Consider the following 405595-nt stretch of genomic DNA (forward strand, 5'->3'; position numbering starts at 1 on the left):
TCTTCGAACCCCCGCGCCTTTTGCCTAGGGTTATGCTCACCTGCTACGCGGGATAAGGGCATTCTGCGGGGCGGGGGAGCGGGGACCTGCGGTGAAATCCGTTTTCCCGCAGCCTTCTCTGACCTGTTCCTTTGGCAATGGTGTGACAGCTTTGGAATTGAGATTCTGAGTGCGAGGGCTTGGACCAAAGTGTGGTGTTATGTTACATCCGCTTGAAAATGTAGCCTAAGATGCCGGCCAACTTCAGAAGCCTTCTTCCTTGCTTGCTATGTAATACACGATATGTCGAGCCGCTGACTTCAGCCAAGAGATATTTGGAAACTCTGTAGGATCCAGTGTTGGGGGCTAACGTGTGTTTAGATCCGAAAGCGAATCAGAGGAGGCAGCGGAGGGCGCGTCACGAGAAGCGGGCCTATAAATCCATCTCCATTGCGGCTTCGCCCTGGCAAATCGATTGCTTCGCGCTTTGGACTGCGCGCTCACCTCAGCCCTCGTGGGAGACCCCCTCCGGTGGCAGGTCCCCCCAAGGCGGCTCGCTCCCACCCGGCGCGCTGCGGCCAGCGGAGTGAAGAGGGCCCCGCGCATGTTGCTGTCGGGAGGCGCTGGATGCTCTCAAGTCTGGATTGCAGGAGTGGTCGCTCTTACTCTCCACGTCCCTCTTGGATCTAATCTTGCAGCGTGACGCGATCCCTGCCAGCCGGAGCAAGACTTGCTGCTGCTGCTCGGTTACAAACCCCGGCTCCAGCCACAGCCTCTCCCGCGGGCGGCTCCTTTCCTGTGCGCGCTGCATGCGGCGCTGCCCCTTTGCCCCAGGCCCCGCTGGCGTCCCAGGCGCCCCGATGCCTGCCTGTGTCTTCCCGCAGCTGTTGATGGGGTGTCTCGCTCAGGTTTCCAGGCAGGAGCGCAGCAGCAGCCTCCACCGCCAGTTCCCGCTGCCAGGCGGCGCGGGCAGCTGCCTTTGCTGAGCCGGGACTCGGCTGCAGGGCAAGGACCAGCGAGAGCCGGGCGCGGCCTCTGCTCTCCGCGGGGACCGCGCACCTGCGGCGGCGGGGCAGGGCGCACGGGGCGGCCCCTTCCCCTGTCCCGGAATCGTGAACTTTCCCCGAGCTGAGCCACATGCAGCCCTTGGCGGCCAGCCGGGCTTCCTGGAGTTAATGTCCGTGCGGGGTCCGACGAGACCGTCTCAAAGGTGAGGGGACGTTTCGGCCCGTGGCGCGGCGCTGGGGGTGGCGCAGGGCAGGCGGGGAAAGGTTGCCGGCCAGGGCCCTGGATCGCTGCTCCTGTGGGACACGGGAGGAGCCAGAGCACTCGTGGTAAATGCACAGGGCCAAGGGGCTCCCCCGGATTTGGGAAGTAGCTGGAGAGTCTGCTTAGATCACTTGGGTCCGTGCAAACCTCTGCGCCTAGGGCGCCCTGCCCAGCCCGGAGCGAGGGGCCGGGAATGAATTTCCAATCAGAAGCGCGGGCCCCTGAGCCCCCGAGGTAGGGCTAAGACTTGGGGGTGGAGACGCGGTGTCTCCCCAGAGCCTCTAGCCAGCTGCACCCTGTGCGGCAGCGCCGAGCACCGCGGGGCTCGCTCCCCGCCTGGCGATGGGGGAGGGCTCCTTTCGCCGCCACAGACGCGGCCTGACCCGGCAGTTGCTGCTGGCTGCGCGATGCAGAAGCCGCAACGGGAAACTGAGTCACAAGCCCCCCCCCCACCCCCCCGCAAGGCAGGCGCCTGCGGCGGGGGAGCCGCTTGCTGCCCTCACCAGCCTGCAGCGTCTCCCACGCAGAGCTCCGCAGCCCGCCGGTGTAGCGAGCAAAACACTAACTTCTCAGAATTTGCTACTTTGGGTGCACTGAGCATGAACAGAGCGCTGGGGACGCCAGGAAGAGTTTATTGGCTCTGATTCGGCCCGCACTGAGGGATGTTTCCAAAGGGCTGACAGATGCCACCTCCGCGTATAAAGTTATTGACCAGACTGCTCTTCAGAACTTCCTCGAGGCGTAGCTCTGCAGGTCAGTTTCTGCCAAGCTATTAAGTAGGGATCAGAGCTTTTAAGAGCAAAGCAAAACTTTTGAAATCGAGGTCTAAGTTAGGAGGGATGCTGAAGAGGCCACAGCGCCAGTCTCTAAAGGTGCCGCATATGCTGGCTGGGAGCCCCGCATGCCAAGTTCTCAGTTACAAATTATTTTTGCTACCAGGTGGGTCGGACTGAAACTTGGTGGCGGAATTTTCCACCAGCCGTCCACGCGGGATCCCATTCACTCCTGTTGCTTCCCAAAGAGTAGCATCAACATACAAATGTCTCTCTGCACGCACCATGCTGGGCTACACAAACATAGTAAAGTCTCCGTACTGCGATGGGTGGGTACACACTGTCGCAGATCAAGCGGCCGGTTTACACTGCCCTCTAGCGCTCCAACCCCATTTGTGTCTTCCCATTTGGGGAAAACTCATCAAGAATTCCCCATCCCTTTAACTCCCCGCTTAAGGAAACCGGAATCGCTTTCCTTGCTGCAAGTTCTTCTCCACGGTTGGATTATTTCAGGAGAGTTCACGGTGCCGAATTCCTGGTTTCTTCTCTCTTTTGAAAACAAATTCCAAAAAAGGGGGAGGGGGAGGGCTTGTTTTGAGCAAAGCCGCAAGAAAGAGACCCAGATTTTGCCAATGGTAGAGAAAACGTGAGTTGAACGTGGACCTTCAGGAATGGCTCTGTCGTGAAAGGCAAGCTGCACAGGAGATGTGGCTTGGCCAGTCTTCGCTGGCAGCAATAACTGAAATCAAGGATGAGATTCTAGACCCACATGAAACTCAACTGAAAATTTACCACAAATTTCAGAGCGGCCGTGATCTGCAAATCTCTCCCTAAAACTCCCGCATAATAAAGACTCCGCTAAGAACTGCCCAGGACAGACAGGCATGAAGGGCCTTGTTCATGCTCTAAGGATACTTCAGGGCAGAGGAAGGCTTCCGATAAGGTAGCCCCGTTCTGAACGCGAGATTGGGGCTAATGTCCCTAATGCCTCATACCACCCGAGATGACATCTCTGGGCTCAGAAGGGATTCTGTCTAATGGGGGAAGAACGAACTGGACCTTTCTTGGTTAAATATCCCCCATTCCAAACCCCGCTGTACAAAACATGAGTGCAGAATGTACATCCAGTTAACACCCATCCCACCCCGCTCCCCCTCCTCCAACGTGCAGAAAAGAAAACTCTTAACTGGGACATTCTTCTCGAGCCAGAAGGGAAATCAGTTGCAGTTACATGGAGGTAGTGGGGCGGGGAGAAGATTCAGGGACGCTGGGTGTTTTCGGTGGTACTTGGCTTTCAAACGTACCGCGACCTTGGAGTTGATAGATTTACACAGCTCGTGTCGTTCTTTATTCCGGACAGTTTGATCCTCCCACGAGGAGCTGTCTGGATCCCACTCCTCTCGATTAGTCCCACATATTCAGGGAAGGGAAAGGCCTCCTTTAGTTCTTTTTCTGTGTGTGCTTAAATACATTTTCAGGACCGCGGAAGGTGCCACATTCATTTCTTGCTTATATTACAGTCAACCTCCCTGGCTAGCAAGGGCTAAATCCAACTGTCTTTACTGAAGCAAAGTCTGTCCGCAGAGAGGTCAAAGTAAAATCCGGCCCCGCGTTCACCAGATCCGAATAAACCAGTTTCAGCGAGTTTCGTCTCAAAGCCAAAATTACAAACAAGCGAACGCTGACGTCTGCTAGCCCAGGAAAATGCACGAATCTGCCCAGGCCTAGGTGTCTGCGAAAAGCGGAGAGCAGGGTGGAGCGGGGAGGATGTAAATAAAGCAGGAACAGATTTCTCGCTCCTCTCAGGACGAAGCCCCCTAACGCCCTCCAGGTGCCCATAACATTTTACTAGCAAAACCCTGAAAGTGGCCAAGTCCTGTCTTTGATCGAGCAGTGCGATGGGCTTCAGTTACAGCGCGACTGGTTTGAGGAAAACCCGCCTGACCCCGGTTGCCCCTGAGGAGCCACAACGAGCCGTGTCAACAGGGTTCGCCTTTCGAGCGCCCCACCTCGCCGCCTCCCCGTGCCGCGCGCGGAGCCGGGGCAACATTTCAGCGCCTGTTTGACTTCATCGCGCGCTTCTGGCTCCCAGTCGCCTGCCCCCAGCCCGGCAGGGTGTGGCGGGGACCGCCGCGGGGGAGGAGCGAGTGGGGGGGGGGTTGCCCTGCCCGATCCATTGCAAGGAGGCCGCGTGGCAGATGTTCCCCCTTTGCCTGCTGCCCGATCCGCGGGACTAAGAAGCGCCCCTCCTGGACCTTGTGCGTTTCGCAACAACCCCCGCCGCTCCCCAGCCCTCTGCGATTTATTAAAAGGCCCCACGAGACGCAGGCCCTCGGCGGGAGAGCAGGGATTGAGCTGGTGGGAGCCTCCTGGTGACAATGAGCGGCTGGCACAGCGGGGGGTGTAGAGGAGAGTGCCCCACACAGGAGGCTGGAGCGATCCCTCCTCCTCCGCTCCCCGCGGGAGCTTTCACGCCAGCACCTGCCCTGCTGGAAGGTTTCTGAGCCATCCCTTCCCCAGGCGGCGCAGGCACCGTGGGGAACCCGGCGCGCAGCTAGCGCGCAGCCTGCGCGGCCCTAACCTCGTGTCTCCTCTCCGCCAGGGGCCTGCGTCGGAAGGGACTCTAAGATGAAGTTATGGGATGTTGTGGCTGTCTGCGTGGTGCTGCTCAGCACAGTCTCCACCTCCCCGCTGCCCGCCGGTAAGACGCCTCCCGAGGGGCCCCGTTCAGTGGTAGAGGGGCCTGAAGACGATCACTCCCCCATCAGCCTGCCGCCTCCCTATGCTGTGCGAATTGCCTGTAAGAAACGTTCCCCTTCGTAGTCACCGCTGTCTGTCTCACTACACCGCTCCCGGGCCTGACCCCGGCGCGCCTCTGCGGGGTGGGCGCCCACACGCTGTCCCGCGGGGTGGGGCAGGGTAGGTGGGGGGCTCCAGTCAGGGTCAGACAAATTGAGGTGAAGGTCCTACACCCGCTTCGTTTGTGTTAATGTGCCCCGGGAGTCCTGTTTAAAACCTGATTTCCCAATCTTTGCTCCCCTATGAAAAGGAGAATGGAAAACGCTGGACTGATCCTAAGGGTTTTCCCCTCATAGACTCATAGACTTTAAGGTCAGAAGGGACCATTATGATCATCTAGTCTGACCCCCTGCACAGTGCAGGCCACAGAATCTCAACCACCCCTCTTAGAATAAACCTCTCACCCTCTTTTCCTCTCCCCTACTTTCAGCTCTAAAAAACCCCATTGGTATTTATTATTTGTGTGACAGCAGCACTCACACCCTTCAGCCAAGAATGGGAGCGCCTCCCAACAGAGCAGTGGGTAAACACACAGGGCTACTACTGACCATCAACAAAGCCACATGTATTTTAAAATAAGATTGTCCTCACTCAAACATATGCTTGGTCTACACTATGGGACAAAGTTAAACTAAGATATGCAACTCCAGCTATGGGAATAGCATAGCTGGAGTCTCTGTACCTTAGTTTGAATTTCCGGGCATCCCCACTGTGGGGGGTTGATGGAATTAACTCTTTCTGGTCATGTCTATGCAGCTGGGCAAAAGTCAAATTAAGATACACAACTTCAGCTATGTCAATTGCATAGCTGAAGTCAAAATAGCTTATTTCAGCTTTTGTCGCTGTCTCCACAGCAGGAAGAGCACTCTTCCTCTGACTTTCCTTACTCCTCATGAAATTGGGGTTAAAGGAGTCAATAAGAAGTCCTTCATCTTGACATTTTTTCAAAATAATGCTGCTGTGTAGACATGCACTTTATTTCGAAATAACATCAATTATTCTGAAATAACACTGCCGTGTAGACATACCCCCATTGACTTCCCTTACTCCTTGCAACCCAGTAGTAAATTACTGAAGTCAATAGGGACACAATCAACAGTCAGTTTAGTGGGTCCTTACTAAACTTGCTAAATAGACCCCCTAGCAGAACAATTTCTGCAATGTTGATCTCCCAGGAAGTGGAGACAAGACCTTACACTGAAATAACAAATGTTTTAGGAAATTGATGTAGTTAAATCAGTGCGAGCCTGTCTGTAGACCAGTTCACAATATGAGACAGTTTACCATCTAATTTCTAGGTGGTAATAATAAAATAATAATATCTAAATAACAAAATCTGAAAGAAAAGCATTTTCAGAGAGCAGTATGATTTTTAAATTCACAGTAATGCTCTTTAACGTTGGTGTTAACATGCCTCAATAAACAGCAGCAACACACACAAGTTAATCTTAGAAACATTCACTTAATACGAAGGGCCTTGTCCTAAACCCATAAAAATGAAGATCCAGAATTGAGACTGCCCACTTTGTCTTTAACCAACTATCTTCGCCGCTTAGATACTGTAGTTTATAGGGTACAAGGGTGTAGCTAACACTCTGAGTACTTATTGATCTGGAGTATACTTTTACCTTCTGTCCTCATTATATTTACAAACATGTTGGGAAACACCGATATAACACATCTTGAGATTGCCTGTGTAGCTGGGATCGAATTGTGCTGCAGCACTGCTCCTGGGTGAAAAGTTGCCCTCATTGCAGTTATTCTTTAGAACCAACACTCTGTTCTCTGTCTCCACTACTTTGGCTTCAAGCCTCCTCTTTCTTGTTCCTCGTCATATATAGCTGTAGCCTGCCTTCCTTAGTCCTCTCTCTTCTCACAATTTCCTCCCATTGGAATCTCTCCCAAGCATCACTCTCCTCTTTTGAGCTGAACCTCTCACTGTTCCATGAATGACAGCATCCTATCTCAGTCCCACATCAGATGCAAGTTGACCAAAATAACTTTTTTTCCCTTGTACAGATTGCTGATGCTTTATAATGCAGTGATCTTCCTCTGCATTGTGGGACATAGAAAAGAGGGTGTGAGTGGAGGGGGAGATTCCACAAAATCTCAAAATGTGCTTTGCTGGCATTAGTGCCAGTCTCCCCTACTTTGACTAGCAGCCATTGTCGATCTGTGGAAATAAAAAGGGTTTAAAAAGTACTTGTGCTTTCACAACAATGACAAGTTGTCAGTGCAGAGTGATGAGATGTCAGGGTTCCATTGTTCTGGGTCCTACAAACGAAGCCTAGAACTATTTTTTATAACTACCCCTCTAACAAAACATGTTTTAAAAATATTTTTCCACATAAACCATTCTCTCCACAGCAAGCCGATGAGCTAGACAGATAGCATTAATCATGTACTCACTAAATTTAGTCTATTTCCAGTATGAGGCTAACCAAACTTCTCATCTTCTCATCTGGTTATTTTGTAGACTTAAGGGTGAGATGTCCATCATACGTGGGCCTTGTGTTTCAGGTGAATCGTGGCAGGGTGAATGGGCAGTCTCTTCTAGCGGTAGGTTTAGAGCCAAGCGGAGATGGATCATGGGTCTGATCCAGTACATCAGTTCCTATGTTCCTGGTAGGGAAACTATGGGCAGAAATCTGAGGAATGTGCTTTTGCTATGTTCAATCTATAATGGCAATTACAGAAAGTTGGGCCAGGTTGAAAAGGAAAGATGAGCATTGCAATTCATCTGGGCCTAAAGCTAGAGAAATGAGTCTCAGACATTTTTGTGTTCCTCCAGACAGGTGAAATATTAATGCTCAGAGAAACTCCTGTCTTGGCTACATCAGGGAGCCGGATAAATTGCAGGGGGTTCCTGAGCTAGCTGGTTATATACTGACATCCCAGCCAAATTAATTAAATGCCTTGATTCATGTTATTACTGTCTCTGTTTAAAAATGTGTGACATCTGGACGCCATTCTGAAAACACCAGGCCTAAGAAGCTAACAATAGCCAAGATGTGTCATTGCATTTCCAGCTGCTGTGGTTCCACCATAGGAAGAAAGGGAGTAGGCAGAACTCAAAGTACTGTAACTGGCATTTAACTCGCGGACTGTATTTTGACAGCAGGGCCTGAGGGTGTCTGGGGCACCATATGTGTGTGATTATGAGATGAATGCCATTAGTGTGTAGAATAGTGATAGAAATGTAGCTGTGTTAGTCTGGGGTAGCTGAAGCAAAATGCAGGACAATGTAGCACTTTAAAGACTAATAAGATGGTTTATTAGATGATGAGCTTTCGTGGGCCAGACCCACTTTTTGATCTGAGGAAGTGGGTCTGGCCCACGAAAGCTCATCATCTAATAAACCATCTTGTTAGTCTTTAAAGTGCTACATTGTCCTGCATTAGTGTGTAGACAGAGGGCATGTTGGGGATTTCCAGTTCACTGAGATCTGTTTCACCAATACAGGCAGTCCCCAGGTTACGTACAAGATAGGGACTGTAGGTTTGTTCTTAAGTTGAATTTGTATGTAAGTCAGAACTGGTACATATTGTAGGGGAAACTCTAGCCAAACATTTCTCCAGAGCTCAGTTTTATTCTCCCACACCTCACTTCCCTCAGTCCTTTATTCTCAAGCTGAGGTGTCTGCTGAGAAAAGCCGCTCTGTGTCTCCCTGGTCTGCTGGGGCGGGGGCGCTAGCTTCGCGTCTCCCTGGTCTGCGGGGGGGGGGGGAGCGCTAGCTTCGCGTCTCCCTGGTCTGCTGGGGGGAAGCAGCTAGTGCGGGGTTGCCTCACCCCATTTGTAAGTAGGGATCCGATGTAAGTCGGATCCATGTAACCCGGGGACTGCCTGTACAGTAAGAAAAGAAAGGCCACTGCACTCCTTGTTGCTTTTCCCGAAAAAAGACCAACACAACTACCTCTCTGAAACTTGTCCACTAGAGGTTTCACCATTGCTATTGATTTTATGTATGCAAATACAAAGCAGAAAGAGAGAGAGTATCAAATAGGCACTTTTAACTGGTTCCCCTTCCACAGTTGGATTCTTCTAGCTACTCTCATCATACTCTGGTCATTCTTTTCCACAAATCAGTTAGTCTCTCTCTCAGGCACACTAGGGATGTCAGCATGTAATTGACTACACAATTAACTGAAAAGATGGGCTTATCGGTTAATCAGGTCAACTACACACACTCTCCCCACCCTTGCTGCCTCTGTATCAGAGGTAGCAGCATGGGCGGGTAGGAGCTGCTGTGGAGCAGCCTGTGTCAGCAGCAGGCTCAGGCTCGCTGCGAACAGAGGATGCTCTGTAGGATGCCATCGCAGCTTCTATCCATGGGAACCTCAGGCTCCCTGCAGACAAGGGCTGCTGCCTCTGTATCAGAGGGAGTAACATGGAGTAGTAGGGGGCTCTCCACGACTGGGGCCAGGGAATTCATTGGCTACTGCCCCTGCTCCTGGAGACTATCAAATAATTATATATGGCCTGGTAGCACTTTATAGACTAACAAAACATGTAGATGGTATCATGAGCTTTCATGGGCACAGCCCACTTCTTCAGATGACCAGAATTATGAGTATGGGATGTGTACACCCAAAATAAATAGGAGAGGGGAAGAGGAAGGGAAGAAAAAGGATGGGGATTGGGGACAGAGCATCAGTAAGTATCTGAAGGCTGAATTGTTAAACTGAAGCAGATGAAAATCAAAGTCAATAGATGTATCCTTCCTGACATGGGAGTCTATCTATTGACTTTGACTTTCATCTGCTTCGGTTTAACTATCCAGTCTTCAGATACTTACCGATGCTTTGTCTCCCACCCCCTTCTCTGTTTCTTCCCTACCCCTTTCCCTTCCCCTCTCCTATTTATTTTGGGTTTACACAGCCCAAACTCATAACTCCGGTCATCTGAAGAAGTGGGCTGTGCTCACAAAAGCTCATGATACCATCTACATGTTTTGTTAGTCTATAAAGTACTACTAGACCATTTGTTGTTTTTTTTTTCCTGTAACAGACTAACTCGGCTACCCCCTGAAGCTTCTAAATTATTATATAACTGTTAAAATTTGATGTGGTTACACAATTATTCAATTAATCAACATCTAACATTCCTAATACACACACAAACATGCATTCCAACACAATAGGTTGAACATCACCTGTAATGGGATTCAATGGCTTTTCTTCTTCTTTGATTCTGCATCCTTCCTCTCCTCTTTGAGGGTATGTCTACACTACCCTCCTAATTCGAACTAGGAGGGTAATGTAGGCATACCGCACTTGCAAATGAAGCCCGGGATTTGAATTTCCCGGGCTTCATTTGCATAAAGCCGGCCGGCGCCATTTTTAAATGCCGGCAGTTCAAACCCCGTGCCGCGCGGCTACACGCGGCACGGAGTAGCTACACGCGGCACGGAAGCCTAATCCGAACTAGCTACTCCGTGCCGCGTGTAGCCGCGCGGCATGGGGTTCGAACTGCTGGCATTTAAAAATGGCGCCGGCCGGCTTCATGCAAGTGAAGCCCGGGATTTGAAATTCCCGGGCTTCATTTGCAAGTGCGGTATGCCTACATTACCCTCCTACTTCGAATTAGGAGGGTAGTGTAGACATACCCTGATATCTGTATAGCTCTCCAGTATGCTACCTGGAGCAGTGGTTAGCCTGATTGTGAAATTCTGGTCCAGTTTCCTTATCCAACATACTTGTGTTGTCAGCTCAATTGTACCAGACCTTTCACACTTAGATCTTTTAAATTTCACTGCGTTATGTTCTCCACAGGATGCTCTGAGAAGTGCTGATAGTGCTCTGGTGGTCACATGATTATGTAGCACCAAATTCAGATTGGCCTGAAAGTTTCCTTTGCTCCAGATTAAGACCAGGTGGATTGGGATGACCTCCATTTCAGATCAGTGGTCAGAGAGTAATGTGCAGCCTCTAACTATACAATTAAAAAAGTAGATACCAGCAAGCTCAATCTCCACACTAATAGCTGAACATTTTAAATGAGTCTCCTGTTTCTTGATCATGTAACCAGCAGAGCAATATGGGATAGCTTGTAATGGAGGATAGAGTTGCCTAATGGCTCATGCACTACATAACACAATGCAGTGTGGAATATTATGTTATAGAAACTGAGAGGAAGCCATCCTAATTACATGGACAAAGGGTCCTGTATACGCATGGGTGGCACTCAGTTCGCTACTGTAGATACTGTACACTATGGGAACACAAAACATATTATAAACAGAACTATATAATTGGATACAAATTGTGATCAAATGGTTATTATTATGTAGTTTGGCCCTACCTATGAAAGCAAACCTTACTTTAGGCCTGTAAATGTTGTAACTGGGAACCCCAACATAGCTATAAGTGTAATGTAAATGGGAATATAGTATCCCATGTCAGAAAGGCCTACAGTGGCAATGGGGGAACTCAAGCAAAATTGCAAAAAAGTTTCAGAGGGTAGCCGTGTTAGTCTGTAACTAAAAGAACGATGGTCCAGTAGCACCTTAGAGGCTAACAAAAATATATAAATAGCATCATGAGATTTCATGGGCACAACTCACTTCTTCAGATGACAAATTAGTCATCTGAAGAAGTGTGTTGTGCTCATGAAAGCTCGTGATGCTATTTATATATTTTTGTTAATCTGTAAGATGTTACTGGACCATTGTTGTTTTTTTAAGTTTTTTATAAATTGCAGTTTCTGAGGCACAGCAAGATGATTTATTGTTTAATGGTAAACTGATGCCAGGGGCTTGTTATGTTTGTTTCATTTTAAAAGAGAATAAGTTTAGGTCATTTAACATCTTTAGCTGGGGCATAGGCGTTGTCATAGGTACTCCAAGGTTCAAGCATCTACCAAACATTTAAAGGGGGGGGGGGTGACTCAGCACCTGTAAGACTGGGTTAATCATGTGAGCCCTGGCACCCAGATCATGGCCCCAGTCCCACTTGGTCTCTCCACCCAAAGGACCTGCTCATCACTTGCATGAGGGATTGTGGGTGGAGAGTATCCACCCACAAAAACAAAAGTCAGTGCCTGTGAGCTGAAGCATTCTTATTTACTATATTATAAATACAGAGGAAAGATGGAATAGCCAGGATATAGTGTTGGAATGCAAGGTCTTCAAGATAAGGCCTGTCTTTATATTTTGATGCTATATGGAGATGAGCACATTATCAGTGCTAAACAAATGGTAGATGTTATTCTATATACCACTTGTTAGATGCATGCAATACCTAATACTCCATCATCTGTCAACTATAGCGCCTAATAAATACATTCCCATGGAGGGTGCTCAAAGAGTTAACATTAAAATGATTGAGTCTTTCAAAAGGAAATACATGTAAGAATATGTATTTTTCTCTTTACTGATATTTTAAAGGTATGTATTTAATTAAAACATACCCAGGGAGAATTCTTGGAGTTCAGCTGTTCAGATGACCATGGACTAAAAACATAGGAAAGAAGCTATTTAACTACTACAGTGTAATCCTCAAAAGGAAGCAGGTTAAAATATTGTATAAACTGTTCCAATCCTCATTAGGACTGCAGAAACTAGAATTCAGAAATAATCATCTCTGCTTGACCTGCTCACCAAAGATGTAGAGTTGTACAGGAATCTCATAATTCTGAGATAGTACCCTCCTAGGAATCAGTAAGGTTGAAATATTAAATAATGCAGTTATATGAATCCTCAGACATTAAAATACAGTGGGCTTCAAAATGTTTAGTGGTGGCAAAAGCAGTTAATCCTTGACACTAGAAAGATATATCAGGTCTTTGGACTTTCTTAGATGTAAATGATTCAAAGTGAGTATGGCAAGCAGAATAAAAGAGAAGGTTTCAATGAAACATGGACACCATTTCCTACGTATACAGATGGAAAACAAGGGTAAACAGGCTGCTATACTTGAGATAGTTCATTTTCATTTAAAACACACCAAGTCTTCTGTAATATTGTGCACAACTGAATATTCTTTATGAACCTCAGTAATGATAGATTTTATTACAAATTTCAGTAAGGATTTTTAAAAGAATCTGAGGTCCCAGCCAATGTTCCCGCTAATATTTTCTATCCATGTACAGAATAAATTTTGTTGTGTGCATCCAGAATGTGCAGATGTGCACCACCAGTAGAAACACATGCTTCCAACTGTGGGCACTCTGCCAATCAACTAGGCCAGACCTGAATTTCTCCTGGGCAGCCGCCCAAGCGCTCAGCTTACAGGGAACATCTCAACCCAATTGCTTAAATAGCTCTCTTTACAACATAACACAAATCCATGTGCTTAACTGAAGACTGTAACTTAAGTTTCTTTGAAGTCAATGGAATTTAAGAATATGCATAATGCTTTACTGAATAGGGATGGATTTAAGTACATGTTTAAAAATGAACATTTGATAACTGCTTTGCTGAATCTGGGCATGGCTGCAGAATAGCAGGGATTCCCAAACATTTTTATAATGCACATCTTAGATTTGTGTACATATCTGCTTTGATTCCCTCCCACTGAAAAATGTGAGGACCACCTCCCATTCACAATCACATAACTGTTTGGTAATAACAGCAGTTGACTGCCTGGAACAGTTATATTAGATACGCATGTTTGGCCATATTTTAATGCCATTTGGCATCTGGGAAAGGAGAAGAGCCATCCTCTGCAGATCACTATCAAGTGCTCCATGGGCTACCAGTGGCCCATGGATCACAGTTTGGGATACCTTGCAATAGAATATGTGGCACCTGTTTTAGTGCAATGTACCAATAACTGTAATAGTATAAAAACTTTATCAGCTTGTATGCTAACAGTTTTCATACTGAGAAACATTCATGTTAACAGACATATTCATTTTTTAGATACATACTCTAAAATGCTGAAATTTGGGAAGTAAAAGAGCATCATTGAAAAACATGTATTATTCATAATGCAAAACCACATTTCAGGAGTGAGTCAAGGCTTTACCACAGGCCTTGTGGCTGGTGAAATATGGTGCCATATTGCTCCTAAAGCAGCTTGAGAGTAGTTTATGAAATCTGTCTACAGGTTCTTTGTACCTGTTTGTTACAAATATGTCTTAAAAAGCCAGAGCATCCACCCGTGGGACAGAGGCATTTAATTGGATTTGGATTTTTTTTTTTTTTTTTTGGCCAATACATTTTTCACCTTGCTTATGTTACCAGTAGTAGATTGGCAGTCAGGTTGCTCTAGTTTGGGGCTTTGGTAACATTACTCGAGAGCTGAACTGCTGGAGGACTTTGGTACCAGAAATCCCAGATAAAATTCTTTGTATAGCTATCACAGACTACTCTCCCATAAACCTCAGTACTGTATCTGTTAGCTGGCTTCATGGCTCGTTGCTATGAGTGCTTGCTAATAGGTTTCAGGTACTGTTAGAGTAATAAAAACCTACTGAAGGTTCTCAAATACAACAGTGATACTGATACAAGAACTATGATAGAACAGAATATTCAACTCACAGACATGTGATCCTGCATGACAGTAGACATATACTTCACAGGTACAGATTCCCATACCTGTTTTAGAATAGTACAAAGGTTTAGAGATTAGGTATGGTCCAGTGATTAGGGCAATGAATTGGGGATCTGTTCCCAGCTCTATCAATAACCTGCTGTGTGACGTAAAACAAGTCACCTCACTGCTGTTTTGTCTCTCTCCCTTCATTTATCTTGCCTAGTCACATTGTAGGCTCTGAAGGGAAAAAACTGTCTTAGTATATGGGACCTTGATTTCAGATGTGGCTTCTAGGTGCTACTACAATAGATCTATAAAATACATAATAATGATTTCTCTGAACCAAAACCCTGCCACATTATAAATTAGTTGAAAGTAACACTTTTTGATTCAATAAGCCTTAATAAAAATCTATACGTATTTCTACTTGTTTGGACTGGCAGGATGTACTTTCCTCAAGATTGGTACAACTGTTGCCTTTAGACAGTCATCTGGTAATGCCTGTTGCTCCCATGCCGCCTTATGTATATTTCCTAATGCTTTGATAGCACTTCCCCTTTTGACTTTTAGGAGCTTGGCTGTTATATCATGTATTCCTGCAGCTTTCCCTTTTTTAACTGCTTTCCTGTTCTATATCTTCTTCTGACATTGGTTCAGTGGTGCTATCCATATGACCTTGTATTCTGCCCTGTTTATCTAGATGTCCAAAGTGCATGCACCTGGATGAATATAAGGTTCAGCACTTTGTCAGAAATATCTTTCTATACTTCCAGATCCACTTCAGGACTAGTCATCAGTTGAACAAATTAGCCTCTCTTCCCATAGCATTATTTCTCCATATAACTTAACCTTACTGTATGTTATTTTTATAGCTTCTTCTCTTGATGGTCCCTTTAGTTGCTGAGTGTCTTCCTCCCAAAACTTTTGCTTATCCAATCTTTGTGATTTCTTCATCACATTATGTAATGCTGTAAGATTATGCTCAGTATTGAGAAAAATTATAATGAAAGTAATTGTCACCAGATTATGGCCAGTTTTAAGACAGCAGTAGCCTAAGCACTGTTTGGTTTCCGATCAGGCTGAAGTAGCATTGAGCTGATATTCATAGTCTGACAGATAATGGAAAAACAGTGAGAATGGGTTTAAAGAAGTTTGTTGTTTTCATTGACTTCACAAAAGCATTTGATTCAGTTCAGAGGGAAACATTGTGGAGAGTAGTAAAATCATATAGTATTCCAGATTGGATAACTAGAATTATAAAAGTTATGTACAAAGATTCCTATCTAGTGCCATAAAAGCTAGTGGAAAATTAAGCAATTGTTTCAAATCAAAGATGTGTGTAAAGCAAGGGCACCAAGATTAACCTTTCTTTTCATCATGTTCTTAAATTAGACAGCAAGAATGATAGCGGATTTGGAGGGTATAACGTTGGATGATCTAGAGTTAAGCTCTTTTGTTTATGTAGCTAATACTGTGCAATTGGCAAACATTTGAATTAATGATGATAATCTACTTTGGAAAATTGGTATCATTGACTTGGATTTACAATATATGCCAAGATGACAAAGTGCTTGTATTTTGAATAAGGGGCAACAGAAGAATTGTTGAAATGCAGCAGCCAGTGAAGTCTTAGAACAAGTAAAATGTTATGTATATTTAGGAAGCTTGATTACTGCCGATGGTGCTACCAAGAATGAAGTTTAGATTCAAGTACTACAGAGAAGTGGATGCCCACAAGATGATGATTTAATTAGGGTTGGTCCTGCTTTGCACAAGGGAGCTGGACTTGATGACCTCCTGAGATCTCTTCCAGCCTTATGATTCTATGATGAAATTATGACCAATAAAAATATGTTTAGTACCAAAAGTGACAATGTATAAAACCAGCATACTAACAGTATTACTTTATCATGGAGGCAGCTGCATTAAAAGGCAAAAGACATGAGAAGGCTCAAGGTAGTAGAAATGAGAATTATTTGGAAGATGGCAAATGTAAGATGAAATAATGTTAGACAAATAGAGAGGTTAGAAGAGTAGGATGTGAAATCAGAATATGGCTGTCAGGTACTCAGCTGCCTCTGGAGTTGGTTGCTTAGCATCCACGTGAGCGCTGCTGGGCCCAATAAACCCTAACTATGTGACTGTGCTTCCCGGTTGGGCAGAACCACCAACAGATCACATTTAAGCCTTGCAGGAACAGCAGCCTAGTGACTATTCTGTGGTGTCCATACTTGCAGCTGTGCCAGACCTGCTTTCAGTCCTAGACCCTGCCTACCTCTGAACTTCTAACTCCTCTCTCTGATCATTAGATTGTCTCCTGACCCGGGGTCTGGTTCTGTTTTTGGTTCCTAACTCCTGGCTCTGACCATTGGTTTGTATTCATACCACAATTCCAGTTATTCTCTCAGATTCTGTTCTGACCACTAAAATCCACACTTAATTGTGTGACAATGTGATTAGTGGCAATTGAGAGAGATTATGATGGGAACACTGCAGAAGACAAACAGATGATAGGATGTCAAAGAAGATAATGCAAATGCAATCTGACCCAGAGGCTGATCACTGACCTTTACTCAGGAATATGAACGGGCTGGGCTTAATGGAGAAACAAGTCCCTGGACAAAAATAAATGATGACATTGTACTGTGGCCTGCATCTGCAAAGATGTCCTGGGATGCGATGAAGAAGAAGTATTTTTTCCACTTGAACTAACCATTATCACATACCAATATCAATCTTAGGCTCTGCAGCTGTCAAAACGGGGTCCCCTTCCCCAGTGCTGTTTTGCTTTTACTGAAGTCAATGGTGATTTTGTGAATGGTTTGAGTACTATTAGTCACTTAGATTGGTCAACTAATTGTCAACTGGTAAGTTAATTCCCAAAGATTAGAGCCCTGCAACCTGTTCTGATCCCGACGCTGAGTCACAGGGATGGTAAAACAACTGGATTTTCTCAGGCTCAGGTTCGGGGAGGGATGGCTCTCCACCTCTTGCCTGGAGGGGGGCAAGCTCTGTGCCTCATTTTTGCCACCTTCTGTTACCTCAGTGTGCTGTGTGTATTGCAGAGTGACTCTGCCAGAGAAATCTCAGTGCCATTCTACAGTTCACGTGCAGCCCAGTGAACACCATGCTCAAGAGGAACAGGGCATGCAGCCACCAACATATGCAGTTGCTGCAGCACCAACCCCATGGGCAGCGGGTGACATCAAATCTGATTCAGGTTCATGGTTGGGTTGAAGCATAATCCTAGGCTTGGGCTGGGTAGGAATTAATCTAGTTTGTTTCCACATTGGGCCTCAAACTTATTCCCAAGAAGACCTGTACTGTAGATCTCTCACCTAAAACAAATTTGTATCTACTTCACCCAACTCTTCTGAGCACGTTTTTCCCTAGTAAAGCCACAGATGACAGCAAATGAAGTTTAGCAAATGGGATTTTTCTGTCACTTCTCTTTGTTTCCTTCTTTATTGGAAACAGATGGAGTCTGATTTTCTTTCAACTACTGTGAACTAAGAAGCACAGTTGAGGAGATAGAAAGATAGCAGGAAATAAATGCAAACCCTGTGAAAGGCTGGACACAAATTTAAAAATATGAATTACAACGCAGATTAGCCATAATTATCAAATGATTTATGGCTCATAGGCTGGCATACGATGGGCTTCAAGTTAATGAGCTATTAACAGAAAATCTTTGTAACCACAAAAGGAAAAATTATAAAAGCTATTTTCATTCAGTGTTTTTTTCTAGCACTGGCTCATTGTATCTGACATTAAAAAGTCAGATGCATCAGGATACTTAACACTTCACCTTGACAAGACACCAACAACAATGTCAGTTTCTATGGGAATTCTAAGTTCCAGGAAAGAATGTCTTGTCTCTTTGTGAGCTAGCAAGTCAGTGAATAAGGTAATGAACCAGAACAGTATTAATCGTTTAAAGACAAGTTAATCTTGGTGTCTTTGTTATATTTTTTTAATGAATACAACTGACACATTTCTGTTTCACCTCTCACCCCACACATGTCCATGCAAAGCATGAAAGCAGAGTCAGTCTGCAGGCACATATTAATTAATTGTTTAAATCATGATTAATTTTTCAGTACCGCTAGTTTACAGCATATGTGATAAGAGAGATTATTTCTAGGGATTCAATTCTAATTTCTGCTTGATAGTCTTATTACAGAAAAATATTTCCCCCTCTCACAACCCATTTTCTTCACACTTACATATGTATACAACAGAATCATCAAAATGCTAGAAATGCTAATGGCAGAACTATCAAACCCTCTTGGGTTCACCATGGTCAAAATGGAAGTAGAGTTTAAGGCCAGATCTACACTGTGTGAGCAATTTGATTTAAGAAACACAGCTCCATCTATGAGAATAGCCTAGCTGGAGTCAACGTACCTTAAATCAAATTTCTCCAATGGTACCACAGTGGGGAGTTGATGGGAGAAACTTTCATGTTGACTTCCCTTAGTCTTTGCAACCCTGTAGAGTACCAGGATCAATGGGGCTGCCATCAGCATTCAATTTAGCGGGTCCTTATTAGATCTGATAAATCAAACCCTGGAAGATTGATCCCCAAAGCATTGATCTCCATGTAGGTATAGACAAGGCCTTAATTGAAATGGGTCTCAACTAAAACATAGGACCTTATTTTAGAATAAAGGAGCCTTTCAGCCAAACCCCCCAGGTATGGAACTGAAATTTGTATATAACCTCTATCATTATAATGGGCAGAATCAAGCTCCCCCCTCTGGACTTTGGGTGTCATAGTATGAATGGTGTTTTCATGTTTAGACATGATAACATAATCTGTACATCATTTAAGATACATTAAAATGTTGGGCACCGTGCCAGTTACATAGAAAATAAAAAAATATATATAGTAGATCCTCAGAGTTACAAACACCAGAGTTACGAACTGACCAGTCAATGACACAGTTCATTCGGAACTAGAAGTATGCAAAAAGACAGCAACAGAGACAAGACCAAAAAAAAAGCAAATACAGTACAGCATGGTGTTAAACTACTAAAGAAATAAAGAGAAAGCAGCATTTTTCTTCTGCATAGTAAAATTTCAAAGCTGCATTAAACTAATGTTCAGCTGTAAACTTTTGGACTAGAATTAGATATTTCAGAGCTATGAACAACCTCCATTCAGGAAGTTTTCATAACTCTGGGGTTCTATTGCAGATAAGTATGCAAAATTACTCCTTGCCTAGAATAATTATATGGAACAGAAATAATTGTTTCACCATATTGCAATTTTAGTGAAAAGGCATCTTTTACAAATAACTATTATGCAATTAGTTGGATTTAAGCCTTTTCTCTAAAACCTGATGGCCAAGATTTTCAGAAGTGAGCACCTAAGTTATGTTTCTACACCAGTAATTACACACAGTGCTGAAAATCTAGCTTGTCCTAATGATATCAATTTCTGGTCAGTTTTGCTTTGAGGGTTGCGTGTACTAACACTCTTGTCTGGGTTGTCACCACTGCAGGGGAATTTTTAAAAAAAATCTGTTGACAGTGGAATTAAAAGATTAGCTTTATAAAACGTAAGTTGTGTGCCAGAATTGCTGATAGTTTCCCGCTAAAGACAGATGGGACAATTTAGTTTCTGTCTTCTTTGGAACATGGCCGTGTTGGAGTCTGCTGTTCCAAAATGACATTTGGACCTGCTTTATTTATAAATTCTTCTTATATGCAGTATAAATTGTTTCTTAAACAGGGCTCTGGGCCAAATCCAATCCTCTCTGGCACTTGATGCCTCTAATCAACTGGAAATGCAGACTTGGGGAATGTAGTGAAGAACTTGCCCAGAGAACACGATGACCCTCTGAGAGCCATGGAGCAGAACTCTTTGGTGGCTCTCTACATAGGAAAGTGAGTGGGGTCGTTGTTTGGCTGAGGGACTGTGTGGCTATCATTGTTGCCAACTCTCACAACTTTATCATGAGTGCTTTGATATCTGATGCATATGTCAAAACCCCAGCTCCTGGTGACAGTTGATTAGATGAAAATCTCAGGTTTCATATCTTTTTTAAATGTACATTTCTAAACCATGGATACATGTTCTCTTGACTATCTCCCCTCTATTGCTTCTCTCTGCTGGCTGGTGCAGCATTTTGTAGGGGTAAAAGAATTATCCGGGTGTGCCTTAAAGTCTCAAAAAACAAAAGGCACCAAAAAAAACCCCAAAATGAACTTTATTATGCCACAGAGCGGCGTTTTCAACTATGGTCTTTATCCCAGCTCTTTAGGAAGTCTGTTCGATATCCTGGGCCCATATCCATGAGGATAAAGACTGAGAACTTGAACTTGATACAGTATTCTGTAGGGAGCCAGTGTGGAGGATAGGTCTGGTATGTTTGTGGTAGCCTGTGTTGAGGAGGAGCTGTGCTGCAACGTTCTTATTAGTTGGAATTTCCTAAGTGCTGAAGTATTTGTGCCCAGATGTATTGCACTGCTGTAGTTCAGCCAAGAGATGGATAACTGAGGCCAAGGCTTTATTTGCTAGGACAGGACTGAATCTCCTGGCCAAACAAAGAGAGTAGAAAGAATTAATCACAGATATTGCTATGTGAGAACTTGGGTCAGTGAGGCATCTAGGAGCATGTTTAAACTATGGGCTGAATTGACCAATTGTGGGTGTGTAGCTTCAACCAAAGGAAACTGCACTGTGGCTACAAACGCTTCAAAATGCTTTTCCCTGCCCACCAGCAACACCTCTGTCATGCTCACCTTTAGCCAGATGTATTTCATCCATAAACTGATTCCATCCAAACACTGGGTCACCTTCATGGTGATGATGTGGTCCTGTGTTGGAAAAGGGAAGTTTACAGCTGTGTATGTGTTTAAGGATCTGACCCTCTGAAACTTCACAGGTCTGCTCCTCTGGCATCTGTGAACATTTTGTCAACACAGTCCCCTACCATATACTGCATATCATCCAGCTACTGAGGAGCAAATACACAAATATCTTCCCTCTGATACTTGCAAAGAATGAATGCCTTCAATGACCAAAGTTCTGGCACTGTGCACAAGGCACAAACATTCTCAATCCTGTGGTATATTTGTGTATTTAGATTAAATAATAAAATGATTCCCGTTCAATGGCTCCACTTATTTCACTTATTTAAGCTTACAGCATAATAACTTGAGCTTGTTTTAAGTCAGTATTTCTATCCCACAAGAAATGCCAGAATTTTAAATTTGGTTTTGTTTCCAATTGTAATGAAAAGTTGAAATCTCAGAATTTGTCATGAAATCAAATATTCTAAAAATATTTTGTTTCAGCCTATCAAAATGTTTCATTTTGATATCCTGTATTATAGCATATGAGAACATAAAAGTAAAAATGAAATTTTTCAATAATTTGCCATGAAAATTTTAACAAAATTGGTACATTCCTGTGAAATGTTTCAATTTTGGCTAATTAGTATTCTCTGATAGAAAACTGTTCAATGTGACAATTTTAACCCGCTTTAACGGCATCCTCAGCTGCATCAAAAACAAGCATTTTGCCATGGACATAACTCAGCTTGGTCAATCAGTTATTCCAGTGGTTTCCAACCTTTTTAAGCATGAGATCACTTTTTAAATTTAAGCACAATCCAAGATCTACCTCAAACCCAAATACCCTTGCCCCGCCTCCTTTGTGCCCCTCCTCTGAGGCCCCACCCCCTGCTCTCTCCATCTGCCCTCCCTCCCCCATCCTTCCTCACTTTCACCAGGAGGGGCAGCAGGTTGGGGTGCAGGCTCTGGTTTTGGATTAAGGGATCTGGAGTGTGAGAGGGGCAGGAGCTTGCAGCAGGCAGTTGGGATGCCAGAGGGGGTTCTAGGTGCAGGCTCTGCGAGGGTGTTTGGATGCAGAGGTGCTCAAGGCTAGGGCAGGGACTTGGGCTGCAGGAGCGGGTTCATGACCGGGATTGGGCTGTAGGATGTGGGCTCTGACTGGGCACTGCTTACCTCAGGTGGCTTCTGGGTTGTGGTTTAGTGGGGCTAAGGCTGGCTCACCCCTGCCGTGGCCCTGCACTGCTCCCAAAGGCAGCCAGCAAACTCCCTCCCAAGTCCTGTTGTGCCCCTCATTCTGTTCTGTAGAGATAGAATACAGAGTGGAAGGGGGCACCTTGACATCAGCAACCCCTCTTCTCCTTCCCCTGCCCTGCACAGCAAGCAGGAGATTCCCATGGGTGGGGTGAGACAGCTCAAAGGCAAAGGGCAGGAGATGTGCGGCGGTAAGGGGGAAGGGCAGCTGAAGTGGTGGCAATTGATAGCCTCTTGGCCAAACCAGTCAGGATCACCTGTCAGAGGCTCCAAGATCTACCAGTAGATCCCGAGCTACTGGTTGGTGATCACTGAGTTAGCTACAGACAGCTCCTTTCCAGCATTCCCATCATTCAGGGAATATTTACTCATTGTTAGTCTTTCTAATCAGAATGATAATCAGAAGGACCACTTAACAGTAGATCAGGAAAGTCTGCATGACATTTATACCTTGTCACATGTTTCTTTCCCAGTTTTTGGACATGCTATGTATATTTTCTGAAATACACAACTGATAGACTAACTTGCATAGACCTGAAATTTTTTTGAGTTCTAGTATTGGTCAAGTTCTAGTGGCCTTTGATTAAAACTCCCAGGAGAAATAAAAATGACCATTCATATCTAATAAAACTTTTTCTCTCTTTCTCTTTCAAATAGCTAACATGCCAGAGGATTATCCAGATCAGTTTGACAGTGTAGTGGACTTTATTCAAGCCACTATAAAAAGACTGAGAAGGTCACCAGATAAACAAACTCCAATTTTTTCTAAGCGGGAGAGAAGTCGGCAAAATGCAGCAGTTAATACAGAGAATTCCAGTAAAAAGGGCCGGAGAGGTCAAAAGGGCAAAAATCGTGGTTGTGTCTTAACAGAAATTCATTTAAATGTGACTGACTTGGATTTGGGATATGAAACCAAAGAAGAGCTGATTTTTCGTTACTGCAGTGGATCTTGTGATGCGGCTGAGACCACATATGACAAAATTTTAAAAAATTTAACCAGAAAGAAAAAGCTGGTCAATGACAAAGTAAGGCAAGCTTGCTGCAGACCCACTGCCTACGACGATGACCTTTCCTTTTTGGATGATAACTTGGTTTACCATATATTGAAAAAACATTCCGCTAAAAGATGTGGATGTGTCTAATTTTTTTATTGAGATGATCACAATATTGCATTCCTGCTACAATGCAAAGAACAGGACCACGGTTCCCAAGGAAATGTCTGTTCAGAACTGAGAGAGAGGACCAAGGATATTGGAAAACGTATGTCATGGGAGCCCGGTAGGACAAGTTCTGGCAGAGGAAAGCGGACAGGATGGAAAAGTTGAAATTTTTAATTTCTACATAAAAGCAAATAAAAGGCATCAAAGCTCAGGGGTGGAGTTTTGCAATGGATGGGTGGAGGTTGCTATCACCATTTCATTTGACATGGTCCACCATGAATGAGAGTTGTATCAGCAAGGAATGTGCTTAAAAACACAGCCTATTAAATATCACGCTTTGTTCTTACTTTTAAATTTAGGTATAAAATCTGGGGTAGCATTAATAATTGCAAGCTCAAGTGTTGTTAACTTGACTCCAAGATACACTGTAATATTGCTTGTTACAAGGTTATTCCAAAACACTGGATTTAAATTTTTTATTACATAGTCATTGTGTAATGTTAAATCAGGCAAGTGTCAAAATGAACCAGCCAAAGTTCATCTGGGGAAAATCAACACAAAAAAGTTTCAGTTACTGTTTGATTTAGGTTATATCCAACTCACATTTCTTCAAAATAGTTAAGTATCAGATTTAATTCTTCTATTACCTCTGAAAACAAGGTGTGTTTTTAAGCACTCACTCCTAATAGAATAATAGAAACAGTGAGCCTGGCCTATACAAATGCAAAATGTGTTTCTTTTGGTTTACAAAGGACTAATGTCACTTACATAACTCCTCTTATATTTGGTCATTGTGAGTGAACAAACTACTTGATGCAATGCATCCATTCAAAGACATACATTTACAGAAAATATTTATTGAGATTTAAGTTATTGTTATTTATTAACGTTCAATAATGAGTTTCCGTTCCTTATTTATTAAAGTTTTTTTCAAAGGTGCCAAAGCGGAAAGATACAAAAACAGTTAAGCTGGGAACAAGGGGCCATGCTTTTAAAAGTATTAACAGTTAACTTGAAAGCAAAAAATCACTTACTTTACCTTTTTTAACAAAACCCTGTTTAAAATTTCAAAATAGAGGGTCAAAGTCTGCAACCCATATTCATGTTGATAACATACATGTGAGTATCTCCATTACTACCCACATGAACGAGTGACACTCCACATGAGTGCAGATTGCAGAATGGGGGTCATTATTATCTTTTTATTTTTAGAAAAAAATTATATTCGTATTATAATGTTGATGCAGTTGCTCTCACAAACTCTTCTTCTACCAACTGACCTCATAACTATGATTGACAAATGAAGATTAATCACACTTTTATCATTTTAATTTCATGTTATATTTATTTGTTTTTTCTTTCCATATTTCCATATAAAAAGATTAAATCCCTTTTTGTAGTTAGTCCTGGATTTAATGTAGACTGAAAGTAAGCAAACTATTTTGTTAAATAACCAAAGTTTTTTGTACAATTTGCTGAAACATTACAGGATTCAACTATTTTAAGTTTTCATCTAAGACACTGCTTTAAAGTGAAGGAGGTTCTGTATCTAGAGGATTAGCACAAGTTATGAACTTAGAGGTTTGTTTATTAAAGATCAGCAGGAGTGTACATATATTAGAAGTAACAGACAATTGACTCATAAAAATATCTAACAAAGAATCTACTTAACAACAACTGTTAGAACCACCACTTATCCAATCAATGCAATGGCTTCATACTTATTCTGTCCCTTTAAAGTGCACAGAAACTGACTGCACTTATACCAATGGGGAAGGTCCAATGGCAGGGGGAGGGAGACGAAGAGAAAGGAAAACACAAAGATTCACCATCATGTGTCATGTGTCAAGTTTCTTCACTAAAATCCCAACCACGTAATTGTTGGTAAGTGAACACAGTCATGGGCTCTGAATTCTCCTTAATCCACCACATGAAATCAATTGAAGGATTAGAGTCTACGCGCCTACTCCAGCAAAGCTCTCAAAATCATGAATAGTCCCATTGAAGCCATTAAGCACGTGTTTAAATGCTGTGCTTGATTTGGGGATTACCCACTGTGTTGGGCAGCAAACAGCAGAGAAAGCATCATCTGCATTATTTGCATAGTAAACTCCTGACTGTGTGATGAGTCAAAACTCAGCAACAGTGTGTTAGCTTAGGCTAGTTTTGAGCACAGAAGTTGTAAGTACTTTATCACTTACTATGGGTACTTCATTGGTGGTTGACAGCTTGCCTCAAGCAACAGCCTAATAGGCTTAGCAGGTCATTATGTTCAAACTACAAAAGGGTAAAGTTTGTGATTTTTTAAAAAACTTATCAAAAACAGGAGTCTGCTTCTCTGAAGGTTTTTACTTCACCTACAACTTACGTCTCAATCATTTGTGTTAATCAACCAAAGTTCTCTACAGACTTTATTTTTGTACAATATTCATTTTATAACTTTTTACAAAATAAAACTCATTTCTACTGTACATGTTTAAGTGATGTGCTTTATACTTCTTGCACAACTTGCCTTCTCAGAGAGCTATAATCTTCTCCTTGTTACAATCCAAAGGGGAAATCCCAAATGTTTTGTGGAGATCTCATTCATTGTACTCATTCTGCACCGCAGATTAGACATTGAAGGGGATGCCAAATACACATTAGTCAAACACACTGAGATAAACTAATCTCACTCTAGCTTCAATAAAGCAAGCACAGAAGCTTGAGCATTTGTGACTTATGGCACACACAGCAGGAAACGGAAATGTATCACATCTCTTTTGCTACATGTTACTCAAACTGTTTCTTGCCAAACCAGTCTATGTGGCATAGCCCATCTATGCAACCTGCTACAGATCAGTACTAATATGTGACTTGCCTTTTGCTTTACTGATATGCTATTAAATCAGCCTTGCAAGATTCCATTCACCATAAACAAGTAATTTTTCTTGTTCTTGTTGGGAAAATACGATGATTTTTTCATTGTCTTCAACCATCAAAGGAAAAATAAAGGACAGGAATAGATTTGGTGACTGGGCTGGTAAATGTTCACAGCACTTTGCCTAGTTCACATTAAACGCTAAACTTCTCCCCAATATCTGTGAACTGAAGCAGCCAAAGCAGGGACTGCTGCATTGGGAGGAAAGAGTAAAAAGGGGCCAACCTCAGAACAACTTTTCCCCCTGCCCAATTCTATCTGGATACAGAATTGTATAGAGGAAATCACCTTACACTTGGGGGTCTAGTCTCTAAATCAGGGGTGGGGAGACTTTTTTGGATTAGGGGTAGCTGGCCCACAGAAAAATCATTTGGGAACCTCAGGAGCTGGATCCAGATAAGCTGACCTGAGGTTCCCCATTCTTGATGTAAATGGTGCATCCCTCTCCAACCCCACCAACATGTGTCCTTGAGAGAAAACCACAGAGAACAGGTTGCCATATTAATGGTAAATAAGTGACTTTAGACTTGGGATTTGTTTTGCAGATGGGTGGGATTTTTCATACTGTTGTGGCCTGTGGAGGGTTTTTTTTTCTGCTTTTCTTTGTAGCCCCACTTTTTTTCTTTGACCATGTCTTGCACAGCACAATGCTGTTTTGACTCAAACTCCAGCCAGCATCATGATGCACAAAGGCAAGTCCCTTCCCTCTGCCTTTTTGGAGCTGTTTGGGCAGGGTTGTTACTTTGTTTGTTTGTTTGTTTGTTTTGTTTTTTAAAAATCCTTCTTACCTTTGAATAGAGAACTTTCTACAGTTTTAACTGGACTTGCTATCCCTGTGCTCACTGGCTGTTGGCACAATTCCTCCTCCCTCAGTCTCTTTATCTCAGCTTCACTTTCTACATGCCCTTTTTATCTTCCTCTTCACCTGCCCTGTTTCCCTCACTCCCCAGCCCTTCAGTGTCCTCTTTTCCTTCCCTTTTCTTTCTATTTAGTTTATCTCCTACTAAATAAATACCCTCCCCCCAAACTGTGGCATAAACATGACATTAGCTGCCATTAAATTGTTCACTCTGCTTGCGTTAGACTTTTTTTCCCACCCTGTACCTATCTTGTCAATTTAAATTATAAACTTTTTTGTGGCAGGAATCATCTACTGTTCTATGTTTGGACAGTTCCTAGCACAAAAGGGTTGCATGTTTGATTGGTCTTAGCCACTACCACAATGAATAATATTTGGACAATTAAAGTATTTTATATAAAGCACTGGTGAAAACCATCAGATGAAGGGGGGTCCTACTACTTGAAAAGTGCACAGATCATTTTAAAAGATCAAATCAAAACAACACACACACACACACATTCTCTTCATATCCAATATTCCAGTCTCATTTCACAAACAGCAGTGGCCTTTGTGTGTCTCTGGTGGTGTATATATATCAGTACAGTCTCTAGGACACAAGTGATATTAGTTGTAAGTAGGATTGTAGCAAGCAGAGATCTCCATTTTAAATGCATAGTATTCAAAGATATTGTATATCTGAAATTAAATGCTTGTAAGCCTTGCCACTTCCCAGTGTTTTGTCATTAGCCAGGCAGAAAGGGAGATTAACTGCTTGGCACAGAGACTGCTGGCAGATCTACATTCAACAGAGATCATGCACTTTCCCAAGATCTGGAGTGCAGTTGTCAGGGTACAATGTAGCCCTTAGATATTACAAAAATGAATCATTGACTGTTATCAGTCTAGGACATCTTCCCATGGATGTGGAAGCATGATTAGGGCAATGCTGAAGTCCTATGTTTGACTTTAGCAGGGGTTGACAGCTGATCATTAAGTGACTGGAATTAGTTGATTTGTAATTGCAAAATGTACAGGGCAGTTCAGTAGACTTTTCCCACTCTTACCAGTGAAGAGATCAGTCATCCTGCTGGAGGTATTGGAGCCAGTGTTGCTCCAGCATAGCTGGTCTCAGTGGCCTGAGCCAGACAGAATTCATTCTGGGAAACTATAAAAAGCATGACAGAACTACATAAAAAATGAATTGTACTGCCATTTAGAACAAAGAACTGGAAGCCAAGACTCCTCTAAGTTCTATTCTTGGCCTTGCCACTGATTTGATGTCACTTAACATCTCATTTGTTAAAATGAGAATACAAATGTTTACTTACATCTCTGTAAGTTAGGTGGGAAAAAGCCCTTTGAAATCTTTGAACGAAAGACTGTGTAAAAGTACATGGGATTTTAAATAATAATGACTAAACATGCAACCATTACTACTTATTACCAACACCAGAAGGGCAAATAGATTTTTAGGTAGGAGCAAAAAAGTAGCAATGGTGATTTTTGGAAATAGATATAAAGGATAGAAAATAGGTATTTAGCTAAGTTAACTCACTTGTGGGGAAATAAACACCATAAAGTAACTATTTTAGCTTGCTCTGGCCATAAAAATCAAGAGAATGCAAGTCTTTTTATCCCATCTTTTACTACAGGGATTATCTAAGAGAGGTTGGATTTCAGGGCTCATTTAGTTTATAGGAACCTTAGCTGTTTGCATTAGTTAATATTGGGCTGATTGACACAGTGTTAATAGTTTTGGCACTTTGAGGTGATAAGTCATCCCTGAACGACAGCCTGATTAAGTCGCATACATTGATAAGTCAATTCTTATGTTAGATTCCAGCCAATCCACAAACCAGGAACTGGGCATATAATAAGCCTCCCAGGAGAGGTTGCTCATTGTTAGTTCATGGCTTGGGACTCTCCTTTGTCTGATCATGGTAACAGAGGCTATGTCTAGACTATCCCAGAAAAACTCTGCTGTGTCCAGGGAACGCGTCCACTTTTTCGGAATAGTTTTCGAAAAAGCGGGCGCATTCTTTCAGCATCCCCATATTCCTCATTTTATGAGAAATAAGGGATGTTCCGAAAAAGGAGGTTTTTCTGTCATTTTGCCCCATGTAGGGTGTGTCTAAACTACATGCCTCCGTCGATGGAGCCATGTAGATTAGGCTACCCGGCAGAGGGAAATGAAGCCACGATTTAAATAATCGCGGCTTCATTTAAATTTAAATGGCTGCTGCGCTCTGCCGACCAGCTGATGATCAGCTGTTTGTCGGCAGATCAGGGCAGTCTGGACGCGCCGCTGTTGACAAGGAAGCCTTTTTCGACCGACGCAGGTAAACCTCGTTTCACAAGGCATATCTGCACCGGTCAACAAAGGCTTCCTTGTCGACAGCGGCGCGTCCAGACTGCCCCGATCTGCCGACAAACAGCTGATCATCAGCTGTCGGCAGAGCGCGGCAGCCATTTAAATTTAAATGAAGCCGCGATTATTTAAATCGTGGCTTCATTTCTCTCTGCCGATCAGCCTAATCTACATGGCTTCATCGACAGAGACATGTAGTTTAGACACACCCGTAGTGAGGCCAAATGTCGCAAAAGCCTCTTTGAAAGAACAAGCGGAAAAAGGTACGTAAATTTCGCTTTGCAATTTGCATATCTTTTTCCGAAACTTCTTCCTTTCCCTTCCCCTCCCCCCCCCGCCCACAGTTTAGACATAGCCAGAGAGTCACAAGCCTTAGTCTGCTCTTACTCGTGTCTTGTTCGAACATGCTGTACACTCCTGATTCCAGCTGTGAACCTGACTCTGAGCACTAGTCTGACAATTCCCATCATGATTTCTGACATGTACTTAACGGAAATGTGACCAGGGGTTAGCCAGAAGTTTTATAAGCAGGAACAAATAACTGAAACCAAAATGTGCTTGAAGAGACTGCTTTGGAGATTTAGTACCTGGATGGCCTGTCAATGGCAGCTTCTTCCCTGGGAAACAGGGCTATGTCTACACTGGTGGGTTCTTGCACAAGAACACCTTGTGCAAGGGTTCTTGTGGAAGAACACATCCACACTGCCATGTGCTTTTGCGCAAGAGCATCCATGGCAGTGTGGACACTCTCTTGTGCAAGAAACCCCTGCCGTGCATCCACACTGCCTTTTTGCACAAGAGCTCCCATGCAAGAGGGCTTACACCTGTTAGAAAAGAGCGTAGCTCTTGCACAAGAAGCCCTCTCTTCCCACACTGTACTGTAAATCATCTTGTGCAAGAGCGGGCGGGCAGCGTGGACACTCTGCAGGTTCTTGTGCAAGAATGACCATTCTTGCACAAGAACCTGTCAGTGTAGACACAGCCCAGGAGTACTTCTACAAGGCTACACAGACAGGGCTACTCAAGCAAGCCTATGGCAGACTGAGAGAAAAGCTCAGATTCAAAAGGGGCAATAAGAAGCTTTCTTCTTTTCTTTTTTCATTAAAAAAGCAATAGAGAATAAGACAGAAAATATCTTATTGCCTCTATATAAAACCATGGTATGCCCACATCTTGAATACTGCATACAGATATGGTTGCCTCATCACAAAAAAGATAAATTGGCATTGGAAAAGGTTAAGAAAAGGGCAACAAAAATGATTAGCGGTTTGGAACGGGTCCCTTATAAAGACAAATTAAAAGGACTTGGACTTTTCAGCTTAGAAAAGAGGACACTAAGGGGAGGACTATAAAATCATGACTGGTCTGGAAAAAGTGAATAAGGAAAAGTTATTTACTTAGGCTACATCTAAACAACACCCCTTTGTCAGGAGAGGGATGTAAATTAGACATATTGAAAGAGCAAATGAAGCCAGGATTTAACTATCCTGTGCTTCATTTGCATAATGGCATCCTCCACTTTTTTTTCAAAAAAAACCTGGCAGTTTAGAAAGATCCAAGCTCGAGGAGTACAGGATCTTTCGAAATGGAGCATTTCTATCAAAAATGCCCTGTCTAAAATGACGGGGTTTTTTCGAAAAGCCCTGTTTTGAAAAAAAAGCAGCAGCTGCCATTATGCAAATGAGGCACCGGATATTTAAATCCCAGCTTTATTTGCACTTTCGATACATCTAATTTACATCCCTCTGCCGACAGAGGGGTGTAGTTTAAATGTAGCCTCATTCCCACAATATAAGAACTGAAGGTCACCAAATGAAATGAATAGGCAGTAGGTTTAAAACAAAAGTAAGTTTTTCTTCACTCAGTACACAGTCAGCCTGTGGAATTCCTTGCTAGAGGATGCAGTGAATACTAGAACTTTAACGGGGTTCAAAAAGAGCTAGGGAGATTCATGGAGGTTAGGTCAGTCCATCAATGGCTATTAGCCAGGGTGGATAGGAATGATATCCCTACCCTCTGTTTCTCTGGAAGTGGGAGACGGATCATGTGAGGATTATCTGTTGTGATCCCTCCCTCTGGGGCATCTGGTATTGGCTACAGTCGGCAGAGAGTTTACTGGGCTAGATGGACCTTTGGTCTGACTCAGCATGGCCGTTCTTATGTTCTTTCTACTTTGTTCTCCTGAATGGAAATCTAGAATAAAATCTACATTAAACATTTTTCTCTGGAATTTGGTATACTATACCTGCATTCTACAGTGTAATTATTCAGTAGCCCATATCTTTTAGAGATGATAATAAAGATGATTTTAAACACTGGCCCTTCCACATTTGTTCACCAAACCAACCAACCAAAAACCATCAAAACCAAAAATCCCTAACCCCAAACAAGGCAAAGTTCTATAAGAGACTGGGAAACCAGTTATTATTGCTACTGATGTAGAATTAAAATATAGAAGAAAATATCAGGATGAAAAATAAATGAAACTGACATATTATAGGAATAGATCTTCAGATGACATGTATAGCTGGACAAAGGGGTTTAGTTCCAAATTGAGATAGACTGAAATAGCTCCATAATACATATTGATAAGTTTGTTTATATGGAAATATATCATCATAATGAAACATTTAATGTTATGCAGTGGAAGGAAATACTAAATTGGGACCCAGTCCCACACTTCTCAAAATTGCCACTGGCTTCCATTGCAGACTTTCCATAAGATAATATACAATCTATGTTGGTATATTTATAGGACAGTAAATCAATTTTAAACAATATATTTCAGTAACTTTTGTTCATACCTTTATTGACCCACTGTAATCTATGATTCTATGAAAGTGCCACAAGCCCTGAGTAAGTGCATGTGTATAGTTGCACTATCTCAGGAGCAGGACATGACTGGTTCTTCTTCTGTAGCAGAGGAAAGCAATTTATATCACTCCTATACCTGGCACGGATTGCTTTCCTCAGTGTGCCACCTCAACTATGCTGGATAGTACTTTGTAAGGCTGAAGCCAAGGTTCAGTCAGTTGCCTCCATGTGTGTGGAGGGACAGTAGCAGCACGAGGACCCTTGTTCTGGTCTTGCTGGTCCTTCCCTTCTGTGCCTCTCATGCCGCTATTTGTGATACAGGTAGTCACCTCAAGAGACTAAGAGAGTGCCTTGCAGCACCCGGTCATGGTGCACTTTATCTGTCCCTCTGTGAGGGTGGCAACGGGCCCTCGGTGACCCCTCAGACTCTCTCTTGAGGTTGTGTGACCTAACAACCAGAGTCCAATAATGTGACTCCCTCTCAGGGCAACAAGGCCTACTGGCCCAAAAGTCAATACAATCTCTCTGTAGTGAGAGTAGTATGCCTAGCAGCCATAGTCAGTACAATTCCCAGGTTGTCAAAGTAGTATGGTGTGACGTAGTGGGGGTACTTGCTGGGCTGTGGTGACCCCTGCTGTCTGGAGCAAGACCCAGCAGGGAAAACCTCGCTAGGCAGAGGTAATGCCAAACTTGTTGAACCAGTGGCCAGACACCCCCCATGGAGAGGAACAAAGGAAGGTGGAATGCTGCCCTGACTGGGGGGCAGGGCTGCAAGGGAATTTAGTTAGTTACTGTGGGAGAGCATGGAGGAGAGCCTAGGAGAAGGGCTGGAGTTTAGGGGCCCAGTCTCCCCCATCTCAAGGGGGCCTGAGGCATCCTAGCCCAGCTCTGTGACCAGACTACATCTGTGCTGTGCTGTATCCTGGAGAGGCAATAAACTTCCTCTATTCCACCGGCTGGTGAAGTCTGTTTGTGCCATTTCGGGGTGCAGGAGACGGGGAACCCCCAACGCGCCGTCACATATGGCCTAGTGGCCACAGACTAAAGATACAGTATGGCCCAGTGGCCAAGTCAGTACAACTCCCCTGTGGTTAGGGCAGCACGGCCTAGCAGCCAAAGGATCAATACAATTCCCCTCTGGTTGAGGTAGTTCTGCCTAATAGCCAGAGGCAGAACAATAGGCAAAGCTCCCTGCGTGGGGTTGGTAAGGAAGGGATTGGGGACCGGGGCCCTCCCTCTCCACCGAGTCCCAGCCCAGGGCCCTGTCAGCAGTGGAGTGGTTCACTGCTAGCTCAGCAAGGAATCCCACCACAACACGCCAAGTTCCTGGGGCCCAATTCCCCACCCTGGGCTACATCCTAGCAGTCTCTAGTAGATAGTCCTGTCCATCCCTTTGCTCCAGTCTGGAGGCTTCCTCTCAGCCTAGCCACTATGGCTTGGCCAGTGCTTTCTCCCCTTGAGCTCCAGCGGCACCTCCTTCCTCTGCAGCAGTCAGCCCTGACTAAACAGCTTTCTAGAAAGCCTCCAGATGGAGCATGCCCTGCAGGGCTGTGAGGGCGGGGCCTCCTCAGCCAGGTTAACCCTTTCAGAACCAGTGTGGGATTGATAGACCTGTCACACACCCTCTTAATTAGGTGGATATCGGTACACAATTGTTAAGAGGGATGGGTGAAATGTCAGCTTTATAAGGAGCTTTATGGGTAAAACCCACTTATAGAATCATAGAATAATAGGACTGGAAGGGACCTCGAGAGGTCATCGAGTCCAGCTCCCCGCCCTCAAGGCAGGATCAAGCTCCGTCTACACCATCCCTGACAGATGTCTATCTAACCTGTTCTTAAATATCTCCAGAGAGGGAGATTCCACCACCTCCCTTGGCAATTTATTCCAATATTTGACGACTCTGACAGTTAGGAATTTTTTCCTAATGTCCAATCTAAACCTCCCCTGCTGCACTTTAAGCCCATTACTCCTTGTCCTGTCCTCAGAAACCAAGAGGAACAAATTTTCGCCTTCCTCCTTGTGACACCCTTTTAGATATTTGAAAACCGCTATCATGTCCCCACTTAATCTTCTTTTTTCCAAACTAAACAAGCCCAGTTCATGAAGCCTGGCTTCATAGGTCATGTTCTCTAAACCTTTAATCATTCTTGTTGCTCTTCTCTGTACCCTTTCCAATTTCTCCACATCTTTCTTGAAATGTGGTGCCCAGAACTGGACACAGTACACCAGCTGAGGCCTAACTAGTGCAGAGTAGAGCGGCAGAATGACTTCACGAGTTTTGCTTACAACACACCTGTTGATACAACCTAGAATCATATTTGCTTTTTTTGCAACAGCTTCACACTGTTGACTCATATTCAACTTGTGGTCCACTATGACCCCTAGATCCCTTTCCGCCATGCTCCTTCCTAGACAGTCGCTTCCCATCTTGTATGTATGGAACTGATTGTTCCTTCCTAAGTGGAGCACTTTGCATTTCTCTTTATTAAACCTCATCCTGTTTACCTCTGACCATTTCTCTAACTTGCTAAGGTCATTTTGAATTATGTCCCTATCCTCCAAAGAAGTTGCAACCCCACCCAGTGTGGTATCATCTGCAAACTTAATAAGCGTACTCTATCCCAATATCTACATCATTGATGAAGATATTGAACAGTACGGATCCCAAAACAGACCCTTGAGGAACTCCACTTGTTATCCCTTTCCAGCAGGATTTAGAACCGTTAACAACAACTCTCTGGCTACGGTTATCCAGCCAATTATGCACCCACCTTATCGTGGCCCTATCTAAGTTATATTTGCCTAGTTTATCAATAAGAATATCATGCGAGACCGTATCAAATGCCTTACTAAAGTCTAGGTATATGACATCCACCACTTCTCCCTTAGCCACAAGGCTCGTTATCCTATCAAAGAAAGCTATCAGATTAGTTTGGCATGACTTGTTCTTCACAAACCCATGCTGGCTATTCCCTATCACTTTATTACCTTCCAAGTGTTTGCATACGATTTCCTTAATTACCTGCTCCATTATCTTCCCTGGGACAGACGTTAAACTGACCGGTCTGTAGTTTCCTGGGTTGTTCTTATTCCCCTTTTTATAGATGGGCACAATATTTGCCCTTTTCCAGTCTTCTGGAATCTCCCCTGTCTGCCATGATTTTTCAAAGATCATAGCTAAAGGCTCAGATACCTCCTCTATCAGCTCCTTGAGTATCCTGGGATGCATTTCATCAGGACCTGGTGACTTGCTGACATCTAACTTTCCTAAGTGATTTTTAACTTGTTCTTTGTGTATCCTATCTTCTAAACTTACCCTCTCTCTGCTTGTATTCACTAAATGAACAGGACTGAATCAGATACCTGGCTACATCATCAGTTTCTCCTCCTAGTCTAAACAACTCACAGGATCCCACATTTTGGTTAACCGCTTGAGTTTAAAAAAAAAAGGCTAAAATTACTTTTCTTCTGTTAAGTGATACTTTTCCACAGCTAGATCACTCTGGCTATGTATAGGAGCCCCTTGTAGCTCTAATTTTATTTAGGCTTCACCAGGGAAGCTGATAGCCTCTCTGGGACCCTGGGCAAGGTGGAAGAGAGGCCGGCTCTGTGCTCTTGGAAGGGGCAGGGTCTTGGGTGGAAGGGGCTGGATGGAGGCAGCCAGCCTTTAGCACTACCCAGACTGTGCCGCGCCCCTCCCCCAGCCCTCAGGCCATGCAGAGGGCACTGCCCGGGGCTCTGGTGCACTGTGTGCAGTGCTCCAGCAGCAATTTAAAGGGCCCAGGGCTCTGGGCACTGCTGCCGCCACAGTAGCAACAGCTACAGAAGGGAGCACCAGGCCCCTTGAACAGCTGGGCCTGGGGGGAAGTTGTCCCCTTAATCCTCCCATTGGCGGATCTGGATTTCACTATTCATTGTTATCTCTCACCTACCAAATACAAATTTAATAAAATATATATAATATATTTGCAGAAAACACCTGATTCTGAACATTGGCTAAAACAAAATTTGGGCTGTTCCTAGAACTGAATAATTAAGAACGCAAGTTTGCATAAAGAAAAGACACACACATTTCAGGGAAATAGGAATCTATTGTGTCAATATATTAAGAATTTCTTGGGAATACGTTAGTCTCTTTTCAGTAATACTGGTAATACATACACAAAATACAAATTGGTTCCTACATCCACTACAGCAATAAGGCCTTGTTTTATATTTAGCAGCAACTGGGGTGTTATCTGTTACAGGGAGATAATGTTATCATAGTCTCACTCCTACTTTGTTGCATTGTTATTCATTTAATTGGAAGAGAAATCACACTTGTTACATTTTATATAAACAGCTTAGATTTTTCCTTGGCTTCATGATTAGGTAATAATGCACAGCCCATAATACATAATGCACAGCCCATAAAACATTTAGGATATAAGCATCCTTAACCACATGAAGGACAAAACACAATGCAGTACTGAATTCCAGCAGTAATTAGGGCAATTAAGTTAATTAAAAATAATCATATGGGTTTCATTTACTCTCTTGCCCCATGCTAAATGTTTCATATTGTCTTCAGTCACTGTTTAACTTAGAAATTTATACTTTAAAATTACTGAGTGTGAAGATTTTTGAGGAAATATGATAAAGTTTATCTTAAAAACAAAGGTCATTAATCCCTTGAGCCCACTTGGTCTCAGTCATGCTTATTTGTCTCTTCCGATGTTACAACTCAATAAATATTACCACCAATTAAATAGAATAACCACTTTCTGGCACTCATTTAATCATGTGTTTTATTGACAATTCTTTAAACTGTCAAATGTTGTTCATTAGGAACTGAAGACCTGTTTTTTGTAACAGAGGGTTTCCCCTGTATTCTTGATTTGGGATCATTGATTTTTTTTTTCCTGCAGGCTGCTGATGACATTTTATTGATGCTTTCCCAAGAAATCACAGATTTAAAATGGGGCCTCTTTCCCACTTTTAATACTTTAACTGAAACATTTCCAACATACTGAAAAAAGTCCAGATGACGTGTTGCTCTTTAAATCCACGCATATCTAAGGGATACAGCCATGGAATCTTCCCCTAAACACAGAATTTCCACTTATTTAATGGGGCTCCACAGAAAACTGTTTGGGTATGTCTAAACTGCAGAGTTTTTCCGGAAAAATGCCTGTTTTTCTGAAAAAACTACACTTATGTCCACACTGTAATTGCGTTCTTTTGACAGAAAGTCAAAAGAATGCAGGGGATTTTCCAACAGCTTAAACCTCTTTCTACAAGGAAGAAGCCTTTTTCCAAAAGAGCTCTTTCAGAAAAAGGCATGTATGGATAGGGAAGAGGGTATTTTTTCAAAAGAAGAGGCCTCCAGGAAAAAGCACAGGTGCCCCGGTGGCCACTCCATCCACAGCAATCAGAACTTAAATGTGAGATAGGGTCCAATGAATGTGAACGCTCTATTTCAAAAAAGCACATCGTTTTTTTGTTGTGCTTTTGCTGTGTAGATGCTCTCTCTCTAAAGAAATTTTTCTGGAAGATCTCTTCTGGAAAAGCTTCTTCTGAAAGAAGCCTGCAGTCTAGATGTAGCCTCTCTCTTCTGCCCAGTTGTAGAGAGGTGCAAGACAAGCATACACACTGGTGTGCTGCTGACTCTTCTTCAGATCAGCCAAGACCAATCGAGGTCCTTTCATAGCAAGTACCTGTGTCTGTATCTGACTCAGCAGGCAGTTGGCATCCCACTATCAGCATGAATACCATAAGTGTAAATAATACCACACTATGGTGCATATAGTAGTATGTACATGTGTAAATACCCATTCATTGAAGATCTTAACCTCCAATAGTAAATTTATCAGGATGCCAGTAATGGACTAATACTATAAATTTGCTGCTCAATTATTTAATGTTTCATGGTTTCCATTGTGCATGCACATGTAGTAGACATGCGCGCGCACACACAGACACACACGCACTCACATTATTTATACAGATGTGTAGTCTTCTTTCAAGCTTCAACCACAAAGAATGCCGAGGCAAGAAGAAGAAGAATCTATTTAGGGGAGAAACATTTAGGATTCTGTGCTGAATAAAAATGGGAGGAAGAGTCTGTCAGAAGGCAAGGGAAACGATTTAACAGTTACAGGCCTTGATTAGTCTTAATGAACAGCATGTCATGACACTAATTCCCAAGATGCTTACAAGCAGGAACCAGACAGACATTCTACTTTTCCTGTCCATTTCCATATACAAAACTTTCAACAAGAATAGTGCACGTTAATTTGTGTTGCAGACAATTTTATGTTCCTGAACTTTTCAGTAGTTTCCAAGCTGGTTTTTGCCTGTATTAATCACTGGAGCAGATGAAAATTTTCAAACAGTTTTCCAGCAAAAGATTGTGATTTGATGAAAATCAAAATATCTAGTGAGATTATATACATTTTGTAAAAATTTTCAATGACAAATTATCAAAACATTTTGTTTCAATAAGATCAAATATCTTGCTTCCAGTGAATATAATATAACATAAAACACTAAAGTAAAAATAAGTACCTAATCAAACAAAATATTCTGATGAGTTCAAAATATTTTTGGAATATTTTATTTCTTGAAACATTCCAAGATCTCAACTTTTCATACCAATTCAGGACAAGACAAAATTCTCAGAATTTCACGTGGGTTAGAAACTCCATTTTTTGACCACCTATATTAATCATTTGCCTTCATCATTTGTTTTCCTATAGGATATTAACACTTCCAGGTACTAGCCGTGTTAAATATAGGAAATGCCATGAACACAAGTTACAGTCATGTATGGTCTGTAATGGCAAGATAAGGTTACTTACACCTATAACTGGAGGTTCTTTGAGGTGTGTGATCCCTATCTGAATTCCAGTTAGGGTTATGTGCATATGCCATGCGCCTGAAGCTGAAGCTTTTCAAAGCAGTATTGCTCAGCAGTCTGCATGTCTGCTCTTGTATTGCCTAAGGCGATAAAGGTTGGAACAGACTGACTCCGGTCTCCAGTTCCTGGCACCTTTGGAATAACTCAGTAACCTGGGAGCTGAGATGGTGGTGGGGTAAAGGGATTGCTACAAGCCCTTAGGTAGCCAACTGCAAAGTGAGATTGCTCCTTGCCTAGGTTGGCCCCTTACTACTCCCTTTCCAAAGGGCCTCACCAATCTAGTGTTCAAATCAGCCAATTTCAATCAGCAGGCAGAGTCCTGCATCCTGAGCACACAAATGGACCAGGCCACTAGACTGCCCATACAATGAGAACAGCATGCCAAAATTCCAGCAGGGAGACCAGCAAATGTGGGTGTTTGAGAAAGATTTTTTTTTGGAATTTCTCCACGTTTTTGCCACTTGTTTTTTTCCCATGTGTTTTGATATTGCTCTATCTGTTATATCACTTATTTTGTTACGTCTCTCAGGTCTTTTTATAGAGCCCAGCCACAGTGCTAGTGCAAAAGTGCTGGCTGATATCTTCCGGAACTTGCCTTTTTGAAACTATACTATCAGTCTCTGATTTTTAAATGAGTATATAGAAATTGACTGTCCAACTCCTGCAGGGAGTTAGGTGCCTAATTCCCTTAGGCTCATCTGACGATCCCAGGCTTAATTTGCTCCTGAGGTTAGAGCTAATTTTTTCACCTTCTTCACAATTACATAATATTCTGCTCTTTCTTCTGTGTAAGAAATCCCTTATAAAACATGCTTGTTTGCCTCACGGAACAGCTGTTCAGTTCAAATTATGATTAATCTTTTCATTTAGTTAAAAAACCACACACATTTCATTATATGTCCCTAAAACATTGTGTATAACTAAAATTAGGTGTCTGATTTTATTATTTATATTTTATTCCAGTTAAATCATTTTAAATTCTACTAGTGTTTAATATCTGGCATTTATCTAAAAGTAAGCAATGCATAAATGCTAGGTATTGTGTTGCAAACAATGACATACTTTATATGCTTATACCTTACAATGAAGGTCTTTTTAGGTAGCGATATCTGCTCTCTGGCATATTTCCTAGCTCTTAAAAGCAAGTAGGGAGCATATGACAGATGTAACAAAAACAGAATCTGATTTTTTTGGAGGAATCCTCCAATAATAAATAATAATAAAGTGTAATAATAAAGTGTGAAGCAATTTTAATTACTGAAAATGTACAAATTCCAGAAGCCTTGTTGCCAACTTTCTTTCTGCAGACTGTCCCACATATCTATGCAACTGAACACATTTTGATTCTGATAAAAATGACAAATGTTACTTTTCACAGGAAACATGTGGATGGAGAGCAACACTGCATCCTCTTTCTTACATTAAGCAGCCTTCAGGAGAGAAACAAGTGTGCAGCCCTGGGAAGCTTTTGACAGAAAACACACAGGGATTGCCATTTCAAAGACATACCACGGCATGCTAGAGAAATGGCAGATTGTATTTACATAGTGCTCTGATATAATAGGGATAAAATAATAGAACTACTCAGGGACTAATATGCATGCTTAACATGCTGCATATGCAATGGATTTCTGCACCAGCTATGCTCATAGAATCATAGCCTACCAGAACTGGAAGGGATCTTGAGAGATCATCAAGTCCAGTCCCCTGCCCTCACAGCAGGACCAAGCACTGTCTAGATCATCCCTGATAGATGTCTGCCTATCTTACTCTTAAATATCTCCAGTAATGGAGATTCCACAACCTCCCTAAGCAATTTATTCCAGTGTTTAACCACCCTGACAGTTAGGAAGTTTTTCCTAATGTCCAACCTAAACCTCCCCTTGCTTCTTGTCCTATCATCAGAGGCCAAGGAGAACAATTTCCCCTCCCCCCATCCTCCCTGTGACACCCTTTTAGATACCTGAAAACCACTAACATGTCCCCTCTCAGTCTTCTCTTTTCCAAACTAAACAAACCCAATTCCTTAAGCCTTGCCTCATAGCTCAAGTTCTCTAGACCTTTAACCATTTCTGTTGCTCTTCTCTGGATTTTTTCCAATTTCTCTACATCTTTCTTGAAATGTGGTGCCCAGAACTGGACACAATACTCCAATTGAGGCCTAATCAGTGCAGAGTAGAGCAGAAGAATGACTTCTTGTGTCTTGCTCACAACACTCCTGTTAATACATCCCAGAATCATGTTTGTTTGTTTTTTGCCACAGTGCCACACTGTAGACTCATATTTAGCTGTGGTCCACTATGACCCCTAGATAGCTTTCTGCAGCACTCCTTCCTAGACAGCTGATTCCTATTCTGTATGTGTGAAACTGATTATTCCTCCGTAAGTGCAGTTCTTTGCATTTGTCCTTATTAAGCTTCATCCTACTTATCTCAGACCTTTTATCCAGATTATTTGGAATTATGACCCTATTCTGCAAAGCAGTTGCAACCACTCCTAGCTTGGTATCATCTACAAATTTAATAAGCATACCCTCTATGCCATCATCTAAATCATTGATGAAGATATTGAACAGAACCAGTCCCAAAACAGACCCCTCCAGAACTCCACTTGTTATGCCCTACCAGCGTGACATACCATAGTTAAAACCTGAATGCCCTCAGACAGAAGCTGGCTGTCTATTTCAGAACTACTACTTCTGGTTCTCAGGGCTTGTCTGCATGGGGACACTCATGAAAGGTGAATGAGCAAAAGGTATGAAGTCATAAACATAAGGCCTGTCTACATCTAAAATTTAGGTTGACCTAGTTACATTGCTTAGAGCCATGAAAAATTTCACATCGTATGTGATCTAATTAGTTCAACCTAACCCCCACTGTACACCTAGGTAAGTCAATGGAAGAATTCTTTTGTTGACCTAACTACTGCCACTTGAGGGCATGGATTTACTACTGTGACATAATCACCCTTTCCGCACTGTGAAGTCTGCACTAGAGTGCTACAGAAGCATAGCTGCAGCGTTACCACTGTAGCACTTCTAAAAGTAGACATACTGTCAGTTAATGCATATTAAACCTTGTGTGGATGCTCTCATTCAGAAGTAACGTGCCATTAGTTCTCTGTAACTTAATCCTTAAATTAATGTTTAACTTCACATTTCAACATTTAATGTTCAACTTCACATTTGCCTTAACTTTTCCAAGTGCTCCTACATAGATATGGGCTCAATTGAACAGCATACCAACAAGGTTTATGGCTGATACCTAGCTGATTCAGGAGGCTGTGTGCAGGCAGAACTCCAGTTACCCCACATTTAGATGCATGCTAGAAAAGAGACAGACTCTCTTCTGCTTTTGTGCCAAAGATTTTAATATCTTGCTACTGACATCATCCCACTGGAACCTAGGCAGAGACTATAGGCATGTCTACACTTAATAAAATACCAAATGCTTGAGATCTGGGAGGAGCTTGGGCTTCAGTCCAAGCCTGAATACCTACACTGCAATTTTATCCCCCATAACTTGAGTTCCACGAATCTCAGTCAGCTGATCCAGGACAACCACAATTTTTTATTGCAGCATATACATACCCTGATATTCTAAGTCTTAGGTCATTTGAGGAGTTAACCAGGAAATAAGTTTGAACCAAAACAGTATCCCTGTGGTTGCCCCTGCTACATGAGTCCTGAAAGCTCATCTAAACAATGATGTTTCAATTCAAGGAAGCAGAATCATGAATTCAAAAGAATTGAACAGCTTGGAGTGATTTAACTATGTAGATTTTGAGCAAATGTATATGGTTGCCTGCGTGCCTATCCCTGCTCTGAGATTCACAAAAGTTAATTCTGAGACAAAATTTAGTGCCACCCAGAAATTTAATAGGCAGAGGAATGTAGTACACATAGCTACATATTGCTAGCTATGAAAAGCATATGTGATATAGTGTAATTTAGAAATTCCTGGATCAAATACAACCATTTCAAGGACATGTGGTGTATCTTATTGTTTGGGTTTGTACTATTGCAGGTGTGAAAATCAAGGTTTATTTTGTGCATGTCTTCATGTACATGAACTCTCATTTTCTCTTTCATATGTGTACAGAAATGGTGAGGCTGGAAGGGAGGTCATCTACAGAAATGGTGAGGCTTGAGCGGTCATTTAGTCCAGCCCTCTGTGCTGAGACAGGATCAAGTATATCTACATGATTCCTAACAGATGTTTATCTAACCTGTTTTTAAAAATCTCCTATAATATAGATTAGACAACATCCCACAGAATTCGATTCCAGAGTTTAAACTAGCTTTATAGTTGAAAAGCTTTTCCTAATATCCAATCCTAAATCTTCCTTGCAGTAAATGGAGACAAATATGTCACTGGATATGGAGAAGTGATCATCATCTTCTTTATAACAACCTACAGCATATCTGAAGACTGTCACTAGTTCTCAGATCAGTTTTCTTTTCTCAAGATTCAACAGGCTGTATTTTCTTAACCTATCCTCATAGATCAGGTTTTCTAAACTTTTTATCATATTTGTTGTCATTTATATTGAAATGAAGTTAATAAATACCCTCACTATAGTTTTAGAATGTTAAATATGACTGATTTATATAAAAATATGCAAAAGGTAAAAGCCAACAGCAGATCTGATAACTTCCACTGAATTATAGTACTGGTAAAATTAACTACTGAATTCCTATGAATAGTGGTTTCAAAAATATAATCACAGTTTTCTGCAACATTACGTAGCTATAGAATGACAACTACCAGCTATTCCATATGGGATCAGTCAAGTTGGGAGACCTTTGATTCAAAGGGATAGTGTCATTGCTTACCCTTGTAATAGCTCTGTCTTCTGTTTACCTCACTAAAGTTTTATTTGGCTATGATTTCATACCTATTAAATTCACACTGCCCCTCTAGTTAAGCCATAATAATTTAGGGCTCAGTAAATTTGAGTGACATCATTAACCCAATACAGTAGCTATTCAAATGTACACTGTGGTCTCCTTACATAATCACCTAATTATAGGTGCTGAGTGAATATTATACAACAATTCTCTGTATTACACGCTCTGCCAACTGCCAGTAATTGTCCTCTATTTAACTTTACTTTCCTAATTTCAAATAACTCATTTAAAGTGCAGTTATTATTTTCGTTTGAATTACAGAGGGAGGGATAGCTCAGTGGTTTGCACATTGGCTTGTTAATTGGAGGGTTGTGAGCTCAATCCTTGAGTGGGCCACTTAGGGATCTAGGGCAAATCTGTCAGGGATGGTACTTGGTCCTGCCATGAGGGCAGGGGACTGGACTCAATGACCTCTCTAGGTCCCTTCCAGTTCTGGTAGATAGGTAAACCATGTCACAAATCTTTACTACAGTGCATGCAATGCACATAGTCACTACCCCTTCCCATCTGCTTCTTATCATTTTTGCACATAATTAGTCATTTTGGAAATCCTGGATTATCCCAATCATGTGTTGCTCACACTATTCACACACACTACATGACCTCATGGCCTTGTTATGTCTGACAACAAAAACAAAGCTAAAAGGACAGTAATTTAGGGCACATATATACAGCAGGGCAAAAGTCAAGCAGTGTCAATTGCATAGCTTAAATCAAAATGGCTTAATTCGGCTTTTGGCACTGTGTACACAGCAGAAAGTGGAAAGAAGAACACTCTTCTTTCGACTTCTCTTTCTCCTTGTAAAATGAGGGTTACAGGAGTCAGAGGAAGACGTCCTCCAGCTCAGCATTATTTCGGAATAATGGCTTACAGTGTAGACGTGCTCTTTGTTATTTCAGAATAATGTCAATAACACTGCTGTGTAAACATAGCCAAAGAGTCATGTAAATCTATCTAAAACATAAACCAGTAAAAAGAACCTGTTCACTAACTGTAGCCTCCTTGTGCACATGCATAAATATCTGCCAAGTGTTCTTTTCAATGAGAAGTTCTTTGTGGCAAAGGCTTCCTTTTATTTTGTATTTGTCCACTGCCTAGACAATAAGAACATAAGTAACAATAAATAGTCTGGTAGCACTTTAAAGGCTAACAAAACATGTAGATGGTATCATGAGCTTCACAAAAGCTCATGATACCATCTACATGTTTTGTTAGTCTTTAATGTTCTACCAGACTATTTGTTGTCTATTAAGTTTATCCTTTACAGACTAACTTGGCTATCCCCTGAAGCATAAGAACTGCCGTACTTGATGAGACCAAAGGTCCATCTAGCCCAGTATCCTGTCTGCTGACAGTGGCTAATACCTGATGCCCCAGAGGGAGGGACCACAACAGGAAATCCTCACGTGATCCCTCCCATCACCTACCTCCAAAGGAAACAGAGGCTAGGGGCACCATTCCTACCCATCCTGGCTAATAGCCATTGATGGCCCTAACCTCCATGAATCTCTCTAGCTCTTTTTTTAACCCTGTTAAAGTTCTAGCCTTCACTGCATCCTCTGGCAAGGAATTCCAGAGGTTGACTCTGCGCTGAATAAAGAAAAACTTCCTTTCATTTGTTTTAAACCTGCTGCCTATTAATTTCATTTGGTGACCCCTAGTTCTTATATTGTGGGAATAAGTAAATAACTTTTCCTTATTCACTTTTCCCACACCAGTCATGATTTTATAGACCTCCCCTTAGTGTCCTCTTTTCTAAGCTGAAAAGTCCCAGTTTTTTTAATCTCTCTTTATATGGGACCTGGTCCACACCCCTAATCATTTTTGTTGCCTTTTTCAATGCCACTATGTCTTTTTTGAGATGAGGTGACCATATCTGTATGCAGTATCCAAGATGTGGGCATACCATGGTTTTAAATACAGGCAAAAATATATTTTCTGTCTTATTCGCTATCCCTTTTTTAATGACTCCTAACATTCTATTTGCTTTTTTTGATTGCTGCACACTGAGTGGATGTTTTCAGAGAACTATCCACTATGACTCCCATTATATTGTATATATAGTTGGGATTATTTCTTGCAATGTGCATTACATTTATCAACATTAAATTTCATTTGCCATTTTGTTGCCCAGTCACTTAGTTTGGTGAAATCTTTTTGAAGCTCTTCACAGTCTACTTTGGTCTTAACTATCTTGAGCAGTTTGGTATCAGCAGCAAATTTTGCCACCTCACTGTTTTCCCTCTTCTCTAGATCATTTATAAATACATTGAATAGGATGGGTCCCAGGCAGACCCTTGGGGACCCCACTAGTTACCTCTTCTCCACTCAGAAAACTTACCATTTATTCCTACCCTTTGTTTCCTGTCTTTCAACCAGTTATCAATCTACGAAAGAACCTTCTCTTATCTCAATGGAGTTGGAACTTCTAGGCAGTATTGCAATACAAATAATAAACCAGCATGAAAAGGATCAGGAATGTACATGAAAAATGTGCATGTGTAAATTCTATCTTCAGTGTGTGCAGGTATTAAGAAAAGTGTGCATATGGGCATTTATTAATTTTAAAAAGAGGATAAATTGTGGCCCTTTTGAAAATTAGGCTCTTAACTTTGAGCATTTTATGTGTGTTTTTATACAGTGTTATATAAAATACTACACATGCCCTGTGTATTTGTATTATATAATACACTCACACACACAAACACACTTTATATAGTGTACCACATGCACAAAATTCTTAAAATTATCCTATTTTATATCATTCATATGAATCTTAGTGCATGATTTTTACATCAGTGCAATTTGAAAACTGTACATTCTGGTTATAAATATAATTTGGCATTTGTATAGTACTTTTCATGTAAATAACTTAAAATGCTTTACCAAAGGTATATGTTAAAAAACCTAAATGATAATTTAAACTGCCTGAGCCCACAAAGACATGTTGAACAAAAGCTAGTGGATTTCTGCAGTAACAAGAAAGACAAACTCAAGCCTATACACATTGTCTGTCAGGAATTTTAAAAAAATAGCATTTAAAAGGTTTAATTGCACTTAAGAACAACAGTGTAACTAAATTTTATTATCTCAAACTACTTAGTTTTATCTATCCTTACCCTATATATAATTAATTTGATTTTCCCCCCTTCTGCCTCTCTTACTTGCTGCCACCCAGAACTATTCTCCAGATGAGAGAACTAGTGATCAGTTCCATTCCCTTGTGTAATCAACTATCTCACCTCAGAGATATGCTCACATTCTGTTGGCCCACACACAATTCTTCCAGTTTATAGCACTGCAAACCTGCAGACAGAACACTGGCCCAAATTCCCATCAGTTTCTAGTTTAAACAAAACTAGTGTCTGTCTAACACAATAAGTTCATGAAAAATAAACTATAAATCCAAGGCCACAACCTCAAGTGGTGTAAATCAGCTTAGCTTGATAGAATTAATTTACCCTCACTGAGGATTTGAAACTATTTCATTCTATCCTGCTTAGGAGGCAAAAAGTCAGTCCAGGTCAGAACTGCAAACATGCCGCTTCTAGGAACAGCTGCATGGGATTTGGAGGGGGAACCCAACCAGGGTTCCAAAGCTGTCCCTGGATACCTCCAAAGTGACTCTTTAGGCAGCCTTGGGCAACAATGAGGAGGACATTGTAGAGGAGGAGGAGAATGCTCAGCCAGCAAGCGGAGAATCTGATCTCACCAACAGCCAGGAGCTTTTTCTTTTAAAACTTTGGAGCCAATCCCAGGATTTATTTCTGCTGGATCCTAATGGCAGGGAGGGCACTTCTGGTGAGTTTACATTTGTAATCATGCTACAAGATAGTTAACATAGCTGGGTTTTATCTGTGGTGGGCACTCTGCCTACACAGCCGGGGCTCCCTGGAAAAGTTTGCTAACATGTCTGAAGATGAAGCGGCAATTCTCCCTGCACTTCTTTGGCTTTGTACATAACACATGCCTCATGTGGAGCATTTCATTCAGGGTAAAAGATTAGCCTCTGTTCTACAATGTATCTTCTCTAAAGTCTACTCTTCTTTGTTTTCCTCAATGCAGCTGCAACAGCAAGTCTGCTACCCAGTCCAACTGGTCATCCAGCACTTAGTCTACCATAGACCAAAAGTACATGTTTAATGAGCAAATGCAATCTGCCCACATCAAGAGGATGCAATGAAATGCATGGAAGACAACAATATTACCGATCATAAGAATGAAGCATGAGGAGAGGAGAGTGTGCAGGGAACACAAATGCAAGACCCAGGATAAGACCTTCAGGCTCATGGGGAAGTAAACAGAGCTGCTGTGGCACCTGATAGAGGAGCAGGAAAATCATCTGGAGCACAGAGTCCCCCTGCACCCTATGCTGAACCACTTGCCCTTCTTACCAAGTTCAATAGCCTCCTCTCCTTGGTGCCCCAGAATGCAGCACAGCCATCTACTATGTTCTGCACATTCCCAGAGTCACTATCTTTCCTAGCAGATGGGTATTGATTGTCCTAGCTACTTGGATCATGGCAGCTCCCACTGTAGATTTACCTACTCTGAATTGATACCCGACTGAACAGTAGCAGTCTGGCATTGCAAACTTCTACAGGGCTATTGTTACTCGCTTCTCAACTGTCAGAACAGATCTCATTCTGGTACTACTGTGCTTAAGACCAGAGAAAAGCAATTCGCAAAGTTTAATGAAAGTGGCCTTACGCATGTGAGTCGTTTGCAGCGACTGGTGATTGTCCCATAACTGCATAACTATGCAGTCCCACCAGTCTACGCTTGTGTCTCAGTACCAGAATCGGTGTTCCACCATGTCAGCAGGATTGATTGCTGCAGGTATATACCAAATGCTCCACTCAATGGTTTCATGCATGTTTGTTAGTGGCCTCCTCGCATTCTTCTTTGCTCTTGCGTCTCCTGGCTAGGCATTGGACAAACCACAGCATAATGCATGAGATCTTTGCAATGCTTGCCATAGAAGTTTGAAGCTGAATGAGGTCCATGCTTGCTATGCTCTCTCGGCACAGATAACCGAAGTTGTGTAGAGGTGCTGCACAGATAACCAAGGAAAAAAGGGCAAAAAAATTGTTTGCCATTTCTTTCAAGAAGGGAGGAGGGAGAACATAAGTGCATAATGGCAAGCGGATGACATACCCAGAACTACCCACTGCAACATTTTTGTCCCACTAGGCACTGGGAGCCTAACCCAGAATGCAAAGAGGTGGCAGGAACTGTGTGATGGCTACCCACAGTGCTTGCTGACAAACACTAAAGTAGGCAAGCTACTGATGATGTATTCCGTTGACTTGATGGCTCAGTGAGAATATGCACCTTGGACTTTGTAGAAGTGGGTGCTAAAAATCGACCTTAATGAATTTGACCTAATTTAGTAGTGTAGACATACCCTTGCTTGAGGGTAGAACAGTCTATCAAGTCTCTTGGGGAAGCAGCCATCCATAGGGTTAGTGAATACTTACTGGCTGGCAGAATCGGTGTGGAAAGCTGAGATGGAAGCCAGGTTCACCTTTACTGACACCACAACCAAGTCTTGCTGTTTCAGGGTACAGTAAATAGTGTAGGATGAAGAGAATCGATGACTGTAATGACTGATGTCCTTTAGCAGTGTCCAAATTGAGAATCTCTTTCATTTAACCAAATAAGTGGCTCAAGCAAACAGTTTTCTGCTGCCTGAATACTAAGGCAAGCCAAACTTGAAGCCAGCTTCAACCTGATGGCCATATGACCAAGAAGCTTCAGGCAATTTTGCACTATAGTAGCGGAGTATTGCCTGAGTTGCTCTATGACAGTGCCCATGATAAGAAAGCATGTTTCCAAAAGGATTGCCCTGGCTTGATTGGGGACTAGGAGAGCACTAAAGAACTTTATCCTCTGAGTAGAGGTTAGAGTTCATTTCACCACGTTCAGTATCAGGCTAAGCTTGTCAAATGTTGTCTGAAGCAGATTCACATGCTCCTCCCCCTGGGCCCAAGAGCAGCCCTTGATTAGCCAGTTGTGTAGGTATGGAAATATTTGCACCTGCCACATCTGCAGGAAGGCATCAAGAGGCCAAAGGGGAGAATTATGGTACTATTTGCACCTCCTGCATTAGAATCATAGAATACTAGAAATGGAAGGGACCTTGAGAGGTCATCAAATCCAGTCCCCTGCCCTCACCGCAGGACCAAGCACCGTCTAGAAGACCATCCCTGATAGATGTCTATCTAACCTGCTCTTAAATATCTCCAGAGATGGAGCTTCCACAACCTCCCTAGACAACTTATTCCAGTGTTTAACCACCCTGACAGTTAGGAAGTTTTTCCTAAAGTCCAACCTAAACCTCCCTTGCTGCAGTTTAAGCCCATTGCTTCTTGTCCTATCATCAGAGGCGAAGGAGAACAATTTTTCACTCGCTTGCTTATGACACCCTTTTAGATACTTGAAAATTGCTATCATGTCCCCTCTCAATCTTCTTTTTTCCAAACTAAACAAGCCTAATTCTTTCAGTCTTCCCTCACAGCTCATGTTCTCTAGACCTTTAATCATTCTTGCTTCTCTTCTCTGGACCTTCTCCAATTTCTCCACATCTTTCTTGAAAATGTAGTGCCCAGAACTGGACACAATACTCTAACTGAGGCCTAATCAGCACAGAGTAGAGTGGAAGAATGACTTATTGTGTCTTGCTCACAACACTCCATTAGAAGTTGCTTGTGAGAAGTGTCCCTGAAGAGGGACAGGGAAAGGGTGGGGGAAGGCAGGAGGGAATTCTGCCTTCTATCATTCTCAAGTCTGAGGTGATTTGTGCCTGGGCATAGTAGAAACAGGACAGACAATTCACAAAAGGAGGGGAAGGATCCAGAAAAAGATGCAAAAGTGAGAAAGAAATACATAATTAGTCCAAAAAGAAAAGCTTAAAGATATAACTGAAGGACTGTGTTATGATCATGCTCAGTAAACAAGTAAAGCATGGAACATGAAATCAGTGATTCAATATTGGTGTACCTATATTCCCCTGCCCATCCTTGGTCTGTCTTGTTAATTTAGATCGTAAGGATGTATGTATTGTACAGAGCCTAGCACAATGAAGGCTTGATCTCAGTTGGGGTCTTCAGCTACTTCAATAAGATTTTGTATGTATGTAAAAATGGGCTCTGCTCTCCAGTACTGGATTAGACTTTTTTTTTTTTTTCAAAGAAAAGGAGGACTGTTTAGTCTCTCTCTCCCTCTCTCTCATTCTACAACTGATTACCACAAAGCTGCGTGTTTGAGACTGAGGGATTTTTACACAAGATTAGATTGAGCGGTTAAGGCACAAAGAAAGAACCATTTTTATGCTTATCTCACTACGACTTAAATTTCATGTTTATATTCTTTAGTGTAAACAATAGTTAAAAGCTAGTAAAATTAATAAAACAACCTCACAAATGGACATTTTATAGTCTTATAAAAAAGATAAAGCTTGTAATTGGCAAAATCTCAAACCACATTTGAGAGAAAATGTGGAAGCCTATTTGACAATTGTATTCATTAAAAGATCTGTGGTCCAAGATCTTTCTTGCATTGTGTGATGATTTTCTCTGTATTACGTTTAGAAATTGTTATGGTTCTCATAACTTAAGATCCGGCTATTAAACTTTCTCTGTCATCAGAAAGGTTTGACACACAGGCATGTTGATAAAATACTTATTTTTATTGTCTGGTCTCTGTTGGGTGACGTCTCAAAAGTTATTATCCACTAACTTCAAAGGCTACTGAAATCTATGTTGCAGTCTTCAATAAAAGTGAAATTCAACACAGCTATGGCTCTTAAACTGCAGCTTTAGAGTTGAGGCCAACCTAATGTTAGCCATCTGCATTAAGCAGAAAAGAGAAGAGAAACTTTGACACCATCTCTTTAGCTACCTCTCTAGTGCTGTATTTATACAAATGAGAAAAAGGTTCTAACAACTGATTGGCATCTCATTCTTCTGTGGGCCAGATTATGCAAGATGCTGAGCTCAGTCTTGTGCAGAACTGGACTTTAAGTCAATAGACACATAATACTTAGCCTAATCAACTACAGACAGATATTTGAAGCAGATTGAGATTTTATAATTAATTACTTCTTGGACACAGCAGAATTTGTAAACATTTGTCTCACATATTCAAGAATAATTAGATCATGGTAAATTTAACATGTAAAAGTTTGATCTGAAGGAAAAATGTGGTTGTCAGTTGCTGTGTACATCATGATTTTTATCATTGGTCTGCAGAATGTCCCTTTTGAAAAATACCACATCTTTACACCACTCATTCACTGAAATAGGGTTTATAATATTATGTACTTAAAATGCTATATAAAAATAAAATGCCTTTTAGATCACAGAGTCAACAAGTTAAGTGAGGCTGGCTTGTTTAAGAAATGTGGGCACGCAGCACAGGAGCGGTGTCAGCCCCGGGGGCATGGCATACTGGCGGCTCCACCCCTGGGCGTGCGGCACAGGAGTGGTGCCGGCCCCGGGAGTGCAGCGCATGGGTGGCGCCGGCACTGGGCATGCGGTGCGTGTACGGCCTCGTGCCTGGTGCGTGAAAGGCCCCACCCCCGGGCGCCCGACAACCCCAAAAGGTTGAGGACCACTAGACTAAATCACCTCCTGAGGTCTCTTCCAACCTTAATCTTCTATGAAATAACCTGGCTTGACTTTCAGAGCCCAGCTAAATTTGCAGATGGTTAATAGAAAGGAATACTTTCTGCTTAAAAATGGAATACTTTTGATATCAACATTAGGTACTAATAAAAATAATCCCCTCTGGAACATTTTTTACTATCACTTTTTCAGATTAGACCCATAATTATTACTTTTGGCACTCTTCTGGGGCTGAGGTGGAGACTATGCAACATTCCAGGGCATGTGTCACTTAAGCCATCAAGTCAGGAACAGTGGTTTTGCAAAGGCAGCCCAAAATTGCATTTGTTTTTTATTCTACTTTTTATCAGAATGCAAATTCATATCTCAGTTGCCATCAACAAGCTCTAGTATACAGATATTATCACATGCCTCCCTCCCATGAAGAAAAAAAATCTGCATTTTGAATCATTCTTCTCTAGCTGTATTATTTTGCATGTCAAGAATCACTCCCTTTGTTATTTCCTGTCTCTCTCATTTCAATGGTGTTTGCAGCAGTCTTCTACTCAGTATCATCTGTTAATTTCATTAACATGATGTTTAATGATCTGGAAGGGGGGGGGGAGTTTAAGATCATGTTATATAAGACCGGACATAACTCCTATTCCGGCAGCATCCCACTCGTCACCTCCCACTCACCTCAACACATTGCTATTTTTCATTACCCATTTCTTAACATCCTCAGCTGGTTTTCGATCCAGGCTCATATTCACTTAATCATTCGACTACACTTTCCTGATTCACTGCACCTAAGTGCTTTACCAATGGCATTTCTTTATAAATCTGTCTCTCTTATTACTTCCAATTTTATGACTGTAATGTTTATAGTTTTCTTTTAGCTGTACTATTATTTTGTCAGATTGAGGTTAGATTTACCCTACTATAATTGTCAAGTTCGTTACATTATTTCTGAAGAACAATTTCTCCCCCTGTCCTTTATTACAGTAATCTGAAGGTACAATTAGTAGAAATTTGCTGTTAGAGAGCTGCTGGATATTGTAGCCAGAAGTCCCAGCCTGTAGGTGAACTCTTAGTGTAAGTGTCTGACTGGGTCGACTGGACCAAGTCTTGATCAACCCCCCAAAAAAGAAATGGAATCTTCCATTATTTTAAATGAAATTCCCTCTATTACTATCTGTGTATGAGGGTATGTCTAGACTACATGCCTCTGCTGGCAGAAGCATGAAAATTAGACTATCCGACATAGTCAATGAAGCGGGGATTTAAATATCCCCCGTGTCATTAAAATAAAATGGCCGCCGCATTGTGCCGGCTCAGCTGATTGTGTGCCGGCAGAGGCATGTAGTCTAGACATACACTGAGAGTGTAGCAAACTACACAGAACTCAGAGGAGCACAAGGTACAGGAGGGAAGAGTTTGGAGGATGCACCAGGAAGTCAGTCTGTGCACATGGCTGGAATGCTAGCTGCACTTATAGCACATCTGTATATAGTTCTCTTAATAAAGAACGAGTTTAGTTTCAAAAACATTACATTGTCATGGGATAAGAGGAAAGGTCCTTTCTTGGATAGAGAACTGGTTAAAAGACAGGAAACAAAGGGTAGGAATAAATGGTAAATTTTCAGAATAGAGAGGGGTAACTAGTTGTGTCACCTAAAGGTCAGTCCTGGGACCAATCCTGTTCAACTTATTCATAAATGATCTGGAGAAAGTGATAAGCAGCAAGGTGGTAAAGTTTGTGGATAATACTAAACTGTTTAAGATAGTCAAGACAGAAGCAGATTGTGAAGAACTTCAAAAAGATCTCACCAAACTGAGTGATTGGGCAACAACATGGCAAATGAAATTGAATGTGGATAAGTGTAAAGTAATGCATGTTGGAAAAAATAGCCCCAACTATACATACAATATGATGGGGGCTAATTTGGCTACCACAAATCAGGAAAGAGATCTTGGAGTTATCGTGGACAGTTCTCTGAAAACTTCCACACAATGTGCAGCGGCGGTCAAAAAGATAAATAGGATGTTAGGAATTATTAAGAAAGGGATAGAAAATAAGACCCAGAATATCTTACTGCCTCTGTATGAAACTATGGTTTGCCTACATCTTGAATACCATGTACAGATGTGGTCTACTCACCTCAAAAAAGATATTTTGGCCTTAGAAAGGGTTCAGAAAAGGGCAACTAAAATGATTAGGGGTTTGGAACAGGTCCCATATGAAGAGAGGTTAAAGGAACTGGGACTTTTCAGTTTAGAAAAGAGGAGACTAAGGGGGGATATGATAGAAGTATATAAAACCATGAGTGGTGTGGAGAGGGTGAATAAAGAAAAGTTATTTATAAGTTCCCATAATAAAAGAATTAGAGGACACCAAATGAAGTTAATGGGTAGCAGGTTTAAAACTAATAAAAGAAAGTTCTTCTTCACACAGCACATAGTCAACCTGTGGAACTCCTTGCCAGAGAAGGCTATGCAGGCTAGGACTATAACAGAGTTTAAAGAGAAGCTAGATATTTCATGGAGGTTAGGTCCATAAAAGGCTATTAGTCAGGGGATAGAAATGGTGTCCCTGGCCTCTGTTTTCAGAGGCTGGAGAAGGATAGCAGGAGACAAATCGCTTGATCATTGTCTTCGGTCCACCCCCTCTGGGGCACCTGGTGGGCTAGATGGAACTTTGGTCTGAGCCAGTACATCCATTCTTATGTTCTTATGTTCTTAACATGGAATCCTCCAATATTATTACCCAGCATAAGCTTTATGTAATGTGGTGACAGCAATCAATCTAGGGAAAGACACAGTACTTAGAAATAAAGAAAAAAGGAGGCAGGAAGGAGCTCAAACCACCAGCAATGCTGGATTTCCTCACACAAAACTTTGGCACAATCATGTAAACAGTGGATGCATGAACTGAATATGTATACTTAATTGATCATGGGGATAAAAAGATGAAAAAATGAAAATAGCCAGGAAAAATGTCCAAAACACTGGAATAGCTAGCTAATAATGTCTGACGAGTTTTGTGACCCCAGAAAAAATGAGACTGTATAGAGATACTGGATTTTCTGCCCAAAACCAAAAAGCAAAGAGGAAATAGAGCATTACAGAGCATTCACACACAACTTGAGAGATATTAAAGATTTCCTAATTAAAGACAGGATCATTTATGCAATGTGTTATTCAGCTCAGAGTAAAGATTGTTGAAACAGATCTAACTCTAGAAAAATACCTCCAAATAGCAAGGCCTGCAGAATTGTGTTGGGAAAAGACACACACACACACACACACACACACAGCAAAACAAATGACAAGAAAGAAAAATATATAACCTAAAGGCAATGGTGCCAGGGGTGTGAGAAAGAGGACTCATTTATGTCCTAATGCTACAGCAACCCAGGAAGAAAAAAAATAGCAGCAGTAAATGCTATGGCTCAAGATGCAGAAACTTTCAATGAAGATGAGGATATCTGCAGTGTTATCTGCCCTGTGACTTTAGCAGATCCAAAGACATTCAACATAGGCACTCTGCAAAAGAAGTTTTACCACATTTGCAGCTATGCCATTAGATCAAAGGTCAATTCAATTCTAGCTGTATTGTGAAGCCAGCTGCAATGATAAGTAGCAACATTAGAGAAAAGTTACCAAGTATAGGTGATATAAAATAAAACCACTGGGCAAATATAGGCTGTTGATAAGAACCTCACAAAACAAGTAACGTTATTGCTCAGAGTTTGTAATAGTTTTATCACCACTCCGGGCAGCAGAGAAGGCCAAGCCATGCATGTGACTGCAGTACACCACCAAAATATCCTCAACTTGAGAGAGAAGGGAGATGTAGCTAATGAAGTTTTTATTGTAGCAGGAGATGTTAAGGAAGAAATAGTTTATCCCCATGATCAATTTAGGCAACTCCTAAACTGGTGTCAGGAGCAGAATGTTAGACTTAATGCAATATCTTCCCCTGAGAACCCATGCACAGCAACAAAAAGGCAGAGTCAGCAGTAAAGTTGTAGACAGACAGATAGAAAACGCATGTAGACAGGAATGGATCCAATGCTGAACCCTTGCAAACTCAAAAATACCCTCCTAGGGACAATATAGTATTCCAGTACAGGGGCTGAAGAACCAAAACTCAGTTTTCCATAGGGATGATAGATGAGACACAGAATTGGTTAACAGAATGCCCAGCAAATCAGGCAGCCTGGAAGGAGCCAAGAACTGAGGCCAATATCTAGAGGTGAGCAGGTCTGGTCAACAAATAGCAAGGGCAAGTGCAACTGGCTAAGCTGCTGTGGATCACAGAAAACACGAGTAAGTTACACGAGTAAATCAGGACAGTAGTAAAGATAACACCGTCACAGATATATAACAGCAGCAGAGGGCTAGAACATCTGGAGAGCCAACAGTGAGCTATGTATGAGTAAATTCTGGCCCCAGAAGATCAACAATGCTTGCACAAGACACATAATAACAAGAACTGTTAAAAGGATTCTCTAGGCTGTAGTCAGAAAGAGACGAGGGGAGAGGACAAACAAGGGGCCAGAGCAGTCAAACAACCACATACAAAGGAATCTAATGCGTAAGGAAAAGGCAGACATATAAACAGTAGCAAATTTTTAAAGTGCTTCTACATAAATGCTAAGATGGGTGAACTAGTATTAAAGGAGGAGATTGACATAATAGGCATCACAGAAACCTGGTAGAATGAGGAAAATCTGTGGGACACAATCATACCGGGATATAAAATATATCGGAAGGACAGAACAGGCCGTGTGGGTGGCAGAGTGGCACTATATGTAAAAGATAACGTCAAATGAATCCAATGAAATAAAAATCTTAAATGAATCAATATGTTCAATAGAATCATTATGGATAGTAATTCCATGCTCCAACAATAAAAATATAGCATTAGGGATATATTATCGACCACCTGACCAGGACAGTGATAGTGATATTGAAATGCTAAGCGAGATTAGAGAGGCTACCAAAACAAAAGACTCCATAATAATGGGGGATTTCAATTATCCCCATATTGACTGGGTACATGTCACCTCAGGAAGAGATACAGAAATAAAATTTCTCAATGGCTTAAATGACTGCTTCTTGGAGCAGCTGGTACACAAAAATGAGAAGGTTAGTTAAACAGAAATTAAAAGGCACAGTGACGAAAGCCAAATCCCTGCAAGCTGCATGGAAACTTTTTAAAGACACCATAATAGAGGCCCAATTTAAATGTATGCCCCAAATTAAAAAAACATAGTAAGAGATCTAAAAAAGAGTCACTGTGGCTTAGCCACCATGTAAATAAATAGAAAGGAACATAAACACTGTCAAATTATTAAGTATAAAACTGTAATAAGAAAAGAAAAACAAGATTTTGAGGACCAGCTAGCCAAGGATGAAGGAGGAAAGATTTTAGAGGAGGTACCATGAAGCCACTCGGCAAGCACATAGTTGGAATGCTAGCTGGAGATGCAGCAGCTCTGTAAACAGTTATCTTCAGAAAGAGCCAGTTTAGGTTTAAAAGCATGGAGTCATCTCATGTGTGATGTGACTTGTGAGCATATGTGATAGCAGCTTTGGCAGAGATTAAAACCAAATGAGAATCAGATTTAAGATTAAATGTAAATAAAATAATAATTAAAAATCTTAATATCAAGCAACACCTGAAAAAATAAACATAATTTTAATTAAGATACTATTATATGGGCTACTAACCTGATGAAATAACATAAAAGCAGGATACTTTGCTTGAATTATGCCATACGTCTGCACGATGAGAGAATGTCAGCACTAGCATTTTTTAATCATATCTTTCCTTTCTAGCTCTTTACATTCTAGGAATCCACACGGGCACGGTGAAGAACTTCCAGTGTTTTAAAGCAAGAGGTTGTCATATGTTCAATGTTATAAAATTAGGAGGACTAACTGAATCTTAAATGGTCTGTTCATAGGAATGGCAATCATATTAATAAAATGTTTTAATTTTTAATGTTTAACTTTTAAAAACTGATATTACTGTATTAGCAAACTTGGACACTGTGGGGAGCACTTTGATGGATCCTGTTAAGCGTGAGGTTTACTTTGAGTTCATCTCTCTATTCTCTGCTTCTCTCCTTTCTCTGTCCTCTCCTCTTTTCCATAGCTATACTTTTGGCAAGAAGTCACTATTGCACCACCTGCTTAGGGCCTTTGATACTGACATTATCTCTTGGCAGCAGAAATATGGGAAACCGGTAATTTATTTTAAACAAGTTATGCTTCCCTTTTTTAGTACAATGGTTTATCCTCACTAATGCCATAGTATAATCACGTCACTATCAAAGGGCGAAGTTGTGACAGCATAAGTGGAGATGATCTGGTGTTAGCATCTAAGGCCATATATTCAGGAAACAGTTTTGAGAACTGTCCTGCTTGTCCCAAAAGTGCAGGTGATAGAAAGGGGAAAGACAGGACATGGAAGGATAACAGCAAAGAGCGGAGGGGAAAACACATTTAAATTAGGTCCTAATTGAGCAAAACCCTTAAGCAAGTGTTTAAATGCCATTGATTTCAATTGGACATAACTATATTCTGAAACACGTGCTTAAGTTCTTTGCTGAATTTTGGCTTCAACTCAGTAAATTAAAGTCCCCTTTACCTCCAATTCTAGTAAACTTTTAAGAGCTCAGTCCTAACAGGAGCGGACTACCCTCCATTCCTAATGATATCACTGGGGATGGAAGGTACTTCGCACATGTCAGGGTCATCACAGTGGTATCTGAATGCCCAGCAAATATTGTAACCAAAATATACAAGCCCACAAGAGATCTTGCTTTCTCTTTATTTGCCTTGTTTTTGTTGTTTAATGTTTTTGTTTTGTTTTTTTAATCTTTCCCTTTCATTTCACTTAATGACATTTACCATAGCAACTTGGTGGTAAATACCACCATTTTATAAAGGACAGTATCACACTTTAGAAAGTAACTTTTGTTAGCTGATATATTTAACAGTTCAGCTATACACCTTAGCAAGCCCAAATATATGTGTATATTGATTAACAAACACACATTGTCAAGTGTTATTGCTTTCCAATACACAACCATAGAGTTAGGAGGCTTGAACAAAATCTGTTTAACCAAATAAGACATACAAAATTAGAAAATTAAAACGTAACAAGTAAACAATATTTTAATTCAGACAATTGTACAGAATTGTATATTCTTACTCCACATGGCTTATAAAATAAAAACTTTACCAGTAATGTGAGATATTGTACAATTCAAAAGAAACAGATTCAGATAAACCATAAATACTAGACAATATTTGATGGTTTACTAGCTAAACAAATCCAATGCCTAACAATTATCCTAAAAAACATGAAATCATGACTTTTTTCAACAGCATGACAGATATTATGGGTAAAAGAAGCCTGAAAAACTAGTTTTTATATTCTTACTTAAAATCCTCAGATGGAATATTACAGTTAAATGCGACTTTCTCTTCAAACACTGATGTGTTCTGGTTAAAAATTACAAACAAAAATACTTTTTCAAAATCAAAAGTTAAGAAAATTACACAGGAGTTTTAACTCCTTTTTACAAAAGACAGATTAACAATTCTAGTCCACTTTTGTGTAACAATCATCTTTGGATTGTTGTAAATTGTGCATTGCATTCATAGAATTTTTCTTTGTGAAGATTTCAGCCTTTTATTGCATAATGAAAAAACTCTCTACTTTGTTTTGAATGCCACCACTCTCTCCCAAATAAAATTCTTCATATTTTACGTTTTTTCCACTCTGGCTTGTCGTCTGTTTCATCTTCCTCTAATTCCACTTCTGCAAAAACAGCTTTTGGTTGGGTCCTAGAAAATATTAAGAAAAAGCAGAATAATGATTAAACTTTAGCACTTCTATGCAGAAATGTACACTTTCTTCTGTTATTCCCACAAAAGAAAAAAAATGTCCTGGGCTTAATTATTATATTTTGATTGTGAGCAAATCAGAAAAACTTGCCATTGTAAGATAAAAATATTAATGAAAGAGCAGACTAATGAAAAATACGCATTCCTGGCAAGTACAGTTTGTTCTTCAGCTGGTACTGTAATGTGTGTGTGATTTCAATTAATAAAAATTAAGATATCAGAAGGGAATAAAGAGAGTTTAAAATAAAGATACAAAAACTGAGTTATACATTTTCACATTTCATGGATTTTTTAAAAATAAATCTTTCAAACACTGTAGTTTGACAGCTGTCATCAAACGAAAACAAGAATAGCACAGTTTCTAAGCCTAAACAGCTCTTCTCCACAGAGACCATATAGCACTACATAATGCAACTAATGATACTCGTATCTCAACATACTATATCCTGCAAGTAATCTTGAGCCTATCTATCCTGACATTATGTGCTAATTTAAAGAACAGCCTTAAAATCTTTGCAAACTATTCATGGACTACTTTTTAATCTAAAACGGTATCAAATAGTTTTTCAGCAAACTGCTTGTATGTTCAATTCTGCAGTTTGGCACGTTAATGTCAGTTTAGTCTACTTTTTCACGATCTAATGTTTAAAAATAACCACAGAATCATCAAGCACTGCTAGTGAAACCATCAACTTTTTAGAATTGGCTACAACAAAGACTCATTATTTCCAAGCTACAACAAAGTGTAAAGTGCAAAATGCAGCCAACAGAGCTTTTGGCTTATTAGCATATTAACTAATGTTTTAGAGCACTTTGAAGATTAAAAGTGCTACATAACTGCTATGTATTGTTATTATTACAACTGTTACTTCTCAAAGTCTGCAAAATGCATAAACCCTAACAAAACTCTGCTTAACTTACTTAAATAACAGGCATAATAAAGTTGCCATTGACTTCACTGGGAGCCAGAGCTAATGTGTATAACATACCTATTAATATTGATAGGTTAGACTGACCAGTCTCTTAAGTATGTGGCACAACATGGATTTAAAAAAGCAAGAGATATTCCCTTAAAAAAGCAAGGGTGAAGAATTCCCTTTTGCAGGGGCTCTCCACCAGGGACAGCTGCCCCCTATGCCAGCCATTCCTTTCACTAACAACATAGGGATGAGGAGCTGGGGGTGTTTCAGTTGGAATGAACATGTCAAATGGAGCATCCACCACTGGTGTACCTAGTGAATGCAGGGTAAAGCATTGTACATTCCTGCCCTGGCCTGTTGCAGACTAAAGTTTCATCATAGATAAGGCCAAACTAACTATCCCGCTACCTCACTGCATTTACGCAGTTTGGGATCTGTCCCAATAAGACAGCATAAGGCATAAAGAGAATACACTTCATAGTGTGTGAAATTAATTCGATATCAAATTAAACACTTCAAAAAAATGAAAATACACTAGAACCTTCATGTTCTGGGTATCCCTAATCCGGAAACACCCATGGCACAGGCGCTGGCCGGAGAGGAGGAAATGGCTCTGACTGCTGCCACTCCTCCTCCCCGTCAACTGGCAGAATAGCTGTCCTGGAGGTGGTTGGCATGTCCCTGAAGTCCCTGGGAGGGTCAGCACAGGGGGCATCCATGTGCTGTCCTTGCCTGCAGACACTGCTCCTGCAACTCCCATTGATCAGTAATATGATTCTCCTGAGCTTTTCCCTGCCACTCCTGTAGCAACGAGGGTGGGCTCTGTCTAGTAGTGACATGGGGCGCAGAGCCACATGTGTCCCCAGGAGTGGGGTGCCAGATAAGTTAAACCCTTATACCCTCATGGCCCAGTCCCTGCAGTGCCCTTCCTAGCCCAGAAAATTCTTTAATCCTGCATCCTCTCTTTTTCTAGGGTTGCCAGATTAAAGCAGTTCAAGAGTAGTTAGAGATATTAATTAATTTGAAGACAGTTTTGTAAATTCCACTTCTTCAGGAGGGAAAAAAGCAGCATTAGCAGCAATATTTCAGTTAACACGGTCACCTGGGATGAAGGCTTCGCTGGCTAAAACAAATTATTAGATGTTGAAGAAATAGAATTTATGGACTCTCCTTTGTCTCTCCAAATCTTGTTGATGGAAATGTATTTAGCTAGCTTTCCAAGTTTATGTATCTGTGTACCTAGGCATTTGAGTGTCATACGGTATCAAGTCCTTTGTCTCTCCAAATCTTGTTGATGGAAATGTATTTAGCTAGCTTTCCAAGTTTATGTATCTGTGTACCTAGGCATTTGAGTGTCATACGGTATCAAGTTAGGTCAATATCAGGTTGTTTTCAATTATTCCCTTCTGCTATCTTAATTTTATTGGTTGAAAACAGTGCCAGTGCAACACAGTTGGCCTGTGATAACTAATATTTCTCATATCAAAGTCTGTGAAGATAATAATTTGAGTTGGAGATAGTCATCAAGAACATAAGAAGAACGCACAACCAGAGCATGGGGTTGCATCACTGACCATCTTGGCGAACAGCCATTGATGGATGTATCCTCCACAAACTTATCTTATTATTTCTCTAATTGAATTGTACTTTTGGCCTCACAACATCCTTCGGCAATGAACTCATCAGACTGACTACGTCGTGTGAAAAAATATTTCCTTATGATTGTTTCAACCCTGCTGCCTATTAATGTAGTTAGATAATCCCCAAATTGAGTGTTATGTGAAGATTAAATGACACTTACCTATTCATTTTCTCCATACCATTCATTGTTTTATAGACCTCTATTATATTCCTCCCCATTAGTTGTCTCTTTTCTAAACTAAGTGGTTCCAGTCTTTTTAATCTTTCCTCATATGGAAGCCATTCTATGCCCCTAATCATTTCTGTTGCCCTTCTCTGAAGCTTTTCTAATTCCAATACAACTTTTTTTGATCTGAGGCCACCAGAATGGCATACAATATTAAAGGCATGAGTATTACATGTATTTATATAGCAACACTATATTTTCTTTTATTATACATCCCTTTCCTTACTGGCCTTGATTCAGCTTGTGTATAAACTCTCTCACCCCCACAGAATATATAACTGATTTGGAATACCTAGAGTGACTCATTCATCTGATCATTGTAAAGACATAAGCAAAGGATAAAAACATTTTTGTTAAGTCATTACTAGCAGAAATAATTTAGCTTAAACAAAAAAAAAAAAAAATCTTTCCACTAGCTAGAAATTGCCAGTGGCAGTAGGAGTTTGCTGCATGACTAACATTTGTAGAATTTTTTTTTATCAGAACAGGCTTATTACTTTAACATGTTTTGATTTCCGAGAGCTCCATGCTATATGAAGTTATGATACACTTTCTTCAGCCTTCTTGTCAATTTTCATTTACTGACTGTCATAAAATCAAGCATCACGAGCTTGATGCCAAAGAAGTGCCACCATGATCCTGATGCACATCTAGACTGCTTGAAGATATATATATATAAATAAAAACACAACAGGGAAAAAAAAGTTGTGTGTATTACCACAGTGGCTCATGTAAAAGCTCCACATCTCCCACATCTAGCAGAGAGGCTGGAGGATGACGATTTTATTCACCACTTAACACAGGAGTGGGGAGCCTTTCTTGGGCCAGGGCCACTGGACCCACAGAAAAAAATCAATTGGAAACCCCCTCCCCACAAAACCCTAAACAACCAACCAAACCCCTCATTGACCTAGCTCCCAACTAAAGAAACAAAAAAAAACCCTCACAGATGTAGCCCCCCCCAACTAAGAAGTAGAAGACATTCACTTCAGTATCCTCAAGTTCCACCCCAGAGCCTAGGGAGCCTGTAGCCCTGGGGTGGGGCAGAAAATGAGGGATTCTGTGTACAGGACGGGGCTGTGAGGGAGAGCACTGGGGATGTGGTGTCTGGGCAGGAGGCAGGGAGCAGGAGTGAGCTGGAAGTGTGGGATCTGGGGGGAGGGAGGGTGCAGGAGCAGTGAGGGGGCGTGGGGTCTAGGCAGGAGGGAGGGTGCAGAAGCGTGCTGGGTATGAGGAGCCTGGGTAGGAGGAACAGTGTAGGAGCAGGTTTGGCGTGGGGGGATCTGGGCGAGAAGGGCAGGGGATTTGGGCACCTAACTGGGTGCAGTTCCCAGGTGATGCAACTGGCTGTGTGTGATTCAGGAAAGCCTTATAAAAAGGACTTCGTCCACTTCTGACTGCAGAAAACAAGTTAAAGCACTCGTACTTAAAACCAGAGTAGAGCATCCCAAATGTTTTCATTGTAATTTGAAGTTAATAAGCCAATTCTTTTAAACTATTGCTACTTATCAGATATGATTCATTCACTAAAGAATAAAGCTGGCTTCAGGCAAAAGCCTATGAGGAGACATCACTTGTATTATTTCTGACTAAGACTATAAGGGTAAACCACAACGTTCTTGGCTCTTTGCCCATTGTTTATTATAAAGGAAAACCTCAGAAGTGCGGTGTCTATTATAGCCATAACTTGATAATCTGACACACTTCTTAACCCTACTACAAGTGAGGACCAGTTGAACTCTAACCCAGTCATCACAGTTACAGAAATAAGAAATTTAAAGAAAGGAATCAGCAAAAAGACTTGGACCTAGTAGTCTTCTCTGTTTAAAATTATTTAAAAAACCAGGAATGGGGAAAGGATTAAATATGTAGTGAGGGATATTTTAGCTAATGCAAAGAATTTTCTATTTTTCTCATTAAGTGCATCATCACCACTAGGCAAATATATATTTCTAAAAAGTCTGGACAACAGCTTTTTGAAGATGTTCAAACAACAGCTAGCCAAAGACTCAAAAAGTAATAGAAATTTTAAAAAAAAGTATATCAGAAGTAGGAAGCCTGCTAAACAACCAGTGGAGCCACTGGATGATCAAGATGCTAAAGAAGCACTCAAAGATGAGAAGAACACTGTGGAGAAACCACATGAATTATTTGAATTGGTTTTCACAGCTAAGCATGAGAGGGAGATTTCCAAACCTGAGCCATTCTCTTTACGTGAGAAATCCGAGGAACTGTCCCAGATTGAGGTGTCATTAGAAGAAGGTTTTGGAACAGAGTTCTTGAGATTGACATAAATGAGCAAATGTTGAAAAAACTGAACCAAGATGAGCCAGAAACAGAGGATGAACCTGGAATAGGATTGCTCTCAATAAACCTTACAGAAAAGACATTTGGAATACCTGTAGTGCTCTGTTTTGGCACAGCTAAAGCAATGCTTAAGGTTTGAAAATGAGAAGAAAATGTTACTGGAAACCAAACAGACTATAGTCCTTTTTTGTTAAAGCATAGAAAATGTAATAGTTTATACACTTGACAAAATTCCCATTTAAAAAATTTACTAAAAAAAATTAAACAGAAAAATGTCAACAATCTTTTTTTAAACAAATCCAAAATAAAAATTAACTTAATAACAGTAACACTGTGTTTTTGAAAAATACAATCATTTAAATAAAGCACGTACATTTTCCTTTTATTTAAAAAAATATTGAGTTAATGACCTGAGGAATGCCAGGAAAGTCTGCTAGTATATTATAAAGTGTGCTAAAAAGTTAGATAATTTATGACAAACATATATTACATTTTATTAAACATATTCTGGGAAACAGTTGTAAAATGTTCTATAAATAAGAAATATATATATGTTTGATCTTGCTATGTACATACATAATTATCACAACTGTTGCATTGGCTATTTGTGTGCTCAACTGATTAGCAATACACCTGTCTAGAAAAGTTATGCATGCTAATTAGGCAAAGGGTCATCAGAAATAGAATATGATAGAAAGAAAGGTCCACAATTTTGTCTGTGTACAAATAAATAAAAAATACTTTAAAATGTATTCACCATAACATACCTCTAAAAATTACGTTTTTAAAGCAGGGATAATGGCACTTTCTTTGAAATGAAATTTATCATTGACTAAGCATTCAAGCCAGCATACCACTGGTTATCGTCCAAGCTCTTCCCTTTTCCCCCACATCACCGTCTGCTGTACAAGCTAATTGCATTCTGGCTTTGCATCCTTCCTACTTCTCACCTCTTTTCTTCTCCTGCAGCTACATTTTTAAATAATAAACTGTAAAAGGAACAGGATCTGCCCACCTGACATAGTGAGCTATAGTACTACATTTTCAAACTTTCATTTCTATTACATTACAGGTGTTAGGAATGAAACCTAATGTCTCATCAATGAAGTTACTTAGCCAAATATACACTGGAGTACCTACCTATCTGATGGTCTGAGTAGTCACATCTACTTAACCATGAAGGGATATTTATCCATGAAGAGATATTTATACATTTTAAGTAAAACTATCTGAATTTAAACTGAGAATATGTGAATCTCCAAATAGAGGGTGGGGGAAACAACGAACAACCACATACTTAGCATGTCCATTACAATAACCTTTAACAGAATTATTCTTTTAAACAGTAGTTCTTTTGGACTGGTAAATATAGGTAGCATTGCATTATTCATTTATTTTAAGTATTTTGTAACACTGTCTAAGGTGCTATAAAAGTTAATATTTTCCAGTTCAAAGCCATCCTAAGCCAGTGGTGACCAAGAACTATTGTCTGGTGAAAGCTGTTGAATGGACTGAGTGAAGAAGCGGTACTGAATTCAGAGGACCACAAAAAAGCCTATCACTACTAACATACCTTGGGTAACATTCAAACTCTGTTTTTCTTAATTATTTTCTCATTACAGAAATAAAACAATACATAGTGACAGTGTATAAAAGTTAGAGCGTTGAACTGGGAGTCAAAAAACATAGCTTCTGCCTTTGGCTCTGCGGGTTATGTAATCTTGAGCAAGTAATTTCATTTTTCTCTACCTCACTTTCTCTAGTTGTAAAACTGGATTATTGATACTTACCTTCTTTTGTGTCACTTGCATACACTTACAGAAAAAAGTGAGAGTTAAGAGTTAAATAATAATAATACATAATAATTATTTGAAAAATTCCCCTTTTACTGTGCCATTTTTTATAATAAAAAAAGGCAGCTGTGAAAAAATTAGAAAATGTGGGATACTGTTTTAGAATCGTACAAGGAAGCAAAGGATTGAGAGAATTTAGTCCAAAGTTAAAATACCCTTATATATAATGTATATGCACCAGACACATATATTATACATTGAATAATATGGGTATAAAAGTTTATGAGCAAGAATTAGATATGGCAATTTAATTCATAAATGGCAAAATTATACAGGAAACCCCCAACATGCACTTCTAACCATTTTTGTAAGTGTGGAAGGGACCAAAAACCCCAGACTTATATCCTCAGCCTGCATTTACAATGGCACACGAAGCCTACCATAAATGAGGATTTGAGTTACGATGCCCCCGATTTGCGATGCTTCCCCGAGAACCAATCGTGTCACAAGTCCAGGGCCACCTGTATTTTATAAGTCAATCCAGACTCCTGTCAGTTAAATCATTATACAACTAAACATACTCATGTTTTTGTTTGTGCCCCATTTTGGAGCAGCCTTATTTGAGGGGGGAGGAGGGAAAAGCTTTATTAGTACTAGTTTTAGTATCCTGCCAACTATAAAGCCAAGTTGACTTAAATAGATGCACAGATCCTTTAACATGGGTCTGATTTTTAGCATGTATAAATACTTGTATGACGCTGTAGTGTGAATCTTTAAAAATCTTGAAAATGTTAATACATCCACATCATACCATGCTATTTATGTCAGAACATCTATTTTAGAAAGTGCTAGAGATTTTAAAAATATGTATTGATGCTTCTGTAATCCTCCATCTATAAAGCTATGATTACATAGTACCTTGAAGTTTAACTGTAACAGATTTTACACCATGAGAAACAGTAAGAACGATACATTTTAGAAAGCTTTAAAAATAGTATTCTAGCACTGAAAAGTTAGTTTTTAAAAATGGAAATTTTAGAAATTTATACTTTTAAGAATTTGATGCGTTTTACACACTGCCATCAAAGCTCTGACACATACTTAGTTAACATATTAATGACAGTAACTCAAAAAGGGCAGAGAATGCTGTTAAAAATGTGTATTTACAGTTAAAACCAAACTCCTAAAGTCTTTAACAAATATTGCTTTTATTATTAAAAAGTTTCCTTACTTAGAATAGGCTGGAGCAACCCAGTAGGGATTATCCTCAGCTTCCCTTGCATGTCGTAAAATGGCCTCTCGGGGGTTGCTATCATCAGTCTTATCCAGTGCAATATTCTTGACTATGTATGATGACAATGTACCTCCATGAGTTCCAACACGGCCTCCCCGACCTATAATAGAAAAGAGAAAATATTTTAGAAAGTAAAGAAATGAACACATAGGCAAAATGTGAAGTACTGTGCATCTAATATTTATCTAGAAGTGTAATGAAGTTAAATGTTACTAGTAAGAAAAGAGACATGGGGAGGAAAAGAAAATAGCATTTAGAGTTGTATTAACAGTAGTGTTGTACTGAATATTTTATGGACCTAAGTAAAAAGATACTCATTATTTATTTGTATGGCAGTAGCACTCCAGATATCGTACACGCACATAATGAAGAGAGCAGTCCCTGCCCCAAACAAATTACAATGCAAATATAACTTCATGAGCAAAACTACTTACAGAACTCTGAAGTAGGTTTCTAATTTACTTATAACAATATGAAAAGACTAAATCTGCATTACCTGGTCCTGCTACTGGAGGTTCTGGTTTGTGAGATTTCAAGGGATCCAGCCTATCCTTTTCCAGCTGTTTCCTGGTACTTCGTTGCCGTGGTTCACGAAACATTGGAAGGGCATGAGCTAAAGAGAAGATTCACAGTTTGGGAAAACAATTCTAAATCTTAACAACCATATTTACGTTTACTTCTCTAACCTAATGGGGCCAGATTGATTGTGTATGATACCAGGGCTGTCATATTTGCATACCTTCATATTGGTTTATCATATAGGGCTCTGTTCTATTTTTTTTTTTAAAGTCCAAAGCAACCTGTTCTCCATAACTTCTCCAGAAATTATTCCCTAGTCTAATAAATTACCTGGGCAATTTAGACTTATTTAGCTCATTCCTTACCAACCAGTTGCTCTTTTTTGAGCTTCCATTTTTTCTACATCATTCTAATACTGAGGTGCTGAAACATCAAAAATCCAGACATAGTTTTACAGCAAAGTGACAGATGGGGGATTATCTCCTCCCTGATCCAAGATTTGATATACTTCTGCATATGCTGCCAGAATCAATTCGCCTCCAGCAATGAGGCAAATTTAGGTTGGCAGGACCTAAGTCTGCAGTCAGAATTTGGCTAGGACACTGGGATTTAACACCTCTTGAGAAAGTTGCCCTGGTATTTTTAATGGCTACAAACTGCCAATGTGTTGCTGTTAACCTTTAACAAAAAGACAGTATCTTCAGCAGTACAGTGGACTCTAATATGGAGCAACTGGCTCTATATTGACTCAGAACTATCCAATGAATCATCATTATCACATTCCGAGTTATTCTAGCAGGTCTTCTTAATTTATTAGATTTAATGAAATCACAACCCAGATGATATGGCTGTGGATCTTTAAGAATAAATGTTTAGAGTTTATTTTTGCAGACTTCATGAAGTATGAAAAGTCTGAACAGTCTGTTGGCAAGTGGCAAGCTTGATCAGTTTGCACTGGGTATTTGAGCTGACTAATATACAGATCCAAGATTTTGCCACATGTGGAGTTTTAGGAAAGTTCAGCTGAGTAATAATATGCTGTATTTTAAAAGTAACGCCTAATCCCTCAAGTGACGATTTTGTATTTTAAGCAATCAGTATATGCAATTCTGACATTCAAATATGGTTTGTTATGCTTTCTTGGTAAAAAGATGCTTTATGTTCCCTATAATGAAAGGAGCTTCTGAAAAGTTTTCAAACAAGCAACAAACCTACTAAAAACTGTTAAGTGAAACTCCTAAATGTATCAATTTAGAAACAATTACAGCGCATTGCTCTGTATAGAGCTATTCTTCTAATGTTTCCATAATTATGTGCAAGAAAGAACCAGACATATCCTCATGATAAAGTTAATGTTTTAAAAAATTAGAGATATCCATATTTATGTATCTAATGATGAGATTTCTAAAAGGCCATAAGTGACTCAGACAGACTGATCCCACTGAATTTTAGGCTCCATTTTTTTAAAACTTGCATAAACAAATCATTTTACAATACAAACATTAATTAATGAAATTATGCACACTATTTCTGTTTATATTATAAGCTGTTCAATTTTATAATTAAGGTTGCCTAAAATTACCTGTTATAAAGCTTGTCTATTCATGTGCTTTGCAACTAGGTGCTTCTGAGAGTGAAGTTCAGGAACAAGTAATTTTGTCAATGTTAAAATTTTTTGACCACTTCTTTGAACAGCCCCTAGCATCAACACAGTTTTTAGTAGAAACTTGAAATTTTGCAGGTAGGTAGTTCTGAGTGTTATTTTATCTGTTCATATAAAAATTCCATGTATCTTTGGCTGAGTTCTAAGATTTGGAAAATCACCACTTGCACTTGTCCCTTAAGTCTGGGAACATCTCATAGGCATAGTGTATGCTCCCAAATGTCAGGGATCTGCATCAAATTGAACAGACCAACCTAAACCTGTCTTTTCCTGGTGTCTAAGTTTTTAATCTTTGCAATCTTAAGGAATTTTTGATGGAGGTTTTTTTTTTGTATGAAATATATTACACACACTTTAAAAGGCCATCTTAACTCTTTGAAGGGAAACTTTAGACCATGCAGAATGTCATCAGCTCAAGTTTGTATTTGCACCTTGTACATAACAAAATATTAATAATTATACAGGGTACATGCAATAATATTTTCATTTGATGGGTAGTAACCTGGACTAGCTTCTGGGTTATACCCAGTCTCCTATGAAGTGTTAACATTTGAAACCAATGTGCAAATATGGTAGATAGTTTGACTTTTTGAGATGGGGAAATATAAAGGTAAAAGTCCCAAGAAACGAATCAAGATCCCCATATACATATATGCTTAAATTACTTACGTGTTATAATGTAATCCTGTGTAAGAGTCTCAGCCTGTCTGGCCTTTCTTTTTGTTTTCACCACACATAATTTTGCTCCCCTAAGAGAAAAAATAAAGTGGCTCAATTTATTTCTTTATAACAAAAGTACAAAGTGTTTGTTCAAGATAAAATTTATACACAGGTTGATTAGTACTTTTACAAATTTGAGTATATGCATCTGTGTATAAGGGGTTGGTGCATTTGTTATAATGTGACATCAGAGGTGGAAATGAATTTGGTAGTTTCTTTCTTATACTTTGCTTGTCTGCATCCCAAAAAACACCACACAGTTTTCAACTATTCAGGGAACCCAAGCTCTGATGTCAAATCACAACAAAATTTAAACTTGGTCCCAGAAATCTTGAAAACCTGAGCTTGTCCCCATAATCAAGCATTAAAGTTACAATCAGCATCCAACATCAAACACAGCTTGAAATTTAAGAGTCTAATATTCCTTTGGCTGCTAGAGAGAGAAGCATCTGAGCATGCAAATGAACAAGTGTTTTTACATACAGGAGGGAACAGTGCCACGCAAAAAAAATCACACAAGTGTTTTTGTCTGTGTGTTCTCTGTCCGCAAGCAGGGAGAAAGTATATATGGAGTAGCAGAAAAACCATTACAAGAGGACATTAATTACCAACCAAGTCTTTAAATTCACCTTGCCACTCTCAACTGCTAGCTTCCCTTTCCATTAATTGCTTCTGCCTTTCCAACCTTTAAGTAGGCAGTCAAAGTGAAACAGATCAGAAATTCTCTCATTCGATTTCTTAACCCCTTCGCAAATGTGGGTTTTCAACAAAATTACACAGACCACTGCAATTCAAAGTAAGAGCTGGACTCCTAAACAAAATTCTACTTCAGAAAAAACAAATATAACTATATTAACAGTCTTTGCAAACACCACTTTTGGAACTGGAAGGGAGATGCTAGTCAGATATTCCTAATGCAGTTTCTACATTGTACACTGATGGAACCTCATGAGAAATATTCAGAGCCTCAGATAAAGTTCAAAATTTTAATATCCAAGTACACTGTGGAACTGAGGGCTCAAAGGAAAATGAATTACTTCTGAAAATTATAAGTTACTATATTTTAACTCATTGCAACATAAATTATTAGAAACTAAGTTCCTCACTTTTTAATATGAGCAGTCTCAGTTTGAGAAAAAACACGTTTTAATCACAATAATGTAATTATTAAATACCTCTGGCTTTTGATGGGATCATAGTATACTTTAGCCAATCCATTTCCTGTTCCAACCATGATCTGGTTTAGCTTGGGATGCCAAAGACAACGCACAACACTCTGAAATAAAATTACATATCAGTGTTTTTGTCTTTCAAACCATTTAGCTCTTGAAATCAGGTAATTTTGTGAGTTTTTTTATGTAATAAATGAAGCTCTTGCCCTCTGATTCTTACTTCATAGGGTGCGTCTACACAGCACCTGAAACTCGAAATAAGATACGTAATTTGCACTATGCAAATTGCGTAGCTTATTTCGAGTCTATTTAGAAATAGCTTATTTAATCATTTGGAGCTGTCTACTCAGCACCCAATTTCAAAATACAGCGCTATTTCGAGCCATCCCTTACTCCCTGTACAATGAGGTTTACAGGGATGGCCAAATAGTGGGCCTGCTGTATTTCAAAATAGCAGATGCATTCAAAAGATGAGGGGTAGCTATTTTGGGATACCAGAGGTATGTATAGACATACCCATATAATCTTTCTTCCCTATTGAACTAAAATTTTCATACATAATGCTATACACTCACTCACTGACAACTTAAACAGTCAGTTTTCATTCTGATTTCTTTTTTCCCCAGGATGTCCTAAAGAGCTAATCCGATTTCACTCTGTCTGAAGTCAGTGTGCCTCAGCCTGTACTCCTGGGATGATACTTCTGCCCTTCTTTTGATCAGTACACAAACTGATTTTAGACTGTCAGAGCCTTCGTAGCTTGTACACACGCACAATATGTTCCTCCATATGACATATCACCAGACATGCTCCGAGTTCAAACAGAAATTAATTCAGTTAAGTCATATGGCCAGTATTATATAGGAGGTCAGACTACATAATCACAATAGGATCTTTGGTTTAATAATCTATGAAACTATGAAAACTAGGTTCAATTTGAATTACAAAACCAAAATGAAAAATCTCTTTGAATGGTCAAGATGATTGATGCTCTCTAGCCATGAAACCCGCCGGGGCTGTGTATATGTGTATGTGTTTGGCAAGCATAGCGAGCAGCGGGCGCAGTCCCCTAGTAATGATTTAAATTATAATAGCGTGTGAATGAAAATATAATACTATGAATTTGGAGACAGGATATATTTTAGGGAATTAGGATATTTACTTTGGTGACCTAGAAGTGAATGGCTACTTGTCCCCCATTGACAATTTTCAAGCCTTCCATTCCTTCCCAATCCCAGCTTTCTTTCCTATTCCTGGCCTAGCATTATTATAGTTTTGTTTGTACGTTAAACATGAGCAACATGCTAATATGCTAGTGGAATGCCTGATTCAGAAAAACTATAAATCTGTTAAGATCTAATCAGTTGGACCTTCTTTTGGCTATAAAATAAATACAGGCTTTTTTTCTAATTATTTATTGATAAATAGCTTTCACAGAGCTAAGCCTGAACTAAAACGTGACAGGTCATATAAGTCTCATCCCACACATCACACAGACACAATAGTTAAAAAAAAGTCACCTCGCTATGCTCTCTCAGGTATGCAATGTTAAGTATGCAACCATATTAAAGGTCAAAGCTTATTTTACAGGTAGCGATGTAATGTTAATTTTCTTGAAGTCCAGCAACTCTATGATCCATTTTATCTACTATGACTAGTTACCAACACAGTTAATGTAGGCCTATTAATGAGCTGTTTATTTTAAAGAAACAATTCTTATTTGTTGGAAAGCAGTTATTACTTAAGTGCTACAAAAAAATCTAAAACACACATAGCTAACAGCAGAATTCAAGGTTAAAGGCATGTGGCCTTTTCATTTATTAATATTTATTGCATGTGTTTAACCAGCCTTTAAAAACTTTGTAGTTAATGCAGTTCACCACTTTCTTCTGTCAAGTAAATGTATTTTATAGCATGGTACTGGATACCAGCCAACAAAAACAAATCTTGAGACATTGTGGCTCATGTACTGATGGGAATTGCTACAATTCTAACTTGTTAAACATACACAGCAGACTTAAAAACACTGTGGCACGTGCTTCAGAGCAGGCAGAAGAAAATGCCATAGAACACAGCATTATAAATCTTCTGAAACAGCAAAATGTTCCCAGAATGTAATTTATTCAAAACTGAGTAGTTACAAGATCTGAAGAGTCAAGTAACTTTACTATATCGATGGTGTATACATTTACAACAGGTGATAAAAATACTCAGATTTTTAGGATCATATCAGAAATATACTCCATCCTGAAAGACTAAAATATTGATAAATCTTCATACAAGTAGTCCCATGGAACTCAAATTGTGCAAATATGGACAACTCAGGGTTTTTAGTGAGCAACCTAAACTATGAATGGATTTAGGCATCATGTGACTTCAGTTTTAATACTGAAGTCACATGATGAAGTCAGTACTTCAGCTTTCATTTTAAAAAATCCCAACATCCTAATTTTCTAGCACTCATGCCTCTAAAGAAAAGCTTGAAAACGTAACTTGAGCCTGAGTCCACAGTAGGGTTGCCAGATGGTTGAAACAAAAATACTGAACATCTGCCCTGCCACGCCGCAAAAAAACAAACACACACACACACACCCCCCTACCCCACCGGGGGAAAATTCTGTTGAAGGAAAAAAAGAGGGGGGGACACCCAAAATTGTTGAGGGGGGGAAAAAAAGGACCCCAAGACTTATTGAGCAAAAAAACAAAACAGCATGTCCCCTTTAAGAGTGAGTGCAGTGATAGGAACAGGGGAACGGTTGAGCACTAAGACCCAGGGGAGTCATTGCTTCCCCTTGGTCTTTATGCTGGCAACCAATTTGTGCCAGAAGTCTTGCAAAACCAGGTAAGCATGGGGTCTGGGAGCGTTGGGGACCGTGAGGTGCTCGGGGGGGGGGGAGGGAAGGAAGGGAGGGAGGCCGGGTGCTGAGTGTTTGTAGCATTGCCGGGTGCCTGGCATTTTCGCCTCCTGGCTGGGGAAAATAATCAGAAAATACCAGACATCTTAGGTGTCCAGTATTTTCTGAATTTTTTTTTTTACCAGACAGGAGGCGAAAATATTGGACTGTCCACGTGAATACCGGACACCTGGTGAGGCCATACCTGGAGTACTGTGTCCAGTTCTGGGCCCCCCACTATAGAAAGGATGTAGATGCATTGGAGAGGGTCCAGCGAAGGGTGACCAAAATGATTAGGGGGCTGGAGCACATGTCTTTTGAGGAGGGACTGAGGGATTTGGGTTTGTTTAGTCTGCAGAAGAGTGTGTGTGTGGGGGGGGGTTTGATAGCAGCCTTCAACTTCCTGAAGGGAGGTTCCAAAGAGGATGGAGAGAGGCTGTTCTCAGTAGTGACAGATGGCAGAACAAGGAGCAATGGTCTCAAGTTACAGTGGGAGTGGGCTACGTTGGATATTAGGAAAAACTATTTCACTGGGAGGGTGGTGAAGTACTGGAATGGGTTACTTAAGGAGGTGGTGGAATCTCCATCCCTAGAGGTTTTTAAGTCTCAGTTTGACAAAGCCCTAGCTACATTGATTTAGTTGGGATTGGTCCTCCCTTGAGCAGAGGACTGGACTTGATGACCTCCTGAGGTCTCTTCCAGCTGTATGATTGTACACTGCAGGGCTTAACTTGAAATGAGCTATGCAAACTCAGCTATGTCAATTGTGTAGCTTATTTTGAAATAGCTTATTTCAAAATAGGGAGAATCTACACAGCACTTATTTCAAAATAGAGCATTCTTTCTCCAACTTCCCTTATTCCTCATACAATGAGAGTTACAGGAGTCGGAGTAAGAAGTCCTCCAGAGTGACAGTATTTTGACACTTTTTCTGCCGGCTGTGTAGTCACGGACTAAGTTATTTCGGAATAGTGTTGGTTATTTTGAAATAGGGTTGCAGTGTAGACGTACCCACAGAGTTCACGTGAGGTTTCCTATCAGGTACTGTCATCCTAATTTTTTAGGGAACAGCTTTATTCCACTATATTCCTTAAACTTGACAATCATCTTAAAATCTTAATTTAATAAAAAAAAAAACAGTACAAAATCAGCTTACTCTTTCCCACTTTGCTTTCAGCTAGATGTAAAGCAAAACAGGTGAAATCTTCTGGTTCAGCAACCAGAAAAAGTCAATCTCACTGGAACTTATTATCTACAATGGCATGCGTTTTACAAGTAGTCAGTGAAAACAGCAGAAAAGCTAGAGGAATAACAATTACAAAACAAACTCTGAGCAGGACCAATCAGATAGTACATGATGTTTGTAATTCATAGATAAGGTCACCAAGGCTGAACACAGAATTTCTGATTTAGAAGACTGAATTAAACTATAACAGTATGCAACAAGTAAAGAAGATAAAAAAACCCAACAACTTCACATTTATTAAAGCGTCCTGCTAATCTGTGTGGCCTCAATTTGAAAGGTCAAATAGTCAGCTCAAGAGGTACTTGAAACTGACTGAAGATAAAAAAAAACCCTCTATAATACGGTTTCAGGTTCTGTTTTCAGCCTATAAAACAGTGACAGCAGGAGTTGCTGATAAAAATATTTTTGTTAAAAAAGCAAAAACTTCTCTTTCAAAAGTGCCAATTATTTTCTGCCTCAGTGGCCATGACAATGTGTGCTGGGATCTGTTTGAATTGTGTCATTTTGATTTGCTGCACTTGGCCACCCATACAGCAAGATAAACAGCCTGTCAGCAAAAGAGATACTGAAATGCATAAAAAGACATTTTGACAGTGGTAGTCAGGCTCCATATTTACAGGCCACCATAACAGCAGACAAGTAGGCTCTCCTGGCAGAGTGTTTGTCTAAATGGTAATTTTTATGTCAGCATTGTTGATGGACCCCCAGCTTCCTTCAAAGTAGGAATAAGAGATCCTCCAGAAAAGGGCTTTTTTCCGGAGGATCAGGGCCAGTGTAGACGCTTTTTTCCGGCTTTTCTAAAAGCCGGAAAAAAGCGGTGGACATTTTTATTTAAATCCCCCGCGGATTTCTCTATTACGACCTGGAAAATTAGCATGCCCCTTTCGGAAAAGGGGCCAGTGTAGACGTAGCCTTTGAAGTTTGGTGCTTGAGATGAAATTTCAATAATCAAATGTAAAAATTAAAAAAATACCTAATTCACAGTACTTGGCTGCTTAATTTTTCACAATATAATGAATTAAAGATGAGGAAATGCCTCAAAATCATATCATCTGAAGAAGCAGGTTTTGCCCAAGAAAGCTCATGAGATTATTTATTTTTTGTTAGTGCCCAAACCATAGGACTACTCATTGTTTTTAAAAGTTACAGACTAACATAGCTACCCCTCTGAGACATATTTAATGTGGTTTACTGGAATTTCATGGAAAATTTTCTTCAATGTAAAATTTGAAACAAACTGACAAAAGCAGGAAACTAAAAGCAAAGCCCTATTCTTCAAGTTAAAAATATTCAGTAAGGGCCCAGTCCTGAAAAGATTTATATGGGTTTAGTTTTACAGAGAGTTCAACTGACTCAGATGACAGGAGTACATCTTTTCAGAATTGGGCCTTTAGTTTGTATTAATAAGAGTTCACTTTGAAGGTATGTTTTAGTGGAGTCTTTCCTCTCACTCGCCCACCTCCAAAATATTACACTTTCTTGAAAACAATTTTATACCCTTAAATAATACATTTAAAACTTTGGAAATTAATGCTTAAGGCATTCAGTCAAGTCCCTCGATAGCACAAAATCTTTTAATCCTGACTCTCCAGCCATCTGATTTACACTACTCACAACACTTACATTTAACTCCTACAGTTTGCATGCGTGTACACACACACACACACACACACACACACACACACACACAAAAGCCCAACGATTTTAGGACATATAAAATCCCACTATGTGCCAACATATACCACAAGATTACTCATTACAAAACATCAACAGGAAGGATTGTGTCTGAGTGTACTAAACTGGATGCTCTGGGTTGCTGCAATGGTTGGGACTGTTCTAATTTTCACAGAGGAGCAAAATGATTTCTGACTACCTCCAGGGTGAAAAGGTGATGTAAATACACCTTTGCACCCCATACCTCCTGTATTGCACCAAGCTCAGAATCAGAGACTATAATGTTAAAAACCTTTTTCTGATTTTCCCAACCATCCTAGAATAAATGTTTCCTTGGATGAGATGTGGCTATGAAATTTCAGAAGGCATTCACATATTTCTTGGGGCACTGAGGGTGGCTAGAAAGTCAAACATCTAATTGGAGCTAGTTTTAATTTTGGATTAACTGTTGACACTATAAATTAAAATGCAAGGTTGTAAGATGTTATTAGGGAACAATAATTAAGGTCTGTATGCACAGAGGGGAACAAAACTACAAAGAAATCATGGTCTAGTTAGATAAGAAAGGGTATGTCTACACAGTAAAGTTATTTCGAAATAACAGCCGTTATTTCAAAATAACTTTACTAGCGTCTACACGGCCAAACTGCTATTTCGAAATTAATTCGAAATAGCGGAGCGCTTATTTCAAATTTGGTATACCTCATTCCATGAGGAATAATGCCAAATTCGAAATAGCTATTTCAAAATAAGTCCTGTATAGATACTTATTTTGAAATAGGAGGCCTCCAGCCTTCCCAGGATGCCCTGGTGGCCATTCTAGCCTCAACCAAGAACACTGATCATTCTCAATGCCCACAAAACGGATATTAGACAGGATCAGAAAGAAAAAACAGTTTCTTGCCATTTCAACCATAAAGGACACTGTCTCAATGACTTAATTACCTGCATCCTGCTTCAGAAGCCTTTTTAAATCAGCACTTGAAAGGGAATCCTCTGAACTGTCATTCATGCTAAAATTCGACACTCTACGCGTGGGTCTCAACAAAGACCCCATTACAAAGATAGCTTCCCCAATTATCACCTCTAATACCATTAGCTCACAGACATTTACCTTTCCCTACCTCTAATACCATTCGCTCTCAGACATTTACCTTCCCCCCCCCCTTCGCATACCCCTTCTGTTCTGAAATTTGATTTGTCTTTTTCATATGTGCTCTTTTTTTTAATTGTATCCTTTGGTATATATGGTAGTGACTATTTTCTTCCACTATTTGATCTGATGAAGTGGGTCTGGCCCATGAAAGCTCATCATCTAATAAACCATCTTGTTAGTCTTTAAAGTGCTACATAGTCCTGTATTTTGTTTCAGCTACACCAGACTAACACGGCTACATTTCTATTACTATTCTATTTTGAAATAACGCTGTAGTGTAGACGTACCCTAAGAGAAAAAGCAGATACAGGCAGTGAGCCCCTTTCATCCCCTCCCTTAGCCACTTTCCTCCCTCTGCAAAATATCTGCATGCCCAACAGCTGCATTTATTAGTATGCTCCCATCCAAGAACAGCAGAAGACCAGCATTAAGAAATCACAGAAAGTTAATGCTGCTTGTGACGATATTAATTTCCACTACACATTGTGTAATCTCTCTTTATTGGTGTTTTAGAGTAGAGTGTTGAGATAGACGCCAATGGCAGATCTACCATGCTGCTATGGCTAGGAAGGGGTGGTCTGTCCCCCACTTTTCCTACAGACCAGAGGAGGGAGAGAATGCAGATTCCATGGCTCTTAGAGAACAGCTGTATTTTTAATTAGCTTTCTTCCCTCCTTCCACGACAGGGGCTTATGAGCTGATGACAGTTACAGAGCGTCCCCACTATAAGTCACCCCGTTACACATCCATTCCGCACTAAAGTCGTTGATTCTTGTAGGAGCTGATGCATTATAAGTCCTCCTAGTCCCCTTCCTTAAGTTGCGGAAAAAAACCCAAACCCACAATTTGTGCAAATGGAAGTCAGCCGTGGGAAAAAAATCCCCACTTTAAATTGTTTCACTCTAAGTCCAAGTCTTTTGGAACGTATCTTGGATTTATAGCGAAGACGGCTTGTATTCCAAAATATATTGTATGCAAAACTGAAAAAGTTCAAAATTTCTTTTAAAACTAATCTGGTAGTAACAGCATTACTACATCTCAAATTTTTATACTAGACATTTTTCATTATAATCAGCACATACCTTATTAATTCTTATTTAAATTGTTGCTCACTGTCTACTTTGCATTCCATTCACTAGTTAAAATGGTTGTACCATCTACTGTCAAACTTTCCTATTAATTCCAGATTGTTAGTTACTTGTCCTTTCATGTTTAAATAACAATTTGTCTAAAACGGAACACTGTTTTTTGTATAAAGTCTTTCGCTGCTCCGAGACTAATGGAATCAAAGTTTACTAAAGTACAAGAAGCTCTTTTCCCCTTTCTCTAGCCTTGCAGAGAGGACAAGCCTTGAGAATGTCTTTCAGCTCCTTAGTTATGTGACATCAGCATCATAAAGCTCCTACCCCATTTAAAGAGTATAATTGCTTTACTTTTGGAGATTTGAAATTAGGGCAAAAAAGAGGAAAACTGTTTTTAGTATTATTGTGTCACGATAGAAATGGGAGACAACTGAGGAACATCTGTATCAGCTAGGTAAGACCAGACTTATTTTTCTACAGCTGAGATAGTAGTTGTTGCCACTAGAGGTAGAATCTAATCTAGAACATCTGAAGAACATTATTCTTTGGCTGACCATCCTTTTTAAGCTGTATACAAATTGGAGGCTTAACATGATTAAGAGTCACAAGATAAAGCCCTAATCATTTCCTACAGAAGGGGCAGAGTGTACAGGTTGAACGTCTCTAGTCCAGCACACTCTGGTCCTGAAATATCCATGGTCTGGCATAATTTTAGTTAGCTGAATGTCTACTTATCATGGGTGTGACTAAATTTCCAGCAGTCCCATATAGCTGGTATACAACCATCAGTCCAGGGACTTAGTGTTCTGTGTTATTATTTTCCTCTAATTTACCCCTAAATATCTTTTAAGAGCCCAGTAAACAATGGCAGTGTTGGTAATACTGCTAGACAATTTTGACCTCCCATGGTTTGGCAAATTCTCTTGTTTTCCACTAGTCAGGTCCCAAAGGTGCTAGACTAGTGAAGTTCAACCAATACAAGGGCCCAATTTTGCAGATGCTGGACCAGAGTAGGACTATAGGTCACTTTATCTATTTGTGAGTAGAGGAACTAAGGGTTCTGATCGGGAGCAAGTAGACGTCCTGCCATGATTTTAAAATGCCTGCATATATACCTTACATATTTACAAATTCTTAGTTCTAATTCAGCAAGAATTTATTGTTGAATAAGCTTTATTCTTAGTCCCAGTTTCTTCATGGTGGCATGATGTTCAGAAATATGAACAACAGCATTTAGTCTTAGAAAGTATCTTAGGATTTTTACACACTACAGGTTGAACTTCTCTGATCTGGTATTCTCTGGTCCGGCAACACCCATGGTCCAGCATTATTTTAGTTAGCCGGATGTCCGCTTATCATGGACGTGGCCAAGAAGTTTGTTTGTCTGTGATCCCATGAAGTTTGTTTAAAGCACCAGTCCTGGCTCTCAGTGTTCTGTTCTGTAATTTAGCTCTAATTTATCCCTAAATCAGAGCTGCTTCTAAGAGCCCAGTGCAGGGGAAATGTTGGTAATGTTCCTAGACAATATTAACCTACCATAGTCCAGCAAATTCTCTGATTTGGCATTGGTAAGAACCAGAGGGTACCAGTCTAGAGAGGTTCAACCTCTACTGCTTATATTGGCATAACTTATGATGCTCAGGAGTTTGAATAAACCATAGAATCATAGAATCATAGAATAATAGGACTGGAAGGGACCTCAAGAGGTCATCGAGTCCAGCCCCCCGCCCTCAAGGCAGGACCAAGCTCCGTCTACACCATCCCTGACAGATGTCTATCTAACCTGTTCTTAAATATCTCCAGAGAGGGAGATTCCACCACCTCCCTTGGCCACCTCCCTTCCAATATTTGACTACCCTGACAGTTAGGAATTTTTTCCTAATGTCCAATCTAAACCTCCCCTGCTGCACTTTAAGCCCATTACTCCTTGTCCTGTCCTCAGAAACCAAGAGGAACAAATTTTCTCCTTCCTCCTTGTGACACCCTTTTAGATATTTGAAAACCGCTATCATGTCCCCCCTTAATCTTCTTTTTTCCAAACTAAACAAGCCCAGTTCATGAAGCCTGGCTTCATAGGTCATGTTCTCTAAACCTTTGCCCCATAGCAATGTAAATTACCTTAACCCAAGTGCCAGTGTGGACAGTGCTATGTCAGCAAGAGCGTTTCTCTCGCTAATACAACTATCATCTCTCAAAGAAGTGGTTTTATTATGCGCATGGGATAGCTCTCCCACTGGCACAGAGCATCTTCTCCAGATGCACTACAATGCATCTGCACCACTATAGTGCTTGTAGTGCAGAGTAGCTCTTAAAAGAAATTGTAGATGCATTAAAATGCATATGTCAAAACAAAGAGGCAAACACACTGCTGACCCATTAGTAAAACCAAATAGTTTCATTCTAGCAGCTTTGAAGCAATAATGCACTTTCCCATGAAAACTTAAAAGAAGAGGTGAAAAAAAGGTTTGGTTGGTATGATGGAAAGGAATGTCAGGCACTACTTTAATCAGACATTCCCATTCAATTTATTCCCATTACCCACATGGTTCATTTACAGGCCAAATGCACTGGCTATTTACCAAGCAGGTTTAAGATTAAGTTTACTGCCCATTAGCATTTCTGAATTATCTATGTATATTGTTGGAATGCAATAAAAACATGGAAGCAAAACAAAACAGCTATAAAAACTGTACTATCTGCATAGTTTAAACTTTCTACACAGTAGTGTTATTATATTTTTCTTCCCAATACATACACTTTACCACCAGAGCTGGTTTATAATTGTGCTTAATAAATCACTTTATTTTCTTTTCATTATTGAAATAAATGGCTAGTGATGCATGTTTTCCTTAAGAATTTGGATTAACTCCTGCTTCAAGCCACCAAGACTACGTGCATGAGCCTGTTGAACAGATGTGGTCCTTCTTCACCAACTAATATATATTTGTGTACTGACACTCTCTCTTTTACCACATTTTTTCTATATAACTACCTACCTGTACAGAGAAAGAGAGAGAACGAGACAAACTGCTTCAAGCAACAGTAAAAATGGTTACTAACTTTTCTGTAACTTGTTTTTCTAAGATGTGTTAAATGTGTCCATTCTACTACAGGGTAACAGAGTGCCCTCTGCTGTTTCATGCATTACACACAGGCTTGCAGGGCCACGCTGCCCCAATTACCCTCAGTTCATTCCTAGCATACAGAGTTTAATAGAGAGGAAAAGGTGGGTGGATCATGGAATGAACATGTGCAACACATCTTGAAGAACAGCAGTTACAAAAAAGTTAGTAACCATTTTTTTCTTTTTCAAATGATTACACATGTCCATTCTACCATTGATGACTCACAAGTAGTTCCAACTAAAAGTGGGTTCAGACACTATTCGAACTTCACCAGTTTTCCAAAGGGTGGAGACTTCAGTGTCTGGTCAGTTATGGATGTCAGATCCAAAGTTATGGATGTGGATCCAAAGATGGCCTCAGAGGCAGAGGCCCCGTGATTGCATAGTGTTCTTAAAAGTGTGGGAGATTCTTACCAACAACCACAGGACATACCACATTAATACCAACCCTGGAACTTTCCCTTGCAACAAACCCCATTGCTAACTTTGTCCACATATTTACTCTGGTGACACCATCACTAGACCTAACCATGTCAGTTATATGATCAAGAACACATATTCCTGTTGATCCAGAAATATAATTTATGCCATCATGTGCCAACAGTGTCCTTCTGCTATGTATATTGGACAGACTTCTCAGACACTTCGCCAAAGAATTAATGCCCACAAATCAGACATCAGACATCTTCATAAGGAAAAACCAGTTGCTTTTCATTTCAACCTACCTTGACATACTCTTAATGACCTTACTACACGCAGCTTACTTCAAAGAGACTTTAACACCAGATTACAGAGGGAAACTTCAGAACTTTCATTCATGCTTAAATTTGACACTTTACGAATGGGTCTTAACAAAGATGCTAATTACCTTAACCATTACAAAGATAGCTTCCCCACTTATCACCCTTGATTAGCCATTCATTGACTCAAATAGCTATTCCCTCCCATCCTCCCTCTCCCTCACCCCACCTTTTGTACTAAATCTGATTTGTTAGTTTAATAATGTCTTCACTTTTTTCATTGTATTCCTTTGGTATATATGTTCATGCCAATTCTCTTCCAGAATATGATCTGAGGTCTGGCCCACGAAAGCTCATCACCTATTAAACCATCTTGTTAGTCTTTAAAATGATACATAATTTTTCCTTTTGTTTTAGCAAGATCAGACTAACACGGCTACATCTCTATTACTATTCAATTGATTCATGTGAAACAGGAAGGTTATTTTTGGATGTAACCTAAGCATAACTTTGTCTGAAAGGAATACTGTGTAAGAGGGATGCACCACATCGAGGGCTGGAACCACACAAAACAACACATTTTTAAAACATATTTATGAACTAACAAAGGCTACTATTTGCAGGATTTGCTTAAAGACTTGCAGAAACAAAGACATGGAGTTCCACCAACCACTATAGATGGGAGGAAGGAATTGAGGAAGGTTGGGGCAGCTCAGCCATTTATGCCTGAGTATGGTGTGTGTGGAAGCAGAGGGCACCTGTGTGGCCCCTGATGGAAACCGCTAAGGGAAATCTCTATGACAACTGTGCCTAAAGTGAAATGGACATGTTTAATCACTCTAAGAACATGTCCATCTTCAATTACAATAAGTGTTCTATTTACATTTTAAGTGACCATAGAGAAAAAAAACCCCATGAAATCTTTTAGAAGCAAGCACATAAATAATTTGTACCAAACTGCTGAAAGAATCTTTTTGTAAACCACATACAAGATATTAATCTCTTTGTAAGTCAGTGATCTTTCCAGCAAACAGTATGAACAATTTGTAAACTGCAAAAACTCTGTTTGCCCTTAAAATCCATTCATTTTTCAACTTTCCTCGATTTGTTTACACTTTACCTTACATTGCAATTTGAGAAAAACAAGAAAAAGAAAATACTAATGAAAAAGCTGAATTGTGCAAGAAACTGAAATGCACTGAGAAAACAGGTTAATTTTATTTTATTACAGCTTTTTAAATAAATTATCCTTTTCTTTTTAGATGAATGCTAATATGTTGAACAGTGTTTTTCTTAGATGTGCAATGAAGTTGGATTCTAGACAGACCAATTTCAGAAGTATTATTAGTACTGGCCAATAGAAAATTATGTCATGAGACTAGTTTTTGTAAATCTTAATTCTTCATTTAGTAATTCCATTGCTGCTCCATTTCATCCACTGATTATCAATCTTAAATTTTAAAGGTACAAATTAGGAAAAGTAGAAGTACTAAAGGTTATGGACAAAAGTCTCTTATTACGGTTTTTAAAAAGGACTTTTTAGATACTCTCGGGTCTCAGCTCCTTAGAAGAGATGGGCTAAAATCCTCTCGACACTTCTCACGTATTTGGTCCTCTGAGGCAACAGTAGTTCACCCCCCTCTCAATTCTGAAAACAGCTGTCAGTGCCCCAGTACCGTCTAGAAAGACATCTTGCTTCAGCGCCTCGACAAGTGAGAAGTAGATCATTCCCCAAATTGCAAGCATTTGGACATTTCCAGTAATTCTAAAGAACTGTTATGTTAGGACAAGACTATCAACCAAAACAAAAGTCAGTAATTAAAAAAGCTATTTCCCTTCCTAACTCAGAGAACTTGGATGGGTGAGTAGAAATACAATTAAACGACATTTTCAGAGAAACAGATTAATAGATGAGGAATTACTCTACTATAAAAGACATCATACTGACTGGATTACCACTCAAGATGAGTCTCTACAAATCTCTTCTGACTGCAATTATAAAATGAGCCTCTCTCCACCTGCCAGGAGGAGATGCAGCCATTATGACCAGTTCCCAGCTCTCACTCCTGTGTAGGGATGTTAAATAATGGTTAATTTAATAGTTGATTAACCTCATGAATTCTTATTGGTTACTAGTCTATTCTATAGTCTAGTGGGGCTGGCAGCCAGTGCACTCCGACGCCTCTCCCAAGGAGCCCCCATTACTTCATGCTGCTGCCTCAAGGTATGTCTACACTACCATCCTAGTTCGAACTAGGGTGGTATGTAGGCAACCGGAGTTGCAAATGAAGCCTGGGATTTGAATTTCCCGGGCTTCATTTGCATAAAGCCTGGCGCCGCCATTTTTAAATGTCCGTTAGTGCGGACTCCGTGCCGCGCGGCTACACGCGGCACGGACTAGGTAGTTCGGACTAGGCTTCCTAGGGTGGTAGTGTAGACATACCCTCAGTGAAGACTGATACGTTTCAACAGGTGGGTCAATAGGAGGTTCTCATGTCATAAAAGGGGAATCAATGAGCTGACTTAGTAAGCCCAGTAAGACATTTAATTGGCCACCTGATATTCTGCCTCATCAGCTATAGTGGATGCTTCATATTTGATGCACAGACATCCACATCTCTGCTCCTCTCCCTGACTTCTACAATCTACATGTGGCAGTTTTATCCCCCGCCCCACCATGCTTTATGAAATTGACTTATGGACACAACTATGTACATCTCAAAGATTCTTTGGACAAAATACCTCATGTAACCTATTAATTTTAATATCTCAGTCTGCTGGATCTGTAGATCTTATTTTGGTGCCTGTATTGTTCTTGTGCATAAAGTTAGATATATGGAGTACGGAATGGTTTATGGTTTTCAATGTGCAAATCAAAGCCATCAAGGATGTTTCCTTCAATGTCTGAGTGATCACCTATAAACAGCCCTGTTTGTCCTTTAAGTCTTAGCAGTGGTTGGTCTTAGGAAGTCATGTGACTGCCAGAGGCTGACCAGGTAATTTTCCATGAAAGCAGAGAATGTAACACTGAGAATTCCCACCTGAAAGGGAGGCTATTTAAGATGCAAAGTTTTTCAGTTCTTTGTCTTTGGCTGGCATGGCACTCCCAAGGGCATGAACCAGAGATGCCAGGGAACTTAGCTGGAGGCTTAGCTGGAATAAGAACAGTTTTAGGGTGAGTTTGTAATAAACTTTAGTATGTCTAAAAATTAGGTTTGCGTTCGTTATTTAAAATTTGTAATTCACTTTGCTCTGCCTGTTTTCGCTTTCAACCTCTTAAATCCTACTTCTTGTACTTAATAAAATCACTTGTATTTACCATCAAGCCTGGTTAAATAATTGTTTCCTGGGGGGAGTAATAAGTGTGTACATCCACTTTTCATTGTTAAAGGGGGCTTATCTAATAATTCATTTGGGGTTCTGATCCCATTTGGGGAGTTGTTTCCCTGGAAGCTGGCTCCAAATCTGCATTTTCCTCAGACCTGAAGTGTTTCAGTGCCCATATTGCTCCTCAGAGGGACGGTAAGCTCAGCTCTGTGCCTTGGCTGGGGGAGACCAGGTGAGCTAGCCCAGCAGGACAGGGTGGTGAGAAGCCCCAGAAAGCAAAGAGGTGAGTGTCAGTGGCTTTGTCAACAGTCCGGGACACACTCCCAAAGGGTTTTCTATGACTGCACTCCATCACACTACCTTCTTGCCGGCAATTGCTTTATATGACATAGTCTCCACTATTGTATTAAGAAATAGTTGGGCTGTTCAAGTCATACCGTCTTGTATTACAGGTTCAAGCATCTTAGGACTGCATATTTCCGCTAACAAAGGGTATTACTTGTTCAAGGGTGTCAGATTGGTGACTTACATTTTAACAGAAGAGTGTGAGGGGTTCTACAGTTACTCATAGCACTGATACCTCCAACTATTGGGGTCAAATACGAGTTCCCCTCCCCAAAAGAGCTAAATCTTTTAACATGAAAACTGGTAGATTCAATGGCACAGACACGTGTCAGAATTTTAGAACTTCTTCATGGTTTCAAATCTGGAGAGTGTATGAAATAAGTTCCTTCGGAAGCACATTTAGTAGAGGCGTGGCTATCAAAGTAGACACTTTCCTTCCGTTTCAAAGACATCCAACATTTAAATGAATAAATAAAGGATGGTTTTTTCCAGAGAATTTTACATCATCTTCATTCAGGAATGCCTTCAAAAATGGGATTAAGGTTATGTGAATGTTAATGGGAATTATAGGCACATAAAAGGGAGATGTGCTACATTATTTTTCATGCATGAAATGCAAAAAATAAGATCACTTGATATAATTTACATTTTGAATTTATCATATAAGAAAAATAAAATACATACAGCATCTGTGACTTCTATTTCATACATCTTCTGGAATGTCTCCCGTTCAAAAAAAATAAGCTTTCCATTGCCACCGCCTTTCTTAACAGAGGTCCCCGTGACAACTAGCTTATCATCTGGACTGAAACAGCAATCTGTCCTATTGATCAAATAAATCATCATCACAATGAGCATATCTGTATGATGTTTATGGGAACATCATTTCAAATACAGTTAAACAAATCTTCAAAGCAATCCCTTTTATCTGTTAAAGTTAATACAGAAGGTTTTTAAAACCTATTGCCAAAGGCTTTACTACATCTGACAACTAAAATCATACATACAAGTAAATCTGTGTACAAAACATCCAAATTTGGCATTTCTAACAGAAGTCTTGTCAAAATTTCAGCACAGAAAGCAAACCATCAGCAGTTTCCAAATTAATGAATAAATAAAGGAGTCAGAAATCTGTTTGGAAATATCTACCACATGAATTCCAAATGCAATTAGGGATGCAAATGGGTAAGGGTGATGCTTACAAAACTGGTTCCCTGAGAGTAGCTCCCCGTCTGTTGCTGCCATAGGCAGAGTGCTGCTCCAGCCCCACTAGGCCCCCATGCAGGGCCAGGAGCCAGGGTCTGGGAGCCAGTGGCCAGCCACTTGCAGTTAACTGATTAATAGAGATTTTGCATCCCTAACAGCAATTGAAAAACCTAGGAACTAAAATCCAGCTCAGCAGAGCCTGGAACAGTTGACATTCACACACTACCACCAGAAGGCCATACAGAGGCACAATCAGGGAGCCCTGTAGAGATTAGGCACCACATGAAGCTCCATCTAAGAGATGTAGAGTGAAAGTTCCATGCAGCCCTCTGATGGGTCAAGCCAGTGACCCTACTTAACTCAGAGATTACCTCAGGAAGTTGTCTGGGCAGCCACATAGACTTTGGTTTGCAGCAAAGCCAGACTTTGTCTCATCCTCTGTTCTCCAGTCTCTGACTCCAGCTTGACTTCGACCTTGATTCCTACTTTTTGATTCTAGCTTGGTATTCCCTTCAACTTCATCGACTTCAGTGCGACACTGACCCTGCTTCTTGATTCTAATTTGATACTACTTCCAATTTCCGGTGTCCAAACCTGGCCTGACTTTGACCCTGACTTTTGTTAATGGTCTCTGGCCATGCATTTATTCCAAACCCTGTCAGGTGACTCCCATCCCTGATGGGTAGGCCTCCACTCAGTCATACCTTCCAGGCCAGATGACCTACACCCTGGTCACTTACAATAGATGTACAAAACTGTTTTATATCATACTCCTTCCTTTTGTTCAATGCTAGAAACAAGGAAAGAAGTCCAAGTCCAAAACTGAGCCTGTTTTTGGCTTATTTCCTAGCTTTCATTTGAAAATTATAAAACTCTTCCTTGAGAGTTGTAACTGACTGAGCCTACAGGCCTCCCTTCCCCAGGGACCCTGGGCTGCAGCTACGCATGCTGCCATTCCCTCTCTGCCCCCACGGCCTGGAACTGTGTGCATCATTGCTTGAGGCATTTGCATGTAGGGAATCACAGCCAATGGGAGTGATGGCAGCAGTGTCTGCAGGTGAAAGGTAGTGCAGAGCTACCAGCTCCCCATCGGGAGCTACACCAGGTAAGTACCCCAATTCCCTACCCCCTCCACACTCCCCTAGATGCTGCATCCCCACCCCACTACTGTACCTTACCTCCCTTCCAGACCCTACTCCCCCAGTCTGCTCCTAAACCCTACCTCCCAAACAGACCTCCACCCCACCCCTTGGCAGACTCCTCCTACATAATGAATCCCTCATTTTTCGTTCCATCCCAGAGTCTAGGGGGCTCTACAAAATCTACTGGTCCCAGGCCCCCAGAAGAGTTAATCCAGCCCTTTTTGGGGAAGGAAGCAAAACACTCATACAGAGTGAACTATGTGATGACAGCAATCACATTACCTGCACAATTCCCATAGTTTTGGAGGTGGCTGGATTTAGTTAGGAGGCAATAAAACACATGAAAAGAAAACTGAAAGGTGGGGGGACACAAAGGAGCAGCGACCCATTTTTCCCTCCTACCTTCCACTACAGCAGTCCCTCCTTGGCTGTTTCTGCAGCCCCTTCTATTTGCTGGAATAAATGAATAAAGTACTTACATTGGGAAGAAGCTGGACAGACCTTCAACTGAGTTTAGAGGTTTCTTAAATTGTCTGATATCCCATGTTTTTAATGTATCATCTCCTATGAAACAAACAAAAGTTAGCACATAAGAGTAAAGAATTACGTATTTGTAGGAACTTTATTTTTGTCCAGCATCCAAAAGCTAAATAAATCAATAAAAGAAAAGCAGAAAAAAATCCCAGCATGGTTAAAGGGGAGGGAATGCTACATGAAAAAATGGTTGTGGGCTTAAAGTTCAATGATGAGAAATATCACATGTAGCGTTCCTTATTGTATGCTTCAATGAGACTCTCATGGACATTTCGTCAGTGACAGAATCCTCCCAACATCCACTTTATGACTTTTAGCAGTTTCTAGAAAAACAGAAACACCTTAAACACTAATCCTTCCTGTACTTATGGGGTTTTGGGGCTACAGGGATTTCTGTGGGGGGAGGAGGGTGGGTTATAAACTTAATTTTTACTGAATTTTCAGAAGCTAAATCACAAAGGTTAAAATGAAAGGAACGGTTCAAAAGTTACCTAAGATATATAGAGCCAGATTACAACTCATTCTATATGAGTTCAAAGGAGGAAGAGAGAGCACTAGGCCCTCTTCCCTTTTCTTTCACAGACATATAAGGCTCATCTAGACTACGCTAGTGTCAAAAGAGTATATGCAAATTCCAAGGAATTCCAATCTCACTTTCGAAAGCAGAAACAAAATACAGGACTATGTAGCACTTTAAAGACTAACAAGATGGTTTATTAGATGATGAGCTTTCATGGGCCAGACCCACTTCCTTAGATCAAATAGTGGAAGAAAATAGTCACAGCCATATATACCAAAGGATACAATTAAAAAAAATTAACACCTATGAAAAGGACAAATCAAATTTCAGAACAGAAGGGGGATGCCTGTGAGTTAATGATATTAGAGGTGGGGAAGGGTAGATGTCTGTGAGTTAATAGTATTAGAGGTGATAATTGGGGAAGCTATCTTTGTAATGGGTAAGATAGCTGGGGTCTTTGTTCAACCCCCCGCGGAGAGTGTCAAATTTTAGCATGAATGCCAGTTCAGAGGATTCCCTTTCAAGTGCAGATTTGAATGTCTTCTGAAGTAGGATGCAGGTGAGTAGGTCATTGAGACAGTGTCCTTTCTGGTTGAAATGGCAAGCATCTGTTTTTTCTTTGTGATACTGTCTAATGTCTGTTTTGTGGACATTGATTCTTTGGCAAAGTGTCTGAGATGTTTGTCCCATGTACATAGCAGACGGACACTCCCTTCTGTTCTGAAATGTGATTTGTCCTTTTCATATGTGTTCATTTTTTTAAATTGTATCCTTTGGTATATATGGCTGTGACTATTTTCTTCCACTATTTGATCTGAGGAAGTGGGTCTGGCCCACGAAAGCTCATCATCTAATAAACCATCTTGTTAGTCTTTAAAGTGCTACATAGTCCTGTATTTTGTTTCAGCTACACCAGACTAACACGGCTACATTTCTATCACTTTTCGAAAGCAGAGCTTTCGAAAGTGAAAGTAGTTTAGGTGCGAGTTTTTCAGCGAATCCCCCCTCCCTTTGTTGAAATGCCACATACACCTCATTTTTTGAGGAAGAGCAGCTTTTTGACAAGGGGAGGGGGGGCGGAAGTTTCACCAAACAAAGCCTAAACTTTCTGCTTTCAAAAGTGAGATTAGAAGATGATTTGCAAATTTCCACAGAATTTACTCATTCGACACTCTAGCGTAGTCTAGACGAGCCCATAGTTGCCAAGCATAGAGTGCAGGCATCAGTTACTCGACAGGGAGCAAAGAAAGGTAGACAAAGTAGGCACAACATCCAGCCCATTTTCTACACCAGTGAACTGACCAATTTCGGATGGTCACATTTCATAAGAATGTAAGAACATAAGAATGGCCGTACTGGGTCAGACCAAAGGTCCATCTAGCCCAGTATGATATCTAGCTTCTCTTTAAACTGTATTATAGTCCTAGCCTTCACAGCCTCCTCTGGCAAGGAGTTCTACAGGTTGACTACACGCTGTGTGAAGAAGAACTTTCTTGTATTAGTTTTAAACCTGCTACCCATTAATTTCATTTGGTGTTCTCTAGTTCTTCTATTTAGGGAACTAATAAATAACTTTTCTTTATCGGCCCTCTCCACACCACTCATGATTTTATATACCTCTATCATATCCCCCCTCAGTATCCTCTTTTCTAAACTGAAAAGTCCCAGTCGCTTTAACCTCTCCTCATATGGGACCAATTCCAAACCCCTAATCATTTTAGTTGCCCTTTTCTGAACCCTTTCCAAGGCCAAAATATCTTTTTTGAGGTGAGGAGACCACATCTGTACACAGTATTCAAGATGTGGGCGTACCATAGTTTCATACAAGGGCAGTAAGATATTCTGGGTCTTATTTTCTATCCCTTTCTTAATAATTCCTAGCATCCTATTTGCCTTTTTGACTGCCGCTGCACGCTGTGTGGAAGTTTTCAGAGAACTGTCCATGGTAACTCCAAGATCTCTTTCCTAATTTGTTGTAGCCAAATTAGCCCCCATCATACTGCACGTATAGTTGAGGTTATTTTTCCCGATGTGCATTACTTTACACTTATCCACATTTTGTTGCCCAATCACTCATTTTGGTGAGATCTTCTTGGAGTCCCTCACAGTCTGCTTCAGTCTTGACTATCCTAAACAGTTTGGTTTCATCTGCAATCTTTACCACCTCACTGCTTACCCCTTTCTCCAGATCATTTATGAATAAGTTGAACAGAATTGGTTCCAGAACTGACCCTTAGGGGACACCACTAGATACCGCTCTGCATTCTGAAAATTTACCATTTATTTCTACCCTTTGTTTCCTGTCTTTTAACCAGTTCTCAACCCATGAAAGGACCTTCCCTCTTATCCCATGACAATGTAATTTACACAAGAGCCTTTGGTGAGGACCTTGTCAAAGGCTTTCTGAAAATCTAAGTATACTGTATCTACTGGATCCCCCTTGTCTGCATGTTTGTTAACCCCTTCAAAGAACTCTAATAGATTAGTAAGACATGATTTCCCTTTAGAGAAACCATGTTGACTTTTGTCCAACAAATTATGTTCTTCTACATGCCTGACAATTTTATTCTTTACTATTGTTTCGACTAATTTGCCCGCTACTTAAGTTAGACTTACTGGTCTGTAATTGCCAGGATCACCTCTAGAGCCCTTTTTAAATATTGGTGTCACGTTAGCTATCTTCCAGTCATTAGGTACAGAAGCTGATTTAAAGAATAGGTTACAAACTACAGATAATAGTTCAGAAATTTCCCATTTGAGTTCTTTTAGAACCCTTGGACGAATGCCATCCGGTCCCGGTGATTTGTTAACAAAGTTTTTCTATTTGTTCCAAAACCTCCTCTAATGGCACTTCAATCCAGGACAGCTCCTCAGATTCATCACCCACAAAGGACAGTGCAGATTTGGGAATCTCCCTAACATCCTCAGCCATGAAGACTGAAGCAAAGAAATCATTTAGTTTCTCTGAAATGGTTTTATCATCCTTGATTGCTCCTTTTATATCTTGATCATCTAGGGGCCCCACTGGTTTTTTAGCAGGCTTCCTGCTTCTAATGTACTTAAAAACATTTTGTTATTTCTTTTTGAGCTTTTGGCTAGCCGGTCCTCAAAATCTTGTTTTACTTTTCTTATGACGTTTTTACACTTGATTTGACAGTGTTTATATTCCTTTCTATTTATCTCACTAAGATTTGACTTCCACTTCTTGAAAGATGCCCTTTTGCCCCTCACTACATCTTTTATATGGTGGTTAAGCCACGATGACTCTTTTTTAGGTCTCTTACTATGTTTTTTAATTTGGGGTATACATTTAAGTTGGGCCTCTATTATGGTGTCTTTAAAAAATGTCCATGCAGCTTGCAGGGATTTGGCTCTAGTCACTGTGCCTTTTAATTTCTGTTTAACTAACCTCCTCATTTTTGTGTAATTCCCCTTTTTGAAATTAAATGCCAGAGTGCTGGACTGCGGAGGTGTTCTTCCCACCACAGGAATGTTAAATGTTATTATATTATGGTCACTATTACAAAGTGGTCCTGTAATTGTTATCTCTTGGACCTGATCCTGAACTCCACTCAGGACTAAATCGAGAATTGCCTCTCCCCTTGTGGGTTCCTGTACCAGCTGCTCCAAGAAGCAATCATTTAAGCCATTGAGAAATTTTCTCTCTGCTTCTCTTCCTGAGGTGACATGTACCCAGTCAATATGGGGATAATTAAAATCCCCCATTATTATAGATTTTTTAATTTTGGTAGCCTCTCTAATCTCCCTCAGCATTTCAATGTCAATATCTCTGTCCTGGTCAGGTGGTTGATAATATATCCCCATTGCTAAATTCTTATTATTGGAACATGGAATTACTATCCATAATGATTCTATTGAACATGTTGATTCATTTAAGATTTTTATTTCATTTGATTCTACATTATCTTTCACATACAGTGCCACTCCGCCACATCATTTATAGTAGCTGCCACGTGTCTTTGATAAATGTGGTATGAATCAGTAGGTCAATCAAAATGATGCTATTTATTCCCTTTTAGTAGTTGTTACACCATATAAACTACATGTTAAAAGAGATTAGTTACCTGTAATTCTTGTGTGTAGAGACATGTGCATACCTATGGATGAATACTCTGGGGGCCATATTTCCAGCATGAGATGAGGAAGAAATTCACTCAGTCTACAATTTTTAGTCTCTGAGGCACCAACAGATGCCTCCATATTACACAAGTTTCACTCAGGCAACTAGCTGACCTCTCTGCATTCCAGGTCAGTGCCTTACAAAGGTGAGAAGAGGAACTTGCAAATAAAAGTCAATTTTAAAGTACAAGACTAAGTCTAGATAACAAATGATAGAATTTCATTGAATTCTGATGGGGGGCAGGTTAGGTGAATGAAGACAGCAGTGTGTGTGTGTAAATGTGTAAATAAAATATGGGAAGTACTAAGATACCTCTTTAACATGAACGCTTGTTGAAAGGATATAAATATTTTGACGAAGAATAAATCTGTTGGTTGGGAAGGCAGAGTGGGAGGGGGAACAGAAGGGAGAAGCAAGGATTTTGAATCCCTTATCTTGGGAATGTCTGTTTATTTGAGTTTTCTAATAGTAAACATTCCAGCACTACCAAAGTGTTTACTTCTGTAACATGAAACACAATAATTATTGTCTAAAATATTCTAAAACTAAAGCACTGGTGCTCTGTTAATGTGTTCAAAGAATAATGTTTGGTTGTTTTGCAAATTTCTTGAATAGGAATAGATATGAGGTTAGTATCCAAGGCTGCACTGTCCCTAATGGAATGAGCTTTGACATGATCTTTAAGCTCCACACCCGCCAGGCTGTAACATATGCAATCAGACAGTCTAGACATAGTTCTCTTGCCAACAGCAAAATCTGTACTGGTGTGAAAAGAAAGACAAGACTAGAAAGATTTTTGCAGGGCCTTGATCAGCTCCAGATAAATGTCCAATGCAATTTTCATATTCAATTTGTGGCGAGATCCCTGTTGGGATGGGCATTAAGAAATGAGGGAGAAATGTTATTAGAATGACTTGGTCATTAAGACAGAATTCTTTTGAGTAAATTTAGGATGCATCCATAACCTTATCAATGAAAATGTATTATTAATGTAGCTCAAACAGTGAGATGCCCCAAACTCACAGTTGAAGCTGTAGTCGCTGCCACCTAAAAAAATACTGTATTATTATCCCCCCATACCAGGGTTTATTTAATAACGCTTTTTAAATACATCAGTTCCTATTAGGCTGGAGCAACACTGGTCTATATTTAACTAATTCATGACAGTCTAAAATAACAGAGATGAAACCGTACAGAATAAGTTTTTAAATTTAACCTCAAACAAATAAAGAAGGCAGTCAAGTTTTTAAATGGACATTCAGTAGAGTTCACATTAGGCCTGAGCATACCATAGCACAGTTTTTTTCCCCTCCACTTAAAGTTGTTAGTCCTTATGGCACATTTCTCCTGAGAAGCAGGGATGATTTTATATACCAGTACTTGCTGAAAAACACAAAGCCTCCAATTCTATCTTCTTTCATGACAATAAGCAGCACAAGGATCCCAGTATGGGAGTTCAAACAAGTGCCCGGATCCTTGTAATTATTTGTGGCCAGACTTTTAGCAGCATGATGGGATCAGCCCCTGCCTCTCCTACTAGGGTTTGGACCCAAAGTTGTCAGAGTTAACAGAGCTACCAATATAATGTCTTTATTTCTGTTGAGCCAAGATTTGCAAACAGCATTTAGTCAAGGCATAACCAACATGCTGACTGGACAGGAGAAAATGCTGATTAGGAAGACGTTAGAAAGTATAGGTATATGATGGAGATACCGTGAAGCAAGAGTTCCACCATAAATTGGAAAGTGAACCATGTAATAATCTCCAGAGAGCTCCACTACTGACAAGAGCTAGGAGATCAACTGACCTAAAAATGTGCGCCCCAGTCTAAATCACAACATGAGTGTGACATATGGCTCCCCTAAAAAGTTCAACAATTTTGAGCTGTGACCACTTCCCACAAGTTTCATGCTGAATGCACAGAAGCAAGAATGATCACTGAATCATCACAAAGATCACTGGAAAAGACTGGTTTTTCTGTACTAACAGCAAAGTTTACAGAATGAGAGAAAATTATTTAACATACCCAGGAAAGCTATTTACATAATAAGGTTAACATAAAAGAACATCATAATATTGAATGTATGAAAACAAAAACATATCTTTAACACTGCCTAGATATTTTCTAACTCTTACATGTGTGACAAATGGAAGGAAAGTGCTGTGAGTATCCAGGCACAGCGCGCATCATAATCACTCAGTGAAGGTCCATTTTCTCTTTAGCTATTCAAGGGCTTTGATGCTGTTGCATCCTTATCATGTACATCACTTCAAAGAGGGCAAGGTCACAGCCATATACTTCTGCAGTAATAATTTATTTAAAACACAACAGAGTCTAATAGATCTAATAGAGCTAATAGATCTCCCCTTCTCCCAGAAACAGCTCAAAGGCTGGGGGAATCAGGGGTAATGGAGGAGCTGAGGGAGAGGAAAATAATTGCTGGAAAGGAGCCTGGGTGTGAACTTAGAGGGTTGATGAGTGTGGCTAGGAAAAGTATGGAACAGGTTTTTTTAGAAGTTGGGGAGGGACTGTGAAGAAGCTTCTTCCATGCAGACTTTGGCTGACCCCTTGCCTCTTCCATTCAGTCAGATACATCTCCCCTGTCCCCATGTGCACTATCACATGTCCTTGAACACCCTTTACATGTGTCCCTCCACCTCCACTCAGGCGCCTACTCCCCCATATCACAGTGGCACTGTACCCCTCCATACATTTCTGTGCCCCGGCAACCACCACCTTACCCCTGAAGCTCTGCATCCTGTCCCTTGCCCCTGCCCATGTGGCCCTGCATCTTCACTCCCATTCAACCCCTAGTCTGTCTTCTTCCACTAGACCTTAAGTGCCGCTGTCTAATCCTCCAGCACCACATGCTGTCTGTCTCCTCTATAGCCCCTGTTTCCTGACTTGGCCTGACAGACACTGTGAAGAAGGCAAGCTCTTTTTCCTCCCTAGCTGTCTGGGAGTCACTACTATGTTCTGCCACAACACACTCTCAATGGGCAAAAAGAGGAACTGCAGAGGCTATTTTCTGCTGGAGGCGGCTGTTGTGTTCTAGCATCACTGTAGCCTCTGGTGGGTAAAATGCAGAACTGCAGCAACTTTTCAACAGCAGCTTTGTTCTGTGCAAAACATTTAAAATATGCATGGCTCAATTATGCCTGTGAGCAGTAGCACAGAATTCACCCAGGAAGAAGTGGCTTATGCACACCAAGCTGGAACTACCTACAGATAAGAGCTGCTCATCACTACCCCTACGGACCAAAAACTAAATGACAGAACCTGGAACTGGGAGATAAATTATTATTCTGCATTCTGTACTTACATCATATTGTATGTCTCTCAGGATGACATGGTTCTCCAGATTTTAACTTCTACCAGACCTTCCCACTTGACATTGTGTTTAATTATATTAGTTTCTCTATTCATGAATAAACTATGGCTGTTATAATGCAATCCTTCCAGGAAGCCACATGACCTCCATAAATTCACAGATTATAAGGCAAGAAGGAAACCATGATCATCTAGTTTGACCTCCTGTGTAACACACTGTAAAACTTCCCTAAGTTAATATCTGTTTGAACTAGAGGCCATTTTTAGAAAAACATCCAATCTTGATTTTAAATGGGATTTTAAAAACAGGTCACATAGCTATTTAACATCCATTAATGCCAATAAATATTGGCAAGTTTATTTACTTAAGCACATACCGACAGAAGAAAATCCAAAGTTAATATTTACCTTAAGGAACAACTCATCTTGCTGTTCCTTAAAAAAAAGAGTCCATATAGAGCAATATTTTAAAAAATCATGGCCAATATGTGTTGTTACACACGCTATATGTATTAATCAGAAATAGTGTACCTGGAAACTGTTTCATTATGAAATCTTATATTAAACAGTTTTTCCTTCTAAATATTTTAAATCGGAGATGGAGTTAGTTTTCAGAAGAAAATAAAAGCTATATTCATCTCTGAGACATATAGGTAGCACATATTTGCAAATGCTATCTCTGAGAGCTCAAAGTTTTAATTTAATTTAGCCACATGGTGTCATGATGCATGGATTTTCACTTGTAAGTTGACTATTTAGAAAGAAGCATATTGAACCAACACATGACTTTTCAGAGATTTTTATCTTATAAACAACAGGAGAAGTTCATTGTAAACTCTATATAACACCAGAATATAAACTTAGTTGTCTAAGTTTTATTTTTGTAATAGATTGGTAGCTACACTACTGAATCACTCTTTCTTGTTAAGAAACATTCCCAAATATGTCTTTTTAAAATAATGTTCATGATCACAAATGTATGTAAATCTCACTTTCTTAAATTTCTGTCAGGTTCTTAGCTAATAGCTGACAAGAATGAAACCAGGAACTCCCATAAGCAACTCCTTTGCTGTTACTTTTCCCTTGTGCCTGCAGCTGAGCTCTGCCTCACCTCCCTCATCTCCAACTCAGAATCTACATCAGATGCAAGGGAGGCAATCAGGCTTTTCAGTGAAAGTCCCCATTCCCCCAAACAATGATCCTCTCTTTGATCCTCAGCACTTGGCAGGTGTGCTAATCTATGACTGCTGGATCCACATCTGCTTTCATTGGTACAGATCCAAAACAATACTTGCATTAAAACATTAACCAAGGAAGTTAAAATAAAGCATTAATCCTTCTTGGTGTTTAATATAGCATATATAGTGAGTTTAAAAATAATCTTACCACTCAAATAACATATATTTAGGTAACAGTTTTAAACATACTATGGACCCATTTCTTGTGCTTAAATCCTGCATTCTATACATCACGTTTTTATACAATTTAGAATGAAATCTCATAGACTGATAATTAAGTAAGTTAGACAGAGTCTGACCAGTCATCTGGATGTCTGATCATCTGGATACACATTCTGGGGACATATAAGTGTGGGAAAAACACTAGGAAAGGAAGTGCAACACAATACTAAAAAGATGCAAAAGTCTACTGAACACGTTCTATAAATTCACAAATACAGAACTTCAAGTGTTCTCAGAAGGAAGGTAATTAAGTGGAAGGTGGTCTTACAATGACTAATGGGTGGACTTCAAATGAACTAGAACAGTGGTCACCAACCAGTAGATCGGCATCTACTGGTAGATCTTGGCACCTCTGACATGTGATCTTGACTGGTTTGGCCAAGAGGCTATCAACTACCACCACTTCAGCTGCCCCTCCCCCCACTGCTCTGTACCTCCTGCCCTTTTGCCTTGAAGCTGTCTCCTCAGGAACCTCCCGCTTTCTGTGCAGGGCAGAGGAGGGAGAAGAGGGGGGCCGATGTCAAGGTGCCCCCTCTCCCAACCTGAATCCTACCTCCACTGAACAGAGAGGGGGCACAACAGGATTTGGAATGGTGTTTGCTGGCTGCTTTTGGGAGTGGTGCCAAATGAGAACGGGGTGAGCCTGCCTTAGCCCCACTGCACCACCAACCAGGAGCCACCTGAGGTAACCAATGCCCAACTGGAGCCCACATCCCAAACCCCTACCCCAGTCATGAACCTCCTGCTGCACCCCAAGTCCCTGCCCTAGCCCTGAGTACCCCTGCATCCAAACACCCTCCCAGAGCCTGCACCTAGGATCCCCTCCGGCACCCAAACTGCCTTCCCCAAGCTAAACAGAGCCCCTCTTACACTCCACATCCCTTAATCCAAGACCGGAGCCTGCACCCCAACCCTCTGCCCCAGCCTGGTGACAGGGAGGGAGGGAAGGGAAGAAAGGGAGGATGGAGTGAGCAGGGGTGGGGCCTCAGAGAAGGGGCACAAAGGAGGCAGGGCAAAGGTATTTGGGTTTGAGGTAGATCTTGGATTGCACTTAAATTAAAAAAGCAGTCTTGTGCTTAAAAAGGTTGGAGATCATTGAAAAAAAAGGCTGGAAAACTAAGTTGAACAGGGTTGATCATGAGGATTCAAGTATCAGTTGAACAGTCCCTCATATTGTGTTTCAGCATCTTTATCTGCTGGCTCTGGCCAGAATAAGGTAGCTCTGAGCCACATGTAAATGAAAGATTTAATTGAAAACAACAAAAAGTTTAGTTGAGCTCTTAGAACTTCAGATTTTAGTACAAGGTAGAGTTTCATACTTTGTTTTCCTAAGCCAAGAAGATTAAGGGGGGACATGATAGCGGTTTTCAAATATCTAAAAGGGTGTCACAAGGAGGAAGGAGAAAATTTGTTCCTCTTGGTTTCTGAGGACAGGACAAGGAGTAATGGGCTTAAAGTGCAGCGGGGGAGGTTTAGATTGGACATTAGGAAAAAATTCCTAACTGTCAGGGTGGTCAAATATTGGAATAAATTGCCAAGGGAGGTGGTGGAATCTCCCTCTCTGGAGATATTTAAGAACAGGTTAGATAGACATCTGTCCGGGATGGTGTAGACAGAGCTTGGTCCTGCCTTGAGGGCGGGGGACTAGACTCGATGACCTCTTGAGGTCCCTTCCAGTCCTATTATTCTAGGATTCTATCTCTTCATACAAAACACTTGATAATTGTACTATGATTTCAAAGAGCTATCTGAGCAATATAGCTTTCTACTAGACATACATAGCTACAAAGCATTCTTTTCCCCAACTGTGTGATCAATGCGTTTTAGGAAAGTTTTCCTTAAGCACGTTAGACTGCAAGCTCTCTGGGACATGAAGTAAGAGCATAGATCACTACCACAATACAACTAATACGTTAAAATAGCAAACAAACATTTGCTCAGCCAGAAAACTTGGTTAAGCTAAAGTTAAGGTTCAGACTACCCATCAATACTTATAAGAAATCATAATTGTAAAACAATAGCCATTAAAATGCAGGAAACAGAGTTCTGATTAAACTTAAAGTAAATGCAAACACTTTTAAAGAATGGAAATGCATAGCTAAAGCATTTTTAAGCTAGGTCAACAAGCTATTCTGACATTCCTAATACACTAATCATATAGGGTATGTCTACACTACCCCGCTAGTTCGAACTAGCGGGGTAATGTATGCATACCGCACTTGCTAATGAAGCCCGGGATTTGAATTTCCCGGACTTCATTAGCATAAGTGGGGAGCCGCCATTTTTAAATCCCCATTGCTTCGAACCCCGTGCAGCGCGGCTACACGGGGCTCGAACTAGGTAGTTCGGACTAGGGTGCCTATTCCGAACTACCGGTACACCTCATTTCACGAGGAGTAACGGTAGTTCGGAATAGGAACCTAGTCCGAACTACCTAGTTCGAGCCCCGTGTAGCCGCGCTGCACGGGGTTCGAAGCAGCGGGGATTTAAAAATGGCGGCTCCCCGCTTATGCTAATGAAGCCCGGGAAATTCAAATCCCGGGCTTCATTAGCAAGTGCGGTATGCATACATTACCCCGCTAGTTCGAACTAGCGGGGTAGTGTAGACATACCCATAGATAGTAGCCCAATGTCTGAGAGTCTGTAATGCTGAAATGCTGGCTGTTCCCTCTGGGAGGTGCTGTTGCCTGAAATGCTGGCTGTTCCCTCTGGGCGGCCTGTGCTGCATGGAGAGTGCGGGGCCCAAACGGCCGCTTGTGCAGCTTGATCCCCCGTGGTGGCCCAGCTGAGCGGCGCAGCAGTCAGCCGAGCACCATGGCGGTAGACGAAGGAGGGCAGGGTGGTAACATGTGGCGTGACAGCGGCTGCAGGCCCTGCCCTCTGGCCGTGAACATCACCGCCCAGCCCCCCTTCGCCTCCCGCCGTGGCACTCAGCTGATTTCTGCGCTGCTCAGCCAGGCCACTGCATGGGAGCAAGTGGCACAAGCGACCGTTTGGGTTCTACACCCCTCATGCAGCACGGGGAGTGTGGTGCCCAAATGGCCATTTGGGCTCCACGGTCCCCCGAATATGAGGCAGGAGGGGGAGGAGAAGAGAAAGAGAGAGAGAGGCAGGAGGTGGAAGAGAGTTGAAAGAGAGAGGGGGAAGGCAGTAGGAGAAGGAGAGAGAGAGAGAGAGAGAGACTGGAGGCTCAGGAGAGAAAACTAACGTGGAGGAGAGACCTGAAAATCCCGTCTTATGACGGGCTAATTGGCTAGTGAATAAATAATAATGTAGCAGACATGGAAATCAATATTTTCCATGTCTGCTACATCTTTTTGGAGGTAGAGTGACCAAAAGAGAACACAGCTAGCACTGCAGGTGAGGGCAAACTTGGCTCTCCCACATCCAACTCTTTTCTCACAGATCCTACAGAAACAACTATCATATTTCCCCCCCCCCCCCCCCCGGGTACTCTAATTTATTTCACCTACATGAAAAGGCTCAGAGAGAGAAGGAGAAATGAGGAAAAAATCTGATTAGAGCACTATAGGCATCTTTGAAAACCTCACCCTATAACATCAGGAGGGATCTCAGAACTTTTATAAATATTTCATTACCTATAATATTTATTTGAAGTGAATACTGCTCAAGAGATGGAGGCTTTTCCACAAAGGACAAATTAAAAAAAGTTTTGAATATTTTATTTAATTTTGAACATTTCTTATTAGATAATTTTGTTTGTTATTTTAGTCAAATTTAAATTTTTTTATCTTGGTGGATTATTGCTAGTCAGGGTTAAAAAGATTGGAATTTGTATAGTAAGACATAGTAAAATAAATAATTTTCTTTGACAATTTCCCTGAATTATTTTTTAAATATTTCCCCATAAATGTACCACAAGTGTTCTCAACATGTTTTGACTTATGCCCTTCCTTCACCTTACAAAACAGGTCATCCCAAAGTAATCTATATGAACCTGAAGCCATTAATACATTGATTCTAATAAAAGAGCTTCTACTTTAAATAAACCAGTTCTTTGATTCTGCTGTGCATAGACCAGGAAACATTTTAAAGCACATATCTTAACATTCACTAAGTTTTCAGGGCAGTCCTCTTTAGGGCTCTTCAGTGCTGAAATTAAGTCAGGTCTACTTAATACGTGGCCCGCAGCTGTCACATAGGTGGAAATCAGGTAAATATTGCATTTTATTAATATCAGCAGAACCGTCATAAATGGTGCCTATGTGTTGTGTAGTCTTGCTTTAATCTTTGTATTCATGCCCATCAGTGTGAAAGAAGCTATTTGCATGTATATTTCCATGTATATGCAACCACATTTAAGTTGCAGCCCTCGTCATGTGCGGTGACTATCATTTTGGCCCCCAGGGGCTTCCAAAGTTGAGTAGCCCTGCACCAAGTGATCATTGTGTCACAGTGTAGAGGCTACAATACCACTCCATCATGATGTAAGGGTGCCTGGAACAAATTTGAGTGCCATCACATCCACATGGAACAGGCCACAAAGTCACTCACTCAAATTTATTCATGACAGGGATAGCAGTGATGATGTGACCTGGTGAGCAAGATGACTTGCTGTTCTCCCTGTTCAGAACTACTGATGAAGCACAATTTCAGAGTAAAGTATGGCAATGAAAGATACGATTTGTGAAGCATTTCAGACTTATAAAAAAGTCCAGAGAAACTTCTGATTTCAATGTATTATTTGCCAAGTATGAAGAATTACCTGTAGGTGATATGATTTAAAAGGGTCAGAATTTTTTTCCACATTAGTTAGCAGCTAGCATAATCCTAATGTTTCATTAACCAACATACATCAAAGAGCTTTTTTACTCACATACCTCCTCGACTAGCAAGGACAGTACCATCATAGGAAAACGTCAAGCATGAAGTATCAGTACCAGGAGCATGTGCTTGCCTGCAGTGGAACTTGGTATGAACCTGTATGACAAGAAAATAACACATTTAAATGCTTTATTACATGAGGACTGAATATACTTCTTTCCTTACAACACTGAAGCATTCTCTCTTATGTTTCCTGCTTTTTTTAGAAAAATATTTGTGTGTCAGGAGGGAAAGAGATAATGTTTCTACAATCTATTAAAAATGTTTATTTTGCCATTATAATAGCTTGTTATTCTAAAGTGGTTTAAAGGCAATTTTTAACTTTTCCCTAAATTTCATTTTATAGTACAGAAAAAGATGTACACAACCACATATACTCAATACTCATGTATAACTCTCATTAATGAGAAATAAAAGGTTGAGAGAAAATATTTTTATTACGAGACACTCAGTTCTCATCATTCCTATAGCAAGTTTATAGTTTTAAAATGTCAAAGTACATTATAAATATTTTGTATAAGACTTAAAAGTAGGTCTGAGAGAATTTCTTTTGCTAAATGTAGAATCTGCCAAAGTTCTTGGGTAACAGATTTAGAATAGAATTCAAATATTCTGAAGTTTCAGTTCCTTTTGGCTCTAAGAAAATTCAAGTTTAGAAATTATATATATTTGTTTTGTTAGCAATATTCCCCTGACAGTCCTAGAAAAAGGGCAGGAACTACTTTCATACATTAATCTTTTGCTTGCACAAAACTGACTTCTATTTAACCTAGACAATCTGTTTTAGTCTTGAAATTCTCTTATAATAAAAAAAGAAAAAAGCTTTTGTGAAACTACAAAAATGTTCTGTGAATCCTTAAACTACAAAAGTTTTACAGGTTTCATAAAACCAAATTCTCCATTCCTTGCTCAAAACAAAAGTCCTAGTTATTAAAGACACCAAAGCACTTTTCACAAACTTACATTCCACTTAAAATTTTTCATGTTGGATGTCTGCCTCCAGCTGAATTCATTTTTTTTTAAATTCTAATCAGACTAGTTCAGTTGTCTTCAACAACAAGGCTAGTGAAAAACAGTGTTTTGACCATAACAGATTCCTGACACTTTTTTCCTCAAATACTGCAGTATGTTTAATGTGCCTACACATTGGAGTAGGGGGTTGAAATTTGATGGAGGGTGTCCTATGAATCAAATCCATACCTTTTGCCAACTTAGTGAAAAATCCATCCAAATTTGCCAAGTTTTAAGACTTTGAAATACTACACTTTTGCACATGCTCAGTAGAGACTTAAATTAAGCAACTAGTCGACTATCTGATAATCACATGTGGGTCTCTTTCTACATTTCAAAAGCAGAAGTGCCGTGGGAGCAGGGGGCAAGAGGGAGAAATCAGATAGTCCCCTTCGAGCTCTTGTATTTTTCAAAAGCAAAGCTCACACGGGGAACATGGGGTCAGTGGGGGACTCAAGCAGTCCCCTGCTGGCCCTGTACTCCCTGCGCGCTTCTGCCTATGAAATGTAGCAAGAGCCAGCAGGCTCCCTGGGGCTCTTGTACATTTCAAAAGTAGGGAGTGCAGGGGTAGCCGGGGACTGCTTGAGTCCTGGGAAGTTTTGAATTTCATTTCCAGTTTGGTCAGCATGCCCAAGGTTGCAAACAAGCTCCAGCATGGAGTGTGAAGGAGATCCTGGATCTGATTGCTGTGTGGGGAGAGGAATCTGTGAAGGCAGAACTCTGAACAAATGAAAGAAACACTGACATCTATGCTAAAGTTGCAGAGGGCGTGGTGGGGAAAAGCTACTTCAGGAACCACCAGCAGCACCAGGTGAAAATAAAGGAGCTTAGACAAGCAAACCAGAAGACAAAGGAGACAAACAATCACTCCTGGTCAGAGCCTCCACATGCACACATGTCACTTCTATGAGCTGCAGTATGGGATTTTAGGGGAGTATCTAAAAATTATCCCTCTAATTCTTCAGGCAGTCTCAGGCAACAATGAGGATGATAGTGCAGATAAAGAAGAAGAAAAGAATACATAGCAGGCAACTGGAGATCCATTCTTACCAAGAGCCAGGATCTTTTCCTAACTCTAGAGCTTCTCAGCACCGTCCCAGGACCTAGTGTTGCTAGACCTTGATGGCAGAGAAGGCACCTCTGGTGAGTGCACATTTGTAATCAGGCTACCGTGGTAAAAGGTAATTGGTTTTAATACATGATCTGCCCTGAACATCTGGGACACAGTGGGGGCCAGTCCAGAAGCCCAGCAGGTGTTCCTTAGAAGAGTTTGTTTACGTGCCTAGAGATGGAGCACTCTGCAATTCTTCTCAGAAGGTTACCTGGGATGGCTGCCTTATTCCATCCTCCGTGGTAGGACACCTTACCGCACCAAAGCAGCAGTAAGTGATTTGACATTGTTGCAGCACAAAGCAGTGTAACATAAGATCCAGGTCTTCGGGCACATTCATGCAGTATCTGTTCCCTATCATGCTTTCTGATTCAGAGAAGACTGATATCATGCATGATCACCTGAGTGAAATGAAGCAAGTTTTGTAATGGACAGCACTGATTGATCCACCTCTGTTTGCTGATCCCCAACACATTATGTCCCTAGATGTGCTGCCCTGTTTGTGATCGTCTTGAAGGGATCATCACAGAGAACAGACATGCTGTGTGGGAGGAAGGTAATCTCATGCTGACTCTGCACATCTGAGCTCCTTCACTCCAAACCCTCAGCCCCCTCCCTCTTCCTCCAGATTGATGTGGCAAATGAAGGTTGCAGTTTGCAAGAATTCTATGCTGGAGGGTGGTGATCCCAGGGTGACTGTGCACATCTGTGAACCTCTGCACCAACCTGCAGCTCCCCCTTTCCAAATGCAATCCATCCAAATTGATGTGGGAAGTGCGGACTATTAGTTTGCAAGTACCCTTTCTCACCTGTTTTCAAAGCAGAGAAAAAGACTCCTCCTAACATGTTGCTTACCATGCTTGGCTGCAAACTGAGTTTTGGCTGCCCAGCGCTCTGCTGTGTGGTAGGCGCTTAGTTTAAAATGAAAAACTTGGCCTTGTACCTTGTACTTTGTGCAATGAAGTACTTCATTTGCTGTAAACAAGTTAACCTTCTCTTTTAAACAATGTATTTGTAAATCTACTCTTGTTCTTCCCCAGATATTAGGCAGTACACAGCAAGCAGCAACAACAATGGAAATACTACTAACCTAGTCAGTAAACTGCTACAGTGAGTGGCCTTTTAAATGTACAAAGACACATTCTACCACCATTCTGCACTTGCTCAACCTGTAGTTGAACTGTTCTTTACTGCTCTCTAGGCCATTTGTTTGTGGCTTCATGAGCCATGGGAGCAAGGGGGAGCTATATCCAAGGATAACTATTGACATTTCAATATCACCAATGGTAATTTTCCAGATTGGGAAGAAAGTTTCATCTTGCAGATTTCTGAAGAGACCAGAGTTTCTAAAGATACACAGGCACCTTTCCCAACCATCCCACATTGATATCAGTGAAGTGGCCCTTGTGATCCACCAGCACTTGTGGATTATGTACTCTGTGGCAAGTTGGTCTGGTGCCAAGATAGGAATATACATTCCATCTATCAACCTACCACAGGTATTGGGAATCCTATTGCAGCAAACCCATCCACTATGTCTAGAACATTCCCCAGAATCACTATCCTTCCTAGAAGAAGGTTATTGATTACCTTCCTAGAAGAAGGATATTGATTGCCTGGGCTACTTGGATCACAACAGCCTCCACTGTAGATTTACCCCCTCCACATTGATTGCCAACTGACCAGTAGCAGACTAGTGTTGCAAGCTTCTACAGAGGTCTCACCCCTCGCTTCTCAATTACAACAGCAGGTCTCATTTTGGTATAACTGCCCTTCAGGGTGGGGGAAAGCAATTCAAAGTTTCATGAAAGTTCCCTTATGCATGCGAAAGCTTTACAGCTACCAGCCCAAAAGTGCATAACTATATGGTCCCACCAATCGGACCTTGTTTCCTGGGACTAGAATTGATGTTCCATTGTATCAACATGCCTGACTGCCAATAGCGTATGCCATTTTTTTCCATTCAATGAGTTCCTGCACATCTGTGTGCATGGCTTCCTCACATTCTTTGAAGTTTCTCATTCCAGTCTCCTGACCAACTAACCCACATTTCCCCTTCCTGTAGAACTCCTTGCTGGATAAGATACTGAACAGGAGTCTAAGTTCCTTACCAGTGGCAATCTCTCCAGTGTGGCTCTGCCTTTTCCAACTGACTCCTATATTTTATAAAGTCGAAGGTGCATGTCCTCATTACACACATTCAGTTGATGGAGTGTATCCCCACTACCGTGGCTACAATCAGCTCACAATTCCTGCAGCCCATTTGAATTCTGGGTTAGCCTCCCAATGCCTAATGGGACAAAAGCATTGTTGAAGGTGGTATGGGTACATGTTGTTAGCCTCCCATGATGCACTTACCTCCTCTTTCCTTCCTTCCCTGAAAACAATGGAAAATAATAATTTTGTCTTTTTCCTCAGCACAGCAAGCACAGACCCCTGCTCAGAGGGGTTTGCCATTATTGCCATAGCAGTGTGCAGCTGAGTGGGGTCCATGCTTCTTATGCTATGTCATCTGCACAGCTAGGATGCTGGACAAAAGAAGTTCTACAGGAAAAGGAAACAAGGGCTGGCTGGGCAGGAAACTGGGATGAGAAGACTCAGGAGCAGAGGCAGACTGATTGGAAAGGAAATTGGAACTGAGAAAAGAAGCCAGGGTTGAGGAAAAAACTTGCCTGGGACAAACAGATTGCAGGGGATAGGGTAGAAGGGTCTCTGCCAACTACAGCTCACTCCCCAGCTTGTAGCAGTACCCTATATTCCTCAGTGTCTCAATTTCTCTGATATCAGCAAATATCCATGGAACTCACTAGCACAATCTCTGTCTAATGCTAGTTCACATAGACAATGACAATCTACTGTTGCTATCAGTTACTCTTTTACTTGAGCTACTCACGTGGCAAAGGTCTGTGCAGTGGATCTAAGCTTTCAACATTTCTGAGACCCATGTGGGTGACAATATGCCACATGATGAAATTTATGTTTTAGCATTTCCTTTAAAAGCAAAGTTATTTGACACAAAAAAACTACATTAATAAAAGAATTACTGAAGTTTCCAAGTCAAGCACTTAAAGTTAGGTCATGTCAACAGTAAGGCTGCCTATATAATGGTCACAATGTCTCAGCTTCCCACCTATAAAATGGAGATAATACTATCCTTATTTCCTCCCAGGCCTGGAGAGAATACAGTTAACATTTCTGAAGCATTCAAACACTTCAGTGATGAACATCTTCCTCATTTGAGCAGCATGCATTAAATAAGGCCCAGGGCCACACATCAAAAAAAAAAAAAAAAATCGAACAGTTGACTAAATGAGCACCATCCATCCTACACACAGGAGGTAGGTTAGAATATAAGAGTTTTTCCTATCCCAGAAAAGCTCTTCCGCATCCAGGGACGTGTTTGCTCTTCTGGTTTTTTTTTTCTGAAAGAGCAAATGAGCACTTTCAAAAGCCCCTGTATTTCTCGTTCTACGAGGAATAAGGGGGCTTCTGAAAGAGGGGTTTTTTTCTGACATTTGGCCCAGTCTAGATGGACCAAATGTCGGAAAAGTCTCTTCAGATAAAAGGATCGAAAAAAAAAGTGGCAGTGTAGCTGTACCCTGAATGAGGTAGCTTTTCTACCGGTGGGGTGCACTCCAGTCCAGCCAGCATCTCACCTCCACCCATTTAAGAGCCTAACTGATTAAACATAATGTTTAACCAGTTAGCTGGTTAAAGAGGATTTTACATCCCTAGTAAAAACTATACTAGGGTTCTGCATTTGTCTTTCAAAATTAATTTGCTCAATTTCTCAATAAAAAGATTGTTTTTTGGCTGCAATGTCACCCTCAATATATTACTGTTCTGAGGAATATAACCCTGAATTGTGATAATAAATCAAGTACTCTAAAAGTGATTGAAGGTTGAACAAAAAGTTTCGCAGACACTGAGAACAGCTGATGTAGTTCTCAAGGAAAATAACTTGTTTGGCCTCTGGCCTCTTAACATATTTAACTGTAGACTAATCTTGTTTACTAAGCATTGACAAAACTTTTAAAATTAACATTACTGCTTGCAACTACATCTTAAATTCTAGTTCTCTCACTCTATCATTTTCTGAGCATTGTGCACTAACTCTTATTTTATGTTCAAAAGCTTCAGGGGGTAGCTGAGTTAGTCTGTAACAGGAAAAACTTAAACAACAAATAGTCTAGTAGCATCTTAAAGACTAACAAAATATGTAGATCATGGGTTCCCAACCTGGGGGGGGGCATGCACCCTGGGGGGAGGGAGGGCATGAAGAAATTCCAGCAGGGGCAAGAGGCAACCTACTCCCCGCCCCATCTTCTCCCCTAAGTTTTGCTGCTGGGGGGGGGGGTTCTCAAAAATCAAAAAGGGGGCGTGATGCCGAAAAGTTTGGGAACCACTGATGTAGATGGTATCATGAGCTTTCGTGGGCACAACCCACTTCTTCAGATGACCAGAGTGCTGGAAGTCCAGATCCAAGAATAAATAAGGAAAGGGGGCAGGAGAGAAGAAAAAAAATGGAGGGGAGGGGAAAAAAAGACTGAGTAAGCTTCATAGAGATAGCTGAGTTAGTCTGTAACAGGAAAGACTAAAAAACATCAAATAGTCTAGTAGCTCTTTAAAGACTAAATATTTACAAGAGGCTGATAAGAACCATTAGTTTGCACTTGGAAAGGAAGATGACCAACACCACATTCTACACAGACATCAAAAACCATTAGCACCTTCATTGTTGGGTTGGCTGATAATGTGTGAGCCGTCAGATATCATGATTCATACAATTAGCATGAGAATTCTAATGGTATGAATTCTCATGATAATGGTATGAACTCGGATATTGGATGGCTTGCACATTATTAATCTTGAGAAGTGAGAAAAAGAATCCAGGTGCAGAGTTCTAAGAGGACAATGAAAACTAAAAGGAAGCCAAAGGAGGATTAAAAAAGGGAAGCAACATGGTCAAAGCAGCAAGTAAGGAATATATTCTGTCCAGAAAGTTTAGATGGATTAAAGGGGAACGACATTAGAAGTACCAAAGTTGAGATGATAGTGGAGTATAATGGGGACAGGAGATAACCAAGCACAGACAAAGCTATTTCCAATACATAAGAGGTCTCATCCAGAACCAAGAGAACAGAGATTCGCATTAAAAAAATACTATCCAAAATCAAACATGTTCATCAATCCTAGCACGAAGAATCACAGAACTGGAAGGAACCTCGAGAAATCATCAAGTGCAATCCCATACCCTCATGGCAGGACCAAGCATGGTCCATATCACCCATGACAGGTGTCTGTCTAATCTGCTCTGAAATATCTCCAGTGATGGTGATTCCACATCCTCCCTTGGCAATTTATTCCAGTGTTTAACCACCCTGACAACTAGCAAGTTTTTCTGAACATCCAAGCTAAACCTCCCTTATTGCAGTTTAAGCCCATTGCATCTTTTCCTATCATCAGAGACCAAGGAGAACAATTTCCCCCCTCTTCTCTGTGACACCCTTTTAGATACTGAAAACCACTAATATGTCCCCTCTGAGTCTTCTCTTTACTAAACTAAACAAGCCCAATTCCTTCAGCCTTGCTTTATAGCTCATGTTTTCTAGACCTTTAATCATTTTCGTTGCTCTCCTTTGGACCTTCTCCAATTTCTCCACATGGTTCTTGAAATGTGATGCCCAGAATTGGACACAATACTCCAATTGAGGCCTAATCAGTGCAGAGGACATGGGAAGTATGACTTCTTGTGTCGTGCTCTCAACATTCCCGTTAATGCTTCCCAGAATCACGTTTGACTTTTTTGCCACAGTGTCACACTTTTGACTCATATTTAGCTTGTGGTCCACTATGACTCCAAGATCCCTTTCTGCAGTACTCCTTCCTAGACAGTCACTTCCCATTCTGTATGTGTGAAGCTGATTGTTCCTTCCTAAGTGAAGTTCTTTGCATTTGTCCTTATTAAGCTCCATCCAATTTATCTCAAACCATTTCTCCAGTTTGTCCAGATCATTTGAAATTATGACCCTATCTTCCAAAGCAATGATCCCCAACCTTTTGGGGCTGCTGGGTGCCCGAGGGCAGGGCTGCTCTCACGCCACACTTCCAGGAGCGGGGCCGCTCATGCGCCGTGTGCCTGGGAATGGGACCGCGTATTCACCACGCGCCCGGGGGTGGCGCCGACCATGCGCCATGGACCAGCAGCGGCATGTGCCACGCACCCGGGGGCGGGGCCGGTCCAGATTGTTCGGCGGGTGCACATAAATGCCCCAACGGGCGCCATGGCACCCACGAGCACCGCATTGGGAACCACAGCTCCAAAGCATTTTCAACCCCTCCAAGCATGGCATGATCTGAAAACTTAATAAACATACTCTCTATCCTAATATCGAAATCATTGAAGAAGATATTGAACAGAACGGTCCCAAAACAGACCCTTGTGGACCCCATTTGTTACGCCCTTCCAAGCAAGATTATGAACTGTTAATAACGACTCTCTGAAAATGGTTTATTTGCCTAGTTTATTGATAAGAAGATAATGCAAAACAGTATCAAACACTTTACTAAAGTCTAGGTATACCATGTCAACCACTTCTCCCTTACCCACAAGATTTGTTATCCTATCAAAGAAAGCTATCAGATTGATTTGACATAATTTGTTCTTTACAAATCCACACTGGCTGTTATCTGTCACCTTATTTTCTTCTAGATGTTTGCAGATAAATTCATTAATTACACTGGTCTACAATTTTTTAGAAGTCGTCTGTTTCAGAGATAAAATGTGCCATTTATTATGTATTTTGATGTGCTGAATTCAAATATGACAATTAAAACAACTGATTGGCTACTGTTTCCAAGATATTTAAGTTTTTACATTTTACGTCTATGTATATTGTGTAGATAGTAGAGTTTTAATCATAAATTGTAAACCTAGGTCTTTTCATATGTTTATGGTTGCTTTACATGATAATATTTCACCTGTCCTGTTTATGTAACACTTTAAAAATCAGCAAAAGGGTTATATAAATAAAATTTATTATGAAACAAAAGGCAAAAAACTATTATGTACATAGTTTATAGTCCTATTCAGTGTCTACTCGGCGCTTCTTGGCTTGTCTCTTGTATTCATTAAATGGAGCATCTCGTCACTGTCCAGCAATAGTCTGCAAGCATTGATGGGCACCATTTGCCCTGATAGCGTTTCTCCATTGTTGCAATGTCCTGGTGAAATCGCTCGCCGTGCTCGTCGCTCACTGCTCCACAGTTCAGTGGAAAAAAATCTAGATGAGAGCGCAAAAAATGTATCTTTAGTGACATGTTGCAACCAAGGCTTTTGTATGCCTTGAGGAGATTTTCCACCAACAACCTGTAGTTGTCTGCCTTGTTGTTTCCGAGAAAATTTATTGCCACTAACTGGAAGGCTTTCCATGCCGTCTTTTCCTTGCCACGCAGTGCATGGTCAAATGCATCATCTCGAAGAAGTTCACGAATCTGAGGACCAACAAAGACACCTTCTTTTATCTTAGCTTCACTTAACCTTGGAAATTTTCCACGGAGGTACTTGAAAGCTGCTTGTGTTTTGTCCATGGTCTTGACAAAGTTCTTTATCAGACCCAGCTTGATGTGTAAGGGTGGTAACAAAATCGTCCTTGATTCAACAAGTGGTGGATGCTGAACACTTTTCCTCCCAGGCTCCAATGACTGTCAGAGTGGACAATCTATCTTGATGTAGTGGGAATCTCTTGCACGACTATCCCATTCGCAGAGAAAACAGCAGTACTTTGTGTATCCAATCTGCAGACCAAGAAAGAGAGCAACAACCTTCAAATCGCCACAAAGCTGCCACTGATGTTGGTCATAGTTTATGCACCTCAAAAGTTGTTTCATGTTGTCATAGATTTCCTTCATATGGACTGCATGACCAACTGGAATTGATGGCAAAACATTGCCATTATGCAGAAAAACAGCTTTAAGACTCGTCTTCAATGAATCAACGAACAGTCTCCACTCATCTGGATCGTGAACGATGTTGAGGGCTGCCAGATCACCTTCCATGAAGAAGAATGGGACAAGATCCTTTTGACGGTCACGGAACATGGAAACCCTAACATCACCTGCCAGGAGATTCCACTGCTGTAGTCTGGAGCCCAAATCCCTGACAAGATCATTCAGTTCACCTTGTGTTATGAGATGTGGTTCAGAGGAGGAGGATGGGAGAAAATGTGGGTCCTGTGACATTGATGGTTCAGGACCAGAAGTTTCATCCTCTTCCTTGTCTGACTCAAGTGAGAATGATTCTGGTGCATCGGGAACCGGCAATCCTTCTCCGTGGGGTACTGGGCGTATAGCTGATGGAATGTTTGGATAATGCACAGTCCACTTTTTCTTCTTTGATGCACCTTTCCCAACTGGAGGCACCATGCAGAAGTAACAATTGCTGGTATCATCTGTTGGCTCTCTCCAAATCATTGGCACTGCGAAAGGCATAGAATTTCTTTTCCTGTTCAACCACTGGCAAAGATTTGTTGCACAAGTGTTGCAGCATATGTGTGGGGCCTACCTCTTGTCCTGATCTCCAATTTTGCAGCTAAAATAAAGATGATAGGCTTTCTTAACCATAGTGGTTATACTGCGCTTTTGTGATGCAAAAGTCACTTCACCACAAACATAGCAGAAGTTATCTGCACTGTTCACACAAGTACGAGGCATCTCTGCTCACTTTGGCTAAACAGAAATGTGTCCCTTTGCAAAATCAAACACTGACAAATAAGAGAGCACAACACTGTATGATTTCTAGAGCTGATATAGGGCAATTTGTTCAGCAGAGTGATGTAAGCTTCGTTATGATTGCATCATCCATGACTTCTAGGAATAACGCAATTCTAGGAATATATGCAATTCATATAACGTATGATGCAATACCAGCTTCAGATTGCATCATTCATTGTTTTGCCTAAAAAGCAATGTCCAAACCCAGTCATAGATGTATTCATAGATCCAGTCAAAGATGTATTTTAGTCATTTCTGGTTTAAATTGAGATCCCTTCCCTTTATAACTCACTTACCCTCCGCCATTCGCAAATCAAGGGTCATATATATTGACCCAATAGCGTATCTTGAAAAACAGAGCCAATCAACAATTTTAAGCAGCATTTTCGTTCTCAGTGATCCAGAATTAGTAAAGTTTGACTACATTTATTTCAGAAGCATTTTAGCTGTAGAGCAGTGTTACCTGTTCAATTATCTTTCCTGGCATAGAAGTTAAAACGATTGGTCTAGAGTTTCCTGGGTTGTTCTTATTTCCCTTTTTTATAGATGGGTACTATATTTGCCCTTTTCCAGTCTTCTGGAATCTCTCCCAACTTACATGGTTTTTCAGAGCTGTTACCTAAAGGCTGAGATACCTCTTCTATCAGCTCTTTGAGTATGCTAGGATGTATTTAATCAGGTTGTGGTGACTTGAAGACATCCAACTTTTCATAGTAATTTTTAACTTGGTCTTTTTTTTAAATTTTAACTTCTAAACCTACCCCTTTTCCACAAACATTCACTGTTAGGAATTCTTTCATCATCTATCTTCTTAGTGAAGACTGAAATAACTCATTAAGCACCTCTGCCATTTCCAAGTTGCCTGTTATTGTTTCTCCTTTCTCACTGAGGAATGGACCTACCCTATGCTTGGTCTTCCTCTTGCTTCTAATATATTTATAGAATGTCTGCTTGTTACCCTTTATGTTTCTAGCTAGACTGAGCTCATTTTGTGCCTTCACCTTTCTAATCTTGTTCCTGTATACGTGGTGTTTGCTTATATTTATCCTTTGTAATTTGACCTATTTTCCACATTTTATATTACTCCTTTTTGATTTTTGATCATGCAAGATCTCCTGCTTATGCCCAGGTGGTCTCTTGCCACACTTTCTCTCTTTCCTATGCTGTGGAACAATTTGCTTTGGGGCCCTTAATAATGTCTCTCTGAAAAACTGCCAACTGTCTTCAGTTGTTTTTCCACTTAGTCTTGCTTCCCATGGGACCTTACCTATCAGCTCTCTGAATTTACTAAAATCTGTCTTTCTGAAGTCCATTGTCTCTATTTTGTTATTCTCCCTTCTACCATTCCTTAGAATAATGAACTCTATGATTTCACCCAAGCTGCCTTCCCACCTTCAAATTTTCAACCAGCTCCTCCCTATTCATTAAAATCAAATCTAGAAGCTAGACATGGTGGTGCATGTGCAGTTACATTATTCCTCAGATAGTCAAGGCACCTTCAGAAGTAATACAGTGATATATATATAACAAAAGAACCTCAAGCCCATCTCATCTGAAAAAGTGGATTTTGCCCACGAAACTCATGATACCTAAGTTGCCACAGGACTAATTGTTTTAAAAATAAACTTTTGACCTTTTTCATATTGTAACAATACAGTGTTTCATAGGGTATTTCTACACTACAGCACTAATTCGAACTAACTTAATTCGAATTAGTTAATTCAAACTAAGCTAATTCGAACTAGTGCATCTAGACCTAAAAACTAGTTTGAATTAGCATTTTGCTAATTCAAACTAGAATGTCCACATTGAGTGGACCCTGAACCAAAGTTAAGGCTGGCCGGAAGCAGTGCCGGCAGGGCATCAGGTTAGAACTTAAGAGCGTGGAGCTGCTGTCTCAGGCTAGCCAAGGGCTGTGCTTAAAGGGACCCAACTCCCACCCCGGACAGACAGTTCTCAGGGTTCCCCGCTTGCTTGTCTACCTCAATAAGGGACAGCAAAGCAGTCCTGTCTTGGAGTGCCCTGAGTGCCCACACTCGGCACCTCACAGGCACTGGCCATCAGCCTGGCTGCACTTGCCTCAGGCTGTCATCCGGGAGGGTCAATTGGGGGGCTGCAGGAGAGTTTTCACCCCGAGGAGCCCGCAGAGCCACCCCAGTCCTCCCCATCAGGGGCTCGTACCTCATTCCTCCCTCACCTCCTTCCACTTACCCCTCCCTAGCCCCCCTTCCTGATGCACAAAATAAGGGACACGTGTGTTCAAAAATAGAAACTCTCTTTATTTATCAAAACTGGGGGAGGAGGGGATTAACCTCGGGGGGGGGGACTGGGAAAAGGAGGTGGGAAAGGGGAAGAGAGAGGGTGGGACAGGGGAGGGGGAAACCTGGGAGAAGGGAGCTGGAAGGGGGAAGCCAGGGGAAGAAGGAGGAGGGGAAGTATCAAACTGTGGTATGCCATATCTTCAGTACTATGTACAGTTGTGATCTCCTAATCCCAGAAAAGATATTTTGGCCTTGGAAAGGGTTCAGAAAAGGGCAACTAAAATGATCAGGGGTTTGGAACAGGTCCCATATGAAGAGAGGCTAAAGAGACTGGGACTTTTCAGCTTAGAAAAGAGGAGACTGAGAGGGCATATGATAGAGGTCTAATAAAAGCATGAGTGGTGTGGAGAGGGTGCATAAAGAAAAGTTCTTCATTAGTTCCCATAATATAAGAACTAGAGGACACCAAATGAAATGAATGGGTAGCAGGCTTCAAACTAATAACAGAAAGTTCTTCTTCACAAAGCAAATAGTCAACCTGTAGAACTCCTTGCCAGAGGAGGCTGTGAAGGCTAGAACTATAACAGAGTTTAAAGAGAAGTTAGATAAAGTCATGGATGTTGGGTCCATGGAGTGCTATTAGCCAGGGGGGTAGAAATGGTGTCCCTGGCCTCTGTTTGTGGAAGACAGGAGATGGATGGCACGAGACAAATGGCTTGGTCACTGTCTTTGGTGCATCGCTGCCAGGGTACCTAGTGTGGGCCGCTGTCGGCAGACAGGCTACTGGGCTAGATGGACCTTTGGTCTGACCCAGGACGGCCATTCTTATGTTCTAAGCTCAGGGTCGGGGGAGGGGTCTCACTGGACAACCTTGATTTTCATGCAAACCTGCTCCTGAGTTTGCATGTGGCCTTTGGTGGCCAGGCTAGCAGCTATCCTGCCCTAGACAGCCACTTTCCTTTGCCTAGTGCGGAGGTCGTGGACGTTGGAGACCTCCCCCCAAACCTGGATGAGGTCCATGATCTCCACACTAGACCAGGTGGGCACCCACCTCTTGCAGCCCTGGGCAGGCTCCTGGGAGCCGCCAGCCTGGTCCCAGGAAGAGGCAGAGGGCTGGGTGGCAGCAGGTGGCTGGCTCGTGCCGTGCCAGGTGCAGGGTCTGCTGGCTGGGTGCTGGCAGGCTTGCACCTGGCATGGGCACCGTAGCCAGACTGTGCCCCTTTAAGGGATCTGGGGCAGGAGGGGGGCAGACGAGTTTCCCTGGTGGTGCCCAGAGTGGCCACCAGGGCAAGCTGGGAAGGGCTAGCCTCCCACTAGTTCGAATTAAGTGGCTACACAGCCCTTAATTCGAACTACTTAATTCGAACTAGGTGTTAGTCCTCATAGAATGAGGTTTACCTAGTTCGAATTAAGCTCTCCGCTAGTTCGAATTAAGTTCGAACTAGCGGTTTGCCTGTGTAGTGCCTATGAAAGTTAATTCGAACTAACAGCTGTTAGTTCGAATTAACTTTGTAGTGTAGACATACCCTTATTTAGTTGATGATTTTCCAAGTTTCTAATGCTTTTTATACAAAATGGATTTTTTCCAGCCACAATTCCATTTTTCTTTTTTTTCTTTTTGTCACTAATATTTTGTAGCTATTTTAAAAACAGAGGCACTAATTTGAGATGGAAGGTGGGGAAAATGGGGCCTGTAAGATATTGAGGAAGTTTCTACTGTGCTAATCTCTTACTGCATTATAGAACCACAGCAAGAAGAGATAACTTAATATTTTGTTATAGCTGCAGTGTCCAACAAGCTAGCCACTAGCCACATGTGGCTGTTGGGCCAGTTGAGTTTGACTAGTTCATTATAGCCATAGCCACCATAGCACTGCTTCAGAACTGGTTGGACACCATAATCTATTACTATATTCTAACTGCAAACACACAGCCATACACAGTTATTCTCCTGTCTAGACCTCTGACCTCCTCTTCTCCTATACAGCCTTTCACCCCCTATGTTCCATCCAAGCTGACATTTTCCTTCATTGTTCAATCATTTCCAACTTTATGTCCTCTTTGAGTATGTATATACAGTAAAGTTAAGCCAGGCCTTAGCCCAGGCTCAAGCCTCCTTACTTCCACATATCAATATCATAGCATATCAGTGCTTGGACTTAGGGTCCCAAGAGGGTCCAAGCTTGTGTTACACTGGGATCTGAACCCTATTGCTTATCCTGTGCACACCCTATTGCTTATCTTGACTCGGGTCCTAGAAATCCTCTGGATGTATCCCAGAGTTCCCAGTGGTGGAGGAGCAGTGCTGCAAGTAGCCGATGCAGCAGCTAGAAGATACATTATGGCCTGACCAACCATGCTCCCTGTTCTGCTCCTTTTAGGGTGGCAGCAGTCCTGTTCTTTCCCCTCTTTGCTGCATAGAGCTTGTTGAAAGCAGAGAGGAAAGAGACAGCTCATGGCTGCCAGGATTTTGCTCTCCCCCCACAGTCATGTTGAGCTGGGAGATCTGATAGTCCCTGTCCCTGAGGGGCACCAAGTGGGAGCCAACCCCAAAGCTGTCCCCCATCTCCAAGGGATTACTTATCCCTAGCTCCCTGGATAAGGTTTCCTAGGGGTGGGTGGGTGCTGGAGCAGATGGCACTCCAAGTCATGGGAATGCACCTCACCACTCCACAGCTGGTAGCTTTCAGGCTGGTGTGTGTTTGTGGTTTTTTTAGAAACCTACATTTTATGTCAAACTTCTAAACAAACAAAAATAAACAAATCAACCAAAAACACCTTCACTGAACATCACATTTAAAATAATAGGAATTAGAAAGTTTCCATGCTAATAGTTCTGACAGTTCTGTGGTCTGATGTCCTAATTATCCTCAGAGTAGGTGCACGTGGGCATTTTCCTGCCAGTACAGCGCAACCTAGATATGGAGCCCAGTTCTTAGACTAGACAGTAGTTCAGTATAAAGCCTTCTCAAACTGCAGTCATTCTACTGTGGTAGACATCAAAGGAGCTAATTAGGCAGCTTATGTATGCATGGGCTATGCTCCATAGCAGCGCCTGTGTCCCATTAATAGCACCATTACAGCTAGGAAAGTCACACAGTGCAACACATTTGTAGGGCCAGCGTCAACATTGGGTTGGGGAACTATGCAGTCTGGGACAGGATTACATTGACTTGGGCCTGTGCACCTGAGTGTGGATGCCAGAGCCTTAGCTTTGAGCATAGGACAGAAAATCCTTAATCTAGGGTTAAAATGCAGCGTAGACAGTCAATCCCAGAATTCCCTGACACAGATCAGCCAATTCAGGTACCACTACCTTAAGCTTACATTGCTGTGTAAAGATACTCTTTATGTTCCCCCTATAGCTTGTAAATACCTGCCACCATTCTTTCAAACCCTTCTAGAGACCCAAACTGTGATAAACTACGTACACAAAAGATCACACACTGCACAATATTTGTCCTTTACAATATGGACAAGAGTGAAAGCTCTTTCGAATTTTTGTACATTCATTTTGTTGCAGAAGTGGTGTAGCAACATAAATGCTTCTAGTGCTCTATAAATAGTAATTAGTTAACCCATACCCAAATTTGGGAGACAAGTTTCAAATGTCCACATAGCATAGAGTATGATTCAATGAATGACTATATACACCCTTACCTTATACCAGAGTCCATCTCCATGCTTGATTATCAGTTGCCATGTGGCCTAAGACCTCCAATTTCAAATTAAATTTTTCTATATTGTTGATAATCATACACTTCCAAGTCATACTAGGCCTACCCCTCTTTCTCGTGAGATTTTCTGGCTTCTAAAAGCCATAATCGGTAATCGGTTATAATCTATTCATAATACATGCCCTACCCATTGAGGTCTTCTCTTACAAATTTATTTATGGCGGAGACCTTGCTTTAGTCATTTTTCTGACCATATCATTCATTCCCCCCCCCCATAGCTTACTCCTAATATTCTCAGCAAGCACGTATGATGAAATGCATCTAACTTCTGTTTTCTTAATGTGCAAGGTTTCACTGTCATAGGTTGCTATGGCAACAACAACAGCTGAGTAGACAGTTAAAGTTTCCAAATATTCTTAAGTTTACCGAAGACTGCATTTGCTTTGCCGGTCTTTATTCTTATTTCCTCAGAGCATGTCCCATCTTGCTTTATTGTGCTTCTAAGTTATTTGAATCAATCTACCGTCTCTCAACGTTCATCATTGATTTGGATGTTTAAATCCATATCTCCAATTACCATGGTTTTACATTTTTTTTACATTGAATCACAGTCCTACCTTCTCCATTGTTTCTTTGAATTTATTTGTGTATGCGTGAAGTCCTTCAATATTTTTATTTAGAAGAGTGATGTCAGCAGTGAAATCTAGAATGAATAATCTCTTATGATTCCACTTTAAGCCATATTGATTATTCTTACATCACTTGAGGCTATAATCAATGACAAGCAAGAACAAATATTGAGACACGACACATCCTTGCTTTACCTCTGCCCTAATTTAATATGACTTACTTAATACTCTATCCATTTTAATACATTTGGAATTAGTGTAAAATGCCATCATTACATTGATCAGTTTAATCAGAACTCCATGCTGCCTAACAATTTACCATAATTTCCTTAAGTAGACTATTGAATGCTTTTTTTGAAGGTCTATGAAATTAATACTGATGGTTCTGTGAAATTAATTTGCATTTTCAATAACCTTTCTTATAGTGAAAATTGCATTTGTGCATGAACAACCTTGCCTAAAACCAGACTGTTCCTCACGAAGAATGGTATCCACTTTTGCTTTAACCTGTTTAACACAATAATAGCTAAAACCTCTCCTGTAATGGAAAGAAGCACCACTCCTTTCCAATTTGAGTGGTTACTTAAGTCTCCCATTTTTGGAAGCTTGATGATAGTAGCAAGTGTCCATTCTTCTGGAATTTTTTCTTCTCTCAATATTTTATTGCATAATGAACATACAGGCAGTCCCCGGGTTACGTACAAGATAGGGACTGTAGGTTTGTTCTTAAGTTGAATCTGTATGTAAGTCGGAACTGGCATCCAGATTCAGACACTGCTGAAACTGACCGCCAGTTCTGACTTACATACAGAATCAACTTAAGAACCCCAGGCGTCCCCAAGTCAGCTGCTGCTGAAACTGATCAGCAGCTGATTCCAGGAAGCCCGGGGCAGAGCAACTCTGCCCGGGGCTTCCTGTAGTCAGCGCTGGTCAGTTTCAGCAGAAGCTGACTTGGGGACGCCTGGGGCAGAGCAGCTGGGGTGCTGCTGGGTTGCTCCAGTAGCGCCGCTCCTGGGTGCTACTGGACCAACCTAGCAGCACCCCATCTGCTCTGCCCCAGGGTCCTGATTCAGCCGCTGCTGAAACTGACCAGCAGCGGCTGAATCAGGACCTGGGGCAGAGCAGCTGGGGTGCTGCCGGGTTGGTCCAGTAGTGCCCAGAGCGGGCGCTGCAGGACCAATCGGCAGCGCCCCAGCTGCTCTGCCCCAGAGTCCAAAACAAAAGCCTGGTCTGCTGGGGGGGGGGAGCACACTAGCTGCGCCCCCCCTCCCCAGCAGACCAGGGACACGGGGAGCAGAGCCTCTGAGGCTTTGCTCTGGCAAAGCCTCAGAGGGAGGGACCCTGCCGCTGCTGCCGCTTCAATCTGGGTGCCTGTGGTCTGCTGGGGACCGTCCCCAGCAGACCACAGGCTCCCGGACTGAAGCCGCAGCCGCGGGGGGGTCCCGCACCTCTGAGGCTTTGCTCTGGCAAAGCCTCAGAAGCGCGGGAACCCGCCCGGTGCCCCTGGTCTGCTGGAGACGGTCTCCAGCAGACCAGGGGCACCGGAGCAGCTTACGAATGGGGCTTTCTCGCCCCGACTTCCGGGGCGAGAAAGCCCCGTTCGTAAGTGCGGATCCGACATAAGTCGGATCCGCGTAAGTCGGGGACTGCCTGTACTTCTGTTGCCAACTCTTCATCTGCATATTTGAGCATTTTGGGGTGAATGCCATTTAGTCCTGGTCCTTATTTTTTAGCTTCCAAAATTTCATCAACTTTGATTTGACATGCAGCAATGTCTAATTATGGCAGTTCCTCTTCACTGATCTGAAGCTGTGATGCTGGATCAGGCTAGGTAAGCACTTCTTTGAAGCATTCCAGCCACCTGTTCTCTTGTTCTTCTTTACATTATGTCTACATAGGGAAGGTTTGGTGACAAAAGTGTTGTCGACATGCTAAAGTTACCAAAAGTGATATTGGGAAAACTGGTTTTTCTGCCTTTCACTGTCAACATTTAATGGCCACATTGCTAGCCCCGTCAACAGACAGCACAAAGCCTTGTGGGTAAGCATCCCACAGTGCAGTATTGTGGGAAGACAGAACTGATCCCTGTGCTTCTTGGGATTCCCTCATAGTTTTGTGAGCGCTCCGAGATGAGGAACGTCACTGCAGCACAACAGTCTCTTCAACCCTTGCCCTGCAGCAGCAATGTGCCTGCTGTTATGCCTCTGATGCAGGGAAGAACAAGATCATTCCAATTATTTGTTCTTTGTTCTCCAAAAGGAGATGATCACTCATCTGTCAGAAAAGAACTAGACAAATTCATGGAGGGTAGGTCCATCAATACTTATTAGTCAGGATGGGTAGGAATGGTGTCCCTAGCCTCTGTTTGTGAGAGGCTGGAAATGGATGACAGGAGAGGGATCACTTAATGATTGCCTGTTCTGTTCACTCTCTCCACAGCATCTGGCATTGGCTACTGTCAGAAGACAGGATATGGGGCTATATGGATCTTTGGTCTGACCCAGTATGGTCATTCTTATGTTTTTATACTTCCTGGAGCTTTGACAGGGGAGGGGAATGCATGCCTGCAGGGGAGCGGAGATCACAAAATACTGAGCACAGCCGTTAGGGCAGACATCGTGAGAAACGGACGGAAGATAGTTCTCTCAACAAAACAAACAGAAGAATCCACACTGGCTCTTTAACAACAATAAAGGGTGGGGAAAGGCAAAAGTCTCTCGTGCAGGTGGAAGTTTATTGTCTCTAAAACTAGGTGTTTTTCCCCAACAAAAGTATCATTGAAATGTAAATGCCCTCAATAGTCTGTCACCAAAAGGCTGGTTTTGGCAACAAAACATGCAAGTGTAGACAAGGCCCGAGTCTTAAGAGTTTCAGATAGTTGGTACCTGTTTTAAGATAATATAGACAGTTGTAGTGCCATTTCTTTGTATTGCATCTTCAGCTTCCTTGGCCTTCTTTTCTATCCAATTTTGTTTATCCTTGTTTACAGCAATTCTTTACTTATTTGTCAAGATTTCTATAGATTCACTTTATTTCCTCATCTTGATTTTGAAGCACTTTAGTTTTCTGTTTTCTCCTCCGATCCATGAGTTCCCATGTTTGTGCTGAGATCCATTGTTCTTTGACAGTCCCTCTTTTTCTACCAATTGTCATTTCTGCTGCTTCAATGACAGCTGTTTTAAAAATGGTCCACACATTTCTCTACATCTTTTTCTTCATAGTCTCTGAGAGCCTTAACTCTGTTTTAAGCTCAATGCAGTATGCGTTCTGTAGTTTGGAATCTTGCAGCTTTTTTATGTCAAAGGGATTGGGTCTGTCAACTTTCTTTTCCAGCTTATTGAGTTTTAAAATAATGCTTGCTTTCAATAAATAGTGATCACCATTCCTTATTAATGACCTGGATGAGGGCACCCTCAGCAAGTTCACAGGTGATACCAAGCTAGGGGGAGAGGTAGCTATCGGAGGGTAGGGATAGGATCCAGAGTGACCTAGACAAATTGGAGGATTGGGCCAAAAGAAATCTGATAAAGTTCAACAAAGACAAGTACAGGGTTCTGCACTTGAAACGGAGGAATCCCAAGCACTGGTACAGGCTCTGGACCAACTGGCTAAGCAGCAGTTCCAAAAAGGAGCTGGGGATTACAGCAGATGCAAAACTAGATATGAGTTAATAGTGTGCCCTTGTATTCAAGAAGGCTAAGGGCACATTGGGGTGCATTAGTTGGAGCACTGCCAGCAGATCTAGGGAAGTGATTATTTCCCTTAATTTGGCACTGGTGAAACTACTTCTGGAGTATTGCGTCCAGTTCTGTCCTCGCACCCGATTACAGAATAGATATGGACACACTGGAGAGAATCCAGCAGAGGGCATAAAAATTATGGGGCTGCAGCACATGATTTAGGAGAAGCAGAGGGATTTGGAATTATTTAGTTTACAGAAGAGAAGAGTGAGGGGGGATTTGATAGCAGCCTCTAAATATCTGAAGTGGGGTTCCAAAGAGGATGGAGAGAGGCTGTTCTCAGTGGTGACAGCTGACAGAATGAGTAGAAATGATCTCAAATTAGAGTGGGGGAGGTGTAGGTTTGAAAAACTATTTCACTAGGATGATAGTGAAGCACTGGAATGGGTCCCCTAGGGAGGTGGTGGAATCTCCATCCCTAGAGGTTTTTAAGTCCTGGCTTGACAAATCCATGGCTGGTATGATTTAGTTGGGATTCATCCTGCTTTTAGCAGAGGTTGGACTCGATGACTTCTGAGGTCTCTTCCAACCCTATGGCTACGTCTACACTGGCCCCATAAAACGGAATAGTCATGCAAAGCAGGAAAAGGGCTTTATTCCGGAGGATCGTGCCAGTCTAGACGCTTTTTTCCAGCTTTTCCCCAAGCCGGAAAAAAAGCGGCAGACATGTTTATTTAAATCCGCGGGGGATATTTAAATCCCCCGCAGAGTTCCCTATTCTGACTTACCTGCTTTGCATGACTATTCCGTTTTATGGGGCCAGTGTAGACGTAGCCTATGAGTCTATGTCTGCTTCTCTAAAAACTCTAGCACCTATCACAGATGTTTCCATCTTTGACTGATACATATATAATCTATTTTGTTCTGTATTTGACCATCTGGTGATAAACAGATGAATGTTTTTGTGCTGAAAATATGAATTGCAAATACTAAGATTGATTTCCACACAAAATTCTAAGATTCTAATACCTTTACTTGACAATGTTTCAGTTGTGTGAGGGCTTATAATAGTTTTCTTGCCTCTCCTATTCTTCCCAATCTTAGCATTGAAGTCCCCCATTACGAGCACCAAGTTATAGCTCGGTATTCCTTTCACTACATTTCCTAGTTATGTATAGAAGATGTCTTTATCCTCTTCATCAGAATCATTCTAACATTCTGATTTATAGTAAACCAGATATTTTTGCGTATATGGATGCAGATACAAATTTTGTATCTAGAACCCTGCAAATTTGTGGACATCTGTGGATATGGATATCTGCAGCTCATTTCCATGACTACAGGTGAAGGTGCAATAATCAGGGCTCTATAGTTCATACATACCCATATATACTCGAGTATAAGTCGACCCGAATATAAGCTGAGGCACCTAATTTTACCACAAAGAACTGGGAAAAAGTATTGACTCGAGTATAAGCCTAGGGTAGGAAATGAGGCAGCTACTGGTAAATGTAAAAAATGAAGATAGATACCAATAAAATTACATGAATATTTATTTCAAAGAAAAACAATAACCTAGCTCTGTAAGGGGAAAATGGGGTCAACAAAAACAATATGGTTCTGCAGGCACAGCCACAACTCAGCCCCCTCGCCTGCCAACGAGCCCCCTCTAAACGAGCCAGCGGGGGGGGGGGCTGTGAGAGACCAGAGCCGGGCATCGATGGGCCAATGAGCCAGCAGGGGGGGAGGCTCCACGCGGGGGTGGGGGCGGATCCAGGCTCCCTGCCCGCCCGCCCTCGGTTCGGGACCCACCGGAGCCTCCCGGGCAGTGGCGCTGGCCCTGGGCACAGCAGAGCTCCCGCCGCCTGGCGGCGCCGCGGGCCGGTTACCGCCGCTCCCTGGGCCCGGCAGCTGCATTGATGCGCACCTGGCATGGGGCCTCCCTGTAGCCGGGAGGCCGGGGCCGCCGCTGCCGCCGGGGGGTTTGCGGTTGTTCCCGGCGCCCTGGGCCGTCTGTTGCTGCTGCTGCTTGAGGGACATGGCGAAGGGGCCGGGGCCTGCTGCACTCGCTCGCTGCGCAGGAGCCGCCGCCTCGGCCGGTTGCTCCCAAACAGTGTGAGCCGAGCCGGGCCGGGTAGGGGAGGGAGGGGGAACGCGTGGGCAGCGGAGGGATCCGGCAGGGGGAGGGGAGGGGCGCTGCGTACCTGCCCGCCCAGCCCTGCCCGCTGCCTGACAGCGCCGCGCCCCGCCCCACGGCCCCGTCAGCCCGCCCGGGAGCGCTCGGGGGCCCGGCTCCGCTCCGCGGCCGGGAGCGCCTCCGCGGCCGGACTCTTTACGGGAAGTCGGAAGGGTCTGAGCGGGGAAGCGGTAGGTGAAGGGGCGGCCGGGGAGCGAGGGGACAGGGGGGCTGAGAGGGCCAGGAGGGCAGGGGCTGGGGAGCCGGAGCTCCGGGCTCACGCATCTAGACCCGGCCGGCGGCAGAGACGCGCTGAGCCCGCCCGCGAGCAGGAGGCTGACTCGAGTATAAGCCGAGGGGGGCATTTTTCAGCACAAAAACTGTGCTGAAAAACTCGGCTTATACTCGAGTATATACGGTAAGTTTATTTTGTCAAAATGATTTTTTTTAAGTTTGCATTCATATAAAAATATATAAAACAGATTTTATAACTGAAGGATGTGACAAAACTTACACTGCTACTCTATCATTTAGCCCTATAAAAAGCCTAAACCAGATCACTAGATGGTTACTTAAATTGGCATTACTTTGGTTAAGTGAATTTACCACCTTTCATAAAAGATGCCAGACTGACAGCAATAGCCTTTAATGATCCATAAAACTGATACACCACAGGAAACGGTCATGCAACCTATTCAAACTAGGAGGGAAGAGTGGAGTGCATTCCAAACCAAAGGGGTCCTCATGAAGACCATCCTGCTAGCAGCGCTAACTTTTTCATGTTGAGAGAAGCTACAGTTCAAGTACTCTCCATGATTTCAAGTGTAGTTGTATGTCATGGAGAAAAGGGCAAAATCTCAAACAGACAAATCCCAATCCATGTAGGTGTTTATACATCAATATCAACATTTTTTACCAGGAAACAGACATTCAATGTAGAAATTATGAATCATCAAAGCAAGACACTCAATAATATGTTAATAAGTGTGCTGCTGTATTCTGCAGTAATTGTAGTTTTTGAGTAGATACATGTCAGCCCAAGTACAGCACATTGCAATAGTCTAGTTCTGCGGTGACAAAGGTATCAATTATGGGGGCAAAGAAAGAAAATGTGGCAACTGAAAAAAACTGTCACAGTTCACACTGAAGGATGATCACATCTAAGAACTTGGCAATGTAATCAGAACTATGATCACAACTGACACAAAGCCAAGACATATCCTCGTCAGAGAGGGACAATAGCTTTTGGCATTATCTTCCAGTTTATTTTGCAAACCTACTAATACCACCTGTGTTTTATTTTGCTGAAGATACATTTAACTTGCGCTCATCAATATCCTAATCTCTGCCAAACACTGGGTAAGATAACTGCATTATCTACCTCTAACTTCAACTCCCATTACTAAATTTGGTTATGTCTATTAGATTAAAGAACCATAGGCTACGTCTATACTACGTCTACATTCTGTGTCTTTTGAGGTGCCCGTTATCTCGAAACATTAGGGGGTTGGTATTCCAACATCCTTGTAAACCTCATTCCATGAGGAATAAGGGACATTTTGCAATAGTGATTTATTTCAAAATAAGTGCAATGTAGACAGCACCAAATTTTGAAATAAGCTATTTTGAAATTAACTCAAAATAAGCTATGCATTTTGTGTAGCTCAAATTGAATAGCTTATTTCAAGCTCTGGGTGCAATCCATACAATATATTTTTCTTGGGTAAGTAGGTATAGACCATAACACATTGCTTCCTGTCAGTAAACTAAATATACTGGGCTCTCCTTAAGTCTCTGTAATGTATATTTTCCTCATCTCAAATTATTCTTGTAGCCCTTTTCTGAACAATTAAATTTTTCAATATCCTTTTTAAATGGAAGTGGACACATTATTCCAGAAGTGGTCTTATGACTGCTAAACAAGATTCATGAGACATAGGTCTCAGAGTTTATCTATGTTTCACCAATCTCTGTAATCTTATTTTCCCCCTCAAACATATTTTAAAGCATTGTTAGGACATGTTTAAGATTCCTTTATACAACTTTTCCTACTTTGATAATGACAGATTATGAACCATTCTTTAACCACTATGCATAGATTTTGTTTTTTCAACTGTTCTGTCTGTCCATTTTTCTAATTTCTTTGCCAAGACTATATATTCATTTGTTCTCTGATAATCAGTAACAGTCTTTTATGCTTGCTACTAAAAGACTTACCCAGTGTTGCCCAGATCCAGAGTGGTGGGGCCTGCTACAGGCTTCTCCCAGGGGCCAGCCTGGGGGTGGGAGGAAGCAGGGCAGAGGAGCAGGGTATGTGTGTGTAGTACACTGGCCCGGGATGGGGCATGAAATGGCCAGCAGCTGCTCATTGGGGCAGACTGGGATGATAGGGGCCGTGCTACTATGTCCCTGTGGTAATTTGGAAATATAAGTATCCCCCCCATGCTTGCTGTCCCTCTATAGTCATTCATGAGTATAACTATACCTCCTATTACACCCCTGACTTTCAGTTTGATGTGAAGCAATCACATTCCACGCACACACCCTTGCTTTGAGTTGCAATAAGTGGAAGCTGCACATCAAATTTGGTGTTCCTAGCTCTTACTATTTAGGAAGAGTTCTTGAACAAACGGACTCCTGGATGGACTGACTGACACAGATAGACACACACAGTCTCTCAAATATATAGTACATATAGACATTCCAGTAGTGATTTTCCACACTGCAACGGCATAGTAGTCTTTCTGAACAGTATTAAATACAGACATTTTTTAGCTACAGCTTTTTCAAAGCAGCAGCAATGAAATAGAATGTGGGAAACAATCCTGTACTAGCAAAAAATACATGATGTAACAGATCTTTTACCATCCTTAATTTCAATAACTGCATCTTTCAACTGCCCTGGGGTAAGGAAACTTCCTGTTCTATTATGAAACTCAGGAAGGCCAACAGAATAGGCAATGTATGTGGGGAAGGAGCTTTGCGCCCCCCCAGAAGAGGTGGAGTCTTGGGAGGAAGGAATCTGGGAGCGATGTATAGGGCTCAATATTCCAGCTGCTGCTGCAACAGTGGCTAGGAGACCCAGACACTTTTGAACTGTCAGATGCTGGGGCAATTGACCCCTTTTTCTCCCCTGTTGGAGAGCCTGATGAAGCTAAAAAAATCTTAAAACAAACATTTAAAAAAATTAAGAATCAAATGTGAAAAGCTCGGTCTAATGAATTCTCAATTTTGAGGGGAGAGGAAGTTAATACTTTTTTAAAACAGAGACCAACTGTAACATATTTCACAGGCTGATAAAACGAAGCAGGACATGGAAGACCTCTTGCTCTCTCTCATAGACTCATAGACTCATAGACTTTAAGGTCAGAAGGGACCATTATGATCATCTAGTCTGACCCCCTGCACCGTGCAGGCCACAGAATCTCGCCCACCCCTCTTAGAATAATCCTCTCACCTATGTCTCAGATATTGAAGCCTTCCAATACTTTGAAGGCCCCAACATGCAGAGAGTCCTTCAGCTGTGATCTGTGCCCAATGCTACAGAGGAAGGCGAAAAACCTCCAGGGCCTCTGCCAATCTACCCTGGAGGAAAATTCCTTCCTGACCCCAAATATGGCGATCAGCTAAACCCTGAGCATGTGGGCAAGACTCACCAGCCAGACACCCAGAAAGTTCCCTATAGCAACTCCTATCATCCCTCCATTGACCTATTTCCAACTGGAAATGAATGGTCAATTAGTTACCAAGATCATGTTATTTCATCCAACCATCCCCTTATCATAGAATCAGTACTGGAAGAGACCTCAGAAGGTCGTCAAGTCCAGCCCTCCGCTCTAGGCAGGACCAATCCCATCTAAATCAACCCGGCCAGGGCTTTGTCAAGCCGAGACTTAAACACCTCTAGGGATGGAGACTCCACTACTTCCCTAGGTAACCCATTCCAATGCTTCACTACCCTCCTAGTAAAATAGTTTTTCCTAATATCCAATCTGGACCTCTCCCACCACAACTTGAGACCATTGCTCCTTGTTCTGCCATCTGTCACTACTGAGAACAGCCTCTCTCCATCCTCTTTGGAACCTCCCTTCAGGAAGTTGAAGGCTGCTATCAAGTCCCCCCTCACTCTTCGCTTCTGCAGACTAAACAGACCCAAGTCCCTCAGCCTCTCCTCGTAGGTCATATGCTCCAGACCCCTAATCATTTTGGTTGCCCTCCGCTGGACCCTCTCCAATGCGTCCGCATCCTTTTTGTAGTGGGGGGCCCAGAACTGGACACAGTACTCCAGATGTGGCCTCACCAAAGCCGAATAAAGGGGAATAATGACATCTCTGGATCTGCTGGCAATGCTCCTCTTAATGCATCCTAATATGCCATTAGCCTTCTTGGCTACAAGGGCACACTGTTGACTCATATCCAGCTTCTCATCCACTGTAACCCCCAGGTCCTTTTCTGCAGAACTACTACTTAACTGGTTGGTCCCCAGCCTGTAACTATGCTTGGGATTCTTCCGTCCCAAGTGCAGGACTCTACACTTGTCTTTGTTGAATCTCATGAGATTTCTAGTGGCCCAATCTTCCAATTTGTCCAAGTCACTCTGGACCCTATCTCTGCCCTTAAGCGTATCTACCTCTCCCCCTAGCTTAGTGTCATCTGCAAACTTGCTGAGGGTGCAATCTATCCCCTCATCCAGGTCATTAATAAAGATATTGAACAAAACCGGTCCTAGAACCGAACCTTGGGGCACTCCACTAGAAACCGACCTCCATCCTGACATCGAACCGTTGATCACTACCCGCTGGGCCCGGCCTTCTAGCCATCTTTCTATCCATCTTACCGTCCATTTATCCAATCCGCATTCCCTTAACTTGCTGGCAAGAATATTGTGGGAGACCGTATCAAAAGCCTTGCTAAAGTCAAGGTATATAACATCCACTGACTTTCCCATGTCCACTGAGCCAGTTACCTCATCATAGAAGCTAATCAGATTGGTCAAGCACGACTTGCCCTTTGTGAATCCATGCTGACTATTCCTGATCACTTTCCTCTCATTCAAGTGTCTCAAAATGGACTCCTTTATGATCCCTTCCATGATTTTTCCAGGAACCGAGGTAAGACTGACCGGCCTATAGTTCCCTGGATCGTCCTTCTTCCCTTTTTTGAAGATGGGCACTACATTTGCCTTTTTCCAATCATCCGGGATTTCGCCCGATCTCCACGACTTTTCAAAGATAATGGCCAAAGGCTCCTCAATGACATTTGCCAACTCCTTCAGTACCCTTGGGTGCATTAAGTCTGGACCCATGGATTTGTGTACGTTTAGTTTTTCTAAATAGTTCCTAACCTGTTCTTTACCCACCAAGGGCTGTCCATCTTCTTCCCATCTTGCGTCGCTTAGCACAGAAGTCCAGGAGCCGACCTTGTCCGTGAATACAGAGGCAAAGAAAGCATTGAGTACTTCAGCTTTCCCCACATCCTCTGTCACTAGGTTACCTCCTTCATCCATTAGGGACTGCACACCCTCTCTGATCACCTTCTTCTTGTTGACATGCCTGTAGAAACCTTTCTTGTTATCCTTCACATCCTTAGCCAGTCGCAACTCCATTTGCGCTTTCGCCTTCCTGATAACCCCCCGGCATTCTCGAACTATACATTTAAGCTCCTCCCTAGTCATTTGTCCAAGTTTCCACTTTCTGTAAGCTTCCTTTTTGTGCTTAAGTACACCAAGGATTTCCCCTGTAAGCCAATCCGGTCTCCTACCAGGTTTGCCTCTCTTGCTACGTGTCGGGATGGTTTCTTTCTGTGCCTTCAATAAGGCTTCTTTAAAATACTGCCAGCTGTCCTGGACTCCTTTCCCCTTCATGTTAACATCCCAGGGGATTCTTTCCATCAGATCTCTGAGGGAGTCAAAATCTGCTTTTTTGAAGTCCAAGGTGTGTATTTTACTACTCTCTTTCCTTCCTTTGGTCAGGATCCTGAAATCTACCATCTCATGATCACTGCTTCCCAGGTTGTCACCCACCTCTACGTCCCCTATTAGTTCCTCCCTGTTTGTGAGGAGAAGGTCAAGCTGTGCACGGCCCCTGGTCGGATCCTTCAGCACTTGTACCAAGAAGTTATCCCCAACATTCTCCAAAAACATCCTGGATTGCCTGTGTACTGCCGTATTGGTTTCCCAACAGATGTCAGGGTGATTAAAGTCCCCCATGAGAACCAGGGCCTGCGATCTGGAAGCTTCGCTCAGTTGTTCGAAGAAAGCCTCATCTACCTCATCCACCTGGTTCGGTGGCCTGTAGCAGACACCAACCACAACATCACTGCTGTTTGCTCCTTTAAACCTGACCCATAGACTTTCAACAAGTTTTTCTCCCTCTTTATACTGGAGTTCAGAGCAATCATAGTGCTCTCTTACATATAGTGCAACTCCTCCTCCTTTTCTCCCCTGCCTATTCTTCCTGAACAATCTATACCCTTCCATGACAGCGCTCCAGTCATGCGAGTCATCCCACCAAGTCTCTGTTATCCCAATTAAATCATATTTCTTGGCCTGGGCCAGGGCCTCCAGTTCTTCCTGCTTGTTGCCCAGGCTTCTCGCATTAGTGTACAAACACTTCAGGTAACCAGTTGATTGCACTATCTTCTCCATTCGAAACTGGGGTCCTCCTTTCTCGCTCCTTGCTCTATGCATTTCTTCCCGGTATCTGACTTTCCCACTCCCCTCAGGGTTTTGGTCACCGTCCCCCGACGAACCTAGTTTAAAGCCCTCCTCACTAGGTTCGCAAGCCTGCCCGCGAAGATGCTCCTTCCTCTCTTCGTTAGGTGGATTCCATCTCTTCCTAACAATCCTTCCGCCCGGAACAGAGTCCCATGGTCGAAGAAACCGAAGCCCTCTCTGCGACACCACCTGCGCAACCACGCATTTACGTCCTCAATTCGACGATCCCTGCCCAGTCCTTTCCCTTCAACAGGGAGGATGGACGAGAACACCACCTGCGCTCCAAAGTCTTGGATCCTTCTTCCCAGTGCTACATAATCCGCAGCAACCCGCTCTAGGTCATTCTTGGCCGTATCATTCGTTCCCACATGGAGAAGCAGGAAGGGGTAGCGATCTGAAGGTTTGATCAGCTTGCTAAGCCTCTCAGTGACATCCCGAATGCGAGCTCCCGGTAAGCAGCACACCTCTCGAGATTCCAGGTCCGGACGGCAGAGGGATGGCTCAGTCCCTCTTAGGAGGGAGTCCCCGACCACCACCACCCGTCGTTTCCTTTTGGGGGTGGTGGCCGTGGAACCCCCATCCCTAGGACTACGCATCCCATGCCTTTCAGTAGATGGTGCTCCCTTCTGGTTTCTACCTTGTGAGGTCCCTTCCAGAGCATTCAGCACTGCAGAGCCTGTGGAGAGAGCTTGAAAGCGATTGCTTACCTCTATAGCATTGGGGGAATCCCGTGCTGGCCTTTTTCCCCTTCTAGAAGTTACATGCTGCCAGTTCTCCTCTTGGTCGCGTACTGCCCTCTCTGGCTCTTCTGCCTGCTGTGCTTGAAGGATCAATTGCTGCCTTCTATTCAATTGCTGCCTTCTATGTAAGATGCTGATTCACATAAATTCAATTATTTTATCTAAAGGTCTCAGGAAAGATAACTGGGCTAATATACCCGAAACACTTGATTAAATGGAATTGTATACAAAGAGCAAGTCAACTGGATGGCCAGCACTATAAAAGGCTATGATCCAGGACAGACTGACAAGAATGCCTTTTGCCTTTGCTTTCTCATCTATCTACTCATTTCTCAAAGACAGTATTAACGACACCAAATAGTTTCAAACTATTTTAAATGAATAAATCAAGAGAAACTACAAGAATCCTATTTTGGGAACATAGTTTCTCAAGAGTGTTGCAAAATAATCTCCTAACAGTTTTAAAAATTAAGCCCCTTTGAACCTTTGGCTGAACTGTCAAACTTTTTATTTGAGACAAAATCTTTGTTGACCAGCAAACAATTATAATAATAAAAGAAAAGTTGCTGGACAGTTTTCAGGAGGTCACACTTTGGGTTTTTACATTGCATGTGGAAAATGTTCAAGCATACAAAAGCAACATCTCTGTGCATTTTTTTCATAATCTAGTATCTAACCCATACCATTAAAACAACATGCTGCTTTGCTAGCATGTTACTGTCGACTTTTATTATATTTCCCCTATCTAAATACCTGTTATAAACATATATTTTACTCTAAGCTGGAAAACATGCTTTTGCCTCACCCATTAAAAGTATGGAATGCTTCCAAATAGACTGGCCCAGCTACCGTCAAAGGGTTATGGGGTTTATTTGTCTTTTCTTCAAAAAAGAACTGATTGAACTATGATGAGTCTCTTATGAAATCTCATCAAAACTTTTTCTGACAAAATATTAACATTACTATAACACCGCTCTTTCAGTCTGTAGTTCTCACTAAATTTGTCCATGCAAACATAGCACTTACCAAATCCCTGAACAGCATCATATAAATTAGAAATATTCTTTTGAGTATTTTCAGCAAGCAGCAGTGATGGGAAAATTTTCAGATGTATAGAGAAGTAACTATAGTGTAGCTGCTACAAAATTACTTCAACCATTATTCAAATGCTATTTCTCACAATCTTTGCAAGTCTTGAAGCCCACACACAAAAGCTGACAACCCATTTTAATAAGTTTAAAAGATACTGTAGAATCTAAGTGATAATAAGCAGATATCTATATTAAACTACAGTGTCTGTGGTTAAATAAAAGATCTTAATCATAACCACATTTGCAGCTTTTAATTGATCTATCAGATAGCCAAGAGAAATTAATTTGATTTCTTTTTAGATAAATGTTCAAAAACTTACATGAATTCCACAGAGAGAAACACACATTTCTTTAGGAAAGGAAAAGATATGTTTGCTTTAATAACAAGTCTTCTGTGATTATACATACTATGTCCTACTGATTGACATTATGATCTATTAACTTCCATGTATTTGATTTTTCCATGACATGTTTGCTTTAAGCAAGTCTTACTTATCAGCATTAAATCAACTAAAACAGCAAAAGTATGAGTGTGAATTTGTGTGTATAGTACGGGTTGAATTTTTCAACACACTTTGAAATATATAAATAAGTTGAGAGAGTGTCCTATTTATGAGGTAATCATGGTACACTCAGATAAAACTCAAAGAACAAGTGGTTTATCATAATTATTGCACAAGCAACATAAGAATAACCATGCTGGGTTAGACCAAATGTCCCTCTCAGCCAGTATCATGTCTTCTAACAGTGGCCACTGTCAGGTGCCCCAGAGGGAATGAACAGACCAGGTAATCATCAGGTGATCATCCCCTGTCATCTGTAGCCATTTTCTTGCTTTTATTGGTCCAGTTTATAGGTGTACAATTATTGTCTAAAGCAAGCTCAATTTTTAAATAAATAAACAAACAACAACAAAAATCCTAGAAAACAAAACTGGGCTATTAAAGTGCTAAAAGTAAATTATTAGGGAAGGTAAGTATTGTTTTAATTATTTAAAAATTGGGTGAGATTTAGACCCATCTCTTTCTCCCACTTCCTTAACTACACGTCAACCAAGCTCTTCCATCCAGAGTGTAGAACTGTAATATACTAGAACTGGAAGGGAACTTGAGAGGTCATCAAGTCCTGTCTCCCGCCCTCATGGCAGGACCAAGGACCAGCTAGATCAGAGATCAGCAACCTAAGGCTCCTGAGTCAAATATGGCTCGGTAGGGAAGCCAATTATGGCTCTTTTGCAACTCAAACTCAGTTGCTTGCACTTCAGACTTGCGACCCCCCACAAGATTGGAGTGCCAGCGCTGGCTACCCGTGGGAAGGGGTGGGAGAGGGAGAAAAAGTCCTAAGCCTCCCCAATGAATCTCGCTTGCGGGGAAGAAGCGGAGCCAGAAGAAGCTCCGCACACTCCTGCTTTCCCTCCCCCTTCTGGGGGAACAGTAGTATGGACATGCATTTCCTGGAGGTGTTTCCCGCAGCTCCCAATGGCTGGAATCCAGCCAATGGGAGCAGTGGAAGCCCATTCCTAGGACACTGCGTTGGCAGTGGGGCAGGAAAGCAAGTAAGTGCTCCCCTCTTCCCACTAATCTACTCATAAATATCTCCAGTGATAGAGATTCTACAACCTCCTTAGGCAATTTATTCCAGTGTTTAACCACCAGTGAGGAAGATTTTCCTAATGTCCAACTTAGCCTCCCTTGCTGAAATTTAAAACCATTGCTTCTTGTCCTATCATCAGAGGCCAAGTAGAACAATTTTTCTCCCCACTCCTTGTAACACCCTTTCAGATACTTGAAAATGGCTATCATGTCCCCTCTCAGTCTTCTCTTGTCTAAACTAAATAACCTCAGTTCTTTCAGTCTTCCTTCACAGATCATGTTTTCTATGCCTTTAATCATTATTTAGCTTGTTATCCACTATGACCCCTATATCCCTTTCCTCTGAATTCCTTCCTAGAAAGTCACTTTCCATTCTGTATGTGTGAAACTGATTGTTCCTTCCTAAGAGGAGTACTTTGCATTTGTCCTTATTAAACTTCATTCTATTTACTTCAGACCATGTCTCCAGTTTGTCCAGATCATTTTGAATTATAACCCTATCATCCAAAGTACTTGCAACCTTTCCCAGCTTAGTATCATCTGCAAACTTAATAAGTGTTCTCTTCGTCTAAATTGTTGATGAAGATATTGAATAGAACCAGCCCCAAAATAGACCCCTGCAAAACTCCACTTGTTATGCCCTTCCAGCAGGATTATGAACGATTAATAACTACTCTCTGAGAACGATTATCCAGCCAGTTATGCAACCACCTTAAAGTAGCCCCATCTAGGTTGTATTTCCCTAGTTTATTGATAAGGTGGTCATGTGAGACCATATCAAATGCTTGACTAAAGTCTAGGTATACAACATATACCACTTCCCCCTTATTCACAAGAATTGTTATCCTATGAAAGAAAGCTATCAGATTGGTTTCACATGATTTGTTCTTTACAAATCCATGCTGGCTGTTATCTATCACCTAATTATCTTCCTGATATTTGCAGATGAATTACTTAATTATTTGCTCCATTATCTTTCCTTGCATTAAGTTGATTGGTCTGTAGTTTCTTAGTTCTGTTCCTATTTTCCTTTTTTATAGATGGGTACTATGTCTGCCCTTTTCCAGTGTTCCGGAATCTCTCCCAACTTCCATGATTTTTCAAAGATGACAGCTAAGGGCCGAGATACCTCTTCTATCAACTTCTTAAGTATTCTATGATGCATGTCATCTTGCAGACACCTAACTTCTCTAAGAAATTTCAAACTAAGAAGTTAAGCACCTCTGCCATTTCCAATTTTCCAGTTATTGTTGCTCCCTTTTCATTGAGGAATGGGCCTACCCTAACTCTGGTCTTCTTCTTGCTTCTAATATATGTACAGAATGTTTTCTTATTACCTTTTATGACTCTGGCTAGATTTGAGCTCATTTTGATCCTTCACCTTTCTAATCCTGCCCCTATAGACTTGTGTTTGCTTATATTCATCTTTTGCAATTTGACCTAGTTTCTTTTTCTTTTTAGAAGACTCCTTTTTTATTTTTAGATCATGTAAGATCTCCTGGTTAAGCCAAGGTGGTCACTTGTCATACTTCCTATATTTCCTACACAGTGGAATATTTTGCTCTTGGGTTCTTAATGTCACTTTGAAAAACTGCCAATTGTCTTCAATTATTTTTCCTCTTAGTCTGGTTTCCCATGGATCCTTACCTACCAGCTCTTTAAGTTTACTAAAGTCTGCCTTCCTTAAATCCATATGTTGGGTCTAGTCCTACAATGTGCAAAGCTGCTAACTGCATTCAACTTTCATATCTTTAAATAGGCCTCAATGGTGCTAAGAATCTCATATCAAAAGCTCAACACCCTACAGGATCACAACTTTTTTTTTTTTTTTTTTTTTTTTGTAAATTGTGTTCTAATACTGATTAGAGAGGAAAGCAGCTGGGATTTTTGTGAAGTACACAAACAGTGGAAACACAAATAGAAGAGTAAAAATCCTATTGACTCATAAGGTATGAGGGAGGAAGACGGGAAATAAGTCAAGAGCGTTTAGCATTTTACTTAAACACCCTTTTTTGGAAGTCAATCACATTTATTTGTATGTTGGCAATTTCTCCCTCCTTCTCTTTCGTATTAATTTTAATGATTCACCAGTTACTGTTAACACACACAAACTTGAAAGCTATACATACACATTAGTAGAAACTGCAAAAATGACAAATCTAAACATTATCCATTGCAAATAATTTGTATTAATTATTATGAAGTTTACATATGAAATAGCAGTGAATATTCACTTTACTATTGCTAGTTGTGAATTTGCAGTGACAAGTTGCAAATTGTGGACCTCATTTTTTGCAAAATATAAATATTGCATATTAATAATTCATATCAGAGTTAATGTTTCTGCACATTGTTAAGCAATGGAAAATATTCTGTCAGAACATATGGTTTCATTCGGGAAGTAAACACTACATTTGGCTTACTCTGGCACTTACTTTAGAAACAGTCACAGTCCTAAATACACTTGACAATTTACATTTTATGAGTATATCAACTTCTACCCAGCAGATCTTTCAGGGTACAAGATATTTTGTAAAACATCCTCCAATAACATTAATTTGCATGGTGCTATTCTGTGAGCATCCACCATAGTTTGGGCTGTGCTTGACCCTTGGCTCTTCTCTCTCTGTGCGCTATTTGTATATGTGCATGACTTCAAATATTGCCTTAATCTCAACAATTCACACACCTACCTCCCCACTAAAAATGTCACTCTCCATCCAATCCTGCATCTTGTCTTTCTGACATTTCCTTGTGGACATCCAGCTGGCAATATAAGCTCACCATGGCCAAAACTGAACTTCTTTTCCTAGCATTTATAACCTTCCTCAATTTCACTATCACTATGAACAACCCATTCTTTCAGTCACTAAACCTGAAATCTGGGCATCATTCTTGACTCAGCCCTCATTCATGACCCATATGATCAAACCATATCCAAATCCTGTGCCTACATCATAGTTGAAAAATTAGACATTTTCTGACCATCCAGTCTTTTTTAGGCTCTCATCAATAAGTACCTCAGCTACTGTAATCTCTTCTCTAGCTTTGATACCAATCACACCACTCCTCAGAAGTCCATTATATGCTCTGTAACCAGGCTCACCTTCTTGGTTTGCTGCACCCACTTTGCTTCCTTCCATTGTATCAAACACAAGATTTTATTTTAGGGCCCTCCATTGCTTATCCCTGTCCTATTTAACACATTCAATCAAACTTGTGCTCTACCAATAATGGAAATATCAATTACCAACTTATGTGCTTCTCCTCATGCACAAAAAATCTTCAGTCAAAATCCACAAAGCTACCTTGTTCTTTTCTATAATGCATATAGAAAATGTCAGCCTTATAATGGCTGTGGAGAAGGGATGAGCAATAAATGGCCAACTGGCCAGGCAGTTTCCCGGGGTTAGCTCCCTACAGGCTGCCAAATTCTTTATTTACCTTTGCTCCCACAGGTAAGGCCACTTGCAGCTCCCGTTGGCCGTGGTTTGCTGTTCCCTGCCAGTGGGAGCAGCAGAAAGCGGCATGAGATGGGCCACCACTTCCCACAGTTCCCATTGTTCGGACAGGAGAAATCTGTGGCTGATGGAAGCTACGAGTGGCTGTATGTGTAGACGCACATGTGAATGGTGTGTATGGCAGTCGACGGGCTGCTTATTTCTCACCCCTGCTATAGAGACACTGAGTTAGGATTATTGCAGTTCTAATCAGTCAGAATCAAACATCCTTTATTACTTCACTTGCCACCCTGACTCAAATGTTTGTCTCATGCACTGTCCTCTCTTTTAAGATTATAAACTTATAATCCCTTAGACACAGACTGTCATTTACTATATGTATATAGCACAATGCATACCTATCTTGATCGGCCATTAAATGTTACCACAATATAAAATTTAAACAATATGAATGAGTTCTGCAGGGAAAGCATTGTGTATTCATATCTCTCAGTACAGATTCTAGATCATTTTGGCTACACCAACATAAACTGCATTATTATAATAAACGGTTCCTTAAAAGTCAGGATGTGGAAAAATAAGAAAATGCTCGTGCCAGATTTTTTTTTAAGGGCTGAGTCTTTTAGCTTTCACTCACTTCAGTAGGAGTTCCTGGGTGCACTCAGATTTTGAAAAATCAAATCTAATTTTAAGGCTCCTATTTTTGAAAATCTTGACTATTCAAAGTCAGTATAGTTGACAGGAAAGAAAAGTAAATATGATTACTTAATACTATGATTACCTTGACCCAAAAATTGGAAAACCAAGTTCAGAGAGACATGCATGATAAAAGTGAAATGGAAATCAAATACATTACAAGAAAATTTCTTAATTTTAAAATGACATGTTACATAATTTAGCCAGAACAAAAAATTGTATAATGTCATCTTTCTTACTCTTTCAATAGCTATAGATTATAAAGATTGAGAGAAATCAGTATCTGATCAAATAAATTAGAATCTGGTTATAACGTATATTTATTATATACTCAGGACTTGTCTTCTCTCTGGGAAAGATGGACACTGCCATGATCGATCTTCCGGAGTTCGATTTAGGGAGACTAGTTAAGACTCAATAATCAAACTCAGAGGGCACCTGTAGCATAGTATTAGTACCTTGTTGGTTACTATGCTTGGACTGTGGGGGATCCCCACTGGCATCTGTCTGTAAGCACGGCCCAGCAGAGGGTGCTTTACCGCCCCAGGGCAGTGGCTAAAACCAGTTCTACAAGTTAAGGAAGAGACTGAACAAAGGAAGTGTGTGCAAGGGAAAGGGGAGTTTTTTGGGCTGAAGCCATGAAAGAGAGAGACTGAGGAGGAAGCTGGAGTTGTAGGGGCCTAGTCACCCCCATCTCAAGGGGGCCTGAGGCATCCTGGCCCTAATTCCTGTAACCAGATTACATTATTGCACCCTGGAGAAGCAATAAACTCCCTCTACTCTACTGGCTGGTGGAGTCTGTGCCTGCGGCTACAGGGGTGCAGGATTGGGCGGAACCCCGACTGCGCCATCACAGCACCTCCACCAGCATCCATTACTCCTGCCATCCCCATCCCAGTGGGGATGTCACCAAACAACTTAACATAAGCCGACTCCAACTACATATTCTACGTATCTACGTAGCTGGAGTTTGCGTACCTTAAGCCGAGCCGCTGGGTCTAGTACAGACCTGGCCTTATACATTCATTCCCTCCCTCCAACACACACACACATATATAAAACATGTTAAATATAAATATTCATAACCAACAATAAACGGAATTCTCTCTCTCATGAGAAAATTAACGTGGTTCAAGGAAGGCAGCTGTTTCATGGATATATCTGGTTTCAGTCTGTGTAGTATCACAATAGTCGTACATTAAATAAAACACAGCTGGAAAATGCTCCACCTATTTCACCACCCTTTCTGCTAACTGTTTTGTATCAACATCTGCTGAAAACAAGCCTTATGTAATACAGACATGAAAAATAATTGTTATTTTTCTGAAAAAGCTAATGTATGATTATCTGAAAAGTAGCTCTTAGATATAATATTGTAATTATTATGAGTGTTCTAACTAGAATCTAAAGAAACTCAAAGAAAATTACCAAATTAGACAGATTTTTTTTTTTTACAATACATAATTTCATTTTGTATACATATATGGGCTTTCTCTGACAGTTCTCTGTTGATGAGAGGTGTCAATGTCTGGTCTAAGCATAAATTTAAAAGCTTGAAACTCCTAAATTCCAGTCTCAACTATGATAGTAGCTATGATCACAGCCATGAAGACAAGTCAGATAATTTTTCTGGCTGTGTATCACCTCTGTAATGGGGAGAGCAATATTTGTAGAGCCCCATGTGGATACAAAATTGGTATCCACATCTGCAAAAATGATCCACGGATATCCGCATCCACATCTGCAGATGCATATACTCACTGATATAAAACAGGGCTCTCAGAATATTTGCCTAACTAATTATAGGGGTGTTGTGCGTTTTAATAAACTGATGTCTGCAAAGCGCTTTGAAGAAAAAAACTACTAGCTGATATTATCAGTACATAAAGCTGTATTTTAATTACCATAGTTATTGCAATTATGGGTTAAAAACAAATTCACCCCTGCTGTAAACATCACTGATTGTAATAAAGTTCGGTTTCCAGTTTCCTACAGTAGGTAGTACCAGTGGTCTCTGAAGAAGATAGAAGAACCCTACAGTTGACAGATCTGGAATAATCTGCCCCTTTTCCAACATTAGATCTCAAAAGTCTAAAATAATTTATGACAGTTTTGTTAGGACTTGTACAAATTTACATCATTGTCAGCAAAATAATATCGTACGTATTGCAAGAGGTATGAATTTCAGGATTCTTTATCTTCTTCTTACTATATATATTGTAGAAATGTGGGTCTGTCTGTCAGTCTGTGAGTCCATTTGTTCAAGAACTCATCCTAAATGGTAAGAGTTAGGGCCACGAAATCTGGTATGTAGCTTCCCCTCATCATAACTCAAAGTAAAGTATGGGTTTGGTAATGCCCGGAGAACGGACTATGCCTGAAATTAAATGGTTTCTCATAAAATGGAAAGGGAGGGATCTGGTAGGAAGGACAGTTATACTACAGAATGACCACAGGGGGCAGCAAGGGGCCAGAGACAGGGACCAGTACAACTATGATTTCATTGGGCCAGGAGGAAGCAGGGGAAAAGGAAAGGACAGCTATATACTATATATTTCATAGCATTAGTTTGTGTGTGTGTCTGTCCTCCAGCAGAGGGACATACACATCTGGCCCAGGTGCGCCCACTACAGTAGCCATAAACAAGCGCTTCCCACCTGGCCTCAAGTTGCTGCGGTGAGAGAAAGTTGGGTTGTCCTCTTTCCCTAAGGCTTCCTGAATACTGAACACCTCATACCTGGTCCCACCCCAGAACAATGATTTAAATCAGGACTATTCAACACGTGGTGTTTGTGGCCCGCAGTGCAGTTTGGGTTTACACAGGGCTCAACATGCAGCCCAGGGGTGGGCTCTTATGAACATGGCCTCTACTGGGAACATGCTCCACCATGCCGAGGGATCTCCCAGGAGGGAGAAAGATGCAAGCAAATGGCTAGAACAGACAGGGATAGGGTGTCGGCATTTCTAGTGTCCAGGGAGGAGGTGCTGGGAGCACCGGTGCATTGTGGGAAGTGTTTTGTATTCATGTCTGTCACTGTGAAAGAAGCTATTTGCATATATATTTGCCTGTATATGCAATCACACTTAAGTTGTGGCCCTCGGCATGTGCTGTGAGTATCATTGTGGCCCCTGGGGCTTCCAAAGTTGAGTAGCCCTGATATAAATGAAGAAAAAAACCTTATTTGAGTTAAGGACCCAAGCAACGCTGGGTAAATATTCTAGAGATAATATAAATTTAAAGAGTAGGCGCTGCACGCAAATATGCTTATCTTTATGTGAAATATACAGTACCAAACTGCTGTCCTCTGTCTTATCTCAAAGAGCAACATATTATAAAATTGCAATGAAAACACCAATGCTAACTTCCCATTACCAAGGTTACGTATAAAATTCTTTCCCTAAATTGCAAATTCTACCTATCTCTAAACCAATAATGTGCCTAGCTTGTATCAGTGGTATATATAGCATCTAGAAATCTTCACTCTGGAAACTCAGTCCACCTCTCTGGCCCATCTTCTTGTTAGAACTAAACTGAGTAGTATTTGTTTTCTGAATCTATTCATAAAGATCATTCTTCATTATTTTCTAGACTATGAAAAAAAAAAGAACGAAAAGTTAACATTGTTAATAGGCCAAGTTTTTAAATGAACAGGCATGTGCCCTAGTAAGGATCACAATACGTGACCAGTTGAATTTAAATGCCATTATATTAATATGTATATTAATATGTTCTTAATATGTATTTATGTAACTATAGTTTTCCCAATATTCCAAAAAATGTTTTCCATTAGATAGTTTCTGAGCACTTTTGAAGTATACTCTCTCTCTCTCTCTCTCTCATAAAAAAATATATATTTCATTCTTGACTATACAACAATTCAAGGAAGGATACTTTTGGTATTTCCATCAGAGGTGAAAGACAGATTTAGAATTGCCTATCAGCACAATATTAGCTAGTAGAAACAGCCAGATAGGTCCCTTCTATATTCTCTTCATGCCAGCTAGACTGTACTCAGTAGTTCAGCTACATGATATGCATTTCTGTCTTTTTTTTCTTTATGTAGAATCTTAATAACATTATGTCTTAAAATGCATTTTTTTTACAGTAAAACAAACTCATTTACTGGTGATTAAGTTTCTAAGAGGATATACCAAGCTAGCAACACTGGAAAGTTTTAAATGATCATAAATGAAAACTTATAATATTGCACAAGTGTATGATGTTCTGGTGCTGAATAATGCATCTGAGTGAATATGAGCCAAAAAAACCTCCTTTTAAAGTGGCTACATTTAGACACAAATATTTATTTAGCACTGAGAGCTAGGTCTTTGCAAATGAAATGGAAAGAACAAACACCAACCGCAAAAAATCTTTTAACATACATATAAAATGGAGAAAATATTAACAGCTAGTCTCAGATTGTCCTATTTGCTTTCATTGCACTGTCTGGCAACATCAACTGTGAAGTCCATTAATAAGGACAGCAAGATAAAAGTTTACAAAAAGCTTTCCAAGTAAGTTCTGGGCTTGGATTCCTAATCTAAAACAAAAAGGTCACCCCTCTCTGGCCAAAAAATTAATCTTACAGTCTGTGTGCATTATCTAATCTAGAGTCATGTTGTTGGTTGTGCAGTATATCTTCAAAATAGATCCATTATTTGTAAAACTTTTCAGATCTGAAAAGGCAGTCCGTTACAAGCTTTTTTTTTTTTGTCACATTTTATAATTCAAACTTAAAGCTTACAAAAACCCTTTAAAAGCAAACAATTGCTAAATACAGAAACATATTTCTTTTAGTTCTAGAATCATACAATTATTTGGAAAATGCATTTAAGACGAGTATTAGTAAATAAAGTACTGAACTCAGATGTGTTAATTTTTAGGGAACAGTAAAAGGCCATCTCTTTTCTTGTGCCATTCGGTTTTTACGGGTAGGGTAGCCTTGAGAGCTATTGGCAAATAGTTATAAGGGTTATAGTTTGTCAACTTTGGTGACGTTAATGTGAGCATTGTAATTTGGATAGCATGTGGTATTCATTATTATGGTATTTTAAATATATAAAGGTATGTCTACACTACCCTCTTAATTCGAAATAGGAGGGTAATGTAGTCATACCGCAATTGCAAATGAAGCCCGGGATTTGAATTTCCCGGGCTTCATTTGCATAAAGCCGGCCGGCGCCATTTTTAAATGCCGGCAGTTCGAAGCCCGTGCCGCGCGGCTACACGCGGCACGGAGTAGCTAGTTCGGATTAGGCTTCCTAATCCGAACTAGCTGTACTCCTCGTGGAATGAGGAGTACAGCTAGTTCGGATTAGGAAGCCTAATCCGAACTACTCCGTGCCGCATGTAGCCGCGCGGCACGGGCTTCGAACTGCCGGCATTTAAAAATGGCGCCGGCCGGCTTTATGCAAATGAAGCCCGGGAAATTCAAATCCCGGGCTTCATTTGCAATTGCGGTATGACTACATTACCCTCCTATTTCGAATTAGGAGGGTAGTGTAGACATACCCTAACAGAGGTTGGTTGGGCTCTTTGAAGGACGTTAAAATAAAATATTACATTTTAACATCTAAGCAGACTTTTAAAATTAATAAAAACTTAATATATATACAAGCAGTAGCAGAGTAATATTATGGACACTGTGTAAATAATATCTGAAAAAAATATTGAGCAATAATCACTTAGTCTTTCTCAAACTATTACATTAAACATACAAATTCACTGTTAAGTATATCACCTCCTGATCAGCAAATAACCAGCTTAAAAGCAAATAAAAATTATGTTGAGATTTGCAAAATGTTTTACATTTTTCTTCCATATTTTACTGTATACAAAAAATAGATCCCTGTAGTAGTGCTATCTGCTGTAAATTAAATATTTACTATTTTGTTCACAATAGTTTAAATGATAGTGATGCATCCCACACAAGGGGAGGCAAACAGAATTCTGCCCTCCTGGGCAAAGGGGCAAGGGTGCTCCATGTTTCCAGAAAGGGCAGGTCTGGGGGCAGCTAGCCCTCAGTGCTGCCCAAAGTGTGCTGTGCCATGCTTTCTCTCCCTCACCTTTCCTAAGGGCCCCTTGCTGCAATTTAGCCCACTGCTTCTTGTCCTATCCTCAGAAGTTAAGAAGTTTTCTTCCTCCTCTTTGTAACAACCTTTTAGGTACTTGAAAATGGATACGACGTCTCCTCTGAGTCTTCTTTTCTCCAGACTAAACAAACCTAGTGCTTTCTATCTTCTCTCATAGATCACTAGACCTTTAAATCATTTTTGTTGCCTTTCTCTGGACTTTTTTCAATTTGTCGACATCTTTCCTGAAATGTGGTGCCTAGAACTGGATACAGTACTCCAGTTGAGGCCTACTCAGTGCCGAGTAGAACAGAAGAATTACTTCTTGTGTCTTGTTCACAACACTCCTATTAATACATCTCAGAATTATGTTTGCTCCCCCCCCCCCCAAGTGTTACACAGTTGACTTATCTAGCTGGAGATCTACTATGGTCAACAGATCCTTCTTCCCCAGACTCCTCCTTAGACAGCCATTTCCCAGTTTCAAATGTGTGCAACTACAGTAATTTGCCTGTGTCCTTATTGATTTCATCCTATTTACTTCACACCATTTTTCCAATTTGTCCAGATCATTGTGAATTATAATCCTATACCTCAAGGCACTTATAACCTCTCCCACCTTCATACTATTTGCAAACTTGATAAGTGTTCTCTCTCTGCCACTATCCAAAATCATTGATGAAGATAATGAACAGAACCAGACCCAGAACTGATCCCTATGGGATCCCATTCATTATGCCCTCCCAGCATGACTGTGAAACATTGATAACTACTCCCTGGGAGCAGTTTTCCTACCTGATATGCACCCATTTTATAGTAGCTCCATCTAGGTTGAATTTCCCTCAAATTTAACTCCATGAACATTTCAGGTAGATCTAACATTTTGGTAACTTTCAACTGCAAATTAAGGTTGTCCAGGTCCTTCAAACTTTAATCTGAACTACATCTTTTCTCCTTTGCCTTCACTTGCCAGTCTCAGCTCTTCTTCCACCCTCTGAATACACAAAATTGCATTGTTTCAGTGTGCCATTCTGTGGTTAAATATTTCAAACTATTATTTTCACTCTTTATTATATATATGAGTAAAGTTTGAAGCTGTAGTTGTCAGACAAACTGTCAGGGGTTCAAAATACTTCTAAGAAGTTGACATTCTCCTAATATGTACTGTCTGTGGACATGCACATAAACCTTAAGGAATAACCATGTAAAGCCAACATACTGCATGTGAGAAAAATGTACAGATTTATGAGACTATGAAAAAACTCTCTGAGGCAGGTGATTACAATAGATCACAATCATGTTGGGAGTTTGGAAAAAGGCAAAACAAAGCTTGAGTGCATTTGGCTAACTTCACAATTAGCTTGGGAAGCAAGACACCAATGTCTGTTTCATGTAGACAAAAAGTGTTCCTCCAAAGCATTTTTACGGTCATGATATACAGCTGGGAGATTTGGAATTTCATCAAAACACAGCAGAAGAAAACTGAATGAAACATCCAAAGATTATATTATAAGTAGAATGTGAAAAAGGGAATCTGATTGTAAAACCAAACTCATGTCCTAAACACTACAATGCAATATGGAAAAGAATAAATGTCTAAAGTGTCATGTGGCTTGGACTAACATCTGATGAATTTAGCTAATGACTAGGGACTAGGAATGAGAAATAGACAAAGAAGAGATGTGTGTGTGTGTGGGGGGGGGGGGTTGAATTTTGTGAAATAAGTCTTAGAAAAACTTTATACCATTCTTTTGAGCAATGCATAGAAATCTATAAATATATATTTTATCATGTATATTAACTATAGTGCTTATTTGTACATGGATGATAAACAGTGATTAAAATAAAAAACCTGCTTAATACTGAATTTCAATGTGCCATGTAAACATTTGCTGTACATAACTTTTATTTATCCTAACGATGTTGCATTTGTACTAAATAGTTTAATGGCACTATTAGCACAGTTTCTCCTTCACGAGACAAACCGACATGATTTCTGTTGTTGGTTACATTGGGAGAGAATGTTAAATGGTTAACTGATAAGTATTCTGGTAAGCATGAGACTTATTTGTATGTTTACTGGTTAATTGGCACTTGCCGCTGAACTCTGGTGGTGGCCTGCCACTTTGGGCTAGAGTAGCTCCAGTCTCAGTGGCGCCGGCAGGCTGGGTGGTTAGATCTCACAGCCACGGCGAGGCCATGAGGTGGTAAGTTGTACTGGTTAACCTTTTTAACATCCCTAATTGGGAGCAAAATGGTAACGCTCCCGCAGCCAGCAGTGGAGGAGCCCTAGATGTTACGGCAAGGAAAAGACAAAGCCCTAGCAGGTAGACTACCCTACCTTCCTCAGTGGGAAACTGGGGGAAGGTTTACATGAGGGGTGTGCTTTCTGCCAGCATTACAGCTGACTAGCTGGTTCAAAAAGTGACATAAGAGCTGACTGTGTCTTACCCACTCCAGGAAGAGCTTTATTAGACATCTTTCATATCCTAGAACTATTCAATTCAGGATTACTGATCTCACTTCTCCCAACCTTAGGGCAGGTCTACATTGCATTCCTCTTTCGAGAGAGGAATGCAAATGCAGACAAATGAAATTGCAAATAAAGCGCAGATTTCAATTTCCCGTGCTTCATTTGCATAATCATTTGCAGCATTCTGGCGCTATTTCAAAATACCCTATTTCAAAAAAAAAAAAATGCTGTCTAGACGTGGTTATTTCGAAAGAAACCCCTTCTTTCAAAAGCGACGAGGAGTCCTGTGGCACCTTACAGACTAACTTTCAGACTGAAAGTTAGTCTGTAAGGTGCCACAGGACTCCTCGTCGCTTTTGCAGATTCAGACTAACACAGCTACCCCTCTGATCCTTCTTTCAAAATAATCCTTAAACCTCATTTTATAAGGAGTAAGAGTTATTTCGGAAGAAGGGTTTTCTTTTGAAATAACCGCATCTAGACAGCGTTTCTTTTTTCGAAATAGGGCATTTTGAAATAGCGCCCGAACGTGATTATGTAAATGAAGCATGGGAAATTCAAATCGGCGCTTCATTTGCAATTTCATTCATCTGCATTCCTCTGTCAAAAGAGGAATGCAATGTAGACATACCCTTACTGTCAGCTCAAGACCAAGTTTATAGGCATGCAGTGGGCATTAAGCTTTCATGGGACAGAGGAAAATAGTATTTGCTGAAGTGTTGTGGAGTAGCTGCTGTTTTGGGAGGGAGTGTGGGGGGCAGAAAGAGTAAGACTGCCAGGTGTGTGGCCTCTGTCCAGTAAAACAACCCAGAAAATACCGGACATGTAAAATGTCCAGTATTTTCTGTTTTTCTCGGATGGAAGGCCACTTGGGACATTCTTCCACTGCCATGTCTGGCAGGAGTGGGAAGATTTAAAGGCTCAACAACTTTGCTTCCCCCCCTTTTTTTCTTTGGTTCAGAAACTTTCCTTCCACCCCACCCCTTATTTTTTTTTATTTTTTTTAACTCAACCAATTTTTTTCCTGCAATGTTTGGTATTTTTTTGTGAAAGTATCTGGCAACTGTAAGAAAGAGGGTTGGTCTTCTCTTGTCACTCTGGAGGGCTCAGTAGGTAGGGTGCTTTGGGCTAATGATCTTGTTCATTAAAATTATGTTTGGGTCCAATATGAGGACCCAGTTAAAGGGATTCATAGATCCTGGGAACATGGGACCAACTATACAGGATGATATTACCCATAGTTCAAGCTAGAAATATGCGGCCCAGAGGCTGGATCTGGCCATTATCTATTTATATCCTGCTGCCCATACCACCAAATTTTCAGGAGGTGGAGCAAGCAGCAGGATCCCATGTGAATGGCTCACCACTTCTGGCCGTAGTGCTACCCTGACAAGGGCCAGAGCTGCAAGCCTTTCAAAGAGCCACAGCAACCCCATGCAGCTGCCAGTCAATGTGGTAAGGGTGGGGCTGGACACCACGACTCCTTTGCTGTGTTTTGATTTCAGAGCCTCCAGCCCCAGACAACTCTGGGGGAAGGCCCCACACCCCTTCCATCACAGGCCCCACCCCTTCTGGGAGTGAAGCCAGTTCATGACCACATATCAAATTCATTAAGTGGCCCTCCCTGCAAAAATTATTGCTCACCCTTGTTATAGCTGGTGGGGAGAGTCCTAAAATCCAGTATGGAGAATTCCTTGCTAAACATTCCTCTCTTCTGTATGTGGCAATCCTGATATGCAGGCAGAGTTGTGAGAGTTTTTAGCAATGGTGTTGAAACTCCCCCTAATTCTTTGGGGGAGGGAAAATTAGGACAGCTCCCCCCTCACATTCTCTCTCCCTCCATATTATTGTGTTTTGTCTTTCTGCTCTGTAAGGGCCAAATCACAGTCCCCAACAATGGCACAGGAATGGGTACCAATTGATCTAATATAAACAGTTATTTAGAATGCTTGTCCCTTCATACAACAGTGATATGTTTTTACAGAGCAGTAAGGTTTTTTTCAGGTTACATCTGTATGACTTAATTTCCATTCTGAAAGAGTTTTATAGTGAAGTACAGCATATGCTTCAACAAAGTCAAATGACAGTTTGATGAATGGACATACTAAAAAAAACCACCTTGCTCAAACAAAAGAAAAGCATCACTATATATTTCTGCATCAAATTCAAACTCCTTATCCCCAACTCTTGGTTCTTCATACCTTTGCTTCTGTCTACTTCTGTCTCATCTCCTACTGCTTACACTCAATGTTTTGTGTCTATTTGACATTTCTTGACATTTCCCTGCTTTTCTTCTTCCACAAACACCTCTGTGCCTTTTCTCATGCTTGAAATGCTCTCCTAGATCATATGCACTATTCAGTCTTATTCGCTTCCTAATTCCTCTTCAGAACTCTTTATAGTATTTATATAGCTATAATGGAAGAAGTATACATTGAGATTTGCAAAATAAAATAATTTCCAAATTTAAATTTGAAGACACCATTTCCCACAGGAGTTGCATTTTAGCTTTTATTTATTTATTGTTCATGTGGTAATTTATTAATTATTTATGCTGGTTTAGATATTGGTTGTCTCGTTTTAAAATGCCTGGTTTTAAGCATACCCAAGTGGGTTTTTTTTCCTGTTAAGCCACTGGAGATATTCAGATATGAGTGCCTTGAAACAAAATTTTGATTGTTTTCATAAATAGATGTGTATGTTAAAATGAACCTCAACAACAATGAATAGTGAAAGCATCTTCATCTATTTTTTAAAACAAAATCCAAATTCAAAAGAAAAATGATAAGATTAATTTATCTCTGACAACCAGTTTAATCTCCTTAGTTACCTAGAGGTCACTGGTTGGAAAAAAAGAGATAAAGATACATGGAATATATCTTTAAATTTTTTATAATCACCTTAAAGTACATTCTATCAGCAGCGTAATGTGTCATGTTATAAAGACACACAAATATTCATAAAGAAAAGCACATGAATAAGTAGATGACCAGGAGCACTATTGTTAAAGTTACACCAGAAAGTTTAATATTTCAGTACTGTGTATGTTTAAATCATCAACATACACAGGTGATGAAAGCCAGTCTCTGAAAAATTTATTATTCTGTTAGAACAAGTTTACACTTAGAATGAGTTCTAAAAACTCCATGCCATTAGGAAGTTTTACTAGGTTTACAGTGGAAATAAAAACAGAAATAAAAATAGAAGACAAAATGAAAAGTACAGAGTATACTTTAAAAATGATCAGAGTGGGCTTTTTCTCCCTTTTTATTTCCATACTTTCCTCTTCCCAACTGCAATCAAACTTTGCTTAATCTTTGTGAAGTCCCTAAATTGTTTGTTCCCTTTTCCAAATTAAGAAATTTGATAGCATAATATAGACTGGGTTACTATTATAATGATTATTTATTTTAATTTAAAATTGTTCATCAAAAGCTTTCTGTTTAATAAAACCATCATGTTGTATTAGAGTTGTCATGTTTTCAAGAATTTACATCAGCTTAATTCTAATAATTTTTTTTCCTACTAGTGTGTCATGTTTAAATGGCCATGGCTTCATATTCTAGGTAATCATCACCCCATACAAATACAACATGGGTCTTTATAGTCCAGACAAAATCAGGTTCATAGCTGCCATTATTTGTTTGAGTGGGGCAGTAGCTAGCACTGAGATGGCAGAGGTAATATTAAAACTCATTTACCAAATAATGTATTAACAGTTTGCCTTGCTAAAGTTAAAAAATATATTTCACTTACATTCATATTTCTGTCCCAGATCTGGATGGAGCCATCTTGACAGCCAGCTGCAATCAGTTTACCATCTCTGCTATATGTGCATGTAGTAGGAATCACCCGTTTACCTTGAACTGATCGTGGTTTAAACACTCCTTTGTGCTTTTTGTCATTGTTAACATCCCATGTCCTCACAGTTCTGGCAAGAGATTCAAAGAATTAATTGTTTTACAAACAATTAACACATATTAAATAATTCCTCTAACGATAGGAGGCAATCACTTTTTTAAATGTAACTGAACTAAAAAATACATGGTATGTAATTTTATTTAGATAACAACAGTAACTCAAAAATAGTTACTGCTGGTCAGGTCAGTAACATATAAACATCACTTTACAAAAATGGGCCATATATTTCATTTTCTCAAAGTTCAGAGGTGTAAATTGCCATTCATCTCATGTTCCAATATGAAGATAGACGTTTATTAAAAATCAAATACCTCTACAAAACAAAGGGCAGATATTATAAATGCTAAAAACTCAACCGTAAAGATAAGACAGTGTTTAGCTTTTTTCAGGAGTCAGTAAATAGAGTCCTGCAAATCCAAATATCCACTGTATCTGCATCCACGAATTTGGTTTCTGTGGCTTATTTTTGTGGCTATGGATGCAAATACAACTTTTTTATCTAGAACCCTGCAAATTTGTGGATATCTTCTTTATATCCACGGATGTGGATGTAGATTAGATATCCATGGCTTATTTTTGCAGATGTAGATACAAAATTTTGTATCCACACAGGGCTCTACCAGTAAGGTTCTTCCAGGATAATGTGCTGAGAGCATGCGTGATTGTGATTGTGACACTGTGGCCTATTGGTACAAGCTACTCCTGTCTGAGACCTGACAAACTCAGTACACTTAATACACTATTTTCATGGTATTTATTCTTGAAAGGTAGTATGCAAGATTTCTATTGAAAGTTTGTAATTTACAAGCATTGTGAGATGTGTGTACAAGTAACACGTAAGGAATAACATAACTATATGGAAAACTATGTTTTATGGTCTAGAAATAAACATTCATCCCCAAGATGTCATATATTTTGGTGATGGCCCTTTCAAGTGTAAAGGAGTTTTCACCCATCCCTGGAAATCTGGAGATTCTAATGCAAAGTTCATATGTCTCACATTGCCCTATCAATGGAAAACCATCAAAAGACAACTGCAAACAAGAATAATCACTTGCCGGTAAAAAGGAACATTATAAAATAAAGGTATTGTCCTGTCTATGAATAAAGAAATGACTGAGGCTTTGTCTACACTTAAAAGTTTAAAGCACTGCTGCTGCAGCACTTTAAACTGAAAGAGGAGCTACAGCATGAGCACTGAGAAAGACATCTTCCAGCTCTCTATGGGCATGTCTACACTGCAACACTGTTTCAAAATAACTAATGCTATTCTGAAATAACTTACTCTGTGTCTACACAGCAGGCAGTTATTTCAAAATAGTGTCAAAAATACTGGAGGACTTCTTACTCCGACTCCTATAACCCTCATTGTACAAGGAATAAGGGAAGTCGGAAGAAGAGAACTCTATTTTGAAATAAATGCTGTGTAGACACTCCCTATTTCGATATAAGCTATTTCGAAATAAGGTACGCAACTGACACAGCTCAATTTGCATAGCTTATTTCGAGGTAAGCCCGGGGCTGTGTCTACACTGGGGCACTTATTCTGGAAAATCAGCCGCTTTTCCGGAATAAGCTGCGAGCTGTCTACACTGGCCCTTGAATTTCCGGAAAAGCAACGACGCTCTACTGTACAAAATCAGTCGCTATTCCGGAAAAGCTACACTGCTCCTGCTCGGGCATAAGTCCTTATTCTGGAACACTGTTCCGGAAAAGGGCCAGTGTAGACATCCCAGTAGTCTTTTCCGGAAAAAAGCCCCAATCGCGAAAATGACGATCGGGGCTCTTTTCCGGAAAAGTGCATCTACATTGGCCACAGATGCTTTTCCGGACAAAGGGCTTTTCCGGAAAAGCAGCCTGCCAATGTAGACGCTCTTTTTCCGGAAATACTTATAACGAAAACTATTCTGTTTTAAGCATTTCTGGAAATTCATGCGAGTGTAGACACAGCCCTATAGTATAGACACACCCTATGTAAACTACCTTCACAAAGCGAGTACCTAACTGTGTTGGGACCATTGCTCTCAATGCTGTAGCCTGGTTCACTGGCACTTTACAGTGCGGTAACTTTCTGTGAGTGTATATTGTGTCAGTGCTGTAACTTTGTGTGTGCGCACGTGTGTTTCCATACCCGAGTCAGAAAATTACAGTGTAAAGTGCCACTGAAGACCAATGTTTCTAGAAGTGGTCCATGGACCCAGTTTGTTTACTTACCGGCTCTGCAGCCACAGAGCCTTGTGGTTCCCATTGGCTGCAAACCGGAGCATACCAGTATTACCTTGCTCAGAGTAGGTCTGCGGACCCACTAAGAGAAACACTGAAGTAGACTGATTCAATATATCACAGGGGGAGAAAGAACTCAGGGAGTATCACTAACAGAGGAGATACTAACTCTCTCAACATGAGGGTTTATCATGCAAAAGTGGATCCTGGTTCCTATGAAAACAGCCAGCTTTGGAACAGACTGAACTTTTGAGGGGGAAGCCTAATTGATTATACAGAAAAGCTAGAAATTAATGAACATAGGTCCTATGCTAATAATTTTTATTATTTTGTTTTGTACTGTACCACTTACTTCAGGTCTCACATTTCGAGTATATCTTGTATTCTTTCTTAAATAAACCTTTTGCTTCACTATAAGTGCTCAGATATGCTGTGTATTATACAGGAGCAGTGAATTAAGGTAAATTAGTTAAGGGGAAAGAGAATGTTGTTCCTTCAGGAGCAGAGCATGTGGGAGTTCTGTGTGTAACTAATGTCAGGGGATCGATATCACAGAACACTTCACTTGGAGTCTGGGGTACACTTTTTGTTAACTTGTAAGGAGAAGACAGGACTTGTAACCCACAGGACAGTGCTAGATTGGTTGACAGGCTGGTGGTGTTCGGGAGCTAACATTCAGGTATCACAGGCAAGACTACTTCTGTCTGGAGACAGCATGTAACAAGGGGACTCAATCATGGGTACCCTGAGAACTGTCACAGTGATTTGAGATTTTTATCCCTCAACTGTTTTACAGCAGTGGTTACCAGCCACTGGGAGACTCTCTGATCGATCACAATCTCTAGTGGTGCTCTAAGGGTTGCTTCTGAGACTGGCTACCTGCCCTTGCCCTGTCTCCATGCTGCTCCCAAACTCCTGGGAAGGGGGACAGAGGTTTCCACAAACTGCTTTTGCCTGCAAGCACTGCCCCTGCAGCTCTCGTTGGCTGGAAACAGGGAACCGTGGCTAATGGGAGCTACAGGAGCAGTGTACGCAAAGAGGACAGCACACAGAGCCATGTGCCTCCCCAGGAGGCACAGAGGAGATATGACCCCTTCTGGGAGTTTTATGGGTATGAAGTCGCTCAAGGTAAGTGTTGCCCCCTTCAATAGGCAGGTTCTGAATGGCTCTACAGCATTAAGACCAAGAGTAGCATGAGTATAGCAGGCCCAGTTATGCAGGACCAGCATTTCTCTTCCACTGCCCAATTTGCAGCCTCCTTGAGCCAGCTTCCCCCATCTCCGCCCATCCTCCATGTTGCCGCCTGCATCCCAAGCCCCTGCTCCAGCACTGAGCAGCCCTGCAAGAGCCAGCACTCCATACCCCTCCCGCACCCCAACACTCCTCAGCCTGGAGCTGCTCCTGCAGCCAAACTCCCTCCCAGAGCCTGCATCCCACACCCCGACCCCTGCCCCGACCTGGTGAAAGTGAGTGAGGATGTGGGAGAGTAAGCAAGGTATAGAGTGGGAAGAAGGAAGCGGGTTGAGATTTCAGGGGAAGGGGTGAGATCTTGGAGAAGGGGCAGGGTAGATCCTGGGCTGCCTTTAAAATAAAAAAAAAGTGACATTGGGCTTAAAGGTTGGAGATCACTGTTTTACAGTGATGCATTTATGAAAGACCATTCTTTTTCAATGTTGAGTTTTTTGCATATAATCTATTTCATAAATATGCACTTTTTTAAAGAAAGAAGATTTTGGTTTTTAGATAAGTTTATATGTGTTTTAGATACATAGAAACACCCAAAGGACAGAGGACTTTGATACAGGTGGACTCTTTAAGCTGTCTTAGACACAAATGTGTTCTGTCCTTTTAAAATGTTGAGTTCTTTCCAGATAAAAATTCTAAACTCTTCTGGCATCTAATGCATAAAAGTGTTTCAGGATTTGGCAAGAGAAGGGAGATCATTAATTAAAAAAAAGACAGAAATTGCTAAGTTCTCAGGACAAACAATGACTAGGGTCCAAGAGTATGCAATTTACTGGTTTTCCTGGAAAAAATAAATGCTACTGTATCAAAGCAGCCATTTTCCCCAGACATAATGCTGAAGCACATAAAACTGAATTAGAAAGCAAAGGTATGTATTTTACATATACTGTATAAATCTAAGTTAAACCCACATAGCAACTTATATGAATGGTAAGGCCTCTGCAGTGTCATATTTGCACAGCAAACAACAATGGCTCCTGGGTGTTGTGCATTTAGGGCAGGCAGAATTTACTCAAACTAATTACAGTAGATGCAATCTCAATAATCATAATGCGGACAACCTAGTTCAATTATAAGCATGCTTCACATAACATACATGTATAGTGTAAAGCTATTGTTCTATTCAGTGCAAATGGTATCCTGTGAAGCAAAGTTAGTAGTTCAAGATATACAGAAAGGAATATTTGATTGTAGAAACAGTAAAATGTTGAAATATATTAGAACAGGATAAATTATATAATTTGATATTTTCTTTCAGTTCATCAATAAAGAAATAAACTAAAGATGGTCAGGCACTGCAAAAACATCCTCACTGGCCCTTTTCAAGGCCTTTCACATCACAGTGTTTATCTGTGCTTCAGCATGCTCCTCTTCCCTGTGCTCTGCCAATGGCCATCCCCATACTCTATTTCCACCATTCATGGCTATGTTGAAGCTTTCTCCCATGCGTCTGCTTACACTTGGAATGATCTCTCCCTGAATTTGTTCATTAACAATCCACTTCCCTTGTCAAATTCAAATTTCTCTCATATTTTCTCTCTGTCACACATGACTTCAATGACACGGGTTACACCCACGAAAGCTCATGATACCATCTACAAGTTTTGTTAGTCTTTAAGGTGCTACTAGTCTATTTGTTGTTTTTTAAGTTTTTCCTGTTACTGACTAAATTGGCTACCGCTCTGAAGCATATTATTCTGGTCATACACCAAGTATTATTGTCATTTTTGTCTTCTGACCCCTTCCTCTCTCATCTACTTTTGATCAACACTTGTGTGCATACAGAGATGTTGAGAATCTCAAAGGTAGCCGTGTTAGTTATTTCTACTCCAATTCATCTGATGATGTGGGTTTTGCTCATGAAAGCTCATGATTCTCTATATTTTGGTTAGTCTCTAAGGTGCCACAGGACTACTTATTTTGAGTACACACTTCTGTTGCAACTAACCTAAATTAGCTGGATTTCCATAAAAACTACATAACAGTATTTTAAATACTGTACCTTATAAGTTCAAAATCGTCTTTCCATCACAATTAATTTTTATAGTGTCATGGAAATCTACATAAATATGTCTAGCTACTAAATTATAACTTTCTTCTAAAAGAAAAGGTATGTGAAAACACCATAGATACAGATTTTAAAAATTAACTTTTTTAAAATGTCAGATTCAACATCTGCAAAACAGATTTGTTACGTTTTTATAACTGCCAAGAGTAATTCAGAACAATTTGAGGAGGATAGGAATGTTCTTTTGGAAAGGTAATGAGGATATTTTCATGATCATTGAGAAGTTGAACTAAACAGCTGATTTAATTATCAAGGTCAATGTTAAATTTCATGAACATTTTTTTCGTCCCTTTCAATTATGCTTTAATATCACTTCTATATTAGGACTTACAAGTGAGAGATAATAAAATTAATTATCCATAATACACTATATTACATAATACACATTATAACATAGCAAAGCAATTTAAGTAGATGCCAATTCTGCTCTCTAGACACAGAATATTTATCCCAATTCTGATTCACTAAGCCACCACCGCTTCCAAGCCTCTAGTGACAGGTTTCCCCCCAGGAAGTCAACTGGACTTCAGGTACCACAGAGCTCTCTGACCACCAGCCTGGGATCTCTCTCACACTGTGCCACCATAACAAGCTGCAGACATGCTCCTGGTCTTAGATTTCCACAAGCATACATATAGGTAGGGACCCAATTGCAGTTACATGAAGGCTCTCTGACCAGCCACTTCTTCGTGAACCAAAACTAGAGAGATTACAGCCGAAATAAGCCCCAGCTTTCCAGCCTGGGCCCTGGAGTGGTAACATCCTGTCCTGGTCTAAACCCCAACCAGAAGGAATGTATAACCTAGTTTGCCTCCCCCTCAATGTGGTGAGGAATATGAAGCAGCCTCTTTGAGCTAAGATTCCCACACATTTCACTCCAAGCTCACTGGTTTAGATAAAGCAAAAAAAAAAGCTTATTCAATCTCAGAGGGATAGCCGTATTAGTCACCCTGACTTATTAGCTTCATTTACACTAGTCCTACGATTGACAGGTACTTCTTTTGATGTTATATATACCCTGGATTCTGTAATTTCTACTTCAATTCATCTGATGAAGTGGCTTTTACCGATAAAAGTGTATGACCTAATACATTTGTTAGTTTTTAAGGTGCCACAGGACTTCTCATTGTTTCTTCAAGATTATGGTCTACAAAATCTAGACTTCTCAATGACTGTGAAAATATCCTCAAATCAGATTGCCTAAAATATATAAAAAAACCCTCAAAGTAAGCTTAATATACTAGATAGATAAGGTGAGAATCTACTAATTTATATCAAAATTGATGGCACAGTCAGGCTACAGAGTCATACACACAAACTACACTTGTTTTGCAGCCTTGAATCTTGGGTCTTTCATAGAGAGGCTAGAAATCCCTTTTGTGACAGTTCTCTCCACCTCCACTTTATGCAGCCTGCCCACCCCATGGTTTATGAAAATGGACTTGTGAATGTAGATGTGCATAACTCAGAGATGCTTTGGACAAAATATCTCCTGTAACTTATCAATTTTAATGACTCTGGCGGTCATGCCATACACATCTGAGTAAAGGAGAACTGAGACTTGGACTCTGGCCATTGGGCCATACGGACGCTGATAAGCAAGCTGTGGGGGGAGACTTTGATCACAGGATCCCGCTCAAGGGAAGCACCAGTCCTATAAGTCGTGAAAGTGGTTGGTCTAGAGAGAGATGTGAGCATACCACCTGGTACTGGTATCCATTTTGAATCTTGATTTTTCCCCACAGATTTTTCCCCCTATAGGTCACACCTGCTTGCTTACCTAAGGCACTCTCTATCTCTATAAAAAATTTCCCTGCAGGATGAAAGAGTGACATCATCATGTCACTCTGCATCCTGCCTGCCTTTTTCCTCCCGCCTCTCTCCCCTTTGCTGCACTGCAGCCTCTGCCCCCCTGTTGTCTGAGGGGAGAGTGCGGGGCCCGGCACAGCCTCGGCCCAGCACCCCTTCCCATAGCGGCTGGGGGGAGAGCACAGGGCTTAGTGAGACCTTGGCTTGGCAACCCCTCTGGCAGCCAGCCGGAGAATGTGGGACCTGGTGAGACTTAGCCCAGCCCGGCCCCACCCCAGTTTCCTGGTAGCTGTAGGAAGAGCACTGGGGCTGGCGAGGCCTCAACCTGACCCCACCCCCAACAGCAGCTGGGGGTAAGAGAGCTGGGGCTGGCCTGGCTTCAGGTCGGCCGGGGCATGGAGGGAGATCTGGGGCCGGCTTGGCCTTGGCCCTGCCCAACTGCTAAAGAGAGGATGGGGGAGAGCCGGAGCTGGTACAGCTGGTGCAGCCTCATCCTCCCCCAGTTGCTGGGGGGAGAAAGCCAGGGCTGGACTGATCTGGAGCGGGGAGGGAGCAGACCAGGTCTGCCATGCCTTGGCCTTGCCCTCCCTAGCAGCCAGGGAGAGAACTGGAGCTGCCTACCCCCAGAGAATGGAGGGTTGGTGAGTATAGCGAGCAGATTTATTATTTCCTCAGGGGTTTGATGATATGTTTATTATAATATGTTGCATTAGGTTTATATTGGCAATTCGATTGTAACACAAGGAACTTACTGGCCAAACATCCTGTATGTTGAGCTAAGGCAAAACTAGCATACACATGCCTGGGACCTTTCATCCAGATAGCAAAGTGAATGTGCATGTATTCAGGGTCCCTTCACCTAGATAACGTAACCTTCAATGGCATAAGGGCTTCCAAGAATACCTTCAAACTTAGTAGGTACCTCATTACCTGGAAAAACCTGAAATAACTGATTAAGACCAGACTGAATAACCAGATAGAACAGAAATACCAAATGTGATACATAACCACAAAAGGTCCATGTTAACAAATAGACATATATGATAGTAAGTTGATCAATGATGTACTGACCTATTAAAAAAAAAGACACTTCACCATTAGTAAGGTGAGAAAATATAAGGAGGGTGAAAAAGAAACATTGTTTATTGTATGTGTGTCAGATATAACATCAGTGTAACATTATAAAAGTGGCATCCCAGTCTAGGGGTTGCAGAACATGATGTAGTTCTTGGGAGGTGCCAGAACAATGGTCACACTGGTGATGATAGGGAAGGTGAAGGTGATGAGGAAGATGATGGCCAACACTTCAAGTTGTTATATAAGGAATAATGTGAGTTTATGGAATGGAAATATATACATGTACATTCCATATCCATCTTATGAATTTGGGGTTTGTGACTGTGCTAAATGTATTAATAAACTATATTTGTTACTATTTAAGAGTGTCTATAGTGTATATTTTGCAACTGTGCATATCAGCTTTACCATCACGGAATAAATTAAATATTGGGCCTGATTCTGGGGCAAAAGACCTTTCAACCCTGAAGGCAGCAATTGGAAATTCGTAAGTAAACTAAGATCAGGCAACAATGTAAATCAAAAGATTCCCACCATGGGGGAGAACCTATTTAAGCAATGGGAAGCCATCAGCCCTTTGTCTTCAGCTGGCTTGGGAAACTTCCTGGCACACCCTAAAACGATACAAAGAATTTTAAAGGGGGTTAGGGACCCAAGTCAGAGCAAAAGAGTTTGTCTCTGACATAAAGGTTATATATGAAATGAGAACAGCTATTTAGGGTAAGAATCTGCATGCAGTAGTAAATTAGAATTAGCTCTGTATTTTCTTTTCATTTTAATCTAACAACCCGAAGCGGACAGGGGACTGCAGACAGGGGAGTTGAAGAGGGAGTTGAGCAGAGGGAGTGACTGATGGTGATGAAGACCCGAAGCGCTTTTGCCCGTACTTCTCCTGTCTCCTCCACCTGTGCCTGTATCCAGACAGAGAACCTGAGCATGGATGCTTCTACCCAGGTCCTGGTGTGGTCTTGCAGTATTTGTGGCTTGCAATTCCCACTGAGTGATCTCCAGGCTGGGGGAGACAAACGTTGTGAAAGGTGCCTGCTGGTGGAATCTCTCAGGCAGCAGGTGGGAGAGCTACAGGAGGAGGTGGCCAGGCTGAGGAGCATTCAAGGCCATAAATAAATAATTCCTGGACAATATTCCTGTGGAGTCCACTGAGGTCACTGTCCTAGGATGTGGGACTGTTGACCAGCCACTTATGGAGGAGGCGGTGGTGCAGGGTGAGCACTGGCAGCTGGTTACTTCCGGCAGCAGGCAGTGTTCCACCCCTGCTCCTAACCCTCCCACTGTGTTGTTACATAACTGTTACACTTTACTTTCTGCAGGAGACAAGGAGTCACCCCCAACAGTGGAGGAGACCAGGCCTTGAACCACCAAAGTTGAGCAGTCTCCTGCCACCACTGCGAGGAAGAAACGTAGGGTAGTGGTGGTTGGAGACTCTCTTCTGATGGGAACGGAGGCACCCATCTGTCGCCCTGACAGTTCATCTCGAGAGGTATGCTGTCTGCCAGGGGCCCGTATCCGAGATGTTACGGAGGCATTGTCGAGGATTATCCGGCCCTCTGACTACTACCCCATGCTACTCATCCACGTGGGCACAAATGATACTGCCAGGTGTGACACTGAGCGGATCAAGTGTGACTACAGGGCTTTGGGAGTACGGGTGAAGGAGTTTGGAGCGCAGGTGGTATTCTCTTCGATCCTTCCTGTCAAAGGCAGGGGCCCGGGAAGAGAGAGGTGCATCCTGGAGGTGAATGCCTGGCTGCGAAGATGGTGTTGCCAGGGGGGATTTGGCTTCCTTGATCACGGGGTGCTCTTCCAGGAAGGACTGCTTGGCGGAGATGAAGTTCACCTTTCCAGGAGCGGGAAGGCCTTGTTTGGACACAGACTGGCTAACCTTGTGAGGAGGGCTTTAAATGAGGTTCGACGGGGACAGGTGAGCAAAGCCCACAGGTAAGTGCTGAATGTGCGGGACTGGGAGATGGGTTGGAAATGGGGGGACTATGGCCTATAATGGCAAGGAGAAAGGAGGGTCAGGGCACAACAGGGAGGCAAGATCAAATCAGTATCTTAGATGCCTATATACAAATGCAAGAAGTATGGGTAATAAGCAGGAAGAACTGGAATTGCTAACCAATAAATACAACTATGATATTATTGGTATTACTGAAACCTGGTGGGATGGGACGCATGATTGGAATGTTGGTATGGAAGGGTACGGCTTGCTCAGGAAGGACAGACAGGGGAAAAAGGGAGGAGGGGTTGCCTTGTATATTAAAAAAAATACACACTTGGACTGAAGTGGAGATGAACATAGGAGATAGCTGTGTAGAGAGTCTCTGGGTTAAGCTAAAAGGGGTAAAAAACGAGGGTGATATCATGCTAGGAGTCTACTACAGGCCACCTAGCCAGGTGGAAGAGGTGGATGAGGCCTTTTTTAAACAATTAACAAAATTATCCAAAGCCCAAGATTTGGTGGTGATGGGGGACTTCAACTATCCAGACATATGTTGGGAAACTAACACAGCGGGGCACAGGCTATCCAATAAGTTTCTGGTCTGCATTGGAGACAACTTTCTGTTTCAGAAGGTTGAAAAAGCTACCAGAGGAGAAGCTGTTCTGGATTTGGTTTTAACAAATAGGGAGGAACTAGTTGAGAACTTGAAAGTGGAAGACAGTATAAGGGACAGTGATCACGAAATAATAGAGTTCATGATCTTAAGGAAAGGTAGAAGGGAGACCAGCACAATTGAGGTAATGGATTTCAGGAAGGCAGATTTTGATAAGCTCAGAGAACTTGTAGGTAAGATCCCATGGGAAGCAAGACTGAAGGGAAAAACAACTGAGGAGAGTTGGAAGTATTTCAAAGGGACGTTGTTAAGGGCCCAAAAGCAAACAATTCCACTGTGTAGGAAAGATAGAAAATATGGCAAAAGACCAGCTTGGCTTAACAAGGAGATCTTGCATGATCTCAAAATAAAAAAGGAGTCATATAAAAAATGGAAACTAGGACAAATAACAAAGGATGAATATAGGCAAGCAACACGGGAATGCAGGGGCAAGATTAAAAAGGCAAAGGCACAAAATGAGATCAAACTAGCTACAGGCATAAAGGGAAACAAGAAGACCTTTTATAAATACATTAGAAGCAAGAGGAAGACCAAGGACAGGGTAAGACCCCACTGCTCAGTGAGGAGGGAGAAGCAGTAACAGGAAACTTGGAAATGGAGGAGATGCTCAATGACTTCTTTGTTTCGGTCTTCACCGAGAAGTCTGGAGGTGTGCCTAACATAGTGAATACAAGCAGAGAGAGGGTAAGTTTAGGAGATAGGATACACAAAGAACAAGTTAAAAATCACTTAGGAAAGTTAGATGTCAGCAAGTCACCAGGTCCTGATGAAATGCATCCCAGGATACTCAAGAAGCTGATAGAGGAGGTATCTGAGCCTTTAGCTATGATTTTTGAAAAATCATGGCAGACAGGGGAGATTCCAGAAGACTGGAAAAGAGCAAATATTATGCCCATCTATCAAAAGGGGAATAAGAACAACCCAGGAAACTACAGACCGGTCAGTTTAACGTCTGTCCCAGGGAAGATAATGGAGCAGGTAATTAAGGAAATCATATGCAAACACTTGGAAGGTAATAAAGTGATAGGGAATAGCCAGCATGGGTTTGTGAAGAACAAGTCATGCCAAACTAATCTGATAGCTTTCTTAGATAAGATAACGAGCCTTGTGGATAATGGAGAAGCGGTGGATGTCATATACCTAGACTTTAGTAAGGCATTTGATACGGTCTCGCATGATATTCTTATTGATAAACTAGGCAAATATAACTTAGATAGGGCCACGATAAGGTGGGTGCATAATTGGCTGGATAACCGTAGTCAGAGAGTTGTTGTTAATGGTGCTAAATCCTGCTGGAAAGGGATAACAAGTGGAGTTCCGCAAGGGTCTCTTTTGGGACCCGTACTGTTCAATATCTTCATCAATGATGTAGATATTGGGATAGAGAGTACGCTTATTAAGTTTGCAGATGATACCAAACTGGGTGGGGTTGCAACTTCTTTGGAGGATAGGGACATAATTCAAAATGACCTTAGCAAGTTAGAGAAATGGTCAGAGGTAAACAGGATGAGGTTTAATAAAGAGAAATGCAAAGTGCTCCACTTAGGAAGGAACAATCAGTTCCATACATACAAGATGGGAAGCGACTGTCTAGGAAGGAGCATGGCGGAAAGGGATCTAGGGGTCATAGTGGACCACAAGTTGAATATGAGTCAACAGTGTGATGCTGCTGCAAAAAAAGCAAATATGATTCTAGGTTGTATCAACAGGTGTGTTGTAAGCAAAACTCGTGAAGTCATTCTGCCGCTCTACTCTGCACTAGTTAGGCCTCAGCTGAAGTACTGTGTCCAGTTCTGGGCGCCACATTTCAAGAAAGATGTGGAGAAATTGGAAAGGGTACAGAGAAGAGTGACAAGAATGATTAAAGGTTTAGAGAACATGACCTATGAAGCCAGGCTTCATGAACTGGGCTTGTTTAGTTTGGAAAAAAGAAGATTAAGGGGGGACATGATAGCGGTTTTCAAATATCTAAAAGGGTGTCACAAGGAGGAAGGAGAAAATTTGTTCCTCTTGGTTATTGAGGACAGGACAAGGAGTAATGGGCTTAAAGTGCAGCAGGGGAGGTTTAGATTGGACATTAGGAAAAAATTCCTAACTGTCAGGGTGGTCAAATATTGGAATAAATTGCCAAGGGAGGTGGTGGAATCTCCCTCTCTGGAGATATTTAGGAACAGGTTAGATAGAAATCTGTCAGGGATGGTGTAGACGGAGTTTGGTCCTGCTTTGAGGGCGGGGGGCTGGACTCGATGACCTCTCGAGGTCCCTTTCAGTCCTATTATTCTATGATTCTATGATAACCCACTTTAATTGTTGTGCATGGTCCCACAATATGCCAACATTTTTATGACTGACCTAGAGCTCCCAGCCTCTGGCACTTCTCCTCTACTTATACTACATTGATAACATCTTCATCATATGGACCCAAGGTAAGGAGGTCCTTGAATTCCACAAGGATTTCAACAATTTCCATCCCACTATGAAACTCAGCCTCTACCAGTCCACAGTAAGGATGTTAAAGACTAGTCAACTATTGGATAAGCATTTGCTTATCAGATAGTCTGTCAACTAGTTGATCCCCTCCCCTCCCCCCAGCCGCTGCCTCTGAGATAGAGGCAGCAAACGAAGGCGGTGGTAAGGGGTACTTCAAAGCAGCAGTGCCACATAGCTGAGCCAGGGATCAGCTGTGCGGCGCTGCTGTTTTGAAACCCCGAGGTGGTGTTTTAAAGGGGCAGCGCCGCAGAGCTGAGCCAGCTGTCCCTTTGAAATGTTGCCTCAGCCTTTCAAAGGGACAGTGCAATGGAGCCTGGGGTCAGCTGGGAATTCCCCAGCTGATCCCGGGCTCCTCACAGCATTTCCCCAGCTGACCCCAGGCTCCATAGCTTTGAAATGCACAAGCGCTCCTGCTGGGACTTGCTGCTGGCCCTGGGTTGTATGTGGAATTCTGAATTCCTCCTTTGGAATGTACAAGAGCCCCAGTGGGGGCTCTTGTACATTCCAAAGGAGGAATGCGGAAGTGCTTATCAACTAGTGGATGGAAATTCCATCAATTACTCGACTAGTCAATTAACTGCAATTTAACATCCTTAGCCCACACAAGAGATTCACTTCCTTGACACTGCAGTATAAATAAATGATGGTCACATAAATACCACCCCATACCAAAAATCTACTAACCCCATTTGTTTCTTACTTACATGCCTCTAGCTTCCATCCAGGACACATCACATGATCCGCAGTCTACAGAGAAGCCTTAAGATACTATCAGATCTGCTCCAATCCCAGAGACAAACACAGACATCTAGAAGATCTTTACCAAGCATTCTTAAAACTTAAATATATATACTCGAGTATAAGCCGACCCGAATATAAGCCGAGGCACCTAATTTTACCACAAAGAACTGGGAAAAAATATTGACTCGAGTATAAGCCTAGGGTAGGAAATGAGGCAGCTTCTGGTAAATGTAAAAAATGAAGATAGATACCAATAAAATTACATGAATATTTATTTCAAAGAAAAACAATAACCTAGCTCTGTAAGTGGAAAAGGGGGTCAACAAAAACAATATGTAACTCCCGCTCAAAGTCCTCCCGCCAATCCAATGAGCCCCTGAAGGGCCACCTGCAAGAAAGCGCCCAGTGCCAGCACCAGTCACACACGGGAACAGACGCTCGGACACTCGGTCCAACCAGCTCAGCCCCCGCCGCCCCCGCCCGGACCTTTCCCAGGCCAGAGCCCCTCTCGGCTGCTCCCCGAGCCTCCCTGCCGGCGGCCCCGGGGCAAGGCCGCTGGCTCCGAGCAGCACCTGCGGGCGCACCCGCAACCCAAGCGGCCGGCAGAGACTCCGAGCGCCCCGCGCAGCGACGGCCCCCAACACACGGAGCCCAGCCCGCTCCCGGCAGCGCCCCCTGTCCCGAGCGCCTCGGTTACCGGGGCCGGAGCTCCGGGCTCACGCGGCTAGACCCGGCCAGCGGCAGAGACGCGCTGAGCCCGCCCACGAGCAGGAGGCTGACTCGAGTATAAGCCGAGGGGGGCATTTTTCAGCACAAAAAATGTGCTGAAAAACTCGGCTTATACTCGAGCATATACGGTACCCAACAGAGGAAGTAAGGAAACAGATTGACAGAGCCAAACAAGTATCCAAAAGTCACCTACATCAAGAGAGGCCCAACAAGGAGAAGAGAACAGAACACCACTGGTCATCACCTACAGTCCCCAGCTTTAGCCCCTCCAGTGCACCAATGACAGACAACCTACAACCTCTCCTGGAAAATGACCCCTCACTCTCACAGACCTTGGGAAACAGGCCAATCCTCACCTACAGACAGCCCCCCGACCTGAAATAAACACTTACCAGCAGCCACACACCACAGATACACTCATCCAGGAACCTATTCCTGCAACAAACCCTTTGCCAATTGTCCGCATATCTAGTCAAGCGACACCATCACAGGACCTAACCACCTAAGTCACAATATCAGGCATTCATACAACTGAACATACTCTAATATGATATATGCCATCAAGTGCCTTTAATGCTCCTCTGCCATATATATATTGGCCAAACCAGACAGTCTCTGTGACAAAACATTAATGGACACAAATCAGACATCAGGAATGGTAATACACAAACCTATATGGGAACATTTTAACCTCCCTGGATGTTCAATAATGGATTTAAAATTAGCCATTCTTCTAAAAGGAATTTTATCACCCAATTACAGAGACTGCTGAACTGGAATTCATTTACAAATTCAACACTATCAACTTGGGATTTAATAAAGATATTAACTGGTTAACTCACTACAAAGGCAAATTCCCCCAAGCTATGAATGAGACACATCCATCCAGTCTAAATTAGCATAGCAACACTGGTCCTAGAACTGACAAGTAACTGCTTCTACTGCTATATATATTCTGGATTTTGTAATTTCCACTTCAACTCATCTGGAAGATTGAGTTTTACTCACCAAAGCTCATGATATATTTGTTAATCTCTAATGTGCCACAGGACTGCTCAATGCATTTAAAGTTACAAACAAAGCTACACCTTCGAGAGTTTTTAATTGGTCTCTTTTCACTTGCATTGGCTCCTGCTGCCTCTCTCTGATAGAGGCAGCAAGGCGGGGAAGGGAGCGATGAACAGAGTTGCTACTCGACTATCCAGAAAGCATTTGCTTATCGGATAGTCAATTAGTCGCTAACATTGCTATTATAGTTATGCAATAACGTCACTAAAATTCACAATCAGAACTTCACAGCCTGACATCTTCAGTTATGAATGAGGGAAGACAGAGAATGTAATAATCAATTACTCACACTTATCTGAAGTAAAAAGCACAACAGATTCTCCTAATTAGTTTATAAAAAGGAACTTATTTATTCAAAGCCTACAGGATTTATAGACTGAAAACCATTTGCATGTTTTCCTTGAACAAATCAAACTTAAGTGGGGTTGTGAAAAATATACAATAGTCAATCTGACATCAAGAGACCGCCTAGAAATAAACTACTAATTAACAAAATACAAATCTCACTGAAGCTGTAGACACAAATCTAATGTTTCACAGAACTCAGAAATAGAAATCTACTAGGGACAATCAATCCACCCCCTTTTCTAATGCAAAACTGCTGCTAGGTAGAAAGGGCATACAGAATTAGACCCCAGTTACTGCAATGCGCTGGAGACAGGAAGACCCTGGTGCATGTGTGGGACCCGCTGATTTCAAAAGGCTCTGCATGCATACAGGGATCCACTTATGTATAACATATTGCAGACAGCTGTTGCAATAAATAATAATGCTTATATATGTGTGTGGTGAGAACTAACATGAAAAGATGCTATTTTCACATGAACTCATAAGTGTTCATATATTCCCTAACTGCTTCATTACTGATATTGTATTTCAATATAGGTCACATATATGGCCTTCAAATACTCAAAATTTCACTTTCCATAAAAATTCCCTGATATAGAGAGGAACCACTTTAAACACGAGTCTCAGTTAGCCTCATGAAGCTAAAAGAAGTGACTGCTGTCCTTTTACCCTGCTCAGAGTGTTTCTGGGGTACTTTAAAAGCGATTCAGCCTCCAATCAGTATGGATGCACTATTTCACTATAATTCTGTGCTCTTTCAATAGGGATGTAGTGTGAACATGCTATTTCAAAATAGTTATTTCAGGGGTTATTATTTTGAAATAACATTTTGCAATTATCACATAGTGTAGACATAGCCTTGGAGTCTTATGGCATGTTAAAGACTAACAAATTTATTTGGACATAAGCTTGCATAAGCTGGAACCGACTTTTTCAGATGCAAAATTAATCTGACCAAGTGGGCTATAGCCCACAAAAGTTTATGCCTAAATAAATGTGTTAGTATTTAAGGTGTCAGAGGACTCCTCGTTATTTCTGCTGAAATAGAATAAAACAGCCACCTCTCTGAAAATTGACACTCTCAGGGTATGTCTACACTACCCCGCTAGTTCGAACTAGCGGAGGTAATGTAGTCATCCGCAGTTGCAAATGAAGCCCGGGATTCGAATTTCCCGGGCTTCATTTGCATGAAGCCAGCCGGTGCCATTTTTAAATGCCGGCTAGTTCGAACCCCGTGCCGCGCGGCTACACGCGGCACGGAGTAGCTAGTTCGGATTAGGCTTCCTAATCCGAATTAGCTGTACTCCTCGTTCCATGGAGTGGAAGCCTAATACGAACTAGCTACTCCGTGCCGCGTGTAGCTGCGCGGCACGGGGTTCGAACTAGCCGGCATTTAAAAATGGCGCCGGCCGGCTTCATGCAAATGAAGCCCGGGAAATTCAAATCCTGGGCTTCATTTGCAACTGCAGATGACTACATTACCCCCGCTAGTTCGAACTAGCGGGGTAGTGTAGACATACCCTCATAGTTCCAGCTCAAGGTCAGTTCTCTCTGCTTGTGCTATTCCCAGAGAATAAATATAAGGTATCTTCTGAAAAGGTAACTGCCACCTTTATAAGTGAAAAGAAGTCTAATGCACACACAATTCAGAATAATTGCACTGAAATTCTGGATGTATACTAGTTAAACAGCATATATAAGGAGAATTAGACCACTGTGACTCAGTGCTTCAAGCTGTATCCGTAGTTATATCCTTCTCTCTCTTTTAAAATAAAAATGTGGTGTGTTTTCTTCTATATGTTATTGGACTATCCCTGTTGCTTCTATTTAACCATGTTCTTTGGTGAAATATTCTAAGTAAAAAGATTAACAGAACTGGTGCCAGTTGATCCACGAAATTCTTTTAACCAAACTGGAATTTTATTCTAATAATTATATGCCAAGAACATTAAATTCATTAAAAGCAAAAATTCCATTTATATTTTAGAAGAGAGTGTTGGTAGGTAGTCTGCTGGACATTTTTTTCATGTTAGTTTGTTGTTTTAATTCAAATATTTGCCCGTCTCCAGTACAACATTGCTAATATATATAAAAATGTGATAAAAGATTAATAAAATTATTCTTTAAAATAAGGCATAAATTCCTTCACTGGTTCTAAATTGTTTTCTCCCTGCCTCTCCCCCCCCCAACTAAAATTCTCAGTCTCAGAATCATTTATAACTATTTGAATTGAATTACTACTGTCTATTTCAGTTATTACACCCATTCCAAAATGATAAAGTATATATTCTGATTCAAGCCCTGCATGCAGCATTAGAACATTTTTAACACAGAGGCACTTGACAATAGAATCAGCTTCATAATGAGGTAAGCCTAACTGGACAATTTTCAGAAAATAGTACAGGACCAAAGCCAATCTATCAAAATCTTTACTATTTCAGAAGATAAAGGGTCACTAATATAGTACGGATACGAAAACCAAACACACCAGGAAACCACACATCCTACAACCTGTGAAAAGAGATCAACATAAATTTATATGAAAGCTACTTTGGTATTTGTCGACTGTAATTTTAGTTCAGAGTATAAATACTAGAGTAATGGACACTATAGAAAACTAAGATACACATGCTAATATTTACATTGCAAGTTTTATTTTTGGAAACATAAAATCAATGAAGATGAAAGGGCCTTTCACAAACCTGTTCCATATGAGGAACTCCAGTCCCTGGCCTGATATTACTCTTACCATTATGATCACTGTTCAGGGATAAGGAAGGAAGCTCAATAGGTCTACGTTATTCCTGACTATGATCCTTACCAGATTCTTGAGACAAGGAGGCAAGAGTTGGATTACACCATCCATGTATGAAAAGTAAACCCTCTGTGAGTTATATACTATTTCGGCAACATCTAAAGACTTCAGGTATATTGTATTATTATTAGCACCAAGAAATATTAGATCTGTTACAGACAATTAAAACACTGTAAGAGTAAATTTACATTTTATGTCATATTCCACATCAGGAAAACGGGTGATATGTTTAGATTTAATCTAACTCATCCTTGATAAAGAGTAGGATATAATCAATCTTTGTATAGGATATATTCAGATAAGATCAAAGGGAAAGATTACTGGGAAAGAACATCACCACAGTTCAAGTTACTATCACTAATAGGAACTGAAATGACTCAAAAGCAGTCTTGCATGATGTAGCAAAAGCAGAAGAGTTAATCTGGGAAAACAGGATGGTTCTTAAAAGATTTTGATTAGTCAAGGCTGTAAATAGTTGTGGTTCATTTGGTTTTAGAGTTATCTCCACCCAGATAAATAACTGTGATTGCAGCTAGCTTTAAACAGCTCCCTCCATTAAAACTTCCACCATAATTGAAAGCTCTCTAAAGGAGATGCTAAGATGACTCTACAGACATCTCAGTAATTTGTCTTCTCAGCCTCATTAGCTTCCATCTTAGATCTCACCATAACAGGCAATTTTCTGCAACTACGTTAACAATAAACAGAGTGACCAAAAGCTTTAAGAAAACAGAAGCTATATATATATATATATATGTAACTATGACTTTAAAACTAAACCATCTGTCTTATTGTGTAAAAGAGACAACGCTGTATTAATACAATCAGAAAAAGTAGTTTTACTTTATAATTATAGTCTTCTTGTAATACTTGTTTCTCCTAGCAGGCTGAACTGGGCTGCCCAGAGTATAAATAAGGACAGAATGACACACATATTCATATTCTTTATTTTAACAAATATAAGAAAACAACTGACTAATGGCACAAGGATTTTTTAAAATGCCCAATGTACATCTAGGATTTGAAAAAGGTACAGTACAGAAGTTTGTTTCTATGTAACTATGGCAATATAACTAACAAGACTTGAAACAATTACAATCTCTTTAAAATGCATTTCCTGAAGAGTCAGTGAAATGTTGTTATGGGACTCCATGTTGATTCTATATGGAATGTATCCAGTTTCCTGGTAATAATATGGCTTTTTCTCGCTGCCTTCCCCCCTTACCGCATGTGTAAGTCAAGTCAACATTTCCTGGTTTTGACCTCAACTGTAATAGTCATAAAAAGGAACACAATTAATAATTCTGATTTCATTCCAGAAAAGAATCCAGCTCCCTTTTTCCTTAGCTGTGTTGAATCTGAATAGCTACCAGAAATAAAAAGCAGTAAAAAATTGTTTTTGTCAACACATGACTCTGAACACATCCCACAACTAGCAGACATGTCAAGTAATTCCCTTTTCTGGGCCTTTTCTCCTAAAGGTCAAGCAGCCAAAAAAACTGGTCAACAAAAGTTGTGGCTGAAAGCAAAATGTTCTGCATAGTCCTAAATGTTTCAGACTACATCTCGAAAAGGTAAATCACCTTAAGGAGACAATGGTTTCACAGTCAACAATAACAAAAAAATATTAAAGATACTGTTTTGTAATTTGCAAATTTTAAGAAAGCCAACTCCTTACATTCAGTCATGCAAAGATTAATGTACAAACATTTTTTTTTATTCCTACTTACATTTCGTAGGACCAAATAACTTGGACCAATTTCTGTTACTATGGCAATATAATCATCACTAGCCAAGAATTGTTATTGTTAGGAAAAGATATTTTTGGCATAATAACTGAAATGAAAGCAAAATGAATTGAGAAATAAAGTGCAGTAGTAGGCTTTAAAATAAAATGCCTGTTTCAGATATTAGACTGCTTAACAGAGGCAAGATGCTTCATGTTTCATAACACAAAATATTAGGACAGTCTATGATCCAGATAGCTTATCTACTCTAAATGACAGATACCTGGGAAATTCAGAAGTTGGAATGAGAGTTGCTGGAGCTGGTGTGTTGTTGCCAAGTGACAAAACTAATTGAACAATAAGGAAGGGAAGAGACGTTTTTTAAACTGTGTTCCGTGGCATACCGGTGTGTCGCAAGGCAGTCAGAGGTGTGCCGTGGAGAACAATAGAGTTCAAAATGGCCGACCCCACCCTTTTTTTTGGTCAATAACTTTTCCCCAGCCTCTTCCCCCCCAACCCACTTTTTTTTTTTTTTTTGGCTCAACAACAATTTTTTGATGTTCCTCATAAAAAAAAAATTGGTGTTCTTTGGTCTTAAAAAGTTTAAGAAACACTGGCTTAAAAGATGAGCAGGTGGCATAGGGGATCTGGATAAAACCATCAGAAATGTATTCCAGTTTTTGGCCACGGTCCTGCATGTGGGGACTAAATTCTCCTGTTCCTTTATTTTTCTCCCCTCTCCTTTATTGTTTCTAAATTTTCCCCTTCCTTTTTATTTTTCAGATATGTACACACATGCACTGATAGTCTACCATAGTAAAAGTTCAGTTATAACATTCAATTACAGGGGGGAAGAGGAAGGAGGGCGGGAAGCAGAGCCGGTGGGGGGGGAGGGTACAGCCACTGGCCGCAGCCGGAGTCCAACAGGCCGTGCCCCCGGCAGGCACTCCCTCTAGTTGCTAGTAGAAGCTGGGCGAGGGCAGAGCGAGTGACTGGGAGACACTCCCCCCCGCCCAGCTTCTGAACACAACCAGAAGCTCCCAGCTGGGAGGCGGGGCCACGATTGGCACTGGGAGCCTCTGGTTGTGTGCAGAAGCTGGGCAGGGGGAGTGGCAACTACTCCGGCCCCGCCCCGCTTTTGCACGTGACCACAGGGCTCCCAGTGCCAATCGCGCCCCGCCTCCCAGTTGCTCCCCTGCCCCCACCAGGCTTCCATCCGGCACCCAGCCAGAAATTCAGAAAAAAACCGACATTGCACATGTCGGGTATTTTCTGAATTTTTCTACCGGACAGAGGGCACAAATACTGGACTGTCTGGTAGAAAACCGGACACCTGGCAACCCTAGGGACATCACAAAGATCTGCCCTGAAAAGGGAGATCAGGACTCCAGAAGCAAGTTTACCCCACACTTATGAACTGCCTGTAATGAGTGTGGTTCAGTAGGCTGTGGCTCCTGCCTCTAGTAAAGAGAAAGAAGTCAAGAGGGCCACAGCAAGCCTCTGAGGTTAACACTATCCACCAGTAGTGTGAGACCCATGGGGAACGGGCCGGACCTTTGCCACAGTATTAAACTCCTCTATCTTGTAGGTTGCATAAATGGACTTATTGTATAGTCATGCACTTTAATTACTAGGTTATCCATAGTGAAAATATTTATGCAGTGTTTAGCACGTAATTTAATTTAGCAAGTGTTTACTGCTTTCCAAAATCAGAAACTCAATTTTCTGCTTTAATAGTTTAGAAGTAAAATAGCTACTAACTAGAAATAGTGAAAGAGTTATAAACTCTTCATTTATGATTCACCATGACTCAATAGATTCCATAGCTTTTCCAATGAGTTTCTGTAGTGTATGCAGATAAACATCAGGAGCTCCCCTAACTACATAAGCTATAAAATTGAATCTTATGGACTTTAAATTTCATGTTTACAGTTTCAGCAGAACAAAATTATCTAGTCACATATGATACCAAGGTCAGAGTCTCTCTAAAAAGTTAAGATTAAAATGTGAACCCTTAATGCGTAGCAGAAAACATAATATCCAGCAAAAAGTTAATTTATAAATGCTGGAATGTCAAACATTTGACTAAATCTATTTCACTTTAAACATGCTTTGGAAAATATAACTTCTTTTACAATGGATTTTAATAAAAAACATACTGTAGAGGTATAGAGCCAAACTTTACTCAATTTAATAGTGCTATGGCCTAATAAGACCACGTGTGACTAATGGGAGCAAGCTATGGCAAAAATTAATAGAAATAGCACACTTTGGAATTGTCCATCTTACCGTCATATAGCATTTGGTATGAATAGTTCATAGACAGAAGTAGCAGACAAGATTTAAAAAAAACATTTAGTCTTTCAAATAAATTTTAGTTTAACCCACTTTTTTAATAGTCTGAAAAAAATGCAGAAAATTCTGAAGTAAAAGTGTATGTCAGTTGAAAAAAATCTTTAAATGCAAATTGTTTCTAAACTGATTTTTTTCAAACCAGCAGCTAACATTTTCATCAAGAAAAACCGTAGAAAATATTAATATAAACATACATCACTTACAAAGACAAAAATAGCTTTACTCACCCTTTTATAAACATACAGCATTCAGCAAGGGCCAGGACAGAAAAAGATTCATTATTCACACTTCTCTGTGCCAGGCCTGCTCACTTGCTATGTTTTCTTAATCATCTCTATATCATATATATTTACAAATAGACAAGTTCAGCTAGGAAAGCCATCCTCAAATAACTAGAATGAATTTAACACCTTCATGGCATAACAATGCCGTGGGCACACCTATTATTACAATACAGGATGCTACAAAAGGTGAATTTTTGGATGAAAAAAAAATCAGTATTACATAAAGAATTTACTCCCTAGTGTAGACCAGGGATCAGATATGCTGTACTTACTGTTGACCGATGAAAAATTACACAAACACAAAATAAATGCTGTGTGAAAAGAAACAAATCTCTCTCCCTTCTCTTGCCCCCTGGGGACTATGGACCATAGGGGACCACAGTTAAAATTCAGGGACAGTCCTGCTCAGTCCTCTAAAACCACAGACTGAAGCATACTTACTACGGACAGAATCTTACGGTATTTTAAACTACTGAATTCTAGCAAGTCTTTTCTGGGCATGTGCCAACTGTGATTTTTCAAAGGTTTATATCTTGAACAAAAATTAAACAGATTTTCAAGGGGATGGCAAAAGGCATGTTCTTGGCACAAAAGCCAACAACATGCCAAATTTCAAGTCCTTGCTCCAAATCATGAAGGGCTCTGAGCGGTTCAAAGAAAAGACTTTAATATGGGCAAAATACCGTATTTTCCCCAGCCTCTTTCTTGTTCTAACTGAAATTTTCCAAAAACTTTCAGCCGGAGACAGAGATATGGTCCAAATGTGTCAAAGCAATATGCAGGGGAAGACAGAGTCACATTATGGGAAATGCCAGGGAATCATAATAGCAGCTTTGCTAACACCACTTTCAATATCAGAGATGTTTCAATCCCATTTAAATAGTTAACTGGTTAAACAATAAGTTTGACTGGTTAACTGATTAAATGGGGATAGGCAGGCGGGCATGCGGCAGCCCACTGCCCACAGTGTGCGGGGCCCTCTCCAGCCCTCACCAGTTAACTGTAACCATTAGGCATCACCCAGTTAATCATTCACATCCCTATACAATACTAGAAAATAATTAACCCTTGTTTACCATTGAAATATTTGCTGCTTTAAATAGAACTATGCCAGCAAAATGGAAAAAAAGCCCTAGTAGTTATACCAGTATATATAATATGTGGGCAATAAACAGGAAGAACTTGCTAATAAATAAACACAGCTATGACAGAGTTGGTATCACAGAGACCTGGTGGTAAAATACACATAACTGGAATATTGGTATAGAAGGGTACAGCTTGCTCAGGAAGTATAGGCAGGGAAAAAAGGGAGGCGGTATTGCTTTATATACTAAAAATGTATACACTTGGACTGAGGTTGAGATGGACATATGAGACAGACTTGTTGAGACTCTCTGGGTTAGGTTAAAAGGAGTAAAACACAAGAGTGATATCATGTCAGGGGTCTACTAAAGACCACCTACCTAAACAGATGATGTGAGGCTTTTTAAAAAAAACAAAACAAACAAAAAAAAAACACTCACAAAATCATCCAAAGCGCAGGATTTGGTGGTGATGGGGGACTTCAACTATCTAAACATATGTTAGGAAATTAACACATCAGGGCACATATTATCCCATATGTTTTTGGACTTCATGGGAGACAATTTTTTATTGAAACAAAAAGAAAAACTATTTAGCACTTTAAAGACTAACAAGATGGTTTAATAGGTGGGCCAGACCCACTTCCAGGGGGGAGCGGGAGAGGAAGGTTTAATTCGTGGGCCAGACCCACTTCCGGGGGGAGAGGGAGAGGAGGAAAGGGACAGCTAGTCTAGATTTGATTTGATTTTAACAAACAGAGAGGAACTGGTTGAAAATATGAAATGGAAGGCAGCTTGGGTGAAAGTGATCATAAAATCAAAGTTCATGATTCTAATGAATGGTAGAAGGGAAAACAGAAAAACAGAGACAATGGATTTCAGGAAGGCAGATTTTAGTAAACTCAGAGAGCTGGTAGGTAAGGTCCAATGGGAAGCAAGACTAAGGGTATGTCTAGACTACAGAGTTTTGTCGACAAAAGTGAACTTTTGTCGACAAAACTATACCTGCGTCTACACTACCGCTGAGTTCTGTCAACATAACGTCGACAGAACTCAGCAGTTTTGTCGACGCTGGTAAACCTCATTTTACGAGGCATAACGCCTTCTGTCGACAGAGTTTCTGTCGACAGAAGGTGTTATTGCATGTAAACTGTCCTTTGCGTCTACACTACCATGTTGACAAAGCAGCTTGCTTTGTCGACAGAACTGAATGTAGTGTAGACGCTCTTTGTCGACAGAAATTTTGTCGACAGTATCTGTCAACAAAAGCCTGTAGTCTAGACGTACCGTAAGAGGAAAAATAACTGAAGACAGTTGACAGTTTTTCAAAGGGACATTATTAAGGGCCCAAAAGCAAACTGTTCCATGGCATAGAAAAAATAGAAAGTACGGCAAGAGACCACCTATCAAAAAGGAGTCATATAAAAAGCGGAAATTAAGTCAATTACAGAGGATGAATATGAACAAATAATGCAAGTATGCAGGAGCAAGATTAGAAAAGTGAAGGCACAGAGTGAGCTCAATCTAGCTAGAGATATAAGGGAAACAAGAAGACATTCAAATATATTAGAAGCAAGAGGAAGACTAAAGGCAGGGTAGGCCCATTGCTCAAAGAAGAGGGAGAAACGATAACAGGAAACTTGCAAATGGCAGAAGTGCTAAATGATGTGGTATTCATCAAGAAGATTGATGGTGACAGGATGATCACCTTAGTGAATGCTAGTGGAAATGGGGTAGGTTTAGAAGTTAAAATACAAAAACAACAAGTTAAAAATTACTTCAAAAAACTAGATGTCTGCAAGTCACCAGGGCCTGATGAAATGCTGATAAAGGAGCTGTATCTGAACCTTCAGCTATCATCTTTGAAAAATCATGGAAGTTGGAAGAGATTCCAGAAGATTGGAAAAGGGCAAATATAGTGCCAGTCTATAAAAAAGGAAAATAAGAACAACCCAGGAAACTATAGACCAGTCAATTTAACATCTGTGCCAGGGAAGATAATGGAGCAAGTAATGAAGGAATTTATTTGCAAACACCTGGAAGATAATAAGGTGATAAGTAACAGCCACCATGGATTTGTAAAGAACAAATCAAGTCAGACCAATCTGATAGCTTTCTTTGATAGGATAACAAGTCTGGTGGATAAGGAAGAAGTAGTGGATGTGATATAACTAGACTTTAGTAAAGCATTTGATATGGTGTTGCATGACCACTTTATGAATAAAATACAACCTAGATTTATACTACTATAAGGTGGGTGCACAAATAGCTGGATAACCATTCTCAGAGAGTAGTTATTCATGGTTCACAGTCATGTTAGAAGGGCATAACAAATGAGGTTCTGCAGGGGTCTTTTTTGGGACCAGTTCTGTTCAATATCTTCATCAATGAGTTAGATACTGGCATAGAGAGTACACTTATTAAGTCTGTGGATAATACCAAGCTGGGAGGGGTTGCAACTGCTTTGGAGGATTGGGTCATAATTCAAAATGATCTGGAAAAACTGGAGCAACAGTCTGAGGTTAAAAGGATGAAGTTTAATAAAGAAAAATGCAAAGTGCTCCATTTATGAAGGAACAATCAGTTTCACACATACAGAATCGGAAGCAACTGTCTAGGAAGGAGTACTGCAGAAAGGGATCTAGGGGTCATAGTGGACCATAAACTAAATATGAGCCAACGGTGTGGCACTGTTGGGAAAAAAAAGCAAACATGATTCTGGGATGCATTAACAGGAGTGTTGTGAGTAAGACACAAGAATTCATTCTTCCACTCTATGCTGATTAGGTGTCCGTTGGAGTATTGTGTCCAGTTCAGCAGACCACATTTCAAGAATGATGTGGAGAAATCGGAGAAGGTCTAAAGAGCAAGAAAAATGCATGTTTATTCAAATAATTACCTGGGGCTTGCACCAGCCCACTCTTCATTTCCTTCCAGGTCCCACAGCCAACCTATGGCTTGGATCTTACCATCCACTACTCTCATAGGAGGGTTACAGTGGGCCCGCTCGCCAGTCGTTCTGCGCATGTGCAGATTGCCCGAACCTGGCTCTTCCGGGTTGCAGTCTACTCGCCACACGCGAGTAGATTGCATTATTTGTCGAGCCCTGGCTATGAGAATAGGAAGAGAGTCTGGAAGTAGATTTGGCTCCCTACTGTAGCGATAATAGAACTCCACAGACCTCCTCCCCAGTTCTGTTCCTTTATCCAGTATCTCCTTTTAAATCCTTTACCAGGACATTCTTTTGTTACAGGAGGCTTTCCATATAGATACCTGCCACAAACAAGCACCAGCAGATTGCTTGGTGGCTGCCTCCTGCCTAACCAAGCAGGTTCCCAAACATCTCCCAATGACTTCTTGCTTAGCAGCCATAATCAATGAAGGGAAAGAACCTATTGTCCTGGGGTGGAAGCCACTGCGTTGCCCTTGACCAGGTACCACAACAACCACCCTCCACGGTAGGCAATATAGGTGACCTTGAATTGACAGAACTCATTAACAGAAAAAAGAAAAAACTTGTGTGCCTGGAGCCAAGAATCTCAGTTCCACTGACCATATCATATTTCAAGGTTCCAGAGAACTAGGAACATCAGCTTGATTTTGTTGCTAGCCCCTGGAAAAATCTGTCAAACTGAAAAACAAGATAAGATGTCTGCTATGCCATTATTCATGGCCAACATGTGCTTAGAAAAAAACATAAATGATGAGGATTAAATGTTGTAGAACAAATTCCCTCACCATCTTCATAACCTTGTGTAATTTGGGAGACTGAGAACTTGAACTACTGCCATGATGTTGCACCAGAAGATAACCAAATAACCACCGCAACAACAATGGGAAAAAATTCCAAGAAAATCATGTCATGCACAATCCTGTCTTGTGTCCAAATGGCAGCTCTTTTATGTGCACACCATTTTGCTTAATGAACACCCCAAACACTGTATTCTTGAAACATCTGAATGGATTTTTAGTCCCCCTTATGATAGCCATGTTTCCATCCACAATTATATGCCATTAAATGTACTCAAAAATAATTCCCACACCCTCAAGTCTTCTTTCATCTCTCCAGCAACTCTTACGTAATGGTGTTGCCTGGCTATGCTGGCTGTTGCCACTATCATCTGGGCACAAAAGTGACAACCCTGAAGGCAAAGTTCAGGGGCCCCAGAAAAGATTGCAGGTCCTGTAGCATAAGTTTTTTAGTTTCTCCTGTTCTCCTAAGCAATCCCAACAGTTCTTGAAGCTTATTCTGAGGGAGCTGTGATATGCCCTTCCTGGCATCCAGCTCAGTACCCAGGTACGTCAACAAAGTAGAAGGATCCTCTGTTTTTCCTTCCAGTAGGGGAAGCCCCAAATGCTTAGCCAAGACCTAAAATGTGTCCAACAGGTGAACACACTCATCTGACCTAGCTCATCCTGCAATCAAAAAAGCATCCAAAGAATGCACTATTTGGCACAGTTCTGCTGCCTGCACCATTGCTGAATGTAGCATTTTACAAATGCTGCACAAGGTACTGAACAGCTCCTGGCATAGCCTTGTCAAAATTAAATTGTGCATCAAAAAAGAAACCCAAAAGATCAAAGTCCAATGGGTTCCCCAGCAGAAATCAAAAAGCTGACTTGATATCGCACTTAGCCTTTAGTGCTTCTGGGCCATAAGCCCATACCATACAAATTAGTTTATCAATGGAGGACTAGCGTATGGAATATAGTGCTGGGTGTATCACATCAGTAACAGAGCCATCTCACAGGTATGACAGATGATTAGCTAATCAGTATGTTCCTGGAGTCTTCTTAGTGATCAAACCTGGGCAGGGGGAGGACTCAAGTTTTCTATAGATAACTGATCCAATGGTCCAGTTATCATGTCCTCCTTTAATTCCCATGTAATTTTTTTGAACAAGTCTTATCTATGTTACTAACTTTACATTATTTGTCATCAAATGAGTCCTATTCCCTGCAAAAAAAAGATCTGAAATGCTACTGTAAATTCCTCCTACAAACATACTGCATCTGTGTTAGGTTAATCCCGTAGAGAATCCTTAACATATCTGGCCTAGCTGGCATTGGTGCCCCTGTGCCCATTGCACCATCCCTAATTCATCCTCCTTCTCAGGTTGTGCACTATGTCTCAGGCCCTGTTCCAAAAGAGCCAAACCTGCGATTGGTGACTGAAACACCACCAATCCTGTGTCCTCCTTGCTCTGGCAAAAATGGGCTGAATGGGTCCCAAAACATGCCTTGTAAATGTGCTTGACTTTACAAGTGCTGTGAAAACACCCACCATCATTAAACGCTCAGCAAATATTATCACTTGCTGAAGGCCCCTCCAAGTGTAAAGTAATGCCCATTGGAAAAAAATAACCCCAATTATACATACAGTATGATGGGGGCTAATTTGGCTACAACAAATCAGGAAAGAGATCTTGGAGTTACCGTGGATAGTTCTCTGAAAACTTCCACACAGTGTGCAGTGGTGGTCAAAAAGGCAAATAGGATATTAGGAATTATTAAGAAAAAGATAGAAAATAAGACCCAGAATATCTTACTGCCCCTGTATGAAACTATGGTACGTTCACATCTTGAATACTGTGTACAGATATGGTCTCCTCACCTCAAAAAAGATATTTTGGCCTTAGAAACGGTTCAGAAAAGGGCAACTAAAATGATTAGGGGTTTGGAACGGTCCCATATAAAGAGAGGCTAAAATGACCGGGACTTTTCAGTTTAGAAGAGAGGAGACCGAGGGGGGATATGATAGAGGTATATAAAATCATGAGTGGTGTGGAGAGGGTGAATAAAGAAAAGTTATTTATTAGTTCCCATAATAGAAGAACAAGAGGACACCAAATGAAATTAATGGGTAGCGGGTTTAAAACGAATAAAAGAAAGTTCTTCTTCACACAGCGTGTAGTCAACCTTGTGGAACTCCTTACCAGAGGAGGCTGTGACGGCTAGGACTATAACAGAGTTTAAAGAGAAGCTAGATAATTTCATGGAGGGTAGGTCCATAAAAGGCTATTAGCCAGGGGATAGAAATAGTGTCCCTGGCCTTTGTTTGTCAGAGGCTGGAGAAGGATGGCAGGAGACAAATCGCTTGATCATTGTCTTCGGTCCACTGTCTCTGGGGCACCTGGTGCTGGCCACGGTCGGCAGACAGGCTACTGGGCTAGATGGACCTTCTCCACTGAAGACAAGGGAGTGGGGTAATGCTGTCATTCTTATGTTCTTATGTTGTATGTTCATGGGGTGGCACGAGGGGAGGCACTGAGTAACTGGGTAATCGGTAAGAATCTTAGCAGTGACATGATTATTAAAACAATCAATTTCTAACATCCTTAACTATACCATCTGAATAGATGAGAAAGCCCTCCCAATTTTCCCATATTCTTGGCACCCTTGGTAGCTGTTTTGGCTACTCTGCTCATGTTTATTGTCAACCTCTCCCTGTGCAATGAGACAATATATCCATGTATTTACCTCTTAGGATTTTATGCTTAGCTGTAGTGATTAGGTGAACTTGCATTGGGTCAGCCACCTAGCATAAATATACTCAGGACTGCATGGAGGGGGATCTGCAGAGCCCTGCTCTCCCACAGGCCTCCCAGAAGTGTCTACTCTATCCTATGAGGTTACATTTCCTGACAGTCGGTGAGTATAAATGTGCTTCATTCCTGACATAGGCTTCCACACCCATGGAAGGAGCCTTCCCTACCTATCTCCTGCTATCAAAACTTAAGCTCTTCCTGTGCTTACCTGTGATCCTTCCAGGCACCCTCCACCTAGAAGCCTGAAGCTGCTATAATAACTGCAAATTAGCTAGCAGCCACTACATAAAGCCATCAGTGCCCCCGACTAGGAGTGCAACCCCGAGGTGGGTCTGCCCTTACTTTTGGTACTCCTGTTCCTGAGGCCAGAGTATTTACTGCACCCCTAGGCCTACTCCAGTTCCCCTTAAGTAAACTCACGAAAGGGACTGGTTGTGCAAAGACCCTGCACCTCACTTGAGGCTCCTGCAACTGCCACCCATTGTCATAATGGAAGGCTGTATATCATCTTTGCCAACCATCTCCCCCAACCTCAGTCTGGTGCAGATCTCACTCACACCTTGAACCAGCATTAGCCCTCTCCCTTGTCTTCAGTGGAGAACATCATCCTGGTTTTGGGTGATCTTATGCACTTTGGACATCCAGTATTGTTGACCACATGCTGCACATTACCACTGACTATCCCATTAAGCCACTCCACCTGCTCACCTGCATGCATGGATGCTTCTCCTCAAGCAACCACCCCTCAGTCCATGAACAAGAAGACACAAGTTCACATAACAGAGGGTCACACTGGGCGTAAAATATTTTTTTTTAGTAACAGCATAAAATCAATCTGAAACCACAACCACAACTTCTAACTTTGGTTTCCCCACCCTTGTAATTTGAATATAAAAACTATTTCATTTTCAAAAATTGCTCCCTCAATACACTTTTCATGCCTAGTTTCACCACAAAACAAATGCTTATGGCTCAGTTATGATGTTTTTATAATGGAAATATTGACAGAATAGTTATATAGTTGTGTCACTGAAATAAACAATTTCTAAATTACCAAATTAAATAGTTTTAAAAATGTATTTAACAAAACTCTTTTTTGGCACTCCTATACTATGCCTTTATATGCCTTGGAGTATCCATTTAATGCATTATAATTCAGATAACAGAAGGAACATACATATGGGTACAAGTAAGATATTTATTTTGGGAGGGGGGAATGTACATGGTCTAGTAGGTTTATGATGACAAAAAAAGATCTGCAACTTATCTCACTGAAAGTTCAGTCACTGGAGAGTGAAAAGTTTGCCAACAGATTTTAATCATACTGACACCAATGAATGTACATCTCAATAGAACAGATTATTTGACAGTAAGTTTCCTCTATCAGTAAATGAACTAACATACAGAATAGTGATCGTATTTTTTTCTTTTTGACATTTCCCAAATCACAGGTTTGGAAACATTTCCAGAAGGTGCAAGAAGGTTGCCAAAACTGAACTAATCCCTGTCAAAAGAAACCTGTGCAGTGTAAAGTTTTATTAGAAAATATTTGAAAGATACAATCAGGATAAAAATAAAAAAAAATTTACCTCTACAACAGAAAAATTACTGGAAAGCAATCCATTGAAGAACTATTTGCAGCTACCAAAGTAGGTACATGAGGTGGGGAAGGGGAATAGTGATGAAATGGCTAGTTATATTAATGTATGCTTGCAGTGAACACACTTCAGAAATAAGGTTTAGACTCATATCTTGCCAGAAACTGCACATGGATGAGCCCTTCCATCCACATAGAACCCCGTCAACTTCTCTGGGACTTCCAGCCTTAAGAGAGGCAGGATTACAGCCTTCAAGAATCATATAACAAGCTCAACAGACACTTAAGACCCAATCCTGTACGTGTGTACACACATAGGTAACTTCAGTCCTATTGAAATGAAGCTACTTTTGTGTGTAATCATAAACTTTATGGCCAGAAGGGAGCACTACAAGTATTCACTCTGATATCCATCATAACAGGAGCCACAGAACTTCAGTCACTGATTCCTGTATCTAGTCCATGAGTTTATGGTTGAACTATAGCACAGCTTCACCAAGATTTCCAATTCAGATTTAAGGACTCCAAGGGATAAAAACGTACTACACTCCTTGACAATCCATTCCAATGATCAATTAATCTCACTATTAAAACTGTACATCTTATTTTCAACTTAAACATGCTGACTTTAAAAGTTCTAGCCATGACATTTTTCGTGCCTTTGTCTAACAGATTATGGCCAGGTCTACACTAAAGCGGAAGATCAAATTAAGATATGCAACTCCAGCTATGTTAATTACCGCAGTTGGAGGCTGCTCCAGCCAGCCTCCAACTGCAGTAATTAACATAGCTGGAGTTGACATACCTTAATTCGCGTTTGTCTGCCATCCCCAAGGTAGGAGGTTGATAGGAACAAACATTCCCACTGGCTTCCCTTACTCCTTGCAGGAGTCACTGGCTGGAGAACCCTCTGAGTTCGATTTAGTGGGTTTTTATTTAGTAGACACACTAAATCGAACTCCATAAGATAGATGGTGACAGTGTCAATGTTCCTCATAGCAAAGACATATTCTAAGAGACACCTCAAGGATCTTTTTCTTGTGTAAGTGCTTCTTGGATAAGACTAAGTCATCTCTAAACTTTCATAAGTTGAGTTAATCCAATAGGCAGGGCTCAACAAACCACTGATTCTCCTTGCCCATGGTGAATAGATTTCAGACGGTCGCTCTGTGCGCCTCATTCACCAGTGCTGCGCGCATGCACAGTGTCGGTCTGGCGCATGTGCGGTGTGGGGCTGGCGAGTAGCTCTCACCGCGGTTTGTCAAGCCCTGCCAATAGGGATATTAATGGTTCATCAGGGAAGGCTGGAACAGCCCTCCGCCACCGTAGGCAAGGGTCTGCTCCAGCTCTGTGGGGCCTGCTGTGGGCAGAGGGCATTCCAGCCTGGCTGGAGCAGCCTCCAACTGCCGTGGGGTACCGCTCTAACCTGGTCACGGTGGGGCCACTTCAGCCCAGAAAGACAGGAGTGGTCCCTCCATGCACCCTGTTTAATCAATTAAACTTAACATTTAATTGGTTAGCTAATTAAATGGGATTTTACGTCCCTAATATTGAGCTCCTTTAGTCTCACTGAAGGTGTATTTTCATGCTTCAAAATCATGCCTGTAGCTCTTATCTGAACTCTTTCCAACCTGGACACAGTATAACATTAATGGCCTCACCAATACCACATTGTTACTCAGCCCTCCAACAGAGTCCCTGGGAGTCCACGCTTTCTGAAAGGAAAACTAAACACAAATAAACTAATACAAAGGTGTATTAAGACTTTCTTCCTTCAGAGAGCCTCAGAGTATGCCATAGCCTGGTTTAGGGCCCACAGGTGAGCCTACAGTAATAGCCTCCATGTAATGGTTCAACACTGGGCTCTTGTTTCCATCAAAGGCGATCTCAACAGGCAGTGGTCTCCTGAATAGATCCTGCCTTCAGCAAGAACCAGACCAGGATCTGAGGACTGATGCTCTGCTCTTGTCCCAGATCTGTCAGCAACTGAGCTGGGTTTCTCCCTTTTACATCTTTCCTCTAGGCTAGACTCACCTTGAAGATGTGGTGGGACGGAGTTACTTGAGACTATCACAACCCTCAACTGGAAGGTGTGGAGTTTAATACAGTTCATCACACACACACACAATTCTCATATCACTTCCCCACCCCTGCACAATATTCCTCGGTTTATACATTCAAAGATAAGGTTAGCCCTTTTTATCACAGCATTGAATTGGGAACTCAAACTGAGATGCTAATCTACAATGGCCTCCAAATCATACCCATAAAATAATCCCCCCTTCCATTATAGTTTACATTCTTTTTCCTAGATATCTGATCTTGCATAAGGCAGTTCTTTAATAGCATCTAGCATCAAGCGATCATGATTATGCTTTTGAGTGATTGGATTGTCATTAATGACTTTGCCAATTTGTAAAATGTTCAAATTTTAGCAGCAACAATTCTATATCATCTTGGAAATCACTGATAAGTACATTGAACAGTTTTGTGCTGAGAACCAATCCTTATGGTATTCTACTATCCAATAATTCCAGATTAATGTTAGCAAACACACACTATGTTACCCCTACATTAATATGCACTATGAGCTCAATATTAATACTCATATTAAATAAGGTAATTGACCTGTTTGTTGATTATATATGTACACATATATATCCCATAATACACTGCAAAGCTAAATGTAGCTTTTGGCATTACCGAATATAAAAATTTGTCCAAGACAATATATGTGAATAGTGTGTCCTAGTACAGATGGGGTTTTATCTTCATGGCTTCTAGTACTTGGAATGTGATATCCAAAACTAAATATAAGAAAGGAACAGGTTGATACAGGAAAATAAATAAGAAGCTCACTGATAGATTTTAGCCTTGAGAGATGTGTAAAATGTTTTTAGTTTGTAAACAATCATAGGTATGGTGAATTCTGAATGCATACTTTGGAGCACATCTTCTATGTAAAATACACTGTGCAATTCAAGAGAACTGTTTCCAGGAAGAGTGGTATGTATGTACATAAGTCTTGTTTTCATATTGTACTTCTTTGTCTTTAAATTATCAATTTGCTAAGCCTAGGCTTTGGGTCTCAAATTCTTTTATATTGAAAACAAATATACTAAGGTAATTGACTGTTCTTTAGAAATGTTAACAATTTTATTTTTATTGCTAATACAGTAAGGTAACTACTTTTAAAACATATTAATGTGCGCCACATGGTTCACATGTGTTTGCATGGTTAATCCTTGAGTACAGATCTAAACCAATGCCCTCTGAAATGAATAGAAAAACTCCCACCAACTTCCATTGGCTTTGGATCAGACTCTTACTGTGCTTAAATACTACAGTGAGGGTGACTATCCTAGAACTAGAAAGATTAGATTTATACCAGGTATTTATCTCATTAGAAAATACACTGTAAAATTAGTTTTAATTTAAAATTAATAAAAAATTGTGATAAAGAATATATCAACTTCAAATACATCCCCCTCCCCCAAACAATTAAAGAAATATTTCTAGACTAACCATCAGACAGAACACTCCAGAAATCTGAAAAGAACACTAATTAAAGAATGCAATCTCACTCTACTATTTAATGACAAACATTAAAGCAACTTCATATCTTTCTTCTGGCAGAAAATGAAGAAAGTGACAGAAATTAGTCAGACATTTATTTTAAAATATCAGGAGGAACAAAGATATAGCTGAAGGGAACAAGTGATAATAAATTGTAGATTTAAATTGCAAAATTATCTGCACTTTCTACTGTCTCATAACTGCAAAAATTTAAAAAGAGAATTCATTTTAGCTTTAGTAATGTTAGGTGTAGTATAGTAGCACTGTATATAAGTAATATGTAACATGGTTCTGTATAGTAATGTTAATATTACTAATAACTAAAGTAAAAATTTGAGAGAGAAAACTTACTTTCAAGCTGATGCAGCCAATTTAATCCACCACTTTCAGTTTTTTAAATAGAACAGATTCATCATCTTTATAAGAAAACATGCCAAGAGAAATATTCTGTTCCACCCCACATATATTTTCCACTATCAAACATAAAAATCTGAGTTTGGTTTATTACGTCTACTGAACTTCCTACTCTTACCAAATTAAATGGAGAATTTTGGTCATTAAAACAAGATGTGTATCTCATGAGAAAACAACACTATAAATTAAGTGCTAATTTAAAATTCACCAGAGAGTTTATTTATGAAGACAGAGGTCCACATTTAGATGGAAATGGGCCTGTAGGTGTGTAACATGCAGAAATGAAAAGACTTCACTCAACAACCTCAAAAGAGGACTCAAATAGAGACATAGATGTGCAATGCTCCAGTTACATACCAGTCCCATTGCTTCTCCATAGGAACTTTGCTATTTCCAATTCAAGTATAACTTGGTACTAGCTAGAGTAATAGCATACAGGATGCAGGTTCCTGTGATGCAGACAGGACATAGGGCTATGGGACTATAAAACTGCAGTGCAGACATTTGGGCTCAAACTGGGGCCCAACCTCTGGGATCCAAGCTAGCTGTGGGAGTCTTTTAATGCAATATAGATACAATGAATGGCACTAAATCAACTGTGTGTTGTGGGGGGGGGGGGGCAGGGGGGGAAGGGGGAGAGAGGAGATCATTTGGAGGAGGAAATTAAAGCAGAAATGTAAAATTTCATCTGATGGTAAAATGCTTCCTGACTTGCACTTTTCAAATGTTTCCTGAGGAGGAATCACAGCTCTGACCATTACCTCTAGATTTTAGAATTCAGATCCCTGCCAAATTTAGCTGCTTCACCTCAGTACCTCTTGCATCCTTCTCCCTCTCAATCCATTTAAATTCAGAATCAAGTGAAGGGTTAGGGCTACCTTACAGCTCCATTTGTAGGTTTTATTTTTGAACTGAACCCACAGAAGACCCTAAGTATCTTCCAAATCTCAGTTACCTGAGCTCCTGCCTCTTTTTTTTTTTTTTTTTTTTTTTTTTTTTAAAAGACTGTGATATAGTAATAATCCATGGAAGACATGTTAAAACAAAGATTTTCAAATGAGAGTTTGGGAGAAGAAAGAAAGACGGAGGATTAGTTTCAAGTGCACTTTGACAACTAGATTTCAAATTTGCAAAGATAAATATTGTATCTAATCTAACTCATAATATGTGGTGTTTATACAAATGTCTGGTGTTGGCCTTGGCATGGCTGTCTTACTACTCCTAGAAGTTCTGAAAACTGCAGCATAGCTACCATTAACTGTGTGTCTTAAGCACAAATTGTTTGTATAAGATTGTGATGACGCAAAAGGTGTTTGGACTACTAATATTTATCCAAAGAATTTCCTTCACACAAGTAACGTTATCCAAAAAGCTCTGCTGGGTGGTATGTCTAAATAAGAGTTTTAATTTTCACATTTCTCCAACCCATTATTATATACAAAAATTCATACCATTCACTACATACAAAATAAAAATTAAAGCAACATCATACAGCAGGTATGCTTATAAAGAGTTATTTTGGACAAATTCTGCTCTTCTCTAGATTAGTATAACCTCATCTATATCAGTGCTTATCTTACAAAGTTCTATGAACATTTGGACCGTAACTCCAGCAACCCAGCTGGGTAGTTAGAACATGTCAAGCTTTAACACAATTGAGAGAGTTAATTAAAATGCAGTTATCATGTCAGTATTACAATATGTAAATATGCTTTAACCAGGATGGGGAACTATCATGTGGTAGTGGAAGTGGGGTGACCAGGTATCTGGTTTTTGGCTGGAACATCCAGTCAAAAAGGAACCCTGGTGGCTCTTGTCAACACTGTCAACCATGCCATTGAGAGAGAGGGTTACTCACTTTGTGCAATAACAGAGGTTCTTCGAGATGGTTGTCCCTGTGGGTGCTCCACCTTAGATGTCTGGGATACCGCTGTGTGCCTAGTTGGAGATTTTTTATAGCAGTGTCCTCTGGTAGGCTGCACACGCAAAGCAGACAGCATGTGTGGTGCTGCTTCTATGCATGCACAGCCAGTCTTTCCCTCCATTCCTTCTCTGCCCCAGAAGAAACAACTATCTCTGAAGCAGAGGAGAGGACGGGTGGATCGTGGAGCACCCACAGGGGCAACCACCTCGAAGAACCAGCATGAGGTGAGTAACCCTCTTGTTGTCTTCTTTGAGGAGTGTCCTTGTGGGTGCTCCAAGTTAGGTTACTATAGAGTAGTACACATGATCAGAGGAGGGTGCTTTGGCTAGTCAATATCTTGCACAGTGGCAAGAATGGTGTGCCCAAACCGAGTACCCTGGGAGTGATAAGTATCAAGGGCATAATGTTTAGCAAACTTATGAACAGAGGACCATGTGGCGGATCTTCAGATGTCCATAAGAGGTGTTATTAAGGTAGGCTGTAGAAGCCGCTATGGCCCTTGTAGCATGCACACATAGTTGCAATGGAGGGTCTCAACTGAAGATAGAGTAGGCCAATCTGATGAAGTCCACTAACCATCTGGACTGCCTGCGAGTGGAAACTGGCATGCCCAGGGATCTCGCTGTAGCAGGGATGTAAGAGTATAATAAATTAATCGATTAACCAATAAACAAAAGCTTATAGGCTAATGCTATAGACTACACACATTTCCCCCCCTCCAGTACATTTTCTTAGCAAGCTGGCCAGCAGCCTGGCTCAATCCCGGCTTGCACTGGGTCCAGGACCTACCCCCGCTGTGGTTCTGCATTTAAAGTGTATTAGGAGCCAGGCCGACAGGCAGCCCAGCTCAGTTCTGGCTCACACCGGCCCCACTCTCAATGAGCCCCATGCCTCCCCGCGCTGCTGCGTCTCTATCGGAAGCAGCAACGTGGTGTGGCAGGGTGGCAGTCAGCTGGTTTTTAAACTGGCTCCCCTTACAGATCAGCTCCCGCCTAGCACCTCATGCTGCTGCTTCTGATTGCTACCCCATGCTTCTGTGTCTCTAGGGGCTCTCAGAGTGGGACTGGAGCACACTGGCTGCCGGCCCCACCTCTGGGAACCACAGAATAGTGAACTAACCAATAAGAACTCATGAGGTTAATCAACTCTTCAATTAACCAATATTTAACATCCCTACTCTGTATAATAGATACATACAGTCTGGGTGATCTGTGGATCTTCCTCATTCTGTCCAGATAGCAATTGTCCTACGTACATTGAGCATATCCCTCAAAGCCTCTTCAGCATCAGTATGTGGCTTTGGAAAGAAAACAGGTAGGATTATGGGTTCATTACAGTGAAATGAGGTGATTACCTTTGGTAAAAACTTTGGATGGGGATGAAGAACCACTTTATCCTTATGGAATATCGTGAAGGGGGACTGTGTCTGCCATAAGTGCGCCAATCTCACTCACTCTCCTGGCTGATGTGACAACCACCTTCATAGAAAAGTGGAACATATCACCATGGGATCTCTCTGTAGCAGGGATATAATAGTTGAGAGACCAAATGGCAACACTGTGTATTGGAAGTAGGCATTGCCTACTGCAAATCTTAGTTATTTCCAATGTGCTTGAAGAATGGATACATGAAAATACGCTTCTTGGAAGTTGAGAGTCAATAACCAGTCCCCTCTGTTTAAGGCAGGGATTATAGTGGACAGGGTGACCATCTTGATTCATTGAGGTTTTATGATAGCTGAGATTGAGAATCAGTCTCCATCCCCCTGACTTTTTTGTTGTGAGGAAGTAATGGAAGTAGAACCCTTTGCCCCTGTAGTGATGAGGTATGGGTTCTATAGCCCCTAGTTGGAGCAAACGATCTATCTCTTGGAGAAGAATGCTCTGGTGACATGGGTCCCTGAGGAGGGATGAGGAAGGTGAGTGGGAGAAGAGAACTGAAGAAAAGGGAATACGGTACACACCCTGAGTACCCAATCGTCGGTGGTGATTAAAGACCATTGATGGTAAAAGGGTAGTAGATGCTGACGAAATAACTGATGGGGCTGGGGTTGCTTTAAGTAAAGAGGCGTTATCAGACTCTTGACCTGACCTTCAAAAAAAAGTTTGCCTTGAAGTTTAGGGCTGGTAGGTAGCGGGTCAGTCAGAAGGTCTTCCTCCTCCTGTACCTCCTGGAGAAAGCCAGAGAGATGAAGCCATGAAGACCGCCTCATCATGACAGCCATTGCAATGAACCGAGATGTGGCCAGAGGCATCTAGGGCTGCTTGCAAGGCTGTGTGAGAAAGCAGAGTGCCCTAATTTATATTGGCCCTGAATTATTCCTTTTTGTCATCAAGAAAGCGGTCAATAAAATGTGATAGTTGCTCCAAATATGATTTGTATATTTTATGAGCACTGAGGTGTAATTAGATATATGCAGCTGTAAAGATGCAGAGAAGTATGCCTTCCTGCCCAGTAAGTCTAGATGCTTCCACTCGTCATAAGGTGTGATTCTAGCTGCACTCTGTTCTCCCCTTTAATTAACTGCATCCACAACTAAAGAATTGGGGGATGAGTGGGAAAACAGGAAATCAGCACTTGGTGGTACAATATAATATTTATGGTCAGATCTTTTGCAGACGAGTGGCACTGTGGTTGGTGTCTGCCAGATCACCTTCACAGGGTCCATAAGGGCTGGGTCCATTGGTTGGGCCAGCTTAGTGGACAGGGAGGCATGTAATATGCGGTTAGTTTATGCTGAGTTTCGGGGGAGACTCACTAGAGATATCTTCAAGACATTGGCCACTCTCTTGTACAGTTCCTGGAATGATCGGAAATAATCTCCCACTATGGGAGGAGGAGGCATCGAAGTATCATTGGGGAAGGATAATGAGATGTGTGTCAGATGGCAAGAAGAGACAAAAGAGTCTTCGTCCCTTGAGGGTGGCTCATCTTCCTCCGGGTAGACTGATCTGTCCAGGGAGGGTAAGGAAGTGGCCCTTGATGGTGCAGATGAGGTTGGCTGAGGCTGCACCTGTTGCAGTTGCTTGGCTCTGTGAGGTGCCCAGGAGTCCCAATAGGACTAATTGGCTGGTAGTGGCATGAGAAGAGGCAGCCATTGAGGTGGCTGCCATTGCAGCGGTGGTTGTTGCTGTTTCTGTGGCTGTTTTGGAGAGGAGTGCCTTGGGGTGGGGTACCGACCAAGGTCTTGTTGTCCTCATCACTCGACGGTGGCGGTGCAGATCCTGCAGGAGTGGAATTCATGAACCTGCTAGACATGGGTGTGCCATCGGAGCTGAACAGCAAAGTCATGGGCACCGAAGTTATTCTGACCTCCTCCATAGTAGTAAAAGGCTGCAGTGCCAGGGTTGCTGGAGCAGGCGGCAGCATCGAAAGCGGTACAGCCACAATCGATGGTGCCTTATGAGAGGCCATTGATACCGTGTGTTGATGCCTCTTCGGTGTTGGAGGTACCGCTGGTGCTGAGTCTTGGATTTCTTTGGTGCCCAGGGTGCCTCAGCAATGCTGATTTGGTCTTTTCCTTCATTGGCACTGAGGCGGGCTCAGACAGTGCCAGTGGCACCAATTTCTATGTAGGCTTGTCTGCAGCCTTGATGCCTGTCTTAGTGAGGCCCTTGGATCCTCAGGAGCCATAGGTGCCTGACATTCCTGGTATCTCCCTGTCCGTTGCCCTGGTTGAGGTTGGTACAAGGGATATCTTGGGAGCTTGCCCCATTTTTTTCAGGGGGAGAAGAATGGGGTCTCTTCCTCGGTTGTTCTGAAGAAGAGTCCCTGATGTCAGAGCCTGTATGACCTGCCTTCTCGGACATGGCCAGCGGCGAGGACTGCTGAGATGGAGTTGAGTGCTCTGGATCTGAGTCCAGCCTCACTGTGTTTTCCAGGGAGAGGAGTTTAAGCTGGAGATCCCTTGCCTTGCACATGTGGACTGTTAACCGTTTGCAGTGTTGGAACTGGGTGGTGGTATGTGCCTGCCCCAAGCATCAGACACACTGCGAATGTCTGCTGGAGACAGGAATGGAAAGCCTGCAGGACAGACAACGTTTGAATCCTGAGGAGCCTGGTATCCTAGGAAAAGTCTTGCTAAGGCAAATGGCCTCAACAACAATAAGAAAAAGGGTTTTTTGGGCGTGGGGGGAGTTGAACAATAACTAACACTAACCAGAAAAGCTACTAACAGTGAATACTATTACTAAACTACACTAATGATAGCAAGAAGAAATAGTAGGACTCTGAGGAAAAAGCTGAAGAGAAACTGCCGTTCTGACCGACGCCAGCAGGAACTAAGGGGACAGTTGGCTGTGCATGTGTAGTAGCAGCACAGCATATGCTGGCTACTTTGCATGCGCAGTCTACTGGAGGGCATGGTTACCAAAAATCTTTGATTAGGCGGGCAGCAGTGCACTCCAGACACCTAACATGGAGCACCGACAGAGACACTCCTCGAAGAAGTTCAGTCAGCAGTGCTCCTGAGGCAGGCTATTCTCCTCCTGCCCTGGAGTACCACATTGCACCCAAGAAGTGGCCAGCTTGTCCAGCTCCTACACAGGGGAGGTCTCAGGACTCCACGTACTGCCCCCACCACCTTGAGAACTGGCTCCACACTCCCACGGACTAGGTAGTGTTACTTCCAGACAAGAGCAGCATGCACAGCACACCATGGAACCTTCAGTGCTGCTGACGAGGCAGGCAGCTTGCTTTAGCACCAGCGATTCCCAGTCAAAGCCCCAATCCTCTGCCTAACTCCTGAGCTCCCTCAAACATGGAGCCCTGTCCTGTATCCCAAACCCTCATCCCCCATCCCTCTGCAAATCACTCACTCCTATTCCAGAGCCTATACCCCCCTCCTGCATCTCAACCCCAAGGCCTTATCTCCTCCGCAATCCTGCAGCTTGCTATTGCATCCCAAACCCCTCGCCCCCAGCCCCAGTCCAGAGCCCACATCATCAGGTCTTGGAGGCTAGGACACCATTTTAGATATTAGGATCCAGATTATAACTTGGGGTAGACTAATGTAGCTCTATTGAAGTCAACAGAACCACCATGATTTACATCACCTGAGAAGTCGTACCTTTATGGGTACAATCAGAATCCTATTTATTGTCATACACTTTGACTGATATAATCACAGGTACAAATTCATAGAAAAACTGTACTGTTATATTATAACTTGTACCTTTCACTCCAACCAAACTTCCTATTTTAAAAAAATTAAGCAATTTTTGACTTCTCTAATACTGATGAACTATTTATCTAGTTTACAGTGAGACTGTTACCATATAACTCATACACGGTATAAGTACTTTAGACTTACCACATATTTGTTTACTGAGGAAGACAAGTACCTTTGATGAGTTTGAGCACAATAGGTTCATAATTAAAAGCTACAATTTAAAATAGCATATTTAGCATGATCAATAAAGACTAGATATTTCCCCCATCAAAATACTCAAAGATCTAGAAACTGAGAACTGCCAAAGCTGTGCAACTCTCCTCCATGACAACTATCTAATTTTCTCTGAATCACTGTGGATTACCTGTCAAAAAATGAAGATGATCTAGTTGCATAGTAATAAGTTAACTTTACCTACCCTGAACATATACAATCAGAATTTTTAACAAGACAAGCATAGAAATGCTTCAGAATTTCAGAAGCATGCTATGCCTTGATTTAAAATAAATATATTTAGCTACCACTTAGAGATGTGAAAGAAAATGAACACAAATAAAGGCTGAACCTCTCTCAACCAGACTCCCTGGTCTGGTGACATCCGTGGTCCAGCAGGACCATGGATGTTGCTGGACCAAAGAGACCCAGTGAAGGGCCAAAGGCACAAGTCCTGTGGGAGCTGGGACCCCTGCCAGGCTGGCTGCAGGGAAGCTAGTGGCTGGGAGCCTTGCTGCAGGAATCCGACTGGGCACGTGGCAGGGTGGCCGGAACGCCAGCGAGCTACAGTGGGGCCAAAAGCCCTAACAAAGTGGGACCACAGGCCCAGTGCTGCCCTGCCAGAGCTGGCTGGTTCGGGAACCCCAGCAGCTGAGCAGTAGTTTGTCACGCGGGGTGGGGGAGGAGGGATCGCAGCAGCAGGAATGTGGGCTGGCGGGGCTAGTGCTGGTGTTGCTGCAGCAGGGCTGGCAGCACCAGCAGCAGAGAAATTATTTACCACAGTGAAGAGGACAGCCCCAGCAGCAGGACTGTGGGCTGCCGTGGCAGGACAACAAGGCTAGTTGCACATGGGGAGCCCACGGGGGGGACAGGCAAGGAACAGAGTGCTGCTGGGAGACTAGTGGGAGAGGAGCAGAAATGAACTCCCCAAGTCTGGCAAAATCCCTCCTTCGGGACCACTCAGATGCTGAGGGTGCCGGAACAGGGAGCCAACCTGTAGAAATTTTTTTTCCCAAAATTTCAAATTTCAAATCAAAATCTTTGGGAAGAAAAATGCACAACCCATATTTTCCTAATTTAAGACACTTAAGGTGGGATTTTCACAAGTCACGCTAAGTCTACGTAGCAGTTAGACACCCACACCGTTGGCAGTAAGTTGCTTTGTAGACATATTCTTAGGTACTTGTGAAAAACACATTCTTAAGAGGTTTTTTTTTTTTTAAATGATTAATGTACGTCTTTAATTTTTTAACATTTTTAGTGAACAGTCAGTGCAAATACCTGAGCTGTAATACTGAGACCTCAGTAGTTCAAGAACAAATTAGGATCAACATTAATAAAAAAGTCTTAGTGGTATAAATTCATATTTTCAATATGACAAGGAAATGTAGTTTATGTACATTATTCTCACATCAAAATGATTAATCAAGTATTATTTTATCACTTACAATTGGTTAATAAAACAATTTGGTTTATAATTCAATCACACAGTGCTTTAATATTATATGCTGCAAAGAGCAGCAGGAGACACATTAAAGAGCCACCTGCTGCTCACAAGCCTGTCTCAGTATCACCACTTGAGAGGGTAAATCTTGAAAATGGTATTTTATGGATAACTCAAAGACAAAACAACCACCTTCTCAATGGCAAAAACTGTCACTATTACATATACAGAAGCCATCAATTTAAGAAGCTCCATGATTCCTCCCTATAGTGTAGCATCTGCATATCTGAAGCAACAAATCATATTTGTAAATTTAATTGAGCCTATTGGTAATTGATCTATTATGGCAGCAAAGCTGCAAAGTTAGTTAAATGATTGTTATATTTGTTTTTCACACAAATAAAAAATTTAAAGAGAAAACAAATTTTAACAATGAATTTAATTACATTCTCCACTTCATCGATTTCAACAAAGTAAATGCAGGTATTCCAGATTTACACTGATGTCACTAAGCAGAATTAAGCCATAAATGTTTTATTAAGCAGGTCCCTTGAGGTTGATGATTATCAGTCTCTAAGATACATTTTAAAAGCATATAAGTATGAACTTAGGTTTTAAGAAGGTGGGGGAGGTAATAAGTTGGAAAAGATGTTTTTAAAACAGTAAACCAGCTGTAAAGTAACCACAGTCCTGGTCTGTATCAATAAATCATAAAGCTCAGGACTGCTAAATTTCAAGGTTGGCTGTGATTCTATTTCTGAAAGGGAAAAAGGAAGTAAGACTAAGGACGCAGAACACCTGCTGCTGTAGAATTTAATATCACCCAACTCTCTTGCTTATTCATGCAGAAATGCCCTTCACACGTGTGATAAGAAAGTATCCAGACGGGAAAAACAAAATGGTCCATTTCCTCTTCCTTCTCTATTTTAACATAAAAATCAACTGATTTTTGGAATGACATAAATGAACAAAGTTATGTCTTGCAATGGCACTTTAATAAAAAAAAACAAATGCTGTTCAAATATTTTCCATTAATAAAATACTCCCACCACCAATTTATCTTTTAGCGCACACATTCTGGGCCTCATGCTGAGTTGTGATGTATACCTGCAACTCCCATTAACTTTAAGGTGAGTGGGGTACTCAGAAACTTTGAGAATAGGGAGTTTAATGAGTACAGGCAGTCCCCGGGTTACATGGATCCGACTTACATCGGACCCCTACTTACAAACGGGGTGAGGCAACCCCGCACTAGCTGCTTCCCCCCAGCAGACCTGGGAGACACGAAGCTAGCGCCCCCCACAGCAGACCAGGGAGACGCGGAGTGGCTTTTCTCAGCAGACACCTCAGCTTGAGAATAAAGGACTGAGGGAAGTGAGGTGTGGGAGAATAAAACTGAGCTCTGGAGAAATGTTTGATTAGAGTTTCCCCTACAATATGTACCAGTTCCGACTTACATACAAATTCAACTTAAGAACAAACCTACAGTCCCTATCTTGTACGTAACCCGGGGACTGCCTGTAGTTACATTCCTTTTCTAAAGATTTTCTTTCACATTGGAAATATAACAGGCTACATAAGAGTAACATTTCCAAGTATAAATGCATATTAGCGTTAAAATAAGATAGGCATATATTGATGTTAAAATGCTAAAAATGCTGTTTGGGTTAAAAATGGCCAAACAAATTGAAGCTGAGTTACCAAGGGCATACATCCTCAGTATCAGAGAGAGGGAAGTCATACCCTGAAGGGAGACTTGCTGTTTCACATAATCATCAATTTGGATAGGGGTCATATATATTTAGGGGGTAGATAGATAGACAGACAGACAGACAGACAGATAACCAACGTATACCCAATAAAAGTGTTTATGGAAGTTTCTCTACACTATTGAAATGTTAGCTAACTATCTGAAAAGCACAACAATGAAATGCTGTTTATCCTTAATTCAAGGATAAAGAAACATTTAAATCACATTTATCTGCTCATTTTGCCTTAAAATGTTATGCCCTATATTAATCTAAGCCTAAAATATAAACTTGGTATTATAAGGCCTAGTTTTTCACATGAAAGTCATCATTTGAAATGTACTGAATGAAAACAAATGGTTGTAGTCAGGTGAACTGCAGTGAATTATTTTTATTGCTAACAGTTGTGTAAAGCAGCCATGAACTAAAGCTGATTAATAAGAGTATATTTCAGATTAACTCTATAATTCCTAGGTCAAGGGCATTTGTAATGTGTCATCTGACCAACTTTGTTTATCTAATACAGGAGCCAGAAAGAATGGAGTCTTACAGTTTTGGTCTCAGTAGAAACAAGTGGGTCCCCGAATAGCCAAAGATGACACACTGAGACTCTCTGCTGGTAACCTAGATAAATGCAATCTAAATCATGTAAGAAGTACATGGACAGCTAAGGAAGGAGAAGTTACTTATCTCTAGAGAAACTGGAGTGCTTTCCCTACACATGGCCAGAAATTCACGTGAGTACTGCTCATGGGCCAGCACCTGAACCTGACAGCCCATGATGTTCCCGTAAAAGGGCATATATGAAGGGCTGGACCTGCCACCACTCCAATTCTGTCTCAAACTCAAAGCCTAGAAGGACTCTGAAGCAAAGGAAAAAGAGAGCATACAGTATAGCTGCCAGAGCAGTGAAGCATCTACAAGAACTCCAGTTACTATACAGACAAGTAACCTCTCCTCCTTGTCCCTACCAGTGCTCCAGGCAAAGACATTCCTGAGTAGTTACAGAGGAGGGTGCTGAGGAGGCTGGCTAGAGTAATGAGGAGGGGTTAAATTAACAGCAAAAGAGGATAAAAAGAGGAAAGACATGAACACTTACCACAGAAATCGAGATGTTGAGAACAAAAATTGTCAATAAATCAAAGCACATAAAGAGAAGAAATTTCTGAATTGCCTCTATACCAGGGCTGGGCAAGATGCAGCCCGGAAGCTGGATCCAACCAGCCTAGCACTTTGATCTGGCACACGGACTGCACCTGGCCACTTCCTATTTATATCCTGCTGCCCATGCCACTGCATTTCCAGTCAGTGGCACAGGCAGCAGGACATTATTTACATGGCTGACGGCTCCCAGTCGCGGCAGTGCCTGGCAGGGGCCGGAACCGCAAGCCTTTTAAATCACCACAGCAACCCCCGGAGGCTGCCAGGCAATGTGGTAGCAGTGGGGCCAGGAGCCCTTTGCTCTATTTCAAAGCCTTCAGCCCCAGACAACCTTGGAGGAAGGCTAGTCTCCAGCCCTGCCCCTCCCACTCCAGGCCTGAGAGCTGGCCTCTGACCAGTACCAAAATTCATTAAATGGCCCTCCTGAAAATTATTGCCCACCCCTGCTCTACACCAATGCTAGGAACCTGAATGGCAAATAAGAAAGCTTGGAATTGTTCATTTATGAGCATAAATTCAATCTAGTTAGTATTGTTGAAACCTGATGGGATGATTTGCATAAGTGGAATGTTAAAATCAATAGCTATAAGCAGTGATTTTTTTGTGATGGTACGCACCGGTATGGTGTATTGGCACCTTTTTTTGGGAGCACACATGCTGCGCCACTTTCCTCCAGCACAGTCCCCTGCTGGCCCTGGCAGTGCTCACGCCGCGCCACTTCCCCCCAGCACAGCCCCCAGCTGACCCTGGGAGCACTCACGCCTCGCCACTTTCCCCCAGCACAGCCACCTGCCGGCACTGGGAGCACTTGTGCCTCGCCACTTTCTCCCAGCACAGCCCGCAGCCTGATTGACTCCTGCGGGAACAGCAAAGATCCATTTTTTAGCAGATCCCACCACCATCATCCAGTAGAGGACTTGGCATGTGGCAAAAGGAAAGAAGAGCATCTGACCTTGCCCCTGAACCAAGTAGAAGAATGGCAGTTACTTGGCTAAATACTAAAGGGACCCAGTGCTTCCTCCCTGTCTGCCATGGTTACTACCCTACTGGTGCCATGCCCTCAGCCACGGCGGAGTTGGGGGTGGAGGTGCTCCAGCCCTGCTTCAGCGGGCCTGCTCACCCCCGTTTAATCAGGATTTTATATCCCTAATTAATGCAGTCCAAGACAGACTGCAACCCACAAACCTAAGTATACACTCATAGTGCCTTTAGCTTCCCACACACCACACTGCCACCAATGCTACAGATAAAGTGACCCTGGTTAACAGGCAGACTTTCAAAGGAATCTGGCTAAGAAATTAGTATGCAAGAAGTGCAATAAAAAGAAACATTTTGCTGAAGTCTGTAAGTCCACCACCAATTTTGTATCTGAAGTTCTCACAGATGAGGATGATGGCAAAGTGAACACCTCTTGGTGTTATCTTGAATGAGCTAGAAAATGGACAAGTAGTAACTATTGCATTTACTTCCAGAGCCCTGATTGATCCATATGAATCCTATTATATGACTGAGAAAGAAGTTCTGGCAAGTTTTTGGCCAGGGAGACACTTCAGTATCTACCCATAAGGTAGAAAATTTATCTTAACCAACTTACTGTGCAAGATTTTGGACAAGCACTCCAATTGCCCAATGGGACACCAAACTAATGAACTTTTGATCACACATCACATAAGCTGTCCCTTGCATATAGAATGATTTCAAGAACTGACCATTTTGTTGTGCTTATGCTTCTGAGAGAATGATTGATACACTTGAAATGTGAAGGATATCTGATGACTGCAATAAGACTCTTGGGAGCTAGGCATGGACCAATAATTTGAGGAAATAATCAAGAATTACAGGGCTTCTGTTAGCACTCCTAAGTCACAGAAAACCTTTAACATCCCCTACACCAGTTGATCATCCCAATTATCCAAGGGAGAAATTGACTCTTGATATGCAGAGAACCTTTGAAAAATCATCCTCTTATGCAAAGGTTTGCCATAATAATGGTAGACTATTACTCAAAGTGCTGGAAGTTACACTCACTGAAAGGTTACCATCAAAATAGTGATTAAATTCGTGTCACCAGTCTTTGCCTGAACACGATTTCCCAAGGAACTGATAACTAACAATGGAATGCAACTGACCTCTGATGAAATGTCTCAAGAGCAATGATACTGAATACAAAATAATTTCTTTATGCCATCCAAAAGCTAATGGCCTACTGAAGAATGAACAGATTGGTTGAAGAACGTTTGCAGCTTATCACTTTGCAGGTGAGATCACAGAAAAAAAGCTTTATATGAAATTCTGTTTCTATAACCACTTCACCAGTCAACAAGAGAAAATACTGCTCTTTGAACTATTAAAGAGGCAAAGCCAATAAACATCTTATTATCTGTCAAGGGCATATATGTTCTTTTTTCAACCAGCCCTTCAAATAAAATGATTTGTGAACATGTTAGGAACAAACAAGAAAAAGGCAGACATTAGACAGACTGTAAGAAAAGGGCTAAACATCCCTAGTTTCAAACAGAAAATTTTGCTGACAGTAAGCTGCCATATAGTCAAAGAATGATGTTATGACTATTTATGTCCTTTGCAGGTAACAAATGTGATAAGATTCTGCTGTATTAATAAGTGGAAAGAAAGTGAATATTTCAAAACCTTTCACAGCTGAAAAGGAGAGTGCTTTATTTCTGTCTTGGACTGCAGAACATAAGTGATGCTGATAGTGATGAGGGACAATCTATAGTAGCAGAAACTGAATCACTGCCTGAATCATTCTGGTCTCTACAGCTATTAGGAGACTGCCTAAAAGATTGGAAGACTAACGTGATGGCTTGAAAGTGACTGTTTAAAGTTTTACAATGGCTACTCTAAAACAGTGGTGGGGAACCTGTGGGGCAGCATGAGGATTGTCCTGAAACCCAGTGGGGAACCAGAGAATGAGCCAGTGTCTTTGCACGCCGGCTCCTCTCTGTCCCTTTAAGAGTGCAGAGCGGCACTGGGGAGTTGTGCTCAGACACAGTCCGAGCCAGAAGTGAGCGCTTTAAGCACGCTTCCTTAATGACTAGTCGAGTAGTCGATGGAAATTCCATTGACTACTTGACTAGTAAATTAATTCCTACTTAACATCCTTAACTCTCATTGCTGGCCCGAGCTGCACTCCTGGATGCCAGCCCCACTGCCTCTGCAAGGCTACGCTTTGCACTATGTCCACCCAGCTAGGACTGTGCTGCCCGCCAGTGTTCCCTCTAAAATTTTCCATTCTTGGGTGGGTTGAATTTTCTTTTGGGTGAGCTGAAATTTCTTATTTGCAACACCAATTTCTTACAACCAATAAGTTGAAATTTCTTATTCACAACTGTATCCACCAGTACAAACAAAAACCATAGATATAAATATATATATTTTACATAGTCCATAGGTGAGGAAGAAAATATATTAAACCAAGGGATAATTAAAAAGGAGCAAAGCTTATGATTATTTAATATGAAATCAAATAAAAAGAAAATTAACACTACCCTTGGCCTAAAGAGTGGGTTGTGCCCACAAAAGCTTATTATACTTTTTTGTTAGTCTAAGGTGCTTCAGGACCATTGTTGTTGTTAAGATTTTTTTAAGTTACAGATTAACATAGCTACCCTTCTGAGACCGTGGGAGTACACATATCATCATCTGTTCTAAGGGTATGTCTAGACTACATGCCTCTGTCGCCAGAGGCATGTAGGTTAGGCTACCAGACATAGGAAAATGAAGCGGCGATTTAAATAATATAATCGCCGCTTCATTTAAATTTACATGGCTGCCGCGCTGAGCCGACAAACAGCTGATCAGCTGTTTGTCGGCTCAGCGCGATAGTCTGGACGCACGGGTGTCGACATCAAAGGTATTTGTCGACCACCCAGGTATACCTCCTGGGATGAGGCAAAAGTGCAGTTGGAATTGCAGCTAGCAAGGGATGTGAAAGGTAACAAGCAAGTTTTCTACAGGCATGTTAACAATAAGAGGGTGAGCAGAGAGGGTGTGGGGCCCTTACTGGATGAGGGAAGTAACCTAGTGTGACAGATGATGTGGGGAAAGCTGAAGAACTCAATGTTTTTTTTTGCCTCTGTCTTCACAGACAAGGTCAGCTCTCACACTACTGCACTAGGCAACACAGTGTGGGAAGGAGGAGCACAGCCCTCAGTGGAGAAAGAACAGATTAAGAACTATTTAGAAAAGCTAGTCAAATTCAGACCCATGGATTTGTGTAAGGCATCTGAGGATGCTGAGGGAGTTGGCAAATGTCATTGCAGAGCCTTTGGCCATTATCTTTGAAAACTGATGAAGATCGGGAGAGTTCCCAGATGATTAGGAAAAGGCAAATGTAGAGCCCATCTTTAAAAAAGGGAAGAAGGACAATCCAGGAAACTATATAGACCTGTCAGCCTCACCTCAGTTCCTGGAAAAATCATGGGAGGGGATCCTCCAGGAATCCATTTTGAAGCACTTGGAAGAGGGGACATAGTCAACATGGATTCACCAAGGGCAAGTCATGCCTGACCAATCTGATTAGCTTCCATGATGAGGTAACTGGCTCTGTGGACGTGATATACCTTGACTTTAGCAAAGCTTTTGATACAGTCTCCTACAATATTCTTGCCAGCAAGTTAAGGAACAATGGATTGGATAAAGGAACTGTAAAATGGATAGAAAACTGGCTAGATTGTCGGGCTCAATAGGTAGTGATCCATGGCTTGATGTGTGGCTGGCAGTTGGTATCAAGCAGAGTGGCCCAAAGGATCGGTTCTATGGCTGGTTCTTTTCAACATCTTTATTAATGATCTGGATATGGGGATAGATTGCACCCTCAGCAAGTCTGTGGATGATACGAAGCTAGGGAGAGAGATATATACATTGGAGGGTAGCGATAGGGTCTGAAGTGACCTAGACAAATTGGAGAATCAGGCCAAAAGAAATCTGATGAGATTCAACAAGGACAAGTGCAGAGTCCTGCACTTGGGACTGAAGAATCCCAAGCACTGTTATAGGTTGGGGACTGACTGGCTAAGTAGCAGTTCAGCAGAAAAGGCCCTGGGGATTACAGTGGATAGGAAGCTGGATGTATGTCAAGAGTGTGTCCTTGTAGCCAAGAAGGCTAATGGCATATTAGAGTGCATTAGAAGGAACATTTCCAGCAGATAAGTGATTATTTTCCGTTTTTCGGCATTGGTGAGTCTACATCTGGAATAGTGTGTCAAGTTCTGGGCACCCCACTACAGAACAGATGTGTATGCATTGGAGAGGGTCCAATGGAGGGCAACCAAAATGATTAGGGGGCTGGAGTACATGATGTACGAGGAGAGTCTGAGGGATCTGAGCTTATTTAGTTTGCAGAAGAGAAGAGTAAGGGGGGATTTGACAGCAGACCACCATGTTCCTGAAGACTACCTGAAGGGAGGTTCCAGAGGGGATGGACAGAGGCTGTTCTCAGTGGTGACAGAAAGCAGAACAAGGAGCAATGGTCTTAAGTTACAGTGGGGGAGGTGTAGGTTGGATATTAGGGAAAATTATTTCATGAGGAGAGTGACGAAGTACTGGAATGGGTTATCTAGGGAAGTCTAGGGAATCTCCATCCCTACAGGTTTTTAAGTATCAGCTTGACAAAGCCCTAGCTAGGATGCTTTAGTTGGGGTTGGTTCTGCTTTGGACAGGGAGTTGGACTCGATGAAAAAGTTCCTAACTGTCAGGATAGTCAAACACTGGAATAAATTGCCCAAGGAGGTTGTGGAATCTCCATCTCTGGAGATATTTAAGAGTAGGTTAGATAAATGTCTATCCAGGATGGTCTAGACAGTATTTGGTCCCGCCATGAGGGCAGGAGACTGGACTTGATGACCTCTCAAGGTCCCTTCCAGTCCTTGTATTCTATGATTCTATGACCTTCTGAAGTCTCACCCAGCCTGAGGATTCTAGGATTCTAATTAATAATATGGGATTTAAAAAATCATTAAGATGAGAGTTTTAGATATCCGCAACACTCAAAAAAATTCTTTTTTACTTTAAGTCATTAACACAGAGTGGGCAATCATTTTTCATTGAGGGCCAATCCAAGAATTCGGTTGAGGACCGCACTCTTCCATTATATTAATGGAGAGGGTGTGAGAGTCTGGGATGGAGGTTGGGTGCAGAAGGGAGCTTGGGGTAAGGCCGTGTTTCTCAAACTATGGGTCCTGACTTCCTAGAGGGTCATGAGCAACTTAGAGGGGGGTTGCAGTATCACAAAGTTTTAGAACCCCTGGGGTAAGGGATTGGGGGGTGGGATCTGGGAGGGAGTTTGGGTAATGTAGGGAATCCTGAACTGGGACAATGGACTGGGGTGAGGAGGGCATGCATGGCCTGGGAGGGGTTATGACCATAGTTCCTGCTAAGGTGTGCGCCTGCACGGCCACACGTAAAAATTCTTCCCCCACCCACGGCCTCTGGAGAGCCGCGCAACAGGAAGCAGCTCTGGTGGATGGAGCCGGCTGAGATGGCATGGTTGGGAGGAGAGAGGGAGGGGCTGAAGTGCCAGATATAGGCTCTGACTGGGAGATCTTACTTGGCTCCCAGCCAGCAGCCCAGCAGGTTGCTTAGCTAGAGTCCCTGCCTTTCATCCCCTGTACATACTCAGGGGAGCTGCAAGGGTCATATTTATGGCTCTGAACAGAATGCTGTGAGCCCGGGGGATGAGGGACACTTCACATGCTGCCTGTCCTGAAAAAAGGCAGCTGCTTTTGGTTGAAATTGCCTGATTCTAGGGGTGGGGCAGCATGAGCCTTCCAGGCTCTCAGCGTTCAGAGTGCAAGTTGCCTTCCTGAATGCTGAGCAGGTGCGGGGCAGGCAGGGAGCCAGGTAAGGCTCTCGCAGCTAGATCCAGCCTGCAGATCATCTTTTGCCCAGCCCTGGAGTAGAGACTAGAACCAGTTTCTCCATTTACAGCAGGCAGCAGCTGCTGCTGCATTTGCTCATCTCAGAGAGTGAGTGCCCCACTTTTCCCCTTGCTCAGCCAATCAGCTGAGCTCCCTGCCTGTGCAGAGAGCTCTGAATCTCTGTGTGGAGCTCAGAAAAGGGGCACAGCTCTCCGCGAACCTTGCTCTGCTAGCTCTTGCTGGCCCTGCTGCCTCTGGTTGGGCGTGGCTGTACTCCCCGCTGTGCCGGCTCTGCTGGTGACTTTTTTCCCGTGTGGGACTGTGCTCCCTGCTGCCAGCCCCACTGGGGGCTGTTCTCCCCCACCACCCCGACCCTGCTACCACTGGGGCTGCACTTCCCACCACCATTCCAGCATCTGATCCTGGACAGCCAGGGATCTATGGTCCAGAAATATCTGCGGTCCTTGCAGACCACAGATGTTGCTGGACTGAAGAGTGCCGGATTTTAGAGGTGCAACCTGTATATATTCAGGCCAATTCACTTATAAATTGATTTACGTTGATAATATAAACCAATTGGTGAAATCCTGTTATAAGTAATTGGGCCAAGGATTTCATAAATTTGTGGAGTTATTCAGAAGTGAGCATTCCCTCTCTCTATCTACAGTTCCCAATACAACGTAAAGCAAAAAGGGACTATTGCTTATCCAGTGAGAACAGAAGCAACAGATATTTTAAGGTAAGTTTTCAGTGAAATTTCAAGCTCTCTTGCATCTTTTATTTATATTTGTTTTACATACATCAGAAAGCCAGTTTTTACGCAGTATTTTTCAATATCAATTTCTCTACACATTGAAGCTTTCTAAATGTTTCCTGAAGCACATGTCTGTTCATTCAAACTACAAAGATAGCTTTAGAGATCAAATAAAATGTATTCCTCTGCTAGTCAGGTGATAAGCATAAAACATTAATTTTTTTCAAGTTACTATTTTGTATACTGGAGTATGAATACATAATAATAAAAGAAAATATAAATATTGTCACTTTCTGGATTAATTAGAATAATTTTCCCATAATGGTTTTATTTAAAATTCAGAAAAATAGTTTCTCACAGTCAGAAAGCAATAACAGTTTTTAACTGCTTCTGCCTGCTTCCTCTACTTAGCTCTAAGTGGCTTTGCTCCATAATCTTTTCAACAATCCTGAAGTTATTTTGCCAAATAAAAGAAACCTCTTGAAGTTACTATACAAAACCCTTGCAGCAATTTTTTTTTAAGTTCTGGAGAAGACTGCAGTCTTTTACACCATTCTTCCTCTTATCCATTCTGTGACACTAACCTATAATTGTCCGGAAGCTGTACCACCTGAACAGAATGGGTGAAATCCTGGCCCTCCTGAAGTCAATAGCAGAACTCCCATTAACTACAATCAAGTCAGAAATTCACCTAATAAATATGAGAATAATACATTGCATAACACCATAGTGAAATATTTACTTTAATCAAAATCCTATTTACTTAAGAAATCTTCAAAACAGTGAAACTAATAAACAAAGTCTAAAAGAATTAGTCTCTTTAAATTAGTAAATGTCTCACCTAAATATTCAGTTCTTTCAAGTAATAATAATATTGCAGAAACAGATGACCTCCTCATGTACTTTACCCAAATTATCACAGACTTTTCTTTCCTACTGTAGGGATAATTTCTGAGAATAATAAGGTTCTGAATACCTAGTTGTCCTTTTTAACAGGATAAGGAATTGTCCCAACAAAATGTGTTGTTTAGTCTACAAAAGCTTTGTTGCATATTTTACATTAAGTCTCAATTGTTACTTTTACAGTGTCACACCCAAGCATTAGAGAAAACTGCTGCTAGCCTAATAGGAAATGGGAAGTACACTGGATAGTTTCAAATACTTTTCTTATAAAGTCAGCCATTTGGTGTCCCTGAGAATATAATTACACATCCATTTATAGCATTGTTTATCTTCATTTTACTCATTTGACAAGAGCCTTTTAATTCACAGCAATTTAAGCACGAGAAACCCACTAAATCCATATTTGGTATAATTGCTAGGCATATGTTTAGGCAGACAAAATTAGACAGTGTTGGTCTATATAATTTCCTAATTTATTTTTCACTATCTACAAACTGTCCACCTAAGCAAAAATACTGAATTTTTATATTGGTAAAGCTTTAAAGCTGTCTATCCTTTGTGTTTATATGAGAAAAAATATTTTAAAATCCTACCACTTCATAAATAAAACTGAATATAGCAGTGAAATTTTTGCTTTACCTTTTTGTCTACGATCTGAAAAATCTGATTTCATTTTTTTTTAACATTAAACAAAACACAAGTAATTTAAAATGCTATTTTTTGGTACACACATCTTCCTTCCTCTCCATGAAAACTTTCCAACAAGGAGCATTAGCTTAACTGGTAGTGTGGCACTGGGAGGTGTGTATGAGGTGTGCAATGTTTTTGTCATTTTGAAAATTGCAATATTGAAAGCATGGATAACTGGAATCTTCTATTTAATTACAAAAGAGATTATAAACAAACCAAGAAAGAAGCAATGCAAACCGTCTTCCCTTCCCTCAGTATTCAGCACAGGGGAGACCAGTGGTACTAATATATTTCAGTCTCCATGCCCATTTAATACTTGCCCTCACTGCTTAAAGTTGCAAGTATAATTTAGTGCCAAATATCACAGTGATTTTTTGTGATTTAGATATCTGTCCACCAGGATGAACATTGAAACCATAAATTCATTGACAGCTATCTAATAGATAACTGGAAAATGGTAACACTAATGAGTACCAACCTGGGCCATATGCATACCTATGACTTTGAAGTGAAAGACTGCCATCCAATGATGGCAATGATACATCCAATGATACATCCAGTCATTCTGGAAAAATTGCTAAATTTGGGGTCTCATTTTTACATTTTTCTAATTTGAAATATATTCCAATATATTCAATATTCCAATATATTCATATACTACACTGGATTCCAGATCTCAACAATTTCACAATCGACTGTTTCCAACCAAATTATAAAGGGGAAGTCCTAACATGCAAAAGCTGACAAACCCCAAAAGCATTCTGGTATGGACATGAACCTATACTCACCCATCATTGGAGCACGTCAAAAATTCTTCTTTTATTTTGGGGTGCCAACAGCCTGTATTAAGCATTGCTGTATGACCCTGGAAAAATTGGGGAAAAAAAACATGAGGATCAAATTTTGTGGAAAACTATTTTTTCAAGTAGGCAGTTATTCCCCCTCATTTCTCAGGATCTCCAACTAGACATAAACTTGTACTATTAATTATATTTCTTTCAATCAATTATTTTATAAGTAAAATGGGTAGTCTTTTAGTAACAGTCCTTCAAATTGATCCCACTTTCCAAACAGGAGCAGCTAATAGGGAGTTTTGTGAGAAAGTTCTCCAGGTAAAGGAGGAGTGATTACGGAACTGGGGTAAGTGGCTGTCTGTAATATGTGCGTTTGTGTTTGGGGGTTACTTGCAGGTTGCCTGAATGATACTATGTGCTGAGATTGTGATAACCTGTCTGTTTGGCGATTCATGTGCTGAGCTGTTTGTTTGAAGGACCATATGCTGAGACCTGCAGTTGGAAGGTGTGAGCTTCTTAACAAGGACTTGAAATCTAGAACCCTCTGTACACTGGTCAACCCTTAACCAAGAGGGGGGAGCTATCAGGAAGGCCAGGGCCTTATAAAGCCTGCTAGTAAGCAACCAGGGAGCTTTGCAACCAGGGGCAGCTCACAGGGAGTTTCGTGAAGGAGTTTGGAGGGGGTGAAGTACACTTGACAGTCTTTAAAAAACTTTTTAACTAATCTAAAACCAAAAGTACCTGAATTAAATAAAAACATCTCAATAATCTAAACACTGGTCTACAATTTTTTAGAAGTCATCTGCTTCAGAGATAAAATGTGCTATTTATTATGTGTTTTGATGTGCTGAATTCAAATATGACAATTAAAAGTTTTTACATTTTCACGTCTATGTACATTGTGTAGATAGTAGAGTTTTAATCATAAATTGTAAATCTAGGTCTTTTCATGTGTTTATGGTTGCTTTACATGATAATATTTCACCTGTCCTGTTTATATAACACTTTAAAAATCAGCAAAAGGGTTATATAAATAAAATGTATTATGAAACAAAAGGCAAAAAACTATTATGTACATAGTTTAGTCCTATTCAGTGTCTACTCGGCACTTCTTGGCTTGTCTCTTGTACTTATTAAATGGAGCATCTCTTGTGTCTGTCCAGCAATAGTCTGCAAGCATTGATGGGCTCCATTTGCCCTGATAGCGTTTCTCCATTGTTGAAATGTCCTGGTGAAATCGCTCGCCATGCATGGTCAAATGCATCATCTCGAAGAAGTTCACGAATCTGAGGACCAACAAAGACACCTTCCTTTATCTTAGCTTCACTTAACCTTGGAAATTTTCCACGGAGGTACTTGAAAGCTGCTTGTGTTTTGTCCATGGCCTTGACAAAGTTCTTCATCAGACCCAGCTTGACGTGTAAGGGTGGTAACAAAATCGTCCTTGATTCAACAAGTGGTGGATGCTGAACACTTTTCCTCCCAGGCTCCAATGACTGTCGGAGTGGACAATCTATCTTGATGTAGTGGGAATCTCTTGCACAACTATCCCATTCGCAGAGAAAACAGCGGTACTTTGTGTATCCAGTCTGCAGATCAAGCAAGAGAGCAACAACCTTCAAATCGCCACAAAGCTGCCACTGATGGTGGTCATAGTTTATGCACCTCAAAAGTTGTTTCATGTTGTCATAGGTTTCCTTCATATGGACTGCATGACCAACTGGAACTGATGGCAAAACATCGCCATTATGCAGCAAAACAGCTTTAAGATTCGTCTTTGATGAATCAATGAACAGTCTCCACTCATCTGGATCGTGAACGATATTGAGGGCTGCCATCACACCATCGGTGTTGTTGTAGGCTAGAAGATCACCTTCCATGAAGAAGAATGGGACAAGATCCTTTTGACGGTCACAGAACATGGAAACCCTAACATCACCTGTCAGGAGATTCCACTGCTGTAGTCTGGAGCCCAACAGCTCTGCCTTACTCATGGGTAGTTCCAAATCCCTGACAAGGTCATTCAGTTCACCTTGTGTTATGAGGTGTGGTTCAGAGGAGGAGGATGGGAGAAAATGTGGGTCCTGTGACATTGATGGTTCAGGACCAGAAGTTTCATCCTCTTCCTTGTCTGACTCAAGTGAGAATGATTCTGGTGCATCGGGAACCGGCAGTCCTTCTCCGTGGGGTACTGGGCGTATAGCTGATGGAATGTTTGGATAATGCACAGTCCACTTTTTCTTCTTTGACGCACCTTTCCCAACTGGAGGCACCATGCAGAAGTAACAATTGCTGGTATGATCTGTTGGCTCTCTCCAAATCATTGGCACTGCGAAAGGCATAGATTTCCTTTTCCTGTTCAACCACTGGCAAAGATTTGTTGCACAAGTGTTGCAGCATATGTGTGGAGCCCTCCTCTTGTCCTGATCTCCAATTTTGCAGCCAAAATAAAGGTGACAGGCTTCCTTAACCATAGTGGTTATACTGTGCTTTTGTGATGCAAAAGTCACTTCATCACAAACATAGCAGAAGTTATCTGCACTGTTCACACAAGTATGAGGAATCTCTGCTCACTTTGGCTAAACAGAAATGTGTCCCTTTGCAAAATCAAACACTGACAAATAAGAGACGACACTGTATGATTTCTAGAGCTGAGATAGGGCAATTTGTTCAGCAGTGATGTAAGCTTCGTTATGATTGCATCATCCATGACTTCTAGGAATAACATGATGCAATTCATATCATGTATGATGCAATACCAGCTTCAGATTGCATCATTCATTGTTTTGCCTAAAAAGCAAGTACTGTTCAAACCCAGTCAGATTTATTCATAGATCCAGTCAAAGATGTATTTTAGTCATTTCTTGTTTAAATTGAGATCCCTTCCCTTTATAACTCACTTATCCTCCACCGTTCGCAAGTCAAGGGTCGTATATACTGACCCAATAGCATATCTTGAAAACTAGAGCCAATCAACAATTTTAAGCAGCATTTTCATTCTCAATGACCCAGAATTAGTAAAGTTTGACTACATTTATTTCAGAAGCATTTTGGCTGTAGAGCAGTGTTATCTGTAGGCGAGAATGGAGGCAAAAGCCCAGCAGCAGATTAGGGCTAGCCTGTTAATTGCACCCAACGTAGCATGTATGATTATCTGCCCAAGGGATTCATGGCGTATGTGTACATTCGATGCAAGGAATTGAGCTCCTGGTCCTCAGAGACCGCACAAAGGCTTTGGAGGCCAGGGTGGCTGAATTGTAGGAGCTAAAGAAGGCAGAAAGGTACATAGATGTGGCTTTCCAGCACACCGCAGAACTGTCCCAACTCCAGTCATTCAGCCCCTGTACTGTTAAGGAGGATGGAAGGCTCAGGGAAGGAGAAGAGTCAACTGGAGCAGAGGGAAAGCATTCCATAGTTGGGACCCTCTTTCCAGATGATGTTGTGATATCCTCTTGCACTGAGGATACCTCTCCCGGGAGGGAACTCCAGTTATTAGGAAAAGGCAGGTGTTAGTAATGGGGGATTTGATCATTAGAAACATAGACAGCTGGATTTGTGATGACCAGGAGAACCGTATGGGGACTTGACTGCCTGGTGCATAGGTTGCAAATCTCTTGAGATATCTAGCCTGACTTATTTTTAGTGGTGGGGAGCAGCCAGTGGTCATGGTTCATGTAGGTACCAATGACATAGGGAAGAATAAGAAAGAGGATCTGGAGGCCAAATTTAGACTGCTAGGAAAGAGACCGAAATCCAGTACCTCACTGGTAGCATTATCTGAAATGCTTCCAGTTCTACACACAGAGCCAGGTAGGCAGGCAGAACTTCAGAGTCTCAATGTGTGGATGAGACGATGGTGTAGAGAGACGGGGTTTAAGATTTATTATGAACTGGGGAAATTTTGGGGATGGGGGAGCCTATATAGAGGAAAGATGGGCTCCACCTAAACCAAAATGGAATCAGGCTGCTGGCACTTAGCATTAAAAGGTCATAGAGCAGTTTTTAAACCAAGTGCTGAAGGAAAGCTGACGTGTGAGGAGTAGCACGGGGATCAGACACATCTCTTAGGTAAGGGTCTATTAATTGAGATTCTCTACGTTCTAGTCAGGAGGAGAGAATGGAAGATGATAAAGTATGGGTCAGATCAGATGAGAAACAATCAAATGAAAAGGAGTCTAACATCAGGAAATGGCAGACAGATAAATAGTGACTAATTTTTCAACTGTTTATACACAAATACTAGAAGTCTAAGTAATAAGATGGGTGACCTAGAGTGTTTCATATTAAAGAAGGATATTAATATAATAGGCATCAGAGAAACGTGGTGGAAAGACGGCAATCAATGGGACACAGCCATACCAGGGTACAAAACATATTGGAAGGACAGAACAGGTCATGATGGTGGGTGAGTAGCACTATACATGAAAGAAAATGTGGAATCAAATGAAGAAAAAAAAATCTTAAATAAGCCAAAATGTTCCCTACAATTTCTATGGATACTAATTCCATGGTCTAATAATAAGAATATAGCAGTAGGGATATATTATCGAACAGGGCAGCGATAGTGACTATGAAATGATAGGGGAGATTAGAGAGGCTATCAACATAAAAACTCAATAATAGCGATGGATTTCAACCATCCCTATATTGACTGGTTACACGTCACCTCAGGATGGGAGGCAGAGATAAAATTTCTTGATCCCTTAAATGACTGCTTCTTGGAGCAGCTGGTTCTAGAACCCACAAGGGGAGAGGCAATTCTTGATTTAGCTTTAAGTGAAATCTATACTCCTAGAGGTAAATATAACTAGACCACTTGGAAATAGTGACCATAATGTAATAAAATTTAACATCCTGTGGTGGGAAAGATGCCTCAGCAGCCCAACACTGTGGCATTTAATTTCAGAAAGGGGAACTATACAAAAATTAGAGTAGTTAAACAGAAATTAAAAGATACAGTGACTAAAGTAAAATCACTGCAAGTCACATGGATACTTGTCAAAGACATTATAGAGGCCCAACATAAATATATTCCACAAATAAAAAAACACAGTAAGAAAACCAAAAGTGGAAAGAGGATGGCTTAACAGCCAAGTAAAAATAATCAGAGAGAGATAAAAAGGCATTGTTTAAAAAGTGGAAGTCAAATCCTAGAGAGGAAAATAGAAAGGAGCATAAACTCTGTCAAATTAACTGTAAAAATATAATAAGAAAAGCCAAGAAGGAGTTTGAAGAACAGCTAGCCAAAAAATAAAAAAGTAATAGCAAAATCCCATAATAAAAAAGTAATAGCAAAATAGTAAAAATACATCTGACGAAGTGGGTCTTTGCCCACGAAAGCTTATGCTCCAGTACGTCTGTTAGTCTATAAGGTGCCTTGTCCCTTTTGCAGATCCAGACTAACATGGTTACCTCTCTGATACTTAATAGCAAAATATTTTTTAAGTATATCAGAACCAGGAAGCCTGCTAAATAACCAGTGGCACCACTGGATGACTGAGATGCTAAAATGAGCACTCAAAGATGATAGAGTCATTGTGAAGAAACTAAGTGAATTCTTTGCTTCCGTCTTCATGGCTGAGGATGTTAGGGAGATTCCCAAACCTAAGCCATTCTTTTTAAGTGACAAATCTGAGGAACAGTCCCAGATTGAGGTGTCATTAGAAGCGGTTTTTGAACAAATTGATAAACTTAACAGTAACAAGTCACTAGGACCAGATGGCATTCACCCAAGAGTTCTGAAAGAACTCAAATGTGAAATTGTGGAACTATTAACTGTGATTTGTAACCTATCCTTTAAATCAGCCTTGGTAGCTAATGACTGGAAGATAGCTAACGTGATGCCAATATTTTAAAAGGGCTCTAGAGGTGATCCTAGCAATTACAGACAGGCAGGCTCTTAATACATTTAAAAAGCAGAGGTGCAGCATCTCAGACTGGGCATGAACCGGAAATCAGCTGATTCCCAGCTCGTGCTCAGTCCCCACTCCTCCCCTGCCCCTGGGGAGACGGTGCTGGGGGGACCTAACTTTTCAGACAGCTCCCCCCAGCACCAGCTCCTGTCTCCCCCCCCGATTTTGCTGCCTCAGAGAGGCACCTAGTTGATAGCAGCGACTAGTTAATAGCGACTAGTTGCTGCCTCTGATAAAGACAACTAGTTGATAGTGACTAGTCGATAGACTAGTCAACTATCCGATAAGCTTTTGCTTATTAGATAGTTGATTAGTCGCTTACATCCCTAATTTGTACACAGTATTCAAGATGTGGGCATACCATGGTTTTATACAGTGGCATAGTATGTTCTCTGTCTTATTTTGTATCCCTTTTTTAATTATTCCTAACATTTTGTTTCCTTTTTTTAACTGCCACTGCACACTGAGTGGATGTTTTCAGAGAACTATCCGTAATGACTCCAATATTTCTCTCTTGAGTAGTTGTAGCCAAATTAGTCCCCATCATATTGTATGTATATAGTTGAGATTATTTTTTCCAATGTGCATTACTTTACATTTATCAACATTAAATTTCATTTGCCATTTTGTTGCCCAATCACTTAGTTGGGTGAGATCTTTTTGAAGCACTTCACAGTCTGCTTTGGTCGTAACTATCTTGAGCAGTTTGGTAACATCTGCAAGTTTTGCCATCTCACTGTTTACTCCTTTCTCCAGATCATTTATAAATAAGTTGAATAGGATGGGTCCCAGGACAGACCCTTTGGGGACCCCACTAGTTACCTTTTCTCCACTCAGAAAACTTTCCATTTATTCCTACCCTTTGTTTTCTGTCTTTTAACCAGGTATCAATCCATAAGAAGACCTTTCCTCTTATCCCATGACAACTTACTTTACCTAAGTGCCTTTGGTGAGGGACTTTGTCAAATGCTTTCTGGAAATCTAAGTATACTATATATCCACTGGATCCTGCTTGTCCACATGTTCGTTGACCTCCCCAAAGAACGCTAGTAAATTAGTATGGCATGATTTCCCTTTACAGACACCATGTTGACTTTCCTCTAACAAATTACATTCATCTATGTGTCTGACAATTTTATTCTTTACTATAATTTCAACTAATTTGCCTGGTACTGATGTTAGACTTACTGATTTGTAATTGCCAGGATCACCTCTAGAGCCCTTTTTAAATACTGACGTCATGTTAGCTATCTTCCAGTCATTAGATACAGAAGCTAATTTAAAGGATAGGTTACAAACCACAGTTAATAGTTCCGCAATTTCACATTTGAGTTCTTTCAGAAATCTTGGATGAATGCCATCTGGTCCCAATGACTTGTTATTGTTAAGTTTATCAGTCCATCAGATGACAGTCTCAAGAGGATCTCTGTGACCAAACCAGTCACATATTCCAGCTACCTGCTTCTGGAAATTCCAGATCAAACAACCCATATGTGTGTAAAAGGCTGGACTAAATTTGATATGCCTTTGCTTTTTCTGAGCAGAAGCTGTGAAGATTTGGGAACCACAAAGACTCCCTTACATGAGAATCCATGTAAAGGTTGGCGGGGGAGGGGGACTTTGATAAGATTATTAGTTTGCATGTGGATTCTTTTATTATTTTTAATACATTTTTCTCTGTATTGCTTTTGACCTTAAGAATAAAAGCTACTTTAGAAAGAACTGTGTGATAACTTACATCTGTAGCAATCACACATTCCTCAGTCTCTAAGGAGAAAGCAAGCAAGTTTAGTTTGCAGACTGTTTTTGCTGTGAGAACACAGTGAACTCTGGGAACTATTCAGCCTTGTCATACCCTGAAGAGAACGGTATGCAGATCTCCACTAAAGAAAGGTAACAGCTGGGGAGCTGGAAGACTAAGATTGGGTGCCCTTGCTGAACAAGTGAATGGTAATAGAGTTAACCTGAACTATGGCAGCTGTAACCCAGTATTTCAAAATGAAAAATAAAATAACATGGTCTGATGTTATGTGATGTTCTTAAAAAAGAATAAGAGAATATAAAATTGAGGGTGAAAAATAATACCCAGCACTTATATAATGCATTTATTTTAAGAGTATTAAAATGTTCTATAACCATTTATTAATCCAAAAAGTATATAATACAAGCAGCATTCCCAATTTACAGATAGTAAAATCTCAACACAGAGAGGTTGAGTGACTTCACATAGCCACAAAGAATCAGATGCAAAGCTGAAAATACAACTCAACCTTGTTCCATATAGAGGACATTGAACAACTTGACACTTCCATTAAGGAGAAATCTTTCTAGTCACTTTTGTAGAACTGAAAATAATGTTATAATACCAAGTAGTTTTACACCAGATTCAGTTTAAGTTTAGTTGCTTATAATAAGAAATGAGGATATACTTCCTTTAATGCATGTGTAGATCTTGCATTAAAAATTACTGAGAGTGCTAAGAAAATTTCAAAATGCACCCTTCAGTTTACTCCTTCACCATTTCCACCCCACTCCCCCCAAAACACTATTATTAATTCCGGTTTTTTTACTTGTGCCTTTGAATTCAATTATTCTGGTCATTTGTCTTCTGTTTGTCTTTCTTCTCTCATATGATGGCAAAAGACTTAATAGTTTTTTGACTGTATGATCACTTAACTCATGGAAGTATGGTACCATTTACACAGACAAGAAGATAAGACTCTAATGCATTCTGATATCTAATACTTGGGATTTCCATTGCTAAGTGTTCTTCATCAAAAATGCCATGGTCTATAAGGTCCACCCTGAGCTGTATCTGCTACTCCTTATTGGAGTGAAGTGTGGGAATAGTGTCTCTTGAAACACCTTTGGACCTAATCCATTGAGAGTTTTAAATGGCATAATTAGATCTCTGAAGCATATCTGAAACCAGATCAAAATGTATTTTCATAAAAGATCATTTGTAAGATCAGAGTGGAAAAATCCATTTCTTCAAAATGGAAAAAAATCGTTGGTGGACATTTTACCAGAATTTAAGCCACAGATATTGTAAAACAACTCATGAGATTTTTGGGAAAGCTGCAGGAAAATAAGCCAACTATTTTAGGGAAAACACCTTTATTTAGTTATTTTGTATATTTAAGTTAATTTCATACATTTGACGAATTAGCAAAAGCTAATTATGCAAGTTTGAAAAGAACAACTGACTCCTGTTATATTTCACAAAATTTTTGAAGTCACATATGCAAAATTCAAATTGTTTCAAATAGGTTTAAAGAGTTATTATGGAGACAGTTTGGTAGCACCAATTTAAAATTTTTACCAAGGAATGTATACCTAAAGTCAATATGACAGCATAACTACTACAGCACTTTGATTGCTGGACCACCATATGCTGATATTTCAAAAGCTTACCAGATAAAAAGTCTGCATCATTTTTAATTAAACAAGAACTAAAACAGCTGTTAATGTTACATGGCTTTATACACATTCTGCTAGCCAAAAGAAATAGTATTCCGAGATGAACATCATCAAATAATCTAGTATTTAGGCTAGTTACTTGGCAGTTAGCCCTATAAGCACTAAATAGACAACTTTATCAGATATCTGAGTGGTAGATTTTATCATTATACTTAGATTATTAATTTTTAATGATTTACAAAATTGACCTGTATTTAAATCAACTATATAAACAAAATAGTTATCCCATGTAACATACACAGAAAGAAGATAGAATACAGGCAGTCCCCGGGTTACGTACAAGATAGGGACTGTAGGTTTGTTCTTAAGTTGAATCTGTATGTAAGTCGGAACTGGCATCCAGATTCAGCCGCTGAATCTGGACACCAGTTCTGACTTACATACAGATTCAACTTTAGAACCCCAGGCGTCCCCAAGTCAGCTGCTGCTGAAACTGATCAGCAGCTGATTCCAGGAAGCCTGGGGCAGAGCAACTCTGCCTCTGGCTTCCTGTAGTCAGCCGCTGGTCAGTTTCAGCAGCGGCTAACTTGGGGACACCTGGGGTAGAGCAGCTCGGGTGCTGCTGGGTTGGTCCAGTAGCGCGGCCGCTCCTCGGCGCTACTGGACCAACCCAGCAGCACCCTAGCTGCTCTGCCCCAGGTGTCCTGATTCAGCCACTGCTGAAACTGATCAGCAGCGGCTGAATCAGGACTCCTGGGGCTGAGCAGCTGCGGTGCTGCCGGGTTGGTCCAGTAGCGCCAAGGAGCGGTGCTGCGGGACCAACCGGCAGCACCCCACCTGCTCTACCACAGGCCCCGGGCTTTGCTCCACATCTCCCTGGTCTGCTGGGGGGGAGCACTAGCTGCGTCCCCCCCAGCAGACCAGGGAGACGCGGAGCAAAGCCGCGGAGGACCCGGGCTGGACCGCGGCGCTTCCAGATCAGCTGATCTGGAAGCGGCTGCGCAGGACCCGGCCCGACCCGCGGCGCTTCCAGCTGATCTGGAAGCGGCCATGGTCCGGCCCCAGGTCCTGCGCCGCTTTGCTCCCCGTCTCCCTGGTCTGCTGGCTCCCGCAGCAGACCAGGGAGATGGGGAGCAGCTTTTCTCGCCCCGGAGGAGGCGGGCGGTGGGATCAGGCGTCCCGCCGCTCGAGTCCTCCGGGGACATAAGTCGGATCCGCGTAACTCGGGGACTACCTGTAGTCAAAACTCATTGAATTCTTGTTAAAATACTTTAAAATATAATTTAGTACATTTGTGATTATAACAAACAGGTTTTTATTCTCTCCCAATTATATATGATGAGATTATGAGTCAGCCCTTTTTTCCATGTACACTTTTAACCACTAACAATAATGCACTTTATTATTACTACTATCTACTATTAATTGATGTTCTTGGCACTCAGCAAGCCAAACAAGACAGCTGTCCCTCCCCTCTCTTAGGACAAATGGTCATCTCCCGGAGGAGAAGGGGAGACCTGAAGTCTTTGCAGACCGATGTCCCGGTTGGGTAACAGAATTCAGAAGTGAGTGGAGTTGAAGCAGGTTGAAGAGGATCTAATGATATACAGTGGGGGCTCTATAACCTTGAACTGGACAACATTAAATGGTCAGTTCATGACATGAAAATGATGCACAGTATCTCTCCTCCAGTATTAAGCTAATCAAGCTGTAGTCTAATGCTTAAATGTTTTCCTGTCAGGCTTTCATTCACCTGCCTGTTCTGATTATATTCATCTTGATATCTTACAATCTAAGACAGACACAGGAAGACAGGGTGCACTGTGAATTCTTTCTGTGGAACTCCCATTACATTTAAGTATCTTTGACTCTTAATTTATCCGTTTTTTCCTCATTTTTTCCTCTATTTGCTCATCCTTCAAATGCAAAGAAAATGCATATGCTTTGTGGTTCATTAATGGGAAAGGTAAAGGAGAGTGTGCAAATATTAAAAGTACAGGATAAAATCTTGCAAATTTTTTTTGTATTATAAAGCAGGGGTTGCCAAACTGTGGCTTGAGATCCATATTTAGCATTTTTACAATTAAAGTGCAGCTCATGATATGCCCTCCATTCTCAATCTACCAGCCTGGGGTGGGTAGGGGGAGAGGAGAAGGGGCAGAGAACTCAGGACTTCTGTTCTGTAGTGTGGTGTGATGGGCTAAGGATTTCTGCCAGAGACAACTGGTGCCTGGTGGGGAGGGCTGCAATTTAAAGGTTCATCCTCCACAACAGCTTGAGTCACACTTCCCCAGACATGCCTCCCGCCTTACTGTCAGTGGCCCTTCCCTGTAGCTCCCAGGTTTTACCTCTGGGGGGAGCCTGGCAGCACCACGAGATAGAGCAAACCCTAGCAAAACCCCACTTGTCCCACAATTCATTGCCTCAGGCTTGAGCCCTGTGGATGGTTTCAACCCTGTGGGACATGCCTGCCAAGGCGCCATGCTTCAGCAGAAGAGGAGCAGTAGCCCTTAGCCCTGACTCTTAAAGCGAAGATTGTTTTACGTGGTTTGGAAGGTCAGTAAGTTTGGCCATCCCTATTGTATGGAAAGCTTGGAAGGGAACAAAATGTTATTGTATCAAGGACCATCACCAGAATAATAAATAAGCTAAATGAAAGTACAAGACACGTATACAAGTACAGAACAATAAAATTTAAAGCCCAGTGTTTCTTAACTTACCTTGGTGTTTGCCATGTCCACAATGTACTGGTCTCCTTTGACACACTCCATTACTGGAAAACCATCTCTGTCAAGAACTTTAGCTTGAGAATTACCAGACACAACAAGAATGACATCCCCTGTACTGCTATACTGTAAAGATCTGATTTGGTGACTGAAAAAAATAAAAAAATGTTTCCATTAAATATAATTCTCTTAAGATTGAGTTTTAAAATGAAGATGTACCAGCAGTGAGAAAATACTTAAAAATACAAGTGCTCTGAAAATAAGCATATAGTACATTTACAGTATTTCTATAAGACAACTAAATGCAGAGATTAGAGGCTACACCTGCAGTGTGAGAAGTTTTTTTGCATGAATTGTAACTACCTGATCACCTATGTAGTACCTTTTACGGAGCATTATACATTTTACTTTTGGATAAACATATTTATCATAACAGTAATTTGTAATTCCAAAACCATAGAATAGGTGGCACCAAAGATACATCTCCTCAGGGCAGAGATAATCACTGGATCAAGGGAGGCAAGCTGGCCCAGCCAGAGAAGCTTGACAGTTATCTTTTGGCATCTCTATACTGACAGCAGTGTCTTTCAAAGGAGAACCCAGTGTTCCGAGAGGAAGGATTCCGTTGTCCCATCTCATTTAGAACACAGTTAATATACATTTATATATATTAACAAGCCTTTTTCTTTTAGTTTTAATTCCTTTTTCTCCGTGTTTTCAATGACAATTTCAAAGAGCATTAGCAGCAGATTAATAGGAGATATTAATTTTAGAACAAAGTAGTAATAACAACTCCATAATTGCAACTCCATAATAGGGAGCAAAAAATAAAAACAAAAAAATCATCAAAAGAGCAACAAAGTTTCACAAAGAACTGAAAGACTCTTCTCCCAAAACAAGCCTTCTGGCAGATTAATAAAAGAGCTGGAACTCATGCCAGATGAACACAGCTGCTCAGCATTGTCACTTCAAACTGCTAGAAATTCACTAGATGGGAATCACAATTCTCAAACTAACTTGTGATCACCATTTTGGAACTGTTTCATCTAAGGCAGTGATTCTCAGCCAGAGATACACATATCTCTGGGGGCAAACAGATGTCTTCCAAGGGTATATCAACTCATTTGGGCTACGTCTAGACTGCAAGCCTCTTTCAAAAGAGTATCTTTCGAAAAAGCCTCTTTCGATAAAGAGCGTCTAGACTGCAAGCAGTACTTTCAAAAAAGCAAGCCGCTTTTTCAAAAGATAGCACCCCAGCAGTCTGGATGCTCTCTTTCGAAAAAGCCCTGTTTGCATTCAAGAATGCCTTTTATCGAAAGAACACTTTCAAAAAAAGACGTTCTTCCTCGTGAAATGAGGAGTACCGCCGTCGAAAGAAAAGCCGCATTCTTTCAATTTAATTTCGAAAGAATGTGGCTGTAGTCTAGACGCAGGTGAAATTTTTTCGAAAAAAGGCTACTTTTTTCTAAAAAACCCTGCAGTCTAGACACAGCCTTAGATATTTGCCTAGTTTTATAAAAAGCTACATTAAAAGCACTAGAAATGAAATATAAACTAAAATTTCGTACAAACAAAATGAAAAAGTTAGAAACTTTGCTAAGACACTTGTAACCCCCAAGGAGATTGCTTGGATTCCCAGGGCCTTGTCTGCTGGCAGCTCAGGGAGAGGCACTCTGAGTTTGCCTTGGCTCCCCCTCCCTATCAGGGCCAGAGTCTGCCCGGCAACCCATAGGGAGTGAGATGCCCCTCCCAGGGGGAAGGCGAGACCATTGTTAAGGGGAGTCTGGAGCCAGCCAGGGAAAGGGGAGGACTGGCTGTGTGGGAGCTAGTAATCCCCAGGCCTGCATGCAGGGTTCCCCCTGAGAACTAGCCTCTAGGGACCTGAAGGCAGGATTCCTCAGCTGGGTTTATGTCTCCCCTGTTGATTCCCAGTTGTGGAGTTTGCTGGGAGGTTTCCCCAGCCAGGCTGAGTAGGCTCTCCAGCTCCCTGGGTGAGAGAGTCACTGCATGGTCAGCTGGGCTCTAGCAGCAAGTTCAGGGCTGCTGCCTGCTGTGTGGGTCTGAATGCTGGGCTGGGAGGCTATAGTTTTGAATTTTGGTGCAGTTGTGTGGTCTGCATCTTGAGCCCTGCACCCCTTCGCGGTGAGGGGAAATTCTGGGACCGAAGCAGCCTGGTTCCTGCTTGAAGAGGACCCCTGTGAGAAGAGAGCAGCCCTTTGCTGAGACTGAGTCATCTCTCAACCTGAGGTCATTCATGGAGTGTGTGAGTGCACCAATTTTTAGTTAGTAAGTCAGGGAATTTGTTTGGGGATTTTATTACCTGCAGCATATTAAACTGTGGAGGGATTTACTGCCTTCTCCCATTTGTGAGTCCTTTGGGCTGTACTGGACCTAGTCAGCTCCACTGCTAAACCACTGCAGAGAAGGATTGTGTGGTCAACAGTCATCAAGGGCCCCAACAAAGTACGCGTACCAATGGGACACTAACCTCACAGTTGCTGGGCACCGGTGACCCTAAAAATAGTGTTTTACCCTATTCTGTTATAATTGTCTCCTGTTTAATATAATTGTGTTTATTATAGTGTATGTGTTTGTGTTATTTTCTGGGAGTCTCCAACTATCTGGCAAATATGTGGGGATTATCCTGGGCTAGAATTTTCCTCCCAAGCTGCCCTGGCAACCCTGCTAGGAAGGAGTGAGGGGGGTGGAGGCACCGCCAAGTACATCAATCAGAAAGAATAAAATTGAGTGGGTGGCGGGATCCAGAAGAACCCAGGCCTATCCATCCAAACCTGAAAGGAGATTGGCTTTAAAAGAAGGTAACCAGGTGGAGAGGGGACGCTACACACTTTTGTATTCTTAAGTCCGATTTTGTAAAAGTTGGTACGTTTCTCTTCAGCTTACACATCCAAAGCTAAATCCTGTCCTCACATGCAAAATTTGTGTGTATACAAAGAGTATGTTTTAATAAATAGTAAGTAATTGAACGTGGAAATACTACTGAGCACTGACTAAGTTTTCCTACTGCACAGTACCACAATAATAACAGGAAAGTGATTAGAGGATGAAAGTAAAGAATTATCTAATTATAGTAATAATGAGAAGAAAAACAGAAATGCTCTGTACTGCTATATTAATGTACTGCTGACAAGAATGCAAGGTTAATGATACGTGACTTAAGAAATAAGCTCCAAATTGCTTGAAGTTTTATATTTAGTTTTGTGATATACTAAGATTATTTTTTCCCTTAAGTACATAGATTTCTACAGTGCCCAACAGAATATCTTGGATCAAATTTACATGACAGAAAAATCTGCTTAATCTGTAAAATGACTCATGAATACTTGTTATATAGAAAGAGCAGTTTCAAGAATGTGGCTGGGATAAATTGCAAGTTTGGAAAAATTCCATTAATGAGATAAAAATTTGTTGCCAATGTGGAGGCACCTATATCGAGAGAACCTTCAAGTCTGCAAGTATCTGCTTTACATCTGTGGGTATTCACATAAGAAGATGCAAATATCTACGTAGGGAGGAACTGTGGCTTGGACCCTACACCTGCCCTTGGTGAGAGACCGGGGTGGCATGAGGGAGAAGCAGGGACTCTGAGCAGGGGCTGTTTGGAGGCAGGAACACCAGAGTGTAGGGGAGGGATCTGTGGACTAAGCATTGCTGGTTTATGGGATGTTTCTCAATGGAAAGAAGTGTCTTGTGATTAAGCACAGGACTGGGGCCATAAAAATCAGAGTTTAATTCCCAGATACTCCACAGACTTTCTGCATTGCCTTTGTCAAGTCATTTAGGCACTTTTGAAAATCTTACTTTAAGTTACTGATGGAATATACAAACTCCACCATGGGCAAAAAGGGGTCAAGGGATTATTTGGGGCTCAGCTAGACCCCGCTCTGCTGCACCCGCAGCAAATACTCCAACTGATGGAAGAATTAAAAGACAGGAAACTAGCTTGTTTGGGTGGCAGAGCTGGAGGTGAGCAAACCTGCAACCCTCAGCTACAGCAGAGCAGAGGGAAGCCTCAAGATTTTGACACAGCTTCCCAAAGGGACTGACCCATCGCAGAGGCAACCAGAGAATGAAGTCTACTATGGCCATAGATATACCTCTTACTTCTTTTGGTTTGGATTTCCCTGGAAGGGAAGGCCTTGTACTAAGCTGATGGGGAGGGAGGGAGAAAATGAGAGAAAGTCACCTTGGGGGGACAGCCTTAAGCAGCCTTGATTGCCAGATTACTAGTAACCCAAAGGGCCCATGGTCAGAGCTAGTGGAATGGGAGGGCCCTGTCTCCCTTCCCCATAACTCCCTTGGCAATCATGACCATTAGGCCATGCTCTCCAACCAAATCTCCGGGGAAGACATTACAGAGATTTAAACATTTAGACTCCTTACACACTTTTGAAAATGGGACAGACACAAAGATTAAGGGCAACCATTTCAAAAGCATGTATTTGTGAAATGTCAATAAATCCCTTCCATGATCCTTTACCTTCAATACGTAACCTGTAAAATTATTCATGATTCATACTATCATACTATATATTCATACACAGTGCTTAGAATAATAGGTCCCCAATTTCAGAGCCTCTAAATGATATTTTAACACTGACAATAATAAGCATAATAATCTATAACCAAACCAGAGCAAAAATCTAAAAAGTTCTGAATGTCCATACTACTTAAGGAAATAAATCTTGACCTTATTTCTGAGATAAGAGCTGAGGAGAGACACTCTTCACTTTTATCACTAGTATCTGAGGGTATGTCTACGCTGCCACCCTAGTTCGAACTAGGGTGGCTAATGTAGACATTCGGAGTTGCAAATGAAGCCCGGGATTTAAATATCCCGGGCTTCATTTGCATCTTGCTGGGCACCGCCATTTTTAAATCCCCCTTAATGCGGATTCCGTGCCCTCAGCTACACGCGGCATGGAGTAGGTAGTTCGAATTAGATTCTCTAATTCCACGAGGTGTACCTAGAGAGCCTAATTTGAACTACCTACTCCGTGCCGTGTGTAACTGCGGACATGGAGTCCACACTAAGAGGGATTTAAAAATGGCGGCGCCCAGCAAGATGCAAATGAAGCCCGGGATATTTAAATCACGGGCTTCATTTGCAACTTCGAATGCCTACATTAGCCACCCTAGCTCGAACTAGGGTGGCAGCGTAGACATACCCTGACTGCTTAACAGAAAAGCAGCCTGAAGCATATTTTTCCTTAGGTCACAAAAACATATTCTCCTTGAAAAGAATGATTTCAGGAATCTCCCTTTTCATTTTCTGTTTAGTTTCTAGATACTTAGCCAAAGAGCATAAGAAACAAAAGCAAATCTTCAAGGACAAGGGAAATCTAAATACGACGACTTGGTAAAGCTAAGGGACCTACAACACAAGAGCTCATCATCCAAAACATGGTGTGAGAACCCCCAGCATCTTGGCCAAATTCTAGTCCACATTAATTATATCCTGCTTTAAAAAAGTCATCCTTACTATGGACATGAGAGTCAAATCTTAGAAGTTAAAAGTATAAGATCTCAACTCATTTTTATAGATTCTAGTTGGAGTAGGGCTGTTAAATGGCATATAAACAGCTAATTGACTAGTGGATTAGGTGATAAGGGGGAGATTTCATCGACTAGTGGATTAGTTGATAAGGGGGAGGCAACTGCAGAGCTGCAGCAGGGTTAGCTCCCAGCCCCAGGAGCTAACCTCACTGCAGCTCTGCCTTTTAAATGTATTAAAAATCTCCAGGCTTTTAATACATTAAAAAGCTAAAGCACGGTGTATGTGTGTGTGTTTGGGGGGAGGGAGGCAGGGGCAAGCCAGGAGAGCAGATTCCCAGCTAGCGCCTGGTCCCCCATGACACCTGCGCCTCCCCGCCCCCCCCCCCCCCCGAGATACCATTGTGGGGAATGGTATGTGTGTGTGGTGGGGGGGGGGGGGGAGAACAGCTTTTAAGCAGGCTCCTGCTTCTCCCCCTTCTGCCTCTCTTTGATAGAGGCAGCAGGAGGTGGGGGAGGGGGAGGGACGGGACGGACGACTAATCAAATTACTTGCGTACAGACAACCCCCGAACCTGAAACGTATTCTTTTTGATAACCATGCCACACAATCACATCATAAACCTGCAGGAACCCAGCCCTGCAACCAAAAAAGATACCAATTCCGCTCGCATATCTGCACTGGCGAATTCATCACTGGAGCAAACAACATAAGCCACAAAATCAAAGGGTCATGTGACTGTACATCCAGTAATTTGATCTATGCCCTCAAATGCCAGCAGTGCTATATATATATTGGACAAACTAGATAGTCTCTGTGGGGGAAAAAAATCAATGGACACAAATCGGATATATGTAAAGGGAATATACAGACGCCTGTTGATGAGCATTTCAGCTTGCCTAACCACAGTCTGACAGACCTGCAAGTAGCTGTCTTGTCACAAACCAGCGCTAAAAGCCAAATACACAGAGAAGCCCTGGAATCCCAGTTCATCCACAAATTCAAATCACATGCTAATGGACCCAATCGTGATATACGCTGGTGGGGACTCTACCTACTTAATAAGCACTGAAAGTGCTAACAGCTCCCTGAGTGGTATCCTTCCTGTTTTAGGAATCTATCTATTGACTTTGATTTTTATCTGCTTATGTTTAAGTAGCTATTCTCCAGATACTTAATGATGCTCTGTCTCCCACCCGTCTCTTTTTCTTTTTCTCCCCCCTCCCCTTCTCCTCTCCTATTTATTTCGAGTTTTCATATCCCCTACTCATAACTCCGGTCATCTGAAGAAGTGGGCTGTGCCCACGAAAGCTCATGATACCATCTATATGTTTCGCTAGTCTATAGAGTGCTACCAGACGATTTGTTGTTTTTTTCTGTAACAGACTAACTCGGCTACTCCCTGAAGCTCCTTATTGTATAATCAACTAGTCGCTTACATCCCTAGGTTGGACCTACAAGTCAAATCATGGAACTTCCAGAGTTGAGTAGAAGGCATATGAGAAAGATCTGACCCTCAAGAGTAGAAATGGATGCTTGCCTCAAACAAGAAAAGGGAGACTCCGTTCTATTAGGTTCAGGGAAAGCACTGGAAAAATTCCCATTGCCTTGATAAGGCAGGAAGAAAGAGTTACTCACCTTGTGCAGTAACGGTTGTTCTTCGAGATGTGTCCCCGTAGGTGCTCCACTCTGGGTGCTGGTGTGTCCTCGTGCCGGCGACCAGAGACTTTTTCTAGCTGTTTCTGCCACAGTGCGCAGGCAGGTAGTGTCGTTGGGACTGAAGGGGCGCCTGCACACGCGCGGCTCCTCCGTTTCTTCTCTACCTGCCAGAGTATCAGGCTCCAAGCAGGGGAAGGAGGGAGGGTAGTGGAGCACCCACGGGGACACATCTCGAAGAACAACCGTTACTGCACAAGATGAGTAACTCTTTCTTCTCCTTCGAGTGGTCCCCGTGGGTGATCCACTCTGGGTGACTACACAGCAGTTGTTGGCTCACGGAGGTGGGTTTGGAGCCGTGTGGTAGTAACTGTGGATAGCACGGCTTGTCCAACCGCCATAGAAGATGCTATCGAGGTGGAGAGAGCATAGTGTTACACAAACGAGTGGTCAGATGACCACGTAGCAGCGTTGCAAATGTCCTGCAATGGAACGTTACGAAGAAAGGCGGTCGTGGAAGCTACCGCTCTAGTGGAATGAGCTGTGATAGATCCAGGTAAGTCTTTGTTATATAGGGTATAAGAGGTTTTAATGCAGGATGTAATCCATTTAGAGATTCTCTGAGATGAGACTGCTTGTCCCTTAGATCTTTCAGCATAGGAGATGAAAAGTCTAGGCGAGGCTCGCCAGGGTCTCGTGCGATCTCTGTAAAACACCAATGCTCGTCGGACGTCGAGAGTCTGCCACACGGTCTGGATCGGTTCCGTGTGTGGTTTCGGAAAGAAGGCAGGTAAGCGTATGGGTTCATTCACATGGAAGGGGGAGGGTACTTTAGGTAGGAACTTAGGGTGGGGTCGGAGTATCACCCTGTCCTGTAAAAATACGGTGTATGGAGGGTCAGCCATTAAGGCTGCAAGCTCACTCACCCTCCTACTGGAGGTAATGGCGACGAGAAAAGCCACTTTCATGGACAAGTGAGACAAAGAGCAGGTCGCTATTGGTTCAAACGGGGGTTTTGTGAGGCTCTTAAGGACATGGTTCTGGTCCCAAATGGGGACTGGTGGCCGGACCGGAGGGAAGGTGTTCTGCAGGCCTTTGAAGAAACGCTTGGTCAGTGGGTCAGCGAGAAAGGAAGTGCCTTGTTGAGAACGGTGAAAAGCCGCTATGGCCGCAGCATGGACCTTGATAGTACTGAGTGCTAGGCCGGAGTGTTTCAGAGAGAGTAAGTAGTCCAATAAGGTATGTACAGGAGCAAGATATGGTGGGCTTGCATGGGTCTGAGCGTACTACTGGGAGAAATGCATCCACTTGTACCGGTAGGTTTTCCTGGTGGACCATCTCCTACTATTAATTAGTATGTGTCTCACTTGTTCTGAACAGGCAATTTCGGCATCTTGGAGCCATGAAGGAGCCAAGCATGGAGCTTCAGCTTGGGGATGTCCGGGTGAAGGGTTCGACCGTGGTTTTGTGAGAGGAGGTCGTGATGTGGAGGGAAGGGATATGGGTCCGTTACCATCATCTTGAGGAGGTAAGGGTACCATGTTCGTCTGGGCCACGCAGGTGCCACTAGAATAACCCATGCCTGGTTCAATCTGCTCTTGTCCAGGACTCTGTGTAGGAGTGGGAGAGGGGGAAAGCGTACAGGAGGGAGGTGTCCCATGTGATGGAAAAGGCGTCTCCGAGGGAACTTCTCCCCAGGACTCCCCTGGAGCAGTAGAGGTGGCACTTTCGATTGCTCTTTGTGGCGAAGAGGTCCACTTCTGGTTGGCCCCAGTGACGGAAGATCAGAGTGAGGGCGTATCTGTCCATCTCCCACTCGTGCTGGTCCATGAACATGCGACTTAGGGCGTCTGCTGTAACGTTGAGTATTCTGGGAAGATAGACAGCGGAAGGGGTGACCCCATGTGAGAGGCACCAGGTCCAGAATTTGGTGGCTTCCGAGCATAGGGAAGGGGAACGGGCGCCACCCTGCCAGTTGATGTAGTACATGCAGGTGGTATTGTCCGTCATAATGGTGATGGTCTTGTGGGCTATATGCTGAATGAAGTATTGACATGCATATCTGACTGCCCGTAATTCGAGGAGGTTGATGTGGAGTGTTTGCTCCACAAATGACCATTTGCCTTGGGCTGTGATGCTTCCCAAATGGGCTCCCCATCCCATGAGTGAGGCATCTGTTATAAGCATGAGAGTAGAAGTTGGACGTTGAAAGGGAACGCTGTGTAGCATATTTTGAGGAATTGTCCACCAGAGCATGGAATTGATAACGCGTGGTGGGATAGCGACATACTTGGAGATTTGGTCCCTGAAGGGTCTGTACACCGTAGCGAGCCAGGACTGAAGAGGTCTCATGTGGAGTCTTGCCAAACTGACGACGTAAGTCGTGGAGGCCATGTGTCCGAGGATTTTGAGGCAGTGGCGGACCGTGACAGTAGGTACCACTTGTGTTGCTCGGACAAGGTTGCAGAATATCGCAAACCTGTGTTCGGGAAGAGTGGCCCTTGCTGCGATTGTATCGAGGAGGGCGCCTATGAACTCCAGTCTCTGTGTTGGGCGTAGAGTGGATTTTGCATAATTTACGTGAAACCCGAGACTGAGTAAAAGGGCTACTGTGGTATCTGTCATGGCCTTCGTTTCGTCGAAAGACGCAGCTTTTATGAGGCAATCGTCCAGGTATGGGAATATTATGATGCCTTGGCATCGCAGAAAGGCCATTACTACCGATAGGGTTTTGGAAAATACCCTGGAGGCTGTGGAGAGACCAAATGGGAGCACCCTGTATTGGTAGTGTTGGGTACCCACTGTAAATCGGAGCAAGCGTCTGTGAGCAGGATGAATTGTAATATGGAAATATGCGTCCTGAAGGTCGAGAGCCGAAAGCCAATCGTGTTGGTCGAGTGCAGGAATGATAGTTGAGAGGGTAACCATCTTGAAATGGTGGTATGCAATGTATTTGCTGAGGCGCCTAAGGTCTAATATGGGGCACCAACCTCCTGTCTTCTTCTGGGTTAGGAAGTACGTTGAGTAGAATCCCCGGCCTCGGAATTGTGTTGGTAAGTGTTCTACTGCGCCCAGTTGAATGAGGTGTGAAACCTCTTGCAGGAGTACAGCTTCGTGAGAGGGGTCCCTGAAAAGGGATGGGGTAGGAGGGTGGTTGGGCGGGGTAGAGGTAAAGGGGATGACATAGCCAGATTGGACTAAGTTCAAAACCCACTTGTCCGAGGTAATGAGGGACCATTGGTGGAAAAACGCTCGGAGGGGGTGGTGGAACTGAAGGGTAGCAGTTGGGAGGGTCAGCGGATTGGCTTCCGAACTACCTGTACTCCTCGTGGAACAGGAAGCCTAGTCCGAACTACCTAGTTCGTGCCGCGTGTAGCCGTGGGCACGGAGTCCGAACTAGCGGACATTTAAAAATGGCGGCGCCTGGCAATATGCAAATGAAGCCCGGGAAATTAAAATCCCCGGCTTCATTTGCAACTCCGGTTGACTACATTACCACCCTAGTTCGAACTAGGGTGGTAGTGTAGACATACCCCAAGTCTTTTTAATCTTTCTTCATATGGGACCTGTTCCCAACTCCTAATCATCTTTGTTGCTCTTTTCTGAACCTTTTCTAATGCCAACGTTTCTTTTTTGAGATGAGGCGACAACATCTGTAAACGGTATTCAAGATGTGGGCATACCATGAATTTATATAGAGGCAATAAGATACTCTGTCTTATTCTCTATTCCTTTTTTTTAAAGTGATTCCTAACATTGTTTGCTTTTTTGACCGCCACTGCACATTGAATGGATATTTTCAGAGAACTATCTACAAAAATTCCAAAATCTCGCTCTTGAGCTAAATTAGTTCTCATCATTTTGTATGTATAGATAGGATTATTTTTTCAAATGTGCATTACTTTACATTTATCAGCATTAAATTTTATTTTCCATTTCGTTGCCCAATCACTTAGCTTTAATGAGATCATTTTGAAGGTCTTCACAGTCTGCTTCATTCTTAACCATCTTGAGCAGTTTAGTATGATCTGCAAGTTTTGCCACCTCACTGTTTACTCCTTTCTCTAGATTATTTATAAATAAGTTGAATAGGATGGGTCCCAGGACAGACCCTTGGGGGACCCCTACTAGTTACCTCTTCTCCACTCACTTATCATTTATTCCTACCCTTTGCTTACTGTCTTTTAACCAGTCCACGAGAAGACCTTCCCTCTTATCCCGTAACTTATTTTACTTATAGATCCAGGGGAAAGAATCTTCAGAGGCTACATTAAAACAAGATGATTTTTCTATCAACATTCTTGTTTGATACACACTTCAGGTATGAAGAGAACACACAAGGAACAATAACCTGAGAAATTTCAAGTAGAGCACATGTATTGACCTCAGACAAAACTCTGGTTTGTGACAGAATGCACAATGCTAGAATGCATTTTTCCCCTACCAAAGCCATTTCCCAAACTGTTAACAAAATAAGGAAACTAAAACTGTACAGTAACATAGTGAAGAAAGTACTTAAGGAATTAAAGCAATTTCTGAACCATTAGCAATTAACTTCAAGAACTCATGGAAAAAATGGGCAAGGTCCCACATGATTAGTGAAGGGTGAAGACAATACCTCTCCCCCAAAACCAGGAAAAAGGAAAGTCCAGGAATGTACAGACCAGTCAAACTAACTCTGATACCCAGAAAGATTTATTCTTTTAATCTCAGAGTACCTTTATGGACACAGGGGGCAGTACAGAACTACCATTTCTGTCTTTCATTAGACAGTTTCACAATTAAGTCCAGACTTGTCATATCTCTTCATATGATGTTCCACTGTGTTGTTGATGGCTGGCTTATAAGCCTGACTGACCTTCATTGTGCTTGCATTATTTTCTTCGGCACCCTATCACCTGTTTGTCATCTTTGATGTCCCCATCATAATCTTTTTGATTGCTACCCCTCAATCCCACACCCTGATAGGCTTCTCAACCTATCTTCTTCTAACTTCATTTTTCTTAAAATTAGTTGACTTTACTCTTTCCATCCTTTCATCTTTACTTCCCCAGACATCTGATATCAATTTCATTTACCACAGCTTCTTACTGACCATAAGATATAACTGATGTGTACTAACTTGATAAATTTTTACTTTGATACAAGTGTTTTTTCAGTCCATGACTTCATCAGTTTATATGCAGCACTTGAAATTTAACAACACTGTCTTTTAACCTCATCTCTCATGGAACAGTTCAGATTCTGCTTATTCTATAATTCACCATTGCTACATTTCAAAACTACCTATTGTTCATTTTCCAAGATGCAACCATTTCATCTTCTTGGCATTTATTGTAAGTCCTAATTGACCATACATTTTCCAAGGTAATGTGTGTTACCTGCTTTTGGAATGAGCCAGGGAATAAACCCAGACAAAGGGTGTACTAGAGCAGCACCAAGGCATTTTATTTGTACAATCTTAATGGCACGGCAATATACACACACACACACACATTCATGCTGGCAGTTTGGAGGCAGGCTGCAAGTGCAGCAATAGTTAGTTTCAATTTTGCAGGTTGCTGAGGCTGGCCATACTATAGCTTCCTGGAGATTGGATGCAAGGTGATGAGAGTTTCCGGAGTCCTTTGGGCTCTGCAGGAGGGCTCTACTGCTCCCAGTCAAGTTCAGAGCATGGCATGCTGTTATATCTTTCCGTGGAAAAGACCCCACCTGGCCACCAGTCACATCAATTTATGCACTTTTCAGGACCCTTCCTCATGGCCATAAAAGGTAACACATGTTTTACTTCTTTATGATTGGTGGTTTCTCATTCATATTTCTTCATGCACTCCATACATTGACAGATTACATATTCCTATGAATTAATACAATTGACTCAATTAAGGCAACGTGGTTTTAACAAGTATCTAACATTATGGGGATTTTCCATTACTCAGCATAACAGGAAGCTGTTCAGACTGCAGCTAATGAACATAAACTATTCAAACCCCAGCTGAAAGAGCAAATGGGGGAAGGGAGCCACATATAGCTACATTGAAGGTACATCTAGATTACATCCCTCTTTTGACAGAGGGATGTAAATTAGGCACTTCAAAATTGCAAATGAAGCCGGGATTTGAATTTCCCGTGCTTCGTTTGCATAATCACATTATGGCACTCTTTCGAAAAAGCGCTATTTCGAAAGTAAAACTGCAAACTAGACGCGGTTCAAGGTCTACAAAAGCCAAGGATCATGAGAAAGCACTATTTACAGATATGCTGGAAATTTTAAATTTTTTTAATTAATAAATTTCTGCTGTTTGGAAAGCAAAGATTTATTTAAAATAGACAGCTCCTCGTTATCACTGTCCCATTTGACTGGTGCTTTTATTAGTCTATAATTTGCTTGTTGGCAAATTATAATTTGCTTGTTGGCAAAGAACTAGGGATCACCAAATGAAATTCATAGGCAGCAGATTTAAAACCAACAAAAGGAAGTTTTTCTTCATTCAGCGCACGGTCAACCTGTGAAATTCCTTGCCAGAGGATGCGGTGAAAGCTAGAACTTTAAAACAGGGTTCAAAAAAGAGCTAGATAACTTCCATGAATCTAGGTCCATCAATGACTATTAGCCAGGATGGGTAGGAATAGTATCCCTAGCCTCTGTTTCTGGGTGACGGGAGTGATCACGTGAGGATTACCTGCTGTGTTCCCTCCCTCTGGTGCATCTAGTATTGGCCACTGTCGGCAGACAGGACACTAGGCCAGATGGACCTTTGGTCTTACCCACTATGGTCGTTCTTATGTTCAAGATCTTGGCTTTCTGTATGCCAGATCTCCGGCCATTAACAAATCTTGATAGATCACTAGGGCAATGTTTTTTCTTAGTTTCATAGCAGAATACGTCCTGATATTGTCAGTGTTCATGTTCTTGACAGGGCTGTTTTTCAGGAACTCAGCCCATCTCAAGACACAACTTGCAGCAGTAAGATCTCTTCTAAAGAGATCTCTAAACAAATGACTGATGGGGTATCTGCTCCACACTGGCCTTTAAGGGTTAAAACCCAGCCCTGGGAGAGAGCAGAGTCCGCAGCTGAAGCAGATATAGCCAATTAGAGCCCAGCTGGGGCTGTATAAATAAAGTCTCAGGAGGGAGGGGGAAGGGGGGACGACAGACACTCTTGCTCTAGCTGGGGAGCAGGAGGGACCTAGCCACCAGGGACAGAGCAGTGCTGGGAAAAGGCAGGCAGAGCTGGGGAGCTTTGGCCTGACCTCACTCCCAAGTTGCAGGGCCTGAGGCAAGGCTTGAGTGCATTAAGGCTGCAGGGAAACAGCCAGGACAGAAAAGGCAGCAGGTCCACACCTCCTTGCCAATGATGAGTGGCCAATTCAGACTGCAGTTTGCCTCTGAGATAAGAGGCCAGATGACGAGTGGCAGTGGGTCACTGAGGCAAGGTAGGTATAAGGGAACTGGGAGTTCCCTGGGAGGGAAGGACCCCAGAGTACAGGGGCACTGGCCTAGGCCAGTCTGAGGAGGAAAGGACACCACGAGCAGGAAGGGCATAGAGCTGAACCAGCAGAAGACCTGCGCCCGAGGCTGGGTCACTGATCAGCAGAAGACACTCTAAGGCAGGAGTGCTGATTCCTTGAGTGACCGGCATAGGGTGCTGTGGGGATGAGTGCTCGCCCCTGACAATGACTTTAGGCCTTTCTTTTGTTCTGTTGTCTGCTATGCTGTCATCCAGTATCAGTGCAGTCCAACTGGTCAGATCTTCTTCAAAAATAATTAAAAGGTTCTGATGATGCTCTCCTCTCAAATTCATGTAACTGTAGAAGCCCTAATCCTACTTTAGTCCCTATGTGAGTCTACCATCAATGTTTTTCTTTCTTAGCATGTGTCCTCTTCCCTATCCCTCCTCCTCATTTAAAGCTAGCTATCTACCTACTTTATTAACTTAAGAAACTAAATCTGTATTTATCTTGAGAGGGGTATCCTATAATTAACTTAGCAGATACATGTGTATACTATTTTAAATATTTGCATAGTACAGTATGCAGAGCAAGTTCAGGAGAAAATATGCGTGTCTTTCAGAAAAGTGTGAAAGACGGGCCACATGCTTCTATCTCTATCCTCATTTTGTCTAATGCAAAAATATTAGGGGATAATAATTCTAACAGACTTATCTTGCAAATTACAGTGTATGACAGCTAGAAGCTAGAATACAACAACTGTTAAGTCAAAAAGGTAGTCTCAATACATACCATTCGCAAGGCTGAAGCGATCGAAAAGCTTGAAGAGATGCATCCATTCCAGCAAAGTCCCAAAGCCGAACATCATAATCATAGCCTCCAGTTACCAGACGAGCACCTGAGGGATCCAAACCCAAAGCAGATACCTACACAGACAGATCAAAAATAATTCAATGAAAATAATTCTGAGGTAGTCTGATCTTCCTCTTTGTATAAACTATAACCAGTGCACAGAAATACTAGTCTCACACAGCCATATATCACAATCATTGCCTTAGTTTGTTCCTTCCATGTCAGCCATGCAGTGTTCCATTTTTTTGGGAGAGCTTCTATTATCTCTTCAGAGAAGTCTGAATTACGTACATCCCTTAAAACATTTTTGCTATTACTTATTGAGTCAATTACTCATTGAGGTTCAAATAGATGACCAAGTTTGGACAGGACTAAGTTAAGGTCCCAGGGAGGAACTGGTTTATGGACTTGACGGTTAAGTCTATCTAGACCCTTTAAGAAGTAGCTAGCCATTGTGTTCGTTACCACTGAGGAACCACAGATGAAAAACAGATATGATGGCTAAGTGCACTCTGACGAAAAAGATTGAGAGCCCCTGTTTTTTAAGATGGCAAATGCAGTCCAAAATTAATGGTATATGGGCATTGTGAAAGTAGAAAGAATTATACTGTAAGAGAAAGATGAATTATGCTGTAATAATTGAATAATTTGAAGGAATACTGTTTGTCTCTGAACAGGAAGAAGAAAAGTATGTTAATGTTGTTTGTAGGTATGCAGATTCCAGAGTGCTAGCCAGAGTTAATAGGAAAAGGAACATTAGGTGTTAGGGAGAAAGCAATTGAGATAACCAAGGAGATATGGACAGGAGATTGCTATGTGCTTGATGTGGAAATGAAGATACTTAACTAGCCTCACACTAATTATGTGAAGTTTTGCCCCTCTTTTAATCCTGTTAATTTTGACTTTCTTTTGACTGTATAAATCAAGGGGTTTGAACCTTGTATGGCACTCACATTTTCTGGGTTAAATTAGCAGAGCAGCTTTGCTAATAAACAGAGCGGTGTGACAAATCTGTGAGTCCTGTCTGACTTTGACAGCATGCATCGGGAAGAAACCATGCTGACTGGTCCAAACTGAAAATCTGTTTCACTTTGCAGCCTAGGTAACTCTAGTGAAAGGTTTCCTGCTGCTAAGGAGGACTTGTCTAACCTGCTCCAAACAGAAAAGATTCAGGGGATTTAACCATGGAGTTTACACACTGTGTGGTGGAGGGACTTGAGGTTCACATGCAATAGATATTTATAGCCCCGTGTGAAAAGGTCGAGGAATAATGGAAGAAGGATCAGAGCTGCTACTGACATGTCAAATAGAGCAGTGAACCAGTGAGGATGGGCCCAAGCCAGGGCTATGAGGAGGACCTGTACTTGGTCCTGACTGATTTTTAGCAATACTCTGTGAATCACTGGAATAGGTGGGAAAACATACAGGAGCTGCTGTCCCTAGTAAAGATGAATGCTTTCCCACAAGAGCCTGAACTGAGATTCTGGAACGAACAGAACTGGGGACACCTTCTGTTGTGACAGATTGCAAAGAAGTCTATATGTGCAAGTCTCCACCTCTGGAATATTTAATTTAATTTAATGTAATTTAATTAGACACTTCCAGATGAAGGGACCACTCATGAGACTAGTAGGAACAGCTGAGATTGTCTGCTAAATCATTCTGAGCACCCAGTAGATACACGGCCTGCAGATGTACTAAGTACTCTATACACAAGTCTTTGTGACCGAGGAGAAAGAGTGCACAACTCGGTTTGTTGATATAAAACGTTGTTGTGTTGTATATCAACACCAGTATACAGTGAGTCTGGTCACTGTGTATGCCTAAGGAACTTTAAAAGGACCAACAGTCTGAGGGGTGGGGCTCCTCCTGAACAACCTGGCTGCTTGATCCTTTGTTCCTCGGTCTGCTGCTGCTTCTTGCCTGTCCTGCTGTCAGTCTGTGGCGAAGGCTCAATTGAGGCCTACCATCCAGCTGTAGGATAGAAGCTTCCTGAGGGAGAAGAATCGCCATGCTACTGTGGGTGCCTCCCTTCACAGCCTCCACCGAAGAGTGTGGGGATTTGTGTTTAGGGGACATCCAGCAAAGCTCCTACATTCCTTTGCCCACTCTGGAGTCCTGGCCTGCTCCCTGTGGTGAAGCCCTCTGTAAGCCAGACCTGAATCCGTGATTGACCTGAGCCTGAATAACATCGAAGGATCACCTACTGTTCCTCCCCGGACAGCAGGTTCCCCTGCTGAACAGTAGAAGGTCCAAAGGTTGCTTCTTCCCTCCACATCCATTGAATACCATCTGTCATCTAAGCCAGACCTGTAAAGTATTTGAATACTTACCTTGTTGTGTTTGGGGAATCCTTTTCTATCTTCTTCTCTCTTCTGGTTCTAGGATGTGGGGTTGGTTTACTGTTTACTGGTTGTACTGGGGTCATTGGCTTGTATCATCATATTCTGGGTACTATTTTAATTCTTTAATAGATTGCTTAAATTTATATTTGAGTTGTGTTTTTAATGGGGCCATTAAAATCCACTGGTGATAGATACAGTGTCGGGGGACCTGTGCTTCTGGTGTCAGGAACAAAATTAAGATCTGATCGTAGTCTAAATTTTAAATTCTATTGTCATTACTGAGTTCCTGGGTAACAATGGCCTGAAACTCTTTTATGGGGAAGTAGGCCCTTGCATGGGACTAATTCAGAATTGCCCCGGTAAACCCTACCTTCTGAAATGTGAGGAGAGTGGATTTGGATTTGCTGAGGAGTCAGATTGTCTAAAGTGGTTCTGATGAATGTTACATAGGCCTCTACCTGAGATCTGGACTGACTTTTGAGCTGGTCATTTAGGTACAGAAAGACCTGCACCCTGTGTCTGCGAAGAAAGGCGGCAGCCACTGCCACGCATTTCATAAATACCCGAGGGGCTTAGGAGAGGCTGGTAGGGAGCACTGTGAATTGGTAATGTTTGTTATCTGTTGTCTCAGGCACTTCCTGTGAGGTTGATTAATCAAAGTACATGTCCTTCAAGTTGAGGGTGGAGTACTAGCCATTTGGTTCCAAGAAAGGCAATACGGATTCCAGGGAGACCATGTGGAATTTGAGCTTCTTTATGAATTTGAGTTCTAGCAGGTCCAAAAGTAGCAAAAGCCCACTTTTGGCTTTTTAGAATTAGGAAGGAGCAGGAGTAAAATCCTGCCTCTTGTTTTCTGCAGGAGCCTCCTCTATTGCCTCCATAAATAGGAGATGTGCACCTCTTAAATTAGGAGCTGCTCATGAGAAGGGTCCCTGAAGAGGGTTGGGGAGTAGAGAGAGAGGAGGGCAGAGGGGAGGAAAACTGGATGGAATATTCCCTCTCAGACCATTGGGTAATGCTCATGGTAGAATGTGCTTTCAAGTGCATCTGCTTGCTTTAAAGGCTAAAAGCAGCCCTCAATTTTAGGCACCATGCCTAAGCCATTTGTTTTCTGTTTGTTGAGCTCTTTTCATCATTGGCCAGCATATGGTAAAGGGGAGAATAAACTCCACAATCCCTTTTCTCCCCAAGTATAAATGGGGAAGTGGGCTGGGTGGAGGGAATCCAGGCCCACTCCAGATTGCAGCCTGGGGCCCTATTACAGCGGCTGCCAATGTGAATGCCCTATTACAGCGGTGGGCAATGTGCTACAAGACCCCATGGCTTCCCCACAACTTCCCAGCATCCTCCTTTCCTCCGCTTCATCCTCCCAGTTTCCTTTTGTAGTTTGTCTTCCTCCTATTCCCAGCAGCGCTTTCCTCCATCCTCTCAGCAACATGCACCCCCCCACCAACTGCAAGCAAATTCCTTTTATAGCCAGTCTCAGTTGGTTTCCCTAATTAACCCCAGGTGTTCTAATCAGCCTAGGCTGGCCTGATTCTGCAGGCCTGGTCAAGTAGCCCCAAGTATTTGACTGCCCCTGACTGCCTCTGCTGGTTCTAGACCAGTTCCTCCTTGTTACCCTGGGAGCAGAGATCTCCTCAGTCTGAGGCTCATACTTTCCCTCCACTACTTTTGTGTAACTTTCTGCTATAACTCTGTCACAGAAGTAATTTGGGACCAAGCACTGTAGGAAGGAAATATTTGGGAAGAGAAGGCAAGATGGAGTAAAAAAACCCAACAGTATTCTTTCCTGGATTGTACCCTCAAAACTGCTGCTTATGGCTTGATGAGGGTTTATTAGACTGGCGAAAGCCTTGGCCTGATGACAGCTGCTGGTATCTCCTGCTGTTTCTATTTCTTCTTCTAGGCCCCTCTTGGGTGGCCCTGAGGTGGGTACACCTGTGACATGAAGTGCCTGCACTGAGTGGCAGAGATATGGAGACCTATTGTTCTAAGGGTACTTTATGTTGCCCGTTTTCTTGTAAGAAAGATATGTATCCTCTAAGGAAAGGTCCTGGTTAATGTGCTAGACCACATAAGGCAGACCTAAGACTCATAGTCAGTGATGCCATGCATGGCCCTTGTAACTGATTCTGCCGTATCTAAAATAGTCTGCAAGGATGGTGGGCAATGGAGACCAGGGTGTTCCCAGTGGTTGGCTGCATCCATCACTAAGGAGTCTAGGAGAACATGAGAACAGAGATGTTTATATCCTTTTGATGGAATAAAGCAGCTCATCTCGTTACACTTGGCAGCAGGAGATAAGGAAGCTGATGTCTGCCATAATGTCTTAGTAGTGTCTGAAATGGACCTAATGAGAGGCAAGACAAAACAATGCAGCCAGGGGTAAAGGAAGACAGGATGTTTACTACAGGGTCAACATCCTCTACTACTTCCTCTGCTTGTATGCTGAGACCCCAGGCCATCCTTCTAAGAAGTTACTGAAGGGCTTTAACCCTCCAAATCAGACACTGGAGTCAAGGCTACAAGTGCCTCTTCAGGAGAGGAGGAGGTGGTGGTGGTGCCTGTCAGTGGCTGGAGCTCGTGCTGCATAGGTCCCAACAGGATAGATGGTTGAATTCCTGTGCCTGCACATATGGCACCGAAGGTGGTACCAATAGTGCTGATACTGGCAGCGGTGCTGTGGCTTGTATTGGTGCCTGTACCAGTAGTGGAATTGTAGTCAGTATTGGTGCCAATGTCATTGAAGGTACCAGTGCCAAAACTATCTGCGACACCTGGCCTGGCAATGGCTTAAGGCTGAGGTAGTGATGTGCATTCTGAAGAAGTTTGCAGGTTCTACCCACTGTGCTGTTGCTGAGGTGGATGGTGCTTGTAGTGGGACAAAGCTGTCCGATGTTACCAATGACACCTTTGAATACTGGTGGAAAGCCCAGAGAGTCCAAAAGGTCCACTGGGTAGAGGGTTGCCATTGAGCAGGCCCTGGTGCCATGTACTGTTGCAAATCCCAGATGGAAGTTGATCTCCTACTGTTGCTCTGACGAGATCTGCCGGAGTCAGGCTCTGACTCCAAGGTGTCTGTACAGGACAAACAAGGAAGAGCTGAACTAAGCACTGAGCCCCGACGTGAAGATTCACTTCTTGGATCCAGCTGTGGTGTCTGGGATTGGTGTGTCAGCAATGGCAAGAATAAGCATCAAGCCATCATGGCACCATCATGGCTGGCTTGCCTCTCAATGGCACCCTCAGTGGAGCTTATGCTGGAGAGGAGAAGGAGGCCATGCTGTGCATCAAATCCTGGGCTGCTTGAAAGTCCTCCAGCATGGAAGCACAACAATGTCTCTCAGTGGTTCTGGAGATCTGGCTGGGAGTGGGATGTTCAGCCCTTGGGCTCTTTCCCCCTAGTGAAGATATCTGGTGGCCCAACTCTGCCATGTCCTTGAATTTGGGCATGGACGTGGGAGATCTCCCTCTGTCTGGACTCTTTTCTTTCTGTGACACTGGTAACTGTGGACAGTGTTACCAATGTGAGCTCTGAGACAAGGCCATCAGGTGCCACAATTCTTTAGACAGAGTCTTAGGCACTAAGGCACTATGCTCTGGGAAGACATGCTCACTGCCAAGTCTGCCAGTACGCAATCAGGTGGAGGTCAATGTGCTGCCTTTATGAGCAGAACCTTCAGGTTTCGATCTCTATCCTGGAGTGTCAACGGTCTGAAGGTTTTTCAAATCGCACAAGTCTTTCTAAACCGGGTTGTCTGCTGCTATTACTATCTGTACTTCCCAGTTGTAATTTTAAAAATTAAAAAGCAAGACGTTCAGAATATCTTTTATGTTTTCTTTCCCATACTCACCTATATGTCAAAGCTGTTAGGAGAAAATTTCTCTCTGCAGTTATGCTGTGAGAAAGTAACTTCTGTTACGCTGTACAAGCAAGACAACTGGAAAATCAATCAGGTTTCTGGAAAGACTCTTCAGCTTGGGAAATCTTTCCTTATTCATTTCAGTTCCACAGGAATACAGTAATCATCAGCCTAAAATCATTAGACGCAAGAGGTACAGATGGGATATTTAAATGTAGATTAAATGTATATAATACTATGGAAACTCTGTATGTACTATTGACTGTGTCCTGAAAAAAGATATTGACTTCCACTCATTTATATAGGATTGTCATTTTACTGTATCAATTTGTAGATGAGTAATTTATTATGTTTTAGAGATTGTCTGCTTGATGGTAAGAGACAGGGCCACCAAATTGAGTATACAGCTTTCCCTTATCACACCCTAAAGCAGTGTAAGGGTTTGGTTGTGCCTGGAATGGGATTGCTTCTCATAAAGCCAAACAGAGAAGAGAGAGAATCACCAAAGCAAGTACAGTACTCAAAATTGGCATAACTATTTTGAATATTGAAAGAGACTAAACCAAGATGAGCCAGAAAAACAGGATGAACCTGGAGTAGGATTGCTTCTCAATAAACCTTATAGAAAACAGAAAACAGAGAAATGTGGAGCAGTGTTCTGTTTTGGCACACCTAAATTAATGCTTAAGATTTGAAAACTAGAAGACAATGTAAAACTTGTAAAACTGGAAGACGAATTGACTGTAGCCCTTTTTTTTGTTAAAACCTAACAAATGATCTGAGTTTATAGGGATGAAGAAAAAATACACTTGTTGGAATTCCCATTAAAAAAAAAACTACTAAAAAATTACATGGAAAAATATTAACAATCCCTTTTATAAAGAAATCTATTCCAAGACACTTGAGGACTTTTTTTTTTTTTTAAAGGAACTACTTTGCACCCATCAATCTCAGTGACCACCACCTTCCCCTCCAAATATCAGGCCTTTTGTTATCATCTTCATACCTACAGAGTCATGAAAGAACCTTGTCTTGGCAATGCTGGCTGCCCACCTGGACAGAGGCTACTCATCTTTTTTTCCCTACTGTATTTCATTTTAAAATGTATTACGGTTTCAACCACATATATGTTTATCTATTCTAGCTTGTCATAAGTGGTCCAAAAATTCTGGAGAAATCCATTAGGATATAGAAAGTCTAGGAGTTATCACTTACTGTTTTGGTCCCATGTTGAAGTGTAATTTCATGAGAGTCTGGAATTTTCTTGACAGGGTTCTGAAAGAAACAAACAAACAATTGTATGGACACAGCCTAATGCCATTATATTGAAAAAATGTCTGCAATATTAACATTAATATGAGCTGTTTACCTTGCACAGGATATTAAAAAACCAATTTCTACTTTTTCCTGATAATATTCTGAGAGCAAAATCATTTCAGCATAAAACACTATAAAATATTCATATGCTAATAATGAGGTAGCAATACTATAAACAGAATAATAGATAGGCTTTAAGTATTTAGGAGAAAATTCCATGTAAGATTCTTATAGCTTCAATGAGAAGAAATCTTACAATTTGGGATTTTTTTTAAAAGTCAGCATAATTCTAAAGAGTGGGACGCAATTAAAAACAAGTGATAATCTAAAAATATTCTTCTTCTTCCATATTGTCCCTTATTCAAAAAATACAACTTCTCCTCCTGGATATTTGATTCCAAAGATATTAAAATCTTGAGTTACAAATTTTAATAAGTCATACTAAATCTCAAATCATTGGAATCTGTCAAGTATTATTTATTACACATGTAATCTAACAATCTGAAAAACTCCATCATAACAATTCAAGTTATTTACAATATACATAGAATTTAATGATTTATCTCAACCTGGACTGTGATCATATGTATACTTCTACGACAGTTTCTGTGTCAGACTATGGGCTGTAGTCCATCTGATTAAATTTAAAGCAGTTTGTTCATTCCCAACAGATAGACCTAAAGTCATTTACAACCCCAGAACATTAAGAACTCTAAAATGTCAATTTAACTGGCATTTCTTAATGCTCTAAAATAGCGACAATCCATCACTCTTACATCAGATCTGATGCTATTACTTGCTTACTAGAATTCAATTTAAAAGAATTTGTTAAAGTACAGTTTAGTGTAATTAATACAACTATCCATAGGAGAGAGCCCCAACAACGGCTATATAACGCACGAACTTCCACCACAGTTCAGGCCTCATCTTTATAAAAGTACCAGAAAAAGTGATTTCTATATTATTAATTAAATCTGCCATGGCTTATCCACTTTAATATTCTAAAGCAGTGGTCCCAAATGCTGGTCTGCGGACCAGTTCTGGGCCATAGCACACTGCCAGGCCACGCCCATAGGGCTGGGGTACAGCCTAGATGAGTGGCAAGTGGCTGACGGAGCTGAAGTCAGCTGTTTGTAGCGGCTCGGGGTTGAAGCTGGCTGTTCACAGCGTCTCTGGGGCTGATGTGCAGCAGTTCAGGGGGCAAGGGTGTACTCCAGTCCTGGCCCTACGAGCCACCACACAGCAGCCACTAAGTGACTTCCCCAAGGTCATGTTGCATGTCTGTGGCAGAGCAGGGAACTGACCATGGGTCTCCAGTGTGACAGCTAGTGCCCTAATTACTGGACTAGGCATCCGGTGATCAGAGTTCAACTCCTCCATGTAGCCTTAGGAAGCCATTGGATCTCAGAGCCACAGGCACTCAGCACTACAGTGCTGGAGCCGTACAAATACCTGGAAGGAGAGGGAACAGGGAAAGGTGGGATGGAAGGTGAATCCATGTGTGGTTTGATGAGGGGGATGACAGAAGAGTGGTGTGATGGCTCAGGGGAAAGGAGATTTCCTGGGGAGTTAAGTTCTATCAGTAAATGATTTTTAGCTCTTTAATTGAGCATAACATGAATAAGTATGAACATAGCTGGATCGGGAGCTGGCTGTTACTTCATTCTGGAAACAGGAGAGAAACCTAGACACGTGGGTATATTTTCACTCATGAAAATGGGCATTCTTATATGGCTCTTTGTTGACCACTTGTTCTGCATGTTGATGTAGTTTGGCTCTGTGGTTTGAAAAGGTTGCTGACCACTGCTGTATGCGGTGGTGCCAAAATTTCAGATGGGTTAAAAGCTTTTAGGCCGCTTTTGAATACTGAAACAAAAGACCTAGCTCATAACATTTGCATGATTACATTTAAAAAAAAAATTACATAAGTTTTAATGGCTTAAAAGAAGAAAGGAAAGGATTCTTTTAACAGAATTTTTTTTAGCTTTGTAGATATTAGCAAACTCTGATCTTAATGATTTTATGCAAATGAATTTGCATATTAAATATGCAAATAAAATGTTACCAGTCTGCAAAAAGTTTGTGAATGGGTTTCCCGCTACATAGTATAAAAAAGGTTGGGAACTACTGTTCTGAAGTGTTTTTAAATTACTCTCTGAATAATAGCAAGAACTGTTCATCTGCAATTTATGGGACTATGTAGCACTTTAAAGACTAACAAGATGGTTTATTAGATGATGAGCTTTCGTGGGCCAGACCCACTTCCTCAGATCAAATAGTAGAAGAAAATAGTCACAACCATATATACTAAAGGATACAATTAAAAAAAAGTGAACACATATGAAAAGGACACATCACCAGACTAACATGGCTACATTTCTATCACTATTCTGCAATTTATGGTATTTGATATCATAGGAGTTTTAGAGGCAGGCAAGGAAAACTGCATATGTAGATAATGATAAATTTCAGAGATTTATGCATCTGCCACAGTGGATGAAGCACTAACTTTGAAGAACAACTTCCCTTACCAAAGAAAGGTCGCCACAGAATCTACATTGGTTAGCAGCAGCAAAAACAGAACACATTTTGGACACTATTAATATAGTATTCCAACGTGGTTAGGAAAAATGTTATATGCCTGGTCACAAAAAAAGTGTGTCTATATTTCAGTACTTAATGTAGTTTCATGGGGTAGGCTGCCTATTTTATGAGTTCTTCCAATGCATCACACAGCAACTGAGCAGCCAAGGAAGCCCTTACATGTATGAAAAAGGAGGTTTGTCTCCATCATATTTAGTAATAATAAACTGGACTATTTTCAATTAACTATAATTATTCATCTTTTAGGTGAGTTACAACACTTCTTTAAAAAAAACATTAAGATGACTTTATTTACCTCTCTCAAGGCTACCAAGAAACATCAGTAAAGAGTTTTCCATAAAATTCCCTCAGATTATTATGAAATGTGCAAGACACAGACCAACATTTATTTCATTTTAATCTCAAGCACTCCAAGTGGCAATAATTAGGTCTCATTCTCTTTGAGATGAGTACAAAGTTCAAATAAAGAGGTTTCTTATTGTAAAGCACTTATGTTGCACACATTTCTGGCTGCTTAACAAAAAGGTGGAGCAAAAGACATATGTAAAAGTACCAGCTGATAAATCTTAGAATTCTATCAGCTTGTTCCTGAAAATCAGACACAGTCAGAGGATACAGTGTACTATACTTTGTGCTGTCCAAGGAATTCCTGACATTTAAACTAACTGTTTAGATTATTCAAAACAAAAACTAAGATAACAACCTCCAGGGACATACCTTGGCAAAGCATTTCTTAAAAATAGCCAAATATTTACGAAAAAATCAATGCGACTCATTCTATTTTAGTAACACTAAACTTCCTACATTACAGAGGATACTATAAATATCTCAAACCTGGATAAACAAATGCCTATATATGCACACAAGTACAGATGTAACTAGTGACTTTCCATTAATAACGTTCTAAAGAACATGGAACACCAGAGAAGGATTTTTCAAGCTCTAAAGGAAATCAGTTAGATAGTATGTTCTGACAAGTGCTGACTTTGTGCTTGGAAGAACCCCACACATCTTTGGAGTTTAGCTGTAAGCTTGACTAACCACTAATTCAAATTATTCAGTATAAAACTTCACATTAACCTTGGGCTACTAATTTGGAATCCCAATGAAACATGGGGTGCACTTATTGTAAAGTGGTTGAAAGAACATAAGGAAAGAGTAGCTACAATGGATCTTGGTCAAATTAGGAGGATTCTGCAAGGGCCAGTCCTGGGCCCAGTACCCATCAATGTTTTCATAAGGACTTGTAATAATGAAGTGCAGAGTATGCTTAAAAACATTTGTAGACAATACCAAGCTGAGAAGGGCTGCAAGGACTTTGGAGGACAAGGTTAGAATTCAAAGTGATTATAACAAATCTGAGGCGAATTCATCCAATATCAACAAGCTGAAATTCTATAAATAAAAAAGTATTGCTGTTAAGGAGAAAAATAAAATGTATAAATTACAAATGGAAAATTACCACCTACATGGTAGTACTGTTGAAAAGCAGGTTTGGGTATCACAAACTGATATGATGCATTCACAAAAAATACGAAATATTTTAGGATGCATTCACAGGAGTATCGTATGTAATTGTTCCATCTGTCCAGTTCTAGTCTCCACATTTAAAAAAATGTGGAAAAACTGGAAAACAATAAAATTGTTCCAGAGGAAAGCAGTAAAATTGGTAAAAGATTTAAATAATATCTAGTCCTAAGAAAATAAGATACGGGGAACGGAGATCACCTGATGACAGTCTTCAAATATTCTAAAGGGTATTATAAAGACAGTGATCAATTGTTCTCTGTATCCATTGAAGATAGGATGAGAAATAATCAGTTTAACCTGCAGCAAGTGAGATTTAGGTTAGATATTAAGATGAGCTTTTAAATTATAAGAATGCCAGATTTAGCTTGAGTTATTTGAGTCCTTAATTCAAGTTTTGTTTTTCTTCATTTAAATAATTGTTTGTGGGTGGGGTTGGGGATGAGGGATTCAGAATGCAGGCTGCCCTTGGGGGAGAAGACAATCCCAGGCCTCTCCCACTGAGGTAGACTGGGGCCAGGTGAGAAGCACCTGTCCTTGGCCACTGCAGCAGGCACATATGGGGGAGAGGTATGTGTCTCCTGCCTAAGGGACAGACAGACACACAAACAGACAAACTCTCTCAAATATAGAAGCCCTTAACTCCACCTCTGCCCTCTTCTGGCTCAATGCGATTATAGCTATTCCAGTCCCTATCTCTGGCCCATTACTGTCCCCTGTGGTCATTCTACAGTATAACTGTCCCTTCTACCAGAAATCTCCCTTTCCATTTTATGATAAACTATCTAATTCCAAGCACATATCATTGTCTTGGCACAACCAAACCCTTACTTGGTTTTAAGTTACAATAAGAGGAAGCTGCATATCAAATTTGGTGGTTCCAGGTCTTACCATTTAGGAGGAGTTCTTGAACAGACTCACAGATGGACGATTTGAGACACAAAATTTCTAAAATATATAATATATGTAAATGCTGGAATAGGTTTCCAAGGGACATTATAGAATCTTGGTCATTGGAAGGCTTTAAGAACATGTTCGACAAACACCTCCCAGGGATCATAAAAGGAAGAAGGAGAAGTGCTTGGAACTTCTCTCAGTTCCTCCACACTGGAGGTCCCAGGCAAGACTGATGCAGAAGGAATGGAGGATGGGTTTTGGAATACATTTGAATTACATCTTGAAGAACCATAATTACAGTGAGTAACCATTTCTTCTTCTTTCAAGTAGAAGCACATATGTATTCCAGATATGTGACTTACAAGCAGTATACTCATCCAGAGGGGGCTTGGCCAGGAGGGAAAATGCAGGAGCGAAGGAGGGTGTAGGAGCAAACTAGGGGTGCAGGGTCTTGGCAAGGGGTCAAGAGGTAAGTGGGGGGGGGATTGAGGTGTGAGGGTCTGGGCATGAGGAGGAGCATTTACTTGGCTTTACACCCCATTGCTCCCAAGCATTGCCCCTGATGCTCCCATTGCCGTTCCCCCAGCAGGGTGAGGCAAAGGGGAGTTTAGCCCTCCTACTCGCCCACACATCAGGGAATTCACGCTGCTGCTCGAGCCTTGTGATTGCTGTGCAGCCCAGCTTTTCTCCTACAGCCACTTCTCTAGCAGGTTGCCCAGCACTATGTTGATCCAGGGGCTGGTGGAACTGGACATGTTGGTGGCAACGTGTTAGGACCGATGGTAGTGACCACAGTTGCTGGGTGCAGTGAAGCGGTGGCAGTGAGTGTGGCCACAGTGCAGGGGACAGCCAAGCAGAGGTCACTCAGTGCCTTGCCCAGTCCCTCAGGGCTGCCGGTGGGCCAGGGAGGCAGGACCAGCACCTTCTCACGAATGCTGAACACCAGGCTCTCCGCTGTACTGTAGGCCTCCAGGGACTCAGCTATGTGGCTGGGGCAGGCCAGGGCATCCCTCCAGCCCCAGGCTCAGGCTGTGGCAGCTTGGCCAGCTGCAAGCCATTCGGCCCCATGCCACCTGCTCCGCTCGCCGGCAACTCCAAGGCAAGGAGGTCGTCCTGGCAGCAGCAACAGCAGCTTGAAAGAGGCGGTGGCACGTCAAAACCAGGGACTCTGAGCAGCAAAGTAGTCCTACAGAGGGAAGGAGGAAGCTGCATGGAGCGTCACGTGGTCATGGGGCAGTGTGTGCTGGACTGGCCAGAACTGTATGCTACCAGAAGCTAGTTGGGGGCGGGGATGAACTGCTGCGCCATGTGAGGAACAATGGCATGGAGCCATTTCTCAGTTCTTCTTCCCATGAAGTGAAAGGTCTGGCGGCGCTTTCTGGGAAGTATGGTTGGTGCATATCCAGAAGGCAGGTTCACGTGCCAATGAAAATTGGCTAGCATGCCACTTATGGCATGAGGGCTGTAGGTTGCTGACTTCTGAGTTACACAACTACTTGACAGTCCCTGGGGATGGGTCCAGCAGCCAGTGCACTTCCACACCCACTCCCAGGGAGGCCTTTGCCACCCCACTCTGCTGTATCTGTGTCAGAGGCAGCAGCGTGGCGGAGAGGGGGGAGCTGGGAGCTGGTGCAGGAGGAGAGCTGGTTTAAAAACCAGTTCCCCGTGCAGACCGGCTCCCTCCTGCCATCCATGCTGCTGCCTCTGATACAGAGGCAGGAGTGGGGTGTGGCAGCAGCCCCTGTCCATGAGAGCCTGGGCCTGCCAGGCACAGAGGTTGCTCCACGACAGTGTCCCCTACCTTCCCCTTTCCCCCACCGCTGCTTCTGATGAAGACAGCAGCACTAGGCACGGTGGGGAGGTGGCTCACATGAGCAGATATGCACAGGGAGCTGGCTGCCGTGAACAGAGGCTGGCTGCCACGAACAGGGGCCATTGGACTCAGCTCGAGCTGGGACTAAGCATTCCTGGCTAGTGCTGATCACTACACTTGTGCTCCGAAGCCAGCATGAGCCAGTACTACTCATTACTGGCTGGGGTTAGCTGCGATGTTATTGCAAGAAGGAAAATCACCTTCATGGACATAATGTGTAGAGGACGAGTAGTTAGGGGCTCAAATGGAGGTCTCATTAACATGTCGAGGATCAGCTCTAAGCTCCGTGGGAGGGTGGAGGTGTGCATGGTGGAGAAATGTTCTGCAGACCTTTTAAAAAGTGCCTAGTGACAAAATGAGCAAAGACAGAGTGACCCTATACAGGTAGGTGAAATGCATTGATCGCCGCAAAGTGGACCCAAAGAGATGAGACAGACAAATTATCTTGTTTCAAATCCATTATGTAGTCCAGTATCTCATGAAGTGGACCCATATATGGGCCTAAGCCCGTTTGTTCACACCATTTGGAGAATTTCATTCATTTATGGAGATAGGTGGTGAGGTAGTAGCATGTCTGCTAAGAAGAACAATGTTCTTCACTCAGAGCAGAGTGTTTCAGCATTTTGAAACCAGCCAGGAACCATGCTGTCAAATGGAGGCTCTGAGGATTGGGTGCAACAGGGCGCCCCTCTCTTGAGTTAGGAGGTCTGGATGACATGGTAGGAGACAGGGGAGTTGAAGAGACATTTGAAAGAGATAAAGAAACCATGTCTGCCTGGGCCAGACAGGGACTATTAAGATTACCCGGTTCCTGATCCCTCCTGATCTTCTCGAGGGTTCTTGGGATACATGGAATAAGAGGAAACGCATACAGAAGATGCATTTTCGAAGTTAGAAAGGTGTCATCTAACAGCCCCCATCCCAGGCCTGCCTTGGAGTAATAGTCTGGATATAGAGGGTTCGTGTGGGAGACAAATAGGTCAATCTGAGGGAATCCCCACATTTGAAAAACCCATTCGACAACCCAATGACTGATCTCCCATTCGTGGTCTGTATGGTTGTCTGCATCCATGTTGTGAATTCCAGGTAAATATGCTGCAGTCAACATGATATTGTTGGCTATGCATCAGCTCCAGAGTCGGACTGTTTCCATACACAATGAGCGGGACCAGACTCCACCTTGAAGCTTTATATAATACATGGTTGCTATACTGTCTGTCAAAATCTTGATAGTGCGATTGACGATGTGTGGCTGAAAGTGTTTGCAGGCACTCGAGACCACTTGGAGCTCCAAGATGTTTATATGCAATAGTTTCTCTTGATCGGACCACCGACCCTGAGTAACAAGACCTTGGAAATGTGCTCTCCATCCTATTATGGAAGCGTCGTCTGTGATTTGTGCTGATGGTTGGCTGTGTTGGAAGGGTACCCCAGCCAGTAGTTTGGTTGAGCTGGACCACCATCTGAGGAAGACGAGAACGTTGCGGGGGAGGAGGGCATTTTTGGGTGCAATGTTTTGACAGGGTGTAAACCGAGGCCAGCCAATGTTGAACGCATTGTAGGAGGAGGCGAACATTCTGAACCACATATGTAGTGGCTGCCCTATGGCCGATTAGCAGAAAGCACATAAGAACCATTACAGATGGACTGTTGGTAATTATGGCGATGAGATCCTATATTATGTGGAATCTCTGAATTGGGAGGTAGGCACTTGCCTGGGTAGAGTCGAAAGGGGCACCTATGAACTTCAGCGATTGTATAGGGCAGGGTTTCCCAACCTATGGGTTGGGACCCAAATATGGGTTGCCATTACATTTCAAAAGGGTCACCAAGTGTCTTCCAGGTGGCTCTCTTCCCTCCTCCCCGTTTTTGAATTGCCTTGAGTCACCAAGTCTTCCTGAATTGTCAAAATGGGTCCCCATCTGGAAAAGGTTGGGAACCGCTATTGTAGGGTGAAAGTTGGACTTTTGGCCATTGATGATAAGACCTAGAGATTGAAAAGGGTCTCCTGCCATCGATATCCTATGAAGAGTTTCATCTAGCAATGCACCCTTTATGAGGCAGTCATCAAGTTATGGGAAGATAATCACACCTACATGCCAAAGGGCCACTGTGACTACAGCTAGAGTTTTGGAAAAAACTCAGGGGGCCAATGACAGACCAAACAGTAGGACTTGATACTGGAAGTGATCAGATCCTATAGTAAAGTGGAGGAATCATCTGTGAGATGGGTGAATCGTGACATGGAAATAAGCATCCTACAGGTCGAGGGCTGCAAACCAATCTCCCTTGTCCAGAACTAGAATAATGGATGCTAGTGTAACATTCTTGAATCACTGTTTTCTGAGGTATATGTTGAGTCTTCGTAAATCTAGGGTGGATCTCCAGCCTACAGTGCGCTTCTCTGTAAGGAAGTAATAGGAGTAGAATCCTCTGCCACTGAACTGCTCAGGCACTCTCTTGACAGCTCTCATATTGAGGAGCCAATGGACTTCTTGTCTCAGAAGATTTTAGTGAGAGGGGTCCCTGAAGAGGGACGGGATGGGTGGGGAAAACAAAATGAATAGGATAGAGTAACCAGAAATGATTTTTCTGAAACCCAGTGTGCAGAGAGATTTATGGGTGATTAGAACATAAGAATGGCCATACTGGGTCAGACCAAAGGTCCATCCAGCCCAGTACCCTGTCTGCCGACAGTGGCCAATGCCAGGTGTCCCAGAAGGAGTGAATCGAACAGTTAATGATCAAGCAATCTCTCTCTTGCCATCAATCTCCAACCTCTGACAAACAGAGGCTAGGAACACCATTCCTTACCCATTCTGGCTAATAACCAGGGCTCGACAAATTAGTCAATCTACTCGCCTAGGGTGAGTAGATTTTAAGCCGGCATGGCGCTGCAGCGCGGTCTGCACATGCGCAGCGTGCCAAACCACGCGGCTGGCAAGCGGGGCTGGCGAGCGGGGTTCACCTCCGCTTGTCAAGCCCCGCTAATAACCATTTATGGATTTAACCTCCATGAATTTATCTATTTCTCTTTTAAGCCCTGTTATAGTCCTAGCCTTCACAACCTCCTCAGGCAAGGAGTTCCACAGATTGACAATGCGCTGTGTGAAGAAGAACTTCCTTGTATTTGTTTTAAACCTGCTGCCCATTAGTTTCCCTAGTTCTTATATTATGGGAACAAGTAAATAACTTTTCCTTATTTTCTCCACGCCACTCATGATTTTATAGACCTGTCATATCCCCCCTTAGCCTCCTCTTTTCCAAGCTGAAAAGTCCCCGTCTCTTTAATCGCTCCTCATATGGGACCCATTCCAAACCCGTAATCATTTTAGTTGCCCTTCTCTGAACGTTTTCTAATGCCAGTATATCTTTTTTGAGATGAGGAGACCACATCTATATGCAGTATTCCAGATATGGGCATACCATGGATATATATAAGGGCAATAAGATATTCTCCATCTTATTCTCTAGTCCTTTTTTAATGATTCCTATCATCCTGTTTGCTTTTTTGACTGCTGCTGCACACGGTGTGGACGTCTTCAGAGAACTATCCACGATGACTCCAAGATCTCTTTCCTGATTAGCTGTAGCTAAATTAGCCCCCATCATATTATATGTATACTTGGGGTTATTTTTTCCAAAGTGCATTACTTTACATTTATCCACATTAAATTTCATTTGCCATTTTGTGGCACCTCCTGATATCACCAGGCTTAAGTGCTACCCTCTCTGGATACTGCTAGGCAAAAAAGTCTTTAGCTTCAACACATGAGGTGTACTCTCAATGAATTTGTATACATATCTGCATCTCCTCAGAAGCCAGGGTCTCATGTGTACGATCACTTACTGATTTCTATTTAAAATGTGCTCAGTTTACACATAAAAGGATCTCTTTTTTAAGTGCCAACTACACATTCAACCTGAGATCTTTCCTTCTCAGAAGTCTCCTGTAATAAAAGTTCTATAATAAAAATTCATCTCAGGAGGAAGTTGTGCAACTTCATTATCTTTAAATTATGTCCTCAATGATACCTGTGCAACCGCCACTGCTTTAAATGGGTTTCTACTGGTGTAACTGAATGGAATTTAGCAAACGATTTTGGTGATGATTCACAGTTCTATTTGTATGGAGTTTAATGTGATCTGGATAATTAAAAACAGGGAAAAAAATCTTACTCTACAAATTTGTGATAAAGTATGCCATTCGTACATAGTCACTTTTCAATACAGAATGGTCTTTTAAGCCCTTTACCAACAGTACATTGACAACAAAGGAGAAAACTTCAGAGTTGAAAACTTCCTTTAGTAGTAGATGTATTTCATTAGTAAATGCTAAATTATTGTGAAAGCACAAGTTATAGAAAATAAACTGAGTAATATTTTTCATTCTGGTTTGGCAAAAACTGGGTGGATTCACGGACAAACAGCTTCAAAAATTCTCTCTCCACACACTTTTGCAAGATTTTTAAAATGAATTTTAGTACTTCTTTGGACATATTTTGCAAGAAATCTTACACTTTGGGGTCTTTGGCTACATGTTTCTCCTCATACACTGATTAACATAGTATTAGTAATAAATATGTAGAATACATAGAATCTTTGCTTCCATCATTTGCCACTTATTGCTCAGTTTCTCTTGCTTACAAAAACATCCTTTGATTCAACTGCTAACAGGTAATGCAATTAGACATGCAGCATAGTTTGTAAATGTCTCTTCATGAATAAATAGTACACTGCTGATGTACACAGACCCCATCTCTTCTTTCTCCTGGGAATTGGCTTTAAGAGTTGGAAGGTGAAGGGTGACTATTTTTTATCAGATATTCTGGAATTTCACTCAGATTTCTAAATTAATAATGAGCCTTCAATCTATGAAGACATCGTTTCCATTAATATTTATGAGTGGGGAATTGTTCTCACATGTGAACAAAATAGATTCACTTGAGCCCCTTCCAAAACCAATTATAATCTCTGATAAAACGGCTTTAAATTTAAAGCTGTATGCAGTCATTAAAAATCTCACTGCATTTTCCATAAGAGAATCTCTCTCAACTCTCACGTCCTGGACATTCTCCAGATACATTACATTCTGCTTGCCTAACCCCCTTCCCGACAGTTTCAAATGGATACACTACTTTTCATTTGCTAGAGATTATTGTGCCCCGTTCAATATGCATTATAAGAAAGTACCTAAGTTTTAGCCAAGATATGGCTTAATTTTGGTAGCAAGATACACACAGTTCTATTTCAGTGCTTGGCTAAATAGTTCTAGACATATTTAAGAATGCAAAAATATAACTTGTTTCCAATCACTCTTCTCAGCTGAAATTTTGCATGCTTGGTTTCTACCCAATGGAGAATATTTTTATTTGATGGGGAGAAAGTGAAGAAACCAGCATTATTCCTTATTATTTTCACTTTTTCTTCTTCTTCAAATATGTGCTAAACTTTCCCTGATGGAGGAGGAAGGACAGAGGAGGGAAGCCCATTAGAAGGGAATAAATGAAAGACAACCGACCTTTGAATGACAAGTGAAAATAAACGTCAGTGAAGAGAAAGCCCATCAACTAAGGGCCGAATGCTTCTTTCCAACATCTCTCCCTTTGAAGGCCATTAACATTTCATATCAACTTTGAAGGAAACATCTGTATTTCTATACTATAAAAATCTTAAAGTGAGGATATGACTTCGGTACAGATCACAGTAAACTGGAGGATAAAGAACATGGCACTGGCTCTAGGTCTAAAGGCCATTCCCATCCCTGGCCCCTAACACAAGCTGTGCCCACCCACCACTCACTGGCCTGAAGGGGAAACTGCCAACCGTCTCTGGCTGACTGCATGGCCACCCTCCTGTTCTGCTCCCTGCCTGGCATCTCCCATCTGCTCCCCTGCCAGCACCCCTACTCTGCTCCTATCCACAGAAGTCCTTGGCCTCCCCCCACAACTCCTACCCCTATAGCCCCAGAGCCCCCCTGCAGAAAGGAGTCACCCTCCACCTCTGCAGGACAAGCAGGTATGTGGGCTACATAGGATGGCCCTGCTTAAGCTTCCTCTTTGCTGCCTCTATCTGACAGACGCAGCAAGGGAGCAGTGGGGGGAACGACTAGTCAACTTGACTATCTGATAAACAGGGAATCCCCTGTATTTGCCAAACACTCTAGGTGCACCCTATGTATGTATACACACACACACACACACACACACACACACACACACACGATCTTCCAACTATTTCTTTACAAAGTTCATCACAGTTTTAAAAACGTCTTTGCTCCTTCAAATACTGTATGGAGTCTCCAGCTGATCCCACGCTCTGCAGAAATGCCACGTGGAGCCTGGACCCCGGCTCTGTGAGGCATTTCAAAGCAGCAGCACTGCATGGAGCTGGATTAGTGGGGACTCTGAGTCCCCCACTGACCCCAGGGTCCATTCAGGCGCTTCCACTTTGAAATGCACAAGAGCCCCCCACTGGGGACCTTTGTATATTTTAAAGCTGTATGCCGCATGCCCTGTATACCTGCCTTCCACCAAAGTGTGGCAGGCTGAGGCTTAGGTCTGATTTCATAATCAGCGCAAAAAAGTTGAGGTCATGTACCAGAACAAGAAGAAGTTGTGTGTGAGCTGAGAGCTGGTTAACAGGTACCAGAGGGAGATGTTTTGGAGGGGTTGTTTGGGGAAGTGGCACAGGGAAAAAGCTGCCAAGTCAGAAGGAAAAACTTGACTGCTGCTGCTACTTTAGGGACCTTGGGCCAGAACCCGGAATAGTGGATGAGCTTTGGTTCCGCCCGAATCTTCCCCCACACCAACACTGAGCCTGTCCCAAGAAGGGAGACCAGGACTATCGGGATTTCACCCCAAAACCAGGGACTAGCCTGTGATGAGTATGACTCAATAAGCTGTGGACCCCACCTTCTGTAAAGAAATAGGGGTTGTGTATAGGAGCACAGTGAGCCTCTGAGGCTAATATTATCCGTCAGTATTGTTAGACCCATGGGGCTCAGCCAGAACTTTGCTACAGAAACTAAAGCATTTTGTGGCATAGGAAAAGCAGACAACAATAAACTGAATGTTCTTGACCAAGAGTGCAATAACGGCATAGTCAACAAGAAAGGGCTCTCTTCATAGCTGCTCAGTTATATTAACATGAGTTCTGAATTGTTGAAGATTAACTAGACCCCCACCCAATCTAAGCCGAATGTTGAGCCTGGCTAAAAAGACAATGGCAAAGAGGACTAGAGCCATTACATATCCTTATTTGATGATGACAGTGAAAGCTTCTGATGAGCCACCACATTATATTAACATGACCATCATGCCACTGTGAAATGAGTAGATGACAACATTGATATTCTCTGGGCAACTAAATTTATGAAGGTTTTCAATAGACCCTTGCGATTAACTGTGTTGAAAGCCTTGGCCAGTTAAACATTATGTACAGATTCTTGTTCTGTTTACCAAACTTCTCTTGTATTTTAAAAATCATGTCTATGGTGCCATGGTTAGCACAAAAGCCAAACTCTGATTCTGAATGAAGACTCTACTAGGTAAGGGTATGTCTACACTACCCTGCTAGTTCGAACTAGGAGGGTAATGTAGGCATACCGCACTTGCAAATGAAGTCCGGGATTTGAATTTCCCGGGCTTCATTTGCATAAGCGGGGAGCCGCCATTTTTAAAACCCCGCTGGTTCGAACCCCGTGCAGCGCGGCTACACGGGGCACGAACTAGGTAGTTTGAACTAGGCTTCCTAGTTCGAACTACCGTTACTCCTCATTTCACGACTGCTCATTTCACGAGGAGTAACGGTAGTTCGAACTAGGAAGCCTAGTTCGAACTACCTAGTTCGTGCCCCATGTAGCCGCGCTGCACGGGGTTCGAACCAGCGGGGTTTTAAAAATGGTGGCTCCCCGCTTATGCAAATGAAGCCCGGGAAATTCAAATCCCGGGCTTCATTTGCAAGTGCGGTATGCCTACATTACCCCGCTAGTTCGAACTAGCGGGGTAGTGTAGACATACCCTAAGAGACAAGCCTGTTGAGGACAATCCATGCAAGGATGTTTCCAACCATAGACACCAGTGAGATTCCAAAGTGGTTGTTGCAGTTATATATCTATGCTTCCTTTCCTTTTTGTGTAGATGGACTATGAAAGCATCCTTTTACTCGTGGGGCACAATATCCTATTTCCATATAGACTTGAAAAGGCTGGTGAGTTCCCTGACAAGGTGGGCACCTCCAAACGCATACACATCAGGTGGAATACTATTAAGGTATGAAGACTTGTCCGTAGACAGCTACATGATAGCCTTAATAACTTGCCTAAAGAAGGGTCCACAGATGCCTCCTCAAGGACAGGATACTAAGGGAATGAGTTAATAGCTTTGCTGGACATAGCAGATTGACAAATCAGGAGACTGAAGTGCTATGCACAGAGAAAGAATATTGCTTTTGTCTCTGAGCTGCTAATTACAATCTGCTGTAAGGACAGGAGCTGTACCACTGAATGGCAGTCACACTGATTTTTTTTTATGGCTTGAGGTGTCTTCTGGGACACTTTGAGAACTGTAGTGACATGATTCACGAAAGCCAATGGTCTGACTCACTTTCAATGCCTCTCAAAGAATAGATGATTTACACAACTTTAATATCTTTTGACCATACAATTACAGAATAAAATCATTGAATCTATTCAATCTGATTAATAATCTTATTTTAAAAAGACATTAAAAGATATTAAAACAGAAAAAGTTTACTTCAACTACAGTCTCTCAGACAAATATTGCCTATGTCCTAGAAACACACATAAAAGATAAAGGTATATAGCAGTAGGATGCTGGTCTTCTAATCAAGACAGAGACTGATGCACATTTTAGCAGTTTCAGTGATTCACTATACCATAACATATTACAAATATAAAATTCACAGAAATAAACTATGCTGATGTTTTTTTAATGACGATGCAAGTGCAGCCACAATAAAGGATTTATCAGTTTCTAAACTGATATTGTTGAAGCACTACAAAATGTGTAAATTAACCCTTGTACTTTGTGCGGGTTATTTCATTTTTCTAGGCATCAGTTTCTCCATTTACAAAATTGGGATAATATTTACTTATTACACTGAGTTACTACAAGGTTCCATTCAATAAGGTTTGAATGTTTAGTAGGATCTCTGAGATCTCAATATTGTTAGCATGATACATTAAAATTCACCTTAACTTTACACAGTTTAACCTCCTGTGGCAGAGATGTATCTACAGATCCTTTTGTTGAATATTTCTTTTGATTTTAAAGTAGTTTTACCCACCGACTTATTGTAAAAGCATAAAAAAGACATTTATATACATAACTATTGCTAACGAAGAAACCTTCAGTCCAGAAACATATTCAATAATTAAGATATGAAACTCAACTGAAAATTACAGCTAGCAAATAAACTAACCATTCATGGAAGAACTGCAAGCATTTTTTTTTAAAGTAAAAATTACAACATGCCTAACTTAGTGCAGGAAGGAAGGACAATTTCCTATCTAGCTCACACAGCTGGTTCCAATCCCATTACTGTTTCAAATAGTAATTCTCCCACGCCACCCATAAATTACTTACAAAACATTACCATTTAAACTATGTTACGAGCTGTGATATAGCAGCACAATTTTGAACAATGAGACATAACAATAAATTGCCAAGTGTCTTTAACAATGCATTTGGAAATAGGAAAAAATAATTTTGTATGCACGTGAAGTTTAACGCTTGCGCTCTCTCTCACACACACACACACACACACACACACTCTTACTTAATACAATAAATCTCAAAACAGTAATTATCTCCAAAGGAAGCCAGTGTTGTATGATCAGCTTGTATTTTAAATGCTGTTAAACTTATTATATCACCAATAAAGCAAATACTCTGCAACCAAATAATTAGTACTAGTTAAAGACCCAGCCATCTTGAATTATTTGGCTTCTCCCTTAAACAGAAGAGCCTGAAATTTTACCATACCAAGTAACTTTTCAAAGATGTGCACAAAAGGTGTAGGATGTGTGCTAATCTACATAAACATTTATGCCACGTTTCTCCTCGATATTTAGGCAATTGGAGATTTCTCCTTCACACTACTAAAACTGTTCCACCAAACACTATTTTTAGTTACTATAAAACCAAATACAGTAAAACTCCAATTGGCCGGCATCCAGTGGTCCGGCGCTCCTGATAGTCCGGCACCAACTGGAACCCAGAAGTTCTCCGGCCAGCTGGACAATTGGAGCTGCTCTGCCCCCAAGTCCGCCGCTGGCCATTTTCAGCAGTGGTGGACTTGGGGAAGCCCTGGGGCAGAGCACCCCAGTTCCCCAAGTCCGCTGCTGCTGAAACTAACCAGCGGCTGACTTGAGGAAGCCGGGGGCAGAGCAACTGGAGTGCTGACGGGTTGGTCCCGCACCACCGCCCTCTCCCACACTGCGCAGTTCCCTGCCGACCCCCACCCTCCTCCAGACCCCTCATAGCCCCCCTTCCGGTACTCTGGCATATCTGATAATCTGGCACCCCCTGGGTCCTAAAGGTGCCAGATTATCGGAAGTTTACTGTATAGTAATTTGACAACTCAATACTGCAACTAAACTTTGGACTAAAAATATTAAGAAGACTGGTTAATAGGATACAGCTTCACATTTCCATTTAACTGCTAATAAACCATATTCATTACAGTCCAACAACGGCCTTTAGGATAGTGATCTCAGTCTATTAGCTAGTGGGCACACATCTACATCAAGTTAATACAACTGTAGCTGTTCCGAAAAGATCCAAGGATTGAAAGGATATAGAAACAAACAAACCTTCTCAACCTTATAAGCTGTCCCTTCACATAAAAGTTATGACACCTTGTCTAGAAAGCAAGTAAACTTGCAGTTGCATATAAAAAAAAGTCAAATAAAAACGAACATGGCATCCAACCTTTTCCCAGATATTTCAGAGAATGTGTTTATGTTATGCCAAAAACAATCATACATACTTCTCACTCTGACAATGTATGACCCATGATGCATAGCTGTAAACACTGCCTAATCATCCTAAATGTTACACATACTGACCCGCTCTATTGTGCTCCACATGCAACTGCTTCAGGTAGTCTAATGAAGTCCCGTTCCATGTATTTGTATTTCACTTCTACTTCACTTTTTTGGGGGACATGTAACTTGATTCAAAACTCAAATTACGTAACCTCTGCATCTTATCTTTCATGTACTCTAAGAAGCTTTTCAGATGAATATAGCTAAGAGAAGATTCCACCGCCTGTGCTACACCAGCCAGTGCATCCCATGAGTGAGAATATGCAGAGTACATGCAAAGAAAAATAATACTTCCCTATTTAACAGGTCTGTTGTAACAATGATTCATTAATGTTAGAGCTGCTTAAATGCTACAGAGAGTAGAGCCACAGAAAAACCTATTAATCTGGCATTTATAGCACACTGCTCTGAGATATCCAAGTTATCACAGCTCTAGCTGGGTGTTCCCTTGGAGCCATGCACCAGACTGCCATGAGGGGAATCCAAGTCTCTGGCTCTCTGGGCACCTGGAAGTTTTTATATTTTAGAGACTAAATGGGGCCCACTCGTTGCTCCAATCTTGGGGTTCCCAGACACACTCCTGAAGAGCACTCAAACTCCTTCCTCAGGGGTAGAACCCATTTTCCAGCTTCCAACCTTCTCTGGATTGAGAAAGGCTGACTCTTTAGACTCCCTCAGAGTTAAACACACCCTCTCACAGAACTCCACTCCAAAAGCGTGAAGCTTTGGAGTTAAGTGTTATTCTCTCTGAAGACACATTGTAGTTTAGAAGCATTCAACACACGCAGAGTCTGCCCAGAGTCTAACATTTGTTCTTTTATGTAATCAGATAAAGCACCGTAGAGTACAGATAAAGCAGTAAGTACTACAACACTTCTCTTGCCTCAGTTGCCTGTTGCGCTCTTTGGGCTATGGGTGGTGTCCCTTGGGTTATCAGGAATTCTTCTACTTCAGTGCATATTTTGTGGGCAGCCAAAACACTGTGTGCTCTCCCCACCCCAAGCACTGTCCCCATAGCTCCCATTCACTGGGAACCACTGTTTCCAAGGAGCTAAGAACATGCCGGAGCTTGCACCTGAGCACCAGTCCCCCTACCTCTGCATTGAGCCCCTCCAATCTTCCAAATTGCTCCATCCCACCCCAAAAATACATTCCTGCACCCCAAATTCCTCGTACTTAGGCCCCACACCAGAACTCTCACTCCCAGCCAGAGCCCTCACCCGGCCTGGGAAACAAGGTGGAGAAGGGAGCCTGGCACCCACATTCACAGGCAGCACTGGGGGAAGTACAGAGACACAGTCACTCCCCCTGCTCTAGGGATGTCAACATGTAGACAACTACATGATTAACTGATAAGCCTGGGTTCATCCATTAATCCTATCGACTACATGCATCCCTCCATGCTGCCTCTGAATTAGGGAGGGGGAGGGTTAATGCACATAAGGAGCCAGCTTTTAAGCCAGCTCCTCACGAGCACCAGATCAGTCGGCTACCTCTCCCGCATAGATAGACAGCAGAACAGAGGGTGAGCGGGACAGAAGGGAGCTTTTTCGCATGGGATACTGGCTTTTAAGCTGGCTCTCCATGCATGCTAACTCCGCAGACCTGCCTCCCCCATCCTCCCTTTTTTCACAGGCAGCAGCAGGGGAGGCTGCCACAAAGCAGTCTCTATCCATTGCAGGCCCTCTTTTTGGTATTCACACCTGCTCTTCAACTTGGGAGCACTGATGCGCTGCATAATATGAGTTTTCCATGTCATGCATCTGACAAAGCAGGTTCCAGCTCATAAAAGCTTATGTCAAAATAAATTGGTTAGTCTTCATGGTGCCACAATACTCCTTGTTTTTGCTGTAACCAACCAACATAGCTACCTCTCTGGAAAAAAAAAATCTTGAACAGTTTTACAACTTGTTAACTGCTTATGCTAAAGAACCAGTTTTACTTTCTGTTTAGGTACAACTCCCTGAGGTCTCACACTGAAAAATAAACTCAACTCCGCTACATCACTCAGAGGATGCAGATTTTCCACATCGTGTAGCTTTGCAGTTCTTCTCTCAACCTAGCCATCACCTTCCAGAGGGGTGGATTAACTATTGATGAGAGAACCTCCTTGTATGTTAGAGTGGTGCAGCTGCAGAACTGTAGAGTTTCCAGTGAGGACAAGCCTTGAGTATTTTTCCTAACCTAAAGAAGAGCTCTGTGTAAGCTTAAAAGACAGAAGTTGGTCTAATAAAAGATAGCATCTCACTCATGTTCCCTCTCCAGTTAAAGCCCATCTACTGACAGCTTTTGAGGCTCTATCACTAGGGCCTATCACCTAGACTACATCCCTCTATCACCAGAGGGATGTAAATTAGACATACCGACATTGCAAATGAAGAGGGGATTTAAATCTCCCGCGCTTCATTTGAATAAAAATGGCTGTCGTGTTTTGCCAAGTCAGCAGTTTGTCGGCAAAAAGCAGCTGTCAAGACGGGCATCGGGCGACAAAGAAAGCCTTTGTCTGCCAATCCCTTATGCCTCGTAAAATGAGGCCTCCAGCCTCCGGGGCCGCCCCCAAACTGCATGGCTGCAGCAATGGCGCCTCCAGTCCCAACTGAAGCACTGTTGAAGAGCCTCAGCCCCAGTGCTGTCTCCTGCAGCAGGTTAGGCTGCGGTGGGAGGAAGGAGAGAGCACTCTCCAATGGCTGCACAGGGGAAGAGGAGCGGGGCTGAGCTCCCTCCTGCTTGCTGCTGAAGATCAGCTTGCATGCATTCTGGCATGCATTCTGTAGGTTGCTGACCCCTACCTTAGAACTTTGTTCCAGCATGGAGGCAACAGAACAAAAAAAAAGACAAGACAATTAACCCCACATTAAATACTGAATTTGAAGCCTGACATACATAGGTACAAAGAGCAACCCATCAAACAGAAATAACAAGTTCATACAGATTCCCATATCACACATGCAGCTTGTTTTTTTTTTTCCTTTTGTGAACATAAGAACAGTCATGCTGAGTCAGATCAAAGATCCATCTATCACAGTATCCTGTCATCTGACAGTGGCTAATGCCAGATACCACTGAGGGAGTGAACAGAACAGGCAATCATCAAAGTGAGAGGATTATTCTAGGAGGGGGTGGGTGAGATTCTGTGGCCTGCATTGTGCAGGGGGTCAGACTAGATGATCATAATGGTCCCTTCTGACCTTAAAGTCTATGAGTCTATAAGTGATCCCTCTCCTGTCATCCATTTCCAGCCTCTCACAATCAGAGGATAGGGATACTATTCCTACCCATCCTGGCTAATAACTGTTGATGGAGCTATCCTCCATGTATTTATCTAGTTGTTTTTTGAACCCTGCTGAAGTCCCGGTCTTCACAACATCCTCTGGAAAGGAATTCCACAGGCTGACTGTGTGTTGCATGAAGAAATATTTCCTTTTGTTTGTTTTAAACCTGATACCTATTAGCTTAATTTGGTGACCTCTAGTCTTAGGTTATGGGAACAAGTAAATAACTTTTCCTTATTCACTTTCTCCATACTGGTTATGATTTTATAGAGCTCTATCATCTCCCCCTGAGTCTCCTCTTTCTAAACTGAAAAGTTCCAATATTTTTACTCTCTCTTTGTATGGCACTCATTCCAAACCCCGAATAATTATTGATGCCCTTTTCTGAACATTTTCCAATGCCAATGTGGAAGAGGGAGCAACTAACAGGAGGATCTCTGTGAATGATGAGATTGTCTTTATACTCCATATCAGACCAAGCAAAATACAGTAAACTTCGGATAATCCGGCACCTTTGGGACCCAGGGGGTGCCGGATTATCAGATATGCCGGACAATCAGAAGGGGGAACTATGAGGGGTCTGGGTGGGGGGGGGGGGTGCCACCCCAGACCCCTCATAGCCCCCCCTTCCGATAGTCCGGCTGTGCCCCAAGCGTCCCTGATTCAGCCACTGCTGAAACTGACCAGCAGCGGCTGAATCGGAGACACCTGGGGCAGAGCAGATGGAGTGCTGCCGGGTTGGTCGGAGTAACGCCAACCCTTGTCGCAGCAAGACCAACCAGGCAGCACCCCAGATGCTCTTGGGGTCGCCTGGGGCAGAGCAGCTGGGGTGCTGCTGGGTTGGTCCCGCAGCGCCGCTCCTTGGCGCTACTGGATCAACCCGGCAGCACCCCAGCTGCTCTGCCTCAGGCGTCCCCAAGTCAGACATTGCTGATACTGATCAGCAGCTGACTCCAGGAAGCCCAAAGCAGAGCTGCTCTGCCCCGGGCTTCCTAGAGTCAGCTCTTGGTCAATTTCAGCAGCGGCTGACTTGGGGACGCCTGGGGCAGAGCAGCTGGGGTGCTGCTGGGTTGATCCAGTAGCGCCGAGGAGCGGCGGTGAGGGACCAACCCAGCAGCACCCCAGCTGCTCTGCCCCAAGCGACCCCGATTCAGCCGCTGCTGAAATTGACCAAGAGCTGACTCCAGAAAGCCTGAGGCAGAGCAGCTCTGCCCCGGGCTTCCCGGAATCAGCCGCTGGTCAATTTCAGCAGCGGCTGAATCGGGGACGCCTGGGGTGCTGCCGGGTTGGTCCCGCAGCCCCCAGGGGCAGCGCTAGGGGACCTACCCTGCAGCGCCCCAGCTGCTCTGCCTCCAGCTTCCCCAATTCAGCCGCTGGTCAGTTTTAGCAGCGGCTGAATAGGGGAAGCTGGAGGCAGAGCAGCTCCAATGGTCCGGCTGCATCAGGAGTGCCGGACCGTCAGATGCCGGACCAATGGAGTTTTACTGTAAATGGTTATTGATAGAGGCAGAAAGAAATAAGGAACTTATGTTAAATACCTGTGGCTGCTCACGATATAAAAGCTGCAGTATAGAACAGGAAAACTGTGTCTATAGGCATTCTTAATTAATGCAGTCTCACAAACAAGGTTATAGTACTCCATCTAACACTGGCTAGTGGTGTGGGGCACAGGTGAAAAAAACGTAGCAACAGTGCACAAATGAATACAGAGTTTTTCAGCTGGTTGTGTGCATCCCAAACAATAGTTCAGAAATCTGTTAAGATTGACAGACACGTGTATATGTACATTACCCAGTCTGCAGCCAGAGTGCAGCACAACAGGACAAGTCGGGAATTTTGGCCAGCACATTGGGACAAATATCTAACCTTGTGAAGATTCCAGTATGATCTTTGATGTTCACACAGAGCAGACAGGACCTCTGTTTTTAGTCTCATGTAAAAGACTCCCACACAGTGAATTGAATTCATGCAATTTATTCCCCTCTGATGAATGAAGGGCTGAATTGACCGTGATGGGATTTGAAACTGTTTCCAGGTTGTCTAGGTATGTCAAGCCTAATGCTTAGATGGTAAGCTATCCTCATGTAAAGGTGCCAAGTTGACAGTGTATGGTCTGTGGACCTCAGCCGTTTCCCTTATGCGAATGCCATTTCAATGAGAATAATGGCATAGGCTAAATTAAGTCATTTGGCAGTGTATCATCTAGTATTGTCATGATTTCAAAGTTTTCAGGAAGCTTTGAACTCTAAAACTGGGTTGTTTCCTTTGATGAGAGATGAGTGGTCACAGATGCAAGATTAACAAATGTATTTATATTCTATATACACACCTTTCTTCAATTCTAGGCACACTGTATACACCACAAAACAACAACAACAACAACAAAACTTACAAAGGACATTAATGTAAAAGACAGTCTCCCTAATAAACATCCCACCCTGAAACTAACAGACTCTTCCTCTGTATACCCTGTTCACTCCCAAGTTCTTTTCTAATCACTAACTGCTAAAAAGACAAATACAGTTTTGAACAGAAATTGATGTCAGGAAGCAAAAAACCCTAAGTGCTCATGAACTATGGTAATGGTAAAATGGATATTACTGAAAAATGTAACTTCAAATACCAGAACTGCACAAGTATAAACTGTGGGCATAATTTGCCCATGGAATTATCATCACTCGTAATGATGCTCAAGAAAGAAAGAATCCAGTGAAGACCACACGGATTGCAGTTAAGAAAAGAAATATTTTTACTGTACGTGTAAACGAATCACAGCTGAAACAGGTGTGATTGACATAATAAACATGTGTCCTAACTGTGCCATGCTTGTTTATCTGCTTCCCCGCAAAATTTCTTTTCAGAATAGGACTGTACTTTGAATCTCCTCCTCTGCTACTTGCTCTCCTTCATGAACAGCACTGTCCTTTTCACCCCAGGCACGCACTGTTCATTTGTTTCTAGTACTTCCTACTATTGTTCTAAAATACTTCCTCATGCTGCTAATTCTTATTTGAAGGGGTAGGGAACCTTTTCTGGGTAAAGGGCCACTGACCTAAAGTGGAGAAAAAAAATCAGTCAGAGGCTGCACACAAGTGAAAAGCAAAAACAAAAAACACCCAAACCAAACCAAGCCCACCCTGCTTAAGAAGAAGACAGAGACTCTCCACATTCCCCTTGCACACCAGAGCCTGGGGGGCCCAGACTAGTAGATTTTGTGTGCTTCGGCCCCACAGGGGAACAGTAGGGAGGCTGGAGCACCAGCACAAGTTCCCCAATGTTGGGCGGGAGCCCAAAGCCTTAGGGTCCTCATCAAGGCAAACCAAGGGCCTCATGCAGGCCGTAGGCTCCCCACCCCGGCCTATTTGCCCACAATAATCATTCAACATTCCACCAGGAATAATTGCCAAGTCTGTTTTGTCCTGCTGAAGCCTTTTCTTGACGGGTAGCATACGATGACATCGAAATGCACCCAAAACTATTAGAGACCGCTTTCCCATAAGTCCACCTGGCCACTTCGCCCAAACCATCTGTAGCCAATCAAGCATTAAAGCTTCATCAATCCAGCCTTTAGGGTGAATACGCACGTGAACTGTGTTCAGGAATATAACATTCTTTGGCATTGTCTTGCGCTTGAACACAATATAAGGAGGCAGCTTCGTTCCATTGGCCATGCAAGCAAGCATTACGGTAAACCTAGACTTTTCATGGCCTGTGGTAGCAATGGAGACAGCCTTAGCACCTTTCACTTCAAGCATTCTGTTGTAGGGATTATTGAAATGTAATGGTGTCTGATCTGCATTACCAATTAATGAAAGGTCATAGCAGTGCTGCTTGCGTAGTTTTATGATAAACTTTTGCAACTGTAGCACCTTGGTGTCTGAGTCCATGGGTAGCTTCTGAGTCCATGGGATTGTTGTTTGGCATCGGACAGAAAGGCCATGGCGATTCATGAACCGATTGCCCCAGCCATTTAAACCCGGCTGTGTTAGCGCATGTTTTGGCAATGGTCAAAGCCTTCATTCTAACCTCTGCAATGCTACCACCACCACCTTGCTGTCTATGCTCAGCAATCCATTCAATCAGCTTGGCCTCCAACTCAGGATATACAGCACTTTTACCTCGCTCAGCCATCTTCATCCGAGGCAGTGCTTGCAAGCGCTCTTTCTGCCGTCTCCAAAGGCAAATGTTAGACTCTGTTATGCCATCAAATTCACACCTGGCAGCTCTGCTGCCATGAGCCTCAGCATAGCTAACAACTTTAAGTTTTTCAGCGGTCGTGTAAGATCGCCGACAACTGATGGCATCCCAAAGAGAGCATGGAAACGCCGCGCACTGTATACTCGTGCGCTCACGTGTGATTACCCAGCAATATAAAAAGGCAAGACAAAATACGGCAAAGCCGGGGTGCGTATTATAGATAGGAGTTCAGTTTATGCTGGAATTCTCACGTTTAAAAGGTAGGTGTGCATTATGCATAGGTGCACATTATAGTCGGGATTTTATGGTAAGTTAGGTTTCCAGTCTTTCACGGAAGGCACAGCTTCTATGGCTTTCCAAGACCTCCATGACTTTTGCAGAAGCTGGTGCATCTGACCCAGGGCTGCCCAAGCAGCTGGAGAAACCTCAAAGTCAGTTGCACTGGTGGCTGTTTTGGCAGCCATGGGGCCAGCTATAAAGGCCACCTGAGCATTGCCCAAGGGCAGCAGTCTCAGAGCAACAGTGGCAGTGTCAGGCAGTCTACATGAATGTCAGCAGTAGCGGGGTCCAAAGGCCACTCCTCCACCACCCCAGAGCAGGAAACCCAATAGAGGATTTCCTATAGTGATGAATGTTCAGGGATAGGTGGACTAAATATACATGAACTTTTCAGATAAAACAATCTACTTCAAGTATTACCATCACTGGGAAAATATATTTATGTTACTTGAGAAAGCAGACAATAGGTCTGCTTCTGAATCCGGCAATAAGGCAGGAAACAAAACATGATATTTATACATAAAATGATATCACTGACTAAAAACTGAAATTAGGATCACTACAATGACAATGTTCTTAGCTTGACATTTCTTCATAGGGATTAATCTTCTCTTAATTCCCTTGTTACTTCTGCTCTACACGAGGCCTCTCACATATATCGTAATAAATCCAAATCATATATGGAAGCCTGAGGAGGTAATTAACCGAGAAAGAAACAATTCATTACATCAGTTTTTACTTATCTTATCCCTGAAATTTAAACGTCCAGGATATCTTTCAAGTTAAGGCTGGACAGTTCTTGAAAAAGAGTAAATCTACAGTGAAACCTTTGTTATCCGGCACTCTGTTAACCAGAAAACTGTGTTAACCTGCATTGCCCCCAGCCACAATACTGTCACACCTTCAGGAGCACAGGCCTGGTTTGGTTTACCATGATTGGCTTAATTTTTTTTTTATTTAAGAAGTACTAATCATCTTTAACTCAAAATAGAAATGTGAAACCAACTGCCTCTCACTACAAAATTACCAATATTAAAAACTTGAGTTTTACTATTATTGTCCATTGGTTTTTCCTAGGTTGATGGGACCCTCAGATAACTGGAATTTTTATATAATCAGAACGTCTTAATCCCTGAGCATACCGGATAAACACAGGTTTTACTGTACCTTGCTGCCAAGTGTGAAAGATCAGCATTCATTTTCCATAAACATAAAAGAATTAATTACTTTAAATATCTTATTGGTACCATTCAGTTATAGCTTAAAAAGTAAAGAGATATATTATCTTCTTCTTAGGATGATAAAAAAAATCAGTAGGATATTGAAGAATTGAACAGTGCAGTTCATTATTCATGTTAGTCAAACCTAGAATTTGAAATGTAGTGTGAATCATAGATGTGATTAGCCTTTTAAATTGATCTGTTTCTGCCAACACAATTACAAATATTATTTACTTCTGAGAGAAGTCTGAACTTGCACTGTTTTTACAGTCTTCAAGTGATATCAGCCTAGCACGTTTCACAAATAAAGTTTACTTTTGTTCAGCAGTATACAAGAGTAGCGGCTCTTTGGTCTTCACTTTATCATGGGCATCCTACAACTGAACGGCATGCTAAGGCACATTTCAATGCTGAGGAAGTCTCAGATGAGGAGCTCAGGATAAGCCTGATGACTTTCAGAGGATGCAGACACCAAGATTTTGTTAGCAAGCTGAACTAGTGACTTCGTCTTACACAAGGGAATGAAGTTGCTTAAAGGTGGTCTGCAATACAGGAAAGAATATATGCATCTATTTTTTTTTTTCTTTTTCAGCTTCGTTATGGAGAATGAAGACTTCTAGAAAGATTGAGTGTTTGTCTGAATTATTATTTAGAATGGAGGAGACTCAGGCTGTCCACTCCATGCCCACATTATAAATGTTGGGGGACTGCATTTAAATGCTTGCTGTCTAAAAACTGTCATAAAAAAAGAAAAAAAGTGTCAGAATTACTGATCTGACTACACTAATGTAGAAGAATGTTAAATAGAAGAATTATTCCATCACAATTCCTTATACACTTATGTTTTCTTACTATAAGCTTTCTTTTGTCAATTATATCACTAAAAGAGCAAATTTCCCTGCATATTATGTATAATTATGAACATTTTTCCTTTCTAAAGACTGAGAACCAAGTGTTCAATAGTTTTATTACTGTAACTCAACAATTTTGCAATGTGATGGTTCTACTCCCCCCCCCCCACACACACTCAATTACATATCAATTGAGAATTTGTTTTTGATAATTTGCAAATCAAAGCTCTTTAAGATATGAATGTCAGATTTTCGCAAATTTATTTTTCTTCTTGTTTCTCCAAATCAAAATCTTCTATTTGTGGGGAGAAAACATAGTTTCCATTTTTCAACTGATTAGTTTTCCAGGGCATATTTCATTCATACACATTCTTGACCATCACATGAGCAGCAGTGGGGCAGGGACTGTGTCTTCCAGTATATTTGTACAAGCCTAATGCAACAGAGCCCAATTGTGCACCACCAAATTACAAGCAACAAAAGTAATAGCTGCAATGGTTGCATAATTTTCAATTATATTCATATATGGAAAATATTTGATGATAAACATTGTACATGACTATTTGCTACCAAAACCATTTTCAAACTGATCATTTCAGGTTCCTGCATATTCTCTCATAATTGGATTGTAGAAGCTATGGCAAGACAGTTCAGCAGTTACAGAGATGCTTTTACTGCCCCCTAGTGTCTCCTCTTAAAAGAGACTCTTCATAGAGCAGAATGCTGACACTATTTGTAAGCAGTCATTTGAACCTAGAATATGTCTGTAACACAATTAAAACCTGCTATTGGTCCATGCCAACTAACTCAGATTCAAGGTCTGTTTCATTGCAGAGAAGAATCCAGAGTTTAGGCTGCAACTTGGGCCAGGATATCTACACCAGAACTAAACAGCCCCTTAGTCTGAGCCACAGGAGCCAAAATCAGCTGACATGAGGCAGTCACAGACATACCCTTAATGTGCTTGATTATGTAGGTACTCACTTGCACCAACAGAGTATTTAGCAACTTTTGCTGCCAGAATTCTACATATTTTGAATGTTATGAAAATCATTTTCATAGAATCATAGGGCTGGAGGAGACCTCAGGAGGTCATCAAGTCTAGCGCCCTGCCCAAAGCAGAACCAACCCCAACTAAATCAATCCAGCCAGAGCTGTGTCAAGCCAGGACTTAAAAACCACTAGGATGGAGATTCCACCACCGTCCTAGGTAACCCATTTCAGTACTTCACCACCCTCTAGTGAAATAGTTTTTCTTAATAGCTGACCTAGACCTCCCCCACTGTAACTTGAGACCATTGCTCCTTGTTCTGCCATCCCTCACTAGTGTGAACAGCCTCTCTCCATCCTCTTTGGAACCTCCCTTCAGGAAGCTGAAGGCTTCTATCAACCCCCCCTCACTCTTCTCTTCTGCAGACTAAACAAATCCAAATACCTCAGCCTCTCCTCATAGGTCATGTGCTCCATCCCCCTAATCATTTTGGTTGCCCTCTGCTAGACCCTCCCTAATATGTCCAATCCTTTCTGTAGCGGAGAGCCCAGAACTGGACACAATGCTCCAGATGTGGTCTCTCCAATACCGAATAAAGGGGAATAATCACTTCTCTGGATCTGCTGGTAATGCTTCTTCTAATGCACCCTAATATGGATTAGCTTTCTTGGCTACAAGGGCACACTGTGGACTCATATCCAGCTTCTCATCCACTGTAATCCCCAGGTCCTTTTCTGCTGAACTGCTACTTAGCCAGTCAGTCCCCAGCCTGTAACAATGCTTGGGATTTTTCCTTCCCAAATGCAGGACTCAGCACTTCTCCTTGTTGAACCTCATTAGATTTCTTTTGGCCCAATCCTCTAATCTGTCTTGGTTACTCTGGACCCTATCCCTGCCCTCCAGTGTGTCTCTCTCAACCCCTAACTTATTGTCATCCGCAAATTTGCTGAGGGTGCAATCCATTCCCTCATCCAGGTCATTAATAAAGATGTTGAACAAAACCAGCCCTAGAACTGACCTTTGGGGCACTTTGCTTGAAACTGACCACTAACCTAACATTGAGCCGTTGTTCACTACCTGTTGGGCCCAACAATCTAGCCAGCTTTCTATCCACCTTTCCATCCATTTATCCAATCCATACTTCCTTAACTTGCTGGCAAGGGTAGTGGGAAATCAATCAAAAGCTTTGCTAAAGTCAAGGCATATCATATCCACTGACTTTCCTGTGTCCACAGAGCTAGTTACCTCATCATAGAAACTAATCAGATTGGTCAGGCATGACTTGCCCTTGGGGAATCCATGTTAACTATTCCTGATCACATTCCCCTCTTCCAAGTGCTTCAAAATGGATTCTTAGAGGATCCCCTCCATGATTTTTCTGGGGACTGAGGTAAGTCTGACAGCTCCGTACTTCCCTAGATTGTCCTTCTTCTCTTTTTAAAAGATGGACACTACATTGCCTTTTTCCAATCATCCAGGATCTCTCCCGATCTTCATGAGTTTTCAAAGATAATGGCCAAAGGCTCTGCAATGACATTTGCCAACTTCCTCAGTACCCTTGGATGCATTAAATCCAGACCTATGGTTTTTTGTACGTCTAGCTTTTCTAAATAGTTCCTAACCTGTTCTTTCTCCACCGAGGGCTGTCTACCTCCTTCCCATACTACGTTGCCTAGTGCTGTAGTCTGAGAGCTGACCTTGTCTGTGAAGACAGAGGCAAAAAAAAAGCATTGAGTTCTTCAGCTTTTCCCACATCATCTGTCACTAGGTTACTTCCCTCATCCAGTAAGGGCCCCACACCCTCTCTGACCACCCTCTTATTGCTAACATGCCTATAAGAAACCTTTCTTGTTACCATTCACAACACCTTGCTAGCTGCAATTCCAGCTGTGCTTTCGCCTTCCTAATTACTCCCCTGCATTCTCGAGCAATATATTTATACTCTTCCCTTGTTATCTGCCCAAGTTTCCACTTCTTATAAGCTTCCTTTTCGTGTTTAAGCTCACCAAGGATTTCCCCAGTAAGCCAATCTGGTCACCTACCACTTTTGTTTTTCTTGCTGTGCTGCGGGATGGTTTCTTCCTGTGCCTTTAATAAGGCTTCTTTAAAATACTGCCAGTTCTCCTGGACTCCTTTCCCCTTCATGTAAGCATCCCAGAGGATCCTGCCCTATCAGTTCTCTGAGGGAGTCAAAGCCTGCTTTTCTGAAGTCCAGGGTGTGTATTTAGCTGCTCCCCTTTCTTCCTTTGGTAAGAATCCTGAAATCTACCATCTCATGATCATTGCTTCCCAGGTTGCCACCCACATTTTCTTCATACTACTAACTTTTTGTGCATGTCACATTTGTATCACTAGTCATAACGATACTAACACTTAGAAATAAGCTAATAAGCAGTGCCACTGATATCAATGGGACCACTCAGATGCTTTAATTAAGGAAACAATTTAATAATAGCTTTGTCAAGCAACCAACAGTAAACAAACTCAAGAGAAGCTTCTGTAGGAGACATAATTTAATCTCCTGGTTTTTCAAAATCTTTACCCAAATGAACAAGGGTAAATATGAGTTGCCTTTTTAATGCGGAGGAAAGGCTTTTCTCATCATTTTTGCTTTCACGTGAGTACCGGAAACATTAGAGAACATATTTTCTATTCTATAAAACAGATACACCTTGCAGTGGTTGGCTATAAGAAGTCACCTGTTTTCTGTAATTACATACCTCAGTTTTACTTAAGGATTCAACATAAATAGATGAAAAAGAATAAAGGCATTTTGCTCCATTATTTTATTGTGTCAGTCTTCATTACATAGATTGCACTTGAAAAATTTCAGTTAGTCATTAAAAATGACAAATCTAGAATACAAAATATTCAAATTTTCAAAGTTAATGAAGCAATAGGATTTATATTTCCCATTTTGCTTCAGTCTTCAAGAAAAAGTTTAATGGTGACAAGACACTCAACACAATTCATATTAACAATGAGGAAGGAACACAATCCAAAAATCGAGAAAGAATATTTAAAGATAAATGTGTTCAGTTTGTCAGAGCCTGATAAAATTTGTTGTAGGGTATTTAAAAGAGCCAGCAGAAGTAATTTAAGAACTATTAGCAATGATCTTTGAGAACTCAGGGAGGATGGACCATCTCCCGAAGAATTGGAGAAGGGCAAAGAGGGAACCTATCTTTAACAGCAGAATAAAAAGGACCTGAGGAATTTAGAACAATCAGCCTGCAGAAGTAACGGAACAAATTACTAAACAATCAAGTCATAAGTACCTAATGGTAATAGGGATAAGAAATACCCAATGTGGATTTGTCAAGAATAAATCATGCTAAACTAACTTAACTTTCTTCCCTGACAAGTGACTGGCTTATTGGAAAGAGGGGAAACAGCAGGTGAGCTATATCTTGATTTTAGTAAGGCTTCTATTGTCACGTGACCGTCTCATACGCCAACTACGGGTATGTGGTCTAGAGAAAATTACTAGAAGGTGAGTGCACAACTGGTTAAATGACTATACTCAAAAAGAGTAGTTCTCAATCTTTAGATAAACCCTCACAGCTGGACAGCAAGAGAGGTACCAATAATTAAAATATTATTGAATAGTACCATAGGGGTGAGTCCTGAGTATGGTAATATTTAACAGGGTGGATAAAAATCAATTTTAAAAAAGCAATCAATAAAATACTGCATTTCTCTCTTCTTTAAAAATAAAGTTGCAATTAAATCTCATCACAAACATGCTACCCCTATTGAATTAATGGATCTAGCCTTTCCAGCCTAATTAACAGCTCTTCTTCAAAGCTTCAGGCTTTCAGTTTCTGGTTCTCAGCCAACTAAAGCCACATGTGCAGACACACACAACCTGGACAGAACTACTTTTGTTCTGTGCTTATGTGTTGGTGGAATTGGGACAAGCATAGAAGAGGATTAAGTTAGGACACTGTTTTAATGACAGAGACAATATGCAGGAAAAGGACAGAGGAAGCATTGAAAAGAACAGTAGATTGGACTGGAAAGAAAAAAAGGGGAAGACATTCAGCACACACACAGCTATCTATATATCCCTCCACACTTTTGCTACAGAAGAAGTATCATAGCTTCTGGGCATAAGAGACACCATATCTGGGAACATTTTGAAGAAATCTGTTCCCTGGGTAAAAAAGGAAAACATGTCAAGTGGAAGAAGTGGAAGGAGGAGATGCAGGACCTAGCTGAAAGAATGTAATATCATAAGGAAAATGGGAGAAAAATGACATGAATGAAGATGTAGCTGTGTGTGAAGAAAAATGGGAATTAACTAGTTAATAACTTAATCCACTTTGTAATACATTATTGTTCAAGACTCTCTTTATGCTTTTCAGTATAAATGTGATTCAACAAGTCCAAGCTGTTTGCTATGTTGCATGTTGCTAAAAAAAGCAGCTGATCTTAGCTAATCCTTATGGCTTGCTTAATTAGTTAACTAGATTTACAGTCTATTACTCAAGCATACAATATAGAAATCTGTAGTAAGAGAAATCCTAAGTTGCCAGTTACCTTGACTTACATGTTATTAAATTACACAATACATGCCTCTTAGGTTGGAACATCACCACAGACCATAATGAGGAGGCTTTAAACCTATTCTTTATTTTACTTCTTCACAACTCAGCTTTCCCAAGTGAATCCCATCCTAAACGTGTTCTCAAAAATCAGAAGTATCAGTTAATTTTGGAGTAAGCCCCAGAAAAGTAAGTGCACTAAGCACGGTAAGTCTTAGCTTTTTAAGTAATTGGAATCAGATCTGCATCCATTGTGAAAAATGTTTAAATGATTAATTAAATAAAAGAGTGAGAACTGAGAAGGACTATTTGAAATGGTTTTGAATTTTATTTTAGGATTCCATTTAAGCATAAGAGACTTGGTCTACTTGCAACAACTTCAGAGTCATCCATTGGCACTTTTAGTAGGAGTGCTGCAGTTAAATTTATTTCAGACATCCAAGTATCAGAAGCGAGCAAAAGATTTCAATCATCTAGTAAAACCATCACCATAGATGGGTCTGTAGTAATGACCAGCAAACACTAACAACACACTGTAGATTAAAAGAGTGCTCAGTTCATTTATGCCTCAAATTCTCTTTTGCATTTTTAATAATAAAAACCTTTATTGAAATGGGTGAGTCCTTATGACCAGGCTACGCTCCACCTAGTAAAGATGACATTGGTGGAAAATTACTAGATGAAGGGTACGAGAAGGAACTTAAACAGCATGCAAGAAATACTGAGGGGAAATCTGCTAGTTGAAGCCCTGATGGAAGAAGCAATGATCTAGTAATATGTGCTTATATGACAACAGAAGATGGAGTTGCATTATCTTTCAGAAAGAATAGATACATTGAGAAATGCCCAAACTATTTAAAAGAAGCAGCAGTGGGTGGTGTAATAAACTGTGAACAAAAAATTCAACTGTCATATGTTTAGTTTTGTCACAGTCAATGCTGCAAACATGGCAAAGATGAGAAGATTCTTAGAAGAAACAGAAGTATGCTCCTTAATAACTTGGCTGCAGTGCTCATTTAATGCATCTTTTAGCCAAAGACTTATGTCCGTCTTCTCGATGACTAAAAGAAAATGCAGTTGAAGTCACCAAATTCTTCCATAACAACCATTTTGCTTCAGCTTCACTGGAGAGAGCAGGAGGATCCAATCTAATTCTCCCTCAAAATGTTTGATGGAATTCTGTGGTTGCTTTGAACAATTTACTCTCATAAAACTTCGTGAAGAAAACCATCATTAAATAGATGAAGTATCTAACATGGGATTTAAGAGGAACATAGAGGGTATGTTCAATATATTGAAGCCTATTATTCATAGCCTGAAACAAAACTTCAGAGTCATCGCTGCTGCAGTAGAAATTTGAAAGGCACATCAAGAGACTTTGAGGAAAGAAATACCTCACTAAAAATTTAAAATGCTGGCAAGAAGGAAGTGAATGGATCAAGTACTAACTTCATCACATTTTCTTGCAAACTTTATTGATCCTAGATATGCCTAACTTCTGAGAATGATGCTGCTGCCCTGACATGGGCATCTCAAAAATCACTCCTTGATTATGCCAGCCATAATAAATTTCAGAGCTGGAATGAAAATGGGGGGAGGGATAGCTCAGTGGTTTGAGCATTGGCCTGCTAAACCCAGATTGCAAATTCAATCCTTGCACAGGTCATTTAGGGGGTTGGGGCAAAAATTTGTCAGGGATGGTACTTGGTCCTGCTGTGAAGACTGGGGACTGGACGATCTTGATCCTGCCTTGAGGGCAGGGGGCTGGACTTGACCTCTCGAGGTCCCTTCCAGTCCTATGATTCTATGATTCAAGGTCCCTTCCAGTTCTAGGAGATAGGCAATCTCCATTAATTTATGAAACATCATAATCAATACATGTTTACTGATGATCTTGTGAACAAAGTCACTCCCCTGAACTGGTGTATCCCCTTCCTCCCAGGGCCCTTATTTATACAGCCCCCAGATGGGCCCTAATTCGCAGCATCTGCCTCAGCTGTGGGCTTTACTCTCAGCCCTCCGCATTGGCTGAGTTTAACCCTTAAAGGGCCAGTGCAGAAAAGACATCCCATCACAGAATCATTCACTATAAGGCATACCAAACCAGTCAAAGAACATTTCAGCTGCCACACTGGCTAACAAGTCACACAAGCAATCTCCTCAGACACTCCAGATTTCCATCTGCCACAACCAATACCACACCTTACTCAGATGAGGGGTTGTGAAAACTAATCTCACCAAATCCCAACAAATTATTTCAATCCCAAAGGTCCAGCCACATTTCCAGGTCAATTTATACCTTAGATCAATGTTTCTTAAACTGTGTTCTGTGGCACACCAATGTGCCGCAAGGCAGTCGGAGGTGTGCCACAGAAAACAACAGAGTTCAAAATCGCCACCCTTAAAGGGGCAGACAACTTTTTTTTGTTCAATAATTGCCCCACCACACACCACAGAAAATGCTTGGTGTTCCTCAAAAAAAAAAATTATTTGGTGTTCCTCGATCTTAAAAAGACTGCATTAGATCCTGCCCAAAAGAGCATTCTGCGCCAATCCTTTAGTATCTAAAATCTAAATGTTTATTTATAAAAGAAAAAATGGTTGAAAGTAGAATTGTTAAACAAGTTACATTACATACATCTATCAGAAAGTTTGAGGTGTAGGTTTATTCCATCTCTGCTATCTTAAAAGTCTCTTGTAAGAAAGGGTCATCAGTCCTTCCGGGCCTTTGTTCATCGCAAAGATGCTTCTGAAGTGATGAGCTGGAGTGAAGACAAAGATGGAGGAAGCCCAAGGGCCCTTTTTATAATCTTGCCCATGGGGAGGGAATTCTATTGTTCTTGCTGTGTGAGGATACCTCCCCCTAAAAGGGAGTTTGTCCCATAAACAAACAAACTGTCCATGTAATTTGTAGGCACTCCCTGGCTTCTCGCATGTTTGACTGCAGGTTTGCAGCAGAATTCTTCAGAGTTGTATTGTGAACACTCAAGGTTCATCATCAAGTACTCTTCAAAATAGGTGGGTGACTCCTGTTGCTTTCTCCCAGAAGCAAATACGTGAAATACAAGTAAATAGCCAATACTTACAACTTCAACTTAAAAAAAAATCCTATATACATATGGATAGTATCAACAGACTGAGGGAAGCATAGGCTTTCAATAAATACTTCACTCTGGCCCACTTTGCACAGAATTTGGGACAAACGGTGGGTGCAAAAATGTTCTGAATGTTCATATGAAAATCTAACAACATTACAGTCAGGCATCTTGAAACAGAGTTTCTTTAGTTGCTAGGCCAACATTTCACAGAAGTAGCTTCCTCTGCAGGCACAGAGAGAATATTTTCATTGTTTGCTATTATTCACTCAAAGCTAAGAAAAACTGGGAGTTGAAAAAGCAGGAAAACTTGTTTTTGTTTCAGTCTAGGAATCCAGCTGACACTGGGAGTAGCTGTAGACATTTTAATATCATCATACATTTAGTGTTATGTTGACTTGTCTGTTAAAGTCAGGTGGAGCTTGGTCCTGCCTTGAGGGCGGGGGGCTGGACTCGACCTCTTGAGGTCCCTTCCAGTCCTATTATTCTATAATTCTATGAAAGTTAATAAACACTGAATTTTTTTTTTAAAGTAGTTTAAGATAGTTGTTAGCTGGCAACTCAGGAGACAGCTGCAATGGCAAATGTGAAACATTTATGTAACATTTAAGATTTAGCTTAATAAAACTTAAGGGCTACTGTGTGTGTGTTAGTTCTCATTCCTAATGTACTGCTGCTGCATCTGCAGCTTGAAACAGGAAATATAATACTCATTTCCTAAATTAATAAAAATCGAGTTATCTAAAAAATTACACAAGGTATGCTCTTCTAGATAGTGTGTCTATGTAAATACAGTTTGCTCCATCTTTGCTTTGATTTTGTTAGCTATTCAGCAGACGAAGTGGTATTTTGCTCATATTCAATGTAGGTTATGTATACACTGGGAAGGTTTGGTGATGAAAATGCTGTCCACACGTAAAAGTCACCAAAACCAAAAATTCACCAAACCTGTTTTTCTGCCACCCATTGTTGACATTTCATGGCCACAATGTTAGCTCCCGTGTTGTTAAAAAAAACAAAGCGAAGTGGGTCAGCATCCCACAGTGCCCGGAGTCACCTTCAGTCACTAAGAAATATTAACATATTAGCAATATGCAATGTAGCGCTAAGCATTTGGAAACATGAAAAACATCCGATCAGCCACCTCCTCGCTTCCCAGCCTATCCTGGGCTATCAGCTTACTTTTACACCACTTAAATGGTCCATGCTATAAAGTGCAGCATCTGCTGGGAGAAGTCACGGATCCCACACTTCTCCCACAATGTGTTCAGGACATCATGTACTGCAGCAGAGCTACTTATGCAATTAATAGGAAAGGATGGAACTTGGATGCAGACAACAATGTGAATGACAGGGACAGCAGTGGCACTGCATTGGGCTTTCACAGAGCACCTATGCACAGTAGAGCATCACTTTTGAACTAGGAAAGCCAACACTGAATGATGAGATCGCATTGTCATGCAGGGATGGGACAAAGACCAGTGGCTACAGAACTTTCAGATGGATAAAGCAACCTTCTTGGAGCTATGTGCTGAGTTGGCCCCTGAACTGCAGGGCAAGGACAAGGACACCCAAATGAGAGCTGCTCTCTCAGTAGAGAAGTGTATTGCCATTGCTTTTGTGGAAGTGGATGACTCCTGATTGCTACCCTTCAGTTACAAATCAGTTTGGAGTGGGAAAGCCTATCAGGGCAGCACTTATGTAAGCATGCAGGGCAGGAAGGAGAAGGGGCTAGCTCCCCATGGACAGAGGCTGCTCCAGCATCCTGTCAGAGGCAGCAGTGCAGAGCAGCAGGTTTTTAAACTGGCTCCCCTTGCGGACTGGCTCTGCCTGCCACCCTGTAATGCTGCATCTGATAGAAAAGCAACAGGATAGAGTGGCAGGATGTTCCCCCGGAGTGGGGCTGGGAGTGCACTGGCTGCTACCTCCACCCTGCAGGGGCTATTGAACTGTCATGTAATCACTATCATTGTATGTAGTTACACAACTAGTTAATTATACACTATTTAACATCCTTATTTGAGACTGATGGGCTGAAGCCACAGCTAAGAAGTGGATAGAACCAGCAGGGCAGCAATGGAAAGATGTGATGAATGGCCAGATGCGTGGCAGCGGCACAATGAGTAACCAGCAGGGAAGCGTAGTGGCAGAGAAGCGTACTAGCCAGCCAGAAAGTCAGCAGCAGCCAGCAGATGAATGGTGAGTGACAAGCATAGTAAGATGTCTCTTTACTCTTCCCCTCAGCCCCCGGCTAGAAGGTGAACTCTGTAGGGTCTGCTCTGACCAAGGACAGCAACTGCGAGTGGGGTACTAAGAAGGGTTGGGCATATGAAGGGAACATTTAGATAGCTGGACTTAAGAACCAGAGAGGAAAAGAACACTGCTCAACCTACTTGGGAGGGGCTTTTACTTATAGTCAGGGCTCGAAAAATTATGGAAAACCCTACTCGCCAGATAAAAAAGGGACTCGCCACCCCCCCACCTGCCAGGTGTTTTTTAATGGCATAAATTACTAATAAGAATAAGAACAGTAAATACTAATAAGTTATTAATAAATATCTTATAAACCTCTATCTTTTCCCTCTGCTGCCATATCTCCTCCCCTTGCTCCAGCAGCTCCCCTGGTGTCTGCTGCCCCCAACCCCTCACCCTCCTCTGCTGTCCTGACTCCTGCCCTTCTCACTGCCCTCAGCCTTCCTGAGTCCCCTCCACCAGTCCTTCTCTCCCCCCTGAGCCCACTCCTCCAGTAGCCCCACTCTGATCATGTGAGCTACCCCTCCTCATCCCCTTTCCACACACCTGCCCTACCTCTCTCCTCCGGTGCTGGTCCCTCCCCTGCAGGTGTCTGCCCTTCTGCTTTACTCCCAGAATCCCCTGGCACCTGCACCCTCCTGGTGCCTCCCCCTTCCCTCACTAACCCTGCCTCCTTTTTCCCTAATACCCACCCCCTCACAACCTTCTGCCCCCATTTCCCTCATGCCCTGCTCCATCCCCACCTTCCTCATGCCCACCCCTTCTTTCAAGCCTTCTCCCAGCACCTCTCCTTCCCCCCTCTAGCCTCCAATGCCCTTACCTTCTCCTCTCCCAGCATCACCCTGTTCCCCCATCCCCCTTCCCACTGACACCTCCCCTCCTGCCCTTTTCCCTCATTGTCTGCACTTGGCTCCCTGACATTTGTCTCTCCTCCACCCCTGTCCCTTGCTGCCTTCTCCCCTTTTTTTCCCCTCTTCTCCTCCTGACCTCTTCCCCTCAGCACAAGCCCCTTCCCCATATTTTTGCCCTCCCCCTTCCCTCCCCACAGCACAGCACAAGCCCCTTCCCCTCCCCTACCTGGCTTCTGCCTTCCACTTTGAGGGGTTGCTGGAGCCTTTTTTAATCCGGCGGTCGCCGGCTGTAACAACAGGACGCCATGTAACGACAGCATCCTGGCGTCTGTCGGCGTCCCGCCCTCTGGCTTGCGCCCCACCTCCTCACTCCGGAGCTGCACGCAGGCAGCCCGGAACTGAGAATCGCTGCACTTCACCTTTCCCGGCAGCGCTCTGCTCCTCCACCGGCCGGCGGATCGGACAGGGCCGTGCCGCCCGTACTGCGGGCTTTGGCCAGCCCGTCACAACGGCCCACTGGGCCAGTCCACCCCTGCACTCGCCAGCTGGTAAAATCTACTCGCCACAGTCAAGAGTATTTGTCAAGCCCTGCTTATAGTTTATGAATCCTGTTTGTGGTGTTTTCCCAATTTCATGCCACGTTATTTTCCTTCCTTTCATTAAAAGTTTCTACACTCATCAGAGGGGTAGCCATGTTAGTCTGGATCTGCAAAAGCGACAAGGAGTCCTGTGGCACCTTATAGACTAACAGATGTATTAGAGCATAAGCTTTCGTGGGCAAAGACGAAGTGGGTCTTTGTCCACGAAAGCTTATGCGCCAATACATCGGTTAGTCTATAAGGTGCCACAGGACTCCTTGTCACTTTTACTACACTTAGACTCTGTGCTTGTGAGTGGGAAAACATTGCCTCTCAGAGGTGCCCAGGGGTGCTGTGTTAATTCCCCAGGTTATTGGGTGGGGGCTTGAGCCAGTTTTGTGCCACACACAGATTTAAGCTACACACTTAAGAAAAGATGATCACAAATAGAGGACAAAAAAAATCTTTCTTCATATATCAAATAAAGAACTAAACATACTTAGTCTGAGAAAAGAAGACCGATGAGAATCTTGAGAAGAGTCTTCAAAAACATTAAGGGATATTATAAAAATAAGAGTGATCAACTGTTCTCCATATCTAATGAAGGTCAGAGAAGAAGTAATAGGTTTCATCTGCTGCAAGGGAGATTAGTAATTTGGGAAATCTAACTATAAAGGTTAAATTCTGGGACAGGCTCCGAAGGAAGACTGTGGAAGAGAAAGTTACTCACCTTGTGCAGTAATTATGGTTCTTCAAGATGTGTCCCCATGGGTGCTCCACTGTAGGTGTCAGGCTTGTCCCAGCGCCATAGATCGGAGATTCATCAGCAGTGGTCTGCTGGACTGTACATGTGCATTAAGTGCCTTGTGCCATTCACACCGCTTCTTAGAGAACACAGTCTGGCTCCCACCAGTTCCTCCTAATCGCTGAGTATCTGAAAAACATAAAGGAGAAAACACCAAAGTGGGGAGGAGGGTGGGTAGTGAAGCACCCCAAGGACACACATCTCGAAGAACCATCGTTACTGAACAAGGTAACTTCCTCCTCTTCTTCGAGTGGTGTCCCTGTGAGTGTTCCACTGTAGGTGACTTAGTAGCCATGGCCCAACATAAGGAAGCGGGATTTGGAGTTAAGGTTTCACTGCTGTAGACTGCATTGCAGAGGCAGCTGCTGAGTCACTAATGAAGTAGTTGAAGATAGCGTAATGTTTCGCAAAGGTGTAATTTGAGGACCACGCAGCAGCTCGGCAAAATGTCACGTAGAGGAACTCCCTTGAGAAAGGCTGTAGAAGCTGCTATCGCTGTGGTATAATGGGCTTTTGGCATCCCTGAGAGCGATTTGTTCTGTAATGAACAGCAATGCACGATACACAAAATGAGTTTTGATATGCGTTGCAGAGACTGACTTGCCTTTAGAGTGATCAGCCACTGAAATCACCAGTCGTTGGGATTTCCGGAAAGTTTGTGTTCTATCAATATAACACGCCAGTGCTCTACACACATCTAACATGTAAAGGCATGTGTCTTGGTAGCAGGAGTGTGGCTTGGTATAGAAAGTTGGGAGGATTAGGCTCGATGACATGAAAATCCAAGTTTATTTTTGGTAGGAAGGTTTGCTGAGGGTGGAGTATAACCTCCCGACTCGTAAATATTGTCTAGGGAGGTGTAGCAGAAAGCTCCTCTACCCTGCGTGCAGACATTATTGGTAACAGAAAGTCGACTTAGATGGTTAACTGCGGTAGGGGGCAGGTTGCCAAAGGCTCGAAGGGAGGTCACATTAGGACATCCAGGACAAGCTCAAGGTTTCATGGTTGAGGATGATTCTCTGTGGCAGGTAGAGATTTGCCTGTCCTTTCATGAACTGTCTAGTAACTGGGTGAGCGAACACCCAATAGCCCTCCACTGGTTGTCAGAAGGCAGTGATTGCAGCAAGGTGAATTTTGAGAGATGACAGTGCAAGACTGAGTTGTTCTAAATGCAGGATGTAGTCACGAATGCAATGGATAGGGCCAAAGGGTGAATCTAGACTGTTGTCTGTGTACCAGGAGCAAAAACTGCACCACTTGTGCAAGAAAGCGGTTCAAGTAGCGGGTCTTTTACTATGGATCAGGACATGTTTGACCTCCTAAAAACAGATCATTTCCACATCTTGGAACCTACTAAGAAGCATGCTGTGAAGCGAAGGTGGTCGGGCTGAGGATGCACCAGGGTTCCCTGGTCAGCAGGTTAAGACATCTGGGTAGGTGATAGGGTGGGTGAGGAGACATGCAAAAGAGGTAAGAGAGCCATGTGTAATACAGCCAAAAGGGGGCTACGAGGATTACTGCTGTGTTTTCCCTGATGATCTTCTAAGACTCTTAGTGTCAAGGGAGTCAGACAAAAAGCCGTAGAGCAAGTGATCGCTCCAGTCAAGGAGAAAAGCATCTCCCAGGGATCTCGGCCCCATGCCTGCTCTAGAACAGTAGTACTGACATTTTGCATTTCAATGTGTGGTGAATAGGTCTATGGTTGGGAAGCCCCAGTGGTGGAAGAGGTCTTGTAGCACGCGGTGATGTAGTTCCCATTCGTGGTGCGTGACAAAGTACCTGCTGAGTATGTTGGCAGTGGTGTTGTCTTTGCCAGATAGGTATGCTGCTAGAATCATTACATGGTGATGGATGCACCAGTTCCATAGGCGTATTGCCTCTGCACACAGGGAACATGATCAAGCTCCTCCCTGTCAGTTTATGTAGAAAACCATGGTTATGCTGTCAGTAAGCACCCTGATGGTGTGGTCACGGATAAGAGTGACAAAATGCTTCCATGCGTTGAAAACGGCTCTCAAGTCTAGAAGGTTGCTATGGTGGGAGGTCTCCTCTGAACACGATGGTCATTGAGGTGTGCACTCCAGCCCATGAAAGATGCGGTCGTAATTTGCATTGTGGGTTGAGGTCGGTAGAAAGATATGCCGGCTAACATGTTGATGGGGACAGTCCACCAGCTTAAAGACTTCACCACTTTTGGTGGTACCGAGATTCTCTTGTGAACATCGTGTTTGCTGGGCATGTAGACCGAGGTGATCCAATGCTGCAGACACAGCAGGTGAAACCTGGCATGCACTACAACATATATGGTAGCTGCCATGTGCCCCATGAGTTGTAAACTGGTAAGAATAGAAATCGTGAGGCTTGTGGAGAGAACTTGTACAAGCTCCTGGATAGCCTGAAATCTGTTTAACAGCAGGTATGCTCAGGCAGTAGAGTCTAGGCGTGTGCCGATGCATTTCAAGGATTGTGGTGGTGTCATTGATGATTTTGATTATACAACCGAGAGCTTCGAACGTTGCTCTCGTCCTGTTGGTAGACTGTAGCGCGTCGTTAAAGAACGGCCCCTTGAACAGACATTTAGACACGGGAATATAGTGATCCCACCTCAACGAAGATGGGCTGCTACAACCGCAAATGTCTTTGACAAGACTCTGGGCACTGAAAACAGACCAAAAGTGTAAAACTCTGTATTGGTAATGCTCGACTCCTACAACGAATCTTGGGAAGCATCTGTGCACTGGATGAATCGTAACATGAACGTAAACGTCCTGCAAGTCGAGGGACGCAAACCAATCCCCGCTGTCAAGCACTGGAATGATAGATGCTAAGGTCACCATCTTGAATCTCTGTTTGCGAACGTGTCGGTTGAGATGGCTGAGGTCTAAAATTGGCATCCACCCCCTGACTTTTTCTGGTTAAGAAAATAATGGGAAATAGAGTCCTTTGCCCCTGAACTCTTTGGGTACTCTCGCTACTGCTCCGATGGCGAGGAGGCACAAGACCTCGTTTTAGAAGAGTCTCGTGAGGGGGTCACTGAAGAGGGAAGGGGATGGTGGGGAAGGCGGAGGGAGCAAGGTGAAGGGGATCGAGTAGCTGGATGTTATTAGCTTGAGGACCCATGAATTGGTAGTAATGGAGGCCCATCATTGTTGAAATGGTCTCAGGCGGTGGTGAAACATCCTTGTTTCTTCTCATCGGCGACCAATGAGGGGAATGGTTTGCAGGCCTTCGACCAACATGTCAAACTTGCTGCCAATTATTCTGCTGGTTAGATGTCTTATTGATCTGCCGGCATCATTTGTGGTCATTGCTTGGAACGCTGTTGGTCAAACGGCCTATGCTGGCGTGCAGAATAAGGGAAAGGTCTGTGCCTCTGGTGGGGAGTATAACATTTGTGTTGGCACAGTGGCGTGTACATGCCCAGAGTTCTTGATGTAGTTCTTGAGTCCTTGCTGGAATGGAGGACTTAGTCGGTTTTTTCTGTGAATAGCTTTTGTCTACTGAAGGGTAGGTCTTCCATCTCCAATTGTAATTCTCTGAGAATTCCTGCGGATTGAAGCCATGAGGTTCTGTGCATTGCTACTGAGGTTGCAGTGGATTGTGTGGCTGTGTCGGTGATGTTGAGAGCAAACTGCAGGGATGCGGTGTACCCTTCTTGTATGACAGATTTTAGAATCTGGCTCTTGCTATCCAGGAGGTGTTCTATGAGTGTGGTTAGCTTCGTATAATTATCGAAGTTATGATTCGCCAGGAGAGCCGCATAATTAGCCATTCTCAAGGTCAGAGTGGCTGACGAATATACTTTTCTGCCGAAGAGGTCCAACTGTTTACTGTCCTTGTCATTAGTATTGTTTTTATATTGCAGGGCCTTGGCCCTCTATTGTGCCACATCAACCACAAGGGAATTAGGTTGCAGGTATGTAAATAAAAAGTCAATTTCTTTCGAGGGGATGAAATATTTCTTATCTGCCATCTTGTTGGTTGCAGCGGCAGAGGCCTGTGTTTGCCAAATGTCATCGGCCACTTCTAAAATAGCCTAATCGAGTGGCAAAGCAACCTTGGACTTTTGAGAGGACTGCAGATTTTTTAAACACATGGTACTGCTTCTCTTGAACTTCTGAGAGTTGGACCTCCTGACTCTTGGCAACTCATCTGAATAGGTCCGAAATTGCTGGCGGGCATTGGTTGGCAATGAGTCTCCAGGAAACACTGCCTCGTCGGGAGAAGATGAGGATGGATCCGTTGGAGAAACCCCTGCGGTTACTCTTGGTCAGAGAGTTGACCTTCCTCAGGCTTAGAATGTTGAAGTGCCTGGGATACAGTTTGAGTAAAAGTGGGAGTTCTCATCAGCAGGGGTAGGGGAATTAGCATGGTCATGCCTGGAGTCTGATCGATATCAGCAAGGTGACCCCCAATGGGAACAATGCAGCAAGAGGAAGTGATGTGTAGGGCGATGGTATTCGTAATAGGTGTGACCATAGTGATGATTATAATGACATCTGGAAGGCAATGAACACCTGTAAGAATACCTGCTCCTACAGTCGTCATGGTAGCAGGTGTACACAGAGTGTGGGCGATCTAGGTTACTAGGATCTGTGCCTTGTGTGCACTGGAGATAGGGACGCATGCTGGTGCTGGTGGTAACAGTGGGGTGAAAACTGCATGCTAATGAACCCTGGTATTCAATGGTAGAATGATGTTGTGGTGGGTCCACGGATGAAGTCGATGGAGCTGGTGAAGGGAAGAGAGGCTCTGAAGAAAACGAGATATGTTCTGGACTGAGGGAAGGAGTGATGACCCTGTATTACTTATGGCATGCCTTCGCTGGTGCCAAGGATTGTTCTAATGCTGACTGAGCTGTAGGTAGTGCATAAGGTGTAGTCAGCACCAGTGCCAGCTGTGGTGCAGAGGACAGTGCCGGTGTTTGCTGATCATGCCGAGTGCACCAGTGGTGCCACTATATGTGCAGAATCTGGCCCTGAGGCCGATAGCAATACAACAAATGACATCAATGCCACCGATGCTGATTCTTTTGGTAGAATTGGCCCTGGTGCCAACATTCTATGGGTTGGTTTCTCTTTCTCTGGGCGGCAAGTAAGAACAAGTTGGAAGGGGCCTCTTTTTAGTAGCCATATAGGGACCTGGTGAGATAGCCCAGTGTTTGACAGCTCTAAGAGAATACGATCGGGGCGGGGAAAGGTCAACCTGTAGAGGCTGCAATGCCTTGTTAAATAAAAGTATTTTAAGCCTCATCTCCCTATCTAGTCTTGCTCGTGCTGTCAACTTTGATCGGTGAGGGCATTTTTGTGGGATATACCCCTCACTGAGGCACCTAATGCAGCAGGACTGCCTGTCCGAAGAGTGTGGGCGAGTGCCACATTTTTTAAAACCAAGTGATCCAGGCATGGTTCTTTCCTCAGATATTTATCCTTTGTCCTTGTTAAAGAAGCAGCATAGCATCGATTGTCTCGCTTCCCCCTCCCCTGTAACGACAATAAAACTAGTGAGAATACTAAGCAAACTACAACAATTAACACTACAACTATCTATCTAATTTCTTCTAGTATCTGACGAGAAGGAGCTCACTCCATCTGTGACCAAGGACGGTTAGGAGGAACTAGCAGGAGACAGACTACGTACTCTAAGAAACAGTGCAAACAGCACAAGACGCCTAACACACATGCGCGGTCCAGCAGACCACTGCTGACAAACCTCTGATCTGCGGCACTGGCACAAGCTTGACACCTACAGTGGAGCACTCACGGGGACACTACTCAAAGAAGAACCCCTCTTACTGTATATTTTTAATAACCTATCAGGGATGGTCTAGATTTACTGTCTTAGTACAGAGGAATGGTCTTAGTGACACCTTGGTATCTCTTCTGGACCTACATTTTCATGTTTCTGTGAAAATATCTGGTGGAGCAAAAAAGAACAGAAATTTTCAGAGTGGCACCAAGTGTACCTAAAGAGATACAAGTGGAAGCTTTAAACGTCTCAAAAATCATAAGATTTGGGGATAGGAAAGTTAATTAATAACTTAATGATTCTTCTATTACTTTATTTTCTTTTATAAAGCTGTACTTTTTCCAGAGTAACTGTGTTACATATCCGCAATTTTGAACAAATATCAATCTTGAGTGATAATGCAACTGAAGGAATACAAACACACAAGATACAATTGAACAATATTATTCAAGATCCTAATTATTTCTAGTGGATGACACTAAACATTTAAAATTCAGGAAAAGAAACTGAGAAAATAAGGAGAGTTAGGTATAATCACTTTAAGATCTGGAGAGTGTATCAAGCACATGTAGTCCCAATACACCTCTAAGTGCCTATCTGCAAATAAGGGATGTCATTGCAGCTCTTGTAAAATGTTATATGTTGCAGTCTCACTTTCATAAAAATCAAAACCCATCTTTGAAACAAACAGCAGACATTCTGACAGCCAAGAAAACTGCTCTCTAAGGACAGAACTGGACAAACCTGCAGAATCCCAGTGGTTTAATATAAATTTATTAATTGAAAAGTCTGTGAAAACTTGTTTTTGAAAGGAAATGCAACTACATGCCACTTGCACTATTCCTTCCAATATAACCTCCCTAAATTTATCATCTCAACTGCAAATATTTCAGATACCTGTTATCAATTTTACTTTTGGTTCATTCAAAACAAGAGCTCTACACACTTGTACTTCTAATTATTTCTGTTTGGCATATAAGCAAGTAAAATTAATTTATTCATGTCTCAATATTGGTGACATCATATCAGAATTTTCAGATGCCATTTTGAACCATTACTAGCTTTTAGGATTCAGTAGCTGACCTCCCCAGTAATGTTGCATGCTATCCGTCTCTCTGCTGGTCACCCCTCATTATTACCCACCATCATTTCTTCCACAGTAACCTTCCATCTCAACACTTGATGTGATGTGACCAAAGCAAATAAGTTTGCACTGGTTGAATTTCATAAACATGATGTGCTTCTTTCCAATAATATTTCAAACACAAGCATTTGTCATATTTTCAGTCCAACATCAAATGATTACTTTTCCTTCTTAGCAGCATTCATTTTCCAAAATTCACAATCACAAGTTGCAATGGATAATAATAATCAGCTTTTCCCCCAGACAACTTTTGTACATTTTGAGATGCCAGTTTTTTCCAACCTTTTGGTAGAGAGGAAATGGCTGAGTGAGCCATTTATAGTCTTCAGATTTCATTGGAACAGCCTTCATGTGTGAAAAATTGGAGCAATTTAAAATGACTTTTTTTTTTTGCGCTGTTTGGTGCTCTGTCGTGTAATTTAAATGAACAATCAGGGTATTACCACCAAGTATGTAATTTTCATGAGTTTTGGAAATGCAGAATAGTTGTTGTGACTTTTTACCAAAACAACTAAAACTGGTATAATATTTCATTATTTTGACAAATTAAAATAGATTAGATAGACAGATAGATTAGACAGATAGATTAGACAGAAAGAATTTTGCAAAATCTTGAATTTTTCCACACAGAATCTCCTTAGGAGTAAGCACAGGGAACGGACTAAATGATGGTTCTAGCCCTATGTTTCTATGATTGATACACATGCTCTATCAACAGATGGAAGATATGAGGTGCCATGGATGAAGTTTACACTTTATCAAGAAAACAGCTACCTACAGGGCAAAAATGTAGAAAATGGTCTTTCATTGGAGTCACATCAGCATTAAAATATTGTAGTAGAAAAGAGAATGAGCCCATCATCTGTTTGGAAACAAAAAGCATATTCCTGAATCGATCCTTCAGTATCTCATAGCATTTCTCCTAAACATCCCTCCTCCTGGCTCAGGTATAAATCAGGAAAAAGGGATCAGGGAGTTCTCAACTTCAACACCTGCTATTCCTCAGGCTTCGAGGATCTTACCATGATCAATAGTCGATCGACAAAGTCAGGAAAGTACAGATATTTCCTTATATCTGTCACAGGAAAGAAAATAGCTAAAGTTCAGGAGCACCAGTAATGGGAAGCTCTGGACCCAAAGGCATCCAGGTTGACACAATCTTCCCAGTTACAAGTGAACTGTTACAATCTAAATCTGTTTTTCGCCTTCCTCTGTAGCATGGGGTACAGATCACAGCTGGAGGATTCTCTGCATCTTGTGGTCTTCAAAGTATTTGAAGGCTTCAATATCTGAGATATAGGTGAGAGGATTATTCTAGGAGGGGTGGGTGAGATTCTGTGGCCTGTACTGTGCAGGGGGTCAGACTAGATGATCATAATGGTCCCTTCTGACCCTAAAGTCTATGAGTCTAAATCAATAGGGAGCATCAATATACGCAAATTTCTAGAACGTCAGATTACCACCCAGCAAACGGACAAACAGAGAAAGATCACATTTGAAAAGTAAAGTCTGCTGTTTCAATACAGGCAGTCCCCGGGTTACGTACAAGATAGGGACTGCAGGTTTGTTCTTAAGTTGAATTTGTATGTAAGTCAGAACTGGTACATATTGTTGGGGAAACTCTAGCCAAACATTTCTCCAGAGCTCAGTTTTATTCTCCCACACCTCACTTTCCTCAATCCTTTATTCTCAAGCTGAGGTGTCTGCTGAGAAAAGCCGCTCTGCATCTCCCTGGTCTGCTGGGGGGAAGCTGCTACTGCGGGGTTGCCTCACCCATTTGTAAGTAGGGATCCGATGTAAGTCAGATCCATGTAACCCGGGGACTGCCTGTACATTGTTTCCCCTTTACCATTCTTATGGTATTTACAGTACCACAGCAAGTATTTAACTAAGCAGGCTTTCCATTTTCCTACGGAGACAAGGTAAAAAGATATTGTATTCAGAGCTCAAAACTCACATATCCAAACAGTTACACGGTCCCAACCAAGAAAGCAACAAAATGCCACTGGCCACTAGCTGCAGCCCTCAGTGAAAACCTCTCCAACATATCAAGGATCTACATCTTATCCTAGATTATGATCCCCCTGCTTTCACAGCCTAGCCTAGATTATAATCCCTTGCTTGGGAGGCACCCCAGTCCCTCGCTTACAGACAACCATCCAAACACATACCCCAGCAGAGAAACATGAACCCAGATATTAATCCCTGCAACAAACTCCATTACCAGCTCTGTCTACACCTCTACCCTAGTGACACCATCATATGACCTAACCACTTCAGATATTTTCTTCTTTTTATCTACATCCACCCTGATTGAATTAGCTCTGATGTAACAATCCCATATCTGTATCCTGGTGGCCTGTCCAGGGTATCTTAGAGTGCATCTGTCTGCATGTCAGTTTGTCTTCAAGTCCATTTGCTCAAGAATTCCTCCTAAACGGTAAAAGCTCAGGCCACCAAATTTTGTATGTTAATTTTCTAAGTTAAAGCAAGATCAGGGTTTCATTGTGTCAGGACAACTGGGAAAAGGACTGTTTTCTATAACATGCAAAGGTAGGGGCTACTGTTTGGAAACACACGTCATGTGAGCAGCCACTGAGGGCAGGAAACCTGCAGGGGAGAGCTGTGTTGTAGAGTATCCACTGGGTGGCAGCCATACCACCAAGGAAGTGGTCAGCAGAACTCTGGCTCCACCATCTTGCCTTTCAGCACACTGAATAAATGGACCCTCTACCCAAAACCCTTCTCTCGGGTTCTGGCCCTTGGCCACTGGAGAGAAGTGGAACAAGGGAGGCAGAGAAGAAAGTCGCATGACAGTTTTTAGAATTTCCCTTTTTACAGTGGTTACTAGCACTGTTACCAGTGATCAATATACATGTTTGTCAAGTTTCTTTTTTATGAAAGTTGCAATTTGTATTTTATTTTCTTAATATGATTAGAATCTGGGACATACTTTAATGTGTGTTTGTTCTCATACTAGGGTTCCTTAATAGTTCATAATTTGATGTTCAGATTCCAAGAATGTGCAGGAATTTTTCATGTGTGTCAAACTTTAATAGTTTAACAGACAGTAAATATAATTCTACATATCTCTTGGCTCAGGAGTTTATGGATGAAATTGCTAATCAAAGAATATCTGAAAAAATTAGTCTAAGGACAAGCAGCAAAAAGCATCAAATCAAGAAGAAAATGGAAAAAGACGACGACAACATAGCACTTTCTATAGCAATTGATCTCTGCTGGTATGGGCAGTGGGATGTCTCACCCTCAACATCATTCAACCTCAAAACCACGGGGATTCCTAACTGAGGTCAACACAGAACCTGAAGTTAACTTAAGCCAGTTTTTTATCAGTATGGGGCCACCACAGCAAGAAATTTTAGGGGCAGCAACCAGCAGTGGACTCATGGAAGCATTTCTTCTGCTCCCATGTGAGCAGGGAAGATGTTCAGAGAGAGGATTAAAAAAACCTATCCATCTGGTCCTCAGAACATGAGGATCCACAATTTAGGATGCTAGATCCCTTCTGATTCTGCAGTGCAAAGGAGGAAGGGGGACAGACAAACCACATACCCCACAGAAACAATCAGGCTTACTCCATAAACCCAAATTAGGAGAGTTTTTCAATACTTACATAAGAGCAACTGACACTGAACATTATTTGCCCCCCCCCCCCACCAAATAAAAAACAAAACAATTATGGGGGAAGGGCAGTTTGTTTATTTTTCTAACATTTTTGTACAACTAGGTTTTATATAGGCAAAAGAACCAAAACGTCACAAATGAAACTATTTTCACAGTATTCTGTGTTATGGCTGCTAGCAAACAATATAAAAAATGTCACATTATCTCCAGGCTAAGAAGGTTTGAAAAAGGAGGAGGAGCAAACCACCAATTGATTATACAACAATAATTCTCTGTCAACAGAACATGTGCAATATTCATTCTCTTGATATTTAAAAGCAAACAAAAGACAAGCTCTGTTTTTCTCTAATCCACAATTTACCAGTCCCTTCCAGACTGGAACAAGCTGTTCTGTTATTTATTTGGATTAAAAAAAAAATCACACATATTTGCAGTGGTATTTTTCCCCCTTCCAAAACATTTTTGGCAAAATTATTCTCTCTGATTATGTGCCCCATATTTGGGAAAGGATCATAGTCAATGCTTCAATAAGTAAACAATACTAAAATATAAATAGATGGAGAAGTGATTTTGCAGTTATTAGTTGCTTCTAGTGCAGGCCTGCCAAGCCCACTGGATCCAGCCCGCGGACACTGTGGTGAATCCCAGGCAGGCTCCCTGCTTGCCTCACCCCAACCACATGCTGCTCAGGAATGTAGCTGCTGGGCGGTTTCCCTTGAAAAAACGGAGCCTGGAGGGATGGGGGAAGCTTTAGCAACTACTCCCGCCCCCAGGACAATCTCACTGGCTGGCTTGTAGCCAGAAACTGGCCAACAGGAGTTGCCTGTTTCAATTACAGGCACAAGAGGCTCATAGTTATTCACAGAGTACACGGCTGCACCCTGTGTGGGGGGCAGGGCAGGCTGATTCACGAATGGGCTGCTGGCTGGAAAGTCTCCTGGGCAAAGGTAGCCTCTAGCACCCCAGCCCCTCCCTTCTCCTGCTCTCCACTCCTACTCCACATATCCAAATCCCCTCCCCTCCCTCCTGCACCCACATTCCCTCCGAGATCTGGCACCTCAATCCCATGCACCAGATCACAATCCTCTCCTGCCCTAGCTCACAACCCAGTCCCCTGTACCCCAATTCTCAACCCAGTCCAGTGCCCCAAGTCACAACTGCATCCTTCACCCAAAGTCCTTCCCTTAGCCTAAGCTCCCTTCTGCACCTAACCTGCATCCCACACTGCATCTACTCCATTAATATCATGGAGGAGTGCAGCCCTCAACCACTTTCCAAATTCTTGGAGTGGTCCCCCATCACAAATTATTGCCCACCCCTGTTCTAGCATGTTACTAATCACATGAACATTAGGGGGAACAGCTAGAAATTAAGCCATTGAATTTAGCATGTGAAACTCATTTTTTCCTACAACAGCATCCTAATTTGTTCCTTTTTAAAGATGACCTTGCACAAGCTCTCTTTTCAAAAACCAAAAACATTCTTTATCCCATGGTAGAGGAAAGGAAGATATTAAAATCTATCAAAAGAGTGTTGAGTGGAAGGGACTCTGTAATACAATACTGCACATTTAACAGGATGCAAACAATTTTCTATAACTTTTAAGTCTCTCACCAAGTGTATGATAGCCCTTTTGAGACCTGAAACATAAATCCATATCCTTAGTTAATTTCCCCCATCTATCATATATACACACACAATGGATTGTACTGCTAGGTTGTTCTGGAATATTGACACTGATGTATGTATGTTTATAGCATTCAAGGTGGTGGATGGTTGTTTTTCTTAAACTACAGCAAGAGATTACATAGATTTGGTAAACAAGCTATTAGAAAAACAAACAAAAAAGATCTCATTCTACAAACAATACCCCCATATGATCCAATCTCTCTCAGCCTGTCCAGATCACTTTTCCTTTTTCAGGAGTCTGATTTGTCTTGCATACCCCAAGTTTCACCTCACTTAAAAACTAATCACTTACAAAAACTGAACAAAAACGCTTGAGGTGTCACAGTACACTAATAATGAAAAATTGCTTACTTTCTCATTTTGTCTGTATGAAATTCTAGTTTGTACTGACTTTGCTAGTGCTTTTTAAGTAGCCTATTATAAAACTAGACAAATATTTAGATGATTCGAGGTACCTCCTGGAAGACTTCAGTGTACCCTCATGTGTACATGTACCCACTATACACAAAGAATAGTTAGCTGAAGATCTGCAAAGCATATTGAAACATTTTGCTTTACTTAGAAAAAAATACTTACATTATCTTCCTCCTGTACATCGTCGTCGTCGTCATCGTCGTCATCATCACTGTCCTTATACCCCGGAGGAAGTGGGGGCCCAATAAATTCTTCTTCATCATCAGTATCCTCTGCAGGCCCTTGTACAGAAGTTTGGGGTGGCAAAGGAGGACCAATTAATTCTTCATTTGAACCATGTTCACTCTCACTACTAGCTGCCTCTCTGTAAGAAAGGATTGTAAAAGTTGTTATTTAAGTAACACACAGGATTTCTAGAATTATTTTCTGAAGCACTCAGCATTGTCCTAGTTTTGCTCTCATTGAGGTCAATTGAAAAACTCCTACTAACTTCAATGGGAACAGAGATAGTTACCACAATCTTCAAAGCAATTTACAAAACTAATATAGATACTGTAGTGACAGGCACAGTGCAAGAACCTGTAAGGCAGGCATGGTGAAGGCTGTCCTAAAGCAGCCAACGAAGGCATCACTGCACAGGAGAATTTAAAAAATATTTTCTTAAATTAATGTTGGCATACTAATATGGTTTCAGTGCCCACCATCACAGCAATACTTAATTATATAGCTTTTTAGAGACTGATTTTCCAGTGCCTTTCGCCTTGTGCAATCAATTTTACACCTGTGTAAAGCAGGAATCAATCAAAATAGTAATGTTTCATACTCACTCTGGACAGGTGTTAAGTGACTACATAAGGGAGAAAGCAAAGAATAAGGCAGAAAACATGCAAAACACAGTGTAAATTTTTCAACCCTTAAAACTTAAACAAAAGAGATCATGCACTTTATATCAAATATTTAATCTCCACTGTAATCTAACAGTACAGCCTAGCCTCTGGATTGTAAAGATCTATGTGCTATTACCACTTCACACAGGGAATATAAATTAAAGTCCACTGAAATTGAGCAAACACGCAATTTAAATCACTCAAAAAAAAAAAAAAAGTAAAAATGCACCACAATTTCTGGTCATACAGAAGCTAATAAAATAAATGCTCTTGTACTCCCTCTGCTGGCTTTGCAGAAGCAGTTAGCCACTTCACAGTTGTGCTAACAGCAGCTGTTAAACAATTACAAAAACAATAAAATATTGTGCATAAAAATCATATTCATTGTAAAGTTAATAGTCCCAATACAGATAAAGTGCTTTACAAAAATCAGAGGTCCCTATCGAGGTCAAGGTCCCACTGTACGATAAGTAACATACCTATGCACTAGCAGAAACAGCCCTTACCTTGGAAAACTTGAAATTTAACAACAGGTCCATTTCTGAACAAAAACAGTGAGCAGAATGCAATAAAAACAAACATTTTAACAGTAAATATAAACAAAAGACTATTCCATGTGATGGAAAAGTTCAAGTCAGACTTTTAGATCAAGAAATAAACATAGATAAGTTGTTTCGAAGTTAGATATTAAGACAGATGCTCACACCTGTACTATTGCAAGTACAAATCTAAGTCTCACAACTCCTAGATTTTCTAACACCTTTCAAATAAGAACTGTACACCAAGTGGGAAATAATACAACTCAAAAGCATCTTGTGTATAGCCTGGCAAGGTTAATTCTATACACTGAACCACCAACATCCACCCAATAAGGGAACCACCGAATTCCTAGACACTGAAGCAATGAGTGGCATGCAAAGTCCGACCTAGAGGGTAAGGATATGCTCATCTAACAAAAATGACGATGTTCTCTGTAATTATAGTCCAAAATTTCTGTACATCTAAACAAACCTAAAATGTATTTATAATTTGTCAGGCACTGACAACATGTTAAGATTCAACATATCAGTGACATGGTCTCTGACTCAAAATATTTATAATCCTAACTGTGTGCTTTTGCTTCATATTTACAATCTTCCAACATAGAATGAGAGCACACTGTAGATACCCTCTGAAAATAGGTATCGAGACAGAGGAATGCAAATACAGACACCCGCTTCATTTGCAATTTCGGGATTTAAATATCCCAAGCTTCATTTGCATAATCGCATTATGGCGTTATTTTGAAATAATCCCATTTTTTCCTCTCAAAATAGCGCTATTTCGAGATAAAATCCTTCCCTTGAAATAACTCATACTCCTCATTTGACATTTTGAACTCCTGGTCATTATAAGGGTCCATCTGCATGAATCAGACGGCTGAACAGGGTCCCTTGCCTTCTCCCATTTATCTGCACTCCCTTCCAACCTGCACATCTGAAGAAAAGGGTTGGGCCTAGGAAAGCTCATGATACCATCTACATTTTTTGTTAGTCTCCAAGGTGCTGCAGGACTATTTGTGGTTTTTAAAATTCTCTCAACTAATCTACTGTTCCTCAAATCCCTTGTAAAAAAAAAAAATGGGTGTGACTGTCCCTCCATGCTTTATGAAAATTGACTTATGAATATAAATATGTATAACTTGGATGTACTTTGGGCAAAATGTCTCATGTAACCTGGCAATTTTAAATTAGAATTACTAAGTATGAGTCTGTTTATAGTTTTAAATGTGCTAATGAGCGCCATTACCAGTGCCCAAGAAGGCTAAAGACTTGGTGATCAACTTAACAACTTTTGTCAACAGCCTTGTCTCTCCTGTAACTCCGAAGGTGACTGGACTAGTGAGACATGTGTCCATAGCACCTAGTACTGGGATCCATCTTTAACCTGGTAAATTTCTGCAGAAGAGGCGGAGACCATTTAAACAATTGGAAAGTATCAGCCCTTTGTCTTCAGCTGACTTGGGGAACAGCACAAAGAGGGTTGAAGACCCAAGCCATACTAAAAGAGGTTGTCTCTGACTTGAAGGTGCCTGAAGTAAGGGCAGCTCTTTAGGGGAAGAATTTTTATGCAATAAGTTTAATAGTGAATTAGAATTAGCTATGCATTTTCTATTCATTTTAATTTAGTAACATACTTTGATCTGTCTGTTTTCACTTACAACCACTTAAATCCTATTGTTTGTACTTAACAAAAACACCTTTAGAGGGATAGCCTTTGTTTATTATCAGACCAGTGTAATTAATAGGTACCTGGGGAGGAACAACCACTGTGCATATCTCTTTCTCATGGATAAAAAGAGGGCTTACCTGATGAATGTTTACTGTGTAAACACAGAGGAAGATTAATTTATCTGGGGGGTTTTGGTCCCCTTTGGGGATTGGTTTCCTAGGTGCTCTGCTCCAGAATTGCATCCTCCCTGAGCTGAAGTGGTTCAGTGTCTGAACTGCTCTGCGGGGGGGGGGGTAGTCACCCCAACTCCATGTCTTGTTTGGGGGAAACCATGCGATATCACCCAGCAGCACCAGAGAGCAAGAAGGCAGGTATCAGTGGCATGATCAGCACATCAGGGAACAAACCCAAGCGGACTTCTAGGACCACACTGTCTCATAGACTTTAAGGTCAGAAGGGACCATTATGATCATCTCGTCTGACCCCCTGCACAATGCAGGCCCAGAAACTCACCCATCCGCTACTCACCTATATCTCAGATACTGAAGTCCTCAAACGATGGTTTAAAGACCCCAAGATGCAGAGAATCCTCCCACAAGTGACCCATGCCCCATGCTACAGAGGAAGGCGAAAAACCTCCAGGGCCTCTGCCAATCTACCCTGGAGGAAAATTCCTTCCCGACCCCAAATATGGTGATCAGCTGAACCCTGAGTATGTGGGCAAGACTCACCGATCAGACACCCAGAAAAAAGTTCTCTATAGTAACTCCTATCTTCCCACCATTGGCCAATTTACCACTGATAGTGAAATCAACCTGTCACAATAGGTTGAGAATTTTCTATTATTTTGTCTATTCTGATATGGTATATTACTCCTTATATTTAAATCTCTCCCTTATTCACATTGCGCAAGTCTCAAACCTAGTATCAGACATGCAACTTTAACTGTAAACCTCAGCCCTCCAGTAACAAGGTATAAATACTGAAGATTAACATTATAGTATAGCAACAGTGTAGAGAAAATAGTTATATTTTTTAAGTTTGCTTTGTGCAATTGACAGCATTTATGTATAGGCAGCTGGCTAATACAGTCAGTCAGTTCATGTATAAAACCTCACAAGGCAACAGGCCAGAAAACAATTTTATAAAAGAAATCTCTTTGGACTGAAAACTATAGGGAGCACTATGAGGCAACTGATACAAAACTACATATTTTTATAAATTACTAGCATTAAGCATCCTGTTGTGATTGTAGACACACACATGGCCACCTCTCTCCCCGCTGTTCCCAAGGGCAAGGAGGCTTGGGCCAGCTCCCTCCCCTCCTGCTGCTCCAAGGCCAGGGAGTTTGGAGCCATGTGGCCTCCACCTTCCTCACTGCTCCCAGGAGCAGGGAGGCTCCGGCCCTGCATTCTCTTCCCACTCCGCTGCTCCAACAATGTGCTGGGGTACATGCGCTCTTCCCCTCCCTGTGGAGAGGAAGAGGCACACACAGGGCCCTCCCTGCTGCGCTAGAGGCCAGAGAGACTTGGGCCAGCTCGGGTCAGGGGGCTTCCTCCCCCCAGCTGTGCTCCTGGGGGCAGGGAGGCTCGGGCCATCTGTCCTCTTCCCTTTCCACTGCTCTGGGAAGGGGCCCACATGCTGTTCCTCCTCCTCCCCTCCCTGTGGTGCAGGCCGGGCCTCAGCAGAGGCGGAGGGGCTATAAGTGGAGTTGGGGGCCTGCCTCCCCCTAGAAATTTCTCGGGTCTTCTCAAATGTTCTCTGTGACAGATGGTGTGATGGACACCTCTCCTTTTATAATAGTATATAGATATATATGTGTTGCATGAATACAGAAGCTACATACATACTTTGATTTGCTTTCCAGTCCATATAGACAAATGCAATTTATTCAATTTTAAGTGGGAACAGCAACTATTTGTTCTGTGACTTGACATAGCTATGACTATCTGACTTACTGTCCGTGACTTATTGAATTCAAGTATAGGCAGTCCCCGGGTTACGTACAAGATAGGGACTGTAGGTTTGTTCTTAAGCTGAATCTGTATGTAAGTCGGAACTGGCGTCCAGATTCAGCTGCTGCTGAAACTGATCAGTTTCAACAGTGGCTGAATCTGGACGCCAGTTCTGACTTACATACAGATTCAACTTAAGAACCCCAGGCATCCCCAAGTCAGCTGCTGCTGAAACTGATCAGCGGCTGATTCCAGGAAGCCCGGGGCAGGGGCTTCCTGTAGTCAGCCACTGGCCATTTTCAGCAGCTGCTGACTTGGGGACACCTGAGGCAGAGCAGCTGGGGTGCTGCTGGGTTGGTCCAGTGGCGCCCAGAGCGGCGCTGCGGGACCAACCGGCAGCACCCCAGCTGCTGTACCACAGGCGTCCGGAGCAAAGCCGCGGAGCACGGGGGCAGCGGGACAGCCCAGACGCGCCGTGGCTATCCTGCTGCCCTCGGGCTCCGCGGCTTTGCTCTGCTCTGCTCCCCGTCCCCCAGGTCTGCAGACCAGGGGGAGGAGGAGCAGAGCAGAGCAGAGCAGAGCAGAGGGGCGGAACGCGCAGCCAGCTGACAGCCCAGACATGTCTGGGCTGTCAGCTGGCCGCGTGCTCCGCTCTGCTCCCCCCCCCCCGCATGGTCTGCAGACCAGGGGGAGGGGGAGCAGAGCACAGCACAGCAGAGCGACGGAACGCGCAGCCAGCTGACAGCCCAGACGCGTCTGGGCTGTCAGCTGGCTGCGCGTTCCGCCGCTCTGCTCTGCTCTGCTCCCCCTGGTCTGCAGACCGGGGGGCGAGGGGGAGCAGAGCGGAGCATGCAGCCCGCTGACACCCCAGACGCGTCTGGGCTGTCAGCTGGCCGCGCGTTCCGCCGCTTTGCTTCCTCTCCCTGGTCTGCTGGAGACCAGGGAGAGGAAGTGCCCCGTTCGTAACTGCAGATCCGACATAAGTCAGATCCGCGTAACTCGGGGACTGCCTGTACACAAAAAAATTTTTGGCATCTAATTTATAAGAACACAAATGTGCAAAGTTTCAACAGTGAGAAGATGACAATCAAAATAGCATACAGCCCTTCAACATATTTATAAGCCATAAAACTATTGTAAATTGACAGACCATATTAAGAAGATGTTGATTAATAATTGCAAATTACAGTGAAACAAATGTCAGTTTACGCAGTTTTATGCACACAAGTTCTGTAGTCCCTGTCCTCCTCTCAAAAGAGCCTCTCAGACAAAACAGCTGCAAGAGGGTGTGATACTTCCACTAGATCTGGGTACCTGCAAGTTAACATGGAGCAAGTTCTCATCACTCTTGAGCCTGAAGCTGTTGAATCAACATCTTCATGTTGGCTTCTTAGTTCTCTTTCTTTCTGTGCTTCTTCTTCTCTTGCACGGGCTTCTAAATACAAAGTGAACATGTAACCATTATATCTCCATGTTTTTCAGCATATACAGGCAGTCCCCGGGTTACATGGATCCGACTTACATCGGATCCTTACTTACAAACGGGGTGAGTCAACCCCGTGCTAGCTGCTTCCCCCCAGCAGACCAGGGAGACACGAAGCTAGCACTCCGCCCCCCCTCCAGCAGACCAGGGAGACGCAGAGCGGCTTTTCTCAGCAGACACCTCAGCTTGAGAATAAAGGACTGAGGGAAGTGAGGTGTGGGAGAATAAAACTGAGCTCTGGAGAAATGTTTGGCTAGTGTTTCCCTTACAATATGTACCAGTTCCGACTTACATACAAATTCAACTTAAGAACAAACCTACAGTCCCTATCTTGTACGTAACCCGGGGACTGCCTGTACTAAAAACTTGAGAGGAGTCCTGTGGCACCTTATAGACTAACTGAAGTGTTGGAGCATAAGCTTCCGTGGGCAAAGACACACTTCGTCAGATGCATGCACTAAAAACTTGGTGCTTCTTTTTGCTACAATCATACCAAGTTCATTTTCAGACACATTTCAGAAGTATGAAAAGATGAAAATAGAGAACTTTCATTGAAAATGATTGGTTAACTTTCCCCACACAATAAAAAAAATACTAATTTCACTTACATTTCTATCATTTTGATACCCAGATGATTAACAAAGGACACAAATCTCTGGGAAAAGACAGGCTTAAAATGCCAACACTGTTATCTTATACAGAATATATATATGTTTTATAGACTATACCACTGTTTCACATTTAAACTATCAACAAATCAATACTGATCTTTACTTTTTCCTGGAACAGGGTCATTAAAGGAGTTGAAGCGAGTCTACTACTCGTGGGTGTCAACAAGTTTATTCTAGACAACTGAAAATTGTTATAGCTCTCAATAGTTACTCTATTTTGCTGACTACAGGGGAGTCCCTATAGAAACTTCAGTCACACTTCCTGGAATGACTCACAACTGTGAGCATGGGCAGACTGTCCCCTCTCCCAAGCTGTGGTACGTTCTATGAGATTTCACCAATCCACTAACATATGTGAACTCCAGAAGTACTATAATAATCTTATAATGGAATCATATAGTCTCTCATATAGTGGTTCGTACCCACTGGTCTGTGGACCGGTGCCAGGCCGCAGCACACTGCCAGGTCACACCTATGCCGGTTGCTCTGGGACTGGGGATGGAGTATACCCTGGGTGTCTGGCCAGCATCTGCTGGAGCTGAAGCTGGCTGTGTATGGAGGTTCTGGGGCACGTATTTTGGCAGACCAGTAACATTTTATTTGCATAATGAATATACAAATACGTTACCAGTCCCCCAAAAAGTTTGTGAATGGATTTGCCGGTCCACGGTAAGGATGTTAAGGACTAATCGACTATCCGATAAGCAAACGCTTATCAGATAGTCAGTTGACTAGTTGATTCTGCCTCCCTTGCTGCCTCTGGGGGTACTTCAAAGCAGCAGTGCCACACAACTGATCAGCTGTGTGGTGCTGCCGCTTTGGAACGCCAAGGCGGCATTGAAAGGGGCAGCGCCACACAGCTGATCACTGGATCAGCTGTGCAAATGCTGCCTCAGCGATTCAGAAGGGCAGCGTCACACAGCCGATACCCGGATCAGCTGTATGGCACTGCTCCTTTGAAATGCAGCATTTCCACGTGGAGACCAGGGGTAGCTGGGGACTTCCAGATGACCCCAGGTTCTGGGGAAATGCCACGTGGAACCTGTGGTCAGCTGGGAGTCTCCTGCTGACCCCAGACTCCATGCTGCACTGGTACTTTGAAATGCACAAGCGCCCCCATTGGGGATTCTCATACTTCAAAGTTGGCACAGCCCAGAGTCAGCAGGACGTCCCGCTGACCACGGGCTACACACAGAGTTCAGCATTCCTCTTTGGAAATGTACAAGAGGAATGCGGAAGTGCCTATCAACTACTAAAATAACCGATAGTTAATATCCCTAGTCCACGGTACAAAAAAGGTTGGGAACCACTGCCACAGATGCACGCCAATTTGTTTTGCCACCCAGACAAGCTAGGCTATATAATAAATGGTCACTTGCACACAAACACCCCACAAAAAAAACACCACAATACATTCAGGAGACACCCAATCCCAAGAGAACAGTTACCCAGATTGGTGTGAGATCTATTATGCAAATCAAAGACAAACAACAGAGGCCAAAACTAAAGATTTACTAGTGATGAAAAAAAAAGGAGAGTTAAGAGGCTAAAGCACATTAAAATATAACAGGTGTATTACAGTCTATAATTTCAAGAGATAGCAGAGAAATAGTAATCTGCCAGATTTTCAAGTCTTTAGGATTACCTAGAGTAAACATAGGGATTTCTACATTGTCATTAGGTCATTATAGTCCAAACAGTACAGAAATAAAGGTTGTTTTCTTATGTCCATATTATAGCTTTTTTTTCTTAGAAACTGTAGTGAGCAGGGGAGGCCACTCACTGACCTAGAGGGGAAAGAATCCCTCTCTGTGCCCAGATGGGCCAAGCCCAGACGTGCCCCTTTAACACCCCGGAAGCCAAGGGGTGAGACAAATAGGCAACATCTACACTGCTTCCTTCTTGTGCAAAAGCTTATGCATGCAGCATACTACAAGCATTTTATAAAACATTAAACACAAGCGTATCAGCTTAGCATGATCAAAATAATTATTAGATATAACACTCTGCCAACCTCATGTTAGCCTACCTAGATCATGATAACATTGATTTCTGCAGCTTCTTTTAAAAGTATAGCTCTGTCTTATTGTCATCCTTATACATTTAACAATCCCTTTGATCTCTACTAGTACACAAGGATACATCCACACTTGCTACCCAGTTCGAGCTAGGGATGCAAATGTAGGCGACCGAAATTGCTAATGAAGCGGGGATTTAAATATCCCGCACTTCATTAGCATGATCTCACCGGTGCATTACTCCGCTCAACAGCTGATTCAAACCAGGAAGCGCGCACTGGGACGCATTAGTTCGAACCAAACCCTAAGTAACAACATTACTCTGGACTAACGTTAGTACTCTGTTAGTACTTTGAGGAGTAACGTTAGTTCAAACCAAGGGGTTTGGTTCGAACTAATGTGCCCCAGCGCACGCTTTCTGGTTCAAATCAGCTGTTGAGTGGAGTAACGCGCCGGCGAGATCATGCTAATGAAGCGCTGGATATTTAAATCCCTGCTTCATTAGCAATTTCGGTCGCCTACATTTGCATCCCTAGCTCGAACTAGGGAGCAAGTGTAGACGTACCCCAAGCGAATTGGTCAAGCTTCTAGCTATGCATCTGTAGATATTCAAAGACACCTAAGGCTGTGGCATAAGCTGGTATCTGGTCTGCCTGCATCATAAATTACACCTTAGATCTCACAGGAAAGATAACTACTTATATCTAATCCTATAATAAAACTATACAAAGGTAACTTCCTTTTCCTATAACTACAACTTTAAAACAGGATAACATACATACAAAAAAGTTACAATCTTAAGATTTCTTAGTAATAGAAACTTCTCAGATAAGCAAGCTCTATGTGTCTTTTGAAACAAATCCACGCGAAAAACACTTAAGAATCTTTCGCTTCTGCCTAGTAATCATTGCCCAGCAGAGTTCAATCAGCATAAAGATAAAGGTCCTAGTTGTTATGGATTTTAATTCCCTTATCCCCCCACCTCTTGTGCTCGGAAATGAAAATTCAACTGATAGAAGGAATTTACTTACATGACTTGTTTCAAGGGAAGTGGGAGTAAGAGCAGAACAACCAAGTCTTATTCTCTTTAAATGTTCAAAGGGCCTTCCTCATTGGCCAGGACACAAAACTTCCTGCTCAAGATCAACACTTTACACCTGTCTGGTGAATTACAGTGTCTCAGAGGCTTATATAGATACTTGTATTGTATTACCTATGTAGCTACTAATTTAATTTATTTTTCATTTATAGACCCTACCCAAGTTACAAACATCCCGCTTATCAACATCCACACATACAAATGAAAGCTGTTACAAACAAACTTTTGGAACATAACCTGTTTGTTAATTGCAGACCTCCTATATTGTGTGAAGATATGATTAATCCATGTTATACAATATTCATTGTATATTAGAGTTAAGCTGTAGAATTATAAAATTACAATCAGTACTTAAGAGCAACTATATAGTAGACAAAAGTGAAACAAGATGAAATGCAAGAACCTGTAGGCTGAGGGCTGCAAGATTTTATTTTAGCTATTTTAGGCCTTGGAGACCACCAATGACTAAGAGACCGGAAAATAACGGGATGCCCTAAGGTTATGCCAAGAGGACTGAGACATAGAAATAGTGGTACCAAGTATCAATATTGTGCAAAGTTACACAAATTATTATTAGATCATAACAATACTGTAAAGGTGCATCTGTCTCCAACGTGTTGGAACCACTGGATACAGGTTGTACACCAATAGTAATGAAAATAAAGAGTATTTACACAGCCTATAGAAAATTGAGGTCCCTTAAGTTTCTAGGGGACACAAACCATTAAGAGAAATAACATTTTATAGATGTGCACAACTTGGATATTGACAAAATCATATTATAAAAGGGGATAACCAGAATGAGAAATCTGAGCCCCACATGGGCAACTTCAGCAGAGACCATCTTTCTACTGACAATCAAGCCACAAGAAACCCATCAGACATTAACACTGTTGTCAAGGATGCAAATATAACTATATTTGTACCTTGTGCATAGGTCTGTATAGAATTTCTGTATGCTTGGGTAATCGTAACTTTAATAAAACTTGTAAAACAAACTAAACCTTGTGTTTGTGAATGTATGTGACCACTACCCTTACTGTCTACAAATACAAAGACTAACTCAGATGCCAACAGAGGTGACTTTCACTCTGTTAAGCTCAAAAGTGTAGCCCAGTGGTCCCCAACCTTTAGAGGCGTCCAGGCGGTGGGGGCCACTCACGCGCCAGGCGCCCGGGAGGTGGGGCGTGCGTCCGGGGGCACGCCAGGGGACTGAAATGCCCTTGCACCCGGCGCTGGCGTGTGCCCTAGGGCGGGGCTGGGGACGCCCGAGCACCTTGTGCCGTGGGCCCGGGGCCGGCGCTGCCGCCCGAGCCACGTGCCTGGGGCCGGCACCGGCGCCGCTCGAGCACCGCGCGCCCAAGCGCCAGCATGTGCCCCGGGGCTGGGGCCGCCCGAGCGCCGCACACCCAGCACCAGTGCGTGTCACGCGCCTGGGGCCAGCGCCTCCCGTGCGCGGGGGGGGGGGGGGGGGCCGGCCCAGGTTGTCGGCGAGCGCCATGGCACCCGCGGGCACCACGTTGGGGACCACTGGTGTAGCCAAACCCATGATGGTGTAATGCCACATTACAAAATTCACTGTAAATAAAAAAAGACAGATGTTATGAGATTGATGCATGCCGTAATTCCAACATTCAGTGAAGTTGAAACACTTCCTTATATAATCCTTCTAGATAAATAATAGTATCTTATAGAAACTTTATATTATAATGTCTTATGGAAACTGTGCATAAGCCTTATAATGTTTTTAAGTTCTTAGGAATAATCAAGGTAAATAAAATGTCCTTGGACCAGAAGTAGAATAGATCTTACCCCTTTGACTTGAAAGTGGTTCTCTTCTTGTTGAATGAGGTGCGAATGAATGAGGCATGAAAGGCAAGTACCTCTGAGGTTCAAAGGAGGTAACAACTTGGAAGGATTAACAGTGGCAACAACTGAAAAGGGGAAGACTAGGAGCCAAATCCAAAGACACGAAGGCTATGTCTACACTGGCAGGTTCTTGTGCAGGAATATCTTGCACAAGTATACTTGCGCAAGATCTCTTGCGCAAAAAAACGTCCACACTGGCCAGAACCGCATCATAAGAACGCTGAGCTCTTGCACAAGAAAGCTTCCACACTGGTGGGAAGCCCTTGCGCAAGAACCTGTCTCCGGAAGCAAACCGGCCACGTCAAAAGGTCACCAGCAGCATCTGTGGACATGCGCTGGACCCCCACTGGGAAACTACTTGAAGGGACTCCTGGACAGCTATTTCCCTGTGGCTTAATGCTCACGCACCCTTTTCAGGAAGCGAGAGCCAGAACAGCACCTGTCACCTCTGTTCCTGGCAAGTGCCCCGGGCACCCTTGCTGCTACCATCACAGCCATGGGGCTGGAGGAGGACCCCAGCCAGCAACATCCACTCCTCATGGCCATTACAGAGGCTTTGGAGCTCCTCCACCAGGGAGCCACATTGATCCAACCGGAGCTGGAGACTGGGCAGCAGGTACAGGACCTCGCCACGGCTGCAGCTGGGCTCAGGCACCTGCACCCCACCAATGACAGGCGCCTCTGGAGCTACGACACTAGTGGGGACTGGTCGGAGCGCCTGGTGCTGGGACAATGGGGAGACCAGCAATGGGTGCAGAACTTTTGGATGTGCAGGGGGACATTCCACGAGCTCTGTACCTGGCTCACCCCTGCACGCTGGAAGCAGGACACAACCTGCGCCCCGCCATCACCGTGGAGAAGAGGGTTGCAATTGCCCTCTGGAAACTGGCCACCCCGGACTACCACTCCGTGGCGAACCAGTTCGGGGTGGGCAGGTCCACCGTTGGTGCAGTCTTTCCGGCAGGTAAGGCCCTCCGTGGACCATGGGCTCATCCTGGGGGAGGGACGGGGCCAGACCAGGCGGGGGGAAGGCTGTAGGGGCAGGGGGTAGCCCCGCACACAGGGGGGTCACACTGTCCATCCTGCACACAGCCCCACGGGGAGGGGGGGGGGGAGGAGAAGAGATCCCAGGGGGCAGAGGGCACTGGCCTGCGTGGAGGAAGCGGCCATCACAGGGAGGGTGAGCACACCCCAGGGGCCATGTACGCACTGTCTCTCATTCCATCCATCCCCTGTGCTCCCATGTGCCCCTCTGCAGATCAATGCCATCAATGACGTGCTGCTCCAGAGGGTGATCCGTCCCCGGGACGCGGACACCACCATTCCCGGCTTTGCCAGCCTTGGGTTCCCGAAATGTGGGGGAGCTGTAGACGAGACCCACATCCCCATCCGGGCGCCAGAGCACCAAGCAGCCCAGTTCATAAACCGGAAGGGCTACTGCTCCGTGATGCTCCAGGCGCTAGTGGACCACCACGGCCAGTTCCAGAACATCTACGTGGGGTGGGCCGTGTGGGCCCACGACGCTCGCATCTTCAGGCACTCAGGCCTGTGGCAGGCACCTCCTTCCCCCAGCGGGAATTCACCATTGGGGATGTCAGGATGCCAGTCTGCATCTTGGGGGATGCATCCTACCCTCTGATGGCCTGGCTGATGAGGCCATACAGTGGCCCCCTGGACCACAGCCAGGCCACCTTCAACAGCCACCTGGACCGGGCCCACAATCCCGTTGAGTGCATCTTTGGCCGTCTGAAGGCACAGTTTAGATGCCTCCTGACCCGCCTGGACATGGGGGTGCAGCACATCCTGGAGGTCATCTCGGTATGTTGCATGCTACACAATATTATTGAGGGGAGGGAGGAGGCCTTCCTCCCGGGGTGGATGGTAGGTGAGGGCCAGGCCTACCAGCAGCTGCCACCCAGCAGACCAGCCGCCATGGAGTTCGGGTCTGGGAAGCCCTCCGGACGATGCTGGACCAGGCCCCACAATAGGCCACTCCTACACCTCTGACCGCAGGGATGCCCCTGTGCTCCCACTTCCCGTTCCCATCACCACCCCTTCCTGCCACCCTTCCCTCACCTCCCAATAAATAAAATGCACTTGCTGTACATAAGGCACTTTTTATTTACATGGGGAAGGGAGTGCACTGTGGGGGGGGGGGGGGGGGGAAGAAACCCTGAACTGGGAGGGCCTCATGATGGAGGCCTCTCCCACCCCCAAGGGTGCGGGGGTGCCTCTGCCCCTGGTGCCATGTTGGGGCAGGCTGCACCAGGAGGTGCCGAGGGTGGGGGACCTCGGGAGGGGGCATGGGCAAGGCAGGGGGAGAAGCCGGTGGAGAGCTGAGGGTAGCCTGGCAGCATTGGGCTGCTGCACAGGACCCATCTGGTCGGCAGTGGTGCCCAGGAGAGTGCAGACAGGGTCGCAGTCCTGCCACTCCGCATATGCGCGGATCTTCTCTCAGAGCATGCTCCATTCGCTCAATCGCGCAGACGTGGTGGCAGAGCAGGTGGTGGCGGTCCCAGGAGCGCTGCGACGGGCCCTGGATCCTTTGAGCTGGCAGGATGGGGCTGGAAGGTCCCTCGCTGACAGGGGGTCCCACTGCAGGAAAAGCAGAGGAGAGCAACATGGTCAGTGAGCCCTGCCCCAAATGGTGTTCCAGAGCCCCTTGCCCTTCTCACAGCATGTCACCATATGGTGAGGGGGAATAGCCCTGGGGCAGCAGGGGGGGGTCCCAAGGTGGCGAAGGGGGGCTGCATGTGCTTGGGGGGGGCCTGTTGTGCCTTCCCCAGGGGAAGCTACAGTGTCCCAGCGGTGGCCATGGATGTGTGCAGCACCCTTTAGGCTGTGTGGGGTTAGGCCTGCAACCTTGGGGCTGGCCTACTCCTGGCCAAACCTCCCTCCACCCGCCAGTCTGGTCAAGCAGAATCCCTGGGGTCCCAGGCATGTGCTGGGGCTAGCTGCCGCTTCTCTGTGCCACTTGGTCTGGTTGCACATAGGGTTGCTGGATGGTTTCAACAAAAATACCGGACACACTTGACATTACATGACAGTCTACATCTTAGTTAAAAAAAAATACCAGACATGTATATTCTCATTTTTATCCTCTGAATTTGTTTCCCTAACAGAAAGCTCAAAGACTGGACTGTCCAGTTCTAAACTAGACACCTGACAACCCTAGCTGCACAAGATTGCACGTGCTGCATGCCTCTGCGCAGCATGTGGCCAGGCTGTGCCATGTGCCGCTACCTCTCCCACATCCTGTGACCCTTCCCCTCCCCCCCCCCCCCTTCTCCAACACTTGCGAATGGTAGCCACTGCACTCACCAGACAATCCATTGCCAGCTTCAGAGGATGCCCGGGACACATCCTGACGGCTGCTGGGCCGGGATGGTGAGGTCTGGCTGCTGTCCTCTGCCACCTCCTCCTCCTCGTCCGAGGACCGGTCTCCTTCCTCCTCCGGTGGCCTGGGTTGGACCACTGGGGTGGCCACCGCTGTCTCCACCTGGGACAGCAGGGGAGTGGTCCCTTTGTCCCCCAAGATCTGGTGCAGGCAGTGATACTGGGGACAGGCAGTGGCTCCGCCATCCCCACGCTCACTGGCCTGCACGTAGGTGAGGTGCAGGTCCTTCACCTTGGCCCGGACCTGTTCCAGGGTCCAGGCCGGGTGTCCCTTTGCGGCCAGCGCCTGGGCCATATGGGCAAAAATGTGTGCATTTCTCCTCCTCCTCCTCTTTTCCCAGAGGTCCAGGAGGGCATCACCTCAGCGGTGCTCCAGCATGGAGCCTGCCGCTTAGTGCCCCTTCAGGCCTGCTGGGTGCTCTGGGGTGGCTCCTCCATGGGGTCTGAGGGACCTCGCTGAGGCTGGGCAGCTGCCATTCCTCCCTCTGGCTGCTTCCCCGGCTGCATGGGGCAAATGGCTGTGCTCTGTGCCTGTGCCTTTAAGGGGGGGGGCAACTGGGGGAACCAACAAGTGGTGGTTGCCTGTACGGAGTGTCAGAGCTGTCTCTTATCACGCCGTACTGTATATTTACTTGCGCAAGAGCAGATGGGCAGTGTAGACGCTCTGTGGATTCTTGCGCAAGAACATCTGTTCTTGCGCAAGAAGCCATGAGTGTAGACATAGCCTAAGACACTGTCAAATGGGCTCCCGGTGAAAGGATCAGACATATGGACTGCCTTAGAGTCACAAGCAAGTACCCTCTCTTGAAGCAAACTAGGAATTAAAAGCCAACACTCTCTTTCAAGATAAATGTGGTAGCACTGGGGATAACATCCATAAGAAGGCACCACAGATCTAATTAAGAACTGAAGTGCACAGATTTACATGAGAGTGAAGCTCCTATAAACGTGAGGCGTCTTACATGGCACTCCAGGTCTTGTCAACATTGGAGCATTGATCCAGATTGACAGAAGCCTAGGTCCTCACTTATCTAACTCACCTGGCCAGTGCAATAAGGGGAGCAATAAGTTGGCAACTAAGGAATGACAAGACAGAGCGTGAGTGTGTGTATAGGAGTGCACGCATACCATATATTATATGCATATAATACAATAATGATATTACCAAGAAGATCCCTTGCAATTCTTTAAATATGAGTTCTTGACATTTGTTTTAACAATTCTAACATAGTGATGAGTCAGACTCATTCCAGCTATGTATTTTGTCAGCATTCAACTGAAACATGGGAACCTTGGCATGAGCTGGCTCCTGGTCTGCCAGTGTCATGCCCTCAATGGAAAAATGGTGTAAGAAACGCTATCACTTACACCGCACTGTTCCCGTCTTCTTGAGAAGTCATCTGCCATTACATTTTCCTTATTCTTGACATGGACTATCACCATGTCACACTACTGTACAGCTAGACTCCAAATAACAGTCTCAAATTGGTCCTTATGGAGTGGTGCAGCTATATTAACGGGGAGAGTGGTCGATTAGAACATTAAGTTTTCTATTTAGATAAGGCTCAAACTCTTAACTAGCCCAAACTGTCCTATATTAGTCCCTTTCAATTACAGCATAGTTTGTGTACACAAGTACCTGCTTGAAAAACTTCATCAGGGTGTCTTTGTTTTCCCTCCTTAAGGGAGTCTCTCTATACAACAAAACTCATGGGGCTCATGGAGAAATTGGAGGGGGAGGTAAGAAATCTACACTTTTCTTCTCCAGAAAGGATATTAATCACATGTACCTCCTCACTTCTGTTGCGGGGGGACAATCCCCCTCCCCAACTGCACCCAGGGTTGTCATTATCCCCCACACTCCTTCAGAAAGTGGCAGAGAAGCAAAGGGAAGCCATAAAGTGATAGGGAATAGCCAGCATGGGTTTGTGAAGAACAAGTCATGCCAAACTAATCTGATAGCTTTCTTTGATAAGATAACGAGCCTTGTGGATAAGGGAGAAGCGGTGGATGTCATATACCTAGACTTTAGTAAGGCATTTGATACGGTCTCGCATGATATTCTTATTGATAAACTAGGCAAATATAACTTAGATAGGGCCACGATAAGGTGGGTGCATAATTGGCTGGATAACCGTAGTCAGAGAGTGGTTGTTAACGGTTCTAAATCCTGCTGGAAAGGGATAACAAGTGGAGTTCCTCAAGGGTCTGTTTTGGGACCCGTACTGTTCAATATCTTCATCAATGATGTAGATATTGGGATAGAGAGTACGCTTATTAAGTTTGCAGATGATACCAAACTGGGTGGGGTTGCGACTTCTTTGGAGGATAGGGACATAATTCAAAATGACCTTAGCAAGTTAGAGAAATGGTCAGAGGTAAACAGGATGAGGTTTAATAAAGAGAAATGCAAAGTGCTCCACTTAGGAAGGAACAATCAGTTCCATACATACAAGATGAGAAGCGACTGTCTAGGAAGAAGCATGGCGGAAAGGGATCTAGGGGTCATAGTGGACCACAAGTTGAATATGAGTCAACAGTGTGATGCTGTTGCAAAAAAAGCAAATATGATTCTAGGTTGTATCAACAGGTGTGTTGTAAGCAAAACTCGTGAAGTCATTCTGCCGCTCTACTCTGCACTAGTTAGGCCTCAGCTGGAGTACTGTGTCCAGTTCTGGGCGCCACATTTCAAGAAAGATGTGGAGAAATTGGAAAGGGTACAGAGAAGAGCGACAAGAATGATTAAAGGTTTAGAGAATATGACCTATGAAGCCAGGCTTCATGAACTGGGCTTGTTTAGTTTGGAAAAAAGAAGATTAAGGGGGGACATGATAGCGGTTTTCAAATATCTAAAAGGGTGTCACAAGGAGGAAGGAGAAAATTTGTTCCTCTTGGTTTCTGAGGACAGGACAAGGAGTAATGGGCTTAAAGTGCAGCAGGGGAGGTTTAGATTGGACATTAGGAAAAAATTCCTAACTGTCAGGGTGGTCAAATATTGGAATAAATTGCCAAGGGAGGTGGTGGAATCTCCCTCTCTGGAGATATTTAAGAACAGGTTAGATAGACATCTGTCAGGGATGGTGTAGGTGGAGCTTGGTCCTGCCTTGAGGGCGGGGGGCTGGACTAGATGACCTCTTGAGGTCCCTTCCAGTCCTATGATTCTATGAATTCTGCAGAGAGTGAATGTTTTATGCAGGCACGCAGAATCCTCCCAGGAGTAGCTGGTGTCCCTCTGCTGTGTAATTCACCAACGCTCAGAATATTTTGCATGCTGGGGGCTGTTTGAGAGCAAACCACGAGTAGTTGCTCTCACAATGAAGCATGTAAAAGACAACGGGGGGGGGGGGGGGGGGGAGGAGTTCGAGATTGTACCCAGGGTAATCTCACATGGGAGCATTGGCATGAGCTCACACATGGTCTGCCAACATCACACCTTCCAACACAGAAGCAGAATTGTATTTAGCTAGATGTACTGAACATTAACAAAAGGTGCTTCATGCTCTGGCCCCCTTACATAACTGTTTTTTATAATATCAAAGTGTTCCTGGCATCAGCAAGTAAATAGATCATTTACAACAAACTTCAACCCCAAACCTGAATTAAGAACAAGACACATATTCCTGTAAACGTGCAAAGCCTCATAAAGCCAAGAGGCATCTGTACAGGAGTGTACTCACATGGCTTTCAGAACAGAATCAGGACCATACTAATCAAATCAGATACCCATCAACCCATCCCTTCAAGTGCATATCTCTGGCACAAGATCGCACCAGTGTAGACATAGCCCAAACGTTTAAGGGAACAAATCCCAAGGTTGAAAGGTAGCCCAGGATAATGACCTGCAAACAGTTCCCTTATGTTTCTAATAAGGGGGCTCCAACTTCAGGAACTTTGCTGACCTAAACTGCAAAGGTGTGGCCTGGGGAAAGAGAGGCAACTCACAAGTAAGCATATCCCAAACCATTTACAACTTGTCTATGCTCATTAGTGTGGTCCTCAAGGCACTGCTACTGCAATGCCCTTACATTGTGACTGTGCATTTACACATGCTATGCAGATTCCATTTTGCTCTACCAAATGGAGACTTTGACGTAGCATGACCATGCACACACCCCATGCTATATAGGGGATGCCATTTTGAGAATAAAATGGTATTCTTCATGCTGCAAAAGTCCTGGTAGATCATCCCAGCATGATCCAGCCCCACTACAGCATAGTCTACACAAGGATAAAACATGTTAAAAAATGTTCTCCAACTTGCCAACAAGGCAAGTATTAAAAGCACGTGTTCGATTATTATGTTTTAGCCTTTTGTCAAAAACACAAGCAAAGGAGATTCACCTATCTTACCAAGCATCTTTCTACTTCTTTCTACTGCAGTTCTTCGAGTTTGCTCAAACATTGCTTCCAAGTCAAATGTTCGAGCCTTCTTTCCTAAGATGAGGGGAAGAGAAACTTTGATTTAGACCTAGTTTTTGCCAGTTAACATGAACTCTAGAAGACTAAAATGAGTAGGTGACAAGAGTAACTCAGATAATCTCCAATTAAAATTTCTGATGAAAATGTTTTCCACTGGGGCTATTTCATAAATGGCAATAGGACACCTCACTGCCATTCATGCCGAGGGAGGGGGGAGATCTCTCTCTCCCCCCTCTCCCTCTCCCACACAATTTATAGTTACTGTGATTGCTGTAAATTGGATGGCATGTGCCACTATGCTTTTTCCATTGTATTTTCAAATGTACGGTCAACTAGTTAAATCCAAAAATATTTAACAAAACCTTCTTAGAAGCATTTTACTGTGTTCTAAATCAGAACCCATACTATAAAATCGGGAAAAGAACACACAAGCTTCAATGTTAAGCTTCACCTCAACAAATTAATTCTACAGTGAACCCTCGTTTATCGCGGTAGATAGGTTCCAAACCCTACCGCGATAGATGAAAATCCGCGAAGTAGAAGTAGGATCCTCAAAGCCTCGGGGGAAGCCGGCGGGGGGGGCGGGGGGGGGGGGGGCATCCCAGGCGCGCCTGGGCTGCTCCCCCGCCGGAGCCCCTCCGCGGCTTTCAAAGCCTCGGGGGAAGCCGGCGGGGGGGGCATCCCAGGCGCGCCTGGGCTGCTCCCCCGCCGGAGCCCCTCCGCGGCTTTCAAAGCCTCGGGGGAAGCCGGCGGGGGGGGCATCCCAGGCGCGCCTGGGCTGCTCCCCCGCCGGAGCCCCTCCGCGGCTTTCAAAGCCTCGGGGGAAGCCAGCGGGGGGGGCATCCCAGGCGCGCCTGGGCTGCTCCCCCGCCGGAGCCCCTCCGCGGCTTTCAAAGCCTCGGGGGAAGCCGGCGGGGGGGGCATCCCAGGCGCGCCTGGGCTGCTCCCCCGCCGGAGCCCCTCCGCGGCTTTCAAAGCCTCGGGGGAAGCCGGCGGGGGGGGCATCCCAGGCGCGCCTGGGCTGCTCCCCCGCCGGAGCCCCTCCGCGGCTTTCAAAGCCTCGGGGGAAGCCGGCGGGGGGGGCATCCCAGGCGCGCCTGGGCTGCTCCCCCGCCGGAGCCCCTCCGCGGCTTTCAAAGCCTCGGGGGAAGCCGGCGGGGGGGGCATCCCAGGCGCGCCTGGGCTGCTCCCCCGCCGGAGCCCCTCCGCGGCTTTCAAAGCCGCGGAGGGGCTCCGGCGGGGGAGCAGCCCAGGCGCGCCTGGGATGCCCCCCCCCCGCCGGCTTCCCCCGAGGCTTTCAAAGCCGCGGAGGGGCTCCGGCGGGGGAGCAGCCCAGGCGCGCCTGGGATGCCCCCCCCCCCCGCCGGCTTCCCCCGAGGCTTTGAAAGCCGCGGAGGGGCTCCGGCGGGGGAGCAGCCCAGGCGCGCCTGGGATGCCCCCCCGCCGGCTTCCCCCGAGGCTTTGAAAGCCGCGGAGGGGCTCCGGCGGGGGAGCAGCCCAGGCGCGCCTGGGATGCCCCCCCGCCGGCTTCCCCGGAGGCTTTGAAAGCCGCGGAGGGGCTCCGGCGGGGGAGCAGCCCAGGCGCGCCTGGGATGCCCCCCCGCCGGCTTCCCCGGAGGCTTTTTAAAGTTTTGGTAACCGCTACTTCGCGGTTCGACCATCGCGGATTCATAATGTAATGAAAAAAGTCCGCGAAGTCGTGAATCCGCGATAGTCGAACCGCGAAGTAGCGAGGGTTCACTGTACTCCAGTGGGTACCCAAGCGTTTCCTGCTTTGGATAGTGACACCCCAGCCCACAGACTCACACTTCAGACTACTGCTCCCTTCACCATTTCGGCACAGAATCACCCCAGTGTACAAGGTGCATCTCTCCAACACACAGACAGAGCCTTCTTTGCTCTTCCCAGAAGCCCTGGACTCACCAAAGCCAGAGAAGCCCATCGTGGATGCGAGCTCCGGATCAAGTCCTGTCACCAATTCCACATCTATAAGGGAATAGAGTGATTAGCATCAGCTATGTTTAGCACCCACCGTTCTGGCACCTCTCCCATAGCAGTCACTCCTTGGCATCTGCTCCTAGCTACTCCTTGTTGCAGGATTGAAGATGCACTAGGAATCAAAACAGGAGCCACTGCCACCAGCAGCACATGAAGAGGAGATCTGCCAGGAGTTGATTGGCCCAGCCACCATACACAGAGGCTACGTCTACACTGGCCCCTTTTTCGGAAGGGGCATGCTAATTTTGAAAGTGGGAATAGGGAAATCCGCGGGGGATTTAAATATCCCTCGCGGATTTAAATAAACATGTCCGCCGCTTTTTTTCTGGCTTGGGGAAAAGCCGGAAAAAAAGCGTTGAGACTGGCCCGATCCTCCGGAATAAAGCCCTATTCCGGAGGATCTCTTATTCCTACTTCCTCCTTTGAAAAAGGGGCCAGTGTAGACGTAGCCAGAGACTTCCAAAAGCACCAAAGGACTCTCACAGCAGTCCCTGTGAGTTGTGCACTTGTGTAACTGCTCAGGCAAGATTTAAATGATGCCCAACTGATTAGCAGTGTCCACAGCTAGGTTAGCTAGGTTCATGTTTCTCCTAGTGGTGCACATAAATGCATTCTGCTCATGGATGGAAAAAAAAATCTGCACATGAATTGAAAAGATTAGCAGGAACATTGCTCTCCTAAGCCTTAGCCCTTGAGAAGCAGCTCTACTGAAGAAACAGCTGCACACAATGTCACAGCCACAGAGACAGTGCTCGATGGACTACAATCTCTGCCTTTGCGATAGCACCCAAGCAGGCTGCTGTTTACCCAGCCAAACTCATTACCCCCTCCATGTCCCCAAGTTATCCTTTATAATACCCCTTCCCCAATATAACTCCTGCATTTACAAGTCCTTGGCATCATCCTCCCTAATCAGGTTCTGAAGCTGGGCTAGCTGAAGAGAACTCAATCTAAATGTTTCCAGCTAACAAAGGTACAAATATAGGTTCAAGATTTGGGAAACTTGCACTCTAACAGATACTACAATGATTCTCTGAGGCACCAGCTAGCTCAGACAAATTCTTCCATCCTCTTAGCTGTGAATAAACTGGGGAGTGGGTCATCAAAACTACATAGTACCGGGCATCAAATTTTTCACAGTCCTGAGAGATGTAACTAGGTCTACCTGAGCAGACCAGGTCTGTGTTCAAAGGGACTGGGTTATAAAGTGTATGGTCTAAGATTTCCAATAGAGTTTAAGGGAGACAGATGCCAAGTATAGGAGATGTAGTGAAAGCCCAAAAATTTCAGTGGGCAGGACATGTTAGGAAGACTGACAAACTGAGCATCTCTTGGAAGACATCCTTACAGTTTCCAACACTGTGACTGGTCAAGGAGAAGATGGAGGGAATTAACATTGTACAAGACCTAACAGCCCTTAATGTACCAATGTGTTGACAGAAAGAGGGAGAAATGTGTTGACAGAAAGAGGTGAGTTGAAGCCCTCACTTTAACTCCAAACTTCTGACCCAGCCCTGAGCCCCTCATCCTCAGCCCTACCCTAGTGTACACCCCAGTGCATTCCAACTCTCTGAACTCTCCCACGGGCTTAACTTCTCAGCCCACCTCTCTCCTCCACAGTTGTGTTACATGCACCAGTAAGAAGGAGATGTGTCAGATATCACCACCATACTGGTGCACAATACAAAATTCATTCTGCATGTGTAGGAAAAATTAGAGGGTCATCATCTAATGTTTAGAGTCATCATCCCACATTAAACAGTTTTAGGAGTTGGTACACAAAGAACTTAGCCTGATTAGTACAATAGCAAATATTAAAAATTTTAACCTTTCATTTAGATACTGGAAAAAGAGAAACAGCTAAAATATTTGAAATATCAAGTACAGTATTAAGACTTTCATTTTAAGTACAATTTAGAATGTTCATATCCTCCTTCCCCTCCACCCCCCCATAATTTTTTAACTGTGATTTTTTTAAAAAGACCTCAAAAACTTATCACTTTTTAAAGTTTTGCTTATAATTAAGATTAATTTCTAGACCCAATTATTACGATAGCACTAGGAATGTTAAATATCAGTTAACTGAATAGACAAGTAACCGCATGAATTCTTATTGGTTACTCGACTATTCTATAGTCTGCAGGGGCAGGGCCAGGAGCCAGTGCTCTCCAGCCCCACTCCTAAGGGACACCCTGCTAACCCATGCTGCTGCCTCTGTATCAGAAGCAACAGTGCAGGGTGCCAGGTGGGAGCTGGTCCATGAGGGGAGCCAGTTTAAAAGTCATCTCCTCTCGTAGAACGGCTGCCTGTTTCCCCATGCTTCTACCTATGATACAGAGCCAGCAGCGCAAAATGGCAGCAGATCCTGTCCAGGCGGGGTGGAGCTGAGCTACTGGACCCAGGATGAGCCGGAACTGAGCCAAGCTGCCTGCTCACCTAGCTCCTAATACACTTTAAAGGCAGAGCCACAGCAAGGGGTAGGTCCTGGACAGTCACAAGCCAGGACTGATCCGGGCTGCTGGCCACCCTTCTAAAAATGTACTGGCATGGGAGGTGGGGAATGAAAGTAGTCTCTATAGCATTAACCAATAAGCTTTTGCTTATCAGTTAATCAATTACAGTATTACATCCCTAGATAGCACTTAGCTCTCAAAGTTAGAATTTTTCAAAGCTTACTTATGTCTTAATTAATGTATTATAATTCCTTTGATAAGAGTCCCACAGTTTCATAGCCCTGTGTTAACTTTTTCCCATTTATCATCTTCTAGTTAAGGGAAGAATAGTCTTGGAATTAAGGCATTAACTTGTGATTCAGGAAATGTAAAATCAGTTCCCAGCTCTGCCACAGACGTCATGCATGACTTAGGGCCCCACCAGATGTATGGTCCAGTTGGTCAATTTCATAGGTTTTTAAAAAGCAGTAAACTATTATTTCAACTATTTAAACCTGAACTTTCACAATTGTGTAATTTTAGGGAATCTGACTCAAAGGAATTGTGTGGGGGAAGAAGAGACAGGTCCTCTGGGTTATTATGAGGCAGGGGGGAGGGGAAGAGGAAGGAGAACAACAACACTGCTACCCATACTTCTGCTGCGCTGCCTTCAGAACTTGTCAGCTGTAGAACGGTGGCTGCAGGCCAAGCGCCCCATTGGAGAGATAAGGATGGCATGGTAAAATACTACCATCCTTTCTGCACTGCTGCTTGACACCCACCTCTGAAGATGGGATTACAGAATTAAAAGTAGTATGGCATAGTAGTGCCACCTTTACTCATGGGCTGCTGCTCACAGCTGCTGCTCTCCAGCAGCCCAGATCTGAAAGCCATGCAGAAATAAGAGTCTCAAAACTCTAAACTCACCCCCCGCCCCACATTGTGAACTCTTACAGCAGTGTTTCTTAAACTATGTTCCGCAAAACACTGGTGTTCCGTGAACAACTCACAGGTGTGCTGCGAACTCTTCTTTGTTTTTGTCTTCTTCTGTCTGACAACAATTTTTTTTGAAGAAAATGTTCATAGGTGTTCCGCATTAAAAAAATATATATTATTGTTCAGCGTTCTGTGGTCTCAAAAAGTTTAAGGAACACTGCCTTACAACAACTCCTTTTTGTGCGAGGGCCACCAAGTTGAGGAACACTGGTCTCTCCTATGAAAAACATGTAATATGTAGGAGAAGAGAGGGAAGATGGGAACACACAGAAGAACAGATTTCACAGCGCAGGATGAATTTGTCATGGCCGTGAACTTCGTAGGGGCCTATGGACAAGTTGATTAATTTCTCAGTGCCTTAGTTTGCTCACAAACAACACAAGGGATGAGAGTCCCTTGCTCATCTCTTAGCACGAGTACTGAAAAGTAGGCTAAAGAAAACGTCTTGTTGTGGGTATGCAGAGTGCCTGGCACCACAGGGTTCCAATCTCCTAGCACGAGCGATAGAAATAACAGCCATGTGGCCGCACCTTAAAGCCTCCAAGCCGCGTACTTCAGCAGGTACGAACAATACACTGCGGACTCCTGACACCTCTCCCGGTTGAGCACAGCTCAGCCTTCCGGCTGAGAGCCGGGGCACATCTGCGGGAGAGCCACGGGGCGGAGGAAGGCCCAGTGACGCCGCGGGGGAGCCCGTCGCGGGGTCTAAGCGCAGGTGGGCATCGGGGGACAACGCGACCCAAGAGGATGAGAGTTCCCGAGCCCTGCTCCCCCCGCCCTGGGCTCTCGGGGCGTCCTCCTCCGCCTTCCCCACTCACGGGACGCCTCGGCCGCCCCACCGGCCTCCTCTGCTTCCATCGCCGGATCTTCGACTGCCCACTCGGCTCCGCGGCCACCAATTTAAACTTAACCCTTGCCTGCGGGGCGCCCCCCCCCCACCGGAAGTGAGTGTCCGTGAGGCGGAAGTGCGTCAGACGCTCCGCCGCGCTGGCTGTTGGGGTTTGGCGCGGTCCTGTCCCTGTCTCAGGCCGCTACTCGCGATGCCCGTGGCCATGAGCCCGGCCACCCCGGCCTTGCAGGAGGCGCTGGAGAACGCGGGCCGCATCATCGACCGTCAGATCCAGGATGATCGCTGCTACCCCGACCTGTCCGAGCTGCTGGCGGTGCCGGCGCCCGGTGAGGAGCCCTGCGGGCCCGCTCGCCGCTCGGGTCCCCAGCCCAGCGCTTCCCCCTCCCCTCCACGGACGGGTCGGCGCACCCGGCTCATCCCCCTCGGGACTCGGTGTCCGCGCGCTACCCCTAGGCCTTCTTCGTGGCGGGGGGGGGCGATCTGCTTGGGGGCAGCCGTGCCAGAGCGCCAGCGCCCTCCCCCTGTGCGCGCCTCTGCTGCCTTCTTCCTGGCACTAGCGCCCCACGGGCAGACACTTCCTAGCCAGACCGGCAGCGCGTGGAGCACTGGCAACTCCAGGGTCCCCAGCCCCTGTGAGGAGTCGTTCAGATTATGGTTGTGGAAATGCTTTGCCTGGGCTCGCTCATTGCGTGGTGTCTGAGCCAGAGCCTGAACAGCATATGCCTTGCACCTTTATAGCCCTGTAGCTATAGCCCAAGCACTATGAGCCGATGTCAGTTGATGTAGGGTATTCTGTTGCATTGTAGATATATCCTATGAGCTTCTTTATTGTCCACAGGTGATTAAGGATAGCACTGACACTAAGAAATTGCCAAATAATTCCTGAACGGTTGCCTTAAAGTTACCTTGTTGATTGCCCATATATTCTCCATGTATGTTGAGAATTTGCCTCCTTTTGTGTTTCAGTTCAGTTACCTTTGATGAGTTATATTTCTACCTTGTCAGGAGGTCAGTATATTAATTAAGTTAAAACACTCTCGCTACGTCTACACTGGCATGATTTTCCAGAAATGCTTTTAACGGAAAAGTTTTCCGTTAAAAGCATTTTCGGAAAAGAGCATCTAGATTGGCATGGACGCTTTTCCGCAAAAGCACTTTTTGCGGAAAAGGGTCCGCGCCAATCTAGACACGGTTTTGCACAAAAAAGCCTCGATCGCTATTTTAGCCATCGGGGCTTTTTTGCGCAAAACAGTACTGTGCTGTCTACACTGGCCCTCTTGCGCAAATGATTTGCGCAAGAAGGCTTTTGCCCGAACGGGAGCAGCACAGTATTTCCGCAAGAACACTGACGATCTTACACGAGATCGCCAGTGATCTTGCGGAAATTCAAGCGGCCAGTGTAGACAGTTGACAAGTTTTTCCGCAAAAGCAGATGATTTTGCGGAAAAACTTGCCAGTCTTGACACAGCCCTATCAATACTTTTAAATGATCCTATAGTAAGTAATGGCACTGGGATTGATTCCAGTAAAAAAAGGAGTAAATGCCTCCAAAGAGGGTAATCAAATAAAAAAGGCCATGATCTTTCCACTTTTTGTGCATAGGCAGATGATACACATCTTTTTTACTCTTTAAGAACACACTTTTTGAAAACTTGTTTCACTAACATAGAGCATAAACTAATGTACAACAATTTTAAAATGAAAACATGTCAGAAGTTAGTGAACTGTCAAATAGGTAACCAAAGGAAAAGCAAGACCATGTTTACGAAGCTTAATAGAGAATCATTTTTCTTGGCCTGATAAGATTCTTCTCACAAAAGAGACTCTTGTTGACTTCAGCCTAACTTGCTTTTGTTGCCAGGAAAAACAATATTTCAAATGTAAACTTGAGTATTTATAATAAATAGAGGGGACTGTATTTCACTTGTATTATACCACTGTAGTATGTGAACAGTTATTGAGAGCCTTTAGGATGGAAGGTGCTATAAGCATATTTATTAGATTTTTAAAGCCAATCCACCAATTTTAGGAGTACAGTGAATGTTGTATTTGTTTTCTTTATATAAAGTTTATATTCGAGATAAGGCTTTAAAGACTTGCTTTTAAAATTGTGAAAAGTCACTCATTTAAAAATGCTTTATACATATTTTGAATGAGCTGTTGTACTCGTAGTGCTGTGGTTTGAGAACTTTATAGTTTGTCCATTTATCTGAAATAATCCACCAAAATTAAGAGGAATTTATACTAGTCTAATTTAGATTTAATAAATATGAATGCTTGCTAATTCAGATATTGGGGCAGGGGAAATCTATTATCATGTACGTGTTATTTTTTGGCTGATATCTTGTTTTACATATGACATTTTAAAGTGTATTTCCTTTTTTTAATTGCAGGTAGTCCCACAGTTTCTGGTATGTCAGATATGGATTATCCTTTGCAAGGACCTGGTTTGCTCTCAATACCCAATCTTCCAGAGATAAGTTCAATCCGCAGAGTCCCACTTCCTCCTGAGCTAGTGGAGCAATTTGGACGTATCCTAATAAAAACCACATATTTCTTTGTGTGTATAATAATGTTATAAATGAATGTTTGTTATTTCATAATATTTTGACCAAGATTCTTCAAGTAGCTTTCCCTGGATGTATTCTTATCCGTCATTGGAGTCCATAGGACTCTTAAGAGGTAAAGTTATTTCGGCAATCAGCAACTACGTGTAATTTTGATACTCAATGCCAGTTGGGTATTATTATCATAATGATCTTAATACATTTAAAGGGGTCTTCATAAGTTACTGGTAAAATTTAAATGTTTTTAACATCAAGTGGAATAACGAAGTGTTTTTAGGGTTGTCAAACAATTTAAAAAAACATGTCAGATTTAAAAATAGTTGTGATTAATTGCAGTGTTAAAAATAGAATACCAGTCATTAAAATATTTTTGGATGTTGCCTACTTCTGTGCCATGCATGTCACATGGTGCTTACCCGGCAGCTAAATTCTGGCTCCATGCTGTCACATGAGGTCTACATCTTGCCAAAGCCCAGGGCCATTCCGCAGCCCTCTGGATACTTCTGGCTCACCTGGGGCACTGTATCAGATTTTGGTTTGTGTGAGATTGTGTGTTGTGAGTGTATTAGCGTGATGTGCAACAGTCTCAGCACACTAAAGGCACATCTACATAGCAGGGCTACACTCGAAATAAGCTACGCAACTTGAGCAACGCTAATTGCATAGTTTAAGTCGCAATAGCTTATTTTGACTTTTGGCACTGTCAACACAGCTGTTATTTCAAAATAGAGCACTCTTCCCCTGACTTCCCTTACTCCTGATACATTGAGTTTTACAGAAGTTGGAGTAAGAAGCCCATTATTTTGCATTTATTTCAAAATAATGTGCTTGCTGTGTAGATGCACACTACATTATTTCAGAATAACTGACATTCTTCTGAAATAAAGCTGCTGTGGAGACATAGCCTAACTGCTGTCAAGTGTTTTGTAGGCACCAGCACATCAAAGGACAGTTGTAAGGTTTTGAAGGTGGAAAATGAGGAAGCTTTGTAGACATTTATATAGAACTTTCAAACATGAGTTGCAGCATGGAAATAAGCAAAAATTTGTGGCATCATTGTTCTGCTCAGAAGCAGTATTTTACTTTTTGTTTGTGAATTAGAAATGATAGGTAGGGTGGAGGTAGGCCTTGATAAACAATAATTATCGCTTCTAATGGAGTGTTCAATTTTAATACTCATGTGAGTAATAGGCAGGGCTCGACAAATTATACAATCTACTCGCCCATGGCGAGTAGATTGTAACCCGCAAGAGCCAGGTTCTGGCGATCTGCGCATGCACAGATCGCTGGACAGTGCAGCTGGCGAGCGGGGCTCGCCGCGGTTCGGCGAGCTCTGGTAATAGGGATACTAAGTAGTGCCTTTTTTCTTTTTACCAACTGAACATTTGATTCTGCCCGAGCGTCAGCAGTGTTAGTTGTATAAATATTAGTTATTGGTTTGTACAACATGAAGCATAATCTTTTTATGGCATAAGAGGAACTTCAATTGGTATTACTGGTATTATGTTTCATGTGTTTGATATTCAATATCTTCAAACAAAGCAGGGCTAGAGAAAGCTAAAATATGAGATCATGGCTTTGGGAAGTGCACAGTTAATACCAAGGAAATTTCCCCTAAAATCTGTATCTGATTTCTTGTAAAGATAGTTTTTGTTTATTTTTTCACATTTGTCAAAATGTGCCTTTTACACACATACAGAACTTCTTTAACTAGTATCTGTGCATATTCTTACAACTTTAAAATAGTGACATAGGGATTTTGTCTTGGCTAGCCTGAGTATATTATTCCTTACATCTGTTGTAATTCAGATATGCAATGTAATTGTATGATGGGAGTATTTCCAGATATCAGCAGGGCATGGCTGACCATTGACAGTGACATTTTTATGTGGAATTATGAAGATGGGTATGTAGAGAAAAAATTTCTAAAGGTATATATGGTCTTAAATCTGAATTAACTGATGGCTATAAGGGGAGTGATTTGTTTTAGCACAGACTAGGGATGTTAAATTTAGATTAATTAACTAATCAAATAGTTGATGCAATTTCCATTGACTATTCAAGTAGTTTATAAAGGCACCTCTGCCTTTGAACTGTAGCAAGAGCCTAATAGGGCTCTTGCTACAGTTCAAAAGTGGAAACCCACAGGGAGTGGGGAACTCCTAAGCCAGGGGTGTCCAAACTTTTTTCAAAGAGGGCCAGATTTGATGAAGTGAACATGCGTGAGGGCCAACCATTTTGCCTGACATTCTTTGAACCATTAAAATGAAATGCAAATTAACTATTTTATGCAAAGTTTATTGCAAACGGCATACTTTTCATTTCGTCACATGGATGACAAATCTAAACAGGTGTAAAATCACTCTGCCTTTCATATCTGAAGGCCAGATGAAAAAAAAATCCAGGAAGCTGAAATATGTCAGGAACATTGTAAAGTACATTACATATTATTGGTAATAAAGGTTGTCTGTCAACTTTTAAGTTCAAAAAATATGAACAGGAACATAACACCAAGTATACATGTTGTGTCCAAATATATTTATAACTGATTTAGACCAACTGACATGAACTGAGATTTTACAGTGTATTCATCTCAATACATATGGATTCGTTGGGGGCCATAAAAGATAGATATTGCCAAATTACCTGTGGGGCCGTATTAAACCAGAACACGGGCCGCAATTGGCCCGCGGGCCGGACTTTGGACATGCCTGTCCTAAGCCTTTGAAATGTACAAGAGCCTCAGTCAGGCTCTTGTACATTTCAAAAGCAGAAATCCCACAGGGATTGCGGGTCTTCAGTCTTTGGAATGTCCAAGAGCCTTGTACATTTCAAAAGCAGGGAGTGTGGGGGAGCGGGGAGTTTGCATTTCAAAAGCAGAATTGCAGCAGAAGCAGCGTGAGCAGAAACTGCTTCAGATCCCACTCATGCCGTTTCCCACTGTGCCTCTATCTCCCCTGCCCTCCCATGGAGACAGTGCTGCCAGCACCTGCTCCTGCTCTCCCCCACTACCCTCCCCGCCCCGCCTTGTTGCCTCTCTCTGATAGAGGCAGCAAGTGGGGGCGAAGCGACTAGTCACATCACTAGTCAACTATCCCATAAGCAAAAGCTTTTGCTTATGGGATAGTTGACTAGACACTTACATCCCTAGTACAGAAGTGTACTTATTTTAAGGTACTTTAATCATTTGAGGTTCTGGATTTTTTTTTTTAAATGTATGGAGGATAACAGGTAGAAAAAGAAAATGCATATATTTAATATTAGACTTCTTTACTCTCCTAAAGTTGTTGGTGTTTCTGTATTGAGCTTTAGTTCATAATTTTTATGAACAATGTTTTTGTATTAGACTCCATCTGCTCATAATACAATTAACTTGGCTAACACATACGTAGTAAGAAATTGTGTTACCACAATCAGTTATTTTTTTGTTTATAATGTGAGTTTAGAATAATAAAGATCGATCAGAGCTTTCTGATTTAAATGTATTATGATCTCTGAATTATGATAAAATTATGAAGATAAGTTAATTGTCTTTTTCAAAAATCTCAGAGGGATAGCTGTGTTAGTCTGTAACTTCAAAAACAACAAATAGTCGTGTGGCACTATAGAGACTAACCAAAATATGTAGGTTTGTGAGATTTCATGGGTAAAATCCATTTCATCAGATGAATTGGAGTGGAAATGACAGAAACCAAGAGATATATGTAACAGCAGAAGTACCACCTGTCAATTTTAAGACCCATGTTAATGAGGCTAATTAAGTGGGCTAGATGTGTCCCATACATAGTTTTTAATGTGGAAATGCAGATGTTAAAGATGGAAGAAATTGGCTGCTAATACACCAACCAGTTACTGTCTTTGTTCAAGGGTAAGGGTGTCAAAATTGTTCCAGTTCTGCAAACTCACTCTCTAATTGGTTTGTGAAATTAGTTGGTTGTAAATAGTGCAGTGAATTCCTTTCTACTGTAGACCTATATCTGGGCTAACTTTGGGTGTACTAGATCTCAAAATAGACTATGTGAATAAGGAACTTAGAATAAAAAATACTGTTGGATTTCAAATTTGAAATTTAAACCACATTTGGATACTTCATTCCAAATAGAAGATTAATTACATAGCTCTTTTGATGACTTTTTTCTGTCGATTCAAGTCTGATGGTCTCGCTTTCACCCTTAGAATGCAGGAGATTAGTTCAAATTGTTGCATAGTAACAAAATAATTTAAAAGTTTCAGATTCTGCATATTTAGTAATTATTACATAATTGTTGTAAATATTTTATTTTGTGCTCTGATGTAATTTTTTCTCGCTTGTTGACAGGGGAGACCTTGCTTATTTTGATGGTCTTAGTGAAACTATTCTTGCTGTGGGTCTTGTGAAGCCAAAGACAGGTAACAAAAAATGTGTGACAGTGACCAGAATTCTGTGTCTGCTGAACACTGTAAAAGCTTTTTAGAAAACTCATTAATTTTCTTTACTAAACTAGAGGCATTATCGAATGATGTACAAGTCATAAGTAATGAGTCAGAATTTAAAGTCATGCATATTTGAAATCTTGTAGTTATTGGTAAGTCAGCATGTAATGTTTCATACTATTTGAAAACTGTAAATTCTGCCTTTCTTTCAGCTGACTTGGAATACTGTTTTCTAGATGTAGTAGTTCTTTTGGTCGCAGCTGCTTACATCAGATGGGACTCAAAGTTGGAGGTGAAAAGAAGATAGTAATAAGAATATCATTTTTAAGATCCAGTACAGGCAGTCCCCGAGTTACGCGGATCCGACTTATGTCGGATCCGCAGATACGAACGGGGATTTTCTCGCCCCGGAGGACTGGAGCGGTGGGACGCCTGGTCCCGCCGCCCGCCTCCTCCAGGGCGAGAAAAGCTGCTCCCCGTCTCCCTGGTCGGCTGCGGGAGCCAGCAGACCAGGGAGACGGGGAGCAAAGCGGCGCAGGACCCGGGGCTGGACCCGCGGCCGCTTCCAGATCAGCTGGAAGCGCCGCGGGTCTGGCCCCGGGTCCTGCGCCGCTTTGCTCAGCGTCTCTCTGGTCTGCAGACCAGGGAGACGCTGAACAAAGCCGTGCAGGACCCGGGGCCTGACCCCGGCGCTTCCAGCTGATCTGGAAGCGGCCGCGGGTCCAGCCCCGGGTCCTGCGCCGCTTTGCTCAGCGTCTCCCTGGTCTGCAGAGCAGGGAGATGCTGAGCAAAGCGGCGCAGGACCCGGGCTGGACCGCGGCGCTTCCAGCTGATCTGGAAGCGCAGCGGGTCCGGCCCGGGTCCTCCACTGCTTTGCTCCGCGTCTCTCTGGTCTGCTGGGGGGGACGCAGCTAGTGCCCCCCTCAGCAGACCAGGGAGATGTGGAGCAAAGCCCGGGGCCTGTGGTAGAGCAGGTGGAGCGCTGCCGGTTGGTCCCACAGCACCGCTCCATGGCGCTACTGGACCATCCCGGCAGCACCCCAGCTACTCTGCCCCAGGAGTCCTGATTCAGCTGCTGCTGATCAGTTTCAGCAGTGGCTGAATCAGGACGCCTGGGGCAGAGCAGCTGGGGTGCTGCTGGGTTGGTCCAGTAGCGCCGAGGAGCGGCGGCGCTACTGGACCAACCCAGCAGCACCCGAGCTGCTCTGCCCCAGGCGTCCCCAAGCTAGCCGCTGCTGAAACTGACCAGCGGCTGACTACAGGAAGCCCGAGGCAGAGTTGCTCTGCTCCGGGCTTCCTGAAATCAGCTGCTGATCAGTTTCAGCAGCAGCTGACTTGGGGACGCCTGGGGTTCTTAAGTTGAATCTGTATGCAAGTCAGAACTGGTGTCCAGATGCAGCCGCGGTTAAAACTGATCAGTTTCAGCCGCGGCTGAATCTGGATGCCAGTTCCGACTTGCATACAGATTCAACTTAAGAACAAACCTACAGTCCCTATCTTGTACGTAACCCGGGGACTGCCTGTCTTTCATGACTTGTCAAAGCAGAAAGAGAATGAGAGATAGCATTGGAAAACTGGGCATCTGACTGGTATATAAGTTTCTAATTCTGGAACTTCACAGGTTGTCAGACCTTCAAAATGAATAACTCTCAGGCCATTGTAAATTTCTGGTTTTTGTGCAGAAAGAATGTTGATCTTAGTATGAATCTGGTGCACTGGCCTTAAAATAGATTCTAACTATTCTTCTTTTTTTCTTAGGTATTTTCCAGCCTCATGTGCGATATCTGTTGGTTCTGGCTACTCCTGTTGATATAGTGATTCTAGGACTCAGCTATGCTAATTTGCAAGCAGGTAATTCATTCTAACCCCTTGTGCCCTCAATTAAATATAAATTCATAGGATAATATTCTCAGTTGTGAGTTAACTGCCACACGTTAGTTTATTCCTAGTACAGTAGACTTCCGATAATCCGGCACCCTTGGGACCCAGGTGGTGCCGGATTATCAGAAATGCCGGACTATCAGGAGGTACTCTGGCAGGGGCGGGTCTCATCGGAGGGGAAGTGGGGGAGGGGGCGGGGGTGTGCCAAACCCTCCCTCCTGCTGCAGGGAGGCAGAGCCTGCGAGCGGTGGAAGAGGAGAGGCGGTGGCAGGCAGGCAGCCGCATTCAAGACGTTCTGGTCAGTTACAGTCACTCCGGCTGGATCCACAGCCGACACGCAGTTAATGTAATTTTCCTCTCTACTGCCGGGGGGGGGGGGGGCAGGGGAAGGTAGGGGTCGGTGGGAGAGGGGGAGGAGGAGGGGGCGAGGGTGTGCCAAAGCAGCCGCATTCAGGACATTCTGGTCCGTTACAGTCACTCCGGCTGGATCCACAGCCGACACGCAGTTAATGTAACTTTCCTCTCTACTGCCGGAAGGAGGGGGGACAGGGGAAGGTAGGGGTCGGTGGGGTGGGGGTGTGCGGATATATACACTGCTGATATATATACAGTCTGTTAATTATTCACTTAAACACTAAAAAAATGCAAATTTTAACAAACCCCTGAAACTTAAATCTGTAACTTTATTTTGCCATGCTGTACAATTACTCATCATCCGATGAAATCGGTGCTGCTTCATCCCTGTTATCATCCCCCTCTTCAATATCCTCCTCTGCTTCTATAGGAGTGTCAACAGTAGGCTCTGGTGGTGGTGGTGGTGAAGAAAAAGGCTGAACTTTCTTCTGTGCCCTTGCAAACATATCCCTGAGATCAGGTTGCTTAGAGGACTGTGACTTCTTAGCATAAAAGTTATTCAGAATAATATGAAGGTTCATCACTTCAGCTGCATTATATTGGCTGCAAGACTCTGCAAATACTACAAATTTGGAAATAAATTCAGTTGTCTCTCGCCAGGTATATTTTGCTCTCTCCATCACTTCCTCTTCTTCTTGAGGTTTTTGTGGATTCAAAACACTTGCAATGATCGTATCATCACTCAAAATATCTACAACTGGTTTGTCTTTGTCCATTGCAAGCCATTGTTCAATGTCATTTTCTGAGAGCTTTGCAACAGCATTCGTCTCAGAGACATTTTCAGTTATTTCTTGTATGTTACTAATGTGCTTAGGCCTAACATTAAATCCACAAAATTCCTCTTCATCGGAAGAATCATCACAAAACATGATGCTAGGCCAAAGTTTCCTCCAACATTTTCGTACAGTAACCTTCTTTACGTCTTTCCAAGCCAATGCAGCCGCATACACAGCGTCCTTAAGGTTGAAATCAGATTGAAATTCAGAAACACTGCAGTCTGAGTTTACCAACTTTTGGACAAAAGTCCCCCTGTAGAAACACTTAAAGTTCTGTATCACACCTTGATCCATCGGTTGGATCAAAGACATCACGTTTGGTGGCAAATATGTAGCGAAGATATTTCCACTTACAAGCTCTGAAGCGGGCGGATGTGCTCGACAGTTATCGAGCAAAAGAACAGCTTTACTATCCTCCGGTAGACCCTCCTTTCTAAAATTCTCCTTAACTGCGAGCACAAAATGATTAAAAAACCAGTCCTTAAAGATTTCTGACGTCATCCAAGCATTCCCCTGTGCCTCATAAATCACTGGCAAACTCGTAAGAGTTTTAAATGCCCTTGGTTTTTTGTACTTCCCTATGACAAGAAGCTTAAGTTTATGCATGCCAGATGCATTTGCGCATACCAGAACTGTAATGCGGTCTTTTTTCATTTTGAAGCCATGAGCAGCCTTTTCACCACCGCCAACTAGAGTAGAGTTTGGCAAACAATGCCATAAGAGGCCAGTTTCATCAGCATTGTACATTTGACAAGGTGACAACCTGTGTTCCTCCACCAACTGCTCAAAAATAGCACTATACTCCTCAGCGGCTACATGATTGCCAGACTTTTGCTCACCACTGATATCTAATTTACGGATCCCATGCCGATCCTTAAAATTACGCAACCAACCTTCTGAAAACACACATGATTCGCTAATGTTCATTTGACTGTGAAACTGTTTTGCTTACCTTCAGAACGCTTTGCACTAAACCACTTAAACAAAGCTTCATCCAACTGTGCCATATTAGGCATTTTCAGAGTTTGCCGTAGCTCAGTACGTTTAGTAGGTGCTTCACTTTCAGCAACAAATGCTCGCAATTTATCCTTCTGTTTCTTTATGTCATAGATTGTCGAAGATCCAACGTTAAATTTACTCATGATAACGTTCCGATTTATGCCTCTTTCTAGCATCTTTATAATTTCTAATTTCTGGTTCAGTGTCAGGGTTATAGGCTTCCTTTTTAAGGTTTTCTTACCACTACTACTAGCACCTTCATTCACTTTTGACTCCCATCACTATGTACACTCTGATGGGCAAAAATATTCAAAAGTCAAAACAGCACTCTCCAGTGGGTCACAATGCTAATGGCAGACTGACTCAGTGCCTTCCAGTTCACTAGGTTCAACTGCTGCCTCTGGTTTTTTGCGCAAGCTCACTCACTGGATCTTTTGATCCTGGACTATCGGTCTACTGGTAAAAGCAGCAGGGACAGGGAGGGGAGATGATCTCTTGTGAGTTTCAGCAGCAGCCTGTCACCTGCGGATCTACCTGTTCCCACCGCCTCCCCCCCTCCCCCCCCCCAGTAGAGAGGAAAGTTACATTAACTGCATGTCGGCTGTGGATCCAGCCGGAGTGACTGTAACTGACCAGAATGTCCTGAATGCGGCTGCTTTGGCACACCCTCGCCCCCTCCTCCTCCCCCTCTCCTACTGACCCCTACCTTCCCCTGTCCCCCCTCCTCCCGGCAGTAGAGAGGAAAGTTACATTAACTGCGTGTCGGCTGTGGATCCAGCTGCAGTTAATCAATTACTCTAACAACTTGAAGCAGCTGCCGGAGCACTTCCGGGTTGCAGTTGGTGCCGGACCATCAGGCGTACCGGACCACTGGATGCCGGACCACCAGAGTTTTACTGTAATTTATTTAAAAAAATATTAAGCTGCATGCTGGGGGGAGCCTTTCCTAAATTCTTGGCTTTCTGCTTTCGGTAAAAAAACTCACTAGCATCCTTTTCACGTGGGATACAATCTTCTATACCTATAAAAGCTCAAAAATTAAGGGAAATATCCTCTGACTATTAGCAGTTTCCCATTAATCAAATATTATTATATTGGGGGAGGAGCAGCATGTGAATTGCCTCAGTTTCTAATAAGGATGTTAACTAATGGTTAATTTACTGGTCGAGTAGTCAAGGTGGAATATCCATCGACAACTTGACTAGTCGATAGGCATTTCTTCATTCCTCCTTTGAAATGTACAAGAGTCCCCAGCGGGAGACCAGGGACTCCCCAGCCCACAAGACACGGGGTCCTAGGTTCTGTGGAAATGCTGTGCTGGAGATTGGGATCATCTGGGAAGTTCCCAGCTGACCCTGGGCTCCATGCACAGCAGCGCCACACACCTAATTCCCGGCTCAGCTGTGCGGTGCTGTCGCTTTGAAGTACCTCTCTCCTTCCCCCTCCACCTTTGCTGCCTCTGTATAATAGGGGCAGCAAGGTGGGAGGAATTGTCTAGTCATCTGACTGTCTGATAAACATTTGTTTATTAGATTGTCAAGTAGCCGACTAGTCCTTAACATCCCTAGTTTCTAATGCGTCCTAGGCTATAGCTACACAATATTTTGGAGCAAGTTTGAGTGAACCTTCCAGACGTAGTAGACAAACTCAAGCTAGTGGTACTCACCTGAGCTGTCCAAAAATAGCTGTGTAAACCAGCACTTTGAAGTTGTGGCTTGGGCTCTGAAGCCTAGGGCAGGTGATGGGCAATCTGAGCTGACACTTCAAAGATCTAAAAATAGCTGTGTAGACAGAGCAATAGTACGAATCACAAAACCATAGTATTTAAACAAACAAACCCAACAGATATGAAGTTTTTTGTTTGTTTATTTATTTAAGGTTCTGGAGCCCTCAATGACAGCATGTCTGGTGGAATGCAACTGCTTCCAGATCCTCTCTATTCACTCCCTACTGATAATACCTATCTTCTGACCATAACTTCCACTGAAAATGGGCGTATCTTTTTGGCTGGAAAGGATGGCTGTTTATATGAAGTAGCTTACCAGGTGAATATAATTTCTATATATAGGTATTTTTTATGTTGGTTATGTGGTTGGTGTTTTGGGGATTTTAATACTTGTCATTCTTGTCTCTTCATTTCCACAATTCTGTTGCCTGCCTTAATTTATTTGAGTGATAGCGCTGAGCTCTTATTACAGAAATGCTAGATCAAAATAAATTTGTTCAGCAAAGGACATGCATCATGAGATCTCCTTTCTGAAAGCTTCTACAGAACTGCTGTTAGCAGCCATCTTATCGCTAACTTCCATACTACCTTAATAGGAGCAGCAGTTCTGATTATTGAAGACAGATGAAACCTAGAAAGAAGTTGGATGGAGTGGGGTTTGATATGCTGTCATGAATTTAATTTTACTTCACTGAATCAATTTGTAGACCAGAACCCCATCCTTTCTCTGTAAAGGGACACCATGAGGTGAATTATTTTATAGGCTTTCTATTTATTTTTATTATAATAAATTCAATAAATTGTTGATTATTTTTATTAATTTACATTATATCAGCATCTGGAAACCCCAGCCAAGTTGAGGGCTCATTGAGGTATGTCTTGTAAAAATCAATCTCTGCCTAAAGAAGTGAAAATCTTAGTTTTAAGAAATATTCAAGAAATAGCTGAAACAATTAGCCAATCAGTTTCCTTTGTTTGGATGGGTCCTTGACACATTGTATATGAGAGACTCAACTTTGCCTTCCCCTCCAAGCGGAAAATGTGGAAAACCACAAAAAATGGCTTTAAGATACATGGGCTTCTAAGTTCCTGAATCCACTTTTAGTTTGTTTGTTTTGTTTATCTACATTGCAATAGGAAGTGTCTCTTTAAATTTGGGTCCTTGAAAACAGAGTGTATGTCAGGCAGGAATTCACATGTTTATCTAACTTAATTTTTATCCTTTGTGTTTTTAATTGTAGGCTGAGGCAGGCTGGTTTAGTCAACGGTGTAGAAAGATCAATCATTCAAAGAGCTCTCTTTCTTTCCTTGTTCCTTCATTGCTGCAGTTCACATTCTCAGAGGATGGTAGGTGATTAAGTGTCAGTAACTGAAATGTTTATGAGTTAACATTAAATAAATAAAACACTTAGGCCAACACTTTCATATTTTCATGAATTGAGTTAAAGACAATGAGAATAGCAAATGGTTGGCAGTTAGATGCCTAAATGTGGATTTACATATTAGATTTTGAAAATGTTGCCCACCATGGCTAAAGTTCCTATTAGTGGTAAAAATTTTGGTAATTTTACATACTGCATTGATAATACTGTAATCTGTATAGCAAAACTTTTAATTGGAATTGTTATACAAATATATAAAATGTTTCTTATGTGATAGATTAGATAGTAATAGTCTGCTGTACTATTGTACTTCAGTCAGATGTCACTTTTAAATCTGTTCTTGGGCAGGAGTTTATTGTAAATTAAATGCCATATATGAGTATATTTTCATAAGTGGTTCAGTCTAATAAGTGATTTAGTCTGGCAAATCTAGCCTTGTAAAGTTTGAGTACTACCAATTTTACTGTATTAACTACTTTACATCAAATCCATTTTTATTTGCATGTGTTTTTTATTTATTTATTGCAGATCCCATAGTTCAAATTGCTATTGACAATTCTCGCAACATCCTATATACCCGTTCAGAAAAAGGAGTGATACAGGTACATGAATACTTTCAGTGTCCTATTTGGAGGTTTTTAATGCAACTGCATTATTTTTACCCTTCCCCTCTGAAAGAAACCCTATATTTATGCATTAGGTTTTGTTGTGTGCCACTCAGGATAGGAAAGATTTCCTCCAGGATATTTTCTTGTATTTGTTTCTTTCTCCCCCCCTCCCCCCCGCTCAAATATTCTGTATTGTGATCACGATCCTTTCTAGTGAAGACGAGGAAGATCTACTGCCTCAGTCCTCTGATGTAGGGGAGCTTGCGGCCAAAGAAGTATTCTGATTTATTGCATGAGTTATGTATATTGTGAAACTAACGAACTGTTATTAAATTACAGGTTTATGATCTGGGACAAGATGGTCAAGGAATGACCAGAGTTTCTTCTGTTTCTCAGAATGCTATTGTTTCTGCTGCTGGAAACATTGCCAGGTAACATCAAGAGTGTGATGTGAAATACTTTCTGTGGTCGATCTGTTTTTTTTTTTAAATGTTTAACCAAACTTTTGAAAAGTGGTGTGTATTCTCTGAATTGTTTATTGCATGATGTCAGTTACGTAAACTCTTTTCTATTCTTTTAGGACTATAGATCGCTCTGTTTTTAAGCCTATTGTTCAAATAGCGGTGATTGAAAATTTGGAATCCATAGATTGTCAGTTGCTGGCAGTCACACATGCTGGTAAGAAATCAGTATTGCCTCCTTCCCTTATTGGTAAATAAGACCTGCTTAGGTTTGGAAAATTGACAAACAAATTTCTTTGCAAAGTTGTCTATCCTACATATGTGCTAGAACATTTATATAATAATGGATATAATACTGTTACAAATCTCTTGTATATTGCTTTAGATCGGTGGTTCTCAAACTTTTGGGGCTCCAGAGCCCTTTACATGCAAAAAAATTTATGCGGCTCCCCAGCGGTCCACTGATTGTATGTGTTGTACCTATCAATGTTTCCAGTTTGTCAACTTGGCAGAGCCCCTGGAGATATCTTGTGGAGCCCTGGGGCTCCACGGAGCACAGTTTGAAAAACACTGCTTTAGATATTCAAAGCACTTCAGACCATATAATTACTTATATGGTAGGAAAATAGGGGGAGATTGATTTGCCAAACGTTACACAGAAAACTAATGGCAGACCTGGATTAGAATCATTTGGCTTGGATACAAGGATCATTTTCAAGAAGGAATGTAATAGTTTTTAAACAGAATTTCTTATAAGCTTCTGAATTAAGCCTTGCATCAGATGTGTTGGGACTGTTAGCCAGTTATATTTACAAAAAAATCCATTGTCTAAGAGTGATCATCTTTTTACTTTGGCTTAGGTGTACGGATGTATTTTAGTACATCACCATTTAAGCATCCAATGGCTCGCCCCTCCATGTTAACATTGGTTCACATCCGCTTGCCTCCAGGATTTTCTGCTTCTTCTAATGTGGAGAAGCCATCAAAGGTACACAGAGCTCTTTACAGCAAAGGTAAGCATTGGAGTGCAGCTTAAATAGGAATCATTCTTTTTAAGATTGTTGTAACAAGTAGTGCCACCATGATTGCTTTTTACAGTAGGAAACTTGGGGCGAGAATTAAGAGTGGACTTGTACTGAAGTCAAGTAGCAGCAGTGGGGCCGGTGTACGTTTTTGCTTCTACTACAACGTCTTAATTTTATTATTTTATCAGGTGTCCTGTTGATGGCTGCCTCTGAAAATGAGGATAATGATATCCTGTGGTGTATCAATCATGATTCTTTCCCTTTCCAAAAACCAATGATGGAAACACAGGTAGTAAACACTTTAATATTGTTAAGTAATATCAATTTGTTTGAGAGGGCATGGACAATATTATTTGAATATCATAGGCTCCATGAATAACTTTTAAAACTCATGTATAGAAAAAGTAACTTACACAAAAACTCTTGTGATTAGCAGTGTTCCCTCTATTTTTTTGTCTATGTGCAGAATGACTTTTGTTATGAACACCAATATGGAGGTGATGTATCACGTAACCAAAGTCATTCTGCACATAGACAATGTGTAGCACGCATGGTGCTGAGTGAATGTGGGATAGGGGCTCAGGTCTAGGACAAAGGGTTGGCATATTAGTGAGGGGTCTGTCTGGGGGTGCAGGCTCTGGGCTGAGGCTGGAAATAAGAGGTTTGGGGTACAGGCTGCCCCAGGAGAAAGGACTACCCACTGTGGACCAGGGAAGGGGCACCTGTCCTCTGGCACCAGCACCTCTGGAGCAGCTCTGACTTGGGCATCTTGAACTATTGTATGGGGCTATGTAGATTAGAAGGACCTTAGGTAACTAGTTACTTGGTAAATATTTATGGAGATGTCTAATGGTGGTGTTGTAGGTCAGGATTTACTGTTGTAGTGTTCTGACAGGTCTTCTGCCCAGTCAGTGATAACCAAAGGGCTGCATGTCTGTGTGCTCATTCATGAGTGCCATATTGACTTGCACAATTAGTCAACATAGCAGACTCTGAGAGAGCTCCCAAAGACCACAAATCAGATAAGGATCGAAGTTGTCCGGCTAGGTGTATTGTTAAGCAAAAACCAGTAATAGTTGTCAGTAGACTCTACCGAACCACTATGCGTATGTAGCCTGTAACAATGGACTCCTATCAATCAGTGGGAGGTCCCACTACCCCAGCAACTAGACAAAGACTGTCCCCCCAAGACACCATTTTGTATATAGGTACAAACAAGTTGCACATCACTCCTGATGTGTCAGGTTGCCACTTTCTGATGCTACTTAGATACCACCCATCACCCTGCACTTCATTGTTCGACTAATAAGTCTCTATTCATCAGCTATCAGTTTAAACCTTTTCTTGAACCTGGGTCGGTATCTGTGGCGAGTGTGGGTACTCAGGTCTTTTTTAAAGAGCTGGGGTTACCATCCTTTGGGAATGTGCTTTCAACTTATGACCAGTACCAATTACTGTTCTATACCTGGGCCCTGTTACCAATTAGCGTTTTACACTCTCAGCCCTGTTTGTCCCACGTTGTGTGAACAGGGGCCTGCCTCTCACTTACAGCTTAGCTTTACTTTATATTAGCCACATTTTGTGCTTCTTGGGCTTTTGTTTCAGGCCCTTATCTTATTACAAGTGTATTTTTTTATGTTCTGTGTACTTTTTTGTAGTACCAGTCTCATTCTAGGTATTTCTGTTTGGTGAATGAAGCTGGTGTCTTTCAGTGGAAGCTTCTACTTTAATACTCTCCAGCTAGAGAGCGAAGTTTGATGCAAAGTAGGATTGAAAGACATACCATGGCCATTATAAATCCTTGGAAATGGTGTCCGCCATGTGATATGTCCATAGCCATGGTCCTGCCACAAAGTGATTATATTCTAAGAGCAACATTTGAAGGGCAGGGAAGATAATACATTATTTTTGTTTGTTTAAACAAGTACATCAGCTCCACCAGACTTCCCTCAATCATTCCATTATTTGGCCCATTTCTTGTAGTCGTCAAAGGTGAAGAGTGGGTCTGTAAGAGAGATTTGAAGGTCGAGAGAATAGTTGCCTTATGGATTAGTTCAGCTAGTGCATTCCGTGAATAGGGTGTGGCTTGGAAGAAGGCATGAGGATTGTTGTTGTTGAAGTGGACAACTGAGCTGTCAAGAGTTGCATGATTGGTGAAGCAAAGGTGGGCTGAGGGCCAGTCTTACAAAAGACAGGATTATTAAATAAGAAGGGGCAGGGCTAGTTTCGGTCTCCTGTGTTAAGTCACGTTTAGGTAGACTTATTGGCTGACTTCATGATTGTCGTTAAAACTCCTTCAAGAAGTCTGCCTGTAATTTTATATTAGAAACCTCAGATCCTTTCTTCTCCGCCCACCTCCCACGGTCCCTCTCTTTTAGCTAGGGCAATCACCAATCATGCAGTGTTTGGAGGAGGGCACTGTCTGTTCCTTAAGATTTGAAACCTGAACTGCAGTTTTCCCCTTTTTTTGTTGTCATTCCTTAATTCACCTGTCATTTTCCTCCCTGTTGTCTCCTCTTTCTGTTTCTTTTCACAGAACTTATGTGAAAGAAAATAAATAATGCTTAGATAACTCCTCTGTACACAGAAGTTTGTTATTTAGAAGGACCTCTGAAGTACAGGACTGATGATATGACTAGGTGTAGGAGCTGCTAGAGCAGCTTGGGAGGATTCCCCACATATTGGAGGAGTCCTTTCAATAGCAAAACAAAACAACCACATACTGAAGGAACACCTTGGTGACTAGGTTAGAAACTGGATTTAGGACTGATATAAAATCAAGCAAGTGGGAGATAACCTTACGCTACTTCCTTCCTACTAAATGCCTTGGCCTGAATTATATCACTGTTGCCAGTCTGTTACTGGAAGATTTTTTATCCTCATGTTTCATTTGCAATTCTTGGATATTTTTTAGTTTTTGTGCATTTGGAGTTCTGCAGCTTGTATTGTTAGGAGCACCATAGGACCATATTATTGTAGTCATATATACAAATAATGAACTGTCCCAAAGAGCTTGCAGTACAATAAAAGCTGTGTTTTCCAGTACTGTACCAACTAGAAGGCTCTATAAACCATTATTTCCAATCTTCATTGAAAATCTGATTTATAATCTGGTAGGCCTAGGGCATGCAGGCTCCCTTCCTGCCTTTATGTGGCTCCCCTGAAGTAGCAACATATCCCTGCTGGTCCTAGGTGAAGGAATGGCCACAAGGGCTCTGTGTGCTGCCCCTGCCCTATGCATTGGCTCTGCACCTTCCATTAGCCAGGAGTCTCAGTGCACAAAGCTGCCTAGCCACACCTTTTTCTAGGAGCAGCAGGGACATGTTGCCCTTATGGAGGAGCTGCCTGATTTATCACTCCAAAACCCCTCTCATGCCACAACCTCCTACTCCAACCCCCCTCCTGCATCCAAACTCTGCATCCCCTTCCACACTCGGAACCATAAGTGCCAGCTTCCTGTGGGGTGCTCAGCCCCCTGCTCTGTCCCAGGCTTCACCCCTACCCCACCTCTTCCCACTCCCTCCCCCAGTGTGCCCAGTCCCCACTCCTCCCCTTCCTCCAAGAGCTTCCTGCACACTGCATAATCGCTGATTGGGGCAGGCAGCAGGCACTGGGAGGAAGAGGAAAGAATTGATTGTCAGGGCCTCTGGTGTACAGAAAGCACTGGAGTGGGTGGGGGAGCTGGCTACTGGTGTGTGCTAAGCACCCACTGTTTTGCTGTTTTGTTTTGTTTTTCTTTTTTCCATAGGTGTTCCAGTCTATGCTCCAAACCCCCCAGCTCCTGCTTGGAGCTCCCTCCTGCACTCCTCATCCCTGGTCCCACTCCAAAGACTGCACCCCCAGCCCACACCTCATTCCCCTGCCGAAGCCCCCTCCCACATTCCAAACTCTTAATTAACCAGAATATTTGACTGTGATCCCTCCCCCCTCCATTCCTCTAATGTGCTGGATAACAAAACTTCTACTGTAGTTTGGCCGATTTTTTTTTTTTAATTTGATGTGAGTATATATCCATGTGCCTGTTTTAATGTTTTATTTTCTTATGGGCTTGTTGTCTTAAGAGTACTTTGTTTGGTGCTGTATAATGTTAAAAATACTGGTTATTTAGATCTCACCATCGGTGTGCAAAACGTGCATCCTGTTTGAAACTTTTGGTAATGTTCCTCTCTCACTCAGATGACCACACATGTTGATGGACATTCGTGGGCTCTTTCTGCCATAGATGAATTGAAAGTTCCAAAGATTATAACACCATTGAATAAAGACCTTGTTCCAATAACTGATTCTCCTGTTGTTGTACAACAGCACATGCTACCACCGAAGAAATTTGTTCTGCTCTCAGCTCAGGTATGTCTTGTTTGGGGATTGGAAGAGGAAGAAGCAGCAGCTTAACGCTTCAAATTGCTGTAAAGTGCTAGCCATGCGCATGGAGTTTGCAGAGACTACATTTGGGCAAGGGAAGGTGGGGAGAGGGGAAAAAAGATTAAGGATCCATTTGTAAATTCTGTAAACCAACTCAAGTTCACAGAGCCAGATTATCTTCTGACATAAATTGACATTTCTCTGTTAACTTCAGGGGAGTTGCTTAGTTTTACATCAACTAGTGGCCAATAGTTCAGAATAATATGAGGGAATTTCTACATTTGGTGCTGGGGACATGATTTCTACCTTGAGTAGACATACTCAAGTTGAGCATGCAAAGAACAGCACAGTAGCTAGGCCACCCCCAATGCATACCATGGGGGTCCAATTGTGTATAATGCAGCTCGCCCATGCTGCCACTAACCATGCTACTGTGGCTGCACTCTTATTTTTGCTTGCCATCTTGATGAGAGCTAACACGAATATATCTGCTCAAGCTCAGAATCATACTAAGGATGTCAGTGATTAACCAGTTAACCAATATCACCCTTATCGGGTAATGCTTATCGGTTAACCAGTGACTCCGCTGGACTGGAGCTGCCCTCAAGCAGCTCGCTGCCTACCCATGGTACAGCCTGACTGGAGCAGCCCCCAGCCAGAGCCGCCCCCACCCATGGTAGGGGGCTGCTCCAGCTCAGTTTGCATGCCATGCCATTAACCAGTGAAACATAATGTTTAACCAGTTAACTGATTAAATGGGATTTTACATCCCTAAATCAAACCCCCAGCTCCGAGCATAGATATACCCTTGTGCTGCGTCTACACTGTCAAGTTTTTCTGCAAAAGCAGTTGCTTTTGCGGAAAAACTTGCCGGCTGTCTACACTAGTCGCTTGAATTTCCGCAAGAACACTGACGATCTCATGTAAAATTGTCAGTGTTCTTGCGGAAATGCTATGCTGCTCCCGTTCGGGCAAAAGCCCTCTTGCACAAATGCTTTTGCGCAAGAGGGCCAGTGTAAACACCGCGGAATTGTTTTGCGCAAAAAAGCCCCGATTGCGAAAATGGCGATCCAGGCTTTCTTGTGCAAAATCGCATCTAGATTGGCACGGACGCTTTTCTGCAAAAAGTGCTTTTGCGGAAAAGCGTCCTTGCCAATCTAGACACTCTTTTCCGCAAATGCTTTTAACGGAAAACTTTTCCGTTAAAAGCATTTGCAGAAAATCATGCCAGTGTCTAGACATAGCTTTGACGTGTAAAATTGGAATAAATGCAGGTTGCTAAGGTAACTGTATACATTTTAAGATTTGATAAAGGAGCAAGAATTTGTTAATGGAACAAGGAATTTCATTTCTCTTCTCACAAAAGAAATCCATTGCAGATGGTAACTTGAGTATTTTGGTTTTTATTTAAAGGCTTTCATTTAAAAATAGTTGACATTAAATGTTATTAAAATGTAATGGCTCTTTACAATAGGGAGGAAAATTTAGCTATAATTCAGCCTTCTAATCTAGCAACTAGGAAATGTACTAAAATTAATTGCAGGCTTCCTGAAGTCCTGTTGTAGTTTTGTGAGGCTGGTTAAGGTAGACTACAGGACCCATCACAGAATGCACAGGTATGTGCTATGAAAGTGGTATAAAAAGCTTACAGGTTATTGGGACCTAGTTATTGTAACTCAGGGCTTGTCTTCACTGCTTGACAGTTAGCTCAAGTTATTACACAGGAAATAGCCTAGATCAGGTGAGAGTGACCACACTAAAAAACACTTGAACTAAACAGTGATTGGATTAGTAGAGTTGATAACTTGTGCAACTAAAGCTGTAGCATGTAGCTGCAGTCCCATAGCATTACTAGCATGGGTACTAGAACTTCAGCCTGTAGCCCCTGCTGGACCAGCTATTTCAAATTTAAAACATTTAACCTAAGCTATAGATTTTGTGCAAACCAGAGTTGGGTTGGGATAACGCTCACTATACCTTGAACTAACATTGAAGTGAGACATCAGAGTGTTAGATGAGTTTATTGCATTTTTGTTTGCCAATCAAAACATACAGATCTCATTATTTCAAACTTTCTATTTCTTTATTTTCATTTAGGGGAGCCTTATGTTTCATAAACTCAGACCTGTAGATCAACTGCGACATCTCCTAGTTTGCAATGTAGGAGGTGATGGAGAGGAGATTGAAAGGTTTTTCAAGTTACATCAGGTGGGAATCTTTAACTTGCCACGAGAAAACAAGTCCTCAGTGAATAGACTTAGGACTTCATCAATATGAAGAATAAGTGAACTCCACACAGTTGTAAATCTACAGTGCTGTAATCTGCTCACTGACTAGTCATGTGAACCTGCTACCATGCACTAAAGGTTCCATGGTGCAGTTTGATGGGGTTTACATGGCAGTCAATGAGCAGCAGGCTAGAATGCAGAGGATTTACAACCTAGCTTGTTATGTTATAACCATCCATTAAAGAAGCCCTCGGTATATAGTCATATACCTTGAATAGTTTATATTGTAAATATGGCCGTTCTTAGGCTTAAAAAGTATTAGTTCTCATTTTACCTATCGTATAGCTAGGTACTTGTGTAGCCTTTCTTATAGCCTTTCTTATCTGAACATCTAAAAACATTCTGTCTTGCCAAGAACTGTAACTACCGTGTATAGGCCAATATAATGCTGCTTTGTCAGTTGGATAAGAAAAATAACGTACAAGGAAAAGGTAATCATTTTTGTGGCGTCTAAAGACGTGGGTAATATTGTTTTCCTTAAAATTGTTTCATATAAGTGACCAACACAAAATTGTGACAAGACTGAGGAATGTAGTTCTCTTATTAGAAGAATTATTAATCTTAAGAAAAACAATGTCACAGTCCTAGTCCCTTTCAGAAAAGTTTTGTATGTGCTTCAGTGGCTACAAATACTTAGCATCTACCTTCTATTTTTTATTATTAAAATTGGTACGAAGCAAACTAGAATGAAACTTCTTCATTGAATGTGATTTGACACATGTAGTTCTTTCTTAATTTATATATCACAATTTATATATCACAGTATATTAGTGATAAAAACAATCTCTGCTGCTGTTTCTTTGAGAAGGGGGTAAAACAATTTTTTTTAAGTGACTTTTATTTAATATTTAGTCCTTTAATAAATAATGTAATAATTTAAAATAATATAGTGTTAAGAAGGATAAAAATATAACTGAACAAACTCATATTTCCATACAAGTATATCTTATACTTATAAAACAGATTTTCCTTATACAGGCAGTCCCTGACATACACGGATCCGACTTATATCGGATCCGCACTTACGAACGGGGCTTTTCTCGCCCCGGAGCTCACGGGCGGCGGGTCACCACCCGTGTCCTCCGGGGCGAGAAAAGCTTCTCCCGGTCTCCCTGGTCTGCTGGGGGGGGGGTCCAGCGGCTTTGCTGGACCCCCCCAGCAGACCAGGGGGACAGGAGCAAAGCCTTGGAGCACGCCCGCAGTGGGACAGCCCGGGCACGCCTGGGCTGTCCCGCTGCGGGCGTGCTCCAAGGCTTTGCTCCCCGTCTCCCTAGTCTTCAGAGAGACGGGGAGCAAAGCCTTGGAGCACGCCCACAGCGGGACAGCCCGGGCGCGCTTGGGCTGTCCCGCTGCGGGCGTGCTCCGCGGCTTTGCCCTCCGTCTCCCTGGTCTGCAGGGAGACGGGGAGGAAAGCCTTGGAGCACGCCCGCTGCGGGCGTGCTCCGCGGCTTTGCTCCTGTCCCCCTGGTCTGCTGGGGGGGGGGGTGCAGCTAGTGCCCCCCCCCCCCCCCCCAGCAGACCAGTGTTTTCTTGCCTACCCCTGGGGTAGAGCAGCTGGGGGATGCCGGGTTGGTCTCGCAGCGCCACTCCGGACCAACCCGGCAGCACCCCAGCTGATCCGCCCCAGGCATCCTGATTCAGCCGCTGCTGGTCAGTTTCAGCAGCGGCTGAATCAGGACGCCTGGGGCAGAGCAGCTGAGGTGCTGCTGGGTTGCTCCAGTAGCGCCAAGGAGCCACGCTACTGGAGCAACCCAGCAGCACCCCAGCTGCTCTGCCCCAGGCGTCCCCAAGTCAGCCGCTGCTGAAACTGACCAGCGGCTGACTACAGGAAGCCCGAGGCAGAGTTGCTCTGCCCCAGGCTTCCTGGAATCAGCCGCTGATCAGTTTCAGCAGCAGCTGACTTGGGGACGCCTGGGTTTCTTAAGTTGAATCTGTATGTAAGTCAGAACTGACATCCAGATTCAGCCGCGGTTGAAACTGATGAGTTTCAGCAGCGGCTGACACCAGTTCCGACTTACATACAGATTCAACTTAAGAACAAACCTACAGTCCCTATCTTGTACGTAACCCGGGGACTGCCTGTATTTCATTTACTGCTACCTTATTTAACATGCTAAGAATCAACAACGCGCATAGAAAGCTTTCATGGATCACTTTACCTGTCACAGCACGATCTCTTACTGTCATTATTCTTTTTTGCTTAACTGATAAGATTCAGGTTATGTCTAAACTAGAAACACAACAGCAGCACTCACTACAGTGATGGAAGAGGTATTTCCATCACTGTAGGAGATCCACCTCTCCACGAGATGGTAGCAAGGTTGACAGAATTATTCCTAGTTCAGCTTAACTACATCACACAAGGCATGACATTTTTCACAGCCTAATCAGTGTACTTAAGCTGACCTAACTGTGTAGCATAGACCAGCCCTTAGTCTCCTCACTGTTGAGACAAACAGATTGTATTGAGTATTTTGTGATGGGTTAATATAACTCCTTCAGACTTTTCAACACCAAAGTCAAATTGTTGTCAGTCTGATAGAAAGCATGATTTCCTACAGGAGGACCAGGCCTGTGCCACTTGTCTTATTCTTGCCTGTTCTACTGCTGCTTGTGATAGAGAAGTGTCTGCTTGGGCTACCCGAGCATTTTTCAGGTAAGTTCAGTTAATCTTTAGATTTTGCCTTCAATTTTATGTTTAAAATCTAATGCCAATATAGACACACAAGCATGTTTTTGCTGTGTTTTACAGTAGGCAGGAACTATTAAGTTCTGTATAAGTATTGTCTTAAAATTAGTGTAGACTCATAGCAAAATAATATGGAACATATATTTTAAATGCACCTGATTGTGCATGTCTGTTTACTTAGAAGTGAGTATGAAACTTGTTTGTTTTGGGCGGTTTTAGAAGTTGTATCTTTTGCATAAAACTCATACCCCACCTCACAAAAAAACCCTAAGAAATATAAATGACTCAATGTTAAGAAAAAACATATAGACTTGAACATCTAATTTGTGTATGTAATTTCATTTGCTAATTATCTGTTGTTCCGCTAACTTTTTGTTAATCAGTCTCCAAATTTGTTTGCACAAATACATTTTTTGAAATTTTTAAGTCAGTATTTTTAACTTAAATGAAAAATTGCATTATTTCCTGTTTGTTTAATCCACATTTAAAAAATAAGGCCTGATAATTAGATGACTTATATATGTGATATGCAAGGAAGTTAGTCTTTCTCTGGCATACCTTAGGTATGGTGGAGAAGCACAGATGCGATTTCCATCAGCTTTACCTCCTCCGAGCAATGTAGGACCAATTTTGGGATCTCCTGTTCCTGCTAGTGAGTAGCAAACATTTCGTTAATTTTTTCTTCTGAATTTTTTGTTGCATTTTCATAACTTCTTGACCCTTTTTTATTTATATGGAGTATTTTCTTTCTTTTCATTCACTGCTTCAAGCAATAAATTGTAATTACTAGCAATACATCTGCTGATTATCAGGGTTGGGTTTTTCTGTTACTTTTGTTTTGAATTATTTTGGATTTAATGGTTCACACTCATATGCTGCAAAACATATAGAGAAGTTCTGAAGATGCTGTCATTATATAAAGGAAATAGTCCTCCTTCCATAGTGCGAAAAGTCACCTTGGCAGCCAAAAAGCAATTTATCAACACTATATTGCAGAGTATCTTCTCACTTTTGTCATTCTCATACATTCACAGGCACTGCAGGTCTATGTGTTTGTGGAAGAAGGGAGAAATGAGAAGGAAAATAAGTTAATTGTTAGGATTTTTGTTGCTGTTTTCCCCTTCCTAAATCCCTGCCCCAACATGCAGTTCTTGTTCAGTGTTCAGTTCTGTTACCTGGCCTGCCCTAATCCCAATTGAACTTTTAATATATGCTTATTAGAGTGAAGGTCTCTCTGTATTATTCAGATGCAATTATGAGTAGAGGTTCTGGAACAGTTTTTATAGCGGGGGTGCTGAGAGTCATTAAACCAAACTGTAAACATTGAAAAGACTTCATGTCAAGAGATGTGGCAGGCCTCCTGATTCTAGGACATATGGTTATAGGATGAGCAGATTTTATGCAGACATCTTCAAAGAAATAACATAAGAATGGCCAGACTGGGTCAGACCAAAGGTCCATCCAACCCAGTATCCTGTCTTCAGATAGTGGCCAATGCCAGGTGCCCCAGAGGGAGTGAACCAAACAGGTAATGATCAAGCGATCTCTCTCCTGCCATCCATCTCCACCCTCCGCCAAACAGAGGCTAGGGACACCACTCCTTACCCATCCTGGCTAATATCCATTAATGGACTTAACCTCCATTAATTTATCTAGTTCTCTTTTAAACCCTGTTATAGTCCTAGCCTTCACAACCTCCTCAGGCAAGGAGTTCCAAAGGTTGAATCTTTGTGTGTAAAGAACTTCCTTATATTCATTTTAAACCTGTTGCCCATTAATTTCATTTGGTGGCCCTTAGTTCTTATATTATGGGAACAAGTAAATAACTTTTCCTTATTCACTTTCTCCACACCGCTCATGATTTAATATACCTCTATCATATCCTCCCTTAGGCTACATCTAGACTACAAGCCTACAAAGATTCTTTCAAAAAAGCCTCTTTCGAAAGAGAGATTCTAGACTACAAGCAGATTTTTCAAAAAAGCGAGCCACTTTTTCGAAAGAGAGTCTAGACGCTTTCTTTTGAAAAAGCACAGTTTGCATTCAATAGCACCATTTTTTTTAAAGAATACTTTTGAAAAAAGGCGTTATTCCTCGTAGAATGAGTGTAGGGAATAATTCTGGACACACTGGGTGCAGGTGAAAACAAGCAGAGGATTTATTGGTTCACACAGCTGGTGGAGTACCCACCAGGAGTTAACCTGGTGAGCAGTAGCTAAATCAAAACATACATTAGATTATATAGGCAGCCAATGGGCAAAGGGGAAGTGATTTGATATGTCTAGCTGCGGAAATGAGATGAGCACATAAGCCAATGAACTATTAAGGTTACACCAGATCCCCGCTCATCACCAATTAAACATGTTATCACTAATACAAATAATTATTTATAACAAGCTAAATAAGCCAGCATAAACAAAGGCATGTTGATGGTCATTTTGTTGGCCGGAAATATAATACGTCTACTGTGGGGGTGAGATTGCCTGGGGTCGGCACAGCCTTTGGGGTCCAAGCTTATTTTCTAGGAATAAAGCAGACAGTGAAAAACAATCCCGCATGGTTGTTCAGTTGTTTGGTACCGACCTCATCAAAGTGAGGCCCTTTTGGAATGTGTTTTCCAGGGGAACCAGGGTTATGGTAGCTACTGTCTGTGTGCTTCCCAGGCCTAGGCTAATGATTTAGGATATGAGTTCTCAGCAAGATACCATGGACTGCCTCAATTTACCCCTACAATGAGGTTTACTGCGATTGAAAAAACTGCTGCGTTCTTTCGATTTACTTTCAACAGAACGCGGCTGCAGTCTAGACGCAGGTGAAGTTTTTTCAAAAAAAGGCTACTTTTTTTCAAAAAAACCCTGTAGTCTAGACACACCCTTAAGTCTACTCTTTTCCATGATGAAAAGTCCTAGTTTCTTTAATCTCTCCTCATATGGGACCCATTCCAAACCCATAATCATTTTAGTTGCCCTTCTCCGAAGATCTTGGTCTTAACCCACAATGCCCCTTTTGTCCAGTCATAACCAGTATCTACATATGAAGTCCCTCATGGTTAATTGTGTTTAGCAAGAAACTCTGCAGAAACTATTAAACTAACTGTTAAAAATGATTTACAAAAGTTAGATGTCTTTAAGTCACCAGCACCTGATTAAATGCAGAATATTCAGTGACCAGATTGAGGAGGTTTCTGAGCCCTTAGCTATTATCTTTGAAAAGTCATGGAAGGCAAGAGAGATTCCAGAAGACTGGAAAAGGACAAATAAAAGCTTATCTATAAAAAGGGAAATAAGGACAATCCAGGAAACAACCAACTAGTCAGCTTACCTTCTTTGCCAGGAAAGATAATGGAGAAAATAATTAAGGACTCCATCTGGAAAATAATAAGGTGATAAGTAACAGTATGGATTTGTAAAGAATAAATCATGTAAAACTAATCTGATAGCTTTCTTTGGTAGAATAGTGTTATGACTGAGGGGGAAATGGTAGATGCAGTATACTTCAGTAAAGAATTTGATACAGTCTTGCATAACATTATCATAAATTAACTAGGGAAATATAACCTAGTTGGGGCTCCTGTAAGGTAGGTGCATAACTGGTTGGATAACTGTTCTCAAAGAGTAGTTATCGATGGTTAACAGTCATGGTGGAAGGGCAGAACAAGTGGGGTTCCACAGGGATCAGTTTTGAGAATGGTTCTGTTCAATATCTTCATTAACGATTTACATGGTGGCATAGAAAGTATGCTTATAAAGCATACCAAGCTGGGAAGGTTTGCAAGTGCTTTGAAGGATAGGATCATAATTCAAAATGATCTGGACAAACTGGAGAAATAGTCTCAGGTAAATAGGATGAAATTGAATAAGGACAAATGCAAAGTACTTCACTTAGAAAGAAAAAATCAGTTTCACATGTACAGAATGGGAAATGACTGCCTAGCAAGGAGTACTACAAAAAGGGACCTAGGTTTCATAGTGAACGATAGCTAAATATGAATTAACAGTTTGACACTGTTGCAGAACAAGCAAACATGATTCTGGGATGCTTTAACAGGAGTGTTGTGAGCAACACACAAGAAGTCATTCTTCCACTCTACTTTGCGCTGATTACACCTCAACTGAAGTATTGTGTCCAGTTCTGGGTACCGCATTTCAGGAAAGATTTGGAGAAGGTCCAGAGATGAACAACAAAGAGAATTTAAGGTCTAGGAAAACATGAGCTATGAGGGAAGAGTGAAAGGACTGGGTTTGTTCACTTTGGAAAAGAAAAGACTGAGAAGAGATGTGATAGCAGTTTTCAAGTATCTAAAAGGATGTTACAAGAGGGAATGAAAAAAATATTCTCCTTAACCTCTGATGTTAGGTCAAGAAGCAATGGGTTTAAATTGCTGCAAGGGAGGGCAATGCTGGACATTAGGAAAGACTTCTTAACTGTCAGGGAGGTTAAGCATGGGAATAAATTGCTTAGGGAGGTTGTGGTATCTCCATCATTGCTTAAAACATTTACAAAAAAATTCTTAAAATATTTACTAAGGTGTTGTGCCCCCTGCTCACTGCGCTCACCAGCCCTCCTCTCACTGGCATTAGGTAACTCAGGCTCTCCCTCCGGCCACAGGAGATGGCCAGCCTGTGGTCATACCAACCCAAATCCCTTCTAGCTCCCCTGCCACGCCATCTCAGGCTACCTTCTCCCTCCTCCACCCCGCCATCTCAGACCTCTTCTCCCTCCCCCTCAAACCAGAGCCCTTTCACCCTCCGCCAGCCCGGGCCCTTTGTTTCCCCCCCGATCCTAACCCTAGTGGCTGTGGATGTACAGAGGTATCTTGCCCGCCCTGCATGGGGCACAGTGAGGTGCAGGTAGTGCCGTGTGTACACGGTGCTCCAGGACACTGCAGCCTGCTGAGGTGGGAAAAGCAGCAGCGTGGGGGGGGCCACTTTCCTAATCTCTCCCCCATGCAGTGCTGCTCACTCCCCCAGCCCTGCCTGCAGAGCCCAGAGCTACCTGTCCACCCACTGGAAGCAAAAGGAAAGAAGCAGAGAGGTCAGTGTGGCAGCTTCCCGGGTGGCTTGGGCAGCCGTGGTAAGTGCAGCCACTCGGGAAGGGGGGTGAGTCTTTGCAGCAGCAGCTGGACTCCAGGTGGTCAGGCACCGCGCTTCTCTTCAAGAGCCTAGTGGCTGGGGAGCCCTCAAGAGCTCACTGCTGGCACATAAGCCTGGCAGGGAATCCCGCTGCTAGTACCTGTCCCCAGGCTGCTGTCCCAAGCACTGTACCCTCTCCCTGCCCCTGGGCTGACATGGCTGCGATTTGGGGTCTTCCAGCTACTGTGCCTTGTTTCTTCATATTGAAAGCCCAGTGGAGTGTGGGTGGAGGAAGGGGAATAGGAACTTGGTTTAAAATAGCAATTCCAAGTGGTGAGGGTAAGCAAAGAGGTTGGGCTCAAGGTGGGAGGGGAGAGTGCGAGGGAGCAGGTGCGACTCAGTGTTACATGATGACATCACTCTGTCCCGCAGGAAACGTATTTTTAATATATAGAGAGATAAGAATGTTAAAGTTGCAAAGTCAAAGCCAGCACAACCTTAATTTGGCACCTTATGAATATGCCTTATGACACAATCTTTGATCACATGATAATTGACTAAGTACTCTGCAGTACCATGTCTCATTCAGTGTAGATGAACGTGCGTTAGGAATTAATCAGTGTTGTATAGTGGAAGAGGCTGTTTTTTGTAGTTATCCAACCTCATTTATTGAAGTTGAGAGGTGTGTGGTGTTGAGGCAGGAGAGGATGGTCTCATGATTAAGACAGTTGAATGTGACTCTGGATAATTTAATTCTACTCCTGCCATAGATGTGTTCTGTATGTTGCTGGGTAAGGATTATAAACCAAAATTTTTTCCGGTGGCCATTGCATATTTCTCATTTTTTGGATACTTAACTTGAGGTACATGATTTGGAGAAGAGATGACTGTTCATAGCTGCAACTGATGTCCATGAAAGCTCGAATCTGAAAGTACAGAGTATTACATGTATTCTCAAATGGTCAGGCCCTGGGTGTTGCAAATTGGACACCTAAAAATAGTTGACACATTTGACAATTTTGTCTATAATCTCTGGCCTCAGTTCCCATATGTAAAACCGGGATAATACAACCTCAACTTGGCTTTTGTTGTATATTGTGAAGAGTTCACAAAGATAACAGCATTCGAAAGCCCACAAGGAAATGTTAACTCTGTGTTTGGTGCCAACTTTGGGTGGCGTGCAGTAAGTGAAACATGGGACCACATTAAATGATTAGAATTTAAAAAAAATTAAGTAGCTGCCTATTCAGTGAGCACTGACCATTCTGTGCACCAAGGGAAGCAAGGTTCCTATGCAAAATTTGTGATCATATAATTAAAGTTTATGGTAATGGATATGTACAAGGGTGTCAAATTAGGTTGCATAAGGTAAACTTATTTCGCATCTTTCTTAACTTCTGAATATTTGACTTGGCAACTTCATCATTCGTTTCAAATCATGGGATTTTGTTGTTTTTGATACAATAAATTATATATTTTTTTCACTGTAGATTCCCCTATGACTGTTGGCAGTCACTATCCTAATCCAAGCTTTTTGACAACACCAGCACAAGGTTTGTTTTCATTTTTTGTCACATTAACAATTAGATTACGTATTTATATCAACAGTAGTTTGAGTAATCTGTATATGTCCCTGTCCTAGGTTTGCAGCCTCCTAGTATGTCAACCCCACTGTATGCTGCAGGCAGTTCAATATCTCAGGCTGGCGCATCAATAAGTGGTATGATGGGCCCAGAGATAGTGTTTTCAGGAAAGCACAACGGCATCTGCATATACTTCTCTCGAATTATAGGGTAAGTTGTTTATGTAAAAGATGTTTTGTTACATAACAGTAGTTCATAACATAGTTTTTCTATCCATTAATGGAGTGATATTTGCTTTTGATATTGTACTTACTGTAGTTTAATAATTAAAAAGTATGTATTTGTGGCTAATCTAGGTACATTCTAGTGGACCGGTGTAATCAATCTGACATGCTGTCTTCTTTTTACAAGTGTGTAATTAGCCATTGTAGCAAATGTGCAAAATGACCAATCTGTTGGTCTTCTTTCCTTTCTCAGACCCAATAACACCCAGGTTATCCCACAGAAAGCATGTCATCACACATAATATAAATAGATCAGGTAAAGAGAGAGTAAACCACAGCGATTTTTTTTTCACTCTTTCTCCCTTACTGCTCCATGTGTTTCCTATTCATATGGTATCTGTTACCTCATTCCCTTTACAGACCTACTAATAATGCATTCCGTGGATGCCCTGGACAGTAGGTCTGCTTAGGCCCTGACCCTTCAATTGGCTTCCTACAAGCACACACCTGCAAGCTAATTTCTTAAGATCTAGTCCTGTGAGGTGCTCTTTGCTTTCAGTTCCTATTCAGGTCTATAGGAAACAAGAATGCCCATCATCTCACAGTTCTGAGCCCCTAGATTGTAGCTTTCTTGGTTAAGGAATTAAAAAAATGTCCTGTTCTAAGCAAGCTGCTAGTGTATACCAATAATAAATAATAGTAGTTCAGGCAGTCCCCGAGTTACGTGGATCCGACTTATGTCGAATCCGCAGTTACGAACGGGTATTTTTTCGCCCCGGAGGACTGGAGCGGCGGGACGCCTGGTCCCGCCGCCCGCCTCCTCCGGGGCGAGAAAAGCTGCTCCCCGTCTCCCTGGTCTGCTGGGGGAGCCAGCAGACCAGGGAGACGGGGAGCAAAGCGGCGGAGGACCCGGGGCCTTACCCGCGGCCGCTTCCAGATCAGCTGGAAGCGCCGCGGGTCCGGCTGGGTCCTCCGCCGCTTTGCTCCCCGTCTCCCTGGTCTGTTGGGGGGGACGCAGCTAGTGCCCCCCCCCCCCCCCAGCAGATCAGGGAGACGTGGAGCAAAGCCCGGGGCCTGTGGTCGAGCAGGTGGGGCGCTGCCGGTTGGTCCCGCAGCACCGCTCCTTGGCGCTACTGGACCAACCTGGCAGCACCCCAGCTGCTCTGCCCCAGGAGTCCTGATTCAGCCGCTGCTGATCAGTTTCAGCTGTGGCTGAATCAGGACGCCTGGGGCAGAGCAGCTGGGGTGCTGCTGGGTTGCTCCAGTAGCGCCGAGGAGCGGCCGCGCTACTGGACCAACCCAGCAGCACCCGAGCTGCTCTGCCCCAGGCGTCCCCAAGTTAGCCGCTGCTGAAACTGACCAGCGGCTGACTACAGGAAGCCCGAGGCAGAGTTGCTCTGCCCCGGGCTTCCTGGAGTCAGCTGCTGATCAGTTTCAGCAGCAGCTGACTTGGGGACGCCAGGGGTTCTTAAGTTGAATCTGTATGCAAGTCAGAACTGGTGTCCAGATTCAGCCGCTGTTGAAACTGATCAGTTTCAGCCGCGGCTGAATCTGGATGCCAGTTCCGACTTACATACAGATTCAACTTAAGAACAAACCTACAGTCCCTACCTTGTACGTAACCCAGGGACTGCCTGTACTGGCCTCTAGTATGCTAGACAATAACACCACAGAAATGGGGATTTTAATTATAGTTTATACTTACCTCATTTTGAAAGGTACAGTGCTTATGCTCATGATTTTTTTTTTAATGAATGATGACGCTGAGTTTTATAGGCTGGATTGAGGGTTTTGGGAGTGTTTAATTCATAAGCATTGGAAATTTCTACTAAGAAATGGTTTAGAAAAGAAACTTTTGTTAAGGCTAATAGCATTTTTGTTAATTTATTTGGTGTTTAACATGCTATTGCCTGTATTTCAGGAATATTTGGGATGGCAGTATTGTTGTTGAGAGAATTTTCAAGAGTGGGAACCGAGAAGTTTTTGCAGTAAGTTGGGAAATTATTTGGGTTTTTCATTTTTAATCTTCTGTAAAGACTTTATTTATTTCCAGCACTTTTACAAGTCCTCTCATATCAGTGACATTGTATTGGGATACTTGTGGTATTTTAGCATACTTATTTTTTATTGTATTTAATTGTTCTCTATGGGAACACTGGGAATGGGATGTAAACTCTTTCACATCTAAGTTACTAGTTTGCTTTACCTGAATTAGTAGTGCTTAAAAATTACCAGCTGGTATGTTGGTGATTGTGTGAAATACAATGGTTTTCTTAGTCTTCCAGTACATGTTATTTCATAATAAAACCCAAACTATAATTTAGTGCATCCTGTTTCCTTTGCTGACAGCCTCAGCAGAATAGCTGAGTAGAAATTGCTCTAAACCAGTGGTTGTCAAAGTGATGTCCACAGACCACTAGTGATCTATGGCCACCTCCCAGGTGGTCTGCAGCTCGAGCTCAGTCCCCCTCCCCCACACATCAGGGAGCCCTCGCTGCTGCTGCAGCCTTCATGGTTGCCACGCAGCCACGAGGCTGCAGCATCAGCTCTGGCTTCCCACTTGAAGGGTGGGGACTGGTGGTGGTGAAGAAAGCCCTGACTTGAGAGGAAGAGGGGTATGCAGAGAAGCATGGCTGCCAGGCAGTGGGGGTGGGCTGGGGATTTCTCACTGCTTCTTTGTCCCCTCCCACTGGAAAAGTGAGAGTGGGTTACATGGGGATTTCAGGGCGACTGCACTTCCTAGTGCGGAGTCTCTATGTTGCTGCTCAGCCAGGGCTTGTCCCAGTTTTCCTGGGAGCTGCTGGAATTGCCACTCTTCCCAGGCACCCCAGCAGACCCCAATGCTTCCTGCACCCCGATGGGACAACTCACTTAACCCCCCCACCATCCCACACAAAGGCAGGAGCTCCAGGAACACAGGGCTTTCTGTCAGGATGGCTTAAGAGTGTAGAGATCTGGGTCCTGCCGGTGTTTGCACAGACCCTGCCCACTCTGCCCCTGCATGGAAGACATACAGGAGGGAGCCAGGCTGTGTCTGCCAGGCACAAGAACGTGGACAGGGCAAAGGATCTTCGTGAGTGAGGGGGTTTATCTGTCGGGGCTCCTCAGTAGGTAAGTGATATAGTTGTGGGGATCTCTATGTGAAGTGTGGGGGCTCCTGCATCCACTATTGCTCCTGCACCCTCCCTCCTGGCCACGCGCTACACTTCCCTTGCTCTTGCTCCCTCTCCGCTGGACAGACACCTTACTTCCAGCCTGCTTCTGCAACTCTACCTCCCACCCAGACCTTGCACCCTCACAGAATCCTGCACTTCACCTCCTGCCCAGATCCTGTACCCCAATCCGTATCCCACTCTCTGGCAGCTTTGTGTCACTGAACCCCTCATTTTTCTCCCCGCCCCAGAACCTAGGGGATCCACTAAATCCTGAACCCCAGAAAATTAAACCTGGCCTATGGTAAGCCTCAGTCCTTTCTCTCCCTTCCCCTCGCCCCGTGGGCCTGGAGCACCAAGAAGTGAGATGTCTCAGTTGGGAGCCACATCAGTGAGGGTTGGGGTTTTTGTTGGACATAAATTAATATTTTACTTTATTTAAAATGAAGTTTAATAAACTAACATGAGAAAGTTAAAACACTTAATCTGTTTAATAATTTAAATTAAATTATACTTCCTAGTTGCAGCACTAGCAATGGCTTGGGGGTAATTATGTAATTAATGGTGAGTTTCCATTAGCAACTGGTGGTCTGCGGAAAGGTTTATATTGAGCCAGGTGGTCCATGGGCCAAAAAGTTTGAGAAACACTGCTCTAAACTGTTGTGCAGCATCTTAGTTTGTGACAGCGTGAGTCAACAGAAGAACTCTGCATCTCTATACATACCTTTGCAAGCTACCTCTGTTTTTACTTTTCCAAATCGGAGTGTTTCATTTCCCAGAGGTGTCAGCTGGCACTGAAGTTCTCTTTAAAAATGCAAAGAAAATTATATATAATATGCATACAAATGTTTTAATAAACAAAAATATTCATAATCTTTGATATTCTTGTCCTGAGCTTCTGCTGACCCTATATAGCAAAATATGTAATGGATTTCTGAGTGGATAAACTTCTAAGCACTAGGCTAATGCATCCTCATCTTATTAATTAGAATCTAGGTTGGGCTGTGGTGTTTAGGTGGTAAATAATAGTTAAGGCTATGATTTTAGCAAGGACATTTTTGTAAATTTCATGTAAGAGGTATGTCCGCAAGGAGAAGGAGAAATTTATGGAAAGGTCATCAGTAACGTAGTTTGTGCTTCATCAGCGTACATAAGGGCTTGTAAGTAGTAAAAGCAAGCATTCCCTGTCCTAGGCATTACAGTCTGGCATACGTGGTTGAAGTGCCACTTACATGTTCTCCCCTCATCTCCAGCTACAGAGGAACATATACATCAGACTTGCATGGCATTGCGACTATTGTGGTGGGCAAGCAGGGAGCCAACTATGGATGCTGCAAAGACTGCAGAAAACAAGAATAATCATCCTGGAATTCCTGCTGCCACTACCTTGTTTTCCCTCCCTACTCTCCCCTTCCCTTCACCCAGGTTCTTATTCTTCTTGCTAGTAAGCCCAAGGTCCTCGGGTAATTAATCCATCCCTGACACAGCTGACCCCCAGTGCCAAGAGGAGCTGCCACCACAGTTCTGGCAGGTAAAAGTCCAGCCGCCAGAATGTAACACAACACAGAAGGTATCAGAGGAGTAGCCGTGTTAGTCTGAATCTGTAAAAGCGGCAAGGAGTCCTGTGGCACCTTATAGACTAACTGAAGTGTTGGAGCATAAGCTTTCGTGGGCAAATGTATGCATCTGACGAAGTGGGTCTTTGCCCACGAAAGCTTATGCTCCAACACTTCAGTTAGTCTATAAGGTGCCACAGGACTCCTCGCCGCTACAACACAGAAGGGGACTCAGCCAGGATGATGCAGGGTGAGAGCCGGTGCCAGGTAGCCAGACTGTGGTGTGCTCCTTTTCGGCTGTGGTGCGCTCCTTTCCAGAGTTCCCTGTTTAAAAAAGAGAGGAGGAGGGAGGAGATGATAATGTTCCTGCCTGCCTGGTCCAGTATCTAGTACCTTTAGAGCCAGGCCCAACATCATATGGCAGGAGCTATTGCTGTAGGGTGAGTGCAAGATGGGCTTTTTACAGACTTCATTCAGATTCATGATTAATGTGAACACCATTACCTCTATGCTAAAATCATTGCCTTAATGGTAGTGCATTGACTTCACATAGTTACTTCAGCTACCTTTTGATAATATTGTGTTAGTGCTGTTTATTCTTTAGTTATCATTTCATATCTCTCTGCTGAAAATTTAAAGTGCTCAGAGATTTTAAATGAAAAGAAGCTTCCTCCTTCTCTTGCAGATTGAAAGCAGTGTTCCATCGCACATGCTAGAATCTGTGCTACATGAACTTAAAGGTTTACAGGAATTTCTGGATAGAAATTCACAGTTCTCAACAGTAGGAGCTCTTGGAAACCCAAGGTAGGTTTGAATATGCTTGATTTATAAAGGAAATAGAAATACTACTCTTTGAAAACTATTCCAAATAGTTGCAAAAGTGTTACTTATTTTGCCTTAAAGTGTTAATATTTTCTCTCATACAACATACCTACTTGAACTCTCAAATTCAGTTTAGTTTATTTAAAAAAAAAGTTCAGGGTTTGCACTAATAGCATCTTAATTTATTTTGGAATTGCAGTTTTAGCACCCCAGCTAACCTGCAGCAGAGGTTACTAGGATTCATGCGTCCTGATGGTGGAAGTTCTCAGCAAGTGCAACAAGAACTTCAGAGGAAGTTTCATGGTAAGAAAAGTACTCTTGAACAATGAGTGCATCCAAATGCTAAATGTGCTCAGCTGTTCCATTAGGAGCCTGAATAAAAATGCATTAGGTTGTGTGAGTAAACTCTACTTAGACATTAGAACTGTACCAAAAACAGTATAGCATCAGTTCACATTTTTCTCTTTGTTTCTGATAAGATTATAATATTTTGTCAGTACCAACACTGCATTTATTTCTATGCGGAAATTAGGGTAGCCATTTCTATATGGGTGCTTTGGGGCTGAGCATGTGCCCAACATGAACCCCAAATGTAGATATAGGAAAACTTGATGGTCTTGTTGCTTTGAACTTGATGGATGGCATCACTCATCACAGAGTATAATTTTACATACAACAGTTCTGTTGTATGTAAAATAAATATCAAATTATTAAGGGCAGTAGCATCTAGCTGTCAGAGGTATAGAAAAGCACAGGTCACATTTCAGTTTTTAAACTGCTTTTGCTTTCTTCTTTACGAAGAATTAAGTCAAAATATTGTGTAGTTGTATGTTTTCTCAGTCATATTTCTTACACTTAGAACACTGGAATAAAATAAAAGCTAGACCATTGTCTGAACTCTGTTTTTTGTTTTGTTTTTTCGTTTTTAAAAAAGGCTTAGGATGATCCTGGAAACTATAGTGAAGAACAGAATTACCAGATATACAGATGATCACGATATATTGGGGAAGAGTTAATATAAATTTTGTTAAGGGAAATCATGCCTTATCCATCTGTTATAATTCTTTGAGGGTGTCAGCAGGCATGTGGACAAGCATGATCCAAGTGATGATAATGTACTTGGAGTTTTAGAAAGTCTTTAACAAGGTTCCACATCAAAGGGAATTAATCAATGTAAGGAGTCATGGGATAACCAAGAAGGTCCTTTCATTGATCACTAACTGATTAAAAAATGGGGGAAATGATAGGAGTAAATGATAATTTTTCACCGTGAAGAGAAATAAATAGGGTACCCAAGACATGAGAAGTAATTCTTCTGCTGCACTTCATGCTGATTAAGCCTTAGCTGGAGTATTGTGTCCAGTTCTGGACCCCACATTTTAGAAAAGATGTGGTAAATTGGAGAAAATCAGGAGGAGAAAAACAAAAATGATTTTAAGGTTTAGAAAATATGATCTGTGAAGGAAAACTGGAAGAAATGAGTTTATGTAGTTAGGAAAAGAGAAGTTTTCAAAAATATAAAAGGTTGTTACAAGGAGGAAGGAAAAAAATATTCTCCTTGTCCTCTGATGGTAGGACAAGAAACAATGGGCTTAAATAGTAGCAGAGGCGGTTTAGGTTAGACAATAGGAAAATTGGACATTAGGAGAAACTTCCTGTCACATTGGTTAAGCACTGGAATAAATTGCCTAGGAAGGGTGTGGAATCTCCATCATTGGAGATTTTTAAGAGCACGTTAGACTCCTGCTAGGGATGATCTAGATCAGGGCTACTCAATACATGACACGTTTGTTTGTGGCCCGTGGTGTGGTTTGGGTTTACGCAGGGCTCAGGACATGGCCTGCGGGTGAGATCCTTTGAACATGGCCTCCACTGGAAACACGCTCCACAGTGGCAAGGTGTCTCTCAGGCAGGGTGAGCATTGAAAGACCCAAGCGGACTGGCTGGCTAGAACAGAGGGTATAGGGTGTTGGCATTTCTAGTCCTCAGGGAGGAGGTGCCAGGAGTGCCTGGGCATTGTGGGAAGTGCTGACTGCTTAGTCTTGTGGGCAGAGCCTGAGAAGTGCTGACTGGCTCACACTGGCCACGTTTGGATGCAGCGCCTGTGGCTTAAGGCTTAATCTTTGTATTCATGCCTGTCCATGTGAAAGAAGCTATTTGCATATATTTGTAATATATTAGCACGTATAATGCAACCACACTTAAGTTGCTGCACCTCGGCATGTGCTGTGAGTATCATTGTGGCCCCCGGGGCTTCCAAAGTTGAGTAGCCGTGTTAGTCTGGTGCAGCTGAAACAAAAAACAGGACTGTGTAGCATCAGTGTAGGACTGATCTAGATGGTCCTTGATCCTGCCATGAGTGCAGGGGGCTAGACTTGATGACCTCTCATGGTTCCTTCCAGTTCTATGATTCTGTGATCTGTAATGATACCCAGTTGTGTTCAGTATATTCATAAATAATCTGGAAAAGGGTTAAATGAAGATGATACAAAATTACTCAAGATAAGTATGTTAAAAGCTGACTACAAACAGTTACAAAGATATCACACAAAACTGAGTGACTGTGAAACAAAATGGCAGATGAAATTTAGTGTTGATAAATGCACAATGGAAAACATAATTTCAGATATATGTACAAAATGATGGGGTCTAAATTAACTGTTGCCATTCAAGAAAGAGATCTTTAAGTCACAGAGGACAATTCTTTGTAAATAAACACACAGGCTGTGTCTACACTGGGCCACTTATTCCGGAAAATCAGCCGCTTTTCCGGAATAAACTGTGAGTTGTCTACACTAGCCCTTGAATTTCCGGAATAGCAACGACGCTGTACTGTACAAAATCAGCCATTATTCCAGAAAAACTATTCTGCTCCCGCTCGGGCATAAGTCCTTATTCCAGAACACTGTTCCGGAAAAGGGCCAGTGTAGACACCCCTGTAGTCTTTTCCGGAAAAAAGCCCCGATCGCAAAAATGGCGATTGGGGCTCTTTTCCAGAAAAGCGCGTCTACGTTGGCCACAGATGCTTTTCCGGAAAAAGGGCCAATGTAGACGCTCCTTTTCCAGAAAAACTGAAAATGGAATAGTATTCCGTTTTAAGCATTTCCGGAAATTCATGCCAGTGTAGACACAGCCACAGTGTGCCACAACAGTCAAAAAAGCTAACAGTGTTAGGCATCATTACGAAATGGATTGACAGTAGAATAGAAAATATCACCATGTACCTGTGTAAATCCCTGGTATGCTCACACCTTGAATAGCGCATGTAGTTCTGGTGTCCCCATCTCAAAAATTACATATTAGAATTGGGAAAAGTACAGAGAATGGCAACAAAAATGGGTTAGGGGCATGGATCATAGGTGGAGAGATTAAAAAATCAGGGGCTGTTAATCTTAGAAAAGAAACAAGTCAATGGGGATATGATTCTGGTCTATAAAGCCATGAATATTGTGAAGAAAGATCTGGCCCCTGAGGCTCGGGACTCCCCTCAGCATTGGGGAGACCATGCTGGTGAGGAGTGGGGGTTTTTTTGTTTTGTTTCTCACTTGTGTGCAGCCCCTGACTGATTTTTCTGTGGGTCAGAACCCATAAAAGGTTCCCTAACCTTACTTTACAAGATGCAAGCCAAAGACCTAATTAAGGACATCATAATTATTAGATTGCCTACATAATCAATGTATTGTATCCAATATAAAGACATTCATATGTTGTCATAACACACCCTTATTGTCAATCCATGATTGGTTTTTTAACTTATTTTTGTTACTGAAATTTCATATTTCAGGGATATTGTTAAATAGAAGATGCTATTAGTTAATATGATTATAATTAATAATAATATGTTTGTATTACCATAGCAGTTAACAGTTGAAAGGAATTTTAAGTAAATTCAGAAAGGTCTTCTGTTGTTTTTGTAGTTGAAGATCAATGGTGACAAATTAGTTTCTGTTTTGGGAATTGTTAAGATTTAAAGGTATAAAAGTGAAACATCAAACAGCAAGGAGAGAGGAAAAACTTCTTAAAATATGGGAAAATATCATTGTAAAACAGAAGTTGGAATGATAACTCAAGAAAGCATGTGTAGTACCTGAACAGAAAATTACCCATGATCTATTCAATGTTATAGCAGAGGCACAGTTAACTGAGAAGACCTCACTGCAAGGGATCCAGCAGCTTGTTCGCAAAACCTGCCAGGCTTTAGCTTTGTGGAAACTTCTCTGTGAGCACCAATTCAGTGTTGTTGTAGGTGAGCTTCAGAAGGTATGATATAAACTTTACTGAACAATAGTCTGTTTTTAGTTGATTGCATTTAATAGGCTTCTTAAATATGTATGCAAAACAATATTATAGTCTAATCTATTTAAATGGATTTCACAAACTATACAGCATGAAAAAGGTTTCCAGAGTTTAGTTTCTTGGTATTGCAGGTATTCCATTAAAATAAAATCTTAACTAATTGCTTTCATGCCCCAAACTAACTAACAGACTTGAAATGCCATTAACTAATATTGGATTTGTTGTTTTAAAACTCTGCTTATAACTTAATATTGAGTTTGTTTGTAATCACTTTGTTCTCACTTTTCAGTTGAGCAAAGTCTGGTACATGCAGAGTGAATACAATGGGACTTAAATGAGCACAAAAAATTCACTCCCTGCCTTCTGGCTTTCAAAGTCTAGCAGAGGAAGAAAGACCAAAGTATCAGAGCAGTGATGGGCAACTAGGCTAGTGAGAGGGCCATGTGAGTGGCTCTCCTTCATCTCATTGGGCCACAAGATTGTTGTAAACAAAGTAGTCTCCAGGGATATGGTAGATCTAACTGAATTTGCGTACTTACTATTTGTGGGTTGTGCCAATTGTACCATAATGCTTTGATTGGATACAGATGGAGCACACAGTTCTCACATTCAGTGTGTTCACTCATCACACACCTCACTTCACATATCCTTGCTTTACATGCGTGTCACTTTAATAATACTGGTAGGGGGAAAAAATCTATATGGAAATCTGGCAAACCTGTCCATGGGCAATAGTAAACAAAATATCTCCTGGGCCACATGTAGAACTCTGGCGAGCTGCAGGTTGCCCACCGCTGTACTAGAGGCTTCAAGTCCCAGCAGTTTTGGGATGGGAAGGGATATTTAGTCCTCTAGGAAATTTGTAGAGGAACTACTGCAGCTCCCACCATTAAGATAACTGGCAGATGCCACCATTAATATAACTAGCCATAAGTGCTGGATCGTTCTCTTTTAATATAGTATTTTCTATATTAGTCTTAATGTGTATTAAAATGTGCATTGATTCTGTGAATTTTGGTTATTGAAATGTGTTGTTTATTGGGAAAGTAGCTGAATTTGCTTCTGTTTCAATAGTCCTGTTTGGAAATATGAAAAGGCTGCATCGTTGGAAAAATAATCTATTGTTTTTCTTCCTATAGGAATTTCAAGAGCATTTAAAGATTACTACTTTCAAAGATTTAGTAATTAGAGACAAAGAGTTAACTGGAGCGCTCATTGCCTCTCTCATTAACTGTTACATCAGAGATAATGCTGCTGTGGATGGCATCAGTTCACATTTACAAGACATATGTCCACTTCTGTACGGTACTGATGATGCTGTCTGTTCAAAGGTACTTTTGATTCTTTGTGGTGGGTGTGAGAGGCATTCATGGAAGACAGAACTGTTCTGTATAATTCTTCTTTTGCTATGACAAAAATACTATTTTGCATTTTATATTAATCCCACTGTATCCTCTTAAAGGATAGAAATTAAATGTGCTTGACTCCTGCCCCTGAGAAGCTGACAAAGTAATTCATAGACCCTGTAGTTCAGTTACTGGAGCTGATTATTTATTGGTTGTGCTCCCACTACATTTTCACCATTGACAGCTTGGGTTCTAGTGTCGGCACCAAGGAGGAAAGAGTTGTCACTCTACTTCCACTCCCTTGCTCTTCTCCTCTCTGGTTTCCTTCCTCCTGGCTAATTGGGCTGGTAGCTGTCACCCATTTACCAAATAGGTGCAGGTTTTCTCTAGCCAGCTCCAATTTATTTCCCTTAATGGGAGCTGACAATAGAGGACTGAGTCAGCAGTTCTTACTCAGGACTCTGTCACAGTGCTGATTATCATTACTGGACTTGCATCCAAACTTGCAGAATAGTAGGTAGTATGATCAGATGAGCACAAAATATTTGTGTTACTGTCAGATTTATTTTCATTAAATGACTATGACATTAAATGCATATGCAAAACAGGACTATGTAGCACTTTAAAGACTAACAAGGTGGTTTACTAGGTGATAAGCTTTCGTGGGCCAGACCCACTTCCACAGATCAAATATTTGATTTGTCCTTTTCATATGTGTTCATTTTTTTGATTGTATCATTTGGTATATATGGTTGTGGCAATTTTCTTCCACTATTTGGTCTGAGGAAGTGGGTCTGAAGCAGTCTCCACTCACACCACTTCTGCTGCAGTTCTGCTTTTGAAATGTACAAGAGCCCCAGCAAACTTGAAATGTACAAGACTCCAACCCCTGCTGGTCCTGTGCCCCCTACAGGCTTTCCTTTTGAAATGTATAAGAACCCCACTTGGGCTCTTGTACGTTTCAAAAACTGAGGCACCACAGGGAGCATGGGGCCAACTGTGGGGGGAAGAGGCCCCTCAGGGAGCATGGTACCAGCAGGGATTCTGCTTTTGAAATGTTCAAAAGTCCAGACTGGGCTCTTGTACATTTCAAAGTCTGAGGTGTTGCAAGGAGCACGAGGCCAGTGGGAGTTCCCCACTGGTCCTGTGCTCCTTGCCGGGCTTCCTTTTGAAATGTATGTTTCAAAAGCTTGGGCGTGCAGGGAGCATGGGGCCAGCGCGAGTCCCTCTCTAGCCCCATGCTCACTGAGGTGCTTCTGCTTTTGAACCCAATAGACCTCTTGCTACAGTTCAAAGGCGGAGGTGACCTTATAGATTCAAGAATAGTCAGTGGAAATCCCATCAACTATTCAATTAGTTAATTCATCTAAATGTAACATCCCTATGTAGTATTTCAGGGTTTGAAAATTGTGAGCTAACAGAGTGAATTATTGCAAAGAAAACCTCCATGCCAGTGTAACTTGAATTAGTAAGGACTTACATTTTCAATTATTTCACTGTAGGCAAATGAATTGCTTCAGCGATCCCGACAGGTTCAAAACAAATTGGAAAAAGAAAAGATGCTAAGAGAGTCATTGAAGGAGTACCAAAAGATCAGCAATCAAGTGGACCTTTCTAATGTTTGTACACAGTATAGACAAGGTAAGAGGCAAACATCACTGGAAATTTGGCAACTTGAGAATTAAGGCTTGGATTCAGACCCCTCTTTTCTTTTTAACATTTCTAAGAGATAATCCGGAAAAATATACATATAAGAAAAATAAACAAATGGATACACAAAGGCTTTTGTGCTAAATCACATTTCAAATATGTTAACTCTTTGCTTTATTTTATGTTATTGTTGATAGTCACATTTCAGGATGGAAGGAAACTAAGCAGGTTATTTACAATTGTTCATCAATAAGCTAATCTGTAATGTTTCTTCTTTTCACCATAGAACCTTAGGACTGGAAGGGACCTTTATATAGTCCTGCACTTCTCAGCCAGGGTGTGAAGCCCCAAGGGTGGCTGTAAGAAGTTTTAAGGGGTCTGCCAAAATTAAACCAGAAAGCAATTAGAGTCATGGGGACCCAGGGCAAACGGTCAAATCCCAAGCCCCCATGCTCAGGTCTGAAGTTGAAGCCTGAGCAGTTTAGCTTCACAACGTTCCCTGTGATATGGAGTCCTCTGGCCGTTTGTTCTGCTTATTACCCCTTAATGCCAGCCCTGGCTTTTAATCTGCTGCAAAACAATTGTGCTGGCACAGGTGAACCACAGAATTTTTACAATGTGTTGGGAAGGCCTCAGGAAGAAAAATTTTAAGAATCTTTGATCTAGTCCAGACCCCTGCACTGATTGCAGAACCAGGCACCATCAGGCCATCCCTTGCAGGTGTTTGTCCAATCTGTTCTTAATAATCTCTAATGACAGAGATTCCACAACTTCCCGGGGTAATTTTTTTCAGTCATTAACAATTTTACTTTCAAGACGCTTTTCCTAATATCCAATGTAACCCTCCCCTTCTGCAATTTAAGCCCATTGCTTCTTGTTCTATAATCAGTGGTTAAGGAGAATAATTTGTCTCTATCCTCCTTGTAAGAACTTTTTATGTATAAGACTGTTATCATGCCCTCACTCAGTCATCTCTTTTTGAGACTAAACAAACCCAATATTTTCAATCTTCCCTCATTGGCCATGGTTTCTAATTCTGTAATAATTTTTGTTGCTCTTCTCTGGACTTTCACCAGTTTGTCCACATCTTTACTGAAATGTGGCACTTATAATTGGACACAATATTCCAGTTGAGGCTTAATCGGCACAGAGTAGAGCGGAAGAATTATTTTTCATGCCTTGTTTACAATACTCCTGCTTATGTATCCCAGAATGATTTTTGCTTTTTTTCCCTATAGTGTTACGCTGCTGCATCAGAGTTAGCTTGTTGTCCACTATGACCACCAGATTCCTTTCAAGCAGTCATTTTCCATTTTGTATGCAACTGATTGTTCCTTCTAAAGTGAAGTACATTTCATTGTCCTTACGGAATTTCATCATATTTACTTCAGACTATTTATATCAGATGCTATGTTTGTTGAACTGGTCTGGGGTTGTTTAATACATTCATGGTTGCATTTTCCTGGTGTCAATTAGTGCCATGTTTTTAGGGCAGGTCTAGACCTACTAAATCAACCCCCAGTTGATCTATCACTGCAGCATCAATCCACTCCATAAGAGAGATCCATTATTTCCCTCTGTTTTGCCCTTAAATAGCTTATTGCTAGCCTTTGCACTTCATACACATCATAATCTTCTTTTTGTTCATGGCTTTTCTTGATTAGATTTGAGCAGCTCAGGCATATTTTTCCTATGTAAAAATATTGCTTTGTGCTGTATAAAATTTCTGCATTAAATTTCCCAGGCACCTACCTGTTTGATAAGATGCTTTTAACAAAACACCTGTGATAGAATTTAAATTGCTGTATTTTGTTGCAGGTGGTGTCTCACATTACATATCAAACAGTGATTTTGTGCTAACATAGCATTCAGGGAAAATGAATGCTTTTTGTATATATTCATACAACTTCTATAATATTCAAAATGGTTTGTGCTCCAGTCCTTTAAATGTATAACTTTAAGCATGAGAATAGTCCTTCAAATTAAGCATGTATGTTAGTGTTTGTAGGATCAGGGCCATTGGGAGTGAGGGAAATTCTTGCATTATAAAATGTGAAGTGTTCAATCTATTAGTTCACTATTATATATTAGTTTGCAGTACATTTAATATTGTGGTGGACCAAACTCTCATTTCTTTCTTTTCTGAAGTGCGTTTCTATGAGGGTGTGGTGGAACTGTCTCTTACTGCTGCTGAGAAGAAGGATCCTCAAGGTCTTGGACTTCATTTTTATAAAAATGGAGAACCTGACGAGGACATTGTTGGACTCCAGGCTTTCCAGGAGAGGCAAGTTTTCAGGATACACTGCCATTTTTTATTCAAGGCACTTCACTTGTAAGAACATAGCAGCTGATTTGGATGAGATGATAGATAAGCCTCCCAGAATTAAGAGCAGGGTGAGAACACATTGTCATCAGTGCACATTCTTTAGATATTGATATGCTGTCTTTATTTGGGACAAAAGGTTAATTCATGGTATCGTGAGTTTTCGTGGGCACAGCCCTCTACCTTCCTGAATTTTCTATGCCCTCTGCTCTCTGTCTCCCACCCCCTCCTTTTTTTCCTGCCTCTCCCCCCTTATTTATTTTGGGTCTGCACAACCTAAACTCAAAACTCCAGTCATCTGAAGAAGCGGGCTGTGTCCACGAAAGCTCATGATACCATCTACATGTTTTGTTAGTCTTTAAAGTGCTACCAGACCATTTGTTGTAACATGTTGGCCAGCTTTAGTCATGTTATGTTTTTAATGGAAGATGCTACATTATGAAATATACGACTTTGGTGAGGAGTAGTATTCATAGTATATATCCTTTAAATATTATTTTGATTCCACAAGGGGAAAACAGCGCCCTCAGAGACTTTTGCACCATGCCCTCCTAACTGAAAGGAAAATAGCATTTTAGGAGTTATTACTGAAGTGGGAATCTGCACAACAAATATTTGTGAAGATCATTCCAGAAGAGAGAGGCAGGTAGTAAATTACTTAGATTCAGCTGACATGGTCCTCCAAAGCCTTTCCTCTTAGTTTCATAAATATTTTACCAGTTGTATTGTGTGGGAATAAGGATCTCACAGATAACTTGTAACCTAAAACTTTTTCTTATTTACCTTCTTGCAGGTTAAACAGTTACAAGTGCATCACTGACACCCTTCAGGAACTAGTAAATCAAAGTAAAGCTGCTCCTCAGTCTCCCAGTGTACCCAAAAAGCCAGGCCCTCCAGTGTTGTCATCTGATCCCAATATGTTGAGTAATGAAGAAGCAGGACACCATGTAAGAAACTTACTAAAGAGATACTGTCACAACTATCTTGCTTTTTAAGAACTGGGAAAGGTTTAAGTCAAAAGGCTACCATTTTTTTCTAGGAGAGTATAATCTTATAAGAAGTTTGTACAAAATATTCTTCTAAAGTAAGTTAACAGAGATAAAGCCAGGATTTGAAATCAGTTTGTTTTCACATATATGAGAGAATATATGTGTTCATAAAAATTATTGTATATCGATCTACATTTTGGCACATATACATATGCAGTGTTTGTAAACCCAGAGACCAAGTTATTGAGCTGTATGTGAAATGTGAACAATTCTGGAATAACAGTTTGGAGCTTTTCTTTCTTTAGTTTGAACAAATGCTGAAACTGGCTCAGCGTTCAACAGATGAACTCTTCTCTATTGCTCTTTACAATTGGCTAATACAAGCTGACCTTGCAGATAAACTGCTGCAGGTAAGACCATACAAAATAAATATACTCATAAAAATGTTTTGGGGGGCACTTCTCTTAGGCCAAAAGAGTTGATTGTGGTACTCTCTAAAACCACAGTTTTTAAGGGTTCTTTAAAAAAAGGCTTAACTATGGTTTATATGATTCCTACAGGTTACCTCCCCATTTCTGGAGCCATATCTCGTGCGTATGGCCAAGGTTGATCAAAACAAAGTCCGTTATATGGATTTACTATGGAAATACTTTGAAAAGAACAGGAATTTCAGTAATGCAGCCAGAGTGTTGGCTAAACTGGCAGACATGCATAGGTATGGACAGTTTGTAATCAATGTGTTATACCTCGTAGTGAGATAATAATAGTTTAGTGTTCACGTGAATTAACATTTTTAAACAACAAACAAAAACCTAAAATATTATATAAATATCAATTTTTAACCTGGCTTCTGTTAGAATAATAAAATGGAAACTGTTACATATTTTATACAGAAATAAACAGCTTACAGAATTATTGTAGCTGTGAAATATTAAGTAGTAACTTAGGCATGTTGTGTACTTTATAATGTAATTTTATACAGTTGTAGAGTAGCAGAAGGAGAAATGTCTTACAAATGGGCATGTTCAAAGTGGTTAATTGACTTAGTTACCCTTTGAGCCAGTGTCCGAGCTAAGAGAACTCCAAAGTCCTAATTCCTATGTGCCCTTAAGTATAATTATTTTGGGAATATGCTTTTGGCACGGTTACTGTCCTAATGAATTGGGCAGGCCTGGGCAAAATATGGCCCACGAGCTGAATCCAGCCTGCAGACAAAGTAGATACCCCCAAGCAGGCTCCCTGCTTACCTCGCCCCACCCGCATGCCACTTAGAAAAGCAGCTGCTGAGCGGTTTTGCTTTAAAATCTGTGAAGGAAGGCTTTAGAATAGGGCTATTCAACATGCGGCACTCAGGCCAGCCCGTTTGTGTCCCGTGGTGCGGTTTGGATTTATGCAGAGCTTAACACACAGCCTGTGGGTGGGAGCCAAAACAAAAAAGGTAGTCAATATAATGGTCTTCAGTTGATATGCGTTTTAGTAGTTAAGTTCCTGGACTGTCATTGCTCATTAAAAGTGCTGTCATATGGATGGAAATGGAGTAAATATTGCATTTTATTAATATCAGCAGAACTGACTTAAATGGGGCCTATGTGTTGTGTAGTCTTGTCTTCATCTTTTTATTCATGCCTGTCAGTGTGAAAGAAGCTATTTGCATATATATTTGCACGCACAGTGAAACCTTTGTTATCCAGCACTCTGTTAACCAGAAAACTTTGTTCACCAGCATTGCCCCCAGCCACAATACTATCATATCTTCAGGCGCACAGGCCTGGCTTGGTTTACCATGATTGGCTTAACAATTTTTTATTTAAGAAGTACTAATCATCTTTAACTTAAAATAGAAATGTGAGAACAACTGCCTCATACTACAAAACTACCAATATTAAAAACTTGAATTTTACTATTATTATCCATTGGTTTTTCCTAGGTTGATGGGACTCTCAGATAACCGGAATTTTTAAATAACCGGAACGCCCTAATCCCCAAGCATGCCAGATAACATAGGTTTTACTATAGATGCAACCACACTTAAGTTACAGCCCTTGGCATGTGCTATGAGTATCACTGTAGCCCTTGGGGCTTCCAAAGTTGAGTAGCCCTGCTTCAGGAGCTGCTCCCGCCCCAAGCACAATCCCATTGGCCTGTTTTTTGGGCAGAAACTGCCAAATGGGAGCTGCCTGTTTCAGTAACAGGCAGCCAAGAAGCACCACGTCTCCCCTGCCCTCCAGGGCTCATAGTTATTCACAGCCTGTGCTGCAGCCTATCTGGAGATGGAGCAGGCAGGGAGGCTGCTTCAGGAAAGTGCTGGGCTGCTGGCTGGTAAGTTTCCTGGTCAGAGCCTGTCCCTGGCACCTCAGCCCCTCCCTTCCCCAACCCCCTGTTGCCCACTCCTGCCCCCTACTCCACATATGAAAATCCTCTGCGCCCCCACTCCAACCCCCACCCCGACTCCCCCGCACCGCTATCCCCTTCCAGATCTGGCACCTTAATCCCTGCCCCAGATTAGTTTCCTCCCACAACTGGTTTAAAGACCATACTCAAGAAAAGTTATTAATTTGATGTCAGAATAGTAAGACCTATCTAGCAGTGTCCCACAGGAGTAAATCCGGTATTTCCATTAATGATTTAGATAGTAGAGTAGACAAAACTCATAAAATTTTCAGGTGACATCAAGTTGGGGGTGTTGCAGGCACTCTGGAGTACAAGATTTGAACTCAAAATCACCTTGAAAATTAGAGAATTGGTTTGAAATCAAGATTAAATTAAATAAAGACGAAGTACAAAGTGATATGATCAGGTCTCGCCGAACCATGGCAAGCCCTGCTCGCCAGCCACTGTCTGAACCCGGCTCTTCCGAGTTGCAATCTACTGGCCATGAGCAAGTAGATTGCATTATTTGTCGAGCCCTGGATATGATTAGGAAAGAAAAATCAAATGTGCAAACTTCTAAATTGGAAATAACGAGGTAGGTGCTAATACTGCTGAAAGGGATCTAGGATTTATAGTGGATCAAAAATTGAATGTTTCAACATTGTGATGAAATTGCAAAAAAGGCAAGTATTCTGGTACATATTAACAAAAATGTTATATGTAAGACACTGAAGATAATAATCACACTATTCTTGGCACTGGTGAGGAGAATCTAGAGGGAAAACAACAATCACTGTAAAAGATTTAGAAAACCTGATCTATGAGGAAAAGCTTAAAAAACTTCATTTTTAATCTGAAGAGAAGAAGACTGAGGGGAGACCTGAAAACGGTTTTTAAATATGTTATTGTCTGTTTTAAAGAGGTTGGTGATGATCTGTCTTTCCTTTAGTGGACATAGAGAACAAGAAGTAATGGGCTTACTCTGCAGCAAGGGAGATTTAGGTTAGCTGTTAGGAAAAACTTTCTAAGGCTATGTCTGCATTGGCAACTGAAAGACAAAAGTGTTAAAACACATCTGAGGAAGTGGGTCTGGCCCACAAAAGCTCATCACCTAATAAACCATCTAATGCCACTCTATTGGAGATGGATGTTTTTTGTCAACAGGAGAGTCAACAAACAGTGGCTACACTGCATGACTTCTAGCGGCATGGCTGTAGCAGCACAGCTATGTCACTAAAAGCTGCATAGTGTGGACAAAGCCTTACTGTAAGGGTACTTAAGCTCTGGAATAAGCTTCTAAAGGAAGCCATGGAATCCCCATCACTGAAGGGTTTTGAAACCAGGTTAGACAAACACCTGTCAGGTTTTGTCTAGGTTTGGTTAGTCCTTTCCCAGTGCAGTGGCTGTTATAGACCTCTCAAGGTCCCTTTCTGTCCTACATTTCTGATTCTGTGTCCTAGATACTTAGTTTACAATTTGATATTATTTTACAGTACAGAAATTCCACTTCAGCAGCGTCTTGAATATATTGCACGTGCCATTTTGAGTGCCAAGAGTTCCACTGCCATGTCATCAATAGCTTCAGATGGTGAATTTCTACATGAACTAGAAGAGAAAATGGAAGTAAGAAAAGATGAAAAACTATTTCCCTTGGCAGCTGCTGCTATTATTTTTATTATTAATTAATCATATTTGCTTATGGTATTGCTTAAGGAACAACCAGGAGTGGGAGCCCAGTTGTGCTAGGCACTATACAAATATAGAACACAGGACAGGAAGAAGCTATGATGAAAAGTTAATGTTCTTACCAGTATCAATGTTAGTATAAGTCTTTTGTATTATTGGCAGTTACACTATATATTTTTCTACTGATGTAAATGCTAAAACAAACTCTTTAGGCTGAAATGTACTGTCCCAGTAAAAATCAGAAGATCTAGATGCACTCATTTTACTAGGACTAGGTCTCTAATATAAGCTGATGGAATTTCTGTATTTAAATGTGTTAGAACTAACTCTAGGTTTTTCCAAATTTCCATAGCTTTGAAAGAAATGAGTGACTCTTGAATTATCATAATTTTTAAAACTAGGTGGCTAGGATACAGCTACAAATAGAGGAAACGTTACAACGGCAATATTTCCATCATTCTTCGGTACAAGATGCAATTTCCCAGTTGGATTCTGAGCTGATGGACATAACCAAGGTGATTAGAAATATGTTGATGTTATCTAACTGCTCAAACTACTTTGCAAAAGCAGATGCATTATCCCACTCTTAAATATAAGCTTCTCTAGTATCTGAGAGTGATATATTTGAACAAATTATTTATCAGGCATTAGCCAAAATAGTCAGTGAATTCAGCTTCCTGTTTTAAAAAATTATATATATTTAGGTTTAGCCTAGCTAATCTTGTATTTTCATGTTCTAGCTCCAGTATTTCCTTCTTCTTTGGGTCGTTTGCTGTAGGAAACACATTATTTACATGGTGCACAGTTTCTTTGGTTTTAGAACTGATAAACTGGCAAACACTCAAGTTCTTTCCTACTTAGCTTTAAAATTTTGAAATTCTATGGTGCTATGGAGCTGACTTGATTCCATATAAATGCTCTGCATGCAATATCTATGAATGGCAATTAAAATGTACCATCTGCTATTCTGGCTTAGTTTCATTTTGTGTATGTTGCATGTTAATGAATAACTGTTCTGTTTAATTCATGGTTTGTCCTGACTAAAATGTCAAACTCTGTCTCTTTTATTGCAGTTGTATGGTGAATTTGCTGACCCTTTCAAGCTCTCAGAGTGTAAGCTTGCAATTATACATTGTGCAGGTCACTCAGATCCTATCTTGGTACAAACTCTCTGGCAAGAAATAATTGAGAAAGGTAAGTCATGAGTAACTGGTACTGAAATGGCTTAGAAATATAGAATACTGGTAAATTAGTGCCAGTGATCTTATGTTCCTGTTAGTATCCTATAAATATGAAATGTTAGGTATTATCTTTTAGGAATATTCTGAAGTACACTGCAGAATGCGAAACCTATATATTAACTTCAGAGATTAGGAATTTTGTAAAAATGTGAAGGCTTATTATTTTAACAAAAGAATTGTACAGGATGATGTCTTTGTCCTCAGTGCCCACATGGAGCTTGTTTTGGGATTGGGGCTTGAGTCTGTTAGTATTGCAGAAGTCAGAAGTACATTTTCTTCCAGTTGTAGACATGACTACGGAATGTTCCAAATGTCAATTATTCTATCACTTTAGAAGAAGATGACTTCACAGTGAGTGAAATGCAGCTGTATGAATTAAACACCAAGACATGTTATAACATAACTAGGGAAAATAATTTATTATTGTGATGGTAAATACGTTCATTAGTTAGTAGCATTATCTATTTACACATTTTTTAAAAAAATGCCTTTATTAAATGGTATGTTGAAATTAAACTGTGCTTAGGTTTTTGAGCCTGTGTATTAATCCAGTATTGTTAACATGTTTCTTTCCACTGCCTAAAGGAAGGTAGAAATCAAACATTTGTACAAATCTAAGAATGATTTACATAACATATGACTTGAGTAACCCGTAAGAATGGCCGTACTGGGTCAGACCAAAGGTCCATCTAGCGCAGTATCCTGTCTGCTGACAGTGACCAATCTCTAACCTGAATCTACTTTGCTGCAATTTGAGCCCATTACTTAGTGTATTATCCTCAGTGGATAAGGAGAACTGTTTATCATCCTTTTCTTTAGAACAGCCTTTTGATTTAATTGAAAACTTGTCATCATGTCACATACCTCAGTCTTCTCTTCTGCAGACTTAGCAAACCCAGTTTTTTCAGTTTTTCCTAGTAGGTCATGTTTTCCAGATCTTTAATCATTTTTTGTTGCTCCCCTCTGAGCATTTTCCACCACATCTTTCCTGAAGTGTGGTGCCCAGAACAGGACACAATACTCCAGTTGAGTCTTTATCCGTGCTTAGTAGAAGAACTACTTCTCTGATCTTGTTTACATTCTTTCTAATACATCCCAGAATGATGCTGGGGGGGGCGGGGAGTTTGCACAAAGGTATTAAATTGTTGACTCCTATTTAGTTTGTGATCCATTAAATCCCCTCCCCCCTGTCATGGCTTCTTCCCCACTCTGGCACAATAAAGGCAGAAGTGTGGGCCAGCAAAAGTACCCCAAAACCCTATCTACCAGACATTGGTATAAAACTTCCCCCCCAAAATCTTAACCTAGATTTTGGGAATAAAATCTCCACTGCTACCACCTAAGTATTGATACAAAAATCAGGGGAAAGATCACTTGGGAAATCTTACCCCTAAAGTACAAACCAGGACACTACCATTAACCAATACCAGGTTAATAAAAAGAAAAGAGAAAGAACTTTTATTATCACCACAATATTCCTGTTGCAAGCATAATGACTAGATGGAAAAGTAACAAAATAATATACTCATGGAGGAGAAATCTACCATGGGCCAGGAACTTAGTTACAAAGGAGAGCAAAACCCATTTTTAAATGCACAAACATCTGATCACATTTCCCAAACTATGAAACAATAAAACCTAACAGATTTATCTAAACTTTATCCTACTTATAGACTGTGAAGAGTATTTTCTTAGAGGGAGACATCCTGTCCTCTTCAATAGCTGGAGAGAAACTGCTTGAACAAAGAGGGGAAAAATCCTTTGTCCCAGTTTGAAATTCCTACCTGTATGCCTATTGGCTGAATCTACCTGGTTAAGTACGGGACATAGTTAAGCCCTTAATCCCCAGGCTGCTGGCTAACCCTCATGATCATGATACCCCCTTCTTCCCCCTCCCCCTCTGTAACCGAGTCTCTCTTCGGGGGCCACCGGGCACGCCCCTCCCCGAGTCCGAGGGTCCCCGCCTTCGTGTGCCTGGCACCTCCCGATCCCGGTCTCTATCCTGTCGTCCCCCTGGACGCGGGCCCCCCCTGTCGGTCCTCCCGGGGCCGACAGCCTCACTGCCTCTGCCTCGGCTCCGGTGCTGGATCCTCTCCGGTCCGCTCCCCGGCCGTTCCTTCCCTGGTGGGGCTTGGCTCCGTCCGGCTCCTCTCCGCTCCGGGCGTCCCCGCTGCGCAGTCGGCTCCTGCTGCTGGGCTCCCCGCCGCTCCTGCTGCTGGGCTCCCCGCCGCTCCCGGTGGGGTCCTGCTCGGGTCCTGCGGAGGAGGCTGAGAGCAGAATCCTCCCTGCTCTCCCCCAGCCTCCCTTGCTGCTCCTTCCTCCCCCCTTTTGAATTCCCCGCTCGGCGTCTGGCCGGCCCCCGCCCTTCCGGGCGCCGGCCCTGCGCTCCTGGGTCCTAGCGCTGGCCGGGTTCCAGCCGCGCCGTCTTGCGCATGCGCGCCAGTCACGCCGGGTTCCCCTTGCCCCGCCGGCTCCGGCACGCGGGGCTGGGTTCCTGTCCCCCGCTGACCTTCCCCGTGGGGCGCGGGGCCGCGGTCCCCGTGGCTGGGAGTGCGGGGGTAAGTTCCCCCGTCACACCCTCCCGTATCAATCCTGTATCAGTTATGTGCAACCATGTCTCGCCAAGGAGAGGCTGGAGGCAGAAGAGATTTGCTAAATGGCAAGAGATGATCTTTCATGAGAGTGTGCTGCCTCCTTCACACAATTCTTACTCCCTGCTGACCTCAAGCTCCATTATATTGTTTATACTCCTTGGTTTCCATTACGCAGGGGCACTTCTAAAAAAAGATGGCTTCAGAAATCCTGAAGATTTCATCTGACAGTTTCATAAGGACGTGTTAATCAAAATGTTAAGTAAAGCTAATGCTGAGCAAGATTACAGACTGAAGTGAATTCAGTGTTTATGAAAGGCTGTCAGATTGACAGCATGGAAATTGAACTCTTCTGTTTGTCCAGAGAAGAGGTAGAGCACTGGTTCCAGTTGAGAGGCTTCCCCACGTGAGTCTGGCAGTTTGCCTTAGCCTCTATAGTGATTAAGTAGCAAATAGTTAACTTTCCTTGACTTTATACTAGTGACTGCCAGGGAAGTCATATCACCAGCTTTGGTGATTATCCAGTATGTACACTTTTCCACTGGGTATTGGATTGAAACTACATTTCATTTTAGATAGGTCTCCCAAAAGCTATTGGATAAGATATTTTTAAGATATTGAAGCATTTGGTCATATACATTAGTGGACTTTTGTGAAATTCAAGGGGATACTATTACCTGTTCATGTATGATATGCACTCATGTGAAATCTAAAAGTGTATTTGCATTTCCATATGCATAAGTAAGTCTTGGTTAGAAAAGACTTGTTTGGAGTGTTAGTGATACTACAATGTTGCGCTTGCATTTAATAGGTAATAATTAGGTTTTTTATTTAATTACTCTCCATAAACTTTAGATAGAAAGTAAAGGTAGATTATAACTTCTCTTTCAGAGTTGAGTGACAGTGTGACTCTGAGCCCAGCTGACAGAATGCAAGCTCTTAGTCTAAAGATGGTATTACTTGGAAAAATATATGCTGGCACACCTCGTTATTTTCCTTTAGGTAAGTCACTTAACACAGAGTATTTGGAAGAAACCATAGGCATTATAGCAATGGCTTCAAAGCCTCAAATACTCCCTAAAAATTGAAATATAACATTTGCTCTATTCAATAACTTTTGTATGATGCTAATTAAAAACAATAAAATTTACCTGTTGGTTTTGCATATGTTAAATAAATGTTATCTTTGCATACTGTGCTCTTTATACAAAACAGAATTAAAAGATCATGGTGAAACAAGTTATTTTGAGATTATTGGAAAAACAGATACAATTGTAAGATTATGTATCTAAAGAAAACTGTAATTTCTACTATCAGTACATCTGATCTATATTTTTGTGTGTCAAATTTTCCCTTGTGGCTGGAACAGTAAAATGAAATCACTTTTCATTGAAATTTACTATTGTACCTTGTACGGCAGACCTGAGGCTTAATCAATAGTAAAGCTACCCTGGGGGGACAACAGAGGTCAAAATATCCACCATGGGATCTGACTCCTCTGTCACTTGCTCAGCTTTAATGCCAAAATCCTGGGCAATCCTACAAAGCAACTGCTGACGGACTTTCATATCATCAAGAACCGGGGTCACTGCTATGCCCACCGATGCCTCATCAGAAGATGAGGATGAAGAAGGCGCTACAACTGAGATGTTCTCCTCTACGTCTGAGCACACTAACTTCCGTTGGTCCTGAGGGTCTTGGTGGTGTTCTGGTGCTAAGGGGAGAGTTGACCGTGCCGGTGCTGTGTACATTGATGCCGGCCCTGGTGCCTAGGAAGTTGACAATGCCTGCATCAGGTTGTGAAGAGACGAAGGCACTGCTGATGATGCTGCTGTTGCCATTGGTGCTGTGGCCACGGTGCTGGGTACAGGTAACGATGCTGAAGAAGTTGGAAGGTCTATACCTCCAGCCAGTGCTGGAGCAGAGATCGAGGTCAGTGCTTGGGACAACGCTGCTCTCAACAGCATCGGAGTAGGCACCAGTCAGAGATGTTCTCCACCCTGGCACTCCGAGTGCAGACTCCTCAGTCAGAGTCATGCAGATACAGACCGACTGACCTTCCAGGACATACAAATCAAATCATGACCTTAAAAAAGTGATTTTTTTTTTTATTACAAAACAAACGATAAAATGGATAAAGCATACTTGATTGCTAGATGTTACAGAGCAAATAAGGAAAACAAATTAAAACAGATAAAAGTCTCTGGGCACAGTACTAGCTGATAAATGGGGAGAGGGGAAATAGATTCACACAGAGCAGTTCAAACCACAAAATAAAGAAAAATTACCCTGAACACGACTAGATTCACTTTTCCCTTTACTTACTTCCAGTTTTCTCTTTGTTCATTCCACTCTCATGCCACAGATTACTTGGGAGTCATGGTAGTCCTGCCTGGGTTTAAATCATTCTCTCTCTCTCAACTCCTGGTTTTTCTCTCCTACACAAAGAAAGTCAGGGAACCTATATCCAATTCAAATTTCAACCCTCTATCTTGACTGGTTCTCCCAGCCCACTGGCCAACACCTTTGCTAGCTATCTGAGTTTTATCCCTTTAGTCACCAGGTGCTGGTCAGAACTCCTCCTGTCCATTACAGCACCATAGCTGGAGGATGTGGTGCCATAGAAGCGGGAGACAAACATGGCCAAGGCCACCAAAGACAGTACCAATGGATGTACTGGGAATCTACCTTGGGCTTGATTAGATGTCCCAGAGGTCCAGAAGGGCCACTATTGCGCATTCTGCAACTGAGATCGTGGCACCTGCTGCTGGTGGTTGTGGTATCTTCTGTATCGAGACTTTCTGCTTGAGCTTCTCCTGGAACAGAATAACTGATTCCAATCCAAGAGTCTCAGAGAGGATCAGGGAAATTCTAGGTACCAACTGATGAAAGCTGGGCAATTGGCTGGGTCTCTTGTTCCCGGGTCTGATTATGGGCACAGAGCCACCTCCATTAGGAGAATTTTGAACCACTGTTCTCTGACCTTCAGCGTTCTAGGATGGAATCCATGGCAGATGCAGCAGTGATCTCACCCATGCACTTCAGGCAGGAGGAGTGAGGGTCACTTTTTGGCATGCGCTTGGTGCAAACATGACCGTTTTTAAACCTTGGAGAACATGATATGCCACAACTCCAGGTATTCTAAGAAACTAAGGGATGGGAAAACCTCCCACGAACAATAACTATAACTATATACAGGAACGCTAAGTAAACTACTACTAAAACTATATACACTAAAGAAGCTAGGAGAAATGGCACTTGCACAAGCAAAAGCTACGGAAGGTTCCAGCCTACCATCACTGGCTGTAAGAAGGAACTAAGGAGGGGGCAGGACAGCAAGATGCTATCTTTGGCACCATGAAGGTGCAACTCCAAGGGGTGTCCAGGCAGACCCTTAGTGTTACTGTGCGAACAATTTCTGGCCACTGTGCACACACCTATTGGAAAACACATGAACAAGCACCCAAAGAAGAACTAAACGTTGTGTAAATAACTAACATTCATTTCTTAAACTAATATTAAAGCAAGATGGAACCTGAACAGGCAAGTTTTTTTTTTTTTCCCCTCTTCCAGATTTCTTAGTGCAATTTCTAGAGCAGCAAGTTTGTTCTTTGAATTGGGATGTGGGATTTGTGACATACACTATGCAGGAAATTGGAGTACCGCTGTCTAAGCTGCTTGAAGTGTATGACCAGTTGTTCAAAGCACGGGTAAGGATAATATTTAAGCTAAATTTTTATCTTCATAATTACATTCTAAAAGGTTATATTAAATGTCTGATACATCTCATTTTAACTTTAATAAGCCTTGTGGTTGTAAAATAGCTTAATATTTTTAAAAAATCCTTACACTTTCTGATCCTAGTAGGTGAGGAAAGCTATTACTTCAGCTTTCAGCAATAGGATTAAAATTATTAGAAATGCTTCTCTTTAGCATGGACTACAGGTCTTGGATTCCTGAATCTGATTTTCTTTCTTAGGGATAGTTCATAATGACAAGGTCAGCAGAAACTGACAAACTATTCAGTCTTTCTTAGCATGTCCAGTGCTTCTGACTGGTCCTCCTTAATTTGCCCCCAATCAGGGCAATTCTTCGTATGATGGACTGTCACCCTTTGGGTGCAGTCAGGGAACTGTCACCACTGGGGTGCAGTTGTGGTAACAGTAGCATCCATCTAAGACAGTGGTCACCAACCAGTAGATCAGGATCTACTGGTAGATCTTAGAGTCTCTGACAGATTATCCTGACTGGTTTGGCTGGGAGGCACTTCAGTTGCCCCTTCCCTCACTGCCCTGCTGTTCCTTCCCAGAGTCTCAGAGCTGCCCCCTCAGAGTCTCCTGCTTGTTGTTCAGGGTGGGGGAGAGAGAGTCAGGGGGGCACTATTGTCAATCTGTCCCCCTCTGCTGTACCCCATCTTCACAGAGTGAGGTGGATGGGGCCTTGCTGAAGGACTCGGGCAAGGATATTTGGGTTTGAGGTAGATCCTGGACTGACTTACATTCAAAAAGTGATCCTGTACTTTAAAAAGTTGGAGAGCACTGATCTAAGATGTACCTTACTCAGGTGCTTCACCTATACCCTGTAATCGCCCAGCATGACAGCAGCTGGTGCTGCTCACTCCAGCTGGGCTACCTGAGTGCCAACAGCAGATAACAACAAGTTTCCCAGTTCCCCAGGCAACTACCCCCATCTGAAGTATGAATCTAGAATTATACCATCCTGCACTGTACAGGGAGCTGCACAGTGTAAGTTCATTAATATGTCCAGCCTTCCCTCAATGTGTAAAGACATATGCACACTTGGGGTAATTAAACTGAGATTTTTTTTCCCCAAACACTTCATTTAAAAGCACACTGGTTTAGGCTGAAATACAAAAGTTTATTAACTACAAAAAAGATTGGTATCATTTATAATTACTTAAGCTAAAAGATCAAAGCAGATGACCTAGCAAATAAAACCACAAATTAAGCCTAAAATATTAGAAAGATTAGATATGAATTAACAATTTCTCACCCTGACTGATGATACTAGCAGGCTTGTAGAGTCTCAAGATGCAAGTCGCATTTGCTTTACAGCTTGGGGTCTTCACCCCCATTCCAAGTCCTTTTTCTTAGAAGCTTCACTTTGCCATTCAGTTGTGGGGGAGTGATTATGTCACTCCTTACCTTTTATAGCTTTGACATGGTGGGAAGCTTTTATTCTAAAAACAATTCCCAGCCAGTTTGTGGAAAAATACAGCTACCCAAAATGGAGATTAGTGCCATATGGTCCAATCACATTCCCTGATGAGTCCTAGCAACCAGTATTTACGTTATAGGTTCTCTGGAGCATCCTTGGGAAAGATCACCAGGTGGGGGATAAGCTTCTCCTAAGGCCTGCTGTTTTCCCTAATACTACATTACCCTGAATATGCCCTTCACAACTAGCTGTCTATGCTGGATACATTTTGCCCAGTAGGTGTCACTCAGGGGTGTCAGTACATTTGAAATACATCATAACTTTAGATACAAAAGTAATACATGCATACAAATAGGGTAGACATTCAGCAAATCATAACTTCCAGTGACACCTCACATGCCTCATCTTGTACAACATCATCATAATTATGCCATAATCATATCATACTATGATGAATATGGCATATAGTGTTACACTGGGGCCTTGCTTCTAATGTGTCTAGCAATCTGTTTTTTATTCTCTTGATTGTGGAGGCAGCCTGATGCAGAGCTGTCATCCCCTTCACTGATCCAGGCCTTTCTGTCTCCCCTTCCTTCTTTGTAATCTCTCCTTTAAAGCAGGTCTTGTCTCCTTTATTGGCTGCAGCTGTGGGTGGCTGTCTCCATGATTAGGAACTGTGGCAACTGTATATCGGTATGGCCAAGCTACTTCCCTGTAAACAGGAAAGGTTTCCCCCTTTCTATATATGCTCAGTATAGTGTTTGTAGACCCTATTACAATACCATATCCTATCAAATTATTCAGTACTTCAGCGTATATTTAGAATTATACAAATGCTAATATTTCCAATACTGTTATTGATGTATGTATATTTTATAGTTTCAGTATTGGAAACCCATGCAAGTAAACTAACATCAAGATTCTCACTTTTTTCATTATTTTGCTGTAATAAATCAAACATTTAAAATATTATATTAACGCAATTTTTATGTACTGACATCCTCCATAATTCCATATTCATTAATTGGAATGTATTTTTGTACTGCCTTCCTAATTTGATGTCATCTTCTTTTAGGATCCATACTGGAATAGAATAAAAAAGCCTTTACACCTTTTAGAATGTATTCATGTATTATTATCAGGATATGTACAAGACCCCAACAAAGTTCTCAACTTTGAGAGGTAACTATGAACTATAAACAAGTGTTATACAAAGCTTAAAAATATACTCTCATCTTCCTTGTTTTGGAAGCTCCAAAGCCCTTTGGATCGCTGATTTTAAAATCCAACGCAAGCCAGAATCACCAAAAGTTATTGTTACTCTTTGCTCAGAGGTATGCATGGATAGAAGTTCCAGTTTTAGATGATGTGGGGTTTTAATTTATTATTATGGTGCTTGTTTTTAAACAAATTGTCTCACTTTTAAGAAAATGTTTTTTAGTTCTTTAAAAATATGGACTCCCTCGAATTACATCAAAAATTGGCTGCCTCTTGAAACTTCATGTTCAGATTTACAGTAATGGCATTAGATCTTTTGTGATAACTGGCTCTCTTTGTACACAACTTTCAACTATACATGGTATTTTTGGTGTTTACTTTAAAAATCTATTTTTAAATGTATGCTTCTTATCCATGGATGGATCTTAACTAAAGACAATAGATAGGTATGTGAATAATTTACTTAAGTGTGATGTAATCTTGGCACCATTGCTGTAATAGGGAGGGCTATTGACTTCATTGGGGCTAGAATTTTACTTATAGAGCATGAATTCTTCTTTTGGAAATAGTTCCTCTGGAACAGGGTTCAGGCACATAGGCAATCCACTATCCTTTTACCAGCATAGGATTTCACTAAATAAAATAAAAGCACATATTTCCTTTTAAGTGTCCCATTCCTGCTATATCTGATTATTTATAATTTCTCTGTTCCTTTTTGTATACCTAAATGTGCTTTTCTTTATACATTTTAAAGTCAAATTTCATTAAATAAAACTAGTTATTTTTCAAAATAACATTGTTTCTTCACAAGTCAGCCTAGTTCTTCTGAAGCATTCCGAAGTGGAGTATGACTTCTAAATTTATTTATTTATTTTCATTTAATAGATAACAATACTAGAAATCATGTAGACAAATATTTCACTCCTCAAGAGACAAGTGCTACAAATTTTGTTTTTTTAATTGTTGCAATTATTAAAACTTAGGTGAATAAATGATTTATTACATTCCCCTGTATGCATCAGTCACACACATTAGATTTAAAATATCTGCTTTTCATTTAACTATGTTAGAAAATTTAAACTTAGCTTATTCGGGGTTTGTTGTTTACAGATTATTTCATTATTATCTGAAGGAATCCTAGTTCCTTTTCTTAGATGAATTTTAATAAACACTAGCAAAAGTGAGTGTTCTTGACAATTTTTTTATTCCTTACAGACGGCGATTCACAAATGTATGTTTGGATGCTGTCAGTTGCTACCTTGTTGAACTTCAGTCTATGAGCCCTACATTAACAGTGCAGACCACTATTGGAAACTTTAAATCCCTACAGGCTAAATTAGAACGGCTACATTGACTAGTATGATAAACTGTTAGTCCAGAGAAAAATGAACTGTTAAATGGAACCTCAGATGTCTGCACTGGAATGTGGAAGAAAAAACGTTCAGAAGGAAGTTGGGGAAAATTAAAACTCCTGCTGCAATTGATTATTTGTGTGTTCTATGCTTTTACTAATCTACAATTATCTACTATTCGTAGAATGTATATTTGCCAAATTATGGATTTCTTTTGCTACTACCACATTTTTCTAATAGAAAATTTTTTATACTGCTGAAACAAGACACTTCGTATAATTATTCCCTTGAGAATTAAATGTATTTGGAAAACATTTTCTTTTGTGTTTTAAACTAAACATAACTTTATGTAATGCAATGGAGGAAGTATTGGGATGCAATATTGGAAGTGATCATACTGTGAAATACTTTGTAAATGCTTGACAAATACGATATTAGCACATTTATCTAGCATTGCTCTGGTCCTTAAGGAGGGGCTCAGGGCTGGGAATTTGGGGATGTAGAAGTCAGGGTAGGGAGATGAGGCGGGCTCTGGGCAGGGAACTAGGTGGAGAGGAAGTGCAGGGGGACAGAATCCTGCCCCCTCCCTCAAGATTTGTACCGGAGCTGTTTGATCTTCCCTTTCCTGGCCCTATCAGGGAGCAAGAGCAAAGTGCTCTGCTAATCTGTCCCCTGCGCTCCTGATCCAGAATGAGGAATACAGCAAACTGTGCACTTTGGCCTCGCTCTCTGATAAAGGGGAAAAGACAGCAATGTTCCCCTAGGAATCTGGGGGAGAGGGGCTTCATCTCCACATCTCCCTAAAGGGTGCCTGGGGGAGTGGGGTGGCTGTGGGATAGGGTATTCCCAAAGGGAGGGGGCATGTTCCCACCAGCCTCTTTCACCTGCTGGGGCTTCTGTTTCTTTTCTGTGAGGTTTTATGAGAAACAGTCCCATTCCAGGCACATCCCAGTTTCCTGACACAGCCAAACATTTATGTTGCTTTAAGTTATGCTAGGAGGAAGCTATATACCAAATGTGGTGATCCTAGCTCTTAACTGTTTGGGAGAAGTTCTTGGACAAACTAACAGACAAATTCTCTGTGGAGACTGGAAGATTTACCTGGTGTTGCTCAGGTCCTTAACTCACATAAGTTTTGTTTTTCTTCTTTTAAATCATTGGACAGGGATGGGGATGAGGGGTTCAGTATGCAGGCTGCCTTGGGGAGAGAAGACAACCCTAGGCTTCTTACACCACAACAGCTTGGGGCAAGGTGAGAAGCATGGCACAGCCAGGGCAAGAAGGCATGTCCTCTGGTTCGGGGACAGACAGACATACAGAAACACAAACAGATAACGTCTCTGAAATGTATAGTAGATAGCTAACCCTTTCTCCATCCTCATTCCCTACTGGTTCCATTGGATTATAGCTATCCTCGTCTCTGGTCCATAGCTGCCCCCCCCTTTGGTCATTGTACAGTATATGTGTCCCTCCTTCCAGGTCCCCTCCCTTTCCATTTTATGAGAAATTAAATGCCAGGCACACCCCATTGTCCTGGCACAGGCAGCTTTTTGTTTATCCAGCCTCATTTAACTGGCCATACATTCACAACAATTTTATTTTTTTGGTTCCACATACTTAACCCATATTTAACTTAACAAGCTACTGGGGGGAAGCTGTTTTAGATTTGATCCTAAAAATAGGGAGGAACTGGTTGAGAATTTGAAAGTGGAATGCAGCTTGTGTGAAAGTGATCATGAAATCATAGAGTTTACAATGCTAAGGAAGGGTAGAAGGGAGAACAGCAAAATAGAGACAATGGATTTTGGGAAGGCGGATTTTGGTAAGCTCAGAGAGCTGATAGGTAAGGTCCCATGGGAATCAATACTGAGGGGAATAACAACTGAGAAGAGTTGGCAGTTTTTCAAAGGGACATTGTTAAGGGGCCAAAAGCAAGCTATTCCACTGCATAGGAAAGATAGAAAATATGGCAAAAGACCGCATTGGCTTAACCATGAGATCTTGCATGATCTAAAAATAAAAAAGGAGTTGTAAATGGAAAGTAGGACAAATTACAAAGAATGAAGAATATAGGCAAACAACACAAGAATGCAGGGGCAAGATTAGACAGGCAAAGGCACAAAATGAGCTCAAACTAGCTATGGGAATAAAAAGAAACAAGAAGACTTTTTATAAATACATTAGAAGCAAGAGGAAGACCAAGGAGAGGGTAGGCCCACTGGTCAGTGAGGAGGGAGAAACAGTAACAGGAAACTTGGAAAGGGCAGAGATGCTTAATGACTTCTTTGTTTTGGTCTTCACCGAGAAGTCTGAAGGAATGACTAATATAGTGAATGCTAGTGGGAAGGGGGGAGTTTTAGAAGATAAAATAAAAAAAGAACAAGTTAAAAATCACCTAGAAAAGTTAGATGCCTGTAAATCACCAGGGCCTGATGAAATGCATCCTAGAATACTCAAGGAGCTGATAGAGGAGGTATCTGAGCCTCTAGCTATCATCTTTGGAAAATCATGGGAGACCGGAGAGATTCCAGAAGATTGGAAAAGGGCAAATACAGTGCCCATTTATAAAAAGGGAAATAAGAACAACCCAGGAAACTACAGACCAGTTAGTTTAACTTCTGTGCCAGAGAAGATAGTGGAGCAAGTAATTAAGGAAATCATCTGTAAATACTTGGAAGGTGGCAAGGTGATAGGGAACAGCCAGCATGGATTTGTAAAGAATAAATCATGTCAAACCAATCTGATAGCTTTCTTTGATAGGATAATGAGTCTTGTGGATAAGGGAGAAGCAGTGGATGTGGTATATCTAGACTTTAGTAAGGTGTTTGATACAGTCTCACATGATATTCTTATTAATAAACTAGGCAAATACAACTTAGATGGGGCTACTATAAGGTGGGTGCATAACTGGCTGGATAATCATACTCAGAGTAGTTATTAATGGTTCACAATCCTGCTGGAAAGGTATAACAAGTGGGGTTCCACAGGGGGTCTGTTTTGAGACCGGCTCTGTTCAATATCTTCATCGATTTAGATATTGGCATAGTAAGTACGCTTATTAAGTTGGCAGATGATACCAAGCTGGGAGAAGTTGCGAGTGCTCTGGAGGATAGGGTCATAATTCAAAATGATCTGGACAAATTGGAGAAATAGTCTGAGGTAAACAGGATGAAGTTTAATAAAGACAAATGCAAAGTGCTCCACTTAGGAAGGAACAATCAGTTTCACACATGCAGAATAGGAAGCTACTGTCTAGGAAGGAGTATGGCAGAAAGGGATCTAGGGGTTATAATGGACCACAAGCTGAATGAGTCAGCAGTGTGATGCTGTTGCAAAAAAAGCAAACATGATTCTGGGATGCATTAACAGGTGTGTTGTGAGCAAGACATGAGAAGTCATTTTTCCGCTCTACTCTGCGCTGGTTAGGCCTCAGTTGGAGTATTGTGTCCAGTTATGGGCACCGCATTTCAAGAAAGATGTGGAGAAATTGGAAAGGGTCCAGAGAAGAGCCACAAGAATGATGCTAGAGAACATGACCTATGAAGGAAGGCTGAAAGAACTGGGTTTGTTTAGTTTAGAAAAGAGAAGATTGAGAGGGGACATGATAGCTGTTTTCAGGTATCTAAAAGGGTGTCATAAGGAGGAGGGAGAAAACTGGTTCATCTTGGCCTTTGAGGATAGAACAAGAAGCAATGGACTTAAACTGCAGCAAGGGAGGTTTAGGTTGGACATTAGGAAAAAGTTCTTAACTGTCAGGGTAGTCAAGCACTGGAATAAATTGCCCAGGGAGGTTGTGGAATCCCCATCTCTGGAGATATTTAAGAGTAGGTTAGATAAATGTCTATCAGGGATGATCTAGACAGTATTTGGTCCTGCCATGGGGGTAGGGGACTGGACTCGATCTCTTGAGGTCCCTTCCAGTCCTAGTATTCTATAATTTGTAAACTTAATATTTTCAATAACATATTGTATTGCCACATTGTGATCTTGATAGGGAACTGTCAGAGCATGTGGCATCAGGCTGGAGGAATTAGCAGTGCAATAGGAGTCAGGAGTTGGAGACAGGTGTCCTAGCTAGGAGATGTGGACCCTCCCTAACGTCCCTGGTGTGGTTTAACATGTTCCTTCCAACTGTTAAAAGTTAGAGCTAAATAGGCTCCTTTGGAGCCTTTTATTTTCAGTCAGGGATGGGGAATCTACAGCTCACAGGCTGGATCACCTGCAGGGGGATTGGAGGCCCAATCACAGCAAGCAGGGGCTAGACCCATGCTACAAGGCTCTGCCTGGCAGCAGGGAGAAAATGGTTTTGCATGACTCAATAGAGAAGCATTCCCTGCAGGCACTGCCCCCAGGAATCATGGCCAGTGCGAACGGCAGGTGAGAAGTTCCTGTAGGGAGTTCCTCACTGAAGTATGCAGAGCTGTATGGAGGCACCGGTGCCCCCTGGGAGCTGCTTCAGGTAGGTTCCCTCCATCTTCTGCCCCCTGCTGCCCAGACCACCCACCCTACTCCTGCACCCCCTTCCCACCCAGACCCCCACACTTCTGCCCTCTTCCTGCCCAGAACCCACACCTTACCTGATGATGCACCTTACTTCCTACCCACACCCTGCACCACCACCTCCATCCTGCTCCTGCACTAAACCTACCACGCAGACCTTGCAACCATGGGCATCTGGTCTTTAAGGCAAAACAAGGCTGTGCCTACCCAAAGCTGAGCTGTGGTTGCCCTGCCCCTTCCCTTCCTGCATCCAGCTACCACATGGGGTTGCTGGAATGTTTAGTGTGGCTCAGGCAGGTTCCAGGGCAGCTAGGAAGGCAGAGTAGTGGGAACCTCCTCAGCAGCACACATGGCAGTGGGGAGACTTGGGCTGTTTCCCTCCTACTGCAACCAGGAAGGCTCGGGTCATGGCGGCCACCTCCTTCCTGCTGCTACTGGGGCTGGCCAGGCTTGGGCCAGGACTGCCTCCCTTCTGCTGCTATCAGGGCTGGGGATGCTTGGGCTGTGGCTGCCTTCCTCCCACTGATCCCTGGAGCTGGGAGGCTTGGTGCACATGCTCTTCCCCTTCTCTGGGGGGAGAGGGGGTTTGTGCAATTGGAGCGCTGCTCCTTCCTGTGGTGTGGATGGAGCTTCAGCAGAGGGGGCAGGGTTATAGGTAGAGCTGGGGGTCTGCCTTCCCCAGCCTTAGCTGCACTGTCTGCTCATGACTTCAACCCAGCAAGCTTCTCACATGCTGAACCCCTCATTTTTGGCCCCACTACAGAGCCCTGGGGGGGGGGGGGGCCTTTGCAAAATCCATTAGCCCCAGGCCCCCAGAAGAGTTAATTCAGCCCTGGGGGTGTGGCTCCTGATTTTTTTTTTTTGTGGGTCAGTGGCCCCCAACCCAAAATAGTGGTGGAGAAGCTTTTTAAGTGCTGAAATCAATTATGCTTGGATAGTGTTTCTGCTCAGCTTGCTGATAACTAAGGCATTGACTACAGAAGTCATAACAGAGTGGCAGGAGGCAGCAGAAGGTGACTGGTGGTAGTGACTGGAAAAAGTGGTGTACAGTTGGCCAATCAGAGTGGGAGGTAGTGAGATGGTGGCTAGCAGCAGTGGGAGGTGGTGACCAGGCAGATGGAGGGAATGCAGCCAGGCAGTGAGGAACAGAAAAGCAGCAAAATGAGTGAAAGTTAAACTATTATAACGGTGTAGAGTTTTCAGGTATAAAAGAAGTCCTATGAGGATACTGCTTCTAAGCTAATATCTGTAAACAGGCTTAACATTCGGTACAGCAGGAAAACCATAACAAACCTTGTCTGCTGTGTGGAAGGGGAAACTGAGGTATACCACCTTGTGACATAGGTCGCTGAATGCCAAGGGGCACTCTACACAGCAGCATTATTTAGGAAAAACAAATGTTATTCAGAAATAACTGTGAGCATCTACACAGCAAGCATGCAATAATTCTGAAATAATGAATGGCTTATTCTGGATTCTGTAACCCTCATTCCATGAGAAATAATGACTCTTCCAAAATAACTGTTTCAGAGTGCATGTGTAGATAGGGCAGCTGGAATTATTTTGAAATAATTGGCCTCCAGCCCTTTCCACAGGTGCCCTGCTGGCTGCTCAATCCACACTCATCAAAACTCTGTAGTCTCTCTTCTCTTGGAGGCCTTAAAACCACAGGCACATGGGAAAGGGTTGTGGCATGCAGCAGGCTATGACAGCATTGAGCCACCTAACAGCTGCCACAGCCTTGGATTTGGGTGAAGGAGTGATTCTATTGCTCCCACTGAGCCCTCTGCTGCTCCCAGTCAATTAGCTCCCAGTACCTTGCCCAGGGATGGAAGAGATGCGCACCTTCCTTGGCTGGTGCAGCGATCTTGGACTTCATTGAGGTCTAGGGCAGGGAAGCAAACCTCAAGATCCCTTCACCAGCCACAGGAGTGCGGATGTCTATGGCCGGCTGGCTGATAGACTGGCCACCAAGGGACACAGCCTCACCCAGCACCAGGTGCAGATGAAAGTAAAGGAGCTGAGGCAGGCCTATGCCAGGGCATGTAGCTCCCACTCTGGGGCAGCACCCCAGACGTGCCCCTACTATAATGAGCATCATCACATCCTAGAGAGCAGGTCAGTCCCTTCTCCCACCCTCCTAGTGGACTCAGGGCTGGAAATGCTCATTGTCACTCTCCAGGGGGATGCAGCCATTGAGGAGGAGGAGGAGCCGGACAAGACCAGCACCATCTCCGTGCCCCTTGAGATGCCTGAAGGTGCCCTCCACCACAATGCGGTCCCTGCTGAGCCTGGCATTGAAGTGTCCCTTGCTTTGATCCAGGTATCCAGGGTAGGGCTTCGTTAGCAGGGCGAGCAGAGGGTATTCTGCATCCCCACAATACAAACCGGCATGTCCACATCCCCAACCCTGATGGTGCAGTTTGGGAAAAAAAGTGCCAGTACGCAGATTCTGGAAGAAGCTGGGGTCTCAGAAGATATGTACATCGTGCGCCTTCCCTGATAACCCAATAGATATGTCTGTGAACTGGCCACGGCAGTCCATGACAGCCTGTAGGACCATCGAAAACTACCCCTTGCAGTTAATGTATTTGGCTGCCTGATGGACTAGGGCTTAGATGAGGATGTAGGTGCCAGCAATGCGATCTCCCCACCTCTGAAGTTGGGGAAGCCAATGGCGGCAAAGCCAGTGATGATGGCGTCCACATCCCCCAGGTTGATGACCCTGTGCAGCAAGATTGTGTTGATGGCCCCCACCATCTGTAGAATGACATAAGCAAACAAACAGAATCACAGGCTTGCCAGGGCCCTAGGGAGGTCCATGAGCCCACCCCTCCCTTCCACACACCAGGAGCCCACCCCTCCCTTCCACACACCTCCCTTCCACACACCTCCCTTCCACACACCCTACTTACCTCATGCCCTGTCAGGGTTTTTTGAAGATGGGACTGAAAAACCTCCCAGGGAGGGGGCTTCCACTGTTACCCAGGGTTACACTAGTATGGGTTTATTTCCACTAGGTAAAACTAAAGAGGGGAGAACAGCCACCAAAGATTTAAACTAAAGATAAAGCTCTTTCTCTCTCTCTCTCTCACACACACACACGCACATGCACGCAAGCAAGCAAGCACACACCCCCTCCATTCATTCACATCCATTCATTCCTGCCCTCAGGTACTCAAACTCTTATACAGGCATATGGGTTGCAGAAGGAGCCAAGGCATGTGGATCCTGGAGGGTCTGTTTACTCATCATGGCTGGGGAAGCTGGTCTGGAGAGGAGCTTCTCAGGAGCAAAGGAAAGAAAAAAAAACAGTCTCACATGTACTTCCTCTCCTTATATTGTGTCTGAATGGCCCCTGTGACTCATTCACCTCGTCATCAGGGAGCATGCCCAGACTTCCCTTTATCCAGCAGGTAGCATGTCCAGACTATGATGACTCATTGCCATGTGCTCCATTGTTCCCAGTATTCTTCAAACACAAAAAAACACATTCATACTCTCTCCATTCAATCAGGGGAGAATGCAGTTTAGGGAAAGTTACAAGCAAGCTGTCTGGGAGTTACAAAGATTACAAAACTGCATTTTACAGTAAGTTTCTGAGTTACACAGATTACAAAGTAGGACAAAGATCATAATGAGTTGCAGTTTAAAACCTTAGACCTTACAGTTTGGTGTAGTTTCAGAAAATCCATGTATATAAATCAAGTAAACTCAGGCAGAGGCTTTTTTATGCAACATCCACCACCACCATCCCTTCCCTAGAGAACCTTAGTCCAACAGTTCTCCTTACTCCTGGGATAATAGCCCGAGAGCACCATACCTGCATGAGCACGGCCCTGAGGATCAATCTCCCCATGCCTAACTGGTTCTGGACAGATAGGTAACTGTTCAGCGTGGTGAGCTTCCCGATGGTAATGGCAACCTGTTTCTGGAGGGGGATAGAAGGTTTCATTTGGGTGCCCTGGTACATGAGGGCAGGGATGAGCCATTCACACAGCTCTAGAAAGGTGTCCTTCCACCTGCAGAAATTCTGGAGCCACTGCTGGTCATCCCACCATTCCATAATGATCCGGTCCCACCAGTTGGACCTGTTGTCCAGATGCTAGAAGTGCACGGTGCACTTGTGTACAGGGTGCACATTGAACGGTGTGCAAGGAAGGGCGGCTGGAGTTGTACAGCATGAGCATTGTCCACAGAGAAATGAAGAAGTTCCTCGCAATGAGCTGGGGGTTGTATTCCTGCAGGACTACGAATGTAGCCTGCAGAAAGTGCTACAGGAGGTGCAGCTCAACCTGTAAGAGCTGTCAACTGCTGGGAGGCAGGTCTGTCTCCATTTTTAGAGAGCTGATGTGTCCACAAAGTCAACCACAACAGGCAAAAGAAAGGCTTTTCTGTCCCTCAATGAGGTAGGCAAAGGTGAACCTGAGACACAACTGTACAGGGGGGGTCACTTTAAGCAGGAGTGTCAGATACTTCCTGGAGCTGCTGCCTGAGGCTAACTGCTGTCCTGATGCCCTGCCTGCCTGAAGTGCTTCTGGATGGCCTTAAATGCGATTCAGTGTCCAATGAATGTGGATGCTCTATTTTGACATAGCTATTTCAATGGGCATTTGCTGTGTAGATGTGCTATTTCAAAATAAGCTATTTCAGAGTACAGGCCATCCTCGCTATAAGTCCAAGACATGTTCAAAAATATTTGTCTTAAAGCAGAGAATTTTTTTGCCATGGCTGACTTCCATTTGCACAATTGTTTTCTTTTGGTTATTTTTGTGTGACTTAAGAGTGAGGAATAGAAGGACTTATAATGCATCAGTTCCTACAAGCGTAAATGACTTTACTACAGAACAGATGTATACCGGGGCAATTAATAGTGCAGATGCCCTGTATTTCTTCTGGAATAGCTTATTCCAAAATAATCATGCAGTGTTGATGTACCCTAATATGTCTATTAGGGATGTTAAATTTCAAGTAATCAACTAATGGAATAGTCGATAATGCGCCTCCACCTTTGAAGTGGAGCAACAGTTCTGGGACTGTTCCTACACTTCAAAGATGAAAGTGCTGCAGGGAGCATGGGGCCAGCGTGGCAGTCCCCCGCTGGCCTCGTGCTCCCCATGCCATTTCAAAACAGCAGTGCTGCTTGGAGCCTAGAATCAGCTGGGGACTCCCCCCGCTGACCCTGCGCTCCATGCAGTGCTGCTGCTGTGAAACGTCATGGGGAGCCCAGCATCAGACTCCACACAGTGTTTCAAAGCAGCAGTGCTGCACGGAGCCCGGAGTCAGCAGGGAAGTCCCCAGCTGATCTCAGACTCCACGCAGTGCTGCCACTTTGAAACACTGTGTGCAGCCTGGGGACACCACAGCTGGCTCCAGACTGCATGCAGCATTTCAAAGTGGCAGCACCGCATGGAGCCCGGGGTCTGGCCCCAGGCTCCACGTGCTGCCGCTTTGAAGTACCCCTCTTTTCCCCACCCCCATTTCCTCCTTCTGATAGAAGCAGCAAGGGGCAGGGAAGCGACTAGTCGACTAGCCTATCAAATACTCATTCACTTTCCTAACGTCTGTATCAACATTATGTGAAAATTGCTACACAAAAGTATGTTTTCAAGCAACCTGGAAAAAAGAAATACATAACTTTGCAGAAACACCTGTGGATGAGACTACAATGTTTGGTTACACTTGGGAGTTGTATAGCCAAAATTTAAAGAAAGCATTGGGCATAATGGCTCTGCATTAGTCATCAGTGACTATCCCTCTGATAGTAATCTAAGGCAGCGGTCTCCAAACTTTTGGGCCTCCAAACATCTCCCTTCTGTTCTGAAATGTGATTTGTCCTTTTCATATGTGTTCACTTTTTTTTAATTGTATCCTTTGGTATATATGGCTGTGACTATTTTCTTCCACTATTTGATCTGAGGAAGTGGGTCTGGCCCACGAAAGCTCATCATCTAATAAACCATCTTGTTAGTCTTTAAAGTGCTACATAGTCCTGTATTTTGTTTAATCTGCCTGGACACTCATTAATGGATCTCTAACTCACTGTTTTGTTTCAGGCCAATTTCACAAGCTAAATACACAGAGAAGAGTAGGAGCTTAACTTCATTTACAAGTTTAATTCTTATGCAAATAGTATAAACAAGTGTAACCCATGCAGATTCAGCACTCCACCCAGAAGCTTCTGGAGTTGGGTCCAGTAGTTTGGGGTCAGACTCCATGAGCAAACAGGCAGGGCAGATGCTTTTCTAAGGCTTGTGTGAGCTGGAAGAAGCTAAGCCAGGAGCAGAGAACTGGCTGCTGTTCCTCACTCTGCAGCAGGTAGTGATGTTAACCCCTTACCAGAGATCATGGGCAATACTCCTTAGAGCTACTACTTAGAACTACTTACAGCTAGGAGAACCTAGGAGGGGAAATAACTTCTGTGTTAATTGTCTGCTTTAAATGCTGTTTTGATTTTAGCCAAACTGTTCTAGTTCACTTTCTCAGTCACTGTGATTCTTCAGCTCCTCTGTAAATGTAGCAATGGGGAGTCATTTCTGTTTTGTTATTCTTAGTTTTTGTATTTTATTGTAACAGGGTTTTCTTTAAGCCTGTTCACTTGTGAGCTAATTGACTACCGTATTTTCCGGCGTATAGGGCGACTGGGCGTATAAGACGACCCCCTATCTTTTTAATTAAAAGATAGGGTTTCATCTTATACCCCAGCGCCCTTCCGCCTCCTTTGCTCCCGGTGTCCCTGGTCTGCTGGAGATGGTCCCCAGCAGACCAGAGGCACCGGGAGCAAAGCCGCAGCAGCTTTGAAAGCCTCGGGGGAAGCCGGCGGGGGGGCATCCCAGGCGCGCCTGGGCTGCTCCCCCGCCGGAGCCCCTCCGCGGCTTTCAAAGCCTCGGGGGAAGCCGGCGGGGGAGCAGCCCAGGCGCGCCTGGGATGCCCCCCCGCCGGCTTCCCCCGAGGCTTTGAAAGCCGCGGAGGGGCTCCGGCGGGGGAGCAGCCCAGGCGCGCCTGGGATGCCCCCCCGCCGGCTTCCCCCGAGGCTTTGAAAGCCACGGAGGGGCTCCGGCGGGGGAGCAGCCCAGGCGCGCCTGGGATGCCCCCCCGCCGGCTTCCCCCGAGGCTTTGAAAGCCGCGGAGGGGCTCCGGGGGTGGGGCATCCCAGGCGCGCCTGGGATGTATACCCGGCGTACAAGACGACCCCCGATTTTTGGGGGATGGTTTTTAACATCAGAGGTCGTCTTGTACGCCGGAATATACGGTAGTTAATCGTGAGCTGGCTGCCTAGCAGTGACCATAGCAGAGGAAGAGACTGCCTGGATGCCAACTGAGGATTACAAGCAAGTGGAGCGATCATTCAGACTCAGCATATGGTGCAGATTTGATATCAGAAGCACAAAACTGAGACTTTGGTGAACTAAATCTAAGCTTTTGGGACCTCTCAGTCTTTTCTTACTGTGTTTCTATAGACTGAACCGTTCAAATTTTACTTTTAGTTTTCTCTTTACTTATGTTTACTGTAACTATGGACATTATCTGTGGGTTATAAAATAGCTGTGTTTT

At 42.4% G+C, this 405595-nt stretch overlaps 3 protein-coding genes across 7 annotated transcripts; 2 read left to right on the plus strand and 1 right to left on the minus strand.

The window, feature by feature from the left end:
* The first annotated feature begins 384 nt into the window (after nucleotides 1–384).
* GDNF (glial cell derived neurotrophic factor) lies at nucleotides 385–25982 on the plus strand. Of its 2 annotated transcripts, none has more exons than XM_075932526.2 (3): nucleotides 385–1189; nucleotides 4624–4821; nucleotides 23009–25982. In XM_075932526.2, the coding sequence occupies exons 2-3, from the start codon at nucleotides 4650–4652 to the stop codon at nucleotides 23491–23493; spliced, it is 657 nt and encodes a 218-aa protein (XP_075788641.1). In that variant the 5' UTR covers nucleotides 385–1189; nucleotides 4624–4649; the 3' UTR covers nucleotides 23494–25982. The 2 variants fall into 2 exon arrangements, with proteins under 2 accessions (XP_075788641.1, XP_075788642.1); XM_075932527.2 differs by having other exon boundaries at nucleotides 4624–4722.
* A 34058-nt stretch (nucleotides 25983–60040) lies between these two features.
* On the minus strand, nucleotides 60041–329426 carry WDR70 (WD repeat domain 70). 2 transcript variants are annotated; one of them, XM_006139468.5, is made up of 18 exons: nucleotides 329270–329426; nucleotides 324949–325011; nucleotides 322957–323040; nucleotides 309385–309505; nucleotides 303180–303381; nucleotides 249365–249424; nucleotides 241879–242012; nucleotides 226458–226611; nucleotides 214400–214476; nucleotides 155733–155907; nucleotides 105816–105915; nucleotides 91468–91552; nucleotides 89325–89463; nucleotides 73056–73156; nucleotides 71830–71909; nucleotides 69475–69591; nucleotides 68916–69078; nucleotides 60041–60737 (listed from the first exon to the last, which is right to left on the minus strand). In XM_006139468.5, exons 1-18 carry the CDS (start codon nucleotides 329307–329309, stop codon nucleotides 60650–60652), a joined length of 1983 nt encoding a protein of 660 aa, XP_006139530.3. In that variant the 5' UTR covers nucleotides 329310–329426; the 3' UTR covers nucleotides 60041–60649. The 2 variants fall into 2 exon arrangements, with proteins under 2 accessions (XP_006139530.3, XP_006139532.1); XM_006139470.5 differs by lacking the exon at nucleotides 329270–329426 and adding an exon at nucleotides 328982–329254.
* Nucleotides 329417–393855, plus strand: NUP155 (nucleoporin 155). 3 transcript variants are annotated; one of them, XM_089779413.1, is made up of 36 exons: nucleotides 329417–329627; nucleotides 330268–330309; nucleotides 331695–331832; nucleotides 333678–333774; nucleotides 336187–336257; nucleotides 338040–338132; nucleotides 342230–342396; nucleotides 343319–343424; nucleotides 343988–344061; nucleotides 344407–344498; nucleotides 344648–344745; nucleotides 345389–345541; nucleotides 345742–345842; nucleotides 349730–349900; nucleotides 352013–352123; nucleotides 354765–354859; nucleotides 355456–355544; nucleotides 361455–361517; nucleotides 361607–361757; nucleotides 363693–363759; nucleotides 367165–367283; nucleotides 367501–367604; nucleotides 371428–371561; nucleotides 372737–372928; nucleotides 374446–374584; nucleotides 376742–376877; nucleotides 377710–377863; nucleotides 378211–378315; nucleotides 378466–378620; nucleotides 381769–381898; nucleotides 382363–382476; nucleotides 383035–383155; nucleotides 386685–386795; nucleotides 389367–389503; nucleotides 392047–392153; nucleotides 393405–393855. In XM_089779413.1, the coding sequence occupies exons 1-36, from the start codon at nucleotides 329492–329494 to the stop codon at nucleotides 393541–393543; spliced, it is 4212 nt and encodes a 1403-aa protein (XP_089635539.1). In that variant the 5' UTR covers nucleotides 329417–329491; the 3' UTR covers nucleotides 393544–393855. The 3 variants fall into 3 exon arrangements, with proteins under 3 accessions (XP_089635539.1, XP_006139526.2, XP_025035456.2); XM_006139464.5 differs by lacking the exon at nucleotides 330268–330309; XM_025179671.3 differs by lacking the exons at nucleotides 329417–329627; nucleotides 330268–330309; nucleotides 331695–331832 and having other exon boundaries at nucleotides 333678–333799.
* Nucleotides 393856–405595: the final 11740 nt, after the last annotated feature.

This window comes from Pelodiscus sinensis, chromosome 6 (assembly GCF_052426305.1).
Source record: "Pelodiscus sinensis isolate ZL-2025 chromosome 6, ASM5242630v1, whole genome shotgun sequence".
Classification (NCBI taxonomy): domain Eukaryota; kingdom Metazoa; phylum Chordata; order Testudines; family Trionychidae; genus Pelodiscus; species Pelodiscus sinensis.

Bases quoted from the DNA above. Each gene is read 5' to 3' on its own strand.
- GDNF (XM_075932526.2), top strand. From the start codon at position 4,650: ATGAAGTTATGGGATGTTGTGGCTGTCTGCGTGGTGCTGCTCAGCACA. The intron at 4,822-23,008 runs GTAAGAAACGTT...TCTTTCAAATAG, and splicing joins CTATGCTGTGCGAATTGCCT to CTAACATGCCAGAGGATTAT.
- WDR70 (XM_006139468.5), bottom strand. From the start codon at position 329,309: ATGGAAGCAGAGGAGGCCGGTGGGGCGGCCGAGGCGTCCC. The intron at 249,425-303,179 runs GTAAGTATTTTT...TGTTTCTTTCAG, and splicing joins ATGTACAGGAGGAAGATAAT to AACCCTGTCAAGAAAATTCC. The intron at 91,553-105,815 runs GTATGTGAGTAA...TTTGTTTCATAG, and splicing joins TGTCCTTGCTAGTCGAGGAG to GAGATGATACATTAAAAACA.
- NUP155 (XM_089779413.1), top strand. From the start codon at position 329,492: ATGCCCGTGGCCATGAGCCCGGCCACCCCGGCCTTGCAGGAGGCGCTG. The intron at 333,775-336,186 runs GTATGTAGAGAA...GCTTGTTGACAG, and splicing joins ATGTGGAATTATGAAGATGG to GGGAGACCTTGCTTATTTTG. The intron at 344,062-344,406 runs GTACATGAATAC...ATTAAATTACAG, and splicing joins CAGAAAAAGGAGTGATACAG to GTTTATGATCTGGGACAAGA.